The sequence below is a fragment of the Schistocerca serialis genome, chromosome 2, assembly GCF_023864345.2.
Source record: "Schistocerca serialis cubense isolate TAMUIC-IGC-003099 chromosome 2, iqSchSeri2.2, whole genome shotgun sequence".
Lineage (NCBI taxonomy): Eukaryota > Metazoa > Arthropoda > Insecta > Orthoptera > Acrididae > Schistocerca > Schistocerca serialis.
The window spans coordinates 901,932,023-902,388,434 of NC_064639.1; the positions used below are offsets into that span (position 1 = coordinate 901,932,023).

The window sequence follows — 456,412 nt, forward strand, 5'->3', positions numbered from 1 at the left end:
CCAGGTTTTAAATTGTAAGACATTTCCAGGGGCAGATGTGGACTCTGACCACAATATATTGGTTATGAACTGTAGATTAAAACTGAAGAAACTGCAAAAAGGTGGGAATTTAAGGAGATGGGACCTGGATAACCTGAAAGAACCAGAGGTTGTACAGAGTTTCAGGGTGAGCATAAGGGAACAATTGACAGGAATGGGTGAAAGAAGTACAGTGGAAGAAGAATGGGTAGCTTTGAGGGATGAAGTAGTGAAGGCAGCAGAGGATAAAGTAGGTAAAAAGACGAGGGCTAGTAGAAATCCTTGGGTAACAGAAGAAATACTGAATTTAATTGATGAAAGGAGAAAATGTAAAAATGCAGTAAATGAATCAGGCAAAAAGGAATACAAACGTCTTAAAAATGAGATCGACAGGAAATGCAAAATGGCTAAGCAGGAATGGCTAAGCAGAAATGGCTAGAGGACAAATGTAAGGATGTAGAGGCTTATCTCACGAGGGGTAAGATAGATACTGCCTACATGAAAATTAAAGAGATCTTTGGAGAAAAGAGAACCACTTGTATGAATATCAAGAGCTCAGATGGAAACCCAGTTCTAAGCAATGAAGGGAAAGCAGAATGGTGGAAGCAGCAAATAGAGGGTCTATACAAAGGCGATGTACTTGAGGACAATATTATGGAAATGGAAGAGAATGTAGATGAAGATGAAATGGGAGATAAGATACTGTGTGAAGAGTTTGACAGAGAACTGAAAGATCAAAGTCGGAACAAGGCACCGGGAGTAGACAACATTCCATTAGAATTACTGACACCCTTGGGAGGGCCAGTCCTAACAAAACTCTACCATCTGGTGATCAAGATGTATGAGAAAGAGGATACCAGCCATTAAATAACATCCTCTTCTTGCGTCCCATGGTACAAGATTCTACAGTGGCAATGATGACACAAAACTAGTGACTGGAGGGAAAAAAATCACAAAGGAAGCCCCACAGGGTTCAATTCTGGATTGAGCCCTCTTCCTTATATATGTGAATGACCTTCCACTTAACATTCAACAAGCAGAATTGGAATTTTTTGTAGACTATACTAATGTTGTAATAAATTCCATTAGAGAGAAAGCAACAGAAGAGTTGGTAAATGTTTTTCCAGAGAGTTATTAAATGGTTCTCTGAAAAGCGACTCTCCCTAAACTTTGAAAATATACTACATTCAGCTCTGTACAAGAAATAGAGTCATACTAACAACTGATGTAGCACATGAGCAGGAGTCAGTAAATAGAGTAGAATTCTCCAAATTATTGGTGTACATATTGATGAAAACTTGAACTGGAAGAAGCATATTACTGGGCTCAAACTGTTAACTTCAGCTACTTTTGCTCTTCACACAATTACTAATGTTGAAAACAAATGTATCAACCTCTTGACATATACACTCCTGGAAATGGAAAAAAGAACACATTGACACCGGTGTGTCAGACCCACCATACTTGCTCCGGACACTGCGAGAGGGCTGTACAAGCAATGATCACACGCACGGCACAGCGGACACACCAGGAACCGCGGTGTTGGCCGTCGAATGGCGCTAGCTGCGCAGCATTTGTGCACCGCCGCCGTCAGTGTCAGCCAGTTTGCCGTGGCATACGGAGCTCCATCGCAGTCTTTAACACTGGTAGCATGCCGCGACAGCGTGGACGTGAACCGTATGTGCAGTTGACGGACTTTGAGCGAGGGCGTATAGTGGGCATGCGGGAGGCCAGGTGGACGTACCGCCGAATTGCTCAACACGTGGGGCGTGAGGTCTCCACAGTACATCGATGTTGTCGCCAGTGGTCGGCGGAAGGTGCACGTGCCCGTCGACCTGGGACCGGACCGCAGCGATGCACGGATGCACGCCAAGACCGTAGGATCCTACGCAGTGCCGTAGGGGACCACACCGCCACTTCCCAGCAAATTAGGGACACTGTTGCTCCTGGGGTATCGGCGAGGACCATTCGCAACCGTCTCCATGAAGCTGGGCTACGGTCCCGCACACTGTTAGGCCGTCTTCCGCTCACGCCCCAAAATCGTGCAGCCCGCCTCCAGTGGTGTCGCGACAGGCGTGAATGGAGGGACGAATGGAGACGTGTCGTCTTCAGCGATGAGAGTCGCTTCTGCCTTGGTGCCAATGATGGTCGTATGCGTGTTTGGCACCGTGCAGGTGAGCGCCACAATCAGGACTGCATACGACCGAGGCACACAGGGCCAACACCCGGCATCATGGTGTGGGGAGCGATCTCCTACACTGGCCGTACACCACTGGTGATCGTCGAGGGGACACTGAATAGTGCACGGTACATCCAAACCGTCATCGAACCCATCGATCTACCATTCCTAGACCGGCAAGGGAACTTGCTGTTCCAACAGGACAATGCACGTCCGCATGTATCCCGTGCCACCCAACGTGCTCTAGAAGGTGTAAGTCAACTACCCTGGCCAGCAGGATCTCCGGATCTCTCTCCCATTGAGCATGTTTGGGACTGGATGAAGCGTCGTCTCACGCAGTCTGCACGTCCAGCATGAACGCTGGTCCAACTGAGGCGCCAGGTGGAAATGGCATGGCAAGCCGTTCCACAGGACTACATCCAGCATCTCTACGATCATCTCCATGGGAGAATAGCAGCCTGCATTGCTGCGAAAGGTGGATATACACTGTACTAGTGCCGACATTGTGCGTGCTCTGTTGCCTGTGTCTATGTGCCTGTGGTTCTGTCAGTGTGATCATGTGATGTATCTGACCCCAGGAATGTGTTAATAAAGTTTCCCCTTCCTGGAACAATGAATTCACGGTGTTCTTATTTCAATTTCCAGGAGTGTATTTCATATTTCCACTTAACAATGTCTTAAGAAATAATTTTTGGGGTAACTCATCACTGAAAAAGGAAATACTGATTGCACAAAAACATGCAGGACATCATGTAGGTAGCTCTTCAAGGAGCTAGACATTTTAACTGTTCCATCACAATGTATATATTCACTAATGAAATTTGTCATAAATAATCCATCACAATTTGAGAAGAACAGTGATATCTGTACCTACAACACTAGAGGGAAAAAAATGAATAAAATTTTTTGATCATTTTTCCTTTAACATTAAATGCCTGACAGGTAGCTAAGTAAGTTTTAAATCTAGCTTAAAATAATTTCTCCTGGACAATTCCTATTTCATTGATGAATTTATAATTACAAACTGGTGGCCAGCAAATAAATAAATAAAAATAAAAAAGTGTAGTTGCATGAATAGGATCAAAAATATTAATGTGTTCATTAACACTAATCTCAACTGACTTGTCCCACATCATTTCAATAAAATAATCATTCAAATGATCTATGGAACATGTAACTAACTAATCCTCTGTTTTACAGCTATCCTTTTGCAATGTAATTGGTCATTATTTAGTGTAGCATACTACCTTTAGCATTTTCTATCATTAATATGTCCTTCCCTGGAGTAATGTATGTAAACAGCTGATTCTTAGAATCTGTTTCTATGTGTTAGGACCATATATTGTACACTGACTCACTGTCAACTAATGGAATATTGAGGACAGAACTCAAGATATTACCTGCTATAAACAAATCTAAATCAGTTAATTTGAACAACTAGTAACCACTGTCTCCCATCAGTGCAATAGGAAATCTTTTGTCTTTTAGGTCGTTCTTACTCAGCTCTAGGTAATTTACAATTTGGATTGGATTGATTATGTGAAGTTCAAGGATTCTCTTCTGAGCATTTACAATTGCTGTGATTAACAAATCAAAGTCTCTACTAGTTCTTCTTAATTGTGATTAGTATGATGGCCCTTATTATTCTCCTATTTATGTTACACTCTAAGACAAAAGAGCAGTACACCACAAAGGAATTATCCAAACTGGATGGAAACTGGCAGGTGTGATGTAGATGAGCAGACAAACAAATGATTAAAATTTCAGAAAAGTTGAATGATTTATTTGAGAGAAAGAGCTTCACAATTGAGTGACAAATAACTTGTTGATCCACCTCTGGCACTTTTGCAAGCAGTTATTCAGTTTGGTGTTTATTGATATATTGTTGGATGTCCTGTTGAGGGATGTCATGCCAAATTCTGTCCAGTTGATGCCTTAGATCATCAAAATCTTGAGCTGGTTGAAGGACACTGCTCACAATGCTCCAAACATCCTCAATTTGGGGGAGTTCTGGTGATCTTGTTGGCCAAGGTAGGGTTTGGAAAGCATAAAGGCAAGCAGTAGAAACTTTCACCATGTGTGAGCAGCTTTGTCTTGCTGAAATTTTAGCCAGGACAGCTTGCCATGAGAGGCAATGACAGGGGACATAGAATATCCTTGACATATCGCTGTGCTGTAAGAGTGCTGTGGATGATAACCAAAGTGGTCCTTCTATGAAAAGAAATGGCACCATAGACCATCACTCATGGCTGTTGAGCCTTATGGTGGGCAACAGTCAGGTTAGTAGCTCATCACTGTCTGGGACACCTCCAGACATATCTTCACTGGTCATTGGAGCTCAATTCAAAGCAAGACTAATCACTGAAGACAATTCTACTCCAGTCAATGAGATTAAAGGCCAAAGATGTGTCTAAAGATGCCTTGAACAATAGTGGTATACCATCCTGACTGTCACTTGACATATAGCCTGACAACCAAGAGTTGTGGTCTGGGGTGCAGTTTTTTTCATAGCAGGACACTTCTAGTTGTCATCCATGGCACCTTTATAGCACAATGGAATGTTGATGATATTCAAGAACATTTGGAGCATTATGGAAAGGCCCTCCAACCAGCTCAAGATTTTGATGGTCTAACACAGCAACTGGATAGAATTTGGCATGATATCCCTCAGGAGGACATTCAACAACTCTATCAATCAATGCAAAGCCAAATAACTACTTGCATAAGGGCCAGAGGTGGACCAACACATCATTGCATTGCTCAATTCATGAAGCTCTTTCTCTTTGATAAACCATCAATTTTTTCTGAAATTGTAATCATTGCTTGTCTGTACATGTACATCACATCTACTGATTTCTATCCCACTCAGATAATTCCTCCATGGTGCTTTCTTCTTCTTTTTCTCTTTTCTTCCCCTCAGTGTATTATCAACTTCTGTTATATGCTGCCATACCTTCATCATGATCTGCATGATCACTTTCTCATTTCTATCAAGCTAGCCATCTGGTTTAAGCTGGAAAGGGTCGTTTTCATAGTTGTTACTTATTCTTTGTTTAATTTTAACAATGTACATTGTTGTTCTTCAATCTATTTTGGCTTTGAAATATGAGGGATCTTCCTCTTCTAGTGTCACAAGCATCACTTTACTGACTTCACCTATGAAATTCAATATTCCTCATTTGATTCTATCCTCATGTCTGGCTAGTTGATGAATTATTTGTTGGGATTGCTCTGTTTGGCCTATGTATCACTGTAGTGTCTGTCTTACTTTGCTACACTATGCTTTAATTATGTTAATGGTGGGTTAGTTTGTCCTACATGATCATAATAAAGAACAGGTGGTGACTTAAACTGTGCAAATTGTTTCTTGTGGTGTCTCTCCAGTGCAATAACCTGTTTTAGCCATACCATCACCACAACCACCAGGATGCACATTGTCTGCGCCATCTTTCTCTGTGATTAAAAAAGCCTCTTAAGGTGATTTTTATATACTTCCATGCAACACCTTCCTTTGGTACTTTTCACTACAACAGGACTGTTTACCTCTATTACTGGGTATGGATCTCTCCATTGGCTGTGTGATTTACACCATCTTCCTTTGCATACACTTTCATTGTATAATAATGGTCTATCCCCAGGTCTCAAATCTACTGGGTGTTGGCTTCTATCACATTTCTCTGTATATTTATCCTTGCACTTTATATTTTTCTCTCTCACCCATTGGTATGTGTACTACATTTGGTGTTTCAGTTCTAAGGTCTCATCATCACAGTTGTACATTATGTTTGCTGGATCCTTTTATAATATCCCTGGTATATTACACAGTCATCTGAAGAACAGTTTGAATGGTGTGTGCCCAGTTGTGCTAATTTTTTTGATATTGTACACCAATATGGCATGTGAAATCCAGGTGTCCCAGTTGGTTTGTGTTATATTCATGTAATGCTACATAGTCTCTGTTAGTTTGCTTCAAACCTCCACTTGCATGTGGCTGAAAGGCTGTACTCTCTATTTTATCTACTCGTAGCAACTAGCAAACATATTTCACTGTCACTCCAATGAAATTGCTATCCATATCACTCAACAGTACTGAGAGCACACCAAATTTTTGTATTACTTTCCCTACCAGTACATGCACGTCAGCGTCCTGTCCCTCTATTATTTCCATTGCTATAAAATTTCTCAGTGTATCTTGGCATGTTAACAAACACCTGTTTCCATAATTTGTGAACTTAGCGGTTCAAAAACGATTATATAAGCTCTAAAAGCATTTGTCTCTTGGGTGATTTCATTTTTCTGACAACTTTTGCAATGTCATATATAATCTTCAACATCAACTTTCGTATCTTCTCTCTTAGATGTGGCCTATTCCTTGATGGCCTCCTATCGGTGAGTTGTGAAATTCTTTCAGAATACTTTCTTTCTCTTTCTTGGTTAGCTCCTGCACTGATTCTTTTTCATCTAGCATCTGCATACATGCCTCACTGGTTTCTTTGACTGACTCTTCCATTATTTACCTGTTGTACTTCTTGTATTATGTACAAAGCATCCACTACTTGATTTTTTTGTCCCCTTTTACAAAATGTCATAGTGACCCTCCCCTAATTTCAGGCAAAATTTCATTGACCTAGATGGTGGGCTTGACACATTATGGCTAGCATTTCTCATTCTATAATGCTGTGCCTTTGTTCACACTCACTTGAAGTACTAGAAGTATAGGCTACCAGTAAATACTTACTTAGCTTTTCTTGGATGAGCACAGCTCCTGTTGCATTTTGATCAGCATCAGTTGCTATAAAATCTTTTTTACTAGAGGTGGCTGTAGCAATGCTGGTAGCATTATTAGCTTTTCCTTCTTACTTGAAGTCCTAGAAATATAGGTTACCAGTAAATATTTACTTAGCTTACCTTGGATGAGCACAGCTCCTGTTGCATTTTCATCAGCATCAGTTGTTATAAAATCTTTTTTACTAAAGGCTGGCTGTAGCAATGCTGGTAGCATTATTAGCTTTTCCTTTAGCTGCATGAATGCTTGTTCCCACATTTCACCCCAGTTGTATGCCACACTTTTCTTAGATCATACAATGGTTTTGCTACTCTATTAAAATTATTGATAAAATTCTAACGCTTTCGATGACTTAAAGTGGTGAAGTATGAGCGCAAAATCCCACTTCTTTAACACAACACTCTTTTTACTTATACAAATATGCAGACATACACAGTTCCTTTTGCTTCACTTCACGACATATATTTGAAAAACAAACTTTTACAAAACACATTCTCCACATAAACAAACACTATCAAGTAAGCCTCTTTGCATATCCAAAGGTTAAAAACAGAGTTCATTTACACACAAGAAAAGGTAGGCTTAAAACCCAAGTCCATTCTCATTCTGACTCTGAACACATGTCTTATTCTCTCCATGTCCAAAACGAACAATAATTTACAGTATTTCAACTGTTCTTTTTTTTACACTACAATAGTCAAAGTTATAAAACAGCACAGAATAGATAAACACTCCTTGTTCTTTCACTACGGCTTCCATGGCACGACTGGCAAACACTTGTTGGTGCCGTTCATCTGCCATGTCTATGGTCTTCTTATTACACACTTAGGACCTGCACACACAGACAGGCGACTTGCAGTAGATAGGCTCTCTCCCACTTATGTTTAAAATATTGTTTGTTTGAGATGGTAGAAGGCCAAGTGATTCTAGAATTTATGAGGAAATTCTCGAAGCATTACAACATGTCTGTAATGCACGACTAGTGTGAGATACGCTTTTAACTGCATCATGGTCTTGGGTTGCAGATAGTTCTCTATTGCAGTGACTTTACAGGATTTTGGCTTCAACCCAGCATTGATTAATTGATGACGTAGAAACATCACCTCTTTCAACATAATTTCACATTTGTCAACGTGCAAATTTAACTAGCCTGCTATTGTGCTCTTCCAGAGATGGTCCAAAATCTACAATATCATCTAAATAAGTGGACACCTTTTAAAGTGGAATTCATTAATTTCTGAAAAGTGCTAGGTGCCATTTTCAACCCCATTGGCATGCAATAGTAAGCATAATGTCCATACGCCACGCTACATGTTATCTTATACATGTGCCTTTCACTTACTAGCACTTGGTAGTGTCCTTTAGCAAGATTAAGGATCAAAAAATATTTTGTCTTGCCAAACCTGTCCAAAATTTAATTGATTCTTGGTAATGGATAGACTGCATTTAAGTTTTGATAATCAACTAACATTCACTATTTGTGATTTCTGCTTGCATTAGTCTTTTTTGAAATCATAATGTGGGAAAAAACAGGCATTTTTGCTCAGCATTATTATATTTTACTTCAACATTTTGTCTAGTTCTCTCTGCAATTCCTTTTTCTGCATGTGTTCAGTACGGTTCAGTCACTTATTGATTATAATGCACTCAACCTTGGGTAGCAACCTTATTTGGAGCTTTACTACATATGTATATGTTAACTGATCTCCATCTACATGGAACTAATCATTATATGCATTTTCCATCTCCTGTATTCTGACCTGTACTCACTGCTGAGATGGTCTACTATAAGATTTTCTCTTAGCCTATACTTACTTATAATGTTATCAGACTTCCATTACCTCCTTTTCTCTCAGGGGCACCTCTCCTGCTTTCAGCATCACTTGTTGAATACTGGCTGCATTTTCCGCTATGTTTAATACACTTATGATACACTTTAGGTTTTCTGCTCACACTAATGCGTCTGGTTCATATACACCCAGCTGTATCTCTTTTCTGGGTACGATGACTTCTGTTACCTGCCTAATTGCTATGTTCCCTCAGCAAACGTTTTCTTCTCATGACCCTATTTCTATTATGGCATATTTGTGTTTATAACTCCTGTTTTGTGGACTTTTGACTTCAGTACAATATCTTCTCATAGTGTCAGAAACTTCCAATTCTTGCTTCTTTTGCCTCATGGATTCAGCCACCCCTGCACAGGTTCCTATTAGACCATTTTTAACTTTTTCAGCTTGCTCCAACCGTGTTTGACTTTATTTCTGTCGGACTTGTGTCTGTTTTTGCATGATACTTTAACATCTAAGCCCCAGTGGAAAATCAGTTTCTCTTGCCCAGTGGCATCAGCTGTTGTCACCCTGAAGGTTACTACGTCTGACCTTGTCATACACTGTCTTGTGTTACTGACCACTTTAGATTTTACTCAGCGTGTTGAAATCATGTTCGCTGTTGAACAGCCCCCTTCCAGGTTTGTAAATCTCTCTCATGTGCATAAGCTCTCACCATCTGTGCGCATTTATTTTTCGGCTTTGTGACGCTGACTGCATTTGTCTTTACGACATCCATGCATGTCCGTCTTGCATTTGATTTTGCATCTTTAACTGCCTCCTGTGTACCACCATGTAGTGTTTTTATTTACTCTGTGCAGAGTGAGATCCACTTCCCACAGATGCATGTCTTTGACTTTGCATACTCCACTATGACTGTGTTTTTGCATTAAGTCTCAATGGATCAATCCTGTGAGTGAAATATCTACATAATTACCCACTACTTGCAACATATGCTTCACTCAGAAGTCTTTTCCTATCTGCATTTCTAATTCTTTTGTGCCTTCGGTATCTGCCACAATATTGCCAGTACCACATATCTTTATACTCTGTTGTACATCGGTCTGACATTCACTTAAACTATGTTTACTTATCAATTCAATTATGCACCACTGTCAAGCAATAACTTTGCTTGGGCGCAATTTACTCTTATGTTCTCATTCTTATTCATGCAGTGTACTGTGTCAATGATAACATGTGCGATGCAACATAGCTGCTTCATTGTGCGTGAATTAGTTTTGCTGTGGCTGGTGTTTTCTGAAAGCTATCCAGGGGCTGGGCTCTCCTGACACTTTCAGGTATAGAGTCCCCTCTGATTACATTTAAAGCATACAAAGTCTCAGGACACAGTGCAAAGTGCAGAATGGCCTGGCAAGTTCCATGTTGTATACGTAAGTGGTACAACACATGGTGTGGCTCTGTTCCCCTTACACAACAATGTACCTATCGGGTCTGTACTGCACTTAATCCCTGTTCTTGGATTTGCTTCACTGTGCACACTGCTAATGCATTGTTACAGTCCCTAGACATATGCTCCAACATTCCACAATTATAATATTTAATGTATTTATTACTAAATTTATCATGATACTGTATGCTGCTAGGTGGTTTAGGTGAAGGCTAGAAGTTACTCTTTTGAACTGGGCTCTCTTTGATGGACACAATGGCATTTTCTTCTACAGATGCATCTCAGATGAGCTGATATCCCCTCTAATCACCATAAACACAGTTTTTATTTGCTCATCATATAATCCATGTACAAAAAGCCTGATATGGCTTCCAGATTAATGCATTACTTTGCTATAAATCAGAAGTGTGTAGAATTCTTTGGGTAGCTTTCCTGAATTGGTAATGCAATTGATCCACCCTGTAATCCCATTATACTGTATTTTCCGACTATCCTGCTGACTAGTAAACCTCTGGCAGCAGTAATAATCAATTATCCACCCACTTTGATAATTGTCAATGAGTATTGCAGTGACTTCTCATCAGGTAATAGTCCTATCCGTAAATAATATTTTTCCCTTGGTAGGCCTACGATTTTCACCTTTACAGATTTTAACAGTAAATAATGCAAAGTGGGATCAATAAACTCAAATACCCAGTCACAACTACCCAGGAAGTCACTAAGGTGATCACATTGACCATCAAGATTATGTGGTAACAACTTTAAAGCATTAGCTAAACTTACAAACTGACTATGGAAAGCTCACAGTGTGGCAGGTTCTCCTTGATTATCTTGTGATATTTTCACAATTGCTCACTCACCCCTAATGTAATGCTGTCATTAAATTTTGGGCATTCTTAATTTGAGAAAACACCATGGCAGCCATTTGTGAGGCAAGCAGGTGGGCACAGAGGTACTGATACGTGTATTTCACAAGCAAGCCAGTTTGTACACTGCTAGGTGGCTGGGTTCAGCTGGGCACTCATGGCAATATCTCAGAAGTGCTTTGCAATGACAAACAAGTGTGCTACTAATTACTATAAATATCTCTGATTCTAGCACAGTTTTGTGCAGTCTTTCAGCACCCTCCATGACATTAGGTCTGTAATGCACCTAAATGTAACACAAGAAGTTAGAGTCTACTTTTCCCTTTTGTTTTGGTGATAAACTTCATTATCTTTTTGTAAATTGTACAGAGTAATGACAACCATGAAACATAATACCTGTGAAGTAGCAGTCAAAGGAAGAATTAATGGTGCACAAATGTCTCAGCATAGCAGAATGCAAAATCACATCCGATTGCTGAAGCCAGGCAAAACAGAAACAATATAGGACATTTTAGGTGGACCACAGTTAACTCAAAGGAACTGAAATACAAAGAACTGTTGAGGTAACAGCCAATCTTCACTACTTCCAAATCTGTTGGCACCAACATTTATCCAGAAAAAAAACATGCCATGTAGCAAGAGCACGTAGAATTATTATGCAAAGTGTTGGAGAAATTTCTTAAGTTTGGCATCACTATGAATATATAAAAACTGCTTTTGCATTAATGTTTGTGTGTATGTTGTCTAATTCTCTAATTCTGATGAAGGCCTTTTTGGCCAAAAGCTTGCTTGTTTAACAATCTTTTGGTTGTGCCTATCTGCAACTCAGCATTTCCACTATATGGGAAGTAGCAGTCTATCCTTTTCATAATTCTGTCATTATTTAAAGAATTCAATAAATTTATTGGAACATACATTCAAAATAAACAAACTACATGGCTAGTATATCAGACTCCTTTCCAACAAATTGTTAATAATTTACCACATACTTCCACTGGATTTACTCCAACAGAACTAATGTTCCACAAGTTTGAAATTGATGAGTCGGTAAAACCATTCCACACATTCCTCATGATGAATGTCATTAGAAAGAAAAATCAGACAAGCATTGGTAACTCTCAGTGAAGAAGCTGAAATTAGGAAGAAAGTGTATGGCAAAAAGTTAGAATATGTGTTTACCTTCCAAGTAAGCCAGGAAGCACTCTTGTGTGCACACACCCTAAATCAACCAAGCATAAGACTCTAATTGTAAATGCCAATTATAATATTCTGGACTGTGTGTTAAAATCAACATTTCACACCAGAGATGTTACAACTCTGGTATGCTAACACTGGAAAATACATGGATTGTACTCCCACAAGGACTTGACAAGATTTATGGTGCTATTATTAATAGCCGAAATCAATGGAAAATCCAGGATAGACAGTAACAATATTATGAAAAGAAAGTTGCTACTCACCATATAGTAGAGATGCTGAGTTGCAGATAGCCACAACATAAAGACTGTCATAAATAAGCTTTTGGCCAACAAGGCCTTTGTCAAAAATAGACGACACACACACACACACACACACACACACACACACACACACACACACACACACACACACACTCAAACAAACACAACTCACACTGCAGGCTCTGGCAGCTTCAGCTGCTGAGAGAGAGAGAGAGAGAGCGAGAGAGAGAGAGAGAGAGAGAGAGAGAGAGAGAGAGAGAGAGTGTGTGTGTGTGTGTGTGTGTGTGTGTGTGTGTGTGTGTGTGTGTTTGTGTGTGAGTGATCTATTTTTGACAAAGACCTTGTTGAAAGTGTATTTGTGACAATCTTTTCGTTGTGCCTATCTGCGACTCAGCATCTCCACAATATGGTGAGTAGCAACTTTTCAAAACATTATTATTAATAGCTGGTGAGATACAGCACTCAAAGGCCAAGAAAAGTGGTTAATATGCCAAGAGAAAGAGAAATAAGTACCAATGTAAATATTAATTTTAAGATTAAAAATAAGATAAAACACGGAGGAAAGAAAAGGAGAAGTATATAAATAATATGTAAATACTTAAAGGACTAACTACAGTTACTAGGTACAAGGTGCGTTTAACTACAAAAGACATATTCTAAACAAAATATAAACTATACTAAGTTATGAGCTAACTAAATTTACACTACATCCAAACACTTGCAAAAGCTTTATGAGCAACAAATGTAATAACAAGAAGTAACATGACAAGATATGACTGGGATATAGAAGGGGATCACTAATCATTATGAACACAACAACATATGTTATACCACATAAGGCACGTGATTTAATTTATGGAATACCATTATCAGAGAGTAAGTTTAGTCATGAAGACTATGACATATTACTTGCTGTTTCTATGAAAGTGTGAAACAGTGTTAATGTAAGAATTGAAATAATCTTTGATGTGAGAATCACTGGCTTTTTTTTTTTTTTTTTTTTTTGTATGTTGTTATCCTACTTGTATATTTTTATGTTAATGTTCTTATAGTTCTATTAAAATTGTAATGTCTAAGTGACAAGTAAATTCAATTATAAATTTTCATGTACATGTATTTTAAACTGTAATGTTTATTGACAAGTCCTATGTCATTTTGATGATGTACTACAAGGACGCTAATAAATTGAATTGAATTGAATTGAATTGACAATATTAGCTACAACACGAAGACCAATGTGCAAACTCACTAAATAAAAGTTTTAATGGAGTAAGTATAGTTTTAGTACTGGTGGACTCCGTAAGACAAAAGAGTAATATTTTTTGAGAAATGAGAAGGATCATGTCGTAACTACTCTACTGAAAGAATGATTGAAGAATGCGTGTTACACTGGTTACCCTACAGGTAGCTAAGCATTTAACCACTTTACGTAGGGATAAAGGATATGAGAGAATGATGCATGTGCATGTCCCAATTATTTGAGGCAAATAGGTATAAGTACAGTGCTAGGTACTAGGTGGGTCCCACTGACAAGAAATGTAGTTGTGTGTGAATGTGCAAATTTGTTTGGAAAGGAATGCAAAGTGGAGTAGTAAAGTGCTTGTGAGTATTAATTACTACGTATGCTATAGCAACAATAATCATAATGAGAGAGTGAAAAGCAAATGACATAAGAAATGATATACACAGTGGGTCACGGAAAAACTGAGTTACAGATCACTTGATAACATTCATTTCACAATTCAGGGTTGAAAATGAACTCTAACAAACAGCCTGTCTGCCCCCCCCCCCCCCCCCCCGTCCCCAATACAGATGCAATCATTTGCACATTTATATAATGCCCTACAATACAGTAATTACCTACAAAAGTCATAGGAATTACATAAGATGCATTCTTGTCTTGTGCTGTTTCTTGCATTACGTAAGTTAAAATGTTATACAGTGTCAGTATACAAAAATATCAACATAGGATAGTCAAACATACAATTTGTATGAAGCAAATTAAAGATTTGCTTTCAGACAATTTGCCAAATAAGCAGTGGTGTAACTCTGTAAATATCTATATTGATAAAAACAATTAACGTAAAATCAAACAATGCTTACTCAAGGTTGGTACATCAACAATGAAGGAAAAGATAGATTGCTACTTACTGTAAAGATGGTATGTTAAGTTGCAGACAAGCACAGTTAAAAAACAATTACATGGGCTTTTGGCTTCAGCCTTTGCTAGAAAAACAAAGTGAAACAAACACCATTCATTCAGACAAGCAAGCACACCTCACACACCCATGAGCACCAACTCTGGCAGCTTGGACCAGACTGCAGCTGTCATGTGAAATGGAAGGCGCAGAATGGAGGTGTTAGGGAAGGGGAAGGGACTGCAGTGTACGGATGGGGCGAGAGAGGAGTGCTGTCTGGTGGAATGTGCAGTGCAGGGATTAGAATGCCACCAGGAGTGGTGTCAGTAGGCTGTGGACAGGGAGGTGGGGAAAACAGAGCAAAAAAGGAGAGAAGTTGCGAAGGTGGGCAGGTGTGTTGGCAGAGGGTGGCAAACAAAGGGGTGGGAGATGAGAATGGGGAGGAGATGATACAATAGAGGGGCTGGAAACTGTTGGGTGGAGTGTGAGGTGACAGGATGTTACTGTAGGTTGAGACCAGGACAATTACGGGAGTGGAGAATGCATTGTAAGGATAACATCTATCTGCACAGTTAAGAAAAACTGGTGGCGAAGGTAGGATCCAGATGGGTCAGATACTAAAGCAGCCACTGAAAACAAGCATCTTGCATTCATCTGCATGTTGTGCCACAGTGTGGTCTACTTTGCTCTTGGACATAATTTGGTGGTGGCTAATCAGACTGGTGGACAGCTGTTTAGTAGTCATACCAATACAAAAAGCTGTGGAATGATTGCAGCAGAGCTGGTATATGACATGACTGCTTTCACAGACAGCCCAGCCTCTGATGGAGTAGGATGTGTCAGTGACAGGACTGGAATGGGAACTGTTGGGTGGACTGGTTGGGCAGGTGTTACACCTGGATATTCCACAGGGATATGATCCTTGTGGCAAGGGGTTGGGATTGGAAGTGGTGCAAGAAGGGACTAGAATGTTGCAGAGGTTGAGTGGGTGGTGGAACGCTACTTTAGGAGGGGTGAGAAGGATTTCAGGTAGGATGTCCCTCATTTCAGGTCATGATGATAGGTTTCAAAGCTTTGATGAAGGATGTGGTTCAGTTGATCAAGTCCGAGGTGAGGGTGTGAGGTGAAATGGCATGGGAGATTTGTTTGTGGACTAGGTCTGAGGGATAGTGCCTGTCTGTGAAGGCCTTGGTGAGACCCTTAGCATACTGGGCAAGGGGCTTCTAGTCACTGCAGATATGCTATCCTTGGGTAGCCAGTATGTATGGAAGGAATTTTTTGGTATGAAAGGGATGACAGCTGTCAAAATGCAGATACTGTTGGTGGTTGGTGGGTATAAAGTGAACAGATGTGCAGTTGGAGCCATCAGAGATGAGGAGGTCAATGTCAAGGAAGGAGGCATACTGAGTTGAGGAGGATCTGGTGAAGCACATGGGAGAGAAAGTGTTGAGGTTGTGAAGGAAGGATACGTTGTCTTGGCCATGTGTCCAGATCATGAAGATATCACCAATGAACCTGAACCAGATCAGAGGTTTGCCATTTTGAGAGGCCAGGAAGATCTCCTCTAGATGGGCCATAAACAGGTTGGTATAGGAGGATGCCATGTAAGTGCCCATGGCTGTGCTGCAGATTTGTTTGCATATCTTACCCTCAAAGGAGAAGATGTTGTGAGCTAGGATAAAGTTAGTAAAGTGTATGAGGAATGAGTTAGTGGGTTTGGAGTCTGGAGGAAGTCGGGAAAGGTAGTGTTCAATAGCAGTAAGACCATGTGAATGAGGGATGCTGGTGAATGAGGGATGCTGGTGAATAGGGAGGTGGTGTCGGTAGTGACGAATATTGATCCAGGATGTAAAAGGGTGGGGATGGTTGAGAGTTGGTGAAGGAAGTGGTTGGTATCTTTAACATGGGAGGCTAGATTATGGGCAATTGGTGGGAGGTGTTGGTAAATGATGGCTGAAATTCCTTCAGCAGGTGCACAATAACCAGCCACAGTGGAGTGTCCAGGATTGTTGGGTTTGTGGGTTTTGGAGAGCATGTAGAAGGTAGGTGTGTGGGTGTTATAGTGGTGTGGAGAGAAATGGATAGAGGAGAGGGTCAGGGAAGGGCCTGAGACTTTAAGCAGGGATTGGAGGTTGTGTTGGACTCCTGTGATGGGATCACTCTGGTAGAGTTTACAGGTTAGGAGCCAAGTAATTGGCAGAGACCTTCTACCAGGTAGTCACTATGACTCAAAACAATAGTGGTGAAACCTTTGTCTGGAGATAGGATGATTAGGACAGTATTTGGTATGAAGTTGTGTATGGCTAAGGTTGGTGTTCTGAGGAAGGGACCTGGGGAAGGATGGTGAGGCCAAGTTGGATGTTAGGAATTCCTGGAAGATGACTGGCAGGTGGTTATGTATGAGGGTATTGGTTGGATGGTAGTACGAACTGGGAGAGGCAGGGTTCAAATGTTAGAATTAGGTAGGCTTTGGTTGGAGGAATTGGCAGCACAGTAGTTTCCATCACCGGAATTGGGAGAACAGGACTAGGTCTTTGACAAGTCCAACATGGTTAAAATTGGGTGTAGGGCTATAGGTAAAATGTAAATGTCATGTGACTAGGGCCTCCCGTCGGGTAGACTGTTCGCCAGGTGTAAATCTTTCGATTTTATGCCACTTTGGCAACTTGCGCATCAATGGGGATGAAATGATGATTAGGACAACACAACACCAAGTCCCTCAGCAGAGAAAATCTCTGACCCAGCCGGGAATTGAACCTGAGCCGCTGACCGCTGTGGCAGAGTGGTTCTAGGCACTTCAGTCCGGAACCGCGCTGCTGCTGCGGTTGCAGGTTCGAATCCTGCGTTGGGCATGGATATGTGTGATGTTCTTAGGTTAGTTAGGTTTAAGTAGTTCTAAGTCTAGGGGACTGATGACCTCAGATGTTAAGTCCCATAGTGCTCAGAGCCATTTTTTTGAACCCACGCCCATAGTATTGACATTCTGTTGCGCTGAACATTCAGCTACCGGGGGCGGACAGGGCCTTTGGACAGGAGGAGACCTTCCTATCCTCTCAAAATGGCAAACTCCTGGTCTGGTTCAGGTTTACAGGCGGTCTCTCCATGATCTGAACTCAGGGCCAAGACAACCTACTTTCTTTCCTTCACAACCTCAGCACCTTCTCTCCCATCTGCTTCACTTGGTCGTCCTCAACCCAGCATGCTGCTTTCCTTGATGCTGACTTCCTCCTCTCCAATGGCTCTATCCACACCTCTGTCCACATTATACCCACTGACCACCAACAGTACCTGCATTTTGACAGCTGTCATCCCTTTCACACTAAAACCTTCCTCCCATAGAGCCTGGCCAACCAGGTACAGCGTATCTGCAGAGACAAGAAGTCCCTTGCCCAGTATATCGAGGGTCTCGCCAAGGCCTTTACAGACAAGCACTATCCTGCAGACCTAGTCCACAAACAGATCTCATGAGCCATTTCCCCTCACCCTCCATCCTCCCACCACCACCAAGAACCAGACACAAGGGGGTCCTTTGTCACCCAATACCACCCAAGATTTGAAACAACTGAATCACATCCTTTGCCAGGGCTTTGATGACCTATCATCAAGAACTAAAATGACGGACATCTAACCAAAAATCCTTCCCACCCCTCCTAAAGTGGCGTTCCATAACCCACCCAACCTCCACGACATCCTAGTCCATCCTACGCCACTCCCAAACTCAACCTCTTGCCACAAGGATCATATTCCCCTGGAAGACCCAGGTGCAAGACCTACCCAGTCCATCCACTCAGCACTTTCTGTTCCAGTTCTGTCACAGATGTATCCCACTCCATCAGATACTGAGCCACCTGAGAAAGTAGCCATGACATAAACCAGCTCAGCTGCAATCATTCGACAGCTTTATATTGATATGACTACCAACCAGCTATCCACCAGGATAAACATCCACTGCCAAAGTGTGGCCAAGAGTAAAGTAGACAACCCTGTGACACAACATGCAGATGAACATAACATGTTTGATTTCAACAGCTGGTTCAGTACCCAAGCCACCTGGATCCTCCCTCCGCTACTAACTTTTCTGAAGTGCACAGATGGGAGTTAGTCTTACAACACATTCTCTGCTCCTGTAATTATCCTGGTCTCAACTTATGGTAACATACTGTCCCAACACCCTCCATCTGACAGTTTCCACCCCCTCTGTCCTATCACCTTCTCCCCAATCTTGCCTCTGACCCTCCTTGTCTGTCACTCTCTACCAACACACATGCCCATCATTCCCCACTCCTCTCTTTTTCATTCCGTTTTCTCTACTTCCCTGCCCCACAACCTCCTGACACTGTATCTGTTGGCAGTCTAGTCCCTGCACATTCTGCCAGGTAGCATTTCTCTCTCCCCCATCTGTACAGTGCTGTCCCTTTCCCTTCCCTGCCTGCTGCAGACTGGTGCTTCCATTTCACGTGACAGTTGCATTCTGGTCCGAGCTGCTAGAGTTGGTGGTTATGTGAGTGTAAGGTGTATTTGCTTTTGTGAATTAATGGTGTGTGTTTCTTTCACTTTTCCTGACAAAGACTGTAGCCACAAGTCTATGAGTAAGTGTCTTTTAGTTGTGCCTGTCTGAAAAGTAAGTAGCAATACATCTTTTCTTACATTGCTAATAATGAAGAAAAAGCTACCTCAAGAGAAATATTTACTTGCATCAACATAAACAAATATGAATGAACATTTGCACATACACAACAGGAACAGTAAAATTCAGATGATGTAAATCATATCATTTTGTAAATAGAAACAACCCTGAGAAAACAGAATGTAGGCACAAAGTTGATCCTCGCTGTGTTTATTTATGTAAATATGTACATAGTAGACTGTAGAGTAATCCAAGACTAAGTTACACTGTATTATTTTTCTCTTTGTATTTTTACAAAATATTTTTTCTTAGTAGTGTAATTAAACTCTATACTGAACTGTGCACTCTGACACATGCAACTCTATTGCAGCTTCTAAGTAGGTACTGTAGCAATCTTCCGTTAGTCGCTGTCATATGTAGTTACAGGCTTAAATGTGATAGAATTCTGATGAAGATTGTGATGTTCAGTAGAGAACTGACCAAATAATGTGTGTCCATTTGCTTGAAATAGGATGAAGATTGTGACATGCAGTAGAGAACTGACCAAATAATATGTGTCCATTTGCCTGAAATAGGAAAGAACTTGGAATTACACTAAATAAATGCTCAGTTTTCTTTTTATTCTTAAAACATTATAATATAAACAAGACTTGCACATGGAAAGCCATTTCCTCCTTTAAAAATGTTGGTTTCTAAATGTTTGTGATGCAAAAGTGTATATAGTAGTATGTATTTTAGAATAAACATGTATCAATAATTGTATTTTAATGGGTTTGTATGTGAAAGTGGTGTAAAGGTGCATGGAAAATGTGGAATGATTCCTATGCCTCCAGAAGAAACTGTGGCATGATTTATGAGGTGTATTTACAGTATTTGTTTTAAAAATGTGTTAAAACGTTCAAATTATGGAGTGTAGACTTCAATGATACATTCCGCAGGGTGAGTATGATGAAATATGCTCTGAAGTGCTCTCCACTTCCCACAAACAATATACCTCCGATGCGCATGAAAAGTGATAAAGGCTTCATAAATGAAAAATGGAAACTAAATTAGCTATAATAAAGACGAAATAAGAGAAAAGGACAACACTTTATATAATTACCCATTCATAAATATGATAGGAAACACAAAATAAACATATGTAACTATGAATTGTAGAAATAATAATTTGTGAAGTAATGAAGATTTAAATTTTAGTCATCAATAAGGGCTAACCCATGTCCATTCAAAAAATATATAAAAATTAAAATCCTAACAACTAGTCCTCATCCTCTGGTCGAGCAATAAAAGGTGAAATTCTCGGACCATGTTACATGCTCAATAAGATTTTGTAATACATGTGACTTTCACGTACAAAATGTTATATTATATATACTGCATCTGTAATCAAAGGAACTGAAGTGATTAATGGCAGTATCCAGTGAGGGCAGATGTTGTTGTGTGTTGTTGTTGTTGTTGTTGTCGTCTTCAGTGTAGAGACTACTTTGATGCAGCTCTCCATGCTACTCTATCCTGTGCAAGCTTCTTCATCTCCCAGTACCTACTGCAACCTACATCCTTCTGAATCTGTTTAGTGTATTCATCTCTTGGTCTCCCTCTATGATTTTTACCCTCCATGCTGCCCTCCAATACTAAATTAGTGATCCCTTGATGCCTCAGAATATGCGCTACCAACCAATCCCTTCTTCTAGTCAAGTTGAGCCACAAATTTCTCTTCTCCCCAATTCTATTCAATACCCTTGTCATTAGTTATGTGATCTACCCATCTAATCTTTAGCATTCTTCTGTAGCATCACATTTGTCTAAACTATTTATCATCCACGTTTCACTTCCATACATGGCTACACTTCAACCATCATCAGTTATTTTGCTCCCGAAATACCAAAACTCGTTTACTACTTTAAGCGTCTCATTTCCTAATCTAATTCCCACAGCATCACCCGATTTAATTCGACTACATTCCATTATCTTCATTTTGCTTTTGTTGATGTTCATCTTATATCTTCGTTTCAAGACACTGTCCATTCCATTCAGCTGCTCTTCCAGGGCCTTTGCTGTCTCTGACAGAATTACAATGTCATCGGCGAACCTCAAAGTTTTTATTTCTTCTCCATGGGTTTTAATTCCAGCTCCGAATTTTGCTTTTGTTTCCTTTACTGCTTGCTCAATATACAGATTGAATAACATCAGGGATAGGCTACAACCCTGTCTCACTCCCTTCCCAACCACTGCTTCCCTTTCATGCCCCTCGACCCTTATAACTGCCATTTGGTTTCTGTACAAATTGTAAATAGCCTTTCACTCCCTGTATTTTACCCCTGCCACCTTCAGAATTTGAAAGAGAGTATTCCAGTCAACATTGTCAAAAGCTTTCTCTAAATCTACAAATGCTAGAAACATAGGTTTGCCTTTCCTTAAGCTATTTTCTAAGATAAGTCGTAGGGTCAGTATTGCCTCACGTGTTCCAACATTTCTACGGAATCGAAACTGATCTTCCCCGAGGTCGAATTCTACCAGTTTCTCCATTCATCTGTAAAGAATTCGTGTTAGTATTTTGCAGCCGTGGCTTATTAAACTGACAGTTCGATAATTTTCACATCTGTCTCTCAACACCTGCTTTCTTTGGGATTGGAATTATTATATTCTTCTTTAAGTCTGAGGGTTGTTGTTGTTGTGGTCTTCAGTCCTGAGACTGGTTTGATGCAGCTCTCCATGCTCCCCTACCCTGTGCAAGTCTGAGGGTAGATGTAATTTACCTAAACATAACAAAAGAAGACAGTAATTTTTTTTTTCCTTTTGTTTTGCCAATAATCTCAATTATGCTATAACACTTACACACATTCAGTTTTTTTTAAGTAGCTTCTTCTATATGTGATAAGATGCTGAGAGAGTAGACATAACAGTGCTCTGTAATAAAAATGCTTATGTGGAAAACAGAACTGCCAAGGTTGTTAAAAGTTTTTGTTTAGTTAGTTAGTTGTATGTTCCACTGATCAATCTCACAGTAACCATTATGATGTGGAACATGTCAAGTGCATAACGAATGCACACATGAATGTAGGTTTTTTTAAGCTTAAAATTTTTGTAACCTACCCCATGCCCTTAAACGGCACAAAATACATATATTATACCTATATATTCATTTATTCCTATTCAAGAATTCATCTACGGTGTAGAAGGAGTTGTCAAGGAGATATGATTTCAATTTATTTTTAAAACTGTTACTGCTGTCTATCAGACATTTTATTTCATGTGGTAATTTATCAAATAGTTTTACAGCACCATATTTTACCTCTTTCTATGCCAGAGATAGTTTAAGTAAAGGATAGTGTAAGTCTTTCTTTCTTATGGTATTATAATCATCAATGTCACTGCTCTTTTTAAACTGGTCCATGGTGTTGAGAACAAGTTTCATTACTGAGTAAATGTACTGTGAGGCTGTTGTAAGAATTCTTAACCTTTCAAAGAGATGACTACAAGATGTGCGACTATGAGCCGCACACATTACTCTAACCACTTTCTTTTGAGCAGTGAATACTTTTTGCCTAAATGTTGAGTTACCCCAAAATATTATTCCATATGACATCAGCAAGTGAAAGTATGCAAAGTATGTTAGCTTGCTAATTTCTATATCCTCAAAATTTAGCAATTATTCTGATTGCAAAAAGTGCTGAACCTCGTTGCTTTAGAGGATCCAAAATATGAGTTTTCCAATTAAGATTCTCATCTATATGTACACCCAAAAACTTAGTATGCTCCACCCTGACTACTGATTTCTGTTGATGTGTTGTATTTATTGAAGGAACTGTACTCCTTGCAGTAGAAAACTGAATGTACTATGTTTTTTCAAAGTTCAGAGCAAGCCCATTCGCAGAAAACCAATAAATAACTTTTTCAAAGACATTATTTGTATCATTTTCTATTGGAGTTTCTTTTACTAGATTAATTGTGATGCTTATATGACAGTGAACAGTGTCTGTTTAGTTTCTTGTTTCAGATAAGAAGGGAAGTCATTCAAATATATCAAGAACAGAAGGGGACCCATGATCGAACTCTGTGGAACACCTAATGTAATTTCATCCCAGTTAGATGAAGTGGGAAACTTCCTTAAATCACCTAAACCATATAAAGAAACTTTTTGCTTCCCGTTCTGCAGATATGACTTAAAACACTTATATGCTATTCCATTTATACCATAGAATTGTAATTTCTGTAACATAATGTCACAGTTCACACAATCAAACGCTTTGGATAAGTTACAGAAAATTCCTATTGGTGACATTTTACTATTTGAAGATTCTATTATATGGACAATGAAACTGTATATTGCTTTCTCAGTGGAACAGCATTTTTAAAATCCAAACTGTGATTTACTAAGTATTCCATTACTGCTGAGATGGTTAACCACTCTTGGGTACATTACTTTCTCTACAATTTTTGAAAATGCTGTGAGCAAGGATATTGACTGGTAATTATTGACATCTGTGGTGTCCCCCTTTTGGTAGAGAGGCTTGACAGTGGCATATTTTAACCTTTTTGGGAAAAAAATCTTGAGTTAGTGACGCATTACAGATGTTACCCAGAACACCAGCTGTAACTGCTCCACATTGTTTTAATACCTTGTTAGAGATGTCATCTACTTCAACACAACATTTATTTTTCAAAGATTTAATGATTTTCCTTATTTCACACGAGGTTGTTAGATGAAAATTAATGTGACTAGGATTTCTCGAAACTGACTCTTTCATGTACTGCATGGCCTTTTCTTTTGAACTATTCTCACCAATTTTTTCACCTACACTTAAGAAATGGTTGTTAAATGCATTAGCTACTTGTGTGCTGTTGTTAAGAAGGTCTTGTGACACCAATGAGGTTGACACCAGCATCGATCTGAGTATCGTCTTTGAACTAAGCTACGATTATCTTTGTGCAGTTCCGCCATGTCAGTTCTTTGCAAGCCTTGCTTGTGTAAAGAGGTGAACAAATGAACTACTGCAAAATGGGAATGTTATTTGGTGTAACCGACCCAAACTTCTCCCTCAGTCTCATTCTCTTTAATAGTAATACTATCTACTCCTGTAGTTACTTTTCTTGTCTCTCTTCTAACAACATCCCACACTGATTTGATTTTATTGCCCGAGTCGTTAATTTCATCTCTGATATACATGTTTTTTGATTTTCTGACAACTTTTCTCAGTATGTTACAATAATTTTTATACTGTAAAATTACTTCTGGGTCTTTACTAATTCTTGCTGCCTCATACAATGTTCTTTTCCTTTCTGAAGACACTTTAATACCTTTAGTGATCCAAGATTTCTTTGAAAACTATTTGGTGTTACATTTAGTAATTTTTTTGGGACAACACTGTTCAAAAAGGGATGTAAATTTATCAAGAAACATCATTGGCATTTGGCTCATTATATACATCTCCCCAATTAACATTTCTTAAACTTTCTCTGAAGTGGCTCTATAGATACTGGGCTGACCAGCCTTACACTTTTACTTAATGGTTTCTGAACTTTACACCCTGCTAAGTTTTGTAAGTTAATCAGTAGTGCATCATGGTCTGATAATCCATTTATCTTGGGGAAAGCATGAGTTTGTTTTATATCCTCTTGATGCACAAATACATTATATATCAGATTGCTACTGTCTTGAGCTATATGTGTAGGAAAACTGATCACTGATTCTAAGTTATATGTCATTAATAACACTTCTAGTTCACTTTTCCTATCAGAATTGCTTAGAAAGTTTACACTGAAATCACCACACATTAATAACTTCTTCTTTTTGTCTGACAAACAGCATAATAGGGAGTCAAACATTTTAATGAATAGCTCCCAATCTCCTAAATGGGACCTGTACACTGTTCCTAATATCAACATTACATTATCTAGCTGTAGTTCACATGCACAAAATTCAAAATGCTGATCAACACAAAATTTGCTTACTTCTACTGTTTTGTTCTTATACCCTTGTTTTGTGTAAATGGCAACTCCTCCTTTATCCATGCTAGATCTTCAAGTGTAAGATGCTAAATTACACCCATTTATATTGACACTTTCCATCCCAAAAGTTACATGGTGTTCAGATAGGCAAAGTTTATCAGGCTCATTCTTATTTTTGAGATCATCTAAACACAGTAACAGCTCATCTACTATATTTTTTATTCCACAGATATTTTGATTAAGTAAATTGATACTACCCTTAGCTTTATCCCTATTTACTATCCATGAAGCTTCTTTTATTCTATTTTCCTTGATTATTGTCTGTCTTGACTTTGGCTTTAACCTAAAAAACCTCTCTGACTGGTCCCATTAACCACAGAGATCATCCCTTGTGTGACTGTCCCCCCCCCCCCCCCCCCCCCTTACAGTACCTGCTAATAGAGAAGCTTACTTATCTTTCCCCTTTCTATTTAGGTGCAGGGCATGTGTAGTGTATCCCCACCTACCAATAGCATCAACTGGAACACCACTCATGCGAGATTTTGCAGTGTTTGGAGCACCCTGTTCAGCTCAGTGTTAACGTGCCTTACAGCAGTGTTTACCCAGGGCCAATCATGACACTGAAAGACATCAACAAACCCCACATTTGTGTGCCCAGTTCCTGCTCCTGTTTTGTCCAGGTCACTCCTAATACTATTTCTCTGTGAAACTATGAAGGAAGAATTACTGGTGTACTACAAAAGTCACAGCATGGTGAAACACAAAATCACGTCTGATCGTTGAATCCAGGCTACATGGAAACAATATATGTATTGTTGTGTGGACCACAATTAACTCACAGGAATTGAGATATGACAAACAGCCCAGGTAAAAGCTGATCTTCACCACTTTCAAACCCATTGGCATCAACATTTATCCAGAAAACAATATATATAAACGTTAACATTGTCTGTACAGATGGTCATTATGGAAGTTTTATCTAATATTTCTTTCAGTTTCTGAGGACACTTTAAAACACTGTACTTGCACATCATGTATTTCTTTTTTACTCACCAGAGATCCATGACAGTTACCCGCATGTTATGGGCCAGCCAGCTCCACCAGATCAACTCAAGATTCTAAATTCACCAACGTGGGCTTAGATAACAATGGTGAGTCATCATTCAGGGGCGAAAGTAGCACAGAACTTTTGCGTCAGTGGCAGCCAGGGCAGTACTGCCTTTGTCCCTCCACACCAGGCCAAGCTCCTAACCCTGTAGCTGCGGCCGCCTATGAAAATTCAGGAGATGCACACACTGCTGGCACTGTTCACTGGGAGCCACACAGTGCTGACTCCTAACTCGGGCACGCATTACTGAGTGAGGTACACAAACTGGTAAAACTAGACACAGACGTCAATAGGCCATCACATCACTGCCGCGTTTTGACATTTCCTGTGGTCCATGCACCTGTAGAGGGCATAACCAGGGGTGCCACATCACTCAAACATTGTAATTCAAGAAAAATAAAATATGTTATTTCTTGCAGCAGTGTTTTCCTAGCCACCCCTAACCAGAAATTCCGCCTCTGCAACCTGCCACTCCACCACCTCTGCACCATAGTGGCCACATGCACTACCAGGTTGCCACAGAGTGGTATCAGAAGTCCTTGTGAACCTCATCTGGCAACTGGTGCCAGAGCAGTCAATCTCCACGCAGCACAGATTCATAACTGCAGCATGCACAGGGCACAGGGTGTCACTAGTAGGGACGCAGTTCAAGCACTGGCTAAAGAAATGGCACAGTTGAAAGTTTTGAAAGTGGATAATCCAGACTTATGTAATGAACTTGCAGCCACAGCAAGTTTGATCACACCCTTCTCTGTAATGTTGATTGATGATGTGATATCCTTTTTGGATGATGTGCAGTTAACAGCTAATATTGGGGATGTGGGAGGAGGGAGGTCACACGATTAGTTATTACAGGTGAAAAAGTTACAGTTCGTAGGGAAAGCCAAGATGTATGTCAGATGTACAGAGGATTAAGAGGTGAAAAAAAATAAAATAAAATAAAATAAAAACAAACTGTGATACAAGAAGTGAAACAGCATGTGATTTTTTCACAAGCAATTAAGTAGTATGTCAAAGAAGCATAATGAGTTAGTAGAGAATTTTGGAGACAGAATATAGAAAATGAATGTGCAGACTCATGAGTTAGGGTAAATGATGAAGCAAATAGAGTCATACTTCATGAAGTGGAACAGACAGCACTGGGCACATTTGTGAGGGGATTGCTAACTGATACATCTAGATGAGGGAGATTGAGTACCCCAATGGTTTTATGCTCTGTAGTGAGGTTGGCCACAGAGTTTGAAGAAATTGATGCAGTAACAGGAGTACAGGATAAGAGAGGAGTATTCTCTGCTAATGTGAGGTGTTTTGGATGTGGAAGAATGGGATGTGCAGAAGCAGCGTCACCAACCTCAGCATAATACATGTGGGGTTATTGGACACCATTAGTGTGATTGTAGGAATGGTAAGTGGAAACAGGGGTCAAGGAGACAGGTGCTAAACATGCAAAAGTGAACCCCAAGATCACCGTGTGGATTTCCTGATAAATCTCTATGCAGCTAATATGAATGCAGAGGGAGAAAGTAGTAAAGTGAGAATAGTGGAAGACAGAAAGCGCAAGTTTTTATTGGACATAGGGGCACTTGTGTCAGTGCAAGTACAAACCTCATGGGTCGGAGAAGATTAAACTCTCCACATTACAATTGACATGGGGTTGCAGACAGATATGTGGAACCTTTGAGTTCAGAAATGGTAAATTTTCATGTGGGAGGTGTAGTGTTTTAGGCAGTGTGTAAAAGTCAAGCCCCGAGTAAGTGTTGGTTACTGCGTGATCTTGGCATTGGACTTCCTAACAACACAGCATGCCAAAACTGATCTTAGGGGGAAACTTTCTGACTAGCGTATAAGGTCACCAGTGTATTATGAATGCAAGGTATGTCAGTCTTAAGGAGTGAACCATTTAAACTACAGTCAACAACAATGAGGATTAATTCGCAAGTTATTGTGCCACAAGGCACTGGGAAGGTGGTCTGGGACTGGAATGGCCTATTAATGCATTGTGTTTGCTAGAACTGCTGGTAGAAAATGGTACATTAGACACATCATGTGACTTTGTAAAGACAAGCATAGTACATGTATGGGAGGAACTGGACAGGAAAGGACAGCTCGTGAATTTAGATAATTTTGGCGTCGATGGAGTACAGCTCACCAACGGAATGTTGGTAGCTAATTTGATGTCTTGGATGATATGACTGTCAGCATGCACGAGGGTAGTGTGCAAATTGTCAATAAAACTGCATTGCGTAGAATTTTACAGCAACTTAGGAGTGCTGATAGACTGGAAATTGAAAAATTATTGTTTGAATTTGAGGATTTGTTTTTTCCCCTAGGGCCTTTACTAACAATGCCTGTAACACAACACTGTATCCCTACAGGAGCTGATATGTCTGTGTAACATAGACCTTACTGTATACTGCACTATATGTAACCAGCATTAGAGGAACTCTTTAGCTAACCACAGAATGGATAGTAGAGGAAAGCATTAGTCCACAGAGTGCAGCAGTCATAGTTGTACTGAAAAATTCACTGGATGGGATCTGAAGATATAGATTCTGTTGTGACTACAGACATCTTAACAGAAAAACTACAACCAATGCACATCCGACCCCAAATATTACTTCAACAGTGCAAGTACTTCTCTACCTTAGACCTAAAGAATGGGTACTATTAGACAGAAGTATACCTGAAGGACTGTCTGAAAACAGCTGTCTCAGTTCCCTGTGCCATTTTCAATATTTTAGAATGCTGTTTGGCTTGAAAAATGTCCCACAATGTTTTAGCTTTTGCTGGACGGACTGCTGCAGAGTGCTGAGGGGACTGAAACCTCACTAGTGCATTGTGTACTTGGATGACATATTAGAAGAAGTTAGCAATTTAGGGTATGTTATTAGCAGTGAAGAGGTTAAGATGGATCCAAGGTGATACACGCAGAACACAGTTAACCAGTTTGGAACAAGGTGTATTGAAAAACACACGGGTATTGCAAAGGCTAGTGATGAAGATAATGCACCTGGTAAAGACAGCAGTGAATTGGGACATGGGCACATCACGAATGCCATACTCAAGCACCAACACTTCCCTGCATTTTGGAAGACAGCCAAGGTCCTGATGTTCAGGAAGCCGGGGAAAGACCACTCCCTCCCACAAAATTACCGACCCATCAGTCTGCTGAGTGCGCTCAGCAAGATCATTGAGAAGGTAATATTAAAACGACTCACCAGGCACTGTATCACAAACGACACCCTGAGACCGGAGCAATTCAGTTTCAGGAATCACCACTCAACAACACAACAACTCCTCCGCGTCGTTGAATACATAACACACGGATACAGCACAAACACAGCAACTGGGGCGGTGTTCCCGGACATCAAAAAGGCTTTCGATCGTCTATGGCACAACGGCCTAATACGCAAACTTAGACGCAGGGTTCCCCGATGGGCTCGTACGTCTCATACACTCATATCCCACGGACAGGAGTTTCAACACCGACATGCAGGGCAAACAATCGACACGACATGGTATCCAGGCAGGAGTACCCCAAGGAAGTATCCTAGGGCCCTTACTGTTTAACCTCTACATTAACGACCTCCCAGCTACACACAACATGATGGTAGCAATCTACGCGGATGACACCGCCATCCTTGCACAAGATTGGAAGCTGTCTAACATTAATTCACGACTACAGGGACTGCACTCAGAATGGCGGAGCCTTGGCTGGTGAAATGCAGTGTTAGAGTAAACATCGACAAGTGCGAGGCCGTTCTGTTCACTAGAAGATGGAAGCAACTGCGCAAACATCAGCACTGCAACCCAATAACACTACACACACGCCCAATACGTTTCCACGAGAAGGTCAAATACCTCGGTGTCTGGCTGGACAGGAAACTACTCTGGGGGGACCACATTCAACACGTGACCAACAAAGCTAACGCGAGGCTCAAGCAACTCTACCCTATGCTTAACAGGCGTAGCACACTGAACAGGAGGGTGTCTAGGTCCATGTACATGTCACTTATTCGACCCCTGATGATGTACGCAGCCCCTGTCTGGGGATACGCTGCGCCAACTCGCCTGCGCCGTCTGCAGCTCATACAGAACAAAGTACTCAAAATCATAAGCAACACTCCGCGCTACACACGCATCGCAGACCTTCACCGGGAATACCGGCTAGATACTATCTTGCAGGTATTCCAAAAACTCTCCACACGGCTGTACAATAACATGAGACACTCGCACAACCCGTTTATCCTTTCTCTGGGTAACTACGACCACAACCATAGGTGGAAGCATAACAGACCAAAGACACTACTGACTAGGAACTACACATTTATGGTCCATAGAACGCTAACACAACAGTACTGGCGAGCCCCTGCAACACAGTTATTACTGGAAACCCCAGATGTTTGACCAGCTGAAAAACAGGCAACCGCAGGGAAACCGTACTGTACACAGCACGCAAACCAGCCACACACACCCCCTACACCGTCTATGAACCGATCGCCCACTAATCTACAACGACCTTGAACTGTTGCAGGGACGCAGCAAGTGCAGCAAGCGCCGCAACAAGCTCCAACAATGACAAAGGTAACGATGCACGATACCTCGAACTAACATAACCACACCATGCATGCACTGTCGCAGATAGCAAGCCGCTACTGCCCTTACTACTCGTCCTACTGTCGCAGAGGTTTTTTTCCCTTGGCACTTGCCTTGGCACTTTTTTCCCTCTGCCCTTACAACCGCTACCCTTCGATCGCTTTCGTCCACTTCTATCTCCTGATGGACCATGTTAATGAGTAATCTTACCCAGAAGCATGGATAACATCACAGCCCGCATCCTGTGACTCCTGATTCAAAAACTAACATGTTATACGGAGGTGACAGTAGAACTTTTGGTTTGGTCACCACATTGGTGTGGGCGTGGAGGGGCCCCATCCTACATAAAAAAAATGGGACCTGGAAGCTGTACAGGCCTGCATGGATTCTTTGGATAGGAGAATGGCAGTACCAAGATTGTTGCAATCTTTGGCCAATAGCCCTTGGTATCCTTGGAAAGTACTAGAGGAGCTGCAAGAAGCAGTTCTAGATGTGGCCCATGGGCAGCTGAGCCCAGTTCTCTTAATGACATCAGCTTTTGGTTGGCCTACAGAATGTGCAGAAGGAATTGGCACTGGAAATGGAACTGGTAATTGAACCACTTAAGTCGAATCCACCACTGTATTACTGTATGGCATACAGTTCTTGATCAGCGATGGGCAAGTCAGATTCAGATGTTACACCACACATGCATACTCATTAAAGTGGGCAACTTTGGCGAAATTTGTCCAAAAAAAAAAAAAAAAACACAGGATATACTACTGATTGCAGAAGATGATGGTAGCCACACAGTGAGGTCAGTAACCAAATTGTCAGAGGGAGAGGTTTTCTATCTGCACAAGCCAGATGGTACATACGGATACTGGCACATACGAGATACAGTTGTATTTATATAAAGCAGAAGGTCAGGTTTGTCCACATGATGTAGTGGAGCCATGCTCCTATTTTCAGCAAGTGGGTTTGCACTGGGTGTTTTCTGTAAATGGTATCAAAATTGTAGTAGCAAACTGCCGCGAACAAGGTAAGCTTGAGACAGCTGAATGTTTGGATTTGCATGAGAGTGGAATAATTACTAATGGAACAGAATGTGACATAACTGGGCAAATGTTTCACCTGTCAGCTTCTGTTACAGGGGAAACCAAGTTAAACATTATGTAGCTGCAGTTTGTAGTCCACCCCCTCCTTCCTACTTGCAGCTATTGTCCACATTAGTCTTTGATGAGGATTTGAGAGGAGTGAAGATTACAATAAATTTTCTAGTTTACTTATCTGCTCAAATAGAGTTAGCTCTGGTTCTTCTTGTCTAGGGGTCTGATGCTTGAAGTTGAAAATCTCACATTTTAGGTCCTCATGGTTGAACTGACCAAAATAAATTTGAAGATTGTTGTTGCAGAATTTTTGTTGTTACGTTAATATACTTTGTCACATTTTAGTATATCATACAGTCTTTTGATTTTTCACATTAACACAGTCGAAATTACATTGTTCGCACAAAATACAAAAATATGTCCGATCACTCAGAGGCATGCTTACTACTGTCTCACTCACCGGAAATAACAGTTTTTCTTGACAAATGAATTTCTATTAATTTCGATTATTATTTCATAAATGAATCCAGAAATTAAGATAGTAAACAGTATTAGATTGTGTAATTAATAGTAGACATTTTAAGCGTACCAAATAATTCATAATTTCAAATGTTTCCAAAAAATAATAATTTTAACTGTACTTTCAGAACTAGTACTTATCAATTATAAGATCCAAAATAAACTAATTCCTTTTCATAAATTTTAGCTTGAAATACAACATACTGTGTATAAAATTATATGAAAGTTTTCAGAAAAGCAGCCGAGATAATACGATAATACTGACCTGTCCAAAATCCGAAAAATAATTCTAGTATCGACAACTACTGATGAGGACAAGTAATGCTAGAGGATGATGCTCCATTACAAGTTGTACTGGCCAGAGAAGCTACTAGCGACCCTTCCAGTGGAAAATCTGACCTATCTGAATGAAATGTTGAATCTCTATCTAATCCTTTTCCAACTGACTCACAGTCATGCAAAGAGGGCCATTTCACTGGAGCAAATGCTTTCACAGGTTCAGCAGTATTGGGACAAGAGGGGATGAAGAGGAGGAGGAGGAGGAGGAGGAGGAGGAGGAGGAGCAGCATCAGCAGCATCACACGATCAAGACCATAAGCATCACAACTACAGGCACCGCAATAGTGTTGACTCTGTTTTGCACAGCCTTCGCCTACTTTAAGTGGGCGGCTGCTCAACAATACTATCCTTCAGTGCATCATCTACCACTGGTCTGGCTAACCACTCATACGTGAGAAGGTGCAGTAAGTGCGAAAACTATATGTAGTAATAATCGAACAATGGATACACACACACACACACACACACGCACGCACGCACGCACGCACGATTGCAGCCTCTGGCAGCTAGAGCCACACTGCGAGCAACAGCAACAGTGCATGATCGGAATGCAACTGGGTGGGGGTAAAGGAGCAGGCTAGGGTGGGGAGGGGGAGGTATAGCAGGGTAGCAGAGGGGGACAGGGAAGTGCTGCTGGGGAGCACGCAAGGACAGGATGGTAGTGCAGCCAGGTGCAGTTGGGTGGTTAGATAGCGGGCAGAGGAGAGGGGGGGGGGGGGGGTAGCAGAAAAGGAGAGAAGTAAAAACACTGGATGTGTTGATGGAATTATGGCTATGTACTGCTGGAATGGTAACAGGGAAGAGGCTGGATGGGCGAGAAAAATGACCAACAAAGGTTGAGGCCAGAAGGGTTATGGGAACATAGGATATACTGCAAGGAGAGTTCCCACCTGCACAGTTCAGAAAAGCTTGTAATGGTTGGAAGGATCCATATGGCACAGGCTATGAAGCAGTCATTGAAACAAATTACGCTGAGTTGGGCAGTGTGCTCAGCAACAGGGTGGCCATAATTTGTCTGTGCCCATTCATGCAGACAGACAGCTCGTTGGCTGTCATGCCCACATAGAATGCAACACAGTAGTTGCAGCTTAGCTTGTAGACCACATGACTGGTTTCACAGGTAGCCCTGCCTTTGATGGGATAGGTGATGTTTATGACCGGATTGGAGTAGTTGGTGGTGACAGGATGTATGAGACAGGTCTTGCATCTGGGTCTATTACAGGGATACAAGCCATAAGGTAAGGGGCTGGGAGGAAGGGTTGTGTAGGAATGGATGAGTATATTGTGTTGGTTCACTGGACGGGGTAATACCACTGTGGGAGGGGTGGGAGGGATAGTGGGCAGGACATATTCATTTCAGGGAACGGCGAGAGGTAGTCAGAATCCGGGTGGAGATTGCAGTTCAGTGGCTTCAGTCCTGGGCTGTACTGAGTTATGAGGAGAATGCTCCTCTGTGGCCGGACAGCGAGACTTTGGGAGATTGTGGGGAAAGATAAGGCATGGGAGATTAGTTTTTGTACAAGGCAGGGAGGATGATTACGATCTGTGAAGCCCCACAGTACATTTTGAGAGGGACTACTCGTCACTGCAGATGAGACGCCCACAGGTGGCTAGGCTGTATGGAATGGACTTCTTGGTATGGAATGGATGGCAGCTGTTGAAGTGAAGGTATTGTACTTGATAGTAGGTTTGATGTGGAGATAGGTGCTGATGTAGCCATCTTTGAGGTGGAGGTCAACCTCTAGGAAAGTGGTTTGTTAGGTTGGGTAGGACTAGGTGAAGCAAATGAAGGAGAACCTGTTGTCTTTCTGGAGGCTTGTGGATAGGGTGTCCTCTCCCTCAATCCAGATTGCAAAGACGTCATCATGAACCAGGTGAGGGGTCTAGGATTCTGGGTGTTTAGGGAGGATTCCTCTAGATGGCCCATGAATAGGTTGGCATAGGATGGCGCCATGTGGGTGCCCATACCCGTACCCCAGATTTGTTTATAGGTAATTACTTCAAAGGAGAAGTAATTGTGGGTGAGGATGAAGTTGGTCGTGGCAACTTGGAAGGTGGTTGTTGGTCTGAAATCCATTGGGCATTGGGAAATGTAGTGTTCTACAGTGATAAGGCCATGGGGATTAGGGATGTTAGTGTAAAGGTAGGTGGCATCAATGGTGATGAGCAAGGCACCAAGTGGTAAAGCAACAGGAACTGTGGAGAGTCGGTGGAGGCACTAGTTGGTATCTTTTATAGAGGAGGGTAGATTCCAGGTAATAGGCTGAAGGCGTTGGTCTGCGAGAGCAGAGATTCTCTCAGTGGGGGCCAGTATCTGGCCACAATGGTGTGTCGTGGGTGGTTGGGTTTAAGGAACTTTAGAAAGCATGTAGAAGGTAGAAGTGTGGGGAGTGGCAGGGCTGAGTAGATAAATGGACTCCGGGAAGAGGTTGTGGAATGGGACTAAGGATTTGAGGAGAGACTGGAGATCCTGCTGGACATCTGGAATGGGATCCCTGTCGCAAGTTTTGCTGCTGATGTTGCTTGCAATGTGTTTTCAGCTGCCAGAGGCTGCAGTCGTGTGTGTGTGTGTGTGTGTGTGTGTGTGTGTGTGTGGTGATTTTTTTTTTTTTTTTTTTTTTTTTTTTTTTTTTTTTTTTTTTTTTTTTTTTGGTGTGTGTGACCTATTTTTGACAAAGGCCTTAGTAGCCAAAAGTTTATATTGTGACAGTCTTTTTGTTGTGCCTATGGAGGCATTACCTACAAACAAATCCAGGGTACAGCTATGGACACTCGGATGGCACCATCCTATGCCAACTTGCGTAGCAGGTAGGCACTAGTAGTTATTCGATTGTGCCATATGATTGTATGATTATCTTTTGAGATAAACTAATGTTTTAGTAGGAACTTGTCATAAAGAGTCATGAGCTGCTTTTATGTTAACAGTGGTTTATGTTGAGACAGATATGTTAATGTGCCCTTTGTCATCTTGTACCATGTTACCGCGCTCATGCATTAGTCGTAGAAATAATGTCAATCATTGGTAGTGTGGCTACGTACAATGACTATGGTCGGCTGGTAGAATTAGCCTTATAAGCTATCAGAACGTATAATGCAAGCTGAAGTTATATTTGCATATGAGAGTCTCGTTTCTGAATCATGCATAAAATAGTGATACGACAAACTTTGTTATATGAAATTGTTAATTTTCTACCACTCTAATGATCTTATGCAACAATATTTCATCTGTTAGACATTCGTATTAATAGGACATGGTCCATCATTTGCACATGTAGGCTCGTTATTAATTTGTTGTCATACATATTGACTAGTTGCCTGATAAACGGTGCGATGTATCTCACTGAGGTGAGAGCCACCAGCAAATTTGACAACTATGTGCCAGTATAACAGTGGTAGTGGCAGAGAAAATACGTTGCCATATGTAATTTTACTTATGTCAGAAACAGGCTTATATCTATTGAAGTTAATTATTGGTCTTATGTAGCCACTGGGCTAAGACATTTTTCATTTATTAATGTGTATGTACATAATATGTTATCCCTTACCTAATTTTGAAGTTTATGTGTAGATTGTATCACTGGTCTAGATGTTTTTTGATCACTTTTAGGACTTTTGAAGAAGGCTATATTATTATAGCAGAAACCATGGTCAAGGTTTAAAATAAACATAATTTAGTGCAACTGTGGGATGTTTTTCATTCGAGACTATTTCATAACTGTTGCTGTTGTCACTGCCATGATGAAAATAATGAAGCTTTCCTACATGTTGACCTCCACCTCAAAGATTGCTACATCAGTACCTCTGTCCGCATAAAACCTACTAACATGTACAATACCTCCACTTCGACAGCTGCCACCAACTCCACACCAAGAAGTCTCTTCCATACAGCCTAGCCACCTGTGGTCGTCGCATCTGCAGTGACAAGCGGTCCCTCTCGAAATATACCATGGGGCTCATCGAGGCCTTCACAGATCATAATTATCCTCCCAGCCTTGTACAAAAACAAATCTCCCGTGCCTTATCTTTCCCCACAATCTCCAGAAGTCTCATTGTCCGGCCACAGAGGAGCATTCTCCTCATAACTCAGTACAGCCCAGGACTGGAGCCACTGAATTGCATTCTGCAACAGGGTTGTGACTACCTCTCATCATGCCCTGAAATGAATATGTCCTGCCCACTATATCCCTCCCACAGTGGTATTACCCCATCCACTGAACCAACACAATATACACGTCCATCCCTACACAACCCCTCCTCCCAGCCCCTTACCTCATATCCCTGTAATAGACCTAGACGCAAGACCTGTCCCATACATCCTGTCACCACCAACTACTCCAATCTGGCCACAAACATCACCTATCCCATCAAAGGCAGGGCTACCTGTGAAACCAGTCATATGGTGTACAAGCTAAGCTGCAGCCACTGTGCTGCATTCTATGTGGGCATGACAACCAACAAGCTGTCTGTCTGCACGAATGGCCACAGACAAACTGTGGCCAAGAAACAACTGGACCACCCAGCTGCTGAGCACACTGCCCTGCATGATATCCTTAATTTCAACAACTGCTTCACAGCCTGTGCCATATGGATCCTTCCCACCAATACCAGCTTTTCTGAATAGCACAGGTGGGAACTCTCCTGGCCTCAACATCGGTTAGTCTTTTTCTCACTTACGCAGCCCCTTCCCTGCCCCATTTCAGGACTACACAACCATCATTCCACCAACATAGCCAGTCTTTTTACTTCTGTCTTTTTCTGCTCCTCCCCCTCCCCCCCCCCCCCTCCCAACTGCAATTGCAGCTAGCTGCTTTACCCTCTCTCCACCTCGTCCATGTGCTTACCCCAGCAGCAGCAGCACCACTTCACTGTCTCCCACCCCTACCCTGCTATTCCTCCCCCTCCTCATCCTAGCCTCCTCCTCTCACCCATCCAGTTGCCACTCCCATCATGCACTGCTGTTGTTGCTCGCAGTGTGGCTTCAGCTGCCAGAGGCTGCAGTTATGTGTGTGCGAGTTGTGTCTATGTGTGTGCGAGTTGTGTCTATGTGTGTGCGAGTTGTGTCTGCGTGTGTTGTCTATTTTCGACAAAGGCCTAGTGGCCAAAAGCTTATACTGTGGCAGGTTTTTTGTTGTGCCTATCTAAACATTAGTTTATCTCAAAAGAGGTAATTAATTGTGACTCAAAATAGAAGAAGCCTTTGGTAGTATTGAAATGAGCCTTTTGCTTGCAGTACGAGGTGCCACAGGGTTACGACAAGGAAATATTCGTGTAAACAGTTGCTTAACATTTAAGGCGTGTTCAGTACAGTCACCACTGCCCACTTACAACAAAATAGGTCTGAACATTAAACATACAATAACAAATAATTTTTACACTAAAGTTTTTACAGTTTAGTTCTACATGTTTCAGAAACATTCATAAGTACTACTGTCAATCATGTTTATTTCAAATATCTTGGCTTCATTGTAAAATGGGTATCTGAGTAACCAATCACACATTTTATCTCTGAAAATATTATAGGGCAATGTCAGAGCAGGTATTGGAAGTTTATTAAAAAGTGTTAAGCATTTTATTTTGAGTGAGTCTGCGGTCTTTGTGCTTCTGTGTCTTGGTATATCCAGATTCAGTATGCCCCTGGTATTATCGGGGTGTTATAATCTCTCTTGTGTTGAATACATTTATATTGCTTTTGACATAAAGCAATGCCGAGTATACATATAGATTAACAGCAGTTAACATCTGGAGCTTGATAAAGAAGGGACAACAGTGTTCTTTAGATGTAACTTTGCTCATTATTCTGATTACTTTTTTCTTTTTTTTTGAATTTTCAGAATTTCACTTACATAGCTGGAACACTCCCATAGCAGAATGCTGTAGGATATATGCAATAGAAATGGGCCAAAATATGCAAACTTCAGATACTCAGCAGTGACTGCATCTGTCATTTTCTACATCAGATAGCTTATTCTTCCTATTCTCTTGCAGACAGGGCTAATATGTACAAGGTGGAGCAGAATGGACTCCCTAGTTTTAAAACAATCACTGAAAAGTGTTCAAGTGCAGTAGAGGAGTGGCATTAGGTGGGGTGAAACGATGCTACTTTCAGTAGTCACCAAGCTGTGGCCTGGTGAGCATTGAGGCTTTGTCGTAGACATGTGCTTTAAAAACAATGACAGCGTGGTGCCGATGCAGAGGGCTGTTCATAGGTGGTTTGGGTTGAATTGTCATGACAGGTTTCCTGATGCTAAAACCATTGGGAAATGGAATACTAATGTTAAGTCATTAGGCTGTACACTCCCTAGAAAACCAGTTGACCAACTTAAAAGTGTGGGGACACCGCCCATTGAACAGTCTCCATCGTGCTTTGCATGGAAATGTGCTGCTGCTCTTGGAATATCGTCCAGAACAGTAAGGTGAATTTTACACTCTGACTTTCTCTTACACCCTTACAAGTTGATGGTTGTTCAAGAACTTAGTACAGAAGACTTGGTGAAATGTACAGATGCTTGCAATGCAATCTTAGCCTCTGTGAACCCAATACTATTCTGTGGTCTACCAATGACGCACATTTTCACCTATCTGACTCAGTAAATAAAAAATTTTCGTTACTGGGTGACTGAAAACCCTCGTGAACTTCACCAAAGACATCTGCACAGGCCCAAAGTGACAGTTTGGTGCACTGTGTCCTGCATAGGTATTATTTTTTTCAAATTTCCAGGTGCAACTGTTACTGTGAACCCTGTACACTATTGTGAGATGCTGGAGAAATTTTTACTCCCCAAAATGGAAGACTATGGTGAGGAATATGACACAGAAGGCTTTTGGTTTCAATATGATGGTGCCACGGCTCATACTGCCAGTCATTCAAGCCAACTTCTGCAAGAACAGTTTCCTGGCCATCCGACAACCTTATGAGGGGAAGCTCCATGACACACTCACTTCCCGAATTTGAGCCCCTGTGAATTTTTTCTTTGGGAATACATCAAAGCAGAGGTTCACGAAGTTAGACAAATGACTCTGCAAGCTCTTGAGAGGGCAGTTACAGATTTCATTGCTGGAACAATGCTATATATGCTGAGAAGAATTTTTAAAAACTGTTTTGAACAGCAAGTGCATCGCTCGTCACCTGGATGATACAATTTTCAACACCTAATGAAAATCACATGGCATTGAATGTAGTTTTCAGAAATTAAGATTTCTTTTAATTATTATTGTTGGTTTTTTTACAGTTCATCCATCAAATCAGGGAGTCTTCTGCCCCACCTTGTAGTTCTCAGTTTAATTTCGAATCAATGTGAAAGTCTAAAATCTTTACTGATTTATTTCCGCAGCTGTAATCAGACTGAGTATTAGTTCCTGTGTTTTATCAGGATTGCATAGGAGTTCACTGGAAGAAAACGAATTTATTGTTAGTTCTAATTTTTCCTGTGTTGCCAGATGCAGTTCTACCATGCCATTGCGGGACTGAGCAGTGTTGTGTCATATGCATAATACACTATGGTATCCACTCCTAGATGGTTATGCAGATCATTAACTTCAATGATGAACAGAAATGGACCTCGGACCAAGCCCTGTGGCACTCCATTCCAAACTTGCTTCAAAGAAGAGCATCTGTTTTTGACTGATACAAACTGCCTTCTGGTGTTTAGATATGACTTGATTTGCATCCGAAGATGGGTTGCATATGCAATAATACACCAGTTCTGCAACCAGGGTGTTAAATGGTATATAGTCGAAGGCTTTGCTGAGATTGCAAAGTACAACTGATACTAGATTTCTTCATTCAAATGCAGTTAACACCTGGTTAACAACTTCAGTGACAGCAGTAGTGGCTTTTTGCCATGTTGGAATCCAAATTCAATCATTCATCTAAGAAAGTAACAGTATTCACTATGGATTAAACTAGAAAGTCTGGTTGGTCATGCAAGAGGACTTAATTGTCCAATATCTCTGCTTCCAGCTATGAAGTAGTGAAATGTCCAAACATCACTTTTAACAACTTGTGCTGTTGTGTGAAGAGATGGAGTCTACATGGAAAAACCAGTAGTGCTACAGGTAATTGAGATGGAACTTGGTATTATTTATATTTGCTCATCCCCCCTCTCCCCACTTCCCTGCCTGGCAGAAGCGCAAGAATTTTGACACTTAAGTGCACTCAGTACCAATGACAGCATAAAGATGTGTTCCTAGCTCCATCAATAGCTTTGAAACAAATGACCCTCAAATTTTACCAAATACAGTGCATAGGTGTCAGGGAGACAGTTACTGATTGGTTGGTTTAAGTCAATAGTTGACAAACAGAGGCCAGTCTGTACTCATCTCTGAAGACATGTTATAAATCCCATGGAACATTACGTATGTGAAAATTAAACTCATTACACGCTGAGGTGACGAATGTCATGGGATACCTCCTCATACTGTGTTGGACCTCCTTTTTCCTGGTGTAGTGCAGAAACTTGACATAGCATGGAGTCAACAAACCGTTGGAAGTCCCCTGCAGAAATACTGAGGTGTGCTGCCTCTCTAGTCGTCCATAATTGTGAAAGTGTTGTTGGTCCAGAATCTTGTGCATGAAGTTACTGAACTCTTGAACAAGTCCTGTAAATGTTCGATGGGATTCATGTCAGGTGATTAGGATGGCCAAATCATTCGCTAAAGTTGTTCGGACAATTGTGACACGGTGGGTTGTCATCCATAAAATTCCATTGTTGTTTGGGAACAAAGTCCATGAATGGCTGCAAATAGTCTTCAAGTAGTCAAACATAACAATTTCCAGTCAATGACTGGTTCAGTTGAATTCACATTACAGATCCACCACTAGCTTGCACAGTGCCTTGTTGACAACTTTGGTTCATGGCTTCATGGGGTCTGTGACACACTGAAACCCTACCATCAACTCTTACCAAATACTGAGGCTAATCTGACCAAGCACAGTTTTCCAGCCATCTAGGGTTCAGTCAATATGGTCACAAGCCCAGGAGAGGTGCTGTAGGCGATGTCTTGCTGACAGCAGAGGCACTTGCATTGGTCATCTGCTGCCACAGCCCATTAATACCAAATTTCACTACACTGTTCTAATGGTTCCTTCACTGTACATACCACATTGATTTCTGCAGTTATTTCACGTATCGCTGCTCGTCTGTTAGAAGTGACATGTCTACACAAACGTCACTGTTCTCGGTCATTAAATGAAGGACATCAGCTACTGCATTGCCAGAGGTGAGAGGTAATGCCTGAAATATGGTATTCTTGGCACACTCTTGACATTAAGGATCTGGGAATACTGAATCCCTTAATGATTTCTGAACTGTAATGTCCCATGTGTCTAGTTCAACCTAACATTCCGCATTCAAAGTCCTGTTAATTCCCATTGGACAGCCATAATCAAGTAAGAAACCATTTCACATCAATCACCTGAGCACAAATGACAGCTCCGCCAATGCAATGCCCTTGTGCAAGCAATGCTACGGCCATTGTATATGTTCATATCGCTATCCCGTGACTCCTGTCACCTCAGTGTATGAGTGCCTTAGGGTAGCTTGTGGGGAACCTGTCCCACTCCTTACACACATGAAGGGCATATTCAAGCAGTAAAATTTGTGCTTTATGCAGTTGATACAAATTAAATCATAAATACTTCCAACCAAGAATTGAGAAAAAGAACAGAAGTGTCTTTCGAGACATTCAAGATTTACAAGTCACTTGGTATGAGGGCAAAACACAGCTGTGATAATACATTTCAACTGATGAAAACTGCAACAGCTGTCTCAAAATGAAGTATTAATCATAAGTATTCATGATTAATAGATCATTCTGATGTAGCTCTTTGCAGTTTTCATCTGGTAAAACATATTCAAGATTTGTTTCACATAAATAAATTGACAGTTAATTGGCAGAAAAGGAGATGTTTGAAATTTGAATAGGTATGTTGGGGGTTAAGGAGTTGAGTTAGTAACATCTCTTGGAAAAGAATGAGTTCTAGCTAAAAGTCTCTGCTTTAAGCCTTGGAAACAGGCTGGAATTTTATATAAATTGCTCAGGTGAAAGAAAAGCCCAGCAGATGGAGCCATTGGATCCCCACTGACTTTTTTGAAAGAAACTGTAAAATCACATATAGAGTTATAATCTAAACTGAAATGGATAAAGTATAACAGAAGTACACACCACAATTTTTTTTTTCAAACTTCATGTGGACAAGGGGATACGCTAAGAATGGACAAATTTTCAAGATTTGGAAGACTTAGTTGCATGTCAGTTATCCAAAGATATATAACCCCCACCTGCAGCAAAAGGTATGAAAAAACTGGTTTCCTTGCCTACTTAATTCAAATTATTGAACATTCACTAATTGTTTCGACCAAACAAATGAGCAGCTGGCAAAATGACAAAAACTGAGGGATGGAAATACTGAACAGCAGACCAGATTCTTTTCGCTTCCAAGTACATAATTTTAAAAAAGGACCATTCATACAAAATTAAACATTCAGGAACTGATACCCCATAGAGGAGCTGTAGACAGTCACAATTCAAAAGAAAGTTAAGATATACTACTGCTGCAGCACAAAGGGTTGTCACTCACCAGGTCGACTTTTGACAGCAGCTTTGTTCTTTTAGTCTCTGAAGCGCCAAACAGGTAGCACACAGTCTGCATTCATTCATGGAAGTGACCACTCGGTCGAGTGTGTTGAAATGTCTCCTCCCAAATACCGCGAAGTTGCTATGTTGTATGATACACTCCCATTGTACAGTATTGAGAGAGAGCGATTAGCTATTCTTGAAATCGTTGAGCCTTTCATATATTAGCTGGTTGTCTCCCATGTGCAGTTAGTCATACATACATACATGGCTTTTGCGTGACCAGTTGGGTTTCCATATGTGACCCTGAGGATACCCGATAGGATGTTGAAATGGTCCACTTGTCTCCGCACAAATACCCCGAAGTTGCTATGTTGTATGATACACTCACATTGTACAGTATTGAGAGAGAGCGATTAGCTATTCTTGAAATCGTTGAGCCTTTCATATATTAGCTGGTTGTCTCCCATGTGCAGTTAGTCATACATACATGCAGAAATGAAAAGAACTCCAAGATACCTTTTCAAGCTAAGTTTCAGACAAAAGCTAGTGGTGAGACATATAATGAGCATAATTTCAGCAGTGCCATCTTTCTGGTGTTTCTTCCTACACCCCCCCCCCCCCCCCCAACTAAAAGGGAAGAAGAAGAAAGCAAGGAAGGAAGGAAGGAAGGAAGGAAGGAAGAAAGAAAGAAAGAGAGAAAGTTGGGTGGAGTTCTGGCCAAGTGCCACGTGGACCATTTCAACGTCCAGTCAGTCATACACAGGAATACATCAGGAAACCCTACCGCTCATTTGGGAGTCACGAGGGGAGTCACTACTGATGCCCTCAACTGAATCGTCGTTAGCATGGATGCAGACAGCTTGCTTTGGTTTTGGCAATAAAAATTTAGAGGAACATAGCTGCTGTTAAAAGTGGACCTGGGTGAGTGGATGCTGTTCCTGCAGACACACCAACATATCCAACCTTTTTCATTTGCCTGTCTCAGACTCAATGTGTCCTTCATGTAGTTAGTAGCAACCTATCCTTTCCAGATTGTTTTAATTCCATCCTGGATTTTTTCATTGTTTGAAAATTAAATATTTGATGTAAAATGACACACAAACATTAGTGCATACTGTAATAAATGACAACGGCAAGTTGTATTTTGTAAAATCTGATAGTTAGCTGTTTCAGATGAATTTGACACGTCTAAGAACACACTCAAATGTTGTCAGTTATAGGCCAAGTTTGCTATACTAGGTGTAAATTCTCATTTGTCATTATGTGACTAGTAATTCCCCCTGAACCATGACACCATTGTGCACCCAGGTGGCTTGCATGTCTTAACGATAGACAGCTTAACCATAGGTGCAACACAATGTGTAGGAAGTTGCCAATTGAAATTTCACAAAATGATCTCGTTACAATGAAAAACACATTTGTTTTAATGACTGCCACCTCTACTCAATTATCATATCTGTGGTATTTCTCTCTCTCTCTCTCTCTCTCTCTCTCTCTCTCTCTCTCTCTCTCTCACCCTCCCCCAGCCCCCCTTTCTTTCACAACTCCAGAAGAGTATGGATATGTATAATATGTATAGTGTAGGCATTCTCTTAGTACATTTCTTGTTCCTCCTAAGTGTTCTGCCAATAAAACACAGTACAAGTTTGTATGCCTATTAGGTCACAGAGTATCAAGAGACTTAGAAAGTGTATAACAAGACCAAAGACATTGTTCAGTATGTTAAAACAGATGATTTAATTGTGATGGGGGCTGGAATTTGTAGCAGGAAAAGGAAGAAGAATAGTGAAACATGGACTGGAGGAAAGGAATTAAAGGGGAAGCTGTCTGCTGGAATTTGCACAGATTGAGAGATGCGCTTTGACAACCGAAATCATGATGTTCCTAGGAATAAAATACACGGAGTAAAAACATATCTACAAATTGTACATTTACAAGACTGCAAGTATAAAACTCAAATGACACAAAATGAAGGCAGTAATTGAGGAGGACAGGGTTGTAGCCTATATCCCATCAATCAATAAAGAAATCTGAAGAGAAATTTGCAAGAAGCAATAAAAGTTGAGAGAGAAAAACATGAACTTAAAGATGCTGACACTTCAATATGCAGAGCACAGTTTTCTACTGTAGATAAATGTATACATTAATGTAATAGAGGGAAACATTTCACGTGGGAAAAATTTATCAAAAAACAAAGATGATATGACTTACCAAACGAAAGCGCTGGCAGGTCGAAAGACACACAAACAAACACAAACATACACACAAAATTCAAGCTTTCGCAACAAACTGTTGCCTCATCAGGAAAGAGGAATGTCTACTTGTGTCTGTATATGTGTGGATGGATATGTGTGTGAGCGCGCGCGAGTGTATACCCGTCCTTTTTCCCCCCTAAGGTAAGTCTTTCCGCTCCCGGGATTGGAATGACTCCTTACCCTCTCCCTTAAAACCCACATCCTTTCGTCTTTCCCTCACCTTCCCTCTTTCCTGATGAGGCAACAGTTTGTTGCAAAAGCTTGAATTTTGTGTGTATGTTTGTGTGTCTTTCGACCTGCCAGTGCTTTCGTTTGGTAAGTCACATCATCTTTGTTTTTTGATAAATATATTTTATTTTGTACGGAACCACAGAAACATGAGAAATTCTTAGAAGGCTGAAACTAGTTGCGAACAAACAAAATTCATACACCAAAAGTGGAAAATAAAAATTCTGAGGAGTGACGATGAGACTGTAATTCTCACAGAGATGACAAAGATCTTGGAATTTCACCTGAAGAGTCTTGAAAAAGAGGTAAAAGACATCAAATGCACACTGTCAATTTCAAGGAAAAAAGGGAAGTATGTTAACATTAAACAACTCATGTTCAGAAAAAACCGATCACCTTGAACAACTGGAGACAGGATGTTCATACTCACAGGACATGTACATTAACATGTCCCACAGAAATGATTAGCATTTGAGCCACGTTGACCAGCGAATTCAAGGTCAACATTGATATTGCAGTGCACCACCACCTACCGGTAAAATGTGCCTGTGGCTCTTGTCGCTATAAGCTATGCCCCACAGACGTATGAGTGAACTGTACCATCAAATCAGTCAGTTTGAAAGAGAGCACATTGTCGGCATGAGAGGATGTGATGCATCCATCCGGGAAATTGCTGCTCATGTGGGATGAAGTGTTTTAGGAATGCAACAGGTGTGTGCAGAATGGTTAATGGAAGGCTGCAGAACACGATGAGATGGGTGGGAATTATCAGTAATCACCTCAAGGGACCGGTCACCATTCCACAACACCTAACACATGAGGCATGTCTGCACTTCCTGCAGGTGGCCCTGCCTCCCTGCTGGAAGACGTGCCTTTGATGGTATAAAGTGTTGTTACTACATTGAAAAATCCAGGATAGAATAATAATAATAATAATAATAATAATAATAATAATAATAATAATAATAATAATAATAATACGAAAATGACGAGACACAGACAAGGTGCTGTGTGCCAGATTGGCACAATGCAGAAGAACTGCTAAATATTATTCAGCTACTGCACTAAGTCCTTTATCACACACACAGAAGTCAAAATTTTCACACGAGCAAAACCCATTCACACATGGCCACTGTTGTTTCCGGACACTAAGGCCTGAAGACAACAGTGGTCATAGCTGAAAGATGTCTGGCAGTCTTTTTCACTGGCTTGTCTGCCACTCAAAGCCTCCTCTAAGACGTCTGTTAGGCATTGTGGAGGGGTAACCAGTCCCATGAGGTGATTGCCAATAATTCCCACCCATCTCATCATTATTTAAGGTGAAGTCACATACTACATTTCTACAGGACATATTGCACCAACATGAAAATTAATGTTAACCTCTCCTAATAACATACCTCCTTATGCTGCAGATATGACAAATTACTGTTACTTGGAAATAACCTACATTTTAATACAGAGGAGGATATGATTAAATAATTCTCAAAGTCAACCCACAACAATTGATGTATTTGCACATGTTTGTGAGCCCACAAAACATGAAACCTCTAATTATTTTCAAGCTATATGTTTATAGGATATTATTTGCATTTACAGAACTGCAAAATGTTTTCCCAGCATTTCTGCACTTAATGTGGGACACCATGCATAAAGCTGCATCCATTCTCAAATGTCAAAGTTCTGGGTTCCTACATTTGTGAAGATTATACTTCAAAAAGGAGAGCAATATAAACCAACAAATTTAAAACAAAAGTTTAATTGAGATGTCTATTTTACATGCTCTGTATCACATAATTAGCACAAGTGTTTATATACATGCTGTTTCATTCAAAGTTCAGTAATTTTTTAAATCCTTACGAAGGATAAACATATATGATCAATATTTCCCTTTTACATATTCTCTCTCTGTTTTAGGAAACATCGTAAATACATGTAGCCACGTTTCTGCAGGTATAATAAAAAGTAGAAACATCTGAAGAAAACCAATATCAACAAATTGTTCACAAAATCTTGTAGTTTTGAAAATATGGCTCAAGGTGATCACGAAAGAGATTGTCTATATACAGCAAGATTTTCATTACAAACACTATACAATACGATCATATACCAAAGCTCTCTATAAGCACGAGGAAAAAAATGGAACTTCTCATATTTGCCAATATGACAATGAGAACTATTTTCTGCTCCTCACAGGTGATAATCATTGATTATTTAATATAAATACATTATTCAGAAATCACTTAGTAATTTCTCACTGTTAAAAACTTTTAAAAATTCTATAAAATACAATAAACTTACTGCATTTAGTAAAGCTACTGTGTTTCATAGCAATGGTAAAATTGATCAGCATCAATGTATCCATCTGATAAACACTTTTTACTAATTCCAGCAGTAAAATATTCTTGCAAAAGAATGACTGCAACTAAAACGTTTTAAACTTTACTGCACTTTGCAACTTTGTCTTATGCACAGAGATAAATATGCAGGACAAGACAAAGCTGAATCACATAAAATTTAAGTAGAAAAATAATGAGGCATGCAAAATTGAAACACAGAAGTTGTTTCAGGTTCAGCAAGATCATTTGTCAAAAATCAAGGTTCTATAGCAAATTTCCATACATTCATGTTTTCAATCAACATAAAATTACCATATTCAAGAAACGGGTGCACTACATTTGCTGCTAGAAACTATTATTTTCTTAAACAAAAGGAATAAATTTGTGAGTTGATGAGACCCATGATGATGTGTAAATATCAATTAATTGATTAGCATTAATTTGCCAAATACAGAAGCTATTTCTCTTGTCAAAAATCTGTAATGAAGACACAATTAGTAGGATTGTTATTTTTCTACAAGAAGGTTTAGTATCTACGTAAGGGACAAGTCAAAAAAGGAACTAATCAACACATACAGAGTGTGGATGGGACAACATGAAATGAATCTATTGTCAAGGAACCTCTACCAACATTACCAAGGAACCTCTACCAGCAATGCTGAGGACTCAGATAAAGGACTCAGCATTCACATTCCTTTTTTTGGTATTATTCTCATTAGTATATAGCCTCCACCATAAGACCACAACTTCTTGTGACTGTAAAGGGAAGAATATGTTGTGGGTTTTTAGAGGAACGTAAGTTATGAAAGAAAATTCAATTCTTCGTAGAATATAAAACATGTCTTTCTCTTTCAGAAAGGCATTCCAATTCAGAAGATTCATCACATTGCAAAATAGTGCACTGTTTGTATATATTGTCAAACAGATGCTGCCAAAAAATGAGAGGAGCTGTACACACAGTAAACTAAAAAATAAACATATTTAAATAAGTGGAATTTACATTGAATTTGTTACAGATATTTAAAACACACATTGTTTTAGAAGTTCAGATGTCAGTAATATCACTTCGTAAAAGTATTACATAACTGAATCTTCATGTAGGGCTATGCTGGACATAAATTACATTTATTCTGGCATCATTTTCACCCAAATAACTTAAATTTTGTTCCAGTAATGGAAAATAGGCTGCCTTCATGTTCACAAATGACACTACAGGTCTCTGTCTAGTCACTGGTAAACTAAGCAGACACAAAAGAGCATTTGTGTAGATGTAGTTTTGTAACATAATATTTACTATTCGTGATAGCCAATAAAGATAAAGAAACACACTTTTCACAGCTACCAGAGCTAGAATTTGAACCAAAAGGTGCAAAATTTTTGTGCAGGAAACAACTGATGCCCCAATGAAAATGTCAACAAAATTGATCATACAGCAAGAAGAAATAGAAAATACATGAAATAATGCATCAATTTATGAGCAGGAATAATATTCATTTATTTATTTCAGTTGATCCAAACATCCAACTGAATAAGGTAAGGAGAGGCTTACTAAGATCTTGGATCTCAATTTTGTCTTACAAGGTTGCAAAATATATGCCATACATAATTAAGGAAAACACAGATAACTGAAGAAAGATATATAGGTTGAAGACCAAGCAGCATTGTGGTCATTTCAGACAAAACTAGCTTCATTTGCAATTAGAGAGAGGAAGGGGAGGGAGGTGGAGAGGGAGGGAAGGAGGGGGGTGCGAGGGGTGAGGTGGAGAGGGGTGGGGCTGGGGGAGGGGGAGGGGGGGGGGGAGAGAGAGAGAGAGAGAGAGAGAGAGAGAGAGAGAGAGAGAGAGAGAGAGAGAGAGAGAGAGAGAGAGAGAGAGAGAGAGTGTAGGGGTGTCCAGATATTTTTCACTGGCAACCACACCCAACATGCAGAAGACAGAAATTTGGTACATAAATGCAGCTAACTGTTTGGAAAAATCTTATGCCTGTTCTCAATGAAATAGCAAACTTGGAAATTCAAATAAATAGCACATTTTTGGCTGTGTTACACAAAGTTTTACCAACTGTGGGACTCACAAAGCTGAACCAACAAGAGCTGGAGATAACCTGATGATACTTTATGCTAGCACCTCATTTTTCATTTTCATTACAACATTAAGCCAGTCTCATAACCTTCTTCCTCAGCAGTTTCACATCTTTGCAATGCAGCCTTTCCTCAAGTTATGCCTTGCTTCTTTATACCTAATCTATCCCTCTTATTTTTCACAAAAAATTGTTTGTTATGGTGTTATGGCTGCAGACAACTACTTCTCTTGCTAATCTGTACATAGATGTTAAATGAACTGCTATTTCCAGAACATTTCTCGTACTTTTGGTTACCATATTACAAGCTGCACATATTGGCTGGTTGCCAGCAGAGTATTCCAATTTTTAAGCCCTTTAGTTTATATAGCTAAATTGTGCCTCACACAACTTGCTTCCTGTTTATTCTAATACATGGCAAATGAATGAGGAGTTTGTTGAGAATCCAAAATTACTCCAGGGCATTAAGAGTGCAATTTACTTTTCAAAACTTGATTTTTCTTTTTTGGTCAGGCATATGTCTGTGCTACTCTGCCACACTTGGTCAGTCATCTAGTTTACAATATGATGTTAATGAACTATTTGCGAATGCATTTTTGGGGAGAGGGGAGAGTGGGGTGTCAAGTGAAATACTTTTTTTTTTTTTTGAACTCAAACCATAACCAGCAGTAAGGCCAAGGCTGTAACACAGTCTCTTTACGACTGAAGTGGCATTGCAGCACAATTGCTTCTGAGAATAACAGATGATTATAGCTTTAATATTTTCATCCCTTATCACTGACAAAAATTATTTGTTAGTGTATTCTACTTGGTAAAGTTTCTTGAGTAATAGATTACAGCTTAAAAGCTTTATACTCTCTCAGAACTTTGGGTTACATTACCACGGATGCTACAATCAAACAAAATATTTGGAATTAATATACAAGAGCTGAGGAAGGCTTACACTATGTTTAAAGTATCAGAAACTGACCAATGAGGCAAAAATGAAAATAAATAAATAAATAAATATTAAATAAATATATAACAGAGTAAATAATCTTCATACTCTAGCATAGAAATATCATTCATACATCTGGTTCACATCACAGAATAAATTCTTTGTGGCTAAAGTTATGTGGAAAACAGAATCATCATTCATCACTAGGAGCACAATAATTTAATGTGGAATTACTTTCAATAAACAAGTGCAATGCTCCCATTTCATTTTTGCCATTGTTATGACTACTTTTCATGCCTGTTACACTTATCTATACAAGGTACCTTATTACTTCTGAGTGTGTAACATCATGATACAGGTTTTCTGAATATTATTTTAGGGTACGCAAACACATTGTTAAACCCGTACTATTTGGTACAGCTGTAGATAAACAATGAAGTAACAGTTTTAGTTTGACAGATCTTTTCCGATAAAAAGGTGCATCCATAACAACTGGCAGAAACAATGCTCCCAACTAAACAGATTACTACCTCCCTCCCAACCCAAAAAAATACGAAAAGCACAGTGGCATGAGGTGCAGGGTGGAGGATTGACAGGGGAAAGCCACATTTATCCATCCTACTGGTTGTTTCTTATAGCTGCTGAGGCTGGAGCAATGCCTCGGAATGTTCAGTATTTTCAGCTCGTTAACTAAATCGTAGTTTCAATTATTCAGTAAAAGATTACTTCCACAAGTTGATGATGTTTTAGATGAAGAACTGAGAAAGATATACCCTCAGGCCAAAGGGTAACATTTACTGCTTTCCCTTCTTATATACTTTTGAGATCTATCATTATGGCAGGAAATCACAGAGTACACTACGTCAATAACTGTGGTGCTCACGCACATTATCTTTCAATGTCACAGCCTAACTGGGTTAGGTAAAACACTGCACAAGTTTACATAAAATCTTATTTGAGGAGGATTATTCAAAGGCTTTATCACCCAGTGATCAAAAATTTTCCAATTAATAAGGCCATTCTGTTTTAAATGTGAAACTGGTGTATATATATATATGTATATAAAAAGTACATGAACATATTAAGAAAAAACTTTGTACACAACCAATATACACATATACACAATTTTCTTTTTACAAACAAACAGTATAGAGGATATGCATATTTACTATCTTTGATGGATAATTGCTCTGCAGCGTGTACAAACATTATACATAATTTACATATGTACATGGAAGGTACAGCATAAATAACAAAGCTTTTATATATTCAAGTGCTTATTGTCACTTGCTTTCTTGACAGATACCCATAGTTGCCGAATTTGACTAAAACATTTACAGAAAGAAAATAAATTCCTGCTGGGATTATCTACAGAGGGAAAAAAGTCCAAGATTATATGCAACTACAAAACATGTCATACAAGACAGACTTGTAAAGGTAAAACATTACGAATGATGCTGGCAAACAGTCTCCGTAATGAAGGAGCTTTTGGTGATATATTTGTTTCCACTCAAATGCCAAATGTCAATAATTCAGCAATTTCCTTTGCATAAGAAATATTAGTTCACTAGTAATGAAACAAACTTTTATGATTATGAACACAAGCATTTTAATTCATAACTCAGTAAACAAACACACAGCGTATGTTTCTAGTAGAACTGCACTATACGACACTGTTCTCACAACAAATACATCACAGTTGACACTTATCAGAATTAGTGCTTTGTAAACTGTGGTTTCTGTATCTGCTAGACTTCATTGGAGGGCCAAAACTGAATTAAATTAGAAATCTTATACTGTGTGCAGCAAGATGCAGTGTCATAAGTAAAACTTTTCTTCAAGCAACTGTGATGCAGGAAATGAACCCCGACAGTCTCATTTCATCAGCCTTCAATAAATACAATATCACTAACTGCAGCAAAACACCAAGTTAGATATTAATATTATGTGTATTATCTTTTCATCCAAAGTCATGTATGTAGGCTGCAAAACTATTCTCCAATCACAATAATTTGCTTTCCGAGGTAACCGCAATGGCAGAGGATCAAAAAGTGAACTGAAGATAAACGTAAAAGAAAAATGTGGAAGATGCAAATGAGTGAGCCAGTTTTCCAGTGCTGTAGTAATAACACAAATGAACCACTTGAATAACACAAATGGACAAAACTTTCAAATTTTAACAATTGTTGCAAATAATTCCAATATATATCATTAGACTGAGCAAGTACCAAGAATTTTTGTTTTTTGAAATATCACTATCAGATTTTTCTTATAGTTCTCAGGACAATAAAAATTAAAATAAAGCTAGTTTTAGGCAATTTCTATTTAATGTAAACAGAAATTGAGGATCAGTAACATCTCCAAAAAGAATGTTACACAAGCACACTTTCATGTAAAGAATGTTTGATGGGAGGCAAGGAAGGGACAGGGCACCAGAAATAGCCTACACAAGTACCACATGACCTACAATTTGCGTTTTCTTGTTACCAAGATAAAACACTATGCACACTGCAAACAACATATTACTTTCAAACACCCTAAAACAGTTCTCAAATAGATACAAAAATGTGCTTGTTACATGAACTAATGCGAACATACTTTCATGCGTATGTGATGTTACAGCATCTTTGTTTTAATAAAGCATGATAACTGTAAGAGCATACCAGAGGAGGAATTAAAACAGGTTAACAGCAAAAAATTACTAAAAGCATAAAATGAAAATTTCTCTCTTAATCACACAAAGGGTTTGATAAAAAATAATTACTAACTTTAACAAAGTCATAACAAAAAATCATCTTTGGTTTCACAAGAATACAAACTACTGTACTTAAAAATGAGGAGGATTCAGGTACTTCTCTAACGTACAATATGGCAGCTAAAAAATGCTGATGCTGGACAGATGGAATCCCACAATACAAGTCATCTTCAATATGAGCAAAACTGAAATGGCTCCTCACACACTAGAGCTCCTTGAGTTAAAGGCACAAAAGTTATTATTTAACGATCACCAAGTGTGGCTATTAACTGTTCAACCCCATACATGCAAACGATTGGGCTACCAACTGAACACCAAGAATTAAATGTTAGTCAGATTCCATGACACACTCAATGTGGGTGTATATTGCATGATTAACAAACAAGTGTCCTTTTCTATCTAACCACTCCATACAGAGAACTTCTGTTCTAAAAATTTTCTCGAAAAAGAACTCGTTAACTGCTCAATGGAAATGATTTACCACTTTCCTAATTTCATCAGAAGGTCACTTTTCAATTATAAAAGTAGAAATTGCAACTTTGACAACATGAGACCAGATGTGCACTTCTCAATTGCTTAGGCACCAGTTACATGTTGTACCATAACTTTTCCACTGTAGAGCAAATGATGGCTTCCACCAGTTAAAAAAAATATTTTCCAGTCAGTCTACTAATCATACAAATTTGAAATACATTATATTAACATCACAACAGCAAAGCAAAACAAAGAAGGTATGCTGTGTTTAACAATATCGAATGGTTCAAAATAAGCAACACTGTGAGGAAAATTTCAAATAACCTAAAACATATTACAGATACTTATCAGATGTTTTGAACATGATTACTATGGGCTTTACCTGCATTCACATTACTTGAAGCATGAGTTTTTAAATGGCAGTCAAGCAGAGCACACATTCTTACAGTAAAACAGAACAAAAATTTGATCCAAACACATTGACTTCTAATCTGTGTGTACATAACTACAATTCACATTTTAGCCTTAGTCCTGCTCAAAGCTCAACAATTTTGACAGACTTCCAGAGCTAATAAACAAGGTAACAAATTTCCCATGAATCTATTTGCTTCTTTACACTTCTATTACAAATTGTTAATACCTGCAGTTTACTGGTGGAGTTTACAGCACTTTCTAAATCGCACACCATTTCAGAAGAAACCAACTAGCAACTGAAAATGATTCAACTGCCAAATATACACCAGTAAAACAAACAAATAAAAATGTGCAATGTGTCTTTCATATAACAATCTCTTTACAAAATATGGCTTCTAGATCACATTTAGCTCTTACATCTGTCAACAATACCAGATTAGTCAAATGCAGTCAATAAAAATTAGTATGTAACAAGAAAACTTGTTTCATATATATTTAAACACTAGTCACAGCCTGTTCATAACTGTCCATAAGAACTGTATGAGCAGCTTAATTTCCACTAAAAATGTCTACACATTTCATTTGCCGTCTTCCAGCGACAGAAATGAGGGAGCTAAAAAAATTGTCTATTTAATCCCTCTTCACGATCAGTGCACATGATTAGGATAATTTAATTATCAAAGAATTACCGGTCCGTAATGCAAAACTTAACAAAACTGGTAAAACTTAAAAACTTACTTATATACATTTGCAAGTGATCCAAAATGACATTTAATGGCTAAAGCACAATTAATATTTGGTGCTGCAATTCCACTTGCTCTAATGTTTTTTTCTTTCTTTTTACAGACAGTCTTATATCCTAATATCCGTAGCGGGACTTCATTACGCGTCGGTTAAGGATGATGACTGATTATCTAAAACTGGTGGCTGTGTATATTCATCTGATACAGTAGTTGAATTTTCTGGTCCATCGTCATGTTCTGGCAAGAGGTTTGCGACAGTCTCCTCATTTGTCACTTGCTCCACTGGTGGCTGCATACTGCTGCTGCTAGGGTTTGTTGTTATCATTCTACAAAAGAAAAGAGAGCAAAGGGGTAACATAATGGAATTATTTACATATCATTAAAATACTGAATTAGTGATATCTTCAGATGAAGTGCAAGGAAACTGAACACCTGGTTACTCCATTTTCATTTGAATATAAGAATTATTTATTTATTTGCTTGCTTGCAGTCCTGGAACACACTGAAATCCTTAGGCAATAAGACAGGCACAATGAAATAACTGTTATACATTAAGCTTTTGGCCAAAGCCTTCATGGGAGAAGGTCTGAGTAGCCAGAGATAGCCGTTGTGTGTGTGAGGTGTGTGCAGTTGTGTGAAAGAGTGAGTGGTATTCTTTTCTGATGAAGGCTTTGGCCAAAAGCTTAACATGTAACAGTCTTTTTGTTGTGCCTGTTTGCAACTCAATGTGTCCTCTTTATGACTTTTTTCGCAGTTGTAGCTCAGCAGCTGCAGAATATATTAACAAAAAAAAGTCCGTCATCAGCTGCACATGACAAGCTTTACTTGGTTCACTTTACCGGTTTCAACAGTGTAAACTGTCACCTTCAGAAGTGAAATAGTCTCAAATAACTGTAAGCCAATGTCAAAATAAGAATCAAATGGTAGTGTGCTACAAAGGATTGGCAAAAAATACATAAGTAAAGCAAATCTGTTAGAACAAATGTACAAAGATTGAACAACAGAAGTAAAACAAGTGTTGTAAAGCAGCTGGAATACAGTTACGCTTAACAGTCACAACATACCTTTGCTACAGAGTGACATCTCTGAAAGTATATGATGTGCGCAATGACTGGCAAACAATTAAATATAAAATTTCATGTCCTACACAGTATGTGCGAGGAAAATCAGCCACCAAACTCATGACGTGTAGCGCATTGGACAGTGTACATACAATCTGTAATAAAGTCTAAGACAGTTTAAGCGTATGTATGCATTAAACCTTAAAAAAAAATATAAAACTATTAACAAAAGACAACAAACCTTGCACTAAGTTTTAAGCAAATAGACATTTAAAATAATATCATTACTATGTAAAGCGGTACATGAAGGATGGTAACCTGTTAAAATTTTATCATCATTTTATGGTGGCATCATGGGCCACTGGTACAGTAGTGGTACGTTTAATTGTTCAGTATCTTGGAGACAAAGCCGGTTGCTGGACATGCGTTCACAGCAAACCCAAGTGAATGAGCTACACCTTGGTAGGCATTTAAAAGTCAACAGTTACAGTTACACATCAAAAATAAATAGTAGTTTGTAGTTATATCAAGAAAACATCGCCAGAACGTAAAAAATCCATGCTACATAAACACAATTAGTACATATTGGATAAAAAAGATACAACAAAATTACTTTAAAATCTGTGAGCAAGCCAACTTTGACTGCATAATCAGATACAACCCCCCAGGCCATCTTGACTCAATACAGATATTTTGCATGTAGTTGACACATGGTGCAAAATGAATCTTTTGGAAGAATTTGAAATTTATAAATATTCTCGCCTTAACTCTATGAATATACTGAATTATCAACTGACACGGAAAAAATGGATTGTTTTCTGAATTTACAGCTTCTTTGTTACATGATTTACAGGACCTACTTCGTGCCCAACTCTTGTTGTATCTGATTACATAGTCGAAGCTGGCTTGCTCACAGATTTTAATCTAATTTTATTATATCTTTTGTATCCAATATGTACTAACGGTGTTTATGTAAAAGATTTTTTTTTTAATGTTCTGATGACGTTTTCTCGGTATAACCAAGAACTACTACTTATTTTTAATGTGTAACTGTCACATGTCGCTTTTTGAATCCTAACAAGGTTTATTAGTTCTCACACACCAAAATTTACTTACAATCTAGATACGTTACAGGCACATGTCCACACAGCAAGTCAACTTCTAAACACCCACTGGGGCCTGTCACATGATTCTGACTCTGTGGCGTCTACTTCTTGCTGTCGAAATCGGATTGCAGCTCACTCACTTCTGTTTCCTGCCAACATGCGTCCAGCAGCTGGCCTCATCTCCTGGATACTGAACAGTTTAATGTATCATCACTGTTCCAGTGACCCATGGCACCACTATAAAATGATGATAAACTCTTAACGGTTTACCTTACTTTGTTTTCCCCTTTACATAGTACTGATGTTATTTTTATACGTCTATTTGTTTAATGCTTGGTACATCGTTTATTGTCTTTAGATAATCATTTTATATTGTTTTATAAGATTTCATGCATGCTTACATTTCAACTGTCACAGAATGTATTACAGTTAGTATGTATACTAGCACTCCCACTTTGTGTATAGGCATGTCCAATGCTCTACATGTCATAAGTTTGGTGGCCGACTTTCCTTGCACATATTATATATGATGTGAAATTTGGCATTTAATTGTTTGCCACTCATTGCACGTGACATATACTTTAGAGATTTAACACTACTTTATTGACTCCGTAGCAAAGGTATGTTGTGGCTCTTAAGCGTAACTGTTTTCCGACTGTTTTACAAAACTTGTTTTACTTCTGTGGTTCAATCTTTGTACATTTGTTCTAACAGACTTGCTTTACATATGTACTTTTTGCCAATCCTTTGTAGGACACTACCACCTGATTTTTATTTTGACACTGGCTTGCCATGATTTGAGCCTATTTCACTTCTCACGATGACGTTTATAAACTTTTGAAACCGATGAACCAATTATAGGTTTTCATGTGCAGCTGATGACTGACCTTTTATCTTTGTTGTGTCCTCTTTATGATGAGTAGCAATCTATCCTTTCCATAGTTGGTGATTACAACCTGGACTTTCTCCCCCCCCCCCCCCCCCTTTTCCCCCCAAAACAAAAAATTAATTTGTGATCTGAGGCTTTCCAGGCGTATATGCTGTTTGGAGGGTTTCTCATGTGTCTATGATGATCAAATTCCCATAATATTTCGGCGAAAAACCATTCTGCCATCATCAGGTGGTGCTGATGCAATAGTCTGTTCAAACTCTGCTGCTAATATGTATCCCCCGTGGGTTCAGGTGCGATTCCATGCGTCGATGACGTGCAGTGTGTCCAGTGGTGGGGAAAGTGGAGGCTGCAGTAGGTGGTGGGAGGGCTGCAGTATCTTTTCAGTGGCCATAGCAGAATGATTTTATGTCTGATTGCACCACAGCTCCTTGATAGAGCTTAGTATTGGTTCCCAGGCCTTTGATGAGGTTGTCTGTTATGCGAATTTCTGTGGCCTCTTTGAAGATGCAGCCCCAGTAGTTATTTGTGGAGACCAGTACTTTTGTGTGGTCTGTTGTCTGTCCAGTATTCATGCAATATTCCGCTAGGCAGATTTGCTTGGTTGGCCTAGGTGGGTGAAGCGTTGGTGTTCTTTTCATCAGTCTTCCACCGTACGAATTGTTTGGCTGATATAGGATTTGCCACAGCCGCGCAGAATTTTGGATACATCCTCTTCCTCGAGTCCAACATCGCTTTTCACTGTTCCTATTAAGGTGGGAATCGTAAATGGTGGTCAGAAGGCTGTGTCAAGCTCATGTTGCCTCACTAGTCTCCACATTTTGGACGACATGTTGCCTGAAAAAGGTAGAAACACCAGCCTTTTTTCTTTTTTTCTGTTTGTTCTTCATCTTGGTCCCTAATGTGCTTCTGTTGTTGGAAGGACCTTTGGATTTGGCAACTGCCATATCCATTCTTGCAGAACACAGCCTCCTCAGCTAAATGGCATGCTTACGACCTTGGTACACAGAGCAGTTATGATCTCTGACTAACAGAACCTATCAACGGAGTTCAAATGCCTGGAGACTGTGTTCCGTAAGAAAGAATACAGCAACCACCAAATCCAAAGGGCCTTCCAACAACAGAAGCGCAGTAGGAACCAAGATGGAGAACAGCTGGAATAAGACAAAAAAATTGAGGCAACACAAGAATGACACAATCTTCTGACCACCGGACTACACCTCCAAAGCAGCCATAGACATTCGCATAACAAACAATCTTGTTAACAGGAACACTGGTTACCAACTCAGTAAAGCCTGGGAACCAATACTAAGTTCTACCAAGGAGCAACGGTGCAAGCGGACACGAGATCATTCTGCCACGGCTACCAAAGAGATACTGCGGCCTCTCCCACCACCTAACGCACCCTCCACATTCCCCACCACCAGACACGCTGTACGCTGTCGATGCACAGAATTGCACCAGGACCTGAGAGGGATACATACTAGCAGCAGAGAGCAGGCAGATTATTGTATCAGCACCGCCTGACGATCATGGAACATTTATCCACTGAAATATCGAGGGTATTTGACGACTGTATCTGGCTGGACACATGGAAACACTTCAAACAACAAAAAATTAATTATGCTAATTTATTTTCAGGGGCAATAAATAAAATTTTATACCATGATGCACCACACCCAGGTTTCCAAGACAGCAGGCAAAATACAGTATTGATAAGCATTTGCAGGACAGGAATGAGTATGTATATGTGTATGTACATACGTATTTATGTATGTAACACAGCAAATTTATTAAGTAGCAACATCAGTGTGATATGTAGAGCTCTGCAAGTCGCAAAATAACAGCAAATAGTACAACCTGCGCTTTCTCGGAGTGGGAGAACAGCATCACCGTTTGCAAGTTTCAGGTCTTGGTTAATGCAAAAATTATTCACAAAAGTGCCATTTCACCTAATGCAGGCAGTCCGTTAAAAACTATTTGATACAGCAACTGTAAAGAGTTATCTTTAGAGTTAGTGAGCAACATGATCTGTGTAATGTTTTGACTCTAATGCATCATCCCATAGTTGTACCTCCAGTTTATGATCACTTGTATAACATCTTATAACAGTTTACAGGGAAACAAGGAGAAATTTAAGACAGTTAGTTTGTCACCTCTGCCATTAGAATATTTATCAGAAAGGGACCTACTGACAACTTTTGCTTATTGATAAGATTTTGGAGTAGCTGTTCTCTCCCTTAAACATTTAAAAAGATGGATCAAAAAATAGAAGTTTCCAGGGTCACTTCAAGAGAGACACCAAGTGCCACTCTACTCAATATATAGGCATTTAAAGGGGTATTATGAAAGTAACGGTGATGGCTTCATTAAATACAAAAATTTCCTAACAAATAAGCAAGAATATACCTCAGCATGAACATATCAAATTAGGCCAATGTTGGTCAGATAGTGAAAAAGGGACTGGTAGAAGTGTGAGAGTGAATATGCAGATGGAGACATGCAACTTGACACAGACAGAAAGCAATGAAATGTGTGAGAGTTACAGATGGTAGGCATATACAGTCACTAAGAATGAAGTGTGTGATGAGCAGTATGAGAGCTTGAAACATAGCATTTTCTTGAATTTTTGCTTGACTGGAGGGACATCAGCATGTACAGAATTAATACAAAACGAAATACAAGACCGCAAAAATAATTGTCGCATAAAACCTTTCTTTAAACCAGCAAAAAAGTGTCTTAGTGATGTGACGTGACATTGGCAGCACATTCTTTTACAAACTTACAAACAAACATTATTTTATACTGTTAATGTCAGTTTCTGAGCTACTGTTATTTGAATGAAACATGGTAAAGTGTTTCTGGAGATTTTTCCGATATCTGATTTATGGGTACAACAAATTAACATGAAATGATACATTGTAAGTGGCAAATACGTGAACTTTTCAGTCAACCTCAGGAAGAGGTTACAAATGGTACTTCCAATACAAAAGTGATCATTCATCAACTGAAGGTGGCCAGAGAGGTCTCTGACCTCAAGTGATGGTACCCACGTTCAGAAAATCATGGATTTGCTGCATGCCTGCTATCATTTAACTGCAGGAAATTTTGAAGAGGCTAGTATCTTCACTGCTTCATATTGTGCACACTTGAAGCTGCAGTATGCCTTGTCTGATGGTAAGGAACATAAGTAGCAATGATTAAACACTTGCAAGCAACTCCTCTAACACACTAAAGCTGTTAAAACATTTGCACAACATTTGGACTATACTATATACAATTTTGGTAAGCATTTTTGGAATACAGTGATCAATTAATTGTTATATTTAGATTAAAGTTCAGTCTTGATCACGTTATGTCTGTTTTAATGAGTAACCGGTTTCGGTTTTTTCTATAAAACCATCATCAGACCCATTGGCTCCCTTGGGTTGGTAGGTGGAGCTCTCCTTGCTGCTGTGCAGTCAACTGCACAGCAGCAAGGAGAGCTCCACCTACCAACCCAAGGGAGCCAAAGGGTCTGATGATGGTTTTATAGAAAAAACCGAAACCGGTTACTCATTAAAACAGACATAACGTGATCAAGACTGAACTTTAATCTAAATATACGAGGGTTATTCCAAAAGTAAGGTCCGGTTATAAAAAAAAAAAAAAAATCAAAACTAAAATGTTTTTTCAAAACAATTGTTTTATTTACATTCCTTACATCTTTATCTATTTTTCTACATAACTTCCATACTTATTTAAACATTTGTCACATCGTTCAACAAGCTTTTGAATGCCCATGTTATAGAAATCGGCCGCCTGTGACGATAACCAGTCTTTAACTGCTTCTTTCACTTCATCATCTGTGTCAAAGCGCTTGCCACCGAGAAACTCCTTTAAGTAACGGAACAGGTGGAAATCACTTGGCGCCAGGTCCGGACTGTAAGGAGGATGGTCCATCTGTTCCCATCCAAATTTCTTGATCAGAGCTTGCGTTTCATTTGCAGTGTGGGGTCTGGCATTGTCATGCAACAACAAGATTCCAGACGACAAAAGACCACGTCGCTTATTCTGGATTGCACGTCGAAGTTTAGTCAGGGTAGCGCAGTAGGCGGCTTTATTAATCGTTGTTCCTCTCTCCATAAAGTCGACTAACAATACTCCACGTCTATCCCAGAACACAGTCGCCATAACCTTACGTGTTGAGATTGTCTGCTTTGCCTTGACCTTGACTGGCGATGACGTGTGACGCCATTGCATTGACTGACGTTTAGACTCTGGAGTGATGTGAGAAACCCATGTCTCATCCCCTGTGACAACATTGTCTAAAAGACTGTCACCTTCCTTATGATATCGCTCCAAAAAATCAAGAGCAAAAGCCATTCTTTTCATTCGTTGGGGATCAGTAAGCAGCCTGGGAACCCAACGGGCACACAATTTGTGAAACTTCAAATGTTCAGACACAATTCTGTACAAAGTTGTTCTACTCACATTCGGAAAATGCGTGTCTACATCTGTAATAGTGAATCGGCGATCTTCACGAATTTTTTTGTCAACCGCATTGACCAAATCGTCTGAAATCACTGATGGTCGGCCACACCGTGGTTCATCGTGCACATTATCCCGTCCTTCATTAAAAGCTCGCACCCACTTGCGCACTTTACTGTCGCTCATTATGTTAGGACCGTACACTTCAGTAATCTGCCGATGGATTTCCGCCGCTGAATTGTTTCTTGCGGACAAAAACCGTATCACTGCCCTTACTTCACAATCGGCGGGCTGATCAATTGTCTTAAACATTGTAAAGTGACACTGTGAACTACACTCAGCAACAGTAACAAAGCGAATGGCGGCGTTTGACGCGCAAGGCTTGCCGGGAGTCGGCGCGCATGCGTGTTTTGTCATTGGCGCCAAATTTCAATAGTTACGGCGAATCGGACCTTACTTTTGGAATAACCCTCGTACTATATACGTCGAGAGAAGAGCTCTGACAGCCGGCAATGCAGTTGCCAGTATTCGACACGGACGGGCAGCGAGCCAGCAGCGGTCACCCAGCACTACAGCAACACTGGGGTGTTGCCACGATAATGTAAACAAAAGTTCACGATCCGATCGGCTGTCATAGATGCACAAAGCACGTGCGCCAAGGCCGCGTCAACTGTCAGAGCTCTTCTCTTGCCGTACGCACTGTAGTGTTAAATTTATGGCCAGAGACACTAACACAAAATTTCAATCATCACAGCAGTTGGGAAAAAAGACCTCCAAATGAGAAAGTGCAAAAGTTTCAGTCAAGTTTCAATGTCAACAGATTTGTACCTTCTTTTTAATTTGGATTTGGCGTTGTTAGTGGGAGTGAATGGCTGATCGCCCTCCTGATACGAAAGTTCACAAGTCATTACGAAAACAACACATCTGCATATTCTCCAACATCTTTCAAAAGATCTGTGCCAAAAAATCAGATGACTGTCCTCCCCCTAGAACCCTCCGCTCATCACACATTACTCCACATGACTTTCCTCATTTACGAATGAAAACTCTTAAGCCGAAAGAAGTTTCGAGACAACCAATGACATTCTTCATAATTCTGCAGAGCACTGAAGGGCACTCTAGAATGAGCTTAAACACTGAAGGGGCAGAGGTGAGGTAAAAGGTGGGTATACTATAAGGGAGGCAAGAAATAGACATCTTTGAGTTAATAAAAAATCATTAAAAATTTTAACTACTTTTTTCAACAGATTTCACAGTCAAGTATCATAGAAAATAAGCATTCTGAGAAATGCCGTTACCTATTACAGTTCAAACACATACCTTGTTCCCAGTGCCCTTCTATTTATGAATCGCTGACTTGTCAAAGGGCTACTTATGGAATATGCAGGTGCAAATGGTGCATTCTGAGGTGGTTGCTGATGCTGTTCTTCAGGCTGAGGGCTATCACCTTCTTCAGACATTTCCTCCATCTCCTGTTCCTGAAACACAGCACCCATTGAAGTCGTAAACTAATTACAAATTACCTTCAAATTATATATAATGCATGCAAACACCATCAACATAAATAATTAATATTCAGTTCTTTAAATTAAGCTTTACACAATCACTTGGCAAGAGTAGCAAAATCTATGACTACATTTTGGACTGTACGTATTTGGTACTGAACAGCCAATAACCATTGACAAATAACTTATTATTTTCATTATTGATGGTCACTGAATACATATTTTTTTTTTTTTTTTTTTTTTTTTTTGGTTTAAGGGTGCTCAACTACTGAGGTCATTAGCGCCCAGTCACAATTGTTAGAGCACATAGAATCTAGTAAAACTCAAGGGGGGGGGGGGGGGGGACACACCAGAAAGTTCTTACAAAGATGCAGATAAAATAAGTGAAAGAGTTAGATGTCTTTGGATAAGCCAGTCAAAGTAATAAAACGAAGAACACGAGCAGCTGCTCGAGCGTCATCAGCTAAAATATCCTGTAAAGTAGATGGCAGAGACAGGACAACACGAGATTGACTAAAATGGGGACACGACAATAAAACATGGAGCACTGTTAATACATGACCACAAGGGCACTGCGGGGCCGGGTCACCAGAGAGCAGGTAGCGGTGGCTAAACTGGCAATGCCCAATCCGCAACCTGGCCAGAACGACCTCTTCTCGCCGAGATGGTCGGGAGGATGTCCAAGCAGTTTGGAATGGTTTTACTTCCCAGAGCTTGTTTCCTTGAAGTGAGGACCAAGCAGCCCACCACAACGACACAAGCCTCTTACAAACAACCCCACTAACATCAGATGACGGGACACAATGGGAGGCGGGCCGAGGCATGACGACTGCAGCCTTGGCTGCAGCATCAGCAGCCTCATTCCCAGGCACTCCTACATGACCGGGAACCCACAGAAAGCTGACAGGAGAGCCACCATCAGCAAAAGAATGGAGGGACTGCTGGATCCGTTGTACCAAGGGATGGACCAGATAAGGAGCTCCAAGGCTCTGAAGAGCACTGAGTGAATCAGAGCAGAGTACATACGATAAATGGCGGTGGCGGCGAGCATACTGAACGGCCCGATGGAGAGCAAAAAGCTCGGCCGTAAAGCTGGAACATTGGTCGAGGAGCAGGTATTTAAAGGTGACGGCCCCAACGACAAAGGCACAGCCGACACCATCGTCAGTTTTGGAGCCATCAGTGTAAATAAAGGTGTGACTGGCAAGTCGCGCACGAAGTTCGACAAACCATGAGCAATACACTGCAGCCGGAGTACCCTCCTTCGGGAGCGAGCTGAGGTCGAGATAAATATGAACCGGAGCCTGGAGCCAAGGTGGAGTCGGGCTCTCACCCTCTCTGAAGGTGGTAGGGAGGGCAAAATCCAATTGTCGAAGCAGGCGACGAAAGCGGACTCCAGGGGGCAGCAGGGCAGACACATATAACCCATACTGACGGTTGAGAGAATCGGCGAAGAAGGACTGATAAGAGGGGTGGTCGGGCATGGACAACAGCCGGCAGGCATACCGACAAAGCAGTATGTCGTGCCCGAAGGTCAATGGTAATTCGGCAGCTTCAGCATAAAGACTCTCGACGGGACTAGTGTAGAAGGCTCCGGTCGCAAGACGTAACCCCCTATGGTGGATGGAGTTGAGACGGCGTAAGAGGGATGGCTGAGCAGACGAATAGACGAGGCTCCCATAATCCAGCTTCGATTGGACTATGGACCGATACAAGCGAAGCAGGACAATGCGATCCGCTCCCCAAGATGAACCACTAAGAACTCTGAGGACATTAAGGGAACGTGTACAACGGGCAGCCAAATAAGAGACGTGCGGAGACCAACAAAGCTTCTTGTCCAGTGTGAGCCCTAGAAACTTAGTTGTTTCCACGAATGGGAGAACAACGGGACCGAGATGTAAGGATGGCGGAAGGAACACTTTATATCGCCAAAAGTTGATGCAAACTGTCTTCTCTTCAGAGAACCGGAAGCCATTTGCCACACTCCAAGAGTATAGGCTGCCTAGACAATGCTGAAGGCAGCGCTCCAGGAGGCATGTTCTCTGGGCGCTGCAGTAGATCGCGAAGTCATCGACAAAAAGAGAGCCTGAGACATTAGGTGGAATACAATCCATAATAGGATTGATCGCTATGGAAAAAAGGGCTACGCTCAAGACGGAGCCCTGAGGCACTCTGTTCTCCTGGAGGAAGACGTCGGACAAGGCGGAACCCACACATACCCTAAACTTTCGGTCTGTTAAAAAGGAATCAATAAAAAGGGGCAGGCGACCGCGTAGACTCCACCTGTGCATAGTGCGGAGGATACCTCCTCTCCAACAGGTATCATAAGCCTTCTCCAAATCAAAGAACACGGCTACCGTTTGGCGCTTTCGCAAAAAGTTGTTCATGATGAATGTGAACAAGGTCACAAGGTGATCAACAGCGGAGCGGCAGCGACGAAAGCTGCATTGAACATTGGTAAGTAGCTGTCGAGATTCAGGAATCCAAACTAACCGAGCGTTAACCATGCGCTCCATCACCTTACAGACACAGCTTGTAAGAGAAATGGGGTGGTAACTAGAAGGAAGGTGTCTATCCTTCCCAGGTTTGGGTATAGGAACAACGACGGCGTCACGCCAACACATGGGGACTTGACCTTCGGTCCAGACGCGATTGTAGATACGAAGAAGGAAGCTTTTGCCTGCCGGAGAAAGGTGTGCCAGCATCTGAACGTGAATGGCATCTGGCCCCAGAGCAGAGGACCGGGACAGTGCAAGTGCACGTTCGAGTTCCCGCATAGTAAAGGGGGCATTATAATGTTCCAGATTCAGCGAGTGGAAGGAAGGTCGCCGAGCCTCTTCTGCCACTTTCCCGGGAAGGAAGGCAGGGTGGTAATGGGCGGAGCTTGAAACCTCCAAGAAAAAGCGGCCGAAGGCGTTGGAGACATCCACAGGATCAACAAGGACCTCATTACCTGAAGTCAGGCCAGGTACCGAGGAGTGGGCCTTAATGCCCGACAGCCGGCGCAGGCCACCCCAGACGACAGAAGAGGGAGTAAAACTGTTAAAGGAGCTGGTGAAAGAGGCCCAACAAGCTTTTTTGCTGTCTTTGATGACTCTACGGCATTGCGCTCGGAGTCGTTTGTATCCAATACAATTCGCCAACATAGGATGGCGGCGACAGGTGCGTAAAGCACGTCGTCGAGCACGGATAGTGTCTCTACAAGCCTCATTCCACCAGGGGACGGAAACGTGACATGAAGAAGAGGTAGTACGAGGAATGGAACGTTCAGCAGCATTGATGATAACAGCCGTGAGGTATTCGACCTGACTGTCACAACTGAGAAAATCGTGGTCCGGAAAGGTCGCCAGGGAGGAGTAAAGTCCCCAGTCAGCTTTCGGTAAGTTCCAGCTTGAAGGACGTGGGGATGGGGTGTGGTGTAGGAGACGAACGACACAGGGGAAGTGGTCGCTCGAATAGGTGTCAGAAAGGACATACCACTCGAACCGACGGGCAAGAGTGGTAGAACAGATCGAGAGGTACAAGTGGGAGTAGGTATGAGTGGAGTCCGAGAGGAAAGTTGGGGCGCCAGTATTGAGGCAGACAAGATTGAGATGGTTGAAGACATCCGCCAAGAGGGAGCCTCTCTGACAGGATGCAGGAGAGCCCCAAAGGGGATGATGGGCATTGAAGTCGCCAAACAATAAAAACGGCGGAGGAAGCTGAACAATCAGGTGCATCATGTCAGCACGACTAACTGTGGATGATGATGGAATGTAGACGATACAAACAGAAAAAGTAAAGGCAGAAAGAGTAATAAGGACAGCTATTGCTTGGGGTGGGGTGGTCAATGGGATGGGATGGTAATAGACATCGTCCCGAACGAGCAACATGACCCCACCATGAGCCGGAATACAGTCCGCAGGGGTGAGGTCAGACCGCTCCGAGGTATAGTGGGTAAAAGCAATACGGTCAGTTGGGCGCAACTTGGTTTCCTGGAGACCAAGGACGAGCGGACAGTGCAGGCGGAGGAGCAGTTGTAATTCCTCCCGATTAGATCGAATACCTCTGATGTTCCAATGTAACAAAGCCATCGCTAGTCAGAAAAAAGGGGGGAATGAAACGGGTGAAGAGCTGGTCACCTCGACGGCTGGGGAGGGCCAGGTTTTGAGGGAACAACGCTACAACCGGTGGGAAGCGGATTCTGTTCCATCGAGTCGTCGCCAGCTGCGGCCGCTTTCCCGGGTTGCGTAGGAGGGGCAGCATCATTCGCCGACAAGAGGCCAGCTGAGCGCCTGGCAGCAGAGCGTCCCGGCGAAACTGAGGACGGCCGGGAGCAGCAACTCGCAGATGGAGCGTCAGACGAAACGCGCCGGGGTGGAGAGGGGGATAAAGATTTCTTCTTGGAGGCCTTCTTGGAAGTCCAATGAGGCACGGGGATGGTAGGCTGGACCTGAAGAAGGTCCTCACGCGCGGGGTCCGTTTTGGAACGCCGGACCTCGGAAGCCGGGGTTCGGAACATTTCCCCGATGGACGCCTGAGAAGAGGATCGCTTCTCAGGCGGCGGAGGGGGGAGGAGGAGGAGGAGGAGGAAGGGTGGCACCTGGGGCAGAGGCCACGAGGGAGGAGGATTTGGAAAGGAGGGATTTGGGAGGCGGAGGCATAGACCCCGGATGGGGTGAGGGTGGCGGGGGGACAGGATAGGGGTGAGGATACTGTGGAAGGAGTGGACACGACTGAGGCAAACAAAGTTGTCAACGTCACGGGATGGAGGCGGTCATACTTCTTCCTGGCCTCAGAATAAGAGAGACGATCCAAAGTTTTTAATTCTTGGATCTTCTTCTCCTTCCGATACGCGGAGCAGTCTAAAGATCTAGGCGAGTGGATGCCAAGACAATTGACGCACCAAGGTGGTGGGGTGCATGCATGTTCCTCATGAAGAGGACGTCCACAATCGCCACAAAGGGGCTCAGCCTCACACCATAACGACATGTGCCCAAAGCGCAAACACCGAAAGCAGCGCATAGGAGGCAGGACGTAGCGACGTCGCACTGGTAGCACATCACCTTTACCTTCTCCGGGAGAACGTCCCCCTCGAAGGCGAGGATAAAGGCTCCGGTGTCGATGCGACGATCTTTGGGGCCGCGCTGAACTCGCTGGACGAAATGCATGCCTCGGCGCTCCAGGTTGGCCCTGAGCTCCTCATCAGATTGCAGCAGGAGGTCCCGATGAAAAATAACCCCCTGCGTCCTATTCAGTGCCAGATGCGGGACAATGGACACTGGGATGTCCCCTAGTCGGTCGCACGCCTGGAGCGCCGCCAACTGTGTGGCGGAGGCGGTCTTTATAAGAACGGACCCCGAACACACATTTTACTGAGAGCCTCGATTTCCCCAAAGATGTCCTCGATGTGCTGGACAAATAACATGGGCTTGGAGGTGGCAAACGTCCCCCCATCGGTCCGAGAACAGACTAAATAGCGGGGGAAGTACTTCGCCCCAAGCCGGCGGGCCTGTCCTTCCTCCCAGGGAGTGGCCAAGGGGGAAAGGGCAGGAGAACCAGAACCAGAGACAGTACCTTTCTTTTTAAAAGACTCGGCCGCAGAACGACCTGATACATGTTGACGTTTCATCTGCGAAACGTCCGCCCCGATACCACCCACTCCGACCAGGGGCTCTCCCCACGGGCGCCACCCAGCCTCAGCAAGGGCCATCTGGCAGGATGACCATTGCCGGGAGTCCTGATGCCCCAAGGAGACGGGCATCTACTCCTTGGCCGACGTGGGGAGGGTGCAGCTCAGGTATCGGCAGTACGATCCCTGTGTTGTCAGGGGGTACAACCTAGAGGGTACATGACGACCCCACCACAACGGGCTGGCTACCGTGCTGGATTTCGGGTGCCATGGAAAGTCCATCATGATTTGCAACCCATCAGGCGTTTAGGCCCAATTGGAGGAATAGTGGGTGTGGTTACAACGCCGTTACGATGCTGAGTGCCAAGGTCTTAGTGCACTGAGGACCAGTGATACACCACGTAAGGCGTCCTTCCCCAAAAGGCTCGTACTTCTGTAGAATTTTGAAAAAATGAGGTCAAACCCCAAGAGGGACCATCACATGGAATGCCGAAACGGTTGAAACTCCTTTTAGTCGCCTCTTACGACAGGCAGGAATACCTCGGGCCTATTCTTACCCCGGACCCGCAGGGGGCCTGAATACAATGTGTCTGTTATGTCCTTAGTAAAGAACAGTGGCTATGCGAATACTGCAGGGAACACTTTATACCAAAAACATTTGTACCAGGACAGCCATCACCATAGAAATCATACTGTTGTTAGTCACTGTTACCAAAGTATTATTTACCAATAATCCTTCTAACTGAATGCTACGCAATTCTTTAAATGTGCAGTAAATAGACAACCTGCATTTATTTGCTTCCACTTTTGACAGTCGCAGCTGCTGCCATGAATGAATGTTGGAAGAGGCATCCTAAATCTCTACAGATGTTTACACAGGGTGTATCACAATTCATGTTACATACTTCTAGAGGTTGCAGAGGGAAACAACAAAAAACGTCTAGTAAACATGGGCTCTAAAATGCATACCTTAACAGCTATGGGCACTTTTTCAATAGAAAAGATGCGTTTCACATTAGAGTAGATTAACAAGTGTTCAAAGCTGTGAAACACAAATAGTGAGACGCCCTGTGTATGCCAAGTATATTATTTAACAATAACTATGAAGTCAATGAACTTATTAAAGAGAAGGGACTCTGTACTCATTCTCACCGAGTATCTGAAAGTAACAAATATTTTTCACTTGCAGGTGTCCTGTATGTCACTACATTACACTACTTGCACGATACAAAAAATAAATTACCTTCTCAAGTATTTATCAACAATTTCTGGATTCTGTCTTGTGCAAAGATTACATGAATATTAACAGCATTTGTAGACTTTGAGAAAATTTTTGAAAATGTTGACTACAATATATCTCTGGAACTCTGAAGGAAAGAGGAATAAAACACAGGTAGTGAAAGGTCAACTCAATATAGTAGGTGGTTGTAATTAAAGTGCAGCTACTCATAAAGGTCCAGTGTGTGGACTGTAATTATTGTACAGCAGTGAAACTTGGTAGATATTCTAATGCATTAACAATTTACTCTGGGGGAACAAAAAAGTTATAATTTTGACTAACAGGTGCAAATATGGTGCTGTGAATGCTAGGATGACACATAGAAATGTTTCTATATGTAATGGATTAGAAACTGGACATGAGCACAAAAAGTCAAATTGAGAAAGGCAATGTTGATTTCATTACTAACTGCAGCTTACACAGTTCGAGACATTGACGAGATGATGCATTCCTAAAACAACACGCTCAACAGATGCTTGCAGCAGTTCCAGTGTAATCTGAGCAATATGTTTCTATATACTGGCCTTCATGTCAGGTAGTGACCGAACATGGCCCTGGTAAATGTGTTCTTTTAGACATCGTCAGAGCCAAAAGTCACCTGGAATCAGATCAAGTGACCTTGCAAGCCATGCATCTGGAAAACTTGGGGAGATAACATGTTTGTTGAAGGTTGCATTTAGCAGATCTTACACTGGGCGAGTGACGAAATGCTGCCCTATCTCACATGAAAACCGTGGTTTCCGAACAGTTGTGCTCTTCCAAAGCAGGAATCACATGATGTACAACGAGATCTCAATAACTTGCAGACACCACAGTATGCCTGATAGGCCTTCTGGGTGTATTCTCTTCAAAGAAGAACACACAAAGACTAAAGGTGCTTGTGAATCCACACCACACAGTCACATACGGTGAGTGCAATGGCTCTTCGTGCACAATACACAGCTTAACAGTACTTGAAATTCAGCAGTTCTTAGTATTCACTGCACCCTGTAGTGTAAAATGTGTCTCATCACTTTACTGAATGTTGTCTGAACATATGTTATCAACTTCAATCCATGCCAGAAACCGAAGGACAAATTCGGAATGTTGTTGCAGATAATGAGGTATTATTTGCTGCACTGACTGGATCTTTTACACGTACCAGTGTAAAATAGACCAAAAAATTTCCGTACTCTTGACCACGGGACGGACAGTTCTCACGAGATTGCACAAGCACCAACACTACCGGGGCAAGTGCTGCATGGTCAATTACAGGAACAGCAACCTCATCAATGATATCCACTGGGATAGGACATCTTCCTCTTCCACATGCCACATCACACTCAGCTATGTATTTGAATTTTGTCATGGGTGTAAGGACGCCCATCCCAGAACCTCTCCCCAGAGTCCATCTCTCTACTTACCCCTACCAGTCCCTGCACTCCTACCTTCTACATGCTTCCTGAAGTCCATAAACCCAACCACCTAGGGCGCCCCGTTGTGGCAGTTACTATTCCCCCACTGAGAGAATCTGCTCTCGTAGACCAACACCTTCAACCTATTACCTGGAACCTATATGAAGTATACCAACCATTTTCTCCACCTATTCTCCACAGGTCCTGTCCCCTTACCATACAGTGTCCTGCTTATCACCATTGATCCAGCTCCCTATACACTAACATTCCTAATGCCCATGGCCTTACTGCTATTGAACACTACCTATCCAAATGCCCTATGGATTCCAAACCAACAACCTCCTTCCAATTCACCATGACCAACTATATCCTCACCCAGAATTACTTCTCCTTTGAATGCATTAACTATAAACAAATCCAGGGTATGGCTATAGCACCTGCATGGCACCATCCTATGCCAACCTATTCATGGGCCATTTAGAGGCATCCTTCCTAAAAACTCAGAATCCTAAACCCCTCACCTAGTTCAGATTCACTGATGACATCTTTGCTATCTGGATCAAAGGTGAGGACACACTATCCACATTCCTCCAGAACCTCAATAACTTACCCCCTTTTGCATCACCTGGTCTTACTCAACCCAACAAGCCACATTCATAGATGTTGACTTCCACTTCAGAGATGACTACATCAGTACCTCTGTTCATATCAAACCTACTAACCATCAGCAATACCTCCACTTCGACAGCTGCCACCCATTCCATACCAAGAAGTCCCTTCCTTACAGCCTAGCTACCCATGGTTGTTGCAACTTCAGTGACAAGCAGTCCCTCTTGGAATATACTGAAGGTCTCACTGAAGCCTTCACTGACTGTTATTATCCTCCCAACCTCATACAAAAATATATCTCCCGTGCCTTATCATTCCAGTCTCCCACCACCTCCCGAAGTCCCACAGTCCGGTCACAGAAGAGCATTCCCCTTATAACTCCGTACCATCCAGGACTGGAGCAACTGAATTACATTCTCCGCCAGGGTTTCAATTACCTCTCGTCGTGCCCTGAAATGAGAAATGTCCTGGTCACTATCCTTCCCACACCTACAGTGGTATTCCATTGTCCACCAAACCTACACAATATACTCGTCCATCCTTACACAACCCCTGCTCCCAATCCCTCACCTCATGGCTCATACCCCCATAACAGACCTGTCCCATACATCCTCCTACCACCACCTACTCCAGTCCGGTCACTAACATCACCTATCACATCAAAGGCAGGGCTATCTGTGAAACAAGTCATGATTTACAAGGTAAGTTGCAACCACTATGCTGCATTCTATGTAGGAATGACAATCAACAAGCTGTCTGTCCGCATCAATGGCCACCGACAAACACTGGCCAAGTAACAAGTGGACCACCTTGTTGCTGAACACGCTGCCAAACATTATACCCCACATTTCAATGACTGCTTCACAGTCTGTGCCATCTGGATCCTTCCCACCAACACCAGCTTTTCTGAATTGCGTAGGTGGGAACTTTCCCTGCTACACACCCTACATTCCCATAACCCTCCTGGCCTCAACCTTCGTTAGTCACTGTCCTCTCCCATCCAGCCCCCTCCCTGTTCCCATTCCAGCAATACACAGCCATCATTTCATCACTACACCCAATTTTTTAATTTCCCCTACTCCTCCCTCCGCCTCCCCACTTTTTCTCCTGCACTCCACCTAAACTGCAACATTTCACTGTCTGCCACCCCCGCCATACTATCCCTCCCCCTCCCCGCCCCAGCCTCCTCCTTAACCCCACCACTCATCACTCCAATCACGCACTGGTGCTGCTGCTCGCAGTGTGGTTTCAGTTGCCTGAGACTGCAGACGTGTGTGTGAACTGCGTTTACTTGAGTGTGTGCATGTGCATGTGTGACTATTGTTGACAAAGACCTTAATGGCCGAAAGGTATAATTGTGTGAATCTTTTTGTTGTTCCTATCGCGACTCAGCATCTCCGCTATATGGTGAGTAGCAACTTTCCTTCTCTAATATTGTTACATTCCATCCTGGATTTTCCATTGTTCAATAGAATTTGATTTCAATGCTAGGTTAACGATACAGAATTTTGAGATTCCCGGAGATTTCCTCGATTTTTCCAGGTAAAAATTAATTCCCTGAGAATTCCAGGTTTCCCAGAAGAGTCGCCACTCTATTCTTCTCAATGGCCGTACTGTTCACTCATGTTATGGCTTATCAAATGATGGTGTGGATGTCATACCTTCAGTTCTGCATCAAAGTATTAGCGTATCTGCCAAGTTTCACTGACATATGATAATTACAGCCCGCAACGTACCTCTGCGATCAGCTGCATTTTAATTAAAACTACCCATAGTAACTAGAATGCAGTTATAAAGATTGAAGGGCATGTAAGAGAAGCATTAGTTGAAAAGGGAATGAGAGAGGCTAAAGCCCATCTTCAATGTTACTCAGTCTATACATTGAATCAGCTAATGCTGAGGGATTTAGATGGATTTTGCTATTTGAGTAGCAAAATAACTGTTGATGGTCAAAGCTGAGAGGATGCAAAATACTAACTGGCAATAGAAAAGAATTTCTGAAAGACAGATATTTTAAAATCAAATATGAAATTTAAGTTTTGGGCTGGGCTGGAGTCTTGAGAGGTACGGTAATGAAATGGTTTTTTTTTAACATCTCAGACAAGAAGAGAATAGAAGATTTAGCTATGTGATGGTAAAGGAGAATACAGAAGATTCCACAGCAGATAGCATAACTAACGTGGAGGTACTGAATCAGAGTGGGGAGAAAAATTTATAGCACTACTTAACTAAAAGAAGGGATCAGTTGATAGAACACATCCCCAGACATCAAGGAATACTTAATTTGGTGTTGGAGGGATATGTGGAGAGTAAAAATTTAAGACAGAAACTAAGCACATTTAAATGATTAATGGAAAATCTCATATAAAGATGTGAAACAAATACTAACAAAGAGATAGAGGGGCTGGCCAGTATTTACCTCAACTCAGTACAGCCGATAGATACACATAAAACAGAACTGAAAATTTACGTTCCTAGCTTTCGGAACAAATGTTCCTTCATCGGGGAGGAGAGAGGGGAAAGAAAGGGAAAAAGGGAAAGGAGATTCAGTTACTCACAACCCAGGTTATGAAGCAACAGGGAAAGGAAAATAGGGAGGGTAGCAAGGATGGAGGCACGGTTGTCAGAGGGAAGCCAACAACCATGCCTCCATCCTTGCTACCCTCCCTATTTTCCTTTCCCTGTTGCTTCATAACCTGGGTTGTGAGTAACTGAATCTCCTTTCCCTTTTTCCCTTTCTTTCCCCTCTCTCCTCCCCGATGAAGGAACATTTGTTCCGAAAGCTAGGAACGTAAATTTTCAGTTCTGTTTTATGTGTATCTATCGGCTGTACTGAGCTGAGGTAAGTACTGGCCAGCCCCTCTATCTCTTTGTTTGTATTTGTTTCACTAAGCACATTTAAGCAGATAGACATGGGGCCCCGAAAGAAACACACACACTTTTTGCATCCTGTAACTAGAATACTGTCTTTTCCCCCCTTTTTCTGGTGTGACATCTTGAAAAGTAGCTGAAGGCTACCTTGAGCAAAGAAAGTTCATTCTGATGTGCTACTGGGAGAACGAGAACATGTATGAAGTGCAAGGACAGTTCAGAATGAAGTTCCAACAAGAGGAAACAATGCGTCTCCAACTTACTCATCTGCGAGATACGTTTGAGGAGGAAGGAGCTGTCCAAAATTCCCAGAAGAACCATTCCTGAAAACCATGGTCATCCGCACAAGAGATAGAAAAGTCACCAAACGGTTTCAGCAATCACCTAGAAAGTCTGTGCGGAATGTGACTCGTGAGACAGGAGTTCCAAAAAATGAGTATGCATCCCATTTCGAAGCATGTCCAAAATTCCTAGATTACTCCGTGCTCTGAATGAGGACGATCTGGAGTGGAGAACTGAATTTTGTGAGCGATATCGAGCAAGACGCGCACAGGAAAAATAATTCCCATACGAAGTTGTTTGGGGTGATAAGGCCACTTAAGTTAAATGGAACAATTAATCATCAGAATTGTACCCACTGTGCACCTGAGAATCCCCATGTGATACTGGAACATCATGTGAAGTTATCAGGAGTTCCCAGGAGTTACAGTGCGGTGTTGTTTACCAGCATTTGGTGTGACTGGGCCTTTCTTTTTTGAGCATACAGAGAATGCTGAAAATTACATGGACTCTCTACAGGCTTATGCCATTGCACATGTGAAAGACACGTTTGGTGATGGAGAATGATAATCCAGTAAGCTGGAGCATCTCCCCACTACCATCATGACGTAAGGGCCTGCTTTGATGAAAACTTACCAGACTGACAAACAGGACAAATAGGTAGCACCCTCTGCGCTCACCAGATATGATGCCTATGTAGTTTTGCAAGGGGGGCACATACAAACAATTTTTATAGCACACGACCAGCTACAATCAATGAGCTGAAAGCAGCCACTGAAAATTGATGTGCCAAAATACCAATTGTGACGATTGTGAACATAAAGGATACTTTCAGTACGTGTTATCAGCTGTGTCTGAACCACAATGGTGTTCACACTATTTTGAATTTTGAAATTTTTATGTACTTTAATAAATATTAGAGTTACAATTATAAAAAGAGTGTATACATTTTTCTGGGACATCCTGTAGGTTGCAATAGTTTTGCAGAGAACAGGAGGACAGGAGGTTTGCGCAGGGTAGACTAGCATGAAGAGCTGCATCAAACTAATGTTTGGTGCAGTAGCAGCAACCACCTCTCCTCCTACACACACACACACACACACACGCGCACACACACACACACACACACACACACACACACACACATACACACAGAGTAGAACAATACTGAGATTACACTGTGGTGGTCTCGGCATGGAACTCTACCTACTCAACAACAACTATTACATCTACTATTATGTAGTTATTGTGATACATGACATTTCCATGGTCAAATTAATTGTGTCTACAAATGACTGAGGAAATGTCAAATTACCTCTTCAGGACAAAGCTCACAAGCTCTCTCCAACGTTTTCCTGGCACTGTTTGACCTCTCCAAATAGTAGCCATTGGTGGATTCATTTGACTGGGCAGGGGGTGACCAATTATTGTAACTATATTGTGCATTTGGTGGATAAGGCCGCTGAAACAAAGGATTACAAAGAGATTACCAACACTTTAATTAGTCTTACACTGATGAACTTTTACTTAAAAGAAATTAAATTTTGTCCTAAGATTATGGTAACTGATTCAGTTAGTACTTTTACTTAGGGGGCACAGATGTCTATATGAAAGATTCACTTATGAATTATACATAAGACCACTATACTCAGATTTAAATTCAGTTAACAGCACAAGCTATGTAGTTTAGTTTCCCCAGAGCTCGTGATGTCACATGTGAACTGCTTGCTGTTTCCAATGTGACACAACAAAACATCAGTCTATCTGCAGAGTTTGAATAGATCAGTGTCCACACACAGTCAGTTGTCAGACACTGCCATTTGCAACAGGAAAGACGGTGCTCTGCTCATGGTGGCAGCCTGCTCCCTTTTCTTGAAGCTTAACCAGATGACAGCAGATGTGGCAACCACGTAGTGCCACATCACAAATATCAATTAAAGAGTAGTTTTAATCAGAATATAGTATAATCGTGAAATATGAATTTCATAACAAACATTTATTTACATTCACTTTTAATATGGTGGTATCCAAGATATCCTTCAAGAGTGACACAGTGTAGGGTAATGTATGGGTTGTAGCAAAAGACTCAATAAAGACCACTTACAAAACATTATGTAATTGAGCATCGAGTAGTGCTCACTGTTCCTGGAGATTATGTGGAAAATATATGCATAATGAGCCACGGAGCTGTAAGTTGTTAAGAGTGTCAAAGAAATATTCAGATTAGATTCGGTTTTCATTCCATGGACCCAAGAAATGAGATGACTCTCATGGGTGAGGAAAATGTCAGAAAGTATACCATAAAAAACATAAAACATTTAAATATAATATTTACTACCCTGATCATTTATCAGGAGATTGTCGAAATAGGTGAATACAATGCGGTAAACTGGAACAGCTAATATTTACAGAATTAATACTGACAGAATGAAACACTGTTATGCACTATTAATAAATTTATCACACACAAAATACCTAATCTTGACTGTTGTGGCCAAGTGCTGCCAAAACTGAAATCTAACAGATATTTTTACTTAAGCTGGCTTAACAGTCTCTGTTAAGATATTCATCTATGGAGTAGAAGGAGTTGCCTATCAAAAAGTCTTTCAAACTCTGTTTAAAATGTGCTTTATCTGAAACTAAGTTTTTAATGGTTGCTGGCAATTTATTGAAAATGTGTGTTCCTGAATATTGGAACCCTTTTTGGACCAAGGTAAGTGATTTTAGGTCTTTATGTATGTTGTTCTTATTCCTAGTACTGATACTATGTATTGAGCTATTGGTTGGAAATAGAGATGTATTACTTACAAAAAATTTTCATTAAGGAATAAATATACTGAGAAGGAGTGGTTAGAACAAAGTTCCTCAAACAGGTTTCTACATGATGTTCTTTAATTTACACCACAAATGATTCTTATAACATGCTTTTGCACCCTAAAAACTTTTGCTCGGTTTGATGAGATACCCCAGAATATGATGCCATATGACATAATAGAACGGAAGTAAGCAAAGTATGCAAGGTTTTTTATATTTATATCTCCTACATCTGACATCATTTTCACTGCAAAACAGACTTGGGTGCTTAAGCAATTCTGTGGTATGTCCTACCCAGCTGAATTGAGTTGTAATCCCAGAAATTTAACACTTCAACCTCTTCAATCTGCTTGTCTTCATATGTTATACATATGCTGGAAGGAATTCTCTTACAGGTTCTGAACTGCATATAGTGGGTCTTCTTGAAGTTTAATGACAGTAAATTAGCTTTAAACCACTTATTAATGTCAGTGAAACTTTCATTAACAGCTATTTCTAAATCTGTACTTAGCTTGGCACTTATTGAAATGTTTGTATCATCTCAAACAAAACCAACTTAGGATCTGGCAATGTAACAGATGAGAAATTGTTAATGTACACAAGAAAAAGCAATGGATCCAAGATGGAACCTTGAGGAACACCACACTATAATTAATTCCCAGTCAGATGAAGACTGACTGCTTACTGCACAGGTATTTTGCAATGATACCCTTTGTTTCCTGTTGGATAGATAAGACTCAAACCATCTCACAGCACTGCTGGTGACATCATAATATTCTAATCTACTTAAAGAGAATGCTGTAGTTCACAGAGTCAAAGGCTTTTGACAGGTCACAGAAAATGCCAGTAGCCTCTAATTTATTATCTAATGAATTGTACATTCTCACTGTAAGTATAAATCGCTTTCTCTATATCAGAACCTTTAAGAAATCCAAACAGTGACTTAGACAATTTATTATTTGCAATCAGGTGCTTAAGGAGACACTTGAACACAACATTTTCAAATATTTTTGAGAAAGCCAGCAAAAGTGAAACTGGTCGACAGTTTGATGGTATCTCTTTATCCCCCTTCTTGTAATGAGGATTAACTTCAGCATATTTTAATTCCACTGATAAGAGACTGATTGCACAAATAACTTATGAGAGAACTCAACTCGGGTGAGCACTCTTTGATTAACTTCATTGATATGTTATTATACCCACTGGAATACTTAGATTTTAAGGATTTTATGATGGATGCTACTTCTTTGGGAGACACGAATGTCATTTCCATTTTACTGAAGTTATTTTTAAAGACTGGTCTCAGATACTCCATTGCACTGTTCACTAAACCAGATAACCCCAAGCTGTCAGTAACAGAAATGAAGTAATTGTTTAAGAGGTTTGCAACACTACATGTATGTGTTACCAAAGTCTCATTTATTTTTAGAGTATCTCCTCTTCCATTTTGGCCCCACCTGTCTCTGTCTTCACTATACCCCCCCCCAGTTTTTATTTTGTTGCCTGATGTAATAATCATAATAAAGCTGCTTCAATATATGGAGTACTTGCTTCAACATTTTACTGTATTCTTTGTAATGCATTACAATTCTAACATCAGAGCTGTTCCTAGATAGTAGATACAGTCTCCTCTTTGTCCCACGTGATTTCTTTAATCCTTGTGTAATCCATGGTTTATTTTTTGACTTCTGAGTTACCTTTAGAGGAAAACAATGTTCAAAAGAGTAGGTAACTTTATTAATGAATGCTCTGTATTTTCCATTTGAGTCAGAAGTATTGTAAACATCTGTCCACTTTACGTCTTTGAGGAATTTCCTAAATTTCTCAATTTCTGACTTATTTATTATTCTTATTTATTGTTCTCCTGCACTCAGATTTAATAGATTTTTTATCCTGACAAGTTTCAACATTTAACTCAAGATGCTGCATGTCATGATCAGTCAGTCCATTTACCATTGGTTTTGTGATATGACTTTTTTCCCTAGATTTGTCTACAAAGATATTATCAATAGAAGTCTCAGAGCATTTACATATTCTAGTAGCCAAGTTCACAGAAGGAACTAAACTGAATGATAGTTTTACTTACTGCAATAACTGTTCAACACACACTATTGGAAAATGCACTAAAAGGCTTATCCCAAAATTCTAAAAGTAACTAAGTCAAGATGAGTATGTCCCCGCATGTGCAGCTGGTGTAATATCTACAATAGTAATGTTTGATAAATTCAAGTTTGTGTGGATGTTTACAAATCACTTGTCTTCCTGCTCCAGATCTGTGACTGAAATAGGAAAGGGTAGAAGTGATACCATACACAATGTACCCTCTACAAAGTACACCACAGGTGTATGTGTTTGTCCATTAAACTTTTGCAGTGTTCATATCAAAGACTTGACAGTGTGCTATTACCCTCCGCAGACACATCTGCACCATTTTCACTCCCAACATATCGATGAAATGTCAGTTAAGCCCTAAAAAATCTTGCCCCTTTCAATCATTGAAGTCCTGCCATGAAGGAATCTGCAGTTCTGAAACATGGAGTTCATTTAGTCTCCTGTTCGTTCCCAGGTCCATTACTGCTGCCTGGAATGTAGAGTTTTTCCTACTCTTATTTCATACAGTTCCTAAAACATCTTACCCTTTCAAGTTCGTCCTGCAACCATTCAACAGCTAGTGCCCATTTCCTCTTCAATTCTCCATTCGTATGTAACATTTGCAAAGCTGCACGGCATTTGGAAAAGAGGGCAACCATGCACTTTATGCACTGGTATGCTCGTTTCTGATAATGGTTTTTACTACGTTGTATTGTATCAAATAAACCTTCCCGTTCTTCTGGAACACCTGTAAAATTTTTAAAAAAAGAAGTGTTTCTTCAAAATATATACAGGATTTCAAGTAACAATACCACTCAATGAAGGCGCTGGAATCCTTGAAAATATATTGCCATTCATAACTCTGTGGCATATAAAATTTTTCTGCTAAGAAAAATTAAAATTCAAAGCATATAAATGAAACTGAACATTAAAAATCATAGCAGACAATGAGCTCTCTTCCAATTCACTGTCTCTCTCAACTTCTGCAATAGTCACAAACATGTTCAATGGCTATGATCATTATAAAAATTAAAAAGAGACTGACGATATTTCCATATTCCTTTTTTGTAGCAATTCATGGGTGTGCTAAGAAACCTAATTGGTTTAAATGATCAAAATAAAAAAAAGATCAAAAAAATAGTTTGTATCTCTATTACTCAGGTTGTGAAAAAGTAGTGGACTTAAGTTGGAATGGTAAACAGAAGAACTTTGGATCAATGGAAATACGTTTCCTGACATACATACACATTTTTCAGCCATTTTTAACATTTAGTTTACTGTTGACAGTCAAAAAGGTTACATGCTCGGCGAATGTTTACTTCCGAAAAAGATGGATTGAAGAATTTGCATTAAATTTTGCTTGAAATATGGAATAAAGTGCAGCATCACAGTTGAAATGTTGGCAACTCTACAATGATTAAGACAAGAGTTCAAAAGTGGTACAAACGTTTCTAAGAGTGTTGAGAAGATGCTGAAGATGACAACAACACTGGACGCAAAGCACATCTTTTACTGACAACAATGTAGAATGTGGAAGAAGTAAAGATAATGGCTCTGGGAAATTGCTGAATCACCATCAAAGAGGTTGCTGGTGATGTGAGTGTACCCTTTGGCTCAAGCCAAGCTTTTTTTTATTTTTATTTTTTTGCGTGAAACATGTAGCAGCCAAGTTTGTTCCAAGACTTTTGAATTTCGAACAAAACTAATGTCATGTAGACACTGCTAAGGACTTTATGATGAATTTGACAATGACCTAGAACATCTCAAGAAGGTTATAACAGCTGACAAAATGTCGGTATGTACGTATGACGTCGAAACCAACGTCCCATTGTCCTAGCGGAAACTCTGGGAACTGCATGAAGAGCCCAGAATGGAAAAAAAAAAGTTCAATAACATGTGAAAGTGGTTCTCACTGTTTTTCTTTGGTTATAATGAAACAGTGCATCATGAGTTCCTGCCTTCTGGTTGTACAGTCAATAATGAATACTACCTGGGTGTTTTGCATTGTTTATGTGAAGCAATCCGAAGAAAAAGACCAGAATTGTGGTGAAACCACTAATGAGATTGCATCACAATAATGCTCCCACTCACACTTCAATGCTTGTTTGTGATTTTTCTGGCAAAAAACAAAACCATTATGTTACCTTACCCACTGTACCTGCTGGACATGGTCCCCTGCTATTTCTTTTTATTACCAAGGCTGATGAGAATCATGAAAAGATGTCGTTCTGCCACTATTGACGAGATGAAAACAGTCAGTGAAGAAGCTGAACACCATAACAAAAACTGAGTTCAAGGAGTGCTTCCAAGACTGGAAAAACTGGTGGCACAAGCATATTATGTTTGAAGGAGGTAAAATTGATGCTTACGAGTAAAAAAAGATTCTTTACGAAAAACAAAAATTCCCATTACTCTTTGATCACTCTTCACACGTCCCATACATATATGGAGGAGAGGGGGAGGAGAGCATAAGGAGGAACAGAGCAATGGGCCCAAGTACTTTGCTGAAACAGCCAAGCACAATTTACGTCAACTGTACATTTAACATCTAATACTGACCAGATTTCATAAAGAAGATGAAAATTGTTTCTGTTTGCTACAAATGGACTGGAATAAAGTCATCAACATTGCATGCTTAAATGTTGTTGATATTTGGTTTGTGGGGTGCTCAACTGTGAAGTTATCAGCGCCCATACAAATTCCCAAACTTTGCTCAGCCTAGTCTCGCCACTTTTATGAATGATGATGAAATGACGAGGACAACACAAATACCTAGTCATCTTGAGGCAGGTGAAAACCCCTGACCTTGCTGCGGGAACCGAACCCAGGGCCCCGTGTTCGGGAAACGAGAACACAACCGCGAGACCATGAGCTGTGGACGTGTTTAAATGTGTCATGCACTTAATACACTTTTGCAATTGATGTTCTTCACATAAACAAAGAAGAAGAACTAACCAATATATTAAATGCATACCTTTCAGTGCATTATGAATCCGGTGTGTTTGCCAAGAGTCTTCCATAAGCAGCATGCTCAACAGTAGGTCCATGTGATGCCTCAGTTCGTGGCAGTAGGCGTAGGCTATCTGCCACAGCAGCTCGCTCAGAACAATGCGTGAGAAGTGAGGATTCTCCCAGCAGCAAAACTGCAGTAGTTTTACTGTCTCTTCCGAGAGATTTGCATCTTCAATTACTTTCTTTATATAGCTGTGAAAATTATCAACGAGTAAATAAAAAAAAATTTATCTCCATGAAACAAGGGAACATTTAACACTTAATACGATATTCGTAGCATGTTCGCAAACACCAACAACTGTGGACTTAATACAAAGCTTGCCAACAAGTAAGAATTCAATTGAATTTGACTTCTGTGAAGTGGTTTATCCAGATACAGTGGCTGAAAGACCACCACTCCAAATTCAGATTTTGTGTGAATATGGGTGAATAATGTAAGTAATTAATGTAATTTGGAAAATGTCATATCACCTTGTTGATTTTAGAGCTGAGAACTGACCGTGAATGTATATCAATAGCATGGTAATGCTCAACGGAAAGGGAGACCACAGTGTTACACATCCTTAATTGACCTTCAGCTATGCAGTTGTGCATGGACAAACAAAATTAATAAATTTAATCTACTTTTATATTCCACTTACAGATGTCAGTTCATCACTGTCTCTTCAAACAATGGAAAGTCCAAGTTGGAACAACAATTATGAAAGTACAGATTGTTACTCATTGTAAGGATGACATGTTGAGTTGCAGAGAGAGACAGTACGAAAAGACTGTTTATACACTAAGCCTTCAGTCAAAGCCTTGCACCCGCACCCGACACACACACACACACACACACACACACACACACACACACACACACACACACACACACAGAGAGAGAGAGAGAGAGAGAGAGAGAGAGAGAGAGAGGCAGGCCACACACACCTCATACACACATGGCTGCTATCTCCGGCTGATCTGCGCTGACTGCCTGCTTGTAGGAATGTGTGTATGTTTCCCTTTCTTTTCTGGAGATGGCTCTGGCCAAAAGTTCAGTGGGTGATAGTATTTTTGTTGTGCCTGTCTGCAAGCCAACACATCATCCTTACAAGTAGCAATCTATCCTTTTCATAATCATTAATTGCTTCAGTTTAGAAACTAGCCGAAGTCACTTCTTGTACAATATGGATGTCCCAAAATGTTTCAAGTAAAAAGAGCCTTTGTGACAAGTGCAGAAGGCAAATGACTATTGTCAAGTAGTAGACAAATTCCTCATGATGGCATTCCACATGTTTTGTCATGAATATCTCAAGTCATCAAAACGTCGTACAATATTGGATATGTATTGGAGAAGGCGATATTCAATAACAGAAAATTTAGATTCACAAATGTTACAGAATTTGGATTTTAATGACAGTTGATGTACTCTTATCATGCTAAGAATATTAAAGGATGTAGGCTTTTGATTGAAGGGTTGATTTGGGGGGGGAAGGGATCAAACAGTGAGGTCATCGGTTCCATTGGACTAGGGAAGGATAGGGAAGGAAGTTGGCCGTGCTCTTTCGCAGGAACTATACCGGCATTTGCCTGAAGTGATTTTGGGAAATCACGAAAAATCTAAATCAGGATGACCTGATGCAAATTTGAACCATCGTCCTCCCGAATGCAAGTGCAGTGTGCTAACAATTGCACCATCTCGCTCGATGTGGGCTTTTGGCATCATAATATCTCCTTACAGAGAGAAGCAATATTGTGGCTGCCAACTGTACTTTCAAGAAGACTGCAGTAGATTTGAGACGAAACGTATGCGAACCAGAACCAATCCAACACAATGTGTTGGATAATAGGTGATGGACTTGTGGTGTTTCAAGTTCCGGTAGGTACAGGTGGTTGCCTATTCTTGTACCTGCAGGGTCAGAGGACACAGCATTTATTCATCAGAGTAAGCTAATATTTAAAACTTAAAAATCCGAAGAGTCCTGAGGATTACCACAGTGAGATGATATAAATGTGTTGAAATAATGGTTTACAAAATATTGTAGCCATCCCTCCACCTAAGTTATTATTGTGATAGGCAATGTCAGTTTCTACTCACTCAATGCAACTAAAAAGTCCATAATCCCATGTTACAAAAGCTGATTATATTGCTGAGTTATCAAGCTATAGCATCCTACGTAAAATACCACAAACAAGAGCAGAATTGCTGCTGCTTTCCAATGCCAATAAAGCTGCATACCTTACCAATAAAAAACATGAGATTGCTAAACAACATGGGTAACAAGTTAACAGATTGTCACTGTACAATTGCCATTGCAATCCCATTGTGACAGTTTGGGTAAAGTTGAAATCTTACACCTCAGAGAAGAATAATATTTTTAAACTGCTGATGTTGAGTCGTGTGCACACAGTGATTTGCAGCATCACAATTTCTGCATGGGAAGATTGCCTACGGCAGGCAGAAAAATTACAGGCCCAGAATTGTCAACAGGAAATTAGTAGGGACTGCATTATGGAGTCCCTTCATAACACTGGGGACCATAAGATAGTTTGTAGATGTTGGGGGGTTAGACTTGGGAGTGTGAAGCATTCTTAATATTTTGGAAGATTAATGGCACCTACTAAGTAGGTATACAAAACATGCCATTATGACTATGTTAAAAACCTGCATAACAACGACTTTTAAATCATTTTCTTGAAAGAGAAACACCTCACTACACTGCACTTTTCTTTACCTTAGAGCTACAGGAGGGCCTCTCTTATTGACTAAGGCTGTGGCCGGAAGCTATTGAAAGTGTCTTAATTGTGCCTGTCTGCAACTTGATGTTTACAGTTAAGTAGCAATATTTCTTTTTCTACACTGTTGATACAAATACATTATTTACATGAGTAGTTCATAAGGTTCAGTTGAATGTATAAAGCAGTAGTATACAATCAACATTGCAGATATTTAAAAATAATTGAAGTTAATGTCACTGTGCAGAGCAACACACCGTAAACTTTTTATGAATAAAATCTTCTCAGCTTTCACGCTGGGTCAGTTTGAATAAAATTCTGAAGCTTTCCATGGTTAGCTCCACCATTGTCATCAGAAGTAAAACTAGCCCTCGATAGGTTGAGAATTTTATTCTGACACAGGATGGAAACCAATAAGATTTTATTCAGTCCTGCCACAACAAAAGACTCCAAGGACACAGTAATTTTTTTATATTTTTATTTGGACATATTTCAATATTATTACACAATGATCAATCATGTTTTCTTGTTTAGTTCCACATTTATTCTTACTGTGAGTACCTGACATGGTTGGTACAGGTATACTTTGCTAGATTTTGTCACTTGTAATTTTTGTAGAGCCAAACTGCAACTAAAATTCATTCTCATTGCTGTCTTCTTCACTTGTGGAAAATATTTTGCTCGTGCTCTCTAAATCATTCCGGATTACGCCCCCTTCACTGCCATCAGTGATGGCGCTAAAGTGGTGGTTGACAACTGTACTGTCCACAAAACCACTATTAAATCAGAAGTAAATTATTCACTTTTGTGGCCATTATATCATAGTTGCTTTCTGTGTACTTTAATTCATGGAGCAATATGTTCATGGTCATATGAATGAAAAATTTTATGGGGACTTGTCAAATAGTTCAGACCCACGACCAATTCAAGAAAGCACTTCTTAACTCAGGAAGCACTACCACTGGTGCAGTTTTGTCTCAATAAAATGGATTGTGGATAACAATGAAAAATGCTTTATTTCTGTATAGTTGCATAAACAGTATCAAGATCAGTTTGTAACCCACAAAAACAGAGAGACGCATTGCTCACAAAGTCTGGTAGAAATGTAAAATTAAAGTGTAAAATAGAATGTTCTATGCTAGGTGCACTGTCTACCCACTGGAATGGTGAAACTCTTAAAAACAACAATATTGCTAGGTGCATGTGAGTGCCTGCACACCATTCAGCTGCCAGCGGAGAGCTGGACCGACAGTATGGATTGGCACACTGGTGACACTGCATAGTATTCTCTGTCTCTGCCTGCACAGCACATGCAGCATCAGTGTAATGTAGGGGGCTAGATAATGTACAATGTAACTAGAAACCAACCTTGTCCTACCAAAAAGAATCTCTGCTGCTTGTGGCTGAATAGGCATGATGTAATCGGGACAAGCTGGATCACCATAAGGATTTGGCAATGGCAGCACACCCTGGAATAAAAAATTGTTGTTTTTATTATACAGATTAAATTTGTGTTTCTCTGATTATTCTGGGGCATACTGGTTGAATGCCTCCATAACAAAAGCAACATTAGACATCTGTAACCATATCAGAAAGGCAAAAGCTATAACCACATTAAATTCAAATTGATTTCTCTGTAGCCCACTTGTAATGTCACCAGCAAGTGATTTGTATGGAATGTTTTGGGGAAGTTTTGAGAGTTTGCTTAGTTCCTTGGAAACATTAAAAAATACAACAGACAGTTTTCTTCTTTTCTGGCTAATAATTGGAAAACTATGTACGTTTCAAATCCCAATCAGATTAAGTTAAACAAGGCTAAGTTCTCTACAATTTTGATCCTCATGATATCCTATGATCCCAGGATGATGGGGGGCCACTTGTTGTGAGGACAAATGAAGACTAATGACAGTATCATGAAAAGGATAAGCTGCCACGCACAGTCTTTTTGTTGGCCTGTGTGCAATTCAACATCTCCTCTACATGGTAAGGGGACTCTACTCTTTTCATAATATTATCATCATTCCATTCTGGATTTTCCACGTGAAGATTAAGATCTTTGTCTCCCCTCTTCCTCACAACATGAGTGTCCTTATTCTCTTGGGATCTTAGTGTCCTACTCTTCCTTTTTAATCGTGTTGATTCCATCCCTCTCTCATCCATGAGTTAGGAATTATTAGCTTCCAATGTTAGGCTGAGAGTGTACATACTTTTCAGTGCATTTATTAGTGATTTTAGAGATACTCAATTGAATTAACAAAAGAAGAAACTGTAAAAACACACAACACAAGGCAGGGGCAGAGGAGGAGAGGAGCACAGAACAGTGTCTCGTGCAATTGTACAGTGCCTGCTGAAGGCTAACATCTAAAATTATGTGACTCTTTTTGACAAACACTAAAAGGTCCGTCAGTAGTAAGTATGCAAGACAGAAGGAAAACAAATAGTATTTTAAACTTTACTTTTATTAAATCTGCACTATGTTGTACGTGCTTTGATCATAAACATTCTGTGTCGTGGAATAATTATTATAAGAATTAAATTACTTTGTAGCTTACACCATATTAAGAGACATATGGTATCATATGAAGTATTATGTACTTTATATTATATGATTTGAGCTGCTTCTCAAAAACACTATGGAAGCTGCTATAAAAATGCTTTTTTACGAATAATAAGTAGAAGTTAATTTATCACAGATGTGAAAAAGTGTTTCAGTTGTAATGTACTACTGTGCACGTATATCAAGAATACTATCGCAAAAGAAAAAAAATTAAGTTTGGTCCTTTTCATTAAGCAACCTAGAGAAGAAAAGTTCATTATTTCAAAATCTAGGTGATGTGGCCAAGAAAGAAGAGATACCACAGCGAAGCTATGAAAAAAGTCAAAAGAATTTTCCTTCTGCATGAAATAAAATCACTGCACATAAGCTTGATGAAGAAACTTTACAGACATTTAATGAAATATGTACATTCCAAAAACTACTCAAGAATCAATTTTAATGAATTTTGTATCTTGCATCTAACTTTCTGAGGTTAGTTACACCATTGTATAATCACCGTTCTCACTACGTTTCATAAATTACAGTATAGTTCAAATGCACTACCATCTAATTTGCAGGGAATGTAGCATTGAATGATGTTGCTCAAACAATTAAATAACGAGGAAAAAAGAAAGAATCTGAATTTTTTAAACTGAACTTGTATTTCTGTGGAATATTCAAGATGGAGATGGAGAAGTTTGAATTTGTTATCAGCTTATCAAAGAACACAATTATGCAAATTTTCAAACCATTCCAGGTAAAAATCGCTGTATGCCTGGAGTACTAATTTTCCCAGTGTTTCAGAAAAATGTTTTCTATCAACCCCTTCTATTTTTTTCTTTGGTACATTTTCTTTAGTGCCTTTGTCACCAGAAAACCCTTTGCACAAAAGAAAGAATGAGAACTGAGGGAATTTCTAAATTTTCAAACAGAAAACAAATGTATTTTAAAATTCATTACTTACAAGTGTATTCTTTAATAATGGATCAACATTGTTGCTTCAATCGGAGACCAGAGGCCTGGTACCACTGACAGAGGCTACTACTGATGCTGGTAGAAAGCAAGAAGGCCCATGAAGAACAGAAACTAGCTATAGATGTGGCAGTTTTGGCAAATTATGATAAAAGCTTCATGCTGGACGTCAGTACAGAAAGATGGCTAGAAGTTAGCAGTCTGATTTAAGAGTTTATTAACAACCTCAATAACAGTTCCTCACAACACTGCACAGCATATCATTTTACATTCTCAGTGCAGTGATTATGTTTAAAGCACATGTGATGAAAGATCTTTTTCTACTTACAAAGAATGTCTTATATGTTTTTCTAAACACAGGAGAAGATGATTCAATAACGTTAACTCATAGCAGTTTTATTTAACTTACAAAATTGCGATATTGTAAGAAAGATTCTTAAATAAATGAAACATAATGCTACTGTATAAGAAGTGAAACTCAGTTCAGAAGTTGTTACATTCACAAAAGACAAACCAGAAAGCTACAAGAGGTGACATTCCCAGTACAGCCACCTTTTCAGTGCTCTTAACCCTGTGAACAACAGATTCCTTCTCCCATAATGAAGGAAAAATTAGATGGAATGTGTTGGACCGGGTGAAGGCAGGTCACAAAAATACAATAATTCAGAATGTCACTTGACTGGGTTGGTTGGTTGCTGGTTAAAGGACTAAACAGCAATCTCATCAGTCCCTCAATCAGAGAGCTCATCTAGAGTTAGTGTTCATCATCATCATCATCATCATCATCATCATCATCATCATCATCATCATCATTTAAGACTGATTATGCCTTTCAGTGTTCAGTCTGGAGCATAGTCTCCCTTATAAAATTCCTCCATGATCCCCTATTCAATGCTAACATTGGTGCCTCTTCTGATGTTAAGCCTACTACTTCAAAATCATTCTTAAACGAATCCAGGTACCTTCTCCTTGGTCTGCCCCCACTCCTCCTACCCTCTACTGCTGAACCCATGAGTCTCTTGGGTAACCTTGCTTCCCCATGCGTGTAACATGACCCCACCATCTAAGCCTGTTCGCACTGTCTGCTACATCTATAGAGTTCATTCCCAGTTTTTCTTTGATTTCCTCATTGTGGACACCCTCCTGCCATTGTTCCCATCTACTAGTACCTGCAATCATCCTAGCTACTTTCATATCCGTAACCTCAACCTTATTGATAAGGTAACATGAATCCACCCAGCTTTCGCTCCCATACAACAAAGTTGGTCGAAAGATTGAACAGTGCACAGGTAACTTAGTCTTGGTAATGACTTCCTTCTTGCAGAAGAGAGTAGATCGTAGCTGAGCACTCACTGCATTAGCTTTGCTACACCTCGCTTCCAGTTCTTTCACTATGTTGCCATCCTGTGAGAATATGCATCCTAAGTACTTGAAACCATCCACCTGTTCTAACTTTGTTCCTCCTATTTGGCACTCCATCCGTTTATATCTCTTTCCCACTGACATTAATTTCGCTTTGGAGATGCTAATCTTCACACCATAGTCCTTACATTTCTGATATAGCTCTGAAATATTACTTTGCAAACTTTCAATCGAATCTGCCATTGCAACTAAGACATCCACATATGCAAGACTGCTTATTTTACGTTCACATATCTTAATCTCACCCAGCCAGTCTATTGTTTTCAACATATGATCCATAAATAATATGAACAACAGTGGAGACAGGTTGCAGCCTTGTCTTATCCCTGAAACTACTCTGAACCATGAACTCAATTTATCGTCAACTCTAATTGCTGCCTGACTATCCATGTAAAGACCTTTAATTGCTTGCAAAAGTTTGCCTCCTATTCCATAATCTCGTAGAACAGACAATAACTTCCTCCTAGGAACCCAGTCATATGCCTTTTCTAGATCTATAAAGCATAGATACAATTCCCTGTTCCACTCATAACACTTCTCCATTATTTGCCGTAAGCTAAAGATCTGGTCCTGACAACCTCTAAGAGGCCTAAACCCACACTGATTTTCATCCAATTGGTCCTCAACTAATACTCGCACTTTCCTTTCAACAATACCTGAGAAGATTTTACCCACAACGCTGATTAAAGAGATACCTCTGTAGTTGTTACAATCTTTTCTGTTTCCATGTTTAAAGATTGGTGCAATTACTGCTTTTGTCCAGTCTGAAGGAACCTGTCCCGACTCCCAGGCCATTTCAATTATCCTGTGTAGCCATTTAAGACCTGACATTCCACTGTATTTGATGAGTTCCGACTTAATTTCATCCACCCCAGCTGCTTTATTGCACTGCAATCTATTGACCATTTTCTCCACTTCCTCAAATGTGATCCTATTTCCATCATCTTTCCTATCCCATTGTACATCAAAATCTGACACATTACTGATTGTATTTTCACCTACATTGAGCAACTCTTCAAAATATTCCCTCCATCTGCCCAAGGAATCCACAGGATTCACCAGCAGTTTTCCTGACCTGTCCAAAATACTTGTCATTTCCTTCTTACCTCCCTTCCGAAGACTGCTAATTACACTCCAGAATGGTTTTCCAGCAGCTTGACCCAAAATCTCCAACCTGTTTCAAAAGTCTTCCCAAGATTTCTTCATGAATGCTGCAATTATCTGTTTGGCTTTTGTTTCTTTCTTCAACATAACTTTCTCTGTCTACCTGAGTTCTAGTTGTTGTTGTTGTGGTCTTCAGTCCTGAGACTGGTTTGATGCAGCTCTCCATGCTACTCTATCCTGTGCAAGCTTCTTCATCTCCCAGTACCTACTGCAACCTACATCCTTCTGAATCTGCTTAGTGTATTCATCTCTTGGTCTCCCTCTACGATTTTTACCCTCCACGCTGCCCTCCAATACTAAATTGGTGATCCCTTGATGCCTCAGAACATGTCCTACCAACCGATCCCTTCTTCTGGTCAAGTTGTGCCACAAACTTCTCTTCTCCCCAATCCTATTCAATACTTCCTCATTAGTTATGTGATCTACCCATCTAATCTTCAGCATTCTTCTGTAGCACCCCATTTCGAAAGCTTCTATTCTCTTCTTGTCCAAACTATTTATCGTCCATGTTTCACTTCCATACATGGCTACACTCCATATGAATACTTTCAGAAATGAAACTTCCTGGCAGATTAAAACTGTGTGCCCGACCGAGACTCGAACTCGGGACCTTTGCCTTTCGCGGGCAAGTGCTCTACCATCTGAGCTACCGAAGCACGACTCATGCCCGGTGCTCACAGCTTTACTTCTGCCAGTATCTCGTCTCCTACCTTCCAAACTTTACAGAAGCTCTTCTGCGAACCATGCAGAACTAGCACTCCTGAAAGAAAGGATATAGCGGAGACATGGCTTAGCCACAGCCTGGGGGATGTTTCCAGAATGAGATTTTCACTCTGCAGCGGAGTGTGCGCTGATATGAAACTTCCTGGCAGATTAAAACTGTGTGCCCGACCGAGACTCGAACTCGGGACCTTTGCCTTCGCGGGCAAGTGCTCTACCATCTGAGCTACCGAAGCACGACTCATGCCCGGTGCTCACAGCTTTACTTCTGCCAGTATCTCGTCTCCTACCTTCCAAACTTTACAGAAGCTCTTCTGCGAACCATGCAGAACTAGCACTCCTGAAAGAAAGGATATAGCGGAGACATGGCTTAGCCACAGCCTGGGGGATGTTTCCAGAATGAGATTTTCACTCTGCAGCGGAGTGTGCGCTGATATGAAACTTCCTGGCAGATTAAAACTGTGTGCCCGACCGGGACTCGAACTCGGGACCTTTGCCTTTCGCGGGCAAGTGCTCTACCATCTGAGCTACCGAAGCACGACTCACGCCCGGTGCTCACAGCTTTACTTCTGCCAGTATCTCGTCTCCTACCTTCCAAACTTTAAGAGGCTCTTCTGCGAACCATGCAGAACTAGCACTCCTGAAAGAAAGGATATAGCGGAGACATGGCTTAGCCACAGCCTGGGGGATGTTTCCAGAATGAGATTTTCACTCTGCAGCGGAGTGTGCGCTGATATGAAACTTCCTGGCAGATTAAAACTGTGTGCCCGACCGAGACTCGAACTCGGGACCTTTGCCTTTCGCGGGCAAGTGCTCTACCATCTGAGCTACCGAAGCACGACTCACGCCCGGTGCTCACAGCTTTACTTCTGCCAGTATCTCGTCTCCTACCTTCCAAAGAGATACTGGCAGAAGTAAAGCTGTGAGCACCGGGCGTGAGTCGTGCTTCGGTAGCTCAGATGGTAGAGCACTTGCCCGCGAAAGGCAAAGGTCCCGAGTTCGAGTCTCGGTCGGGCACACAGTTTTAATCAGCCAGGAAGTTTCATATCAGCGCACACTCCGCTGCAGAGTGAAAATCTCATTCTGGAATCTTTCAGAAATGACTTCCTAACACTTAAATCTATACTGGATGTTAACAAATTTCTCTTCTTCAGAAACGCTTTCCTTGCCATTGCCAGCCTACATTTTATATCCTCTCTACTTCGACCATCATCAGTTATTTTGCTCCCCAAATAGCAAAACTCCTTTACTACTTTAAGTGCCTCATTTCCTAATCTAATTCCCTCAGCATCACCCGACTTAATTAGACTACATTCCATTATCCTTGTTTTGCTTTTGTTGATGTTCATCTTATATCCTCCTTTCAAGACACTGTCCATTCCATTCAACTGCTCTTCCAAGTCCTTTGCTGTCTCTGACATAATTACAATGTCATCGGCGAACCTCAAAGTTTTTATTTCTTCTCCATGAATTTTAATACCTACTCCGAATTTTTCTTTTGTTTCCTTTACTGCTTGCTCAATATACAGATTGAACAACATCGGGGAGAGGCTACAACCCTGTCTTACTCCCTTCCCAACCACTGCTTCCCTTTCATGTCCCTCGACTCTTATAACTGCCATCTGGTTTCTGTACAAATTGTAAATAGCCTTTCGCTCCCTGTATTTTACCCCTGCCACCTTTAGAATTTGAAAGAGAGTATTCCAGTCAACATTGTCAAAAGCTTTCTCTAAGTCTACAAATGCTAGAAACGTAGGTTTGCCTTTCCTTAATCTTTCTTCTAAGATAAGTCGTAAGGTCAGTATTTCCTCACGTGTTCCAGTGTTTCTACGGAATACAAACTGATCTTCCCCGAGGTTGGCTTCTACTAGTTTTTCCATTCGTCTGTAAAGAATTCGTGTTAGTATTCTGTTCTAGTAGAGTTCTAGTATGTAGCCATTTTTGATACGCCTTCTTCTTCCTTTTACAGGCTGCCTTGACTGTGTCATTCCACCAAGCTGTTTGCTTCATCCTACCTTTACACACTACTGTTCCAAGACATTCTTTAGCCACTTCTACCACTGTGTCCCTGTACCTTGTCCATTCCTTTTCCAATGACTGTAATTGACTACATTCAACTAACTGGTACCTTTCTGCGATCACTGTTATGTACTTGTGCCAGATTTCCTTATCCTGAAGTTTCTCCACTCTTATCCTCCTACATATGGACCTGACCTCCTACACTTTCGGCCTCACAATACCAATTTCACAGCAGATTAAATAATGATCAGTGTCATCAAAGAAACCCCTGAATACACATGTGTCCCTCACAGCCTTCCTGAATTCCTGATCTGTTATTATATAGTCAATGACAGATCTGGTTCCCCTGCCTTCCCAAGTATACCTGTGAATGTTCTTATGTTTAAAAAAGGAGTTTGCGATTACTAAGCCCATACTGGCACAGAAATCCAAGAGTTGTTTCCCGTTCCTGTTGGCCTCCATATCCTCTCCAAATTTACCCATAACCTTTTCATACCCTTCTGTTTGATTTCCAATCCTGGCATTAAAATCACCCATGAGCAGAGCACTGTCCTTGTCCTTTACTCTAACAACTACATCACTGAGTGCATCATAAAAACTATCCATCTTATCTTGATCTGTCCCTTCACAATGCGAATATACTGACACAATCCTAATTTTCTTGCTAGACACTGTCAAATCTATCCACATCAGTCGTTCGTTTACATACCTCATTGCAACTACACTGGGTTCCATTTCTTTCCTGATGTAAAGCCCTACACCCCATTGTGCTATTCCTGCTTTGACTCCTGACAGGTAGACCTTGTATTCTCCCATTTCCTCTTTCTCACCCCTTACTTGCAGCCTCTGCCAGCTCTACCTTCTTCCCAGAGTAGCCCCCATTGATATTAATAGCTCCCCATCTCATTCCCATTTGTTTGCCAAGTCGTATCTTAGGAGTCCCTGGTTTGTCAGTTACAGGGGGGACTCCATCACTCCAAAGGTCCGAGGCATTTTGCTCCGATTGTTGCCAGCATCATATTTAAAGTACCAGGGAAGCAGGTTGCTAACCTTACTTGCCCCAAGTCCCATTGAGATTTACCCCTAATGGTTGAGGTACTAACCAGTGGATTTGGTAGTCTTTGCCTATGAGCAAAAATGTGACCACGACTCAAGAATATGTCCGAGATGCCCAGCCTTATTCCAAAGTAACTGGTATCCCGACTGTCAGGACCACTTACTTGGCCACTCATACGTTGCCTGTGGTTCATGAACTAGGACATGACTACAGGAACCCACACCACGAAAAGAGTTAGTGTTGTCTGCCAGAAATGTAATGGATGATAAAAGTATGGAGGAATGGGAAAATTGAGGCACTGAATGCAATACTGATGTTAGAGCCAAGAAATAATTTATGGAGAAGTATATGGATTGGGCTGGACATAGGTCACAGCAGAGGAGGTGTCTTCCTGGGATCTGTGGGGAGAGAAACCTCACCCACATCAGACATCTCACATCTCCCCCCCCCCCCCCCCCCTTCCAACCTGTGTAAGGACGAAGACAACTACAGAGTACAGAATGCCTTCAAGTTGAGAGATTCATACCAGGAAAAGTGAGAATACTAAAAATGTGACATATCAGATGGACTGTCAATAACAATAATACGATGTGAAAGAAAAGATTAAGGCCGTGGTTGGGTGTCCCCATGGGCTCTGCATGCAACAGGAGCCACCCCACCCACAGCTGTCCCACACCCAATCAATTGTAGTCAAAGTGTAAAAGAGGGAACAGCACTCACTAGTCACTAGAAATAGGTGCACAGGAAAAGAAACAAACCTCAACTAAAAGCATTTAAAACAGAGCAAAAGGTGGATAACAGAGGCCGATGCTGAAGGAGGCAGGGTTGAGGAACCTCAGCAAGTGACAGGAGATGCTCCAATCCCATCCAACTCCACCCTGAAGGTAGAGTAAAATGTTATATCTGAGAATAAAAACCACTTTCATGGAGAAAACGGAGAACCAATTCAACTGTCTGCAATTGTCCACCACCATTAGAGGCAAAGTATTTGGGAGACCACTCTTCCCACGGAGAGCCAGAAGGAGAGGGCAATCCACCAGGATACGAGTTATGTCTTCAATGCTCCACAACCACAACAAGTGGATGGCTCATTACATAAAATGAAATTATGGGTTAGCCACACTGAGTCTCCACACTGAGACTGCGTTGAATTATTTGGAAGCATTACAGCCCGCCACTCATCCCTAGTGAAGGCGGATCCTTGTGCCAGGTATGCTGTTAGGTGCATCAATAGCAGTACCCATGGCAAAAACAAGAAAAACCTGAAGAATCCCACGTGACATACCAGATTCTCCACTGCTTCTGCTGCTGTTAAACCCTGAGGTAGTAACCTGCAGATGGCTGATCTCAGCCAACACTGTCTTCAGCTATTCGTGAACTGTGGCCAGCTGCTCCTGTATCTGCATGCACCATGTACACAACCTATCCATTCCTACAACTAACATAAGAATTAAACTGTAAAAGCTAACTATAACATAATTTGATAGATAAAAAAATCTACTCACTGAGTGGCGGCAGTAGAAAACATACACAAAAGTTATGAAAATGTGCAAGCGTTCTAAGCCAGTGGCTTCTCGTTCAGGCAGAAGAGTTGAAGGGGAAGGAAGAGGGACGAAGGAAAAGGACTGGTGAGGTTTAGGAAATCAGCAGAGTTATGGAAAAGTGCTCAGAACTGCTTCAACCTTTCCACCAGAAGAAGGGTGCCACTGGCTCTGAAAGCTTTCACATTTCGTTAACTTTTGCATGCATTTTCTACTGCCACCACTTGTTGAGTAGGTTTTTTATCTACCCTATTATATTATAACTAGTGATGACAGTGTACGAGTAGGTTAAAAGCCACACAAGACAAGTATCTTGGATTCAAAGGAGGGGCTGCTCAAGGAAGTATGTGACATTCTTGTCTGGGAGATATTTACAAGGGATAAAATATTATCTTAGACGTATCAGTCTGTGGCAACTCCTTCCCTCTCCTCCATCTGTAGCAGCAAACAACGGGCTGTGTAGACCGGCAAACAGCTCCACAACACCCTTGTTGGTCACTTCCACCGGAGGGAGAACTTAAGACAGCAACGCTTTCCGTGCGCTAGGCACACCGAACCTTCACTTGACCAGTCTCTTGTTCCACTCTGATGAGGCAACATTCACAGCTGTGCTCTCGGCAGCTCGTCCGTGCAACACCACGTGGCCTGCGTCGTCACCCACTGCATTTCACCGGGGTATGCGTGAACATCAGAATTATTATCCAACTCTTGTCTTTACTGTTGCAGTCCTTTTAATAAGAGGAGTGCTAACACACTTTTTCTATGCCACCTTCCTGAGCTGCGTCTCCTTGAGGCAATTCTACTAACTACAGGAGTACATAGCTAGATGCCCGATGCCCGGTTTGTCATCCCAGTATCAGCAACTGGAATACTGCGTGCAGTGTAGTACAAATTGTGCAGCGAAATGCATTGTGCACTAGGACTACCAGGCTGATTTATTACTATTCTATCACCGGCCATTTTGGCACCCCTTTGTCGCCAAGCATGCCATTGAAGTGGCTTTCTCACATTGCCAGGTGACGTCAAACAAAGGTTGTAAGCCACCCATCGTCCACCCAATATAGACCCTCCTCGAGTAAGAGGTATCAGCTCATTTTGAATGTTACTGTAGTAGTCAGCTTTTGGGTTAATATTTTAGAACCAGCCCATGTAACACTTCCAGCACATGTATTGCCATTTTCTTAACTAGCACACCGCTTAGGCATGTGCGCCCCTTAGGTGTACAGGAGGGAACATAAATTGTTCCTTCACTGCTGACCCCTTCTAAACCAAAGTGCTGACTCTCATTACAGAAACAAGCTTGTTTTCCTTTCTATTACTCCGATTAGCGCAACCCATGTGGTTGTGAAATCAGTTCCTGTTAGGTGAGCCAGATGTGTCCTGCTTGCACCCTCACCTGCCCCTTGCCCTCTCTACCCCCCCCCCCCCCCCCCCATGGACGCCACCCCTCTGCACGCATGCCCTCCCTTCGCGTGCACCACCATTCCCCTTCCACATCCCTCCCTGTGTGTCTTTGCCAACAGCTCTTACACCATGTGCACCACCATGCCACTTCCGCAGCTGACAGATGTGCATCCAGACAAGCCACAGGGCAATGGTGTGGTGTACTGAACAACCCTTCCAATAACAAGGCACGGCGGAGATTGTATTGCACAGTCCACACCGTGTGTGCCCCGCCTGCCTTCTTCTCCGCAACATTGCTAGCTAGCACCCTCCCGCATACCACGAAATGCAGCCTGCATGGTTAAGTCGCTATGTCTCAGCCATATGTCCCCACCCTTACGGCGGTCACATCCGACAGGCTCTCTAACCAGCACCTACAAGCACTTTGGAGGTGAAAGAACTCCACCACACACAACTGTCGGCAGTACAAATCACTTGACTTACCTGACCAATGGGGCAGTGCGACCAGCACAAGCTGACACTGCAGACACCCCCCACCCCCCCCCCCCTCAACCTTCAACCCACGCCTATAGTTTGCTTCCATCGAGGTTGTGTTCAGAGGTTGCTCTATCATGAGTGATGGAACAAAATTTGGATTGTTGCCAGCCACTTCGATCCAACCACTGCTGTCCCCCTCAGGCAGCTGCAGTCAACTAAAAGAATGCATCATCTCCAGCTTCACGCCCTCAGTGCTGGATGGGCACATAATATGTTATCATCCAAACAGAGTAACGACATGTGCCTGTCCACATTACTGGATCAGATCTGAGCACTCGCTGAACTGCACATCCTCCCCGAATGCCTGCTCCTAAACTCCCATTCACGGTGCCCTGGCCTCGCATGCCCACTTATTGTTAGGTGACGCTACATTCTTGACCGATAAACTGTTCAGAAGCCTCGACTCCTTCCCCACTGCAGCTGCAGCTTGGAATGCCAGCTACCACCTCATGGCTCCAGCCAATTATTCACCTACCCCTACCGTTCAACCCCAAGCCACGATATCACTCTTGCCACCTGCCACTATCGACCCTCCATTTGGCAAGCAAGCCCCCAGCCTCTACCAGATTCTGGTGCATCTAAGCTCCGAGATGGCAGCACTTACCACCAGTGTTGCCTGCCCTCACCTCAGGCACCTGCTGCCAGGTGATGACTGCCCTCACACAAGCGAGGCTGGCCCAGGTGAAAACATACGCTTCCGCAGGCACATTTCTAACTGTGCCCCCCCCCCCCCCCCTTGACAACTAAAACAACCACAAACGAGGCACAGCTTGCTGGTACCACCAGACGTTTGGTGAGAATGACCACCTTGCTCCTGATCCCCAAACTCTGCAGCCATTGGCAGTATGTGTGCCTAGTTGCTGAGTCACTTCACAGTGCCTATTCATATGGGATTTGAATGGCGCTAATCCCCCTGCCCACTATCTCATTGACACCGGCTCTGACTTATCCATATTCCCCTGCAAACTACTACTACTAGACCCCCCCTCCCCCCTCTCCTCTACACCACCGCCACCAACATCTCTGCTATCCCTGCTTAAGGGGTGCATGCATAACCACTCACTCGACATAGGCTTCCAGCGCAAACTCCCGGGGACCTTCACAGTCGCCAACATTACCGACCTCATTCTGGACACCGACTTCCTCTGTCACTACAGCCAACAGGCCGACATAGTGAAGCACTGTTTAGTTAATGGTACCTCTGGCAGGATCGTCCACTGCCTAGTCCTTCACCATGAAACAACTGGCAGTTTCAGGCCCATATGCTCAGCTGCTTGCAGAATTCCCCCCTACTCATCCAGCAACCCCCATAATGTTCAGCATGACACTGTGCACTACATCATCACTACTATCCCTGCTCTCACAGTTTTCTGACATGCCTGCCCCCTACCCACTCCCAAGCACAAAAGGAGTTTGAAGAACTGCTCATCTCTGGCGTACTTCACCATTCCAAAAGCCCCTGGGCTTCAGCTCTTCATCTCGCCCCAAGGATGGTTCCTAGTGCCCTTGCAGCGATTACCGTAAACTCAACACATGCACCATCCCTGACTACTATCCCACTACTCCGCACCTATAATGATGCCACCTCAGGAGCTACTATATTCAGTAAGACAGATTGCATTGCAGCCTACACGCAAATCCCAGCTGCCCCAGAGGACATTACAGCCATAATCAAACCTTTCGGCCTGTTCGAAAGTGCATTTATGGCATTTTGCCTGTGCAATGTCGCACGAACAGGGCAGCGATTTTTGGACAACACCTCTGGGTCACACCTGGGTCTTTCGCCTATATAGACGATATACTCATCTACTCCAGAGACCCTACTGAGCATCATGAACAACTATGTAAAATTTTTTCCTGCCAACAGAACGGTGGAGTGATCCCCAACTTGGCAAAATGTGTTTTCGGGGTCAGCAAGGTCAAATTCTTTGGACACTTAACTCTCTGCTAATGACCCCCGTCCCCTCCCTAAGACAGTATAGGCAGTAGTGGACTTCCCATGCCCTACTAGCTTCAAAGGCCTCCAGCTTTTCATTGGCATGGTCAACTTTTTTCGTCATCATCTTAAGGAGGCTACTGCCACCCAAGAGCCCCTTACTACAGCACTCTGTGGTGATAAAAACAAAGGGAACAAGCTAGGCCCTTGGACCCCAGCCATGATTGAGAGCTTTGAAATAACAAAACGAGACCTACCCAATGCGGCCCTTCAGGCTCACCCCTAACCCATGCACCCCTTGCAATAGTGGCAGTTGTGAGTCACACGGCTATCTGAGCCACACGACAACAATATGTGGACAACATCTGGCAACTGCTCTCCTTCTTTTCATCCAAGCTTTCTGATAAACAATGGTGCTGTGGTGCATATGGCCATGAGCTGTTTGCAGTCCATGAAGTTGCCTGCTACTTCCAAACTTCAGTCAGGGGATGCATCTTTACAATCTTCACAGACCACTGCACCCTCACCTCTCGTTTTTGCAGGAAAGACATAGACCAGGTGTCACCTTGACAATTTGGTCTACAGGAGTATATCGCACAATTCATCACTGATGTCCCTCATGTTGCTGGCATCGACAACACAGTGGCAGATTTCCTTAGCTGCTCTTGTGCCATCACCCAACCCTTAGATTACAATGCCCTGGCTGCATCTCAAGAGGGTGACCCACACCTGGCCCACACACTTCGGAATGCCGACTCTGGCCTCAGATGCCAGCTAAGATACACACCTGGCTTCAACCATAAGATCTGTTGTTATGTCCTCGTGGATCCTTCACAACCTGACAGCTCCAATAGTCGCCCCCACACCTTCCTCCATCCACCTTCTGAAAACTGGCATTTGACCACATCCACGGCCTCGCACCCACAGACACCTGTGCTTCTATCACTCTCATGAAATAACGCTTTGTCTGGCCTTGCACCCAACATTACAGCAACTGGGCCCGGTCCTGTGTTCTATCTCAACATGCCAGGATTGGACAATAGGTTCACTCCCTGCGGCAACCTTTAACCCCACACAACACCAGGTCAGGCATGTTCACCTCGACATTGTCAGCCCACTATCCTCCTCCAACGAGTATCAATATCCGTAGACAATTATTGGCAGAATGAAATTTTCACTCTGCCGTGGAGTGTGTGCTGATATGAAATTTCCTGGCGGATTAAAACTGTGTGCCAAACCAAGATTAGAACTCGGGACCTTTCTGTGAGGTTTGGAAGGTAGGAGACAAGGTACTGGCAGAATTGAAGCTGCGAGGACAGGTCATGAGTTGTACTTGGGTAGCTTTAATTATCAACAGATTTACTTGGAGGCCAGAGGCCACCCCTATCCCAGATATTTCTGCCAAAACGGTGACTGCAGCTTTTGTTCGGAACTGGGTGTCCCGCTTAGGTTTCCCACATGAAATCACTAAAGATCGCGGGCACCAGTTCTTCTCGGCACTCTTCCAATCTCTGGCAGCCACCTGTGGCTCAAATTTCCACCATACCACCAGCTACCACCAGTCAGCTAACGGCACGTTGGAGTGGCTCCACCACACACTTAAAGCCATCCTCACATGTTATTCTTCTGAATGGCCTGGTGCCCTACAACTGGTACTTCTAGGCCTGCGGATCGCTCAAAAAATTGACCTGGGAACTTTGACTGCTGAGCTGGTATATGGACGGCCACTTGTGTTCCAGGCGATTTTTTGGAAGTGACCCCACTGCCACCTGACAGCACCATTCCAGGTTTTGAACAGCACCTCCAGGGCTACTTGGCCCAACTGTGACCAACACCTCCACAATGGCACTGTGTTCATCCACTGCAACCTCACAGCATGCATGCACGTCATGCTTTGAGTGGATACATACTACCCGCCACTCCTCAGTATTCGGGTCCCGATGTGCCACTGGCCGACGCCATCCCCGACACACCACCAGCCAACGTTGCCTCTGGTCCACCACAACTAACTCCATGAGTGACACACCTCCCAGTACACGGGACCCTGATGCTGACACCGTACTAACCTTTTCACAGCCTCCAGATGACATAGACAGTGTTCTACCCCTAAAGGTGCCTGCCACACTCAACAGAATATTGTCATCACCACCGATGGTAGCACCTGCATACTTTCCGGATACTCGGTAGGCTGAACCATCATTAGTCTCTTGTTCCACTCTGACGAGGCAACATCCTCGGCTGTCCTCTCAGCAGCTCGCTGGTGCTTGGTCCGCATCATCGGCAGCTGCATTTCGCCGGGGTATGTGTGAACTGCAGAATTATTACCCCACACTCATCATTGTCATCATCCTGTCACAGTCCGTTTAATAAGAGGAGTGCTACTCCATTTTTCCAGTGCTGCCTTCCCAAGCTGTGTCTGTTGAGGCCATTGAACTGACTACAGGGTACAAACCCTGATGCCAGACACCTGGTTCATCATCCCAGTATCAGCAATTGGAATACTGCGTGGCATGTAGTGCAAATAGTGCAGTGCAAGCCAAGACTACCAGGGTGATTTATTACTACCTCCAGCCATTTTGCCTTTCCTGCCAAGCATACCACTGAAGCAGTTTTTTCACACCACCATATGGTGCCAGACAAAGGATGTAAGCCACCTGTAGTCCACCTGGTCCAGACTCTCCTTGATTAAGAGGTATTAGCTCATTTAGAATGTTACTGAAGTCATCAGCTTTTGGGTTAATATGTTAGAACCAGACCGTGTGGCTCTTCCAGCACAGCCCGTCATGTATTGCCATTTTCTTAACTTGCGCACCGCTTAGGGATGTGTGCCCCTCTAGTGTATAGAAGGGAGCACAAATCATTCCTTCGAGCTATTCTCTCTCTCTCCCTCCAGTGGACAATACGAGAACCTACTGTCTGATCTTGGTGCATCCATATGTTTGCCAACAGCACCATTCAATGTCTCCCTAGTAGGATCCAAGAGCAGCACTCCATGATCGAAAAGGATTGTTGTATGGCAACCACAGTGAAGATTAAATTGGGGATTGATGTGGAAGGAAATCTACTGTCTTCATTAATCTACTGTTTTCATCCTGACACTTCCCTTGGGCAATTTTGGGAAACTGCAGAAAATCTAAATCTAGATGAACTGACCAGGAACTCAACGTCTGGTCCTCATGTCTCTTATCATAGCACTGTCTCGTTCGGTGCTCTGTGAAGGAGTTCCTCTGAAGAAACCAACTGAAGTGAATTTGATTTCAGTAACATCAAACCAATCTTTTCTCCATCAGAACAAGACAGTGACTAACAAATATAACGAAATAGTAATACTGTAGGAACAAAATTGTAGCTGGATCCACAGATTCATTTCTGCACTGCAAGTACCACAACTTTATTCTGCAAATTATTTTCTTTCAAAAAATTAGCATTCTTTTTTGCTCCAATAAACAAATATCCTACACCAGGCATTTAAATTAAATTCCCTCAGTCAACATGACACCTATGAGATGGCTACAGAGAAAAATAAAACGAGATATCCATTCATACCTGTTGTGACTGTGATGACTGGCACTTCTTACTAACATCACAGCAGCGAATAAGTTGGGATACAACCTGATGCAACTTTGTCAGCTCGGGATATTGGTATTTTATTGGTGGTCCAGGGCCTTCATCAAGTGCTACCAACATGAATGTTGCTGGTACATTCAACTGTAAATGGAACAGTAATTAAGAAATAGGGTCTCCTTACATGTATTACACATTTGAACAAAACAAAGTTTTACAAATGAAGACATTTATGTTATTTTGTCACATGATGATGTTATTGGAGAGCCGGAGCTCTTACATATACTATTTAAATGGAAATATGTTTAAGGAAAGACAAAAGGATATGGGTTTCAAGGGAGAGGGCAAGGAGTCCCTCTTTCCTGACGAGGCAACCATTGGTTGCGAAAGCTAGAATTTTGTGTGTGTGTTTGTGTTTGTTTGTGTGTCTGTCGACCTGCCAGCGCTTTTGTTTGGTAAGTTTCATCATCTTTCTTTTTAGATATATTTTTTCCCACGTGGAATGTTTCCCTCTATTATATTCATATCAGAAATATGTTTAAGATTTACTGACTTATTCCACATCCAAGAGGGCCATTTCACGTTGATGTGAGGAAGCAACACTAACATATCTCTCTTGCTTTGTAAATATTTATTGTGTACTCTTGTTTTATGACTTGTTCTACACCCTTTAACATCTCTCCACTATGGGTCCATAGAACAGAAAGTACAACTAATCTATAATGGGATGTTTATAACATGCAGCAGCGACGAGACAATTTGCTTATGGTTAAACAAAGTATACCAAAACTAAATTGTGGCTCGTTGTTGCTGAATGTTATAAACATTCTGTGAAACAGTGATGTGTTTTGCACGAAACACAACATGTCTGAGAATTTTCAATTCAATTCTTTTATTCTGTAGGATCAACTTACATATTGGATCACTTATAATTCTAATTACAAAAAAACAAAGATTTGGGATCAAAATAAATTTTTCTTGCCTGTTGTATGTTCTTGGCAAACAATGAAATGTGCAATGGAATTCATTAGCAGCACAGGGACATTATGAAGTAGATTTTTCATAAATGAATGCATAAGTAATCGCAGATGGTGAAATAGAGGACCACAGAATGTTCTACCAAATTTATTAACATTAGAGAACAAGAGAGAGGAGAGCAGGCAGGATGAAACAGTGTAGATATCTACTTAATTCTTGGATGTATAGGATTGGTCTCATTTTAAAATAAAGTTCTTGTAATGACTGTATCACACTGATCAAAAGCTTATCAGTCACTGGTCTCACAACAGTAAGACAACGTACAGTAGCCAATTCCCAGTCAATCAGCATCTATTTCGATAAACAGCGTTAACATTATTCATTCACATATCTAGTTTTAAGCATGCTACTCAGTCACACCCAAATAATAGCAATATAGTTGGTCAATATATAAACTGCATACCAAGCATGTGGATACAATTCAAGACCAGTCACTAATGTACTTATAGGGAGCCATTTATGCATAAATGACGTATTGTTAAAATACGATCAATCACCAAACTGTGACATGACTGCATGTTTGAAATGTGGCAGCGTCATACAAAAAGTGTGCACACACATTAACCTCATTACAAATCTCCTCATGGACTATCACCTTACTGCGCTGTGGTGGTCTGTGTGTCTCAATTATCCACAGAGCTATGCTCTATGCTGGTGGGAGTTGTGATCCTGTTAAGAGCCGCCTGTGCCAGATTGGTCAGTGACAGGCCAGACAAAGGAGTTGTTCCCATAGAAGGCTCCCTTGTTGGGACTATGTGAATACCTAAGTCTGACCTAACTTGTCTAAAACTACTTCCCCCCCCCCCCCCCCCCCCAATCAGCCACTCAGGGCTTTTCAACTCTGATGGTATGGTTGCAAGGTCTGAGGGTGTCTCTCATTTTCAATCTTTAGTCTTATAGATAAAAGTGGGATATCTTTGCATGTAGTGAAGCCATTTCTTCTAGGGGAGTAAATCCTAATATCAAATCCTGGTCCTTCAGGTTTGCATTGTGTCAATGGGTCAGCATCTCAATACCCATAAAAAAAACTTTCGAAAGCTAAAGAATCTAAAGTAAAGCCTCAGAACTGCTGATGGAAAAACATTATGACAGTTATTGGTAAGGAAAAGGGCACAGAATTGGCACATGGAACATTCCGAGCATGACAAATAAATGCACTGAAATAGGAAGTGAAACGAATTGACTGAATGTGGACATAACTGTTTTGTCTGGTGGTGGTGGTGGTGGTGGTGGTGGTGGTGGTGGGTAGGAGGGAAGGGGGGGGGGGGTGTTGGGGGGGGGGGGCGATATAACAATAAGGATATGAGAAATTTGGAAATGTTATCTAGTTTTTGTCTGGAGTTGATAGTCATAAGTGGGCAAAAGCATTCTGATACGGAGACTCTGAACATTTACATAATCAACAATACGCTTCTTTTCTATGAAAGAATTGTCACTGTCACCATCAAGTTAGGTGAAATTTAAATGGTTATAACAGGAGTTTAGGCACTAAATGATATGGCACAGCAAACCAAAGATTACTTCTACCAAAAATTGGTCACTATTTAAACAAGTTAAAAACCACCAAGAAGTAATAATAGAAAGAGGCTTTAACACAGGAGTGAGTTCACAACTAAATGGCGCAGTTGTATGAAGATATGGAGAAAATGCCATTAATAGTTCTGGCAAAAATCTTGTATAATACTCTAACTATTGTAACTTGAGAATTCTGAAAACACATTCTCACAAATATATTCACATGTGTGCATGAAAGGCCATCATTACAGCAGAAATCTTTAACGGATTACATCATTACCAAGCAAAGACAATAAGCGGTAATTCAGACTGCAGATCTATCTGGGTATCCAAATGTGGATCTGATCACTATCGAGTTTTATCAAAAGTGATACATCTGTTCACGGGAAAACCATGAACAACTGGATGACTGGCATGTCAAGAGCAATGAAGAGAAACTGGAGCAGTCACAGTAAAAGCTCTTTATCCTGAAGCAATTCAGCATAAAGGATTTATTTCAATGCAGATTAGAGTGTGGACTAAAAACGATGCCAGAAGGTAACAATGTTCAAAGGGAATTTGAGAATGTTGAACAACCAATTAGGAAAACTACTCTACAGTTACTGGTGACACTAAGAGTGTAGACAAACAGGATCCCACACAGATGATGGATGACCTTCAGAAGTTTGAAGCAATTCACTATTGAGGTGTTAAGTGAATGAGTTTGCTAAGACATGCATATTTTATATTTTTGTTATTTTATGCCTGATATGCTGACATTCCTTTGCTAACTTTTATTGTAAAATGACACATCATCACTATGTGACCTTTAAGTTTGTAAAGTCCACGAACTTCTGTTAATATGTTACAAGATCCAATTATGATAGCACAGATCTGTTGAAACTAGTAATCAATAAAAAGATTTACAAGCAATCTCGACGTATTTGATATTTCAGAATATAACAATACGACAGAAGGGAAGTTGCTCCTCATCCTATAGCGGAGATGCTGAGTCGCGATAGGCACAATAAAAAGATTCACACAATCATAGCTTTCGACCATTAACACCTTTGTCAGCAGTATATATATATATATATATATATATATATATATATATATATATATATATATATACACACACACACACACACACACACACACACACACACACACACACACATTATGGTTAGTATATTTTAATGCTTCTGTGTCACACACACACACACACACACGCACACACACACACACACACAGGATGATGTATTTACACTGGCACACAGGATGATGTATTTACATTGGCTACAGAGATCTAGTAGCAGTTGCACTTTTGTACGTGACACATCTATTGACTATTGTATCTGAGGTTACTGAAAAAATTGTCCCTGTAAAGTGTTCAGATATTGGTGTTTCTAGCAAGAAAAATTTGGATGGCATTTTACACTTCTCAGGAACCACTTGATTGCTTAACAAATTATCAAGATCACAGATTTCCAGAGGCATCTTTTGTTATTACAGTTAAAAATTTTCAAAAGCTGATAACCTAAGGTACACATTTATTTTCATGTGCAATAGTTTCCACACTATGCAGCACCAACTGGACATTGGCTGCTCTATGCTGATGTTATAATTTTTTTTCCCAGCACTCCTGCTCTACCAATCTATTTCATCAAATATTAACACTGCTGCCATCTGTATCTCTTTTTACTTGACAACTTCGTATAACAACACCTTTAAAAAGATACAAAATAAATAAAGGAAATTGCTTCTGTCTCATCACCATTCTTCTTAATGACAACAGATTAGCAATGTTTAAACTGTTTATATAGTCCCACATTATTTAAATTAGTCATTTCTTCAAATATACTGAATTTGTTTTCCTGAAAGTTAAAACAAGCCTACAACAACTGCCACTACTAATGAGGTGGTGTAGTAGAAGTCTCTTGTCTGCAAAAACTTTGTATTATTACTGTTATTACTGTGAACCAAGCCTTATTAATGAAATTCTGGCTACTAAGTCCTTGACCTTGTTTGGTGTTTGTTTATCAACACAGTAACTGAATGACTTGGGTGGAGCATAAGGGCAACCACAGAATATACATAGGAACTTTGCTTTCAAAACTCGGAGAGCAAGAAGAAAGTAAGGCTGGTAGTGACAGCAAATGAAAATGAGAAGGTAAGAATATTATGGGGCTGTGCGAAATGTAGTATGATTTTAGTATCATTCCTATTTACAACATGTGTTAAATTCTCTCTCACTGTCCTTTTTTAATATCATTATTTAGAACACCTATTTGCAAAAATAATATATGTACATTTATGGAACATTCAAGAGGGAACACACACATCAAAAAAAGTAATGCGTCACCTCGGTTCCGAAAACTGGAATAGAGATAAACATAAACATCATTTCCGTCCTTTTATTGCTCACGAAAACAGCACATTCCATGTTGTACCACCAAACAGCGAGACCTTCAGAAGTGGTGGTCCAGATTGCTGTACTAATACCCAGCAGCACGTTCTCTTGCATGGATGCATGCTTGTATTCATTGTGGCATACTATCCACAAGTTCATCAATGCACTGTTAGTCCAGATTGTCCCACTCCTCAAAGGTGATTCGGCGTAGATCCCTCAGAGTGGTTGGTGGGTCACATCGTCCATACACAGCCCTTTTCAATCTATCCCAGGCATGTTTGATAGGGTTTATGTCTGGAGAACATGCTGGCCACCCTAGTCAAGTGATGTTATTATCCTGAAGGAAGTCATTCACAAGATGTGTATGATGGGGGTGCGAATTGTCACCCATGAAGATGAATGCCTCGCCAATATGGTTGCACTATTGGTTGGAGGATGGCATTCACTTATTGTACAGCTGTTACAGTGCCTTCCATGACCACCAGCGACGTACGTTGGCCCCACATAATGCCACCCTAAGACAGCAGGGAACCTCCACCTTGCTGCACTTGCTGGACTGTGTGTCTAAGGTGTTCAGCCTGACTGGGTTGCCTCCAAACACTTCTCCAACGATTGCCTGGTTGAAGGCACATGCACACTGATCAGTGAAGAGAACGTGATGCCAATCATGAGCTGTGCATTCAGCATGTTATTGGGCCCATCTGTACTGCACTGCATGGTGTCATGGTTGCAAAGATGGACCTCAACATGGACGTCGGGAATGAAATTGCGCATCATGTGGCCTATTTCACACAGTTTGAGTCGCAAAATGACGTCCTGTGGCTGCATGAAAAGCATTATTCAACATGGTGGCGTTGCAGTCAAGGTTCCTCTGAGCCATAATCTGTAGGCAGCGGTCATCCACTGCAGTAGTAGCAAGGCATGTCATTGACAGTTCCTGTCCCTCTGCATCTCCCCCATGTCCAAACAATATCGCTTTGGTTCACTCCCGAGACCCTGGACACTTCCCTTGTTGAGAGCCCTTCCTGGCACAAAGTAACAATGGGGATGCGATCGAACTGTGGTACTGGCCATCTAGGCATGGTTTAACTACAGACAACACAAGCCGTGTACCTCCTTCCCGGTGGAATGACTGGAACTGATCGGCTGTTGGACCCCCGTCCATCTAATAGGCGTTGCTCATGCATGGTTGTTAACATCTTTGAGCGGGTTTAGTGACATCTCTGAACAGTCAAAGTCTATCTTCAGGAGTTCTGGGAACTGGGGTGATGCAAAACTTTTGAGGTATGTACTGTCCAACATAATTTTCCATCAGCTGCAGACACCAGTAGACACAGGCAGCACTTCATATAAAACATAGCACCGGGTTCCGCTATATTAAAATCCTTTGGATTCTGTTCCTTTAAGATATGATATACTGTGGAGAGATTTCTTAATTGCAGTTTATTTAGTCACTTTATAGACTGAAATGGTTAGGTGAATACTCAGTTAAAAAGTCTATTTATCAAACAATGTCAATTTTGAAAAAGAACTCACTGAGAGAATTTAGCTCATTACCAAAAGAGACAAACAAAAGAAAACTATATTATTTATTATTTAAAATATCTTAAAATGCTATTTTCTGTGACTTTTACATTAACATTTATTGAGATATTTACAGAACGGCTCTCATAGAGGAAAACTTAACTTTATAAGCAATTATGCAGGCAATTTCAAGCCTATCGATCAAAATGAACAAAATAAACTGCACGATTTTGGTTCTCAACTCAATTCAAGTGTGTTGGGCATATTTTCAGACTCTTCTGTTATTACACAACATCCTTTCCAACTTAATATTTTGTAGGAATGTATAGTAAAGTTGTATGAGCTTTTTAAATTTCCTCCCCCCCCCCCCCCCCCCCCCCCATAGCTTTATGTATGTGAACATGAAAACTGAAATATTGCATAAATTGGTAACATTATTCTTTCAATGTAATTGTATGAAACTTTATGTATCTGTGGACACTCTGCTCATGTAGAAAACAATTTATTTACATTAAATAAAAAATTGTTAGTGTGGAAGTAACAGCTGATGAACAGTTAGTCTATGGTGGGATTAAAGTGTGAAGGCAAATGTGAAAAAGGAATTACACGAGTGGCACAACTACGAACTGTAATAGCTGTGACAAGGTGGGTGCAGACAAAATGACCGAGGGAGGTCTCAACCAGGAGGGAACAATTGAAGAGCAGGAGAAGGAGAAGAGAAATATGAAAACCTGAATCAACAGGACAACTAAGAATCATGTATGTGATGGTCTCCACACATGTGAAATTGCCATCAGGGCCAACTATTTGGTGTAGGTGACATGAACAACCCCACAACTCCTATGATTCTACAGGCAGAAGTGGGTATGAAGACTGGATAGTGATGCAAAAAAATTATTTACAAACATTTGCAGCAACAGAACAATGGGTGGAGTAAGGAGAGTGATGACAGTGTATACAGACACAATGAAGTCAACTGTGGTGAGAAGGGGAGAGGACTGGCAGACAGAGAAGATGCCCCTTCCAATGAGACCAATGTCATGTGCCAGGCACATGAAACTAGTAGTGGGGAAATGAAAGTTAATGCCAGCCAGTGTGTGTTACTTATGACAACTGAAGCAAAATATAGAGTGGGTGGAGGTGGACAGATACTGAAATAAACACTACAACATGTGGGAGGCAGAGCATTACAAATCAAAGCTTTAGAAGGCGAGAGAATATCGAAGTGAGATGTAAGGGATATTAAATGAAAGGAAGTAAGTTCTATACCCGAAATTCTGAAGACGAAAGGAATTAAGAAGGAGCAAACTGAACCATTAATTAAATATTAAGAAAGTATAGGCGCAGACGTTACTGTTGAAGAAAAAGGAATGAAGGAATATGTCAGATGTCAGTTGGCACAAGAACCATGGGGGGAACATGAAAAGAGTTGGAAGTAAGAGGAAGAGAATCAGGAGGGGGGAGGGAGGGAAGGAGAGGGAGGGAGGGGGGGGGGGTGAGAGAGAGAGAGAGAGAGAGAGAGAGAGAGAGAGAGAGAGAGAGAGAGAGAGAGAGAGCAGGGGGCAATTCAGGAATTTCAATGAAGTGCACACATGAGGAAGGGTGTGTGTTAAAAGAACACAAGAAGAATGAGGAGGAGGCAGGTGATACGTTTTCAGCCACTGACAGAAATTACAATAGATGGAATGTTGAAGACAGCTCTTACTGATAGTAGTAGTATAATCACAAGTATCTCCAATATACTGTTTCAACATATTATTAAGATGACAATACCTGAAGTCTGACTAGGAAGTGCCACTGGAACATCGACCAAACCGGTTACTAAATCAATATATGTGACTGTCAATCTTGGAAACTGAAATGGAGCAATATTTTTTAGTTATATCTTGATATGCAGGGAATGGACATGTTGAGCAGGTACAAAATGAAAATAGATTGTAGGCAGAGATATGTGGAATTTATAAGAAACGGTCAGAGTGAAAGTATATCTTTTCACAGGATTATAGCAAGAGAAGAGTCACGGATGTGTTGATTAAAACTCAAAGACTGCAAGCAAAATGATCTTGCAGAGACAGAAGTGGAATGCAACAATGAGACAGCTGCAAGCAACAAAGAACTGGAGAATCAGATGACAGAGGAAATAAACTGCCTTAATAATATCAGCACCAATCAATGCAAAGCATTGGAGAAACTGCTAATGAACTACTAGGTGTTTATGAATTAGTTATACAAAAGGAACCTTTAATTGTGGAAAAGGTAAAGAGCTTACAGTAATGTTTGATACAGCACTGAATGCAGTATATCTCCAAGTTTTACTTACAAATGTTCAATGGGGCTACCTTTCATAATAAGATGAATGTCCCGTTTGTAATGAGCTTCCTACCAAATCCTATGAAGCAAGTCTTGATGTATGACGATGACTCCTTGTATTATCCACTACCACCGCTCGTCAACATTACCCAGAAGTGGAGGAACAAACGCTATCTTTAATGTAGCCCCAATACACAGAAGTTCATTCAATGCTGTATCGAACAATTCTGTACATTATTTGACCCTTATAGGTGACGGTGGTGGCCAGAAAATTGTTCTGCCATGTCCAGTCTGTAGAGTGTACAAAGGTGCATGAAAACATCACAATGATAACACTGTGGCATGCCTTCTTGCTGGAAAATAAATTCAGGGATCATATTCTGTTTTATCTGAGGCATTCGACAGTGGTCAAGCATGGCCAGTTATGGTATGCCAGTCTCAGTTGACTCAGCAAACAAGAAAGGACCATAAATCTTGTTACATCTTTGAACTCTTTTAGGTGCTGCTTCAGAGACTGCACGTAGTTCTCTATGGTACACTGACAGTTTCGGTGGAATGATTACACCAATAAGGGCTTGTCTTTGAGGTGGTGGCTTGTGATATTTAGTCCTGAACTGTCCCTAAACTGTAGTAGCGGATTTCGATTCACGAAAGCATAAACATCGTGCAAGTTCTGCAACGTTACACAACTCAATGATGACTGACTGAATAATTCATTCGTGCATGCTAATAATTCATTAGCGCATGCTACCTATTAGAAACATCAGAAACTAACAGTGTTAGGTAGGAATTAACTTAAGTTATTGGCCTTCAGCCATCTCAACAGTGGAATGTCATTTGTAACAATACAAACATAAAGGGAAGTGAAACTGAGATATACTACATTCAGCGCTGAATCAAACGTTTCTGTAAGTTATTTGTCATTTTCACAATTAAAGGTTACCTTTTTGTAACTAATTTATAAAGACCCTGTACAAACAAGACACTTCCAATCAACATAGAACAACACATAACTATGAATAGAAGCTTTAGACAAACTTGTCCGCTGGCTGTAGTAAAACCTTATCACATACCTTAGGCCAAAGCAAAAATTTAAAAAAATGGTGTGGTGGAGAGTAATTGAAAGAACTTATTCAGCACTGAATAAATCATTAGTTGTGGTAAACAGCAGCATGGATCAGTGCAAGTAGTTTTAGATGCCGGAAGTATCAACAAAATTATTGAAATGGAAAGCATTAGGCCAGTAAACAGGTTCAAAATAATACAACAAAAATGTGAAGGAGTTCAATATATCACCAGCAGCAATTTGATACCCAAGTACTGGGAAGAACCACTGGTGAAAGAGTGTATGCACGTGCAGCCGCAGTTAAAAACCTAGTGTTCTGCAAATAAAACACATATTTATTATTATTTATACTTTAAATATGTTAGACACGAGTTGAATACACAGTTACATGGTTTATATTTTGATCCAAAGTAGTATATTCTGTGAAATAAGCAACTAATGACTAAGATTACATTTAGTATTACGAAGAAACTGTTGAGTATAGTATACATGTGAAAATGAGGGTAATTACTACAGTTATGCATAACATTTTTTTATTTAATATCAGAGGGACTTTGGAACTTCGCGGTTGTGGACACGACCAATTTGATCCACTGCATTGTGACTGGGAGAATGGCACGCATTCCCAATGACATGCATCTGTTTGCTGTACACACAGATAGTGACAAGAATCATTATACAGTGTGTATATGCAGAAAAATCCCCAATTTCTCACAGCTTTCCCAGTTAAAAATACACTTTTTCTGAAGTGAAAGTACACTTTTTCCACATTAAGTGGTGGTATATTTTTCCCTTGGAGCTTTAAAACTTATCAATCCTTTGAACAGTAAAGGTTTTATACACCAGTGTAGAACTTCCTGGCACTTTGGGAAATGGAACACAGAAAAAAAAGAAGAAAAAAAGAAAAAAAAAAAGTGTTTCCGAAAGACCATTGATATGCAGCAACATGTACACTGCTTATGTTGCTATTATGAAAGTATAAATACTAATCCCACATTAGTTTCCCAACCACTAAAACCGAGATTGTGATGACCTTTCGTCAGCCGATCATAGCTCGTGTAACATTATTTCGCCAGCCAATGACAACAGATATTCAGAGCATAGGACATGTGATGTAGCCAGCCAATAGCTACATCATTGTTAGGTAGTGTGACCACACAAACAGGAAACGTTAACGATTTAAAATAATATACGTATAGTATAGCTACAAGCTTTCACAAAGAATATTGTGTCTTTTTTGCATGTGTTAAGCTTGAAGATACATCAAACACAAATGTGCCAGTAAAATTTTAAATATAGACATAAATGCCTGGGGTTCTGGGCCCAAAAGTTTTCTAAGTGTCTGGTCCTCTAAATGTTAAGTTTTAAATGAGAGTCAAATGCTCCGGGTGGTATATTTTGAGTAGATTTCCCCACCATGTTATAGTTCTGGGTGGAGATTTAAATTTGCCGGATATAGACTGGGAGACTCAAACGTTCACAACAGGTGGCAGGGACAAAGAATCCAGTGAAATTTTTTTAAGTGCTTTATCTGATAACTACCTTGAGCAGTTAAACAGAGAACCGACTCGTGGCGATAACATATTAGACCTTCTGGTGACAAACAGACCCGAACTATTTGAAACAGTTAACGCAGAACAGGGAATCAGCGATCATAAAGTGGTTACTGCATCGATGATTTCAGCCGTAAATAGAAATATTAGAAAGGGTAGGAAGATTTTTCTGTTTAGCAAAAGTGACAAAAAGCAGATTTCAGAGTACCTGACGGCTCAACACAAAAGTTTTGTCTCAAGTACAGATAGTGTTGAGGATCAGTAGACAAAGTTCAAAACCATTGTACAACAACCGAGTTAGAAAACTGGTGCGGAAGCAAAGGGAACTTCACAGCAAACATAAACATAGCCAAAGCCTTGTAGACAAACAAAAATTACGCGAAGCGAAATTTTGTGTGAGGAGGGCTATGCGAGAGGCGTTCAATGAATTCGAAAGTAAAGTTCTATGTACTGACTTGGCAGAAAATCCTAAGAAATTTTGGTCTTATGTCAAAGCGGTAGGTGGATCAAAACAAAATGTCCAGACACACTGTGACCAAAATGGTACTGAAACAGAGGATGACAGACTAAAGGCCGAAATACTAAATGTCTTTTTCCAAAGTTGTTTCACAGAGGAAGACTGCACTGTAGTTCCTTCTCTAGATTGTCGCACAGATGACAAAATGGTAGATATCGAAATAGACGATAGAGGGATAGAGAAACAATTAAAATCGCTCAAAAGAGGAAAGGCTGCTGGACCTGATGGAATACCAGTTCGATTTTACACAGAGTACGTGAAGGAACTTGCCCCCCCTTCTTGCAGCGGTGTACCGTAGGTCTCTAGAAGATCGTAGCGTTCCAAAGGATTGAAAAAGGGCACAGGTCATCCCCGTTTTCAAGAAGGGACGTCGAACAGATGTGCAGAACTATAGACCTATATCTCTAACGTCGATCAGTTGTAGAATTTTGGAACACGTATTATGTTCGAGTATAATGACTTTTCTGGAGACTAGAAATCTACTCTGTAGGAATCAGCATGGGTTTAGCAAGGCGTTCAATACAGTTCCCCACAGTCGTTTGATGAACAAAGTAAGAGCATATGGACTATCAGACCAATTGTGTGATTGGATTGAGGAGTTCCTAGATAACAGAATGCAGCAGGTCATTCTCAATGGAGAGAAGTCTTCTGAAGTAAGAGTGATTTCAGGTGTGCCGCAGGGGAGTGTAATAGGACCGTTGCTATTCACAATATACATAAATGACTTGGTGGATGACATCGGAAGTTCACTGAGGCTTTTTGCGGATGATGCTGTGGTGTATCGAGAGGTTGTAACAATGGAAAATTGTACTGAAATGCAGGAGGATCTGCAGCGAATTGACGCGTGGTGCAGGGAATGGCAATTGAATCTCAATGTAGACAAGTGTAATGTGCTGCGAATACACAGAAAGATAGATCCCTTATCAGTTAGCTACAAAATAGCAGGTCAGCAACTGGAAGCAGTTAATTCCATAAATTATCTGGGAGTACGCATTAGGAGTGATTTAAAATGGAATGATCATATAAAGTTGATCGTCGGTAAAGCAGATGCCAGACTGAGATTCATTGGAAGAATCCTAAGGAAATGCAATCCGAAAACAAAGGAAGCAGGTTACAGTACGCTTGTTCGCCCACTGCTTGAATACTGCTCAGCAGTGTGAGATCCGTACCAGATAGGGTTGATAGAAGAGATAGAGAAGATCCAACGGAGAGCAGCGCGCTTCGTTACAGTATCATTTAGTAATCGCGAAAGCGTTACGGAGATGATAGATAAACTCCAATGGAAGACTCTGCAGGAGAGATGCTCAGTAGCTCGGTACGGGCTTTTGTTAAAGTTTCGAGAACATACCTTCACCGAAGAGTCAAGCAGTATATTGCTCCCTCCTACGTATATCTCGCGAAGAGACCATGAGGATAAAATCAGAGAGATTAGAGCCCACACAGAGGCATACCAACAATCCTTTCCACAAACAATACTAGACTGGAATAGAAGGGAGAACCGATACTGGTACTCAGGGTACCCTCCGCCACACACCGTCAGGTGGCTTGCAGAGTATGGATGTAGATGCAGATTTAAGAAATCGTCATACATTCTCACACTTAACATAATTCATCTTGCATGGAAGGAAATTTACTTTGAAAGTAACGCTTCTCAAACCATCCTTCACAATCCAGAATGAGATTTTCACTCTGCAGCAGAGTGTGCACTGATATGAAACTTCCTGGCAGATTAAAACTGTGTGCCGGACCGAGACTCGAACTCAGGAACTTTGCCTTTCGTGGGCAAGTGCTCTACCATCTGAGCTACCCAAGTACGACTCGCCCCGTCCTCACAGCTTTACTTCCGCCAGTACCTTGTCTCCTACCTTCCGAACTTTACAGAAGCTTGCAGGACTAGCACTCCTGAAAGAAAGGATATTGCAGAGACATGGCTTAGCCACAGCCTGGGGAATGTTTCCAGAATGAGATTTTCACTCTGCAGTGGAGTGTGCGCTGATATGAAACTTCCTGGCAAATTAAAACTGTGTGCCGGGCCGAGACTCGAACTCGGGACCTTTGCCTTTCGTGGGCAAGTGGTAGAGCATTTGCCCGCAAAAGGCAAAGGTCCCAAGTTCAAGTCTCGGTCTGGCACACAGTTTTAATCTGCCAGGAAGTTTCATTCTTCACAATATTTCCCTGCGGCCTGTTAGAAATAGGTTAATTTGAGCAGTTGCAAGTGTGTATCAGAAAACAGGTGTTACTGTGCATGCACAGCTACAATGATTTTCAAAGCCTGTGCTTGGTGTTTGCTTTGCTCATATGCCTCTCACTGCATTTCTGTTTGGAATTTCGTGGGTACTGGGGCATCACTTGACCATGTGCACAATGGCATTCACAGGGCACATATGGAGTTACTGTCCTTTGGGGAACCACTTTTCATATCCTATCCAGATACAAAAGTAGTTCTTGGAATAATATTCATTTCAAAACATGACTCTACAACTCAAAGTACCCTAATATTTTGGTACTGGTGACTTCAGCACAGTTTTTTATTTTTATTCGTACTCTGCAATACTGTTATCTAGCATTTCCAATCAGGCTTACATCCACACAGCACTGCACGAAGCTAGTAAAAAGGAATAGAAATTTCTTAAAAATAATAATAATAAAAAAAAAAAAAAAAACAGTTGTTTGTGTATGCCAGAACAAACGACTAAGTTTTTCACGACTCTTTCACCAAACTATCTTGTCATAATAAGTACCAGACTGTGATGTTAGATGTATATAGAAATATTATCGCATTAATCCTGTCAGGGCTACAGGCATACATGTATGCCCAGCACAGGTAGAACACCCCGACAGCTCAAGACGCACATGTACACATGGCCAGTAGAATGTCCAAGTGGCATGAAAGCAGGTAAACAAACACAAGAGAACAGACTCCGGATATCAACATTCCTGCCAGTGCTATCATTATCCACTTTTCTTGGTAATGTTGGAAAGCGTTACAACTTTTACCAACTCCTGGGTTCTTCCTGTTTACAATTCATGTACTAGGCCAGGCCTTTATCTGCGTTTGGTGAGATGATGTTTGCCTATATCGCCTTTGAAATATTGGGACATATCTATCAGATAAGGAAATCGTGGAAATCCCCATGAGTAGTAGTGACGAAGATGGTAGTGATACTTGGGACCTTTTTTCGGACAAAGATCCTGATGAGTCTGTATGTACTGCTGAATCAACATCACAAGGAACTTTTTCAGAAGATTCTTCTTCTGAAGAAGAAAAAGCAGATGAAGTAGCTAGGACAACTTCCTCATGAAAATGAACATATGACTGGTTGGATAATCACCCTGTGGCAAAATGCTATCATTTCGCAAACACATTTAGTGGTATAAGAATAAACTTCGATGATTCGGCAAGTCATTTAGACTGTCTTCATACTTGTGTCATGGGAATTTGTACATCCCATTTGTAAAGGGATAAATAATTATTACACATTTCTTACAGAAAAAATTATGACAGTAAGCTGCAGGTTACCATCATGGAAGCATACAGAGTCTGGAGAATTTTATTGCTTCTTGGTATATTCCCTGCTTATGCCAAGAACTAAGAAATTATAAGTGAATGAATATTGGTCAAACAGATTCGCTGCTACAAATGCCAATATTTTCACACTTTATGTCCAGAGACCAATATAAATTGAACCTGTGTTTATTGCACTTTAGTGACAATTTGGCAGTATCTCAAGACATTCTTGTGAAAATACAGCTCAATCTAGAGCAACAAAAGGGAAAAATTCCACGAAGCCATAACCCCTTTTGAAAATTTAGTAACTCATAGAAGTCTACAACTTTTCAAAGGAAGGCTGCAATTCAAGCAGTATAATCAAAGTAATGTAGACGTTTTGATATTAAAATCTTCATTCTTTGTGATGTAGAAAGTAAATACATTCTAAATTATATTGTCTACACTTGTGCCCCCATGACGGAAATAAAATCTGGAAATGCTGACTGGGGGTGGGGAATCACATGATATTTTTGTAAGTTTGTTATTTCCATGCCTCAACAAAGGTAATTCAATTTATTTAGACAAATGGTATTCAAACCATGAATAATTCCTATGGCTCCATGAGAAATGTACCAAAGCCACTGCAACAGTAAGCAAAAACAGGAAATATTTGCCATTGTTGCCTGAAAAAAGGAGAAAGACCAAGTCCTGTGGAACACTGTTGGCTCTAAAATGGATGAACAATAGAGAAGTCTGGATGCTTTAAATCATAAATGGACCATATTTTGTTGAAAATGAGAAGAAACGAGCCACAATACACAAACTGACTAGTGTTGTAAGCTAAAATAAGCCAGTGGGTGCGGTTGGTACGACAAACACGATGTTAAGGTCTGTATAGCGCATTTGGAAGTCAATGAAGAGATACAACAAGGTATTTTTCCATTTGACTGACTTGTATGTAGTGAATGTAATTTTTCAAATAAAAAGAAACAGAAAACGCCATTGGTGAAATTCCATTAAGGACTAATCTGCCAGTTGCTAGATAAATTCCATGGACAAACTTGTAAAATTGATATCACCTGGACTACAAAGCAAGAAACTCCATTTTAACAGAAAAACAGAGGAGGACATTATCCAGGATACCTTGGAGCAACAGAAAAAGAGGAGATTCCCCCAGAGAGACTGTGTAGTATGTGCTGCTAATTCACAGTGAAAAATGACATGGATAAGATGCAAAAAGTGTGATGTTGAATGGCGCCATGTTTTGAAAAATATTACATACTAAGGAAATATTATGTGGTTTCAGTAAGTAAGTACGTTTCAAAGAAGAAAAGTAAAAAGGATAAAAATAAAAAAGGGAAATTTTTTTAAGTTTTTGAACTCAGCCGGTGGCAGTCCAAAGCCTGCATCAAAAATAAGGATGGGAAACCAGAAACTAAACCACACTGAACATGACGAACGGAAAGAGAAAACTTATTGCAAATTGAATCATACCAAAATTTTCCTTGTTTAATTCTGCATCAAGTTATGAGACAATTTATTTTTAAAGTTCAATAATCAATAATTATTTATTTATTATTATTACAGTAAGAACTTTGAGTTTTGGGCATCTTCACTAGGAACTACTCACTTATAAAACTATGTATCTTGAAATGTATTTGCCTGATGTTAATAAAATTACAATGGGTTACAGGCAAATATATTGGTAGTGTGATTTTCAAGCTACAGAATTTTTCAAGGACAAATACAAAAGTTTTTATCATTTTTCCAATGTACTCTATTCTCAGCTCAGGATAAATGTATAATAAAGCTTGTGATAGTTTTGATGTTCTCTTTTGTGGTTATCAGAAACTGCTATGACATTGACCTTACAGTGTAATACTGATTTTATATAGCATATTAATGAAGAGTGGTTCTAAGCATGCTGGAGCCTATGATTAGCCGACAGTGCATTTTCCCTGCTGTACCCTGCAGCAGTTGTCAGCTGCGTCAGCTGGTGAGGTGCACAACATGTTTGCCCTGACAGCTGGCCAGGCAGGTAGGATGCTTGGCTCATGCAGCTGCACAAATGTTAACAGTACTGATTTGATTAACAGACCTGTTTTCATGGAAGCCTACATGGTTACTTGACTTTGAAAAGAAGAAGAAGAAGAAGAAGAAGAAGAAGAAGGAGTAGTAGTAGTAATAGTAAATGGACAATTAATTAATGAAAAAGAAAGACAAATATGAATTATGTTCTATGTATATAACAAATCCATGAAAAAAAAAAAAAAACTGAGTGTTATACTGGTTAATGTTTGAATTAGATCACTTAAGAAATACAAGTTGTACAACTTTGCTTCCACCATTTGCTGATAGGTGGCGAAAATGGTAAGTAGCAGTCTAAAGAAACAGATAGCAGACGTCAGGCAGTTAGCTTGGACCTTGGTCAACATAACCTCATTCAAACAATAGGTGATTTGTGCCTGCGTCATAAAGTTGTTCTTGATTGAAAATGTCAGTTTTCAAGCCTAATTCTCGTCATTGGCGGGAGGTGTTACTGTTTTGTTTCAATATGCGGAAAACAGCGGCTGAGTCCCATCGAATGTTCTCAAGTATGTATGGTAAGGACGCTATTAGTGAAAGAATGTGTCGCGAGTGGTTTCAACACTTCAAGAACAGTAATTTTAACGTCATAGACCGGCATAGTGGTGGAAGAGAGAATGTTTTCGAAGATTCAGAATGGGAGACATTGCTGAGTGAAGACTCATGTCAAACTGTGGGAGTGACACAGCAAGCCATTTCAAAATGTCTCAAGGCTGTGGGCATGATTCAGAAAGAAGGAACTTGGGTCCCATGTGAGCCAAAACCAAAAGACATTTAACGGCATTTGTGTGTTTCCAAATAGTTGATTCGGAGGCAAAAACAGAAGGGATTTCTGCATCGCATTGTGACCAGGGATGAAAAAATGTTCATTATGATAACCCTAAATGCAAAAAATCATGGGGATATCCCAGCCATGCTTCCACATCGACAGCTGAGACGAATATTCACGGCTCCAAGATCATGCTCTGCATTTGGTGGGACCAGCTCGGCGTTGTGTACTATGAGGTGTTAAAACCAAGTGAAACAATCAAAGGTGCTTGTTATTTAACACAATTAATGCATTTGAGCAGAGCATTAAAAGACAAACGGCCGCAACACAGCGAGAGGCACGATAAAGTGATTTTGCAGCAAGACAACGCTCGACACCATGTTGCAAAAGAGGTCAAATCGTACTTGGAAATGTTAAAATGGGAAGTCCTAGCCCACCCGCCATATTCTCCAGACATTGCACACCTTCTGACTATCGCCTGTTTACCTCAATGGCGCATGGCCTGGCTGACCAACACTTCCGATCTAATGAAGAAGTAACAAATTGGGTTGATTCAAGGATCGCTTCAAAATGGCTCTGAGCACCATGGGACTTAACATCTGTGGTCATCAGTCCACCTAGAACTACTTAAACCTAACTAACCTAAGGACATCACACACATCCATGCCCGAGGCAGGATTCGAACCTGCGACCGTAGCTGTCACGCGGTTCCAGACTGAAGCGCCTAGAACTGCACGGCCACACCGGCCGGCTGATCGCTTCAAAAGATGAACCATTTTTTCGACGTGGGATTCGTACACTGCCCAAAAGATGCGAGAAAGTAGTGAAGTAGTGGCCAGCAATTTGTTTCATTAAAGCCTCAAATGTTGGGGGTGGGGGGACAAAAAACAAAAACGGCGGAAGCAAAGTTGTACACCTTGTAGTAACATGCTTACTCATTTGTATGGGGTGGCATATGTGACTGTACAGAATTTTTGCTGAATTATATTTGGGATTTTTCCTTAAAAAGTCAGAGGTGTGACCTTTCTGTACTCTTGTCACCTGTAAATGAGGAAACATGTAGTTAATTTATATTACATAAGATGGTATGCATAATATGCACTTGGGTCTCATATTTTTACATATATGATGTCAGTGGAAATATATATTAGTACTGTGTTATTATTTGTTTGAGGTACTCTTTGGATGGTGTGCGGTCGTTCAAGTTCACCAGCAAATGTCCTTACATCACAAATGTGTCATGGAGCTCCCAACAATGCAAGGATTACTGAGGGGCAGCCTCAAGAGTAGACAATGATAAGCTTCATCAATAAGACATTATACAACAACACAACTGTGAAGACTTTTGAAAAACACTGGCCAATTATTTTAGTGTTCGGTAAAGTTTCCAAATTGAATACAGATAAATGAACATGTTCATGTAATAAATCTTCATGGTTATACAATCCTGTGGAAACTTATTTAAAAAGTACAGACAAATAGTAAATTACTGACATATTTAACCTAAATCTACATCGACATTATTTTATGATTCTGCCACCCAGAACCCTCTCAACCTGCAAAATTAGTTATTTCAGTTACAAAGATCTCTGTAAATCAATACCCACCTTCAAAAGTTGAGTCCTTTCTGGAATCCCTAACGATGCATACATGTGGAATAACGAGAAGTAATGTGGTAGGTGGCGTCCATGATCAGACACCTCCTTATGCAGAAGTAAGAGAACAGCGTGCAAGAGATGGTCACTGAGTGTGGCATGTGGATCCAGAAGTATACCTGGCAGTGGAACACAAGCATTAGTGCAACAGTCAAAATACGTAACAGCTGACTACCTTGCCACCTTGAAAAAATTATGCAAACAACAATTTCAGATGTTTGTGTTTCAGGGTTTCTCACTTCTGAGGGTGGTGTTGACATGGCCTTACATGTGACTGCAGTCAGGAATGCAATGGCGCTGAGGAATTATGGGTTATTTAATGACATGAACCTAGTTTCATTGCTGGTGCCCAAAATTATCTCTGGCACATATTTGCTTTTCTGCACTCATGTTGCTACTCTGTGAAATGTAAAACTTCCCATGTTCTTCAGCTCTGATGGATAAGACAGTTAAAAACCTTTCAGCAAATTGAGTACCAAATCTAAAGTCTTGAGAAACTGAAACCTACAACCCCACCCAAAAGTATGACTTTCTGTCATTTTAGTTTGATAAATTCCTTAATTACAATGGCCCAAATACTTTGAGCCTGCACAAAGACACAGATCATCTTGTGCCTTATTTCATGACTATACATCTGGCATTGCACAGCAACAGTCTATTTTCTTGACTGCTTCAGTCAGATGTGTGTTTCTGTTCTAGGATTGATCTAATAGCCTGTTCGACAAATGAAATGTCATTTTGATACAGAATGTGGGTACTCATGCTGTCCTCAGTTTCAGAGACTACAAGGCATCTCTTGTAGGTTTGTTGGTGAGAATGAAATCCACTGGATGTCAATGTTCAATCTTCGAAATAATGTGCTCAAAATTGTAAACCCAACCCAAACCAACATCACCAATCAACCATGCTTTGGGGTGTGGGGGGAGGGGTGTTCAAAGTTTGCAAGTGAGAAAATGAAAATGAGAATGCTAGGTATTAAGAACAAAGAAAGATAAGGAATTTTACTCTAAAGAATGACAGAAGCAGTAAATTCATTTGGTTTGTTAGACTGCTATTTTGATTTATGCAAATTATATCCATTATTTTCTTCTTGTGCATGTTCACATGTAGAGCAACACTGCTTGCAACATGTAAAGGAATGGTTGAAATCTTAGACCAACATACACAGCCACATTCTGGTACAGAGGGATTCTTTCATTCTGAATATTGTACTGGATTCTGCTTTCTGAATCTTGACTATTAGGAAATTGGAAATATGCTGTGGAGTATGATCCAGGAAAAGGTCATAGGCTGTACCCTGACAGATTTGAGTGACTCCTCTTTCCCATATTTATTATTTACTTCTTCGTTTTTCTTCCTTTTCCTGCTGCAGTAGAGTAGGAACTCTGAATTCAACTTCTAGTGCTCTCAAATTAGTCAAGACTCCCGATTCTGATTAATGTAGTTGCCTTTATAATTTTATTTTTGTTTGATGTTATCTTAAGTTATTAAGCAGGATAGCTCAGTTGTTAACACTGGACCCCAATTGGGGAGCAGAAAGTCTAAACTTTCCATATGATTATCCTGAAACAACTTTTGTGTTCTCCCACCATATTTTACATATAACATTATCATCACTGGTAAGTTGTTGAAAATAGCTGTAGAAGAGCCCACAAGTATATCCTAAATCCCAGAGGTAAAGAGCAGATTCCACAACAACACAAAAATGGACAGAAAGGCAATTTAGTTTCCTGTTAGCACACAGGTCATTACTGCGACAAGAAACTACCTCAGAATGAAGAAGGAATTTGCTATGGTTTTATTGGAGCAATTATCTGAACATTTACATTGAGTAATTTAGGGAAACAGGCAGCCTATTTTAGGATGATCAGATGGAAAATTTAAATTTTCTCCCGCTATGAGTCTGGTATTAACAATTAATAATCTTTTACAATACAATGACAAGTAAAACAAAATTATCAAGGCAAGCACATTCACAAAAAACAGAAATCTTGAGTATTCCGAGAGCACAACAGTAATAAATATGGAGCTTCTGTCATTGCTATGCAGATGAGGGACGAACTAAATGAGATATATAGAAGGTGCAGAGTTACTCCAATCCAATAGTCATCTTATTTCTTGTTCCCTACATAGCCTACGACATTCATCTGCCTCTCGCTCCACTGCGTATAATTTCTGACAATATAATACTCAAGTTTCAGAAATCATAAGCCAGTATAATAATCACTGCGTGTGTGTGTGTGTGCGTGTGTGTGTGTCTCATCTATTTTTGACGAAGGCCTTACTGGCCAAAAGCTTTATATGTGACAGTCTTTTTGTTGCATTGTTGCGCCTATCTGTGACTCACCATCTCCGCTATATTGTGAGTGGGAACTTTCCTTTTCACAATATTGTTACATTCCATCACGGATTTTCCATTGTTTGATTTCAATCATTCTTTTACCTATCACCAGCAGTGTAGCAGCACCTAAAGGTGCAAAACCCACCTGAGCAACCTCATGGTTGGGGTCAAAGCTTCAACAGCTTTTAATGACCTTATTGAACTCAAATTTTCTTCATCTCTTTTTCAAAGCTTATTACCCTAATATGCCTCTTCTGCCCATTTATGAAAACACAAAATACTTTGGTTTACGGGATTTTACAACACAAAAATTTTTCGGCACGGTATAATTAATCCCTTTTCGAGCCACTTTCAGCTGTAATACAGATAAAGCTGAGCACTATAACTTCTTTAGAGTTGTGAAGTGAGAAATGAACACACATTTCTACTGCACTTACAAACTCATGAATTTCTCCTCTTACCATCATTATCACAGCACACTTTAACACAATTTTATTATCTATTTTTAGGCACACTTACTTGGAGCGTCAAGCATTGGTGGGGCACATGGGCCATCTTGAAGCGAAAAGTGTGCCAAGAAAACTATTATTTTCATAAAGGCTGATCTTACTTCAGTGCTTGGACAACTAAGTAAATATTCACAAAACCTGAAACAATGTTACAGAGCTGTAATGTAATTTCACAAAATTAAAAGTAAATCAACAAAGATATCTGCTGCACTTACATAGCAATTAAGCCTAATGCACAAAAATAGTCAACATATGAGGGCAACACAAATTCAGTATATTGCGCATGTACTTAGAGGAAGCCTAATACTTTCAACTGATGCTGTCTTACCTATGAGGGTGCTGGAAAAGCACATTATGTGCAAACCACCAACGAACATGCTTCGATGCCTGAAGATGATGGCACAGAACTTCATACCACTCTGACGCTGGGCCACGCAGAGTTTTTTTTGTGTGGAACCCCGTGTGAAAAAGAAACCTAGATGCCAATTGCACACTCAACATGGCTAATTCTTCACCTTCTGGGCTCTAAAAAAATGCAAACTAACATTTACAAACATAACAGAGCCTTAAATGGTCTTTTTAAATTTTCTTTGTAAGCATGTCAATAAACTGTGACAAACAACTTCTGCACTTACCAGTTTATCTGTATTATGTTGTCGGTTCAGGGGGGTACTGTTACAAGACACTAATTTTCTAATAAACTGAAAATATTCTGCTGAAAACTGGTTACGATTATGCATGAACTTAATGTTTTGCTTCCTTACACTTCTTTCAATTGCTGGGGGCATTTTCAGGATACCATGTTTGGAATCTGCTGAAATGATAACAACATACAAATTACTGTGTGGCAAGTTCAGCAATACAAGGGAATTAAGTAAAGCAAGCACAAATAATTAGATTAATCTATTAATCCAAATAATAAAAGGGGCAAATGAAAAACTATGGAAACAGGAAAGGGGATGTTAGTAATTATGGGCAAGAGTTCAGATGACACGTCAGTACTAAGCAAAAAAGGGAAAGTTGAAAGATGGAAGGAATATTTAGAATGGCTATACAAGGCAAATCAACTTGAAGGCAATATTATTGAAAGTGAGGCAGAGCAGATGAAGATGAGATGAGTGATGCGATACTGCACGAAAAATTTTACAGACCTCTGAAAGACCTCTGTCTAAACAAGGCCACTGGAGTTTCCCTTGGAATAAGTTATGTCCTTGGGAGAGCCAACCCTGACAAAGCTATACCACCTGGAGTGGAAGAGGTATGAGAGAAGTGAAATACCCTCATACTCTAAGAAGACAATAATTCCAATCCCAATGAAGCCAAGTTCTGACAGGTGTAAATATCACCTAACAATCAATTTAATAAGCCACAATCGCAAAATACTGACATGAATTATTTAGAGACAAATGGAAACACAAGTGGGGGCTGACCTCATAGAGGACCAGTTCGAGTTTTGGAGAAATGTAGGAACACGTGAGGCAATACTAATACTTCTACTCATCTCTGAAGATAAAATGAAGAAAGATAAACCTTGGAGATTTAGAGACACCTCTTAAGAATATTGACTGACATACACTCTCTGAAATTCTGAAGGTAGCATGGAAAAAATATAGGGAGCAAATAGTTATCTATAACTTGTACGGAGACCGGATTGCAGTTATAAGAGTCAAAGAACATGAATGTAAATCCATGGCTGCGAATGGAGTGAGACATGGTTGTAGGATTCACCGTTGTTTTACAATCTCTGTTTGTTGAGTAAGCTGCGGAGGAAACCAAGGAGAAATTTGGAAGGAAATTAAGTTTCAAGAAGAAACAAAAATTTTGAGATCTGCTGATGACACACTAAGTCTATCAGAGGTGGAATATACTTGCAAGATCAGTGATGAGGTTACAAGATGCACAACAACACAAATAAATCCAGGGTAATGGTTTGTAATCTACATTAGTCAGGCGATACTGAGGCAATTATTTAAGGAAATGCGACACTAAATGTAGTACATGAGTTTTGCTATTTGAGCAGTAAAATAACTAATGATGGCCCATGTAAGGAGGATATAAAATGCATATGTGCATTTCTGAAAAAGAGAAATCTGTAACACTGGATATAAATCTTGCAGATAGAAACTCTTTTCTGAAAGATTTGTCTGGAGTGTAGCATTGTATGGAAGTGAAATAGGGATAATAAACAGTCCACATAAGAAGAGAACACACTAAATAGTTTTACGAGTGCACGGAATATTAGATGGGTACATCAAATAACTAATGATGATGTACTGAACAGAACTGAGGAAAAAAACTGCACAACATGACTAAAGGAAATCTCTAAAGGAAAGCTGACAAGACACATCATGAGACACCAAAGATTGTATATGTGGTAATGGAGGATGGCATGGAGATGATCTCCTTTTTAGTCTGTAAAAATTTATCAAAAGGTGTATCTTTCTAACGTTTCCTTAAGGCCATGTACACACTTAGGTAACAAGGTATGAGAGGTAGTAAAGAGAGAAAAATGAAGCAAGCAGTAATATTATGATGACCCGCTTCTTTTCACTGAGAGATTTCTTACCACCATGTCTGAACTTCTCAGTCTCTGTAATGCTCAATGTAGATTACCACTACTGCTCTTTCAAAGCACCTCAACCTTCTCACTATTTTGAAATTGCCATTTTACATGCCTTAAAACTACATAATATCGAATTTACTGGGGCTGCTGTTCTCTTCATTTCTGGTAATTAAGTTAATTTATAAGCTAACATGCTTTAAATGCTGTAACCAATCTTCTAAAAAACTGCTCACAGGAGGGTCTAGGTCACGTCAAATGCGTTCGTCCTAATTTGGGTTTAACCACGCTGGATTTTTCAAAGACCTGCTTTTGATTATTAGTTGCCTCACATAGTAAAATTTCTTTATGATTCACAAGCTACTGACCACATAATGAACAGGATCTTAACCAGCTGTAGCATTTCACCACCTCTGTAACCTTCCAGGAATTCCTCACCTTCAAACTCACATCACCTTTCTTCCTAACAACTTTCTAACACCTCTGCTCACAAACCTTATCACTACAATCACATCTCTGAAATTCAAAATGACCTTTGACAAACCCAACTTCACTGATCGTTACATTATGCTGTTCCAATGCTGCTCCATGGGGCACTGGTGCCCATGAGTGCCTGTCAGCTGACAGGCAGTGTGGGCTGTCCACCAAGTAGTTCTATCGCATTGCATTCAGTGCATGTGCAACCCATTTGGCCACCCCTGCAAGGGGAGCTCTGCCACAGCAGTACAGTTCGGTGGGCTATGATTGGTAGGTCACCTTTTTGCTCACCCCTGTCCTCCTCGTCCTGCGGGTGCCAGGCTGTCCGGAGGTGGGCACTCAGATTGGAAGATTTGACTTACATCAGTCTCGAGCTTATATAATATAAAAAGTACTTTATATTATTACACATTTAGAGCTATTTATAAGGAGTAGAAATTGACAAGCAGTTATGACATACCACAGAAAGATCCTCTGACTTAGTAGAGCAACATCTATAACTCTGTGCTGTCTGTACCTAAACCATTAGATACTTTTGCCAACATCTTCCCAGAACTCCTGTCCTGCTACCACTAGACTTTTCACTTGTCAGTATTAATTCCATGTTCCTGTACACCACATAGCTCTGCTACCAAAGAACAACTTTACCAGCATCTCACTGCTGTTAATTTCAGGTTTTAACCAGATTTCTGTACATTATATTATGTGAGCTCCATGGCTTTTTATGAGTGCTTCAAACTGTGACACTTATTTAAAGGACGACTTAGAACATATAGTTCAGATGTAGCAATGGCTCAACAACTGTGGTTAAAGCTCAATAGTGATACACTTTGATCTGAATGCGCACATTCACAGTAAAGTTATAGAAGACTGCGAAGACACATCCAGGTTTAACTGTACCATTAATATAATGTCTATTTATTCTGTATTCTCTCTGTCCAGCCTCACAGAAGCTAACTGTTTCCAATATAGGTTCAAAATTATATGTAGGTCTTTATCATCTAAACCATTGCTTCTTAAAATGTCAACTATCTTCTGGTGTTTTACTCTGTCGAAAGCATCCTGATAATAAAACAGGCATAAATGGCAAAATTCACATCTCTGCACCTTTGACACAGTACCTGGATACTAAATAATGCTTCACACATGCCAAATGCATTTCTGAAACCAAACTGTGTAGAAGAAATTTGTTCTTCACAGATCTTGTTGATTCTTTGGTGAATGACCCTCAGAAATATCTTTAGCAGGTGACTCATGAGGCTGATGGTCCTGTATTCATCACAAGCCTTAGCTCCGGGCTTTTTGGGCAATGCAATAAATTAAGATTTAAGCCATTCCCATGGAATATTACCAGAGTTGTAGATGTCATTGAATATTGCAGTCAACCATTTTAAATTATCCTCACAGAGCAGCTTGAGAATCTCGGCATTCAGATTGTCAGGACCAGGTGATTTACGATCTTTCATTCCATTTATTGCAGCTTGTACTTCTTCAGCAGAATTCTAGGTCCTGTTTTGCAATATATTTGAGGAAGTTCTGGCTAGTTGTCATAAAAGAGTTGTTCTACGTATGTTTTCCATGGTTCTTTAAGCTCATCGTGTCCAACTATTACTTTTCCTTCATTATTCACCAACCTGTTTCCTGTCCCTTTTCTGTAATTTCCTGTCACTTCCCTGACTTATTTATGAATATTGAAACTATCATGCTTAAATTGTAATTTAAATGATTAATGGAAAATCTCATATAAGATGTGAAACAAATACTAACAAAGAGATAGAGGGGCTGGCCAGTACTTACCTCAGCTCAGTACAGCCGATAGATACACACAAAACAGAACTGAAAATTTACATTCCTAGCTTTCGGAACTTTGTTCCTTCATCAGGGAGGAGAGAGGGGGAAAAAAGGGAAGAAGGGAAAGTGGATTCAGTTACTCACAACCCAGGTTATGAAGCAACAGGGAAAGGTAAACAGGGAGGGTAGCAAGGATGGAAGCATGGTTGTCAGAGGGAAGCCAAAGATATTCTACTGTAAGTTCTGTGCCAGCTTCAAACCAAAGAGGATGCATACAGAAGTAAAGAGGTATATAGTATAAAGATAAACACAACTATGTAGGATAAAAAGATGCGTGAATGGCTAAAGAGGAAAGGGAAAGAGGAGAAGACTGAAGAGTGAATGGGAGTGAGGTTGTTTAACGTAGGTTCAGTCCAGGGGGATGGCGGGATGAAAGGATGTGTTGGAGTGCAAGTTCCCATCTCCGCAGTTCAGAGGGACTGGTGTTGGGTGGGAGAAGCCAAATGGCACATACGGTGTAGCAGGTTCCTAGGTCCCTAGAGTTATGCTGGAGGGCATGCTCCGCTACTGGGTATTGGGCATCTCCTAGGCGGACAGTTTGTCTGTGTCCATTCATGCGCTCAGCCAGTTTGGTTGTTGTCATGCCGATGTAAAAGGCTGTGCAGTGCAGGCATGTCAGTTGATAAATGACATGTGTAGTTTCACACGTAGCCCTGCCTTGAATTGTGTATGTTTTACCAGTAGCGGGGCTGGAGTAGGTGGTTGTGGGGGGATGCATGGGGCAGGTTTTGCAGCGGGGTCGGTTACAGGGGTAGGAACCGCTACCCTCCCTGTTTACCTTTCCCTGTTGCTTCATAACCTGGGTTGTGAGTAACTGAATCCACTTTCCCTTCTTCCCTTTTTTCCCCTCTCTCCTCCCTGATGAAGGAACAAAGTTCCGAAAGCTAGGAATGTAAATTTTCAGTTCTGTTTTGTGTGTATCTATCGGCTGTACTGAGCTGAGGTAAGTACTGGCCAGCCCCTCTATCTCTTTGTTAAATTGTAATTTCTCTATTTCACTGCACTGGTCCTTTATTTCTCTTTCCTTAACTTCTCGTATCAGTCCTGATCTCCTTGATATTCTTGTATTCATCAGGATTACTTTTCACTTTCCTTCTCCTGTCCATCATTTTAAGCATCTCTTCAGTCATCCATGACTTCTTTTTGGTGACATTGGATTTCAGATGATGTTCTTTAACTGATTCCACTATAGAGTTTATCTTTTTACTTTTCTCTTCGGTGCACAAGTTACCTGACAAAGACTTTAGTTCATTATGAAGATGGACTCCTGCATTTTTCTCTTACGGAAGATTCTTTCAGTTTGCGGATATCATACACTTTGACTTTTTTCTTGTGAACTCTCTTCATTCTGATTTTAAAGACAACAACCAGGGGAACGTTGTCCGAGTTTATGTCGGCGCCTGGATAGGTTTTCATAGAGAGACAGCTGTCTCTATATCTTTGAGTTATCAAGACATAGTCAACCTGATTCCAGGTAATATTTTCATCTGAATCTCTTGGGGGATTTCCAGGTGTAGAGACTTCAGGGTGGCAGTGTGAAGAATGTGTTAGTTATTACAAATCTCCACTCTCCTGCAAATGCACTGAGTAGTTCGCCTCTCTCATTCCTTTCACCAAGTCCATAGTGACCCATATGTCGCCCTCGAATCCCCTTCCTATTTTGGCATTAAAATCTCCCATAATAATTGTAAGATCTTTCTTTGGTAGTTGTTGCAAAACACCTGGGATTTGGGAATAAAGTTCTGCAACTTCTTCACCACTACGGACTGTTGTTGGAGCATAGACCTGAATAATGTTCAGTTGTGCGGGTAGAGCACATGTTTGGAGTGGCATCACTCTCTCTGAAACAGGTACACAATTAGTGACACATTCTGCAATTGCTTTAGATACTATAAATCATACTCCAGATGTATACTGTCCATTAGATGTTCCCGAGTAGTAAATTCTGTGTTCATTGATGTTACAAGAACCTGAACCTGGACATTGCATTTCATTAATGCCCATGATCTTAATGCTCATTCTTTCCATTTCTTGGATTGCAGTGTTGATTTTTCCAGCCTGAGCCATCGTCTTCACATTCCATGTGCTTATCTTTATGCTATCTTTCAATGATAATCTCTTCTTTGTGACAGCGTTGCTCGAAACTGTTACCCCCGGAGATCCAATTGGGGGACTTGAAACTCCGGAAAATTTGGTTTTGAACACAGCCATGATGTGCAACTAGAGAAATCCATAGGTTCTTTAATGTGGTGGTTTCTCATTGCCTACCACATTCTGATGCTGTTGACCAATCTGGTTCTTTCGCCTTCAGGGACGATTTCTCATCCCAAGGACAACAGAGTGCCCTACCCTCCAAGGAAGCCATTGGCACTTGATAGAAGGGGAGCACTTATACCGGTGGTCACTCGGTTTCCGACACAGTTTAACATCATGCCCAGGACCATGAAAGTTGGTAATAATATTTATTGGCTTTTTAAGTATGTCCATGGCTCTCCCATCTCTTGAGCTGCAGGTGAGTGATTTCCTACAAGGTGTGTGAAAACAGTAATGAGACATTTTTTTATCTACAATTTTTTTTCCAAACAACAATATTTTTCCCTTCAAAGTAGTTTCCTTTGGTAGCTATACACCTGCAGAGTCATTGTTCCCAGACTTGCTAGCAGTGCTGATGGGCTTCAACTGGCAAGATCTTTAACAAGTCAGTCACAGTTTTCCAAAGTCCCAAAATGACATCCTTTTCAGATATTTTTCAATTGCAGGAAAAGAAAAAAGTGACAGGACTCAGATCAGGTGAATAGGGGTGCTGCAGGACAACAGGAATGCCTTTTGAGTTCAAAAATTCCGAGATGGAAGTGGCCGTGTGACATGGAGCACCGTCCTGACGCAGTATCTACTTGTTTGGAACATCTGGTCTCACTTGATTCACCATCTTCTGAGGCATTCAAGGACATTTTGTAAAACACTCGGTTGACAGTTTGTCCTGGAGAAACAAATTCTTTATGCATGATACTCCTACTGTAAAAAAACCAAATCAGCATTGTTTTGATCTTTCATTTTCTCATTTGAGCTTTTTTTAGTCAAGGAGACGTCTTAGTATGTCATGCCTCACTTTGCCGCCTTTTCTCAGGATCTTACTCAAAAATCCAGGATTCATCACTTGTGATTGTACAATTGAACCATTTGTGGTCATTGGCAATCCCTTCAAAAGGATGAACACATTTTTCTTCAATTGTCCCTTTGCTCAGTTGTGAGGTTTCTTGGCAGCATTCTGTCACAAACCTTTTGCCTGCGTAAATCTTCAATCAAAATTTGATGTTCAGTGAAAGTGTTTAACAGATTACCCATCATCTTCACTGTTATCTTCAACATGTTTCCAGACATCCAAAAATGAATTGTGGCAGTGAAAAACTTGTGCTCTTGATAATGAATGTTACCCACAGATGTATTACAACTTTTCAAAGGTCACACTCACGGACTTCCCATGTTTAACACAAAACCTGATTGCATAACACTGCTCTGAATTCCGCTGTTCCATTTTTGTAACACACAACACACTATCAAAACACATGTCATGGCCATATGGAACTGAAAATTGGACTGAGCATCTGGAAGGGCTGAACACATTGATCTACACAAGTAGAAATACACTTTATGGTCCATTTCAACATCATGCAAATTACATTGCAACTTTTTTAAATTTATACATTGAATCATTATATAATATAACAACAACAATAATTTAGATGTGAATTTTGCTGAAAATAGATGTTAATTTTGCCCAATGTAGATGCTAAATTTGTCAAAAATAGACATTACTTTTTCAGTCTCTATTCATTAGTACACTTTACAGAAGTTACCATCTGCAGTTGTTTCAAGAAAATCCAAATAATTCCAGATCAGAGCACTTTGAAAAATTGAGTTTAATTTGCTGAGTTACGAGAAGCTGCTTCAAACAACATAATCCAAATTACTCTCACAGTGGAGCAACATGTCACATAATGAACACTATTATACAGAGTTTTCTTCAACACAGCTGTACATTTAATTTAAAAACAATAGTGTGATAAATGCAACAAGGAAGGCAAAGCAAGTCATAGCTGATACACAGGAATGTAGCAATCTGTGGCACAGAACTGGAACATTCAAATAATAATGCAATCACAGGTAAAGTTGTCATCAATATGAAGGATGGTTTGAACACCAGAGTGCTTTACTAGGCACAATCATATTGGAAGTGGTGGTATGCTCTTGCATTCCTTTGACCATTACAGGGAGGACCTAGAGTTTAATGTGGACTCTGAACCAGTTGCAACTCAGCGCGTTACATGTTACACTTCATTGTCAGGGATGAAGGAAGTGGTAAGTGATAGATAAAAAATGTAGAATCCCCTGAGAAATTGGCCCTGGATGTTGAATTTGCAGTCTGACATTTTACTGTTGAGCTAACACAAGTTCATTGAATGACTTACTCTTTAGATCTAGTTCTGACAATTGTACAAATTTCACACACAAAAAAATTTTGCTCACTTGTTTGTGAAATGTGGAACAGAATTATAAGCAATGACAAAGAACACACAAGATCTGCTTTTCAATTTAAATGAAACTTCCAATGTACAGCAAAACTGTACTTACCATTATAAATGAAATAACAAACAAGGAAGAAAAATAACACCCCCCACCCCAGCACACACGGCACAAATATTAGCAAGTGGATGCCTAGGTAGATGGTTGTTGAGGAAGAATAAAAAGTATTGTGAGGAATGAGGAGCAGTGAAGACTTGTTGCTCCTATCTCCTCCTAGTCCCAGCACATATTCCTCACCCAATTATCACATTCTGTAATTTACTCTTTCACAACTACCTGGCAGGTAACTGTTCACAAATAGAAAGTGTGTTTTTTGGCAAGTGTATTTGCTGGTGCAAGTTAGTTGTTGCCTTTGTTCACAACAGTACTTAAGTTTGTTTAATAGTGAGTCTGTGCTAACTTCTCAACTTATTTTGTGTTTGACACAACTACTTCTATTTCACTTGGGTGAAGAATTAAAAGTTATCAAATTTCTTTCAAGTCCTGGTGTGCAAACACCAATAACTGAATATTTGAATCTTACATAATGATAGTTCATTGAAGCTCTTCACAAGAAGGTTCTCTTCCACATCCAGACGTGTGTAGAACAACATATAGGCATTCCACCAGCGCTTCTGTCTCCTGTAGCTCATTCTCTTCAACATGTGGTCAAACACCTAAAACAGATTGTCTCAGTAAGAAACCGCGTCACAGTAAAACATTATTACTAACAAAAAAATAATTACCTCTCCCATATAATCACCACCAAAGCACTGTGTCTTCATTTCTTCATCATCATCCATTTTACACTCGCTCACTTCACCATCATCAAATTTGTACCACTTCGAAGTACCATCATTTTGCCTGAAATTTATTTGATATACGATCATTAAAATGTATGTGCATACATTTGCAAAGTTCCTCAAGATCAGCAGGAAACAAGGGGGAGGAGGAAGCAATCATCCTGAATTTACAACTACACATTAAATGACAATGTTCACAGCGTAAAGTGCTTTAAGACAGGATTGTTATCAAATATTGGCTTTATACCTAGGCTGGGGGGGGGGGAAAAAAAAAAAAAAAAAAAAAATAAATAAATAAAAAAAAAAAAAAAAATAAAATAATAATATTATTGTTGTTCCTGATCCGTAAATAATTTAAACGTCTGAAGATTCAGTGAACATAAAATGGATGTACTCTCAAAATAATGGATTTTAAGGCATAATTTCTTGGTTGTAGTGCGTCAAGAAGGGGCGACATTTGTTGGTGCTTTACCCTACAAACATTAAAGGCACAGATGATATAGTTTTGATTTCATGGGCTGGGAGTGCTGATGTCACATCATGTCATGTGACAAGGTGGCCCATGACTTTAAATAAGAATGAGTCAGGCGCATGGATCAAAGAAATTTGCCCACACCTGCTGTACAAAGAGTGGCTATTATAATAATCTCTACATACAGCGCCAAAGAAACTGGTATAGGCATGCATATTCAAATACATAGAGATGTGAACAGGCAGAATACAGCACTGCGGTCGGAAACACCAATTGTTAGATCAGTTACTGCTGCTAAAATAGCAGGTTATCCAAGATTTAAGCGGGTTTGAACGCTGTGTTATAGTTGGCGCACAAGCAATGAGACACAGTATCTCTGAGGAAGTGATGAAGTGGGGATTTTCCCATATGACCATCTCACGAGAGTACCCTGAATATCAGTAATCCAGTAAAACACCAAATATCCGACATGGCTGCAGCCGGAAAAAGATCCTGCAACAAAGGGACCAATGACGACTGAAGAGAATTGTTCAACATGATAGAAGTGCAACTCTTTCACAAATAGCTGAAGATTTCAATGCTGGGCCATCAACAAGTGTCAGTGTGCAAAGCATTCAATGAAACACCATTGATATTGGCTTTTGGAGCCGAAGGCCCACTCATGTGCTCTTGATGACTGCATGACACAAAGATTTATGGCTTGCCTGGGCCCGTCTTCTCCGACACTGGATTTTTGATGACTGGAAGCACATTGCCTGGGCAGACAAGTCTCGTTTCAAATTGTATCAGGTGGATGGATGTGGGTATTGAGAACCTCATGAATCCACGGACCCTGCATGTCAGCAGGGGACTGTTCAAGCTGGTGGGGGCTCTGTAATGGTGTGGGACATGTACAGTTGGAGTGATATGGGACTCCTGATATGTCTAGATACAACTGTGACTGGTGACACACATAAGCATCCTGTCTGATCACCCCCATCCATTCATGTCAATTGTGCATTCCGAAGGACTTGCGCAATTCCAGCAGGACAATACGACACCCCAATCATCCAGAATTGCTACATGGTAGCTCCAGGAACACTCTTCTAAGTTTATACACTTCTGCTGGCCTTCAAACTCCCCAGACATGAACATTATTGAGTATATCTGGGATGCCTTGCAACGTGCTGTTGGGAAGAGATCTCCACCTCCTTGCACTCTTAATGTATTTATGGGCACCCCTGCAGGAATCACGGAGTCAGTTCCCTCCAGCACTACTTCAGACATTAGTCAGGTCTATGCCACATCATGTTGCAGCACTTCTGCATGCTCGTGGGGGTCCTACAGGATATTAGGCAGATGTACCAGTTTCTTTGGCTCTTCAGTATATATGTGGTATTGTGCTTTTCTCACAAAGCAACAGCTTTCTATTCTAATGGAACTGATTACTGCTACCAAGTATTTTAGATTTTCTTTCTGGATTGCCAGTATTACTATGATTTTCATGTCTACCCTAAACATCCTGCATTTGTGTAAACATCACCACTTATAAACATTTAAGTTATTTTTTCAGCACTAGCAACACAAAGTCATTAAACCTGTATTAGGATTTAAGCTTTTCATAAAATTAATCAACCCCTAAAAGAGAAATTGCAAATTAAACCTACTTGTGCAAGATGTAGGAGTAGTAATGTCCGCCACTGGCTTGACCACTGTGAACAACAATTCCTGATAACTGATATTTTGTACACAAGTCCTTTGAAATTTCTTCATAGTCAATCATCTCACCTTCCAATTTTGCAAGGCCTGAAACTAAGAATATTTAAATAAATATAATGACTTCAAAACATTTAATTTTTAAATACTTTATAAAAATTCAATATACTGTATTACCCTCATAAGAAAAAGCAAAGCTGTTTTTGCAGGGTTTCCTTTAAGAGAGTGAGATATGCATGTGAGCAGTAGTAATAATAATATTTAAAAAATAATAATTTAACAGAGTATGACACGACCTTAAAACAGTGACTGATTACAAATACTTTGAAAAATCAGGCACTGAACAGAGAATGGTATAAAAAATAAAAACTGGAAAATCTATTATTCTGCATGCCAATCACCTGTTGGTAATGTACGCATTTGGAAATAAATTCTGGACAAAGTTTCAGCTCTTCAAACTATGAAAATTATCTGGGGACAATTATAAACACAAAAATACACAGTTTACAATTAACAGTAACCACCTTATTTACAAACACAAATATCATAGATGGAATCAGCAGCACACTCACTATCATAATCATCATCCACAGCTTTGGCATGTCAAAAATGATAAACAGTGCATCAAGAGTAACTAAGGATTCCATCAGTAGTCATCAAGTAGGTACAAAAATAGATAGGGAACACTAAGATTTTTGAAACTTTAATCATTATGCCTAAATAATATAAGCTGGATTGAAGAAAACTCTTCGAAGTGCAGACCTCAAAAAATAACTTTTAAAATATAAAAATGCAATATTTTTCAGTGGGAAAATTATAAAATCACAGGGAGCCATGTCTGTTCAGTACGTACTTCAATAGGCAAAATTAAAGTACTGCTGATACACACAAACAAAAGAAGAAACAACAAGTCTAGCTTTTGGTGCTGCTGTTTTCTCTCTTGTTGTTGCTGTTGTCGTCTTCAGTCCAGAGACTGGTTTCATGCAGCTCTCCACGATACTCTATCCTGTGCAAGCTTCTTCGTCTTCCAGTACCAACTGCAACCTACGTCCTTCTGCATCTGCTTAGTGTATTCATCTCTTGGTCTCCCTCTATGATTTTTGCCCTCCAATACTAAATTGGTGATCCCTTGATGCCTCAGAACATGTCCTACCAACCGATCCCTTCTTCTAGTCAAGTTGTGCCACCAACTCCTCTTCTCTCCAATTCTATTCAATAACCCCTCATTAGTTATGTGATTTACCCATCTAATCTTCAGCGTTCTTCTGTAGCACCACATTTCGAAAGCTTCTATTCTCTTCTTGTCCAAACTATTTATCATTCATGTTTCACTTCCATACATGGGCACACTTCATACACCGAGCGAGGTGGCGCAGTGGTTAGCACACTGGACTCGCATTCGGGGGACAGCGGTTCAATCCCGCGTCTGGCCATCCTGATTTAGGTTTTCGGTGATTTCCCTAAATCGCTCCAGGCAAATGCTGGGATGATTCCTTTGAAAGGGCATGGCAGACTTCCTGCCCCATCCTTCCCTAATCCAATGAGACCGGTGACTAAGCTGTCTGGTCTCCTCCCCCAAAACAACCCAACAAACAAACTTCATACACATACTTTCAGAAACGACTTACTGACACTTAAATCTATACTCGATGTTAACAAATTTCTCTTCTTCAGAAACGCTTTCCTTGCCATTGCCAGTCTACATTTTATATCCTCTCTACTTCGACCATCGTGAGTTATTTTGCTCCCCAAATAGTAAAACTCCTTTACTACTTTAAGTGTCTCATTTCCTAATCTAATTCCCTCAACATCACCCGACTTAATTTGACTATATTCCATTATCCTTGTTTTGCTTTTGTTGATGTTCATGATATATCCTCCTTTCAAGACGCTGTTAATTCCGTTTAATTGCTCTTCCAGGTCCTTTGCTGTCTCTGACAGAATTACAATGTCATCGGCGAGCCTCAAAGTTTTTTCTCCCTTGTTGTTGTTGTTGTGGTCTTCAGTCCTGAGACTGGTTTGATGCAGCTCTCCATGCTACTCTATCCTGTGCAAGCTTTTTCATCTCCCAGTACCTACCGCAACCTACATCCTTCTGAATCTGCTTAGTGTATTCATCTCTTGGTCTCCCTCTACGATTTTTACCCTCCACGTTGCCCTCCAATACTAAATTGGTGATCCCTTGATGCCTCAGAACATGTCCTACCAACCGATCCCTTCTTCTGGTCAAGTTGTGCCACAAACTTCTCTTCTCCCCAATCCTATTCAATACTTCCTCATTAGTTATGTGATCTACCCATCTAATCTTCAGCATTCTTCTGTAGCACCACATTTCGAAAGCTTCTATTCTCTTCTTGTCCAAACTATTTATCGTCCATATTTCACTTCCATACATGGCTACACTCCATACAAATACTTTCAGAAATGACTTCCTGACACTTAAATCTATACTGGATGTTAACAAATTTCTCTTCTTCAGAAACGCTTTCCTTGCCATTGCCAGCCTACATTTTATATCCTCTCTACTTCGACCATCATCAGTTATTTTGCTCCCCAAATAGCAAAACTCCTTTACTACTTTAAGTGCCTCATTTCCTAATCTAATTCCCTCAGCATCACCTGACTTAATTAGACTACATTCCATTAACCTTGTTTTGCTTTTGTTGATGTTCATCTTATATCCTCCTTTCAAGACACTGTCCATTCCATTCAACTGCTCTTCCAAGTCCTTTGCTGTCTCTGACATAATTACAATGTCATCGGCGAACCTCAAAGTTTTTATTTCTTCTCCATGAATTTTAATACCTACTCCGAATTTTTCTTTTGTTTCCTTTACTGCTTGCTCAATATACAGATTGAACAACATCGGGGAGAGGCTACAACCCTGTCTTACTCCCTTCCCAACCACTGCTTCCCTTTCATGTCCCTCGACTCTTATAACTGCCATCTGGTTTCTGTAAATTTGAAAGAGGGTATTCCAGTCAACATTGTCAAAAGCTTTCTCTAAGTCTACAAATGCTAGAAACGTAGGTTTGCCTTTCCTTAATCTTTCTTCTAAGATAAGTCGTAAGGTCAGTATTGCCTCACGTGTTCCAGTGTTTCTACGGAATCCAAACTGATCTTCCCCGAGGTTGGCTTCTACTAGTTTTTCCATTCGTCTGTAAAGAATTCGTGTTAGTATTTTGCAGCTGTGACTTATTAAGCTGATAGTTCGGTAATTTTCACATCTGTCAACACCTGCTTTCTTTGGGATTGGAATTATTATATTCTTCTTGAAGTCTGAGGGTATTTCGCCTGTTTCATACATCTTGCTCACCAGATGGTAGAGTTTTGTCAGGACTGGCTCTCCCACGGCCGTCAGTAGTTCCAATGGAATATTGTCTACTCCGGGGGCCTTGTTTCGACTCAGGTCTTTCAGTGCTCTGTCAAATCTCCCTTAGTGATCAATAAAGGGTAGGTCAGAGGAGGTTAGAAAGGAGAGGCAGGTCACAAACCCCAGGTTGAGAGGGACCTGTCCATTGGCAGGACAAGGGCAGAGATCAAGTGTAACCATACACTACAGAAAGTAACTATTTTTTCCAATTGTGTTGTCAATGTTCCAAATGACAGTAAGTATGATATATGCAGAGAGATGTGTCATGGAGAGGAGCAGTTCAAATATAGCACACTAGTAAGCCATATGTGAACTACAGTTCAGAGATGACAGAATATGGGAAATAACAATGGATTAATGGGAAAAGAAATTTAAATATGTAGCACAGTTGAGAAGTAGAGGGAAGCAGAAATTTCCAACTCAGTGGTAAGATATTGTTCTACGTCTTGTTTTATTTGCTGCTGAATGGAACCAACTAACACGAATTCTTTACAGACAAATGGAAAAACTGGTAGAAGCTGACCCGAATGGAAAAACTGGTAGAAGCTGACCTCGGGGAAGATCAGTTTGGATTCCGTAGAAGTACCGGAACACGTGAGGCAATACTGACCCTACGACTTATCTTAGAAGCCACATTAAGGAAAGGCAAACCTACGTTCCTAGCATTTGTGGACTTAGAGAAAGCTTTTGACGATGTTGACTGGAATACTATCTTTCAAATTCTGAAAGTGGCAGGGGTAAAATACAGGGAGCGAAAAGCTATTTACAATTTGTACAGAAACCAGATGGCAGTTATAAGAGTCGAGGGGCATGAAAGGGAAGCAGTGGTTGGGAAAGGAGTGAGACAGGGTTGTAGCCCCTCCCCGATGTTATTCAATCTCTATATTGAGCAAGCAGTGAAGGAAACAAAAGAAAAATTCGGAGTAGGTATTAAAATCCATGGAGAAGAAATAAAAACTTTGAGGTTTGTCGATGACATTGTAATTCTGTCAGAGACAGCAAAGGACTTGGAAGAGCAGTTGAACGGAATGGATAGTGTCTTGAAAGGAGGTTATAAGATGAACATCAACAAAAGCAAAACGAGGATAATGGAATGTAGACGAATTAAGTCGGGTGATGCTGAGGGAATTAGATTAGGAAATGAGACGCTTAAAGTAGTAAACGAGTTTTGGTATTTCGGGAGCAAAATAACTGATGATGGTCGAAGTAGAGAGGATATAAAATGTAGGCTGGCAATGGCAAGGAAAGCGTTTCTGAAGAAGAGAAATTTGTTAACATCCAGTATAGATTTAAGTGTTAGGAAGTCATTTCTGAAAGTATTCGTATGGAGTGTAGCCATGTATGGAAGTGAAACATGGACGATAAATAGTTTGGACAAGAAGAGAATAGAAGCTTTTGAAATGTGGTGCTACAGAAGAACGCTGAAGATTAGATGGGTAGATCACATAACAAATGAGGAAGTATTGAATAGGATTGGGGAGAAGAGAAGTTTGCGGCACAACTTGACCAGAAGAAGGGATTGGTTGGTAGAACATGTTCTGAGGCATCAAGGGATAACCAGTTTAGTATTGGAGGGCAGCGTGGAGGGTAAAAATCGTAGAGGGAGACCAAGAGATGAATACACTAAGCAGATTCAGAAGGATGTAGGCTGCAGTAGGTACTGGGAGATGAAGAAGCTTGCACAGGATAGAGTAGCATGGAGAGCTGCATCAAACCAGTCTCAGGACTGAATACCACAACAACAACAGTACCAAATGTGGATAAGTGAAACCACATTATAATTTTTCTCAAATCAACTGCGTTATTCACAAATCAAAAATTATTCCAAAATTATAAATTTTGCAAATGTATAAATGAAGTCAGATTTTCAAATCCTACAAATTTCTTGTGAATTATTCAGCTTTTTATGGGCCAGATGCCTTATACTTTGTGACAGGGTAAATGCAAGTTAAAAATGCAGTGTTCCCAATCACTACTTAGAAGTGGAATAACCATACAGACAACCATCTATTATGACGACTTAATGCAGCTGTATTTATATGTGACAACTGAACATGGAAATAATTAAGTCACATTTTGAGATTACCATGCCACAGAAGTGTTAACTCACATGTACATTTGAATTGCTTACCTGTGTATGGTTCCATGTCTAAATCTCTTGGAAATTCAAAGTAGTCATTGAACTTAATTGCACAAACACGTTCAAAATCATATTCAAATCTCTTAAGCTGAATGGCTAAAATTGGTGGCAACTTCTTCACACATAACCGTTTAACTGTAACAACCTGCAAAGAAAAATTACAACTTTTAAAGATGTATACATTGAAGTATACAAAGTCTTACATTACTCCAGCCTTATGTTTTCTTTGGTGATATCATATGTAAAGAAAAATATAACACAAAATTGCAAATATTTATATATTGTGCTGTGCCGAATGTTTAAGGATTTTCTTTGAAAGCTTGCATTATAGAAAGAGAGAGCCTTGCTCAGTATGAATAATCTTGTGTAAAATACAGTATCATTTTCAGATTTTCAAATTTTCTCTCAGTAATGGTCTCAAAATGTAATTGTAATCATAATAAAAAAATTCAAATATGGCAGCAATTCTTTACATCCACAGGATACTCACATGAGAAGATTAATTAATGAGATTTATTTCAATTTTCAATAGGAACTACTTCCCATGCATACATATTTACTTTTTTAAAAAAATTCAAGAATGGAATGAAGTTTTACTGAGCCATGTCTGTGGCTATAAGGAACACCAATTCTCTGTCACTGAAACTGTGAATTTCAGTAAGAATGCAGTCTTCTAGAACATGTAAAGATGAAATGGCACGATTCTGAATATGGTGGAAATGTACGTACCCTTTATGTCATATTATATTGTGCACACATCAATATTTACAAGAAAATCTGAAGTTTATTATGTGGTTCAACCGAGAATATCTCATCTTTTTTTAGGATGACAATTTGTAATCAGTTAGACGCAGGCTTTATTCAGTTATTTTAAAATGTACCATAAATTTCAATTTGTAACTGCAGCAGGTTACCAGTTAAGTTATTTAATAGTAAATGAAGTGTAGCTGAAGCTATAACAAAAAAAGCAGCAAGTGATGTTTCAATGAAGAAACAATTATGCAGAAAGCAGCATTTGCATTTTGGTAATAAAATTTGGCGACACTAAAGTGATATGCCAGCATTCATAATAGAGGTTCCAGATGTTATATGTGTATGTACAGATATTTTGTTAATATTTACTTCTCAGAAACAAGACTTAGAAAGAAAGATGAAAGTATTAGATTGAAAGATGAAAGTATTAGATTGAAACTCACTTTTTTGTTACACTTTTCACAGTGGTATGCATCAGCTCCCTCAAGAAGTTCACCTTTCACATACTGCTCCAATGAGTCAAGGAGATTACTGTGATTTCTGATGTCCACACTTATAACACTAAATGGCTCCTCCTTAGAATACCTGAAAGAAAGAAAGTGGGTATATCAGTATGATAGTTTTGTCCAACACAGGGAAAGAATAAAGAAAATGTCTACATATCACACTAAAACATCAGCAGTTTAGCTGCAGCACAATTCAAAGTTGAAATAAATTCTTTGAATAACAAATGAGTACCTGGGTGCAACAAGAGCATTAAATGGGTAATGTTGTTATTGCATAAACATGTGCATTGCATTCTTCAAACATTTGACTATCATCTTTAAAGAAATTAGTTCCATATGACATCGCTAGATGGCAGGAGCTCTTTGGAAAGAAGATAGCGTCAACGCTTTTGTTGCACACATGACTTCAGTTTACTGTTCATACATGCAGCACAGCCACATGGTGAAGATGGACGTTAGTGACGAATATGTTACTTCGGAAGAAGAAATTATCGTTGATGACAATGACAGCAACAGTGCAGAGTTAAAACGACAACGCAATTCGGAAAGATGGAAACGAAATGTTACTAAGAAGCTTCGAAATTCTGGCAAAATGTTTGAGTCTGTATGCACGGAGGAAGAAAGAAGAAGAAGAAGAAGAAGAAGAAAGAGAGAGAGAGAGAGAAATTCAAGCCAGTTGAATCATGTTGCATGAAGAGGACTGCGTTTTATTCCTTCAAGTGGACAAAATTTAGTATTATACAGTACTGCTTATTTTTATATTGTAGTCTATATTTGTTGCAATCTATCCTAGGTGCTGTCAGAGTTTACAAATTTATCAACAGAAGCAACTGTTGTTGCATTTTGAGATAGTAGTGACAATGTACTTCAAGATGCGATGCTGGTGGGGTACATATCAAAAAAAGAAAAACGAACTACATCTCTCAATCCTGAACCACAAAGAAAGAGCCATTATTGGACGTATACCATAAAACGTAATGGGGTCATAAAAATAGTTTGTCAGAAATTTTTACGATCTGTGCTGCAGATTTCTGAAATGAGGCTGAGATCAGTACATAACACAGTAAAGATACGTATGTTATGTCAACACTAACTTATCCATGTAACAAATATTGTTTTAAAGTCTGTAACATTTTCTTCAATAATCGGGCTCAATAAAAATTATTTGGGGTGATTCTGTTATGTTCCAGGTGCTATTCCTAATGACAAAAGGGATAAACACCATAATCATCCCTATAAGACGGGGGGTGTCATGGAGAGGAGCAGTTCAAATATAGCGCACTAGTAAGCCATATGTGAACTACAGTTCAGAGATGACAGAATATGGGAAATAACAATGGATTAATGGGAAAAGAAATTTAAATATTTAGCACAGTTGAGAACTAGAGGGAAGCAGAAATTTCCAACTCAGTAGTAAGATATTGTTCTGCTTCTTGTTTTATTTGCTGCTGAATAGTACCAACTAACATGAATTCTTTACAGACGAATGGAAAAACTGGTAGAAGCTGACCTTGGGGAAGATCAGTTTGGATTCCGTAGAAATATTGGAACACGTGAGGCGATACTGACCTTACGACTTATCTTAGAAGAAAGATTCAGGAAAGGCAAACCTACGTTTCATGCATTTGTAGACTTAGAGAAAGCTTTTGACAATGTTGACTGGAATAATCTCTTTCAAATTCTGAAGGTGGCAGGGGTAAAATACAGGGAGCGAAAGGCTATTTACAATTTGTACAGAAACCAGATGGCTGTTATAAGAATTGAGGAGCATGAAAGGGAAGCAGTGGTTGGGAAGGGAGTGAGACAGGGATGCAGCCTCTCTCCAATGTTATTCAATCTGTATATTGAGCAAGCAGTAAAGGAAACAAAAGAAAAATTCGGAGTAGGTATTCAAATCCATGGAGAAGAAATAAAAACTTCAAGGTTCGCCAATGACATTGTAATTCTGTCAGAGACAGCAGAGGACTTGGAAGAGCAGCTGGACGGAATGGACAGTGTCTTGAAAGGAGGATATATGATGAACATCAACAAAAGCAAAACAAGGCTAATGGAATATAGTCAAATTAAGTCGGGTGATGCTGAGGGAATTACATTAGGAAATGACACACTTAAAGTAGTAAAGGAGTTTTACTATTTGGGGAGCAAAATAACTCATGATGGTCGAAGTAGAGAGGATATAAAATGTAGACTGGCAATGGGAAGGAAAGCGTTTCTGAAGAAGAGAAATTTGTTAACATCGAGTATAGATTTAAGTGTCAGGAAGTTGTTTCTGAAAGTATTTGTATGGAGTGTAGCCATGTATGGAAGTGAAACATGGACGATAAATAGTTTAGACAAGAAGAGAACAGAAGCTTTCGAAATGTGGTGCTACAGAAGAATGCTGAAGATTAGATGGGTAAATCACGTAACTAATGAGGAGGTATTGAATAGAATTGGGGAGGAGTTTGTGGCACAACTTGACAAGAAGATGGGACCGGCTGGTAGGACATGTTCTGAGGCATCAAGGGATCACAAGTTTAGCATTGGAGGGCAGCGTGGAGGGTAAAAATCATAGAGTGAGACCAAGAGATGAATACACTAAGCAGATTCAGAAGGATGTAGGTTGCAGTAAGTACTGGGAGATGAAGCAGCCTGCACAGGATAGAGTAGCATGGAGAGCTGCATCAAACCAGTCTCAGGACTGAAGACCACAACAACAGCAACAACCGCCTGGTACAAAGACTAATTTTTATAAAAAGGAAAATTCAATCCAGGGAATTGTTAAATTCAAAAATACCCAAATGGGCTGTTATGCCCAAGTTCGCCAACCAGATCTGCGTCCCCCCAACCTCCACTAGACGTGTGTGCATATGTGGGGACACTGTGTGTGTGTGTGTGTGTGTGTGTGTGTGTGTGTGTGTGTGTGTGTGTGTGTGTGTGATTATGACCTATGAAAAATATATCAAATTGTGCTGGATGTCCAGCATCCTGATGATTTGAAGTCTTACGTCTGCATGGTGGCTGCCACACTTGGGGAGCACTGTTCGACAATTAGTTTCTAGGCTGTCAAGGGAGTGTCCTCTGTCGGACCAATGACTTGGTACAAATAAGACCTTCCTGTTCATAATGGAAGTATTATGGTGCAGCTGAGGCATAACATGTCAAAGTGTTAATGGTTGGTGTCCATGGAAACTGTGTTTTCCACATGATTTGTTTGAATTATACCGTCCGATATGAGAGTATTACAGCAGTGTACAGGGTCGTTGACACAAAATGCAGATACCAGGTTGTTGAATGGAGACTGTTGATTTATGTAGAGTTGATTGATATCCTGCTGTACCTTGGGTCTGCTGTCATTTTAATTTGGGACCACCACCATAATTTGTGGTAGTTTCCTCTAGACTCATTCTGATCAATGAAATTGTGAGTGGTGTGCAGTTTGGATACTCTTCAATGTTGCTGTTACTCTGAGCTCCGTGGCTTTGCTGTTTTTGGCAACTATTAGTTGCAGAAAATATAGTAAAAAAGTTGCTACTGTGTGTGGAGCAACCAGGACTGGAATCTCGTGGATGCTGCTAGACCACACACACTTCGAACTAAATATAGACTGTGTGGAGAGTTACCTGTATCATCAACAGGCACAAAATTAGGTCAATGTTGTCTGTGTCTGATCCCATGTGCCAGCACAGAAGTGGGCCCCACATAAGTTGTTGCAAGGTATCGCTGTAATTCTGTGTTTTTGACTTGAGGTTAACAGCACGCCTCGGGTCATTAATTCTCTTCCTCTCTATGTTCACTGCTGTATGTTGCAGTTGATGTTTTACACTCCAGTCATAGGATACAACTACAGAGTGATGCATATGTATCGATAGACGAAGATTACATTGGCGATTCTCGTTCAGTCTTGTTTTTATGGCACCATGTGCGAGAAAAAAAAGGGATGATTATTCTATTGGTGGGAGTGCCTCCACATCTTAATAACATATCCTTGTGAAATAGACGAGGAAGTATATTGGTAGCCTGTGACATTCAGTGTGAGCAAAGAACTGACGATTTGATAATTTGTAATAAGACTCACTCGGCATGGTTAATATTGGCTACCAGTATGTGTGTAATCTAAAGTACGAGTGTGCGAAATCTGTGTGTGTCCGATACAGCTGCCACCTAATTATAAATTAGGTGTGGTGCGCCATGCTTCGTTAGTCTAGTTTACTGATGCTTATCCAGCATAAGTTGTAGCTAGGCAAACCTAGTGCTGTTAAGCTAGCCTATTTCAAAATATACCTATCTTAAGGCGCATTATGCTATTTAAGTTCTGCTACACGAAATAACAAGCTGGGCTGATGTTTTTGCATGTAGAAAGCGTAGTACATAACACTGTACCATCGAGGTAGTGCATTGGGTTCTGTGCTCCATTATTCTGATTGGTAACTAGAGGTTCATTAGCTGTTAAAACTTTGTACAAATTATTATGGTCTGTTAAATGTGGTGTAATTTGTGGAGGTGACATAGTTTTTATCTATGAGAACAAATTTAATGCAACTGGAATTTACTTGTTTTGAGTATTTTAAGGTAGAAGCCCTCCGAAAAGAAGTCAAATGTTGAAATTGCTCATTTCAATTGAGTTTTTATTATCAAATGATTTAAGTTTGCCATTCAAGTAATGGTATAATTTGGAGCCAGTTTACATTCTCTGTTAAATGAGATGTGTCAATTTTAGAGAGTTCGCTTTTAAAAGGCCATAAAAATTAGTTACTATTGCATTTATGGAACTTTAAAAGTAAAAATGTTTTCAAAATAACTTTGATACAAAGCGTCTACTCTTGTTGGGTTGTATGTCACATTTGAAGAGCGATAACATTTTAAGTGGGCGCTGGTTCCTATAATATTCTTGGTTACAGGAAGGTTTCCATAGCTAATGACAGGTAGGGGAAAGGGGTGGGGGGATGGGGATGGGAGAAGATTGGTGGTACCTGATGTCGCTCCTAAGTTGGTGGTCTCTCAGCCACAGCAGAATCTCCACTGTCGCCTCAAACGCTACTGTTGCAAATGAATTCTTCAATAAATGATATTCATCTCAACCTCATTAGTTGCTAAAATCCCAGCTCTCAATTCCTAACCACTAAAACCTTTGTTCAAAATCACACAGCGCTCAACATAGTACATACACTACATGATCAAAAGTATCCAGACACCCTCAAAAACATATGTTTTTCATATTATCTGCATTGTTCTGCCACCTACTGCCACGGACTCCATATAAGTGACCTCAGTAGTTGTTAAACATCGTGAGAGATCAGAAACTGACACTATACAGAACTCACGGACTTCGAATGTAGTCAGGTGATTAGGTGTCACTTGTGTCATACATCTGTACATGAGATCTCTGCACTCCTAGGTCCACTGTTTCCAATGTGATAGTAGTTAAAAAAAAAAAAAAAAATAATAATTGGAAACGTGAATGGACACGTACAGCACAAAAGCGTACAGGCCAACCTCATCTGTTGACTGACAGTCTGCCGACAGTTGAAGAGGGTCTTAATGTGTAATAGGCTGACTTCTAGCCAGACAATCACACAGGAATTGCAAACGGCATCAGAATCCACTGCAAATGGTATGACAGTTAGATGGGAGGTGAGAAAACTTGGATTTCATGGTCAAATGGCTGCTCATAAGCCACACATCACGCCAGTAAATGCCAAACGATGCCTCGCTTGGCATAAGGAGCGTAAACATTGGACAATTGAACAGTGGAAAAACATTGTTTGGAGTGACTAATCACTGTAGACAATGTGGCGATCCAACAGCAGGGTGTGGGTATGGCAAATGTCCAGTGAACGTATCTGCCAGCATGTGTAGTGCCAACAGTAAAATTCGGAGGCGATAGTGGTGTGGCATGGTGTGGTGTGGTGGTGTTTTTCATGGAGGCGGCTTGCACCCCTTGTTGTTTTGTGTGGCACTATCACAGCATAGGCCTACATTGCTGTTTTAAGTGCCTTCTTGCTCGCCATTGTTGAATAGCAATTCAGGGATGGCAATTGCATCTTTCAACACGGAATGTGGCGGAGTGGTTACATAACAATAACACCACTGTAATGGACTGGCCTGCACAGAGTCCTGACCTGAATTCTATAGAACACCTTTGGGATGTTTTGGAACGCCGACTTCATGCCAGGCCTCGCCGACCGACATCGATACCTCTCCTCAGTGCAACACTCCAAGAAGAATGGACTGCTGTTCCCCATGAAACCTTCCAGCACCTGATTGAACGTATGCCTGTGAGAGTGGAAGCTGTCATCAAGGCTAAGTGTTGGCCAACACCATATTGAATTCCAGCATTACCGATGGAGGGCATCACAAACTTTTAAGTCATTTTCAGCCAGGTGTCCGGATACTTTTGATCACACAGTGTAGTTTCCTCAGGTGGAGTACAGCATTCTGTTCAAGACCACATATGGTTTTAAGGTGATCGATTTCAAATGTGCTCGCAAACCTAGCAGCTGAAAGCAAGGGGATTTCAAAAAGATGTTGGAGCTATAGTGAGTCTTGGTTGCTACAGGCAATTTATAGGACAAGGATATAGTGCCTAAAGGCTAAAAGTAATCTGTTTGGAGTTTTAAGAAGAAACTGGTGGAACAATTGGTTGCACTCAGAGATGAGAACTTTTACATGGAGGCTATTCAGAACACCGCCAGAAGTCAAGGAGGACTGGAGACTTTAGCTTAGCAAAGCCAAGGGCAGGCTTATGAAAGGATATTGTGGTATTTGAATCAGAAGCTTGATACTGTTAATAAAAATAAAATAGAAGCAGGGGTCAAGAAAAAGTCTCCATAAATACATAAAAAAATCGGCAAATGTGGAATGAAAAACAAAGCTAACAAGATACTCTGCCTGTTCCCCCTACCCACTACTCTTGCCCGATTTCCTTGGCTATTAACTAATAAGCTATCTACTAAACTACAGTATAACAAAGATGATGTGACTTACCAAACGAAAGCGCTGGCAGGTCGAAAGACACACAAACAAACACAAACATACACACAAAATTCAAGCTTTTGCAACAAACTGTTGCCTCATCAGGAAAGAGGGAAGGAGAGGGAAAGACGAAAGGATGTGGGTTTTAAGGGAGAGGGTAAGGAGTCATTCCAATCCCGGTAGCGGAAAGACTTACCTTAGGGGGAAAAAAGGACGGGTATACACTCACTCGCGCGCGCGCGAAAGACACACAAACAAACACAAACATACACACAAAATTCAAGCTTTTGCAACAAACTGTTGCCTCATCAGGAAAGAGGGAAGGAGAGGGAAAGACGAAAGGATGCGCGCGCGCACACACACACACACACACACACACACACACACACACACACACATCCATCCACACATATACAGACACAAGCTGTCTGCTAGCTGCTTCAAACAGAGTTTAGGAGAGAACTATAGTAAATAGTAAATGTTATCTATTCTAATGCAATTTGGTTAATGCACAGGCATAGAGTAGTAAGCAATGAAGTTATTTGATGATTATCATTAGCAGACCCATTGATTTAAATTCAGAATCATTTCAAGCTTTCCCCTGTTCAGTACTGCTACTAGTTTCATGTGTGTTGGTAACTGGTTTTATGAACTATAACACCTATTTCATTTAAGGTATGTGTTGTTGACAGGCATATGTTACTGTTTACTATCTCAGTGGCTATTTGTTTGTCAGTTGCACATTTATCTGCAAGGTTAGTTTACTGTGTCATAGTATGAGCAGAGATAAAGAAAGAGGTGTGTGTGTGTGTGTGTGTGTGTGTGTGTGTGTGTGTGTGTGGGCGCGCGCGCGTAATGAAACTTGCTGTTGTGCTGGGAGAACATCTGTTCCTGACCCACATGCTTACCATTGTTCACACTCTGTTGAAGTGTTTCGGAACCGAATCCCAGTTAGATTGTTCTGTTTCAATTAGGTTATCTCACGATCACGACTTTCAAAAATTCCTCGCAGAGATATAACATTAGCATTGATTGCCCTTTCAAGGTTGTCAGTGGTACCATTACAAACCAGCAGTAAGAATCACAGAAAACATGCCAATGTTTGCAACAGTATTTTAAGTAAACAAAAAAAATCCTAGGTGGTACAACAGATTTTACATCAAAATCAGAAAAATCTGTGTTAAAAGTTAAGTTCAGGAATAAATGCTATACCCTTATAAATTGCAATGTATCTATAAATGAAAACAGGAAAAATCTGCAGAGTGTAAATAAATTTCAGAATCTTTTAGAATATGAAAACTCTAAAAATATTAAAATGCTTCTCAGGGTCTTCAATGCACAAGTTGGGAGGAAAAGAAATGACGAAAAGGGTAGTTGCTACTCACCAAGTAGCAGAGATGTCTGAAAATTAGTTTTTGGCTAACAAGGCCTTTGTCACCCCCCCCCCCCCCCCACCACACACACACACACACACACGCACACGCACACGCACGCACGCACGCAAGACCACAGTCTCTGGCAGCTGGAACCAGACTGTGAGCAGCAATGCATTACAGGAGAGGCAACCGGACGGTGGTAAGGAGGAAGCTGGAGAAGGGAGTGGGGGTGATGCAGGGTAGGGCTGGGGGCTGTAAAGTGGGAGTGGGAGTGTGCAGGGATGAGGTGGAGAGTAAGGCACCTAGGTGCAGTTGGGAGGTTAGATGAATGGCAGGATTGGGAGGGGGGGGTTAGTAGAAAAGGAGAGAAGTAAAAAGACTAGGTGTGTTGGTGGAATGAGGGCTTGAGGGCTGTGTGGTGCCGGAATGGGAACAGGGAAAGGGATACGCAGGTAAGAACAATGACTAATTACGTTTGTGGCCAGGAGGGTTATGGGAATGTAGGATGTATTGCCGGGAGAGTTCCCAAATGTGCAATTCAGAATACCTGATGGCGGTGTGAAGAATTCAAATGGTACCGGCTGTGAAGCAGTCATTAAAATGAAAGACATTGAGCTGGGCGGCGTGTTCAGCAACAGGGTGGCCCTGTTGTTTCTTGGCCACAGTTTGTCAGTGATCATTCATGTGGACAGACAGCTTATTGGTTGTCATGTCCACATACACTGTGGCACAGTGGTTGTAGCTTAGCTTGTACATCACACGACTGGTTTTACTGGAGTAGGTAGTGATGAGAGGATGTATGGGACAGGCCTTGCATCTAGGTTTATTACAGGAATATCAGCCATGAGGCACAGGGTGCAGAGCAGGTGTTGTGTAGGGACAGATGAAGATATTATGTATGTCTGGCGGGTAGTGGAATACCACTAGTGGTGGGAAGGATAGAGGGTAGGATATTTCTTGTTTCAGGGCATGAAGAGAGGTAGCCATAGCCCTGGCGGAGAATTGGGTGGTACTGAGTCACGAGGGGAATGCTCCTCTGTGGCCGGATGGTGGGAGTTCGGGAGGTGTTGAGTGACTAGAGAGACAAGTCACGGGAGATCTGTTTTCATACAAGGTTGGGAGGGTAATTACAATCTGTAAAGGCATCACTGAGACCCTTGATATATTTCAAGAAGGACTGCTCGTCACTAAAGATGCGACTGCCACGGGTGGCTAGGCTGTATGGAACTGATTTCTTGGTATGGAAAGGGTGGTAGCTGTCGAAGTGGAGGTATTGCTGGTGGTTGGTAGGTTTTATATGGACAGCGGTACTGATATAGCCATTTTTGAGGTGGAGGTCAACATCGAGAAGGATGGCTTGGTGGGTTGAACAGGACCAGGTGAAGAGAATGGGGGAGAGGGAGAAGGCGTTGAGTTTCTGGTGTTCTCACCCTTGATTCTGATCATGAAGATGTTGTCGAAGAGTCTGAACCAGGTGAGGGGTTTGGGATTCTGGGTATTTAGGAAGGATTCCTCTAGATGACCCATGAATAGGTTGGCATAGGATGGTGCCATGTGGGTGCTATAGCCATACCTCGGATTTGTTTGTAGTTAATGCATTCAAAGGAGAAGTAATTGTGGGTGAGGATATAGCTGGTCATGGCGACTTGGAAGGAGGTGGTTGGTTTGGAATCTGTCGGGCGTTGGGAAAGGCAGTGTTCAATAGAAGTAAGGCCATAGGCATTAGAGATGTTAGTGGCAAGGGAGATGGCATCAAAAGTGATGAGCAGGGCACAGTGTAGTAAAGGAAGAGTAACTGTGGAGAGTCGGTGGAGGAAATGGTTGGTATCTTTTATATAGGAGGGTAGGTTGCAGGGAATAGACTGAAGATGTTGGTCTATGAGAGCAGAGATTCTCTCAGTGGGGGCACAGTAACTGACCACAATGGGGCATCCTGTATGGTTGGGCTGATGGACTCTAGGAAGCATGTAGAAGGTAGGAGAGAGATGGACTTCAGGGAGAGGTTCTGGGATGGGTTTAAGGGTTTGAGGAGAGACTTTAGACCCTGCTGTATTTCTGGAGTAATGACTGGAAATCCTGCCAGATTACTGGAATGGGGTTACTGTTGCAGGGTTTGCAAATGGTTGAATCTGACAGCTGGTGGAGTCCTTCTGCCAGGTAATCCTTGCAGTTCAAAACAACAGTGGTGGAGCCTTTGTCACTAGGTGGAATTAAAAGGTCGGGATAAGTTTTTAGGTGGTGGATTGTGGATCTCTCTGCAGATGTAAGGTTAGTTTGCATGTTGAGGGATTTGGGGAATTATGGTGAGGCAAGGTTCGAGGTTAAGAAATTCTGGAAAGTTAACAGGGGGTGATTTGAGGAGAGTGGGGGTGGATCGTGGTTAGATGGAGGAGTGAACTGAGTCGCGCACGGTTCAACATTGGTCTCTGGCCAAATCTGATTGGTAGGGTTGACAACAGAAAGGTGTTTCCACTGTAGGGACTAGGGGAAGAAGAGAAGGTCTTTAACAAGGCCTGCATGACTGAATTTGGGAGTGGGGGCAAAAGACGAGGCCTATGGAAAGGACTGTTACCTCTGCGGAGCTAAGGCTTTTGGAGAAAAGGCTCATGACTGTGCTTCGGGTCTGTTCCAGTTCATGAGTCTGCGTGATAGTGGGATAGAGATTCAGAGGGTGGGGTAAATGTAGTAGGTCTGTGAGACAGGGTTTGTCAGCTTTGAGGGGACATGGGGGAGGTTTGGATATTCTTGTAGAGGTGGTGGACAGTAGTAGTCGAAGGCAGATATAAGAAGTGAGTAGGTTGGAGAGTTTTTTTGAGGTGGCATTGTGGATGTCGCTCTAGTTTCTGGAGGGCAAGAGTTTCAAAGTGTGTTGTGGGATCCAGGAGATGTGTCACAGGTTGCACAGCAGGAGAATTATACGGATGGAGAGCGGGTACTGCAAGGAGGTTTGGGCCTGATTGATATGGTTTTGTAGGACAATCTTTGTGAGGGCTAAGGATTGGCGGAATCTGAACACATGGAGTTCATTGTGAAAGGAAGATTGGCAGCCGGAGACGGGTAACTTGATGGTAAGGCCATTTGGAGGGATTCCATGAGCTAGATGAATATCAAGCACACTTAAGAAACAAAATGGTGAAAGTATGATTAATATGTGTAAAATGTGTTGGTTAAAAGTGATTTTTATGCATTTTTGCAGACTACCAAGAAAAGACAGAAGCTGAGTATCTCCAATTCCAACTCTGAGAACTTCAACTGGACCGCACAGCCATATCCAAAAGGAATAGCAAGCAAATTACAATTGTTGAAATGATCATAAATGGGGAATTTGATTCAGGTCATTATGTCTCTAAGGTTAAAATATGACCTCCCCCATCTAAAATAAAAAATAAAATGCAGGAAGTATTCAAATACAGCTTCAGTAGAGTCAATATTACAACAGAAAATGTAGAAAAATTTAGAGAAGAAATCAAGACAGCTAAAGAATGTGATTGGCATGAACTCCAAGCACAACTTACTAAAGCTGCATTGAAAACATTAGAATTTGTCCAGAATAAAAGAAAACATGGTGGAATGAGGAGTGTGAAGAATCATTAGAAGAGCGAGCTCAAAAACTGAAGATGAAGACATTTAAAAAAAGAACACACAGAACAACTTGGATAGCAAGGAAAAGAAACATTAAAAATAATTGAGAAAATCAAAAGAACCTTTGAAAATCTTTACTTATAGAAATACAAGAAAAATTCGCCAAAAATAATACTAGAAATTTTTACTAATTTTCTAAACACGTGTGAAACACGTAAGTAGTTTTTTCAAAGATGAAAACTGCAAAACAGGATTAAATAGTTTTGACAGGACCTTAAACTACAGTAACAACAGTTAACATGTTCCTGTCACTGGTCATATGAACTATGGCAATATGTCTATTTTCCTAACTTTCAGTGCTCTAAAAATCTTTGAGTGGAGCTTTGCAGATTGTTGCTTCACAATGCCACACATTATTTCCAAACAGTGGCAGCTTGACATCATTCATTTGCCCTTGCAGTACTTCAGAGAGTCACTAGATGGATACACCTGCTTCCAAGAAGTGCAATACAACTTGAAACATGAATTACTGGTGTTATCGGTTCACGCACTTTTGCTGTTACAGTGTGGGTCCATAGCTGCCTCAATCACAAAAGTTTGTCACAGAATGGAGGACAGTTTGGCTGAACAATAAATTATGAGGTTGCTCAAGAAATCTGGATCAGAGAGTGATGATGGTCTTGAAATCCTGTATTTCCATAAAAATAACATCTATACCTATACCCAATACTCCGCAAGCCACCTTGCAGTGTGTGGCGGAGTGTACTTTGTGTGCCATCATCACATTAACTCATTTGTAAAGTAATCTGAAGTTTGAACTGGTTATATACATGGTGGGTTGATTCTCTAAAGAATGGGGGTTTACTGGTATCAAACAATCAGAAATGACAAAAAGAAATCTTTTGAAGAGTAAAATGCTACATTTAGATGACTCTCAAGGGGGAACAAGTAAAAAAATCGGGATCTACATGGGCAGAAGAAAGAGAAGATAACATGGAGGAAGACCAAGGAATGAAAAAATAGGAAACAACAACAAAGAAAGAAGAGGAACTGAAGTTGTCACCGGATCCTAATTGGTCAATACAAAGATGATGATGATCTGGTTTAAAATAATCTGCATTAAAACAAGACATTTGCTGGCTTAGAAGAGAACTGCAATGGAAACCTGTGATTGATATCAGCCAGGATCACATTGATTTTCAAGCATCAAACAATTAATTGATGCACATAGATTTGCATGCAGAAACTGGGGATTTCTGACTTCGATACATGATCAGGTCACTCCAATTACGAAAAACTGGAAGCATATCCTGAATAAATATATTACAATATCAGGTAATTTGGGGATCAAAATATATCATGTAATACATATGGATGTAAGACCCCAAAAAATATGGAATATCTGAAGAGGCATGATGAGGTTGCTGAACTAATCCAACAGAAATTGGAACCACTTGGCCAGATGCGAGTAGGGATTACTCACTGAGTGTTCCTTATTAACTTAATTATGTACAAAGATAGTTCTGGACATGAGAATTTTGATGGTTTTGTCTGTTATCAATGCTGATACTAGTGAGATATCAGTCTAGGGATTGCAAGACTTTCACAAATGATTTAATTTCATGTTCAAAGTCAGATAACAAATGACAAAAGGAAAATTTTTTCATGTGACTGTCAATTTACTGATTATTAATATTATTATTATTATTATTATTATTATTATTATTATTCGCTTTTATTTTACTGTCTAACCTTTCCTCTTGCCAAAGTTCATGATTCTATGTCAAGGCCAAGTACCCTAACATATGGAATATATGACATCTTGATTGCCCTGACTTGGAAGCTTCATTTATTTACTTATTTGTTTATTTATTTATTATTTTTTTTTTTTACATTGTCAGGGGGCTGTAGACCTTAATATGTGACAAATTTCAAGTTGATGCATTTACCTGTTCCTGGCTTGACATAACAGTTATCAATTAAGCTGAGGAAGTCACCTTCCTCACAGACAGTGCCCAATACAGGGACCAAAGTCCTGTAGTAACAAAGTACTTCATCACTGTGATAGTATTCGAGTTCAGTATTTTCCTCCAACAGACTGCAAAGAATCTACAGGACCTACTTAACATCTGCCAATGGTTCATCAGATTCTTTGGGTATATACTTAATTTAGTGAAAATTTGTTATTTTAACCATTGTCATTATACCAATAACATGAAGGAATGAGTGAAGTAATAATAATAATAATAATAATAATAATAATAATGTTGTTGTTGTTGTTTTACTGCTTACCTGTGTGGGCATCCTTTGCAAATTTTCTGATCAGAATATGAGCCACCAAGAATTTTTCCCATGATTTGTTCCTGATTAAGCGCCTTTAATGCTTCATCAATACTCTCAACCAAGCTCATGAAAAATTCTACAGCATCTTGTTGTTCACGTAAATTAACAGGTTCACCTTGCAACCTGAAATAAGATTTTTTTAAAACAGAAGTCAGAAAACAAACCAGTAACTGTTATTCTGGTCTCCTTATCCTTCACTCTTGTACTACATTTATTGAAAGTTATCATACATTACAGTATAACCCTGCTTTTATGTTCCGGGAATTAATGTTTTCCAGCCGTTTACGACATTTGTTATCGTTCCCATCAAATTTCCTATGCCCACAACGTTAATTTGCACCTGATTTTGCATCAACATATTTATAATTTTCCCGCGATTTACGCATTACGAAAAAATGTTGGTGGAAAAAATATGATGCTGGCATAATGTTGGCCGTCCAGTAGGGTTTACAAATATTAAGTGGTTAAGTTTCTTGACACCAGGAGACACTATTCAGCAGATTTGAAGCGTAAATGAGTAAAAATTGTAACAATCTGTGCCATATCTCCCACCGCTGCCTAGCTCTACATGGTGTGGTGGCTGATGGGAATAACTACACTCCTGGAAATGGAAAAAAGAACACATTGACACCGGTGTGTCAGACCCACCATACTTGCTCCGGACACTGCGAGAGGGCTGTACAAGCAATGATCACACACACGGCACAGCGGACACACCAGGAACTGCGGTGTTGGCCGTCGAATGGCACTAGCTGCGCAGCATTTGTGCACCGCTGCCGTCAGTGTCAGCCAGTTTGCCGTGGCATACGGAGCTCCATCACAGTCTTTAACACTGGTAGCATGCCGCGACAGCGTGGACATGAACCGTATGTGCAGTTGACGGACTTTGAGCGAGGGCGTATAGTGGGCATGCGGGAGGCCGGGTGGACGTACCGCCGAATTGCTCAACACGTGGGGCGTGAGGTCTCCACAGTACATCGATGTTGTCGCCAGTGGTCGGCGGAAGGTGCACGTGCCCGTCGACCTGGGACCGGACCGCAGCGACGCACGGATGCACGCCAAGACCGTAGGATCCTACGCAGTGCCGTAGGGGACCGCACCGCCACTTCCCAGCAAATTAGGGACACTGTTGCTCCTGGGGTATCGGCGAGGACCATTCGCAACCGTCTCCATGAAGCTGGGCTACGGTCCCGCACACCGTTAGGCCGTCTTCCGCTCACGCCCCAACATCGTGCAGCCCGCCTCCAGTGGTGTCGCGACAGGCGTGAATGGAGGGACGAATGGAGACGTGTCGTCTTCAGCGATGAGAGTCGCTTCTGCCTTGGTGCCAATGATGGTCGTATGCGTGTTTGGCGCCGTGCAGGTGAGCGCCACAATCAGGACTGCATACGACCGAGGTACACAGGGCCAACACCCGGCATCATAGTGTGGGGAGCGATCTCCTACACTGGCCGTACACCACTGGTGACCGTCGAGGGGACACTGAATAGTGCACGGTACATCCAAACCGTCATCGAACCCATCGTTCTACCATTCCTAGACCGGCAAGGGAACTTGCTGTTCCAACAGGACAATGCACGTCCGCATGTATCCCGTGCCACCCAATGTGCTCTAGAAGGTGTAAGTCAACTACCCTGGCCAGCAAGATCTCCGGATCTGTCCCCCATTGAGCATGTTTGGGACTGGATGAAGCGTTGTCTCATGTGGTCTGCACGTCCAGCATGAACGCTGGTCCAACTGAGGCGCCAGGTGGAAATGGCATGGCAAGCCGTTCCACAGGACTACATCCAGCATCTCTACGATCGTCTCCATGGGAGAATAGCAGCCTGCATTGCTGCGAAAGGTGGATATACACTGTACTAGTGCCGACATTGTGCATGCTCTGTTGCCTGTGTCTATGTGCTTGTGGTTCTGTCAGTGTGATCATATGATGTATCTGACCCCAGGAATGTGTCAATAAAGTTTCCCCTTCCTGGGACAATGAATTCACGGTGTTCTTATTTAAATTTCCAGGAGTGTAGGTTCGTTCGTATGAAGCTACCATGACCAATCACAACCATTTCCAAACTGTCTCTACTGCGCAAGTGCAGTTTCGTGATTGTTGTGATCATCATGACACCTTTGTCGAACCATATTTAGCATGTTTCAGTGTATGGTCACATGGAGTGTTAGTTGACACCGTCATTCACTTCGTGTTGCTCAAATGTTTTTAGTGTAAACACAGTGCCGGTTATGTATTTTATTCATGCTGAGCAAAACGTGTTTTGAGAATTTATTCTCGTTGTCAAGTGCAATATTTACGGATGTACTTTTTGTGATGTTACACAAACCAACAATGTCAGTGATAGTTTGCGTGTGTGTGTGGTTTTCTACATAACTGATGAGGCACAGTACCTGATAACCTCAAAAAGACTATTACAGTGCAAGAGAGACAGAATAACACATTCAACACCATACAAAATACTTATTTACATATTTGCACTTGATGACGAGAAAAAAATTCTCAAAATGCGTCGTGCTAAGCATGAAAACTAGTGCAATATTTCATTATTTAAATAATGAATGGCAGCTGCAGGCTTTCCAAAAACATCGATTATGATGTTTGAAATTAAGTAAAACGTTTCCACTTTCCAGATAGTTATAAATTAAAGTTACATCAGCGGTTTTTATTATATAATAAACCTTTATTATATAATAAAAAAGGCCCTGACAGGTCTTTGGATGCTTGTTATGTACACACATCATACATGAAGTACAAGGGGGTATCCTTTAGGTAACTTATACAGCTTAAAACATTATTTCCCTCATTTCAGATTTTCCCGTGTTTTACACCATTTTTTTGAAGTCCCTTGAAAAGTGAAAAAGCTTGGTTTCACTGTATATAATTATTACAACTCATCATATAGCGAAGATGCTGAGTCGCAGATAGGCACAACAGAAGACCATCAAATAAAGCTGTCATCAGTCTGGCCTTGGCAGGCAGCAAGATACTTTGAGTGTGTGTGTGTGTGTGTGTGTGTGTGTGTGTGTGTGTGTGTGTGTGTGTGTTTTGTCCATTGTCTCTTCTGATGAAGGCTTGTTTGGATGACAGGTTTGTTTGACAGTCTTTTTGTTGTGCCTATCTGCGACTCGGCATCTCCGCTGTCTAGTGAGTAGCAACTATCATTTTCACAATATTGTCATTATTCCATCCTAGGTTTTCCATTGCTTGAAACAATTGTTACTGATATATAATACTAACATAATAATATATAGTTATTATGAAGTATAGTAACAGCCTTGATAAGTTTGATCCCTCCACTGGGGCTGGGGCAGTGACGCGAGGGTCCCAGTGCCATACGGTCAATGTTGGTACTGCGGTTTCAGCACTGTAGGTGCAGTCCTCCCAAGACGGCCAATTAGGTCAGGCGAGTCTTTACCTATAATGTTCCTGGGAGGCAGCTTGCTTTGTTACTGGCCTCAGCATTTTTTCTTCTTCTTCTTCTTCTTCTGTTAGTGTTGCAGTAGAGTGCCATTCCTCTCTTCTGTCTGCCTTCCTTTTCATTTCCACGTATGTGTTGCATCCAATGTCATTCATGATCTGTTGCATATATGATATCCTTGGTCACCCCCACTGATTCCTTTCCTCAATAGCTCCTTCTGCTATTGTACCAATGATGATTTTGTGTCGTAGGATGTGCCCTATAAGTTTGTCTCTTCTTGTTTGGATGTGCCTCCACAGAGATCTGGTTTCTTGTACTCTTCTAAGTACCTCTTTGTCTCTTCAGCTGATCTTCATCCTTCTATAGCACCACATCTCCAAGGCCTCTAGCCGTCTTCTCTCTTCTCTTCCCATTGCCCAAGTTCCACATCCGTATAGGGCCACACTCCTCAGCATGTGGCAGACTGACTGTGGAGATCCTATGTACCCTTTTCCAATAAACCACTTTAGTGTCAATTATGTCTCCTTCATATTACCCCTAAGTTCACAGCCTATTCTATTGCTCGAACTCCTAGCTTGGCCAATCTATACATCATGTGCTAGAAACTTTTTTATATGAAAATTCTTTTCCAAGATTACCACGGAAAAAAAAATTAGAACCTGAATATGGACTCAGAAAATTAACATAAGTATGTTAAATCTAATATAAATGATGCTTCCTAACATCTCAATACTTACAGTATCATAGGTAGAAACCAATATGCTACAAAAATTAAATTTAGGGCTTACTTGAAATGTTTCCACAGGCCGCGTGGCACATAATATTGCAGTTTACTATAAGCTAAGTGTCCAAAGATTGCTTGGACCTGTTTCAGAATGCCAATATTGTACTCCTTACGAGATTCTTCAATGCCACATTTTTCATCATTACAATCATTTTCAGCTGGCTCTAAGGTCCCCTGATATGAAAGAAAAAATGCAAGATAACTAGTCTGTAACCATATGGTAAAGACCAATGAAAACAGAATTACTAAATAATCAGGTAAGCTGCTTTTCTACCTCGCCTTCCAGCCTCTCTTCTCCACTGAAGTCTTCATTCAGGTCAATGGCTGCACCTTCTGATGCCAAAATCCCTACACGGATACTCTGCACCATATAAAGCTGTTGTAATACAGAGTTCATGTAGCAGGTAGCACCAGCATTTTTTAGACCCACAAACCCCTTTGGTGGCCTTGGTCCAACGGGAGGAAGGTAATCCCATTCCACTAATGGTTCATCACGCTCTGGAAATAAACATGTTATAAAGTAGGTTTCATAATTTTGGAATACATTCATTCCAGTTTTTAACATGCAGACCCACTGGAAAAATATACCTGTCCCATAACAAAAATACAAATAAATAAGCAGCAGCAGCAGCAGCAGCAGCAACAACAACAACAACAACACAGATTGATGAAGATGAAGTTGATTACAGTAAACTGTAATGAATACATTACAAAATAAACAAACATGACAGAAGCAAAGGAAACATCATGTATTTTCATACCATCATATTTTCCAAAATTTTTTTTCATTACATGGATGGCTCCATAGTTATTTGTTTTAACAGTGCTAAAGCCACTCATGCACTTCAGATAACCCTCACCTTTTTTCCCCTTCCAATGCCTTGGGTCCCTTTAGATGCCAGACATGCAGCAACATACAGCCCAAATGCAAAACTGCAGGGAAGATACTGCCCAGACTTCACTGATATGTGATGTCTTCACCAACTAGTCTAGAAGACAATTTCCTATATCATGCCATTCTGTTAGCCACATATTTCCTGCACCACTGATAGTAAACCACTATGATGAATTCCCGTAACACACAGCCCCATCCAGGGCTTTATAATAGCACTATAATATTCTCTGCCTTGTCTTTGAACACTTACCATCATACAATGAAGTGAAAATCATTACCTGTCATTTACTGTTTTAAATTCCTTGTCCATCTTCATTACCACTATACTCCTAACCACAGTAATCAGTTTTGAAGGTACAAGGGGGACTTCAAAAAGTAAGTTTATTGTGGTAGGCCAAGTAACTTATTTACTGCTGCAGTGCACTTCAAGCTGACATAGCTACATGACACTGTTTTTCAAGAAGGTAACCAACTCTCTGTAAACAACTGTCTGAACATTCTACCAACTGTTCAGTTCTTTGAAGATAGAAATCTTCTCCTTGGTCATGAGGACATCTGAGAACTGCCATGTGAACAGGGCTCATCCCCTGAAAATCTGCCACTGCCATGGGTCCATTCCTTGATTTTCTGGACATTGGTGTGTGGTTGATGTCGATGGCCTTCCTTTCTGATCAGCATCACCAATGTCGTCGTGTGACCTTGGCCAAATTGTTGTCACCATTTCACTAAGACTGGACATAACATTGCATTTAGTCCATTCACCACCAGAATTTCACACAGAATCTGTTCGCAATTTTGACGTTTTGCTCAAAAGAATCATGTTCTCCTGCGTACATGAAATTTGGAGTACGTTTCCAGTTGCTGCACCATTTCAACTTTTAACAGCACCACAGGAGAATCATGCCTGTAGGGAATGCAGAACATGTACTCTCCTCCCACTCGCAATGCACCGATCTTGTCGCGCAATGATCTTATAGTGGGACAACATGCATAATTGGCTTTTTGAAGTTCACTCATATAGCATAAGGCCTACACCTATTGATTACTTTCTACACCAATCCTATGACTGATATATACTGGAGCCTGTGAGAACAATGGTATTGGCTACAAATTCTGTTGAAGTTTCTGTGCAAAATAATACATGGGCATGACAGTCAACCAATTATCCTCTTGAATGACTGGTTATCATTTTAGATTGTCAAAGGTAATGTTAACTATTCAACTGCAAAGTGTGGTGTTCATAACATCAATGTCAAATTTAACAAATGCTTCCATTATGCTACCGGGAAGTGGCAGGTGAAGGGGAGTGCACAGCAGATGTTCCACATTGTGGATATTTATCTTGCTCAACCCAGACTAAATAAAATTGTTTCCAAGTATAACACATCCCTGGAATATTCGCCTGAAAGACTTTATAACAATTCATATGGTTAAGAAACTATATGCATTAACATTAAAAAAGGTCATCCTCATGTAACTGGGGGAGGGGGCGAGTGGGAAAGATGGGGGAGAGGGAGGGGGACAGGGAGGGGGAGGGGGGTGTTCTACAGTTATATGCATACCATGCAGGTAAAGTAAGAGATGACAATGTTACAGTAATTTTCATAAAATACCAATACCATCCTCATCGTACCGATAACCAGTAGTATAACATAAAATTATAAGAACATAAGTAAATGTGATGGAAACTGACTTTTGAGGTGTTGCAAGAATGCACAAAACACACACCAAATTCCACAAAAGCAGAAGCTCTCTGGAGAATAACAGGGAAAGATTAAAAGTTTGCAAATGGCTTACAATGGGGGAGGGGGGCTGATTGGAGTAGGAGAAATAATAAGAAGAACGGAAGGGTAACAAGCTATGTCCTCTTGACATCATCAGCATGGGCACTGACTTGGTTGATCTGTTGATCCAGATGGAGAAGACAATCAGTTACTAATATTTAGACTCAATTTTGTAAGAAACCATGAACATTATGTGAGAAAGGTATCCCAATTTCATATAATAATAATAATAATGCAGACTTTGCAAACAACAAATAGAAACAGTAGATAACATCACAAGCGGATGTACAATACTAGCAAACACAGAATACCCCAGAAGACATGACAATGTAGCAAAAATAATACATCAACAGCTTGCCTTACAACATAAACTTATAAAACAACACGTTCCCAGATACAAGTATGCACCACAAAGTGTACTGGAGAATGATGAATTCAAATTATACTGGAACAGAACCATTATAACAGATAAAACAACACCACATAACAAACCTGACATCATACTCACCAATAAAAAGAAGAAATTAACACAACTAATCGAAATATCCATACCCAATACAACAAATATACAAAAGAAAACAGGAGAAAAAATTGAAAAATACATCCAACTGGCTGAGGAAGTCAAGGACATGTGGCATCAGGATAAAGTTGACATTATACCAATTATACTATCAACTACAGGAGTCATACCACACAATATCCACCAGTACCTCAATGCAATACAGCTACATCCAAACTTATATGTACAACTACAGAAATCTGTAATTACTGATACATGTTCAATTACCCGAAAGTTCCTAAATGCAATATAACACATACCATACAGTTAAAAGGAAGTGACGTTTGATCAAGGTCCGCGTCACTTTCCATTTTTAACCAGACTTAACGTCTGAGAAAGTAAAGAAATAACAACAACAACAACAACAACACAAATTAAAAATTTCGTAAGCTTTCACTGCAGCTACTCAAGTGCAAGTTCAACTGACTAAGTAGGATGAGAGGACTGAATGAATCAGACTGAAAATAAGATGACTAAGTGACAATAAGCAACACCTAGTGGGCTAAGGACTATTTTGAGGATACAATGCAACTTCAGTAAAGCATTAGACAGTCCAAACTGCTAAATTACAAGGTTAATGAGAAGATCTTGTGGCTTGAAAGGGAAATAATGTTTTCAGGTAGCAATACTTTCTTTTTTTTATACAAAGGCCTTTTTTAGGTCACCAAACTTCAGTGTTTTTCACTGTGTAGCTTCCATGTCTAAAGGGTGAATTTGGAATATCTATGAAACATTTGCCAAGAGCTGCTATAATATTTCCATTTATTCATCATTTTCTAGCATGAATTTTCCTAGATTGTGGAATATGATAAAGTCCACATGTGCAACATCTATTGAACAGGTTGGCTGTTCCAACAATTCATATTCTAAATCCTTCGGTTTTTTACTATTTGTGAACCATCTTTGTCCTGATGAGATGTGACTTCCCCCCCCGCCCCACCTACAGTCCACACATATTCCTACATTTTTCCCTTCTTGTTTGACCAATAAACTTTTGTTACTGTTGTGCTCTTTGCAAGGCAATCAGTAACACTCATTGCAGGAAACAACGGCCACAACCTTCCTAATAAATGAAATCTACTTCACTTTTTCTTCACTGTACTTCAGTTTACTGCTCCAACTGCCATTGCTGTTGAATCATTTGATTAAGAACCATTTAGTAGGGTTGTAGACTCAGTTGAGCCTCTGCCCACATAACAAACCTTACCCGATAATTGCAGCATCTCATTTCCAAATCTAATTCCCTTAGCATCGTCCGATTTCGTTCACCTACATTCCATTATCTTCATTTTATTTTTGTTGATATTGGTCTTATAAGCTCTTTTCAAGACACTAGATATTCCATGCCCTGATCTTCAAAGTCTTCTTCTGTCTGCCAGAATTACAATGTCATCTGCAAACATCAAAGATATATTTCTCCTTGGCTTCCTTTAATGCTTGCTCAAAGTATAGAAAAATCCCATACCCGTCTCCAATACTCCCTCCCTTCCGTGTCTGTTGACTCTTAGAACTGCAGTCTGGTTTCTGTACAACTCCATGTATTTTATTGTTGATAACTTCATAATTTCAAAGAGTTTATTCCTATCAGCATAATCAGAAACTTTTTCTACCTCTACAAACGTTTTAAATGTAACTTACCCTTTTCACAACTTATCTTCTAAGATGAGTTGTAGAGACAGTATTGTTTAACATGTTCCAATACTTCTGAGGAATCAAACTGATTCTCGCCAAGTTAGTTTCTACTAGTCCTTTAACTCTTCTCTGCTTATGGTGACTTATTCAACTCTTACTTACACCTCTCCAGTATACTGTTCCAAAATTCATTCTCAGCAATGATCAAATGTCTGTGAAACACACAACAGGTATACAAACAGATGTCTTCAATTTACGAATAATCAGAGCCACCTTCGCTTTATGTGGAAATTTTTCTTACACTCTGAAGTATCATGTTGGATGAACTGCAGATATGATGCTACTTAATGAAGATAAAACTTCTCTCCCTGCTATTTGTATGATGGGGGTCAGTAATTCATACAACTCTTAAGTTAGCAATTAAGTTCAGCTGCGTTTAAAAACATGCTGAAGTATGACTACACACACAATTGTTTCAACACTTGGAAGACTGAATTCAAAGACACTCTTCCAAGTAGTTACATAACTATAGCTATCAGCAAAATATGACATTTCCAGATAGAGAATAAAATCAAGGTAAACTCTCATTACTTTAAACTGATTGATGATGATGAAGTCCCATACTCCGTGACAGAGCGTAGGGGAACAATGCGGGAGACCCGCATCGCCGTACTAGGCAAGGTCCTAGTGGAGGTGGTTTACCATTGCCTTCCTCCGATCGTAATGGGGATGAATGATGATGATGATGAGGAAGACGACAACAATAACATCCAGTCATCTCGAGGCAGGGATAATCCCTGACCCCGCCGGGAATCGAACCCGGGACCCTGTGCTCGGGAAGCGAGAACGCTACCGCGAGACTACGAGCAGCAGAAACTGATTATATTTATGAAAACTCCTTAAAGCAAACACAAAATGCCTTTCTCTCTCTCTCTCTCTCTCTCTCTCTCTCTCTCTCTCTCTCTCTCTTTGGGCAAGATCAAATACAAAATAATACTGGCTTGACTTACCCGAGTAGAACATTTCTGTGAGCATCTCGACAAGTAACTTCATGTTTGGAACACAAGCTATGCAAAGAGCCACAAGCAAATCAAAGGCTGCATTTGTTGTCAGTGGTGTTGAACATACAGGTATTGCCTGGTCTGCACACAGCTCCCCTGTCTTCTGCAGGTGAAGCATTAAATGTGATGCTGGAAAAACAAAATCTTCAACCAGTTCCTGTAAGAAAGCAAACAGAGTACATACAGCTCAGTATCTGAATGAACATAACTCTTATTTTTGTAAATAAATGGGTGAAATTAGCTCGCAAAAGAGAGGATAGAAAAAGTGGTAAAGTGATCTGCTTTAAGTATTTTCTTTAAATTGGATGTAGAAAATGCTAATTTTAGTAAAATTTACAATATTTTTAGAACAGTTCCTCAGGATAGCATGTTAAGAGCAACATTGTTCTTGATGGACAACAATAACCTCCTGGTCAGCATCAGAAAAGTGATTTTTTTTGTTTTGATTGCCAAAGGCTTTGATTTTTTTTTTTTTGAAACAGTTACACAGAATGCTTCATGTTGTAAAGACATTGTGTAGTAAAATTAGGACAATAATTGTGAGTAATGATTAATTTTCACATATACGTATTATAGTGAAGTTTTTAGAATTATGTAGCAGCTCTTACAGAGGAAGAGTCACATTTAACTAGACGTAATGTAATTCAAAGTACACTTCAAGATGATAATTATTTCACAAAGCACTGCACAACAAGCACAATATGAATTAAAGGAAAAAAAACAAGCCTATTGATGTTAAAAAAATCCATTCATTCACTTATTCAGTTCACTTCTTAAGTGTAAATTTCTGTACACACAACAGCATTCCATTACTATGACCAGTAAACAAAGAAAGCTTGTTGTGTCTAAAATTTTTCACGACAAACTCTCCAGCATAGCAAAGTAATATGGTTTGAAAAATGACAAGACCATTTTTTATGCCAAAGCTAAACGCTTTTCTGCATTTTGGGAGGGGCAGTGTCTATCTCTTCATTTGATGTCCTCAGTGTCGACATACCGCGCTGCTACACTGGCTGAAAAATGGGTTGTGAATTCCAACTGACTACTGTAAATAATGTAGCAGACAGATGCTCAGTTGCGTTTCACTGTCTTTTACTTTCACTTTTCACAACCTCCCATATACACATGTAATATGGCCAGTGCACAATTGTTTAACTTTCCATAAGCATCATTAATAGTTAGCAGGTGAACATCCACAAACTGCAACAAGAGTTTACTGTCGAACATCTACGAGCAGTAAAAACCTAACCACAAAGTTCACAGCTCTTGAAGAACAGAAAGGTATGTATGGAAAAAGACAATGTCATTATTTTTACACTCGGCCTATTGGTGTAACACTTATTTCACTGTTAAGTTGATACATGGTTGCCATTCTAGCCAACACAGGTTCCTCCTCTGAAACTCAGCCATGTGAGACCAAAATTTGGGCCCTTATATATCATAACAATAATAGGTACTAAAACTGCACATTATTTAAAGCCAAATTTACAGAAATTACAATTAAAACTTAACTCATTCAATTAACGGATACACCGAAAAACTGCGTCTTTTTATCAGTTTCTTCTACTACAAGGGTTAAGCTGAATTATTTGTTTAAAGGATGAAATTAACATGTATGGTTATGTGAACAATATTTTTGACAAAACTGTTAATTACTTTGGAATTAATGAAGGGCTGGTTTTGCTAACATATTTCCGACTAGTGCCAAATAGATACTTAAAGAATACTACCATTTCGTCTTCCAAATGTTTACAATTATTACAGAATTTATATGCCAACAATAGAATTTTAAGAGACTGGAATTCAATAGAATGAAAAAGGAAGATAAGGACAAATAGTAGGTGAATATGGACTGGTGGAAAGGAATGAAAGAGGAAACCATCTGGTAGAATTTTTACAGAGAGCATAATTTAATACTAGCTAACAATTGGTTTAAGAATCATGAGAGAAGATTGAATACGTGGAAGAGACTTGGGGGACACTGGAAGATTTCAGATTGTTTATATAATTATCAGACAGAGATTTAGGAACCAGATTTTAAATTGTAAGACATTTCCAGGGGCAGATGTGGACTCTGACCACAATTTATTGGTCATGAATTGCAGATTAAAACTAAAGGAACTGCAAAACAGCAGGAAATTAAGGAGATCAGACCTGGATAAAGTGAAAGAACCAGAGGTTGTAGAGGGTTCCAGGGGGAGCATTAGGGAACGACTGACAAGAACTGGGTAAAGGAATATAGAAGAAGAAGGGGTAGCTTTGAGAGATGAAATAGTGAAGGCAGCAGGGGATCATGTAGGTAAAAAGATGAGGGATAGTAGAAATCCTTGGGTAATCAAAGAGATACTGAATTCAGTTAATGAAATGAGAAAATATAAATATGTGATAAATGAAGCAAGCAAAAGAGAACACAAATGTCTAAAAAATGAGACTGAAAGGAAGTGCATGATGGCTACGCAGGAATGGTTAGAGGACAAATGCAAGGATGTAGAAGCATATACCAATAGGGGTAAGATAGATACTGCCCATAGGAACATTGAAGAGACCTTTGGAGAAAAGAGAACCACTTGTATGAATATCAAGAACTCAGATGGAAAACCAGTCCTAGGCAAAGAAGGGCAAGCAGAAAGGTGGAAGGAGTATATAGAGGGTCTATACAAGGGAGATGACCTTGAGGGCAATATTATGGAAATGGAAGAGGGCATAAAGGAAAATGAGAAGGGAGATACGATACTGCATGAAGAATTTGACAAAGCACTGAAAGACCTAAGTTGAAACAAGGCCCCGGGAGTAGACAACATTCAGTTAGAGCAACTGATAGCCTTGGGGGGGGCCAATCATGACGAAACTCTTCCATTGGTGAGAAAAATGTACAAGACAGGCAAAATACACTCAGACTTCAAGAAGAATATAATCATCCCTGCTCCAAAGACAGCAGGTGCTGACAGGTGTGAAAATTACCGAACTATTAGTTTAATAAGTCACGGCTGCATAATACTAACACGGATCATTTACAGAACAATGGAAAAACTCGTAGAAGTCAGGTTAAAGACATGCAAACCTACGTTTCTAGCATTTGTAGACTTACAGAAAGCTTTCGACAACTGTTACTGTAATACTCTCTTCCAAATTCTGAAGGTAGCAGTGGTAAAATACAGGGAGAAAATGGCTATTTACAATTTGTACAGAAACCAGAGGGCAGTCATAGGAGTCGAGGGGCATCAAAGGGAAGCAGTGGTTGAGAAGGGAGTGAGACAGGGTTGTAGCCTATCCCCAATGTTATTCAATCTGTATATTGAACAAGCAGTAAAGGAAACAAAAGTAAAATTTGGAGTAGGAATTAAAATCGATGGAGAAGAAATAAAAACTTTGAGATTTACCAAGGACATTGCAATTTTGGCAGAGACAGCAAAGGACTTGGGGAAGAGCAATTGAACCGAATGGACAGTGTCTTGAAAGGAAGATATAAGATGGACATCAACAAAAGCAAAACAAGGATAAAGGAATGTAGTCAAATTAAATCAGGTGATGCTGAGGGAATTAGATTAGGAAATGAGACACTTAAAGTAGTAAAGGAGTTTTGCTATTTGCGGAACAAAATAACTGATGATGGTTGAAGTAGAGAGGATGTAGACTGGCTATGGCAAAGAAAGCGTTTCTGAAGGAGAGACGTTTGTTAACATCAAGTATAGATTTAAATGTTAGGAACTATTTTCTGAAAGTATTTGTACGGAGTGTAGCCATGTATGGAAGTGAAACATGGACGATAAATAGTTTAGACAAGAAGAGAACAGATGCTTTCGAAATGTGGTGCTACAGAAGAATGCCGAAAATTAAGATGGGTAGATCATGTAACTAACGAGGAGGTACTGAATAGAATTGGAGAGAAGGGAAATTTGTGGTAAACCTGACCAAAAGAAGGGATCGATTGGTAGACACATTCTGAGACATCATCACGGGATCACCAATGTAATACTGGCAGGAAGCGTGTGGGGTAAAAATTGTAGAGGTGAATACAATAAGCAGATTCAGAGGGCTGTAGGTTGCAGTAGTTACTCTGAGATGATGAGGCTTGCACAGGATTGAGTAGCATGGAGAGCTGCAACAAAAGATTCTTTGGACTGAAGACCACAACAAGAACAACATACAAATGTACATGTGATCTACAACCCAGTGGCACTTATTTATGAAGTTTGGAAGAATAACTAACATATAGAGATCAAAACTGTATCAAAAACTTTTTCACAAATTTGGCATCCAGAACCCCGACAAGTTGTCCTTAATTCCACAACGCATCCTATTAATATTTTACTTTTGATATGAGGACATAATTAAATAAATCGGAATGGATGCAAATGAAATTATGCTCAGTTTCGATATGGTCTGTTTGTTCACAGAACTACCAATGAAAGATACATTTAAGTCATTTGCAGACCACTTCCCTTGCAAGGATATCAAATAGTTTTACCACACTTTGATAACCACCTACTTTTTCTATTCGGGTAGTTATAATGAAATAACTGGTGGAACAGACATGGGTTCTCCACTGTCCCCAGCAATCGGAAATTACTTTATGGACCATTTTGAAAAACCATTAAATTCAGTTTCTCTTTATCCGTATTCCTTCTTTTGTTAAGGTTATGGCACGTTTATAATATGGCCACAATGGATTGAAGCTCTTCACCTGTTCATTCATCATATAATTAGTATGCATCCCAATACTGAGTTCACTGCTGAGAAGGAAAGTTACTTTTTTACATATTTTGTGTGATGGAGAACTGGCTGGGCACTCCTTTTACCAGAGTCCAACATATACTTAGCTAAATCTCACTGTGCACAGCTTTCATCATCCAGCCCAAAATAATGCAGTTTTAAATGTGCTGATACACTCAGAGCTTACACTGTTCCTGACAAGGACCACTTGGATCCTGAGATCGGGTTTCTAAAAAATGTGTTCTAGAAGAATGGCTATAGTGAATGAGCTATTACATTAGCCATCTCTAAGGGAAAGGGGAAGGGAAAAAAAAAAACACAGAAATATTCTATCAGATTCTGATCAGCCTACTGCACTTCATCCTTTCTTCAGACCTACAAAAATTAAAATAGGCAAAGTGGCGGACATGATATTCAATCCTTATTTGTATCATTGAAGAAAATTAAAGAGAAGCTGCACCCAGTAAGAGACAGGCTCGGTCTCAGCATTCCTGGAATTTGTAGAGCTATCTGTGAATGTGGTGGCAGTTACACTGGGCAATCAATACAAAAACTGTCAGAAGACTGCACAGAGCATCAACATCACATTAAATATTGTGGTTTCAATAAATCTGCTATTGCTGAACAAAGCCCCATGAATAGAAATATGATTATTTACTATTACTGGTATTTTCATCTTAATCACAAAAGAAACTGCCGAGGTTGAAACGTGCAATCAAAACTTTAAACCATGACAATAGCTATATGCTTAGTGGTGTATGTAAACACGACTTCCAATATAATTGACTAGAATTATGTGACCAGAGTCAGTTAATCTAGAACTTTTCTGAGTGTCGTATCGCGTTACAATCATGTGGAACACACACGATTTAGTGATGTCCCCATGACATAATTCTGCCAGTTAAATGAAGTACCACATAACTAACATATAACTCCTGACAATGATAGAGGAAGTCATCGAAAGGTTGAGATTGCTTACAAATCTGACCTAACAAGGAACCCATGGAGCATTTAACTATAAATATATGATAGCTGTGGTGCAAATGAGGTTAACTAAAAAGAGGATTCGCCTGCATCAAATTTCTGCAACTATGCTAGGGGCTATGGGATAGAGGCTATTTTTGTCAGTGAAGTCAATTCTAGCAGCAAACAACTAGAGGAGACTACAAGTATCAAGTAACCTTTTTCCTTAAAAGAAAAAGCACGGTATTTAAGAAGTCTTTCTTAAATTCCTCATTGTCATATTCAATCTGTGTCATTAGTTGACTAAAACTATATTCTATCTGGAGGAATTCTTTAAATCAAGAATTGTCAATTTTACATGCAACTTAAAAGTGAAAACCTGTTTAATTTCAGCTATGCCATATTACAGTTTTCACCTTGCTATTGCAAGTACTTGTACGACACAAAAATGGTCCAGTAATTTTCTGGTCTTCACTCCAGTGTAACTCAGCCAAATTTGTATCTAATGAAAGCTTCCATTTACAGAAAAAATGTTTAGGTCTCCAGACATTTGTTAAAAAGGGATTTTATTGTATTTATTCAACAATAAAAAAATAAAATGATTTGAACAGTATTTTTCACCACAAAATGAAAATGCAATAAATTTTCTAAGAAAGTTAATGAAAAGACTAAAATCAATCTATTTTAAAAATGGTTTAGCACATATCTCACATAACATTAATTATACAGACAATACATAATAAGTGCTAGTAAAGATAGAATGTAAATGGTAATGAAAGATCTCAGTCATTCTTAATATACCTCCAAAGTGTAACGCATCTTCGAAAATATCACGAAACCACCAAAGACTTGCAATATGGATAACATTCATAACTGACAATCTTAAATGAGCACAATCTAGCTATTCTATACACAAAGAAAATTACATGAAAGGCATTTTGATGGATTTATTTATTTATTTATTTACAGTGGAAATACTATTACAAGAAATATTTAATTTCGCAATGGAGGGATGTGTGGGGAACAAAAATTGCAAAGGGACAGCCAAGGTTCAGATAGATGCAGTTGTTATGCACTCACGAGAAAGCTTACAGAAGAGAGACTGGTGTAGAGAGCTGCATCAAACCAGTCTTTATACTTGAAACAGCAACAGCAGCAGCGACAACGACAACAACACTCGTAAGTCACAAATACATCTGTTACTTGCATAGCAAGTTCCTCAAGTCAAATACTAATATGTAAGGCAATTACTTAAACTTAAGAACTATCATTACTTAAAAGTGAAATGGTTTTCTCATCTTCGTGAAAAATGGAAGTCTCTCTTATTTCAGGGGCAGCCGTGAGTAGAGTTGGAATAATGTTAATATTCAGCCTACCTTTATTAGGTTAATACTCTTCTTTTCTTCAGAGCCTATTTCATATTTCTTATCTGGTGGCATGAAAGATAACAATTCTTTTGCAATTCCAAGATGACCCTCCAAGACAGCTTCATCAACAAATGTCTCTCCAGTCTCCTTTACATTCTCCTGTTGAATTGAGTATGTTATTAGAAACAGATTTCAATAGCCATTTATCTTACACTATTCTCGACTATTACCAAAAGTAATACTTTTGTAATAATTATGATTTTTGTGTTCATTTCTTGAGATTCTTTGAGGATGCAACAGACCTGTGACAGTGAATCATCAAATCATGGATAAAATAACTTTCGATTGAAGGACCCAAAACAATTGCCATCTAGCCAACGTGTTAGTAATACATTTCTGAGGATACAGACACACACATTCACTAATATCTCTTTAGCTGAGATTCTAGATTTAAGTCATTTGTAATATGTAGATATATATAAGATGAACATCAACAAAAGCAAAAAGAGGACAATGGAATGTAGTCGAATTATATTGGGTGATGCTGCGGGAATTAGATTAGGAAATGAGACACTTAAAGTAGTAAAAGAGTTTTGCTATTTGGGAAGCAAAATAACTGATGATGGTCAAAGTAGAGGGGATATAAAATGTAGAATGGCAATGGCAAGGAAAGCGTTTCTGAACAAGAGAAATTTGTTAATATTGAGTATGGATTTAAGTGTCAGGAAGTCGTTTCTGAAAATATTTGTATGGAGTGTAGCCATGTATGGAAGTGAAACACGGACGATAAATAGTTTGGACAAGAAGTGAATAGAAGCTTTCAAAATGTGGTGCTACAGAAGAATGCTGAAGATTAGATGGGTTGATCACATAACTAATGACGAAGTATTGAATAGAATTGGGGAGAAGAGGAGCTTGTGGCACAACTTGACAAAAAGAAGGAACAGTTGGTAGGAGATGTTCTGAGGCATCAAGGAATCACAAATTTAGTACTGGAGGGTAGTGTGGAGGGTAAAAATCGTAGAGAGAGACCAAGAGATGAATACACTAAGCAGATTCAGAAGGATGTAGGTTGCAGTGAGTACTGGGAGATGAAGAAGCTTGCACAGGATAGGGTAGCACGGAGAGCTGCATCAAACCAGTCTCAGGACTGAAGACAACAACAACAACAACAACAACAACAACAACAACAACAACATGGAGACTGACTGATGGTGATTGAAGCTGTGTCACAAAATGACAGGTTCACTCCCTCATGAAGTTAGTTCAATTGCTAGATTTTTCATTTGCTACGGGAACAATACAAAAACAAAGACTGCAGTATGTGGAAAGCAACGTAATAGGATCACCGACTTTGAAACAGCTGTTAAATACAAAATGTCACAGGTAAATAAATGTAAATGTCGTGTAACTAGGGTCTCGCATCAGGTAGACCATTTGCCGGGTGCAAGTCTTTCGATTTGATGCCACGTCCATGACTTGGGCGTCGATGGGGATGAAACGATGGTGATTAGGACAACACAATACCCAGTCCCTGAGCGGAGAAAAACTCCGACCCAGCCGGGAATTGAACCCGGGCCCTTCAGGATTGACATTCTGTCGTGCTGACCACTCAGCTACTGGGAGCGGACACGTCACAGGTATTAATCCTGGAGGCCCTATTAATTCCAGAAAGAACTAAGTTCTTACACAGCAAGCAGCAAGAAGACTCTTGTTGCAAGTTTCAGATTCAACTGAATATAAAATAGTTTGGCTGAAATGTTACACCAAAACTAAGAGAACAGTTCACGAATTCTGAAACAGAGAGGTAAAGGGATGGAAGTCCGATATCCACAAGGGCACATGTCCACGTAACACAGCCTCAATTGGTAATCCCAGGATAAGGAACCCCACTCCACCAAGTTCCAATGACCCCTTTCAGCCAGATGAGCTGGTAGAGATCTAGGGCACCCTTTAACCCTCAAAAGGTGAAATCCCTCCTGAAGACAGGAGAACTCTTTGCGAGTCAATGGCAAAGGATGTGGCTGGCAAGGGGTTACCACGATGTTAAAGATCAGCAGAATATTCCACGAAACAGTAGTTTTGTTTCACTTGAGAAATGAATATGAAGCATACTTTTGTAAAAGATTCTGGTTTAGTCCCACATTCAGATCTGTAGGAGTGGAATGCAAAAGTCCCCACTTCCAATAAAATAAAGACTATGAAGAACACAAAGAAAAGACGGATAGCAACATGGAATGTTCAAACATTTCTGGGATGCGGCAAGCTAGAGACCGTCAAGCTGGAAATGACAAGAATGTGAACAGACATACTACGAGTGAGCAATATGACATGGCCAGATGGTGCAGGCTTCTTCAGTGGTGACTACAGAGTTACACACATGGGCTGTATAGGGAAGTGACTGGGAGGAAGGGGATGGGAGTGGTACTTTGCAAGAAGCTCGGACAGAGAGTAGACGGTTACCAACAAATAGATGGAAGATTACTACTTGTACAATTGGACACAAAACATAACACATCAGCGATAATACAACTGTACATGCTGACACCAACCGTAACATAAAAGGTGCTGAAAACATGGTCAAAGATCAAGACAACCTCATCATTCTAGAAGAATGGAAGCTTCAGTGAGCTTCGAGAAAGAAATGAACATGGAGATAGATTAGTAAAATCTGTACTGAGCATTACCTAGCAATATGTATCAAGTGGTTTCAACACCATCTACATAGAAGGTATACATGGAAAGTCCCTAGAAATAGGAAGTGATGTCAGACCGACTTCGTTCCAGTTAGACAAAGGTTCTGGAATCAAAGCATCCAGGTCCAGACATTGATAGTTAGCATAACATAGGGACATGGAAATGCAATCTGACATTCAAAAACCTTAAGAAAGGTCTGGGATCTGAACAAATTAACAAATGATCTGGTTAGGTCAACATACTGGGAACAAATAAATGTTGCTACAGTTATGAACACCACCACAAATGTTTAAGAACAATGAGAGTTCTTGAAAACAATATCCTGTGAGCAGCAAACTAAGTAATAGGGAAACAGAAGGCATAAACAGAAAGCATAAAAACAATGGCTTACAAAAAGCATAATAACAAAAATAAATTTAAGGCATAACCTGAAACAAAAGAACACTTACGAAGGACAAAGGCAATGTAGAGCTCTGAGGAATGACATCATCTGTGAGTCAAAAAAGGCTGGACAACAATACTAGGAGGACCACAGCAAAGAACTGAATGAAATGATCAAGGTAGGAAAGCTGGAATCTGCCTATAAATCAATTAAACAGTTCATGAGCAGAAAGGCATAGTAGAAAAGTGGAAACAATACCCTGAAAACTGTGTGCAGGGAATAATAAAGATCTGGAACTGAGAACAATGAGGAAATCGGTCCAGAAGGAAAGGGAGACTATCTTGCACGAAGAGTTTGACCTTTCGGCCAGGCAGCTAAAACCTGGGAAAGCCACTGGAATTGAGGATATACCAGCAGAATTCAGCAAGGCTACTGGAGAACAGCTATATAAAGAACTTGTTCCATTTCATACAAGTTATTTACAGAAATGGGGAGCTCCCACTGGACTTTTAAAAAATGTATCACTGTGCCAATACCAAATAAAGCATCTTCAAACAGATCTGAACAATATACAACCCTCAGTGGTAAAAAACGCCTTGAAGATCATGACCCCTATATTTCTAAGGTGGATAGGAGGCATGATAGATGCAATGATCATGGAAGACGAGTTGGCTTTAGATGAGGTGGAGGCACAGAAGAAACAATATTCATGGCCAAGACACATATATTGCCTTCATAGATTTGGAAAAAGCAATTGGCAGGGTAGACTGGCAACAACTTTTTAAGATGCTGAGAGAGACTAGCATAAAGTATAAGGATGGAAGAGTACTGCAATGACTACATACGGAAGTGGTAGCTGTAATGAAGGAGTGCAGATCATCAAGGAGGAGGTACTATTAAGCAGAATCTATGAAAGGGCTGTTCATTCTCTCCTTTCTTTTTCAATGGATACAATCAGAGGGCAATAGCCAAAGCTAAGGAGAAACTAGGAGACATAGGACAAATTAAAATTCATGGTAAGAAAATACGCTCACTGAGATTTGCCAATGATATTGCAGTGTTAAGTGAAGATGCAGAACAATTAGAAGTGATGCTAGTCCATGTGAAAACCACTCTCACATCTTCCTATAAGATGAAAATTAATGAAGGTAAACCAAAAATCTTAGTGATGAGCAGACAAAAACACCATTGCCCAATGCTCACTTCACAATGAGCAGCTGGAGATCATCAAATCCTTTGCCTACCTAGGTAGTAAAATTACATCAGACAAAAGGTTAAGGAAGGATATTGCAAGCCAAAACCACCAGGCAAAAGCTGTATTTAACGAGAGACAACACATTTTCACATCCAGCAGCATTGACAAACACTCAAGCAAAACCTCAAAGATGTTTGTTTGAAGTGTGCTGCTGTATGGAAGTGAAACATGGACACTCAGAGGAACAGAAAAATGTTTAATAACAGCCTTCGAGATGTGTTACCGCAGAATGCTCCGGATTTCCTAGGTAGACAAGATATCAACTGAAGAAATGCTGCACAGAGTGGAGGAAGAGAAGCCTTTTCTCCTGAGGTAATTGAATACCCAAGGATTACATGGATCAGACATCTTTTAGACATGATGGTACCATTAAAAGTATCATTGAAAGGACAGTAGAAGGGAAAAATACAAGTGGCGGACAAAGATAAGAATATATCAACCAGCTGCACCATCTATACAGCTCTCAAAAGGTGCTACTAACCAATCTTGTGGTTTTAAAGACCTAAGGTAAATGACTGTGGACTTTTGTCTTGCATGCCTTTACTTCTTAGGTGGAGTAGAGGTGCTGCATCAATTATGAACAACAATTAATTTTCTTTTTCATTTTGGAAAAAACTGGGACGAAAAATGATTTTCATCACGTGTTGACGGACTTTATCCCATTGACATTGAGGTCATTAGAGAGAGGGCATAAGCTGGGATTGTTTCAAGGATGGGGAAGGAAATTGGCAATGACCTTTCAAAGAGAATGATTGAGAAAGCACAAGATGATCACCAAGCGATGCTTTGGCGGACTATGTGGTCATCTGTCAATACTTTCAATTATTATGATGATGGCCAATATCAGTTAACAACATAAAACAAATGGTGGGATTGTGTCGAAGGAAATCAGAGTACAAATAACAAAAATTTAGTTATCTGAAATAACAATAAAAATACTGACATTTGAGAGATTAATTTCATCAGTTGTGGACTCAATAACAAACTTGAGACTAAGTGCACTTAATGTAAAAAAAAAAAATCACTATCAAAGGCAACATGGGGAAACAAGCAAAAAGGACAATAACTAACAACTAAAAATAGCTAACTTTATCAAGAATTCCTTTTTGACTTCTTCAATACATAGGAATCACTGCAAAGTATATATACATTAGTGAGACCAGTTATTTTGAGAGAGATGGTACTTCTGCACACTATCTCAATGTTACAACTGCTGAACAGTAGAAATTGAAGTAATTTATTCAGTGACAATGAAATAATATTTTATAGTATGAGCAATACTATTATAGTATGAGCAATACTATAGTGCTTGCTTTCTCTTGATTTCAAATTCACACTAGGACAACAGCAAAATATTTTCGTTACATAAATTGGCTTCTTGTCAGTGCCCAACCTCAGTATACTTTTACCTGCATTACGAATGCCATAAATAAATTGATGACACAGCAGTGCAAAGTGTTAAAATATATTGCTTTTCATCAAATGAAACTTTATACAAACTTGGCCAAAATTTATTTTCTCAAATTTCTGTGTGGTGAACTGAAGCTATTTTTCCTTGTGATACACAAATTATAATTGGACATTTATGAACATAACTAATTTTGTAATTGTGACAATGTTCTGCATTTGTTGGTAAGCATGCATCTCATAATGTAAATAGAAATTAATCTTACCCTGATTTTTTTCAGCCAGGAAATCTCATTATTGAGCAAAGTTTCAGCATTAGGCACAGGACAACCAGATATGAAAGCACAGTTCACCAGTCGACATAACAGCTGAAAGTATTCATGTGAATTTCTAGCATTCTCAACTACAATATTGTTAAGTACACTGAAGAGGAGAGAGATGCAGAATTGTAGCGGTTGTTGCCCTCCACTGCACCACGTTGACATCATCAAGAACTGTTCAGCAGCAGACAATCTGACAGATCTGAAAGGATTCATAGCAAGTGAATCAGTGTTAATGGCACAATCTAATTTTTAATATTCTGAAAATAGTATAGCAGAAAATGTGAGCAAAAAGTTATACAAATAAAAATTCACACTAGCAAAACAGGAAAATCTGAGGCTATTATACACAGTTAAACATTTGTGTGTGTGTGTGTGTGTGTGTGTGTGTGTGTGTGTGTTCTGCTGCTGCCACTTGGTGACAATACAAAAAGACACTTTTGCTGACTCAGTAGTAAAGCACAATTTCATATGCTGAAAAATCAAAGAAGTCTTCCCAACTACGCAACTGTATATCGCGATCACATAACTTTTTCATTTAAACAACACTCATCCAACAAAACACAATCCATTTCATATTTATAAAGACTATTAAAAAAATATTAACACTGTTTCTCTTGGCCATCATTACCTGCACTTGTACTATCTCCTGCACTTGTACGAGGGGGAAGGGGTGGTGAGAGGGGGGAGGGGGAGGGGGGGAGTGTAGGGGCAGAGGGGGGAAGTGTAGTGGGGGAAGGGGGAGAGTTATAACTATCCTCAGACTAAAGGGGAAAAACTACAATCCTGGTATCATTTACATGCAATGCCCCAATTGGCTACCACTTGGTCTATCACAAATTAATGGAATCACAGGTTGTATACACAAATATATTTTAAAAAGGGAGCAAAAAATGAGCACTGTAATGGTGTAAGCCTAACACAAGGGAGCTCGTCGCTGCAGGCAGCCACTTGCCATAATATGCTGGAAAGAATGGTAACTGCTTAGACACCACAGCCCGACTGACGGTCAGCTGGTTAATGAACCTAGGGACATTTCGGCATACAATGTGCATAACATTTGTGGTAGCCACTTACCATAAATACTGGCCACCTGACCAGGCTGGTCATTGAATCAACATCCAAATATCCACTATAGTGTCAGCTTCTTCTGTGAGGCTGCTACCCAGTCCATCTCATCCAGGCAGGACCACCTGCCAGGGGGGTCCAGCCCAAACATTGATAGGCCAAGAGCCAAAGTGATGCCCTCTCCGCCACTGAGTGCTTGGCAGTGCCAGATTCCGTCAGCCAGATATAGGTCTGAGGTTTCACTCTGATATCTCTACCACCTCCACAACTCGGCCAACACTGCTGGCAGCCAGAGTAGTTTCATTACTACTATGCTTCATGCAACGATGTCCAACAGCACAACCCCTGCTGCCCAGCGCCAGCCTGACATGGGCATAACTGTCCACTAAACATAGTAAAGGTTACTAATGCCAACAACTGCTTTTGACTCCTTCCAACCCACCAACAAACCTCTACCCACTATGACATCAATTGGAAAATAGCTGGAAGGTACTAAAAGGGAGAAATAGTTGGTACGCACACTACCTTCAGTTCATAATATCAATTTTAATTTATATATTGTATCATTCTGCATATTTACTCCATTTCTTTGGAAACAAACTTTGCAAAACTGCTTTGGTGGCACCATCATTGGTAGCATTACCATTGTGATCACTCAGTGAAGGTATTGATTATATCTTGCAATTAGTAAACTTTATCTCAAAATCTGGCAGGAAATCCAAAGAGAATATGTTTGTTGTTAGGGCGCCATTGTGGAAACTATTAAAGGCATCTTGCATTTAAATCTACCAAGTTCCAAGGCACAGTAAAACGTCATCAATTTTGAAGAATGTGTGTGCTTTTAAATCTGGAATGCTTTTTTTGCTGCTTCTGCAGCAATGAACTGCCCTATTTTGTGTCCATGGGGGGACACACACATCTTGTGTTTGTTTTTGGTGGACTTGGATGACAGTTATTCAGTCTCACCCATTTTTTTTTTAATAATATTCCTCTCCACTCCACACAGTCACCTCTACCCGTGTACCAGTATTGTGTGTGTAATGGACTCTTGATCTATTAAGCAATTCCTGCACCTCTCCACATAATTGTGGAAGTCAAGGAATCTTGCAGCCTTCATGGTTGCAGAATTGATACACACACTCGGTCAGATCATCCACTCTGTTCTGCACAATTTGTCCCATTAATGATGCCACACACTGCTCAAGAGTATTGCTATTTCTTTTGGGCCTAGATGTGAGCTGTTGTCAATGTCTTCCACTGCTGAAATGTTGAGTGATTTGTAAGCAATCTCCTTTGTAGATTGACTGCACTTCCCCAGTATTCTACCAATAAATCAAGGTCTCCCACCTGCTTTATCCATGACTGCACCTATGTGATCATTCCATTTCATATCCCTACGAAGTCTTCCACCCAAGTATTTGTACGAGTTGGCTGATACCAATAGAGACTCACTGATATTATAGTCATAGGATACTATGTTTTTTTCATTTTGAGAAGTGCAAAATTTTGTATTTCGGAACATTTAACGCAAGTTGCAAATCTCTGCAGAACTTTGAAATCCTATGAAGGACTGACACAATATTTATGCAGCTTCTCTCAGACAGTACTTCATTACAGATAACTGCAGCATCTGCAAAAAGCCAGATTTTACTATTAATATTGTCTGCATGTTCATTAATATGCAACATGAACAGCAAGGGTCCCAACACCCTTCCCTGGTGCACACCCTAAGTTACTTCTACATCTGGCGATGACTCTCCATCCGAGGTAATATGTTACATCCTCCCTACCAAAAAGTCCTTGATCCAGTCACAAATTTGACTTGACACCCCATATGTTCATACTTTTGACAATAAGCGTAATGTGGTACCGAGTCAAATGCTTTTTGGAAATCAAGGAATACTGCATCTAACCGATTGCCTTAAGCGAAAGCTTTCAGTATGTCATGTACAAAATGTGCTAGTTGGGTTTAGCATGAGTGATGTTTTCGAAATCACACTGGTTAACACTGAGGAGGTCATTCTGTTTGAGATGCCCAATTATGTCTGAGCTCTAAATTTTTCTAAGATTCTACAACAAATCTAAGTCACGGGTACGGGACGGCAGTTCTGTGGATTACTTCTACTATCATTCTTGTAGACGGGTGTGACCTGTGCCTTTTCCCAAGAACTGGGCACAGTTTTTTGTTCAAGGGACCTACAATAGATTATAGTGAGAGGAGGGAGCTAACTCGGCCACAAACTCAGTATACAATTGACAGGGATGCCATTGGGCCCTAAAGCTTTGTTCAATTTTAACAATTTCAGCTCTTTTCTCAACATCACTGACGCTAATACTTATTTCATTCATCTTTTCAGTAGTGAGGATTAAACTGGGGTTCTCCCAGGTTTTCCTTTGGAAAGGAAGGTTTAAAAAGGAGTTAAGCATTTCAGCTTTTGTTTTGATACCCTCAATTTCAGTTCCTGTCTCATTCACTAGGGACTGGACAGTAACTTTGCTGCCACTAACAGTCTTTACATATGACCAGAATTTCTTTGGGTCTGTGAAAGATCACTTGACAACATTCTGCTACGGTAGTCATTGAAGGCATCAAGTATTGCTCTCTGGATAGCCAAACGCGTACTCGAGTTGCAGTTCCTCTATGTGCTCCTACGCTGTGCTGAAAGTTTCAAGTTCCTCATTGAGATATGACACTACTGATTTTTTATCTAGTTTGCTGAACATATATATATCCCTCTGCTTGTATTAGAGAAGTCCTTTGTACTTTGAAAATCATTACTGCCACAACCATGTCGTTGTCACTAATACCAGTTTTGATGTGGAGATCCTCACATAGGTCAGGTCTATTTGTTGCCATTAGATCCAATCTATTTCCATCATGAGTGGGGTTCCTAAATATCTGTCCTGGGTAGTTTTTAGAGAAGGCATTTAGTAATATTTCACAGGATGCCCACCACTAACGAAGTTGTAATTTTCCCAATTAATGGTTGGATGATTAAAGTCTTCACCGATGATTACAGTATGATTGGGGAACTTACGTAGAAGTGTATTGAGGTTTTCTCCAAAGTTTTCAGTTATGTTACGAGACGAGTTTGGTGAGCAATAAAAGAATCCAATTTTCATTTTATGCCAACCTCAGATACTGAGTGTTGCCCAAACAATCTCACGTGCAGCTTCAACTTCTACTCAACTTCTACTTCAGTGGTTTTGGGTTTCTTGTCTACCGTGACAAATACACCACCTCCATTTCCCATTTGCCTATCCTTTCAATACACACTTAAAAAGTTATACTGTCAGGTCCCAACCTACCAATATCTATGAAACCTAGACATATCCTGAAAGAACCACCAAAAGAGTGTGACAATCATGATCTTGGAAAATGTTGCTGCTCAGTCATCTCACAGTAATTTAAAATTTACTTTTAACTTCAAAATTAAACACCATCAAAATCAGTACATATTACCAGGGGCAGTGGCAAAAGGGGGGGGGGGGGCTATAGCCCATTTTTAATCATTATGTAGCAATTGGGTTGCAATGTATTTCAAACACATTTTAACAAAAGAATAAGAGTAGCAAATAGCTTACTATCTAAACCAATAAATATCATTTAACTTAAAATGGGAGTCTTATTATTTATTAATACATATTTTTTACCCTGAACTCCAAAATAGTTACCAGAAACTACTTTAAGTAAAACCAAATTTTGCCAATTTGACGGTGAAGGACCCCAACTCGACTTTTGTGAAACAATATTCCATTCCTCCAATCCCCCCCCCCCCCCCCCCCCAGACCGACTTCTAGGAGCACCCTTGCATATTACAGGGAGGGGGGGGGGGGGGAGGGGGGCACTAATGTAATGTGAACAGTGCTTAATGGTTCACTGTTAGAAAACAAAGCACTAGCAGCATGAATTGTTCCGAATTTTAATGACTTCCACAGATTCCAAACCAGTGAGCTCAAGGCTAAAAAATGTTAACCCAACAAGGTTTGTAAATATTACTTTAAAACCAACACAATGCCAGCATAATTCTATGACCATTACACTGATACTGAATGCTATTTCAACAAGGTTAAACAACAAGTAATTTATAATTATATTAATGCAAAAGTGGGTGTAAATTAATATTAATGACAGGAATTTTAATGGAACAACAAAAAGTAATGTAAACAGTGGGGAAAATTTCAATTTTGGGAATGTAAAAGACAGGCTGTACTGCATTTTTGTCAAGATCACAGAGTGCAATGGAACTTTAGGGTTTTACATTCTTTTCTGGCTGTATGAAATCTCTGTCTGTGCTTATGCTATCTTATAGCTATTGAAACACTTACTGTTGGCTCATATGGATTTACCACCCCTATATATTACCAAAGAATTGCTATTTTGACATTTTCTGCTTAAGAAAACTTCAGCCATGGTCGATAAACATCAGGCCAAGATGGAGTTTAAGTGTCGTGGGAGTGGATGCCTGGGTGTCTGTGTGATTGCACATGTGAATGTGTATGTATTTGTAACAGAAAGAGCAAGAACTTTACTGCTAGTGTGAATACTGCTTTTTGTTGCATGCCTCACTCCATCATACATCAGCACAGTACAGGTGAGTTGTTGCGTTTCCCCTATTTTACATATAATTAGAGTGTTTTGATCTTTTGAAATATAAACATTTGTTGCTGTAGCACTTGCATGTAATTGATTCCATCACTGTAACATAAATAAAAGGCACTAAAAGTTAGTGCTAAAATAAAAAAGATCGAAGTGTCACAGCTTATATCAAGATGATGTGTACCTGTTTTTGCACAAAAGCACCAAGTCAATTATAAATGTATGCCACATCCTTTCCCTTGTAAAGTTCTCCAAAGCCTTTGGATTCAGCACAAGCGCTATCGTCAAAACCTCCAACGCTTCTTTACATACTGAAACAGATAAAAATGAATATTAGCAACTTTTCCATGAAATGAAATGACTAATAAAATATATTTTGGGCATGTTTTAGGAGAGGAGGAGGAGGAATGAAGGACAGGTGGTGACAAGGTGGGCTGAATAAAGGTAATGGCAACCAGAGTAACTATGCACTGTTTATTTCTTTGGTTATTGTGTTTCAAGTTACCTCCAGAAGTCTGTGAGCAATGGCTAGGGAGTTCAAAAGAGTACAGAAATAGTGGTATCTCAACACATCAGAGGACACTACCACACCACAAGGATAGGGATGACCACACCACATACCAAGACTATACAAAGGAACTATAATATATGTGTGCGCTTGTTTTTTGTACTGACACTGTAGCCTGATGATGAGATCAAACCATGGAACATGTTGCTCATTAAATAATTTAAGTAGTCAACAAATTTTGTGAATAGTAACTGTACTTGTAAAACGTTTTCAACATACTGATATTGTGACACAGTTGAATGACGGCTTTGCAACAGACAACCTTAATTATTGATGTTTAAACAACATAGCACCAGTGTACACATCTTTTTTGAAATAGTTGGGGTTGATTAACAGTCAATATTGCTTTAAATTGATCAGTATGTTGTGTTAAATAAATCACATTTTTGACAGCTGTTGGATAATAATCTGTCTTTTAAGCCATGGTCTTTACTTGGTTTTGGAATGCATAATGTACTATGCTGTTATCTTAATCAAAATGTGACTTTCTATAGCCACACGCATATTCAATTTGTATGCAGTAAAAACCAAGAGTGGACTGATTACGTTTGTTATATTAGTGCTTACTGGTTTTACTTTCAGTATTATCTTTCTCACTTTAAACAATACTTTTGTGCATATGCTGTTGGGATTGATGGCTTTATAAAACATATCTGTGAGGCTTGTTCAACAACAGTAAATTAAGTGGACGTAACAGCCACCGCAAATTGAGTCATACTGTGCAACGGTACTAACTACCATTAAGTATATGCATGTTAGCACATGTCTGAGCTTACTGTTTGAACTTCCGCTGTTTCTGAAATAACATTCTCACTTCTTCCTTATACGTTTATTTCCAGATGAATGAAATAGCACAACACCAAAATTGCAACAGCAAACCATAAAATATAGACAGCCTTCTAGAGTCATTGAAACCATTTATACAGGCTGTGGATCTCTTCCTCAAAAAATACCTGCCATCTTTGTAAAGGCCTAATGCAATTAGCAGCTGGAAAAGAGCTATGTTCCAACAAAGATCACCGACCAGTTGTGATTGATAGGAACTGGCACTGACATAATTCAGAGGTCCTTTTCAAACTAGATCAGAAAGACAATAATTGGCAATGGGCATTGGGTCCATTACAATACATGAAAAGTGAGCTAACTTCAGATTTTCTGAGGAATATAACAAAATCTGATATCATTTCTTTTCATTGTGTGGTATGAGCATGTGCTTGGACTCTAAAGAAAAGAAACTTTATCTACCTAGGACATCTTCTGTATCAGGTACTTTGGTTGACATTTTGTCATGCATCTGATGCAGTTCTTCTGGTGAAGCATTAAGTAGATGGAGGCTGCCACTGCTTGCAGCCCATGCCAACCGCACAACAGCTCGAATGGTGTTGATATCTGGTAGGTCCCATTGAAGTGCCTGAAGGAACATTAACCGAGATCTATCACTGTCATCAGATAGCACCATCTGAAACACATAACAGAATGGTACAGAATACACATTATGAAGTGTAGTGGAAAGTACCAAGGCTCAACTTTAAACAGCATATTTTAGAACACTATTTTAGTTGAGATAATATTATGCAAGGCTGGATTGCTACTCACCATATAATGGAGATGTTGAGACAGAAATTGGTACAGCAAAAAGACTGCTAAATGGGTAAGCTTCTGGCCAAACGGAATTATTCTGAATAATACTCAACATCTCCATTATATGGTTTGTGACAGTCTGTCATTTTCATAATACTGTAATTATTCCAGCTTGGATTTCCATTGTTTGTTTTAATTGAGAAGCACACACAGTTCAGCAATTTTCAAAAATCACAGGATTTTGAACACCTTTCATGTATAGCAGCTACATAAAATTAGACATATGTTAGTTCTGCATTAATGTATTTTATTCACTCAGAGCTATAATTGTTTTGGTTTCCACTTGTCCAATTCAATAAACTTACTTCTTTTAACATAATATAGCATATGTAACATGAATCAGCAGTCTATTTAAGAGATATTGATATTTTCTGAATTTCGAAGCTGGGTCCCCCACTCACTCAACAAGTATGTTTAAGTATCTGTTGTTGTTATCATTCTCAGCCTCTCCTTTCTTTGCCTCCATTTTTGTTCTCTCCTTATGTTAACTACCCCTCAATCATCTCGCTCCCAGTTAACATCTTTCTATAAACTATGAGCCTGTTCTGGCTTTTTATCACTTGATATGGCCAATTGAGTGCTTTAACATCACTAACCCTTTACAAAACCTTTTTCATAACTCTTCAGGTAGAATTTCAGAAAGTTTTCATTCCACCAGGAACTACTAGAATTAATGCAGACACTTTCCTTCTCAGTGCTTCAGATTTAGCTCCTAAAAATAGGAAGCCTCAGCTCTGAAATCTTAAGAGTTTCACATTGATGAGCAATTTGCATTCCTACTGATGTTTCTACTTCCACTGTTTCAGAAACCATTTAACGTTACATAAAATAAATGGTAGAGTCTATCATGATCATTCACAAAACTGACAGTTAATATCTCACATTTCAACTCATACATAAGCAGAAATTAAAAGAGAGACAAGAAATTAGAGTAGTGAGCATTTAAAATTCATACTTCTGCTTCCAAACAATTAGGGGAGTTGGTTTCGAATGTATAAGCTAGTGCACTTCTTGCCACATGACAGCAATCACCTACCATGCAGCCACTAAAATCAGTAATGATTATGAGGATGAGCATGCCAAATTATGTACTCACCTTGTCCTATCACTCACATTTCCATTTGTAAATAAACAACATTTCTTTCCTAGACAGAAGAGTGTAGGAAAATGTTCTATGCTTACACAGCAAGAGAAATAATCAGTGTACTTGATTTTACCAATTTTTCAGTTATATACTTACAGCTTAAATTTAAGACATTAAAAATTCAATTACTCCAGGAAGAAGACTTACCTCTTTTGCCAGACTCTGTGCAACTTTTGCTGCCACACTCCGCAGCATGTATTCTGTGTTTTGATTGGGGATGTTAAGTAGAGCCTGCCGCAGAACAGACATTGGATTGTGAGATATGGTGTTCGCATTGCTATGGTTGTTTAGATTTACTGTACTGCTGTTTGTTTCGGATACCACGTAGTCTGTCATTTCAGAAGTGGGTGGAGGATCATCCCTAACACGTACAATTACATGGCCAACTACTGATAAAAGCAGCTTGCTCATCTTCAGTACTGTTAGGTATGCTGACCTGTAAAAGATTATTTCACAGCATGAGACAATCACGCATATATAGAAGTCTCTGTACGAACACATTCGTCAAAACCCATTATCAAAACCCGCACAGTAGAAAGGTACTTGTACTAGGAAACTTTTGCAAAACACTCAATAGCTCACTTCGACATGCAGAAACCCAGTCGTCAAGTCACTTCTCTTCTGAAGAGTTTTCTGGCAGTTGAAAATGTTCATCAAAACACTTTTGAGAGTGTGATCTGTAAGGTGAAGGAACCTGTTCTCAAGGAAACACAACAAAGTTTCATGGGGTGCTCAGGTACTTTAACACTTATTGCAGCTAAAAAGTTGATAAATTATTGAGCTGTGTGTTGGAACAATGTCTGATAGAAGAACTACCTGTCACATTTCTATCTGTAGTTGTTAAGCACTCTAGTACCTTATGGCAGACAATCACGTACAATCTCTCGAAAGGTTGTGAATGGAGGATTGAGCATTGCTCATTTCAGTGCTCATCTCCTAAGGAAATGGGACTTGTTAACAACAACAGGTTAATCCCTGGCTATTGCAACTTTGCGGAAACATAATAAAAATGGACAAGTTCACATAACTTATAGCAGTGCTATTCACATGCACAGATGCACTATTTGCACAAAAGGGCACTATATGAAACTAGCTGATGTGTCAAAAAGGGCTGCATACCGAACATCATCATTTTAATGCAGCCTAAGAGAAATATGCTAATTTCAGATGCAGTCACACCCAAGGGTTCTTCTATTTACTGGTATGATATGCACTGATCGTCCTACAATGATTTCCATACTGCAGTAACGTTTTGTTAAGTGATGGAAGACTGCTAAACAGAACAGGGCACATGCTGAAAGTTTAAATTATCTTAAATTCTCCGTGGCACTGGAATACTACACAACATTGTGGAGCAAGCAGAAAAGAGATTTACTCAAAAGCACTGACCTGCTACAAGATCTTGACAAAAACTGCTACTGCTACTGCTTCCCCCCCAATCAAACTGCACTGGCAGACACCACTAAGCACTGAGGCATTATTCATCATCGGGAGGTTCACTCTTACAATTTCCTGAGTGTAAGAGGGCAGACAAAAAAGTTCTCAGCCTGATAGTGAAAATAAAATTTATGCTTTCAAAAAAGGTTTATTTTTCAAACCTAATCTCCCCTAATATCAATACATTTCATCCAGCAGTGTTCCAGTGCCATTATCTCCTAGTTGTAGTGTTCCTCCAGAAGTTCTGCAAAGTACCTATCCTCAGCAGCAATGGCTTTTTGATTGGACAAAAGTGTTTACCAGAGAGAAATTTATTCAGTTCTGAGAATAGATGGAAGTCCAAGGGAACGAAATGTGGTGAATAGCGTACATTTCCAGCACTTTGTAGTTCAAATCCCTCAATTTCCCATTGCCAAGGACTTTTGTGGGCAAGTGCATTGTCCTGGTGGAAGATGATTTTTTCCTTCTTCTTTAAGCCAGGCTTGTTTTCATGAATGTTTGTGTCAAGTTTCGTTAGAAGTTGAGAGTAGTATTCTCTAGTTATGGTTTCACCTTTTTCATGGCACTCGGTCAGCAAAATTCCCTTTTGCATGCCTAACACTTGACGCCACGATCTTTCCCACCAATGGCACTATCCATGTCTTCTTTGGAACTGAGGAACCAGTTTCTACACATTGCATAGACTGCTTTTTGGATTCAGGTGTGTAGTGGTGAACCCATGTTTCATCCACTGTCATGTATTGAGGCAAAAAGTAACTTCTGTTTTACTTAAAACAGCACCAAGCACTCTTGTGCAAATATGTTTGTGATCCGCACTTGCAGCACCCACCTTGCGCAAAACTTTCTCATGTTCAATGAAAGATGTGACCAACACTTTCCATTGGTATCACTACAGCATTAGCAATTCCACCCACCTTTATACACTGATCTTCAAAATCATATCACGCAGTTTGCTGATGATTTCTGTGGGCTTTCACTTTTTGGTCACCCTTCACGTGGATCATCTTTGATGGTTTCACAGCCATGTTCAAACTTTGTTGCCCATTTCTTCACTGTGTAAATTATAAGTGAAGCACTGCCACACTTATTTACAAGCCACAAATGAATTTCAGTCTATGTTACATCATCTTTTTACAAATAATTTAATCACCAAACAACACAACTTTTTTCCATTTTCAACAACACGTGGCACAACCGCTTCAAACAAATGCCAACAGCCAACTGCTGCCTGGAATGACTTACAGTTTTACACAGCATACTAACATGTGTACCAACTAACGGGGGAAAAATTCACTTGAGTAGTGCTGCAATCTCTGTGCAGGCAGTAATCTACTCTGACAGCCCTCATGTAATCCGAGAGGAGTTGGACACAGAATAATTACCTTAACATTTGTCCCACAAAATCACCAGGATGGAAAAAATAAGAGAAAGTCTAGCTTATGTACACTTACCGACAATCATTCTTCCCACACACCATTAGCAAAAGGAAAAGGAAAGAGGGAAAATAATAGTGAGCGACAGACTTCCGCATTTGCTGTTTATGGAACTGAAACACTTTAAATACTGCCAAGCCTTAACTTAAAAATTCAGTGGCAATGACATACCGCAGTACATAATGTTCACCTGGCTCTTACAAAGTCTGTACTTGTCTAAAGCACACCACCACCACCACCACCACCACCACCACCAGTAGCAATAGCAGCGGCAGCAGCAGCAGCACGAGTTAATATGATAACGGGTGAGATACTAACACTTTATAAAATGGTCTCTCAGGACAGTCAAACTCTCAGCAGTAGTAGTTGAAGGGAACAGGAATTTATTTTCAATTGCTTCTTTATTTTGTGAATTTCTACTGCTGAACAGTGGCTGAATTTTCTCATACCATTGTCTGTGTACCACATGATGAACCACACTATCTGATGCTTTTAAACTCTCATGGAATTTAACGTAACATATTTTGTACACAAGAAGTTTTTGTTTATACTCCTTCAGTCACTTTTTTCAAGTTTTAATAAATTACATGATGCATTCTGGACGTTGTCGGTCCTCCTCCAGAAGATCTGAAGATGGACCAACAGTGCCTGAAATACTGAATCCAAAAGATGGACCCTCAGAGTCCAAAATGCCTTGTGTAATTTAATAAAACAAAAAAAAAATTGTGATAGAAAGCTTTTTATTCAAACTTACTGTTTATTGAATACAGTCATGTTCACAGCTCCAAAATTTGGATAAATCATATTTTGTATCATTCCATTTTTGCTCATGAGTTGCACCTGTATAACTCAGTTGGTAAGATGTAAATGTAGATGTCAGGATACTATCTGAAAATGGCAGGGTTCTCAGTTTGAGTCCCAGCCCCACACACCATTTTATTCCACCAGAAAATTTCAAAATAACATACATTCCTCTGCAGAGTGAAAGATACAGCCTGAAATCTATTTGGACACCTTTGAATGAACTGTACTAGTTCTCTCTGAAATGGCACCCAGAAGTCAATATTCATGGCCTCTACTGAAGGACTTTGGTCCTTAAATGCTTCTAGTTTGCATGAATGGGGCCGAAGTTACGGAATTAACTTTATGACATTCCCATTTCATTATATTGTTCACTGTTTCTTGTGGAAATGGTAGTCCTCCCTCCTAGCACATTCTTTTCATTACTGTACAAAGTTAACACTAATTTTTCAGAACATTTCTCATGGAGAATGGAGGGGTTTTTTCGTAGTCCTTTAAAGTAAACATAAACAGTCACGACTGAAAGAAACTTTAATTTTTGAGGTTACCAGTTTCGATCAGTCGTAGTCCTTTAAAGTAAACATAAACAGTCACGACTGAAAGAAACTTTAATTTTTGAGGTTACCAGTTTCGATCAGTTACTGACCATACTTCATACCTCATCCCACGAATGTGCAGTTTGTAACACCTGCTCTGTTCACTGGCACCACCTACTAACATTATATGAGGTCTGAACTTGGTCAGTAAGTGACCGAAACAGTTAACCACAAAAATAAAGGTTTCTTGCTGTCAGACTGTTTATGTTCACTTTAACGTTAACACTTCTAAAGAGTGAACACTGTCATAAATGGGCTCATGGTATACTGAGTGCCCTGACAAATAAGTTTGCGGAATGTTAAAGTATATGACATTCACAGTTATCAAGATCAATAAAGATGATAAGGTTTGACAGGTCACAGGCAGGGTAGAAAAATGTCTGTGGTTATTATTTTAGTAATCACCCAAGCTGTTGCCTGAAGGGACTTATGGAAATCATTGAAACCTAAATATTGATATACGAGTGGAGGTCTGAACCTCAGTCGTCCCAAATACGAGACCAGTCTCTAAACAACCATGACGTCTCATCTAGTATTTGGAAGTTAGTGCCACACTACAAAAGTTAAGTGCAACCAGAAACATATGGGAACATTTTTCCTTAAATATGATACTTAGATAAAAATGGCATTATATTCACAACATTCCTCTTATAGCCATTATTTCATAAGAATAAAAAGATCATGACACAGAGTTGGAGAAAGCTGGACATCTTCAGCAACAAGTTTCATAAGACCATAAGAAATACAGATAGGTGGAAAATGGCACTATTATAATGTACGATTGTGAGAACTGACTTCATACTGAGAAATAATTTTTTTAATTTGAGGTCTTCAAAGTAATGTATAATTAGGTCTAAAGCTGATTTCCATTAGTAGTCCAAACATTGAAACAGCCTCAAGTAACACTGATTCAAATAAAGACGAGTGTTTGTTTGGATGGTTTTCATGTATACCTCCCTCCTACAAGTAACCTTCCCACCTACACTCTACTTATACACACAGATTCTGTATATGAAGCAACTTGCAAACTCACCGTTTTGTAGCTACATCAGCATTCGCGAGAAAATTATTTTTTGTTAACATTTCAAGGATAACAGGAGCGTCCCCACTTCTCATGAAGTTATATTGGAATTCAAAAGCTTTCTCAGACATTGGATCCAGTGCTGGCATCAGTAATGCATACATCACCTAGAAAAGAAATCAATACACACTAATATCTCCGCTCTGGTTTAATAAAAGGCATTTATATGAAAGTGGTTTCCACTTGTCAATACTACTGAGAATCAACAAGTAAGTACACCACCAAAGAAAGCGCTACATCGAACATAAGGATGAGGAGGGTTATAGGACAAACTTGAGGCCCAGTTAGTTAGTTGGTCAGTTGCATGTTCCATGGAACTTAGTTATGACTATTACTAGGGGGTGGAAGGAGTTGTTTTTACAATTAATAAAATACCCCGGGGTATTTTTCTGTAGTCGAAGGAATTTCACTTGAAAACTCAACGTTTCGTCCCCATCTGCAAAGGACATTGTCAATGAGGATTATAGCTTTGCTGAATGTCTGATTCACACCCTCACTCGCTACAGAGTCAGTGTCAGTAGCGAGCCAGAGTGCGAATCTGACATTCAAAAAGCTACGATCCCCATTGAAAAAGCCTTCCACAGATGGGGACACAAGTCAGGTTTTAAAGTGAAATTCCTTCAACCACGGCATAATACCTGAGAATATTTTATTAATTTTACAGGATTCATTTCTGCGATAAATGCATATTTTTTTAGTGAAAAATTTGTAAATGTGCTGCCACTTGCATGATTTCTTAACCTATGTTTCTGTGACTGGACTATGATCTTTGAAATATTTACAAAGTAACTTGATTAAAATAAAGGAAGCACACAGTTATTTACAACTTGTAGAATACCAAGACTGCAGTAATACTGGTTGAAGAACATGAAAGGGAATGCAGTACATAATGGTTTAGACAGTATTGTATCCTATCACCAATGTTATTTACTCCATTCACTGAGCAAGCAATAAAGGAAATTGAGGAGAAATTTGGAACTATTATTCAGGAAGAAGACATAAAAAATTTCTAGGTTTGCTGATGGCACTGTAATTTTGTAAGTGAAGGCAAAGGACTTTGGGGAGCAACTGAATGGAATGGATAGTGTCGTGAAAAGAGATTATAAGATAAATACCAGCAAACATAAAACAAGATTAATGGAATGTAGCTGAATTAAATCATATGATGCCAAAAGACTTGAATTATGAAATGAGACACTAAAAGTAGTGTATTCGTTTTACTTTTTGGGCAGCAAAATATGTTATGATGACTGAACTAGAGAGAATACAAAATGCGAACAGGAAACAACAAGAAATGCATTTCTGAAAAAGATGAATTTGTAACGTTCAATATAAATTTAAGTGATGTGATCGCTTAGGTATTCTCTCCACGACAGATTAATGATGTACTTCCGGATGTACTGTAGAGCTACCGTTTCCATTTTTGCACAAGATTTCAACGACCAACTGAATTGTATTTTTCAGGTGGTGCGAACTGCACTGTTGTAAGTACTCATCACGTGGAATTCAACCAACTGCAAATTGTCATCGGTCTCACACTGATGTTTATAGCCGATTGTGAGTTCAGTGGAAAACCAAATAAATGGGGAAAGGTATTTCAATTTAAAAATGGCTTGGGGGCCTGTTCCTCCACTTATTAAGATCTCACCAAATGTCACATCCAACAGAACTGGAAGAATCTGGGAGAAAGTGCCAGGAAGTCTTTTCTGAAGATGTTTGAAGGGTAGCCTTTTATGAAACTGGAATGTGGAGAACTAAGGAGTCAGGCAAGAAGAGAACAGTAGCTTTTGAAATGTGGTGCTACAGAAGAATGCTGAAGATTAGATAGGTAGCCCAGCTAACTAATGTGGATGTACCAATTCGAATTGGGGGAAGCATTTCGGGCACATCTGACTAAAAGAAGGGATCAGATGGCAGCACACATTCTGAGGCATCAACAAACACTCAATTTAATAACTGAGGTAAATGTGGTAGTAAACGTTGTAGAGGGGGACCCAGGCTTGAATACAGTATGAAGAAGACAATGTAGCTTGTTGCAGTAGTTATAAAGAGATGTTTATTGAAGACCCGAATCAAACAATTCTTTATATTGAGGAATACAACAATGATTGAGAATATTCTGTTTCATTTTTTTGGTTTACCCTCGTGTATTATTTCTAATGGTATGATCAGGCCTTTTGCAGTAGTGAATAAAATTTCAAGAAAATGTTATTTACATTTTCTAGTGTTGCAGTTACTCTACTAGGCTCAATTATAGTACTTTTATTGTTAGCAAAGAGAATTATTTCTGCTTCACTTGTACGTAACAACAAGAGTGGACTCAATACTGGTTCCCGTGGTACACCTGAATTGATCATTTCCCGGTCTGAAGATGCTGTTTCATTCTTTAAGTAAGACATGTTGAAAACCAGTTATTGGCAAGATTTATGATATCATAATGCCTGATCTTCTGTACTAGAATACCGAAATATCAGACTGAAATATTTGGTCATTTAAATTCTCTATTAACGTGTTTCATGAATTGAAAGAAAGTACATTCTGTGGCGAGACCTTTCTGAAATCCAAATTGAGACCGAAAATTTTATTTTGAGATGGGCAAGCTATGATTCTTGCAGCAAACATAATTGTTTTTCCTTTGTTTATTTCCCTGGTGATTCCTGAATCCATTATTTATGAGATAGCTTCCTGCAGGAGCAACAGATAGGAGGCTGTAAAATATCTCTAAGATTCTTTGCTTAATAATGGTTCTAGAAGTCATGTAAGTAGGTTTTCGCAGGATAATTTGCATTTATCTTCAAGATCCACCAATTAAGGTTTTTCAACATTTCAGTGAGGTTCTCCCATGAGTCCAACAAACCCGTTATTATTTGTACACCCTTCTTTGTCTACATTCAATGTCCCCTCATAGTCCTATTTGGTATGGCCCCATACACTTTAGCAACATTTTAAGATAATATGCACACGTGGTTTATAAGCAGTCCCTTTGTAGAATGACTGCATTTCCCAATATTCTGTCAATGAATCAAAGCCTGCAACAGACTTCTTACATCTCAGCATATGTGAACATTCCATTTCATATCCGCACAAATAGTTATACCCAGGTGTTTTGTGTGAGTTAACTGATTGCAACTGTCAATCATCGATACTGTAGTTACATGATATTACATTTTTTTCGTTTTGTGTACTGGGTAATTTTACATTTCTGTACACTTAAACCACATTATCAATCTCTGCATCACTTTAAAATCTTATCCATATCTGACAGAATGCTTCTGCAGTTTTCTCCAGCCAGTTTTTCATTATATATATTCCGCAAGAAGTCTGATGTCGGTATTAATATTGTCTGCTAGGTCATTAACATGCAACATGTACAACAAAGATCCCAACGCAGTTCCCTGGGCCACACCTGAAGGTATTTCTAAGTCTGTCGATGACTCTCCGAACAACACAATATGCTGCATCCTCTCTTCCAAGAAATCCTCAACCCATTCACAAGTTTTGTTTGATACCCCTATTAAATGTACTTTCGTTAATAATCATAGGTGTGATAATGACACAAATGATTTCTGGAAGCTAAGAAATACTGCTTGCTCCAGACAGCCAAGATCCATAGTTTTCTGAATGGTATGTCAGAAAAGTGAAGGATTTCACGTGATAATTGTTTCTGGAACCTGGATGGCACGGAGGAGGTCATTCTGTTTGTGATACCTCACTACTTTTTAGCTAAAAATATGTTCTAAGATTCATCAATAGATGGATGTCAAACATATACTGGATAGTAATTTTGTGGATCATTCTGCTACCCTTCTTGCAGACGGGTGCCACCTGTGCTTTCTGAACACAGTTTTTGTTCAAATTATCTGCAGTATATTATGGCTAAAATGGGAGTTAACTAAGCTGTAAATTATGTATAGAATCTGGTACATATTCCAATCAGTCTTAGAGTGATTTTAGCCATTTCTCAATGCCACTTACACTGATAGCTATTTCATTCACGTTTGTAGTGATGCACCAGAAGTAAACAGAAGCAGTACATCTGTATCTTTCTTAGAAAAGGAACATCTGAAAAAGGAGTTCAGGATTTGTCCAGGATTTCTTCTTTTGATCTGCAACCCTCAATTTCAAGTCACGTGACATTCAAGGGACTCTGTACACTAACTTTGGTCCCCATGACAGCCTTTACGTACGAACAAAATGTCTTTGGGTTTTTTGCATTATCTTTTGGTAAGATTCAGCTATGGTAGTAATTGATAACTCGTGCCTTGTCCTCTTAACAATGAAACACATTTTATTCAGTATCTATCTATCCATCTATCTACAGCTCTAAGCTTTGTTTTCACATGTGGTACAAGAGTAATAATGGCTGTTTCTGTAGAAGCTGCTTTACAATGACTGTATGCCATGGAGGATCCTCTACCATAATAACCTGTTCTACTTGGTAAATACCTATCCAATGCATGGTGACATGCTAAAGCCTAAGATGTAAATGTTTTAAGTTCCTTTTTGAGACATGACACATCCGCATTTTTATCAATGTTACTCAACATGTAAATCTTTCTACTTGTTTTAGCTGTTCTTTGTACTTTTGTAAACATAGCTGCTACAAGTGCCTTAAGTTCAATTGCAACCAGTATCAACTGGACATCCTCAACGATGCCCCATGTATTTGCTGCCACTATTTCTAACATATTTCCATCATGAGTGGGCTACCAAACTGTGAGTTCTGCATAGTTTTCCGCAAAGGCATTTAGTAATGATCAACGTGTTCCTGTTTGAGATCGATGCTGTAGAGCGTACATGCAATGTAGTTCGACTCCAATGCAGATATATAAGTACTAACATGTAGGCAAGGGATTAATGTGGCATTCATTTCTGACGAGTGTGGCAAATGCAGAAACATGAACTATGGTGACATTATTACCAAATGCAGCCACACAGGACGAAAGTGCTGTTATTCTTTTCTTGGTTGCTGAAGGACAAACACAGATTGATATCCATCGAAAGAATAAACAATGTGTATGGGGACACATGTCTGTCTAAAACCACTGTTGTGGAAGGTGCACCAAGCAGTGCTGTTGCTTCACAATAACGTGCATCCCCATACCACAAATGTCATAATGCAGAAGTTATGCCAACACAAGCGGGCCCACTCAAGCACCCGCCCACTGTCCTGATCTTTCTCCACGCAATTATCATGCCACTGGCCCCTTAAAAAAGAAATTGAAGGATCAACGATTCCTGTCTGGTTTTGATGTGCAGCAGGCAGTTATGGACTTCTTCATGCAAGATAAGTCTTTTACCAGAACGGTATATTCAACCAGGTGTGTTTTGGAATGATTGCCTTAATCCTGTTTCAGGGATTACGTCTCTGTGGAAGACCCAGGTGCAAGACCTACCCAATCTACCCACCCAGTACTTCTCACTTCAGTCTTGTCACAGGCTTTAGCCAACATCACAAACTATGAAAGCAGCCATGTCATAACGCACCACTTCCCCACCTCCAACACTTACCCATATGCCTAGCCCATACACTTGTCACCCTTCCTCAAGCATTCCTTGTCAACAAAGTGGCTGTCTCCCTTTGAGATGCCAGATACTCGCTGCCAATCTCTCTTCATGCCTCCTGCCCCCCCCCCCCCCCCCCTTCCACTATTCTCATCTTGACAGAACCCTCACCCGTCCTCACCCCAGTACAGTCCACCTACCGCAGCACAATCCCGGCATTGTGCATCAGGCTGACACTATGTAGGGGAGGTGTGTGTGTGAGTGTGTGTGTGTGTGTGTGTGTGTGTGTGTGTGTGTGTGTGTGTGTGTACGCGCTCGTGCACATGCATGCTCAAGAAAAGGTACAGTCTGAAAGCTAGCAAATTTTCTTTCTTCTTTTGTGTCCCTGTCAGTTACTCAGTACATTCATATTTTCCATATTATTTTTATTTCATCCTGTAGTTTCCACTGTTTGAACAAAAAAATAATTTACATTAAATTAGCCTTGCTGTAATATGGACGAAACAAAATACTGCAACATAGGATCAGTATTTCTATGAGCTAAGTTCACTCTGCATTTTAATTTTTCAGTCTAGACCTGTTCGTTCTGAACTAGTGTTCAAAGGTTAATGAATTTAAAAACTACTTATGAACATGACACTGAACAATCAATCTTTTGCAACAAAGATCAGCAGCAGATTCACAAGGTTCATAAATGTGATATTATCTGGTAAACACTAAACATTTGCTTGAAACAAAATATGTTAACACAAGCTGTACCCCACAGTCACAGTTGTGAATGCAAAAGCTGGTGGGTTTTTGCCATTCTTCCCTAATTCATATTGAATATGTCTGCTTGTGTCTGTATATGTGTGGATTGATATGTGTGTGTTTGCGAGTGTATACCCATCCTTTTTTCTCCTTAGGGTAAGTCTTTCCGCTCCTGGGATTGGAATGACTCCTTACCCTCTCCCTTACAACCCACATCCTTTCGTCTTTCCCTCTCCTTCCCTCTTTCCTGACGAAGCAACCATTGGTTGCGAAAGCTAGAATTTTGTGTGTTTGTTTTTCTATCGACCTGCCAGCGCTTTCGTATGGTAAGTCACATCATCTTTATATATATATATCTAAAAAGAAAGATGATGAAACTTACCAAACAAAAGCGCTGGCAGGTCGATAGACACACAAACACAAACATACACACAAAATTCTAGCTTTCGCAACCAATGGTTGCCTCGTCAGGAAAGAGGGAAGGAGAAGGAAAGACAAAAGGATATGGGTTTTAAGGGAGAGGCTGCTTGTGTCTGTGTATGTGTGGATGGATGTGTGTGTGTGTGTGCGCGAGTGTATACCTGTCCTTTTTTCCCCCTAAGGTAAGTCTTTCCGCTCCCGGGATTGGAATGACTCCTTACCCTCTCCCTTAAAACCCATATCCTTTTGTCTTTCCTTCTCCTTCCCTCTTTCCTGACGAGGCAACCATTGGTTGCGAAAGCTAGAATTTCGTGTGTATGTTTGTGTTTGTGTGTCTATCGACCTGCCAGCGCTTTTGTTTGGTAAGTTTCATCATCTTTCTTTTTAGATATCTTTTTCCCACGTGGAATGTTTCCCTCTATTATATTCATATATATATATATAAAAATTAGCCTTGCTGTAATATGGACGAAACAAAATACTGCAACATAGGATCAGTATTTCTATGAGCTAAGTTCATAACCACACATATACAGACACAAGCAGACGTCAGCTTGTGTCTGTATATGTGTGGATGGATGTGTGTGTGCGTGCGCGAGTGTATACCCGTCCTTTTTTCCCCCCCTAAGGTAAGTCTTTCTGCTCCCGGGATTGGAATGACTCCTTACCCTCTCCCTTAAAACCCACATCCTTTCGTCTTTCCCTCTCCTTCCCTCTTTCCTGATGAGGCAACAGTTTGTTGCGAAAGCTTGAATTTTGTGTGTATGTTTGTGTGTCTGTTGACCTGCCAGCACTTTCATTTGGTAAGTCACATCATCTTTGTTTTTAGATATATTTTTCCTACGTGGAATGTTTCCCTTTATTATAACCAATATATATATATATATATATATATATATATATATATATATATATATATAAAATAAAAAAATCGAGGGAAACATTCCACGTGGGAAAAATTTATCAAAAAACAAAGATGATGTGATTTACCAAATGAAAGCGCTGGCAGGTCGAAAGACACACAGACAAACACAAACATATAGGGTATGTGTGTGTGTGTGTGTGTGTGTGTGTGTGTGTGTGTGTGTGTGTGTGTGCGCGCGAGTGTATACCCGTCCTTTTTTCCCCCTAAGGTAAGTCTTTCCGCTCCCGGGATTGGAATGACTCCTTACCCTCTCCCTTAAAACCCACATCCTTTCGTCTTTCCCTCTTTCCTGACGAAGCAACCATGGGTTGCAAAAGCTAGAATTTTGTGTGTATGTTTGTGTGTCTATCGACGTGCCAGCGCTTTCGTTTGGTAAGTCACATCATCATCATATATATATATATATATATATATATATATATATATATATATATATATATATATATATAAAAAATTGTGTTTGCGTGAGTGTGTGTGAGCGCTTGTGTGTAAGTGTGCCTACTGCTGACAAAGGCCTTAATGGCCGAAAGCTATAATTGTGTCAATCTTTTTGATGTGCCCATCGTGACTCAGCAACTTCGCTATATGGTGAGTAGCAACTTTCCTTCTTTGGTATTGTGTTACATTCCATCCTGGATTTTCCATTGTTTGGTTTTTGCCTGGCGGCTTTTCTTCGATCCTAACCCTGTGCTGTTTCCTTTGTAACTACATTCTTTTGCATCCGCTATACTCAATGTCCATCCTTCTTTCTTTCCTTTTCTTTTCTATGTTTCTCTTGTTGCCTTACGAACCGCTCTGCACGTTCTACTTATGAACCACACTGTATCAACCGTATCGGCCGTGCGCAACAGACAGCCTCAAGACTACGCTGATTGTTGGTGCAGCATCTTAGGTCCCACATTACTCCCACCAATATAATGAAGCCTATACCTTCAAACTGAGCACGCTCCCAGTGTCAATTCCCATATTTTTGATTGTTATCTCTCGCACTTTTCCAGTGTAACACAATCTTACATCTCTAACTACAAACCTCTCCCCACCCCTCACACTTTCCCCGGTCTATCCCTGTTCGTACCCACTAAATCCACCTCATCCAGTCACATCTGCCGTCCCCCTTACACTTATCCACCCTCAAACCTGCTACTCACAGTAATAGACTTATATTTATTATTGATTAGTTATTCTCCACTTTAATCCTTGTGACGTCTCACCAATTTTAGTGAGTTTTGTCTTCCACTATCGTCGTCTTCCTCAGATTTCATCTCGTTTTTCTTCCCCTCGTGTATCCATTTCGTCCATTCCACACGTATTTGGGTGTATTTTTGCGTAATTTTTCGGACTTAATTCAACTTTCTTACGTAATTTTTGCACCACCATGGATGCTTGCTCCTTCCATCTGCATCAATACAGTAAAGTTTCCTAATCCTTAGCCAGATCCCAGTCCCACATACTGTTCCTGCGTTGTTGCTTGGCTCATGAATTCCCCCCTAATGGCCTTACCATCAAATTACCGATCTCTGGTTGCCACCCCTCCTTCCATAATGACCTCCACCTGTTCAGATTCCTCCAATCCTTAGCCCTCACCAATATATTCCTGCAAAACCATATCAACTAAGCCCAATCCTCTTTGCAGTACCTTCTCTCCATGCACAAAATTCTCCTGCTATGTAATCTCAAATTCCTGGAACCCATAAGACACATTGAAACTCTTGCCCTGCAGGAACTTGCGCAACATGCACAACGCCACCTCAAAAAGCTCTCCATCCTAGTCACTTCCTACCCCTGCCTCAGAGTACCACTGTCCACCACTTCTACAACAACCTCCAAACCTCCCCCACGCCCCCTCATAGCTGACAAACCCTGTCTCTCAGACCTACTACACTTACCCCACCCTCCTAACCTCCCTCCCACCACAACACAGAACTTAAACAGACTTGCAACACATGTATGAACCTTTCCTCCAGAAGCCTTAATGCCACAGAAATATCAGTCCTTTCCAGTGGCCTCATCTTTTGCCCCACTCCCAAATTCAATCATGCAGGACTTGTTAAAGACCTTCTCTCCTCCTCTCCCTCCCTACAGTGAAAACAGTGTTTCGCCACCAACCCAACCAATCAGACTCAACCAAAGACCAATATTGAACCTTGCCTAACTCAGTTCACTCCTCCATCCAACTGTGATCCACCCCCCACTGCCTCCAAACCACCCCGTTAACTTTCCAGAATTTCTTAACCTCGAACCTTGCCTCACCATCACTCCCCAAATCCCTCAGCATGCAAACTAACTTTACACTAGCAGAAAGAACTGCAGTCCACCATCTAAAAACTGATCCCAACCTTATAATCCTACCTGTTGACAAAGGCTCCACCACCATTGATTTGAACCGCAAGGCTTACGTGGCAGAAGGACTCCATCAGCTTTCAGATACTTCCACCTACAAACCATGCCACAGTGATCCCATCCCAGTAATCCAGCAGGATCTCCAGTCACTACTCAAATCCTTAGGCCCATCCCAGAACCTCTCCCCAGAGTCCATCTCTCTACTTACCCCTACCACTCCCTGCACTCCCACCTTCTACATGCTTCCTAAAGTACATAAACCCAACCACCCACGATGCCCCATTGTGGATGTTTACAGTGCCCCCACTGTGAGAATCTCTACTCTCTTAGACCAACACCTTCAACCTATTACCTGGAACCTATGCTCCTACATAAAAGATACCTACCATTTCCTCGACCGACTCTCCACAGTTCCTGTCCCTTCACCACACGTTGCCCTGCTCGTCACTATTGATGCCATTTCCCTGTACACTAACATTCCTAATTCCCATGGCCTTACTGCTATCGAACACTACCTTTCCAGACACCCTATGGATTCCAAACGAACAACCTCCTTCCTAGTCTCCATGACCAACTATATCCTCGAGCCACCTTCCTAGATGTTGACCTTCACCTCAGAGATGACTACATCAGTACCTCCATCCATATCAAACCTACTGACCAACAGGAATACCTCCACTTCGACAGCTGCCACCCATTCCATACCAAGAAGTCCCTTCCATATAGCCTAGCCACCGTGGTCGTCACATCTGCAGTGACGAGCAATCCCTCTCAAAATATACCGAGGGTCTCACCGAAGCCTTCACTGACCGTAATTATCCTCCCATCCTTGTACAAAAACAAATCTCCCGTGCCTTATCTTTCCAGTCTCTCACCACCTCCCAAATTCCCACAGTCCGGCAACAGAGGAGCATTCCCCTCATAACTTATTACCACCCACGACAGGAGCAACGGAATTACATTCTCTGCCAGGGTTTCAATTACCTCTTGTCGTGTCCTGAAATGATAAATGTCCTGCACACTATCCTTCCCACCCCTCCTACCGTGGTAATCTGCCATCCACCGAACCTACACAATATACTCATCCATCCTTACACAACCACTGCTCCCAATCCCTTACCTCATGGCTCATACCCCTGTAATAGACCTAGATACAAGACCTGCCCCATACATCCTCCTACCGCCACCTACTCTAGAGTCCAGTCATTAACATCACCTATCCCATCAAAGGCAGGGCTACCTGTGAAACCAGTCATGTGATTTACAACCTAAGCTGCAACCACTATGTAGGCATGACAACCAACAAGCTGTCACAACCAACAAGCTGTCTGTCTGCATGAATGGCCACCGACGAACTGTGGCCAAAAAACAAGTGGACCACCCTGTGGCTGAACACACTGCCAAACATGATATCCCTCATCTCAATGACTGCTTCACAGCCTGTGCCATTTGGATCCTTCCCACCAACACCAGCTTTTCTGAATTGCACAGGTGGGAGCTTTCCCTGCAATACATCCTATGTTCCCGTAATCTTCCTGGCCTCAACCTTCTTTAGTCACTGTCCTCACCCATCCAGCCCCCTCGCTGTTCCCATTCCAGCACTACACAGCTGTCATTTCACCGCCACACCGAGTCTCTTAATTTCTCTCCTTTCCACTACTTACCCCCTCCCCCCTCCGCACCTTCTCTCCTGCCCTCCATCTAAACTGCAACACTTCACTGTCTGCCACTCTCACCATACTATCCCTCTCCCTCCCCGCCCCAGCCTCTGCCTTTTAACTTATCAATCAACAGAATTTTTAACATCCTATTATAGCACCACATCTCAAATGCTTCAATTCTCATTTTTTCCATATTTCTCACAGTCCATCATTCATTAGCATACAATGCTGTACTTTCTTAGAAATTTCTTCCTCAAATTAAGTCCAATGTTTGATATTAGTAGATTTCTTTCAGCCAGGAATGCCATCTTTGCTTGTGCTAATCTGCCTTTTATGTCCTCTTTGCTTCATCCATGGTATGTTATTTTGCTTCCAAGGTAGCAGAATTCCTTAACTTCATCTACTTCGTGGTCCCAAATTTCAATATTTAGTTTATTGGTCATCTCATTGCTGCTACTCCCCATTCCTTTAGTCTTTCTGTAGTTTACTCTCAATCTATGTGCTTAGCTCAAGACTTCATTCTATTCACAAGTCCTGTAATTATTCTACATTTTCACTGATGATAGGAATGTCATCAATGAATCTTATCACAGATATCCTTCGTTCCTGAATTTTAATCCCACTCTTGAATATTTCTTTCATTTCCATCACTACTTCTTTAATGTGTAGACCAAAAGACTACAAGCCTGTCATACATCCTTTTTAATCCAAGTAGTTGGTTCTTGGTCTTACATTTCTACTGTTCCCTCTTGATTATTGTGCATATTGTGAATTATTGCTCTTCACTTATAGCTTACTCCTATTTTCTCAGAATTTCTGGTATCTCATCCCATTTTATACTGATGGATATTTTTTTGAAGTCATCATAGCCTATGAATGGGTCTTGATTTTTCCTAAGTCATGCTTCTGTTACCAATCACAATGTCAGAACTGCATCTCTTGTGCCCTCACCTTTCTGAAGACCAAACTGATCATCTAACATATCCTCAATTTTTTTTCTATTCTTCAGTGAATTATTCATGTCAGCAACTTGGGTGTGTGAGCTGTTAAGTTGATCATATATTAGTTCTCGCAGTTATCTGGTCTCACTATCTTTGAGATTAGGCAGATGACATTCTTCTGAAAGCCTGATGGTGCATCTCATCTCCAGATTAATACATTCTATTCTACACACACACACACACACACACACACACTCACACACACACTCTCTCTCTCTCTCTCTCTCTCTCTCTCTCTCTCTCTCTCAAATATTCACTTGACTGCCACTTCGCCCTATGATTTCAGAAATTCTAAAGGAATGTTATGCATCTGCTCTGCCTCATTTGATCCCAAGTCCTGCAAAGTGCTATTAACTGACTGCAAAACTGGATCCTCATGTCTTTCATATCACCTAACATTTCTTCCTTAATCACATAATCAGACACATTCTCCTACTCATACAGGCCTTCTTGCACTCTTCTACTTATTACTTTCTCCTCTGTGCGTAACAGTGGAATTCTGACAGCACTCAATGTTGATGCCCTTGCTTCAAACACTGAACCTATAGTGCAGTATTTATAGACTCAGAAAACATCAAACACATCTTAACATTCCTCAGAACTTCAGTATTCAACTTCTTTGGTCACTGAGTCTTCCGGATGAGTCTCCTATACTTCAGTCTACTATTTATTTCAGTTTACTATTATCATTAATAAACTGTGATCCGAGTCCACTGCTACTGGATATGCTTCATAATCCAACGTCTGATTTTTGAAAATCTGTCCAACTTGATGCAATACAACTGGTTTTGTTTTGTTTTAGGGCACAAAAACAACTAGAGTCATAAGTGCCCATGTCAGAACTGTAGAACATGAATACAAAGAGAGGAGTTAAAAACAACTACGTGTTAATCCCAAATGATGGAAGAGAAGAAAGCTAAAATCCGGGATGTGGAAAGTGTGTATAAAATACGCCACTGAGAAACGGAGGTCCTGAACTAAAAATTAAATGTCCTTCACCATATTGCTACAATGGATAAAAGCACAGTAGACAGTCCGTTTGCTAAAAAGGCCGATAATTAAGACGGCAAACACAAATGAGAATGTAATGGGGGTAAAAAAGGACATTCCGTTAGGAATGGCGGACCGTGAAAGCTCAAGTGCAATGGGCACAAAGTTGTGGGGGAACACCTGTTAACAAATGGTGATGGTCAAAAAGACAGTGTCCGATATGTGACCTAGCTAGAATGATATCTTCATGGTGGGAGAGCTGAGAGGAGATCGTCCAAGTCACTTGGAGAGGCTTAATAACCTGGAGCTTGTTCCCATGAAGGGAGGACCAGTGGTGATGCCAATGTGACATCACCTGCTGACAGATTGCAATACAGAGTTCATTGGAGGGAATGTAAGAACTAGCGGGCTTAGGTATGAGGACTGCAGCCTATGCAGCAGCGTCAGCGGCCTTGTTTCCTTTCAGGCAGGAACCCATATAAACATCACAATGGGCTCCATAAAGATTGAGCAAGTGACAACTTTCCTAGATCCGTTCCACTAAGGAATGGGCAGTGTGAAACATACAGAGACTTTGAAGAGTACTGAGAGAGTCGGAGCAGAAGACATAATTGAAAAGCCTGGGCCACCAGATGTACTGCGTGGCCTGATACAGGGCGAAGAGACCTGGTGTAAACACTGAGAAGTATCCCAGAAGCTAATACCGAAAAACATGGGTGCCAACGACAAAGGCACACACGACACCACGGTCAGTCCGAGAGCCTTCAGTGTACGGAAAGGTAGTGTCACAAAGTTCCATGCAAAGGTACTGTTACGAAGTTCCATGCGAAGCTTGTGAAACTTATGGCGACAGAGCAAGGATGGAGTAGTGTCCTTAGTTAGTGAATGAAGGCCAAGGTGAACAGGACTGCCACATGAAGCCAAGGTAGTGAAGGGTTCACACCCAACAGGTAAATGGCAGCTAGCATAAAGTGAAACTGCCAGAGCAAGAGCCAAAAGTGAACACCAGGAGGTAACAAACAGAGAAGAGGGACGTGCCGCATACTGGTGGTCAAAGGAGTCATTGAAGGAGGAGGCACAGGACGGGTGGCCAAGCGCAGCAGACAAACAGCATGCATATCTGCTGAGGAGAAAGTCATGGCGGTAGGACAGCGGTAGTTTGGCAGCTTCTGTGTACAGATTCTCAACCGGGCTAATGTAAAAGGTGCCAGTGGCAAAATGATGCCACAATGGTGGATAGTATTGAGATGGCGTAAGGAGGATAGACGTGCAGATGCGTAAACAAAACACCATAGTTTAGTTTCGAATGGACGAGGGACTGGTACAAACGAGGAAGGGTGGTTCAATCTTCTTTCCAGGAAGTACCACTGAGGACAAAAAGGAACTGAGGGACCGCATACAGCGGGCTGCTAGGTAAGACATGTGGAAGGACCAGGAAAGTTTCCTATCGAGCACAAGTCGCAGAAATGTTGTAGTTTCAACAAATGGAAGAGCAACAGGCCCAATATGTAAAGATGGTGGAAGAAACCAACTGCACCATCATAAATTCGTACAAACTGTTTGTCAGTGGAAGAACGAAAGCCACTGTCAATTCTCCGCGAGTAAAGATGATTGAGACATCGCTGAAGAATTCACTCAATGAGACAAGTCCAGGGAGAGCTGTAATAGAATGCAAAATTGTTGACGAAAAGGAAGCCGGAGATGCCTGGCGGGAGAAAGGGCATTACAGGGTTAATGGTGATAGCAAAGAGGACGACACTCAGGGTGGAACTCTGAAGCACACAGTTTTCCTGGATAAAGGTGTGCGACAAGGTAGAACCCTCACGTACCTTGCAAACTTGGACTTTTAAAAATTCCTGAAGGAAATGGAGTGTGCAGCCATGGAAGCCCCGCGTTTAGAGCATTTGTAGTAGGCTTTCTCCAAATCAAAAAACGTGGCCACAGTCTGGAATTTCTGCAGAAAACCATTCATGACATGGGTGGAAAAAGTGACGAGATGGTAAACGGCATAATGGTGCGCTCGAAATCTGCACTGTGCAGTGGTTAGTAAACTGCGAGATTCGAGCCACCATACCAGCTGGGCATGAATCATATGTTCCATCACCTGGTGAGAGAAATGGGGTGGTAGCTAGAGGGAAGGTGTTTGTCCTTAGCAGGCTTGGGTATTAGTATGACAGTGGCTTCACACCAGCATCTGGGAAACACGACCTCTGCCAAGATGCGGTTGTACGTATGAAGCAGAAAGTGCTTGCCCACAAGAGAAAGGTGCTGCAACATCTGAATGTGAACGTCATCTGGCCATGGGGGAGAGGATCGGGATAAAGTGAGAGCATGATCTAGCTCCCTCATAGTAAAGGCAGCATTGCAGCATTCAAGATTCTGAACAGAGAACAGTATTGCCCAAGCCTCCTTCACCTGTTTCTGATGCAGGAAGGCAGGGTGATAGGGTGGTAGTGGGAGGAGCTCGTAATCTCCACAAAATGGCAGCCCAAGTTGTTGGAGATAGTAATAGGGTCCACTATGACATCATCTGCTACTGTCAGGCCGGAAACTGGGGAATATGTTGTGGTTCCAGACAGCTGTGGAGTTTGGCCCACATAACAGAAGAGGGAGTAGAATTGTTAAAACAACCAGTAAACGAAATCCAGCTACCTTATTTGGCATACCAAAGAACATGACAACACTGTGCACACAACTGTTTATCATGAATGAATTTTGCCATCATGGGATGAAAGCAAATAATGCAAAGTCTCCACACGTGGATTGCATCATGGTATGTCTCAGTCCACCAAGGGACTGGGGCACGGTGTGGTAAAGAGGAAGGGCAAGGAATGAAACGAACTACAGTGGTAATGGTAATGTTTGTAAGGTATTCTACCTGGTCATCACCAGCTGCAGAAATGTTTTTCATCGAAGATGATGAGGGAGGGTAAAGCCTCCAGTTGGCCTTAGTAAGCTGTCCTTTGGGTGTTCATAGAAGTGGGGTACGAGTCAGCAAATGGAGAGCACATGGCACATGGGAACTGGTCGCTCGAGTGTCTGTGAGAACGGACCACTCGAGATGATGGGCAAGCTGGGCAGCGCAGAAGGATAGGTCCAAATGGGAATAGGTGTGCATGGAGCCCAAAAGGGATCATGGGTGCTACTGTGTTAAGGCAGAGGAGGCTGAGTTGATTGAGAAGGTCAGCCATGAGAGCGCCTCTCCGACAGGTTCTGGGACAGCCCCATCAGAAATGGTGTGCATTAAAGTCACCATGCAGCAAAAAGGTGTGAGGTAGCTGCCCAATTAACTGGAGGAAGTCTGTCCTGGTGACATCGAATGACAGATATAAATGGTACAAAGGGAAGAGGTCAAGTGAGAAAGGAAAAGGTGAACTGCAACAGCTTGAAGGTGGGTATTCAGGGAGATGGGTTAACTATGAACTGGCCATATCCTTCACGGAGTGAGATGCAGAAAGAACAGTACTGTAAGTGCCAGATGGTAGAACGCAGGGTTTGCGACTAGACAATAACTTCCAAGAGACAGGGTTCGCGACAAGACAATAACTTCCAAGAGACAGGGTTCGTGACAAGACAATAACTTGTGAACGACTCTTTCCTTTACCAGGATCTCCTGGACACCTGCTCTTTGAGATACACGTGACTATCTTGAGAGGAGGTAGCATGGCCACTATTGCAGTTGATACAGAGGGGAGGAGGAGGTGGACAATCACTCTCATGAGTATCCCAACTACAGGTTACACATTTGGCTGGGTGTCAACAGGACATTTGAGTGTGGTTGAAACGATGACACTGGTGGCAGCACATTGGGTTCGGAATGTACAGTCAGATTGTGATAACTTCATAGCTTGCTTTGATCTTTGACAGAAGCACCACTCCATCAAAAGTGAGAAAAAAGAGCATTTGGGCACTAAGGATGCATCTACCTTTTTCATCACCCGGTGGACTGCAATGACACCCTGATCAGAGAGGTACGTTAAGATTGCTGCCTCTGTCAGGCCATCGAGCACCCTATGTAAATAACACTGTGGGAAGAATTCAGAGTTCTATGGAACTTGACACAAACAGGCTAGCCATGGAGAAGAGAAGTGGTAAGCAGTAGTTTTGCTTGAGAAGCTGAAGTAGTCTCCAAAAGCAAAGTGCCATCGTATAAATGAGAGCAGGATTTTACAGAGCTGGCAATTGCATCATACGTTTCTGAATAAGAAACATTTACTGTCACAAAGGACTGACCGTCTTCAGTCAGTGAAACTAAGAGGAACCGTGGTGTAGCTGGGAGGGTCTGAGTCGGGGGCTTCATTCTGTTTACACCTGGTAGACACTGACTGTGAATATATTGATTGGCTCAGTGCGAGAAAACCCCCATGATTGCCAGCGTCCCCGATGATGCACTCATTCCAACTGGGGGCCACCCTCAGAGGGGGGCTCACCCCCTTATATGACTGTTCACACCTCAGGTCACACCTCTTGAACATCTGACAGGGGGATCAATCAGCAAATTTGGGAAAGTAGCAGCTCTGGCAATTGCCCCTCCCTGTGCCTGGCCTGTACCGGGGACATGTGCAAACCCCACCTGCCAAGCCAGGGCTGGGAATTATGCGTTACCCAGTCATCTGTTACGTGTCGGGCGTGCGGGCCAGCCTTCAGAAGTGCAAAGGGAAGAAGAAGACGAAGAAGAAGAACCTCAAACACCGAAGTGAAGTAAGGATAGAAGGTGAACAAAGAAAGAAAAAAAGGAACGAAAAACAGTGGTGAGACTGTTCTGATGTCAGCCACTGAAAATACAGAACAAATTCTGAAACTCACCCCAGTCAGGTTCTCCAAGAGAGGGGAAAGCGAACAGCAAGAGGATAGACATGCAGCACAGGAGGGAAAAGATGCTGCAATAGCTGGGGACCCATTTTAGTCAAGCACAAACCCGCCAAAGAGCGGCAAGCCCCCTGGAGGTGCAATACAACTGGAATCGTCCTGTACAACCAGGCCTTCACCAAGTAAGGCACCTGCTGGGATTTTTGAACAATGTATTCGATAGTACTAGATGAAGTTTACTGTAGAAATCAGTCGTTTTCCTCTCTCATTCCTAATATACAGCCCATAACTCTTTCTTCTATTCTATCCTCAACTATAGCTGCCATCATGAAAGTAGATGGCTCAAGGTTGCCGTCTCACTCCACTCTGCCTCTGAAACTGCTGTGTTGCCATGTCAAGTACTGGCTGGACTGTCCTCACAGTTTGCTACATCTATGTGTGTGGTTTCGTTTTGTTCTTTGAATTCATTATGAGTGACATTGAAGAGAATGCTCTGTGCATGTGACAGTTGCTAGTTGATGTCGTCTTGGTGTATACTGGGAATAAATGGGCATTAGGTATTACTTACCTTGTTTGTTTTCTACTGTCATAAAATATTTCAAAAAATTTGTTCATAATGAGGAAACTATAAGGAACACTACTTTGCTCAAGCATAAAAATTGCTGGTAGAAGCATGTAGCATTACTGACAAAACTGTGCAATGTGTTAACGTCAACGTGGCTTCTTTTAGAGGCTGTAGGTGTAAGTGCCGTCTTCCACTCACCATATAAACGATATAAATGGGACATTAGGTTTACTCAAGTGGACAATTTTAATAAAGAACTGTATTAGATTACAACAATAGAGGATAGTATCCATCGGCCACGTAAGTTCTTGCCTAGCTACAATACAAAATTGAGTATGAAGGATCCGAAATGTACATTGTTCTCCTCCTAAATGACACTGGTTTTAAGCCCAGAAAATGCGACAACAGATGCAAATTTCCAATGGAATGAAAGGATATTGCCATTTCGAGAGCTATATTTTTGCGACTACACATTTGTTGCATACAGACGACAACAGGCCTGTGATTTATGTTGAGAATAATTGGATTTCTCAAAACCATAAGAAAAAATATACTGGCAAAACTACAAGAGAAAAAGTGGTCCAAAATTATCTACAGATACTTTTGTATAGTGAATATCAGTGTTTCGGGTGATAAGTGTAGTGATGACGAGTCTCTAAGGACTGCGAATATGATCCCTTCAGACAAGAGAATAGTTTTGGTCTTTTTAGACTGAGGCAGCAAGTTCTTGCATGCTGATGCTGCCACTTACAGTGTATCTTGCACGTATATCTCATTCATAAGTGAAATGATACAGTAATGATGTCTCAGGTGTTATAAATTAATTTTACAATTTTCTTAACAATTTTCTCATGGGAAGTTTCTACAAGGTCCAACAGAACTCAACTTCATCAGTGCTGACATTTTTTGTCAAACAGGTGAGAATTTCAAATTTATTACGGTTAGTTTTCATCTTGGAAAATATGTATAACATACGTAAATAGGTCATTCTCAAAAATCGGGTATATTTGCGTCCCAGGTCATAATGTGCTTTATTTAAATGCATTTAAGATTTTTTCCAAGTATCTTGAATTTAGTTTAAAACTATATTAAATCAATAAATTACTTTTTGTCAATAAAATTATTCAATTTTGTTAAAAATTTGAGTAACAGTGTGTGAGATCTCACTTCTATTACTCATTCCCTACACCTATCTGGATTACATTAAGTTAAAATTGTACAACACATTATAAAGGGTTTCAATTTTTAATCAGTTTAACAATTAGAAAATTTATTAACAATAAGACATTACTGTATTTTTTAGTTACCACCATTTTTAAAGTTCTTTAGAAATTGTTCAAAACCAGTCCCATGATACAGCCTCACCTCCGTAAATAAGAGTTATTAGTTCAATAAATGTCTCATACAGTGCTCTAGTAGCTTTCTTCTTTATGTAAGGGGAACTGCAAGCAACCGTCTTTATTCTTGGAGAGTTATCGTGTGGCTTTTGTGAGTGCAGAGTTTGAGTTAAATTATTACAGGGCCAAGAAGAAATATCACCATTAATGGTCATCAGCTCCATTACTCTGTTTTGGGTAAGTTTTAATCATTTATAACTGCTGTTTTTATCAACTGATTATATGTTAATTGTAAATTAACACTAAGGAGATAAGAAAGCCTAACCTCAAAAGAATCAGCTGAATATCCAATTTTGTGAATGTTTCTTAACTCTGTTACTCTCACCAACATGAAAATTTATCTTCGCAGAGGTGAGAATATAGTAACAGAATGTCGATTAATGATTAAATGATAATACAAACTCTCTTATTTAACAAATTAGGAAAGTTATGTCCTTACATAAGTGCAAAATTTATCTTTCAGCTAGGCAATGACTTTTTAAAGATGGCTTAGGCACTAACTTACGATTTTCAAAATATTAAAAGGTTAGCCTCATGCATCAAAATGATCCTATTTTATTGACTTCTTAAATACCAAAATGATCATATTTTATTTACTTTTTAAAAAGTATTGATGGAATTATGTAGCCTATATATGCTCACCGAGGAGTTTTATATCAACATTTCATATAATAGCTTAATGTTTTTTAGTTTTTAAAGCTATTAGCTGTGCTCACAACCTTGCTTTGGGCTAATGCCTGATATTTTTAGGACATGTTTGGTTTCCCTGAAAAAGAATATGCCTCATGTAGAATGATGTGGAATCGTGATAGTTTTAAATCGGCCAAACATAAATAACTGAGGACAGTACTAATTTGATGATTTGAAAAATTATATTATTTTGGCTTGATTTACACTATTTGTATCTTGATTAATTCGTATTGTAATAGTACAAACAATAAATAATGATTCACTTTATGTTTCAATGACAACTATAAATCTCCAACTCACCAAGTATTTTGATATTTTAGGCAGTTCTCACATCCATTACTACTAAGCTCACCTCCATTACTATGCTGAATATTATTTTTAGTTTTTTTCAGAAAATACTGTCTTTTTTGGAATCACTATCGGAGTGTACTAACATAAAAATACATAACAATTATTTTCAGTTTTTTTAAATACTTTTTTTTTTCAAAATATGCCTGATTTTTGAGAATGATCTATATAAACTCTGAGAATGTTCTTTTTTTTTTCAATCCAAATACACTATTTTCTTGTTGCATAATGGCACAATAATTTTTTTTTTTTTTTTGGAAAGTACTTCATTGTATTTTAGACTATGAATAGAGATGTAGGACTCTTTCAGTAACTGGCAATGCATCAAGACGATGACTTCGATCCACCTATTTTCAAGACGACCTCTATACCACATTCCAAATCTTCATGCTTTAATTATCATCCCCTTTTACATACTGAATTACCCATTCAATATCCTTATATACATTCTCTCTCTATCATAATCTGCTTGTGATGTTGGCATATATAGCTGACTTATTGTTGCTGATACTGGTTTGCTGTCAATTGTGGTGAAAGCAACATTGAAACTGAACTGTTCATGGTAAGTCACTCCCTACATTACTTTCTGATTTATAATGAATCCTACTGCTTTTATACAATTTTCTGCTGCTGCTGATATTATGCTATATTCATTTGACCAGAAATCTTTTTGCTGACCACCACTACAGCTAGAGTAAGCCTTTGCATTTTGTAGCTTACCTAACACATTCAAGCATTTGAAATTATATACTCCAATTTTTAGTGTGTTATATTTTTGTTGGTTATATAGCCATCCATAAAACCTCAAATACTTCTGACGAAAAAAATTTCTCCATCAGAAATCTGCCCCTGAGGCTTGTTGGAACAACTATATCTACACCTTCTATGTGAGAGAAAAGAAGCTGTGTAACATATAAAATCTGTTATTCAGATAGCAGTTTAAACTACGCATGTGATTGTCCATGCTGGCACTGCTATCTATAAATCATTATAACGCACCATTTCATGAATTGCTATCGTGGGCTATGCTACTGGTATCTGGAAACAGCACTTTGGATTGGACTGCTACAGGAAAATACTGTGACAAATAAAAAAGACCATATTCCTGAGGTTCACCTGCGCCTTTGTACTAGACCTGTTGTGGCTTTACAAGTGATTCTTGGAATATGTCAGCTTGATATCATGGTAAATTGTAAAATAATAATAATAATAATAATAATAATAATAATAATAATGGTTTATTTGTCCATAATAACTTTTACAGTCGTGGATGACTTCATACTGTTTGGGGCGTGAGCTATGTGATAGAGGATAAAATATCACAAGAGCTCATATGAATATAAAACAAATATATGCCAGACTTTTTTTTTATAAGCTTATTTATGCTCCAGAATTTTTTTTACGCATGAATTTATTTTTCTGCATAGTCTCCTGAACAGGAAACATACTATTCCCAGTGGACAGGCAGTTTCTTGATTCCATTTTTGTAAATTGAACATGCTTGTGACAGCAGCCAGTTGTGCATTAACACTTCAACAGGTCTACCATTGTCAAATCTGTGTCCTTTGAGTGCTTCCTATAGTGGTCCAAACAAATGAAAACCGCAGGACAGTAAGTCCAGACTGTAGCGAGGATGTTCTAGTGTTGTCCAGAACAATTCTTGAATTTTTTGTTGAGTTCGGGCAGTGGTATAGAGAGTGTTGTCATAAAGCATGATCAAATCCTGAACTGGAAATGCAAGCCTTCTGTGCACCTTTTTTTGGTCCAGAGGTTGGCAATAGTATGCAGCATTCACAGTACAACATTTGTGGAGAAAATCTATGAGAAGAATTCTTTAAAAAACAAAGAAGACTGTTGCAAGAACAATCTCTGCGAAGAGGGAGTTTCTGGCTCTGATAGGTGCACATTCGTCCTTTCTACATCATTCCATACTGCTTTTCCGTGCTTACAAGGTTTAATGGTACACCACGTTTCATCATAGGTCACAATCTGCTGCAAAAAAGTTCCCCTTCAACTTGGTTGTTTGTCAGTAGCTATTTGTGCCCAGCTGTAAGAAGAGGAGGCACTCGCCTTGCAGACATTTTCTGAAATCTAAGATCATCAGTAATGATTGTCTGAGCACTAATGTAGCTTATGCCAATCTCGGTAGCAATTTAAGAAACTTCATCATCATCTTCAGTAAGCTGGCTAAAAATGCAAATATTCTTCTCAGTCCTGCTAGTCCTTAGGCCACATTGGTGAGCTGCATTCTCAGTTGTTTCTCATCCTCATAAAAACCATTTGCACCATGAGTACACTCCAGTCTTTTTTCCCAAACTGTGCCACAAGCATTTTTGAAATTTTTAAGTTTTATGCCTTCTGTTGTGATAATCTTGAGTATAATGCATTGTGCAACAAATAACAGTACCTCTTGCTCTGACACTGTGATTCTGACTAAAGGAAAGATATCACAATGTTCTGTAGGGAAGGAGAATGCTAGACACCGTTTTATTGGGTGAGTTTTGGGAAAGTGCAGCTTATCCATAAACAAGACTGCATATGGTGCGACCAATTCTTGAGTACTGCTCAAGTGTTTGGGCCTGCTACCAGTTCAAACTGGAGGGACACATCGAAGTAATTCAGAGGTGTGCTGCTAGATTTGTTACCGGTAGATCTGATCAACACAGAAGTATTACTGAGATGCTTCATGCACTCAAATGAGAATACCTGAAAAAAGAACATTCTTTTAATTAGGCACTAGAAAACGCTATTTATCCGCCAATATCAGGCAGCAACTTCAATTAAAATGTCCTCCTCTGTATAGGAATTACATAATGTGTGTAGGAGTACAGGGTGTGATGCAGAAATGATGACATATGGAAGTTTTGGTCTGGCTCTGAGTTGTACACAGGCTGCCAAAGCAGTACAGGCAACCACTCACATAAAGCACGAATGTGCGTTTGGGTTCCAGTCTGGCACAAATTTTCACTGTCATTCTCTTACACAGATAACCAGTATTTGAAGCTGACTGCAGATCGACTCTACTGCCACCAATATACATTTCATGTAAAGACCACAAAGATAAGAGAAATTAGGGCTCACAAGGAGACTTGTAAACAGTATTTTTCCCTCTCTCTGTTTGTGAGTGGAACAAAAAGGAAATTACTAGTATTGGTACACATTACCCTCCACCATGCACCATATGGTGGCTTACAGAGTATATATAAGGGCTGTTCAAAAAGTACCTAACTTTTATTTATAAAATCAATCTTCATTCAGACAAAACTGTTTTTCTTTCAAAGTAATCTCCTTCACCTTTTACACATCCCAGCCGTGGCTGGAAGCAACGGTGGAAAGCTTGGTGTGGTGCACAGATGCTACATCAAATTCTGCATAATGACTTCCCTGTTCTCAAACCTGGTCCATTTCAAAGTCTTTCTCAGTTTTGGAAAAAGCCAGAAGTCATTCAGTGCTAGATCACAGGAATAGAAAAACTGACAAAACATAGCTGTGTTGTCTTTGGCCAAAAAACTCTAAATTAATTTAAAACAACGAGCAGGTGTGTTACCTAGGTAAAGGTGCCAGCTGCCTGCTGTCCACAAGTACAGTTGTTCATGTCTCACTGTTTCACAAATGCGACACAGAAACTCTTGGTAGTACTCCTTACTGACATTAGTACTTTCTGGGCCACACTGTTAATGGATCCTTACCACTGCAGGCAAGGAAAAAAACTGTCAGCATGACTTTCACAGCCCTACCTCCCTTTCTCGGGTCTTCTGGATTATAGATGCTTCTATTAAGATGACTGGAACTTTGTTTCTGGGTTGCACCCAGGACTCATCACCAGTGATCATTGCGTTAAGAAATTTGGGAATACTGTTCACGGTATCCAGCATGTCCTGAGTGATCTCTGAGCAAAGCTGCTTCTGTCCAGTTGTTAGCAACTTTTGTTGAGAGACTCCCGAGTTCCAAATGTTCCATTAAAAATGGATTGAATGGATGCAATACTAATTTTAACCTCGCCTGTGAGTTCTCTGATCGTGATTTTTCCGTCCTGCATCACTCCGGTCCTTATGTGATAAATGAAAACCTCATTTGCATATGTTGAGGGCCTGCCCGAATGTGCTTCACCCTTCACTGATGAGCGCCCATCTCTGAAGCGATTGTACCATTTCTTCATCTGTACGGTACCTATTGTTTTGTCCGCCAAACACTTGTTGAATCTTGTGGACTGTTTTAACTTGAGAATCACCAAGCTTAACACAATATTATTTGGTGCAATATCATTGCTCCGCAGGTTGTGTGTGTGTGTGTGTGTGTGTGTGTGTGTGTGTGTGTGTGTGTGTGTGTGTGGGGGGGGGGGGGGGGGGGTGTACAAGCCATGTGCACTCACTATGTATTCCTACAAAGATAGTGTGCACACACTCCCTAATACCACTGTTGGTTTCAACAATAAAAAATAAGCTTGGATAGTTTTTTTAACAGCCCTCATATGTAGATGAAGATGGCAGTAAGGATTAACTGTCCACCTATTGGTGCTTTCTGGTGACCTAATTGGACAGCATTCCCTCAAGCTATTTCACTAAGACAGTTAGTTGTTTGCTTGTTCCACAGATCTTTCTCTGACATAGAATGAGTTAGTGTAGACTAATGCTCTTCGATAGCAAAAAGTATGACAACATACTGATCATTTACACAATAGTCTTTCACAGAAAATCTCTGATGCCTGCAATTCTTATTCACACACATAGTGATTAACACTTAACTGCATTCAAATGCAACCACACTTACACCCAGAATTATGATAAAAAACACCACTGAACAAAGAGGAGTTGTGAAGCAAATTTAAGTATTTCCATTTGTGTTTGAAGTTAATTTTACTATCCATTAGATTTTCATTTTTAGCTTCAATGGGCCAAGTTTTCGAAGATTTTTGGAGCTGAATATCTCACATTTCTGTGCCACATTATGAATGATTAATGATTAGTGTAAAGAATTCATCCTCCTCTTACTGTACTGACGAGTGTTACTTCATACAGTAGCAAAAGTACTTATCATTACCACATACATTTGCACAAGGAACAGTTTATTTGTCTAAGAAGAGTTGTCAAAGAAATGATGCCGTAACAAATCAGCAAATGAAAGCAGGGTAATTAAGTCAGCTGTTTGACACATTCAACACCAACGTCTGATATTACTATCCTCAATGGAAAAGTTGCAGAAGTTGGAAGCTTACGATCTATAAAGTCTGAATTCCAATTCAGGTTATCAGTATGTGATAGAGTATTACATTTTTACTTGTAATACAACCCAAATCGCAATAAAATGACAACTATTGTAACCCACTTTGATGGCATTGTCATTAGACAATCATCTTTTTCAGAAAAATTTTATTTTACATCTTTACTAAGCTGTGTCACTTGTTCTGCCTTCTGATGTGACGCAGACTATTGCTGTGAAGCAGCTGATCTACCTGTTGTTATTCTCCTCATGCTATTCTAATACATTGTTACAGTGCGGGAGTGCTGTAACAAATGTGTCTGAAAAGGCCACACGCAGAACTGCAGTTTGGGGGAGGTGTTGGTGCTCAGTTCCTATTTGAGCTAAGAACAAGAGGTAAAAAGTTTTTGGTTTAGATCTGACCAGCAGCCATTTGTACAGAAATCTGAACACCTGTCTTACTGTAGCTGTGTTACATTATACTGCTAGGTTTGGACAATGAACCAGGGCTGTTGCCCAGGCAAATTGTATGAATCTATCAACTCCTTTTGCAAAAGATTTTAAGGGGATAAAACTAATGCTCCACTAACAGCATCATCTGTATGTAAACTTCTTCAATTTTATATGCAAGAAACAAGTTTTTATGGGAGGTTTTTGAAGTGGGTTATCTGTTGTCAAGATACAATGGTTTAAAGTCAAGCTAAATGTAGCATGTAAAATTCATTCTTAAATGAATTCTATAACAGTTTAAAGGGAATAGAACAAACAAAAATGCTTTGTAACAATAGAATTTAAAACTCTCTCTCAAAAATCTGGCTTCATTCAGTTTTAAATATTAGTGCAAAAACACATTTTTTGAGAGGAGGTTCTTTTTTTTTTCTTCCTTCCCAGACGCCATTTATATGTTTCGAACTTGTGCACATTGATTTAACTTTTGTAAGAAGGTAGACAAGTAATTAATGGCCATTGTGTTGTTTTGTGAAAGCTTTAACCACTGCCATGACATATGCAACATGGTTCAAAAGACAATAAAAACCCTATACCCGATCAGTCATCACCAGAGTCAACAAAAATCTATATTGGTTGCCAAGCTATGATGCTCTAAAGTCAATATTAGTTAGAATAAAAGTTAGGAACCGGAATGAAAAAAGGTCTATAATAGCATAAAAAAGAGAATAGATCCTGGGCAGAGCTGGGATTGTAAAAGAACAGAATTAGCTTTTCAACTTATCTGGCAGCTTCAAAGACATTTCTATCACAACATCTTGACATATTCGCACTTTATTGTACGAGTTACTCCTACTTTCCCAGCACATTGAATTGTCTTGGCTGAAAAATGTTGGCACACCTACATCTAGCAATATATAGGCTGAAGTCCCTGCTCCTGGGTCCCAAATCCGGAAGATTTGGCATGAATAGTGAACAATACACTGTATATCACTGTATGGCTGAAGAACATACATGTAACAGCTGAAAAAAAGGTTTTTCTGGAGGGATAAAATTTCTGGGGGTGGATTTGTTACTGGGGGAATGACATCACGTATCATGTTATTTTACTTGACACAATATGTCTTACAATACAACAACGTCTTCCAGCAGTTTATGACATTTTTATCACTCCATTCAAATTTCCTACGTTCACAATTTTAATTTGCACCCAATTTTACGTTAATATATTTATAATTTTCTCACTTTTACAGTTTATGAAACAACGTTCATTGTTTCTTGACACAAGGGTGCTCTACTCAACAGATCTGAATCAGCAAAAGTTGGACCGATTCACGCTTTTTCTCCTGCCCCTGGCGAACTCTACTCTGTGTGATAGCTGTGGAAGTAATTAGGTTCATTCATTCGAGTTATGACCAATCACAACACTGACTGTCTCTAATGCACATGCATAACTTCGTGATCATCATGACACCAAGAACACACATGCGCACGTTTCAAGAATTTATTCTCCTCGTCAAGTGCAAATATTTATATAAGTATTTTTTTGTGATGTTTCACACACAAACAATGTGAGTGATGTAGAACAGCACATATGCAAACACCACACAAGACACTTGTGTAAAGATTAGTGCTCGGCAGTAAGAATAAAGTCTCGAAAAGTGTCGTGCTTCAAATGGCACTGAGCACTATGGGACTTAACATTTGAGGTCATCAGTCCCCTAGAACTTAGAACAACTTAAACCTAACTAATCTAAGGCCAGCACACACATCCATGCCCAAGGCAGGATTTGAACCTGCGACTGTAGCGGTCACGCGGTTCCAGACTGAAGAGGTTCAACCTGTGGTCGCGCGGTTCCTGACTGAAGCGCCTATGACCGCTCGGCCACAGCAGCCGGCTTTGTGTTGTGCTAAGCATGAGAAAATATGTAACTGATGCAGTCTTTCATTATTTAAATAATGAATGAAATGATTTCCAAAATCTTCGATTATTATTTATGAAATGATTATACTTTCCACACAATTTCCAGCACTAGTTATGTCAGCAGCTAAACATAGTACAAAATTCAGACAACTTTTACTGGATAATCAAAAAGTCCCTAACACGTATTTTGATGCTTGTTATGTACATACATCACACACAAACTATGAAAATGCAAGGTGGGATACTATACATTACTTTTACCACCCAAAAAGGTGTTTCCCACATTTTTACACCATTTTTTAAAGACCTTGAAAAGTGTAAAAGCAGGGTTTCACGGTATTACATGACATGGTTACTGTTACTAACAAAGAAATAGGAAGTGCAAATATTTCAACATATTTTGATTCAAATGTCTTTGTAGTTGTCAGGTAAGTCGAGAAGCTAGTTGCCTTCTTTTACACCGGTCCTTTTTAGCAACTCTTTGACTGATTTCACCTCATCTTTCAAAACATAGAATTATTGTATGCCAGAGATATTTTTCTGTACCCAGGTAAATAACTGAAGAGGTGTTAGAATGTGACCTTCTGTAGGGTGCTGCAGACTAGCTCATGATGCCATGAGCTTAATGGTAGCACCGATACCATCACATACAATTTTACCATGACTTGTTGCGAAAAAATTCCATTCTGCGTGAATCTGAAAATCATGGTAATGCATGCATAAATTTTTGAGATTTTTACAGTTTTTGTACTGACTAGCTGCCCCATCACTGAAGTATTTCGCAAAATGTATGTGAGGCAGCTTGTTTTTCACATATGCCATGAAAGTGCGAATGTGGGCATGAACCGCAATGGCATCATGAATTAACCAATCACTAAAAACGCACAGGTTCACGACGGACACATCACCTGATTCACCTCTATAGTAAATCGCAAATGGCTGGAGAGTTGTTTGACTGTTGTCCCAATGATATCCTTGGATGGCATCTTGAACTATAAATGCACAACTTCATCTTGTTTCAAATTATCCTTAAAAAACTGGACATAAGCTGATTGTGCTGTTGCTGTGAAGCTGTGTGTGGTCAGTTTGTCCATTTTTTGACAACACATTCCAACAAAATCTTCCACTGTACTTTGCTTTATTTCAAGACTTGTGCGACCCATTTGTGTCCATTGTTTATAAGAAACGAGTTCATCGTCATCCATAAGGAGTTCACCATACAGTTTGTTATTCATGTGTTCTGCAAGATTTGCCTTACCAGGACACTTTTCACACCTGTGTATCATGCACTGGTAGGAACTGATGTCACACACTAGCAGCTTCATTGCACCTTTGTAATCCAGACCAGAATCCTTTATAGCAGCAAACACCAGCTTAGCATTTTGATGGGTCTCACATAAACAAACATTGTGTGTGCCCCTTCCACTCACAGCACAACCCATTTTAGATGAAGATTGAAAAATGATGATAAACTTACTTTCGTATTGGGATACTTTTCCTTGAATTCTACATATAGTTCTGATATGTTGCATAGCAACAGTCTTTTTTGCATCTGTACAAGTACATTTCCCATTTTCACCATTACATAGTCTTTTTTTCCAGGCATTATTCGGCTGTAGTCATTATTTCCATAAAACTCCAACACTAGCACCTTTATTTCTGAACTCAATTGCTTACCCTGAGCCTGCTGAAGTTGTGGAAGCACTCCTTGGGTTGCTTTTATTTTCCTACCTTTTTTTACCATATATGTAGAAACATTGAATTCCTTTGCAGTGTAGTCAATAGACCAGCTGGAAGGTGCAAGGGTAAGAATAGCTACTTTTTTCTGGCGTGTGGATATGGCACATTTTTCTTTCAAATCGTGCACAATTTTGTCCAAATCAGAGCATTTATGGCATGATTTCTCATCCTTTGGAGCAGATTGTTCTTCCTCCTCCACCACTGGTGTGTCAGCTATTTTGTGTTTTAATTCCATTTGAGTTTCTTGTAGTTTTCTTCTACCAAAGCTGGGCCTGTCTTTTTTCCCAACTTTGTGTGTCTTCATAGGAGACAAAGAGCAGTCACTGAAGTATTTAATTGCTCATCCGCTGTGGTTGTAGGTGGCTGATTCTCTTTGGTACTGTCATGTAAATTATCAGAATATTCTTCATTTTTTAGCAGTGTTACACACCTGGAACATAACTTTTGTCCTGGTTTCATGTTAAGTCCCATGCACTGAATCACTTTCAATACTGATTTTATACCAATTTCTCTGAGGCTACACTTCACAGTCTTCTTATGAATCTGAAATGGGTCAAAACAACTTCTTTGCAGGAAAGAATACTTATCCAGAAACACTTTCATATGATGATAACAAACACTAAAGTTTCCTGGAACTGAACTTATTGTGCCCACAGGGTGTATCCTGAATCTCCATAGCAACAAATCTTGGTCAGATTCATCCAGATCATACAGTACAAAGCAAATGCCACATTTTGTTCCATATGTTGTTTTATGACATTCAGATGCTTGTGCTCTAACAATACTGCAACTTGTTTGAACAAAAGCGCCACTAGTACACTCTTCTGCCCCCATACTGACTTTCCACAACAGTACTGACCAGTCTGAACTAGAACCTTAAAAACATAAGTAACCTGTAATTGTTGCTTATTTCCTTTGTTGTTCCTGCCTAACAATGACTTATTCTGTCCCAGAAAACTACCGTTGTTTAACTTTCTGTTGCTTTATGGTTCCCAACAATTGCTGCAGCTTTATCTGAAACAAGCTGTCTGCATCATCACTATTACTTGCTAAATTGTGTTAAAAGAAACATAACCAAATACATCTCTGTCAACTTTTATTGTACACAAATGCCTTGCAATAACAAGTTGAAATTTTGCCACATATTATATTATGGTCTACTTATGCAGTGTTTGAAATTTGGCTTGGATATCACTTGTCCCTTTTGTGCTACCACACTTAAAAAATCCATGTTTTTCAGGTAATTTTTCAAATTTTTGTATTTTCGTGTGCATGTAACACTGTTTGTGTGGCTGATACGGGGAAGATGAGTTCTGTGTGTGTTTAGGCCACATTAAGCTTACCACAAATAAATTTATACCCTTTTTGAGTGAATTATATTTGGTATAGAGGGCACCTACAATATGTACCTATTAATGTATTACATTTTTTTAATCACATTTTGGAATTTTTTATTTTCCCTCGGAAATATGTTGTTGGTGTTTTGATTCACAGAGTGTGTTCTCTAAGTGGGTTGTAAAAATTTCACTGGACTGTGTGGAATAGTTACAAAGTTATTAAGACCTGAAGTTGGGTCTGAAGATAGATTGCCAGATGCGGATTGCAATTTCCGGGTCACGCCACCTTCTTTCACAAGCCATAATTCTGGAACTAACTGGTAGGGGAACTTAGAATTTTTTACATGAGTGTTCCACACTTGGTAGCATTGGTGTGCTAAATTTCAGCCAAATCTGAGACTATCAGCTGGAACATTTTCTCAAATTGGTTGAATTGACATGGAATGACCCATCGATAACAGAAACAGAGCCCAGGACGCATTCGCCTTTTTTTGTGCTACAATATGAGCATTTTTCATTCTGGTAATAAGGATGTCCCATAGCAAAATGAACTTGATTTTTGTACACAGCAACACAGTTTGGCAACATGAACTTTTTTTGTTCGCTTACTGTCACCAGTCTTCTGTAAACTTCATCCCTTCTCCATATCATTTCCTATCATTGTGCGGAGCCACTTTCCAATATAGAATAGTACACACAACTAAAATATAATTGAGAGAATCTATACACAAATGCATTGGTCACCCACCCTTACACCCGCACGTGTATGTGTAGACACTATAAGATTGCCAAGGCATGTGCATACTAGTGAGGGTAATGTAGAACACTGTAGTAACAATAGATCTACATGCAGGTACAGCAAACCTCTAGCACTTTGGAGGCAGCCAATAACAGCTGTAGTAACTTAAGAAGAAAGTAACTTAGGACTTTATTACAATAATTTTATTTTAAGTCTTTAATGAAATTATATTTTCAACAGTGTTTTGTTTCATCATTACATATTAACAATAGTTGTTATTAACATAAAGCACATTATGTTATCATGATTATTTAATATGTATGAGCTGTTTAGTGTTGCCAATTAACAGATGCAAAATTTATAGAAATAAACTGGATTCACTACAGGATTGATATACACATAATTAAATGATCAACATTCACTTACCTCTAGATTATACAAGACTTGTGATGGTGAAGATGCAAAGAACATGTTGTCAACAGTAGCTGATGGACATGAAGTTTCTCCATGAGCATGGCTCTGGAAAAGTGCTTGCAAGCATTCCTCTGTATATACATCAGGTGGTATTAATTTTAAGAGAGTTCTGGCTCCATCACGCAATGGCGGATACTGCAGACGGCAACCCAAATCAGCTAACTGGAAGAAGAACTGTGCGCAATGTGGCCGCTGCGACATAAGCTAAAAAGAAGACACAAATAAATAAATTACAAGCTACAAACTGGACAAATTTTCAATTACATAATTCCTAAATCTCAAAATCAAGGTAAAATAACCCCAATTTATTACATCTGTTTGAATACCATAAATGTTACAATAAATGAGTACACTTTGTTTCATGAGGAATCAAGATTGAGACACACACAAAAGAATAAAAAACTGGAGTAACTGTTTTTACTTACAACCCCTGGAAGAATGTTCTCTGCTTCCAGATTTGGCCCATCATATGGATGCTGTGGAGAGCTTGTTGAACTATCAGAGCTGCTGTCTGGTGAACTTGGCATATTGGAATTTACCTGACATAATTTTGCTGACAGAAGCTGAAACAGAAAGGGTACAACACAGATTGTAGAAAAAATATTACTGACTTCTGTACAGTTCAATGCCAAGAGCACTTGGTACCACCTAGTAGATAAACAGCAGTGATCCCCAATCACGGGACAAACTAATGCGAAGACACAAAAAGAGTTATTCAATGCATACACCAGTCTTTTTAAAAAATGAAGTTCACAGATTCTTGTATTTTGCATTTAAATTGCAGACTCCGTTTTTCTTAGCTTACAGGCATCTTAGTTGATTTTTCTATTATGAAAATGTATTACAGGATGTAATTGATGCTGCTCTACAAGCTAGTGCATCCTGTGCAAACCTCAATCTCTGCACAGCTACTGCATCCTACATCTACTTTAACCTGCTTTGTGTATTCAAGCCTTTATTTTCCTCTATAATTTTAACACCTACCCCTCCCTTTCCTCAATTACCAAAAGATCCCTTGATATCTCAGAATGTGTCCAATTCAAGCACCAACTAACCTTCAGAATGGGAAAGAATTTTCTTCAAAGACTTACTTTTAAAACTGATGAATGGTAAATGATATTTAGTGTTTGTAGATGTTTTATTAAGCCACGGACTATAGAATCAGCATGTTGATTGGTAGTGGTCATTTTAACAATATTTAACTATAGCATAATGAAGCAACTTCCAGTGTATCACGAGTGCTACCTACAAACTCCTCTTAGAAAAGGAAGCTAACTAGCCACATTGCAGGCACACAATTATTACAAAGTGTGCTTCCTCTGCACCACTGCTTATGTGATGTACGTATATGTGTCACAATTTTACTGTCACAGATGGATGGAATGAAAACTGAAACATGTCTGTAGTGTATGGAAGATGTTTTTCATACATTTGTTTCACAAGCTGTGACCACCAAATTGTGTCACGCATTAAATCTAGTATTTGAAATAAAAATGTAATTATTAGTAACTTATGTAATTGGTATTACTGTTTTACAAAATAGGGATATCAGCAATGATCTTTAAAAACAATTTAGCTTTGTGACCGTCATTTTTACCCTCCAGAAAATTGTGAACCTCTGTATTAGATGTTAAATTATTTCTCTCTTCAGAAATGCTTTCCTTGCCATAACCAGTCTGCATTTCGTATCCATTATAAGATCTTACAAGTCCTTTCTCCATCTTTGACAGAATTACAATGTCACTGAACATTAAAAAAACCTTTTTCTAAGCTACAACTGTCACCCTTTCTTCAAACTAGCTTCAAAGCATGTCATGGTGTGACAGGTTTCAGTTTACTCCCCCAATCAATCATGATCGACCCTGCAGCTCGCAAATTACCTCCTGTTGACTCTCCAAAACTTCTTAACCTCAAATTTCAGTGCACCATCATTCTGCAAATCCCTCAACATGAAACTAACCTCACAGTTTCAGAAAAAAAAGAAAAACCTGCAATTCACCATCTAAAAATTGATCAGGACCTTGTGATCCTACCTGCTGATAAAAGATTTCACTATTGTGGTTATGAACCGCAGGGATTACTTGGTGGAAGGACTACACCAGCTGCCAGATACACACACACACACACACACACACAACCCCTGCCACAGTGACTCCCATTTCAGAAATTCAGCAGGATCTCCAGCCCTTCACAAACCCCACACAGAGAATCTCTGCTCCTGTGAACTAACACTTTCAGCCTATTAACTGTAACATATCCTCGTATCAAAAAGACACCAATCATTTCTTCACTGAATTTCTCCACCATCCCTGTTCCTTTACCATATGGTTCCCTGTTCGTCACTGTCAATAAAACCGCACTCCACACTAATATCCCTAATGTCCATGGCGTTGCTGCTATTTAACACTACCTTTCCCAATGCCCGACAGCCTCAAGACCTATAACTTCCTTCCTGGTTACCATAACCAACTATATCCTCACACATTATCACTTCCCCTTTGAAGGCATCACCTACAAACAAATTCATGGTAAAGCAATGGGCACCCACAATGCACCATACTATGCTACTTATTCGCAAACCATCTAGAAGAATCCTCCTTAACAACCCAGAATCTCTAACCTCTCACCTGGTTCATATTCAATGATGACATCTTCACAATCTGCACCCCAAGGATGAGAACACCGTATCCACAATTCCTCCAGAACCTTCTCTCCCTTTTACTTCATCTGCCCCTCTTCAGCCCAACAAGTCACCTTCTACTAGGTTGACCGCCACAAGGATTGTTACATCAGTACCTCTTTTCACATCAAACCTATCAACCACCAACAATACTTTTGCTTCATCAGCTGCCACCCATTCCACATCGAGAAGTTCCTTCCACACAGCCCTACCACTTAGTCAGTGATTTTGTAGTGACTATCATTACCTCTCGAACTGAGGCCCTCACAGTCTGAAATAACCCACCCAACCTTGTCCAGAAACAGATCTGCCATGCCATGCCATGCCATGCCATGCCATGCCTCTCCAGTGACCTACCCTCCACCATTTACCCACAATCCGGTCAAAATGGGCACTCCTCTCATGACTCGGTACCATACAGGACTGTAGCAACTGAATCACATTCTCTGCCATGGTTTTGACTCTCTCTTCTTGCCCTGAAATGAGATATATCCTCTCCACCATGACAACAGTAGTATTTTGCTGCACACTGAAATTATGCAATACCCTTGTCCATACCTACTCCACCACTGCTCCTTACCACTCACCTCATGGCTCACATCCTGGCAATAGATCCAGATGCAAAACCTGTTCTGTATATCCTCCCACTATCACCTACTCCAGTTCTGTCTGTAACTGGCATTCCCTACTCAATCAAAAGCAGGGTCATCTGTGAAAGCAGCCATACAATCTAAAAACTTAACTGCAACCACTGTGCTGCAGTCTACGTGGGCATGGCACATAAGTTCTCTGTCCCCGTGAATGGCCACCACCAACTGTGGCCGACAGACAGTTGCATGGCCCAGTTGCTGAATATGCCACTCAACTACATGCTTTACTTAAATAACTGCTTCACAGCCTATGCCATCTGGATTCTTCCCATCAACACCAGCTTTTCTGAATTGTGTATCTGAACTCGCCCTATGAAATAGCCTTTATTCCCATAACCTCCCTGGCCTCAAACTTCTCTAGCACCTGTTCTCCATTTGCCTATCCCCTTTGTTGCTCTCACGCAACTACACACATCACATATTCTGGCAACACGCCTCTTCTCTACTTGTCTCCTCCCAAATCACAGCATCCCAACTCCGCACCTCTTTCTTACCACCACTAACCAACCACACTAGAGTGCTGCTCATGTGAGATGCAGTAGGACTTCACTGCCTAAAGCAAGTGGCCATGCCTGTGTGAGGCATTATGTGAATGTGTGTTTTTTCTACTTCTGAAGTAGGACTTCGCCCTAATGCTGAAATATGTCTAGCTTTCATTTTTACCATGCCTGTCTGCGACTCAATGTCTGCTCTAGGAAGTCTTGATTGGACCATACACATTTTGCTTTATTTTAAAGCATTGTCAGCAGTCACTGAAATAAAATAAAATGAGTTTCTTTGCAAATTTGTTTGTCAAGACTGTAGACAGAACTCCTTTTTTAAATTACTATTGTTGAACAGTATTAAATTACTCTAAACAGAGAAACACATTGCACATGATGCTCACTTCAGAGAAAGAACAAGCAGTACTAAAACTTCCTAGCTATATGTACCACAAAGAAAAAAGATATGTACAGAAAACCCATAAAAACCCAGAGAGAGAGAGAGAGAGAGAGAGAGAGAGAGAGAGAGAGAGAGAGAGAAGCTGTCAGTTACATGCTCCACAGATTAAGCATAGTACCACCAAACAAACGGAGCTAGACATAATACGTCCAATAGTGAAAATAATGCATATGAAACTGAATAAAATCCAGAAGACATAAAAATAAAAAAGTCAAGCAAAACACCACCAACCAATAATGTTCACCAGACATGTACACTTACAAAAACACTACTACACAACAAGAACACAACACTAAAGCTCAGCAGACAAGCTTGTACATAAGCCCGGGGCAGCCTTTTCTTCTTTTGAGGCCAGAATTCTAAATAGAAGCATTTATAATTTAGCCCTGTTTCATCACAGTTATGCAGTTGATCAGGAGTAAGATTTGCTTCTTGTACAATTTTTCTTAATTTCTCACAAAACTGTGTAACAGTTTGAGACCCCCATAGAATGTTTTTCACCACGAATTTCAAGTTGCCTTACACTGTATCGCTTCTTCCACCTAACCAACCATCCGTAACTTGCAGCAAAATTGTCCTCACCTTCGGTTAACATTTCTAAAAAAATACAGCTTTTTCTTGCAGAATAGGCCCTGAAATTATACTTCCTGTCTGTCTTTGATGAGTAAACCAAACGAACAAAGCTTCACTCCTTTTTTCATACTCAAATTTCTTCACCAACTTCCATTCAAACGGAGAAATAGAGTATGTGTTTGGTGAAAACTTGGCAATTTTGTTTCCATTTCTATGCCAATCTCCAACTGTCACTTCACCAACTCCATACTCAGCAGCAGTTTTTACGTTTCTCCTTCGTCTAGTCTTTTAAAATCTCCAGTGTCACATTCAGTGGCACAAATTTTCTTTTACTCCTACCACTCATTGAATGTATGAATAAAAACTTTAAGACACACACAGTTACATAAATACAGCACAGTACAATGCACATACATACAACACTTTAAAATTAACATGACACAGGTGGACACGCTACAGTACGGATGTTACTACACAATCAATTACAGTACAGCACTGGTAAGCCAATATTGTAAAATGTGTATTGCATTGTTACTTAGGCATACTGTATTCTAATGACCACTGTTGCTGAGTAGGCACAACAACAGGGGTAACAATAAGGATGGTATGCAATGTACAACTGATTGTAAGGCGGTCCCAATCACTGAAGGGTCCACAAAGAAAGGGCTAGTATACTTCTCAAAACCTAATGGCACCTGTCCATCTGTAACAGAAATGCATTAGCAGTCTGAGACCAAGGTTTTTTTCTGTGCATTATGAACAAAAACCTTAAGTGGGACAGTTTTCCCTGAATTGAAAATGGAAAGAAATTTCAAACTGTAACACATTCGAAACAGCATAGAATGTACATGTGGACAATGAATGAAAACATATTTTTACTCTGATTTATCTAAAATTTTAATTTTCTTAAGACCAGCTCAAGTTACATGGAACCTTGAAATTCTGGGGCCCAAATTACCAGGGTTCATTTTGGAACCTTGTGGTTACACAAGTCCACATCCGAAAGTAATGTCGTCAATAAAGTACAACACTTGGCAGTGAAAGCACTTTTATTACTGACAACAATGTTTAGGCAGAACAGAACTCCTCGACAGTGAGTGCTATTATTTATACGAGCTGATAGTATTCCAGAATATACAAACATTATAAACATGAGGACATTCAAATCCGTAAATACTACAACAAAAGTTGACTGGGGATTGGATTTGAGCTGGTAACCCCCAACATACAAGCACTATTACACCACACTGCACGGAGCAGGGCTTCCATCACTGCAAACTTTCCTGTGGAAACAGTAAGCCACTGCATTAGAAGTTCTCATTGGACCCAACTACAGTACCCTGCATGAAGATACTTTCAATGGTCCAGTGTACGGCAGTGCTGGCAGGTCCTCTTCCCTATGTTCACTACGATGAGAGTCAAAAGTGTGTAACAAAGCAAAGTAATTGCTGTCGTACAAATGACTTCTTCAGCATACTAATCCGTACAATAACCGAGCCGTATGAAGATAGAACTTACAAAAGTTACTAAATTTTCCGAGTATAGCAACATTTAAGGTAATGAAATAAATTGCAAACTAACCCAAAATGTGACTACTTAAAAATATATAACTTTCAGAGCATAGCAGCTATGTTTTATAGAAATAAAATTAAAAAATTTGCAGAGTTTGTGATTCAAGATCAATAACGAGGAAAAACTCAATGTTGTGAAATAATATATTGCCAATTATCATTCTAAAAAGTTAATAATACTTTCCCAAATAACAAATATTTTAAAAAAGAAAATTCACACAGTGGTTTCAGTTCTCTGAGACTGCAGACGTGTGTGCAAGTTGCATTTGTGTGTGTGTGTGTGTGTGTGTGTGTGTGTGTGTGTGTGTGTGTGTGGCCCCCCGTGTATGTATGCATGTGTACTGCTGACAAAGGCCTTAATGGCCGAAAGCTATAATTGTGTGAATCTTTTTTTTTTGTGCCTGTCGCGGCTCAGCATCTCCACTATATGGTGAGTAGCAACTTTCCTTCTCTGGTATTGTTACATTCCATCCTGTATTTTCCATTGTTTAAAAGTAAAAACTGGTCACATGGAAATTACTCCCCCCCCCCCCCCCCCCCACCCCACTACAACTTGGACTGCTCTGCACATGTGCGAATTTGGCAGCTTGGGCGCACCAGAAAAATTATTCCAGGTAGCATCTGACTGCTTGTTGCTACTGCTGATACAGCAACAGCCACACTTCAAGTAGCAGAAGCAGGTACTGCTTATACACGACTCAACTGCACATGTCCATGAGCCAACTGGCAACTGTTAGAGTAAACCTAATGTTAACAGCTGTGACGTCACACTCATCAGAAGCAATTTGTTATGAAGAATTTCATAGTCTTCGTCCTAGCGCTTTTGCTGTTGGCAGACACGTGTGTGTACTGCATTTGTTGTAAGTGTCGCATTTCCTTCGCAAGTGGAGTTTTATTTCACTTTTTTCTCTCTCTTTTAAGTGTTATTGTGATTTTTTGTCTTGTTTATGTTTTATGGCCACAGTATTGTTCTGCAACGGCTGGATACAGTAAAATTCTTCATCAGAGTATCAGTTCTTACCAGTCAAAACTACAAAAATTTAACTGAAAACTAAAACAATGAAAAATTCCTGGAATTCTAAAAAATTCCCAGCTTTTCCCAGACTTTCCCTGTTGTCCTGGGGTGTATACAGCCTGCAACATATATTCTGTGTCAATGACGTGCAGTGTACTAAAATCGAACACCTGTGGTTCAAAGAACATTAGGAATAAAACATGATTAATAACAGAATTCAACACTGTTTAATGGTAGTAATTTAGAACATGAGAACTGTTTACAATCTTGGCAAACAGATTTGTAAGAAAAACCATAGTGTTACAGTGACCACTGAAGGAACAATGTACAGTCTACAGAAGACTGTAATTAAAGTCACAAAGGATGGTGTATATCCTACAATACTTGAATAAATGATTTAATATTGTTCACAGAAAATATTTTTTAACTTCACTACATCTGTTAATAAAGGAATAAAAACTTCACTATGATCCAATATTCCAGGCACTTACCATTTTATCGCGGAGTGGTATCTGTGACAAAAGTTTCCTGTCATCAGCAGGATCAAGCAGTTCTCCATTAATGAATAGGTCCAACTTGACATTAGTTCCACTTGCTTTTATCCGCCGCAAAATCTGCCTTCGTAAGGATGCTAAGGTATCATTACTATGTGTAAAAATGTCAATATCATCCACTGGCCGACCCGGATTTGAAAACCGTACAAGTAACGACAAGTGCTTTCCTCTGCATGCCCTGGAAAAATTTAAACCTGAAATAAGTGTGCATTTAAGGAGAATAATTAATAATTTGACCAACTTGTAAGTACCACTTCAACTACAATCACTTCTGATGCCATGAAGGAAAGCATCACTTCCAAATCACCAATGATGGTCTTTGACAGACAACACATAATATACAGGTGTAATTTGCAAAGCAATGAATCCCTCAAATCAAATAGTTTTGAGGATAATTTTAGCTTCCAAACTCACCAATTCTTCCTTGAAACTGGAAGAAATTTAAGAAAGACTCACACGTTGTACAAAGAGCTGGAAAGTGTAATATGTAGGTAGCATGACAGTCTGAACTATGAACCCAAAAGTTAGAGAGACACTGAAAATCAAGTAATGTTTGCATGGAAAAATGTAAACTGACATCAAATTGCTTGGGAAGATCACTGAGTATTTTAAAGGAAGAAACAAGAGTATCATCAAACTAGCAGTAATGAAACTTATTAAACAATGTTTAAATGTTAAGAAACCAGCTTCACATACAATTCTTTAAAATAAATTAAATGACAGTAAATTCATTTAAACCCACAAAAATATAATCTGCACTTTTTAAAATACCATGTGTGTCTTCTTTTGGGCAGCTGATTAGGATAATCAATGCTGCTGAACAGCTTGATAGCGACACTGAACAGTGATTCCTTCAGTGTTGCATATTAGACTACTTTTAGGATTCCGTACATCAATCGGTAAAAATGGAATCCCTGCAGGATCCTCTGTCATTCTGTATGCCCGACTGTTAAAGACTCCCTTTTCTCAGTGATGAGTGTAGGAATCAGGTTGAAATTTAAGTCACATAAAAAGGTCTACAGTTCCTTGGCAGTGTGAAAAAGTTGCAGAGCAAGCTCTACAACATGACGATCATGACCTCGGCATCTGTTTCACCACACATGCCGTCTGGATTCTTCCCCCAGCCATCAGTTCCTCAGAACTCTGCAGGTGGGAAATAGTGCTACAAGTAGTGCTGGAGTAGATGAGGTTCCCAAAGCTGAAATACATTTATTAACAATTTATGACATTAGTTATAAATTGTGAGGTTAAAAATATGAGAGAGAAAATTCAAGATTTGGCAGTTACTTCCAGAAAAACACTAACCAACATCCAAGAAATCACAGTAAAAAGTAAAACACCAAATTGATTCTCATTTCGTTACCAGTGCTATGCCTTCAGATTTAGTTTCACTGGTTCAGTGCCTTAGAATAAACCGAGCACATCAAAGTGAGAGAATCTGTATACAAAATTAAATGAATAAAATCTAACTGAATACTATCACTAGATAGATAAAAAAAAATCTACTCAGTGGCAACAAGAGAACACACATACAAAGATTAAAGAGAAGTGCAAGCTTCTGGAACCAGTGGCTCTTCCTCCTGGCAGAAGGGCTGAAGGGTTAGGAGGAAGGATGAAAGAATGGTGAGATTTAGGTAATGGGAAGAGATCAGGAAAGTAACCCACCCAGTGTCAGGGATGAGAAGGAAAGACTGGTTGTTGGGGACTCCACCAAATGAGATACGAAAACCTGAGAGCTTTAAGTTGTAAGACAGGATAATAAGCAAGACAGAGATTACTGACAAGACATCATGCACAGATTAATAAGATCAGAAAATGAAGTATATTCTATGTGGTAGAGGTGGGTGCAGAGAAAAAAGAGACAGTTAAAAAAATAAAAGATACAGAAAGCTAAAAGGGAATGAAGAAAGGAATAGTTACTGAGAAGAAGTGCTGAGACAGAGAAACTAAAGAAAATACTTAATGTAAATTAAAGTCAGGGGGGTGGCGAGAACCTAGGACATGTTGTAGTGCCAGTTCCAACCTGTGGAGTTCTGAGAAACTCATGTCTGGGGGAAGAATCTATGTGGCTCGTGTGGTAAAATGTGCACCAAGATCTTGACTGTCATTTTGTAGAGCATGTGCTGTAACAAGATGCTGTGTGTTGCCAGATACACCCTCTGCCTATGACCACTCATCCTAATTGATGACGTGGTGGTAGTCATGCTGATGTAAAATGCGGAATAGTTTTTACTTAAAAGCTGGTAAATGACATGTCATTTCATTCGTGTGTCTCCCTTTTATAGCATGTTCTGCCAGTTACAAGGCTGGTATAGGTCGTTTACATCCTTTGAGCCAGAGTAAAACTAAGTGTAGCTACATTATGTATTTGTTTGTGTACATAGCTTAATAATGCTTGTTATACTAAGCAATCTCATGTGAATACCACAAGGCAGTGCACTCACCAGCACTGCATCTAGCTACACTTGGTCCACAATATAATGTTCCTGTAACACCTTCATCAGAAGATGAGCCTGCAGTGGCTCAAAAACATGTTCATGGTTGAATAAATTGTAAAAAAGTGACTGGCTGTATATTTATTACCAGATAAACGCCAACACCTTTCTCCCAGTCCACACCCGTACTTTGCAACAACTACACGGCAAAGGTAAGATGGAAAGTTACGGAACTTTGGCATTTTCCCCTTGAAACACTCATTAATGGAATACACAATAAAGACGCTAACACCAGTACACACCAAACAGTAAACTTTAGATACTTAAGCAGTATTTACCTGTGAAGGGGAAGAATCTTCCTTTCCACAGAGAAGTCGCCATCACATTCTCCTATGTATTCCTGGAGCACCTTCATCACACGACACATTTTTACTGCTTCTCCCCTCAATCGCATGACCATCGCTTCATCTAGCATTTCGTCTTTTTTCACCTCATCTACACTAAATTCACTGAATCTGTTTCCCACGTTCTGTAGAACATTTTCATTGTTACTACAGCCAACATCATCCCTTAATAAAATAGAAACTGTATCATAATGAGCTTTAAGCCGATCGAGGCACTCTGAAATATATGTTTCATGGAAATCTACAAGTGAACCTTGTAATCGTGGCCCCAAGTTCGTGTTCACTTCTTTCAGTAGCTCAATAGCTCTATTTGCTATCTCATCTGCACTATTCGTCACAACCTAGAAATTACAATCATTATGAAACACCAACAAATCAGTTCACTAATGAGTCATTAACTTTTTCTAAACTTTGAGAAATACATTTCATAAGCACATAGTGAAGTCAAACAATATTCTTGTTATTTCTTACCCGCCACAAATACTCAATTCCTATTAAGTCTACATCATCCATTAAGAAAGCTCTCCTCTTGGTTTTCAATTTCCCCTCTTTGGAGTTCACAGCCTTAAAAAATCGCTCAAAACATCTGAAAGTTAGTTAATGAATAATTATAGTTGCCTCAGATATCATAGATTTTCCTTTGTCTGATTTTATCTACAAATAAATATTACAGTTACTTACTTCATGCCACTTTCTGTTAACAGTGATGGATCCAGCTGCAATATGTTATGTTCAAAGAACTCTTTATTGATTGCAGGATCAAGATCAGGCTCTTCTCCCATGAGTTTTGAAAACCACTTGAAACATGCTTCCCTGTCAGACGGAAAGACAGCTTCCTCCGCAAGGCACTTCCATATCTGTTTCGCCTGGTCTGCACACAGCCACAACTGGCCATCCTATAAATAAATTCCACAACACTATCTACGTAGGCACAGGCCACTAAAAATAATTGAAATTATCTTCAGTTCTCACCTTTTGTGGCAAGAAACACACATGGACTGCTTACTCAGGGTGTATACGGGACGGGACGGGGCGGGGCGATTCCAGATTTTTCTTAGATTTTCCAGTTGAAAATACACTTTTTCCCATGTGAAAATATGCATTTTCCATGTTAAGTGACAGTATACTTTGCCTTTGAACTATAAAACTTATCAATCCTTTTAATGGTAAAAGTTTTATACACCGGCGTAGAACTTCCGAGCACATTAGGAAACAAAACTCAGCAAATAAAACAATGCATTTGGAAAGATATTTAATGTGCACAAAAATGTACACTGCATAGCCACCAAACACAACATGTTAGTTTCCGAAGCATTGAAATTGAGATAGTAATCCACATTTGTCAAGGAATCGGACCTCACGTCACATGATCTCACCAACCAATGACAGCAGATATTCAGAACATAGGACATGTGATGTAATCAGCCAACAGCAACATCACTTAAGTAGTGCAATTGCACAAATAGGAAAAATGTTTTTAAAGTAATACACACAGAGTATAGCTGCAAGAGAAACTATATTTCATAAATAATATTGGTGTTTTTTGCTTGTGTTATCCTTTAAGATATATACGAATAAAAAATGTGGCAGTAAAATTTTAAATAATGACATAAATGTCTGATCTTCTAGGCCTCAAATTTTTCTAAGTGGCTAGTCCTCAAACTGTTCAGTTTTTAATGAGCGTCAAATGCTTTGTGATTCAAGAAATGCATCACACATTCACACACGAAACTTAATTCATCATGTGTAAGAGGAAATTTACTTTTAAAGTAATACTTCTCACACCCACTCACAATATTTTCCCCTAAACTGTTAAAGATTCGTTTGAGCATTTGCCAAAGAGCACCAGAAAACTGACATTACTGCTCATGCACAACTACAATGACATGAGAAGCCTGTGCTTAATGTCTGCTCTGTTCATATGCCTTTTGTTGCATTTCTATTTTGACAATGTGCAGGACTGCAGTGTATTGATCTGCGGGGACATTCAGAGTTATTGTACTTGCGGCAATTGTTTTTTCATGTGCTATCCAGATAAATAATGTAAAATAAGAAAGCAGTCCTTGGCATAATACTCATTTCAAAACTAGACCTCATAGTACCCTAATATTTTGCTATGAGGTGATTTTAACACAGATTTTTCTTATTACTATTTCAAACTGTATAAAAATTAACAAGGTTATTTGTGAACCCAAGAAACTGTATAATTGGCAGCTTATGTTCTACTCAAGGAGAAAATATAAAACCTTGGCGGGGAGTTACAATGATAAAAAATGTGTGTGCTGCCAGTCTGTAATTTGCCGAAGAACGGCATTCTGTAAATTTAAGATGTAAAGAACAGAAATTAAGAAATAACTTCAAGCCTAGAGGCAGTACCAGACAAGTGTTGAAACCTGTCTTGCAATCAAAAAGTATAGTGTTTCATGGTAGGCAAACACACAACATTTTGCTAAAGCTGTCAATATATTTGAAGCAAAACATTTTATTCAATACTATTGACTAAATTTGCTTGCTTATTCATCTTGAAGTGAAGATTTACATACGTTCGTACATATATAGCATTAAGAGATCTTACATTATTTCATGAAAGAAACAGGACATCAGAGAATATTTTGTAAACACACAATTCAGCTTGAACAGCACATTCGTATGTCCAAATTCACAATGAAGTAGGTCCCAGGTTTTCAGGATGACTATTTTCTTGGCGAACAAGTACTGTATTATCTCGTACCCGTTTCTTTATTATGGCAAAATCCCAAACATGTAAGAAGATGAAAACGTGCACTTGAAGTTCAGCGAGCATTTGAAAACTAGCCAACAGTGAGGAACGCAACACTCCGTTTCAAACCAACTGACTGCCTCTGCAGAAAAAAATCAATGAAAGCCAAATTTCTTTAGCAAACTAACAAAAACAATTTTACTTTTCTACAAGGCGATTACTGCTTGACTGCTAATAATGTGGAAATAAAATAAAAGCAGAAAAATGAAACTTATAGCATATTTCAGTCTTCCATAATTATATAACTATATCTTAATTCACTTGATAGCTCCCACCCACAGAAATCCGTTTTGTTTTCATTTGATTTGAAAATTTTACAATAGCAAAATCACAAAACGTATGTGAAGACTACCAACCACCATTACAACTCAGATTGCTCTGTGCACGCGCATATTTGGCAGCTTGTGCGCGCAAGAAAAATTTTTCCCGGTGGCATTTGGTTGCTTGCTGGTGCTGCTTATACAGCTAATAGCCACACTTCAAGTACCCAAAAGCAGGAGAAGGTTCTGCTCATACGCGACTCAACTGCGCATGCACATGAGCCCGCTGGCAACTGCTCACACAATCCTAATTTAATAGTTGTGACCTCATGTTCATCTAAAGCAGTTTCTTGTTACAAAGTATTGTATAGTCTTCGCGCTAAAGCTTTTGACAGATTTTGCTATTGGCAGACGTTTGTGTGTGCACTATGTTTTGTTGTTGTAAATGGTACAATTTCTTTGCATCTGAAGTTTTATTATGGTATTTCTTCTCTTGTTTCTTTTTTATTGTTGCAGTATTCTTCTGCAATATTGGGCTAAAGTAAAGTTCCTTGTAAGAGTATTAGTTCTCATCAATCAAAATTACAAAACAATTTTAATGATGAGTATTTCCAATGGGTTGTGTTCATTTTCGAATGTTCCCTGCATCTCTAGTATTTGACTGGAACACAATTCCATTGGCGTAGGAACAAATTTTTTCAATGTTCCACTGGAATTACATCACAGTCAAATATTAGTGATGTAGGCACTGGTTTGAAAATAAATGCTCATATTCAAAACTCACGTATCATTACTCTGCAATCCACAGGTAAGTGTCTGGCAGATGGTTTATCTAATCACTTGCAAGCTATTTTTCTATCGTACCACTCTCCAACAACGCATAGGAAAAATGAACACTTAAATCTTTCTGTGCAATCTGGTTTCTCTCATTTTGTTGTAATGGTCACTTATCACTACATAGGTGGATGCTAACAAAATATTTTCATATTCTCAGGTGAAAGTTGGTGATTGAAATTTTATGACAAGATGCTGCCACAATGAAAAACCCCTTCCTTTTAGTGATTGCCACCCCAATTCACATATCATACCCATTACACACACTCCCTCATTTCGTGATAATGCAAACAAGCTGCCCTCCTTTACATTCCTCACGGCCCTCTACTAATCCTACCTGATATGGATCCCACACTGCATGGCAGTACTCCACAAAAGGGTTGACAAGCATAGTTTAAATAGTATCTCTGGTAGCCCTGTTGCATTTTCTACATGTTCTGACAATAAATCACAGTCTTTAGTTTGCTTTCCCCCCACAACATTATCTGTGTGACTTATTTCTAGATTATACCATTATAATACAAACATACATGCCAACATCCAAAGAAGAAGATGCAGTCATTGACGAAATATACGAATAAATAAATAATGTGATGAGAAATGTTAAAGGAGATGAAAACCTGACTGCCATGGGGGACTGGAACGCGACTGTGGGTGAAGAACCGGAGGAAGGAATTGTTGGCAAAAATGGACCTGGAAGAAGAAATTAAAGAGGAGATCGACTTATCGAGTTCTGTTCGAGGAACCAATTAGTTGTTTCAAACACACTTTTCCAACACCACAAACAAAGAAGATACACATGGAAGGCCCCTGGAGACCTGAGGAGACAACAGATTGATTACATTCTAGTGAAAGCACATTTTAGGAACCAGATAAAAGATTGCAGGAGCTGTCCATCTGCAGACATAGGCAGTGATCATAACCTGGTCCTGATGAAAAGTTCACTGAGATTCAAATGTTTGAAGAAGAAGCCAGTAAAACTTAAATGGGAACCAGAAAAACTGAAAACTGAGGGACTGGCAAAGCGCTATGCTCACGAAACAGACATCCTAGTTAAGAATTTTCAACATGGTAGAGTAAATGAAGACTGGGATCAAATTAAATCTGGTATATACAAAGCAGCAAAAAAGACAGTTGGAAGAATTGAACCCAAAAACAAGAGGAAATGGATTACAGCAGATATTATTGAGCGTATAGAAAACAGAAGATTATACAAAAATGCAACTGGTGAACAAGGAAAAGCTGAATACAGAAGACTAAGGAATTTAGTCAATAGAGAAGCTATGAAATCAAAAGAAAATTTTCTTGAGGAAATGTGGAAGAAAATACACAAAACAGAAGAACTGATTTAGCCTACAGAACAACAAATAAATTTTTTAACAAACGTAAAATAACACTCTCAGGCACAATAGAAAATAAAGAGGGGAAAATGCTGTTTGGTGAAGAGATTGAATGAATACATAGAGGAGTTGTTTGCTGGAACAACTCTTTCAGAGGAGATAATACGAAGAGAAGAGCAAGTAGACGAAGATGACAAGGGAGGTGACATTCTGCAAGAATAATTTGACAGAGCTCTAAAAGAACTACGGGACAACCAAACAACGGATATTGATGACATCCCTGCAGAGCTAATAAAGAATGCTGGTGACAGCATGAAAATGATGCTGCTTAAACTTATTAGGTCAATCTATAACACAGGAGAGATACTGACAGACCTCCAGAAATGTATCATTGTTCCTATAGCAAAGAAGGCAGCAGCTACAAAATGCTAACAGACCGAACTCTAAGCCTAATATCACATGCATCAAAAATTCTCATAAAAATAGTTCTGAAGAGAATTGAAGAGAAAGTGGAGTATATGCTGAGTGAAGATCAGTTTGGTTTCAGGAGGGTATTGGGAACAAGATAGGCGATTGTGGCACTGAGACTCATTATCGAAAAGCAATTACAGAAAAATAAACCTACTTACATTGCCTTTGTAGACATGGAAAAGACATTTGATAATGTTATCTGGCAAGAGATGTTCAAAGTGCTGAGGAAAAGTGGAATGAAGTACAAAGACATCCATGTGATACTCAGTTTCTATAAGAATGAGGTGGCAAAGATTAGCAACTGTCACCATGAACAAGAAGCAAATATTAGAAAAGGGGTAAGGCAAGGATATGCTCTCCTCTTATATTCAATGCTTACATCCAGGAAGCCATAGACCAAGTTCGAGAAACTACTGAGGTGGGGATCAAAATTAATGGGCAGAAGATAGACATGCTACGTTATGCAGATGATATTACTATAGTCACAGAGACAAAAGAAGATCTCGAGGAAATCCTCAGAACAATGGAAAAAATTCCACGCAATCAGTACGGAATGAGAATAAACAAGAAAGAGACTAAAGTGATGGTATGCAGTACAGGAGCAGAATATGAACTTCTGAGAATGAAAATTGGAAGAGAGGAGCTGGAAGTGGTAGAGGAATTTACTTACCTGGGAAGCAAAATCACAAGAGATGGTAGAAGCCGGAAAGAAATTGCGACCAGAATACAGAAGGCCAAAATTGCATTTAATCGGAGAATGAACTTAACTCACCAGCAACAACATCATTCTGAAAATAAGGAAATGTATCATGAAAGGTTTCGTTTGGAGTGTGGCCCTATATGGATGTGAAACTTGGACAATTGGAAGAGAAGAGAGAAGACGGCTAGAGGCCCTGGAGATGTGGTGCTATAGAAGGATGATGAAGATCAGCTGGAGAGACAAAGTAACAAATGAAGAGGTGCTTAGAAGAGTACAGGAAACCAGATCTCTGTGGAGGCACATCCAAACAAGAGGAGACAAACTTGTAGGGCACATCCTATGACACAACATCACTGGAACAATAGCAGAAGGAGCTATTGAGGGAAGAAATCAGCAGGGGTGACCAAGGATATCATACACGCAGCAGATCATGAATTACATTGGATGTAACACATACGTGGAAATGAAGAAGAAGGCAGACAGAAGAGAGGAATGGCGCTCTGCTGCAAACCAACCCCAGGGTTGAACACTAAAAGAAGAAAAGAAGACCAGGTATACTTTTCATTCCAATTGATACATAGTGGGGAGATATTCTGGGATTTGGAACATAGCAGAAAACAGGAACACACAGTAAATATTTACAAAAAATGAATTTATGCTAATGTACCTTCCACAGATCCCAAATAAAATTGCCCTTGCTGGTGTGGCATAGGTATTATTTTTAGATAAAAAATAATGTGCGTGCGCGCGCACGCACACACACACACACACACACACACACACACACACACACACACACACACACACACACACACACACACAGATTTGATATATAAAAGTACGCATACTGAAATGACAAATCTGGACTTTCATTTACTTTATTGATAGTTCACAATACAATACTACATAAAGATGTACACACGTACCTTTAACAAAAACCGAAGGAAATTTAATCGCTCTTGCACCTGCTGATTGTGGTTATATCTCCCGTCTGGATAATAATTATTTGGATCAATATCTGGGTTCTCTGTGGAAGTAGAAAATGACAAAAGGTAAAGAATTGAGAATGCTATCTAAAAAAATCAAGTATAACTTCTGATTTAAGATTCATGTTTCAATTGTCTTCTTACCCTTAACAGTATTCCTTATCTTCTCCATGTATGTCGTTAAGCTGTTTGTAACCAAAATTACCAGACTATGTTGACTTTGTAGTCTCTCTATAACTTCTTGCCTGTTGAAACAAAACATGTACATTCAGAAAGTAGGAGCCAGAAGAGAATGGACTTAACTAAAATCTTAAGTCAGTTGTACATAACAGACATGCTTGTTTACAGTGGGGCAAAGGTGGGTGTATGGGGGATGATGAAGGGGGGGGGGGGGGGGAGGAGGACGACGACGACAATTAGCAACTCATGCTTCAAGAAGAAGCAAGTAAACATTTAATACAGAAATAATTATTTTGCATGTGATACATTAGCTATACAATTCCCCACCGCCAAATGCTTTATGAAAGGGAAGATCTTAGCTGCACTTATGAATTAAGTTATACACTGGTGGTCTATGATGAAAGAAGGTAGCGCTCGCATGTTGGTTAAGTATGCCCACCCCCTACACTGCCAACAAAGTGCAGTTAAGAACAGTGGTGATACCCTTATGCAAGCAATGCGTACGCTGAAAGAAGAGGAGACCCATGTGCACTGAAGCACCAAATAAATGGTATAGGCATGAGTATTCATATACAGAGATATGTAAACAGGCAGAATATGGTGCTGCAGTCACCAACACCTGTGTGTTCTAGTCGGCACATAAGCGATGGGACACAGCATCTTTGACATAGTGATGAAGTGGCGATTTTCCTGTATGACCATTTCAAAAGTGTACTGTGAATATCAGGAACCTAGTAAAACATCAAATCTCCAACAACGCTGTGGCTGGAAAGATCGTGCAAGAATGGAACCAATGAAGACTGAAGAGAATCGCTCAAAATGACGGAAGTGCAAACCTTCCACAAATAAATGAAGATTTCAATGCTGGGCCATGAACAAGTGTCAGTGTGCAAACTATTCAAGGGATCATCATCAATATGGGCTTTTGAAGCTGAAGGCCCACTCATGTACCGATGATGACTGCACAACAAAAAGCTTTACCTGTAGCCTGTGCCCACCACCACCACCACCACCACCACCACCACCGACAATGGGCTGTTGATGACTGGAAACATGTTGCCTGGTCAGATGAGTCCCATTTCAAATTGTATCAAGCAGATGAACATGTATGGGTATGGAGATAGTCTCATGAATCTACGGACCCTGCATGTCAGCAGGGGACTGTACAAGCTGGTGGAGGCTACGTAATACTGTGGGGCGTGTGCGGTTGGAGTGATATGGGACCCCTAATATGTCTACATACGACTGACAGGTGACACATATGAGCATCCTGTCTGATCACCTGCATCCGTTCATGTCCGTTGTGCATTCTGACAGATTTTGGCAATTCCAGCATGACAATGCGACACCCCAAACATCCAGTATCGCTACAGAGTGGCTCCAGGAACATCCTTCTGAGATTAAACACTTCCGCTGGGCACCAAACTCCCCAAACATGAATATTATTGAGCACATCTGGGATGCCTCGCAATGTGCAGTTCAGACGAGGTCTACACCCTTATGTACTGTTACAGATTTCCGGGCAGCCCTGCAAGATTAACGGTGTCAGTTCCCTCCAGCGCTACTTCAGACATTGAGTCCTTGCCATGTCGTGTTGTGGCACTTCTGCATGTTAGTGAGGGGCCCTACATGATATCATGCTGGAGTATCATGTTTCTTTGGCCCTTCAGTGTATATGTCCCACTGTTACGTGAATGAAAACTATACAGGGACTTGCTGGTCTATCACAGACAGCAATTTGTTCACCTTGATGTGTGGTGTTCAATTCGAAGACTGGTTCGAGGCAGTTCTTAATGCTAGTCCACCCTGTAAAAGCCTAATCAGCTCTTCATAACTATTGCAAGCCTCATCTACCTGAACTTGTTTGGTGTATCTGAGCCTTTGTCTCCCTCTATTACAACCCCCTCCCCATCCCCCACTTCCCTCCCTTATCAAACGGAAAATTCCCTGATGTTTCAGGAAGTGCCATGACTCTTTTCCCCTAATCCAACTGCTGTTGCTGTGGTCTTCAGTCCTGAGACTGGTTTGAAGCAGCTCTCCATGCTACTCTATCCTGTGCAAGCTTCTTCATCTCCCAGTACCTACTGCAACCTACATCCTTCTGAATCTGCTTAGTGTATTCATCTCTTGGTCTCCCTCTACAATTTTTACCCTCCACAGTGCCCTCCAATGCTAAATTTGTGATCCCTTGATGCCTCAAAACATGTCCTACCAACCGATCCCTTCTTCTAGTCAAGTTGTGCCACAAACTTCTCTTCTCCCCAATCCTATTCAATACCTCCTCATTAGTTACGTGATCTACCCACCTTATCTTCAGCATTCTTCTGCAGCACCACATTTCGAAAGCTTCTATTCTCTTCTTGTCCAAACTATTTATCGCCCATGTTTCACTTCCATACATGGCTACACTCCATACAAATACTTTCAGAAATGACTTCCTGACACTTAAATCTATACTCGATGTTAACAAATTTCTCTTCTTCAGAAACGCTTTCCTTCCCATTGCCAGTCTACATTTTATATCCTCTCTACTTCGACCATCATCAGTTATTTTACTCCCTAAATAGCAAAACTCCTTTACTACTTTAAGTGTCTCATTTCCTAATCTAATTCTCTCAGCATCACCAGACTTAATTTGACTACATTCCATTATCCTCGTTTTGCTTTTTTTTATGTTGATCTTATATCCTCCTTTCAAGACACTGTCCATTCCATTCAACTGCTCTTCCAAGTCCTTTGCTGTCTCTGACAGAATTACAATGTCATCGGCGAACCTCAAAGTTTTTACTTCTTCTCCATGAATTTTAATACCTACTCCGAATTTTTCTTTTGTTTCCTATACAGATTGAATAACATCGGGGAGAGGCTACAACCCTGTCTCACTCCCTTCCCAACCACTGCTTCCCTTTCATGCCCCTCGACTCTTATAACTGCCATCTGATTTCTGTACAAATTGTAAATAGCCTTTCGCTCCCTGTATTTTACCCCTGCCACCTTCAGAATTGGAAGAGAGTATTCCAGTCAACATTGTCAAAAGCTTTCTCTAAGTCTACAAATGCTAGAAACGTAGGTTTGCCTTTTCTTAATCTTTCTTCTAAGATAAGTCGTCAGGTTAGTATTGCCTCACGTGTTCCAACATTTCTACGGAATCCAAACTGATCTTCCCCGAGGTCCGCTTCTACCAGTTTTTCCATTCGTCTGTAAAGAATTCGCGTTAGTATTTTGCAGCTGTGACTTATTAAACTGATAGTTTGGTAATTTTCACATCTGTCAACACCACCTGCTTTCTTTGGGATTAGAATTATTATATTCTTCTTGAAGTCTGAGGGTATTTCGCCTGTGTCATACATCGTGCTCACCAGATGGTAGAGTTTTGTCATGACTGGCTCTCCCGAGGCCATCAGTAGTTCTAATGGAATGTTGTCTACTCCCGGGGCCTTGTTTCGACTCCGGTCTTTCAGTGCTCAGTCTAACTCTTCATGCAGTATCTTATCTCCCATTTCGTCTTCATCTACATCCTCTTCCATTTCCATAATATTGTCCTGAAGTACATCGCCCTTGTATAAACCCTTTATATACTCCTTCACCTTTCTGCCTTCCCTTCTTTGCTTAGAACTGGGTTGCCATCTGAGCTCTTGATATTCATAAAAGTGGTTCTCTTCTCTCCAAAGGTGTCTTTAATTTTCCTGTAGGCAGTATCTATCTTACCCCTAGTGAGACAAGCCTCTACATCCTTACATTTGTCCTCTAGCCATCCCTGCTTAGCCATTTTGCACTTCCTGTCGATATCATTTTTGAGACGTTTGTATTCCTTTTTGCATACTTCATTTACTGCATTTTTATATTTTCTCCTTTCATCAATTAAATTCAATATATCTTCTGTTACCCAAGGATTTCTATTAGCCCTTGTCTTTTTACCTACTTGATCGTCTGCTGCCTTCACTACTTCATCCCTCAGAGCTACCCATTCTTCTTCTACTGTATTTCTTTCCCCCATTCCTGTCAATTGTTCCCTTATGCTCTCCCTGAAACTCTCTACAACCTCTGGTTCTTTCAGTTTATCCAGGTCCCATCTCCTTAAATTCCCACATTTTTGCAGTTTCTTCAGTTTCAATCTGCAGTTCATAACCAATAGATTGTGGTCAGAATCCTCATCTGCCCCTGGAAATGTCTTACAATTTAAAACCTGGTTCCTAAATCTCTGTGTTACCATTATATAATCTATCTGATACCTTTTAGTATCTCCAGGATTCTTCCAGGTATACAACCTTCTTTTATGATTCTTGAACCAATCCAACTGATTATCCCCTAATTAGTTATTCAGCCTGCTCATCTAACCTTCTGTAACATTAAATTTCAAAAGCTTCATTTTGCTTCTCGTTTATCACTCTTGTTTCACTTCTAAATGAGGTTACAATCTAAACAAACAAATTCGGAAAAGTCTTCCTACTTCAATAGGAAACATAATGAAAATGAATGCTCCAAAACTAGCTGCAATAAGGTAACACATTTTTAATATTTTACATGACATGACTGCATCAGCCTACTGCAATTATCAAGCGACGTCTACCTGGAAGTGACGACCATACTGCATCTATAGTAAATTTTTTTTCTATCATCTTTTGGTAAGTACAATACTTTTTGTTGTTACGAAATGTAAAAATATACGTTTTTGTCAAATATTTGACAGTTCAAGTTTGAAAGTTCTTTACTACGTCCTATCCAAAGGCCTCACCTTCAGCCCCACTCCCAGATTCAACCAAACAGCCCTTGTCAAAGATTTACTGTCCTACACCCGTACTCTCTGCTGCTCTGTCCTATCCAAAGGCCTCACCTTCAGCCCCACTCCCAGATTCAACCAAACAGCCCTTGTCAAAGATTTACTGTCCTACACCCGTACTCTCTGCTGGAAATATCACTTTGCCACGAAGAAAAATGGGCTTGTGTCTGTGTATGTGCGGATGGATGTGTGTGTGTGTGTGTGTGTGTGCGTGAGTGTATACCTGTCTTTTTCCCCCTAAGGTAAGTCTTTCCGCTCCCGGGATTGGAATGACTCCTTACCCTCTCCCTTAAAACCCACATCCTTTCGTCTTTCCCTCTCCTTCCCTCTTTCTGATGAGGCAACAGTTTGTTGCGAAAGCTTGAATTTCATGTGTATGTTTGTGTTTGTTTGTGTGTCTATCGACCTGCCAGCACTTTCGTTCGGTAAGTCACATCATCTGTGTTTTTAGATATATTTTTCCCACGTGGAATGTTTCCCTCTATTATATTCATATCCTTACTACGATATTATATGTTTCAGAGCCTCCTACAATAGCATCGTAGTAAAGAACTGTCAAAATATCTGACAAATGTTTCAAAACAATAAACAGTATTATGCTTACCAAGAAATGACAGAAAACATTTATTATAGATGCAGTATGGTCATCATATCCAACTAGACATCACTTGATAACGGCAGTAAACTGAAATAGGCCTGTTGTGTAAAATATATGTAAAGTAAGACTTCCTAAATTTAGATTTTTATTCAATGTTACCTACTGTCACTTTATCAAAAATGTTTTTCTCACTGTTGCCACTCTGCATTTTATATCCTCTCTACTTCGAATATCGTCAGTTATTTTGTTTCTGAGAGGGAAAAATTCATCTGCTACTTTTAGTGTCTCAATCCTAATGTAATTTCCTTAGCATCACCTGATTTAATTCAATTGCATTCCATTACCCTCATTGGTTAATGTTTATATTACAACCTCTTTCTGTTTCATTCAACTGCTCTTCTACCAAGGAGTGGCCCCAAGTGCTGGGATTGACTTTCTGAAACCATTTATAAAGTGATTTAAGTTAAGATCCAAGATACCAAATCCTGCAGCCATTCACCATTGTTGGTCCTCATTTGTAAGTAACTGACAAAAAAATATTTCTGAATGTCATGTGATGCCTACATCTGTAAAAAAATAAAAACATTCATCAGTCTGGTTGTGTGGTGTAATGGTTAATGTATAGTTCTCACATACAAAAGTCTGTGGGTTCAAATCTCATCAGATGCTTTGAAATTTTTTAATTTTAAATCTTTATCAAAATGACATTGATCTATACTTTTATTCAGTTAATTGGTTTACATGCTTTCTTTTTTGTTTTTATTCCTTTGTCACATCATACTAATCATCATATCTGTTTCATTTACTCAATTTATTTTCCTATATTTTTTTTCCACTTGGAATCTTTGTTCGCATAATTTTAATTACTATTATGTATTAACTTTGATTTACTTTCTTACATTTTGTCAACTTAAATTTTTGTGCATTTATTGCCTTCATTATTTCTGTTCTTCCTTTTGCTGGAATTTCATTTTTATTATAATCCCTTCTATCATTTATATCTTCACTTGAATGATTTTACCTGTAGCATAACACCGAGCTTTCTTAAATATTTATATGATGATTACCATCCACAAAAAATTATTTTAATGAAAAATACATTTTCAATACCGTTGTACAGATAATATTGAAAGATTATTTCGTAATCCTAAACATGGCTGTGAAACAGCAACTGTGTAGTCCAAAATAGATTGAAAAATCAGCCATCAGTTGCAAATAAAGGTTTATTATCCCTTGACCATGGTTTTAATATTTGTAAAAGTATCTTCTTCAGAAGTACTGGCATTAAAAATGTACACAACAGTTACAAAATATTTTTTTAATAGAAAAATATTTGAGAAGTAAACGTAGTCACTTATAACAGCACATGATGCAATAGGTTTCACACGATTAAATATTTGTGTATGTTACACACATCTTATGTCAGTGACTAAGGCCAACTGCTACGAATATACGGACTGAGGCAACCAACAAAATTAGGCTACACAGGGTGCTAAATACACAAGCGTAAGAACTGTGCCTTGGTTATGTTTATAATGAATTAAGTATGAAAATTCCTGTACAAGGCTATTAAAAATATAAAAAATTACAGGTGTACATTCCGTATAAAATTATTAATACATTTGCTGACAGAGTACTATTGAAAATAAATTCAGGGTGCAGGAGATAAGAGTTTTCTTTCCAAAAGATCACTGTTACAAATGCAATAGGGAAAGAAGTGCAAGCTAAAACAGCCTCACTATAGGAAAAACTTCTGCTTAGCACTATGGAAGCTTAAGCGATAAGAAAAATGGGAAAGCAGTGGGTGCTATACACATGCGTGTAAGCACTGTGTCTTGCTGGTATTAAGTAGCATAATTTTACATTAAGGCAATATGGCAATTTCTCGTAGAAGGCCACTAACAAATACTACAATTTTAGAAGTTTACATTAAATATAAAATCTGTCGTACATTTATGTGGCACAGTGATACTGCGCGTAGCTTTAGTGTGCAGAAGATAACAGATGACAAAGCTTACTTCTGTTACCAAAAAGGTGAAGGTCATAATGAAGGGATCAAGTTGCATCACAACATAAAATGTTACATCACAGCAAAAAGTTACATCACAACATAAAAACAGAATCTTCTATTAAACTGTACCGATACCATTTTTTGGTATATAAACTGTATCAACATGTGTTGATAAGCCCACAAAAAATGAAACCCAGTGATATGAAATGTCAGGAGCTCAATAGTAGAAAAATATATTTTGAGGAAAACAGCATGTTCCTTGATATTGTCAGATCGTATACATGTATTACGTGACCATGAGCAGTGAGCTTCAACTGATAGTTCAAAATGTTACTGTCTCGCTTAGCAAGATGTTTATGAATTTCAAGTTCTTCTAATAAATTTAATTCCAGCCTTTTATTTCCTTAGGTAAAGCTATGGTTTCTTCTAATTCCCTCGGAGAAGGACCTGAACTAAGTAAGTGTTCGTCAAATGAAGAATTATGCACATATCCCTCTTTCTTGTACAACAGATGCTCCTCATCTCTTGCTTTAATAGCTCTATCCATCTGCCCTTTATAATATCTAGGGCAATCTTTACAGACAATTTTATAGAATTAGTGACAAGAATCTTATTCAATTTTTAATGTATGTACTAAATTTTTCTTCGAAATGTTATCGAAACAGACTTGCCATTTCCCTCATCATTACTCTTCAGTTTGTCACCTAGTATTGAAATTTTTTTTATTTGCCCTTTTTTGCTAAGTATTTGGTCAACTACATCTTGTTTTTAACCATTATTGCTAGCAATAGTCTTAAATTACTTTCTTTCTGAAAATTGTATGGGAAAAGAGGTGTTGTTAAAGCACAATTTACCGCCGAGTGGAAAAATGCAACTTTACGAGCCTGAGGGTGGGAAGAACTTGATGGAATATTATCAGAGTATGTTGTCTTACGATGAACATCGAAACTGACACTGTCATTCAGCATGTGTAATTTCAGATCAAGGAAATTTAGGTCACCATTCTCATTTTGAATTTCTTTTGTGAATAAATCTAATTCTTGGTCAGTTCCATCAAATGCAAAAATAAGGTCGTCTACATACCGTGCATAAAACTGTATTTTACTCACTAATTCTGACTGTCTTGAAAAAGCCATCTTCAAAGGAGTTAATGAAAATGTCAGTGGTGATGCCAGATAAGAGACTAGCCATCGCAAGGCCAAAGGATTGAACATACAATTTACCGTTAAAAGCAAAATAATTGTACTTGAGCATTACCTTTAAAAAACTTATCAGTTCTGTAATTTGCCTCTCAGATAAATTTTTATGCAGTAATAAGTTCTTTCCAATGATTTCAAGTGTCACGTCAATTGGGATGTTCATGTACAGGCTTGTATCATCAAAGGATAACAATCTAGTACTAGGAGTGTGTTTGACCACTTTCATTTTACTAATCAGATCTTGCCTACCCTTAAAGGAAAAATTACTGTCAAAAGTAAAAAAAATTCCTTGAGTTTACTTTGCAAATGTCTAGCTAACTTGTGGTGGGCGCTCCCTATGCTATTTACGATCGGGCAGATCAGATGCTGGTTCTTGTGAAGCTTGAAATGGTTAGTGAACATGAATCCAAAGCCTCCTGTTTTAAGAAGCCAAGTGTGGCCAATGTGAAGCTGACTGAAGGTAGCAGATTCCTTATGAGAAGCACGGTGGGAAGACTGCCACATTCTGTGGTCTCCTTTATGGTTTGCAGTTTATTCAGAGAAACTAGGGCACACCAAACCGCATTCCAAGACTCCAACAATTGTCGGTGTAGATTCGACTGAAGGTCCAATTCTGGAACCCCCAACTGCAAAGTCAGCACCCTGGTAGCTACCTTGGCCAACCAGTCAGCATGTTCATTCCCTGGGATCGCAAGATGACCGATCATCCAGCATGGTGGAGGTCACTGAGGAGATCCTGAATAATCATAACCAATGGGTGCTGAGGGTAGCACTGGTCAACAGCCAACAGTCATTGCCAGTTAAGCCTCGGTGAAGGTATTAGACTGTGTCTTGCCATTTTCTTTACATATACCAGAATCTCTCTCTATTTTCTGCCATATTTCGAGACAGCGTTTGTTGTGAAAACTATTGGAAGCATCTCAGACTGCAGTCCAAACTAAGTTTTGAGCATCTGTAAATGTCAGCAATCTTTGAGATTTGGTGTACTTGTCAATCTGGCATACTTTTTACATTGCTTCTGCAACAATGTCGTGACCTGTTTTGTGTACCATGAGGGATATGTTCAGTATCTCAATTTACTTGATAGAAAACTCTCGATAGTTATCAACACTGTTTCTTTGAATTTGAGCCACATCTGGCAAGCACGGCACTTACATAATTAGTGTAGAAGAAATAGTGTCTTTTTAGAAATGCATTAATTGAAATTTAATCTTCTTTTTTAGAGAGAGATACTTTACGTTTACTTTTAGTGGATTTGGATGTTATGGTATTCATTTTCACTACAAGGACCTTGTGGTCACTAACTGCCGCATCTGTCATGAGACACTATTTGCACTATGTCCAGTATGTTAATTGCAACCATTTGAATTTCACACACGCTCCTGAACTAATTGCTCAAAATAATTTTCAGTTAAAGCATTTAGTACAATTTTGGATTATGTTTTATGCCTACCATCATAAGATTATTTACTTAGATAGGGAATAAATAGCAGAAAGGGGAGCGGAGGGGAGAGGGGGAAGGACATTCTCGTGGGATACGCTGTAATCAATGAATGTGTTATATCAAAGATTGCTCTCAAAATCCCAAAATACTACTTTCTCGGAGAAGTAAAACTTCGAAACACATCATCTCCCACACGTATCTCAGATATTGCAAATTGTTTTAAATATTCAGAGGCAGATGGGAATAAATAATTTAAAAGTGACATTAATAAGCCCCAAAATTCACAAATCTAGAACCACAGATGGAAAGTTCAGACACATGAGTCAGAAAACACAGCCAGTTCAATAGAAGGCTTTTGAACGACAAAGTAAGCACTTACCGATAGTACATGTGATGGCCACGCTGACTGTGATTCATATTTGGTGATGGTTCATACAGACAGCAAATTTCTCTTATCTGCTTCAATGCAGGCAATGCCCACTTGTCCCCTGTTTTCAGCTCTTCAACACATTTGTCCAGCCACACCGTTTTCTGTGCATCTCTCTCTTGCGAACAACTATAATCTAAAATTTTAACATGCGCTGTCAGTGCTTGGTCCATAATTTCTGTTGGCACATCGTCAGAATGTGCCAAATTCCAAAACAGTGTGAGCACCTGAAAAAAAAAAAAAAAAAAGAATAGCACACAATGATTAAAATACTGCTTCTGGTCATCATCATTTCACATGGTAAAGTCCTTGTAATAATATTTATCTATGCAAATATGAGAGTAATCACTTACAATAAGCATTTTCTTGGAAAGGTGCAAATGCAGGAGCAAATCATGTGGGCAGCATAACTAATGATTTAAAAAGTGTGGTGCTCTGCAGTGTCACTACAAAAGAAAAATGTAATGAAAAAATAAATAAATAAATGAAATGATCATGTGGCATTGTTGGCCGAGAGGTCCCATTTGGGTTTGGCCACCAAGTTCAAGTCTTAGTTCAGCCGGTGCCACTATGGGCGACTTGCGGCCGATGATGAGGACAACACAACACCCATTCCACAAGCGGAGAAAATCTCCAACCTGGCCGGGAGTCGAACCTCGGCCCAGTGCTTGGGAGGCAAGCATGCTACCGCCCAGCTAAGCAGGCAGACACTATAAAGAAGCTTCCATAGGAGCTGAAAGGTGCTCCAATTCAAATTTTCCCAGTCCACACAGACTGAATACTGGTCGATTCCCAATGGTACAAGTGGTCAACACCATCCTCATTCCTTTTCTGCTTCCTTAGTTATATTTAATAACTATTTTTTTATTGCCAAATGTGTCATTTAGCAAAGACATAGCAGTATAGACGAATTGTGATTTAACAGTCTAGGATGTAAGAATTTTCAGAGCCTGCACTATGCGCAACAGGTATCTGTAACAGCATAGTTATGTGATGGATTCATTCAAGCATGTACAGCATAGTGTTAGTCCAAGCATCTACTACATATAAAACAGCTTACAGCAACTGAATAAGAATACTGGGCTGGCCGTCTAAACATCATGCAGAAAAATGGAACCATCAATGGTTCTGAACAGTCGAAAGTACACCATTAAAGCACAAATACCATAACACTTAACGTTGTCCTCTGATGTAGCATTTTCTTTGGTTTAGCCTACATGAAATGCTGTGATGTTGTGGAAGATATGACATTTATGAATGTCTGCATGGTACAGTGAGTGGCAGTTGAAGCATGACAAACAAATGCAATGAGCCACACCAGATTCAAACAATTATAAGTTTTATTACAGCGCTAGCAAGAATAAGAAATTTTACTAATTGAGTAGACTGACAGGAAGTTAGTTTCTCTCCAAAAAATATAGCTTATATGATGTTTATATATTCAATACTTCATGACTAGTCATAATGACAAAAATGCTTTCTTTAAAATAACTTTAAATAGACACATAGCCAGCTAATTACCTTATGTGCCATGACACCATCCTTATCATCTTCAGCAAGACGCCGAATTAACTCCAGCAGTTTCTCTCGCTGCTTCTTGTTAGCATTTGTCCAGCTAGACTAGAAAATTTATGTAACGGTGAGTAATCTAACTATAATATACACTCAACCTAAAAAATATAGTTCAGTATTATGAGTCTATATATTTCACATGAGGATAATTTGTCTCCACAGTACTTACCTGGAAACAGACAAAAAGGTGATCCAGTTGCTCCGGAGAAAAGTCCCATGCTAACTTGGCAAGGAGATCATGAACGTTTTTAACTATAGCCTCATGTTTCCCAGCTTGTGCAGCCCACACATTGTCCAGATCCTCTAAAGTCAATGCTCTCTCTTTGATAACAAACCTTAAAATTTTTTCTAATTTCTCAACATACTGTGGTTGATGGAGTGAGTCCCTCAGGACAATTTGCAAAACTTTATTTTCTTTTATCCATTTCTGTAACAAACCAAACCAATTTGAAACCATTAAGAGCCTTTATGGAAAAAATAAATAATAATGCAAATAAAACATTTTCTTAATACATTTTCTTGAAGGTGAATGTGGGACTTTCGCAAAAAAATTCACTTGCAAAATCTCTTCAGGGTATCAACCATGTAAGAGCTTCGTCTTAATGTTGTGTTCTGCCAAATTCATTATTCATCACAGACTGTCGACAATTTGGATCTCACTCTAAATTTAAAGTCATTAAAGTAGGAGAAGCACAGTTGAAAAAAAATCAAGTTTCAGAAAAGGGATGAGAGAGAAATTACAGATTAATGAGAAACAGAGATACGAAAGACAGTGAACTGGGACCAGAAAGTGGTATGGTTATAGGAATAGATAAGTGAGAAACAATATACACAAGACAGTTGGTTTTTATCCAAGATGGATTTGAGTATCTACCCATTATTCATCGATCCACTGTTATATTTCCAACCACTGTTACACTTATAGGATACTGGGTTACCCCCAACTGAGAACGTTGTTGGCTAAGGCCAATTCAGGCTTTACCAGAAAGGTCAATTTTATAATTATACAAATAATTAAACTTAAGCACATTCGGGAAGGGTAAGTGAATAAACTTACAGAATCAAACGATGTAACTGTTTAACAATGTACCGATGTGCCAACAGTAAAAACTGCCAAAAATTAATACATCTCACATGCAAATAGAGTCACATGTCCAAATTATGGTGTTTGTACATTATAGAAGACTTATTTTTTCTTTTCAGTTTCTGTGTCAATCACTTCAAAAACCATTGTGGACTTTGATTACAATACTAGTGCAATTTGTTTAGCCAGATACAGATTCCTTAGAAATTTCTTCTCAGTGTCTAACCTTCTTGGCAACACACTCCTTGTCTAATAGTGTAAGAGCTATATCAATAAAAATCCTCGGTAAAGATTTTTTAATGGATGGCGATAGCTTGTGGTATGGATACATAGGTTACAGCTATCCAGTAAACAAAAATGGCTGTAACTTGGAATGATATTTCATAGACACTTATCCAAATTTTCTGGTGAAACAAATGTATAAGCTTGATAAGAAAACGTCATTACCCATGAATGAGTACATTGGTCTTCAATAACTTTCCTGTATGCCAGGGGCTGCCTACATTCTGCCATGATATTTTGGCCCTGATGTGTCTGGCCATCTTCATGTTAGTAGACAACTGTTGAAGAGTCCAGGTGCATTCAATGGTATTTATGCCGAATCATGCGCATGTGAAAAGTGCTGGTGTCTTTCGGCACATGTGTTGGGTGATTACATGTGCAGGTCAGTTGAGTTGTGTGTGCTGCCCTCAGTGGTGGAAGGGAGAAATGATCTAATCATTAAGTATCAAATTACACTGTCAATTATGCTGTGACTGGATAATTTAATTTATAGGATTCCAATTTTTATCCAGTTGAAAGCCGTTGTCACGATTTATAAGATTATCAGCAAGACTGGTTTCCACTGATTATTTGATTACCAAATCCCAAAATCTGGAAACTGGAGCTAAAATTTTGTTCTATTTTTTTCCATAGAATGTCCCATAGAAATACAGTGTTCCGTGATCTTAAATGGTTGCCAAAGACAGGTGTATCTTTCTTTTCTGTACAACACTCCTGAACAATTTGAGTCATCTGGCTATATATGCAGCACCACACTCACATGGAATTTTGTAAATGCCCCCTCTTTATTAAGTTGTCTTTAACAGATCCGACCAGAGCCAACTTTTTTGCTGCTGGAAATAAGATAACCTTGATTTTATTTTTCCTAAGAACTCTGCCTATTTTAGAAGACACATTTACAGTTATCAATGTCCTCAGTGCATTGCTTCTCGTTAGACCATGAACAACTATTAAAACAAGAAGCAATGCAGTGAAGACACTGATCATAAATCAACTGTTTCCTTCCATCAAGGTCATCTCCTGTCCACCAGTGAAGAGCTTGGATCTGGTTGGCTTCATTAAAGAAGACTTACAACTGAAGGAAGTGTGCATTTTCAAAATTTCCTGTGATTGCGTTGCTGCATATATTCGCCAGACAACACGAACTGTCCAGGAGCGTTGTACAGAACATGAAAGATAAACCCATCTTCGGCAACTGTTAAAAATCAGCAGTAGCAGAACACTGTATTTCCATGGGACACTCAACTCCAGTTTCCAATTTCTGCGATATAGTTATCAAAGAATCAGCGGAAATCAGTCCCGCCGATAAATCCTATAAATCATGACAGCGGCTTTCCACTAGATAAAAACTGGAATCCTATAATTAAAATTATCCAGTCACAGTGGAGTTGATGCGGTCATTTGACAATTAACGATCAGATCATCTCTCACTTCCACCACTAAGGGCAGCATGCACAACTCAGCTGTCCCACACGTCATCGCCGTCTGCCCCACACGTCATCGCCGTCCGCATGTGCCAAGAGACGCCAGAACTTTTTGCATGTGTCACATTTTCTATACATACTATGAATGGAACTGGGCTCTGAAGATGGCCGGATGTCTCTTGGTCAAAATATTGTGCAGAATGTCGACAGGATATGGCTGCACACCCAGACATAATTATAACAAGAAATGTGACAGGAGAATTCCAGGAGTTACATCAAGTAAATTGACTTTTGACAAATACATTATTTTGAAAAGTGGGCACTGATTTTTTACATTTTAAAATGTTGTCGACACACTTATCACCAAAAATATCATTTGTCTCTAAGTCACTAATAACAACACACAACTGTATAATAAGTAGCATTTCTGGCACGGCATATTATCAACCCCTGTAGCACAGACAAATTGTTATTTTGTCTCTTCTGCATTTTACAACTCATGCTGTTGTTTCCTATTGTAATCAATGGTAAGAATTCACCAGAGCACCTAAGAAAGTTTATTGCAGCGCTGCAGTATCAGTATATACTGTTTTTTGTTTTGCAATATTGTTTCTATGCTCTGCACTTTAATAATTTCTTGTATCACTATTGAACAATATGGGATACATTTCAAATGTTAATAAAGAATATTTAATGGTATTGTAATTTTCAATATGATCAGTGTACTTAAAAGGTGTAACAGACATTTAACATAAAACATTGCAAGTCAGGGTGAAGTATGAGCTGGCAAAGTTTTTGACCATGATAATTAAAAATTAATGAAAACTCTAGAACAACAGTATTTGTTACAATTCCTATGAGACTTGGGAACAAGGTACACAGGTAACTGGAACAAAGGAAAGAAAGCAGGTATCAGTCTCCGATGCCAATGTCACTTGCATGTTGCATCACCTGAGTTTGACAAATTATCTAATAGTTTAAAAACTATGAACTCAAGGTAGGAGTATGGGGAGTGGTACGGGTGAGTAGACATGGACGACTCCGGGGAGAGGTTCAGAGATGGGCCTAAGGATTTGAGTAGTGACTGGAGACCCTGCAGGATTACTGGAATGGAGCCACCGTGACAAGGTTTGTAGGTGGAAGTATCTGAGAGCTGGCTGAGTTCTTCCATCACCAACCCTACCAATCAGACTCAACCAAAGACCAATATTGAACTTTGCCTACACCAGTTCACTCCTCCATCCAACCGTGATCCACCCCCACTGCCCCAAAACCACCTTCTGTTAACTTTCCAGAATTTCGTAACCTTGAACCTTGCCTCACCATCATTCCCCAAATCCCTCAACATGCAAACCACCCTTACATCAGCAGAAAGAACTGCAGTCACCATCTAAAAACTGATCCCGACCTTACAATCTTACCTGCGGACAAAGCCTCCACCACTATTGTTTTCAACCACAAGCATTACCTGGCGGAAGGACTCTGCCAGCTGTCAGATACTTTCACCTACAATCCTTGCAACAGTGGCTCCATTCCAGTAATCCAGCACGATCTCCAGTCACTACTCAAATCCTTACGCCCATCCCAGAACCTCTTCCCGGAGTCCATCTCTACTTACCCCTGCCAATCCCCACACCCCTACCTTCTACATGCTTCCTAAAGTCCATAGACATAACCACCCAGGATGCCCCATTGTGGCCAGTTACTGTGCCCCCAGTGAGAGAATCTTGGCTCTCACAGACCAACACCTTCCACATATTCCCTGGAACATACCCTCCTATATAAAAGATACCAACCGTTTCCTCCACCAACTCTTCACAGTTCCTGTCCCTTTACCACAGGTGCCCTGCTTGTCACTATCGATGCCACTTCCCTGTATACTAAAATTCCTAATACCCATGACCTTACTGCAATTTACCACCACCTTTGTCAACACTCTATGGATTCCAAACCAGCAACCTCCTTCCTAACCGCCATGACCAATTATATCCTCACCCACAATTACTTCTTTTTTAAAGGCATTACCTACAAACAAATACGGAGTATGGCTGTGGGCACCCGCATAGCACCATCCAATGCCAACCTATTCAAGGGCCATCCAGAAGAATTCTTCCTAAAAACCCAGAATACTAAACCCCTCACCTGGTTCAGAGTTACTGATGACATCTTTGCTATATGGATAGAAGGTGAGGGCACACTACCCAAATTCCTCCATTTGCTTCACCTGGTCCTATTCAGCCCAACAAGCCAGCTTCCTAGAAGTTGACCTTCACCTCAAAGATGGCTACATCAGTACCTCCGTCCATGTCAAACCTACTAACCACCAGCAATAACTCCACTTCAACAGCTGCCACTGATTCCATACAAAGAATTCCCTTCGATACAGCCTAGCCACCCATGGTCACCGTATCTGCAGTGACAAGCAATCCCCCTTGGAATATACCAAGGGTCTCACTGAAGCCTTCACTGAATGTAATTATCCTCCCAACCTTGTACAAAAACAAATCTCCTGCGCCTTATCATTCCAATCTCCCAAAACCTGAAAACGTCCCACAGTCCGGCCACAAAGGAGCATTCCCCTCATAACTTATTACCACCCAGGACAGAAGCAACTGAATTACATTCTCTGCCAGGGTTTCGATTACCTCTTGTCGTGCCCTGAAATGATAAATGTCCTGTCCACTATCCTTCCCACACCTCCTACACTGGTATTCCGCTGTCCACCAAACCTACACAATATACTGATCCATCCTTACACAATCCTTGCTCCCAACCCCTTACCCCATGGCTCATACACCTGTAATAGACCTAGATGCAAGACCTGTCCCATACATCCTCCCACCACCACCTACTCCAGTCTGACCACAAACATCACCTATACCATCAAAGGCAGGGCTACATGTGAAAACAGTCATGTGATTTACAAGCTAAGCTGCAACCACTATGCTGCATTCTATGTAGGCACGACAAATAACAAGCTGTCTGTCCACATGAATGACACCGACAAACTGTGGCCAAGAAACAAGTGGACCACCCTGTTGCTGAACATGCTGACACACATGATATCCTTCATTTCGATGTCTGCTTCACAGCCTGTGCCATTTGGACCCTTCCCACCAACACTAGCTTTTATGAATTGCGCAGGTGGGAACTTTCCCTGCAATACATCCTATGTTCCCGTAACCCTCCTGGCCTCAACCTTCATTAGTCACTGTTCTTACCCATCCAGCCCTCCTCTCTGTTCCCATTCCAGCTCTACACAGCAGTCATTTCACCGGCACACCCTGTCTTCTCCCATCATGCACTGGTGCTGCTGCTCACAATGTGGTTTCAGTTGCCTGAGACTGCAGTTGTGTGTGCGTGTGTGTGTGTATGTGTGTGTGTGTGTGTGTGTGTGTGTGTTTTTGACAAAGGCCTTAATGGCTGAAAGCTCTAATTATGAGAGTCTTTTCCTTATGCCTATATGATACTCAGCATCTCCACTATATGCTGAGTAGCAACTTTCCTTCTCTAATAATGTTATATATGTAAACTGATATTTATGTTCAACTTTTAAAAACTGAGGTAGACGTACCACCTGTAACATCCACAAGTTTACTTGAGAAAGACACTATAGCCAAAACTAACTTGTAAGGAAGAAGGATTACCAATTAAACTATTTGCAGCTTGCTAGGAATAATTCGTTATAAAATGTCATTACGATTCATTTTACACAGGGGGACCGGCTGATAAGAAAATACTGATTTTTCTGTATAATATGAGCTTTTTTAATGGAATTTTTGCTTTTACAAAAACCTCTATCAGTTTTTTTCAAAATGATCTTTGTCTTCTTCTTTTGGTTCCACTTAAGCTTTCAACAAATGACTGTTTCTGTTGAGAAGTATCTTGAATGAGTCAAGATGTTTCTCAGAATTATCTTACTTTTCCGATACAGTTCGATGATGACAAATAGCAGAATACCAATTTCCGATCTGCAGCATAAGACAGAGAAAGGCTGGAGGCTTTTGAGATCTGGACATGGCGGAAGATGGAAGGAATAAGTTGGATGGACAGAGTAAAAAATGAAGAGGTACTGAGAAGAGTGGGAGAGAAACGGCAGTTACTAGATGTAATAAAGAGAAGAAAAAGAAATTGGATTGGGCATATATTAAGAAAGAATGACGGACTGATAAAAACAGTTTTAGAAGGTTATGTAGAAGGGAAAAGGAAGCGAGGAAGGAAGAGATTCCAGATACTGGATGACATGATGGACGGTACAACATACAGCAGCCTTAAGAAGGAAGCAATGGATCGCAGAAAATGGAGAAGCAAAGGACCTGCTAATATAGCAGATAACTGATGATGATGAGCATATAAGCAGTTTTGTAAGCATTCACAGTCGTGTGACCTATACCTGACAAAACTACAAGTAGAACGAACAAGGCATTTAAGAGTAGAAGTAAAAATTTTAAATAACTTTTTGCACTTTACAGGAACACACTCAGTGTGGTGGTTTTAGTTTTCTTGTCACTAGAGTGTGGAAATTACAATGTTGCTTACGAGTGCAAACTAACTAAAACTTCAGCTGCCCAAGGGGAAGGAGTGGAGCTGGGAAACAAACCCAGCTTCTCTCTTGCAGTACAGCCAGCCTACATCTTTATCTTGTAAAGAGTGGACACACCATCAAAGGGACTGCTAATCCCTTCTGGTGTCATAGGAGTCATACCAGAACCCCATAATGTTGTGACAGGCAAACAGAGAACCGACAACTGCAAAGTTCTCCATTATGACAAGTCCTCATTGTTCACAAGAACCAACGTCATTTCTCGGTTTTCAGTTCTCGCTTTGTGCCAGAGAACTGATGACACCAATATTTATACTCCTACAACTGACGCAATGTCATATTAATGACATTTACCAACATTTTGTATTAATACAGCAAAGCTGATAGTGTGACCCAAAGTGGCTGCATAGTGTGTGCGTTAATCCCCAACATACCGATTTTTTCCCCAAGTTATGTTCCAAAAAAATGAATGACATTATATATAGACAAATAAAGATAAAGATAGCTTTTTAAAGCTCAAAATGAAGCGTTACAAATTTTTGAAGATCACTATTAATAAAACTCAAGTAAACTCGTGCAACAGACCAACCCAAATATCCTGAAATCTGAACATTATTTTTTTTTTTTATTATTATTTTTTTTTTTTGTTTATGTGTCACTATGAAATCACACCATGTATTTCACAATGATTTTCTGTGAACAGATATCTTTGAGGGGCTGTGCGGAGCACAGTGGAAGTTTTTATTTCGTATCACTGGCGAGCACTTGCCAGTCAACTGACAAACTTTCATTATGTTCTGTGGGGTGCAATGTAGACTAGCCTCCCCGTGGTGCATCCTGGGCAACGTGATTTTTTATCACGGCTAAATAATCTACAAATCTGGCTGCTGGACCTGTGAGGATTTCCCAGCTTTACAGAATCAGCACAGACATGAACGCGAATACCCGAAACAACGGTTCCTCTCAGAACCCGTTGACCAAGGACATTGGAGATGTCCTTAAAATCCTACAACTCAACGTAGAAGGAATGAGCAGAGCTAAATCTGACTACCTAATTAAAGTCCTGGACAACCATCCTTGGATGCTGTCTTGCTCCAGGAAACACATTGCGCCGACGAAAAGCAGTTGAAAAATAGATGCAAACTTCCAGGCTATTCCCTTGCTGCAGCAACTTACCACGCTAACTATGGCACTGCCACCTACTTTAAAAACAACACTGACCAGGTCCACAATATAAAAACACACACTGACCCAAGCGCCTACGTCATAAGAACAAAAATTGCTGATATTTAAGTCATCAACCTCTACAAATCCCCAACTCAGTCATGGAATGACTCTGCTATTTCCAACATACAACATCCTACAGTGATAATGGGTGATTTCAACAGCAACAGTACCCAGTGGGGATATAACAACACTAATGAGGATGGGGAGGGAGTAATGAAATGGGCGGACATAGAAGACGTCTTCTTGATCCTTGATCTGCTAGATGAAAAACAGACTACAACCCCGATCTGTGCTTTGTTTCCAGAGACGCCAAAAAGCTACCATTACGCTGCAATAAACAGATCTTGCCTGATTTTCCTCGTAGCCAGCACAGGCCCGTCCTGCTACATGTCGGTATACAGATTCCAATAGTGAGATCTACACCTAAACCTCGATGGAATTTTGGCAAAGCCAACTGGGAAGCCTTTACCGCCGAGATGGACCACAACATCCAATGGATCCCACCCGCATCGAAGAACTACAACAGCTTTGTGGGATTACTCCTAGCCATTGCCAAAAACACATTCCCAGAGGCTTCAGGAAAACTTATATTCCCGGCTGGAGCCAAGAATGCATAGGCCTATATAATGCATATTCGCAAAACAACGAACCTGAAATGGGGGACGAGCTTCTCCAATGCCTGGACTCAGCAAGACAAGAAAAGTGGCACACTCTCATGAAAAATATGGACTTCAAGCACTCCAGCAAGAAAGCCTGGTGCCGTCTTAAAAACCTAGGTGAAAGCTCCATTAAAACCTGTATGGGTGGCAACATACACCCCAAAGAGGTAGCAAGCGGAACAGTCAACCTTACGAGAAAAACACCACGCAGCAACCAGGATAAGACTATGAAAGTAAAGAAAGAACTGAGAACCAAGCTCCGACAATCCACACCCGACAACAATTTCTCAAAAACCTTTACCATCCTAGAGATCACAGAAGCACTGAAAGAAATGAAAATGGGTAGAGCGGCTGGTTTAGATGAGGTCTACCCCGAGTTCTTACGGCACCTAGGACCTCGAGCTCTACTGTGGCTAACTCAGTTTTACAATGACATCCAACGATCGGAAACACTACCACCACTATTTAAACAAACCAAGATCATCGCCATTCTTAAGCCTGGCAAAGATGAAAGCTCCCAGAGGACTATAGACCTATAGCTCTTCTAAGTGTATGTTACAAACTATTGGAGAGACTTATTCTCAACAGAATAAAACCCATTACTGAGAATTTCATTCCTATTGAACAAGCCGGATTTAGACCCGGTCGGAGCTGCTGTGATCAAGTATTATCTCTTACCACGCATATTGAGAGTGGATTTCAAAGGAAGAAAAAGACAGTCGCCGTGTTCATAGATCTATCGTCAGCATATGACACAGTGTGGAGGGAGGCAATGATTCTTAAACTCCAACACATTATTCCTTGCAAGAAAACGGCTACCCTAATCAACAATATGCTTTCAAATAGGTTTTTTGAAGTACACCTAGATGGAGAGATAAGCAAGAAATATAGGTTAAATGATGGCCTGCCCCAAGGATCCGTGCTAGCTCCATTACTATTTAATATATATACATTAGACCTACCAGAGACATCTTCTAAGAAGTTCATCTATGCAGACGATATTGCTCTCACATATCAACATCAAGACTTCCACAATTCCGAAAGAATCATCGAGGAAGACCTTATCAAAATTGATGAATATTTCGAAACATGGAGGCTCAGACCTAATACTTCTAAAACCCAAGTCTCCTGTTTCCACCTCAACAACAGACAGACAAACTATGCACCCCACGTAGAGTTCAGAGGCCAGATGCTTAACTACAATCCCCTCCCAAAGTATCTGGGAATTACATTGGACCGATCTCTGACGTACAAGGAGCACTTATACAAATGCGCAGCAAAAATCAAAACCAGAAATAATGTCCTACACAAACTCACTGGAAGTAGCTGGGGAGCAAGCGCCACAGTTCTCAGAACATCTGCTCTTGCACTAGTATATTCGGTGGCTGAATACTGCACTCTGGTCTGGCTAAACAGCACCCATACAGCAACGGTGGACACCCAGCTAAACGACACCATGAGGCTCATCTCAGGCACTATTAAATCGACGCCCCACCAATGGCTCCCGGTACTGGCTAACATAGCCCCACCTCATCTAAGGCAAAGATCTGCACTGAAAAGGGAATGGCAAAAGTGCGCTAACAACCATGTCCTACCCTTACACGAAGACTGCAAGAATCGCAGCCACAGGCTCAAGTCCCGTAAGCCATCATGGAGATTAGGGCAACAGCTGATCGAGGACAATTATGATATCGACGAAGCCTGGCGTCTGGAATGGGATATGTCTAACCCTGATCACCTTAACTTAGTCTCAGACCCAACCATACGGCCCGAGGGCTTCGGTCTTCCCAGAAAATCTTGGACAACTTTAAATCGTATCCGAACAGGCTATGGTAGATGTAATTACTGGAAGCACAAATGGGGACAGACTGACTCACCCAACTGCGACTGTGGGAATCCACAAACTCTACATCATATCGCAACAGACTGCCCTACGAGGAGATTCCCTGGCACAATGCAGGAGCTGCACCTCCTGGAGGGAGATGCTTCTGGCTGGCTGAGGGACTTGGACATACAACCATGAGTCTGGTCTACTTTCTCCTTCTGAAAAACCTATTACTAGATACTATTACTATAATTTCTATGTAATTTTGTGTTTTACTTCCTTTTTTAGATCTAATAATTGTTTGTTGCCTGTAACATTGACCATTCATTGTTTTTATACGTTGTTTGTGTTACTACTTACTTACTGCTGTATTCTATTAGCCATACGAAATATATATATTATATTCTGTCTCTAATAAAGTAACATCACATTCTTCTTTTCTTTACTAGGTGCTAAATTCGATGCCTAACTCCAGTTCACTATAGCCATCATTTTTTAAAAGCACTGCCTAAACAAGTGTGCATTTTGTTGTCGATTATCCAAAGCTGCATACAGTAAAGATGATGTCTAGTGGAAAGAACCTCAACCAAATACGACAGGCAGGTTACAAGTGTCGGACTGGATGCTCTTTGGCACCCAAACACTTATCTATCAGTGCTGAAATGGATATAAGCAAGTTTTTATTATTTCAGAGGTTTGTTCTTAAATCGCCCAAGTATACTTGGAATTTTAAGTTTCTGTCAAAAGAATAGAAATAACTCAGGACATTATATGCAAAAGATTGTGGGGTCCAATCAAATCAAGAGATTTAAATTTTTTATTTTTAAACCTTTATTGAACTGATTTTGATCGTTACTATTATTCAATTATTTGGTTTAAATTTAACTTTTTATTTCCTACTCCTTTGCCACATCATTTTAATCTTTATATTAACTTTTTCATATGTTCTCATTCTGTCTTATCATTCTTTTGTCATTTGGAATTTTTTTCATGTTATTTTAATTATCTTTATGTATTAACTTCTACTTTATTCCTTCCATTCTTTCATTTTATATTTTTGTCTTGTTACTGTATTCATTATCTCTAGTATTAATTTTACATGAATTTTGTTTTGTTTGTAATTTCTCCTTTTGCTTAAGTGCATTATTTTGTCCACGGAGTAACAAGAATTTATGTATTAAATGACAGTTATGATAAAAAAATTTGCCACTTCTGAGTATATGCTTTTAAGTGGGCACTTCTCGGTACTAACCTCTTGGTTTGATTTCTTAATTTGTTTAACAAATTTGCATATTGAAGTGAAATATATATTAAAGCATACAGTAAAATTGCAAAATCAAATACATAGAATTATGAGATGAAATGTTCCATTAACTTTGAAAAATAATTGTCAAAATGCAAGTTGGTGAAATGTTTTGCAAACAAGTTTTGATGAAAATAATGGAGTTATTTAGGGCTAATGATATGGGAAGCGACAACAATCTATTTGGGGGCCACGTAAATATGAGCTGCTGGGAAAGGTCATAGCAGTTAGGTCAGTGTATATCCAGATCAGTGAAGACGTCATCGCACCGCACCTTTGTGGCATTGTGTAGTGTCAGCAACACTCTTAAAATAGATCACAGTTCGAATCCTACATGGGAGTAAGTTTTTTTTTAAATATGTGAGGGGCACATCCTTTGTATGGATTACAATGATTGCATCCGTCATCAGATTTCTAGTAGATGTTTTTCTTATGCGAGTATTACTTCTAATAGAAATAATGCATAACACATGATATATAATTCTGCAATAATGTTGTTAACATGTCAGGATTGGGCAGGAGGGGAAAGCTGTAGGCACCCGTTGAGGTGAAAAATCAAATGTATTTTCAGTGCATGGATGTTTAATGCCATAAAAAGCAAAGGCAGGCCTGAGAAGCTGCCGAAAATGAATCGGCTGCCGCCCAAGAGAGCAGGAGAGGAGAACGTCTGGTCAGGTCGGAAGCTGCCAGCAGAAGAGACCGGACGGCATGTCCGCTCCCAACGGCTGGCCGTGGTTCCACCCCCACTTGATCGCTTCAAAATCTCCCTACTGGTCGGCCAAATCGAAGACGCGCAGTTCAGTAGCATTACCGCATCAGCAATACGTGAGTGTAGCTGCTGATTGCTCAACAGGTGAATTTCAAAGTGGTTCTGTCCGGTTTCTTGCAACGTGACTGATCTGCTACAACCTTGTACAAACAAATCTCCCACACCTTATCATTCCAATCTCCCACCACCTCAAAAAGCCCCACTGTCCAGCCACAGAGCAGTGTTCCCCTTGCAACTCAGTACCACCCACGACTGGAGCAACTGAATTACATTCTCCGCCAGGGCTGACTACCTCTCGTGGTGCCCTGAAATGAGGAATATCCTGGCCACTATCCTTCCCACTCCTCTCACAGTGGTATTCCGCCATCCACTGAACCTACACAATATACTCGTCCATCCATACACAATCCTTGTTCCCAACCCTTTACCCCATGGCTCATACACCTGTAATAGACCTAGATGCAAGACCTGTCACATACAGCCTCCCACCACCACCTACTCCAGTCTGACCACAAACATCACCTATACCATCAAAGGCAGGGCTACCAGTGAAACCAGTCATGTGATCTACAAGCTAAGCTGCAGCCACTGCGCTGCATTCTATGTGGGCATGACAACCAACAAGCTGTCTGTCCGCATGAATGGCCACTGACAAACTGTGGCCAAGAAACAAGTGGACCACTCTGTTGCTGAGCACGCCGCCAAATGTGACATCCTTCATTTCAATTACTGCTTCATAGCCTGTGCCATACGGACCCTTCCCAACAACACCAGCTTTTCTGAATTGCGCAGGTGGGAACTTTTCCTGCAATATAGCCTATGTTCCAATAACCCACCTGGCCTCAACCTCTTTTAGCCATTGACCTCTCCCATCCAGCCCCCTCCCTGTTCCCATTCCAGCACTATACAGCCCTCATGCCTCCATTGCAACAGCCATTATATTTCTCTCCTTTTCAGGTATCTCCCCCCCTCCGCTCCCTCTAACCTTCTGACTACACGTAGCTGCCCTACCCTTTTTCCAGCTCGTCACTCTGCGCTTTCCAACAGCACGTCACTGCCCGCCATGCCTACCCTACTATCCCTCCCCCTTCCCACCTCAGCCTCCTTTTTACCTCCAACCAGTCGCCACTCCCATCATGCGCCGCTGCTGCTGCTTGCACTGTAGTCCAGTTGCCTGAGACAGTAGTCGTGTGTGTGAGCTGCATTTGCGTAAGTGTGTATGAGTGTGTTTGCAGTTTATTCTGACAATGGCCTTACTGGCTGAAAGCTATATTTGTGACAGTCTTTTTGTTGTGCCTACCTGCGACACGCATCTGCACTATATGGTGAGTAGCAACAGTCCTTTTCACAATATTGTCTACATTTTGGTAATACACGGAGAAGTAAAATAAACAGAAGGAAATTCTTTATATTTATTTTTATTTTCATCAGCCTTTTGGCTTATATAACCTGTTGAACGTGGTACCTCTCAATTTTTAATCATCATCCTACTAGGATAGCTATGAAACTTACATCTTCATTGTCGCAAATATTCGGATGGCATTTATTTGGTAATAAATACACAACCAGTCGCATTTTTATGGTTTATTCAACCATGAACATGTTTTTGAACCACTGCACGCTCATCTTCAGATGGAGGTGTTACCGAAACATGATCTTGTGGACCAAGTGTAGCTAGATGCAGTGCTGGTGTATCTGGCAGAAATTATGGAAATCTGGTAATCGGCGATGAAACATTTGCGAATCCGAAAGTTTCTTTATGTTTTAGGTACTTACAGTGCACTGCCTTGTGATATTCCCATCAGACTGCTTCTTATAACATGTATTATTACACTATGTACACAAATAAAAACAATATGTAGCTACACTTGGTGTTCATGGTTGAATAAATCATAAAAAGGGACTGATTGCATATTTATTACCAAATAAATGCCAGTTTAAATCACAGTCGCAGTTGGTTGTCCCCAATGGATATACTGAAAATACACTCCTGGAAATGGAAAAAAGAACACATTGACACCGGTGTGTCAGACCCAGCATACTTGCTCCGGACACTGCGAGAGGGCTGTACAAGCAATGATCACACGCACGGCACAGCAGACACACCGGGAACCGCGTTGTTGGACGTCGAATGGTGCTAGCTGCGCAGCATTTGTGCACCGCCGCTGTCAGTGTCAGCCAGTTTGCCGTGGCATACGGAGCTCCATCGCAATCTTTAACACTGGTAGCATGCCGCGACAGCGTGGATGTGAACCGTATGTGCAGTTGACGGACTTTGAGCGAGGGCGTATAGTGGGCATGCGGGAGGCCGGGTGGACGTACCGCCGAATTGCTCAACACGTGGGGCGTGAGGTCTCCACAGTACATCGATGTTGTCGCCAGTGGTCGGTGGAAGGTGCACGTGTCCGTCGACCTGGGACCGGACCGCAGCGACGCACGGATGCACGCCAAGACCGTAGGATCCTACGCAGTGCCGTAGGGGACCGCACCGCCACTTCCCAGCAAATTAGGGACACTGTTGCTCCTGGGGTATCGGCGAGGACCATTCGCAACCGTCTCCATGAAGCTGGGCTACGGTCCCGCACACCATTAGGCCGTCTTCCGCTCACGCCCCAACATCGTGCAGCCCGCCTCCAGTGGTGTCGCGACAGGCGTGAATGGAGGGACGAATGGAGACGTGTCGTCTTCAGCGATGAGAGTCGCTTCTGCCTTGGTGCCAATGATGGTCGTATGCGTGTTTGGTGCCGTGCAGGTGAGCGCCACAATCAGGACTGCATTCGACCGAGGCACACAGGGCCAACACCCGGCATCATGGTGTGGGGAGCGATCTCCTACACTGGCCGTACACCACTTGATCGTTGAGGGGTCACTGAATAGTGCACGGTACATCCAAACCGTCATCGAACCCATCGTTCTACCATTCCTAGACCGGCAAGGGAACTTGCTGTTCCAACAGGACAATGCACGTCCACATGTATCCCGTGCCACCCAACGTGCTCTAGAAGGTGTAAGTCAACTACCCTGGCCAGCAAGATCTCCGGATCTGTCCCCCATTGAGCATGTTTGGGACTGGATGAAGCGTCGTCTCACGCGGTCTGCATGTCCAGCACGAACGCTGGTCCAACTGAGGCGCCAGGTGGAAATGGCATGGCAAGCCGTTCCACAGGACTACATCCAGCATCTCTTCGATCGTCTCCATGGGAGAATAGCAGCCTGCATTGCTGCGAAAGGTGGATATACACTGTACTAGTGCCGACATTGTGCATGCTCTGTTGCCTGTGTCTATGTGCCTGTGGTTCTGTCAGTGTGATCATGTGATGTATCTGACCCCAGGAATGTGTCAATAAAGTTTCCCCTTCCTGGGACAATGAATTCACGGTGTTCTTATTTCAATTTCCAGGAGTGTATTTGGCTGTTTCTTCTGAATATATTGAGATTTCTGAGGTTGTGAATACACTGAGACCTGAGATCACAGCTGCTTTCTTTTCTTTTTTTCCCTTCTTTTCCTGAATACATTGCGGATTTCGTTTCTATACTGACATGAGAATGCTGCAATGTCTCTTTCTTCCATGCGTATCATCTGCTTGCTGCTCTTGCACTGGCTGTGTAGAACCGTAAACTGACACATCCTTTATTTTTCTCATCCTATCTAGCAGTGAGCATCGACAACATTAATGCACGAAATGCTTAAGTACACCAATGGCCCCAATCTAGACTTTTAGCATATTCTGCAGGAAATGAGTATTTGACCAGTTCTAAAGACAGTTCGACTGTACTGCAGATGGATTCACGCAAATTGCAGTCTAAACAAGGTAGAAATCCATAAAGAGCCAAAGTATGAAGTATAGATTCTCATGGCTGACAGCACAACAAAATCAACACTCCCCTGGTGTCACTGTTCTCCTCCAACATCTGCAGTGCTGTGCTTGAGCAACATAGGAACACAAACAGTAATATCTTCTAGGGTGCATGTCATATGTAACAACAACAACTAGTACATAAATAAAAGATCGCAATGTTGATTCAGTTCAATTATCGAACTTTCATTCGTTCCTCAATCTAGTGACATCGATTGGTATTATCTTCACAATGGGTCTTTCCACTGTAATTTATTCTTGTGATGACAACTGCTTTAAGTTTAATGTGATTTATTTCGTATGTTAGACATTTAATTCTAGATTAATTTTCTTTCCCCTTTCATCTGAATGTCACTATCTTGGCCTAAAGCTGATTAAAAGCCGGAAACGTTTTTCCTTGGAATTCTAATATGAGAACAGTGACCAAATTTTTCATTAGGAACACACTCAGGAAATCATTAAGGTCTCATAACCAAATGAAATACTGACTTGGGTTCTGAATGATGAAAAACAAAATTTCAGCCTTTGAATGTTACCTTTACTTAAAATAGGCTTAAATGTATGTATACCACATCCGAACATATATGGGAACTTTTACTGAAAACCAGTTCAAATTCAACGAAAGTTTGCTCACGTTAATAGAATTTAATACTATTTCATCTTGTGTTTCACAAAATTGTCTGTTTTTAAGCAGAGCTTTATACTGTTGTAGAGGCTAGTTCATAGTTTCTCACTTATCCATCTCTTGCACTAGTACCACACGTCAAACATCAAGTGATTGTGCAAGGTCGATATTATATCGAGTGCTTTGGCATATTGATAATCCTCGGGCCTATTCACATGCAAGTATTGTTTGATAGGCTCTACCCTCTGGAATTCTTCAAAATAAATTTGTAAAACCTCAATAGCCAAAGCTGCTTCTTGGAACGTAAGATGACACTATATTAATCTCTTAAACAATGTCAAAATGTTGATCTCGGCAGCAGTAGTTTAATCTTCAAATATAAGACAACTCCGTATTTTTCAAATTACAAATTTGGGAGGAAACCTCATCTTATAATTGGGTCAATACGGTACTTGGGGCAAGTGGCAAAGGTGGCAGTACAACAAAGCTGACAGTCATTATAAACTATCAATATTAGCATCAAATCCACAATTTTCAGGGTCGTTTTCCCATATGACCATTTCATGAGTATACCATGAATATCGGGAATCGAGTATAACATTAAATCTCCAACATCGCTGCGGCCGCAAAAAGATCCTGCAAGGACGGGACCATTGACGACTCAAGAGAATTGTTCAATGTGACAGAAGTGCAATCCTTCCACAAATTGCAGCAGATTTCAAAGCTGGGCCAGCAACAAGTGTCAGCATGCAAACCATTCAACGAAACACCATCGATATGGGCTTTTGGAGCTGAAGGCCCACTCGTGTGCCCTTGACGACTGCACGACACACCGCTGTACCCCTCGCTTGGGCCCGTCAACACCGACATTGGACTGTTGTTGATTGAAAATATGTTCCCTGGCTGGACGAGTCTCGTTTCAAATTGTATCGTGCAGATGGATGTGTACGGGTATTGAGACAACCTCATGAGTCCACGGACCCTACATGTCAGCAGGGAACTGTTTCAAGCTGGTGGAGACACTGTAATGGTGTGAGTTGTGTGAGCTGAAGTGATATGGGACCCCTGATACGTCTGACAGGTGACATGTATGTAAGCATCCTTTCTGGCCATCTGCATCCATTCATGTCCATCATGCATTCTGACGGACTTGGGAAATTCCAGCAGGACAATGTGACACTCCACACCTCTAGAATTGCTACAGAGTGGCTCCAGGAATACTCTTCTGAATTTAAGCACTTCTGCTGGCCACCAAACTCCCCAGGACATGAACATAATTGAGCATATCTGGGATGTCTTGCCTCCAACCCCTTGTATTCTTATGGATTTATGGACAGCTCTGCAGGATACATGGTGTCAATTCCCTCCAGCGCTACTTTCAACATTAGTCGAAGCCATGCCACATCATGTTGCAGCACTTCTGCATGCTCGTGAGGGCCCTATACAATATTAGGCAGGTGTACCAGTTTCTTTGGCTCTTCAATGTACTTTGAAAGAAACAGAATTCTTTCAGAATTTCTATAAGGAACTGAAATGGAAGAAACTTTTTTACCTAATTATTTATTGATGCAGTTCACAATTTTGATGGTGAAATTGGCACAATTGCAGTGCAAACACTTACTAACAGGCATCAAATATGCACTGCCTTCAACTGTAATTTGTGTGTCTTTTTTTTAACTTCAACTGCATATTAGAGCAAGAGTACAAGAGAAGACCGCTAAAAAAAGTTCCCTGTATTCTGCACTATGATGAGTTCTCAGAAATGTATTGGTTCCTTTTGGTTCTCTTCACACATTTCAAAGCAAGAATTAATGTAAATACTTTAGGAGTAAAAGAGACCGCTGCCTGAAAAGCAGAAGCATCGAGTCATCGATAGGGACAAAAAAGAGAGAGAGAGAGAGAGAGAGAGAGAGAGAGAGAGAACTTTCTAGATTTCAGAGTAAAGTCTTTCTCCATCTAGCGCACACACACACACACACACACACACACACACACACACACACACACACACACACACACCCTTTCACAGTGAAAGCTGGGCGCACAATGCCAGGGTTGCAATTGTGAGTGGGCTAGGGTGGGATTGGGGTTAGTTTGGGGATGGGGAGGGAGGGGGGGTAGGCAGGAAGAGGGTTTGGTGGGAGTGAGTAGCCCTAGCAGCTTACAGGGAGGCAGCCAGTTTGCTGCATGGGAACACAGGAAAAGGGGTGGGGGGGTGGCAGGTGCGTGGGATATGCATGTGAGCACATGTGAGAGAGCCAGGTGAAGTGGCACATGATTAAAATTATGTGAATTGGAAGGGGATGATAGGACAGAAGAAGGGGCAACTCTTGGGTGGAAGGTATGGAGAAGTGGGTTAATGGAGACCGAGGTCAGAAAAGTTAAGGGAGCAGAGGATGTTTTCAAGAATTACTCCCATCTGTGTAGTTCGAGAAAGTTAGTGATGGGGGGAAGGATCCAGATGGTACAAGTTGTGAAGCAGCCATTGATATCTAGCATGTTGTGCACAGCTGCATGTCGTGCCATCAGGTGGTCAACTTTGTTCTTGGCCATTAATTCTGATGGACAGCTGGATGGTTATGATACTAACGTAACAAGCTGTGCAGTGGTTGTATCACAGTTTGTATATGCATTGGCTGCTTTAATATATGGCCCTGCCTCTCATGGGGTAGGATAAGCCTGTGACAGGACTGTAGTAGAAAGTGCTGTGTTGGTGGGTTGGGCAGGTCTTGCACCCGAGTCTTCCAGAGGAATATTGTCTCTGTGGCGAAGGGTTGGGAGTGGGAATGGCATAAGGATGGACTACGATGTTATGTAGGTAGGCAATGGAATTCCACCTAAAAATGGGAGAGGTGGGAAGTTTTTAGAGAAAGATGTCCCTCACTTTAGGGCATGATGGTAGCTGATGAAAGATATGCTTTGATTGCTCCAGTCCAGATGATACTGAGTGACAAGGGATGCACTACTTTGTAGCTGTTTTTTGGGTGTGGTGGGAGGATGTGTGCGTATGAGAGAGAGAGAGAGAGAGAGAGAGAGAGAGAGAGAGGAATCGTCTCATTAGCGAAACAATGGCCAGAGACTGCTATTTGTTGTTACTTACACTGCTGCTTTCTTTGATAATAATCAACAAGAACTGTGTGTGATAGAAGATGTTCTGAAGGAGAGTTTAGCAAAAATTTTTCTTCATTTGAAAATCTTTGCAGTCGCCTCTTTAGTACATTATATTCCGCACAGAAATTAGTGTCATCTTAGATTTAAAAATCTAGTCAGTTGTCGTGCTTCATTTCTGACTGTATCATTATTCAGCATAAGAATCACTATTCGGCATAACAATAATACGAATATAAACATGGCGTGATATGCATATTCTTCCGTGTTTGCTGTTGTCTCACTATAGTTTCGTAGTTTATTAGGCAGACAGGATTTAAATGAGATAGAAGCAAACACGAAACAATACATGGCAAAATGTTTATATTCGTATTATTCTTATGGTGCAGAGAATACTGCATGTGATTCACAATTCATAAAAGTTCCTATTAGTAACCATCTCTTGTCATAAGTAGGAAAAAATTCAGAACGTAGAGTTGGCCGTATTGACAAACATCCCAAACAGTCTTGCCAGTCGGATTTTCGTAGTACATTGAAAGGCTGCTACATTCGAAGATGAACAATACGGAATTTGTATTTACTTCGTTGGATTATGTATGAAAATGCAGTGGTCGAAACTCGGTGCGGAGAAAAAAAATCTTGTCTTCCACCTTAATTTATTTACTGACGTAGAGGTTTTGGCGCCAGTATTTATCTTTGTGCCTGCAAAGCATGCCTCTGTAGCGCTACATATATTCAATGGCAGAAGTTAATTGTGGCGGCACCTACCAACATTTTACAGAACTTCCGGTTACTTTGCACTCAATTCTAAGCCGCAGGCGGTTTTCTGGATTAAAAAAACTGGAAAAAAAGTGCGGCTTAGATTCGAGTAAATACGGTAGGTTTGTGAGGGAGGGGGGAGGGGGGTAGTAGTACCAGTCAGTGAAGGTGCTCTTGAGATCTTCAGCATATCAGAGCAAGGGGGGTTCTCATCACAGCAGATGAGTGGCCAGGCTGTATGGAAGGGATTTTTTGGTGTGGAAAGTACGACAGCTGTCGAAACACAGGTACTGCAGGTGGCTGGTGAGTTTGATACGGACAGAGGTGTGGCTGGAGCCATACATCCAGGAAGGTTGAGGAGGACCAGCTGAAGTGACTGGAAGAGAATGCTTTTATGTTGTGAAGGAACGAGTTTAGGGTAACTTGGCCCCATGTCCAGACCATGATGGTATCATCAATGAACCTGAACCAGATGAGGTATTTTGAGAGGCTACAATGGTTTCCTTTAGATGGCCCATAAAAACTTTGGTATAGAAGGGTGCCATGCAGGTCACCCTGCTGATTTGTTTATATACCTTTTATTTGTTTATATACCTTTTCCTGGAGATACTAAAAGATATCAGATAGATTATATAATGGTAAGACAGAGATTTAGGAACCAGGTTTTAAATTGTAAGACATTTCCAGGGGCAGATGTGGACTCTGACCACAATCTATTGGTTATGACCTGTAGATTAAAACTGAAGAAACTGCAAAAAGGTGGGAATTTAAGGAGATGGGACCTGGATAAACTAAAAGAACCAGAGGTTGTACAGAGATTCAGGGAGAGCATAAGGGAGCAATTGACAGGGATGGGGGAAATAAATACAGTAGAAGAAGAATGGGTAGCTTTGAGGGATGAAGTAGTGAAGGCAGCAGAGGATCAAGTAGGTAAAAAGACGAGGGCTAGTAGAAATCCTTGGGTAACAGAAAAAATATTGAATTTACTTGATGAAAGGAGAAAATATAAAAATGCAGTAAGTGAAACAGGCAAAAAGGAATACAAACGTCTCAAAAATGAGATCGACAGGAAGTGCAAAATGGCTAAGCAGGGATGGCTAGAGGACAAATGTAAGGATGTAGAGGCCTATCTCACTAGGGGTAAGATAGATACCGCCTATAGGAAAATTAAAGAGACCTTTGGAGATAAGAGAACGACTTGTATGAATATCAAGAGCTCAGATGGAAACCCAGTTCTAAGCAAAGAAGGGAAAGCAGAAAGGAGGAAGGAGTATATAGAGGGTCTATACAAGGGCGATGTGCTTGAGGACAATATTATGGAAATGGAAGAGGATGTAGATGAAGATGAAATGGGAGATATGATACTGCGTGAAGAGTTTGACAGAGCACTGAAAGACCTGAGTCGAAACAAGGCCCCCGGAGTAGACAATATTCCATTGGAACTACTGACGGCCGTGGGAGAGCCAGTCCTGACAAAACTCTACCATCTGGTGAGCAAGATGTATGAAACAGGCGAAATACCCTCAGACTTCAAGAAGAATATAATAATTCCAATCCCAAAGAAAGCAGGTGTTGACAGATGTGAAAATTACCGAACTATCAGCTTAATAAGTCACAGCTGCAAAATACTAACACGAATTCTTTACAGACGAATGGAAAAACTAGTAGAAGCCAACCTCGGGGAAGATCAGTTTGGATTCCGTAGAAACACTGGAACACGTGAGGCAATACTGACCTTACGACTTATCTTAGAAGAAAGATTAAGGAAAGGCAAACCTACGTTTCTAGCATTTGTAGACTTAGAGAAAGCTTTTGACAATGTTGACTGGAATACTCTCTTTAAAATTCTAAAGGTGGCAGGGGTAAAATACAGGGAGCGAAAGGCTATTTACAATTTGTACAGAAACCAGATGGCAGTTATAAGAGTCGAGGGACATGAAAGGGAAGCAGTGGTTGGGAAGGGAGTAAGACAGGGTTGTAGCCTCTCCCCGATGTTGTTCAATCTGTATATTGAGCAAGCAGTAAAGGAAACAAAAGAAAAATTCGGAGTAGGTATTAAAATTCATGGAGAAGAAATAAAAACTTTGAGGTTCGCCGATGACATTGTAATTCTGTCAGAGACAGCAAAGGACTTGGAAGAGCAGTTGAATGGAATGGACAGTGTTTTGAAAGGAGGATATAAGATGAACATCAACAAAAGCAAAACAAGGATAATGGAATGTAGTCTAATTAAGTCGGGTGATGCTGAGGGAATTAGATTAGGAAATGAGGCACTTAAAGTAGTAAAGGAGTTTTGCTATTTGGGGAGCAAAATAACTGATGATGGTCGAAGTAGAGAGGATATAAAATGTAGGCTGGCAATGGCAAGGAAAGCGTTTCTGAAGAAGAGAAATTTGTTAACATCCAGTATTGATTTAAGTGTCAGGAAGCCATTTCTGAAAGTATTCGTATGGAGTGTAGCCATGTATGGAAGTGAAACATGGACGATAAATAGTTTGGACAAGAAGAGAATAGAAGCTTTCGAAATGTGGTGCTACAGAAGAATGCTGAAGATTAGATGGGTAGATCACATAACTAATGAGGAAGTATTGAATAGGATTGGGGAGAAGAGAAGTTTGTGGCACAACTTGACCAGAAGAAGGGATCGGTTGGTAGGACATGTTCTGAGGCATCAAGGGATCACCAATTTAGTATTGGAGGGCAGCGTGGAGGGTAAAAATCGTAGAGGGAGACCAAGAGATGAATACACTAAGCAGATTCAGAAGGATGTAGGTTGCAGTAGGTACTGGGAGATGAAAAAGCTTGCACAGGATAGAGTAGCATGGAGAGCTGCATCAAACCAGTCTCAGGACTGAAGACCACAACAACAACAACAACAACCTTTTCCTGAACAGAGAAATAGTTGTGCATCAGGATATACTTGGTAAGGAATATGAGGAATGAAGAAGTAGATTTGGAGGCTGAAGGATGTTGGGAGATGCAGTATTCAATAGCAACAAGGTCATGGGCATCAGGGATTTGGCACCAACAGTGATCAGATGGAATCCAGGAGGTAAAGGGTTGAGATGTTGAACAGTTAGTGAAGGAAGGGGTTAGTGCAGTGCGTGTGTATGTGCCCTGTTGGAGACAGTATGTACTCCAAAAGTTAGCAAGTTTTATTCTTTTTGTATCCTTGTCAATGACTCAAGATTTCTGCTTTTTGGCGAGTGGTCTCCATTACTCCTGAAGTATTTACATTTTATCAGAACTTTCCTACCACAATTAAAGTAAGAAATGAATCAATAAGCTATGCACAAAGTAAAACACAACAGAATGTGCAATGCATTTGGTAATAGCTACTGCACAACTGGTTGCTGACGTTGGAAATGTTTGAGGTATTTAAATACTTTAAAATACAATTTAATTTATAATTTGAATATAATTAAAAAATTACGGCTTAAAGTCAATGTGGTACCAGACTGCAAGTGAATAGCAACTGTTCATATATAGGTGTGCTGTTAGTTTTGCCAATGTATGTTTACATATATTCTTTTCCCAAACTGAGCTTCGCTAGATTACAATATTATTAACTGAAAATTATTTCTTATATTTATTTGCAGAAAATAAAGCTATTCCAAATGATCTCCGACAAAAATAGTACCTCGCGGTACAATTCACAGCGAAATAATATTTATTACCTAAATTACCATTTTAGCATTTTGAGGCAGAATTCACAACAACATTCACAAATGTGAATTTTTCAGGTCCCTATTAATGGGAGTAAGAAAGGAAAGACAGGTCCTTATTAAAACCGCGCGGCACTACGGTTGCAGGTTCGAATCCTGCCTCGGGCATGGATATGTGTGATGTCCTTAGGTTAGTTAGGTTTAAGTAGTTCTAAGTTCTAGGGGACTGATGACCTCAGAAGTGGGCAAGTCTCACAGTGCTCAGAGCCATTTGAACCATTTTTTTTTTGTAAATATGTTCAATGGAAGATAAGAAGTAATAAAGCTCTGTGTTCTGCTGTATGTTATATGCAACTCATAAATAAAGTAAAAAATTAAATCTGAAATAATACTGTGTGAACAGTGCTGGAAGGGTGGGGAGTGGGGGGGGGGGGGGGAGATGGAGGGATGGGGAGTGCAGGGGGGGGGGGGGGGGGGGAGTGCAACTCCATACAAAAGGGCCTTAAAGTCAGAATGACTACTCAGGAGCAACACAGAACCACATATTACTTAACAACACTAGAGAAGCAATTAAAAATATGTAGATCTTACTGCCATTCTCTCTGCTGTCAACCACTCTTCCTCTTCTAAGCCAGTGTGACGATGAGGGTAGTAAGTTACACTAGCTATTACTTTGTTAACCTCATTAAGAGCATTCATCTTTCCATTGAATGAGGAGATCTGAAGCAACCTGGAGAAAAGAAATGTAATATCATCATCATCATCATCTACTTTTGCACTTTTATCTTTTCTTCAGACAAAAACCACATTACCTGAAAAGTATTAAAAATGATCACCACAACTTTTTTGATATTCTAAGCTTTCACTTTCACGTTATTGGGTTTTAGTGGCAAAAGTTACCTGTTCAGACTTTTTCAGGCTTGATTAATTTTAGTTAGAAACACTTTATACAAATTCAATTTTTATTGTTTCAGTGTTTTTCCTCAGCTTCAGTGCACTAAAAATACATAAATTGCTTCATCGGGATGCATTTTTCTTTTATTACAAAACATGCTCATGCTCAGTGATTAAGCTATACTGTGTACATTATTTGCAAAACGTTTCATTCTTAATTAAAGTGCTATCTGAATACATCACTCTTGGGCAAAACTGTATTAAGTCTATAATGACCTAAAAATAAAAAAATTAAAAAAAAATATTATGCATATTTATTGTTTAGAGCATTATCACAGTGCGCTTTACAAATAGAGCTAAATGTTTCTGATGAATGATCTATCAATTTACAAAGTGATCCAGCAGATGGGAATACTAAAGTAATACCAGTAGTTAAGAAAGGAAGATGGCCACATACACAATCTCCAAGGAGTGGATGGTTTGGGTTGAAACTGCAGAGTTACTCATAAATCAACAGTGTCAGTATAAACCATCTCACCAAACCATCCACTATTTTAATTACAGTCACAGATTCAATGTCCATAATGCATAAGATTGGGACGGGGGAGAGACAAATTGGTCAATACCATAATGTAGCGTTTAAGGACAAATGCCCTAAACAAGCATACTGTTGAGCAAAGTCATGACTGTCATGCCTTTAATGCAAGCTATTGGATGATGAGGCATTTTAAAGTGTGTGTTTTACTTCCTCCCAAATTGTTTTCAGCTCTGCAGAAATAAGGCCAGTGCTAAAAGTAATGAGAAATCAAAGTCTCCAAACACTTAAGAGGGAGAAATAGCAAGATAATGGAGACGACAATAATCACCTGTCACAATTTAATACTCCTCAATGTCAGTGGCTTTGTTGAAAGCAGTAGCAGTATATGCAACTGCCTCTTCTTCATATGGTAGTGGAATTTGGTACTGTCTGTAACATGTGCCACTCCACCTGGTCACAAGAAAGCCGAGTGCACAAAGCTGCACTACCTCACATTGAGATCCTAGGAAATTATACTCTCCCTACTCAGCTTCATTTGGGAAACAGATTTATCTCATACTTCAATGAATGTAGTTCTCACACAATTCCTGAAGATTGGTAGAAGCAGTGCTTGCCTGAGTAATTACTCTATGATGTCTTCACTTGTTGCATGCTCTGTACAACACTAGTTGACATCTCCTTGAAAACTAGAAAATTCGTTCCACCACCAATAACCAAATCCTGTTGTAGTCAACAGGCTTCAGTATTCAAGTTTCAGACACACGATATCCTCCCACAACTTCACAAATGTTACTTCCAGGGACATTTATTCGCCTTCACATGATCCTTCCTGTCACATTATTATAAGGTATCAAACCAGAGAAGTTCTGTGTGACCAGTTTGTACAGGATTTTGGTCAACTTCAAGTTAATACTTCTCAGATCACATTGTTATTGACGTAATGACTAGACTATTTCCACATTTAGAAGTCAAGTGCATTGTTCAATACACAGGGATGAATTAGAAATACACTGTTCCGCCTCCAAACCTACACACATATATATCAGCTGTATCTGATGAAGAAAGGGACTAAAGAACAGATGCAATGACTTCTGACAGATTAATGTGTGTGTATTAATTTCAATAAACATTAAAATATTTCTAAACAACCTGTTTTCTAGCTTTTTGGGTACTCTTCTAAGTGAACACTTTTTTCATGTTTCTGAGGAATTCCTCTGCAGCTGTTTTTTGGGGGTGGAAGGAGGATTAGGAGCGTGTGTGTGAGGACATGCAATATGTGCATAGCCCGTGCGGATTGTTGCTGCTGCATCTCATGCCCCAAATTATTCCCATCGATAATTATATTTATTCCTACTTATCCTATTTTGTACTTCACCCTCACATATTTTGCCCTCTATTTTCCATGATGAGCTGTGCCACATGCATTTGGGATCTACCAATCCTCTTTCCCCCTCTCTTCCCTCGTCCCAACACATGCAAACTTGCACACATCATCCATTCCTTTTCTAGAACGTTTCCGTTCGTTTTTAACATATTTGTGTGTATTTTTACATAGTTTTACACATTTTTTGCAGATTTGTGCATGTTTTTGCATGTCTTTATGTATTGGTAAGCCCCTTTTCTGTTACCACACTCCTCTCACAATTGTGACACCTTTGTTTGCCTATTTCATCATACCCAATTCCCCTATGCCATCCTTACCATAATAGGCCCCTGCTCCATCTTTCTGCAATAGTTTGGAAAAGTATGCCTTTCCCTATCCAGAATCCGAGCCCACATCCTGCGGAATCCCCCCCAACAGCCTAAACATACTATGTCCCTTCTCTGGATCCCACCCTCCTCCTCCTCTCACAATGAGCTTCAACTGTTCAGTATCAGACATTCCCCGGCCCACACAAACCTGGCACTTGTGCATAGCCTGGTTTTGTTTTGTTTGGTTTTAGGGGATCCCATTTTGCATTCATTACACTACATCACATGTCTCAACGAGGATACCGTAAATATTTGATGAGGGCAGTTATTTGCTGGGATGATCTGTATGCTTGGTATCTCACATACCTACCATCACCTAATATTCTGCCAATATGAAGATGCCCGAATCAGGCGAAAACACAACATTGGTAAATAAATAATAAATACATCCCTGCAACCAAGACTGTTTGTTTCTTCATATCAAGAAAGAGACCAGAAACCTGGGCCAATGGCTTCCTTCTTCATCATGACAACATTCCGTGTCCCACATCACTTTTGATTCGCGAGTTTTTGGCTGGAAAAAGTGTTCCTGTGCCCACATTTGCCTTATCAGATTTTGTACTGTCAACTTCTTGTTCTTCCCAAACATTAAAAACATGCTTAAAGGAAAACGTTTTGACACCATTCGTGACATTAAGGGGCCACGACAGAGCAGCTGAATGTCGCTGGTGAAGTGTACCTGGCAATATAAAAAGATGTGGCGAGTATCGTGTAGTTAGCAGTGAAGCAGGAACAGCTTAATGTGTGTGTGTGTGTGTGTGTGTGTGTGTGTGTGTGTGTGTGTGTGCGCGCGCGCGTGCGCGTTGGACAATGACTTTTGCCTGTCTGCTGCTCAGTACCATCTCCTCGTAAGTACTGTTACGTTATATAAATAATTATGTATATTCTGCTCTAACTGTCACAAGGAATTAAAAACACTTGATCAATGAAGACTAAGATGAATTACGGATTACAAATCCTAACAGATTGTAGAGCACCATATGTACACTGTTAAAAGAGAAAGTATAGGAAACTAAAAACTGGTTTTCTAAGGCATGTGCTGAAAAAGCTAGGAAAGCTTAGTATAATAACTGAAATACTGAAACAAAAAACTGAATCATCTGGAATGAAACCTTTTCTCTGCAATGGAGAATGCACTGTTTTTAAACTTCCTGACATCTACACCTCCATCTACATTCACATCTACAACATTACTCTGCAATTCACACTTTTGTCTCTACCATTCCATTCTTCAGGAGCATGTGGGAAAAATGAACACTTAAATCTTTCCTTGCGAGTTCCAATTTCTCCTATTGTAGTGTGATGATAATTTCTCCACATTTTCACATTCGGGGAGAAAGGTGGCAATTGAAATTTTGTGGAAAGATCTCACCAAAACCCAAAAAGTGTGCATGTTTTAATGACTAACACCCCAGCTTTGCATATTCTATGCATGAACATACTCCTCCCTCCCTCCCTCCCTCTCTCTCTCTCTCTCTCTCTCTCTCTCTCTCTCTCTCTCTCTCTCTCTCAATTATACAAAATGAGCGGCCATTGTTGGAACTTCTTGATGTCTTATGTCAATGCTATCTGGTATGGATCTCCTACCATGTAGTAGTACTCCAGAAAAGGATGATCAAGCATAGTGTCAGCAGTCCTTTAGTAGATTTGTTGTACCCTCTACGTGATCTCCCAACAAAATGCGGCCTCTGATTCGCCTTACCCACAAATTTTCTATGTGATGGTTCCAATTTAAATTGTTCATCAATTCTAATCCCTAGGTATTTAGACAAATCTAACCACTTAAACATCCCCATGCACGTGGTCTGTCTGTTGCTGAACATTTCCTTAGTCAGCACTCACCTGATTCCAAACCCATGACATCCTTCCCACTCACCTTCATCAACTTTATGCTTAACAACAACTGCTTTACTTTTGAGGGTCTGACATGCAAGCAGATCAGGAGCACGGCCTTGAAACCAGGATGGCTCCTTCTTTGCTAACCTTTTAACAGTTCACTTGGATGTGGACTTTCACAGGAACTGTATGCCTTCAGCCCCTGGTTTGGTTTGGATACATTGATGAGATCTTTGGCGTAAGGACTCATGGTGAGGCTGCCCTGTTCAAATTCTTGTAATCTCTAAATACATTCTCCAACCTAAATTTCACATGGTCCTACTCCAAATCCCATACCAGTTCCCTTGATTTGACCTCATTCTCACCGAGGGTCAGCTACATCCTTCTGTTCACATTGAAGCTACTAACAAACAATAGTACTTACATGCCGACAGCTGTCATCCTCTCCACATCAAATGTTCCCTCTCATACAGCCTTGGCATTCATGGCAAACATATTTGTTCAGATGCAGACCCTCTACAGCAATACTCTACCATTCTCACCTCAGCCTAGATCAAAAGCAGATTTTTCCTGAAATCTCCCTACCCTATGGCTATCCCCACTCTAAGACTTGCCCTATGCACCCTCCTACCATGACCTATAGCAGCCCTGTAACTGGCGCAACATATGCTATCAAAGGGACAGCCACCAGTGAAACAATACGTCGTATACCAGCTGTTAAGCAAACATTGTTTGCCCTTTTACATTAGCGTGACAACCACCAAATTATCAGTCAGAATGAATGGGCATAGGCAGAGGGTGTATACTGGCAAAACACAATATCCTGTTGCAGAGCATGTTCTACAACACGACAGTCATGACCCCTGTGACTGTTTCATCACTTTTACACTTGAACTCTTCCCTGAGAAACCAATTTCTCAAAACTCCATAGGTGAGAAATGGCATTACATGTCCTTGGTTCTTGCTACCCACGTGGCCTTAATTTATGGTAATTTCTTCGATCTCTGAATTTCTTCATGGTTACTATTCTTCTCTGTGTTCCCTCCAGTCTATCTTATTTTCTGACCTTCAATTCCCCCTCCACCTCTACCACATGCAATACACTTCATCTTTTTGTTCTTAGTAACTTATACTGATCTCTGTCTTGCATATTACCCATCAACCACCTTTAAACTCTCAATCCTGGTGCAGTCCTCAATAACCAGTCTCCTTATCATCCCAACTGGTACATTTCCCCTGACATGGGGTTCTGGGATACTTCTCTGAACTCTCTCCCCATGTCCTAAACCTCAACAGTACTCTTCCTTTTCCTTCAACCCCTCTGCCTGAAGAGGTCACTGGCTCCAAAAGCTTGCAAATGTCAATATCTTTTTATATATGTGCTCTCCTGCTGTTGCTTGGTGATTAGATTTTTTTATTTATCCAATTGCATGTTTTCACAAAGTGTTTATTTTCATTGATACAAATTTATATCATGTAACATGCAGATGATATTTAATGGATTTCTTTTATTACTCATGGGGTGGGCCTCATGAGTTTTATAACTCAGGGCCCATTACCACTTTTCGAACCGAGAAGATATCCCGGGTAATTATGTGATACTGCGTTATGATCTTCTGACAAGTCTACCAGATGGCTAACGACAACATCATCTGCAAACAAGCTAAGACGGCTGCTCAGTTCATCTACTAAATGATTTATATTGATTAAGAACAGAAGAGACCCTTAACACTTCCTTGGAGAATGCCAGGTATCACTTCTGTTTCACTTAATGACTTTCTATCTTGTCCTAGCTGACAAGAAATCCCAAATCCAATGGTATAACTCAAGACTGTACTCCATGGGCACACAATTTTATTAGAAGCCGCTTGTGAGGAATGGAGTCTAAAGTCTTTTGAAAATCCAGGCATATGGAATTCAAAAGTCGATAGCACTCATTACGTTGTGTGAATAAATGGCCAGTGGTGTTTCACAAGAACAATGTTTTCTGAACGCTTGCCATCTGTGTTAATAAATCTTTTTCTTTGAGGTAATTCAGAACGTGGTCCCAGGTTTGAGTCTCAGCCCCCCCCCCCCCTCCCCCCCACACACACACTTTTAATCTGCTAGGAAGTTTCATAAAATATAATGAGAGTGAAAGCTCAAAATTACTGGTAAATGAGACACTTTAATAAAAAAAGATCTTGCTTAGCACAAAAAAAGAAAATCTGGCAACACTTTTTCCCAAAAGAAACTTATTCCATGTTGCAAGACTTTCCTCAAGCATTGTCTTCGTGCTTATCTCACTGCTCACTGTTTCCTCTAAGCAGCTGGGGCTGTTAAAAAATATGGAAGGAAGGAAGGAAGGAAGAACATCTAAAGCTGCTGCTTGGAAAACTCAAAAATCCCAACAAACCACCAACCAACACATACTCACTTTGAAAATGTGCACTACTACTTACAAGATGGCCATGAGTATCTCACCTGAGTATCATCTTCAGTCTGAATATTTCGAGGTTCTTTATCATCTCTTCCTGGTTAGGAACACGAGATACCAAACATTTTGCTGCCTTTATGATAGCAGATATTGCATCATTTTTTGATTCATTCTTTGCTTCTTTCTTCAGTTCATCATCTGTCAGATTATCCAGAATCCCAGGAATCATTTCCTAAAGGAATGTAAAGTAATTAGCTTTCATTAGAACATGCAATTTTTCCGTTACTGATATTTTTGGTGAAGGGCTTACAGAATGATGATCTAATTTTGGAACACAAAATTAAGGCTAACATTGCCTTTTTAATTCCATGTTACTACACAGCATATGTTCTGACACATAATTCTCCAACTTAAAACCTCACTACCTACCTACCCCCCCCCCCCCCACCCCAATTGCCACAACAATAATTCATGGCATTTGGTTAAAGTTCCAGAATCAGAAGATCATTCTGCAAGGAACAAGATGATAGTAAGAATCTGTGACAAAACTAAACAAAGTAAGTAGTCATACACAAAAGACATAAATAGTAGTGTGCTGATAACAGAACTTGTCAAGCACTTTACAAAATTTAGAACAACCTACCAATCACGGTGGTGACGATAGAAAGCAAATTATTATATAGTTTTTCATTAATCAGGTATTAAATTGATCAATTTTATTTCAACTTACATGTTAATCAGCTTTTTTTGGCACTATCTAAAACACTTCTATTTACATTTACGCATTACAAACTATCTGAGCAAACACAATGGAAGTGAGGTATTACTAATATTGCTCATTTCCTCCTTCTCTTTCCTGATCTTGTGCTCAAGAAACAACTGTCCAATTGCTTCTTTGCGTGCCATAATTTGACAATCATCACTGTGGTCCTTGCATGACATACACGAAGATGGAGAAGAGGTGTGGGAGGGATAACAAGTTCTTAGAATTCTTTGTACGGCCTGGCTTACTGAATTTTACAAGTAACTCTTTGCTATGATCTTACTTGTACTGTCTTCCACTGGAGTTTCATCACAGTTATTGTAATGCTCTCCAGCAGGTCAATCAAACCCATTATAAATCATGTTGCTTGTTCCCAACTGAACATTTCTTAGTCACTCATACTTCGTAGCAATGCAAAAATTGTGTTATAATCTTATGATTTTACAAGTAAATATTTTTCTACGGAATTCCAGTCTGTGATAACAACTATCAAGAAGGCAGGAGGGAAGAGAACATAAGGCAATCAGCCCCCCTTCTGTCAGCAACATCTTTACTTTTTGCTGCTTCAGTCAATTACGTAACTTTATTGGATTATCTGTGTGGCCAACCATGTCAATTATCAAAACATTTTTGATTAAAAAAGATTAAAAGGCCCATTTCTGCTCTGTGTTTCTAAATGGACAAGAAAACAACATTGGAACATACCTTTTCAGAGATTTGTGGGATAAAATTATTTTGGTGAGTTAAATAGCTGATACAACCTACATGACTAATATGCAATTCACAGTTATGTGCTTGTTGGAGGATTCATCAAACTACCTTCAGATTACCTCTCTACCGACCTAAAAGTGAGCAGTGAAAAAATGTACATTTAAACATTTCTGTGTTTCTGCAGTGATCATTCTCCTTAGGTAGGCTGGTGGCAACAAAATATTTTTGCATTCAGAGGAGAAGGTTGGTGATTAAGATTTGATGGAAAAACCTCATCGCAATAAAAAAAATTGCCCTCATTTTAGCGATTACCACCCCAATTTGCATATGATATCCACGATACTCTCTCCCCTATTTCACTGTAACACAAAATGACCTGTCCTCTTCTGGTCTTTTTCAGTGTTCTCCATAAACCCTATCTGGTAAGGATCACACAAAACTCCAGAAGAGGACAGACACACAGTGTAGGCAGTCTCTTTAGCAGACCTGTTGCACCTTCTATGCATTCTGTGAGTTTGTGAACACTTGACTTTGGTTAGAAAACTGACTTTCAGGCAATAAAAGAAATTAAAATATCATTTAAACTGTTCATCCTGAGTAATAAGGAGCAATCTGTAAATATTCAACTTCAAGGAAGATAATTTCTCAGCCAATATCACATCTGTAAAATCTTTAGAATGACCATTCTTAGTAAAGCAGAAAGCTTTAATTACGACAGTCTTTTCGTTGTGCCTATCTGCGACTCAGAATCTCTGCTATATGGTGAGTAGCAACTTCCCTTTCCATAATATTTTTACATTCCATCCTGAATATTCCATTGTTGAATTATAGATATAAATGTACTCCATTTCTTAAGTAGCTGGACATTTGATGTAAGACGCATAGGCATGTCAATCTACCTGGCTAAAGAAGATATAGAGTACACTATTAGCTCTAATTGGACATTTGTTTTAACCCTTACCAAGGGATGTAAACTGTGGAAGTGTATTGTCAATAAATGTTACTGTGTAGTTACTACATCTTGTATGTGAAGTACAGAGATAGAATTTTGAAATATGACTCAAGCTGCAGTTCTTCTGATACATTATCTTTTCTGAATTATTGTTTTACCTCTTTATGATAACATATGATATTTCTGTAGCTAGAAAATATTTTCACTTTTACCTGCTATAAAAAGAAAATTTTATAACTGTATACGAGTTAAAACACTTTTATGAAGACTGCATATTTATATCTGCAACTGACAATGACACAAATACACACGCAACGTCTAGTGGCACTCAGTGTCAACATGTTTTCTAGTAACTTTAGTTGCCCTTCAGTTTAGTGGTGCTCCTGTATCAGTGATGTACTCTGTGACTTGTAATATGAGGTGGATGCACTTGGCGAACCATACAGTAAAAACTGGTTTTAACTTCCACATGCCAATGCATCTAATGTTAATTATCTGGCTAATTAAGATATGGAGTACAATTGTAGCTCTAACTGGGCACTCATATTAAACTTTACTGAAATGTGTTTAACAACAACTCACTTTTGTATGTTGTATTTGTATGCTATCTATCAGAAGTTAATGTGCACTATTCACAGACCAGATGGTGGTAATTCTGCTTTACGAAAACCAATCACTATAAATAAAGGTTTTACATATGAGATCTTGGCTGAGAAAATGTCTCCCTTCAAGTTAAAAAAATTATCTGTGCCAGAATTTTTATTTTCTTCCACACCATGTTTGAAGGACCTGTAAACTCTTATTCAGGTGGATCAGTTAATTGCATCATATTTCTGTTTGCTGGATGTAGCCATAATTGTACTTCATTTCACTACAAAGAAGGTCTAATTTTGCCATTTGCTATTTTAACTGGGCACTGAAATTATAAATTACAAAAACTGTCAATAGACCAACTCAAACTATTATGTCAGCATATTTATTAATTTTTTTGGTTTGGTGATTTTGGAGCCACTTTATGATTAAAATCACTCAAAAATAGATGCAGCAAAAAGTACAGTGCATCACCTAGTATGCTTGAGAAGCTTCAAGTTCATTGCCACTGTCTCAGGTTTGTCACTGAGTGTGTTCCACCCATGTTTTCTGTCAGAAACAAAAATTTCAAGTTCTTCATAGCAGTACAGTTTATGAACTGTGGTTAGTTAGTGAAGAACTATTAGATTAGAATCTATGTTGTCAATCTGAAACAATGGAAACTCCTGGTTGGAAAATCAACAATTATGAAATGACAGATTGCTACTCACTGTAAGGACGACACATTGAACTGCCGTTAAGGTACAACAAAAAGACTGCCACAGACTATGCTTTTGGCCAAAGCCTTCTTCAGAAAAGAAAGGAAACAAAATTTCACACGAACAGGTACACCTCATGCACACACAGCCACTACCTCCAGCTGCTCTGGTCAGACAGCAACTACTATGTTGAACAAAAGCAGCAATCAGGAATGGGACAGAGAAGGGGGAGGGATATAAGAGTAAGAGTGGGGGGAAAGACGAGCACTGTCGGTGGAGCAAGCAGGGACTAGAAGGCAGCAACAAAAGGCTGTTAGGAGCAGCACGGGGAGGCTGTGAGTTGGGGGACTGGGGAGCTTGGTGGAGAGGGGGGGGGGGGGGGGGGGAGTGGAAAAGGAGAGGAACACAGAGGGGAAAGACCGGTGAGTGCGTTGGCAGATAGCAGTGCACAATCAGGGTCAGAGCAGAAAAGCTGGTGGTGGTGGTGGTGGTGGTGGTGGTGGTGGTAGAGAGCAAGATCCAGATGGTCCACATTGTCAACCACCCTTTAAAGCCATGCATGTTATGTTTAGCTACATGTTGTGCAACAGGGTGGTCCACTTTGCTCCTGGCTGCAGTTTGGCGGTGGCCATTCATTCTGGTAGACAGCTGTTTGGTAGTCATACCAATCTAAAAAGCTGTGCAATGATCGCAGCAAAGCTGATACATGACTTGGCTACATTTGTGGATGGCCTGATCTCTGATTGTGTGGGGTAAACCTGTGACAGGACTGGAACAGGAACTGCTGCATGAGTGGATTGGGCACACCTTGCACCTGGGTCTTCCAGGTATATGATCCTTGTGGCTAGGGGATGGGAGTGGGAGTGGCACAGAGAATGACTAGGATGTTGTGGTGGTCGACTGCGGTGCCTGTCTGTGTAGGCCTTCAGCATAATAGGCAAAGTAGCTGTAGTCATTGCAGATACACTGTTTCTAGATGGCCACACTTTCCACGGATCCCATCCCTCCTTTCAATATGATCTACACCGTTTCGGAGTCCACCACTCGCTGACCCTTACAAACCCAGTACTGTAAAAACAAATCTCCATGGCACGGCCATTGATGCACCAACTCTGCATCCTCTGCAAAATACGGCCACTGTGCAACTCCTGCTACATATGTCACGTTTCTGCAATCAAAACGCTTGCTCTCAATCATCTGGAAGAGCATTCCACATACCACCCCCATAAATTATCTAACCTGTTGACACCCTACTGCTACCTTGTGGTACCACTGTCCAACCTCGATCCCAACCCACAGTGTTCCTCCTCGTCAACCCCTCATAACACCAGAGCCTACCTAACTGACCTTTTCAACTTGTCACATCTCCAAAAACTCCCTTCCAACACGCCAACAAATCCAGAGCCGAAACATTTCTGTAACACTAGTGTTAAACAGTCCACCAAAAATCTCAGCCCCATAGAAGTTTGTCCTATTCAAATCTCTAACCTTTACCACTGCACCCAAATTTAACAATGTTGCACTTGTCAAAGCCTCAGCTGCCTCCTCCCGTTCCCTGTCGTGGAAACACTTCTTTACCACCAATCCCTCCAACAAATCTAATTTGAACACTGAAACCTGCCTCTACCAATTCATACTACCATCCAACTATTATCTCCCCCCCTCCCTTCCCCATCCCACTTGACCACACCCTGGTCACTTTCAAGAACACCAACCTTTCAGCACAAAAAAGGACAGCCACACACAGCCTCAAAACAGATCCAGCCCTAATAATCCTACCTGCAGACACAGGTTTCACCAACTCTGCTACAAATTGCAGATACCACCAGGTGGAAGGCTTCTGCCAATTGTCTTACTAACTATGCCAGAGTGATCCCATCCCAGAAGTTCAATATAACATCCAATTACTGCTTAAAGTCTTAGGTCCTTCTCAGAACCTCTTCCCTGAAACCATTTCCCTCTTCAGCCCTATGACACTTTGTACCCCAATCTTCTACATACTCCACAGACCAAACAAACATGGACACCCCATTGCAGCTGGTTATTGTGCCCCCAATGAAAGTATTTCGGTACTTATTCACCAACATCTCCAATCAACTGTCGCAAATCTAGCCTCCCACATCACAGGTACCAACCACTTCCTTCACCAACTCTCCACCATCACCATCCAATTACCTCCTCAATGCCTACCCATTGATGACGCCACTTCCCTATACAACAACTTCCCAATATTGAACATTACCTTTCCCAATATCCTTCAGACCCTAAACCCACTACCTCACTCCTCATACACCTTACTAATTTCATCCTAACACAAAACAATCTCCTTTGAAACGAATGTACAAAAAAAAATCTGTGACTCAGCCTTGAGCACCCGCATGGCACTATCCTATGCCAACCAGTCTGTGGGCCATTAGAGGAGACCTTCCTAGCCTCCTGAAACACCAAACTCTTCATCTGTTTTTGGTTCACTGAAGATACCTTCATGATATCAAGGCCAATACTCATTCCTTCATAATCTCAACACCTTCTCTGCCCTCCAGTTTAGCTGACTGTCCTCAATCCAATGTGCCATCTACCTGATGGCTCAATCCACACCTCTGTCCACAGTAAATCCACCAATAACTAACAGTAACTTCATTTCAACAGCAATCATCTGTTCCGTGCTACAAAGTCCCTCGCTTACAGACCGAGCACCCAAGAATGGCATATCTGCAGTAACTAGAACCCCATTGCCCAGTACACTGAAGATATCACAAAGACCTATACAAACAGGTACTATCTAGTCTACAAACAGATTTCCCATGCCATATCTGCCACACACAAATCCTCCATCCACCCCCAAGAACCAGCCACAAATGAGTACCCCTTCATCACCCAATAACACCCCAAAGTATACAAACAGAGCCACATCCTGTCCCACCCCTCCTAAAGCAGTGTTCCATCTCACACCCAACCAGCAGAACACTTTAGTCCATTCCTAAGTCACTCCACCCCTAAACATTTGCAACAGGGACCATATCCCTGTGGAAAACCCAGGTAAAAGAAATGCCAAATCAACACACCCAGCACTTCCCATTCCATTCCTTTCACAGGACTATTCTAACCCATCTGAGGCTGGACCACCAATGAAAGCAGCCATGCCATATACCAGATCTGGTCCAATCATTGCACAGCTTTTTACATTTCTACGACTACCAACCAACTGTCCACCAGGATTAATGGCCACCACCAAACTGTGGCAAGAACAAAGTGGACCACCCTGTTGCACGAAATGCAGATGAATGGAACTTGCTCGATTTTAATGGCTGCTTCGCAACCAGGGCCATTTGGATCGTGCTCTCCACCACCAGCTTTTCTGAACTACAAAGATAGGAGTTATCCTTACAAAACATTCTCTATTCCAGAAATTATTGTGGCCTTAACCTAAGGGAACCTACTGTCCTTACGTACTCCACCCAACAGTTTCCACCCCCTCTGTCCTATCACCTCTTCCCAATTCATCTCCCCTCACTCTCATTGTATACCACTCTCTGCCAATGCACTCACCGGTCTTTTCCCCTCTCTGCTCCTCCCCTTTTCCTCCTCCGTACCCTGACCTCCCCCCTCCCCACAGCCTCCAGATGCTGTCCCTGGAAGCCTTTTCTTGCTTAGTCCCTGCTTGGTCCACCAGACAGTGATCTTCTCTCCTCTCACCCATATTCTGCTATCCCTCCCCATTCCTGCTTGCTGCTTTCATTCAACAGAAATCTGGAATCTGGCCAGAGCATCCAGAGATGGCGGTGATGTGTGCGAGAGGTGTACCTGCTTGTGTCAATATTTGTGTTTTCCTTTCTTTTCTGGAGAAGGCTTTGACCAAAAGGTTAGTGTGTAATAGTAATTTCATTATGCCTGTTCAAATGGCTCTGAGCACTATGGGACTTAACACATTATGCCTGTCTGCAACTCGATGTGTCATTTTTATGGTGAATGGTGATCCATCCTTTCATGATCATGAATGTTGTCAACTGCATGCCCTGTGTTAATATGAATAGCTATGGCAAATTTGTAGTGGTGTTTTATCTAAATGTACTCTGAATTTGGTTTTGAAGCTTCACCTAGCCTGTTTTTTAGTTTTTACTCTCAACAATAAACTTAGGCAGAAATGCACAATGACAAAACTGAGACCGTGGCAAGGAACTTTTTAGAATCTTCTCAAATATTCTAGATAATCCACAGCAACTTTTGCTACTATATAATTTTGAATGACTTAAATCATAAAACAGCTCCCATATCACCAAACCAAAACATTAACAAATACATATGCTGAAATATAGGTTTGTAAGGTTTTTATGTTCCATATTTTAATTTTTTGCATTAAGGATGTTCCTTATGCAAAAAAGTTGCAAAGAGTTAAACACTTATATGCTTAACGAGACTGGAAGAAATTCCTAGAAGGAATAATACGTAAAATACAGAAAAGGCAGCCACTCACCTGTAGCTGACTGATATGCGGCACATAGAAACACTCGACAAAAAACAGTATTTACACTAGTTTTTGACCTCTCATTCTTTCTATGGTAAAAGTACACACAAACACCAGTAAAGATAGATGTGCGTGCTCTCGTGCATGTGACCTTTTACGTAAGAAAGAGGAAGAGCTCAAAAGCTAGTGTGAATACCATTTTCTATTTCATGTTTCATTGTGTCACATGCCAGTCAGCTAATGGTAAGTGATCGCCTTTCCTTTATTTTACATACTGCACTTATAAATTCAATATCTGTATCTTTGTTTCCCAATGCAAGCTAGTAGTGAATGCTCTTTCAGTTCCAAGGCACAATATTTCTACATCTGTACAATCTATGGAGTGTTTATGTTTTGTGTTTATACCATACCTAAAGATGAAAACATTTATTTATGCCGACCCTCATGATTCGTTCTGCTGGAACATATTGTAAATAGCTTCATTATTTTTCTGGGTATGGTATATCTTGAAGGAAGGTTTCATACACAAGCTCACAAAAGTGTTTATAAAACTGCTGGCACAAGAAGGTATATGTGCAAGAATGTGGGAGAGACTTGAGAATGCGTAAAACACGAATATTGATGGTACAGAGCAACAGAGAAAGATTCAGTGGGAAAATAGGGACTTCTGATGAACAAACAACCCAGAAATTATATCTGGTGCAGTTACAGCAAGCCCTGCAGAATTGTATGGAAAGAGCGGAACGCACACATGCATGTTGCTCTTGGCCGGAGGGTTAACAAGTGCTACTTGTAACTGAGTTGTATTGAAAATAAACTCAAAACAGAAAACTGGCTACCTCCAGCAAACAAAAATGTAATTTAATCCACTAAACCACCTGAAGACGGTGTAAGCCATCAAAATGGATTCTGGGAGAAAGTAAAAGAGGACTGACACAGAACTGTTTTAATTTACCTTTTATAGCTACAGCATATTTTCTTATTTAGATCCCATTAAATTATTACCTGAATTTAAGGCAATGTTCTTTCGTTGCTGCTGACTTCTTCCTCTTGCTAGATTAGGACATTTTCTACTAAACTGTGGAGTGCAAACTGCTCCCAAACACTATGTAAGGCTAAGTTTGGTTAATTGTAACTAAATCGCTAACCTGTTAACTTTACAAATTTTAAGAAAATGCAATAGTACACAAAAATATTAGCATAAACATGCTTTACAGTTTTTTTTTTTTTAATATATAATCAATAATTTAATACTATCTTAGCAGTTCAATATTAAAACCTCATACTTACTACTATGGGCATAAGATATTTTGTGATTGTATGGACAGTCAGAAATTCATAACAGAGCCCAAATGGTCGAATTAATGCATATATAACAGTTACAGTTAGGTTCTTTCCACTCTGGAACCTCTCCAAAAGGATCTGGAAACCACCTAAGTTGCCAAACCTGAAATTGAGAAGTATGTAAAGAGCTGATCATGTTTAAAAAATTCACACAATGTTCACAATTGTATGGAAATACACATAAGGAAGCAGTGGTTGGGGATCAGAAATAAGAAACATCACAGAAGCTAGCCCATTTTCGTTGTATAACAGTTGTAAATTGAAGAGGTATTCCCGATGACAACCTCATACACTAACTATTCTGTAAACTGAATAAGGGAATACACAGAAAGATAAGATTGCTACTTACCATAAAGAAGACACATTAAGTTGTAGACAGGCACGATTAAAAGGCACTTACACATTAGCTTTCGGCCAAGGCCTTCATCAGAAAAAGTGAAAAACACACACACACACACACACACACACACACACACACACACACACACACAACCATCACCTCTGGCAGCTCGCACCACAAAAAGTCAGGTCGAGCTGTCAGATACTGTGTGTGTGTGTGTGTGTGTGTGCGTGTGCGTGTGCGTGTGCGTGTGCGTGTGCGTGTGCGCGCGCGCGCGCGCGCGCCTTTTTCTGATGAAGGCTGTGGTCAAAAGCTAGTGTGTCTTAATGGCACCTAACTTGATATGTCATCTTTACAGGAAGTCACAATCGATCTTTTCCTTATGTTTCTGGTATTCCGCCCTGGAATTTCCATTGTAAGAGTCATAGAAGTAATACAAATGACTCTGTAAAGAATCATATGATTAAAATCAGGTTCAAGTAGACTTGGTAACTGTCAAACCAGTCCACAACAAAATGCCTGTATCACATACAATTGGGGGCTGTCCCCTCAATAGGCACACGGGCCACATCTTAGCTGTGAAACAGTCTGTCGTAGCTAAAATTACTATGTTCACATAGTATGAGTGTTCTTTCATACATTTTGGCTGTTGAGTAGAAACAAATAGCAATTATCATTGTTTTTGGGAGGACACTGTTTTATATAGTCTCTCGGCCTTACGCTTCCCATTCACATTACTAGAATGAATTATATAAATGCTTTAATTCCTTAAATGCTTTATGAAATGTTAGCAGCTAAAAATATACAGCAGCTTCTACGTTTCTCTTGTCGTTGTCCTGCATGCACTGCCACCTTGCATAATAGTCTTCAGTTATACGCATTCATGATGCTCCTGCATATTTTCTGACGTTATGGTCCACCTTCCATTAGGTCATTCTCTTCATCTTTCTTTATCATTTAGAATTCACACACTATTGGCCATGTACACATTAGGAATAACCTTTAATTTGACTCTGGGCTGTTAGTCCATTGATACTTATTCATTCACTGTGTCTCTTGTCTCTCATGATTAATGGCTCTGACTGCCTTTTCTTTTCCTACAGAATGTGGGCCTTACCCTTTTCATTCGTTTTTATCCCAATGAAGGCATTTCTGAAAATTCTGGAAACTCTTTATTTGATCACCTCCACAGCAACTACCAACCCTCATTATTTTAGCTTATTCCCGTGACTGCACTTCACAGTAAGTTCAGTAAGATTCCACGCCAGCCCTTGTCACAAAGTTTGTTGAGAAGATTCAAAGAATGACTGCATGCTTTATCTATTTCACTAAATCATACTGGTGGGGATCCCAGATCAATGAACAACACCCCAGAATATATTCAACAAGTGTTCAGTAAGTGAACTTGTTTGAGGATGAACTACACTTTCTTAGACTTCTACAATGAATCTCAGTCTGAAATTTACTTAAATAGACCAATGCCATGATTCCAACTTAAATCATCCCACACATATACAAGGAGGTACTTAATAGTTATGGCTAATTGTGGTAACTGAGTGTCAGTCATCTAATAAAACACTTTCAGCTCATCCCACCTATTTACATGTCGCATTACTTCATTTATATTGACTGTTAGGTTAGTCACTGCACCATGGAGGACAAATGTTGCATAGCATGAAACAATCTCATGTTAATTGTATCCATATGTTTAAATTCATTATAAAATAAATGCATGAACATGATATATTTTTGAAAGCAGCTAGCTATACCTGTTAATAAGATCAACAAGCCATCCTCGACATGCCCGAGAATCCGGAGGTGGACGGGCAAATAGTTCCTCCTCTGGAATGTTAGAGCCTGGAGGCACAGTTTCTGACTGTCGAGAACTGTTAAAGGCGTGAAACCTGTAAACAAGTTGAGGAGATACAATATCAATGACATGGAAACTTCAGTATTGGACACACATATTACTAATATTCATTGAATGTGATTAGATAGATAAAAACTACACTCACCTACCAGGTGAACACAAATATAAGGGTATTTAAGTCTGCAAGCTTTCGGAGCCAGTGGCTCTTTCTTCTGGCAGAAGGGTTAAAGGAGAAGGAAGAGGGTGAAGGACGAGCGGGAAGGGAAAGGACGAGGTTTACGAAAAGGGTAGTTCGGAAAAGCTGCCCAGAGCCCCGAGTCAGGCAAGACTCGCTGAACGGGATGAGAAGGAAAGACTTATTGTTGACTACTGCACTGGATGAGATCTGAAAATCAGAGAGCTTGAGGTTGGAAGATAGGGTAATATGCAAGACATATTAATAACAAAACATTGTGCACACATTAATAAGAGTGGAAATGTAAGTGTAATGTATGTGATAGAGAGGAGGGTGGACGGGCAATACGCATGGCAGAAATTGAAAGTTTTAGAAAGCTAAAAGGGAGTGAAGAACTGCTGCAACCAAAGAAATTAGATTAAATTAAATTAAGGCTAGATGGCTGGTGAGAACCAAGGACATGTTGTAGCACCAGTTCTCACCTGCAAAGTCAAGAGAAACTGACGTCTGGAGGAAGAATCCAGATGGCACATGTGATGAAACAAGCACAGATGTTGTGACTGTCATGTTTTAGAGTACGCTCTGCAACAGGATAGTGTGTGTTGGCGTTATACACTCTTATGTCTACTCTTATTCATCCTAACTGATAACTGTAAAAGGCCGAGCAGTATTTACATAATAGCTGGTATACGATGTGACATTCCAAAGGTGGCTCTCCCTTTAATTGTATGTTTTATCAGTTACAAGGGTAATACAGGTGGTCGTAGGAGGGTGCATAGAGCAAGTATTACAGCGGTGACAGCCACACGGGTAAGAGCCATAGGGTAGGGAGACAGGTTAGAAGGAGCATAGGGTCTGACAAGGATAGTGTGGAGATCGGAAGGGGGTAATGAAAAACTATTCTGGGTGTGGTGGGCAAAATCTCAGACAGAATGAGCCTCATTTCATTGCATGATTTTCGGAAGTCATATCCTCATCAAAGCAGCCGATTAATACATTCAAGACCAGGATAATACTGGATGGCCCAGGAAATCTGCTTTTGGACTAGGCTGGTGGGTAATTGCAGCCAGTGAAGGCTGAGGTGAGAATGGTGGTGATTAATTGTAGAGAGTCTGCATCTGAACAAATACCTTTGCTGTGAATGCCAAGGCTGTATGGGAGAGAACATCTGACATGGAAGATGACAACTGTTGAAATTTGATTACTGTTGTTTGTTAGTAGGTTTAATGTAAACAAAAGTGTATAGATGCCCCTTGGTAAGGAGATCATTTCCAAGGAAAGTGGCATAGGATTCTTAAGACGACCATGTGAAAGTCAATTGGGAAAATGGGTTTAGAGATTCGAAGAATTTTAATAGGTCAACCTCACCATGAGTCCATATGGCAAAGATGTCATCAACGTATCTAAACCAAACCAGAGTCTGAAAGCTTATGGACCCCAGGAAAGCCCCCTTCAAGCAACCCATGAAAAAGTTGGCGTACGAAGGAGTCATCCGGCATTCCACGGCTGTGCCCCTGATCTCTTTGTATGTCAACCCCTCAAAGGTAAAGCAGTTGTTGGTAACTATAATGTTGACTGAGGTGAGCAATCCTGTAACCACTCCAATTACAAATCTGACACTGAACCCTGGCTTGAACAGTTCCAACCACGATCTCAACTTTATCACCACCACTACATCAAAATCATCACTTACAAGTCTTCTGAAAATTCCTCATCTCCAGCACTGCTTCACAATCCTTATACACATCTCTACAACAAAACTGTAATCTGTCCTTCACAGAATTCCAAGCACTTTGTTCCCAAAAAAATGACGATTCCATCATTATCTTCCCAGCCCACAAAAAAATCTACTACTGTGGTACCTGACTGACAGGAGTATGAAAGTGAAGGTATACACCAGCTCTCTGACACCTCTACGTACTGCATATGCCATAAAGGTCCCATCCCTGATTCAAATTGACCTGCAGTCTCTCTCTAAAACCTCAGGCCCCTCACAAGGACTAATACCTCACTCCACAAAATTTTTTACCCCATCCAATCCACACACCCATACCTTTTACTTTCTTCCTAAGAACCACAAACCCCAGCCCATCCCATAGTTGCTGGCTTCAAACCACCCATCGAACATATGTCTGCCTTGGTTGATCATCAGCTATGAAATGTTGTACAAAGACTTCTCTTTTATATTAAACACCCTCACGTACATGATCCATCCGCTGCTAAACCTTTCCTCAGTCGGCACCCACCTGATTCCAAGCTTAACATATCCATCCTCCTCACTTTAATCAATTTTGTAGTTACAAACAAATACTTTACCTTTGACAGGCAGACATACAAACAGATAGGGGACACAGCCATGGGAACCCAGATGGCTCCTTCCTACATCAAACTTTTCGTGAGTCACTTGGAGCAGGCTTTCCTGGGATCCATAAACCTTCAGTCTCTGGTTTGGTTTAGATACATTACCGACATCTTTGCCATATGGACTCATGGTGAGTATGACCTGTTAAAATTCTGAAATCTCTAAATACATCCTCTCAGCTAAATTTCACACTGTCCTATTCCAAATCTCAAGCCACTTTTCCTTGATGTTGCTTTCATACTCACCGGAGATCAGCTTGACACTTCTGTTCAAATTAAACCTATTGACAAGCTATTTTTCTTATCTTTCAACAGTTGCCATTTTTTCCATGTCAAATGTTCCCTCCCATACTTCCTTGCCAGTCATGTATTATCCTGGTTTTGAATGTATTAATCATCTACTTCAACAAGACTATGACTTGCTAAAATCATGCCCTGAAATGAGATCCATTCTGGCTGACATTTTGCCCACCCACACCCAGAATAGCTTTTCATTGTCCAGACAATCTCTGCAATATCCTTGTCAGACCCTATGCTGCTTCTGCATCCATCTCCCTCCCCTATGGCTCCTACACCTGTGATCATCCCCACTAAAATGCACCCTCCTACCACCATCTGTATTAGCCCTGTAACTGGCAAAACAAATAATATCAAAGGGAGAGCCACCAGAGAATTGACATGTCATATACCAGCAGTTACGTAAAAACTGTTCCACCTTTTACATCAGCATGACTACCACCAGCCATTAATTAGGATGAATGGGCATAGGCAGGAGGTGTATAATGGCAACACACAATATCTTGTTGCAGAGCATGCTCTAAAACATGGCCGTCACGACCTCTGTGCCTGTTTCATCACTTGTGCCATCTGAATTCTTCTTCCAGACACCAGTTTCCCAGAACTTTGCAGTTGGGAACTGACACTACAACACGTCCTTGGTTTTCACCACCCACCTTAATTTACTTTCATTTCTTCAATCTCAGCATTTCTTCACAGCAACTATTCCTTTCTTCACTCCCTTTCAATTTTCTATATCTTTCATTTTCTGACCTGTCTACCCCCCTCCCCCCTTCTCCACCACTAACATGTACAATGCACTTGGCTTCCCTCTCTTATTAACTTGTGCATGATGTTATGTTAGTAATATCTGTCTTACATATTACCCCATCTTCCAACTTTAAGCTCTCAGTTTTTCAAATCTCATCCAGTGCAGCCCCCAATAGTCAGCCTTTCCTTCTCATACCATCTGGAGGTGAGACTCCCCCGATTCATGTTCTGGGTGAATTTTTTCAAACTATATTTTCCTAAACCTCATCAGTCTTCCTTCACTCCTCTTGCCTTCCCTTCACGTCTCTGCCAGGAAGAGCCACTGGCTCCGAAAGCTTGCGAACTTAAAATACCTTATCTGTGTGTTTTCCTGCTGCAGCTGCTGCTGCTGGGCGAGTAGATTTTTTATCTATGCAATTAAATTTTATTTGCAAGAACGGATTATTTTTGTTGATAAATACTCATTGAAGACATCTCTGTAAAATTATTACAAAAATGCATAATATTCTTCTCTAAGAGACATTCAATAAAATACGAAGGGTCATAATGTTCAAATAAAGCCCAGTTAATTTACAACATTGGCAATTTTTTTGCCACACACACAAGGGCAGCTGAAGTAAACAAATTCCTTACAAAGACTACAATTTTTTTCTCTGTTGTTCTGTTTCTGCTTTTAAATGTGGTGTTCTGCACACCATCGAAAATACTGTGGGGTATGTTGGTGAAATTGATAAAGTGACAATTTCTGCTTTATCCACGACTCCTTACACTTTATGATAGGGCATCTTTGGGTGCCAATATGATTTTAATCTTTTGTTGTTCCACTCAGAAATAGTGTGCAAAAAGGCTGTCAATGCTCAAGAATCTACCAAAAAAGCCATTGGAAGTTACCTCCCTCACAAATGAATCACATTTTCTCAGGATTCTTTTGGTCAATATCTGTCAGGCATCAATATCTCCAACTACTAGTTTCCTGTCAACATTTAGGGGCCTGAGTAACTGTTGTCACTGTTTCATGTGACCTATTACCAATTGTTTACTCAAATAATAATGGGTCACAAATAACACACACTCCATTAAATATGAAAGAAGTACTCCAAGTGAGCTTTACAGCAGATTAGTCTCAAGTCTGATTGTGATGTTATGTTATGTTAGACGAACAGCATAGCAAACAAGCAGCAAATGGCAGAATGCTGTGCACTGTGATACTATGCAAAACTATGCTGAGATTACTTTTGACATGTCATAGTGCCAAGTTTAAAATATTTCATGAACAAATTTTTATTACACTGATAAAGGAGGTGTGTAACCTTGAATAAACACACCTGCATGAAACTGGGCTTAGAGTAAAACTCCCGCAACCCAATAATAGTGGGACACACTACTCACATGAAAAACTGCACATCTTATCATGAGGCACATAAATGATCTGTTGAAAGTCTACGGTAGAACCTTTTATAACAGGAACTGACCTGATAATGTTACACAGCTCTCCAGTGCATGTGTGGGACTTCAATGAAGCAGTCAAAGCGAAGTGGAACATAAGACGTGCAGCTGACTGAATGCATTTTTTCCACTTCCATCATTTCCGTATTCAGGTTGTTCGATATCAAATGCCACACTAATTACATTTCCGAACAATGTTATTTGTATGTCAGTCAGTGTCATAATCTTCCTTTGTGAAGCACATTGAGCCATTGGTATGTACTGGGTTTACCCAATAATATGACAAGGTTTTTTCCCAAATTTGTCATTCGAAAAATACATGGTCATCTTATATTTACAGAGTAAGCTATTGCTACTGAAATTAATATTTTTATATTGTTTATATAGTACATAGAGGCCATTTTACATTTACAGATTTTGCTTTGGCTACTGAGGTCACATGCAGGTTTATTTTGAAGAATTCGGAAGGGCAGAACTGGGCAAACGATACTTGCATTCAAACAGCCTCAAGATTTCCCAATACGTCATAGCGCTCCACACAGTTCTCAACGTTGGTCAAATAATCAAGCAACATTTAACTCACACAGCACTAGTGCGAGGGATACGCAGTAAACTATGAACTAGAAACTACAACAATCTACTGCTCTGCTTAAAACTTGACAATTTTCTGAAAAACATGAGAAAGTAGCACTAAATTCTATCAGTTTACATACTATTGTCATATTTGACCAGGTCTGAAATAAAAGTTCTCATACATGTATGGATACCGTGTACAAACATTAATGCTGCCTTTTAAGAATGTACGAACATTAATGCTGCTTTTTAAGTAAAGGTAACATTCAAAAACAGAAATGTGTCCTCCATAAAACTTACTCAGTTCTGAACCCAGATCAATATTTTAGTTGATGGTGAGAGGCTGCAATGATTTATTAAATAGGCTGCAAGTGATAAATTCGACCATTGTTCACGTATTAAAACACCAGCTAAAAACATTACTAGTTTTTAATCAATTTTAGAAAATGGCAGCGACACTCAGATCACACAAGAAGGAAAATTAATTCAGAATGAAATGTCTAACAAATGAAATAAATCATTAAATTGACTAACTGTTGCCATGAGAATTAATTACAGCGTAAAGACCCATCAAGGAGATCGTACAAACAGAAGTCACCAGATTGCACACCAAGTGAAAGTTCAAGAATTTGACCAAGTCATGATTGCAATCATTTATTTATGTATTAGTCGTTGTTACACATGGCTTGGATCCTAAAAGATACTGCAGTCCATGTTTCACAGTTGCTCAAGAACAGCACTACAGAAGGGTTGGAGGGGGAAACAGTGATACAAGCAAGGCTGAGAATTACGAATGCAAGGAACAGAGTAGCAAGTGGGCAGCAAATTACGTCAGTTGCCAATTGTGGGAACCTAAGCCAGGTACTTCAGCTTTTTAGAAAGATCTACTACATTTAAACTGCGGTCTGCCTGAATCCATTTGTAGTTGGAATTGAACTGACTTTAAAATTAGACAAATACTCAACAATAGTATTCATTTCTGCAGGAGACATGCTAGCGGCATGCTTGTGTGTTTTGTGCTACAATGTTGTTGACACTCGTGATGTATAATGGGAACAAAAGGGGTTGTGTCTGCTGTTGGTTCTATGCAGCCAATAAGAGAACTGCTGGCAGACAGTATGCTTGGAAGCAAGAGACACAATAATATTCTCGTGTCAGTTCAAAGCAAAATCCGATACAAATTCTCCAATTTTGTACCAGGAGTAGGGTGTTATGAATGTTATGAAACATTTCCTTTGGTGGGTCATTTGTCAAATCACTGAGTGCAGTAACAAAATCGGAGTTAAGGAAATTCTTCCTTCCATCAGCCTCTGTCAGCAGCAGAGCTTATAGGACTGCTAATACCACATTTACTCAACTATAAGAAAACAATGAATATAAGATGACCCTTATTTTGTAAAGGTTTCATTTAACACATTGTGACTAATCAACATCATAAACTGCTTTACTAGCAAAGTATCTGAAGATCTACACACAAAAGTTAACACTACAAGTTGTTAACTTAATTCTATTCATTGACTGTGCACATTTTGGTAGACTAATAAAATGATAAATAATTTACACAGGTTTTCATCTTTATAAGCTATTTCTTGGTTTGTATCTAAGCCAGTAGTTTGTACCCTCTATATTTCTTTAATAGTAATGCTAGTAATAATCGTATCACCAGTAGAGCTCAGATTTTTAGGTCCTTAAAAATCAGGAAATGTTTTAAACATACGGTATACTCCCAGATATTTTCAAACATGTATTTGCAATGATGTCTACTGGACAGGTAGTAGCGGCAGCTGCTGCCAATGTCTGCACACACTACGGCGTGGCTTGGCGCAGTTGTCCTCCACACCTCGTCCTGCTTAGCAGCCATTTTTTTTTTGCTGCTCCTAAGTGGCTGCCAACCCAAGCTGCCATGTGAGACACACATCTTCCCCCCCCCCCCCCCCCCCTTTCTTTTTCATGCACAAATAATCAGTAAACCAGAAAATCTGCACACGAATAATCACAAGCACACTCACTGTACTTTAAATATATGTCAAGAAAGTATAAATATTTAATTACTACTGAAGAAATGAAATACATAATGAGACACACCCTCAAGTTGTCCATCACAAATGACTGACAATCATCCCAAAACACTGCCATATACTGGGAAAATTGCTCACACTCATATATATCCTCTTCTTGAAGGCCATCTTACACATTTGAAATTTTTCACACAATCTGTTTTCAAACACATGTCAGGATTTATTTTGTAGTTTTTGGGCTGTAGATCCACTAAAACTTATTTTGGAATTCTGAACATGTTTAAGTGCTTTTGCAGAAGGATTCTTCCCTTTTCAAGTTTCTCAATTGTGCTGCTAAGGAAACAAGTTAGCAGATATACCGGTCAAGTCATTTTTAACACTGTATCACTTAACACTTCCTGAAGGATTTCAACTGAAGTTGTATATCTTTGTCCAGTACATTAAGTACTGCAGCAAAAACATCCAAACTGACTGCATAATACTGGACTGCAGAGAGCCAAGTTGCCCACTGCATTATTACTGGGGGTGGGGTGGCAATTGTATGTTGGGATTTTTAATATAGGAATTCTCCTCGGCCGCTTCAATAAACTCTTTTCCATTAAAAATCAATTAATCCACTTTAGGATGTACTATAATTTCTTCACATATTCTGTGTAAACCAAGTGCAATGCGTGTAACATGAATCATTTTAGGATAACTAACATGACCTGCCCCTGCCTTCTTCATATATGCTGTAGTATCTGTTACTATCAGTAAAACATCGTCAAAACTCTCAACACCTAGGCAAAAAATCTGCATCGCTTCAGTAAATCGCCTGACAACCATAACGTGGTTTGCAGTGCTAATTTTTTGCCCTGTGACTGCGCTGGTAAACATTCCCTCAAAATCACTTCAATGAAAATGACATCCCAACTTACTGCCAGTAGGTCTGAAGTTTTGTATAACATAACCAAGATTTTCTCATTTTCATACACGGAAAATTTGGGAGATCCCGTATTTACTCGAATCTAAGCCGCACTTGAAAAATGAGATTCGAAATCAAGGAAAAAAATTTCCCGAATCTAAGCCGCACCTGAAATTTGAGACTCTAAATTCAAGGGGAGAGAAAAGTTTTAGGCCGCACCTCCAAATCGAAACAAAGTTGGTCCATTGTAATATGAGACACAATTTAGGTCGAATGAATGACGATACAGCTACAGTAGTTTGGTTTGAGTCGTAAGCTTAGCAGTTAAGCTTTACCAGGTAGCCATTGCTATGCGTCAGGCGCTCTCCGTCCGTATTTATACGAGTACCAGTCCTTTTTCACGTGCTTCGTCTGGTTTGAATTGATTGCTTATTTTTCTTTGATCTGATAAGTGCCATTCTCTTTGTTTTAGGTGTTTACGTCACTTTAAGCTGAAAATGCATTACTGTACTGTCTCATGCATTGTTTGTCGCATTCTGATAACGTGTGTTTACGACCTGTCTCATTAGCGAAACAATGGCAAGATACTGCTATTTGTTGTTACTTACACTGCTGCTTTCTTTGATAATGGTCAACAATAACCAAATAATAGACTGCATATGATAGAAGATGTTCTGAACGAGAGTTTAGCGAAAATTTTTCTCCGTTTGAAAATCTTTGCAGACGCCTCTTTAGTACATTACATTCTGCACAGAAATTAGAGTCATCTTAGATTTAAAAATCTAGTCAATTGCCGTGCTTCATTTCTGACTGTACCACTATTAGGCATAAGAATAATACGAATATAAACATGACATGATGTGTATATTCTTCCGCGTTTGCTGTTGTCTCACTCAAGTTTCGTAGTTTATTAGGCAGACAGGATTTAAATGAGATAGAAGCAAACACGAAACAATACATGGCAAAATGTTTATATTCGTATTATTCTTATGGTACAGAGAATACTGCATGTGATTCACAATACATACAAGTCCCTAATAGCGACCATCTCTTCTCACAGGTAGGAAAAAATTCAGAACGTACAGTTGGCCATATTGACAAACATCCCAAACAGTCTTGCCAGTCGGATTTTCGTAGTACATTGAAATGCTGCTACATTCGAAGATGAACAATACGGAATGTGTATTTACTTCGTTGGATTATGTATGAAAATGCAGTGGTCGAAACTCGGGGCGGAGAAAAAAATCTTGTCTTCCACCTTAATTTATTTACTGACGCAGAGGTTTTGGTGCCAGTATTTATCTTTGTGCCTACAAAGCATGCCTGTGTAGCACTACATATATTCGACGGCGGAACTTACTTGTGACGGCACCTACCAACATTTTTCAGAACTTCCGCTTACTTTGCACTCGATTCTAAGCCGCAGGCGGTTTTTTGGATTACAAAAACCGGAAAAAAGGTGCGGCTTAGATTCGAGTAAATACGGTACTTTTTTTCCCTCAAGGCTGACACTTCACTTCACGAGTGTCTAGATTTGAATGTTTACAGAGAAACCTCCTTAACACTGGATTATTTACCTCAGACAGAGGTATGATAGGTGACAAATTCCCTGCATCAATCTTCACAGTAAACTAAAAACTTATCAGGTCCTACGGAAGAACCTGGAAATGACTCACTATCTAGAGGTTGTTTTTTTCATCAGGCACGAAATTACAGCAATGTTTCCTCGCCCACCATATGTTGTGTAATTTGAAATCACTTCACAACCTTCATTGCTTTCCATCATGGTTGGCAGAACAGGCTGCATCCATCAAAACTAAAATTATCCTTAAATTCTGCAAAATACTAATTTAGATGGTAACTTCTTGTTGCTCTTACTTCAGGCAGTGTAGTATCGCCTTGCCTTCACAACAACAGAAATGAACTGCATGCGAGAGTAGGGAGGAAGGTGAGACACGTGATGCAATATGGCTAAGGACAAAGAAATCCCCAGCTTCTATGGTGAGTGGAAGTGATGATACAAACATGGCTGCAAGCTGATATGCAGAAACAGAATAACATACACATTGCATTTTGAGCAGTATCTCCTTGTTCAAGTAAACCAAACTAGAAATGAAATAAACTGAAAGATTTAGCAATATGATGAAAAGGATAGATTGCTACTCACCATACAGCAGAGATGTCGAGTCACAGGCAGGCACAACAAAAAGGCACTAAACACATATGCTTTTGGGCAGATGGCCTTCTACTCTAACAGACAAAACACGTGCGCGCCTACTCCTAACCAACACACGGCCACCGCTGGCACCGAGGCAGAACCAGTTTTCATCGCAAAACACAACAGACCTGCAGCCTGCCCTTCAATGAGCTCTCACTTGACACCACCAAAGTCACACACACACACACACACACACACACACACACACACACACACACACACACACTGCATCTGGCTCAACAGCCACTGTAGTTTTTCATCAAACGCCACAGGAAGTATGTGAGCTAGTGTTGTTCTCTGTCACAACACCAGTGAACCCAACAATGCTTCGCAATTGCTAAATACGTACTGAAACTGGATATACACTGTTGAGGGGGTGGGGGGAGAGTGGGGGTGGGACGTGAAATTTTAAAAATAAATAAAAAATAATAAAAGTCTAGTAATGAAATTTCAGGAATACATTTGTCTAGGTAACATATTTAAATGATTAACACCACAATGCCACGGGTTAATGTAAGCACTGCAAATGTGAAATGCTGGTACATTAATAATATATACAACTACCAGAATGTTGAATGCAAGCATGCAAATGTGCATGCATTGTGTGTTATACAGGTGATGGCTGTCAGTTAGTGGAATGGAGTTCAATGCCTGTTGCACTTGGTCAGTGCAGGGTTAATACTGCATGTGGATGATGCTGGAGTTGTCTAATGATGTCCCGTATGTGCTCCACTGGAGACAGATCTGGTGATCAAGCCGGCCAAGGCAACATGTTGACACTCTGTAAAGCATGTTGGGTTACAACAGCAGTATGTGGGCAAGCACTATCCTGCAGTTAGGGTGCATGGATAGCCAGAAGAATGCTCCTGCTTTTCATACTAAATTGCACCCAAGACCATAATTCCACGTGTAGATCCAATGTGTCTAGCACGCAGACAGGTGGGTTGCAGACACTCAACTGGCCTACTCCTAACCAACACACGGCCACCACTGGCACTGAGGCAGAACCAGTTTTCGTCGGAAAACACAACAGACCTGCAGCCTGCCCTTCAATGAACTCTCACTTGACACCACCAAATTCACAAATGGCCTTGGTTTGGGGTTAGTGGAATACACACTACAGGGCACATTGCTCAGAGCTGTCCCTGAAGTAACTGATTTGTGACAGTTCGTTATATCACTGTGGTGCTAACTGCCGCTCAAATTGCTGCTGCAGATGCAGTATGACAAGTCAAGCCATACGCCGAACATTATCGTCTTTCCTCTCGGTAGTGTCACGTCACCATCCAGAACCCACTCTTCTTGCGACCATTCATTCTCGAGACCGCTGCTGCCAGCAGTCCTGTACTGTGGCTACATTCCTACCAAGTCTTTCTGCAATACTGTAGAAGAAAAATCCAGTTTCTTGTAGCTCTATTGCAAGATCCTGATCAATCTCGCACCTCTGTTGTCTTATAGGAATTCTTGAGTAACATCAACTCACCACATCCACTCCCAAAGGTAACTAATGCTCACAACCATTACAGCATGTATCTAAAGCAAACCTGATTCACATCCTCATAGTAGTGCCACTCTTATGCGACTGTCATGAAATGTGAATAGACGCGTTCTTTCAGATATAGAAACACACCTACCAACTTTATTATGTATCGCACTACTTCTTCATGGTGTTACAATTTTTTTTTTTTTTTTTTTTTTTTTTTTTCTTCAGTGTATGTCCTAATCTGGGGTACCCACAAGAAATGCAATAGGACACAAATTTCAATTCTTCATTATCGCTTTGCCTACTTTGAAGATATGTAACTATAAATTATATGAACCATACAAAATATGAGTCAAAAGACTGCTTTGTTTTCTTTTTTAGTTTTTATTGTTTTAAATACTTTTTAAATTTTTTATGCAGAATAAAATTATGAAACTTCTGAATATACAGGTTTTGTTTAATACTATGTGGTAAAAATATGAACCGTTTTTTTTTCTGAACTATAAAGTTTTTGAAAGGGCAACATACAAAAGACCATGTGAAAAACACTTATTGTAAATCAACTGTAATATGTTTGAATGTCTCACCTCGTGCCTGGTTTACTGTTATTGTAAACGAAACCTTGCATGGGAACTGAAGTCATTTAAAATCAATGGGTAAATTGGTTGGGATCATTGGTATACAGGGAATGAGAATGACCACTCCAGCTGCTGAACCTGTGAGGATAGTAGTTTCAATGACATTATTTTGTGTAGTTTTAATTTGGGAACAGGTAGCATTACAAAGTTTGTTTTAGACAATTCAGACTGAAGAGCAGTATTCTAATTATAAGCCAACAAGCCATAAACACAACTTCTCTAATACTCAGGTTTTCTGTTACAACCGACTATGAGGAAGAAAATGAAGCCACACATTTTTACACCACAGAAAAGCATTTTCTTTCTCACAGCCAGTTTTAACAAAAAACCTGTACAACGTTGTTTAAAAGATGTATACTCTATGCCTGACTGAATGTTTATTAGAGTATTGGTCAAGAACTTTGAGATGTTTCCTAATAACATTTCCCCTTTTTATGTGAGTATAGATAAGTCTCTCTCTCTCTCCCTCCCCCCCCCCCCCCCCAACACCCACATATACCAGACTGTACTTGCTTTGAACTTCCCACCATATACAGTTGGAACATTCCTCCATCGCCAGCACGTACATTCAGATAACTTTAATCGCAATGCCTTCATTGTGTTAATCTTGTGTTATGTATGAATGACCTGCTTCTCCAATTAAATCTTTTTCTGCTTTGGTTCCCTGAAAGTTAGGTGATTAGAACAGGCATTCTTTCATTTATTCTTTGTCTAGTGTCACTTATGAACATTTGCTTCTGTGACATCAAAGTTTCTTCCTGCTGAACAATGTGGTTCATGAATCACCATTAACATAAAATTAGTATTGTATGTGTGTGTGAACCACTTACGGAGTGTGAACTTTTACATACGTATTTCTCAAGAGATCACAGCTGGGATTTGCACCCATTACTGATCACTAGAATTTACTGTTCTTACAGCACTGACAATGAAACTGAATAAGAACAAATATCTTCTTGGCTCCCTAGTGCTGACGCAGCAGAAAACTAAACAATTCAGATTAACTTGGTTCACGAGTTGTTGCCAGCTTTTAACGTCAACAGTGCTGTGGACCAAAAGCAATCTTAGCACTGTAGCTGAATTTCTTGTCTAATGTGTTGTTTTGCTTTTCGAGTGTTCTGTGGGAACGTATTTATGGTATGAGGAGCAGTCAAATGAAAACCAAACATCTGCCGCAATGGGAGCATGGAATGGTGCCATGCAAAAATTAATCACCAAACGTGTTACGACATTTATCCCTCTGGGAGATGAGATGATCAATTCCTGTTATGCAGAATGTGGTTGGTGCTGATGGATCTGCAATATCATCCACTATTGCACTTCCTCGCCTGACAAACTGATGTCCACACACCATTCTTCAGGTTGTTAAAGATGTGAAATAATATACTGAAAGACCTGGGCTGTACGGAGAATTTTGCAGTGTTTCCCAATCAAATCACTGAAGCACAGCGTTTGTCCAATTGGTAGTGTGGAGGCAGGTATCATTATACAACAAGATGATTCCATCTGACAGCATTCCTGCCGATTTTACTTTATGGCAAGTTAGCACTTTCTGCAAAGTGTCTTCATAGCACTATGCACTGATTGTGGTTCCATGCTCCAAGAACTCAACAAGCAGCGGAAGCATGCTGTTCACGATAATGCCCACACGTCACACTGCCAACAGTTCGATGATAATGCTTCAATGATTTTGTTGGAAAACTCTGACTCCTCCGTAAGTCCGGATGTTTCACTGTGCGATTTTCTTGTCTTTGGTGACCTAAAGAAAGATGTACATGGACATCAGTTTCAGTCTAACGAGGGAGTGCAAGAGTGAGTGCATGTGTGGATCCATCAGTGGCCGACTGTGTTCTATCCAACAGGACTCTACAGTCTTATCTCCCAGTGGAATAAATGTCTTAACAAGCTTGGCGATTAGTTTTGCATGGAACCATTCCACTATTCCATTGTGGTGGATGTCCAGTTTTCACCTGACTGCCTCTTATAAAATTAATTTCTTTAGTGTAGAAATTTTTACTATTCTTTAGTACCTGTCCATTTGTAGTGCCCGTTCAATTCTTATTATATTTTGTTTTGGGGAAAAATAATTTTAAGCAAAGTAGATGCAAGGGACAAAGGATGCATTCCCATAGCTGGTAGCATGACAATAAATTTCTTTCCAATCCCTGTCCAAACACCTCTTCTCATTCATGCTAGTGCGTGGCCAAATTGCTACCAAGCACCCTACTGTTCTTCTGGAATTGTCAAAATAAACCGTGGCATAATCTCAACTACCCCATGTTCATCTGTGAATGTAAGATGACCCCTTAATTAAGCTATTACACAACTCAGAAACATTTGCCTTAACAATCAAGGTTTAATCTGCTAATATAAGGTAAAAAAAGCCCTTGTCATAGTAGGGGAAATAGGGTACATCTATGATACATATAGGTAATTCAAGGTGAAGACAAATACTGAAAACTGAGCAAATTGTAGGTTTCTCCACCTTCAACACTGTACAGTCACTAGATTTTACAGTTCTCACTGTCATGAGAGCTTCCCAACTACTTACATTTGAAGAAAAATTGCACCCACTAGAGTGAACTGCTGTGGATAAGTTGGTGACACAACTCTCAATCAACTGTCATAGGTTGCCACAGAGGATAGACCAGCTACAGTGAATGTAATGATTTGGCAACTCTACATCAACAGCTATACTATTCAAAAACATTACCCCCCACATTTACCAAAACAATTTACTTTGGTTCCTTGACTTAATTTAAGTGTAGAATATCAACTGTAGCAGGATAAGACACTGTCCCTTGTCATATCCACTCATCCAGTGATTGTATTCTGGAAAGGAAAAAAATTGTTTCTTTGCACAAAAATATTAATAGGAAAAACTTGACACTGAATGTCTGTGTTGTTGCTGGGGGACGTGCTCAACTTAATGTCTGCAAGACGCAATATCTAAGTTCAAGTCTGGCACAAATCAATTTTTTCCAGAAATAATCATTGTGTCTTTTACGGGGCTGAAAAGTACAATACCCCTCCCAACTCCCTGTCCCATTTATATAAACGAGCTACTGGAAATTGTTCAGTGGTAGTAGGTGCCTCAGCACTGGATAGCACAAGCACAAGGCACACTTTGTTCTTGTCATGTCAGGTTTGCTTTCCAATAGTGATGCCTAGAAGAGACAGTTCACATGTAAAATTACATAGTTAGCTTTCCCTGCGAGTGTTTGCAGTCAATTCTTCAGTTAATAATATTAGGATGAATAAGACATGTGCCTGCTGTTTGCAGATGCAGGAGGAGCTGGTCACAGTTGGTGAGCGGCTGAAGATGCTTTTGGCTGCGGTCAGCCATTTTCAGGCTGTTGCCTCAGGGTGTAGTGGTGGCAGAGAATTTGGCACTTAACATTGGCGCCTTGGGTGTCACCTGTTTTGTCCATGGGATGTGCCACAGAGGCATCTTGCAGTGTTTCTGACATGGGGAGAATCCATTCTCACCACCGAAGGTTTGTAATTCACTCGCGTCATTCAAGGTGTGTGTGTGGGGGGGGGGGGGGGGGGGGGGGGTCATGGAGGCTCACCATCTGGCCTCAACCATGGACTGGTGGCTGCTCTTTCATTAGAGAGTAGAGTACCACCAGGCACACAGATATAGGGGTTCACTAGTTATCAGAAGCTCCAACGTTGGTGCATTTGGAGCCCCTTACGGAAATGAAGTGTCCACAACCGGAAAGAAATGCAACTTATCTCAGCTCGAGGGGCCTCATCCAACATGAGCAGCAGGCCCTGCCTGCAGTTGTCTGCAAATTGTGGCTCACATCAACCAATGACGAATGTCCCTTGGGTCCTGAGGTCATCCTCAGTTTGGATGGGTGACAGGGGTAAGTGACGAAAACTGTTATCCCTGCTCATGGGGCCCAAGCAGAGTTCAGAATCTGCAGCACCATTCCCACAGTTGATTGAGGTCACTTTATTTGGAGCTGAGTGAAGGGTCTCAACCAAACACTCCATCAGTTCTGTGACAGTCTTGGCTACAGATTTCTGGACCTGTGTTATGGGGTGGAGAATTGTAGGATTCATCTTGATAGGTCAGGGGTGCACTACACAATGGAGGATGTCCTCTGATGAATGCTTGCCAATGAACAGGGGGCAAAGTCAGACCGCACAGACAGTAAAGACATTTCAACTGTAAAAGTTTTAACAGTAAGTTGTCAAAGTGCTCATAAGTAAGTTCATGAATTTACTGCCCTCCGGGAATGTTGTTGCACTCAAATTATCACCAGAACAGATAACAGGTTCAAACCTAAAGTAGAAAGGTCCGAAATATTTAGTGAGTCAAAGAATGTATATTGAAAAGACAGATTAGATGCTATAGGAGGTAGTGTGTTCATTGCTGTTGAAAAAAATATTGGTATATTGAGGTCAAAATTGAGTCTGACTGTGAAGTTATCTGGACACGAGTAGAAGGTCTCTGTGAATTCAAGTTAATTATTGAACTTTTTACACTCCCCCATAACATTTATAGAATCATTGAAAGAAAGTCTATGCTAAGTAATGTGGAAGTATCCAGATCGTGCAGTATTACTTGAAGGCGATTTTAACCTGCCGAATATAGACTGGGACATTTATGGATTCACTGCAGCTGGTACTGACACACACTACTTTTGAACATATTTTCTGAAGGCTGCCTTGAACTACTACTTACACAACCTGCACACAGTGGAAATATTTTATACCTTTTAGATGCCTGAACAGGCCTGACCTTATCGACAGTGTCTGTATAGAGACAGGGATTAGTGATCATGCTAATATAGTGACAAATGTTCCTGAAGTCAATAAATCCAATAAGAATGCTAGGAGAGTAGTTTTGATAGAAACAGTGGATAAGGAGTTAGCACCCCTCTTTGACAATGAAAAGACATCATTTAGTTCCAATACAACAGTCAGAGGAATTATGAGCAATGTTTCAACTGACTGTAAATCACACTCTGCTGAAGTATGAGCCAAGTAAGTGGATTAAGGGTGAAAAAGAACCACTGTGGTTTAATAACAAAATTTAGAAAATCCTGAGAAAGCAGAAACTGTTGCACTCTCAGTTAAAAAAAAAGAATGCACCAAAGGAAACAGGCAAATACTGGTAGAAATTTACACATCTGTAAAAAGACCGATGCACAAAGCATACAAATACTTCCACCATCGTGCCTTAACAAAAGATCTTGGCGAAATCTGACAAAATTCTGGTCCTACGTAAATTCACTAAGCAAGTATAAGGTTTCTATCTAGTCACTCGCTGATCAGTCTGGTGAGACAATAGAAGACAGCAAACGGAAAGCAGAAGTTTTAAATTTCAGGTTTAAAAAATCTTTCATGAAAGAGGATAGCACAAGCATACCATCATTTGACCATTGCACAGATTCCTGTGTGGATGACATAGGCTCCCCTGGCATAGAGAACCAACTGCAAGAGTTGAAAACAATTAACCCTAGGATGCCTAAAGGAGGAGGGGGGGGGGGGGTTCGTTGAACCCCCAATTTTTTTTATATCCCCTGCTTTTGCCCAAGTAACTTTCATACTACATATTCCCTTTGAGTTATTGTTTGTTGGCTATTTTATGAAACGTTAGTGTCAATATATTTTATAGAAAATTCCTGCTTTGAAAGAAAAAAAAAAAAAAAAAACAAAACTTATTATGGGTACAACCCCCCCCCCCCCCCCCCCCAGGCTTCCATGCTATAGAAAATTTCCCTTAGTAGAATTTCGTATTTCTCATCTCTACAACAATGCAAGTTAGTTTCTCGCTGGCTGGTATTCTTGATATTCACAACAATCACTTTACTTTCCGAGGAAGTGATTGTTGATGCCAGTCAGCTGTTATTTATCTTGTAAACTTGCTGTGAGTTAGTGCAGTTCCCTACTGTTCACACCAAGACTTAGAAATGACTAAAAGAATACGTGACTCGTCTTTAGAAAGGGTTCTAAATGAAATTTTAGATGAAGATTCTGACTCACGGAGTGAAAGTAAATATGAGGATGGTGTTATGGAGTATGATTCAGATTGGGAAAGTGATGTGGATGTTAGAGAAGATGAAGATAGCGCATTTCCAGGCAGTGACCATTAGGATGTTATTGTGACCAAGTCTGGAAGAAGGTACCTAACCACACAGCCTAGAATTCCTCGGAGGTCTGCTGCTAATATAGTAAGTGAGCAGGCAGGAGTAACTCCAGCTGGTGTTTGCCATTCACCTGGAGGAGCCTTGAAGTTACTTCTTACACCTGACATCATGGATGTTATAATAAAACATTCAAATGAAGAGGCAGTTAAGCGAAATGTTACTTTGACTCATGAGAAAGAATTGTATGCCTTTATAGGAATCCTGATACTTATGGGATCAAATAAGGACAATTCTGTCAGAGTACACGATCTTTGGTCAGACCTAATGGGTCGGCCAGTTTACAAGGGTATTATGGCAAGAGAACGTTTCAGGGAACTTATTGCAATCATAAGGTTTGATGACAAAAGTACCCGCCAGCTAAGAAGGGAAGCAGACAAGTTCACAGCAATCCATGATGTTTTCAACAAAGTGAATGATAGGTTTCCACTACTGTATAAACCAGGGGTCCACCTCACCACTGACGAGATGCTCAGCTTGTTTAGAGGGCTCTGCCCCTTCAAAGTATTTTTGAAGGATAAACCGGGCAAGTATGGCATCCTTATTTGCATGATGTCCGATGCAGTTGACAGATATGTCTTGAATATGGAACCCTATGCAAGTAATGTTCAGAATTTGTCGAAAGAAGAATGGGATTCAGCAGCTGTCGTCAAACGTAGCACCTGTGAAAAATACTGGTCGAAATATTACTACAGACCGATACTAAACGTCGGTGGATTTGGCAGAAGAGTTATACCAAGACTACAAAGTTACTACAGTAGGAACTCTCCAGTCAAACAGGAAGCATATTCCAGACATAATGAAGAACACGTCAAATCGAGAGCTATATTCAACAATGTTCTTGTTCACAGACCCATCCACAGGTAGGCCTCCAGTAACTCTGGTGTCCTAGATAGCAAAACCGAAACCAAGTAAAAACTTACTGATGTTGTCAACAATGCACCAAGATAAAGGCACTGCTGGAGGAGAGAAGAATAAAACCGAGATAAATGCCTATTATAATTCCACTAAAGGTGGAATTGATACCATTGATCAAAAGGCATGTACGTACACCTGCAAGAGGGGAACAAAGAGATGGCCTCTATCTGTATTTTACTCTCTCACTGACATTTGTGCTATCAATGCAACCACCATATTCATCCAGCAACATCCAAGAGGGAATGAAAAGAAACACAACAAACGGAAACTTTATCTTCTGCAAGCTGGGATGGAACTAGTGAAATTGCAGGTAGAAGAAAGAAGTGCTAATGCAATAGGGTTATCTAACCAAATAGTTCAATCAATGGAGACTATTCTACAAAAGAAAATCAAAGAAGTCACAACAGAAGCACGTCCGCCTCCTGCAGGGAAAGGTCGGTGCCATATTTGTGTAAGAGAAGCTAAAACCAAGAAGCAGAAGTACAACAATCTAAATAAACCAAAACAGTATTGTGGATAGTGTCATAAACATGTGTGTAACACACATTCAGAAAAAATTGTGAAGTGTGTCTCTTGCCTTGAAGTTGAGGACTCAGAGCAGTCTATTGTATATGAACACATCTGTATTTTGTATTTTAATTCACTCAATCCAATATTTATAACAATTAACAACATTTATAAACCGATGCCTTAGTTAAAATACATAAACCATTTTGAAAGTTGTAATTTTTCGTCAGTAAACTTATTTAATACCTGTGGGCTTGCCGAACCCCCCCCCCCCCCCCTTAGGCATATAAGTTAAAGAAAAAAAAAAGAAAAGAAAAGAAAAGGGAGCACTCTACGGCATTGGGCCCTTCCTTAGCTCACATTTATCGTGAATCTCTGTCAGTTGGAAGTCCGAAGCAACTGGACTGATATCCCTAAAATCTATTTGCTGCAGAATTCTAGACCATATTCTGAAACAGAAAAGCTTCTGTCCACATATCAGCACAAATTAAAAAGCATCACTTGTGCAACACTCAGCTTATCCTTTTGTCACATATCATCTTACAACCCTGAGGCAAATTCCATATTGCTAGATTTCTGGAAAGCGTTTGACATGGTAACCCATAACAAATTGTTGACGAAGGTTCAAGTGTAACGATTGTGTTCCCAGATATTAGAGTGGCCTAATGACACTAAGTAATAGAACCCAATAAGTTATCCTCTATCGCGATTGTTCGTCCGAGACAAGGATATTGTCAAGAATACCCAAGGGAAGTGTGATAGGACTGCTCTTATTCTCTACATGCACGAACGATCTGATGGACAGGGTGAGCAGCCATCTGAGGCTGTTTGCTCATGGTTCTGTGGTGTATGGGAATGTGTCAATCAGATGAGTGGGAAAAACAAACTTGTACTGTTCAAATACTGCATCGGTAGTGTGCTGGTTGACACAGCTACGCCAATTAAATATCTAAACACAAAATTGCAAATCAATACAAAATGGAACAAGCACGGAAGCTCAGTAGTAGGGAAGGTAAATGATTGGTAGAGTTTAGTCTGATTTATGAGACTGCATAACAGAATGCTAGTGTAATTAATTTATTCATTCTCAAGTATTAGGTAAGTGTTTGGGAGCTCCATAAGGTTGGATTAAAAAGATATCTAAGGAGTTCAGAGGTGAGCATAGATTTTTTCCCCAGTAGATCTGATGAAAATGTAAGTATTATGCAGATGCTTCATGGACTCAAATGGGAATCCCTGGAAAAAAGACTACATTCTTTTTGCGAAACAATTCACCTGCTTAGCTAAGTGGTAATGTATGTGCCTGCCATGCAGTGGGCCCAAGTTTGATACCCAGCTGGGTTGGAGGCTGTATCACCACCACCACCACCACCACCACCACCACCACCACCACCACCAGGCAAGTATGCAATATGGCATCACCTGAAATTGAAGTTGCAACATGGTTGCCAAACTTCCCCGGATGGGGCCTCTAGGTGATCAATTCCACACAATCTTTGAGGCAGAGGCAGAGGGATGAACAACTTGCTAATCAGGATTCTCAAATGATGTATATTTGAACTGCACTCCTCCAAAATATGAAAAGAGGGGGCTGGGAGGGGGGGGGGAGGGGGGGGGGGAATGGGGTGTTGGCTGGGTCTGACAGTCTGACTACTGATGGCACATTGGACAACAGAATGTGAGAACCAGGTTATTGTGCTGAAAATGGGGACAGGAAATACTCTAGTTTCAGCAACCCTGAGGGGGTCAGTGGGAAATGGATAAGAATATCATGCTGAACTTGTGAGGTGGGAAAAAAGTTGCCACGAAGGAAACAGGGGTGAATACGGAGGAGCTGGGGAAGTGGAGACACACGTATCTTTTAATGACAACTTAAACCGCAAAGCTTTTCCAACACAGAAATACTTCTGACCTTTTCCTTCTCATCAGCTGTATGAAAAACTCCTATGGCTAACACAAATAGATTATTTAATGACGGGTGATAAACCAAAGATTGTCATTTATACTTACTTATTGTTTGGGTTAAATACCATCGCCAGAAGATCCAGTAATGGAAACCAGTCCTGTGAGAGTTTTACCACACACAATTCCACCAAACGTTCACAGTTCTGATAAATACAATGATGAATATTGAACTTCCAACTATTTACTGCCTCATCTGTCAATATCTTTGTGAAAGAGACAGTTAAACCTTCACGGAAAAACCGCTGGCATGCTTCACTATGTACATCTAAACCTGCAGAAGAAAAATAGTATCAAAATTTTTGTTGATACTGTAATACACACAGACAAAACCAGTTGTACATCCCTTATAGCATTACAAGCAAGAATTATTACATATCAGAGGTATCATTTAATCTGAATCAAGCTTCAGTTTGTACGAATTTCACTTTATTCTCTTCCAATAAGGATTCAGTGACCTTCAAATGTCAATCTGCGACTAATCTTATTCACTTTTTTTTATCAGTATTTTTAAGAGGTATTATATTTTATTGGCAAACTGCAAATCACAGTGTATGAACGAGAAATCAACCTGTGACACGCATTCTTTTCAGAAAAATCATTTAGTCATTAATGACACTAAGGTTTCTGTTGAATAGAGACGTCAATAAAGAAGGCACCTTATTAAATGGTATGTTTCACACATGGCTGAAAGTAGATGAAGGTGAGTGATACCCAAACCACTATATACAGAAAACAAAGTCATATTTCTGTTCATATCTGTATTTTCAAGAATAAAATATTGCAGTGGGATGCTTCTGCAGATGTACACAATTGTTAGTGACACAGTCCTGCACTGCTTGAACATGTACCAATGATGTTGCATCCTACACAAGTGTGATCCAGATTAGAAGTGACCAAAGCCTTTGTAGCAACAGAGAAGGTGTTTGAGTGACTGAAACTAACATTACAGAAAGAAATGCAAAAGAAGAATACTAACAATCAGCACAGCAATTGCCAGTTCTTCATCATACATTTCACAATGGAAACCTGGGTCACTCCTTAAACTGTGGTATTTACAGTTTTTATTTATTACCATTAGGTCCAGTGAGCAGCGAGACCCACAGCTACATAGCTGAGCAATACTGCTCAATGACGCTTACCTTTAACAGAAATGATATAAAATTATATGTGGATGTGCAACAAATCCTGCATGCAAATTGTTACATCTCAGCTGAGTCAACTTCTCTGTGAAAGACCAACATTGAGATTGTGAGGAGTATGTACAGAGTAAATTATTTACAACCAAGGCAACAGTCTCCATAACAATGTTCTACTATTCTGTAGTTTCACTACAGGTGATAAATGGTATGTGTGCACTTATGTTTGGAAATACTAGGTTCCTGAATCAACATGCTGTAATGAGTGCCTGTAAGCTCTACTAAACATGTCTGGTTATATTACTGTTAAAATTCCTTGTCAAAGACATGATTAACCCCATTAAAAATTAATTATAGGCTTCCAGTTCACACAACATGTTTACAGATTCATACTACAAGCTGTAAACTCTTACACCTCAAATTGTTTAAATCCTGTAATTGGTCTATCCCACCTTCCTTGTATGTATGCAGCAGTTATCACCAAATTTACTGAAACAAGACCACCATTTTCTTCTGGCTCACAATTCCCCACAAATGTCACAGCAAAAAGGCAGCAGCAAAAACTACATTCATTCATTTTATAGCTGTACTTTAAATGTGAAGCTTTGCTTTTAAGTCTAGTAACTCACCTTTTCTGCACAGATCTATTGATGCATTCAGTAGCACCTCTAATTCTTGTTCAGGCAACACAGGAACTACCCAACGTGGGCTGGATATCTTTTCTTCAAGCATTGCCAGCTTGGCGTGAGGAAAATCAGGCTCTGGTATGCTTCCATCTTCAGAAGCTATTAGTTCCGCAGGGAGCTGTATTTGATGCTGTGGTAAGATTTGCTGAGGTGATGGAAGTGGTGGAGGCTGTTGCTGCTCTAATGGCAAAGAGTCATTGCTTCCCACCACACCAGTTTCAGGAGACAACTGCATAGTACCCATGCTGACAGGAGGAACAATCTGTGGCTGCTGCAACAATTTAAATTCATTAAGATCTTTACACACACACACACACACACACACACACACACACACACACACACACACACAGGGAGGGAAAGGTTTACTCTTAATAATTTCATCATCATTCTGTCTATGATTAAAGAAGAAAGTTACTCCAAGACATTATATTGAGAAAAACACACAGTAGCAACTTTATCCAAATTAACTGTCAAACTCCATTATATAAGCACACAAATAGTAATATCAGTGACTGGAAAAACACACAGTAGCAACTTTATCCAAATTAACTGTCAAACTCCATTATATAAGCACACAAATAGTAATATCAATTACCAAACCACATTTCGTACAAGTGACATTGTTCAAATCATAACTACACACAACCAACTCCTGTACTGTCCAGACTGAGCCATTAGGTCTCCTCAGTGATTACTCCTTTCATCAATTATTTGGTTCTCCAAGCCTCCAGTGGCTGGTGACATACTTCCTTTCCAAGCAGAAGTAGAACGAGGAAGTTAAGAAAGGCCGTAACATTTTTAACATAAAGACAACTGCTTCAGGAAAATTAGGCTCTGCTATGCTATCTCACATCTAAGTCTCTTAGAAATGATGAAAAATCTTCACTGCAGACATTACATATAACGGCACCCTTAGAAAATTCCAATAGTCATTATTCCGCACAAAATTTTAAAATATTCTGCAACCCCTAAATGTTTTTTCTTAGAAAATGTCTACATGAAAGAGAGACAATTCACACAGATGTGCACATGTATCCCTCTCCCATAAACTCAGTGTGTGTATGGAGAGATACCTCAAAACACACCATATAGTGCCCGAGATTCTTATCATATGGCCAGTCATACGTGGACCACCACCAGCCACAAGACATCCACTGCTGCCTCGAGATCTACTCCAGCCTCTATGGTCTTCACCTGTATACACCCAAGTTTCCTAATGTCATAGCTGTACCAAGGCAGACCACCTTTGATTCAAAGAGACATGACCATGTCCATTCCAGTCTGTTCCCTGCACATTTGTTTTCTCTATCTCTGCTTGTCATTTTCCATTTCAACAAGCTTCACTCCACTGATCACTGAGTGGCTCTCAGTTTTCTGAGACAAATACTTTCTCAAAATCTGAATACCACACAAAGTGGTAATTCATACGCATTGCCGTGTTCTATAATTTCATCACGACTTGCAAACAGTCTACTGTACCATATCCATTTCTGAAGCCAATGTGCTCCTTTGTCTGACAAAATCAATGCTCCCTTCATCATCTTCAGATACTTGCTACTTATCGGGGGTCCGTTTGAAGTGGGACTCATTATTAAAAACAATTCTACTCCAGTCAATAAAATTCCAGAAAAAAGACATGCCTGGAGGTGCCCAGGATGGCAGTGAGATATCAACCTGACTGTGGCCCACCATACTGCCCAAAAACAAGGAATGTTGATCTGGGGAGCCATTTCTTTTACAGCAGGACCCCTTTGGTTGTCATCCGCAGCACCCTTACAGCACAGCGGTACATCGATGATACTGGGCTTACATTTCAGTAAGATAATGAATGCCCTCACAGATGGCAAGAGTTCCTACTTTTTGTCTTCGTGCTCACTAAACTTTACCTTGGTCAGCAAAGTAACCGCATCTCTCCTGATTTGAGAAAGTTTGGAGCATTACGGTTAAGCTCCTCCAACAGTTTAGGGATTTTGACGATTAATGCACCAACTGGACAAAATTTGGCACAATACCCCTCTGGAGGATGTCCAACAACTATCAATCAATGCCAATCAACTGCTTGCCAGAGGTAGACCAACACACTGCTGACTTGCTCAATTTCCAAGCTCTTTCTCTTGAATAATTAATCCAGCTATTCCGATTTGTTTGTCTATGCACATCTATCACCTCTACCTATTTCTGTCCCATTTGGATAATTACTTAGTAGAGCATCTTTTTTTGTATCAGTGTATTATATTTGTTTTATACTATATATTTTTTATATAAATTTAACCTTTTATATAAGAATGTAAAATGGCTATGTAAACCATTAGATGATGATGCTTTGGCATTTGATGCAGTTGATAGGGAAATGCTAGATAAAGTGATCTGACAAGCATTTGGCATTAAATCTAAACTAGTAAACATTTTCGTGAAACGCTCACAGACACCATATCAAAAGAATGGTTTCGAGGTGAAATACCTGAGACATTCAAAATAAAAACAGTTATAAGGCACGGTGGGTGACTGTTTCCACTCGTCTTCAACTGTGTCCTAGAGAAAATGGTAAGAGAATGGAAAGAAAAAGAACGTAAGCTATCACCAATAAGACGGGGGACTAACAACAAATGTACTGAAATTCACTGTCTAGCATTTGTGGATGATTTCGCCATTCTTTCAGAAAGCCTAACAAATACAGGAATACAAATCAATCTCTTGGAAGAAATAGCCAACAAACATAAAAATAAGCAACAGGAATCCTAGTAACAGGTACTGGACAGATGAACAGTGCTAATAAATTTAAATATTTGGGAGAAATGAAACAAGAAAATGGCCTCGAAAAATTTGCTGTAGAGGGAAGAGTCTATAAAATGTATAGAGCATTTACAACAAAAGGTCTCTCTCTAAAAATTTGAAAATACAACACTACAACACTGTAGTATACCAGAATGTCTTTATGCAAGTGAATGTTTAGTACTGAATTACAAACTACACAAACTTTAAACTTCTAGAAAGAAAAATCATATAAAAAATACTATGTCTGCTAAAAAATACAGAAGTATGGAAATTAAAAAATAATGAAGATATATATCGCAACACAGAAAACATAACTGAAATGCAACACAAGAGGCAACTGCTACTTTTGTTTTGTTTTTGGACATTTAAACAGAATGAACAACAAGAGGTTAACCAAACAGCTTTTTAAATATCTTTGTATCAAGAAGTCAACAGTAAAATGAATTCAAGAAGTTAGGAAAGATTTGGAAAAAAACAACAGAAAGAGAGTTTGAAGAAGAAAGTGTTAAATATGGAAGGATTCCAAGGCAGAAGGGAGAAGACAGAGCCAAAATGCCCCGAAGAGAGAGAAAGGATACACAGAAGATGAAAGAATACTGGAAGGAGAAGAAAGGAAGAAGCATTGAAATTGGTGTATGGTTCTTAGACCCAAAGAAGAATAATTCTTTGGGATGCTGAACTTAGGTTTAATTTAGTCTGGGATACCTAAAGGCAGAAGCACTGCATCTTCGACAGATACACACTTTACTTTGCTAGCTTTTGGAATGGAATTCCTTTTTCAAGCTATAGGAGGAACATGTGCCCCCCCCCCCCCCTTACACACACACACACACACACACACACACACACACACCTGTCTCTTTACATTAGGCTCATTCGACTGCAAGCTATTTCTTGGCCGACAATGAGTGTACTGGGTGGGTGAGGTGTGGATGCAGAGTGGGGTGGGGTGTGGGATGGAGAGAAGTGGGGGGCGGGAGGGAAAGAGGGGGTTGGGGGGAGCAACTAGCAGCTCATGGAAAATTGGGGAGCCATCTGTGGGCTAGCTAGTGGTGCAGGTAAAGGGGGCTGGTAGCAGATTGCTGAGCACTTGATTTCACAGAATAGGGCGTGAGATGGCAGCACACAACTAGCTGACATATTTACCTTAGGTTTAGGCCAGGGAGATACGGAAGCGAAGGATGTGCTGTAAGGATAGCTTCCACCTGCACAGCTAAAAAAAGGTGCTGCTGCTGGTGGGTAGGATCCAGATGACACAGGTTGTGAAGCAGCCATTTAAATCTTGTTTGTTGCGCTCTGCTGCGTGTTGTGCCAATGGATGGTTCGCCTTGTTTTTGGCAACAGTTTGACGGTGGCCACTCTTTCTGGTTGACAGCTCGTTGGTTGCCATAACAATGTAAAACACTGTGCAATGGTTGCAGCAGAGCTGGTATATAGCATGGCTGCTTTCACAGGTGGCCCAGCCTCGGATGGGAGAGGATAAGCCTGTGATGTGACTGGAGCAGATGGTGCTAGGTGGGTGGATGTGGCAGATCTTCGCAAGGGTATGAACCCTATTGCAGGGGATTGGCGGTGGGAGTGGCTTAGGGATGGACTAGCATGTTGTGTAGGTTGGGTGGACAGTTGACCACCACTTTGGGATGGGATGGAAGTATCTTGGGTATGATGTCCCACATTTCAGAGCATGATGATAGGTAATCAATGCCCTGATGAAAGATGTGGTTCAGTCATGCGAGTCCTGGGTGGCACTGGGTGACAAGGGGGGCACTTCTTTGTGGTCGGTTCTTGGGATGAATGTGAGCGTCAGGTGTGTGTGTGTGTGTGTGTGTGTGTGTGTGTGTGTGTGTGTGTGTGTGTGTGTGTGTGTGTGTGTGTGTGGGGGGGGGGGGGGGGGGGGGGTATTGCCTGTCTGCGAAGGCCTTTTTGGCCATCAGCATACTGGATACTGGGTGGGGGTTAGGATGTAGTTGGCTAGGTGTACGAGGAATGAAGTGGTAGGTTTGGAACAACAGGGCGTTGGGAGAGGTCATGGTTCAATCACAGCAAGGCCATGGGTATGAGGGATGTTGGTGTATAAGGAGGTTACGTCTACAGTTACGAGTAGGGACTCGAGATGTACAGGTGTGGAGATTTTGGAGAGCCTGTGCAGTAAGTGGTTGGGTTCTTTTTCTTGTTTTTCTATTTTTAGATTATGGTTTTAGGGCACAAAACAGCTATGGTCATAAGCGCCCATTCTGTGGCTTAGGGAAGGGAACATAAATTAGAAATTTAAATCAGCAGCAACGGAGTGAAACTCAAGGAGGAGGGAAACTAAAAACAGAAGTTCTCTTCAACGGACTGATGTCATCTCACTAACACTTATAAACTCAAAGACACAATTGGCTGAGAGCATCATCTGCTAAATGGGAAGATGTATCAGGCGACAGCTGCAAACAGGCATGTAGCAGATTAAAATAGGGGCACTGAAGTGAAAGGTGTCTTACTGTCCACAATTGAGAGCAGTGGGGATGAAGTGCGGGAGGATTGCCATTTATAAGATGTCAATGGCTAAAAAGACAATTCCCAATCCGGGGTCTAGTTAAAATTACCTCCTCCCAGCGACAAGGCTGGGAAGAAGAGGTCCAAAGACAGGGAAAAGTTTTTATGTCCCATAATTTATTATCCTGAAGGGCAGACCACTGTTTGTGCCATAAAAGAACAACACGACAGCGTAAAACACTCTGTAGATCGGAATAGGGAACCATGCGAACAGCATGCTGAGGAAGAGAGACAGCAGCCTTTGTCCACTATATCGGCTGCCTCATTTCCACGTATACCAGAATGCCCTGGGATCCAGAGGAATGCCACAGAGATGCCCCAAGTGGAGATTGTAAACCCAGTCCTGAATCTGGTGGACCAGAAGGTAGATGGGATGAAGAGCTAGGAGGTTGAAAAGAGAGCTGGGCAAATCCAAGCATACTATATACTGTATCCGCTGATGGCAACGGATGTATGGGACAGCCTGGAGAACAGCATAAAGCTCCGCAGTAAATACAGAACACTGGTTGGGAAGCCGAAATCGAATAGGGGTGTCGTCAATAATATAGGCACTCCCGACACCAAAGGAGCCGTCAGTGTAAATAAATGTGGCATCCTCCATCTGTGCGCATAGAGCAGCAAATGCCTGACGATAAACTGGGGAGGGGGGGGTGGGGGGGGGGGGGTTGTATCCTTGGGAAAGGTCCGGGGGCGAAGCCAAGGTGGCATCATACCCCCATTTGTCAAGAAAGTTTTAGGGAACTGGAAGGAAAGTGACTGTAGCAGTTAATGGAAGCAGACTCCCGATGGTGGTAGAGAGGAAGGGCTGCCTGCATACCCTAAATCCAAGGAGGCATTGAAGAAGAAAAAAAGACATGATCAGATGAGCAGGCATAGAAGACAAGTGACTAGCATAATGACTCAGAAGGGCAGCTGCTGCCCAGGAGGTACCACTTAGAATACTGAGGACGGTTGGATTAAAAGAGGGGTAAGGATCAAACTACGAGGTCATCAGTCCCTTGTTCCGAATAAAACAATGCCACAAGTGTGAGAATAAAAGAAACGAGACTGATAACACAAAATGAAATGAAAGGAAAAATCACAAGAACGATGAAAGGCAACAAACGTGTAAATGGACAAAATGGGGACAAGAAAACCAGAAATGCAAAAAATGGGATGAAGAGAGTAAAACAACAAAGCAGATGACAACGGCTGGCTGACCATGAGAATAAAAAGAAGAAGCCAGCCACTCTGCAACACACTAGGGTGGACACAGAAGGACAAAGCACATGATCTAAAACTTAGATCAAATGATAAAACCCACCCTCATGAATAAAACGTAAAACTAAATCAGCCAATGAGGCGTTGTCAGATAAAATTAGCAGCAACGAGTCTGGTAACCCACAATTCCATCGCTGGGCAGTCAAGTGGGACAGTGCACCAGAAGATGGGCCACTGTCAATCTCCACCTCATCCTCAGAAGCAAAGGTTGTAGATAGCGGTGGTGTGACTGCCACTGCAAGTCCCTTGGTCTTGGGGGTCTTCTTTTTGGATTTCTCTTGCTAAGAGGAATTAAATGATTTAGTCTCTGGGACTGAGGATGATCGCGAAGCCCTACGACCAGCTACTTTTTGGCACTTCAGCCACTGGCGGGAGTCATCTTTCCCACTAGCAGAAACCTGGGAAAGGAGTGACCCAAGGTTCAAAATGTTTCACATGGCTCTAAGCACTATGGTACTTAACATCTGAGGTCATCAGTCCCCTAGACTTACAACTACTTAAACCTAACTAACCTAATGACATCACACACACCCATGTCCGAGGCAGGATTCGAACCTGTGACCGTAACAGCAACGTGGTTCTGGCCTGAAGTGCCTAGAACTGCTCGGCCACAGCGGCCAGCGAAGTGACCCAAGGGAGCCCTTCCTAGCGAGTGGTTCCGAAGAAGAAAGAAGACTTACGCTTTTCTGGCTGAGAAGTGGGGACTGGTGTCCCCGATGATTGGGGGGACGGGGTTGGGTGCTCCCAAGGTAGGTGGTGTGGGAGCAACAGGGAGGGAAGTGCCCCCCCCCCCCCCCATTATGGGGGCAGGTGTAGTCTTCCAGCTCAGAGAGCCAACCGGAATTTGCGGAACGGATGGGGCTACAACTGTTCTCATAGCCACATGCTGTAGATGCTCAAATTTCCTTTTAGCCTCAGTGCAGGTCGGTCAATCCAGCGTCTTGTATTCCATGATTTTCCTTTCGGGCTGTAAAATCCTGCAGGCTGGTGAGCAAGGGGAATGATGCTCTCCACAGTTTAGATGGGAGGCATGGCACATAGAGTATTGGGATGTGAAGGGCGTCCACAATCTCGATAAGTGACACAGGAAGTACAGCGGGAAGACATACGGCCGAGCTTCCAACACTTAAAGCACCGCATAGGCGGAGGGATATGGCTTCACATCACAGCAGTAGGCCATCACCTTGACCTTCTCAGGTAATGTGTCACCCTTGAAGGCCAAGTGAAGGCACTGGTGGCAACTTTATTATCCCTCCGAACCCGATAGACTGCCGGACAAAATGAACGCCTCATCGCTTTAAGTTGGCGCGCAGCTCGTTGTCTGACTGCAAAAGAAGGTGCCTGTGGAATATAATACCCTGCACCATATTTAAGCTCTTAAGGGGCGTGATGATAGCAGAAACATCCACCAAACTTGTCCTCTAAATGGTCTACAAAAAACTGTGGCTTCATCGAGTCCCCATTAGTTCTCATACATATGAGGTACCGGGGTGAATAAGGTTAACTGCCATCCTTAGCCTGGCATTCCTCCCACGGGGTGGCCAGGGAGGGGAATGATCCGAGTTTTACTTCCTTCCATTGTACCGAGACTTTGAACGGTTACGAGACTGCTGGTGTTTGATCACCAGCAAGTAATGATGTGGTATGCCTCATTGCACGTCATCTGCCCTGATGCCACCCACTCCGACCAGGGGCGCTCCTCACAGGCGCCACCCAGCTGCAGCAAAAGCCACCTGCAATTGCTGGGAGTACCAATGCTGCAGGGTTACAGGTGTCTACTCCTTGGGATATATGGGGAGTTAACAGCGCAGGCATCAACAGAGTGATCCCTGTGTTGTCAGGAGGCTACAACAAACAGGGTACATGGCGGCCCCACCACAACGGACTGGCTACTGTGCTGGATATCAGGTGCAAAAAAATTCCATGGTCATTGTCAGCGCAGAAAGTGACACTGCATAGTGCATGGTGGAAAACGTGACCAGGAAGGTGTTCTCGCACAAGACATGGAGAATGAGCGGGACTGCAATGCGAGGCCGAGAAAGCACGCTACAGATCAAAGCACGATGGACACGATGCACTATATAAGGCACCCTTCCACAATTGGCTTGCGCTTCGGAGAAATTTTGAAGAATGGAGGTAAAAACCCTACAGGGGACCAAAGGCCGAAACGTGTGAGACTCCTTTTAGTTGCCGCTTATGACAAGCAGGAATACATCAGGCCTATTATTACTCCCAGACCCCCGGGGGAGGGGGGGGGGAGGGGGGGGGGAGAACACAGAGGGTGTTGAGGGATCGCAGACAGCGAGCCGAAAGATATGAAACATGGGAAGACCAGCACAGTTTTCTGTCAAATATAAGTCCCAAGAATTTGGCAATGTCCAAGAATGGAAGGTCAACAGGGCCTAGATGTAGGGAAGGCAGATAAAACTACGTATTATGCCAAAAGTTAACACAGATCGTCTTACTGGGAGAAAATCTGAAGCTGGATTTGATGCTCCATGAGTGGAGGCCATCGAGACATCCTTGAAGATGTCGTTCAAGAAGGCTAGTCCGTTGCTGTAGTAGACTGCAAAATCGGCTACAAAGAGGGAGCCCAAGGCATCGGGAAGGAGACAATCCGTAATTGGATATACAGCAATGGCAAACAGCCCTGGGGAACCCCAATTTCTTGGGAGAAAGTACGGGATAGGTTAGCGTTTACCCACACCTTAAATGTGTGCTCTGTCATAAATTTGCGGATGAAATGGGGCAACGGACCTCGAAAGCTCCAAGAGAACAGGGTGTGGAGGATGCCTGTCCTCAAACTGGTAACATATGCCCTCTCCAGATCAAAAAATATGGCCAACGTTTGGTGTTTTCTGAGAAAATTGTTCATGATATGAGTGGAGAGAGTAACAAGATGGTCAAATGCGGAACAATGCCTTCGGAAACTGCACTGGGCAGTTGTAAAATGTTTTGCGACTCCAGCCACCAGCTTAAACAACGATTTACCATACACTCCAAAACCTTACAAACACTACTTGCGAGAGAGAGTGGGCGATAGCTGGAGGGGAGATGTTTGTCCTCCCCAGGTTTCGGAACAGGAATGACAATAGCTTCCCGCCATCTTCTGGGAACGGTACTGTCAACTCAAAGTTGATTATAAAGGCGAAGGAGGTAGCACAGACTACGGTATGATGGATGCAGCAACATTTGGAAGTGAATACCATCCAGTACCGGAGCAGAAGAGCAAGAGGAGAAGAGTGCATGTCTGAGCTCCCACAAGGAAAATCAGCATCATAGTTTTCGTGATTTGAGAGGGAAAAGCAAGAGGTTGCTCTTCCGCTACTGGTTTCTTTGGGAGAAAGGCTGGTGGGTAAATAGAAGAGCTCGAAATCTCAGCAAAGTGTCAATCCAATGAGTTCGAGATTGTGACTGGGTCCATTAAGGTGTCATGCACGACAGTTAGCCTGGAAGCCAAGGAAAAACTGGATGTGCCAGATATCCGTCAGATTCAACTGCAAACAACTGATGAGGGAGTGAAGATATTAAATAAGCTGGTGAAGAAATCCCAACTTGCCTTCTTGCTATGGCGTATGATGCAACTGCATGCGCACATAACTGCTTATAGTGGATACAGTTGGCCAACATATGATGACAATAAACGCGAAGAGCACATCTCCGCTCGCGTATTGTGTCCTGGCATGCCTTGTTCCACCAAGGAACTACGGGGTGCCAGGGCAAAGGAGAGGTACAAGGTTGGTTGGTTGGTTTGGGGTACAAAGAGACCAAACTACAGTCCCTTTTTCCTGACACAAGCAAGGCTCAAGGTACAAAAACACCCAACACCACACTTAAAAAGAAAAAGAATGGAATGAACAAAAAACGGGGAAAACATACACCACAAGGAAAAGTAGAAGACGGTATTAAAACCATAGAGGAGATGGTCTGGTCTGGCTGATAACAATAATAAAAGATGAGCCAGGCACTCTGCCACACATTAAAATGTCCACCACAAAAAGACAAGGCGAGATGAATACATGTAGGGAACAGACGACCACCAAGACAGACAAATGCAGAGAAAGTTCGACAAAGTTAAAATCGAGGGTGTGTGGTGGTCTTTGAGAGAAGGTGAAATGCCCACCCTTAGATGGTATGACAGAAACCTCCCTCATAAATAAAACGTACATCTAAATCTGCTATTGAGGCACTGTCACCCAACACTGAAGGTAGATTGCTGGGAAGGTTAAAAGTCTGCCGCAGAGGGGCTAAAAGTGGGCAGCCCAGCAAGATATGGACGACAGTCATATGTGAGCCACAGTGACACCTAAGCGGGTCCTCGCGACAGAGGAGGTAGCCATGTGTTAGCCACATATGGCCAATGTGGAGCCGGCAGAGAATCACAGAGTCCCTGTGAGAGGTCCCCATGGAGGACTTCCACACAGTCGTAGTGTCCTTACTGGCACGCAGTTTGTTGTGTGTACTGAGATAATGCCACTCCGCCTCCCAAAGGTGATAAAACCTTGTGGCATAATAATGATCGCAGGTCAGTTACGGATATGCCCATCTCCAGAAGCGGTTTCCGTGTAGCCTGTTTGAACAGCCTGTCGGCAAGTTCATTTCCTGGGATTTCGACATGGCCTGGGGTCCAAACAGACACCACGAAACAACTGGACCATTCCAGGGCACAGACGGACTTGTGGATGGTCGCTACCAAAGGATGGCGGGGGTAGCACTGGTCGATAGCTTGAAGGCTGCTCAAGGAGTCAGTACACAGGAGAAACGACTTGCCAGGGCATGTGCAGATGCACTCAAGAGCACTGCAGCCATCTGGCAACAAGTGCTGTTAAATATGTCCTCCATGAGCATACGCGAAGCCAATGTGACCATCAGCCATCGAGCTGTTGATGTAAACCACTACATGGTCCCGGTACATGTCAAGAATCGAGAGGATGTGATAGTGGAGAGTCACAGGGTTAACGGAGACGTCAGGGTCCAGAAGAATCTGCGGCCTAGATGTACACCATGCAGGTGTACGTGAATTGACCTCTAGGAGAGATGGTAATGGGAACGATTCCTGTTCAGACAGAAGGGACCATACGTGAAGGTGAAACGTCCACCCTTAGATGGTATGATAGAAACCTCCCTCACCTGCCCTGCCCTGACCTGGGATGCCGATGTGGGAGATAACCGCCGTTGGTGGAAAAAGAAAGTGATAATTCGGATGCTCAGGAAAATTACGAATGTGTGGAATGTAACTGGCGAGCAGTTTTACATGCCTAACCTTCAATGGAGGGACTCCGGCCTCCACCAAGAGGCTGGTCACAGTACTCATCCGAAAACCTCCTGTTGCCAGTCGAACGCAACAGTAAATGCAATGCAGAGGGTACCACCGAACTGCAAAACAGACTCCCATAGTCAAGACAGGATTGAACAAGGGCTCTGTAGAGCTGCAGCAGCTTAGAGCGATCTGCACCCCAGTTGGTGTTGCTCAGGAAGTGGAGGGCATTGAGGTGCTGTCAACAATCCCGCTTCAGCTGATGAAGATGAGGAAGCCATGTCAATTGGGTGTCGAAAACCAGTCCTAAGAATTGATAGGTCTCCACTACAGTGAGTGGATTGTCATTAAGGTAAAGTTCTGTTTCCAGATGAACGGTATGACACTGACAGAAGTGCACGACACACGACCTCGTGGCTGAAAACTGGAAGCTGTGGGCAAGAGCTCATGACTGTGCCTTGTAGGTGGCTCCCTGTAGGTGCTGCTCAGCAACACCAGTACTGGAGGAGCAGCGCGAAATGCAGATGTCTGCACACAGAAAAGGTGAGACGGACAGCCAGACAGTTGCTACTACACCCTTAATGGCCACTAAAATAAAGATAAACTCAATACAGAACCCTGCGGAACTTAATTCTCCTGGATAAGGGGGGGGGGGGGGGGGGGGGACTATGGGAGGCACCAACTTGGACACGGAAAGTACAAAGCGATAGGAAATTTGGTTAAACATCTGGAGTAGGCCCCAGAGACCCCACTCATATAATGTGGCAAGGATATGATGTCGCTACGTCATGTCTTAGCTTTTCGTAAATCAAAAATGACGGCAACCAGGTGTTGGCGTCTGGAAAAGGCTGTTCGGATGGCAGACTTGAGGGAAACTAGATTATCAGCGGTAGAGCGACCCTGGCAGAAACCGCCCTGGGATGAAGCCAGTAGGCCATGACTCCAGGACCCAACACAACCGTCGACTTGCCATACATTCTAACAGCTTACAAAGAAGGTTGGTGAGGCTGATGGGAAGATAGCTATCCACATCAAGCAGGTATTTGCCGGAGTTGAGCTCTGGAATGATAGTGCTCTCTCGCCATTGTGATGGGAGGACGCCATCACACCAGATCCGTTTGAAGATGACTAGACAATGTCGCTTGTGACCGGACGAGAGATGTTTGATCATATGTCTGTGGATCCGACCTAGCCCAGAAGCTGTGTCAGAGCAATGTGCAAGGACACTGAGGAGCTCCCACTCTGTAAATGGAGCATTATAGGGTTCACTGACATTCAGTGAATGAGAGGGCTTTCCTTTCCATCTGCCGTTTAAGGGTACGAAATGCTGGGGGGGTTACTTCTAAGATGTGGAGACTCGAGCATAGTACTCGGCAAAGTGTTCGGCAACTGCATTTGCGTCAGTAGATAACACGCCATTGATGTGAATGCCAGTGACACCTGTCGAGGTCTGGTCTCGCAAGCACGTCTGATCTCCGTCCAGACTTGGGAAGGTCAAGACATACCCCTCCCATTCCTGTTTCTGTCTTTTTATAAGCTAGCGAACGTAGACGCGGAGCTGTCTAAAAGGTATTAGGTGCTCTAGGGAAGAGTGCCGCTTGTGTTGCTGTAGAGCTCGCTGCCGCTCTTTAATGGCCTCAGCGATTTCCTGCGACCACCAAGGTACCAACTTTCACCGACCCTAAAGAACATGGGATCGTGTTTTCCGCTGCAGAAACTATTGTTCTAGTGACCCGCTCAACTACCACATCCATTGTACCATGTGGGGGAGATTCAACGGTGACAGCAGAGATGAAAGCTTGCCAGTGTGCCTTGTTTAAAGCTCATCTTGTTAGACGTTCAGGAGAACAGTGCTGGGGGAGGACAGGAAGATGGGAAAGTGGTCACTACCACACCAAGTCATTGTGGGCTCTCCAGTCGACATATGGGAGATGTCCTGGGCTATAGTGGGATAATCCATGGCTGAGAAAGTGCCATAAGCCACACTGAAATGTGTGGGGCCCCCAGTATTTAAGAAAAGAGATCGAGTTCCAACAGGAAAGTCTCGACATCTCTACCTCGGTCAGCAAGCACGATGACACCCCACAAGGGGTTATGGGCATTAAAATCTCCCAAAAGTAGGAAAGGTTTAGGGAGTTAATGAATCAGTTCAGCCAACGTGTTCAGGGGTACTGCACCATCTGGAGGAAGATATACGTTGCACACAGTTATTTCCTGTGTTGTCCTTATCTTGATAGCCACAGCTTCAAGAGGGGTTTGAAGGGGCACAGGTTCGCTGCATACTGAGTTCAGGACCTAGACACAAACTCCACCTGACACTGTATTATAGTCGCTACGGTTCTTTTAATATCCCCTACAGCCACAGACGGCAGGGGTCCACATTGCCGGGAACCTGGTTTCCTGGAGGGCAATGCAGAAAGCAGGTGTAAAGCTTAACAGTTGCCATAGCTCAGGTAGGTGGAGGAAAAAAAAACCGCAGCATTTCCACTGGAGGATGACGTTATCCTGAGGTTGGGAAGGCATGAAGCATGCAAGGAAGCAGGTTACGCCTCAGGGTCACCTGCTGCCACCAATTGAGTATTTGTATCCATCCCTATTGTGGATGAGGCATCAGTGAGATCCAAGTCCTCAGGGGACGCCGACATCTCCACCTCATCTGCAGGTGCAGAATTGGTAGGGAGTGGTGATGTTAGGACCACCAGAGGGTCCTTTTTCTTAGCAGACTTCTTTGTTTGCTTGCCTTCTCGCTTCTCTTTAGGGGCTCGCTGGGAGGACTTCTCCGAAGTAGCTTCAGGCACAGAGGAAGATCGTAAAGCTCTCCGTCCAGCAGCTTTTGGCTCCTTTAGCCACTGGTGAGTGTCTGCTGTGGCATTAGTGGAGATCTTGGGAGAGAGGGTCCCAAGGGACCCCTTCCACATGAGAGGAACCTGAGGAGGCTGCTGCTTCTCCAGTTGAGGTGATGAGGGGAAGGGAGCAATGGACCAATGTCCCCTGTGTTTGGGGGGGGGGGGGGGGGGAGGGGGGGGGGGGGACAGCAAGCCGAAGTAGGTACTTTGGGAGCAACGGATGGAGATTTTCCTACCACCAAGGAGGCCGATGTATTCTGGAGGCCCGGAGGGCCCACTGTTCTTGGTACGACTGGTACTTAAGATAGCGATGGTAATGTAGCTGCAGCATTTGTGGACATCCAGTGGATGTCCACCGAACGGGGTGTAACCACTTAAAATTTACGTTTAGCATCTTGGCGAGTCAACCAGTCCAGTGTCTTGTACTCCATGATTTTCCACTTCTTTTGGAGTACTGTGCAGTCTGGGGAGCAGGTTGAGTGCTGCTCTCCACAGTTGATACAAGTGGGTGGAAGTGCACATAGAGTATCTGCATGCAGTGGATGTCCACAGTCTCGACATGTGGCACTGGAAGTGTAGCGGGAAGACATGTGCCCAAATTTCCAGCACTTTAAGCACCACATACAGGGAGGGACATATGGTTTAACATCACAGTGGTAAACCATCACCTTGACCTTTTCAGGCAATGAATCACCCTCACAGGCCAAAATGAAGACACAGGTAGCAACCCTGTTGTCTTTGGGTCCCCTATAAATAGGCCAGATGAAATGAACAACCTTCCATTCTAGATTGGCATGGAGATCATCGGCAAACTGCAAGAGGAGGTCACGATGGAAAATAATCCCCTGGATCATGTTGAGGCTTTTACGGGGAGCGAAAGAAATAGGAATATCACCCTGCTGGTCACAAGCGAGTAAAACCCGGGATTGGGACGGGGATGCTGTCTGAATCAAGAGTGCACTGCTTGTCATGTTGGACAGTGCTGTCACTTCCCCAAACTTATCCTCAAGATGTTCAACAAAAAACTGAGGGTTCATAGGTAGAAAGGAGTCCCCGTCCATTCTGCTACAGACTAAATAGCGAGGCCAATATGGCTCTCTTCTTCCTGTAGCCTTATGTTCCTCCTGTGGGAAGGGAAACAATTTAGGGTCATACCTGTCAGCATTGTATTTGATCTTGCCCTTTTAGAGACTGCTGGTGTCGTACAGTCACCGCAAGACATGACTTAGTCCGCTTCATTGCAGGTCATCCACCCTGATGCCACCCACTCCTATCAGGGGCTCTCCCCATGGGCACCACCCAGCCACAGCAAAGACCAACTAACAGCAGTGCGATACCTGTGTTGTCAGGGGGCTACTACCAAATGGGTACATGACGACCCCACCACAATGGACTGGCTACCATGCTGGATATTGGGTTCAGAGAAATCCAATATTGTAACAGGGGCGAAAGAGGACAGGAGGCACAAAGAAAGTGATGTACCCCGGAAAGTGTCCTCACCGAAATAGATGAATTGCAGGTGGAGATGCAAAGCCATGTCAAGATGTTCAGGAGACCAAATCTAAGGGCACTATGGTTAACTCATGCACCACGCAAGGTGTCCTTTCCCATATGGCCCACACTTCTGTAGAATTTGGAAAGTGGCAGGCCAAACCATAAAATGGGACCTGAACTTACAGTGCCAAAAGAGAGACTCCTCTTAGTCACCTCTTACAATAGGCAGGGATACCTCGGACCTATTCTAACCCCCGGACCTGCAGGGGGGAGGAACAATGTATTAAACGTTCCGTGGCTGTAAGAGTAACTTTCATAACATGAGTGACCTGATCATTGATGCAAGAAAATTGACAGTCATGTCATCAAATGTTGCCAGAGAGGAGAAATTGGCTTGGGAAAACTTCCAGTGCCGTGGACACATAGATGGCAGTTGTGGCTGTAATCGAAGGACACATGGAAAATGGTCACTCGAGTGTGTATCAGTAAGAGCAAAATACTCAAAGCTCTGAACTAGCTGAACAGTACCAACCATAAGGTCCAAATCAGAGTAGGTTGACACGGATGCAGACAAAAATTTAGATTCTTGACGCAAACAAGATCCGCTTGGTGGACGAGGTCAATCAATAGGGAGCCTCATGGACAAGGACGCAGGGATCCCAAAATGGGTGGTGGGCATTGAAGTCCCCAACCAGCAAATAAAGGGGTGGGAGCTGACCAACGAGATGAATGAGATAGGCTCTCACCAGTGTTGTGGACAATGGAATGTATATGGTACAAAGAGAGAAGGTGAATCCAGTAAGGGAAAGACGTATAGTGTCAGCTTGGAAGGAACAGTGTAAATGGATTGGGTGATAATGGATAGTATCATGGAGAAGAATCATATGTCCCTCGTGCACTGGAATGGCAAGAGCAGGGAGATCAAACGGGACTGATTGGAAATGTGGGAAGACAAAGCAATCGTGGGGATGTAGCTTTGTTTCCTGAAGACAGAAGATGACCGGGGAGTATGATAGTAAGAGGATCAACAGTTCACATCCTGATTGGAGTGTATTCCGCAGATATTCCAACTGATAACTGACACAGGACAGATGAATAAAGGAAAAATCTCACCATGGTTGGTGTCAACTCAGCGACCACTGAAAGCCAGTGGCCGATGGCGTGGAATGGCATTTAGCCAGAGGCAGAAGATCCTGATCCATAGGTTGTTCAGGGGCAGCACCTGCCACCAGTGATTGGCTGGGTGATGGGACGCCAGTAATGCATCTTGGCGACATGGAAGACGGCCGAGGGTGGCGCTGTAGAAGGAGATACGCCGTGGTGGTGAAGGAGAGGAACTGTTTTTCTTATGAGCCTTCTCGGAAGCAGGACATCGACACAAAGGAGGTTGAGGGTTATGAAGTCTGGGTATGGGAACTCTACATGAGTAGGCTCTTTTTTGGAAGTCTGGGCATCCGATTTTGGGGACCGTGATTTAGCAGGAGCCAATGAAGGTTGAGCCTTAGAGTGAGCAGATGACAGTGGGGAGGTTGAACAGGCGATCTCTGGGCTGGCTGATCTGACGACCGTGGCGCTAAAGGTGATATTGCAAGTCTGCATGGCTAGTTAGTAGGTCAAGGAGAGGCAAGGACAATGCTATATGAGCAGCAACGGTGGACACCTTTTCCATCACTCAGATTTCCTGACTAATTTGTTCATCTCTAAAAATAGGGCAATCTCTAGAGGAAGCAGCATGGTTGCCCATACAGTTGATGCAACGAGGGGATGGGGGTGACCAATCACCCTCATGGGCACCCCTGCCACAGGTAACTCATTTGGCCATATTGGAACATGACTGGCTGGTACGATTAAATCTCTGACACTGACAGCAACACGTACGTTTTGGGAGGTAAGGGCGAACTGAAATTATCTCATATCCCCCACAACTTGTGATGGGTTTAAAGTACGGTGTGCTTCCACCCAGACAGGGAAGGTGTGTAGCAGTGTAGTTCGAAGCAATTTTTGCGCCTGGAGGGCACTGTCTGTTTCTAATAGCACGATGCCATTTCGTAACCAGGAACAAGACTACAGGACCTGCAATTGCCTCGACACCTTTCTGAATAATGAAAGGGTTTACAGTTGAGAAGTCTTGACCTTCGTCAGACCGAGAAACAACTAGGAACTTTGGCACTGATGGAAGAATTTTCTGTGGCTGACACTCATTTAGCCCTCTCTTGTGGGCAGAAGTTGTAGAAGTAGAAGAAACCATTGCGAAAGTATCCCCACGATTACCAGCGTCTCTGATGGCGTGCTGCTTGATAGCGGGGGCTCTCTCTAGGGGCTCTCCCGCCTTAGATGATTGTCCACACTTCAGGTCACACCTCCCAAGAAACAGACGGAGGAGCCAATCGGAATGTTTGGAAGGTACCAGCTCGGATAATCACCCCTTCCGGGGCCTGGCCTTTACCAGGGGTACATACAGGTCCTACTTATCTCCCCAGGGCAGGGAATTATGCATTACCCCATCACCAGCTACGCGGGAGTCAGCCTTCGGACACGCAGCAGAGAAGAAGGTAAAGAGAAGAATCAAGGAAAGAGAAGGACAAAGTAAGGACAGATACTTTACATTGTAGAGATAAAAGAAGAGAAGACATTTCATTTGTTCGCAAGCATCAGTCTCCAGATGTAGGCACAAACATACTCCCAAAGAGAGGAAGAAGGGGAAGGGGAAGGGGAAGGGGAGGTGGGATCGGGGACAGGGAGGGATGTGGAAAGGGATGGCATGCAGCCTGGAAAGGAATGAGAGATGCACGAGCTCGAGGTCCCATGGTTGCCACGCAAGTATCCACAAAAGAGTTGTGGACCCCATAGGTGGGGGGGGCGGGGGGGGGGGGGGGGGGAGAGATGGTTGGTAACTAATGTGGGAGGCTACGTTTTGGGCAACTGGCTGTAGAAGTTGGTCAACAATGGCCGAGATTCTTTCGGTGGGGACACTGTAACAAGCCACAATGGGGCAATCAGGATTGTTAGGTTTGTGGATTTTAGAGAGCAAGTAGAAGGTGGGTATGCGGGCTGTTGTTGGAGTGAGTGGGGAGATGGATTGAGGGGAGAGGTTCTGGGAAGAGCCAAAGGATTTCCGCAGGGACTACAGGTTATTTTGGATGCAGTACTTCTGCCTTTAGGTGAGTAGTCTCCTTTATTCCTAAATAATTCATTACTCTCAACCAGAACTTTCTGTACATTATTAGTCTGGTACAGGTATCTACGATTAAACAAATTTTCCTACGACTTTCTACCTGGTGAGTGCTATTTATATGACACGAGGTGAGCAATTGAGATGGAGTGATCGCAAAGAAATATGATCCACAACCATAACTCTGAAGGAGATATAGATGAAGGGAGTGGTCTCTGCCCCCCTTTTGTCCCTCAGTCATGATCTGGAGGGAGAAGTGGCCATACACCACATTACTGATTTTCTGTATTTTTACACGTGACTCCTGCTCTCCATGTGATGTCACTGTCAAAAGAATGTGTACTTCCAAGTGATATCAAGTGACCGATGACAAGCTTGAACGCCACTATAACAGAAGCAAATTTTGCTCCCACAAGACAATGATCTCCTTAAGAAGAAGATTGGACTAATCATTGAAAGCTCAAGTTTTAACTCTGATTTGATGTAGTCTGAACATTGTGAAGATTTTATGCAATGTGTATTTATACTCTGCAGCTCGTTAGTCCATGATCATTTGCAATTCAGAAGTGATTTAGGACTCTCACACTCTATGAAAATACTTTATTATTTTGTAAAAAGCTGTAAATTTTATTTAGTTCCATTTGGTGCTTTATCGGGTCCACTTTCCATCGTCATTCTCCTAGATATATAGTCTTAAATGTGCTATTCACACATACTTTGCAGGGTTGAAATTGAGCAAGAAGTTTAGCATGGAGCCACCTAGACAGGTACAGTTGCTTCTAATATAAAATCAGAATCTTAAAATATATGAGAGTTTTAACAAATGAAAAATTCAATGCAGAAAAATATTAAATTAGTGCTGCCAACACTCTCACAAAACCAAAAGAACATGCCATTACACTAGATTTCACAACTGTTAGTTCCTTGGTGAGGAGGAGGATAGGCTGGGAAGGTAAGAAGTAACGGTAAGAGTCATTGAAGATGAGAGAAGTGCAGCTGGAGTGAGAAAGTGGGTACACAAATGTGGAAGGGACATACTGTGGAGGAGGAGCAGATGAGCACGGCAATCCAGCTTATTCAACCCAAAGTAACAAATGTGGGGTTGTTGAAGGCAATAAAACCATTCCTGAGAAATCACTATAAAATGGTTTTCAACAAGTGAAAACAGAAAGCTATTGAACTTGGTCCAAGTAACAGATTATCATCTCCAAACACAATGTAGGACATTTAAGACTGGCTCTGCTGACTGCACAAATTTAAAATCTGTATACAGTGTTTTTTATTCAACAAATGACATTAATAACAATCCTACAAGCTTATATGAATTCCTCTGCAATTCCTTCTTCTTTCGATTTTTCTCACCTTCACATCCACTTCAAATTTTCACTACTCTCCTGTTTCCTGTTCCGCCTCTTGGGTCTCATAATGTTCAAAGTTTTCAATTTTTATTCCATTTACCTTTTTTCAGTTGTGTTAAGTAGTCAATTGTATTTCGTTCTTCAAAGGAACTTTCACCTCAATCCTTCAGCTAACCACAATTTTTCCCCATGAAATCAGCCAGGACAATGTAGCTTGTATGTGCATGTATCTCACTTCCACAGTTCTAAACAAGGATTTGTCCAACAGCTACCATCATTATTTATCTTGTTTATGAGCCCATCAATAAATCACCTTTATGGAGAGTTGTTACCTTTGCTGCTTGGATTATTTAATTCTCACCTGGGACTTTAGACTGTGATTTTTCCTTCCCTGTGTGTTGATTTGATGGTCATCTAAATTTAGCCAGTCATATGAAGAATTTTAAAAAGCATGCTCTCTGATAAACTGAGTCTCAACTCTCCAACAGGACTATACTCTCTGGTCCTTTGTACTGACTACCACTTTCAAGTGTTTAATTTCAAGTGTTCAAGCCACTGAGTTCCTTTCCCATTCTTATTGCAAAACACAAAACTCCAGTGCACACTGTAGTCAAACTCACAAACAAGGCACACATCAGAATTACACTAAAGAACACCAAGACTCTCTAACATTCTGACCATAGATGTTATGAATTCAGTATACAAATATCCCTAAAGTTTCATGTGTACATCCTACATTAAAAAGTGTAATTTCTAGGCGAAATTAAATTTCTTGAGTTGTTCCAAGTTATAAGTTATCTTTAATGTATTACTTTAGACTAAAATTTATGATTGCTGACTGACCATTAGCAATGTTATGAATATTTCCAAACAAACAATTTAACGATGAAAACAGCCACCACCAAATAAAATGCACACAGGACGGGACTGTATGTAGCTAAGTAAATATCTTGGGTTCTAAGAATTAAGGATTCATTCCTAAGCACCATAAACAATTATCTTCTGTGCTACATATACCATCGTACTCGTTTTTCACTATAATTACAGAACTGGAAGAGTTGCTCAGTAAACACAATAACTGTATTGATTAAAAATTTTATTATCTGCTTTTGTGGCTGCACACTATAAATTTTGGCAGCTTTAGTGATGAGTTATGAAGGTCTCTTCTTCCAAAAATTCTGCTGGTGATATGATGCACCTTTTTAAATTTCGCACAATAAATAATTTCCTGCGACTCTAATTTCTCCCATCATACTTCATGAGTAAGTAGTTTATGGGTGAGTGGCTGGATGTCATTGTCCAATGAGCACGATATTTTGGCAAACAACCATGCTGTCAACATCAGACATGGTGATGAACAGATAGCCTAGGAGTTGGTGCAGATTTTTATCTCTTCTCACACTGGCACAGTTGCACATGCATCACCTCCTCCACCCTCCTCCCACTGACACCACTCTACCCACAGTCCACCCCAGCAACATTTTGTGCTGGTAGTGTCTCGGTTGTCGTCTCGCCTTCCCTCAAAGTCAGCCCGCTGTGAGATATCTATTTTCTCTTTTTAATCAGACTAAGTGCTTCTTCCGAGGATTTGCTATGTGTGTAACCACTTTCACAACTGAATGGCAGTTCCCTTTCTCGAATCTCTGAAGTTTCTTTAATGCACTCCCAGAAGTTGGACATCTGTGTCAGCACCTTGGTACAGTCATGTTTTGAGAACCCCTACTTTGAGAGCCAGCAGAGGAACAGCCAAGACATTGCCAGCATGTGCCCTTGGGCGCAATACATCATATTACATGAGAAGTGAATGAAAATAAATTTGTAATTGCGATTGAAACATGGTCAAAAGAAAAAACTTTCTACACTATGAATTAATGAAAAGGCCTAATGAGAAATCCTATCTTTTGGTATAATTAGGACTGAAAAAACCAACTGAGTCAATCCATAATCCATCCACTGGGGAATTCTCCCATGTTTGGTAGATTCAAAAATATTTTTAAATTTATTTTTACTGGTTTTCATTTAGAAACAGTGACCATTTTAGTTTCAGATCCCAACCATTCTTTTGCACTTACAAGCACATGCGGTTTTTTTTTTAATTATTCAGTAATGGGACCTTTCAAATAAGAAGCATTTAGTTCAGCTCACACTGGACCAGAAATTAAAACCATGATCAGCGAGCTGAATGTATTCCTTAATATATTTCTAACAGCTCAAAGTTATTGGTCACAAATGTAAAAAAACTCAAATTTTGAACAGTATTTTTCCAAAGGAGTAATTTCACCCCCCTTAATATTTTTTGTGCTATTACACTACACAGTGTAGTTACTTTTCTTGCTGTACCAATGGTGCGAAGCTTACACTTAAAAAAAAGACGCTATTTTAAAAAACAAATTTTTTTCCTTGTTTAGCCTGCAATATCTTTTTTAGGGGACAAGATAAAAATCTGACAATTGCACATTCAACAGACCTTCATGATATCAAACTTCAGTATAAATTTCAACTTTAACATTCAATGGAAAGTTACGGGAAAAAATTACAAATATGAGTCAAAAATACATTTCTTGATACCTGCAATATCTGGACTAATAGATAAAGTGTATCAGTCACAAGACAAACTTATCTATGACCACACTTTTTTTTTTTAAAAAAAATGAGCCAACTAATTACATTATCTTGTTCTCATGCGATTTGTTTTTACTACGTTGTTCATTCAACAACAGAGAAATTTCATCGGTCAGTTTGGGTATTAAGTTAAAAGTTCACTCAGTCACAGCTGTAAATTCCAGGACAGACAGCTTCAACACATTTTTAAACTTTTTTAAACAGTCCTTGGTCCTAGTGGGTGTGTAACAACACTGCTTTGTTTTGACAATCAATATTATCAGTGTCAACAATCCACCACTGTTCACCATTAACAGAAGCCACTGTGTCATTTTGAAGAGTCAGTGGTATAAGTTTTCCAAACTGATGAAGTTCACTATCAGGGGACGTGAACTTATACTTGAGTAAGTTGTGTGACAAAGGCATAAAACAATGAAAAGGCTGGGTGCCTTTAATCTTCAGACAAGTGGTGAATCTTTCTTCCAAGACTTTGGTGTAGAGTTGTTCTATTTTCTCACATTTTACAAAAACATAGATAATCCCTTTTACCTATTGTTTATAGAATTTATAAACATTTCTTGAAGTGGGTCTGCTGCAGACTAGCTTTTGTGACAGCTTGCTTATATTATCTTGCAGAATCACCAGAGAAGTAGATCAGTTTGTTTATGGAAGGGTGGTGCTGTTTTATATAGTTTGTTAATTGCAGTTGAAAAGTATGCACCACTGTACCGTTGTGTTCAAGGTAGTCACTTACCACACACAATCTGGGACACACTAGTAAACACTGATTTTTATAATAGAATACAAATGGATTAACTGTGGTCTGTTTGTTTACCCTATGGTGCCCTTTTACTTCATCTTTAACAACAAAGGAGTAATTTTCAGAAAATTCGGTAAGTACTGTGCATTTATCAATCGCCAAGGTTTGCTTTTTTTCTTTCAGAAATTTACCCTGTGCTTTGGCAATAAAATGATGTATTTTCAAGTTTTCAAGGTTAGCTACCAACACTTCAAAAAACCCTTCTTATGGCTTTGTAATTGCCACCAGTTCCTATCTGTCTTGTGTCACCCATTGTTTGTATTCTGTATTGTCAGGCATCAAATCATCATCTTCGCGGTCTTCAAACATGTCAAGTAAAGCTTGTTTGCCTGGACAGTTAACATTTTCCCGTGATCATACAACTGTAACTGTCCATATTGCAAACCAGAACTTCCAAAAGGTCTTTATAGTCAAGTAAGATTGGCCGCGTCTATCATCAACTGATGTCCTGAAGATACAAACAAACAAACACAAACAAACAAACAAACATTATGGGTGCCAAATGCCCCTGCAACAACACACAATTTCAGTCTCAACTCACTACATTTTGACCATCAAATTTTAATGTCAGGATTTTCTTTTTCAAATTCAGTCAATAGTTCATTCAAACTACACAACATTAACCTTTTTTGTCTATGAACCTTAGTACTATTTACTTTCAGACAAACGATATTTTTTGCCAGGCATCAAACAGTTGTTATTGTCATCTTCATAAAACCTAATAACCTTCTCGATCACGTTTTCATCTATGAAATTAGATGCATTTTTCTTCTGTACTGCTTATTTACTAACTGCCTTGTTAATTTAACCAAACGTGCTGACACATTACATTCGTCGCCATTTTTGGCTCGACACTTAAGAATTTGGCAGTAAACTGATAATCTTAACTTTATCCTCTTTGTCTGAAATTCCACACTTAATCTTTAGCTTTTCTATCAAATCATCACACTCAATTGGAGAATTTTTACAACTTCCTTACGGTTTAGCACAACTTTTGTTTTGAAATGAAACTTCCAAATTCTTTTTGACAGTAGCTGCCACTTATTCCACATTTGCATTCAATGCAAAAGGTATTTTTTTCTTCAGTTAGTTTTTTTTTTACTTTTACTAGCAGGCCATACACCTAGGATTTCACAAGCTAAATCCACTTTTCTAAGGTTTCTGATGAGTCACAAAATGCTTTACGTTAACTGTCATGGTCCCATTCGTTGTTAATGATAAATATCTTAGAATAACATGTTGGACAGAATGACTTCCCTGGTATTATATTGATAAAAGAACTTTCATTTTTAAAATAATGATCAAACCTTATTTCTCTCGCCCCTTTTGTTACAGGCTTCTTATGTTTCTTAAAAGGGTTCAAGCAAGACTGACCAAAAAGGTGATGAAATTTCTTAAGTATTTAATGTCATGAGACGTGCACATTTAGTTAGCCCCTGAGCCAACTCTTAAGTAAAACAAGACTTTTTCTCCTTCACAGTAATCTTCAATTACAATAATGTCTTCAGGAAACACTCCACACACTCTTACGGCAAGCTTTGTTAATAAGAACACTGATAGACCACTGAGACTACACACTTCAAGTGCTCATTGTTAACTGAGTGTGACTGAAAATATGTTGGTGGAAATGGGAAGACAACACAGAGTTGTACAGGCTTGTTTATGATCCTGTACAGTCTTTCAGATGCTATCTGCCAGCTTGCAGAAACTTTCTGCAGAGGACTGTTTCAACAATGAACCATTCATTCATTACTTTAATTTCATGCGTTTAAATTATATAACTGATATACTTCAATCCTTAGGTGAGATAAATGTATTTTTGACTCATATTTGTAATTTTTCTGTTACTTCCCATTGAATGGCAAAGTTGAAATTTGTACTAAATTTGATAACATAAAGGTCTATTAAGCTTGCAATTTTCAAATTTTTACCTGGTCCCCTAACACAGATATTGCAGGGCTGAAGAATAACAAATTCAAAAATCTGTTTTTTAAAATAGTGTTTTTTTTGTTAAGTTTAAGCTTATCACCATTAATACTCTAGAAAAAGTGACTACACTGTGTAGTGTAACATCACAAAAAATACTAAGAAGGGGAAATTACTCCTTCTTTGGAAAAATACAGTTTAAAAATTAATGTTTTTTCTATCAATACCTTTGAGCTATTAAAAATATATCAAGAAACGCATTCAGCGAGGTGATCGTGGTTTTAATTTATGGTCCAGTGTCTGCTGAAATAAATGCTTCTTATTTGAAAGATCTGGGGCAACCCATTACTGAATAATTTAAAAAACCACGGATGCTTGTTAAAAAAAATCTCTTGCAGCCTGAAACAAAAATGACCCTTGTTTCTAAACCATAAACAGTAAAAAAAATTTTGAAAATGTTTTTGGGTCTACTAAATATCAGGGATTTCGCCCAGCACATTTTTTTCTATAATAGTTGGTATGGAATGACCCAACTGTAAGTCGGAACAACCTAATATGTATTATGCAATCTGCATAATGAAACTAGTTATATGCCAAGTACAATACAGGCAATATCAAAGTAATAATATTTATAACATTAACCACCTGTATAATTATGTATGTACTGACAATATCTCTTACAATGGCACAATTGCTTACAAGCACATAAATCAGTTTCAATTCACTTACTCCTGCTTTTACTGTCTGTGTTATTGTATTTCTTATTGAGAATTGAGTTCTGAACTGCCACTTTTCTCTTCCACTACACTTTTCCTGCTGCCAGTTTTAACAATATCAACTTTGTGTATGCATCCACTGTTGCTTCTTGTTTAAGATTCTTTTTTATCCTATCATTCTCATTAATGAGCCTATCATGACAAGCAGATGAGGAAAACACCACATTACATCACACCCCCAAGTCCAATAAAATAATCAATTATGCACAATACAAAAAATAAAGTTATACAAGTGAATGACTGGATGACCTCTTCCGCCAACCAACACAATTATGCTACCTTGCTTTATGTAACACATTTACTTTTTTTTCTTTTTAACACAATTTACAAACCAAATTCAAGAAATTGGTTTCTCCTTATCAGATATAATTTCCTTACCCATGACAATTAGCTTTACACATAACTTACGATTTTTCCATATGTTAAGCTGACAAAGCCAATACTGTCATTAACAAAAAGATTCCCCCGATACTAATTTCAGATCATTCGGAAACATTTATGCAGAACTAGAACCTCCCTTTCTATTGCCAATTTTTATGCTTAAGATCTGCTTCACAAATTGAGGCTGTTGTATCCTATCTCCATGTGAATATATTCACTGCAGAATTCCAGAGACTAATAATATCTTTCAAGCTAAGTATATTGTAAGTATTGGTGTTTCAGCCCCATTTCAGAGGTGTACAATCTGACGTGCTACTTATATTATGTAATAGCTCCTTTCATCACTATTACTACATGCGCTTAGTCACATATTTCAGTTATTGTGTGTCCACTGTATACAGTCGCACAAAAGAACATCCTAGCGAATAAAAATGTTGAGCACAATACTTCCATTGTTTTGTTAGTTGTGATCCCTGTTAAAACGGCCAACTACCTGTCCTCTCCTCATCAAGTGCATAGGTGTCTGCACACTGTATCATGTAAATAAACTGCTAGACTCCAGATGTAACAATGTTTTTATTTCCTAAATTTTTATTAGACTATTTATCTTAATCACTATTTCCAATGCTCCCAATGGCTAGACTACAATACTGCACCCCCCCCCCCCCCCCCGCCGTGAAAATTGAAAACTTTGCTGTGGTGACAAATGTCTAGTGTAGGCCAAGGACTACCTTAGGTTGAAATGTGACAATTTGAGTGTTGTTGAAGACAATAGTGAAGGACAAATTCAGGTTGTGGTTTTTCGGTCAAGCCATTTGTAAATGCATTTTGCCATTTTTAACATATTTTCTGTATAATAACTAAAATTGGAAGATATTAGACAATGGACAAATTATCGAAATATATTCCGATGTATTTCGTGTACATGTAATGTACTTAAACTAAGAAAATTGCATGGATGGGGGTCTACTACACAATATATATTGCACCAAATTGCCATATAGCCTAGAATGCAGTACAGAGTTGTTGCCATAAACAACAACGATGAACAAAGATTTTGCATGTTGGCGGCTGTGATTTCATAAAATTATACACTATCACTGACATTGCAACAATATAACATTGTGGTCTTTCATATAAAATGTAAGGTCCACTTCTTAAGGTATTAAAATGCTGAGATTGGTGGGGCTGTACTAATCTTCATGCACAACACAGTGGACAGTGACAGAATCACAGATAGCATCTTCAATGCAAAAAAGACCGTAAGTCCTAATCTATGAAAATCGAATCTGTGCCCCGACATGGGAGTTTTGTCCGCTTTAAGATGTTTATCACATCTGTAACAAATTGCAACGTTCGAAGGTAAGTGTAAGGCCAAGCAGTCTGTATCTGAATACCTTCCTTTTCAATCGGTCAATCTTAGAATCTGTTGTGTTTTGGGGAGAAAAGAAAGACAGTCCTAAATACGCTGAGTGTGGAAGATGCTAACATGATTGGCTGAAGCAGTAAATGAAATGGAATTTGTTTTGCTGATTTGCATATTACTGAGTCAAATACATAAATATATTTATATTCGAAAAAAAACACTTCAGTGTATTGAAGTTTTAACAAAATTACGTATGATTCCACTAGAATAAAATTTCACTTTAAATATAGCATTAGACCTGCAAAGGAGGAAAAGATGTTGCACAATGGCACCTTTCGTAATTGATTTGACAGCTGTTTGCAGTTTTCTTATGTTTCACTCTAAACTCACCTGGTATCCAAAACCGCTGAAACTAAATATTTTAGTGCTACATTAAAAGACTACACAAGTGTCATAACGCATCGAAATTGTGTAATTTCATTTAGATTAACGAAAGGCAATCTGCAACTATCGATGCGAATGTAATTTTCTCAAGGGAAAAAAAAGGAAACAATAAGCGTAATCAGTACTTACTGAGCCATGAGTGGTGAGTTGACCATCTGGTGGATCTACTGCAACACCCTGTCCTCTAGTGGCTATAGTCATTTTGGCTATTGTTTTTCAGTCCTTAGGGTTGACGGCATGAATTTATAAAAACTAACGTATGTACATAAGTCTTGATATTTCCTATCTACATTACCTGAAATACAAACAAAATTAACTGTCTGTGTACTAATGCCTTAGTGTCAAAATACAAAATGAGCAAATTTTGTTTTAGCTTTTTTATTTACGATTGACGTGTATGTTGAGAGGCGATTAGTCATAATAAATGCCATAATATTCTGACGTCAACAACATTGGAAAATATCCAACATAAAGGCACAAAATGCACTGACATCTAATCATGACCCCCACTTCGATGTCTCATTCCTCAATGTTTTGATGTCTTTGGCTTTTTCACAGAACTGAAAACACTACATGAATGTCAATACAGGGCATGACGATATCACACAGATCACTGCACACATGTTATTCTCGACGAAATATCTTCAGAATACCAACAAAGTCCAACGCCTTAAGAGCGCTCTCTATATCCGACATGTAATGGCAGGATTAGTTTACTCATTTATTGTGAAGTGGTTATTCTGATGCAAAGATCCGAAACAAGGGCTTGAATATTGCTCCTGGAAACAGTTTTCTGTCTGCTGAGACCCTGCTGTCTTTCAATAGACTTCAAATATGGCAAATACGAAGCACGGACGTCCGATGTTCTTTTGGCAGGAAACAGGAACAGTCACACGCTCGGCGCACAAAATATTTTAGATCTACGAGTTTCCTGTATTTCACGTCTATGCAAACACTCCAACCGTCATAATTCTTCCTAAATACTCTATTTCTTGTGCCCGGCTACGTACAAAATGGCGACTTAGCAATGATCAGTCCAAAGAGTTAGTACGTAAAATAAGAACGATTAAGCGCTGACACAAATTTTTAACTTACTCGCACGACAATATTCTGCCAGCCATCCCCCAGAACTACATATTTATGCACTAATCTTCTACACGAATGTTCTGGGAAAAACCATTTCACTTTGACGTAAGTTAAGCAGCACTGTGTAAACACGACTGCGCGAGTCACCGGTAATACAGAGCTTTAATTCGAGTGCATGAGTTGCCATACGATTTTCCAGACTGTTTGTTTGTACGAGTATTCTTAATAATTTTGCTTAGAACTTGATAAAACACCTTCCAGGTTCTGATAGGAGCAGTCAATTACTACTTGAATGTACTACTTCATTCTATCAGCTGTGTCACTTGATATATCACCGCTTCTTGTTTAACGAGAAAGTAACTCCTCGCACTCAGTTTCAGCCATCGATTTCTGTGATGCTGTTTCTTTAAAGTACGGCAGGTTTACAGAATACAACACTAACTTTGCTCACCTTTTCTAAACCGTGGTTCCCTACAGTCGTGTTCTTTGATGCCTCAAAGCTATCATAGATGCAGACTGTCAACATTCGATTTATAAAAAAACATCTGAAACCCTGCAAATATTCTACTGAAACTCAACAGACGTATGAACGGATTTTTGCATGTTCAGTCGAGTCCTAGCGTTCGTAAATGGCACTGATCTTCTGATGCTAGTAGAAAATTTATTTTTCGCTCTTTTAATAAAACGCCCCCAGTACCAACGACACAACGAAAACACTCAACATAAAATTTTCTTTCCTGAAGTTAAAGAAATTTGGCATTTTCGGGAAGAAGTCAGTCGTGCAAATATGAACTCTTCAGATAAAATTATAAAGAAATCTGTGTAATTTTTTCCATCCGATCACAACTGCGCAAAAGTGTACTGCGTTTGTGCCGCCTAGTAGATTTAAAGGTACGCGACGACTGACGACTCAATCACGGCTTGTGTCCGCTATGGAATCAAGGCATGCGGTCGAGATACGTAATTTACGGAAGTAAATATTGCTGAATAAAGCTTGACGAGTGTGTAAACAATATAGGTGACTTATTCGATCTTGATTAGATATTAAGAAAAGAATTCTGTTTGCAAGCTCGAAACCGTTCAGAGACCAACAATATATAATATCGTAAGTACGCGGCGCTTTGCAAATAAGTGTTGAAAGCATTGATTGATAGCAGAAATTGCCTCCTCCAGATATTCGTAGCGTATGTGTCACTTACGTAGCTTTACTTGTTGCGAATCACGGATAAAAATAGTAGTTACTGTAATTCCATTTTAGATAATTAGACATCGTATAGTATTTCAAGCTTGTTATTCCCGTTTCATTCATTTCTATAGTTAAAGTAAATTTCTTGGGCTGATACAACTTTGGATATTAAACAGCAAGGTCAACAGCTCCCAAAAAAGTTTTGGAAATAACGCTTGATGAAGTCTTAATATCACAGAAGCGAACAAATGTCAGTGACTCCGTTTAATAATAGTGTTTGTGTAGTTTTTTTTACTAACCTTTCCCTGTGTCTTAATGTTATGACATAAAGCTGCAACCCACCAAGTATTCGAATGAAGAACATAACAATGTTAATTTTTTTATCTGAAACAGAATTTGTATGTTGAAAGTAGAAATTACGTTTGTTAATCTTTTTCAAAAACATCGACAGTGCAATGCTGTGCGGTGAGTCATGATGAATGTCTAACAGAAGCATCACATTATATGTGTTTCCCTTGTGGTTGCATTATGCTCAACAACCTCAGTCAAAACAGTAAACAATAAATTACCATTTTAATAAATGTTATGCGTTTTCATAGTGCAGTATTGATGATTGCCATTAGAAACCTTCCTTGGTTTCAAAATATTGTTAAATGAAGTTTCTGAAGACACACAGTGAATTTGAAAGGGCAGTTAGATATTACATAGTTCACAGTGGAGCAACATTTGAGATAATATTTATGCAAACTATAAGTGTAGTGGGTTGTGTTACAAGCATGTAATAAATCATCATCTTTGTTTCAGGCATTAGTCTGTGGCCTGATCCGTGCCCACAAAGAAAATCATTTCTATTTTATTCCCTAGGTCTTCCAATCTCTCTCTTCTCATATGGCTTGTAATTCAGATTCTTTTGGAGAGATATGTGACCTGACATTCTCATGAGGTGTTGTCTGCAATCTTCAGGATACTTTTCAGTTTTTCATTCCTGTTGAAAATATTTAATTCTGTTCTGATATCTTGTAATTGTGTTTCTTTTCCTGCAAACTTGCCTTAGGTACATCATCTGTGCTGTTTGAAGTTTTTTGTGTTAACACAGCTTTTGCTTCCATAGGAAAACACAGGAACAGCCATCACTTCATAGAATTTCATGATGGGCTCTGTTTATGGCCCATTGTTCTGTTAATGGTGTCACAGACAGCTTGGCATTTGTAAATATTATTTTCAATATCAAATCAAAATTGGATCTTACAGCACAGGTTGAATAAGATTTGAGAGACTTGTTCTAAAATTGAATTAGGCCTATCCAAAGAGTTTTTGATCTGACTGGACAATTTCTTCTGAATGCCATTACATAATAAATATTTTTGAATAATAAAGGAAATGTTAATGTTTTGTACGTAACCATAAAAATGAGAATACTAGGTAATAAATGGAGGCAGTAATTAAGCTAGTTTAAAAAAAGATATAGATTTACATTTTCTTGATTTGTCTGTCACAAGAAACAGTACAGGACATGATTTGAAGTTATGTACACAGAGTTAGGAGTAATTGTAGAGTAGCTAATAACCGTATAATTAGAGAATAATTAAAATGATGAATTCATACAGAAACAATTCTTCATGTTGACACAGATATAGTTGTAAATGAGATGTAGCATGATGGATAGCATTTTTGCTGTTACATTCATATTCTGCAAGACACTACATGCATATATGCTCTTGTACACACTCCTTCAAATCTGTCAGCACTGAGATCTCTGTAAGATATACCCATAAGTAGGAATATTAGTAATATTTTCTCTGATTTGATACCATGATACCCACAACAGACTGGTACTTGACTCAGTAAGAATTCTCAGTTTTTTTAAACAATTCTTTAGTCGTTCCAACGACTACTTGTAGTTATTATTCTTACTGCCCTTTTCTGCAGTTTAAAAATGGTATTAAAGTTTTTTGTTTTAAATTCCCAGGAAAGAATCCCATGACAATTGAGTATACATGAGAGTAAGTGTGTCACCACAAGACATTCGCTGTCATAAACAAATGAGAACCCTAAGAGTAAAACATGCGGATGACATTCTTTTTACCTATGTCTTTTTGTGTACATTCCGTGTTACTTGGCAGTCAATATTCACCCCTAAAAAATCTTGTGCTTGTTACATCATCTATAGGTTGACGTATACGCTTAACCGAAGCAATACCAATACATTTTCTGTAACATGCAATACCAAGGGCTTTGGGGGGAGGGGGGGGGGGGAGTACTTTGTGCCCGCCACAAATATTTAAAAAAAAATCAAATTTTGTTAATGATTGTTAACTTTTAACAACTACTTACTCTTTAAATAAGAACTGATGGAAAACCAGAAAATACTTTTTAGCACAATCTTAGCATACCAATATATGTTCCATAATGTGTAAGGGAGGGGTACATCTTAATCACCACAAAAAGTACAAATTTCATTCATTGTCATTGATTTTTATTCACAATACAGTTTTTTAAGATATCTAGATTTGTAAGAAGGGCCCTTAACCTAAAAATATGAATATGACAAATGTTTGCAAAAAGTCACATGTGCCGCTAAGACTTAAATTTTACTGAAAAATTATGGAACCTGGAATAAAAAACAGTGAACATTATGTTTCTTCAAAATTTTAAAATATGAAGCACATGACAAAAGTACAGAATTTTCAGAAGATCTCACCCCCCACATTGTTACTGCAAAGGTTAAAGGGCCATAATTGTTTTCCATCTTTGTGCGGAGTGCATACTATTCATTTTATTTATGTTCAATGGCAGTTTATTACATACAGTGTATCCCCTATAAGCTGATGATTTTTACTGGTGCTGCCAGAAGCGGAAAAAACTGGCATTGGTTGAAAGGTATCCATCGGTGTCAGAGTGCAGCCAATATGAAACTACCATTAGATGTGAAGTATTGGTGTAAACTTAGTTGAGGATAATGGTACCAACACTGTGGGAAGCAGCCAATGCTGCCTTCTCCTCACAGCTGCCCCCCCCCCCCCCCCCCCCCCCCCCCCCCCCCCCCGCCCAACAGTCCTACACAGGGGCAAAGCATGTGTCCTGGCATTCCTGGCCACTGTGTGAATCGTCAACTTATTCTGAACAAGGTGTACTTACTAATTGTAAACGTCCTTGAGGGTTCAATTTCCATTCTGAAATGGGTGTGTTTCATCAGCTGTTATGATGTTGCTGTGGTCACCGAAGAGAACTTTCTGTCCTTGCGTTATACTGCTAGGGAATTCAAGGGTTGGATAACAACAATATTATGAAATGGATAGATTGTTTCTCACAGCTTAGAAGAGGTGAGGAGTCAGACACGATGAAAAGCCTGCTAATCATTTAAGCTTTTGGGGAAAGAAATTCTTTTTCAGAAACACACACACACACACGCACACACACACACACACCAGTAGATGCAGAGCAGTGTCTCCAGCCACAGTACAGCAACAATGTGTGTGCAACGTTTGAAATAATATTTTGCAAACTAAAAGTGTTGTAGGTTGCAGCACAAGAATGTAATAAATACTTTGACAATAACGAAGAATTCGTTTTGTACTTAATAATAAGGATAAAAATGATGGTACTACCCAATAAATGGAGGCAATCGTTAAGCTAGTTTAAAAATTGTGTAGAGGTACATTTTCTTGGTCTTTCTGCCACAAGAAACAAGGCAGACCCTGAAACTGTGTACACAAAGTTACTCTTATGCCCATCTGTGACTCTATGCCTCTGCTATGTGGCGAGTAGCAATCTAATCCCTTCATAATACTACTGTCTAGAAAGTCATTGATGTATGCTAAGAACAGAATTGTACTCAATACTTTACCCTGAAGAACAAATGTGTGTATATGTTGGTTGTCTAACAATTGTTTTACTGAAAATTTATCATCAACAGATGTGTGAACTATCAACTTTCTGCACATTGTAAGACTAAAACCATTCATTCCTCTTGCACCCAGTGCTCCTAGATTGTTTAGTAGTGTTGTATGGTCAGCAATGTCAAAAGTCTTGGACATCTAAATCTACATCTGTGCTCTGCAAACCACTATGAAATTCATGGCAAATGGTACATTCCAGTGCACCAGTTATTAGCCCTTTTTCCCATTCCATTCATGTATGTAGTGCAGTAAGAATGATTGTTTTAAATGTCTCTGTGCCTGCTGTAATTAATTCTGTCCTCATGATCTCTATACGAGTGATACGTAGGGATCAGCATCACTGTGACGCTCTCACATGTGTCAAACAAAACTGTGACATTCATGCTGCACTTCTCTTTATACATTCAATATCTTATATTAGTCCTTTTTGGTAAGGGTGCCACATACTTCAGCAGTATTCTAGAATGGGTTGCTTAAGTGATTTTAAGCAATCTCCTCCAGAAAGGGATTGCATTTCCCCAGAATTCTACCGATAAACTGAAGTCTGCCGCCTGCTTTACTCACATCTGAGCCTGTATGATTGTTCCATTTCATATCCCTACAGGATATTGCACACAGGTATTTGTACGAGTTGGCCTATACCAGCTGTGACTCACGGAGATTATAATCGTAAAATATATTTTTTCTCATTTTGTGAACTGCACAATTTTACATTTCTGAACATTTAAAGCAAGTTGCCAATATTTCCACCACTTTGAAACCTTATCATGACCTGACTGAATATTTATGCAGGTTCTTTTGGACAGTACTTCATTATAGATAACTGTATCATCTGGAAAAAGTCTGAGGTTACTATTAATGTTGTCCACAAGGTCATTAATATACAACATGAACAGTAAGGCTCCCAACGCAAATGCCTGGGGCATACCTGAAGTTGCTTCTACATCTGACGATGACTTTCTATCCAAGATAACCTGCCACATCCTCCCTACACAAAAAAATCCTCCATACAGTCAAATTTCGGTGGATACACCATGTAATTGTACTTTTGACAATAAGTATAGATGTAGTATTGAGCCAAATACTTTTTGCAAATGACGAAATACTGCATCTACTAGACTGCTCCGATTCAAAGCTTTCAGTATGTCATTTGAGAAAAGTGTGAGTTGGGCTTCGCAAGATCGATGTTTCTATGTTTCTGAAATCTATGCTGGTCGGCCTGAAGGAGGTCACTCTGTTAGAGATACTTCATTATCAACAAAGGGGAAAAAAAATCAATCATCAGCTTTGTTGAAATGTTCTGCAGCTGCTGGAAAACAGCTATGAACAAAATTATAAACACATTACGTTTCAGTTCAGAATATGTTCCAAGATTCAAGAACAAATCGATGTAAGGGGTACTGGACTGTAGTTTCCTGGATCACTTATATTACTATTCTTGTTAATGGGTGTGACCGGTGCTTTCTTCAAACTAATGGGTATGGTTTTTTTGTTTGAGGGACCTACAGTAGACTATCAGCCGCAAATTCAATGTATAATCTGACAGGGATTCTATCAGACCCTGGAGCTTTGTTCAGTTTCAATGATTTCAGCTGTTTCTCAACACTAATGACACTAACACTTATTTTATTCACCTTTTCAGGGGTATGAAGATTAAATTTGGACAATTCTCTTGGTTTTTCTTTGTACAGGGACATTTGAAAACGGAGTTAAGCAGTTCACCTTTTGTTTTGCTACCCTCAAATTCAGTTCCAGTCTCGAGTGACTGGACACTAATTTTAGTGCCACTAGCAGCCTTTACATACAACCAGACTTTATTTTGATTTTGTGAAAGATCATTTGGCAAAATTCTGCTTTTGTAGTCATTGAAGCCTTCAGGCATTGCTCTTTTGATTGCCAAACACACTTCATTCAGCATCTCTCCATTTATAGCACTATGCTTTGTTTTACACCTATTTTGCAGTAGTCTCCCTTTCTTTAGAAGTTCTTTACAGTGACTGTATACTACAGAGAATCCCTCCCATTATGAACTGTTCTACTGGGTACGCATCTATCCAATGCATGGTCAACTGTTCTACCTGGTCCTCCCCCTTGTTTAAAATATCAAGCTCCTCATTCAGATATGTCACTACTATTTTTTTTGTCTGCTTTACTGAATGTGTATACCTTTCTACTTGTTTTGGTTGTCCTCCGCACTTTGGTAATCAGTGTTGCCATGACCACATTGTTGTCACCGAAAGGTGTTAGGTTTATTTGTTGCCATTAGATCATATATATTTTCATTATAAGTGGGGTTCTGAACTATCTGTTGTAGGTAGTTTTCAGAGAAGGCATTTAGTAAAGCTTCACAGGATGTGTTGTCATGCCCACCACCAACAAAGCTGTAATTTTCCCAGTTAATTGTTGGATGATTAACGTTTCCACTGATGATTACAATATGGATACAAGTGAACTGAGGATTTATATGACGTTTTTGGTTACATCAGGAGATGAATCTGCTGGGCGTCAGGATCCAGTTACCATTTTACGACCGCTCCTGATACTGAGACTTGCCCAAACAGCGTCACATGCAGCTTCAGTGTCTGTCTCGGTGGATTTGAGTTTCTTGCCTACTGTGACAGATGTACTACCTCTGTTTCCCATTAGCCTATCATTTAGATATACAATCAAATTTTTCCAAAAATCTTGCTGCTATTTCAGCTTTTTGTACATAGAATTGTGTTCAATCTTAAAGAGAGTGATAGAGTGTGTGTGTGTGTGTGTGTGTGTGTGTGTGTGTGTGTGTGTGTGTGAGAGAGAGAGAGAGAGAGAGAGAGAGAGAGAGAGAGAGAGAGAGAGAGACCGACCCTGGTTCAGTCCTTCTACTTGATTTGGAATCAGGCGATTGTGGGCATTGTTGAAACTCAATGCGCAAGGCTGGTCCTCTCAACCTTCTTTGCCAGTCACTGAAATGACCCAAGTACGACCACGGAGACAAGGCAACAGGCACCCTGTGTTCCAGTGTGTGCCACAATCTGCAATTTGTTGCACCCTGTTCCCTCAGTGGCTTCCAAAATACCCTCTTCAAAATGTTGAAAGAGGCCCCCAGGCATACACATTGTGAGCACCGGGTGTTCCTTCCCTTCCTTTGTCACAATTTCACTAAGGGGTACCATTATTCAATGTACTTGTGAATTTGCTATGAGTAGTAGACCCTACCCTTTTGTGTTTGCCTGCTCTTGACGCAGGACAAAACAAATATCCCCAAAATACATTACATGAGTCGTACTGGCTAAGTTTCAGTTTCAGTGAAAGGCAGCACCTCGAACGTGTTGGTTAGAGTGATTGGTATGACACCCTATGTCCTCCCTGGTCCCCATCTACCCTGTGCAGTACACCTAGGTCTACCGTTGACACACCACACGCAGTCGAGTGGACAAGTAAAGACAGATCCCATACTTCCTGCAGAGGAGACAGCATCCACAGAAGAGGATGGTACTTGAGATACCTTTGGTACTGGAATCACAGGTACACAATTCTTGGTAGCTTTTTCAACATATCAGTTTGTAGCAGTTACCCAAATTAAAGTGCTCATTTGTCATATGCTCTCTATGCACACCTTCAGAACAGGAATTAAGTTCTCACCTACACCTGTTTGCGGCTCATGGTCTAGTGGCTACCATTGCTGCCTCTCAATCAGGGGGTCCCAGGTTCGATTCCCAGCCCGGTTGAGGATTTTCTCCACCTGGGGACTGGGTGTTTGTGTTGTCCTTATAATTTCATTGTCATTCAGGAAAGGGGCGAGAGTGGACAGCGCAAAGATTGGGAACTTGTATGGGTGCTGATAGCCACCCAGTTGAGTTCCCCACAAACCAAGTACCATCATCATCATCTCACCTGCACCTCCTGACTTCTTGCTTTTTAATTTCTGTTTTGTCTTCCTGACTTAGAACTATATTGTTTAGAATGTCATTTTACATGCTGTGTAAGCCACTACAGGTGCTACATATATTTTAGGAAAATTCTGTTGCAACTTCTCCGTGATGTTGTTGTTGTGGTCTTCAGTCCTGAGACTGGTTTGATGCAGCTCTTGATGCTACTCTATCCTGTGCTAGGTTCTTCATCTCCCAGTGCCTACTGCAGCCTACATCCTTCTGATTCTGCTTAGTGTATTCATCTCTTGGTCTCCCTCTACGATTTTTACCCTCCACGCTGCCCTCCAATACTAAATTGATGATCCCTTGATGCCTCAGAATATGCCCTACCAACCGATCCCTTCTTCTAGTCAAGTTGTGCCACAAATTTCTCTTCTCTCCACTTTATTCAATACATCCTCATTAGCTATGTGATCTATCCATCTAATCTTCAGCATTCTTCTGTAGCACCACATTTTGAAAGCTTCTATTCTCTTCTTGTCTAAACTATTTAGCGTCCACGTTTCAGTTCCACATATGGCTACACTCCATACAAATACTTTCAGAAACAACTTCCTGACACTCAAATCTATACTCTATGTTAACAAATTTCTCCTCCTCAGAAACGCCTTCCTTGCCATTGCCAGTCTCCATTTTATATTTATATTTATTTTACATCCTCTGTACTTGAACCACCATCAGTTATTTTGCTCCCCAAATAGCAAAACTCTTTTACTACTTTAAGCGTCTCATTTCCTAATCTAATTCCTGCAGCATCACCCAATTTAATTCGATTACATTCCATTATCCTAATTTTGCTTTTGTTGATGTTCATCTTATACCTCCCTTTAAAATATTCATTTACAAAATTTGCCAATTCCTGAGGATTTTCTTGTTTTCTACCCCCATCTTTGATCTGTGTGTTATATTTGTGTGCTTTTCCCAGTTTCTTGTTTTATGACATCCCACACTACATTGCTTTTGTTTCTTTATGTATTATTTTGTCATTGAATGGCTTTTTTTTTTTTTTTTTTTTTTTTTTCCGGCAAATCTTTCCCTCCTGTACAATTTCCCTCCTGCACATTTTTTTATACCTATGATGATGATCTAAGAACTGTAGGTCAGTGTAGTGCTTTTGAAAATAACTGAGAAATTTTTAGCATCTGGGAGAACTTCCAGTTAACCATTTGGTTTCATTAGCTGCTGCTGTGGAAGTGGCTTCTTTTGGAAATGTCTCCTCAAAACTTAATTTAAACAACATGCAGGATTTAGCGATCTTGGCATACACACTGTTTTCCAAATACACTTCATCCCAGATTTGATTTACCAGTGCCCTAGAAAAATTATGTATTTTTAATTTCAAAAAGATCCTTACGTAGGTCTGTTCTTTTGAGGGTTTTACAAAGCTGATCTCCATCTTTGTTATCTGACAGTAATGATCAGAAAGGCCAAGATCTTTTATCAGTACTTTACAATTTCTCTTGCCAATGTCTGCAAATATGTACTTGGTAAGACTCGTGCTGAACCTTTGGATGATGTAGTAGCTGTGTTTATTATTTGTGTCACACCAAGAGTGAATGTTAGAAATGTCAATGCCAACACCTGTGTTAATGTTTGCACATAATATTTACACAAAATATTATGTCAGTTTTGGGGGCTGAGACTCTTTGCAGGACTTCAGTTAATTTGACAACGAAAGTTAAAAAGTTAAACATTATCACTGTGTGTGGGACACACAGACACATAGACAGACAGACAGACAGAGACACACACACACACACACACACACACACACACACACACACAGAGGGAGAGAGAGAGAGAGAGAGAGAGAGAGAGAGAGAGAGAGAGAGATCTTCTCTAGCTTTAAGGTGCAGCAGTAACAGCAGATTTGTGTGGTGATAGCATCATATGCTGTATTTCATTATCTCTACATCAGTGCTCTGTAATGTATACCACCATTCTGTTTGAGACTGTAATTCTACTGAAAGCTGTTGTACTTTACTTTTAACGGACTGTATATTTTGTATAAAAAACAAGTAATTCTGAACAAATTCCTATGAGGTATGTGTACTCTGGTGTATACGGTGAAGAAATCTCAAAACTGGTTTGAGATACTTTTAAGGGAGTAGAGCCTGTTGTCACAATTTGTCATAAAAAAGACCTAGTCCTCCTACCCATGACAACTGGCACTTGACCATGTGTGGTCCCATACTCGCCTACTATATAGTCACTAATTAACTCCACCGATCTCCCTTTGCCAATACTGTTGAGGTGCAGATCATGTCTAGTTCAGCACCATCTTGCAATAGTATCTGTCAGCACCACGGCAACAGTTGTCAGCACCATCTCCAGTTCTGTATTGGCTTGCTGTACAATACTGCCAAGATGAGATCGATCATGTTGTCGAAACAGCTCAGCTTTGCTCACATTGTTGCCACCAGTTCAGAAAGCTGTCTTATTCATGTCATGACCTGTGGGCTTTTAAAGTGTTTTCTGAGCCCTTTTTTCATAGACTTGATCAACCTCTATAGATTGCTCCCCCTTGGCAAGAGTAATGTAATTTTGGGCAAGACCCTTAATCGTCGTAATGGTCATTGCCTGGTAATCAGTGTTGAACTTGTAGTACAGAGTAACACTAACCTCTGTGCAATATGTATTGTTTGTACGAAGAGGATGAAAATTAGTGATTGTGTCCTTTCTTCATTTGGACTACCTAAGCCCATTTGTTGTCTTTTTTTTTTATAATAGACATCTTCTCTTATGTTACCCCTATTATTATCTGGTTGTTTCGCAGCGGTCTTAGAAGTTACAGTCATGGGCCATATCTACCACACATAAATACTAAGTCTTATCCATTGGTCACCTAACTCAGAATTCAGGTGGGAAAATGTTGGCCATATGTAATACACATTACTTCATGTACTGTATAGAACAAATTAGTCTTGAAATCCGCCACAGGAACAAGATGGAAATACTGCGTATATTTCATCCCTATAGACGGTGGAGTCTTGTGTGTATAATTTCTGTTGGTGTGTGGGTGGCATAATATTGTTTATCCTTCTTGTGGTGTGTGTGTGTGTGTGTGTGTGTGTGTGTGTGTGTGTGTTTTTTTTTTCTTTTTTTTTCTTTTTTTTTTTAAATGATTATCCTCAAATAATTTTTGTCGGCTCTGCCAAAAGATTACAATTTTGTAAATCTATATCAAGGGAACAGTTAGGATTTGTAGCTTCCAAAATAATGGGCAACAAGATTCTTTTTGTTGTGCAGCACACATGTATCTGATAATTTTCTTCTGCTGTTTCAGTATTCAAGATACACTACTTAGACTTCCCAACAATTACACCATACCTAATGATAGCTTCAAAATAACTATAATATATGCTATTTCTCCTGTCCTCATATCAGAGGAATTTGCCTACTTACTATATGTTATAGGATATCAATATGTGTATTCCATCTTAAGTGCTTATCCACATTTACTCCAAGGAATTTGAATGTCTCAACTTCTTCCATAAGTTGATTGTTGTGTTGTATTTTACATTCCACACATTTTGAATGTTTGGTTTTGAAATTTCAACCCATTTAACTGGAACCAGTTGTCCTCGGTATCTAATGTTCTCATGATAGAGCATAGAATTTTTTCTGTATCATCTGAAAAGAGAACTGAAGGAAAATTTAAACTTACAGATAAGTCATTTACATAGAATAGGAACATAATTGCCCCTAAAAAGGAGCATTGAAACACACCTTGTGATATTGTATTCCATTTAGAATAATAATTCACCACACTGGAAGTAATAGCTGCCCTTTGTAAAACAGAAAGCCATTTCAGAGCATTGCCCTTAATCCAATATTTAATGAATTTTTAGAGAAGCAAGGCATGGTTTACTACATCAGTGGCTTTTGTAAGACCACAGGAGATACCTACAACTTTATGTCTGACCAAATGTTTTGCAAATATTTTCACTAAAGTTATTCGCTACATCCAGACTGGCTACTCGTTATAATTTTGTACAATAAAATTTTGGATCTGGTTTGCAGCTACAATCTCTGACACCTTCAACAGCTTCCCATGTCTTCCCTTGACCCTTTTTTGAACAGAGGTCTGTTTTTGATGCACTTCAAAATGTAGTGGAGATGCTATTATGTGATGCTATTTAGTGAGTAGCACATCACACCCAGCAGTGTTTTTTTATGAGAATATAACATTTTCCACATCTATTATTGAGACTTTTAAAAAAAAAAAAACTGTGAAATAATCAACTTCTTGGTGGAGTCTGGAGGGTTGTACTTTACTCTGATACTCAGATATTTGAGCTGGGTTTACAGTAATGTTATCATTTACTTTAATCCTAGATATGACTACCAACTCTTAAACCTAACTCTGGTTTGACTGTGCGCCACACTGTCTTGTCTTACTTTTTTTGTTGTAAAATGAACTTATTGTTTATCATTTGTCAGATGCATTCACAACTTTTTTTAAATGTAGGTGTATAATGTCTAACATACACAGTAAAATGCCTGTTTTTAGTGTACTTCAATTCATTGTGGAGTTGCCTCTTCATGACACTGGAAACTTTTATGCTATGGTTATCCATTTACATGTACTAGTAATTTTGTTGCATATGGTTATAAGTGGAGAAGTTTCGTTAAACATTTCAAGAACACTATTTAAAAATTTGTCAAAGTTACTGCTACATGAATTACAGTTGTTGAAAGCCCATTCAGTCTCTCTTAACTTATTACTAAATATAGTTGAATCTTTTTAATACAAGTTCATTTTTGTATGACTTTTTTTAGATGTAATTTCCCTGTTAAGTTTTGGCAGTACAGTGAATAATGCAGAGTGATTAGAATGTAACAATATTATGTGAAAGAAAGTTGCTACTCACCATACTAAAACGAAACAAAATGTATAAACACCTACAAACACATTATTTGTTAATGTATTATCAATACTGATTGCCAACTGCGCATTTACTGTAGTGGGGCTTGCATGAAGTTTTCTTTGGAGCCAAAGTTTTTCATTATGTCAATGAATTTTGACACATCACTGCTTTCAACTATGAGATAAATATTGATGTCAGCAGTTATTACACACTTTTCTTTTCTTTTTTCATTGAGGTTTTCAAGCAGGCACTGGAATTTGACTAGAAAAGTGTCAGTTGTAGCTTTCTGGGGTACTCTGTAAATATAAGCTACTATGACATTTAAGTCCCTTAGCTTAACACAACAGCTTTCAAATACATAAGCTTCATTCACATAATAAAAATCATTCTTATTTTATATTTTGTATCAGAATACATAAGTATTTGAGAGCTTTTGTTTGCAAAAGCAGTTGTCTGCTTCAAATGTTCAATTATATTAATAATTTTAAATCATTATCTGTAAGCCAATGTTCACTGACATAAATAACTGTAATTTTTTTGCATTCAGAAAGAATAATTTGTAATTCGTCAACTTTATAACTTTTTTAACTTTTTTTTTTATTTATTTATTTAATTACTTGTCAGTCTTCTTACTGGTTTGATACGGCCCGCCATAAACTACTCTTCATCTGAAGAGCTGCACTTGCAATCTATGTCCTCAATTAGTTGCTTGATGTAATTCAGTGTTTGTCTTCCTCTACATTTTTTTGCCCTCTGCAGCTCCCTCTAGTACCATGGAAGTCATTCCATGATGTCTTAACAGATTTCCTATCATCCTGACGCTTCTCCTTTTCAGTGTTTCCCACATATTCCTGTCCTTTCCGATTCTGCGCAGAGCCTCCTCATTCCTTACCTCATCAGTCCAGCTAATTTTCAACATTTGTCTGTAACACCACATCTCAAATGCTTCAATTCTCTTCTGTTTTGGTTTTCCCAAAGGCCATGATTCACTACCACACAAAGCACAAAGCTGTGCTCCAAACGCACATTCTGAGAAATTTCCTCCTCAAATTAAGATCTATGTTGGACACTAGCAGGCTTCTCTTGGCCAGAAAATCGTTGTGATAGTCTGCTTTTGATGTCCTCCTTGCTCCGCCCGTCATTGGTTATTTTGCTGCCTAGGTTAGAATTCATTTACTTCATCTACTTCTTGACCATCAATCCTCATTTCTGCTACTTCCCATTACTTTCATCTTTCTTTGATTTACTCTCAATGCATATTCTGTACTCACTTTTCATTCAATTTATCAGATCATGTAATTCTTCTTCACTTTCACTCAGGATAGCAATGTTATCAGCAAATCATACCGTTGATACCTTTTCACCCTGAATTTTAATTCCACTCCTGAATCTTTCTTTTATTTCCATGACTGCTTCTTTGATGTACAGATTGAACAGTAGGGGCAAAAGACTACACATCCCTGTCTCACACCCTTTTCAATCTGAGCACCACATTCTTGATCATCCACTCTTGTTATTCCCTCTTGGCTCTTGTACATATTGTATATTACCCATCTCTCTATATCTTACCCCTCTTTTTCTCAGAATTTCAAACATCTTGCACAATTTTACATTGTTGAACGCCTTTTCCAGGTTGACAAATCCTATGAATGTGCATTGCCTTTTCTTTAGCCATGCTTCCAGTATCAACTGCAACACCAGAATTGCATCTCTGGTGCCTTTACCTTTCCCAAAACCAAACTGATTGTCATATAACACATCCACAATTTTTTTTCCATTCTTCTGTATATTATTCTTGTCAGCAACTTGGTTGCATGAGCTGTTAAGCTGATTGTGCAGCTCTTGCAGTCTTCAGAATTGCGTGGATGATATTTTTCCAAAAGTCAGATAGTATGTCACCACTCATACATTCAATACATCAGCGTGAATAATCGGTTTTTTGCCACTTCCCCCAATGATGTTTGAAATTCTGATGGAATTGTGTCTGTCCCTTCTGCATTACTTGATTTTAAGCCCTCCGAAGCTCTCTTAAATTCTGATTCTAATACTGAATCCCCCAATTCTTCTAAATTGACTTCTGCTTCTTCTTCTGTCACATCAGACAAATCTTCCCCTTCATCGAGGCTTTAAGTGTACTCTGTCCACCTATACACTCTCCCCTCTGCATTCCTGTTGCACCCTTAATGTTACCATCCTTGCTTTTAATTTCACCGAAGGTTGTTTTGACTTACATATATGCTGAGTCAGTCCTTCCGACAATCATTTCTTTTTCGATTTCTTCATATTTTTCCTGCAGCCATTTCGTCTTAGCTTCCCTGCACTTCTTATATATTTCATTCCTCAGTGACTTGTATTTCTGTATTCCTGAATTTCCCTGAACATTTTTGTACTTCCTTCTTCAATGAATCAACTGAAGTGTTTCTTCTTTACCCAAGATTTCTTCAGAGTTACCTTCATTGTACCTTTTTTTTTAAAACTTCTGTGACTGCTCTTTTTTTAGAGATATCCAGTCCTCTTCAACTTTACTGCCTACTGAACTATTCCTTATTGTTGTATCTATAGCCTTAGCGAATTTCAACCATATCTCATCATTCCTTAGTACGTCTGTATCCCACTTCTTTGCATATGGATTCTTGCTGGCTAATCTCGTAAACATCAGTCGATTCTTCATCACTACTACATTGTGATCCGAGTCTATATGTGCTTATGGGTAAGCCTTACAATCCAGTGTCTGATTTCTAAGTTTCTGGCTGACCACGATATAATCTAACTAAAATCTCCCCACTTCACCTGGCCTTTTCCAAGTATACCTCCTACTCTTGTGATTCTTGAACAGAGTATTCATTATTATTAGTTGAAATTTATTACAGAACTCAGTCTTTCTCCTTTCTAATTTCTTCTCCCAAGCCAATATTCTCCTGTAACCTTTTCTTCTACTCCTTCCCCTACAACTACATTCCAATTCCCATGACTATTAGATTTTCATCTCCGTTTACATACTGTATTATCCTTTCAATATCCTCATATACTTTCTCTCTCCCCTCATCTTCAGCTTGCGACATCAGCATACATACCTGAACTGTTGTTGTCGGTGTTGATTTGCTGTCAATGCTGATAAGAACAACCCTATCATTGAACTCTTCACTTTAATACACTCTCTGCTCTCCTGTTAGTCATAACAAATCCTAGTCATGTTATACCATTTTCTGCTGCTATTGATATTACCTTATATTCATCTGATCAGAAATCCTTGTCTTGTTTCCAATTCACTTCACTGACCCATCTACATCTAGCTTGAGCCATTGCATTTCCCTTTTCAGATTTTCTAGCTTCCATACCACGTTCAAGCTTCTGACATTCCACACCCCAACTCATAAAATGTTATCCTTTTGTTGGTTATTGAACCTTTTTCTCGTGGTCACCTCCCTCTTGGCAGGCGACGTCCAGCATACCACTGTCCACAACCAGCACCTGTACGTGCCAAAGCAAAGTGAATAAAGACTTATCAGTCAGGCAGCTGTGGCAGGCGGAGCCAGCAACATCTTCGCAGTGAGCATCAAGAAGGCACACGGAAAGCAGAGTGCCTCTTAGGGCCCTCTTTCCCATCACACTTGAAGTTACAGGGAACAGGGAAAGGGTCACAACACTCAGGTCAAGAACTATCCTGGGTGCCATCAAACCTCTTCTGACACCTCTGAAATGAGGAGAACACCATGGAGTAAGAAGCCTCGTCATCGGACCCAAGCAGCCCTTCCACTCCCCCTTAAGCTCTCTAAGTGCCTCACCACTGTGGTGCAAAGATGGTAGTAAAGTAAAACCACACGACTTAAATGGCTCCCATACAACAGTGGACATCAATGCATTCAGGACTTGTGGAGGAACTGATCTTCTAGCACAGGCATGCTCCCTATGCTAGAGGGCTATACCATCCACTACAAGGATGACTTGACTGGGGAAAAAGCCATGGGAGGGGTTGCTTTGTTTGTCAGTAACAAGCAACATGCCTCTGCTCTCCTCCTGGCTATTTACTTGCAAGGATTTGTAGTTGAAATTCATATGTGTTGGAAGATCACTATTTGCTCGCTGTATTTATCTGTACAAGATGCAGTAGTCTCTGAGGTTCTCACAGATCTTATGGAATAGCTCTCTTGACAGTTTCTCCTACTGGAAGGCTTTAATGCCGATCACGTATCGTGGGGCTTGGCCTCTACCTACCCTCGGGTCGTGTTCTGGAGAGCCTCACGACATCTCAGGAGCTGTGCATCCTCAACACAGGTACTCCCACTCCCTTCTGTGGTGCTAGTGGGTCATTATCAGCCATCATCCTCTCTTTCTGCTCTCCAGCTCATGTGGACTCTGTTCAGTGAGAAGTCATTGACAACCTTCATTCCATTGACTAATTCCCACTGGAGGTTAACCTACTGGATGGAGCATTATCTGGACAGAAGCCACCAAAATGAATGGTCAGCAGGGCTAACTGGATGCTGTTCAGTGAGCTGACTATATTTGAACACCACTGTCTCCAGGCATGGCTGGACCACGTAACACAAGTGATCCATCATGCAACTTACTTCTCCAAAGTCTTCATGACGTCATAGGATGCAGTCTGTACCTTGGTGGACTGGTGAGTGCCCCCTCAGCAGTCTAAGACAGGTGTGCAGCTCTTTGGCAGTTTAAGTAGCACTCAACAGCAGAGAATCTCATAGCCCTTCCAGTCAAGAGAACTGAGGCCAATGCACAGGTAAGAAGAGCAAGAAATGGCCATGGCAAGTGTTCCCAGACTCAGTCAGCCATTCCACATGTTCCACAAAAGTATGGGAAACCATCAGTAGGATTTCAAGTAAATCCTGTCATTTATCACTAGCAGCAATTCTGAGACAGGGTGTCTCCAAACAACGCCCAGAGTCATCGCTCAGATGATGGCAGAGCATTTTGCAAAGACTACTACCAGTGCCACCCAGAATCCGACATTTCGCCTTTACCGTGCAACTATTAGAAGGGCAAGTGGGACTTCAGATCCAACAATTCTGAGTCTTACAACTACCCATTCTCCATGTGGGAGTTGGAATTGGCACTGTCTGAGACTTGTGATACTGCTCCCAGACACAACCAAATCTGGTACTGCATGCTTAGACATTAGCCTATAGCGTCGAAGGAAATCCTCCTCAAACATTTTAATTTGATATGGCTGGCAGGTCACTTTCCCAACTCTTAGAGATAGGCAATTTTGGTCCCTATCCTCAAACCCAGGAAAGGACTGCACATGCCCCTGTAGTTAATGGAGTCTTACCTTAAGAAGCCATGTTGGAAAAACCCTGGAGTGAATTGTTAACTGTCATCTGGTCTGGTTGCTACATACCAAGCAACTCCTTAGGCACTCTTAGTGCGGATTCCAAAGATATTGATCCACTTCCAACAACGTGACCCTGCTAGATGTGGCTGTTCAGCAGGTTGTTCTATGTAAACACTACACAATCATGGTATCTTCTTTGACATCAGTAAGGCATATGACCCTACTTGCAGACACAATATTGGAGAGCAACTTCATCAATGGGTTTTTAATGGCCACTTGCTTGTCTTCACACTGTCTTTCCTGTCTGAGTTTTGTAGGTCCCACATTGGCGATGGTCTGTTGGATAGGTTTGACCAGGAGAACAGTGTCCCTCGTACCTCAGGGCAGTGTTTTAAGTGTTACCCTGTTTGCCATAGCCACAAACAGTATCACATCTACGGTGAGGAGTCCTCTACAATGCTCTTTATTCGTGGACAATTTTACCGTTTTCTATTCCTCCGTCAGTGTTGCAACAGTGACTCACCAGTTGCAACTTACAGTGCAGAGGCTGGAGGAGTGGGCTGCAAAGATGGGTTTTCAGTTTTCTTCAGGTAAGTATGTGTGTGTGTGTGTGTGTGTGTGTGTGTGTGTGTTTTCATCATGATTTTAATTTACCTAACTTGCATATGAGGGACACCATTTTACATTTTAAAGACTTGGCAATCTTCTGCCTCACTTTTTACTCCAAATTGTCATGTTTGCCACACCTGAGATACTGGAAAGCCAGAACCCAGAAGGCACTGAAAATCATAAAGTGCCTTAGCCACAGGTTGTGGGGGAGTGGACAGGGTGTGTCTGCTTCAATTTTGTAGGATTTTTGTGCATTCATGGCTAGACTATGGGTGCACAGTGTGTGGATAGGTGAGGCCACGTTATCTGAAAATCGGTGACAATGTTCACCATGATGGGATTAGGTTGGCCACTGGTGCTTATAGGACCAGTCCCATACCCAGTCTCTGTGCTGAGGCTTGGGAACTGCCACTTACCATCTGGCAGCAGCTCTTCATGGTGCATTCAAGCATGTAAGTTTCTCGCAGCTCCAACTTCACCCGCATATCACACTGTTGCTCACCTGCCTCTGGAATGCCTTTTCTCCAACTGTTCATGAGCCACAATGCCTTTTGGGATTCGTGTGTGGCGTGTGCTTGAGTCGGTTGGTATGGGGCAGGTACAACTCTAAATCTAGAGTTTTAAGTGCCTGCCACCCTCATTAGTGAAGACGCCCAGCTAATTTTAGATTTAGTGTGGTACAGGAGAGGTTGAACTCCCCCATATGTTTTAATACACATTTAAGGGCTTTTAACTGATCACCGCAGTGCTGTATCTGCCTTTACAGATGGATCAGAACAGGACTTCATTGGTAGCTCTTTTATTTTCCCTGACTGTGTCCTCAAGGTCTGACTGCCTTGAGACTTTCCTGTCTTCGACATGGAATTTGTGCTATCTTGCGGGCCCTGGAGCAGATGAAATGCAATTTGAGTACTACTTTCCTTATCTATTGAGTCTCTGAGTGCCTTTCATTCTCTACAACACTTGTATCAAGCAGAAAAAGCGGTCCAGAGTATTCAGGATGCCTCCTCCAACTACAAAGGCTGAGGAAGGAGGTATTGCTGGGGCACATGGTTATTGCAGGGAGGAAGAGGGCAGATGTAGCAGCCAAGAAGGTGTGTCGCACTCAACAGTTAGTTTGGTGTGCTATCCTCCTGCGTGCTATCTCCCCATTGTTTAGATATCGAGTCTTGCATCGATGGGAGGATGAGTGGGTGGAAGTGACAGACAATATGACATATGACAGACATATTGTCTGTCACCTCCACCCACTCATCCTCCCATCGATGCAAGATCAAGTGTGTGTTAAGTAGGCAGCAGTGGCCGCTCCTTCATCTAGTAAAGCCGACAGTGTGGCCGTGGCATACCTCTTTCTAATCATGTCGATGAGATGAGCCTCCCTACTCGTCCTTGTATAGACCACTGCCATGTGATGCATGGCTTCATATTCTGTCAAGACGACCCTCCAATGTGTGATGCTTTTGGCAGATTGTTGTGCTCAACATTTTATTAAACTGTGTTTTATTTTCAGCCCAGAGGATATCGACAGATTTGCTAATAGACCTGCCTTCTATTGTGATGGACTTTCCAGTGAATGTGATCATAGTTTTAAGATTTTGGTGAATTGTTCAAAATTTTCTCAAGACTTTAAGGAGATGGTCTTAATGTGTTAACAGGGTTATGGGCTGAGCCTTTTTTAAATAAATGGTTAGTCGGTAACATTTGCCTGTGCCATTGTTTTAGCTCCTCTGATATTTTACTTGTATTTTAATCCCTAGTACAGCACCCTTTCACCATTTCTCTGTTGTCTTAATGCAAGTGAGATAGAGTGATTGTGTGAGTCATTGTGAGTGAGGTGAGAGTTAGTGTATGTGTGGTATTTGGCAATTTTCATCCTCACTGTGTGCAGCAGTTTTAGTGATTTTGTCCACATTTATTTCTTTTAGCATGTGTCAGGGCTCTGATAATCTCGCTGTTGAGCACCTGTAAATAGTTTCTCTTATTATTTAGAATTTAACATGTATCAGTAAAAATTTTACTCAGAATTTTGGAAATTAACATATTTAAATGAAGACTGTCTGTACCCAACCATTTATTGCTTAAGAACTTTCCATTAATCGGAAGGAGTGGCCACTGCTGCCCACCTAACACACACTTGATCAGTCTCTCCATACTGGCAAAGTCAAGATCTGCTTAATACAAAAATTAGTCATGTGGAATTTATATCCCTGATTCCAAATATTGTAATCCATTGGATAACAAGTGTCTAATGAAGTATTCATGTACTTTCTTTTTTTTTTTTAATATCTGGGGATTTTCAATTCCCTGCCAGGAACGTCTAACACAGGGTGAATCCAAACTCAACTGACAAAATTTTGAAAGTTGTTCAGGGATTTTTCTGAATATTTTGATATAAGGGACCCATGATTTCCGATGACCCATTTCAGAGCAATTGCATTTTTCTTCATTCCTTATCCCCATTTATCTTTGTAACTGTATAGCACTAAAAAATACCTACACAAAACTTCTAATATCAGAGGTATATGCCATGTGTCTCGTTCAGAAACAGACTTGTTTCATTCGGTCATGGTACTTGCTGTTAACAGTAAAGCCCACTTTACTCTTCGCCCTCAGGCTTGCATTCAGTACTGCTTGTTATGTCTTGGGTTTGTTTTTCTGGCAGTTTTAACTGTAGATTAACAGTGATATGCAGCAGCAGGGATAGGTTTAGTACTGAAGAGTTTGCAGAGTAGACTTCGCATACGAGCACATCAAATACAACAGAACAATGGCACAATGACATTATCCTGAATTGTTCCTGCAGCAACAGTGATATCACAGTACTTTTGCATCTGTACATAGGCACCCATGAGAAATCAGATTCTTCATTGTTTTTTTTGTTGTAAATTTTAGTGATTGCATATTAAAGGCTTGTGAAGGCATTTCCACAAAACCTAATATAATTTGGTAACTGAAGAAATCGTAGTTACGTTATTATGCTGTAATGAGCCACCAGACATGACAAGTATCTTATGCAAAAATAGAAAACAACCTGTGAAACTTTGTTTGTGGTATTCAGATTAAGTCCATAGACTGTGCACCAGAATGAAGAACTCTGTCCTGAATTCAAGGCATAGAAATTATTTTTACTTCTAGTATTGTTGTGAGTTGCACAGTTCATCCTAAATTCACTTGTCTTATCAGTTTCCCTCCATCATTAATCTTTTGATAACTTTGGCAGCTCTTCATCTGGATCTCTTACAGACTTGACTTCTTGTTTTCCAAATGTACCAATAGAAAATTCAAGCTCGAATGTAATTAAAGGAAGTGAGTAAAGCTTACGTCTACAACATATTCCACAAGCCACCTAATGGTGTGTGGCGGAGGTACTTTTGGTACCACTATCTGATCCCTCCAACCCTGTTCCACTCGCGAATAGTGTGTGGAAGAATGACTGTCGGTAAGCCTCTGTATTGGCTCTAATTTCTCGAGTTTTCTCCTCATGGTCAATACACAAGATGTATGTGGGGGGAAGTAATATGTTGTCTGACTCCTCCTGAGAAGAGCAGTCCCAAAATTTCAATAGTAAATATCTCCGTGATGCACACTGTCTCTCTTGTAACGTCTGCCAGTGGAGTTTGTTTAACATCTCTGTAATGCTCACCCACCAGCTAAACAATCCCGTGATGAAACTTGACGATCTTCTTGGGATCTTCTCTATTTTCTCCATCAGTCCTACCTGATAGGGATCCCAGATAGATGAACAGTATTCAAGAATCGGGTGAACAAGTGCCTTATAAGCCACTTCTTTCATGGAGGAGTCACATATGCTTAAGATTCTTCCGATGAATCTGAGTCTTGTGTCTGCATTTCCCAATATCTGTTTTATATGGTCATTCCACCAAGGTTACTCTGGATAATTACACATAGATATTTTACGGCAGATGCTGTCTCCAGCTGTTTGTCATCAATAGTGTAGCTGTAAAGTAGTGGATTTTTTTTCCTATGTATGCGTAATATGTTACATTTATTATGTTCAGGATCAACTGCCAGAGTCTGCACCATTCATCAATTCTCTGCAGGTTGTTCTGCAAATTCTTACTAACTTCTGGCTTTGCTACATTAGCACAAACAACTGCAACAACTCGTTGAACAGTTGAACAGTTGAGGCTATGAGTCTTTGATCAGCACATAAACACAAGTGACTACATTGTCATGGCTGACTACATTGTGCCCACATTGTAGCTTCAGCTGTGATGAATAGGGGTCGGTCCAGGTTGTTACAGGGATGGGGAGGGTTGAAAGATAGTGAAGGAAGTGGTGAGTGTTTTCAGTATGGGAAGCCAGGAGTGGGTTTAAGTTGTCAGTCAACAAGAATCAAGATTCTTTCTGTGGGAGCACAGTAACCAGCTACAATGGAGCATCCAGGATGGTTAATTTTGTGGATTTTGAGAAATGTGGAAAGTTGGTGTCAGAAAAAGGGGGGGGGGGTATAGGTTTGGGGGACAGACTCTGGGATGGACCCAAAGAATGATTTCACTATGGGACGTCTTGCAGGTGGAAGACCCCGACAGTTGGTGATGCCTTCTGTGAGGAAATCACTGTGGACTGTTATTCAGCTGTTGCACACCTCACCTTTCTTTAGCATTCTGTCTTAAACCAGAGATATCATTGCTCTTCAGCATTGGTTTTACAACATTCACTGTGACGTTGTAACATTTGGAAAAGAGAAGTACTTAGATTGTCAAACACGTGAGATCTCATTTTTTTCATGTAACTCCCTTGCTTATCCACCAGTGTTGCAAGGTATAATAGTGTCTCTATTGTTTATCTTGGTGTCTTTCATATTTGATTTGATGTGATTGTATTTGCTATTCCTGATAAAACTCCATGTTTGTTTCTTGATCTGGCTTCCTTATTTGTGTTTTATATTTTTAAATTTACGACTACATCTGTGCTTTGCAAGCCATCATAGAATGTGTTTCCCCTTCTCTGTTCCATGCACAAATGGCGCCTGGGAAGAATGATTGTTGACAGTCCCTTGTGAGCTCTAATTTCTTCGATTTTTTTTTTTCCCCCCCCTCCACAAGACATATGCTAGAGGAAGTAATATGTTGGCCAAATCTTCCCGGAGTTTACGCTGTGGTAATTTCAACAGTAAACGTCTCCATGATGATCATAATCTCTCTTGTAGCATTTGCCACTGGAATTCGTTCATAATATCTACAACACTCTCATGCCATCTAAACAATCCTATGATGAAATGCACCACTCGTCATCAAATCGTCTCTCTCTCTCTCCTTTTAACCCAATCTGGTAAAGGGTCCATACTAATAAACAATACTTAATAATCGGTCTTACTGGTGTTTGTAAGTCATATCTTCCATGGATGAATTAGTTTCTGAAGCTCCCCCCCCCCCCCCCCCCCTCACCCCCTGCCCCCCCCCACCCCCACCCCCTCCCCGAATGAATCACAGCCTGGCATCTGCGTTTATTACTACTTATTTCGTGTGGTCGTTCCATATGGTCAGTACTGGACATTTTCCGGTAATTTTGTTTCCAGTGATTTTTTTTACAGTACAGTAATCACAGTTATGGATATCTCCACCTGTTCATTCATAGTTTGTTACATTTATGTTTAGCTTCATCAACCAGGCCCTGCACAGACCATCGATCCTCTGCAGGTCTTTGTGCATTTCGCCTCAGTGTTGTGGCTTTGCAACCTTGCTGTAGACAACAGCATCATTCACAAGTAGGCCCATGGAGCCCTCCAATGTCGTACACTAGATCATTAAAATAAGTCATGTACTGTCACAGTTCCTTGGAGGTACTCCTGAAATTATGATCACACCTGTCAATTTTGTTACATTAAGAACAACATATTGAGTAACTAGCAGTGGAGCAACCTCTTTCACATAGTCTCCATGGAATTTCACAGGTATCTCATATGGTCTAGATGCCTTTCCACTATTATGCAGTTTTAGTTGTGTTCCTATCCCATGATCACTTAGCTCAGTATCTGCAATTTTGGTATTCATGCACTTATTGTAAGGAGGAACTATTTTACATTACTCTTCTCTGAAAGACCGAACTCAGTATTCCAGCCTTCTCCCTGTCATCTTCAGTTTTAGTATGAATGTGGTTGATAAGCAAATGAATAGATTATTTTGATGCGCTTACTGATTTTATGAGAGACCACAATTTCTTAGGATTTCTGGTCAGATGGTTAGCAAGATATTACTTTCAAATTAATTGAATGCTTCTCGTTATGTTCATTTTGGCTTCATTTACATTTTTGCAGACAACTAGGCCTTGATGTCACTTAAATCGGAAAAGAAACTGTCTTTGTTTTCGTAGCAACTTCTAACTTCACCACCTCGTTGAGCACTGACTTGCCGAAGTCATTTTGTACAATGCTTTTGAGTTTTATCTCTTTGTGCTCCATACCTTCATCCTCGGAACTGAATATTTGATGTTGACTACATATGTAAACTGCAATTTGTATGTACTTTTTAAAAAATCCTTGTCTCTGATATATGTGTCAGTTGCACAAATCTCCCATCATATAGCTGACATACAAAATTCTTCCCCTAATACAATAACATGATCAGGAAGCCTACTCACAATATTCTCCAAGTTGTCTCCAAAGCACCAGCATCTACAGCTTCTGATGCTGGTGGTTGATGAACACTTCAGATTACTATGTTTGACTCTCCCACTGCCCTTTCCCTTTGATCCTTAAGTTCACCCAGATTAATTTGCATTCAGAATCCATAATAACCTCACTCAATATTATCAAGATCCTTACGGTTGTAAATGCCCTATCACCATTGGCATAGAACCTCTCCACCTGATATATATTCTAATCTGGATTTAGGATATTGCTGCTGTTCACTTCCATTTTAACCAGAGTTTTGTTCCTAACACCTTGTGGACATTGTTACTTCTCATAAGATATACTAATTCTGGGACTTGATCAGAAATGCTCCTGCAATTTACTACACTGCCAGCAAAAAAGTTAGTACAGCTGGAAAGATAATATTGATTTTGAGCAGGTGGTGGCATTTGCCACCTGGGAGACAGTATATGTACTGATAATGGCTTCAACGTTGTCCACCAACAGATAGCGTAGTGGCAGAACTGCCAGAGCACCATCTCTGTCTACTCCTTAATAGGGAATGTTCACAGCCAGAAGACTCATCGTGGTGGAAACATTTGAAGCACGCAGTCCACCATGCCATAGAGATGCACGTGTGCTTCCTACAGCCAACTGATGCAATTTGAGTGGGGTCAGATTGTGGCCTTCTGAGTGGCAGGATGGTCCTTTCTGTGCTGGTTGTGCAATTATGCTGTATCAGTGGTCATGTGAACATTTTCACAGCCGTGGGCGAGGTTCTGGACATCTGTGCAGCTCAGTGCCTGCAAGGATCAATGTATTGTAAAGGCAGCAGTGGCAGATCGTACTGCTACCACAGCACAGATAAGAGGGCTTGTGAGCTCAGTTGTGTTAACAGGAACTGTTGTGAACTTGCTATTAGCTCTGGGACTAAGGGCACTTATACTTCTGGATCCCCAGGGGGCTCACCGTTCTTTGGCAAGTTCGTGCTCAGCTACTATGGGGCCCCAGCCTTTGCAGCACCTCTTCCCTTTCTGTGCTGCATGTCTACCCTTCTGCTATTCTTTTTCCTCTCCCTTGGGGAGCATGTCTGAGATATTTTTGGGAATGTTTTCTGAGATTTTAATACTCTGAATCAGAACAGCCCTTCATCTGTTTTTTTTTTCCGTTTCCTACCCTTACTCCACTTCAGTGTAGGAAGTTCCTCTACGTTTCTCCTTCCTCTCTTTGTGCTCCTGAAGGCCGGCACACTAGTTTGACGCATAACAGGTGACTGGGTAACACACAATTCCCTGTCCTGGGTTGACAGTAGGGTTCGCGCATACCCCCTGGTATAAGCCAGCACAATTCCCTGTCCTGGGTTGACAGTAGGGTTCGTGCATACCCCCTGGTATAGGCCAGTCTCAGGGAGAGGTGATTGCTGGAGCTGTTACACTCCGAAATTGCTAGTTGGTCCCTCCATCAGAAATTTGAGAGGTGTGACCTGAGGTTTGAACAGTATCACTTAAGGTGATACTGTGGAAGGTGTATCATTGGTGATGCTGGCAATCATTGGGATTTTCTCGCAAGGAGCCAGTTACCATCTCAGTCTATGTCTACAAAATGTAAACGGAATGAGGCTAAATATTCAAAGAATCTCCCAGTTGCACCTCAGTTCCTCATGGTATCACATGCTGAAGGATGTCAGTCCTTTGCTACAGTTAATCCGTTTATTATTCAGAAAGGTCTTCGTGCAATTGCAGGCCCTGTGAAATCCTGCTCTTGTTTACATACTCGAACTTTGCTTGTGGGGACCAATTGTACTTTTCGAGCCCAACAACTACAGCTTCACTCCTCCATGGCCTTATCCTGTTAGTGGTAAGGCTCATTGAACACTGAACTCTTCATGTGATGTTAATAACACTCGGCTGCTCAATGGTCTGACTAAGGGAGAAATCCAAACTTACCTCTGCGATCAGGGCATCACTGCAGTCAGTCAGATGATGAAAGAGGTTGAGGTAACCCTCGTGTCTATAAGCACTTATTTTCTTACATCCAATAGAATAGTGCTTCCATCAAAGATAAAATCAGGCTGTGAAGTTATCACGGACTGACTGTACATTCTAAACCTGATGTGTTGCTACCAGTGTCAATGTTACAACCACACTTGCACATCACATAAAAAAAAAAAACAGCCAAATGTGTTACTTGTGGTAGGAATGCCCACAAGAGTGATTGCCCACCTCCTCCTCCTCCCCACTGTATCAATTGCAGTGGCGACCATGCAGCCTCATCCCGAGAATTTCCCACGTATCTGGATCAGCGGGCTGTCCAGAAAATCCAGGTGAAGGAAAAAGTACCTTACCTTGTTTGCATGCAAATTGTTGGCTAGTTGAAAGCCCTGTGTTTTACCATCCAGCACTTACACTACTGTTGCCATGCAGACTTGCGACCTCCTCCTCCTCCTCCTCCAGCTGCGCAATAAGCCACCAAATCTTCGGCCCTGGCAGTGAAATCCTGTGCTTCAAAACCACCAAGCTGGAAAGGACAAAAGGAACACTCCCACAAAGACAGCTAATAAACATCTGAGTTTTCATCTGCCAACTGCAAAGGCTCTAACAAATCAAACAAAGAGAAACGGTCTTCTCCTTCCCTGAATTGGATATCCTCTTCAAAAGTGTTGCCACGTGATACCTTCACTCGGCCAACTTTCATTGTTGGTGTGCTCCACCTACAGTTTTTTTGCCCTGGAGTCTGCAGGCTGACCCAGAGAGAATGCCAATAGAACATTCATGGCATTAGATACAACAAGGAGGACTTACTGCTGCCTTTGGAATTGCAGCACTGGATGACTCTCGTAGCCAAACCATCTCTTTGAGCACATGGCTACAAGCTGTTGCAGTCTGCGTTATCCTTCCTCGCCTCACCTATTCCCTCCGTCATTTGGTGTCACCAGGGCAGACTTCCTCCAGCTTATTGGTCAACTCCTTCATCTCTTTTTGCTGCTTGGTGACTTTAATGAACACCATTTCCTGTGGGGCTCTTCCAGAACCTGTCCGAGAGGTACCCTAATGGCTGACCGTCTCAATCAACTCAACCTCATTTGTCTTAACACTGCCACACCTACATTCCTTTCAGACTCAGTGCACACCTGTTCCCATTTGGACCTCTTATTCTACACTGCCCAGCTTGTGGTCGTCGAAAGTGGTCCGTTCTCTCTGATGACACGTACTCTAGTGATAATTTCCAGTGTGCTATCCGTTTGCTGGCTCCTACCCCATGTATGTGTAAACCCAGTTGGCTGCTTTCTAAGGCCAACTGGATACTTTATTCCTTCCTGGTGCCCTGTTGTGGTGACTGGGTAGAATACCTTCCAAACATTATTCTTGCCGCCATAGAACATTCCATACCACGCATTTCATCTGTACTACGCCATGTCCAGGTCCCTTGGTGGACAGGTTGGTTGGTTTATGGGGGTTGAAGGGACCAGATTACAGAGTCCATTGGTCCTGTTGGTATACTGAAGTGTGCCATGATGTGATTCATGCATGGAGACGTGCACCGTGCATTTTTAACAGTCATCCTATGATGGTGAACTGTATTCATTATTAACAGTTGTGTGCACAGTGTCGTCGCATTCTTCAGGATAGCAAAACAGCTAGCAATATTTCATTTACTAGCAGTTGATGCCATTGTGGACCCTGTTGCTATCTCCAACAGCTCAGGCTGCTATTTTGTGGAGATTTCGAGCTCCATCCTCTATCACCATACCTTCCTCCTTTGGAACTGAGTGAAGGCAGCTGGGGCGATACCCTTTTCTCCTCAGAAACATGAATGCTACTGTGCCACCTTTACTATGAGGGAGATAGATTGTGCTTTTACCTCACCTCACTCTTCTATCCCAGGGCCAGATAATGTTAACATTCAGATGTTGCAGCATCCTTCTCCTACTGGCAAGCACTTCCTCCGTCATATGTTGAATCGCATTGGGGCAGATACCACATTTCCCAGACGCTGGCATGAAGCCAGTCATACCCATGTCTAAGCCCAGTAAGGACAAACAACTTGCTTCTAGCTACTGCCTCATTGCTCTCACCAGCTGAATGTGCAAAACGATGGAATATATGATCCACGACTGGTTGTTATGGTGACTCGAATCTCACAATCTACTAACCACTGCACAATGTGAATTTATAGTGTGCCGTTCTGCAGTTGGCCATCTCGTCACTTTGTAAACCTATGTATGAACAGTTTTCTGCAGAAGTATCAGACAGTGGCCATGTTTTTTTGTTTGGAGAAAGCCTACGTTACAGATGGACTCGTGTCCTTTGTACTGTATACGAATGGGGCTTCCAAGGCCACTTGTCCCATTTCCTCCAGGACTTTCTAAAAGGCAGTATTTTCAAGGTATGTATGTGTTTGGCTTTGTTGGACACCTTTATCCAGGAAACCGCGGTGCCTCAGGGCTCTCTCCTGAGCATCGTCCTCTGTGCTGTCGCCATTAACCCCTGGCCAAACTATGGGAAGAACGCCGGGCTAAGAATGGCAGCAAAGCTTATTCATCCCGGTACCTTGTATGTTCGAGAGTTGATGGGGAAATCTTTCTTGTCAATGAAACCTCATTTTTTGTGGAGCATTTAGAGGAAAAGTTTGGGGAGGTGGAGGGCTTGTCCAAAATGTGGTCAGGGTTGGTCTTGATCAAAACAGCATCCTCTGCCCAGTCACGGGCACTACTCGCCTGTGACAAGCTGGAGGATATATCTGTTTCCATCGTGCCCCATAAGAGCTTAAATATGGTCCAGGGTATCTTATTTCACAGGGATCTTCTTTAGAGCAGCGAGTTGTCTGTTTCGTCTGGCACGTCCAATGGGGTCCGAAGGATAATCAGGTTGCCACCATTACCTTCATCTTGGCCTTCAAGGGTGACACATTACTTGAGAAGGTCAAGGTGATGGTCTACTGCTGTGTTGTAAAGCCATATATCCCTCCCCCTATGTGGTGCTGGAAGTTCGGCCCTATGTCTTCCTGCTGTACTTCCAGCATCACCTGTCGGGATTGTGGACGTCCTTCACATCCCAATACTCCCTGTGCCCTGCCTCCCATCTGTGTCAGCTGCATAGAGCACCATTCACCTTGCTCGCCAGACAGCAGGATTCTTCAGAAAGAAAGAAAAATAATGGAATACAAGACCCTTGACTGATTGACCTACACTGAGGTTAAGAGAAAATATGAGAGGCTACATCCTGTGCATATGACATCAACCTATGCCACCGCTGTGACAACGGTTCTACCATCTTCCATTCAGCTGGGTACAGTTGGCTCTGAGCCATAAGAGTCCACCTGCCCCCTTGATAGGAGGGGGGGGGGGGGCACTTCCCTCCCTATTGCTCCTGCACAACCTACTTCAGGAGCAATCCCCCCCTCCCCTCCCCCCCCCCCCCCCCCCCCCAAACCATCAGGAACGTCAGTCCCCACTTCTCAGTCAGAGAAGAGTAAGTTTTCTTTGCTCCTCTTGCCAGGAAGAGATCCCTTGGGTCACTCCCTTCCCAGGTTCCTACCAGTGGCAAAGCTGACACCTGCCAGGAGCTGAAGCAACCCCAGGTAACTGGTCGTAGGGCTCCACGGTCCTCCTCAGTCCCAGAGACTGAATCAGTGAAGCCCTCCCAGTTGGACAAACCCAAGGAGCAGTGAGAGAAACCTAAAAAGAAAAAGACCCCCAAGAACCAAGGCACTGTGGTGGCACACATGCCACCACTATCCACAAACTCTGTGTCTGAGGATGAGGTGGAGATTGTGGCACCTAGATCTTGCTGGACCCTCAGACACAGTGGATGTTGATTGCACAGGTACTCATCTGCTGGAAGCAGGTGACCCTAAGGCATTGACTGCCTCATTAAGTGTTTCATGCATTCCCAGTCTCACTATCACGTAATCCTCTAGTGGAATTGCGGTGGTTTTTTTCCACCACCTGGCTGAGCTATGGCAGTTGTTAAGCTTTACACCTGCTTTCTGCATCGCCCTCCAGGAAATCTGGTACCTGGCAGTGTGGACCCCTGCCCTCTGCGGCTGTAAGGGATATTACAGGAACCATAGCGACTGTAATGGAGTGTCAGGTGGAGTTTGCTTCTATGTCCTGAACTCAGTTTGTAATGATCCAGTGCTCCTTCAAACCCCTCTTGAAACTGTGGCTGTCAGGATAAGGATGACGGAGGAAATAACTGTCTGCAACGTATATCTTCCTCCAGATGGTTCAGTTCCCCTGAACGTATTGGCTGCACTGATTGATCAACTCCCTAAAACTTTCCTGCTTTTGAGAGATTTTAACGCACATAACCCCTCGTGGGCTGGCGCCCAGCCTACTGGCCGAGGTAGTGAGGTCGAAAATTTACTGTCGCAACTCGATCTCTGCCTCTTAGATACAGGTGCCCCCAACATAAAAGTGTGGCACATGGCACACATTCTGCCATTGATATCTTGGTTTGAAGTCCTGGCCATTTCTCATCTATCCACTGGAGAGCATGTGATGACCTGTGTGGTATGGACCACTTCCCCATCTTCCTGTCACTTCCCTGGCATCATTCCCATGGACCCCTACCCAGATGGGCTTTAAACAAGGCAGACTGGGGAGCTTTCACTTCTGCTGTCACCGCTGACTCTCCCCCACATGGTGCCATCAATGTTGTTGTTGGGCAGGTCATTACAACAATCATTTCTGCGGCAGAAAACGCGATCCCTCGTTCTTTGGGGTGCCCCCTGTGAAAGACAGTCTCTTGACGGTTGCTGGAAGTCGCTGAGGCAATTGAAGAGCGTCGGCGGGCTCTACAGTGACATAAGCAGGACCCTTCCCTGGAGCACCTCATAGCCTGTAAGTGGCTCTGTGCCCGCATTTGTCAGCTTATTAAACAATGGAAACAGGAGTGTTGGGAGAGGTATGTGTCGACCATTGAGTGCCATAAGTCCCCTTCCCAAGTCTGGACAAAGATCAGACATCTTTTTGAGTACCAGACCCCAACAGGTTTATGTGGTGTTAACATCAATGGTGTATTATCTACCGATGCAAACGCGATTGCCTAGCACTTTGCTGAACACTATGCTTGTGCCTCTGTGTCGGAGAACTACCCCCCAGCCTTCACCCTCAAACAGCAGATGGAAAGGAAAGTCCTCTCGTTCACTACACACCACAGTGAACCTTGTAACGCCTCATTCACAGAGTGGGAGCTCCTTAGCGCCCTTGCACAGTGGCCCAACACAGCTCCTGTGCAGGCTCGGATCCACAGTCAGATGATTAAACATCTCTCATAGATGTCTGACTAAAAGTGACATAAGCTGCTGGGACATATGGTGTTTCAGCAGTTGGGTTGGGTCCTGGAGTCATGTGGCCTGCTGCCTCTGTGTAAGGGTGGCTTCCGCGGCGATCGCTCTACCACTGATAATCTTGTGTCCCTCGAGTCTGCCATCTAAACATCCTTTTCCAGACGCCAACATCTGGTTGCCTTCTTTTTCGACTTCTGTAAAGCATATGACACAACCTGGTGACATCATATCCTTGCCACATAGTATGAGTGGGGTCTCATGGGTCCGCACCCAATTGTTTACCTAAGACTTCCTGTCGCTCCGTACTCTCCAAGTCCAAGTCGGTGGCGTTCCGCAAGGCTCCGTATAGTGTGTGTCTATTTTTAGTGGCTATTAACAGTCTAGCAGCAGCTGTAGGGCCGACGGTCTCACCTTCCCTGTATGCGGATGATTTCTGCATTTCGTACTGCTCCTCCAGTACTAGTGTTATTGAGTGGCGCCTAGAGGGAGCCATTCACAAGGTGCAGTCATGGGTTCTAGCCCACGGCTTCCAGTTTTCAGCCTCAAAGTCATGTGTCATGCATTTCTGTCGGTGTCGTACCATTCATCTGGAACCAGAACTTTACCTTAATGATACCCACTCACTGTAGTGGAGGACTGGTTTTTGACACCCAATTGACTTGGCTACCTCACCTTCATCAACTTAAGCAGAAGTGCTGGCAGAACCTCAATGCCCTCTGCTGCCTGAGCAACACCAACTGGGGTGCAGATCGCTCTACGCTGCTGCAGCTCTGCAGAGCCCTTGTTCAATCTCACCTTGACTATGGGAGTCTGGTTTAAGGTTCGGCGGTGCCCTCAGTGTTGCGTTATTCGACCCAGTGCACCACTGTGGCGTTTGCCTAGCGTTGGAAGCTTTTAGAACGAGTCCGGTGACCAGTGTCCTGGTGGAGGCTCGAGTCCCTCTATTGAAGGTTAGGCATGCACATGCACAACTGCTCATCAGTTACGTTGCACGTGTTCATAGTTCTCCTGCACATCTGAATTACCATCCCCTTTTCCCAACCACGGCAGTTCATCTCCGGCATCGGTGGCCCAGGTCAGGGCTTATGATTGCGGTTCACGTCTGGTCCTTCCTGTCTGAACAGGAGTCCTTCCTCTCCTCGAGGTCCATTCATGTACACCTGCATGGTGTACACCTAGGCCGCAGTTTCTTCTGGACCTTTCGCATGGCCCTAATGTCACCTTTAACCCTGTGACTCTCCGCTATCACTTCCTCTCAATTCTCGACAGGTACTGGGGCCATGAAGTGGTTTACACCAACAGCTCGATGGCTGATGGCCATGTAGGCTTTGCGTATGTTCATGGAGGACATATTAAACATCACTCCTTGCCAGCTGGCTGCAGTGTTTTCACTGCAGATCTAGCGGCCATACCTCATGCTCTTGAGCACATCACTCGTGTCCTGACAAGTCATTTCTCCTGTGTACTGACTCCTTGAGCAGCCTACAAGCTACTGACCAGTACTACTCTTGCCATCCTTTGGTAGCATCCATTCAGGAGTCCATCTATGCTCTGGTACGATCCCGTCATTCAGTGGTGTTTGTGTGGACCCCAGGCCACTTCGGAATCCCAGGCAATGAACTTGCTGACAGGCTGGCCAAACAAGCTATGCGGAAACTGCTTCTGGATATGGGCATCTCTGAAACTGACCTGCGTTCTGTCTTACACTGCAGGGTTTTTTGGCTTTGGGAGACAGAATGGCATAACAGCACACACAACAAACTGTGCGTCATTAAGGAGGCTATGAATGTGTGAACGTCTTCCATGCGGTCCTCTCACAGGGATTCAGTTGTCCTCTGCCGGCTCCACATTGGCCATACATGGCTAACGCATGGTTACCTCCTCAGTCACAAGGACCCACCTCAGTGTCACTGTGGCTCACAAATTACGTTCGTCCACCTCTTGCTGGACTGCCTACTTTAGACGCTCTGCGGCAGAGTTTTCAGCTTCCCAGCACCCTACCTTTGGTGTTGGGTGACAATGCCTCAACAGCAGCTTTAGTTTTACATTTTATTCGTGAGGGAGGGTTTTATCATTTGATCTAAGTTTTAGCGCATATCCTTTGACCCTGTGTGTCTTCCACCCTACCACTTTTAAGGTTGAGGTTTTAATGTGTTGCAGAGTGGCTGGCTTCTCCTTTTTATTCTCTTGGTCAGCCAGCCATGGTAATCTGCTCTCTTGTTTTGATCTCTTCTACATGTTTCTTGCGTCTCACTGTGATTTTCTTGTCCGATTTTGTCCGTTTTAGTATTTCTTGCCCTTCTGTCATTCTTGTGGTTTTCTCCTTTCTTCCAACTGTGTTTTGTGTGTCTCTGTTATTTTACTCCCACCCTTGTGGAAATATTTTAATTGGAACGAGGGTCTGATGACCTAGCTGTTTGGCCCCTCCCCCCCCCCCCCCCCCCACCCCCTTCTTTTAAACTATCCAACCATCTTGATGGACTTGACTCCTTGAGTGGTGTCTGCAGTGATGGCTCAATCATCTTTACTCATGAAGCGTCAACAGTGGCTTTTGCTTTTCCACTGACAAAACCATTTGCATGAATTGCACAATGGCTTTCTTCCACTGTCTTTAAATCTTGGACCTCTTCCATTTGCTGAAACTACAAAATTCCTGGAGCTCATGCTTGATAGAAAACATTTTGGTCCTCCCACGTGACTTACCTGGCCATCCACTATATATTGGTCCCTCAGTGTACTACATGTCCTAAGCGGCACTTTCTGGGGTGCAGATCAGACCACTCTTGTCCATTTTTACCAATCCCTTGTACATTCGAAACTAGAGTATATGTGTTTCATTTATGCAGCTGCACTTCTGTCCATCTTACACCATCTTAATACAATCCACCATCGGGGAATGCATTTGGCCACTGGTGCCTTTTACACTAGCCTTGTTAAGAGTCTCTCTACAGAAGCTCCCGAATTACTGCTGTCATACCATCATGATGTTCTCCTCAGCAGATACATGTGCCATTTGTCTGCCATGCCCAGCCACCCATCCTATGCCGCCTCCTTTGACGACTCCCTTGACCGCCAGTATGAGGTGCGTCCTTATTCTCTGTTACCTCTTGGAGTTTGCTTTCGGCTATTGCTCCGGCAGCTTAACTTCATGCTACCTGCTACATTCCCGATGTGTATGAAGCCTTCACCACCTTGGCTTCCTGTGGAGGCCTGCATTTGTTGTGGACTTCATTCGCTTCTTAAGGAAACTACCCCAAATTCGATCTATCAGTGTAAGTTTCTCGACCTTCGCACACAACTTGGCAATAGTACCTTCGTGTACACAGGTCTAAGACTGACTGTGGTGTTGGGTGTGCCTTGATCATTAGCACTGACCATATTCAGTAGCGGCTACCAGAACACTGCTCAGTATTTGCAGCAGAGCTTTTCGTTCTCTATCAGCCTATGCATTACATCTGGCAACACAGGTTTTTTAATTGTGTCATATGCTCCGATTCTCTGGGTGCCCCTCCGAACTTTTGTGTGCTGTACACAGTCCACCCCTTAGTGCAGTGGGTCCAAAAAGCTTCCACTTGCTAGTACTTGATGTTTATGTGGGTTCCTGGTCACATTAGTCTGACGGGAAACGAGGCTGCTGACGATGCTGCCAAGGCTGCAGTCCTCCTGCTTCGGCCCACTAACTCTTCCCTTCCTTCCAGTGATCTTCATGTTGCCGTCTGTCAGCAGGCGGTGTCATTTTATCACCACCACTGGCCTTCTCTTCATGGGAACAAGCTCTGGGGAATTGAACCTCTCTCAGCAACTTGGCCGACACCCTCTCGCCATGATATTATTTTAGCTAGATTGCATATTGGGCAGTGACATTTTAGCCATTGTCATTTGTTAGGTGGTGACCCCCCTACCACTACGTACACATTGTCGTCAACCTTTGACAGTTCGCTATTTCCTGACTGAATGCCCTTTTTTCTAACCACTTTCATTCTAACGTCTCTGCTGTCTGAGTAATCAGCCTTCTTAGCAAAAGATGAGCAGGCTGTTGACCAAGTTTGAGGTTGCTCTTCCCAGTCTTCTATGTTTCCCAGTCTCTAATCCGTCTGCAGAACAAGCCAAGATTTTTAAAACTGTGTTAGTCTCTAACAGGAAAAACACATATCAATGTTAATCACCTCCTACTCTACAAAGAAATAATGCGTCAGGTGGTGCACTGGTTAAGGTACTGGACCCTTATGTGAGAGGAATAGCAGGGTTCAAACTCTTGTCTAACCATAAAGGTTGTTGTATCCTTAAATTACTCTAGATGTGCAGAAGATTATGAATGAGTACCAGCATAGCTTTTTATTTAACAATTAGGATTTAATAAATTATTGGAGGAAAGAAAAGGTAATTAGGAAAGTGAATACAGGTTAATAAAGAGCTACCCTGGTTGGGGTCATTGGTGAAAATCCTGATGTGGCTTTTTTTAGCAAGCTTTCTTCTCTTCTATGATATGATGAAACCTCTTATTCAGAGATCCAGAAATTTTGTGACACATATAATCCCACCTTGCTGCTCCTTGATAAACATAAAAATAAATATATCCAAACTTAATTGTAATTTGATTTTCCTTGTAGATAGTGTTACGTATCTGAAGCTTATGCATGTATCATTGTTTTGCATTTCACCTAAATGTTTACAGGTTATAGTTAAAACCAAACCTTACACAGCAAATGACAAATAAAGAATGGTCACCCGTAGATGCAGAAGTAAATATTGGATCAGTGTACTTAGTGAATGGCTCTTTCCTCAGTAGTTGAAGTGAAATTGAAAAACAAAAGGAAAAAGTAGGTAAGTGTTGAAATAGTTTTACAATAAGAGATGTATGAATTATTTTTGTGGATTGTTTCTTTTTTTCAATGTGATACTGAAAAATTGTGTTGGGAGTACAGAAATTGCTATAAGCAGCTAGGTCCAACTCTTGTACAATAATAATGTTTATCACCATTGTTTTTAAAATTTATTTTTTCTACCATTTTAGGTTTTGTAGTGAGGTGTTCTTACTTTATTGCTGATATTTGTTTTACGTGCGTAAGGCCATAGTCAATGCATTATTCTCTGCCTAATGTTTCATCTACCAATGCTGGAGACATCGTTAGAGGCTTAAATGACTCAGAAAGTAGTTGTAGTCATAAAAAAAACTTAGCTAGCAGATCTTCACTTCATGATGTCATCATCGAGAGCAAGTTCTAATCATTACTCTGCTAGGATGTACAGAAAGGTCATAAAAATTCAAAAGCACAAAAACAACTTCAACAGAAAAGAAAAAGTACTGAGATTAGACAAGCTGTGGCTTTAGTGCTGAATAAAACAATCAGCACCAACTCTTCCCCATTACAGGCTCCATAACATATGTCAGGCGCAACTCTGCGATCTTATGCAGCAGTCGGGTGACATCGTGATCCAACCGTGGCATGGCTTGCTGAGTTTGTTTGAGACTGTAACTACTTTGTGAGTTGTTAAATCCTATGCTGACATCTCTGTCTTTGGGCGATGAAACATCAGACAGAGAATTATGCCTTGGACCATGACCTTATGCACATAAAATGAATATCAACAATAACAGAAACAATGAGAACCTGCATTTTATGAGTTAAGTGTACTGGTTGTTGTTCCTTAGATTGCTGAAGCAGTTATTACAAACTCCACAAGTAATTAATCATCATTAAACTGTTACATCTGTGCCTATGTAAGTTAATTTCTGCATAGTAAAATTAGCAGAAAAACAGCTACTTTTAAAATTGCTGTTGGTTCCTGAGTTACGATAAATATTCACCATGCTACCTGATCATATTGATATCTATCATAGAGGAAACAGTTGTATATGTGCCATAAGAATACAAGCTTGTTTTTAGTGATCATTGCCATTTATCATGCATGGCATCAAGATCTACAACCATGAAATCTAGGTAATTGGGTAATTCATACTTTATCAAATATACCATTCTCAACACTTAAGAGTTTCCACAGTAAACAGATCTGTTTGGATTATATCGAAAATCCTCAGTGACATAATGAATTTTGAGTCTGCAGCAGAATGTGCACTGATATGAAACTTCCTGGTAGATTACAACTATGTGCCAGACACAGACTCTAACTCGGGACCTTTGCCTTTCGTGGGAAAGTGCTCTACCATCTGAGCTACCTAAGCATGACTCGTGAACCTTCCTCACTGCTTTAACTCTGCCAATACCTTGTCTCCTAGCTTCCAGACTTCACAGAAGCTCTCTTGCAGACCTTGCCGAACTTGCACTCCTGGAAGAAAGGAGATTGTGGAGACATGGCTTAGCTGCTGCCAGGATGTTTCCAGAATGAATTTTCACTCTGTAGCATCGTGTGCATTGATATAAAACTTCCTGGCAGATTAAAACTGTGTGCCGGACCGCGACTCAAACTCGGGACCTTTCACCTTTTGCGGGTAACTGCTCTACCATCTGAGCTACCCAAGCATGACTCACGACACATCTTCACAGCTTTAATTCTGTCAGGCTGTGACTAAGCCATATCTAGGCAAAATATCCTTTCTTCCAGGAGTGCTAGTTCTGCAAGGTCTTTAGGAGAGCTTATGTGAAGTTTGGAAGGTATGAGACAAGGTATTGTTGGAATTAAAGCTGTGAGGACGGTTCATGAGTTGTCCTTGGGTAGTTCAGATGGTAGACCACTTGCCTGCGAAAGGCAAAGGTCCCACGTTAGAGTCTCTTAACAGAACACAGTTTTGATCTGTCACAGAGTTTCATACTCGGTGACAGTTCTAGTGAGGATTTGCTGATCCTGCAACTACATGCTACACATTGTTGTCACACAAGGGATTAGTGAGAAGATTGTTTAACACAATCTTCTTGTAGATGCTGCTGCCTAAATGTTTTGTTATCCCCTTGGTCTATTTCACTGTGGCAGCGGTTGTTGGGAATGGCATTATTTCTCTTGGCAGATGCAACTTACTGCACGACACCTGAGGAGTAACTTGACTAGAAAACAAAATCTGCAGAACATTCTGATAATTGGAATGCAAAATAATTTTATTGTACACATAAGATGGAAAAACATTTGCTGTCAGCCCATTGGATGCTTACTTTGCTTATGAACTTACAAATGTTTCCTCATTTGTGTAAGGTCCAGGTTCAGAAATATTCACACATTTAATGCTCACAGAAAAATTCGAAGCTTGTTCTGTCAAAATTGTGTTAAATATCCACACAGTCTCTACCTCTGACATAACAATCGGGTCAAACTGAGAAAGTCAATTGATTGTATTGTACTTGTCACAATTTCTCATTAAGATTAGTGTTAGCAGATATGAACCAAGGGAATATAACATAAGAGGCATAATTTAATGTCAAATTTGATAAAATAAGATTAATTAGTTTGGTTGTGAAAGAAGCAACACCAATTGACCTGACACACATTAAGTGGTTACCATCAGTTCATGTACGTGAATATGGCAGTCTAAAGCAGAAAAACACTGAAATTGAACAGTAATAACTTTGTAAGTAACTATACCAGTAATGTCTTAGCATGTTAAGACTGTTCAGAAAGCATCGTTTTCATTTCAGAATCAGTTAAGAAAATTTAAAAACACACACACACTTAATAATAAGCTAATTTTAGGTATGAAATAATTATTTTGACGACACACTCATGATTGTAAACAGTTACCTGAGGAGTAATGTTTCTGTATTGTAACATGGGAAGCCTGCATGTAAAATTAGGTTCATTTCAATTAACAACAAAAAGCAATTAAATTGAGGAGTAAAACTTGTAATTTCCTCATACATGTTCATGTCTGTGCCAGTTTTTGTAGATTGAACATCCATCATGCCACCATTTCGGCCAGTGCAGTCTCTGTACTCACTGACCCTTGGAGCATTTTTTGATGTAGTATTGGATGCAGTACACAGATCATCAGACTGTGTTGATGTGCTCAGAAAGCTTGTGCTTTCAAGTTTACACACAGGGATAAGGGAGCACCTTGTCCAGCTTGCAACCATGCATTGCAGGTGAGTTTAACACATGGATGTCAGTATCTTTGCTACTTGTAAATTTAACACTTAATGCACCACAATTGTTGGATGTAAACAGAGAATATGCCATGTGTTATTGGTGAGTGATTACTGTGTAGGATACCCTTGTGATTATATGTATGAAAATAAATTATACCACTGTTTGCTCTTTCTGTTTGCATAATCAGGAGTATATCAGTAACCAGCTTAAAGCACCGTACACAGTCACAAATTGTTGATATAGAAACAACTGTTCAGTAGTGGAAGATCAGATGTAAAATTTTATACATTTGATGATTCCTGAAGAGAGAAACCCTAAAGATAGTTAAATTCCAAACCTCACTGCCAGAGTTTCCATATGTTGAAGTGGAGAGGGGGAGAGACAAGAAAACTGGTTCAATTGAAGGCAACAAAAGGGTGTTTTCAGGCCTCTTCTTGTTATGTCAAAAGTCCTTTTTTTATTATGTCAAAGTGATGTTTTAATTTACCAGTGACAGACATAATAACAGCTGGAAAATCATTGACAGATGCACAGAAAAGAAAATAGACTCTGAGTGAGTTTCATTCCCAGAACTTCAAAATAGTTCATTTGCCAATGAAAAAGAGATCAATAGGAAATAGGAAACAAAAAGGGTGGGATTTAGAGATGTGGCACATCTTTCATACCCCTGTTGAAGACCCAGGTGAGAGACATGTCCAGTACACCACCCAACACATCCTACTCCAGTCCTGTTGCAGGCAGGTCCACCTGGGAAAGCTTTCAAGCCATACACAAGCTCTGCTATAATTTCTGCACAGCATTTTGTATGAGAATGACCACCAAATCTGTGTACTGCTTATCTTCTCTCCACTTATCTAACATTATAGCTTCTCAAGTAGCAGCAGCTGCTCTACAGTCTGGACTTTATCAAACTTGTCCATATGTTCTTTTTATCTGACACTTGCTACAACATACAGTAATACAACACATTGGTTCTAAAAATAAGTTCTGTGTCTCACGAGCTTTCAGCTCAATATCACACTTGTGTGCTTCTTGTTCGAAAGTCAATCAAGTGAGGTATCAAAGAGAATTTGTGACTGGTGATTAGGACACAGCTTATTATCTTGGATGGAGAGTCATTGACAGAAGTAGGAGTAACTTCAGGCATGTGCCACAGTGAAGTATGTTGAAACTATTGCTATTTTCGTTGTTTATTAATGGCTGTGCAGACAATATTAATATAAGGGCCAGTCAAATGAAAACAAGACAGACAGAGAAAATGCATGTACGGCATAGTCCATATCAATTCAGGCAGCCTGGGAGAGAATCTTACCTTAACAGTCTGAGATGTTATTGAATTTAGCATATGTTAAAATGAAGGACTAAGTAAGGAACACGTATTTTTTTGTTTTATACAAAAAAAAAAAAAAATTCTTCTCGGAGATACAGTCCTCCAAAGATGACACTGCACTTACCATTTTGAAGATGTGAATTTTGAAAAAAAAATTGTGAAATGCTGTATCTTTGGAACAGTTCTAGATATTTTGTTGGTTTTTTTATTTGAAAGATATTGCTTTATGATGGCAAAGAAATCCTCCATTTTGACTTATCTGTCAAAGTTCTTTTACTATAACATTCTGAACTTTTTTTACACTGTATGGAATTTTTCTTTCTTTCTTTCTTTTTTTTCCTTCAAAAATGACAATCCATAAATTTTTTTTCCCCCTGTTGATTAGTACTATGTAGATCTACATTCCATGAAAAAGAGAGCTTCCACTTTTAGGTTGAACAGTTTTTACAAAAAAATTGAAATTTTTGCCATATGTAAAACCTATTTTATAACATAACAGGCTCATAAAAATCAAATCCTGGCCTTATTTAACGTAATTTTAGTTTCGAAAGATGAGTAAGAGACTCATTTTTCAAGCATTTTAAATGGTTCCAAAATGTATGTGAAAGGTCCAAAGACTTAAAGGTCTCAATTTAATCACCACCATAGGTGCTCGAGCAGCGGAGGCGTGGTGTCACTAGTGCAGTGCACTACCTGTACTGCGCTAGAAGAAGAGCTGTGAAGCCATGCTCTGACTGTGGCATGACGCTAAGAAAATTGTCGTGCGTCATTATTATGACACAGCAAATGTTCTAGCACCACAGAATGGGCAGAAACAAGCAGAAGAAGAAGAAGAAAGACACAGAGAAGCAGCTTTCGACACCACAACCCACCGGGAATGTGGAACTGAAACACGACAAACGTCGTGCACCTGTCCCCCTCTGTACATCCAGTGCAGTAGAGGGTCATGGGCAGAAATGTATGATACCATAGCCAACTGCTGCAGGGAAGAAGTAGGCGTAGAGTCCCTTGACTCAGACGCCATTGTCCAGCTGCAGGCAGCGAGCGTGGCTGACCACCGCACACTGAAGAGTGCTGTGGTCGCCCACATTGTTGATCCACCTACTGTGGAGAAGAAGGCTGCACTGAAACCGCACGAGAAGCAATCAAAGGCTCTGATCAGGGGACTGACTTGGATCTGCCATGAGAAGACAGTCCAAGAGGGGCTGTTACATGCCAGATTCCGGGGTGCAATCACTAAGCTGCACAACTGGACGAATAAGAAGAGGCCACTGTACATCATTGTAGTGGGAACTGCGACATATGGCAGTGACATCTTTGGGATAAGGAAGCTCCTAGGCTTTCCTGTAACCTCCGAAGCTCTCCCCGTAGGCATGAACCCTAAGCCTCAGTGCTTCAGGTGCCAAGCTGAAGGGCATGTTGCTAAATACTACCGTAACTCGCTGTGGAGCGTAAAGTGCGCCGGTGCACACGTCACGCGCGCCTGTCACAGACGACAAGAAGAGGCACCAACTTGGGCTCGCTGCGGTGGGTCACATGTGGCAAACTGGCATTGCTGCCCAACATTTGCCAGTGACGGCTGCGCTGGAGACAAAGTGCAAACTGAAAAAACATGACGACAACACCGCAAGCACCGCCGAATGAAAACTCAGCCGAAAGGCAAGAAGACAACTCCCACTGCCCACAAGCGGCCGGAATACCATGCTAGTGTCGCGGCGGAGGAGGTGATTGTGGCCTCCACCTCTAAAAAAAGAGTTCACCCATCACTTTGAGACCAAAAATGTGTCTTCTGAATTCCTTTCACAGGAGTAGTTTGTTTGGACCATTCTTCTTTTTTCTGCCCACAGAATTCTTAGATTTCCTCTTTGGACAAAAGAATGAGGGCTGTGGATGTATAAGGTTTCATGACTCTCATAAAATACTCAGCACTTTGAATCGCAGCTTTATTTGGTCTGTAAAGATTGTGTTTTGTAGCATGGTGCTTCAGCAGGCCTCCTACACCATCATAAGGCCCCTTCCCATGACCAGTAGCACTGTATACCCAGTCAGTTGGCACAAGCAACTTACTCGATTCAAATAGCTGGTAACGAATTTTGAAATGATTAGGAGCACCATCAGAAATAATGATTTTCTCTACCCCTGTTTGCAGTTGAAGCATTTTGCACATTGCTAGCAAAGCACGTGCCGTGTCGTGTCCTGTGTCATCACTTATAACTGCAACACTTGTGGTCTTGTTTTCAAAATATGTCACTCCTGTAAAAATTGAAACCTGGTCACTTCTTGTGGGAGAATTACAGACCAGTTGTCAGCAAAATCACAGTGAAGCACTAAACATAGTTCTTAAGTCTATACACGCACTTTCACATCGCAATATGTTGTTGTTGTTGTTGTTGTAGTTTCTTCAGATGCTGGTGTGTTACTGCTTTCACTCACCGTTGATAAAGTTCAGCAATGAAACTGTCAAAGGCAACAGCTTTCTTAATTAGTTTATTTTCATCCCAAGTTGCATATGTAATTTCTGCGGAGTTATCTGCTACGTCTTCCAGGCCATGTGTCTGTAAAGACAGTCCGCCCTTTCCAGGGCAGTCACCACATTCTTGAAACAATAAAGTCTCTCACTTTATGTCACAGACTACTAATGACTTCACACATCCAACCACGGTGTCGTATGTCATGTGCTTCAGTAAGTTCTTCAGATTTACCACACAAAGTTCAAAATTCGTGCAGTACACACATAAACAGACATCTCTAGGTAGGTGTGGAAATACCCACTTATGTCATAGTGCATAAAATTTTGATCTTTCAGTATGTGAAGTTGTATAGTTGCTCTTGTAAATTGCAAAACTTTCTTTAATACTGAGAGTCATGTTCCTCTTCACTTTCAGAACTTTTTAACCTTCAACTGTTACAGTTTTAGCATCTTGTTTTGTTGGCAATCTGGTGAGAACAGTCCCATTTATCTTCCAGATAAAATGACTGCACTATTTGAACTTGAGCTGCTTCTACAGGATGACTTTAGTAGGTATCTGGTCTTCCAGAGACTCTTTTACAGACCTCACATTTCTTGATTTGTCTGCCATGTACTTTGATACTGATGGAATGTTGTTCAAAATTGTTTTCTTAGAAAATGTCTGGAATAATAGTTAAAACTTGCACCTTTTCATTGTAGGATGCACAGTATTTAACAGCTGAATTGATATTTGTGAAAAATTCCTGACAAGAGGTGCAAGAGTGCTTTGGTTCATTTTCGTCTGAAGTTGGAATTTCTGCTTTGAAGAGTGTGGTCAGTTTTGCTGCAGTGTATTGATCCATAGCTTTAGTAATTTCTGTGCACTTTCTTGGTGCATAGAGCTTATGGCTTGACTTCACTATCTGTACCATGGGAGGCTTCACCTTGTTCGGATACTTTCGTTGTTGTTATTCTGTCAAAACATTTAGAACACAAAATGTCGTCAGTGGAAACATCTTCACTTTGAAACAGACTCTTCAAATTAGAACACTTATTCCCAACCTGAACGAAGTCTGTTTTCTTGTTTATCTTGTATAACACTCTCTTATGGATATGCAAACAGTCAGCACACACTTCACTCTCCTGTGGCTCCGGTCAGAAGACATTTCAAACAGTCCTTTTCACAAAACACCTGGCAACTGTGTCAACTGGCAAATTCCTCACAAAAACCCAGAACTCACTGGATGGTCTCAGATTTCTTGGAATCCTCTTCAGTAAACAAATTAGCACTGAACAACTTCAATACAGAAACCTACAATGAACAACCATGATAAATAAACTAACAAGAAACTGCAACAAAGACAATAGAAATAAACATTGTTACAAAGAAATTAGTAAGAAACAACTTCAGTGAAGACATACATTATCCTAGAAAAATAAAAAATAAAAAAATTTAAATTAAAACCTGTTCAACTTAAAAGTGGAAGCTCCCCTTTACAGAGAATATAGTGCTACATGGTACTAATCAACAGAAAAAAAATCTAACTTTTCTAGATTGGCATTTTTGAAAAAAAAAATTTTTTTCTGTAAATTATAAAAAAAAATTCAAAAGGCTACAGCAAAAGAACTTTGACAGATATGTCCAAACGGAGGATGCCATTGTTATCATAAAGCAATTATCTTTCAAAAAAAAAACCTAACAAAATATGTAGAACTGGTACAGAAATACAACATTTTTTTAAAAATTTCCAAGATTTGCATCTTCAAAATGGTGTTCGCAGTGTCATCTTTCGAGGCCTGTATCTTGGGGGAGGAATTTTTTTGGAGGAGGAAAAAAAAAATTACATGTTTCTTACTCCTGAATTTTAACATATGCTAAATTAAATAACATCAGAGACTATAGAGGTAACCCCACTGCCTGAAGTGACATGGATTATGCCGTAAACTGTTTATTATTTCATTATTTCAAACGGAATTGCCTCCTTGGAAAAATGTTTGTAGTTGTCTGTGGAACCACGATTGCACCCAGGTGTTTGGCTCTTTGTACGAAACAAATTGATAGTCATGACTGTCTTTCTTCAGGGCTCCAGAAATACGGAAATCACTTAGGGAGCGATTGGGACTGTTATAGAGGATGTGTAAGGGCTTCCCATTGAAATCCCTACAGAATAGTTAAAACAATCTTGGCAACGTGTGGTCTGTGAATTGCTTCAGATGAAGAGGTGCTCATCTGTGCACACTGCAGTTCTTGCAGGCAGATGCAAACGTTTTTCCATGAAGGCATTGACTGTCTTGTCTCACAGTTGGATAAATGTATTAACAGTGGTGGTGATTACTTTTGAATTATAAACAGTTTACTTACTTTTTTCTATCTGTCTCATTTTCATTTGACTGCACCTTATAGTAGATGATGCAGTTACCTATGGTGAAGTACAGCCTGTAAAAGCCGCACAAATATTCATTCAGATATTAACAAGATTTCAAAATGGTGCAAAGATTGGAAACTTATTTTAAATGTTCAGAAAGAGAAAATTGTGTACTGGATGAAATGGAAAAAAAAAGTATTATCATGTGACTGCAATATCAGTGAGTCAGAGCTGGAATCAGTCAACTCCTACTGATACCTGGATGTAACAATTGGTAACTGTAGAGATATGAAATGGAACAAATACATAGGCCCAACCTTAGGTAAAATATGTGTCAGACTTGGATTCATTGATTGCATGTTGGAAATTGTACCAAACATGCCTATGAGGGATACTGAACATATACAAGAAAGGGCAGCACAAGTGGTCACAGATTTATTTGACCTGTGTAAGAGTGTCACAGAGGTGTTGGAAAAAAAAAATGAACTGGCAGACTCTTGAAGACAGGTATCAACTATTCAGAGAAAACCTACGTAATACGTTGGAAGAACCAGTTTTAAGTGAGGAATTTAGGAAGATACCACAACCTCGTGTGTATCACTCCTGTAGTGATTATGAAGTCAGTTAGACTAAGTACAGTGCCCACAGACCCATTCCAGCAATTGTTGTTCTCACACTCAAAATGTGAATGAATCAGGAAAAACCCTGATAACTGGTACAATGGGATGTACACTATGTCAAGCACTTCATGGTGGGTTGCAGAGTTGACTAGCTGCAGATGTAGACAACTGAATTCTGTATGTATGGAACTGTCGTTCTTCAATCCTTTCTAAAATTCTTATGCACCATTAGCACTATATACGCCTGTGGCACCTGCTTGTCATTGACTACCTTATGCATGAGTATATGGAAATATATTGTTGTTTCAACATTCTGTCTCTTCTTTTTGCCACTGTCGGTATCAAAATAGCCAGTCGTGACTCTCAAATTCTATTACTTGGTTCATATCTCTTCCTGATATTAGCCATATATTCAAACTCCCAATGCTAACTATCCATATGCCCTGCTAGAGCATGTGATACTTCTTTTCGTGTTTGATATTTTGGGTGTGTGGGCTGTAGGCTCTCTAGTACACTAGAGCAGAATGGGGCCTGCCCCTTAAACGTCTGCGCCTGCCAGATCTGTAATCGGAGTTTACTTCCTTAGGTGGACTGCCTTCACTTCACTTAAAGAACCTCTGCTCCTTCATATGTTTATACGTTTGTTTATTTGTCAGGTTCCATGGGACCATGCAGGTCAAAGTTATGTGGTCATAGAGTGAGTGGATACATAGTTTACAGAATGCCAATTAGAAGATATATAAACAATGAAAAAAACCTGCTGATTAGCACACCTTTTTGTAAAGTTGTGTACCATTTTCACAAATAGTGTTCACTGAATGAATGTTGCATTTTCTTCTGAATGAGTAAATATTATAAAAAAAAAAAAAAAAATCCCGTGATGGAATATATGTACAGCAACAGCAGAGCGAGATTTCAGACACACATAAACAATGGCCTACAGAAAGTTCAAGAAGTGACATCACAGATCATTGTGGCTGCCCATTTCTGTGCTAAAAGTATTCTTTGCGAATGTAAGGAGTTGCCCCAAGACAATAGAGTGAAAGTAAGCAAATGAGCTTTTGTGTTCCCAAGCCAGGGACGGTGGAGATTATTTTTATAGTGAAGATAGCAGCATTAAGTTCACGCGCAACATCTTGATTGTCATACTTCCAAGAAATCATTCCATCTACCTTCAATTCTTAAATTTAAAATGGTTGAATTCATTGACTGTTTGACCACCTTCATACGATAAAATTTTGGTCTGTGAGTTCTGTGTCAGAAATCATATGCATTGTGTTTTGTTACAGTTAAATGTTAAAATTCTCACTGAAATACATGTTCTTATGTTATTGACTACCCTATCGGCTGTGTCATTTACAATGATCAGCCAGAACAGTATGACCACCTGCCTAAAAGCCAATATGCCTACCTTTGGCATGGATAATAGTGATGATGCATTGTAGCATGGAAGCAATGAGACATTGGTAGGTCGCTGGAAGGAGCTGACATGACAAGCACGCCCCCCCCCCCCCCCCACACACACACACACACACACACACACACACACGCCACCTAATTCCAGTAAATTCTGGGGTGGGTGCAGTGAGCTCTGACACCATGTTCAATCACATCCCAGATGTGTACGATTGGGTTAGATCTGGTGAGGTGGGCAGGGAGGACAGCCCATCAATTGAAAATCCCAATGTGCTCCTCGAACCATTCCATTACATTCCTGGCCTTGTGACATGGTGAATTATATTGTTGAAAAATGCCACTGCCATCGGGAAACATGATCGTCACCAACGGGTGTACATGGTCTGCAACCAGTGTACAATACCCCTCCGCCCACATGGTGCCACGCGTGAGCTCCACTGGCTGAAGCTGAAGGCCATCCCCCCCCCCCCCCCCCAAAAAAAAAAAAAAAAATCATTCTTACAATATACAGACATCATTTGACTGAGGTTGGCCACTCCCTGGACTAAAATATATTACAACAACATCTAAATAAAGAAATGTTATAAACATTCAATTACACTCAGACCATTCACAATAAATATAAATAATGCTTTGTCCATAAATAAAGCAGCCAGTATTCTTCCACACATGCATTCACGGTAAATGACAACAGATTGTCATTACATACGGTTTCAACAGTTATTTAGGCCTGCTTGTTAGAAGCATCATTTGTCACCCTTTTGTAAAAGTGTTGTCAGCTAACACTTCTTAAACTACCATGATTTTGTATTGTCAATTGTAATTGATATTTAAATAAAGTTACTGGCAAAATAGTCAACTGTTCATTAAATAAATACAGAAGTATGATAAAATAAGAGATATTCACACTGTGTTCATTTGCTGTGTCACTGTGGAGAATACAATTTTCTGACAAACATTTGTGTAATAAGAAAGATATAATAATAGTCACAAGATATATACAGATAGTGGCTTTTAGGAATGATCACTATCATGAAATGCTATCATCTGAGACATTGCTGAAATTGCGTAAAGCATTTAAACGTTGTTAAATCAGAGGTTCATTGTGAAAATGTTTATTTCCTGTGAAATATTAACTTCTGTGGTTTTAAAGATATCTCAATATTACTGTGTCATTGGATGTGCATCATTTTTCCGAGATCGCAGATGTGTTCAGATTTGCTTTAATACGTGACTGTTAATTATTATAGAGTCTTGAAGAACTGTAACAAGCCAAATTTCAGCTTGTCTGACACTCCGCCATTTTTTTGGAACACTGTGTACACAAAAGCCACGCAAGCAACAGCCGTCCAAATTCCCAGCTTTGGGATGTACTCATTTCTGGTGATGCTGCTCGTTTTTGTAACTGGACTTGCCCATACCCGTCACCTAGCCGGACCTGCTGTGGTGTGCCTGGAGCCCTGTGCTTGTTAGGGTTCAGCCTTACAATATCAACGCCTCCCCTCTTACCACATCCAGATGACCAAATCGCTCTGCTACATGTGTTTAACATTACATCTCAACTATTATAATTGGTGTCTGGTTTCTGTACAAGTTGTAAATAGCCTTTCACTCCCTGCATTTTACCCCTGCTATCTTTAGAATTTCAAAGAGTATACTCCAGTCAGTATTGTCAAAATCCTTCTCTAAGTCTACAAATGGTATAAATGTAGGTTTGCCTTTCCTTAACCTATCTTTTAAGATAAGTGGTATGGTAAGTACTGCCTCAGGTGTTCTAACAGTTTTCCGGAATCCAAACTGATCTTCTCTGGATGTTGGCTTCTACCAGTTTTTTCATTCTTCTTCTGTAAAGAATATGTGTTATTATTTTGCAGCCATAACATATTAAATTGATAGTCCAGTAATGTTCTCTCTTGTCAGTACCTGCTTCCTTTGGAATTAGAGTTATTACATTCTTTTTGAAGTCTGAGGATATTCTGCCTGCCTCGTCCATCTCGCACATCAGGTGGTTTGTAATGGCGAGCTCTCCCAAGGCTGTCAGCAGTCCCGACAGGATGGCGTCTACTCCTGGGTCCTTGTTTCAACCTAGGTCTTTCACTGCTGTATCAAATTCTTCATGCAGTATCATGTTTCCCATCTCTTCTTCATCTATGTCCTCTTTCAGTTCTATTATATTGCCTTAAAGTTCATTTCCCTTCTGTAGATCCTCTACATACTCCTTCCGCCTTTCAGCTTTCCCTTTGTTGCTTAGGATTGATTTTCCTTCTTAGCTCTTGGTATTCATACAGCTGCTCCTCTTTTTTCCAAAAATCTCTTTAATTTTTCAGTAGCAGTATCTATATTTACCTTAGTGATACATGCTTCTACATCCTTATATCTTCCTTTAACCATTCCTGCTTAGCCATTTTGCACTTACTATCAATCTCATTTTTAGACATCTGTGTTCCCTTTAGCTTGCTGCATTTTTATGTTTTCTCCTTTCATCAATTTAATTCAATATTTCTTGTGTCATCAAAGGATTTCTATGAGGCCTTGGCTTTTTACATATTTGGTCCACTGCTGTCTTTACTATTTCATGTCTCAGAGCTGTCCATTTGTCTTTTACTGTGTTTCTTTCCCCTGTCATACTTAATCATTATGTAATGCCCTCAAATTCTGAACAACCTCAAGTTCTTTCAATTTATCCAGGTCCCATCTCCTTGATTATCTGCCTTTCTACAATTTCTTCAGTTATAATCTACATTTCATAACCAATAAATTGTGGTCAGAGTGTACGTCTGCCCCTGGAAATGTCTTACAATTAAAAATCTGGTTCCGAAATCTGTCTCCTCACCCTCTTTTATTCCTTTCCCTCAGTCAATATTATTCTGCTATTTTTCCTTTTCATCCCTTTCCTGTTATCAAATTCCAGTCCTCTATCACTATCAAATTTTCATCTCCCTTAAGTATCTGAATAATTTCTTTTATCTCATTATACATATCTTTTATCTCATTATACATTTCTTTAATCTCTTCATCTGTGGAGCTAGTTGGCATAGAAACTAGTACTACTGTGGTGGGTGTGGGCTTTGTGTATGCCTTGGCTAAGATAATATGTTTGCTATGCTGTTTATAGTAGCTTACCCATAGTCCTATTTTCCTATTAATTATTAAATCTACTCCTTGATTACAACTATTTGATTTTGTCTTTATAACCCTGTGTGCACCTGACCAGAAGTCCTGTTCCTCCTGGCACAGAACTTCACTAACTCTCACTATATCTGACTTAACACTACCCATTACTCTTCCTAAAGTTTCTAATCTATCTATTAAGGCATCTAACATTCCATGCTCTGATCCCTAGAATGCCGGTTTTGTTTCTCCCGATGATGACATCCTCCGGAGTAGGCACTGCCCAGAGATTCAAATGGGGGGACTATTTTACCTCCGGAATATTTCCTCCAAGAGGATACCATCATCATTTAACCATACAGTAGAGCTTCATGCCCTTGGTGGCCGAGTGGTTCTAGGCGCTACAGTCTGGAAGCACACGACCGCTACGGTCACAGGTTCGAATCCTGCCTCTGGCATGGATGTGTGTGATATCCTTAGGTTAGTTAGGTTTAAGTAGTTCTAAGTTCTAGGTGACTGATGACCTTAGAAGTTAAGTCCCATAGTGCTCAGAGGCATTTGAACCATTACATGCCCTTGCTGAAAAATTATGGCTGTAGTTTCCCCTTGCTTTCAGCTGTTCAAAGTATCAACATAACAAGGCCGTTTTGGTTGATGTTACAAGGTCAGATCATTCAGTCATCCAGACTGTTGCCCCTGCAACTTATATTAAGGGCTGCTGCCACTCTTCAGGAACCACACGTTTGTCTGGCCTGTCAACAGATACCCCTCTTTTGTTGTTGCACCTCTGGTACGGCTATCTGTATCACTTGAGGCACACAAGCCTCCCCAAAAATCCAACAATGGCATGGCAAAGTCTGTCAATGGTTCATGGGGCTGGAGGGAGGGGGGGCTGGAGATAATTTAGGAGTATAATTAGCTTATCTGCTTTACTAGAGTGAAACAGAGCCACCTGGAAATTGATATGTAGACTTTATTGTTAACAAGAAAATTAGAAACAATATTACAAATATAGTTTGTTTTAGAAGTAAAAAAATACAAGGTGAGTCAAAAAGAGGTTTATTGCTTTGGAATGATATAGACATTTATTGAGATAACTTACAGAATTAGTATATGGGTTATTCTGTAGCATACAACCTCAAGTCAGGTGTCAAGTGTTGATGTGACTACTACTTGTAATGTGACACACTTCCCAGCAGTAATCAGTTTCTTCCCACACTCTGGAAGCAAATCGAGTTTAATTTGTGCAACAGCAGTGTAGACTCAATTATTCAGGTCGGTTACTCTTTTCGGTTGGGGAGAAACTTACATACAGTCTTTAATGAAGCCCCATAGAAAGAAATCCAGTGGCATCAAGTCTGAGGAGTGAGGTGGCCATGCGATTGGCCCTTCACAACCAGTCAACTGATTTGGGAAGTGGGGAGGAAACCTCAAACTTTTGTCAGGAAATGAGGTGGTGCACCATCCTGCTGATAGTAAACCATCCATCTCAGTCATCTTCATTGGTCTGTGGAATTAAAAAGTTTTCAAATGCTCCTGAGACACATACCAGTGAGAAGAAGAAAGGGCTGTACACTTTCAGTTTGCTAAAGGTACAAAATACATTAACTTTGAGCCTGTCATGTATGTTCCAGAGTTGCATGTGGATTTTCACTGCCCCACATTCTGCAGTTGTGGGTGCTCACCATAGCACTGATATGAAATGTTGGCTTATCGGTGAAGATTATTGTGTTCGGGAATGTTTCGTTGTTCTCTATCCAATGCGACATTTCCACACAGAATTCCTCTTGAACAACTTTATCTGCATCACTGATGTGCTGCACCATTGTAAATTTGTACAGTTTCAAGTGTAAACATCTACACAGCAAATTCCAAACAGTCTTTTGTGGAATGCCAGTCTCGCAAGACGTACATCACATTGATTTTTGTGAAGTGTGGGCAAAGCTTTCCCTAATGTATAAGACATAATCAACAACATTTGGGTGACCTGGTGATTTATTATGTCACAGTGAACAACTCGTCTCAGTACACCGAATAGTTCTTGCAGATTTCATTTCGTGAAACCAAAACACATAGCGGGCACGCTCTGCACAAGTGAAAGTAGCCATTTTAACTGTGCTCAGTAGTGGCACTACTAGTGGTGGAATGGGGAAGGACTACAGAAGCACTATATGAATCAAACTTGAGGCCTTTTGCTACAAAATGGCACATCTCACGATTCTGTACATTATCTCAATAAATTCCTATATCATTCCAAAGTTGTAAAGTCATTTTTGACTTGCCCTGTATGATCAGTGGAATCCCGGGATAAGGAAACCCCTTCTGCCAAGTGCCAACAGCCATATATGTTGAACTGATTTGGTGACAGTGAGCATCCTTGCCATACATCCCTTCCAATGCTCATTTCTTCCATCTCCTCATTCCCTACTCTGGCTCTTTTTGCTTTGTGCACATCTCTTTTAATAACCCGTCTTTCTGGTCTATGCTGAGATCTTCTAAAATTCTCAACAGTACACTAGGCCTATTCAGAAAGTAGCAGGTGTTTAGGTCTGTGGGTGGTGGGTGGGGTTAAAGCTGCCCTCTTGGTACTGCAACGTTCCTACACACAGTACACATCCAGTGGTGGTAGCGTGTGGTGTGTGTGTCTGCTGCTTTGCTTTCTGTAATGTGCTAGTATGCATTACAATAGAAAATCCAGCCACTTGTAAGGTGTGTTGTGTGATTAGGTTTTTGTTGGTGGAAAAACTGCAAACTATGTGCAATTTATCATGAACTTTGAGATTGGTACAGAAAAGGAATAAAGAGTGGAAGCTGAGTGAGGCAGTAGTGCATTGACCTTAAAAGTGGCCATACCAATGTTCACAATGAGGGCCGCAGTGGTAGGCCTATCCTTGTGACTGGCAAACTGATGATGAAGACCTACATCTACATGGATATCTGCAAATCACATTTAAGTGCCTGGCAGATCGATGACAAAGTCACAAAAGCTCTTGATTCTTGATTATGGAATTTTTGCAACATTTTCCACAATTTTCATGGAGTTTGGTGCCTAAAATTTTGGTGGAAAAGCCTGGTTACCACATGTTTTTTGCTAGATAGGTTCCCAAAATCACAATGGAAGACCACAATAAACAGAGACTGGCTGAAGCACTGACCTTCCTTGAAGATAATGAGAAAAATCCTACGAGAACAAAGTTATCGATTGTATCGTAACTGGGATGAGACTTCGTTGAAGCATGTCAATTGTGGAACAGAAAGGCAGTTTGTGAAACAGGGACACACACATTCTCCAAAGAAACCAAGGAAGTGTTTGCAGATGCTGTCACCAAAAATCATGGCTACTGTGTTTTTGACTCTAAGGGTGTGATTCTTGTTGATTTCCTTAAATGCGACACAGCAGTTAACTTGTAAAGGTACTGTCAAACACTTGCAAAGGTAATGTAAATAAGAGCCACTGACTTCGGAAGCCTTTAAAAGTTAAACCCTTTTGTATGTGTCGCGTGGTGAGTAGATTTTTTTGTCTATCCATTTACATCATATTTTCAAAAATTGATTACTTGTAAAGTTATGGCGGATGACACAAATCAACCATTGAGGTCAACTTAGTGTAAAAGGTTTTTCCATGACACCACATACATACACACACACACACACACACACACACACACACACATACATGAGCGACTGCCACCTCTTCCTGTCAGTGAAGGCATGGCTTGCCAGATAACGCTCTGATACTGATGCTGAATTGAAGGCCCATATAAACCAGTGGCTATGATCACAGGCAGCAGATTTCTACACAGATGGTATTGAATAAAATTTGGCCATCCATATTGTTAATTTTTATTTCAAAACATTTTACTTTCTGGATAGCCCTCATACTCTAGTTGTCTCTATCAAATTGTTTCTCCCAGTCAATTAAGCAAATGTGCACTTCCTTGTTCATTTTTATCACTCTTCCTTAAATCATCCTCAGACAACCTATAGCATAGAGGATGCCAGAGGAATTGTGGTGGAAGAAACGGAATAAAGACTAAAAAAAAAAAATACACAGATGATCAAGTAGTGCTGGCAGAATCAGAAGAGCTACAGCAGATGTTGAACAATGTGGCAAGGAGAGAAGATAAATATAGAAAGGATAAAAGTGATGAAAATAAGCAAGAAGGTAGCACCAGTTAAATGTATTCTTAGGTGGAAAAGAGGTAGAACAAGTAAAATCCTTTCTGTTCTTGGGACATTTAGTGTCATGAAACAGAAGCCATACAGAAGAAATGAGGAGTAGGATATCTGTGGGAAAGAGAGAATTTGAAGCACTGGAAAAGTTACTAACATCTAGAAGAACTCCAGTCGAACTGACAAAAATATTTGCTAAATGCTATGTCTGAAGTGCAGTGTTATACAGCAGTGATCCATGGTCAGTTAAGTTTTGAAATGCGGCTAGGGAGAAGAATGCTTAAGGTGAAGTGGACTGACAAACTTTAGAATGAGGAAATTAGGGAAAAAAAACATTACTGGAAGCAATCAGAAAGAGGAAAAATATTTAGCCGGGACATATATTCAATTCAGTTTATTTAGCATCTTTGTATCTCCTCATATACAATGATACAGGACTTGTTGTACATTATTACATAGACAGTTGTACATGGTAAAAGTTTTTTTAAAATTTTATGTTGCCTGATAAAATATTTTGGAAAGGGTAGTTGCTACTCGCCATATAACGAGGATGCTGAGTGATCATCTCTGCTGTATGGTTAGTAGCAACTATCCTTTTCGTTATATTGTTACATTCCATCCTGGATTTTCCATTGTCTAATAAAATATTTTATGTATTTAAAAACAAAGATGATGTGACTTACCGTACGAAAGCGCTGGCAGGTCGATAGAAACACAGACAGACACATACATACACACAAAATTCAAGCTTTCGCAACAAACTGTTGCCTCATCAGGAAAGAGGGAAGGAGAGGGAAAGACGAAAGGAAGTGGGTTTTTGGAGAGGGTAAGGAGTCATTCCAATCCCGGGAGCGGAAAGACTTACCTTAGGGGGAAAAAAGGACGAGTATACACTCGCGCGCACACACACACATATCCATCCACACATATACAGACACAAGCAGCTACCTCAAGAAGGATCCACTGGCTTCAAAAGCTTGCCTAATTATAACCTACTTTTATGTGTGTGTTCTGCTGCTGCTTAGTGAGTAGTTTTGGAAGGGAAAAAAAAACTTCTTATCTCTTCTCATCTGTAATGTTTATTGTAAATGTTTCACTTCCGTACAAGACTAAAGTTCAGGAAAGACTTCCTAAAAGTGCCTCTTGGTATTGCCAGTCTGATTTACTACTGCCATCGACAGTTATTCTGCTGCCAAAACAGCAAAGTTCATCTACTACTTTTAGCATTTAATTTCCTAATCTAATCCCTTGTGAATCACTCGATTTGGTTTGATTTAACTAAATTCCATTATCTATTTTGTGTTACTTTTGTTAATGTTTATGTTATAACTTCTTATCAGTATTCTCTCCAATCCATTCATATGATCTCCCAACAAGCAAACTTCATTTTTTATTTTTTTTATTTTTTTTTATTTATTTATTTATTTTTTTTTTTTTTCCAGAACTTTAATTCCCATGCCACATTTCTCCTGGGCTTCCCGTACTGTTTGCTCAATGCATGGGTTGAGTAAAACAGGTAATTGTCTACAATCCTGCCTCATTTCATTCTCAACTACTGCCTCCCTTCCGTGTCCTTTAGCTCTTAGAACTGCAGTCTGGTTTCTGTACAAGTTGTAGCTAACACTGTATTTTATCCTTTATAACTTCAGGATTCCTAAAAGTGTGTTCCAATCAACATTGTAAAAGCTTTGTAAATGTGCAAATGCTGTAAATGTAGGTCTGCCATTCTTGAATCTACTTGTAAGATAAGTCGGGGTCATTCCTTGTCAAGTCATCCAGGTCATGCCACCCATTATGTAGTTGTGAACTGAGATTTTGTGTACTGATTTTGTATCTAATATCGTGAACTTTTGCCAATTTTTATTGCTTAATATACAATTGCTGAAAGTTTGATGCAATGCGTTACTTCAAAGCAAACTGTAAAAATTTGAAAATTGGCTGCAGTTTTTAAACAAGAAATGGTATGCCGACAGTTTTTTCCCAGAATATCCTTTTGGACATGTAGTTTCTGAAAAAACATGTTAGAATTGCCCAATTAAATTTTATTTAATTTTATTGTTAAATTGGAAAAAATATTTTGGACAATTGGCCCCCTCTGGAAAACACTGAAAAAATTAGAAAGTGCAAATAATAAAGTTACATCACACAAAAAATCAGTTTTGAGAAATGAATGGCACTGGAGAGAAGTACTATTACTACCCAAGAGACATTAACAACATAAGTACACATAACAATATCCAAGTTGAACAAAAATTGCAATATATGAAACAAAATTACAAATTGTAAAATATAGGGCAACTTGTACTTTGCATGACTTATGAACATTTCTTACTTCTGCCATAACCAAATTAACTCAATGTAAAAATACATAGTGTTTTGTTTATAATATTTAAGCATTTTGTCAAAAGCCAATATTGTTAGCACTACACAAAATGCTGGTGCTCCAATCTGCATTCAAGTTGATTCGGAACTACACACGTGACAAGACACTTTAATGCTTAGATAATATTTTTTTTTGTATAAGAACCACTTTTCTTCCACCAACTCTGAGGACTCTTTGCTCAGAGAATAAGTATAGCCTGTTGCTGTGGTGATATCAACTTCACACATAATATGAGAGAAAGAAACATCATTCTCAGTCCAATAGAAGGTCGGGGATGACCTGTGAGGATGCATGAACCTCACTGTAACATCTTCACAATTCACCTTGTCAACAATTCCCAATTACCAAGGAGAGTCATATGCACATGCAACATAGCAATTGGGCTGCACAGTGCTTTCTGGCATTATTGGCAGAAGTGCATCTGAGAAATCATGCACAGTACTAAAATCCCTATCACAGCTCAGCCTTTTTGCTCCAATCTTGATTAGTGATATTGGCACAGTGCGATGCGTAGATTGTGTTCCAGGAATTGTTTTTGCACTTGTTAAGCACTGAGAAATGTAATGTCTGAATTGTACCATTTCATCTTCTGAGACAAAGAGAACTGAAATGTCCTGCAGGTTCTCGCTACAGAATTCAAATACCTGTGAAGCTGTAAGTAAACTCTTTGCAAACTTGTTTTGTGACAAGTCTTTTAACAGTGCCACCAATAGCATCACGGGGAGATTTGCCATGGCTGGTAGCAAAAAAAGGACCAGCTGCACTTTATGTTGAAGTTGTGTTCGTGGTAGCAGAGATTTCTGAAATTCTTACTATTTGTATATTGTGCAGCACAACCAGCAGTGAAATATTAAACATAAGCAAGATTAATTTCCGGAAATTCACACTTTAAAAAATTCAATACAGACTTCTGAGTCTGGTAACCAAGGCAACATCATCTTCTAGATCATCAGAAACAATACAAATACTTCTTACACGCATCTGTTTGTCCTTTTTGTAATATATATGGGTGCAGCTGCCATTGTTCCAATGGTACCCCTGCACTTCATCTTGAACAACTAAATTGAGATTTTCACTGAAATCCATTAAAATTAACACTGATCTTTTGTCAAGTGTTTCCTTCTTCATTTTCAGATAATCAGATTGTGATCGAGAAATGAGTGTGGAGTAAGTTTTTCAATTTTCTTAATTAGGGTGTCACAGAATTCTGATAGAGAACTGATTTGAATACTGAAAGTCATTCTATCAGTTGATACCCATTGACTTTACTGAACCATCTCATCAGGATCATATCTTCTATTTCATTTTCTAAGTGGGTTTGAAGCAATGAACTGGTGGGGCATTTTTGACACAGACGAAGCATACAGGCTAGGTTATTTATATCACAAGTTATTATTTTAATTAGATCTTGGTATGTTTCTTTAATAGAAATGGAATTTAGAAGCAGTTTAACGTTTTGGTGGTAAATGCTCACACATACAGTATGTGTTCCTGATGATCCCGCAAGTATACACTCTTTTGGTCGAAGAGAAGCAAATTTTGAGAATTCTACTTTGTCTTCAGGATACTTTTTTTTATATAGAGAATACAGTTCAGTTAAATTGCTTTAAACGAGATGCTTTGTTCATAGGTATTTTTGATCGTGCTCACTTTGTCTTTTTTCCCAGTCATTAGTCTTGTGTTTTCGTCATCTAAATAAAAACTCTTGACTTTTTGCTCTGTATCAAGTGGCAATGTCTTTTCTCTTTTCTGCTCAGCCACTGATAAAATACCGTTCTCCGTTTAAGGAGCTCTTGCTCATCGTACCAAATATTTAGAAACCTGAAATTTGGAACTGACTTTCTGTCGAGACCAAGTTGGCGGCACAAGAGTAAGTAACTGAATTTTTTCGTGATTATTTGCATATTCAATTTTCTGTTTGATTTTGTCCATGAGTTCATCATGATGTTTTGCCTTTTCTTCCAGTTTTGTTAAATCACTATCAGGGATAGTGCTTGCATCAGCAGCCAGCTTAACTTGATATGTATATGAAATTTTAGTTTTCAGAGCCCCAGCTGCTGATTCAATTTTCGTTTGGGCGCTGCATACCGACTACGTCAAGCAACTGAATGCTGCTTTGTAGGAGATACTCCTAAGCTAGTTAAGCTGGTATTGAGCACAGATTTTTCAGGAGTCTGCACCTTCACATTACTGTCATTTATATAGTCTGGTGATGAGTTGTCACTTGCGTGTTTTTCATTAGTAAGTTTGACACAGGTTGGGCACATTTTCTCCCCAGGAATAACACTAAAGCCTCTCATTTTGAAGGTCTTTGCCTTTTCCAAACTAATTTCATGCAATCCAGATGAAACATCATTTATGGTGCCTGAAGGGATCTCAGCAAATTTTCTTTTGCAGAGAGAATCTGCACAGGTACCTGTCTTTGTGTTTAACACACACACATGAAACACTTAAATCACAGTATGGCTGACTATTACTTCGCCATAATAAAAGTTCTTGTTCTTCACTGGTCAGTTCATTCACACAAGTCAGGGCATTATCACATAAATCTTGCAGATACTTTCCAAGAAAACACTGCCTACTTTTACTTTCCATACTGCTTCCGTCTTAAAACCAATATTTGTTGTAAATAATTCGAAAGATGAGTGGTGTAACCTAAAAAGTAATTAAATAATGAAAAATCATTCTCATCCCATTGTTTCATTACAAAAGTATTTCACGTTATTAGTGTAACATTAGGGGACTTAATTTTGTTTTGAAATGAATAGTTAAAAACTGCAACAATTGAATTTTTAACCAATAATTGACTCGCGGTACAACTTGGTACAAGAGCTCAGAACTGCATGCTCATTGAATACATGACTCAAAACAAAGCAGCTGGATGATGCAATACATGTAGTGGCAGTAAAAGAGTGATCTCAGATATGATTTGTTCCTAGGGAAATCCAGTGTAGCCAACTTCAGCAATTTAGTGGGGACATGGTAGTCATGAATTAGCAACTTCAGTAGTTCTTTTACAGTAACATTGTTGTTCACACTTCCCATTATTAGTACAAACTTACTCTTTTTGTGTGACATAATGGAATATTTCTAATAATATTGTAAATTTTTCGAAGGTATCTATGAGGGGGCAATACCTTTAAAAAAATTGTAATATCCACGCATGGATTTTGTTTAAAAGAAATTATTTACAATTTTTCCTGAAATGTAGATGGTGGATATTCACTACAAGAAGCATGACTATAAAAATATAAACCTCTCTCTTTAACTTAAAAAAAATCAAGCTTCCACTGCAAAAACTGTAGGAACTATTGAAGTTTTAAATTGTACAGGAGCTCGTGTATGAAAGCCTGAATCTATACAACTTTTTTTAATCATAAGTGAAAAAGTAATTGACTTGCAACATTTACATTTTGGAAATGTGAATACATCTAGGTAAACTTCCACTGCCCAAAATTTCAAGGTTTTGCTTGATGATGGGTGTCATTTGCTAAAATTTCTGGATGATTTGACATGGAATGACCCATCGTAGAGTTCATGGCTCACGTGTTCCCATATTTCTCCAAAATCCAAACTGATCCTCTCCAGTGTATTAAACTGATGGATTGAAGTGTAAATTATGAGACTTTATTTAAGAATATATAAAAAATTAAACACACGGTTCAGCATCTCAGAAAATGAAGATTATATTGAGATAGGCCAAAAGAGAAAATACTGAAAAAAGGCATTTGAGCAAACAGTAAAAAGATTTGCATGAAGGCACAAAAAAAGAAAACACAAAGAAGTCTCACGTGTAACAAATCAACAGTTAAAGAGAATCTTGTAATAATTCATTGTTCATGTTTGAAGTGTGAAAAGCCAGAGGAAGTAAATGCAGAAGAGTTTGCAACCATAAATTCTTAAAATGAGTTAAGGTACATTCAACATAAATTATGCATTTTATGCTAAGATTTTTCTTTGTTTCTTTTTTGATGCAGAAATGATGCTTACACTCTTATGGACTTACTGAGTGTATTTTTGGATCATACTACGAGACGACTCGATCATTCGAGAGGTGATGATCATGCATGGTTAAGGGCAGAGCAGTGTGCTGGTCTTTTTACTCGCTTAGATCAATGTGGGGCAACAGGCCTACATGAGTTGACAGTAAAGGTTAGTCAATATACCATTGTGTTTTTCTTCACAAGGGTGATGTAGAATTGCAGTTAGTACTTTCTGTTCTGAATTTTTTAAAATGTGTTAGCATATATTTGTTATACAAACAGACAATATTCTTAAGTTTTCTGTGTAGCACTATTCTGCAGCTTTTACCTGTACCACAAACACCACATTAAGGAAGAATAAGGCAAGTGAAATTTAAATAAGCTCAGTCGTGGGCCACCACCAGACAAATGTAGGTGAAGTGCTGGGAATTCAGCCATTAGTGTCTGGTAACGTTTGTAGATTTCTCAAAGGCTTATGAATATATACACAGATTAAATATGTACATCATCCAGAGGGCGCTTGGCATACCAAGGAAGTTAATTAACTTGGTGAAGGTATGTACAGGGGAGACAAAAGCCGTGGTGAAACACTAGAGGAGCTGTCCAAGGAATTCAGCATCAGAATAGGTGTAAGACAAGGTGATATCATTTCACCATTGATTTTTAATATTGTCTTAGAGAAACTACTTGGGGAGATGAAAATAGAAAGCAAAGGGATGATATTAAATGGAAGAACAATAATTGAGGTATACAGACAACTTTCTAGCCACAACAGAGTCAAAGAAAGAAATATCAGAAACTGTTGGGAACTTAGGAAAGAATGACAGTAAAATTGGACTGTGAACTAATGCGGAGAAGACTGAAATGATAGAAGTATCCAGAGAAGCTCCGAATAATTCTGATAGTACCCGTCCAATTGGAAGACCAAGAAACAATGGGAAGGTGAACTGCAGAAGGTCCTTCAGCAGTTGGATGTTCATGAGAACTGGATCCAAAGTGTGCAAAACTGCCATCTATGGAGGAATATTGTAAGCTCAGTGCATGATTTTCTGGGTCTGTGATCATCAATATGTATGTTTCTGTTACTATAACAGAAATAAAATAAAAACACCATAGCTGTGGAATTTCTATGGTCCCACAAATAAAATTTTCCTTTGAAAATAATGGCCACAGCCTTTGAGAGATGGAAAAAATTAAAGGACTAAATGGAGAGTGACCAGTAAAGCTGATGCAAAAATATTATATTCAGCATTTTATGACAGGGTGATATAAATAGCAGAGAAATTATTAGAAAACTGTCTTAAGCATGGCTCAAGAGCGCAAAATATGCCATAGAAATTGCATCGCTGTGCAAATTGTAATTAAGATTATTGTATCAGAACATTGTCAAAGAGAACCTGACATGTTTCCTTATACTTACTAATATTTAAAATGATGGCTCTTCTTCAAGTTCCTGTTTAAAAGTGGAAATAGTTCAATCACTGTATAGCATTTCTCCTATTTCCTTGAGTCTGCTCACATTCATACTGCAGAGCTCTTCTTATTTAATTTTGATTTAAAATGTAAATCTTTATTGACACAAGGTATTGCAATTTGTCATCACGTACCTAGTACTGATGCTCATCACTGAAATAAAAATATGGTCATGGAAAGTTGTGGTAGACTGTAAATAATTTAGGAGCAAAAGTAAGTATTCACCAAATAGTAGACACACAGTACTTGACAAAAAAAAGAGAGAGACTGAAAACTTGCTAGCCTTCAATCACTTCCTTTTCAAGCTAAAGGTCACCCCCCCCCCCCCCCCCCACACACACACACACACACACACACCATTATTCCTTTTTACACACACGGTACCCAGTGTCAGGAATGCATTTATGCAGCTTCACTGGCTTGAGGGTTTGTGTCAGGTGGCATGGGAAGAGGAGTAGGGAGGCGGGGAGTGAGATGGAGGGTTGAATTAAAGTGGCTGATAGCTCTGAGGGAGAAAGCAGGTGCATGATACAGGAATGCGGAAGAGAGAGGTAGCAGGTGGTGGGATTGGAACGTGACATACAGGCCCCAATGTTGATGAGTTTATGCAATGCATAGAAGAGTGGATTTGATTGGGTGAATGCACATTTGAATGCTGGAAAGTTTTCAGTCCTGTTTGTGTACTTGTTGACAACTCAGCACCTCTACTATTTTGTGTATTGTTATCTGTATTTCTAAATTATTTACATCATTGAAGAAAAATTTTAGTGTTTCAGGTTATAATCATGAATAATACTAAAGACATAACACAGAAAACTGTCCCTCTCATGTCTTGCATAGAATGTAGAAAATGAGACTTCTATATTCCAGGTACGCCTGGATCCTCGGCAGGGGGGTGACTTGGAAACAGTTTCTGCTGCAAATAAGTCATTCCATCGAGTACTTCGCAATGGTTTGGCTCAGAATTTGCATACGCTCATACTTAGGTCAGTGTGTGACAATGAGATTCTCAGATTGCTGGGCCGTAACTGCCCAACTCTCAATTATCTCGATGCTACGTCCTCCTGGCTCGTCGATGATGGTGGCATAAGGCAGCTGTGTTTTAAGGTATATGAAATGAACAGAAATGTTTTTTATGCTCACATTCTCATTTCTGTAGGTAGTAACGTAACACCAGTATGTGATGGTTTCCAGGAACCAGAACTATATAGTGACATATCTGATGGCTACGCTGATGGGAATGAAACGTATGTGGATGTTTTCTTCCGTATCCAGCCATCGGAGCTAAATACGTGTTGCAGAACTTTGCATGAAGTTCGCATACAGGATACAAATACTTCAGAAGTTGGGGTTATCATGCTTGTCTTGTTCATTCCAAACCTCAAATCATTGGGTGGTTTTATTTATTACAGGTAAATGTGTATCCAGTATCAACAGTCTTGCTCAGATATCTAATTCTTGGTATATCAAAAATAGTAAGTGATGACAAATTAACTTTTTAGATACTTCCTGCTATTGACTCTGTTTAAATGTTGCCGAGAGTGGCAGTATGATGGTTAGGATGCTGGATATGTTGTTTTTAATTTTTTTTTTATCTATGTGAGTCTTAATTAACTATAATACTACCAAGTCCCGTAGCTATTGAGCAGATCGAATATATTGAAATTGTAAATAGTCAGTTGCATTCGTGTAGTTGCTAAACAAATTGAGCACTACAGTAAATTCCTCATTATCCTGTTACAGATTATCTAGTTTGCGAATTATTTGTTCATAGTTCAGCCGATTTTGAAAACAAAAGTGTGAAGTATTCTTTTAATAATTAGAATGAATATTTTCATCGAGAATACAAATTTTTGGTTCTGAAAACATGATGATGAAAATATCCATGAATGGTTTAACAGCAGTGACCCTGAACCAGGATTTGAGCAGTTAACTGATTTGATTGTAGGGAACAAGTGTGTTTGGTAAATATACAGTGAAGGTGATATGACCGAGGTCCCTTTTACCACTGGAAGAGAGACACTAAAATGTGTATATCTGATACCAGAGTATGCAGGACAAAATTTGTGTGACTGTACCAACACTTTGACGTCCCAGAAAATGACAACTGACATTAAGAAAAAGATTAATAAAAATGTGGGAAACAAATTGAACCTTTATTTCCAAAAAGAAAGTTTATAACAAATGGTACAAAATATAGCATATTTTAAGCGTAATTTTGTATAAATGTGCACAGGTATGCTCTCACTTCTGGTACTACTGTGTCCATTGCTTATAGTCAGATATGTTTCAGCATGTTGTTGGTACCTGGAAGTACGAATTTTTAGGCAAAGTAAGCCGAACATAAATGATCTATATTTGTGATCTGTTCTTTTGTAGATAGCATTCAAGAATGGCCCGTGGGGCCAAAATTGGCCAGTCATTCAAAATGCAATAAATACTTGGTAATGGAACAACAGCTGAGGTGAAACCATAACACTGTCTTTAAAAAAATTCATGGCAGAGGTACTCTGCATGAAGAAAGTGACAGAGAAGGATGGTGATCAGAGTGACAGTGATAACTGTATTTTTCTGTGATAAAGTGAATGTGTTGAATGTTGCTGATAGCTGCAGTTACTATATGCATGTTCCAAGTTTTAAATAGTGTGTTGGGATGAAAGTCATAGGCAACACTTAAATCATCAGCAGGTGGACTTAAAGAGGCATTAAGGTATCCTAGGTGTTTCAAGAATTATTTTATTAAAATTTCTTGCGAAGATTTCGTATGTCAGTTGTTGTACCCTGCATAATAAATCATTTGTTTAATTACAGATGAAGTAACTAATGATAACATATATATTGAATACAGGCAATTATTTCTTCAGATTTAAGGTTCCAAATGGACAGTTCAGATTGAGCTTGATTTGAAACTCTTGGGTAGCCATTGTTATAAGTAACTGATTCTGGCAATTTAGTAGGAGGGAAAAAATGGAGATTTGGTAAGTTGGTTCTTTCGGTTGTTGTAATAGGAGAAGAGTACTATAATAGAGAGGAACAGAAAGGAAAGTGGTAGGTGAAAGCGTATTAGAAGGATGACTGGGAAGTGTGTGAAGCAGCTGTGGGCAAACCAGTAAACTAATACCCACATAAATTCACAAATGATAAAGTGAAGTGTAAGGGAAAGACAAGAGCAACAAAAAAAGTAAAGAGATAATGAGAGGAGACTACTGAAGATGGTGAGAGAAGTTGGTTGTTCATGTGGGCATTGCATACGGATGACGTAGTCCATATAAAATCCAGAGATGCAACAGTTTTATGTATTTCTATAGTAGTAACTAATGTCAGTAATATTACCCTACGAGTTCTGCAAAGAATTTCTTCTGTGATTGAAGAATCAACATACACATCAGCAAAATGTTGTGTTTAGATAATAACATCTTGAAGAAAAATTCACTTGAGAAAGCTGTAAAATTACGAGACAGAATTGTTTTCCAGCTAATGTGTCAAAGTTATTTTTTATGTAGCTATGTAGTTCACTTAATTGGTTGGTTACGTTTCAGGAATGTGGGTGACGCAATAGTGAACCTAGCATTGGAGCGAACCCTCGTCTTGTCCCTGACAGACCTGTGGGACACCAGCATGCCCCCAGAGAAGGCCGCCTTGCTCTGCCGCTCAGTGCCTCAGCTCAGCAGCCTGTATACGAGGGGGTCCTGGCTGTGCAGCCTGACAGCGTTCAAAAATCTGACATCACTCACAGTCGATTTTGACTTTGTGGACTTTTCTTATTCTTTGGAAGAATATCTTGTGCAGGCAGGCAGCACACTTAAAAAACTGGTGCTAGTAGATCAGGTATATTTTTTTCATTTTCTGTATAAGGAGTTAATTTGGTTGCTTACGCGTAATATTTTATTTCGCAGAGGTAGTAAATATTTTCTTCAGGTCATATTCCTTATGTGTGTTTATCATATTTTGGTTATATTATTGATTAACAATTTATATAAAAGCTATAAAAAAGTTTTGAAGATGAATATAATACATATTTTGACATGTTGTTGGTGCAACAGCAACCAACATAACACTGATTATATTAGTTACAATGTAAATTAGGACAGACCTGTTAAGTCTAATTAGATTAGGTTAGGTGTATGTAAGCATAATGTAAAATGATAGAATAAATATAGTAATAGCCACCATGAAAGTGACACAGTGTGAGCCGTCCACCCTGAGTGCTTGCTGCAAAATAAGGGCCATTTCTTCCCTTCCACCCTGTTCCACTTTTCCTGAACTCCTGAGATTAGAACACATTTTCTAATGTATCATTTCTCCCCAGTATCATCGCAGACCCAACCTTTGTTGACTCGTCCTTCTTCCATAGGTGTTTGTTTAGTTACTGTAATGAACAGTTGTGTCGTGAAAGTGTGTTAGCGTTCTCTAATCTGCTGAGGAGTGATGAAACAAAGTGCACTGCTGAGAGAGAATATCCTCACAACTTGATAACTGCTCTTGAGAAGCAGGGAAGAGAGTTCGGCACGGTCCTACAAGACAAGGAGCTCGTAGGCAGCCACTGGTATCCGTGACAAAGCAGTGCCTAGTGAGTGGCTGTTGGAAGTCCAGCAAAGATGGCACAGTGAGGTGGCAGGAGTGGCAGCAGTCACGGCAGGCAGGATCCGCTGCGGAGACTTGCAGTGGTTCTTGATTTGTCGGAGTCTGGGATGTGTCTGGCCTCCTCTGGGTGTAGACCCACATAGCCAGCTGTGGAAGGGTACGGCACGGTATCACACGGACATAAAATAGTGCACACCAATTGCAGCACTGTGTGCTGTGACTCACATGCCATTTAGTGGCATACACACAGTCTTGCCTCGTCTATTTACAAACAATCTTAAAGGTGAGGCAGGGGCCGTTCCTATCCATTAAAAGTAGGTGGAAGTGTGGTGGGGCAGCCCTGGATACACCACATCCCTCTCCCTTTAAAAAGATATTGTGTAACCACTCAAAGAAGCACTGCACACTAGGGAGTGCTGACTGTCGGAACGACTGTAACAAAACACTACAGTCAGCCAGTCTTGAAAAGTGCCAGAGAAATGACCAATATGTGGCTAATGATTTTAACACAACCTTGCTGTCCACAAGCATTGAACAGAACCAAAACATTATAAAGAAAAAGAACTCCAGACATGACATGAACATGTGAACAAGAATTAAAGATACAGTTAACAAGACTGCTGAACATAAGGTGTAGGACTTGTGACAAGAACAGAAAAAGACAAACATTGCATAATAGCTTAGCAACAAGCCCATGAATATACGGAAACAAGCCACAAAGCGACCCAAAATTTGATCCCAACAAAACAAGCATGCCGTGGCCACATAGGGGAATAGCAACTGGCCTCTGTCACAGGCAGTGATGGAGAAGGGCCAGGCAATGGCAGGGTTTGGAGTAAAACTTCTGACAAGGCCCAACCGAGGGCCCAGAAGAGCACACACCAGGATTGGTGGCACCAGCCGCGAAAGTGAGATCGTTGGCAGGACCGGTAACAGCAACTGGAGCAGATGTGCAGGCAGTTGCAGCAGTGCCATTGGGAATGACTGGACCAGGTCCAGGGATGGCTACAGCTGCATTAGGGAGGGTGAGAGGATAAGCTGCAGCAGGGCCGGCAATGAACATACTGACAAGGCCAGCAGCAGTCAGACTGAAGACTGGATTGACATCATCGCAGACAGGCGTGGTGACCACAGGAGGGTGGGACAGGACAGGGCTGGCAACACTGTGACTGACAAAAGGGCCAATGTAGTCGAAGGAAGGTGGGGCAAAGATACTGGAGCCATTGCTAACAGGGCCAGCACCAACAGGGCTGGCCCCAACAGAAGAGATGCCAATAGGAGGGTCGGCTTTGACGGGCCTGACTCTGACAGGGCTGGTGCCAAAAGGACCGATGCCGACAAGGAGAGAGGGCTAGAGTGAATTACAGATGTGCGACTGATATCACAGAAATACTCATCCAACTGTTCCATTAACAAATCATAGTCTTTGTCCTCCAACAAGAACCTGGGAAAAAGTTGACAACACAAACTAGTTTTCTGCACCCACAGTGGCAAGAAAATGAGCACTGTGTTTTGTACCTTTCATGCCGCAGGCCAGAAAGTGCAACTCCAACTGTTGACGGTACATGTTCCAGTTTTCCATTTGACCAGCAAACACGTGAAAAGTTGACATAGATGTGGGAGTCACATGCTGAGACACAGCTGCAGTAACAAAAATGTGAGTGAGCTGAGTGACACACAGCAGCAGTTTCTGAATTTGCTGCTGCCATAACTGAATGACTCGACACAAAGACAGCTCAGACGATGGGACAGACACGATAAGACAAAAATGACACTCAATCTTTTAAAATACGCTGTTAGTGATCTGAAACTTGAACCTTGAAGTGCTGAAAACAACTCAGGCCAACAGCATCAATTAAGAGAATTTTCACTCGTACAACACATGAAAGGACTGCGTGAAAACTATCCAGAAAAGATGATGTCGACTAAGAAACTTGATTCACGAATGTGCCTAGGCTGAAAAAATTGTCCTTTTGTAATAACAGCAGAAAACAATGAGTACCACTGTCTACAGACTATAACCGTACAAGAAGCAGGAGATGTTGCCCTAACAGAACAAACTAGTGCACAAGCAAAAATCACTGGGTTCAAAACCACTTAGACTTGAGAAGCGAAATGCCTTTTCCAGTAAACTGAACTAATACACAACAAGATACACTAAAATATACTGGAAGAACAAACCACTAAGCCTTTTACCTCATCACCAACATTCTGTGGCAGATGAGGAGAGTAGAAAACATCCACAGTCCTGTAGATGTGAAAGCACAAAAACATGGATGAGAAACACTCATCACCAATATTCTACAATCTCTTGTGGAGTATGAAACATACTTTTACAACACAACTGTTTATTACAGTAACTAAACAAAGTACACTTCTGGGAGAGAATATTTTCACAACTTGACAACTGAAAACTGTCTATCCTGGAGAAGATCTTAAGGAACAGGGAAGTGAGTTTGGCATGGTCCTACCAGCTGAACGGCCTGCGGGCAGCCTCTGGTAACCATGGTGAAGCAGTGCCTCGTGAGCGGTTGCACAAGTCACAGCAGCGGATGTGGCTTATTGCAAAGACGACAAAACAATGTGGTGGGAGTGGCAGCAGGCATGGCCTCTTGTGGGACTTGAAGCAGTTCTTGATCTGTCGGAGTCTGGAATGTGTCTGGTCTCCTCTGGGCAGTGTGCGGACCTATGTAGCTACCTGCAGAAAGATACATTATGGTACCACCTGAGTGTGTCACCGCACAGACATAAAATAGTGTCCACCAATCGTGGCACTGTGTGCCGAGACTCGCACGCCACGTAGTGGTGAAGCTGGTGCCCTGGACGCTGTGGCAGCTGCTGGTGGCTTGAGTTTATACCATGTCTTCCCTCGTCTATTTACTAACAACCTCATAGATGAGACAGGGGCCATACCTAGCATGCTAAGCATAGACTGAAGTTTAGTGGTTAAACTGTGCAGGGGGTAGCCCTGCATACATCACTGTCAGAGTTTTCATTTACCTTTCTCTCCTAGATTTCCTTTTACTCTATATTCCTGACATCACCCATCTGACACACACTTCTGTATAAGGGCCTCCTATAGACTTTTCCCACATAGTGTATCTTAACCTCTACATCTGTGTTCCTCTTGCATGTCTTCTAATGTCATTGGTCCACCTTTTGTCAGTCCATTTTCTTGTACTTTTCTTATCTCATGGAATCCAGCAAAGAACTTCCTTGGCCCACCTACCAAACATTTGCCTACTTACCCTGTTGGTTATACCCCCACCCTTGCTGTTTTCTTTTCCTCTGTACCCCTCTCTACTCCTTACTCTGTCAATCCCTCCCTTTCAAATCTCTCCTATCAACCCATCTTTCAACTGTGAATTGAATCTGACACAGTAGTGTCTCTGAAGCCTCCTCCACCTTTGCCACATTTTCTTCTCACTTAAAGTGGGTTCCTCATTGCTTGCATTCTGAATGACCTCCATTTCTCTAGGTATTTCTGTTTTTTTTTTTTTTTTTTTTTTTCCCTGAAGGAACTTGCATTTCCTAAAGATAAGTATTGTTTTTCATAAATGTTTGTTGTTGTCTATAGGAGTTGACCACCTGATGTTAAATACTGACCAGTCTAGTTGTCTCCCTGCTAATTTCTTCCATTAAATTCACAACCGCTTATTTAACATATTGTTTATTTAGACTACCACCACATTTTAGTAATGAAGGTTATTATCAGATGACATAAATTTGTGAAACTAGTAGTTAAAAGTGCCTGCATTCACCTAAAGTAACAAAGTATTTTAGTTCACATCAAGGGTGTCCATACAGAGGGGTAAAGGTGGAGGACCAGGACCCCCCCCCCCCCACCCTCGCTCTAGGGAAAGAAGAAATATATAGTGTAGGCAGGCGTTTCTTTTTTTAAAAAATTAAAAGTCGTTATTATACAGGTTTTTAACAGGGTTGGAACTGGAACTTCTTTATGGCTACTTACATGTCGCCATTCTTCTTCTAAAACATTAAAAATATTCCATACTGCCACATCAAGCCTCCCCTCTCCAAACTGTCGTATGGCCGCCCTTGGTTCACATGTAGAAGTCTGTTATCACCTTGAAAAGAACAAGCTGCCAGTGTAAATCCTTCTCTATATATTCATCCATTAATGCAAGACATTTGTCCAAATGGTGGATTTATGTGATGATATCTCGGAAGTAGAAATGTGCATTTTGGTTGTTCAGGAAATGTTACACCTCAAAAATCACCTTGGCCTCATTCTGGAAATGCTTGCCACTCAATGGTTTCTTCATCCGAGAAAAGAGGACGAAGTCACTACCTGCCACATTTGCAAAACACAAGTGGATGAGATATAATTTTATAGCCCAAAGAAGTTGCAGCTGTGACTGTGTCATGTGTAGAAGATGCTGAAGCGGTATGTGGAGAAAAAATATTCCCTTAGACAGATTCCCACATTTCGTCTTGGCAGCCTCTCATAATGTTTGTTGTTGTCTATAGGAGTTGACCACCTGATGTTAAATACTGACCAGTCCAGTTCTCTCCCTGCTAATTTCTTCCATTAAATTCACAACCGCTTATTTAACATATTGTTTATTTAGACTACCACAACATTTTAGTAATGAAGCTCTAGTATGGTTTCATGACATATTACCCCTTTTGAGCATAATCTGCCAGCACCTTGCCCCAAAGCAGTTGGATTTTCTCATTTTTCAGCAGTGGTAGAGCCACATGATTCCATTGCCTGCTCTGCTCAATTGTCTCATGATCATAGCAAGTCAGTGGTGATCAGACGTCTAAAAGTCATCTGGAGGTGCCAGACACAACTGCTACATGTGGTGAGTTCTTTGAATGGATGTGAGCTGTCACAGAACCCAGCAAGTAGTGACCTTCCTCGTGTTTAAAATGCTGAGCAAGGTTTTAATTTTATTATCCATTAAATTCTTCATTCACTGGGTGAATGATCAAAGTTTTTTGTTCCTGAAGACCTCACTCTTTTCTGCACCACACTAAATGAATGAGTATGATCAGGTATTGTTTACAGGTCCCACTGTTTTTCTAGATCTGGCATAAATTTCTGGTGTTGTGGCAATTTAAATTTATGAAGGCATGGCAGTTATGTTTAAGTGTTCAAGTTTTTATTTCATGTATCTTCCGTGTAAAAGAAATAAAATAATACACTTCAGTATACTGTTTGATTAGTTTTCAAGATCTGCAATTTATAGCGCATATGTCTATTTTCTTTTCCAGAATCATCCAATTAGTCTTGTTATGCTTGCTGAAAATTGTCCAGCTTTGGAAGAATTAGGAGCAAAGTTAGAAGGTGACTGGTTTGGGCGCTTTGGCAGTATGCTTCCCGAATTGAAAACGTGCCGCGTTCGCATTGGATCAACAGCTACACTGAGATCATTGCTTGTTCACGCCAAAAATTTGACAGCACTTGAGGTAATATATATTAATAAATATTTGTAATTGGATAGATAAAAAACTATGCTCACCCAGTGGTAGCAGGAGAAAATACGTTTGAAAATTATCGAAATGGGCAAGCTCCTAGAGCTAGTGCCTTCTTCTGGCAGAAAGTTTGAAGGTGAAGTAGGAGGGATGAAAGGATAAGACTGATGAGATTTAGGAAATGTGGAGAGTTACGGAAGACTTGCTCAGCGCTACAGATCAGAGGAGACTTTCCGCAAAGGATGAGAAGGAAAGACTGATTGTTTGGAACTGCACAGTTTTCAAATAAATTGTTCTCTGAAAGGTGGAAGATAGGATAATATACTAGATGAGATTACTGACAAATCATCATATGAGCAGAAAGCTAAGGGCATTATATATGGTAGATAGGTGAGAGAGAGAGAGAGAGAGAGAGAGAGAGAGAGAGAGAGAGAGAGAATAGACAGGTCAGAAAATAACTACTCTTGCAGTTACAAGAAAAACCTTGCGCTTTTCATTGTTTAACTAATAACTGACACCAGTTATATGGCATTTACCAATTTATATATCTCTCATCATATATCATGTGAGATTAAAGTAGTGTCATACTTATCATTAAAGCCCCTATTATGAGGGCAGTTCAATAAGTAATGCAACACATTTTTTTTCTCAGCCAATTTTGGTTGAAAAAACCGGAAATTTCTTGTGGAATATTTTCAAACATTCCTGCTTCGTCTCGTATAGTTTCATTGACTTCCGACAGGTGGCAGCGCTGTACAGAGCTGTTAAAATGGCGTCTGTAACGGATGTGCGTTGCAAACAACAGGCAGTGATCGAGTTTCTTTTGGCGGAAAACCAGGGCATCTCAAATATTCATATGCGCTTGCAGAATGTCTACGGTGATCTGGCAGTGGACAAAAGCACGGTGAGTCGTTGGGCAAAGCGTGTGTCATCATCGCCGCAAGGTCAAGCAAGACTGTCTGATCTCCCGCGTGCGGGCCGGCCGTGCACAGCTGTGACTCCTGCAATGGCGGAGCGTGCGAACACACTCGTTCGAGATGATCGACGGATCACCATCAAACAACTCAGTGCTCAACTTGACATCTCTGTTGGTAGTGCTGTCACAATTGTTCACCAGTTGGGATATTCAAAGGTTTGTTCCCGCTGGGTCCCTCGTTGTCTAACCGAACACCATAAAGAGCAAAGGAGAACCATCTGTGTGGAATTGCTTGCTCGTCATGTGGCTGAGGGTGACAATTTCTTGTCAAAGATTGTTACAGGCGATGAAACATGGGTTCATCACTTCGAACCTGAAACAAAACGGCAATCAATGGAGTGGCGCCACACCCACTCTCCTACCAAGAAAAAGTTTAAAGCCATACCCTCAGCCGGTAAAGTCACGGTTACAGTCTTCTGGGACGCTGAAGGGCTTATTCTGTTCGATGTCCTTCCCCATGGTCAAACGATCAACTCTGAAGTGTATTGTGCTACTCTTCAGAAATTGAAGAAACGACTTCAGTGTGTTCGTAGGCACAAAAATCTGAACGAACTTCTCCTTCTTCATGACAACACAAGACCTCACACAAGTCTTCGCACCCGAGAGGAGCTCACAAAACTTCAGTGGACTGTTCTTCCTCATGCACCCTACAGCCCCGATCTCGCACCGTCGGATTTCCATATGTTTGGCCCAATGAAGGATGCAATCCGTGGGAGGCACTACGCGGATGATGACCAAGTTATTGATGCAGTACGACGTTGGCTCCGACATCGACCAGTGGAATGGTACCGTGCAGGCATACAGGCCCTCATTTCAAGGTGGCGTAAGGCCGTAGCATTGAATGGAGATTACGTTGAAAAATAGTATTGTGTAGCTAAAAGATTGGGGAATAACCTGGTGTATTTCAATGCTGAATAAAACAACCCCTGTTTCAGAAAAAAAAATGTGTTGCATTACTTATTGAACTGCCCTCGTACATGATGCGCCTAAACCATACACCTATGCACCAGCACCTCAAGCGGGCATATCTGTGACATATTGGAATGTCATTCGTTCAAAATATTTATGTGAGCTCAAGGTTCCTATTTAATAACAAATTGTTTGTATCATTATTTATTATGTTCTGATATTGTGAAATAATATGCTGGAAACTGATTTGGTAAAGGATAGTGCCAAACAATGTAGACCACACAATAGCTTAATTTAAAATTGGCTCCTCCCGTTTCATTTGCACTATAGTGCTGTTGGTGACGTGTTCCAGTTTTACAGATTGTTTATGCAGGTAAAGTGTCACATATCTCTTCCTCTGTAATCTTATCTGGACAAGAACTAATTCAACTGTTACTCAGTCACAATATTTGTTAAGTTTCACTGTAGCATAATATACAGTGACTGAAATATGCAATTAACAGTGTGCAGTATACAATAGCTGTACAGTCACAGAAGTTAATGACACTGTCCAATAAATAATAGCGCTCGAACAATAACTCTTTGAGGTTACAGGTATGAAACCTAGATATTACACATATGATGTCAGAGCACAGATTTTCGCATGAAATCTTGTGTGTTTGGTAACCACAGGACTTTAACTATAACAGACATACTTATGTTATCCGAATGCCAACTGGTCACAGACTAGACTGACACATAGATGTTGCTTGTTCTAACATGATCTGACATAGGGACATTGCCCAGTTGCTTGCAGGTCACAAACTGACTACTTTGGAGGAGGGACGGCTATTTCTAAAGATAGGTGTGAGAATGTTATGTGATTTCTGAAATTACTACATGTTTTGAAAATCAGCTAGGATAGATTTTTGGTATTTTGTATGGGCTATAAGACTTTACTATTACCTGGTTTATGAAAAATGTTTAAGGTTGGTAGATCATACAGTAGGAGTGTATGGAACATTGTTATGCTTCGATAGTCTGAAATCCCCAACTTCAAGAGTACAGCATCCTTCTTGAAATCAATCTTTTATGATTCTAATAAGTCAAAATTATGAGTGTCTGAACTTTCAGTTTCAGTTCCAATTATTGAGAAGCTAATTAGTTTCAAACAATTTAAAATACATTCTTGGAAAGAGAATGTCTGCTTCCGACTGAATGATGTGAATATTTCTCATCCTGCTCATTAGTTCAAAATGTTTTCCTATTAGATGGCATTGTTGTAACTGTAGTTAGAATAACTTTTCATTGAACAGGCATCTAGTAAAACTAGTTGCATTGCTATGATCAGCAAAATAAATATAGATAATTGAACTATAAATTTAAATTACATTTTGCTTAAATAACAATTTGAAATTTTCTTATAGGTATTACATTTTACTATGCATCTGAATTAGATATAAAATGAAAAAAACCTTGGTTACTCATGCGAGTAGAAAACATGAGAGATTGAGTAGCTTTCAACTTGCTATGTTTCACCGTTTGTTGCACACTGTAAGGCAGTTTGCAGATGGTGCATCGTTACGTAAAACACATTTATAATGTCTACATTTTGTCTTCATATGTACTGTATCTGACAGTCATATTTGTTTGAAAAATGCCGTTCTCTGATAATTAGTGTCTGAATGTTCATTTACATTACATTTTCTGCCTCACTTTCACAAGGAATTTTAATTTCATTCATTTGGATAAGCTTTCTTTGATTTTAGAGTATCTGTGAAATTATTGGTGAATATTTATGCTAGAAGTGCCTGCTCTTTTGTTCATGGACGTACACTGATGTAGATTTTAATGCAACTGTGTTATACTATGGTAATTTCTGGTTTCTTTGCATTACTATAATTTTTAGGAGCTGGCTATGTTCAGTTATACGTTAAGATTTGTTACATGGAAACTTGAGGACATAAGCTCTTGTGACTTTCTGTACAGGGCGAGTCAAAAAGGACATTACAAATTTGGAATGATATAGGAATTTATTGAGATAACTTACAGAATTGGTAGATGTGCTATTTTGCAGCAAACAATCTCAAGTTTCACATAAAAGCACCAAGCGTCATTTTGGTTCAATGTGACTACCATTTGTGATGCAACAAACATTCCACCAATAATAAATTTCTTCCCACACTCTTTGCAGCAAATCGGGCATAACTCGTGCAAAGGCAACATAGTTTCAATTTTTTCAGGTTGACTAAATTGTTGGTAGGGGAGGAACATACACACAGTCTTTAATGGCACCCCAGAGAAATAAATCCAGTGATGTCACATCCGGGGAGCGACGTGGCCATGTGATTGGCCCTTCATGGCCAATCCACGAACTGGGAAGTGGTTGTAGAAGAAACTTCGAATTTCTGTGAGGAAATGAGGTGGTGCACCATCTTGCTGGTAATAAACCATCCCATCTCAGTCCTCTTCATCGATCTGTAAAATTAAAAAGTTTTCAAGCATATCCAATACAAAACACACTGTGAGGACACTCTGCACCAGTGAAAGTACCATTTTAACTATGCTCTATGCTGGCACTCTTGGTGGTGGAATTGGGTACTGATGCATTACATGAATCGAACTTGGGGTTGTCTGCTACAAAATGATGCATCTATTGATTCTGTAAGTTATCTCAATAAATTTCGATATCCTTCCAAATTTGTAAAGTCCTTTTTGACTCATACTGTATTTATTTCTAAAGCATATAGTTTCCTCTTATTTGCTTACCTTGGAAATTGTCGTGCATTATCTTCTTCCCCACTCATTCTTAAATATTTTAGTCATTTCCATCAAAAATAAGCAAGTTGGAAAACAGTAGCATACAGCAGTTACCATTTCTGAATGCCTGCTGTAAGTTGAGAATGTTGCATCTCGCTCTTAAAAGGATCCTAAAAATTGTCAAAACTGAGACAGATGCCTATAGTCAGGGGTCTTTCCGTAGTTTCAGCAGAACATTAACTTCCTTCATTGTTTGAAAGATTGCAGGTCACGAGGATTTAAGGAGTATTCTTAAGGCCAATTGTTTAGTAACAGTTCAAATTTCTTAATGGTGGCTTCAATTTACATCTCTGCCTTCAGACATTAAAAGCACTTTTTTTTAAAAACATGCTTTTATTTTGCAGTTTCGTATGACCTTACTTTTAATTTGCTCATCATTCTTACTGTTTTCTAGACCTGTTAAATGGTATGTCTCTTATCAAAATCTGGTGCACTGGCATTTGTCAGATATGCCTGTATCCTGTGGTTTTTGAGAATTATCATTTGCTGAGTTCACCACACATACACACTTGTACTTTGTAATTTAACAAAAAGGACAATTTAGTCTCAAAAGTTTGGCATAATTTTTTTCACATAGAATGTCTATATCAACATTCAGTTTAGTCCTCACACCATCTTCTTTATTCTTCAAGGTATTTGCATTTCACTTGCTTAATTATGTAATTCAGAACATATTACATAGAAGTTGTTTTAATGTAGTTTTTTGATATTAAGTAAATACTTCCTCCTTTTATTAAAACTAAGTTATTGATTGTGTAAATAATATGATACTTTTATGTTTTATTATTCATCAAAGCTGACATTAGAAGAAGATGCTGTTGGGGATACACCAGATGTGTTTGACGACATGGTAATTGCACAGGCATTAGCAGATAATTCTGTCCCAGAAAAATTGCGTGTGTTTCTCATGAATTCAGAGTGTAGCTTCACTGTCAATGCTGTTCAGTTGATGATAAACTCCTGCCCAGAACTCAGGTTCCTAGGTGAACTCCAGATGTGGACTGGACTAAATGAGAGAGATATTGAAGATTTGTTCCACGAAATCCGAGAAAGAAATTTGGACCTGATGCTTAGATACCGTGGTCACTGGTATCCTTACAGGAAAGGCTGTCATGCAATTACTTCCAGAGACCATTAAAGCTTCTTTGAGCACTGATGTAAATCAGAGCAACAACTGTAAAAACTGTTTGTTCATAATTTAAATTTATCTCGTTTTTGTCTTTACATTTTGTACAGGTAGCTGTAAGATTTTGAATTGGATTTTTTACAGTTAAGAGCTGTCATTTAATCCAGTGTGCTTGGTTTAGCATGTGGCCATTGAGTGACATCTAAGTGAAAAAGATATGTAATATGTTTTACTATTCGCAGACAGTATGAAATTTTACCCATCTCCATTGATATTAAAAAAATCAAAAGTTTGTGTGTTCATTTCTTTTGGAGAGATATCGAGGAAGTGCTGCTGCCTTTGATGTTATGTCTTTGTCATTAGATAAATGAAAAGCTGTGATTCTTTTCTGTATATATTTGGATACATCTACTCACAGTGGAATGTGTAAACATGAAACTTTATCAGTGACCCATTATTCCCAAGGTTTGAGTCAATGTAAGAAGCATCAAGATGGTGTATACTACAGTGTGCATTGTACAGTAAGCTGTAGTGCCATTTGTGCTGTAATGCAAATAAACAGATGAAATGTGTACTACATGAATATTTAAACAATAATAATTTATTCCCATTTTTTTCCCTGTGTCTGTTTCTTATAGTTATCACTAGGCAAACCTGTCTGTACAAAACCGAAATGAGTTTCTAGAATTATTTTGTTGTAAATATATGTCTTGAGTTTGCCACTGCATAATATTCTACAGTTTCCATAATATATTGTAAATACAACTTTTAGATATCTTCAGGTGGTGGTAGTCAGTCTTGTTACTGCTGCAGAATGGGACTGATGATGGCGGTGTCAAAATTTATCAATGCAGAAGCAAGAAATATGCATGCGCATGGAGGCACTCACAGTTGGATGAAAGCAGTACTCTTAGTTCCCCTGCCGGGTGCCAGAGAGAGGACTTGCACACATGTGTAGTGGGCAGTGACTGTGTTGCTGCATGATCCGGTGGTTAAAAGCTGAATTTATTTTCTACAGTGTGCTGTGTCCAGTCCTGAATTGGACATTCTTGTTTCTCTGTTTCACTTTGGTGCCAGTTGATGCTTAATTGAAGACTGCATCCCCGTTGATAAGATTATTCACTATACAGATATGTATATCCTCCTTGAAAACACAGACCCAGAGTAATGACGCTGAGGATAAAACTTCAGTCTTTTCGTAAAATGTGCAATGCTGTGTGTTCAGGCAGTACTCTGCTAGTACTGATTTATCAGGTTGGCTCAGGTGTATATGACAGCAGTGTTCGACACAACGTTCTTGGACGTTCAACATGTCTGCCCTATATAAGGTTTCCTGGATTGGCATCTTACATAGGATTTCATGTCTCTTGAGGATTCTTTCTATTGTTGAAGACATGCTGCCAAAATACAGCAAGGAGGTCATTGCAGTGGGAAGTGAACTTCCAGTTCATGACCTGACACAGCACATTTCAGAGATTTAGTTCAGCGTCTGACAGCACAGTCATTGCCCACTGCGCACTCATGGCAGATGTAACTTCAGCTCCCTGCATGAGACTAAGAGTGCCATTTTCATCCAACTGTGAATATTTCCTGCTCCTGTCCTGTTATCAGTCTTGTCGTGCAGCAGTAACAACACCAATTACCACCAATTGAAGACGTTGAACAGCTGTAGCAATGAAATATTGTAGGAAATCCATGCTGTTGTCCAGTGGCCAACCTGAGTAGTATATCTGCAACAAATCTGTCGGAAAAGCCTGAAAGGTCACAATTATTCTATGGTTTACCTTTGCATTATGTTTTGAATATATCAGTATGTGATAATGCCATGTGAAGGTTGGCTACCTGCAATTTCTAGTTTGCTGTAGGTGTATCATTGGTGGAAGATCATCGTATTGCTGAAAGCTGGTTTTATGGTGTATCCTTCAATAACATACCCCTCACAGCTTTAAATAGAGTTGAATGTTTTTTATGTTTATTGCCACTAATATAAACATGATGACTAGTCTCACATCTCACATAAACGTTTATCACAGATAGACCCCACTAAGCAGTAAGATAGTAACAAGGTAATTACAGTGCACTTCACATATCAAAGTCTGACAAAAGAATATCACCACAATAGTTGTAGCTTACACAGCCTGTTAACTCTTAAGTTTCCAGATACATGACAACAATGCACAAATGTCCATGATATTGATACAAAGATGCAAGTGGAATGAAAATTAGTGCAATTCTGAAGATATTGCTCATATCAATGATGGCTGCAGACTAATTACATAGTTGTTCCTTGTGTGCTAGCTTGTTCCGGGACTGTAGAATTTTGGGGGCAGATGACTTATATAAAGATTTGCGTATTAATATTGTTGGCTTTTGGAAACAACATATTTGTTAGTAAAGCTGGTAGGTTAGAATTTACTAATTCTGGGTGAGTTATGTTTCAGCAGTGATGTGGTTTACATAATATACGAGGTGCGACAATAAAGTAATGAGATTGATTTTCTTTGCAAGATGTAGCAACCCTTCAGGCTTGCGTCGGCACAATCTTTGACCTTTGTCTATAAGCTGCTTCTAGTCCAAGCAGTACATCAATGCAACTGCTCAGTTGTGAGTTGTGCTGTAATAAGTTAACATGTATTTGTGTCTCTAGTCATGGAAATGGAACCGCATAATATTGCGCAACGGTATACGATGAATTTTTGCGTTAAATTGGGTGAAAACACGGCCGACGACAACTTACGGTAAGCTTCAGAAGGCTTTTGGAGAGGTGGTTATGTCAAGAGTTCAAGTTTTTCTTTGGCATAAAATGTGTAGTGAAGGCAGAATGAATGTTGAAGATGAAGACCATAGTCGACGACCATCAACCTCACGGACGGATGTCATCTTGGCCGGGGTGCATGAGCTCGTACAATCTGATAGAAGATTATCCGTGAAAATGATGTTCAGTTCTTCTGCAATCAGTCGAGAAATGGTTCATCTAATAATAATTGAAGATCTTTGTTTGAGAAAGATTTGTGCAAAAAATGGTCCCCAAAAATCTCACACCACAACAGCGAGAAGCACGGAAAAATGTGGCAGCCAATCTGTTAGAGCAAATGGAAATCAATCCAGAATTGTTGAGCCGCGTTATTACTGGTGATGAAGGTTGGTTTTTTCCAGTATGATCCAGAGACAAAACGCCCAAGTTTGCAATGGTGCTCAAAAGGATCACCGAAACCAAAAAAAAGCTCGCATGTCAAAGTCAAAAGTGAACTACATGCCTGTGTGCGTCTTTGATTCCAAGGGAATTGTTCATAAAGAGTGCCTCCTGCACAAACTGTTAACCAATATTAATACAAAGAAATTTTAGGAAGACTTTGTGAAAGAGTTCTTCGTGTCCATGCCAACATTGCTGATAATTGGATTCTGCATTACGATAATCCGCCATCCAATACTGCCCTGTCAGCACAGCAATTTTTAACCTCAAAACAAATTTCAGCACTACCACAGCCACCTTATTCACCAGATATCATTCTGTGCGACTTTTTTCTAGTTCCAAGAGTCAAAACGGTGGTCAAGGGACACCATTTTCAAACAACACAAGATGTCCAAAAATCTGTGACAGGGGTCTTGGAGGATATTACAGAAGGTGAGTTCCAGAAATGTTACCATCAATGGTAGAAGCGCTGGAAAAAGTGTGCAATCAGAAGGGAACTACTTTGAAGGAGACAACACTAAACTTGACTAAAACGGTAAGCAACTTTTTTTTCCCCCGCATCAGTCTCATTCCTTTATTGTCGCACCTCGTATAGGAGTTAATAAACTACAAAAGATCACAGGGCTGTTTTGTATTTCTGTGCCTTAGATTACCTATTTATGAGTACAGAACCTATGTGAAAATTATTATAATTTTGCAGATCCTTAATTAATGGGTTAATTAATTATGGGTTAATTAATTATGGGTGCAATTTGGTCCAAAAGTACAGTGTCAAACTTAGGAATCCAACAGGCATAAGTAATTTGGAGTATATTCAAAATTTAATTGCAATGGTCTTTTAAGTCAGTCATTTTTAAGAAAACAAACATATTACAGTAAAGTCATGAGTCTTATCTTTCTGGTGAAGTGTGTCAGTACATCCAAAATCTCTGAGTAGCTTAATCGAAATTTATTGTTACATGCTATAATAAGATTTTAAATTATTCATTGCTTTTGATTAACATGATTTTCAGAAAGACTAGATATACCCATTGTAATCAATGAATGTTAAATCATCATAGAAATAATGAATTCGTCCAAAAGTGTCATGAAAAATGTTTTGGCAGGTTTGGGTACAAAATGCTCGAATGTGATGTGTATAACTGATTCTAAATGAAAGGTAAGGAAAAATTCTTGTAATTTAAGAGGTGAAGAATAATAGCAGATAGGGGGCAGCCACCTTGCTATGTTTCATCACCCTGCTGAATTTCCGTTCTTATATATATTTCATTCACATTGCAACCTAATGTGCTCAATGAAATAAAACAAGTCTTACGTGGGTGGTGTAACTTAGTAGTGACTAATACTTAGCCTGAGATCTGTTCGATGTTCTGGAGATCTTGCCGAGAACAGGATTCACATTTTAAGTTTACATGTGTAATGTGAAACAGGCTCAGGATAAACCAAGAAACTTTTTATTTGATAGTGCAACACAGATCTTATATTGTGGAAGTCGGAACAACAGTGAGCCCCTCCTCTCATAACTCAATTGCTTATATACGCTTCATGACAATTAGATAGAATTGATTTTAAAAGTCACATCTTGTTAATTTAACATACAACTGGAAATGTCACAACTGCTATCATTCAGTCACTACACATAATTCAGTCTGAAAAAGAAGTTGTTATAGGAATTTGTATCAAATACGCAACACAAACAATGCTTGTTATAGTTTTGTTAATTATACAACAAATAAATTAGATACAGTATTCCTATCATATTTTAAGCACCTGTTTGAACAGACCCTTTTTATCAGTATTACCAGAAGTTCTGACATTGAAACAGAAAGCAGGCTTCCATCATTTACTTATAGTTTCTGATTGGCAATAACTCAGTTTCATAATTATTCCCAAAGTAGTTAAAACTGTAACATATGTTGATCATGCAAATAAACAGTAGCTGTACATAAGATGAATAAACTTTGTGAAAGTGAGCAATTCCTAAAAACACAATTTCATGATCTGCTGATTAAAATTGAATGTGCCAGATGTTCCTACCAATTAAGAGTTCTTTAGACTGTTTCAAGATCATATACATTACATAACATTCACAAGGTAGGGATTACTGGTACTGACATTTCATTTATGCTATAATTATATATGTAAATTGGAATCTGGGTGATTACATGACCTAACTGAACTAAGAGTCGTGGTATCGAACCATTTAATTCGCTGTCTAAGCTAATCCATTACGTTTTACTACTCCCCCTAAGAGTACTGTACACCCACAGGATGCAAAAAAACTCTTCCAGGCAATCCACGAGACAGACAGACAGACAACAGGTGGTAAGTACAAACTTCAATGCAGGTAGTAGAACTTTGAACATAAGCATATACAAATGAAGTGATATATGAAGTATTATACAATTGTTCTACAATGAATATTTTAGTATTATGAGGAATATACAAAATAAATGAGACATAAGGCTTTATTCTTTAAAAACCATTCTGCTTATTTGCACATACTCTCTTCTCTCACCACAGGAGGTAACTGTCCTCTCCAACATACTGGGTGATAATTATTGAACTATATAGGGAGGGAGGGGAAGTAAATTAGTTAAAAACTACGGCTTGCACACACTTTATTCAACATGTAAATGTCGCTGCAGATATACGGATTTAGGTTATGACATGTTCAATGTGCCTGTCGTCATTGGCGATGATGTGGTGCAGACGAATAGCGAAATTCTGCAAAACCCGCCGAAGTATCGGAACATAAATGCTGTCGATGACCTATGGAATGGCTGTTTTCAGTGCAGCAATGGTTTTGGGGTTATTGCAGTACACCTTGGCTTCAATATAGCCCCACAAAAAGTAGTCGATGTGTTCAGATCTGGAGAATATGGCGACTAATCGTGGGCCATGCCAGTGGCATCTGGGTACCCAGAGCGAGAATGCGGTCCCCAAAGTGCTCCTCCACAACATCAAACACTCTCCTGATTTGATGGGGTCGAGCTTAGTCCTGCATTAACTACATCTTGTTGAAATCAGGGTCACTTTTGGATAGTTCGGTAGTCACCGTGCCATCAAGGAATATTGCACCGATTATTCTGTGACAGGACATTGCACACATTGCAACCCAGATGGAATTTCAGCAGGGCTGACTGGGGGAGTTTTGCTGACCACTAGATAAATACAACTGCTTTATTCCGCCAGAACCTAGGAACTACCCTCAATTCGTTGGGGCTGTTCTTACTGTGGGTACAGAAAGACATATGTACCAGGCTGGAATGCACATCGTGAACAACTTTATGAACAGTACAGTGAAACTGGTGGCAGCAATATTGCAGATGACCACCTCCAAAGTCTTGATGCTGCTAGAAGAGTACGTTGGTGAGAGATGGTAGAAAATATAAACTTTAGACATTGAAGTAGAAAGGAATGGAGTCTTTTCTGAAAGCTTGGTGGGGCCTCCAATAGACATGGGCAAACCTGACTTTTCGGGTAACCAAATCGCTAACCATACATTTGAAATATCTAGATCATCCTGTGATAAACAACATACTTCCAAAATAAAACAAGAACTCACCTCTTCAAAAGCTCAGTACCCAAAGGAATCCAATTTCTCTTCACCATTTACACTGACTGAATTGGATGAGGCCTTGAAACAAATTAAACACGGTAGAGCACCTGGTATGGATAATATACACCCGTAATTTCTGATAAACATGGGTAATAGTAGGCAAAAATGGCTGGTCTGCTTCATCCTAGACAGTGGATCACTGCCTAATGAGCACTTTTGAAACCAGGTAAACCAGCTGACAACCCTCGAAGTTTCAGACCAATTTCTCTTTTGAGCTGTACTTATAATTTCCTGAAGAGGCTCATCTGTAACACAATTAGTGGCTTCATTCTGGAGCATATCCCAACTGAGCAAGCGGGTTTCAGGCCACAGAGAAGTTGCTGCGACGACATACTGGCCCTAACAACTTTCATAGAGGCTGGTTCCCAAGAAAACATGAAGACATCTGTCGCGTTTGTAGGCCTAACTGTGGCATATGACACCGTCTGGAGAGAAGGGATGATATACAATTACTAAAAACAATCCGATCCCGAAAAAGTGTAACTTCTCATGGAGACCATGATAAACAATAGGTATTTCCATATTTACTTGGGAGAAAATGTGAGCAAGGAGAGCAATTTAAGTAATGGTCTACCACAGGGCTCTGTCTTAGCCCCCCCTGTTATTCAACCTATATATCTCCGATCTCCCCAATACCATGTCAACAAAATTTTGCTATGCGGACAATATTGGTCTTGCTTGTAGAACCAAGGATGTTGGACGAGCAGAGACAATTCTCACAAAAGATCTAGCCATTATGCACACCTGTTTTAGAAAGTGGTGACTTAAACCCAGCACAAGTAAAACTGAAGAATGTACATTCCATATGACAAGCAAACATGGAGCTCATGAAACTTAACGGAAACACACTTTGCCATAACAAGTAACCTACGTTCTTTGGTGTCACCCTTGACCACACCCTTTCATGTAGAAAATATTTTGAAAATGCTGCTGCTAAGTTAAGGACTTGTAACAATATTATTCAAAAATTGTGTGGAATAACATGGGGAGCTTCAGCATATACCTTGTGCACATCATCCACAGCGCTGATCTTCTCGCAGCCGAGTATTGTGCCCTGGTGTAGCTAAACAGCTGCCACACCAACTTGACTGACGTCCATTTGAACCACACTATGTGGTTAATAGCTGTGGTAATCTGACCAATACCAACTTATTGGCTTCCTCTACCGAGCAATGTCCATCCACCTGCAATCTGCAGAAGTGAGGCCTTGATTAGGAAATAATGCAAGCTGCAGGAGAACCTGGAATTACCTCGACAGGAAGACGTACCAAGTTTATGATGAAATAGACTCCATTCAAGAAACCCACTATTACAGCAAGCAGAATAGCTAGATGTCAGTAATACCAGGCTGAGAAACCTGTAGGACCAGAGCTGTCAACTTACTGAAAATCCTGAAGAGCGTGTTGTTTAGAAGGTATAACTGCGATACTGCTGTAACAGAACTCGACAGGAAACTGTGGGTAAAACTGAACAGAGCTTGCCCTGGGCATGGACAGTGCGCAGACTCTCTTTACAAATAGAGTGCTACAGAGTCTCCAGTTTGTGATTGTGGGTCTCCAAACCAGACAATCAAGCACATTAGAATTAATGCCCCTTGTGTTCCTACCAGGGGTAATGGAGCGACCTCATGAAAGCTGATGATGCGGCTCTTATATGGATTAAGAACCTAGATATTAACATTTAGTTGTATATAAAAAACAACAGTACAACATGAAAATTAATAAGTCAAAAACAAAAATCTTAGTTGCAAGCAAACAAAATAATCAAGCAATTACGAATATAAGGCTGAATGGAGAGAAGCTGAAAGAAATACAAGACTTTGTCTACTTGGGAAGCAGAATAACATCAGATGGTCGTAGTAGGAAAGATGTAATAAGTAGAATAAATCAGGCAAAGATTGCATTCTATAAAAGGAAAGGACTCCTCACATCAAATATGATAAGTCTGTTGTTAAGGAGGTGGTTAATAAAGACCTTTGTTGGGAGTGTGCTTCTCTACGGCAGCGAAACCTGGACACTTGGAGAGGACGAAAGGAGGAGGATTGAAGGATTCGAAATGTGGTGTCTGCGTAGGATGTTAAAAATTCCATGGATGGCCAGGATGACAAATGAAGAAGTCCTGCAGAGAGCGGAGGAAGTTCCAGTTCTTTGGAAGACGGTCAAGAAGAGGAGAGATATATGGATGGGACACATTCTGAGATATGAAAGTCTTCTCCACACTATAACGGAAGGCCTTGTGGAGGGCAAGAGGCAGACCTAGAAGAAAGTACATAAGCCAGATAATGCAGGACCTAGGATGCGGAAGTTTCACGGAATTGAAGAGGCTGGCCGACAATCACACTGAATGGAGAGCTGCTGCAAATCAATCTTAGGATTGGCAACTTAAGAAGAAGAAGAAGAAGAAGAAGAAGAAGAAGAAGAAGAAAAAACAAAGATGCTTTAACTTACCAAACGAGAAAGCGGCGCTGGTATGTTCATCGACACAATAAAATAAAAAACACACAAACACATACACAAATATTCAAGCTTTCGCAACCCATGGTTGCTTCATCAGGAAAAAGGGAAAGAGAGGGAAAGATGGAAGGATGTGGGTTTTAAGGGAGAGGGTAAGGAGTCATTCCAATTCCGGGAGCAGAAAGACTTACCTTAGGGGGGAAAAAAGGACAGGTATACACTCTCGCGCACACACACACATCCATCCGCACATTTGCGAAAGCTTGAATATTTGTGTGTTTTTTATTTTATTGTGTCTATCAACATACCAGCGCTTTCTCGTTTGGTAAGTTAAAGCATCTTAATTTTTTATACATATTTTTCCCACATGGAATGTTTCCCTCTATTATATTAACATTTAGTTAGTTTTATATGTAGTTTTGTATTTTCATATTCTTGTTATATATAGTATTACTAATGTTATATACCTGTAATTTTAAATTGCACGTGAGCCATAGGTATAAATAAAATAAAATCTTTTACTGAATAGTAACATTTCTGCATTAGTTTCTCTCGTAAGGTTTTTTTTTCAGTGTTTCTAAAATTATGCTGAGCATTTCTGTTCCTTTCACTTTGTTAAAATTTTCATACCCGTATACAGTGGAGTTGGAGCATACAGTTTTAAATGGTGGATGGGCAGCATAAAATTATTTTCATTTCTGGTTTTGTAATCATGTTGAAAATGACTTGCTACAAATAAATTAGGTTTAATGTGTACAAAGATAATCATCTCATAGATGTATAGTGAGGGAACACTTGGTACACTTAAAATTTTTTTAGGAGTGGGCAACATGATTTTCTATGCCCTACATTGTGCATATTTCTGAAGTTTCAATATTTGACACATGTGGTTTGAGTTACCCCAAAATCTTATTACTGACTCAAAGTTGCTGTGGTATACTTCTTTTCTTATGTCCATGCTGGTACATTGTACAATATCCTCATTCTAAATGCTAAGGTATTTAATTTATTTGCAAGGTACTATATATTTGAGCCCCATGATAGGTTTTTATCCAATTGAATTCCTAGGAATTTCCTGGTTTCTGTGACTGATTGATCATCATTTAATTTTGCTTCTTTTGTTTTAAACTGCATTAAATGAGTTTTTTCCATATTTAATTTTAACTTGTTTAAATCAAATCAGGTATCTAATTTTTCTAAAGTATTTCATACAGTTTGGGGAATTTGGTCAGTACTGTTACTTTCAATGATTACAGATGTGTCATTTGTAAATAAAACTTGGTGACACTCAGTATTAAGTGATAGATCATTTATGTAAAACAGATACAGAATGGGACCTAAGACAAAACCTTGGGGTACTCCTTGTGAAATGGTTTTCCACTTTGAACAGTAAGTTCTTCTCTTTGGTGATATAACCACTCTTTGTCTTCAGTTGGTTAGGTAGGATTTTAACCATTCTAATACAGTGCCCTTAATTCCATACTCTTCCAGTTTACAGGGTAGCAAGAAGTTGTTCACACTATCAAAGACCTTTTTAGGTGACAAAAAATTCCTGTGGCATGCAGTGAATTGTATAGATTGGAGCTAATTTTATCTACAAAATGATTTATAGCAAATACTGTGGTTTTGACTTTTTGAAAATATTACTGATTTTTTGTGGTTAAAATTTTTCTACAAAATCTTGAATTTGTATGGTGACTATCTTTTCAAATTTTTTTGATAGTGATGGAAGAAGAGGGATTGGATGACAGTTTCTCATATGTTCTTTTGTGCCTTTCTTGAATAGTGGCGTAACTACTGTGTACTTAAGTGTGTCTAGAAAATAATCTTTTTGAAGGAACTGGTTAATCACTGTAGACAGTGGCTGTGCAGTTATTTTAGAGACTGTTTTTCACACTTTTGTTGGTATCCCATTCCATCCTGCTGATGTTTTAGTGATACTATCACATTTTCTATATCTTTTACAGTAATTTTGGTAAATGTACTGAAAAGTTCACCTTCAAATTGCTCACTGTTAAAGAAATTTGCCTTATCTGGGTAATTTCCTACATTGATCTTTGATTTGTTTGTCTATTTTTATACAGAATTCAATAAATAATTCAGAAATTTGAGCAGGAGTTACAATAGTTTTGTCCTCTATCTTGATTTCAGGAATATCATGGCCTCTAGCTGTGGCACCTGTTTTAGCTTTGACCACTGACCATAATGCCTTCAATTTGTTTTCACTATCCAAAATAAAACTATTATTTGCCATTTCTATTGCTGCCTTCACAAATTTTTAAAAATATTTTTGTAATTTTTTTACATAGGTAATAAAATCAAGACTTGTTATGTTTTAGTTCACTATGTGGCTGCCTTTTCTTGCACTAGAGATTTTTATTTCTTCAGTAATCCACTTGACTTTATTTCCTACTTTTTTATGGTGTATAGTAAGGGGCGAAAGTTTCATTAAAATGTGTAGGAAGTTTTCCAAGAAAGCAGCAAAATTTTCAGAACCTGAAGTACTATGATCTATAGCCTACTCCACCTTATTAAATCTGTGATGGAATAAGTTCTTATTTTCTTTGCTGACCTGGCTTTTGGTGTAGATTTTCTTCCAGCAAGGTTCTACTGTTTTTGGTAACTCCATAAACGGAGCACTATGACTGGAAAGTCCTAATCTACATAAAACTTATTTACCTTGTTATAACTAGTTAAAATATTATCTATACATGTTGCTGACATTTTGTTTACTCAAGTAAAATCAGTGAAATTAGCACTGAAACACAATATCTGAATCATGTCAATGAATTTTTTTGAACTGTTGGCTTCACTGGCTAAATCTATGTTGAAATCAACAGTTATTATGACTCTTTTCTTGATTTATTTTTGAAGTTTTTGCAGTAAGCATTGGAACTTCAACAAAAAGATATATACATAGCTGTCACTGTTTTCCAACAACAAATATCCTTTCATTCTTCATACAATAGACCTGCCACCAAGCCATGCATTGGAAATGTGAACACCAGTGAATTACCATTACATGAGAATATTTTGGGTGTGTAATGTGGATCACAACGGTTATATGGTATGGACATTCACATACCGTGTCCTTACCTAATTAATTTATATGGGTATGGTGTCTGTTCTTTCAGACATGTCCGAAAGAACAGACACCATATCCATATAAGTATATAGTTCTGGCAACACCGGCCATGACCTTCTTCTTCTGTGCAGATGCACACATATTCCCCAACTCTTACCGGAGTTGGTAAGAATGTCTGCAATGAGTAATGAGTGTGTTGGGGTGGGACAGTACAAATGTAGTGTGTGGAGATACAAGGTGAGAATGTGGGTTTCGCAGGAGACAACATGCGCGAAATAGTCCCTGCAGTCGCACTATCCTGTGTGCCCTCGGTGGCTCAGATTGACAGTGTGTCTACCAAGTAAGCAGGAGATCCCGGGTTCGAGTCCCGATCGGGGCACACAGTTTCACCTGTTCCCATTGATATATATATATCAATGCCCTCCCATTGATATATATATATCAATGCCCATCAGAAGCTGAAGGTATTAATATAATTGTAATTACCTAATTAAATTCAGGTCCAAACTTATCATGTTAACAGTCATACAGTAGCTAATAGCTTCCCAAACTGTAACTAAGGAGATAGACAGAAGTGTTTGATCTGCATTTCAAACCATCTGTAAAGACGGTTTTTGTACCATCAGAAGTAACTTCACCTATTTTGGGTGCTGACTTTCTGCATCAATATGGTGTCGAAATAGATTTGTGTTAGTTACAAATTTGAACTGGGTATGAAAGTGCTGGAAGATTTCTAGTCAGGGCTGCTAAAACTTGTGTCTTGAAGTGGAAGATGTAGTTCAGCATAAATGAACCTTCTGATGCACATTCTACCTAT

At 40.3% G+C, this 456,412-nt stretch overlaps 2 protein-coding genes across 9 annotated transcripts; one reads left to right on the plus strand and one right to left on the minus strand.

The window, feature by feature from the left end:
- Nucleotides 1-47,708: 47,708 nt before the first annotated feature.
- Nucleotides 47,709-362,321, minus strand: LOC126458245 (probable ubiquitin carboxyl-terminal hydrolase FAF-X). Its single transcript, XM_050095144.1, has 45 exons — nt 361,712-362,321; nt 361,455-361,620; nt 332,252-332,579; nt 330,532-330,757; nt 307,972-308,106; nt 305,809-305,965; nt 296,386-296,570; nt 289,494-289,632; nt 263,942-264,199; nt 263,722-263,820; nt 262,153-262,427; nt 251,706-251,806; nt 251,502-251,602; nt 244,873-245,087; nt 244,663-244,777; nt 244,126-244,532; nt 241,290-241,530; nt 233,793-233,930; nt 233,320-233,571; nt 200,059-200,213; nt 194,906-195,194; nt 193,219-193,432; nt 191,590-191,716; nt 185,684-185,939; nt 179,686-179,835; nt 172,583-172,790; nt 166,977-167,200; nt 166,707-166,876; nt 162,446-162,619; nt 148,179-148,320; nt 146,974-147,127; nt 141,421-141,565; nt 139,246-139,363; nt 139,044-139,176; nt 129,684-129,862; nt 129,377-129,573; nt 129,059-129,186; nt 126,151-126,317; nt 106,267-106,428; nt 88,781-88,881; nt 84,660-84,889; nt 82,231-82,433; nt 78,096-78,242; nt 64,553-64,710; nt 47,709-56,032 (listed from the first exon to the last, which is right to left on the minus strand). The coding sequence occupies exons 2-45, from the start codon at nt 361,524-361,526 to the stop codon at nt 55,846-55,848; spliced, it is 7,962 nt and encodes a 2,653-aa protein (XP_049951101.1). The 5' UTR covers nt 361,527-361,620; nt 361,712-362,321; the 3' UTR covers nt 47,709-55,845.
- Nucleotides 362,322-363,021: 700 nt separating this feature from the next.
- On the plus strand, nt 363,022-443,825 carry LOC126458246 (uncharacterized). Of its 8 annotated transcripts, none has more exons than XM_050095150.1 (9): nt 363,022-363,516; nt 400,747-400,895; nt 403,906-404,101; nt 425,931-426,105; nt 428,280-428,516; nt 428,604-428,821; nt 430,949-431,237; nt 437,232-437,426; nt 442,913-443,825. In XM_050095150.1, the coding sequence occupies exons 3-9, from the start codon at nt 403,920-403,922 to the stop codon at nt 443,252-443,254; spliced, it is 1,638 nt and encodes a 545-aa protein (XP_049951107.1). In that variant the 5' UTR covers nt 363,022-363,516; nt 400,747-400,895; nt 403,906-403,919; the 3' UTR covers nt 443,255-443,825. The 8 variants fall into 8 exon arrangements, with proteins under 8 accessions (XP_049951107.1, XP_049951104.1, XP_049951105.1 ...); XM_050095147.1 differs by having other exon boundaries at nt 363,023-363,516; nt 403,897-404,101; XM_050095148.1 differs by having other exon boundaries at nt 363,023-363,516; nt 400,747-400,891; nt 403,897-404,101.
- Nucleotides 443,826-456,412: the final 12,587 nt, after the last annotated feature.

Bases quoted from the DNA above. Each gene is read 5' to 3' on its own strand.
- LOC126458245 (XM_050095144.1), bottom strand. From the start codon at position 361,526: ATGACTATAGCCACTAGAGGACAGGGTGTTGCAGTAGATCCACCAGAT. The intron at 191,717-193,218 runs GTAGATAAAGTT...TATCTGTTTCAG, and splicing joins TGATACAGAAGATGTCCTAG to TATGTAAAGAAGCGTTGGAG. The intron at 88,882-106,266 runs GTATGAATGGAT...TTTTTATTCCAG, and splicing joins AGTCATCACAGTCACAACAG to GGTGTGCTGCCATTGCCAAA.
- LOC126458246 (XM_050095150.1), top strand. From the start codon at position 403,920: ATGCCACCATTTCGGCCAGTGCAGTCTCTGTACTCACTGACCCTTGGA. The intron at 428,822-430,948 runs GTAAATGTGTAT...GTTACGTTTCAG, and splicing joins GGTGGTTTTATTTATTACAG to GAATGTGGGTGACGCAATAG. The intron at 437,427-442,912 runs GTAATATATATT...TATTCATCAAAG, and splicing joins AAAATTTGACAGCACTTGAG to CTGACATTAGAAGAAGATGC.